The sequence below is a fragment of the Haliotis asinina genome, chromosome 10 (genome assembly GCF_037392515.1).
Source record: "Haliotis asinina isolate JCU_RB_2024 chromosome 10, JCU_Hal_asi_v2, whole genome shotgun sequence".
NCBI lineage: Eukaryota > Metazoa > Mollusca > Gastropoda > Lepetellida > Haliotidae > Haliotis > Haliotis asinina.
In genome coordinates, this window is record NC_090289.1 from 46,876,133 (window position 1) to 47,441,726 (window position 565,594).

At 39.5% G+C, this 565,594-nt stretch overlaps 16 protein-coding genes and 1 pseudogene across 26 annotated transcripts; 8 read left to right on the forward strand and 9 right to left on the reverse strand.

Moving 5' to 3' along the window:
- Positions 1–13,852: 13,852 nt before the first annotated feature.
- Positions 13,853–16,738, reverse strand: LOC137298729 (uncharacterized; the record flags this gene model as incomplete). Its single annotated transcript, XM_067831007.1, has 2 exons — positions 13,853–13,991; positions 15,723–16,738. Coding segments are annotated over 2 exons (1,155 nt in total), but the record flags the coding sequence as incomplete, so codon positions are not given.
- Positions 16,739–16,744: 6 nt separating this feature from the next.
- LOC137298730 (mucin-5AC-like) lies at positions 16,745–22,509 on the reverse strand (the record flags this gene model as incomplete). The annotated part of the gene is made up of 4 exons (XM_067831008.1): positions 22,461–22,509; positions 19,467–20,199; positions 17,843–19,208; positions 16,745–17,776 (listed from the first exon to the last, which is right to left on the reverse strand). Coding segments are annotated over exons 1-4 (3,180 nt in total), but the record flags the coding sequence as incomplete, so codon positions are not given.
- Positions 22,510–54,035: 31,526 nt separating this feature from the next.
- LOC137298731 (uncharacterized) lies at positions 54,036–55,591 on the forward strand. The gene is made up of 2 exons (XM_067831009.1): positions 54,036–54,425; positions 55,532–55,591. Exons 1-2 carry the CDS (start codon positions 54,036–54,038, stop codon positions 55,589–55,591), a joined length of 450 nt encoding a protein of 149 aa, XP_067687110.1.
- Positions 55,039–363,801, reverse strand: LOC137297897 (tetratricopeptide repeat protein 21B-like). 2 transcript variants are annotated; one of them, XM_067829877.1, is made up of 37 exons: positions 89,126–89,255; positions 88,087–88,216; positions 86,641–86,751; positions 82,082–82,146; positions 81,526–81,627; positions 81,244–81,326; positions 80,713–80,910; positions 78,729–78,813; positions 78,368–78,466; positions 77,561–77,753; positions 76,855–76,952; positions 75,533–75,640; positions 74,860–74,952; positions 74,273–74,402; positions 73,787–73,872; positions 73,044–73,115; positions 71,807–71,927; positions 70,886–70,992; positions 70,357–70,595; positions 69,552–69,624; positions 69,068–69,178; positions 68,241–68,293; positions 67,312–67,400; positions 66,754–66,874; positions 66,340–66,405; positions 65,727–65,829; positions 64,995–65,105; positions 64,729–64,810; positions 63,185–63,335; positions 62,709–62,870; positions 61,928–61,991; positions 61,110–61,235; positions 60,611–60,724; positions 59,882–59,992; positions 59,150–59,270; positions 57,549–57,616; positions 55,039–57,057 (listed from the first exon to the last, which is right to left on the reverse strand). In XM_067829877.1, exons 1-37 carry the CDS (start codon positions 89,150–89,152, stop codon positions 56,980–56,982), a joined length of 3,951 nt encoding a protein of 1,316 aa, XP_067685978.1. In that variant the 5' UTR covers positions 89,153–89,255; the 3' UTR covers positions 55,039–56,979. The 2 variants fall into 2 exon arrangements, with proteins under 2 accessions (XP_067685978.1, XP_067685979.1); XM_067829878.1 differs by lacking the exons at positions 86,641–86,751; positions 88,087–88,216; positions 89,126–89,255 and adding an exon at positions 363,796–363,801.
- LOC137298164 (GRB10-interacting GYF protein 2-like) lies at positions 89,520–151,308 on the forward strand. 7 transcript variants are annotated; one of them, XM_067830301.1, is made up of 22 exons: positions 89,548–89,689; positions 101,059–101,085; positions 108,377–108,574; positions 116,305–116,437; positions 117,562–117,582; positions 119,864–119,978; positions 122,443–122,508; positions 123,758–123,838; positions 127,202–127,234; positions 129,363–129,552; positions 130,382–130,455; positions 133,818–133,878; positions 135,583–135,605; positions 136,075–136,198; positions 136,509–136,666; positions 137,580–137,640; positions 139,264–139,325; positions 140,094–140,207; positions 141,184–141,315; positions 141,690–141,800; positions 147,955–148,083; positions 149,310–151,308. In XM_067830301.1, exons 1-22 carry the CDS (start codon positions 89,632–89,634, stop codon positions 149,349–149,351), a joined length of 2,013 nt encoding a protein of 670 aa, XP_067686402.1. In that variant the 5' UTR covers positions 89,548–89,631; the 3' UTR covers positions 149,352–151,308. The 7 variants fall into 7 exon arrangements, with proteins under 7 accessions (XP_067686407.1, XP_067686408.1, XP_067686409.1 ...); XM_067830302.1 differs by lacking the exons at positions 117,562–117,582; positions 127,202–127,234 and adding an exon at positions 124,795–124,836 and having other exon boundaries at positions 89,541–89,689; XM_067830303.1 differs by lacking the exon at positions 117,562–117,582 and having other exon boundaries at positions 89,555–89,689.
- On the reverse strand, positions 165,656–188,575 carry LOC137297904 (leishmanolysin-like peptidase). Its single transcript, XM_067829896.1, has 17 exons — positions 188,394–188,575; positions 186,939–187,070; positions 184,087–184,166; positions 182,991–183,102; positions 181,444–181,619; positions 181,161–181,266; positions 180,302–180,402; positions 179,757–179,874; positions 178,898–179,005; positions 178,046–178,122; positions 176,976–177,086; positions 176,420–176,552; positions 175,490–175,579; positions 174,694–174,763; positions 174,031–174,161; positions 166,178–166,333; positions 165,656–165,880 (listed from the first exon to the last, which is right to left on the reverse strand). The coding sequence occupies exons 1-17, from the start codon at positions 188,535–188,537 to the stop codon at positions 165,722–165,724; spliced, it is 2,004 nt and encodes a 667-aa protein (XP_067685997.1). The 5' UTR covers positions 188,538–188,575; the 3' UTR covers positions 165,656–165,721.
- On the forward strand, positions 196,837–224,363 carry LOC137297899 (sialin-like). Of its 2 annotated transcripts, XR_010957707.1 has the most exons (12): positions 196,848–197,184; positions 214,145–214,485; positions 215,252–215,499; positions 216,812–217,045; positions 217,314–217,401; positions 217,746–217,841; positions 218,803–218,936; positions 219,588–219,731; positions 220,142–220,274; positions 220,553–220,794; positions 221,402–223,470; positions 223,613–224,363. XR_010957707.1 is itself a non-coding variant. In XM_067829881.1 (11 exons), exons 2-11 carry the CDS (start codon positions 214,146–214,148, stop codon positions 221,648–221,650), a joined length of 1,908 nt encoding a protein of 635 aa, XP_067685982.1. In that variant the 5' UTR covers positions 196,837–197,184; position 214,145; the 3' UTR covers positions 221,651–224,363. The 2 variants fall into 2 exon arrangements, 1 of the variants encoding a protein (XP_067685982.1); XM_067829881.1 differs by having other exon boundaries at positions 196,837–197,184; positions 221,402–224,363.
- LOC137298732 (uncharacterized) lies at positions 196,838–200,676 on the forward strand. Its single transcript, XM_067831010.1, has 2 exons — positions 196,838–196,923; positions 199,233–200,676. The coding sequence occupies exons 1-2, from the start codon at positions 196,838–196,840 to the stop codon at positions 200,674–200,676; spliced, it is 1,530 nt and encodes a 509-aa protein (XP_067687111.1).
- On the reverse strand, positions 224,941–243,168 carry LOC137298280 (uncharacterized transporter slc-17.2-like). The gene is made up of 11 exons (XM_067830464.1): positions 242,934–243,168; positions 235,083–235,201; positions 233,599–233,822; positions 232,871–233,104; positions 232,142–232,229; positions 231,264–231,359; positions 230,539–230,672; positions 230,082–230,231; positions 228,326–228,458; positions 227,490–227,731; positions 224,941–225,909 (listed from the first exon to the last, which is right to left on the reverse strand). Exons 2-11 carry the CDS (start codon positions 235,126–235,128, stop codon positions 225,484–225,486), a joined length of 1,773 nt encoding a protein of 590 aa, XP_067686565.1. The 5' UTR covers positions 235,129–235,201; positions 242,934–243,168; the 3' UTR covers positions 224,941–225,483.
- On the forward strand, positions 237,504–260,341 carry LOC137298281 (phospholipid phosphatase 1-like). Of its 2 annotated transcripts, none has more exons than XM_067830466.1 (6): positions 237,504–237,732; positions 248,890–249,044; positions 249,803–250,089; positions 252,009–252,066; positions 253,144–253,320; positions 255,312–260,341. In XM_067830466.1, exons 1-6 carry the CDS (start codon positions 237,672–237,674, stop codon positions 255,453–255,455), a joined length of 882 nt encoding a protein of 293 aa, XP_067686567.1. In that variant the 5' UTR covers positions 237,504–237,671; the 3' UTR covers positions 255,456–260,341. The 2 variants fall into 2 exon arrangements, with proteins under 2 accessions (XP_067686567.1, XP_067686566.1); XM_067830465.1 differs by lacking the exon at positions 237,504–237,732 and adding an exon at positions 243,174–243,652 and having other exon boundaries at positions 255,312–257,538.
- LOC137298322 (abdominal ganglion neuropeptides L5-67-like) lies at positions 328,499–349,232 on the forward strand. The gene is made up of 4 exons (XM_067830525.1): positions 328,499–328,634; positions 335,746–335,890; positions 344,726–344,873; positions 348,531–349,232. Exons 2-4 carry the CDS (start codon positions 335,749–335,751, stop codon positions 348,544–348,546), a joined length of 306 nt encoding a protein of 101 aa, XP_067686626.1. The 5' UTR covers positions 328,499–328,634; positions 335,746–335,748; the 3' UTR covers positions 348,547–349,232.
- Positions 363,802–384,392: 20,591 nt separating the features above from the next.
- Positions 384,393–385,798, forward strand: LOC137298733 (uncharacterized). Its single transcript, XM_067831011.1, has 2 exons — positions 384,393–384,475; positions 385,036–385,798. Exons 1-2 carry the CDS (start codon positions 384,393–384,395, stop codon positions 385,796–385,798), a joined length of 846 nt encoding a protein of 281 aa, XP_067687112.1.
- Positions 385,799–387,373: 1,575 nt separating this feature from the next.
- LOC137298187 (atrial natriuretic peptide receptor 1-like) lies at positions 387,374–437,815 on the reverse strand (annotated as a pseudogene).
- Positions 437,816–460,970: 23,155 nt separating this feature from the next.
- Positions 460,971–473,287, reverse strand: LOC137297900 (uncharacterized). Its single transcript, XM_067829882.1, has 10 exons — positions 473,016–473,287; positions 472,152–472,382; positions 467,907–468,034; positions 467,327–467,453; positions 466,149–466,316; positions 465,455–465,619; positions 464,487–464,618; positions 463,776–463,884; positions 462,268–463,260; positions 460,971–462,171 (listed from the first exon to the last, which is right to left on the reverse strand). The coding sequence occupies exons 1-9, from the start codon at positions 473,074–473,076 to the stop codon at positions 462,615–462,617; spliced, it is 1,767 nt and encodes a 588-aa protein (XP_067685983.1). The 5' UTR covers positions 473,077–473,287; the 3' UTR covers positions 460,971–462,171; positions 462,268–462,614.
- Positions 473,288–474,875: 1,588 nt separating this feature from the next.
- Positions 474,876–501,392, reverse strand: LOC137299046 (isoamyl acetate-hydrolyzing esterase 1 homolog). The gene is made up of 6 exons (XM_067831522.1): positions 501,304–501,392; positions 484,243–484,298; positions 483,281–483,500; positions 482,310–482,397; positions 481,470–481,588; positions 474,876–480,448 (listed from the first exon to the last, which is right to left on the reverse strand). The coding sequence occupies exons 1-6, from the start codon at positions 501,358–501,360 to the stop codon at positions 480,263–480,265; spliced, it is 726 nt and encodes a 241-aa protein (XP_067687623.1). The 5' UTR covers positions 501,361–501,392; the 3' UTR covers positions 474,876–480,262.
- Positions 501,393–504,069: 2,677 nt separating this feature from the next.
- LOC137299066 (solute carrier family 52, riboflavin transporter, member 3-B-like) lies at positions 504,070–513,532 on the forward strand. Of its 2 annotated transcripts, XM_067831552.1 has the most exons (7): positions 504,070–504,147; positions 507,298–507,464; positions 508,002–508,170; positions 509,556–509,754; positions 510,312–510,856; positions 511,597–512,516; positions 512,959–513,532. In XM_067831552.1, exons 5-7 carry the CDS (start codon positions 510,592–510,594, stop codon positions 513,151–513,153), a joined length of 1,380 nt encoding a protein of 459 aa, XP_067687653.1. In that variant the 5' UTR covers positions 504,070–504,147; positions 507,298–507,464; positions 508,002–508,170; positions 509,556–509,754; positions 510,312–510,591; the 3' UTR covers positions 513,154–513,532. The 2 variants fall into 2 exon arrangements, with proteins under 2 accessions (XP_067687653.1, XP_067687654.1); XM_067831553.1 differs by lacking the exon at positions 508,002–508,170.
- A 6,155-nt stretch (positions 513,533–519,687) lies between these two features.
- On the reverse strand, positions 519,688–556,381 carry LOC137297898 (dolichyl-diphosphooligosaccharide--protein glycosyltransferase subunit STT3B-like). Its single transcript, XM_067829880.1, has 17 exons — positions 556,177–556,381; positions 537,954–538,062; positions 537,163–537,272; positions 536,408–536,496; positions 535,798–535,886; positions 534,319–534,384; positions 532,955–533,054; positions 532,287–532,385; positions 531,524–531,670; positions 530,939–531,142; positions 530,313–530,515; positions 529,015–529,202; positions 528,280–528,451; positions 527,701–527,874; positions 527,287–527,400; positions 525,863–526,069; positions 519,688–524,646 (listed from the first exon to the last, which is right to left on the reverse strand). The coding sequence occupies exons 1-17, from the start codon at positions 556,350–556,352 to the stop codon at positions 524,569–524,571; spliced, it is 2,325 nt and encodes a 774-aa protein (XP_067685981.1). The 5' UTR covers positions 556,353–556,381; the 3' UTR covers positions 519,688–524,568.
- Positions 556,382–565,594: the final 9,213 nt, after the last annotated feature.

The window sequence follows — 565,594 nt, forward strand, 5'->3', positions numbered from 1 at the left end:
AAACGAGACATTCTATAGAACTAAAAGTGACCCTACATTCATAAACTAGAAACAAATGTCGTAAGGTGTCATCATCTTTTAAACCACAAAGCAAAAACCTCTGAATACCATATACTTTCTATGATAGGAGGCAAGCGTAGGCGGGGCCGTGGCAGGAAACGAGGACGTGAGTCTACCTTCTGTGATATATGCATGCACAGACTTTAGTATATTTGGCTGCATGTCAGAGCTTGAAAGAAGAACATGTGTCTGTTTCTTGAAACTGCTAAGACAGGAAACTATTGGTAAAATCTCCTAGTCTCAATACGAAACATTCTATAGAACTAAAAGTGACCTTACATTCCAAAATAGAAACAAATGTCGTGAGGTGTAATTATTTTTGAAAGAACTAGGGAAAAACATCTGATTACCATATACTTTCTATGATAGGAGGCAAACGTAGGCGAGGCCGTGGCAGGAAACGAGGACGTGAGTCTACCTTCTGTGATATATGCATGCACGGACTTTAGTATATTTGGCTGCATGTCAGAGCTTGAAAGAAGAATATGTATCTATTTCTTGAAACTGCTGAGACAGTAAAATATTGGCAAAGTGTACCAGTCTCAAAATGAGACATTCTATAGAACTAAAAGTGACCTTACATTCCAAAGTAGAAACAAATGTCGTAAGGTATCATCATCTTTTAAACCACAAAGGAAAAACCTCTGAATACCATATACTTTCTATGATAGGAGGCAAACGTAGGCGAGGCCGTGGCAGGAAACGAGGACGTGAGTCTACCTTATGTGATATATGCATGCACAGACTTTAGTATACTTGGCTGCATGTCAGAGCTTGAAAGAAGAACATGTGTCTGTTTCTTGAAACTGCTAAGACAGGAAACTATTGGTAAAATCTCCTAGTCTCAATACGAAACATTCTATAGAACTAAAAGTGACCTTACATTCCAAAATAGAAACAAATGTCGTGAGGTGTAATTATTTTTGAAAGAACTAGGGAAAAGCATCTGATTACCATATACTTTCTATGATAGGAGGCAAACGTAGGCGAGGCCGTGGCAGGAAACGAGGACGTGAGTCTACCTTCTGTGATATATGCATGCACGGACTTTAGTATATTTGGCTGCATGTCAGAGCTTGAAAGAAGAATATGTATCTATTTCTTGAAACTGCTGAGACAGTAAAATATTGGAAAAGTGTACCAGTCTCAAAATGAGACATTCTATAGAACTAAAAGTGACCTTACATTCCAAAGTAGAAACAAATGTCGTAAGGTATCATCATCTTTTAAACCACAAAGGAAAAACCTCTGAATACCATATACTTTCTATGATAGGAGGCAAACGTAGGCGAGGCCGTGGCAGGAAACGAGGACGTGAGTCTACCTTATGTGATATATGCATGCACAGACTTTAGTATACTTGGCTGCATGTCAGAGCTTGAAAGAAGAATATGTATCTATTTCTTGAAACTGCTAGGACAGGAAACTATTGGTAAAATCTGCTAGTCTCAATACGAAACATTCTATAGAACTAAAAGTGACCTTACATACTAAAATAGAAACAAATGTCGTGAGGTGTAATTATTTTTGAAAGACCTAGGGAAAAACATCTGATTACCATATACTTTCTATGATAGGAGGCAAACGTAGGCGAGGCCGTGGCAGGAAACGAGGACGTGAGTCTACCTTATGTGATATATGCATGCACGGACTTTAGTATATTTGGCTGCATGTCATAGGTTGAAAGAAGAACATGTATCTATTTCTTGAAACTGCTAAGACAGGAAACTATTGGTAAAGTCTGCTAGTCTCAAGACGAAACATTCTATAGAACTAAAAGTGATCTCTACATTCCAAAATAGAAACAAATGTCGTCAAGTGTCATCATCTTTTAAACCACAAAGGAAAAACCTCTGAATACCATATACTTTCTATGATAGGAGGCAAACGTAGGCGAGGCCGTGGCAGGAAACGAGGACGTGAGTCTACCTTATGTGATATATGCATGCAAAGACTTTAGTATACCTGGCTGCATGTCAGAGCTTGAAAGAAGAACATGTAGCTATTTCTTGAAACTGCTAAGACAGGAAACTATTGGTAAAATCTGCTAGTCTCAATACGAAACATTCTATAGAACTAGAAGTGACCTTACATACTAAAATAGAAACAAATGTCGTGAGGTGTAATTATTTTTGAAAGAACTAGGGAAAAACATCTGATTACCATATACTTTCTATGATAGGAGGCAAACGTAGGCGAGGCCGTGGCAGGAAACGAGGACGTGAGTCTACCTTCTGTGATATATGCATGCAAAGACTTTAGTATACTTGGCTGCATGTCAGAGCTTGAAAGAAGAACATATGTCTATTTCTTGAAACTGCTAAGACAGGAAAATATTGGCAAAGAGTGCCAGTCTCAAAACGAGACATTCTATAGAACTAAAAGTGACCCTACATTCATAAACTAGAAACAAATGTCGTAAGGTGTCATCATCTTTTAAACCACAAAGCAAAAACCTCTGAATACCATATACTTTCTATGATAGGAGGCAAGCGTAGGCGGGGCCGTGGCAGGAAACGAGGACGTGAGTCTACCTTCTGTGATATATGCATGCACAGACTTTAGTATATTTGGCTGCATGTCATAGGTTTAAAGAAGAACATGTGTCTGTTTCTTGAAACTGCTAAGACAGGAAACTATTGGTAAAATCTGCTAGTCTCAATACGAAACATTCTATAGAACTAAAAGTGACCTTACATTCCAAAATAGAAACAAATGTCGTGAGGTGTAATTATTTTTGAAAGAACTAGGGAAAAACCTCTGATTACCATATACTTTCTATGATAGGAGGCAAACGTAGGCGAGGCCGTGGCAGGAAACGAGGACGTGAGTCTACCTTATGTGATATATGCATGCACGGACTTTAGTATATTTGGCTGCATGTCAGAGCTTGAAAGAAGAATATGTATCTATTTCTTGAAACTGCTGAGACAGTAAAATATTGGCAAAGTGTACCAGTCTCAAAATGAGACATTCTATAGAACTAAATGTGACCTTACATTCCAAAGTAGAAACAAATGTCGTAAGGTATCATCATCTTTTAAACCACAAAGGAAAAACCTCTGAATACCATATACTTTCTATGATAGGAGGCAAACGTAGGCGAGGCCGTGGCAGGAAACGAGGACGTGAGTCTACCTTATGTGATATATGCATGCACAGACTTTAGTATACTTGGCTGCATGTCAGAGCTTGAAAGAAGAATATGTATCTATTTCTTGAAACTGCTAGGACAGGAAACTATTGCTAAAATCTGCTAGTCTCAATACGAAACATTCTATAGAACTAAAAGTGACCTTACATACTAAAATAGAAACAAATGTCGTGAGGTGTAATTATTTTTGAAAGACCTAGGGAAAAACATCTGATTACCATATACTTTCTATGATAGGAGGCAAACGTAGGCGAGGCCGTGGCAGGAAACGAGGACGTGAGTCTACCTTATGTGATATATGCATGCACGGACTTTAGTATATTTGGCTGCATGTCATAGGTTGAAAGAAGAACATGTATCTATTTCTTGAAACTGCTAAGACAGGAAACTATTGGTAAAGTCTGCTAGTCTCAAGACGAAACATTCTATAGAACTAAAAGTGATCTCTACATTCCAAAATAGAAACAAATGTCGTAAGGTGTCATCATCTTTTAAACCACAAAGGAAAAACCTCTGAATACCATATACTTTCTATGATAGGAGGCAAACGTAGGCGAGGCCGTGGCAGGAAACGAGGACGTGAGTCTACCTTATGTGATATATGCATGCAAAGACTTTAGTATATTTGGCTGCATGTCATAGGTTAAAAGAAGAACATGTATCTATTTCTTGAAACTGCTAAGACAGGAAACTATTGGTAAAATCTGCTAGTCTCAATACGAAACATTCTATAGAACTAGAAGTGACCTTACATACTAAAATAGAAACAAATGTCGTGAGGTGTAATTATTTTTGAAAGAACTAGGGAAAAACATCTGATTACCATATACTTTCTATGATAGGAGGCAAACGTAGGCGAGGCCGTGGCAGGAAACGAGGACGTGAGTCTACCTTATGTGATATATGCATGCAAAGACTTTAGTATACTTCGCTGCATGTCAGAGCTTGAAAGAAGAACATATGTCTATTTCTTGAAACTGCTAAGACAGGAAAATATTGGCAAAGAGTGCCCGTTTCAAAACGAGACATTCTATAGAACTAAAAGTGACCCTACATTCATAAACTAGAAACAAATGTCGCAAGGTGTCATCATCTTTTAAACCACAAAGCAAAAACCTCTGAATACCATATACTTTCTATGATAGGAGGCAAGCGTAGGCGGGGCCGTGGCAGGAAACGAGGACGTGAGTCTACCTTCTGTGATATATGCATGCACAGACTTTAGTATATTTGGCTGCATGTCATAGGTTGAAAGAAGAACATGTGTCTGTTTCTTGAAACTGCTAAGACAGGAAACTATTGGTAAAATCTGCTAGTCTCAATACGAAACATTCTATAGAACTAAAAGTGACCCTACATTCCAAAATAGAAACAAATGTCGTGAGGTGTAATTATTTTTGAAAGAACTAGGGAAAAACCTCTGATTACCATATACTTTCTATGATAGGAGGCAAACGTAGGCGAGGCCGTGGCAGGAAACGAGGACGTGAGTCTACCTTCTGTGATATATGCATGCACGGACTTTAGTATATTTGGCTGCATGTCAGAGCTTGAAAGAAGAATATGTATCTATTTCTTGAAACTGCTGAGACAGTAAAATATTGGCAAAGTGTACCAGTCTCAAAATGAGACATTCTATAGAACTAAAAGTGACCTTACATTCCAAAGTAGAAACAAATGTCGTAAGGTATCATCATCTTTTAAACCACAAAGGAAAAACCTCTGAATACCATATACTTTCTATGATAGGAGGCAAACGTAGGCGAGGCCGTGGCAGGAAACGAGGACGTGAGTCTACCTTATGTGATATATGCATGCACAGACTTTAGTATACTTGGCTGCATGTCAGAGCTTGAAAGAAGAATATGTATCTATTTCTTGAAACTGCTAGGACAGGAAACTATTGGTAAAATCTGCTAGTCTCAATACGAAACATTCTATAGAACTAAAAGTGACCTTACATACTAAAATAGAAACAAATGTCGTGAGGTGTAATTATTTTTGAAAGACCTAGGGAAAAACATCTGATTACCATATACTTTCTATGATAGGAGGCAAACGTAGGCGAGGCCGTGGCAGGAAACGAGGACGTGAGTCTACCTTATGTGATATATGCATGCACGGACTTTAGTATATTTGGCTGCATGTCATAGGTTGAAAGAAGAACATGTATCTATTTCTTGAAACTGCTAAGACAGGAAACTATTGGTAAAGTCTGCTAGTCTCAAGACGAAACATTCTATAGAACTAAAAGTGATCTCTACATTCCAAAATAGAAACAAATGTCGTAAGGTGTCATCATCTTTTAAACCACAAAGGAAAAACCTCTGAATACCATATACTTTCTATGATAGGAGGCAAACGTAGGCGAGGCCGTGGCAGGAAACGAGGACGTGAGTCTACCTTATGTGATATATGCATGCAAAGACTTTAGTATACCTGGCTGCATGTCAGAGCTTGAAAGAAGAACATGTAGCTATTTCTTGAAACTGCTAAGACAGGAAACTATTGGTAAAATCTGCTAGTCTCAATACGAAACATTCTATAGAACTAGAAGTGACCTTACATACTAAAATAGAAACAAATGTCGTGAGGTGTAATTATTTTTGAAAGAACTAGGGAAAAACATCTGATTACCATATACTTTCTATGATAGGAGGCAAACGTAGGCGAGGCCGTGGCAGGAAACGAGGACGTGAGTCTACCTTCTGTGATATATGCATGCAAAGACTTTAGTATACTTGGCTGCATGTCAGAGCTTGAAAGAAGAACATATGTCTATTTCTTGAAACTGCTAAGACAGGAAAATATTGGCAAAGAGTGCCAGTTTCAAAACGAGACATTCTATAGAACTAAAAGTGACCCTACATTCATAAACTAGAAACAAATGTCGTAAGGTGTCATCATCTTTTAAACCACAAAGCAAAAACCTCTGAATACCATATACTTTCTATGATAGGAGGCAAGCGTAGGCGGGGCCGTGGCAGGAAACGAGGACGTGAGTCTACCTTCTGTGATATATGCATGCACAGACTTTAGTATATTTGGCTGCATGTCATAGGTTGAAAGAAGAACATGTGTCTGTTTCTTGAAACTGCTAAGACAGGAAACTATTGGTAAAATCTGCTAGTCTCAATACGAAACATTCTATAGAACTAAAAGTGACCTTACATTCCAAAATAGAAACAAATGTCGTGAGGTGTAATTATTTTTGAAAGAACTAGGGAAAAAGCTCTGATTACCATATACTTTCTATGATAGGAGGCAAACGTAGGCGAGGCCGTGGCAGGAAACGAGGACGTGAGTCTACCTTCTGTGATATATGCATGCACAGACTTTAGTATATTTGGCTGCATGTCATAGGTTGAAAGAAGAACATGTGTCTGTTTCTTGAAACTGCTAAGACAGGAAACTATTGGTAAAATCTGCTAGTCTCAATACGAAACATTCTATAGAACTAAAAGTGACCTTACATTCCAAAATAGAAACAAATGTCGTGAGGTGTAATTATTTTTGAAAGAACTAGGGAAAAAGCTCTGATTACCATATACTTTCTATGATAGGAGGCAAACGTAGGCGAGGCCGTGGCAGGAAACGAGGACGTGAGTCTACCTTATGTGATATATGCATGCAAAGACTTTAGTATACTTGGCTGCATGTCAGAGCTTGAAAGAAGAACATATGTCTATTTCTTGAAACTGCTAAGACAGGAAAATATTGGCAAAGAGTGCCAGTTTCAAAACGAGACATTCTATAGAACTAAAAGTGACCCTACATTCATAAACTAGAGCCAAATGTCGTAAGGTGTCATCATCTTTTAAACCACAAAGCAAAACCCTCTGAATACCATATACTTTCTATGATAGGAGGCAAGCGTAGGCGAGGCCGTGGCAGGAAACGAGGACGTGAGTCTACCTTATGTAATATATGCATGAACAGGCTTTAGTATATTTGGCTGCATGTCAGAGCTTGAAAGAAGAATATGTATCTATTTCTTGAAACTGCTAAGACAGGAAAATATTGGCAAAGAGTGCCAGTTTCAAAACGAGACATTCTATAGAACTAAAAGTGACCCTACATTCCAAAATAGAAACATATGTCGTAAGGTGTCATCATTTTTGAAAGAACTAAGGAAAAACCTCTAAATACCATATACTTTCTATGATAGGAGGCAAACGTAGGCGAGGCCGTGGCAGGAAACGAGGACGTGAGTCTACCTTATATAATATATGCATGAACAAACTTAAGTGTTTGCGGCTTTATGTCTGAGCTTGAAAGAAGAATATGTGTCTATTTCTTGAAACTGCTAAGACAGGAAAATATTGGCAAAGGGTGTCAGTCTCAAAACGAGACATTCTATAGAACTAAAAGTGACCCTACATTCCAAAATAGAAACAAATGTCGTGAGGTGTAATTATTTTTAAAAGAACTAAGGAAAATCCTCTGATTACCATATACTTTCTATGATAGGAGGCAAACGTAGGCGAGGCCGTGGCAGGAAACGAGGACGTGAGTCTACCTTATGTGATATATGCATGCACGGACTTTAGTATATTTGGCTGCATGTCAGAGCTTGAAAGAAGAATATGTATCTATTTCTTGAAACTGCTGAGACACTAAAATATTGGCAAAGTGTACCAGTCTCAAAACGAGACATTCTATAGAACTAAAAGTGACCTTACATTCCAAAATAGAAACAAATGTCGTAAGGTATCATCATCTTTTAAACCACAAAGGAAAAACCTCTGAATACCATATACTTTCTATGATAGGAGGCAAACGTAGGCGAGGCCGTGGCAGGAAACGAGGACGTGAGTCTACCTTATGTGATATATGCATGAACAAACTTAAGTGTTTGCGGCTTTATGTCTGAGCTTGAAAGAAGAATATGTGTCTATTTCTTGAAACTGCTAAGACAGGAAAATATTGGCAAAGGGTGTCAGTCTCAAAACGAGACATTCTATAGAACTAAAAGTGACCCTACATTCCATAATAGAAACAAATGTCGTGAGGTGTAATTATTTTTAAAAGAACTAAGGAAAATCCTCTGATTACCATATACTTTCTATGATAGGAGGCAAACGTAGGCGAGGCCGTGGCAGGAAACGAGGACGTGAGTCTACCTTCTGTGATATATGCATGCACGGACTTTAGTATATTTGGCTGCATGTCAGAGGTTGAAAGAAGAACATGTGTCTATTTCTTGAAACTGCTAAGACATGAAAATATTGGCATAGAGTGCCAGTTTCAAAACGAGACATTCTATAGAACTAAAAGTGACCCTACATTCCAAAATAGAAACATATGTCGTAAGGTGTCATCATCTTTGAAACCACAAAGGAAAAACCTCTGAATACCATATACTTTCTATGATAGGAGGCAAACGTAGGCGAGGCCGTGGCAGGAAACGAGGACGTGAGTCTACCTTATGTAATATATGCATGAAGAGGCTTTAGTATATTTGGCTGCATGTCTGAGCTTGAAAGAAGAATATGTATCTATTTCTTGAAACTGCTAAGACAGGAAAATATTGGCAAAGAGTGCCAGTTTCAAAACGAGACATTCTATAGAACTAAAAGTGACCCTACATTCCAAAATAGAAACATATGTCGTAAGGTGTCATCATTTTTGAAAGAACTAAGGAAAAACCTCTAAATACCATATACTTTCTATGATAGGAGGCAAACGTAGGCGAGGCCGTGGCAGGAAACGAGGACGTGAGTCTATCTTATATAATATATGCATGAACAAACTTAAGCGTTTGCGGCTTTATGTCTGAGCTTCAAAGAAGAATGTGTATCTATTTCTTGAAACTGCTAAGACAGGAAAATATTGGCAAAGGGTGTCAGTCTCAAAACGAGACATTCTATAGAACTAAAAGTGACCCTACATTCCAAAATAGAAACAAATGTCGTGAGGTGTAATTATTTTTAAAAGAACTAAGGAAAATCCTCTGATTACCATATACTTTCTATGATAGGAGGCAAACGTAGGCGAGGCCGTGGCAGGAAACGAGGACGTGAGTCTACCTTCTGTGATATATGCATGCAAAGACTTTAGTTTACTTAGCTTCATGTCTGAGCTTGAAAGAAGAATATGTATCTATTTCTTGAAACTGCTAAGACAGGAAAATATTGGCAAAGAGTGCCAGTTTCAAAACGAGACATTCTATAGAACTAAAAGTGACCCTACATTCATAAACTCGAAACAAATGTCGTAAGGTGTCATCATCTTTTAAACCACAAAGGAAAAACCTCTGAATACCATATACTTTCTATGATAGGAGGCAAACGTAGGCGAGGCCGTGGCAGGAAACGAGGACGTGAGTCTACCTTCTGTGATATATGCATGCAAAGACTTTAGTTTACTTAGCTTCATGTCTGAGCTTGAATGAAGAATATGTGTCTATTTCTTGAAACTGCTAAGACAGGAAAATATTGGCAAAGTGTGCCAGTCTCAAAACGAGACATTCTATAGAACTAAAAGTGACCCTACATTCATAAAATAGAAACAAATGTCGTAAGGTGTCATCATCTTTTGAACCACAAAGGAAAGACCTCTGAATACCATATACTTTCTGTGATAGGAGGCAAACGTAGGCGAGGCCGTGGCAGGAAACGAGGACGTGAGTCTACCTTATGTGATACATGCATGCAAAGACTTTAGTTTACTTAGCTTCATGTCTGAGCTTGAATGAAGAATATGTGTCTATTTCTTGAAACTGTTTAGACAGGAAAATATTGGCAAAGAGTGCCAGTTTCAAAACGAAACATTCTATAGAACTAAAAGTGACCCTACATTCATAAAATAGAAACAAATGTCGTAAGGTGTCATCATCTTTTAAACCACAAAGGAAAGACCTCTAAATACCATATACTTTCTATGATAGGAGGCAAACGTAGGCGAGGCCGTGGCAGGAAACGAGGACGTGAGTCTACCTTATGTGATATATGCATGCAAAGACTTTAGTTTACTTAGCTTCATGTCGGAGCTTGAATGAAGAATATGTATCTATTTCTTGAAACTGCTAAGACAGGAAACTATTGGTAAAATCTGCTAGTCTCAATACGAAACATTCTATAGAACTAAAAGTGACCCTACGTTCAGAAAATAGAAACAAATGTCGTGAAGTGTAATCATATTTGAAAACACCACTGAAAACCTCTGATTATCTTATACTTTCTATGATAGGAGGCAAACGTAGGCGAGGCCGTGGCAGGAAACGAGGACGTGAGTCTACCTTATGTGATATATGCATGGAAAGACTTTATTTTACTTAGCTGCATGTCTGAGCTTGAATGAAGAATATATATCTATTTTTTAAAGTGCTAATACAGGAAACTATTGGTAACGTCTGCTAGTCTCAAGATGAAACATGCAATAGAACTAAAAGTGACCCTACATTCCAGAATAGAAACAAATGTCGTGATGGGTAATCATATTTGAAAACACTAAGGAAAACCATTAGTGTGATATATGCATGCAAAGACTTTTGTATACTTGACTGCCTGTCTGAGCTTGAAAGAAGAATATCCATCTATTTCCTGAAACTGCTAAAACAGGAAACTATTGGCAAAGTCTGCCAGGCTGAAAGAGAAAGATTTTATAGAACTAAAACTGACCCTACATTCCCAAACATAAACAAATGTCGTGAGATGTAATCATTTTTGAAAACTTGAAAACACTAAGGATAATTCTCTGTGTATCATATACTTTCTATACTATGAGGCAAACGGTTTTTCAGTTTCTTAGTCTTTTGTATGTAAGAATTTGATGCATCTATTTCCTGACAGTACACTAAAATGTCTGTATCGGGTCTAGTCAGACTTCTATAGACCTACAATTGATGCACTTTAAAATTCTTCTAAACTGCTGTAAGGTGGAGTCATGTTAGGGAAAGAATGAAAGCCTTTGTCTACCATATAGTGCTATAATAAAAGGCAAGCGTACGTGAGGTCGTGGAGGGAAACGATGTCTAACCTATGTGGGATATGTAGGGACTTTAGTGTACTTGACTGCGTTTCTGATCTTTGAAGGAGTTGTATTTATCTCATGAAACAGCTAAAATGGAACAATATTTGAAATGTCAGTAATTTCTAAAATCAAACTTTCTTCAGACCCAAAATTTAATTTCTAAAGTCAAACTTTCTTCAGACCTAAAATGTACTCTCCTCCCAAAGCGCCCAAAATAGTGATTAGCATATGCTTTCTATAATAGGGGGCAATCATTGTCGAGGTCGTGGCATGAAACGAGGACGTGAGTCGAAGATATGTCCTATATGCGACGAATGTCGTGTTCTTGATTGCATGTCTGCGTTTAAGAGAAGATTTATGTATTTCTTGAAACAGCTGAATAATCTTTGCGTATTTGTCAAACATATTTCGGGCGTGGCCAATGAATGTGTGTAAACGACAAAAGAGAAGAAATGAATGGAAAATTAATCTGAGGTCATCAGTATCAGTATATATAGAGAGAATGAAAATCTTGTGTCAACCATATTTGCGTGTTAATGTGTGTATTTTCTGATAGTGTTTGCGCTAAACAAATTAAAGTTCAATGACAACTAATTTTGAAAGTCCGAAATATCAATACGACAAAGCTGATTGCTCTAGCGGAGCTATCCTGTGATAACATAACTGAGCTTGCATGTTCTGAGACTTTTTCACAGGCAACAACATGTTTCGTTTAAGGTACTTAGTGTGAAGAACATGTGATACATATGGTCTCACCATAGACAAGTGAGTTCGTTCAAAAGTGCCTATGGTGAACCAGCAGAAAATGGGTACCCGGCGAAATAAGTCATGAGACTGTTACCCTTCTTGCGTCTAAAAGACAGCTTTGGTAATCTCGGTTAATAAATGATCAGACTGTGCGCTTTTAGCAGGATATGTAGCATTGAAAAGGCGTTATAGATATTGTCATTGTTATTAAATATAAATGTTAATACGCTACTTTTATTGCTTTCGTTGACACTGTTGATAACAAAACCTCGTGTCTTCGAAAACAGATCGGACGTGGACTAAATCGTGGTTTGGTGAGTGATTCTGAATTGAGCTGCATGCAAGCTGGGAAGGTCGATACTGTAGCATGAGCATGGCGATGATGATCTACGTGTGGATATAACACTTGTGGCCTCGTCAAACTGATCATCCACGGTTTTGTTTGTGGATTTGCTGACAGGTTGTCCAGCAATATAGTTTACCACGATTTTCAAATTCGATATCTTATATAGAGGCTCAGATAACTGATTGTAATGCTCGCGTACATTTGCACAGCAAAAATAATTTAGTTTTCGGTTTTTTTCTGAGACCTACTGGGTAATGTAGGTTTCACACATGCAATTGTAGTGTGTTCACAACCATGTTTACGATCGTCTTTCTCGATCTGACGGAACCATGCATGTTCTTGTGCGGTCCACAAATGTGGTAAAAACGTCAGCAACATGCATCACTTTTCTCCGACGCGCAGTGACATAACTGAAATGCTAACGACTCACTAAAACAACTCAGCTTCCTCGCTAACTCGTCCTCTGAGGAAACAATAAAAAGACAGCACCTGATGAAACAATGATACTCAGTGAGGTAGATAATGGAACAAGAGCGGAACATCTGCAGCACATGCGCGTTTGGTCCTGCATGTTGAAATCAGACTAAAAACTAAACGTGATTATTATACGTGTGTTTTGAAAAGAACCACGATTGCTTTGTTGGTTTCGATTAGGAACCGTTCTTATTTGACTGTATTCTGTTTTCACTACAATGGGCAGAAGTATCATCCCGAGAACAATCAACTGAGCCAATGAAGTGGCGGATATATACGGTCTTCGTGTCTTATCAAATACAAACAAGAGCGTTCCCACTGTAACATATACCAGCATTATCGATTCTTCTATTTCACAAAATAAAATAAATACATAGTTGCAATAAACCTCTGTGGCTGCTACAGGGTGTTCAAAGATGAACTCGTTTCAAACAATGACAAGGACAGACTTTGAAATGACAACTGGTTAATTAATCCTAACAGAGTTTTTCGGGAGAAAAAGAGGAAAGCCAAGAAGAGGTGGAAGAGGACGGGGAAGAGGCAGAAGGCGCAGAAGGAGAGGACGTGGTAGAGGCCGAAGACGCAGAAGGAGGGGACGTGGTAGAGGCAGAAGGCGCAGAAGGAGGGGACGTGGTAGAGGCCGGAGGCGCAGAAGAAGGGGACGTGGTAGAGGCCGAAGACGCAGAAGGAGGGGACGTGGTAGAGGCAGAAGGCGCAGAAGGAGGGGACGTGGCAGAGGCCGGAGGCGCAGAAGGAGGGGACGTGGTAGAGGCCGAAGGCGCAGAAGGAGGGGACGTGGTAGAGGCAGAAGACGCAGAAGAAGAGGACGTGGTAGAGGCCGAAGGCGCAGAAGGAGGGGACGTGGTAGAGGCAGAAGGCGCAGAAGGAGAGGACGTGGTAGAGGCCGAAGGCGCAGAAGGAGAGGACGTGGTAGAGGCAGAAGGCGCAGAAGGAGGGGACGTGGTAGAGGCAGAAGGCGCAGAAGAAGGGGACGTGGTAGAGGCCGAAGGCGAAAAAGGAGGAGACGTGGTAAAGGCAGAAGGCGCAGAAGGAGAGGACGTGGTAGAGGCAGAAGGCGAAGGAGAGGACGTGGTAGAGGCCGAAGGCGAAGAAGGAGAGGACGTGGTAGAGGCAGAAGGCGAAGAAGGAGGGGACGTGGTAGAGGCCGAAGGCGCAGAAGGAGAGGACGTGGTAGAGGCAGAAGGCGCAGAAGGAGGGGACGTGGTAGGGGCAGAAGGCGAAGAAGAAGAGGACGTGGTAGAGGCAGAAGGCGAAGGAGACGACGTGGTAGAGGCAGAAGGCGAAGAAGGAGAGGACGTGGTAGGGGCAGAAGGCGAAGAAGGAGGGGACGTGGTAGAGGCAGAAGGCGAAGAAGGAGGGGACGTGGTAGAGGCAGAAGGCGCAGAAGGAGAGGACGTGGTAGAGGCCGAAGGCGCAGAAGGAGAGGACGTGGTAGAGGCAGAAGGCGCAGAAGGAGGGGACGTGGTAGAGGCCGAAGGCGCAGAAGGAGAGGACGTGGTAGAGGCAGAAGGCGCAGAAGGAGGGGACGTGGTAGAGGCAGAAGGCGCAGAAGGAGGGGACGTGGTAGAGGCAGAAGGCGCAGAAGGAGGGGACGTGGTAGAGGCAGAAGGCGCAGAAGGAGGGGACGTGGTAGAGGCCGAAGGCGCAGAAGAAGAGGACGTGGTAGAGGAAGAAGGCGCAGAAGGAGGGGACGTGGTAGAGGCAGAAGGCGCAGAAGGAGGGGACGTGGTAGAGGCAGAAGGCGCAGAAGGAGAGGACGTGGTAGAGGCAGAAGGCGCAGAAGAAGAGGACGTGGTAGAGGCCGAAGGCGAAGAAGGAGGGGACGTGGTAGAGGCCGAAGGCGAAGAAGGAGGGGACGTGGTAGAGGCAGAAGACGCAGAAGGAGGGGACGTGGTAGGGGTAGAAGGCGCAGAAGGAGGGGACGAGGTAGAGGCCGAAGGCGCAGAAGGAGGGGACGTGGTAGAGGCAGAAGGCGAAGAAGGAGAGGACGGGGTAGGGGCAGAAGGCGAAGAAGAAGAGGACGTGGTAGAGGCCGAAGGCGCAGAAGGAGAGGACGTGGTAGAGGCAGAAGGCGCAGAAGGAGGGGACGTGGTAGAGGCCGGAGGCGCAGAAGAAGGGGACGTGGAAGAGGCCGTAGACGCAGAAGGAGGGGACGTGGTAGAGGCCGAAGGAGCAGAAGGAGGGGACGTGGTAGAGGCCGAAGGCGCAGAAGGAGAGGACGTGGTAGAGGCAGAAGACGCAGAAGGAGAGGACGTGGTAGAGGCCGAAGGCGCAGAAGGAGAGGACGTGGTAGAGGCAGAAGGCGCAGAAGGAGGGGACGTGGTAGAGGCCGAAGGCGCAGAAGGAGGGGACGTGGTAGAGGCAGAAGGCGCAGAAGGAGGGGACGCGGTAGAGGCCGAAGGCGCAGAAGGAGAGGACGTGGTAGAGGCAGAAGGCGCAGAAGGAGGGGACGTGGCAGAGGCCGAAGGCGCAGAAGGAGAGGACGTGGTAGAGGCAGAAGGCGCAGAAGGAGGGGACGTGGTAGAGGCCGAAGGCGCAGAAGTAGAGGACGTGGTAGAGGCAGAAGGCGCAGAAGGAGAGGACGTGGTAGAGGCCGAAGACGCAGAAGGAGAGGACGTGGTAGAGGCAGAAGGCGCAGAAGGAGGGGACGTGGCAGAGGCCGAAGGCGCAGAAGGAGAGGACGTGGTAGAGGCCGGAGGCGCAGAAGAAGGGGACGTGGAAGAGGCCGTAGACGCAGAAGGAGGGGACGTGGTAGAGGCAGAAGGCGCAGAAGGAGGGGACGTGGTAGAGGCAGAAGGCGCAGAAGGAGAGGACGTGGTAGAGGCAGAAGGCGAAGAAGGAGGGGACGTGGTAGAGGCAGAAGGCGCAGAAGGAGGGGACGTGGTAGAGGCAGAAGGCGCAGAAGGAGGGGACGTGGTAGAGGCCGAAGGCGCAGAAGGAGAGGACGTGGTAGAGGCAGAAGGCGCAGAAGGAGAGGACGTGGTAGAGGCCGAAGGCGAAGAAGGAGGGGACGTGGTAGAGGCCGAAGACGCAGAAGGAGAGGACGTGGTAGAGGCAGAAGGCGCAGAAGGAGGGGACGTGGTAGAGGCAGAAGGCGCAGAAGGAGGGGACGTGGTAGAGGCCGAAGGCGAAGAAGGAGGGGACGTGGTAGAGGCAGAAGGCGCAGAAGGAGAGGACGTGGTAGAGGCAGAAGACGCAGAAGGAGGGGACGTGGTAGAGGCCGAAGACGCAGAAGGAGAGGACGTGGTAGAGGCAGAAGGCGCAGAAGGAGGGGACGTGGTAGAGGCAGAAGGCGCAGAAGGAGGGGACGTGGTAGAGGCAGAAGGCGCAGAAGGAGGGGACGTGGTAGAGGCCGAAGGCGCAGAAGGAGAGGACGTGGTAGAGGCAGAAGACGCAGAAGGAGGGGACGTGGTAGAGGCCGAAGACGCAGAAGGAGAGGACGTGGTAGAGGCCGAAGGCGCAGAAGGAGGGGACGTGGTAGAGGCCGAAGGCGCAGAAGGAGGGGACGTGGTAGAGGCAGAAGGCGCAGAAGGAGGGGCCGTGGTAGAGGCAGAAGGCGCAGAAGGAGGGGACGTGGTAGGGGTAGAAGGCGCAGAAGGAGGGGACGTGGTAGAGGCAGAAGGCGAAGAAGGAGAGGACGGGGTAGGGGCAGAAGGCGAAGAAGGAGAGGACGTGGTAGAGGCCGAAGGCGCAGAAGGAGAGGACGTGGTAGAGGCCGAAGGCGCAGAAGGAGAGGACGTGGTAGAGGCAGAAGGCGCAGAAGGAGGGGACGTGGAAGAGGCCGTAGACGCAGAAGGAGGGGACGCGGTAGAGGCCGAAGGCGCAGAAGGAGGGGACGTGGTAGAGGCCGAAGGCGCAGAAGGAGAGGACGTGGTAGAGGCAGAAGACGCAGAAGGAGAGGACGTGGTAGAGGCAGAAGACGCAGAAGGAGAGGACGTGGTAGAGGCAGAAGGCGCAGAAGGAGGGGACGTGGTAGAGGCCGAAGGCGCAGAAGGAGGGGACGTGGTAGAGGCAGAAGGCGCAGAAGGAGGGGACGTGGTAGAGGCAGAAGGCGCAGAAGGAGGGGACGCGGTAGAGGCCGAAGGCGCAGAAGGAGAGGACGTGGTAGAGGTAGAAGGCGCAGAAGGAGGGGACGTGGCAGAGGCCGAAGGCGCAGAAGGAGGGGACGTGGTAGAGGCAGAAGGCGACGAAGGAGAGGACGTGGTAGAGGCCGAAGGCGCAGAAGGAGAGGACGTGGTAGAGGCAGAAGGCGCAGAAGGAGGGGTCGTGGTAGAGGCCGAAGGCGCAGAAGGAGAGGACGTGGTAGAGGCAGAAGACGCAGAAGGAGAGGACGTGGTAGAGGCAGAAGGCGCAGAAGGAGGGGACGTGGTAGAGGCAGAAGGCGCAGAAGGAGAGGACGTGGTAGAGGCAGAAGGCGCAGAAGAAGGGGACGTGGAAGAGGCCGTAGACGCAGAAGGAGGGGACGCGGTAGAGGCAGAAGGCGCAGAAGGAGGGGACGTGGTAGAGGCCGAAGGCGCAGAAGGAGAGGACGTGGTAGAGGCAGAAGGCGCAGAAGGAGGGGACGTGGCAGAGGCCGAAGACGCAGAAGGAGAGGACGTGGTAGAGGCAGAAGGCGCAGAAGGAGAGGACGTGGTAGAGGCCGAAGGCGAAGAAGGAGGGGACGTGGTAGAGGCAGAAGGCGCAGAAGGAGAGGACGTGGTAGAGGCCGAAGGCGCAGAAGGAGGGGACGTGGTAGAGGCCGAAGGCGCAGAAGAAGGGGACGTGGAAGAGGCCGTAGACGCAGACGGAGAGGACGCGGTAGAGGACGAAGGCGAAGAAGGAGGGGACGCGGTAGAGGACGAAGGCGCAGAAGGAGGGGACGTGGTAGAGGCAGAAGGCGCAGAAGGAGAGGACGTGGTAGACGCCGGAGAAGGAGGGGACGTGGTAGAGGCCGAAGACGCAGAAGGAGAGGACGTGGTAGAGGCCGAAGGCGCAGAAGGAGAGGACGTGGTAGAGGCAGAAGGCGAAGAAGGAGGGGACGTGGTAGAGGCAGAAGGCGCAGAAGGAGGGGACGTGGTAGAGGCAGAAGACGCAGAAGGAGAGGACGTGGTAGAGGCAGAAGGCGCAGAAGGAGGGGACGTGGTAGAGGCAGAAGGCGCAGAAGGAGAGGACGTGGTAGAGGCAGAAGGCGCAGAAGAAGGGGACGTGGAAGAGGCCGTAGACGCAGAAGGAGGGGACGCGGTAGAGGCAGAAGGCGCAGAAGGAGGGGACGTGGTAGAGGCCGAAGGCGCAGAAGGAGAGGACGTGGTAGAGGCAGAAGGCGCAGAAGGAGGGGACGTGGCAGAGGCCGAAGACGCAGAAGGAGAGGACGTGGTAGAGGCAGAAGGCGCAGAAGGAGAGGACGTGGTAGAGGCCGAAGGCGAAGAAGGAGGGGACGTGGTAGAGGCAGAAGGCGCAGAAGGAGAGGACGTGGTAGAGGCCGAAGGCGCAGAAGGAGGGGACGTGGTAGAGGCCGAAGGCGCAGAAGAAGGGGACGTGGAAGAGGCCGTAGACGCAGACGGAGAGGACGCGGTAGAGGACGAAGGCGAAGAAGGAGGGGACGCGGTAGAGGACGAAGGCGCAGAAGGAGGGGACGTGGTAGAGGCAGAAGGCGCAGAAGGAGAGGACGTGGTAGACGCCGGAGAAGGAGGGGACGTGGTAGAGGCCGAAGACGCAGAAGGAGAGGACGTGGTAGAGGCCGAAGGCGCAGAAGGAGAGGACGTGGTAGAGGCAGAAGGCGAAGAAGGAGGGGACGTGGTAGAGGCAGAAGGCGCAGAAGGAGGGGACGTGGTAGAGGCAGAAGGCGCAGAAGGAGAGGACGTGGTAGAGGCCGAAGGCGAAGAAGGAGGGGACGTGGTAGAGGCAGAAGGCGCAGAAGGAGAGGACGTGGTAGAGGCCGAAGGCGCAGAAGGAGGGGACGTGGTAGAGGCCGAAGGCGCAGAAGAAGGGGACGTGGAAGAGGCCGTAGACGCAGACGGAGAGGACGCGGTAGAGGACGAAGGCGAAGAAGGAGGGGACGCGGTAGAGGACGAAGGCGCAGAAGGAGGGGACGTGGTAGAGGCCGAAGGCGCAGAAGGAGAGGACGTGGTAGACGCCGGAGAAGGAGGGGACGTGGTAGAGGCCGAAGACGCAGAAGGAGAGGACGTGGTAGAGGCCGAAGGCGCAGAAGGAGAGGACGTGGTAGAGGCAGAAGGCGAAGAAGGAGGGGACGTGGTAGAGGGAGAAGGCGCAGAAGGAGGGGGCGTGGTAGAGGCAGAAGACGCAGAAGAAGGGGACGTGGTAGAGGCAGAAGGCGCAGAAGGAGGGGACGTGGTAGAGGCAGAAGGCGCAGAAGGAGAGGACGTGGTAGAGGCAGAAGGCGCAGAAGGAGAGGACGTGGTAGGGGCCGAAGGCGCAGAAGGAGAGGACGTGGTAGGGGCAGAAGGCGCAGAAGAAGGGGACGCGGTAGAGGCAGAAGACGCAGAAGGAGGGGACGTGGTAGAGGCCGAAGACGCAGAAGGAGGGGACGCGGTAGAGGCAGAAGACGCAGACGGAGGGGACGAGGTAGAGGCAGGAGACGCAGAAGGAGGGGACGTGGTAGAGGCAGAAGGCGCAGAAGGAGGGGACGTGGTAGAGGCAGAAGGCGCAGAAGGAGGGGACGTGGTAGAGGCAGAAGGCGCAGAAGGAGGAGACGTGGTAGAGGCAGAAGGCGCAGAAGGAGGGGACGTGGTAGAGGCAGAAGACGCAGACGGAGGGGACGTGGTAGAGGCAGAAGGCGCAGAAGGAGGGGACGTGGAAGAGGGCGAAGACGCAGAAGGAGAGGACGTGGTAGAGGCCGAAGACGCAGAAGGAGAGGCCGCGGTAGAGGCAGAAGACGCAGAAGGAGAGGCCGCGGGAGAGGTCGAAGACGCAGAAGGAGAGGACGTGGTAGAGGCCGAAGACGCAGAAGGAGAGGACGTGGTAGAGGTCGAAGACGCAGAAGGAGGGGACGTGGTAGAGGCAGAAGACGCAGACGGAGGGGACGTGGTAGAGGCAGAAGGCGCAGAAGGAGGGGACGTGGAAGAGGGCGAAGACGCAGAAGGAGAGGACGTGGTAGAGGCCGAAGACGCAGAAGGAGAGGCCGCGGTAGAGGCAGAAGACGCAGAAGGAGAGGCCGCGGGAGAGGTCGAAGACGCAGAAGGAGAGGACGTGGTAGAGGCCGAAGACGCAGAAGGAGAGGACGTGGTAGAGGCCGAAGACGCAGAAGGAGGGGACGTGGTAGAGGGCGAAGGCGCAGAAGGAGGGGACGTGGTAGAGGCCGAAAGCGCAGAAGAAGGTGGCGTGGAAGAGGCAAACGGTGGAGAGTTAAGAATCGTAAAAGGAAATTGCGGCGCAGGCGTAGGAGGCGGAGATATAGAAAAGGCGGTGAGATAGTCGTCAATCAGTGCTTCATGGAAATGGAGATTGTTTCTTTAATTGTTTGGTGATGTATTCTTTATTCTCGTTCACCTTTGAATATATTGGGTATTTTGGGCTTTTTTCTTTATATCTTCTCTGAGTAGCGATATTTATGTGATCATATTTGGATTTTCTTCAGGTTCTTTTATTGTATTTTTCACACCTCAGATCAGCCTTCTTCAAAGCCACAAAAGGATATCTTACCAAATTCTTGTAGATGCTTCGGATGGTCCAGATGAAGTCATGAACTGTCGGAAGTCCTGAGTGTGCCCATAAATCGTTCCCTTCTGATGTTTTTGTCTGCATCATAACACGTTTTACAGGCATTGGTCTGTGCTAAATCCACTTTACCAAGCAGACACTCTTTCAAGAACACAGGAGGCCACTGGTGTCAATGTGTTTGGGGATAATGACAGTTCAAAATCTCTGTTCGAAGTTTTCTATTCAATAATATACAGAAAATTGAGGACTTGATTTGATGTATATTTGCGACTCAACCACAACGAAGAACTGTCACATGAAGTCATAGCCTGTTACGCTTCTCGGTGTTGTGCGTCAATTCCATCCAGTATATCTAGGCTTTTAATATTATGAATCTAAATGTGGATGCTGATAACAACTTCATTTTAACCAAAGTAAGTCAACTGATATTCGACCAGGTAAGTTACAGTAATGCGTTCACATACTACTTTTCTACTGCATGATTTTTTCCTAATTATCCCTTTCCATATGTGGCGATGTTGGACTTCTTGATTTCTAACCTATGTTCCCTTTTCAATAGTGCATGCATCTTATATTGTGAAGTAGTGGCGCATTATAGAATGTCATATTGTCCACCTAAGTTATATCAACTTAACCTTTCTTATGGTTAGAATTTCAAACCGCAACCCTTACAAACTTGAAAGACTGTGCCCAAGGACAAAGGGTCACAGCTTGTGCGACACGCCCAATGACTCCAGATAAATTACATACATAAATTACATTACATTACATTACATTACTCATAAATTACATACGCTAAATACGCATCATCATTTACCTGTATCAATACGTAACCAGTGTGTAACTGCATCACCTCATGTTGGTTTATTGGTTACTAGCATGGTGAACTAGGGTTTTGCGCATGCTTCATGAAGATTGTGAGTGTGCGTGCGTGCGTGCGTGCGTGCGTGCGTGCGTGCGTGCGTGCGTGCGTGATTGTATGTTTAAGGTCAAAGAGGATCGAATTCCCTGACCTGCTTCCAGTGTTGATTTTTCCAACACTCGGCTAGGGAAGAGGAAGATAAGGTTTCAGTGTTACAATACCAACTGTTGATAACTGGGAACTAAATATTTTCTTATGAACAGCTTTATAAATAGTTGTCTTCCTAGATTCTTGTTGTTTTTGTAGATTTTTTATTACTATTTTTAGTGTTTTATCAAACTTTTTCTCGGGTGAAAGGTGAATATTACAAACTGTTGGAAAATCTTTTTTGTCATTTGTAATAGAAATAACAATGGTATATGATAGCCATACATTTACAATATCATCAAAAACAATTTTACAATTGATAAATGTTACGTATAGAGACATAAAAGTATTCTATTCCTTGATTAGATACGTAGTAATATATTCTTTCTCTTCCATTCTTTTCACAGGACGCAGGAATCTACGTAAGTTTTTTCTTTCTCTCTCTCTCTACCATCAAACGTTAATATTAAACACATCATATTATCAGATACATCTTTGTGTAACGACTCAACTAAGCCTTTCATTTCTAAATACTTTCTGCACCATTCCTTGGAACTTAAATAGTGAATGTGAATGTTTTCTCCCCTTATATATCTTCTTAAATTCTTCTTTTGTGTTTTACAGCAAGGAAACTGCGTAAGTATTTTTTTAATATATTAGTATATTAGAAAACTGAGAGAATTAATTTGAGAATTTAAGAAATGCAGTTTGTGTTTCTCCTGAAAATGTTCTAAATCCTTGAAAATGATGGACTGATTCGTAATTTCTTGACTATTTACAAACAGTAACAATGACAAAAAAGCTGACGTTTTAGCATTTCATTTTAAAACTCACCGCAACTGTATGGATTATACATGTAGATACCGTAATAAAGGTTATCACGTGTGTTATATTGTATGAACCATAACAATATATATATACTCTTCTAACAGACATCTGGATTGGAGGTTGCGTCGAGCGCTCTGCTGATCGTACAGAAAGATTCACAAAAGATTCTATCAAAACTAGTCTCGACTTACCTTTGTATGACGGACTCGGCAACTTCAACAGCGGATGTGTACAAGCCATTTACGACACCCGGGACGACACTATTCAGTTCAGAACAGATGTTGATTTCGCTCTGAAATATGCTGTTTGTGCATATGGTAAGTGTGATTGATGGAAAATTAGAGGGTGTGTGTGTGGAGGGTGTGTGTGATTGACCCATTTTGTTCTAGGTAGCTTCTTCTACATATGTACTTACTAGGGGACTCAGCAATTGCTTTATAAAGAAATTTTAAATATATGCTTGAAAATGATGGGATGGGGAAGGGGGTCATTGGTTTTGCTCATGAGTTGGCTTATTTGTACGGCTTCTCAATAAAAATCATCATCACCCCCTCTAGTCAGAAATATCCCTTACGATAGTCCCAGTCTGGAGTCGATATTTCTCACTATAATAAAACAGTTTCACGTTGTTTCAAGAAAATATAAGTTTTTAAATTAAGTCTTTTTCAAAGTGTCTGTAGCTGCCTACAATTCTAGGTTCTAGGTGTGGTGTCCACGTCACGATTGAAACTGTTTAATATCTTTTTGAATGCTGATTTTTGTAAAAAAGGTGCTAACTGTTTGTTGCCGTTGCAGATCCAGACACACGAGTCCCAAAGAAATGCTCAGAAAAGATTCCGCCGATAAGGAACTCTCGAGGAGCTTCTCTTACAATCCGACAAATTGCCGCATTGGCCGTATGTATAAACTTGGTTCAAGCTTGGCCTAACACAACCAGAAATTGGATTAGGGGGTCTTTATTATTTGACTTCAACGAATCTGAACAGTTCTGAACACCTTTGACACGGCTTTGTATAACTGTATACATTTTTTCATAAAAAGCAGGTTCTCATCAGAATGTTAATCGCATTTTCTCAGGTTGGACATTAGCAAGAGTAAAATGTATTCGTAGAAAGGATCAACACATCCAAAGATGCTGATACTATTATCAACAAATATCGTATCAAAGTAAGAACGAATGTGCAAGGTCATTATCAATTTATTAACTATTTTTTCTTTTTTCTTTTACAGAGCTTGTATCCTGATAAGGTATGTTGATACTGCGACGATTAAATAAGAATATCCGAAAATCCGAGTTAGAATTGGTCTTCGGTTACTCATGCTTGTTAGAAGCCACTAACAGGATCGGGTTGTCAGGCCCTCTGCCGCCATATCCCAGTTGTGTCGATCGATGTTAATGCTTTTGAACGCTGGATTGCCTGGTCAAGACTGGATATTTCCAGACCTTCGCCCTAGAGCCGGAATATTGCTGAGTGCAGCGTAAAACTTGAACTCACTTGCTGACACATTCCCATTGTCCGTTGCTTCAGGGTAACCAGTTCTGTAAACAACCAATCGGCATCAAGTGCTACGATGAAAATGGCGATGAGGCCAAATCGGGAGTGACGTGCAACGCAAGAAAAGGTTTCTCTTGTAGAGGCAGAGATTGCAAGGACTACAAGATACAGATTTGTTGTCCAGAGAGTAAGTAAAACAGCTTAACATATGGATAACTGAACAAATGGTAGACGGACTAATACATAATGCATTTCTCTCAATGATAATAATACTAACTGTCAGTCCTCATGGAAGCTTCCATAATATTCCAAAACAAGTACACCAAATAATCACAGTATTACATTAAAACGTCCGGACGGATTAGTGCAAAGGTACAGTAAATTAACTCTCGCGCCCTACCGAACATTATTTCAACCCCCCATAGAGTTATGTACTTTGGAGCACTTTTAACAACTATCCTACGACAAACACCGACACACAGTTTCCGACAGCACGGAGCAATCGTTTACATTCCATAAATGGCAAGTGTTATCTGTGCGCCTTGAAGTTCACTTATCTGTTTCAGGCAAGTCGTAAGAGATTAGTGTTTAATTGCACCAATTCGAAGCTAAAATGAATGCATGCGCCCCTGTATAAATAATATTGACCAAAACTAGTCGGAAGCGTGTTACATTGTGCCTTTAAGATTATCTGAGACCAACTGTTCACTTATCGGTGGCATTAATGATATGAAATGCATAATATATGGAGGATACTAAATGACCTTCCACTTTTGTTAAACGAGTTAATGATTTGTTATTAAATTCGCTTTCGCTCGTTTGCTACTAAATCTTTACCGAATTTAAAAACAATGGAATTTCAAGGAAGCGAGTTTAGTATTCTGTTTATTACTCGCCAACATAAATTGAGATAAACTGCGGCGAAATTAGACCAATCCGGGCCGGGGCCGATAAGCCCCGCCCAAATCGTTTTTGACATTAGTGGGGACATCCACAGGCCCTCGTGTCATTGCGAGGATTAAAGGGTTTTTTTAAAGATATGAAAATTTTGAGATGACCCCCAACTTGAAACGCTTCATAGTACAATATATCTTGATAAGGTCGGACATTTCGATGTACCCCTTCCGCCTGCTTTGCCGGTCGCTACGCTGCCATCGACCGATCAAAACTTCATCTAAACATAATTGTGGGCGATTGCCTATCCATCAACACTCATGACACTTACCAGTTCTTTATTGTTTCTTCTACAAGTCGATTGAAAGCTAATTTTGACCCTCAACTAAACTTGTTGGGCTTGGCTTGGAATTTGTCCAAAACCCAACAACTTGATAAACACTACTTTAGCGCAGTCGTCAAACAATGGTCACCTCCTCAAAAGGTGAAGTATTGCATCAAACTTGGGTTAAATATGTGTTCGCGATAAAGCAGAAACCTGCGGTTTCCTCGTGAAAATATGATAAAACCACGTAAAACATTTTGAGTCTGTGTTTTGGACGCATACATTTTGATCTAGTTTATGTTTAAAAATACCTCAAGACAGTAACATGTAAAACAAATCGTAAATTTTGAAATGATTCAGGATTGTAATGAAAATTTGGACTACACATTAATAACTTTATTTCGCGAACACAGGTGAAATATATGTTTCAATATTGATTCCAGTGATATGAATAGTCAGCTAAGAATTTTGTAAATTAACAATTAATGTTCCAAAACTGATTAATGCCGTACCTGGGTGTGACCAGGGCACCATATGTTTTTCCAAATTCTCTGGATGTTGACACATTTTTTATGTGTTATGATACTCGTAATGTTTACTTTCAGAATGATGTCTTAGTAAATATATTATTTACAGCAGGAGCCAAGAAACTAAGTCAGTACCAAGTGATTGCTCTGCCATGATATGTATATAGTTTTTGAATGCCTAGCTCCGCTTTAAAACCGCATGAATCTATTATGTCAGTCAAGTGAGAATAATTATTTATAATTGAATGATTTTATTACTTTTCTACCTTTACTAAAGTACACAAGATTCTTTAAAAACATACTTTGTTATTATTTCCAATGATTTAATTATAACGGCAATTTATTTTAATTACTCTATAACAAATAAAAAAGTAGCAACTAACGCTCTCTTAGTTAAGAAAAACAATTTTAATTCAAGCTCTCCAGTATGCCAGAAAGTCACTATTCTTCTCGCATCGTTTTCGTCTCGCTCCACGCTGAGTACGGTAATTCAGTTCAGCAAGGTCCCATGTCTTTAAGGAAATTCCGAAATATTTAAATCATGGTTTTATAGACACTCGTTTGAAATAATTTTGATATTTTGGATATTGCGTGATAGGCATTTGCTGACACTGTCCATTTCAATGAAAAGGTGTTGTTACTCCTCAAATACTTTACACTAAATTACACTGTGCTCCAGCGTAGGCGTACAGACTGGGCTTTTTAAACTTGAAAACATTCTAAAATGTGAGACAATTTTAAGAATATCTACCCCCGAATGCAACATTATCCACAACATTGTTCCTTAATGTAACACATTTTGCTATTTTGGAAGACACTAACTGAAATCAGATCGCCGTCAGATTTGTTTCCATTGCCTCACGGCTTTTTCGCCCGTCTCATTTCAGCTATATGGTCTACCAACTCAATGACCAGTATTGACTAAAAACGTCAAGCAAAATCAATTTTACAGTTATCCGTGTTTATTACATTACGTCATAAACTGCTGTTTGTTGTCATCTAATTGGTGGTGATTTTGCCCATGTGCGAAAGTTTGGAAATCCGTGCAAATTCTCACCTTCGAGCAGCCGTAGGTTTCGTGAAGGATGGTGTCGACCTTTAACTGATCGTGAGGCCTATCGCATTTCTTGATCCTCCTCAATTTGTTTTCCATTGGGTTTGTTCAAGGTGCACATCGAATCGCAGCAATATGTAATAGATGTAGCGGGTGTGAATGGCATAATTCAAAGCACATCGTTTGACCCCGGAAATAAGTCTGACAAATCTACAAATCGCGCCCGGACTGCTGATTGGCCGAAACTGACACATGCGCCAGTTTTGATTGACAGACTGGATCGGTATTGCCTACTCTCGGCTTTCAGCGAGTCTAGTAGCAATGTCTAATAAACTTGCGACAGCGACATCAGCATTGTGACGTCACAACCTTGAACCATTCTGACGTCATACGTCAAGCAGTTTTACACTAGTGAAATATTGCCATAAAATATTACACTGCAGTGTGTCATGACTATATTGTAGCAGCAACCATACAAGCACACAGAATATCTTCTAGCTTAGAGCAGCAGCATCTGAAATCATAGCCTGTGTATATATATTAGAGAGCCTAGCAGCGGGGTAGCCTAGTGGTTAAGCGTCCGCTCGTCACGACGAAGACCGGGGCTCGAATCAACATGTCAAGCCCATTTCTGTTGTCCCCCGCCGTGATTTTCCCGGAATATTGCTTAAAAGCGGCGTAAAACCCCACTAACTCACTACTACAGAACACACAACGGTTCGCAGTAATAGAGATGGTAAACTGAAAGTTTGGAAATGATATTTACCAATATTTTCTTAGGTGAAAACATCTGTGAGCGGTTCCCACGCGCATGTTCCCCGACGCAGAAATGTGAACCACGTTATTATGCCCACGAGTGCGAGTGCGCTAAAGGTTACACCATGACTGAAGAAGGCGATTGTGTTGGTAAGTTATTATTAGTCTTTGAACGCAAGTGAATGGATACTGGGAGAGTGAGATTGAGCAAAGCCGACCTGTGAAGATCCGGTTTCTATTTATCTTCAATGACCCATGTTTGTCGTAAGAGGCGACTAACGGGATCAGGTGGTCAGACTCGCTTATTTGTTGACAAGTCTTCGCATCCCAATTGCGTAGCTCGATGCTCATGCTGTTGATCACTGATGGTCTGGTCCAGACTCGATTATTTACAGTGAGCCGCCATATAGCTGGAATATTTTGGCGATAAACAATAAACAAGCTCAAATTAGGCTGGGTGGACAGATGAAGCAATGAATAACATCTCACAGAACTTTTTTAGAATAATATTTGTAAAGCGTCTTTTCCAGGCTTGATTCCCCACTCAAAGAGCGAAATCTGATCATTAATATCCCGGATAACACAATTTCCCTGAATGCTTTCAGATCTTGAAAACCAGTGTAAGTGTGGCTGCAGTGGCGATCCCCACTGTTACGCCTGCCAGCGTTTCTTCTTCGACTTCATGGGCCCCTGTCGTTACCTTGCTATCACCAACAACTGCCCCCATACCGGCCGACAATACCCATCGGTGGAGGTCATCACCAAGCACAAACCATGTGGGAAAAAGTCCAAGAAGGTCACCTGTACGGAATCGATGCAAGTACGCCTTTGTCAAACAAGAAGCCGACAAATTGCCGGAGACTGCATAATCGCCGACATGAGCTCTAAACGCGGAGGCTGCACGTTGGTATGTTTGGTTTCGATGTAACATTTTCATAAGAGGCCATCGAAATACATTTGTGCTTCAAGAAAAACCATTGCATCAAATCATCTGTGTTTTTTTCATCTGAGGTGTCCAAATCCAAATACATTTGGGCTTGTTTTCAGCCAAGAGACCCAAATACATGTACATTAATTATATTGTAAATCAAATGAACAACAGAATGGATGTTTTGTGATTCATATATTATTTCTGCGGTGTTTGTGACAGTTAATTTACCACCAATAATTATCAAATACACGTTACACCGTTTAGCATAATGCAGTGTGAAGTTTTAAATATTACCGAGTTTACGTATGCTCTAAATAGGATCATCTGAAGGAGAGACCCGTTCCCAAACAACGGTTCAAGTTTGATTGCCTTTGTTTCAGACCAAGCGAGCCTCGAACAACTGGTTGAACAACAAAGTTTCTGTGAGAATGGCCGGCCGAAAATGCGTTTTCAAAGGCTACGGCTTGAAACTGGACATTATGGGAAGCAAGTGGAACAGTGTTATCGATTCGAAATTCAAAGGAAGGATGTGTGGTCTATGCGGCAAATGGTCAAGTGGCGAAGATTACATCATCAACCGCAAAGGCGATCCATTCAAGTTCAAGCTGACGGAGCGAATCCGAAGGATCAACGGGAAGAAGAGACCTGTCAACGTCATAAACAGGAGGGACTCTGCTACCTATGGCGATCAATGGCTTTACACAGACCCCGAGTCACCTGATGAAAGGTCAGAGTCATAGTGCTATGAGTATGGGCCAACTGATAAGCTTCTCATCATCACTAACGCTGAACATTAAACCATCCTTGAAACATAATTGTTTTGAGCACAGTTCTTGGTTTGTGGTCCGACGGTTTTTGAATGTTTCTGCCAATTCTGTTCTGATATACATCAATTATTCTGAAAAGGGGTGGTAAGTGGTGTTAAACAAGAAACCTAACCCATCTATGGAACACTGATATAATGTAGTCATTGATTTGCATTCAATATAAAATATGCGCCAAATTAAACAACGTCTTTGTCTTCTGCAGGTGTAATAAGCCCACGGAATTAGGCGAAGATTGCACTGACGAAGAGTTCAAAGAGGGCTTGGAAAAATGCTCTTACTTCAAAGAAGTTGCTGCTTTGCTAAAGGACGATGATTATGAGGACTTCATGAATGGTTGTGCTCAAGATAGCTGCAGTGGCATTGAAAATGCCGTGTGCGAGGCTCTTAACAGCTACGTCGATAAGAAGGTAGTCGAACTTGGGTATAAAGTGGTACCGGAATGGAAGAATAAACCAGACTCTCCTTGTCGTAAGTAACTTACATATGAACGAACATGTCATTTCTATTTACCAACACAAACATTAGAACATACGTTCATGACACTTCGTGTCGCACACCATTCTTCACAAATATATTCTACCCGTGAAAATCGGAGTAAGAATTGATGTTCAGTAACCCATGCTTGTCGTAAGAGGCGTCTAACAAGATCGGATGGGCAGGCTCGCTGACTTGGTTGACACGTTATCGTATCCCAGTTGCGCAGATCGATGTTAATGCTGTAATCACTGGATTGTCTGGTAAGACTCTATTAGTAACAGATTACCACCATACAGCTGGATGATTTTGTAACAAAGTCAGTAGAAATCAATGAAAGAAACGATTGTTTGATAGTGCTGAAACTTAATTTGTTGCAATCATCTCCTTTCCAGCAATCAATTGTACTAATGACAACGAGCGTCCATCGCTTGGTTTCCTGAAGCAGCCTTACTGCGACGGTACCGAGTACAGCGGCGTGATGGACTGTGTCTGCGAAATGGGATACGTATTTGATCCAGTGACAACTAAGTGCGTTACACAGGACGAGTGCTCGTGTACCACAGATTCTGGAATACAGTTGCAGGTAATATGTTGTTCGAATAACCAGCTATCTCTCTCAAACGCCGCCATTGTTAAAATAAACAACTTGATTATCCATTACTGATCTCTATCACCAGCATTTGACGGGTTCGTACACACTGTGTTTCTCCACCATCTACACTTCAGAAAGGAGATGCACATGTGTTTCCAGAAGCTCATTTTCGTAATACAAAATGAAACGATACGTATGTTTGGCCATGTGTCGAATATCCTTCACGTATACTACCCGTCAAAAACCTAGACGTGCTCGTGTAAATGTAGCCGCCTACTTCAGTCAACAGTTCTAAACTAGATTTTGCAAAAAGTCCATTCTGTTTACAGGTACTGTTTACTGATGTATTGTGAAACAAATGTAATGTTGAAGAGGTTATGAGTTGTCATGAGTTCAGTAAACGTTGAAAATCAGTGAAAATTGACAAATTCGTCACAGACCTTTACACCAAAACGCTCCTGTTCACATGCATGATATCTGCACATGCAATTTCGCAATTTCATGCATGATCCTCGTGCAATTCATCTGCATGAAGTTTTCAATTGGTTTTCCCAAGTTAGTGGAGAAAATCCATCTTCAGTGTAACCACATACATAACATACAGTGAGTGCTTTAGGAGAAGCTAAACCTTTGATGGGTAGCATATGTTCAAGCTTAATCGACTTATGTACACTGAAATCCGTTTAATACATATCCTTATCTTGGGACAGCTCCTTCCTATTTTGAGGAATTTCTAAATGCAAGCCTTTCAGCACTCTTGTTACTTCTGGCTAACGGTAATAGGGCGACATAAATCTGAGGTGCTTTCGCCCATGAGCAATATCAGACCATATCTAACATCTTCAGGGAAAAAAGTGACCAAGCTATAGCTTGATTCTTATCGTTAAGATACACCTGTGTTTGGATGATCCCTCAAAATTCATTCTGTGTCTGATCTACATATGTAAACACGTTGTATCATTTCTGACTTTGAAATTCCAGGAACAGAACTCAGATTGATTCCCTAAGGATACAGTCATGTGGTGGCTGGACAATGTGAATACAGAATGGTCAATTGTCTCTATTTTCAGCCAAGACAAACGATCTATAACACTAAGGATTGTGGAGAAAAACAAAGGTGCACGAATGGTCGCATTGAGACTGAAGACTCCGGTGCCAGTCCCGAAGCTAACTGCACAATAGATGAACTGACTGGGTGCAAGAGTGGTTATGATGGAGATGGCATGCGTTGCACTTGTAAGCAAATCTAGTAATTTCCTATCAAATTAAAAAATATTGAATAATTTTATAGGAGAATTTTGGATAAACCTGTATATGTCTACATGCCAATCACAATTCGTTTTACCTCATTGTTAAATGTCTGGTCCAGCTGCAGAAACGCTCCGTTGCACCCAAAGTGTACAGTGAAAGTGGATTATTTGAGAACTGTCTTGATCTTGCCCTAACAAGTCCTGGGATATAGCCCATGCTGTCGACCACATGTTTGCCTGGTCTATGAACGATAATTTACATGATATACTTGAAAAGAACGAAACATACGTCATTGTGTGCTGGGGAGCCGATATTAACTACTAATGGTGACTCATAGGTGGAACACAACTTCTTGCAATACCTAGAACCATGACAGATCAACTGATAGTCATCTGAAAACAGCAGGTGTTCATTATACCTTTTTCAATTGGGTATACTATGTTTAAAACATCAACTGTAACCATGTTTCTGCAAGGATTGTTTGTTCCTTTGACTTAAGCATCATGGCTTTAATGTTCAGTGAGTACCGACAACTGTATTGGTGGGTGGACACAGTCCAGGCAAGGCTGTGTGAAGGAATTTGATGACAAGGTCAACTTCCCGTTAGCTGCCCAGAGATGTAGAGAGGAAAGTGGAGAGCTTGTTGCTGTAACAAATGACGCCGATTCATCGACAATCCTTGACCTAATTAAGGACAACCCAGGTAAGTTTTGGTTTGGTTGTTTTTCACCGCTCTCAGCAATATTCCAACTATATGGCGGCGGTCTGTAAGTAATTGAGTCTGGACAGGAAAACAAATGAAAGCTTGCAATTATCCTTATGATGTATATCAATATCTACATATTTTAGCGACTCGTGTTGTAGAATCCATTACAAGTCGAGAATGATTGAAATGAGCAAGAAGTGTCACTTGCTGTTAAGCTTCCAACATATATATAGCAATATATACTTTGGGGACCTGAATCGCAATATATTGCAGTTGAATGTTTTGGCCAATATGCAACCCTGTATTTTTTTCTGTGGGTGTGGCGGGGTGAGGGGGTGGGGTGGGGCGATAGGACGGAAGTGATCTTCCAGTAATGAATATAATCCTGAAATATTGTGATGTCCGGCATCAAATGAATAACTAGTTAAACTTATTTCAAAACATATTATTTTCTCAGGAGAACAGTTCTTCATCGCTGGTGTGTGTAAAGACAATGCTGTAGAGAGCGTCCAAGACGGTACAACTACTGGTGCTCAAAGTTACATTCGACCAAGCATCGCCGGCGTTCCAGCGTGTTCGAATAAAGACACACCAGAATGCTTCGTTGCAAGTTCTGCGGACGGATCTAGTTTGACGATAGAGAAAATATCATGCTTTGAAAACAAGAAGTTCATTTGTGTTAAGAGTGAGTGTTGAAGGTTTTCCCATCTGCATATTAACTTGAGTGAGTGAGTGAGTGAGTTTAGTTTTACGTGGCACTTAGCAATATTCCAGCTATATGGCGACGGTCTGTAAATAATCGAGTCTGGACCAGACAATCCAGTGATCAACAACATGAGCATCGATCTGCGCAATGGGGAACCGATGACATGTGTCAACCAAGTCAGCTAGTCTGACCACCCGATCCCGTTAGTCGCCTCTTACGACAAGCATAGTCACCTTTTTTGGCAAGCATGGGTTGCTGAAGGCCTATTCTACCCCGGGACCTTCACGGGTCATATTAACTTGAACACTTACGTTATCGATTAAGTTGGCTGGTTAGTTGGTGCATTGTACAATGCGGAACTCAGCAAAATTCCAGCTATATGGCGGTAGCCTGTAAATAATCGAGTCTGGATCAGACAATCCCGCTGTCAACACCATGAACATCGAGCTACGCAATTGGGATGCGATAACATGTGTCCAAGAAGCTAACGAATCTGACCAACCGGTCTCGTTAGGCGCCTCCTATGACAAGGATATGTTGTTGAAGAATCCTACCCGGACCTTCACGGGTACATATGTATATCATTTTAGGGATATAGACATGAATAGTTAAACTGCAGATAAAGTACTGTTATTAATAACACATGGATGACAACCATCATCTCTCATTGACATGAAGGCATTTTGTAGACCAATAATTTCGTTTGAGGAGGCTCTATATTTGTTATCAGCAACAGAAAGCAAATCATTTGCAACTCACATGAAACGTATCCAGTTGTACGAACAATCTACGAAAACTTGTTGGATTTAAATAAAAGTACAAACATACTTATGATATAAATCCAAGTGCTTATATATGAGTTAAAGATCAAAGACGCTGCGATGCCTTTTCCCATGTGTACATGTGTCACTGTGCCATGTCTATTCAGAACCTGAGGAGGACTTCGAGCCAACCCCTTGGTGTAACAGCGATTCCCCAGAGGCTGGAGACCAGGAAGAGGAGAACCCAACAACACTGGTAGATACAAACAAAGACACGTTGTTTCAATCATAGACATTGTCATTTATCGTACCTTTAAAATAGTTTGGAGCCTTTGCTTTAAAATAATACGATGTACTGTGGACATTGTCCAATGGGAAATACGCTTTGGCGTCAAAGAAACTGTTGGGCCTCATTAACTCTAAATAAACTCATTACCTAACGGGTCGCTAAATATACAACACAGTCTTCACACCGGATGTGTACACCCATACTAGATTTAAAAGAGGTGTAAAAGGCAAGTGACAGGATAACAATATGTTTACCACAACTTTCTTCATTACAGGGAGATCGCGGTCTCGTGTAGGCTGTAACTTGCTTGATAAGGGTCAGAGAACCCTACGTAGAAATATCGCTCTCACTGTAATAAAGAGGTTTTCCATCCACATATTGTTTTCTTTACGGCTGCAACTTCTAAATGCCTCTCCAACAAACAAATGGTGATGAAAATCAGCGACAGTACCAGGTATTTACGGAAAGCCATCTCACGATAGAAATTACAATTTTTCCCGATTATTTCAGAGAAAGAAAGATTGCAAAACTTGTGAAAATCCTCGCGCCATTGAGTGCAGGACCGCCGACACCCAGAAGCCCTCAAGTGAATTCAGCGAGACCAAATGTAATCTTGAAGACTACTTTATCGGTGAACCATGCACAGCTGACGAAACATGTGACGACTTTGAAGTGCGCATGGTGTGCCCAAAGAGTAAGTCGTCGTTGCGGTTACAGATAAGATAAAAGGTCACTGTCAAGCCATTATATTTTGATAATTGCTTGACAGTGCTTTGTCACATCACAAATGTAATCGGGTATTTAAGGAAGGCGCAGTTTGGCCAGACGAAAAAGATGAAATGGGAAGTTCTTTTTTACTTGACTGATTGCATTATTATTAAGAAAGCGAAATTAGGTTCCTTTCCGCTAGTGAGCGGATAAAACTATAGGAAAATGTACTTGAATAATTGTTTATGTCAACAGAGTGGATGTTGATTTTGGGGAGGGGTGGGGTTGAAGGTGGAAGCTCCATATGTGATTTGTTGCTTTGTCGGTGTAAATGTAATTTCATTTTATAACTTCCATACTATTTAGGCACTTAGTCTTTCTTAAGAAACATTATTTGAATAATCTTTGTCGATTGCATCCATACTAAGCTAACAACATACGTCTTGCTCCACCAGTCTTATTCGTGTCACATTCTGCTGGTAACTTTAAGACAGTAGATCGGGGCCTAGTTCCTGATTCATCCTGATCATATGTTTATTTTGCTTGTCCTTAAACAATTTTCATGAGGTCGCCGTTTTTAGCAGTCGGCTTTAAGCGTATTCCATGATTTTGATTTTTCTGAACGTGCTTCCTGTATAAGCACAACTAACGCAGACATACAGCGAAATCATGAGAAATTCTAAATTACGGCGCTTTGAATGACTGGGCATGCCTAGATATGATTATAAAATCATTAGTAAACAATATTCATTCCGTGATTATTACTGAGGAATTGAAATTGCTCAGTAAACTGCGGCGCTTTGGACGACTAGGGACGCCTAGACGCCCAGTAAACAATACGCATTCCGAGATAATTAATGCGAAATGGCAGCGTCAATTGCAGCGTCTTGGCCGACTAGGCCAGTCTATATATGATTATAAAATCATCAGTATACAAATTTTATTTCCTCTCTATTCTTAGGACTCAACGAATGTGAGAAAAACATCGATCTTTGCAACAAGGACGAATCTTGTGAAGACACAGAATTTAGTTATCGGTGTGTGTGTCCACCAGAGAAAATCGAAGTTATCAAGGATGGAAGAACTACCTGCCAAGGTACACAATTGTATTTGCCCTTTGTCACGTGTCACTGATTATAAAAAGTTACTTCCCCTATCAAATCGCCACTATGTGTGTCTCACAAACATTACATACATTGTAAGTGATTCTATGGCAGTAAATAGGTTAGCCAAACAAAGTAAGTAACATGTAATATCTATACTTGTTTGGCTGATAAATAGTGTTGGCAATTTAGTATCATTTTCTGCCCTTTTTAGTAGGCTAGTGAATAAATAAACATCCAGTGTTGTCATTATTTGAACGCTTTTACACCTTAACGTATATTCTTTTAGGGGGTACGTATTAACGTTAGAAAAACGGTGCATAACTTGCGTAATTTTGTAACACGGAGCTTGGTCTCGCGAAACTTCATAACATGAAGGGGGCGTCTCAAAACGAAACACACAATGAGTAGACACACAGCACTAACGTTGTCATTTCCTGTATGTTCCAGAAGTGAAAACATGCCTGATGGGACAGGAATCCCCAGGGGATTCTTTCGGAGTTCTTCCTTTTGACAGCCAAGATACACCACTGTTCCTTGAGAGAAACTGCGATGTGAATGTCCTGTCAACCGCTGACTGCGATAAAGACGTCGACAAAGATGGGAGAACCGATGTCAGCATACGGCTGTCTAAACGCAGACAGATATCGTTAACAATAAAGGTTGAGAGTAACACAATCAGAGTCAGTGGCGATGGCGTTGTGAGGGTAAGGCGCTTTTAACTAACTGAACTGAACTATTTTGATAAACTCATGAACTATTTTATTTAACTCAGTACTTGATCAAAAATAACTGAAAACAGTATTATGATTGCAAGTCCTACCTTTAGAATACAGCACCACAAACTTAAAACACATCATGATACTCTTTTACGTAATGGTAGGTGATTAGAGTCAGGGTTAGGGTTAGGTTAGGTTAGGTTAGAATAGGTTAACAAACCCTAACGTCCTCACAAGATGTTGTGGTACTGTAGTCTAAAGCTGCTGCTCAGTTCTTGGTCAGAGGTAACTGAAAAGAGTATTATGATCTCATAAACATTTTCCCCAAGCATTCCGATCAGAAAAAGACACAAATTACGGATATGTATGAAAATATGTCGGAAATAACTCTCCAGGTTTGGAATTTATCCTCAGATTGATATTCTTGTAGATACAGATAATTGAGTGATAATATTTGGACGTATTCATTTTCAGATTTAATGATAATTAATGTAATTCATGAATCGAGTTATGATTTCATTTCAAATGAAGGCTCCATAAACCAAAAAGAATTTGATTAGATACATGGGAAAGTGGGATTTTAAATAATTTCCCCCAATTTCAACTGGGAAAATATGGTTGGTAGTTCTGATCCCATGCATTTAAATAACTTTTAGCATTTGGACAATTGTTGTTGCTTTTCAATTCTGTATCTGGGGTTTCTCTCTTGATGCGTACAGGATTGAAAGATTCTTGTGAAATTATATATTGATGTTTATCGTGTGGTGGAAATGTTATTCCCTGTATCTATCTTTATCATCCAGTACCGATTTCCAGAGGAGGTATCGCTGGTAGAGGATCGAGCGATATCTCCTGGGAGACATCGTTTTGAAATGTTTTGAGCTATGTGCAGATTGGTCGGTATATTTTCGACTACATGTCCCTTAGCTGTAAACAAAGAGCGCTACAGCAAGTCAGTTATATTTGTTCATTTCTTCCTTACGACATACTTAAAATGTCACCCAGAAATGGCGAATCTTATACATTGCAGAATTTACGCAATAATTGTTAGCACTACTTTCTTAAGGTGCTTGTTTTGATGACGTAATGATGTCACTCGGTCCCTCTTCCATCACTTTTGTTCACTTGTATGTAATCACTTGTATGTCTTCATATGAATTTCCTACAAGTGACGTTTTATATTTAATATTTATTGAATGCCAAATTAAGTATTACGTGGATGAAAATAGAATATCACCTTTGTGTCTTTTGATATGAAATATATCACCACTCGTTGACAAGAAGTTGACACCACGTCAGTTTGATCAAGTAATCATGGTTGGATATTTCCAAGTTTTGGTGGGTGTGCATGCAGGAAAACGTGGGTAATGCTTCAGGGGTGTAGTAGAGTCAATTAATTGAACCACATGTCGTCTCTACTTCTTTGAATACATCATTAATTATTGCAGTAATATAATTATATATAATAATTTTGTATGACAATTGCTAATACATGCTAATATTGATTTCAGCTTAATGGCGGTCTGGTCCAAGATGGTTTGATCACTGAAGACTCATACTCGCTTGAAGTAGCTGGTGATTCCTTGTTCAAGTTCCAAACCTCTGACAACAATTTAAGATGCTTTTTTGGATTCAAGTCTGGATTAAGAATAATGAGTTGTTTGGCAACGGAATATTATAACCCATCATGTGGTATTTGCACAGTCGGTAGTAACGACGTCAGTACTGAGGCAAACGTCAAACAATTCTTCGAGATAAACAGTCTTCCTGGTTCCAGGTATTTTGCTTCGACTCTTTTCATTTAATTCACTTTTCACAGTAAAAAGCCTAACAGGGACAATAAATAATGTATGTTGTCTGTGTCGTGTAGAAATGTTAAGTTAAATATTAATTCATGTTAAATATCATTTATTGCATTTATACTGCGCTGTCGTGTAGGACATCAGGAGTGATGTGGGTTATATTTGCCGTGGATTTATTGAACATGCCTTAACGCCGCCTTTGGCAATATTCCAACAACACCGCGGTGTAGAACACCAGAAATGGTCAAATGTTTGAAGGGCAGTTTAGAAGTGGAATACATAGGGACAGGGATGGATGTCAGTGTAGCGAATAACGCGACGTTTCGGAGTGTATGCGTGCTCCTTCATCAATGTGCCAATGGCGAACCTTGTTATTCAGTGTAACAAGACATTAACCATTAGGATACCCCATTGCCTCATATTTGACCGGGAGTTTACTTTACGTGTCTGTTCCAGTTGCCTCCCTCCCCCTGGACAGGAAACAGAAACTACGATTGCAACATTTGGAACTCCAGTTGTCATAACTACACCTGAGACTGTGACTACAATGGCAGCTCCAAGTTCGCCTGTACCGACGACGTCTGAACCAGGTGATACTACAGGTGAGCATTATGAAGTAACTAATACACACCTATACGTTTCTATTGGGGAGGGTATTTAACTGGTGGAATTCCACAGTCAGTATTTGCATCAAAGTTTCTTGAAGAGTGAGTGAGTAAGGTTTTACCCTGCTTTAAGAAATACTCAAGCAATAAATACCGGATACCATTAATCAGTTTCACTTAATGTACCAAAGATGCATGTGAGGCAATTGAAGATAAACAGTACTCTCACATGACTGATCCCACTAGGTACCCGTTTTCCGCTGGGTAAACAAAGACAGTTTTGAATAAACTCACTTACCTAAGGTGAGATCACATGTATCACACGTACATCGTTGTGGAGCAGGACTGAAGTCCTAGAAACTTTTGAGGTCAAGCTGGCAAGCTGGCATCCATCAAAAGCCTCCACTTCTGAAAGCGTATTGCCCGTTATCACATCACGAGGAACACAAATTACATATTGCTAAATTTTGTTTTCACGATTATGCTGCCAATCAGCTTACTGACATACTCTTCGCCAACAGGAACTCCAGGCTGCACAAATCCCAACCCGAGGTGTGATGAGATAGGTGAAGCTCTCAAAAACTGTGAGGGGGCACAGGACGCAGTCGACCGTTGCGTCAGAGAAACATGTGGGAGTGGCGATGTCTGCCGCTTTGTAACCGACCTGATTCGGTCACTTCAAGCGGCTTACGATCGTAATGAAGAAAAATGTACTTCCGTTTCCGAAGCAAGAAGAGCAGTTAGAAGGATGAGGAGTTTGACAGATTGTGGTATGTTATACTCTTTGACAATTTACACGGCAAAATTATCAAATTCCAGGCTCTTTAACGTTACGTAAACCACCTAGGACATACATATTAGATCTTCGTTCCACCATAACAGCAGTATTAAAATATAGAAACAATTATACTGTGTTGAAAGATCAGAGGTATATAACGTGATTATATACCTATGAATGACTTTGATTAACAATCACAACCCAGCATTTGCTGATTTCATGGTAGAATTGGTCTTGGGCAACAATTGTTCTTGTTTGTTGCAAGAGGCGACTAACTGGATCGGGTGGTCAGCCTCTCTGAGCTGGTCGCCACATTATGTAGATCGATGCTCACGCTGCTGATTCCAGGATTGCCGGGTCAAGACTTGATTGTTTGCAGAACGCCGCCATGTAGTACGCAACTGACATTTCCCAGTCAGGATAAGAAGACAGAATAGACCAAACTCGTTGATAGTGCTGTCGCTCCAGGAACAAGGAATTGCTACAATGTTATAACATGATATTACGAATATATCTCATAATGTTATAACACATGTACATATGAGTGAGGTTTAGTTCAATTCAAAGTGCGCTTACTTTGGACTTTGCAGAATTGAATGTGTATGTGAGGTATAAATGTGTAAAGAAAATATTTTAGTGGCTTTCGAGGAGCATGTTTTAAACATATGATTCTAATTGCCAAACGTACGTTGTTCGCAACTTTTATCACTCATATTCTAATACAGTGTAGATTTATTGTGATTACTTTAGAAATTGTTGCTTTTTGTAAGCTACTAAAATCGTGCAATTTTTAAACAAAAAGTACGTTTTTGGAAACCATCTGAATATGTCCCAAAACACGTGTCCTATTTCTGTAACAATTGGTAGTTTCAGTTGACCCAATTGTACCTGGTCTGTTAACAGTCTTGTTTACGTAATCTACACAATGTATTGTAGACGATTCACCAGCAGTGCCAGCGTGCAAGTCTGCCAAATGGATGCGTCGATATGCGGCCCCGCCCCTGCCAAAGACTTGTGCATACCCCTTCCGCTCTGACGAAAGTGTCGGCGCAAATAATCTAGACGTCATGTGCGTGTGTATTCCTGGCTATGTACTCAAACCCTCCGCCGGAGCCAGCGGAATGGACTGTGTTCCCATCGCCGAATGCGGTTGCAGATACAAAACACAATATTTAGAGGTAATTTCTAAAAAATGTAAAGATTAAACTGTTTAATTATCTGTCTTACGTTTTTGTAAAATGTTACTGATTTCACACATTGAACTGTAAATGTATTGACTTTAAAACAAGCACCCTACTAGGAACTGTCAGAAAATTATCCAAATTTTGTGACTCCCTTCTTGTTGAATTAGGCAGTAGAAGACTTTTTTCCAGAATTTTTTGCGTCGTATTTCCTGTAACTGCCGTGTAATATTTGGACCAAATGGAGGTATGTTTCCCTAAGAAAAATATTTATTCATAAGTCAAGAGACATACAGAGTACTGTGGCTCAGAAACAGAAATTATTTTGACATCTGTGTTTCAGTAAACAACAATCTATCAAAGCAGGGGCTTGCCCTGATGCGGAACTATACAATGCTTTGCGACGAGTTTCAGTTTGGAACAAACGAAATCCAATTTGAAAAAAAATACAAAGATGCGGAATCCAATATTGCTGATAGAATTTTTCCACTTTGCAATGATCCAACAAAAATTCTTACCCTCCATATCTGTAACAATTGCACAATTGTGCAAATACCTTACGACATGGACAGAGGGGTAGCCTGGTGATTAAAGTGTTCGCTCGACACGAAAAAAAAGACACGGGTTCAATTCCGTACATGAACACATGGTGTGAAGCCAATTTCCGGTATCCCCAGCCTTGATATTGCTAAAAGCGGTGTAAAACTATACTCACTCACTCGATCGACAGATTTGTTCCCGTTAGGGTTTTACCAGCGCCTTAAAGACTTACCTACAATTACAGTTTTCAGTCTGCAAATATCAGAATCGGTCTCTAAGAATCAAATATTGTACTTTCTGCAGATCGGAGAATACTACGAGGACAAGGAAACGTGCACTGGAACACAGTTATGCTCAGCATTTAATACTATAGAATCTGCCAACAAATCATGTGCTGACAACGCGGAGTGCAAAGATGGCAAGTGCGTTTGTGAAGATGGCTACATGGGCGATGGTGTTGAACTCTGCGAAAAAGGTACACAAAAAACGTATATAGACATTTTATTTAGGTGACAGGCAATCACTGATGCATGGTAGATCACGTGTTCGTGATGTAGTAGAAGTACAATGGAAGCTGTCAAACCCGGCATCTGTCTAATCCGGCAAGTTGTCAAATTCTCAGCTCCATCCATGGCATGTACATTTACCATCAGCTCTAGAATCCATCACCTTGTCTTAAGCGGATTATTTCTTCAGTCCCAATGAGTGGCGGGTTAGATTATTAGATATTTTTAATCATAATATAAAGGCAGAACGAACATCTGTTTTCATCGGATGCGTGTCCGTGAACAATGCTTGTAAGAAGCGACCAACAGTCGCCAGGCTCGCTGACTTGGTTGATGTATGTCACAGTTTCACAGCTGTGTAGATCAATGCTCATTGTATCGATCACTGGCTTTTCTGGTCCAAACTCGGATATTCTAGAACTGTTCTAGGACAAACAAGACGAAGATCTGCGTAAACTGGACAATCATTCTAATATGGCGAGATGTTCTTACTTCTACCTGAATCCTACTTGATGAATGTAATTGTTAATTATAACTGATGCTTTTGAAAAAGAGAAAAGAGAAAATAGAAAAGCATTGTTTGTAAAATTAATATGCGAAACGTCAAGGTTTTCATGAATATATTTTCCACCTGCTTATATATTTTAAGAAAGCATTTTACACAGACAATTATGCAATTAACCACGAATGCATCGCCCATTACGTAATTGCTCCAAAGAATAATAATGTGAGCGAATCGGAATAGTTAGTTTTGGTTTCTATGACTCGATGGCACCATCATTAGGTTAAAATATTCGGTTATCTTGCTGCCAGCAGGGAGCTGGTAACTAGCTTCCAGTATGCATGCTGCATACAGCATGCTCAAAGATCCGGTAGATTCGGATTATATTATCCTATGCTTGTCTTAGAAGGCGACGAACGGGATGGGTGGTCAGACTTACTGACTTGGTTGACATGTCTTCGTCGCCAGACTGATCAAGATTGATGTTCATCATGTTGATCACTGGATTGTCTGGCCTAGACTCGGTTACTTACAGACCACTGCAATGTACATGTAGCTGGAATATTGCTAAGTGCGATGCAAAACAACAACCAAACCAAAATTTACCTACATTGTCCTTAATCAGGTCAATGATTGTTGCTGAACTGGGATCATTTGCTGCAGAGACAAGCTCTGTAGATTTTCTCCCACAATGAAATTCAAAGCCGCTGATGAAAACTGGATAATTTTTAAGGAACGATTTTTAAGGAACGTTTCCTGTGTTCCGTTATTTGTGTCTGTCAGTATATATGACAATGGCAGAAAATAGTAACATAACCAAATTTTCAGAAAATGTTCCATGTATTGTCTTGCAGAGATCGACTATCCTGAGAAGAGATGCGTTGTGACCTACGACTCTACAGCCGGTATCAACAGGTTGAAGTGCGACTGCAAAATGGGATACGCTTCCACTTGCGAGACGTGTGTTGGTAGGTTCCATACTGAGAATTTTCTATACTTTCTCATAACCTAATAAAATTCAGAACCGACATTTGTAAGAAAAGTACAGAAAGCGTTGATCTGCCCTAATATACTTGACAAAATAAGTTAGGGATATTGGTATTGTTATGAGTGAAAACTTATCAGTGTTTCAATATATCATTATTAATGATTTCAAAATTTACATATATCCTGAACTATTTTTGTCCAGTCAGTTACCAGATGAACCGTCTCTAAATATGGATTGGTCGTCCCAATTAGTTCAGCCTAACATTTCCACAGTTTCACATCTTAGTTTTGAAATAGGCTTGCGCTTAACTTTTTATTGGCGGTATATATAGCGTCTAGTATGCATCTGCTGTAATCACAGTAATTATTATAACCCCCGGATAACCTGCCCTAATATACTTGACAAAATAAGTTAGGGATATTGGTATTGTTATGAGTGAAAACTTATCAGTGTTTCAATATATCATTATTAATGATTTCAAAATTTACATATATCCTGAACTATTTTTGTCCAGTCAGTTACCAGATGAACCTTCTCTAAATATGGATTGGTCGTCCCAATTAGTTCAGCCTAACATTTCCACAGTTTCACATCTTAGTTTTGAAATAGGCTTGCGCTTAACTTTTTATTGGCGGTATATATAGCGTCTAGTATGCATCTGCTGTAATCACAGTAATTATTATAACCCCCGGATAACCTGCCCTAATATACTTGACAAAATAAGTTAGGGATATTGGTATTGTTATGAGTGAAAACTTATCAGTGTTTCAATATATCATTATTAATGATTTCAAAATTTACATATATCCTGAACTACTTTTGTCCAGTCAGTTACCAGATGAACCTTCTCTAAATATGGATTGGTCGTCCCAATTAGTTCAGCCTAACATTTCCACAGTTTCACATCTTAGTTTTGAAATAGGCTTGCGCTTAACTTTTTATTGGCGGTATATATAGCGTCTAGTATGCATCTGCTGTAATCACAGTAATTATTATAACCCCCGGATAACTCAAGCTACCTGTGAAGCAATAGGCGCTTAATAGTCACATAACTTATTTCACCGGGTACCCATTTCCTGCTCGGCGAAGGGAGATAACTCACTTGCCTTAGATGAGACATTTATCACACGTGCTTCATTGTGGAGCAGGACTGAAGTCCAAGAATCTCACCAACACACCCGCCCATTAAACAGGAAGTGTTCATATTGCTAGGTAACGTGAAGTACTTTCTAAGACTAGATTATATTGATATGCCAAAACGGTGCTGTGAATGAATCAAATCATGGATGGATACAAGTTTTGTACATTTTCATGTAATATATAAGGGATGCACTTTTTCTAACCAGATATCAACGAATGTGCCACTGGCAATAATAACTGTGGCGCTGGAACGAAATGCATAAATCTGCCTGGAAGCTATCAATGCGACTGCAAGACGGGATTCACCAGGGAGTCAAATACTACATGTAAAGGTACGTAGGCCAGGGTTGGTCCTAGTTATAGCACCAGTTAGATTTAGTCTAATGCTGCCTATGCTTGTCGTAAAAGGCGACTAACGGGATCAGGTTGCATGCTCTCTGTCATGTAGATCGACTGTGTAGATCGATTCTCATGTGTTGATCACTGGATTGTCAGGTAACAGCTATACTCTCTCTTTAATGGCACATTCTGCAAATGACATTGCGATGTTGAGAGATAGTTTTCATGATCTTGGTTATCCTTGTGTTCAGATATCAAGGAATGCGAGAGCAACCCCTGTCCAAAGAACTCGATATGCTACGAAGGACAAGGTTCCTACTACTGCAAGTGCTGTGAAGGATTCCAGAAGAATGGCGATAAATGTGAAGGTTAGTAGTGCAAATATCAGAATGTGCATCCCTTATGAACGAAGATTAATGTCTGTCTGGTTTTCGGCTGATGGTAGAAACACTGACGTGTTACGATTGTGTAGCTTTACCCTGATGGTAAAAACACTGAGTGGCGTGTTACGATTGTCTAGCTTTCCACTGATGGTGAAACCACTGAATGACGTGTTACGACTGTCTCTAGCTTTCCCTTGATGGTAAAACCACTGCGTGACGTGTTACGATTATCTAGCGTTTCCACTGATGGTAAAACACCGAGTGTCGTGTTACGACTGTCCAGCTTTCATCTGATGGTAAAAACACTGAGTGACGTGTTACGATTGTCCAGCTTTCATCTGATGGTAAAACACCGAGTGACATGTTACGACTGTCCAGCTTTCATCTGATGGTAAAAACACTGAGTGACGTGTTACGACTGTCTAGCTTTCATCTGATGGTAAAAACACTGAGTGACGTGTTACGATTGAATGTGCATCCCTTATGAACGAAGATTAATGTCTGTCTGGTTTTCGGCTGATGGTAAAAACACTGACGTGTTACGATTGTGTAGCTTTACCCTGATGGTAAACACACTGAGTGGCGTGTTACGATTGTCTAGCTTTCCACTGATGGTGAAACCACTGAATGACGTGTTACGACTGTCTCTAGCTTTCCCTTGATGGTAAAACCACTGCGTGACGTGTTACGATTGTCTAGCGTTTCCACTGATGGTAAAACACCGAGTGACGTGTTACGACTGTCCAGCTTTCATCTGATGGTAAAAACACTGAGTGACGTGTTACGATTGTCCAGCTTTCATCTGATGGTAAAACACCGAGTGACATGTTACGACTGTCCAGCTTTCATCTGATGGTAAAAACACTAAGTGACGTGTCACGATTGACTAGCTTTTCCACTGATGGTGAAACCACTGAGTGACGTGTTACGACTGTCTAGCTTTCATCTGATGGTAAAACACCGAGTGACGTGTTATGACTCTCTAGCATTCATCTGATGGTAAAACCACTGACGTGTTACGATCGTCTACCTGTATAGAACTGACAGAAACACTAAGTGTGTAGTGACGAGATTATTCATCTGTCCTCTGATGGCAGAAACACTTATGGATACGTACCGCTTTCTTTCAGCCATTGATAAATCGAACCCCCCAGAGAAATGCTGTACTTGTGTACTGCCACAATGCTCCGTCGCTCCCAACGGGAATGCTGATGCTGGTTGTTATGTGGATAATGGTGAGGAGACGTCTTATGATAGTTTCCACACGGCGTATATATATCGGTGCATCAAGAACCTGCCATTCAAGGTGGATGACTACAAATACAGATCATGCACAACCCCGGTAGAGATAGTCACCACGACAACTCCTGGAGGTAAGTATTCTCACTTTGGATGTATGTTTTCGGTGTATCCGTGTGGATGTATGTTTTCGGTGTGTCCGTGTGGATGTATGTTTTCGGTGTGTCCTTGTGGATGTATGTTTTCGGTGTGTCCTTGTGGATGTATGTTTTCGGTGTATCCGTGTGGATGTATGTTTTCGGTGTGTCCTTGTGGATGTATGTTTTCGGTGTGTCCGTGTGGATGTATGTTTTCGGTGTGTCCGTGTGGATGTATGTTTTCGGTGTGGATGTATGTTTTCGGTGTGTCCGTGTGGATGTATGTTTTCGGTGTGTCCGTGTGGACGTATGTTTTCGGTGTATCCGTGTGGATGTATGTTTTCGGTGTGTCCGTGTGGATGTATGTTTTCGGTGTGTCCTTGTGGATGTATGGTTTCGGTGTATCCGTGTGTCATCGATGTGTACGTATGCACGAAAATCACCTGTGTGTGCGTGTGTGTGAACAGAGATGTAGGTATGAAAATCCTCGTCTCCGCCAGTTAGCCTTGGAACATGCTTTGTCGACAGCGAGTTTTTGCTCAGCTATCATACATACTGCGCTAGAATGTGCAGAGTTGTCAACCTTGGGTGTGCCTGAATCCTTTCATCGATCGTTTGAATCCAAAATATCGGTTATTATAAGTGCTCCTGGTTTGGCCAGGTAAAGATCGTGATCAACACACACTGCAATATGTCCACATTGCCCTGAAAGGCCACTCTAGAACTGAAATATTGTTGGACTTGAGTTTTGGCATGACATGGCCAAAAGGTTCTTAGGAAGTCCAATTCTTTAAGGTAGATTTGTGGCCATTATACCCCTGTAAAACCAAGTGTGTCAAGAGCTCAAAATTATTTAGATTCAAGGAATTAATACTGAATCAAATGATTCGTGTTCGAACTTACAATTACGCCGTTAAAAACGTACACTGACGTAACACCAACTTTTTCAGCTTTGCCAACTACAACACCTGCAGCTGAAGCAACAACGCCACCGCCTGATCCATGTCGGGACACCGTCGCGTGTAATCTTTCTGATGAGAATGACAAAACCACTGGTGCGTATATTCTCCCTTAACTGTTTGTGTTATATTCAGAACCAGCGATAGGTACGTCTCCTAGAACGTCTAAATGCTCGATGAGGTAGCTTAGTGGTTAAAACGTTCGCTTGTCACTCCGAAGACCAGGGTTCGATTCATTTTTCATTTTCATTCATGTACAAGGGTCATTTTTTGTCTTCCAAGCCGTGATATGGCTAATTAAAGTGCTAGTATTCTGAAAAACAGTAGGTCGTCAGGACATATCGGATACTTGTACTCACCTTATATGCTACCTGGTTGTCAAAACACTTCCGATACTTGCAATCAACATTTTGACTGGTTGATTGTTGGAACACATCAGACATATATCACCATATATACTGCCTGGTTGTCACATTTGTAACCAATGTTTTCAGGAATTGGTTGTCAAAACACATCCAATAGTTGTGACCAGCAACTGAACTGCTTCTGTTGTGGAGATTGTCTGAAATAATGTCTTTTCATTTTGTTTGTATAAAGGCCCCGTGTGCAGTGAAAACAACGTGAAATTCCCCAACTTGTGTGCCTTCAAACAAGCAGAATGTAGAAGAAACAACAACAAACCTCCACCGGAGTTACCAGCATACACCCGCGGGGAATGTCCAACCACCACACCACCACCAACTTCACCAGATCCAACCAGTAAGTTGGTATCATTAATCCCACCAGACGAAGGGGCAAGGAATAGCCCAGAAACGTTGTGTAAATAATAAAGAAGTTGACATCCATAACATTTTGTCTTATATCATACACCAGTAAGTTGGTTCGAATATGAACTATGAAGCCAGAGGGGACATTTTTATCAGGGAGCCTGTCAGGGACAATTTTAGTACCATTAGCAGTCCGAAACTGGGCCGTTTTAAGTTGTCTCTGGAGTGCAGTCTGTTCACCATCTGAGCGTATGGTTTAGGTGAGATGAGTCATATATGTCACAGTCAGAGAGTCAGCCACTTCACAACAATAACAATATTAGCTGTAGCTCTGTGTGTATTGATATAGTATCAGTAATGCAATGGAAGTACATTGTATGTAAGTAATGCAAGTACTTAACTTCTACTGGTAGTACTGTAGACCACTGCATGAGATAGGACTTTACTCACTGCATGTCGGTACCATCAACAGACGTAGGAAAAGAAAACTTAAAACTTCTGATCTGTCATGTAACAATATTGCAAGGTCGTTGGTTCAAACATACAGAGTAGGTGTAAGTCCAAACGAGTGCAGCGTTAAAAGAAAATAAAAAATATGAATGTAGATTTAATGCTGCAGTTGCTACATGTTACATAAAACAACACATTATAACAACGGATAAATCAAGTTGGGGTTGTAAAGTTAGCCATAGTTGCCTTATAGAAAACTAAAGTTCCGTATTAAACCAAATGGTAATGTAAATGCTTTTCTTTCAACCAGGTCCATTTGTATGGGGCCCGTGGGGACCTTACGAACCATGCGATGCAGTTGATTGTGACACGCCCGGCAAACAGACCCGTGAACGAGACTACACATTGAGTCCAGGTGCACCAGATGTTGTACCACCCGAGAGTGAACGTATCTCTTTCATCAGCTGCAAAAAGCAAGGATGTACCCCCAAACCAACAGGTGAGTACTGTAATTGCATGTACATGTACCGAGGTGGTACTGTTCCTTGTCATGTGTAGTTAAAGACTCAATAAAGTTATAATCACCTGTAGCGACGGTTAGAATTTGTCTTTAGCAACCCATGTTTGTCGTAAGAGGCGATTAACGGGACCGGGTGGTCAGGCTCGCGTGGATCGATGATCATGCTATTGATCACCGGACTGACTGATCTCCAGGCTCGATTATTTACAGATCGCCGCCACACAACTAGTTCATTTTCCCTATCACTTCTAATGGGGACAGTGGGGTAGCCTCGTGGTTAAAGCGTTCGCTCGTCACACCAAACACCCGGATTCGATTCCCCACAAGGGTACAATGTCTGAAGTCCATTTTTGGTGTCCCCGCCGTGATGTTGCTGAAATATCGCTAAAGCGGGGTAAAACTAAATTCGCTCATTGAGGATAACATCCCCTAATTCTTTGCGAATGCAAATACGCATGTAGATAGAATGTATGTACATCATTGGCCTGTTTCTCGTAACGAAACTGAAATATTCTTTTGCAGCGGCACCTACTACTGTGGTTCCAGACCAGTGTGACTTCCTCCAATGCTCAAGCGAAACTAACCCAGTATGCGGTGCTATAGCTAATGGTAGCCCCACCACATACGACTCGGAGTGTAGACTCAAGAAACGCGCATGCGACAGTACGCCTAGATCTATATACAGGGTCATCTCAAGATCGATGTGTCCAGATAAAGAAGGAGGTTGGTTTGATTTTCAAACTCTGATCTCTTTTCATGATAGTATTAGAGAAATATTTTTCAAGACATAAGTTCTTTTCTGAAAAGGTAAGTCGGAATGATTCACAGGTAACTGAAAGGATTCCGGTACCACAAACCATGTAGAAAGAGACGAAAATGGAGTCAGTGAGTCACTCACTCTTAGCGTCACAGCAGTGACAATACTGGTTATACCACAGTGTATATTGATGTGGGAACTCATGGAGATCCGGGTTAGAATTAGTCTTTGACAACCCATGCTCGTCGCAAAAGGCAACTAACTGGATCGGGTTGCCAGACTCGCTGACTTGGTTGACACACATCATCGTGTTCCAATTTCGTGGATTGATGCTCATGGTGTTGATCCCTGGATTGTCTGGTCCAGACTCGATTATTCAGAGACCTTCGCCATATAGCTGGTATATTGCTTAGTGCGGTGTCTATCACCAACCAACCAACTTGATGTGACGGGAAACTCAGGTAAGCCTATTTGTTTCATTTCATTCGTGGCCTACTGGTCAGTGCGTTCATTTGTCACGCAGAAGACCCGGGTTCGATTTCCCTCGTGTGCACAATGTGTGAAGCTCATTTCCGGTGTGAAAAACTCACACACTCATCTTATTTTACAGAACCTGAACCACCCAAGTTCTGCAATGACGGTCCTGTCTTTAAGAAGGTGCAACGCAACTACACGCGCGGAGCCGTATCATGCTACTTCGAGGAAGAAATGAACGTCTGTGAATCTCTGCAGTGCGTCAGCCCAGCAGGAAAAACAAGCTCCAACATCTGCTGCCAAGGAGTTCGGTTTGCGACAGAAAAGGTGTCTGTCACTGCTATGTGCACTGACAACTCCAACGAAGTGATACACGTAAGTAATACTCCCCATCCCTGGTAATATACATCTATTCTAGGTCCCGTGAAGATCCCGTGAAGATCCGGGTTAGATTGGTCTTCGTCAACCAACTGACCGGATCGGGTGGTCAGGCGCGCTGACTTGGCTGACACATGTGATGGGTTCCCAACTGCGTGGATCGATGCCCATGATGTTGATCACTAGATTGTTTGGTCCACACTCGATAATTTACAGACCGCCGCCATACAGCTGGAATATTCCTGAATGTGGCGTAAAGCCACAAGCAAAGTATTTGATACACGGAATATTATGACACGCATCCCTCAACAAGAACATTCCCAGACATTAAATAATGTTCATATTTTTAAAAAGAAAAATGCAAAAATATAGAACGGTGCCATTTCTTCATGATTCACTTTTCTCTCCCTACAATGAAGTGATCGTGTTTGGCTACCATATGAATCACTTGATTGTCTAATCCAGACTCGATTCTGGATCAGACACCGTTATATAGATGGGATTTTACTGCGTGCTGCGTTAATTACCAGACAAACTCGCACCATCACACATGTTCGGTATTGACTTCCAGTGAAAAAAAATGATATTGCGTCAAATTCCAGAATTTGGTCTGTCTGTATTACTTATGCATTGTTTCTGGTTGTTTTCACAGTTGGACAATCCAGAGGCTTGTGCGTGTGTCGATGAGGGAGGCCCATAGCCTGTCCAGACTTCAAAAACTGAAGTACACAATCATGATATAATAGATGTAATTACATATACTAATAGATGAAAATAAATACCCTGCATACTTTACTCTTGTCTGTTTCGTATTTTATAGTTATTATCTATGGAGTGGTTCCGTGGCTCACGCCCAAACCAATGGTTAGTATCATGAGCATTGACCGACACTGTCCGGGCCTATGCTGTAACCATGTGTTGCATGAACTTTGGATATACGATTGCTTATGCCATAGTGTCAAGTAGAGCTAAAGGCTGTACATGTCAGCCAAATTAAACTAATGGTTAATATCATGAGCTCTGACCGACACTGTCCATATCTATGTTGTAACCGTGTGTTGGGCGGACTTTGGACGTAAGGTTGTCAATGTCATCGTGGCTCTCCACTAGATGTAAAGGCTGAACATATAAGCCAAACCAAACCAATGGTTAGTACCATGATCACTGATACCCTTCGGGCATACGCTGTGATTAAGTTTTGCCAATGGTGCATTGCATACCGGATGGAGTTAAAGGCTGGCAAGACCATTCTCTCTTGCGGAGGAACAGCGCTAGAACTGTGTAAACAAACAGCTCTCCGCATACGTGTCTTTTTATTGTGATAATCACACCAAATCGATGGTTAATATCCTGAGCATTGACTGGCATACACCGAACCATGTTTTGCAATACCGAGTCAGTTAACAGTGAAGGAGTACGAGGTTTGGTCAAAACGTTCTGAGCCTACATAACTTCTAGACTGGTGACACCAACTAGTGTTCGTTGTATTGTTGGACAGTGTTCTTCATAGACATTTCCAGCTATTTTACTCAAACAGATCAACTAATTCGAAAGCAGCAGGCCCTTGAAGCATATTGGGGTATACACACGAGTACAACAGATTTGAGCTCATTGTCACCGGCATTGCGTTTTCCACGGAGATGTTCTTTCAATTTTGGAAATAGGTAAAAGTTGCGGGGCCAGGTCAGGTGAACGATGAGGACGTTCTTTGAAGCCACATTGATGTACTGCAGAGGTTTTAGACGAAGCATTGTCATGTAAACTCAGAACTCCAACCCTCAACATATCTCACGTTGTACTCGTATGTATATCTCAGTGTTCTTCAAGGACCTGCTGCTTTCGAACAAGTTGATCTGTTTGAGTAAAATGAACCCTCGGAGCTCCTCTCAACATCCCCGAGGGTGTTCATTCAAAAAGAAGAAACAAAAGCACTTTCTTTGATACCTTTCTTTACACAACGAAGTTAGAGAATAGTCATGACGGTTAACAGGTATTAGAGCCTGTGTTGCTGGCAAGACCATCCTCTCTTGCGAAGAAACATCGCCAACAGGACAAGTAATACATATAGTATGACCACACGTTACTGAGAATTAAAGATTGTATTTTATAAAAACTTTCACTCATTCTCATTACTGACGTGTTAAATGTGAATATTAGCTGAACATAACTCCAGATTCAAAAACGGGTGAACTGTTAGTATTTTGTCAAGTCACCATGGGCAGCAATACAGGCTTCAATGTGGCGGGGCACACTACTGATCAAAGAAGTTAGAATATCGTTGTTCACGCCGTTCCAATATCGGACCACCTCTTCTTTCATTTCAGCATTTTCGCATTATTTCAGCATTTTTAGCTTGGTCAATCTAATATGTCATATCTGGGGTAGGAAACCACGTCTATGAATGCTTTGAACGGTGTTTTGAGTCGTTGTCCTTTTGGACAATCTAAAACTTTCCACAGAACACGTGAACAGATGGAAGAGAATGCCCCTCGAGAACATCCGTGTACCGCTCACTGTTCACATTACCTTCAAATACACAGATATGCCTCCCCATAGGTTACATTTCGGACTGTACTTTGGGAGCTGATACAAAGGGTTTCCAGTTTGTTTGGTCCAGTATTTCAGTGTATTAAGAAACAGCCACACAGATCTTGAGATATGAGAAAATCACCCTGCCCTGTTAAAATTGCTATGCTGTAAGCACCAGTTCAACCTTCGTTCCTTTTGTTCAGGTCTCATGATCGGTGATGGAATTCCTCGACTTTTCTGCCAACCCATTTCATGGGGCTCAGTTCTAATTATTGTCTCCTTACAGACTGCCACAGTTCATCTATCTGTCATACCGAGCCTTAACTGGCTTAAGTTATCTAAACTCCATAGTTTGTGTTTAGAAACAATCACGTGATCCGATCGTGGAGCACGCCGCACAAACTTCGGCTGTGATGAAAACTGCTTCTAAGTAAAAAACCGCTGCGTTAAGTTAAATGAATTTTTAGCATACACAAATCGAAACGTGTGCTTTGTAAGACGGCATGTGACTTGGCTTGTACTGTTCCTATCTATCCTGATGATTTTCACCATAATGTGGACAAGAATCCAGGATCAGAGTCTCGCCAGAATGCTATGGATGGTGACCAGATATGCGTGCTGAAATGAATGGAAATTTAAAAAAAGAAAACAGACGAAGAGAATCGGTAAAATGGAGAATGAAATGACAGTGCTTGCTCAGGAGAATAACATGCTGAAGAAAGCGGCTGATAGCTCATTGCGGAGAATAGACATGCTCGAATGCCAGCTGAAAAGGGACAATCTACTTTTCTTTAATGTTGAGGAATCATTTAGAGAGACGCCGGCGGATACAGAGCAAAAGGTGATGACACCTCTCCGTGAGTCTATGGATATACCTGAGACTGATATTGATGTAATAAAACTCTTGACCGACAGGTCAGCAGGAGCCAAGCCAATTCTGGTGACCTCCAACTACGCAAAGACTGCGGTGCTGAAAGCTACAGGTAAACTGAAGAAAACCAGAAATAGTGTGAGTCAGGACTTTGCCAAATGCATCAGGGCAATCCGCAGGAGTGTGTCAGTGAGTGTGTTTTACTCCGCACTCAGCAATATTCCAGCTATATGGCGGCGGTTTGTAAATAATCGAGTCTGAACCAGACAATCCAGTGATCAACAACATGAACATCGATCTGCGCAATTGGGAACCGATGACATGTGTCAACCAAGTCAGTGAGCCTGACCGCCCGATCCCATTAGTCGCCACTTGTGACAAGCATAGTCACCTTTTATGGCAAGCATGGGTTGCTGAAGGCCTATCCTACCCTGGGACCTTCACAGGTCGCAATCCGCAGGAAACTGAAAGTTTTCATGGAAGAAGCTCGTCAAAGGGGAAATTTTGCTGTTCTCAGGTACGATAAACTGATCCTTGATAATAAGCGGTTATAGACTTGGTGAACTTGTTGGTAATCTACAATATGTGGCAACCCTACGACGTCGCTCTCGTGACAACACCTAGGGAATCGACCAGGGGTCGTGTGCTGACGTCTGGAAATTTCTTGTATGGTATTAATTGGTTTGTTTTGACCAAACATGCTATGCCTTATACACGTGTATATCTGTATATCGTATACACATCAAAAGATGAAACCCATACAATGTCCAGACACACACACCACAAATCAATACAAAATACATCAGTTTAGAATCATTTATTATATTATACATGTATGAAGTTCCCTTTTTACAAAATGGACGGACATTATATAACAATAACTCTTCATAAATAACAAAAACATCCCAGCAAAAAATGTTGAGGGAATGTATGATAATTAGTCCATGGTAAGACTACCGAAAGATCCATATGGTAATTGCCAGTTTGTGGGATTGGAGAAGGAGAGGCGCAAGAAGATAAATTGTCCAGACATTTGAAAAATATATCCTGTGCGATGAAATAGGTTTTATTTTTAGGTTACTAATAGGTTTTTAAAATATTTTTGGGAGGCAGTGAACTTGTATATATTTCCAACAGTCTGACAAATTATTATTTCAAAGGGTTCTGAGATACACGTTTGTGGATTATAAAAATGCCTGCTTCTCCATAGCACATGAAGTGGTCAACCCCTAAATCCTTTCACAGTCAAGACATGGTCTGTCCTAAGCTGATGTTTTTGGTAATGATGACTGCAGATGCTCCACCATCAGTTTAGCCCATGGGGCCTTAAAATGAGTCCAAGAACACAGGCATGAACCTCCATTTAGCAACAAACTATGGATGCCTAAGAGGAAGATAATCTGAAATATCGCCAGGAAGAATTACTAAAGTTTCTTGACATGAAAATAGTGCTATAATCATAAATAAACTTTTGTGAGAGAATAAAGTTTTCATGTACTCACACAATACACAAAGCATTCGTATGGGCTGCTTCCAAACTGTATTCAGGACCATATGTTTTCTATAGTAATCCAACCATAAACATGTCAGTGCTCACCAGGGTGTGAATGATACATGTATTCATTTATTTCAGAAATTTGGGGGAATGTTTTCAGCTAAAGTTATTTCTGCAATATTTATTAACATTTGATCAACATGTAGTTAATGATTATTGACCTGTAAGATCTGTATCGATACCAGTTCTAACTCATATGCACAACAATCCAGTATCCATAGATAATTGCACATGGCTTATTCCCATCCAGACACAGTAATGCATGTGCACTCGCATGTTTCCAGTACTCACTTGCCATATCTTAACCCTACATAGTATATATTAGTATGGTAAGTGCAGTAGTTAGAACAATGAACCCACTGCACATGCATTACGAGCGTTAACTTAGATCAACCCTACTTGTTCTTGTATTTTCATTTGATGTGCATACCCACTTGTACTATAAACCAATAACAGTGATTTGAATCTATGATCATTTGTTAAAAAACTTTTATCCTAAGTTGAATAAAACTCTGAGATTTAAATGTTCAATTGACAAGGTAAAATTATGAGGATTCACAATCTCAATTCCACTGTAATGGGTTTAAATTTTGGTTTATAGTGACATTCATTGGTACGTATTCCCAGCAAACAGACTATACATATTGTAGACATACAGTAGCACAGTTCATTCTGTAATATTTTACTTACAAAAATGCTCAGGTGCAGGGTGTCATTAAATGATTAGTAAGTAATTTAGTAACTCTATCGACTTCAGAGTACTTGTGTATGAACACTCATGATGCACTTATGTATTGTTTTACCTCTAGTAAGAACTTGCCTTGAAGTGTTGGAATCTACAATTCAGAAGTTGTCTTAACCATAAAAAGTTTCAGATCTCAGTGAAAAACTAAAGCTGATTTTCTCAACCATCAGACTGGAAGCATTAACAAATGAATGGATCAATCAATGGGGTCAGTATTACAATTGTGAACGCTCTGAGCCAATAAAACCAAGATCCTAAAACAATCTCATTTTTTTCATTGTACAATGAATTGTCATTTCAATCTTTGAATCTCTTCAGTATCACAGTAACTTAGTGTTTCAAAGTTTCCTGGCTTCCTTATATACACATGACAGTGTGAGATATCACCTCTCTATGACATATTTATACATCTTGTGGTATGTGAAAAAGGCTCTGTATGTTTCTCAAACTCGTAGACTTGTCCTGGCCTTTTCAAGAATGTCCTTCCGAATTTTTGGGTAGTTTGGATGGCTTGAAAGAACCTGCAAGAAAACATGATCTGTTTGTTGGCAACAACAGTGTGGAATTGTATGATATCATATATTATCATATATGAGCCATGGTTCAAACACCATTATCTACTGCTCATCGTCATATATTGCTGTCACAGAACAAAAGGCAAATATACTGAAGGAAAAAAAGGATTGCCCCTTCCTTTGAGAATGATATCTAACTGATTTGATGGGAAATATGCCCAAGCATTGAAGATAGTTGTGTGAACACTGGGGGACATACTCGATACTGACTTTCTTTATTCACACTGAAGACAATGAATCAAATCTGTTATGTTTGACGTGATTAAGAATAAATAAGATAATTTCATTAAACACTATTCCCTAGGTGAGTATTAGTCAACACAGATGATTCTGAGATATGCTGATGACAGATTTCTTCGCTATTCTGTTATAGAGTATGAACTGTCTGAGCTACTATTTCTTGAAGAAACGCAAAAGGAAAAGCAAAATGTTCTTACATGATGGCAGATATCAATGGCATCCACAAATCTCTTGGCCTTCATGTAGTTGAATGCAAGCTTGTAACCTGAAAATATTCATTAATATCATAGAGATAAAATCAGCTATACCAAATTAATGTTCAACCGCTTAAAGGTGTCAGAAGGTACTCAGAGCACGTGTCTTATGATATTAGAACTTATCAACTTTCTAGCATTTGGCGAGTGAGTGAGTGAGTGGGTGGGTGGGTGGGTGAGACTGAGTTTAGTTTTACGCAACACTCAGCCATTTTCCAGCTATATGGCAGTGGTCAGTATACGACTGAGTCTGGACAAGATAGTCCAGTGATCAACAGTATGAGCATCAAACCATGCAACTGGGATATGATGACGTGTCAACCAAGACAGTTAACTTGACCACCCGATCCTGTTAGTCACCTATTACGACAAGCATGGGTTAGTGAAGATCAATTCAAACCCAGATCTTCATGGGTATGCTGAAGTACCTCTCAAGTGAGATGCCTAGCAACACCCCATGTGCTTCTTCTTGAAGGGACATACCAAGCAATTCTTCTAGAAATTCCCCTAGCAATGTCATTTCAGCCACTGCTTTTGTAAATCTCCTTGTATATGTTGTAGAGCCTTCAGAGATTAACTCCCAAGGACTTAGCAAAATCTCTTGAAATTCTAAAACTCTGCTAGTTACATCCTTCTACTGCTTGTGATATCCTTGTACTTGTAAATCTAAACTTAGTCTGCTTGTATTTTCCCCAGTATATCTCTACATGACTTCCATGTACTTGATGTGTACCCTGTATACAATAACTTCTGTATACACATTGTATTTGCCTCCATCTCTCTGATGTACTTGTTGTACTTGATCATCTCTTATCTATAAAGTAATTCAAAGCTCCATGTAACTCCTATGCATTATCTTGTGCCCTGTGCAATGATTTTACCATTAAGATTTGTCACAGTTCATATAAACGTATACCACACATGAGTAAGTGGTGGTGGGGTAGCCTGGTGGTTAAAGCGTTCGCTCAGCAGGCTGAAGACCCAGGTTTGATTCCCCACATGGGGAGATTGTGTGAACTCCATTTCTGGTGCCCTCTGACATGATATTTCTGGAATATGCTGAATGCAGCGAAAAACTAAAGTCATACACATGAGTAGTTTTTAAAGACACCCATTCCATGTATCAAAAACAAAACAAACAATTTCCAGAGTTTCTGCTACATACTATGAGTTTGCCAGGGCGGATACAGTTTTTTAAGAAAGCAGGGTACACACTATTGAGAAAAGGGGGGAGTGCAGGATTCATATTCACCCGAGTTTCAATGGTCATTTAACAAAATATCATGACAAAAGGGGATACTGAACGGAAATATTTTGGTGATCATGATTTCCCTCTCGTGAGTTTTTCATAATTATATTGTTACTCTATGCCCTGAACTCACATTTGAAATGATATTTACCAGTTGAGAGTTAGATCCAAATAAGTATGCAAAAACCACACTCACTATCATCACATGAGAATATTGTGATAAGAAAGAGCATTAAACAATAGAACAGATTTCACCCAAGGAAGTTTAACACTCACAATCTGTCTCATGCCTTACCGATGACGGGGTTGTTTTTGTTGCCATACTTCCAGGCGTTTTCATAATTGTGGGCTGCATCTTTGTAGGACTGCTCCTTTTCCATGATAAATCCCAAGTACTCATAGGCCTTGCAACATGACTGCAACATAGCAAAGGATATTGATGAACATAGAGATTTTTCTGGAGTGTGTCAGTGAGTGAGTGAGTGAACTTAGTTTTACACCGCACTCAGCAATATTCCAGCTATATGGCAGCGGTCTGTCAATAATCAAGTCTGGATCAGACAATCCAGTGATCAACAACACGAGCATCGACCTGCACGATTGGGAACTGATGACATGTGTCAACCAAGTCAGTGAGCCTGACCACCCGATCCCATTAGTCACCTAAAGCATAGTCACCTTTTATGGCAAGCATGGGTTGCTGAAGGCCTATTCTACCCCGGGACCTTCTTGGGTAACGATTTTTCTAGGGTACATCTTCTTTTTATTCTAGATTACAACCTTGCAGGGCTTGTTCTAGTCCCATCATCAGGTAGTTACAGTTCAGTTCCACCAAATGACAGGACTAGAACAAGCCCTAATACATTGTACTCCAGAACTCCATTGTACGTAACCCAGAAAAATCTCTGTGTTCATTAAAATAACATCTTTAAAATGCCAATCAAGCATCTAAAAAGATATTAATCACATCAGTGTTACAGAGTTACAATGTTTCCACACCATAAATAATCTTTTTCTGTATACCTACCTTATTGTACTGTAAACAGTGCTTCAGAAGATCAGTGGCCATGTCATATTTCCCTGACTGAATGTAGAGATCTGCCAGCAACAACCAACTCTTCTCCAGCTCATTTGCATCCTGCGCAACAGCAAATGGCACTTTGGAAACAACAGTCATTCCTTTTGGCTGTTAGCACCCTACAGAACACTGCCACTGTTGCCAAAACATAAAACAACAACAACAACAACAGTGCTAAGAACTAACTCCCTTCTTGATCATCACAGTGTGCACTAGCCTCAATCAATCACTTACTTGTCAATCTAATCACTTATTTGTTATAGCTTTACACACTTACTTATTTGTACTAGCCTCAATCACTTATTGGCACTAGCCTCAATCACTTATTGGCACTAGCCTCAATCACTCACTTACTTGTCAATCTAATCACTTATTTGTTATAGCTTTACTCACTTACTTATTTGTACTAGCCTCAATCACTTATTGGCACTAGCCTCAATCACTTATTGGCACTAGCCTCAATCACGTATTTGTTATAGCCTCACTCACTTATTTGCACTTTCCTCACAAACTTATTTGTACTAGCCTTGTTTGAAACCCATTTCCAGTGTCCCCCACCATGATATTGCTGGAAAATTGCTAAAAGAGGCCTAAAATGTGACTCACTGTACTATCCTTACTCACTTATTTGCACCAACCTCACTCATTTATTTGCACTTGCCTTTTAAATTCACTTACCTGCATGTTCCAGTTTAATTTGGCCACTCTCTTGAGCTGATTCCTAGCTCTGGGAGTTTGTTTCAGAACCATGTAGGCAGCTGCCATGCCATACAAAGCTCCGACATGATCCCGCTGAAACAAGTCAACAACAGTGAGCACTCGCTAAGTAGAAACTCACCAGACAAAACCTTGAATGTTGCTACTTCCCTTCACCTTTTGTATGCTCAAAATATAATCATCAATGCTTACAAGAAATTAAAATATCCAAACACTTCCTTGGACCCCATGTTAGATGAACAATTTCACTTAATCAGAGGAGTGTCATATATGCACAATATTCAAAGCTCTTGATAGTTAAATTCAAGACTGTTTCAATATGTCTACTTGAGCTTTGGAGAAACTGTTAACAAGATTTTAAGAATACACTTTGATTGGACTTAAGATGTTGGAATGTCATGAGGATACTTTCACTACTGTCGTCAAGGATGTGATTGTAGAAAGAACTATTTCAGTTTACCTCATATGATGCAATATCCATGAACGCAGACAGGGCTTTCTCCACATTGGACTTCTGTTTGGATGCAATAAGGGCCATGTTAGCCTGCAGTTTCGGGCGAAAATCACCTGGCTTTGGCTTTACTTCCTGAAAAATACAAGTATTTGCACTAAACTGTCTTAACATCAATCCATATCTGAATGATGGTCGGATCAGTGTTGGCTTTTTATATTGTTTCAATAAGTATCCAAATGGGAAGTCATCACAAATTCTTCATGCTTCCAATTTTAAGTGACGCCCAGGCCAGTATGTCATAGGATGTCAATCTCAATAGCACATTTTATTATCAATCTGAACTCCCTGGGAACCATACAACTCTTGCAGTCACTGGGCAGAACAATCATTTGCAGATATCTCATCTTTACAAAATACCCATTCATATCTGAGTGGATTGGTACGCATAGTCACAGTACTCTGTCCAAGTGTACGTTGCTCTAGGCTCTGCTCTGCAACTGGATGTTTGCACATATTCATGGTGCCACCATCTGCTCAGATTCCAATGGATTTGTGGATTCTTCTATGGGGTGGGCTTGATCCCGAGACCTCAAGCTCACTTGATCACTAAACCAGTGCTTTAGCCAGCTTGGCCATCATGCCACTATGTTAAAGTACTTTATATCTGCAATGGCTAGCAGCAGCTGGGGCAGTTGTGATGCAGAAAGCCTGGATGCTGTTTAGTCTGTCAATTTATGATGAAATTTAAGTGGCCAATCTCAAACACCAACATGACTTCACAGAAACAAGGGTGCTGCATCATGTTTGAAGAAACTTACACTTACCCGCAAGAGTTTCTCTGCTGTCCTCACCGCCATCTGTTCACTGTTCTCACGGTCAGAGGAACCACTGCAATTTACAACAGCAAGACTTTGATGGATTCATTTATATGCATGAAAATACAAACAACACTGGAAATGGCCTCAGTTGAAAAATCTGAAAACTGACAAATGGAAACAACACCAATCCTTCCATACCTAGAATGAACATCTCCCATTGAGTTTAGCCTCCACATTTTCAGCAATACTACAGCAATATCATGGAAGAGTAAACCAGAGATGGGCTTCACATACTGTACCCATTTTGGGATTAGAAATTAGGTCTTGAACATAAAGAGTGAACATTCTTACCACTCGGCTACCCAACTTCCCCTCTATCCTGCTGTACCCATTTGGGGAATGGAACTTACATACTTGGAGTGAGATGCAACAGGAATAGCTTCAAGATGTTTTTGAGCAGAAATAATAAACTCCATGGCAGGGAAAATCAATTCTCAAAATACATGTAGACTTAAATGGGATACCACATCTGCCTTATCCCTGGAAAAGGTTGAGTCGTATAAAACAGTTCAATATGGCTTTTTCCCCTTGTTGTTCATACTAATCTCACTGATGGGATTACACAGTTGGCATCAGAGCAGCTTCATAAGCTGGGGTGTATACACCTTTTTGAGAACGAAGGGAGCACAGTTAATTTTTACACATTTTCACTAGAGTTTCAATGGTCCTTTAATAACCTTTCAGGACAAAACAGTGGGTGAGCACATAACTGCCTTCGATGTCTCACCTTGAGTCTCCATCCACAGATTCAAACACCTCCCCACCAACAGTATCACTGTCAGGGTTGAGGCAGATCTCGATCATGTTGTAAATAGCCTGGTTGCCCCAATCAGAGTCTTTCCGTGCCTTGTTGAACAGTTTCAGTGCTGTAGTAGGGTTGCCAGTATACCTGGAATAAATAATAAGGGAACATGAAACATGCAAGGGAGACAAGCAATAGTCAACTGGTCGGTAATGATCTGTTCTGGAGTGGACTGTCTAGAAATTGACATCAAGAGCATCGTTCCACATTGACACAATTCCTTTAGCCACATCACCCAGTTCACAGCATCACCATTATAAGCCAACACAAGACCAATGCACTCAAGAGTAGGCAACTTTGCACACTACATGTCAATAGAAAGGAGACCATTGCAGTCGGGGAGGCAACTGTGCACACTCTGTAGCAATACAAGGGGACCATAAAAGTCAGAGATCCCATACCATTCATACAACCCCTTGCAGTAACTGTAGCCTGCCTCCATTCCAGCACGCGATGATGCAGCCTCTGCCATCTCCAGGAACTTAGGGACTTCATCCAGTTTTCCTGCTCTCCGCATCAAGTCGACCAGACGAGCCAAAGCATCGTAGTTATCTACACAGAACCACTCCATTTGTGTATCAGCATCATCATGACCAAAAAGCAGATGGTTAGCAGATACCTAGGTGATAAGTAACCTTCAGTATGTGTCTTTTATTATGGATAACAACTTTTATCTTGCCTTCATGTAAAATACTTTGATTTCATTGGTCAATGATGCTTTAAAAAGTTTCACCCTCTTACCCGCTGCCACAGTTACTGCCAAATTCACCTCCAAGAAGCTGTGTCACTAACAATGGTATGATGTCATAATATGATGCATGCATTGCCCGGAGTTTGAAAACAATTCGATAAGCAGTTTTTGAGTTCAATGATGTAGACATTTATTTCACCAACTTCCACTGCTTTATTTACACTATTTTATATACTGAATTGTTTGTACATTCAACCTAAACATAATTAACCATTTTTATAGCAGATTTATGCTTGTCAAAATATGTTCACTGATTTTAAAAATCCAGGCAAGAGGGAGACGCCATTTTGTTTACGGGTAATACAGTCGGTAGCAATATTCCAAATAAAATAAAATGATATTTTGTACGTTTAACATGACAGTAAGATTAATATGTTGTATGCTTCCCTTTGGGTTATACAGTCTGATGCACTATCTTTGTAGCAGTGTCAACCTTCACCTGACAGCTCAGGTGACACTGCTAATATGCTACCATATTACCCTCGAGAGAAGCATACAACTTACAATAGATTATTCATGCACAGCTGCTCAGGGTTACTTCTTGTCTTTGGTAAAGAGAATGCCTTGTTGTTATTCATAACATTTCTTGTCATATTCAGCTTCAAAATTTCTTGAAAGGCTAACGAAGCTTTTCAAGGGGCCCTAGGACCTGATCTTTCATCATAGATGGCAGGTCCAATGGACCTTATTTTTCATCTTTGATAGCAGGTCCTACAGCCTTCCCTTTTCATCTTTGATGACAGGTCCAATAGACCTTATTTTTCATTTTTGATGGCAGGTCCTTTAGACTTTACTTTTCATCTTAGATGGCAGGGCTTTGGGCATAATCTTTCAACTTGGGGTTGGAAACAAGCACAAACTATTTCATGTTGGGGGTGGGGTCATAAATCTCCTGATTCATCTCAACTGGCTGGGATGTGAGAGTGGCTAGCAATTTCATCTCAGAAGGATGGGAAGGACGTATTTCACTTCTCTTACTTATCTAAACAACATAACGAAAAATACTGATCAGACTTGAAACCAAAGAGAACGGCAAATAGAATGTTCTTTTTTTAAATGAGGGCATCCGCTCCACTCCATTTCCAAAGCTTCATTCTCCCCTTAGTAAGCACACTGTCCCTTTTAACACACAAGCCTGTTGAAACATGTCAACAATGGGAAGACGATCATTTAGCATGACTTACTCATACATACCAGGTTTCAGCTGCAGCAGGTTTTGGAAATGGAACATGGCTGAGTCATACTCATTCTTGCGGAACATCAGGTCGGCCAACATCTGAAAATATAAAACTAACAATGTGCATCTTCTCTTTAAATCATGTCACTCTTAAATGAAACAAGGGTCCTTGATGACAAATGGCATAACACAGAATCCACACAAAACCTTCATCATGAGTACAATGACAAGGATCCCATGACACTGACCAGTAATATTCAAAACACTGGATCGGAATACTTACAATGGTAGCAGCGTCATTCTCCTTATCATTCTTGAGTAGCATCATCAGTTGATGTTGGCAGGAATCCAAGTCCTCTGTCATCAGGTACAGTCCAGCCAGATCAAGGCTTACCTACACAGGTAATGTTACAGTATATAAATCAAGCGCTCTGTCATCAGGTACAGCCACGTCAAGGCTTACCTACACAGGTAATGTTACAGTATATAAATCAAGTGCTCTGTCATCAGGTACAGCCAGGTCAAGGCTTACCTACACAGGTAATGTTACAGTATATAAATCAAGTGCTCTGTCATCAGGTACAGCCAAGGCAAGGCTTACCTACACAGGTAATGTTACAGTATATAAATCAAGTGCTCTGTCATCAGGTACAGCCAGGTCAAGGCTTACCTATGCAGGTAAGGTTACAGTATATAAATCAAGTCCTCTGTCATCAGGTACAGCCAGGGCAAGGCTTACCTACACAGGTGACCTTAAAATATATGAACCAAGTCCTCTTTCACTAAAGTACTGACAGGCCAAAGCTTACCTTTCTTATAATAATAATTCATTTTTGACATTAATAACTTTCTGTGCATACTTGTCTGTTTTCACAGTAATAACTGACAACTGCAAAGTAGACAATAATGCTCCCAGTCGTGGTGTTAGCCAGGGCCCACTTGCACAAACTGGTCTTACAGTATTGGAATTACAATTGTAGCAGCTTTGTGAAAATGGCCTGAAGTCACTTCTCACCTTGCCATCATTCTCATTGTAGACCAGAGCGTCCTTGTAGTACTTGATGGCTTTCTCGTAGTCCCTCTGATTGGCCGAGTGTTGGGCCAGTTGGCAGCAGATACTGTACAAACAAGGGGCATTACACATACAACAACAACAACTGAGATTTTGCTTGTTTGCTCTTGTTGCACTCAGCAATATTCAAAAGTTAACCCATCAGGTTGTATGTATTCAAAGTGGACCGGACAATCCGCTGATGGATTGTGAAGAGTATGTTGAATAACAACTCTTACACCAGCGATACCATCACAAATGATCAAATTTGTCAAGCCATGTTTATCAAAGAATAGCTACAATATTCCTCTCAATTCCTGAATGCTATGTACTACTCTAACATTTAAAAAATGACTGCAGCAATACTACATGGTTCTTTAACTTATTTGAGTAGAACATGGCTGATTTGGGGATATCGAGACTTTCATAATGACATGTGTCAACCAAGTCATGTGAGCCTGACTCCTGATCCTGTTAGTCGCTTCTTACAACAAGCGTAGTTGCAAGCTTGGGTTGCTGAAGGCCTCTTGTACCCTGGACCAGTAGTAGTTAATGAATGGGAGAAAGAAAGACTTACTCTGCAGCCAGCTGCTTCTGGGCAGAGTAGGCATCTGGCTGTTCCATCTGAACTCTCTTCAACACCCTGAAATACACAAAAGCTAAGGGTCAATGAGAAGGTATTGTCCATTATAACCCAGTTTTATGTATTTCCTGGTAGTCTATTGCAGTCTGAGACTTCAGCATCAAATTGGACACCCTAGTCAAGGAACATTCTGTTTGGTCTTGAGCACTTAATAAAATAAACCTACCACTAAATTCCACCACCAAGACTCTAGGAGAAGAGTTAAGGCCAGTATTGTAAAAGTGTTTGGCATAGAGTGGTACAACATGCAAGTGACCCAATCTCTCATAAACACTACAACCAGTTTATGTTAAGACAGCAGACCGACACATGTCCCCAAGGAATAACAAAACTGAGATGGTCTCCTACCTGGCTTGCATGTCCCTGCCTTTGTTAAGAGTCTCCAGAGCATCATCCATCCTGTCATTCTTCTGGTAGACCCTAGCCAGCAGGACCAGGTACCTTGTGTGCTCAATCAGTGTGTCCAGGTCTACAGTTCATAGAAGTGAGTCAACATGGTTGTTTGGTTGGTTTGTTGTCTAACTCCACACATAACAATATTCCAGCTATATGAAAGGGTTCTCTAAATAATTGAGTCTAAACCAGACAATCCAGTGATCAACAACATGAGCATATATCTACATAATTGGGACTTTTGATGTGTCAAAAAAGTCAGCAGTGTGACCACCTGATCCAGTTAATCACCCCTTACGACAGACATGGGTTGATGAAGACCAATTCTAACCTGGATCTTAATGGATCAAGGAAACATGATCAAAATGGTGGTAATAAATACGCAACAGCATGTTTGGCTAAATTCTTGATCAGGATACAGAACCTGATCATGGTGCAATAAAATGTTGGGAGAAAGTCATTCAGATGTAATTGTTCAGAAGTGGGGTATACTGTGGGGAGAATCAAACGCACCTTGTCCCTCATTATCCAGTGCCTGTGTAAGGACTTTTTCAGCTTTGTCATATTGACGAAGTTTGAGCAATAGTTCTGCTAGGTCATATCTGTGAAAGAAACAGATGTAAAGAAAGCTGTGTTACACCTTTATCAACAATAAAACAGAAATCATGGCTTGTGAAGACGTAAGTTGTTTAATGTCACACTCAGCAATATTCCAGGTATATTACAATCAAGTCTAAACCAGACAATGCAGTGATTGGCATTGTGAGCATGAATCTATTGGGTTACAACGACATGCATCGACCATGTTTGGCAGTCTCATCACTCAACCCTGTTTCTAATCCATATCTTAGTAAGCTTCAAGAGCATGAGGTGAGATGAGGTGAAATGCAGTTTAACATTGTACTTAAGAATATTTCACTCATACGACAACATGCATACTTGTGTACGTGTAGCTGCTTGTATAAGCCGAGAGTTAAGCTGGTCATATAGTTCTAGCTCACTGAGATACCACGCCAGAAATAAGCATGAATATCCTCCTCAGACACATTTTTCTGACTCTGAGCCAACCTGGCCTGGTTGTACTCATAAATGCCAAGCACTAGGCAGGGACCATGAAGTATAATATTTTAACATTCAAAATAGAGACTTTATGCTTAGACTTAGGTAAAGATAATAAGAAATAAGCATGAATACTCTACTCAGACACATACTCCAAGCCAACCAGTCCTTGTTTAGCCTATTAATGCCAAGTGCCTGTCAGAGAACAAGTGCCATATTTTAACGTCTTTGGTATGATACTACCAAGGATTGAACCCATGACATCTGCATACTGGAGGGACACTCTAACCATTACACCATGGAGGCGGTCCTCTTACTCATGACATACAGCAACTCACATATCTGTACTTGCTATACTGTATGTACAAGTAAGTATGATCTACCTGAGGAATGCCTGGCCACCAGATTTGAGAGCAGCTTCGTAGTAGTTGATTGCCTGCAATAAATCATACGTGTACAAGAAAGCATGATGTATTTGTTTATCATCACACTTAGAAATAAGCACTAAGCCTCACCTGCACTATGTGGTCATGTCTCATTACAACAATGCAGATAAGTGAGTATAGTTTTATGCCATTTTTTGCAATATTCCAGCAATATTACGCAATGGACACCAGAAATGGGTTCACATATTGTACTCATGTGGGCTATAGAGCTTGGATCTTTGGCATGATGAGTGAACATTTCAACCACAAGGCTATTCTACTGCCTCAGGGAGTAGGTGTGGTGAGGTAAAGTGGATGTTAAGGTCACACTGAAATTATTGTAGCTTACACAGCCACATACAAACACACATGCTTTTATTTGTGTGGCTGCTTTCACAATTCCAGTCCAATGCTGGTTTAATGCTGCTAGAACACAAAGACACCATAATGGCATAACAAGGATACCCTTCTCAGTCACAGTATGCTGACCAGTTGTTGTTCCATCTATGACTACCTGAGCAAGGAAACATGGAGAGAGCTCTTTTAAGGTCTTTTGATAAGGCACTGACCAATCAACCAAGTCTCTCTGCAAGATTTTGTAGGCACAGGTAGTCAAGTAAGTTTGATCTGCACTTGAACTTGGTAAGGTATTTTCCTGCAAATACTGGACCTGGAAACCGATGTCTGTCTAATGAAATACAACCTTGACTAAGGGACGGAATAACTAATGCTTAACCAACAAGTCTACTACTGGCCCTGCACATTGAGGAAACATTGGTCATTACCTTGCCATAGTTGTGCGTCTTGACTAGGGCCTGACCAATCTTGCTAGCCAGTGCAGCATCTCGAGGATTTTTCTTCAGGGCAGATTCATACACTTCTATTGCTTTCTCAGGCTACAACAAAAGTACACAAAGTCAAAATTAGTTTTGATAGTATAAATAAAATGTTAATTCCAGGAACGGCCTTCTGAAAACATACAGGCTAATTTGGTGCAGATGTCATCTCATTTCTGGGAGTTAGGAAGGCTTCATGCAGCCTTCAGAAGACTTCAGCCATATCACCAGCACTTCACATATTGGCTTTTGCAATGCGTGTGAATACTACACCACTTGGCTAAATACTGTCACCTTCAGTAAACGAGTGGCACATCAGTTTCAAAGTATATTTCATGAGGCATATGCTGGATGTTTTATTACACTTTCTCAGTTAAGTATATATTCTTGTACTTTTGTTGGGCCATCCGGAATTCGAACCCGATAGACTCACCTCCTGTATACTCATGTAGGCATCTCCTAGCAACAAACAAGTGTGTGGACTTGGGTACTTGTCCACCAGCTCCCTGAAACAGAGGTATTGGTCAACTCATGTCAGTTCAACTGGGCAGGACAACGATGTTAACCAGATACAGTGCCATTGATCAACTCATGTCAGTTCAACTGGGCAGGACAACGATGTTAACCAGATACAGTGCCATTGATCAACTCATGTCAGTTCAACTGGGCAGGACAACGATGTTAACCAGATACAGTGCCATTGATCAACTCATGTCAGTTCAACTGGGCAGGACAACGATGTTAACCAGATACAGTGCCATTGGTCAACTCATCATTTAAAGTGGATTAGACAACATTATCAACTAGAAACAGTGGCATTGTTCAACTCATGTGAAGTCAAAATGACTAAATAACTTAATCAGCTAGACACATTGGCACTGGTTCACTCGTGAATTAAACCAGGCTGGACAAACTTATCAAATGGTTGGTTGCAGAACACATCACACAGAGAATTAGTAGCTAATCATAGAAAAATTCTTACATATAACCAAAACAAACTGTTCAGTGTAACTGTTCCCAATCCATTTACAGCATACAAGAGTAGTGTTAATTGTGTCAACTTCTATGTCAAGGGTGCTCTTACCCAAAATGATTTCTGCACCAAGGTGGCCAAATTCCAACAGCATAACACAGATTTACTAAAGCCTTAAAGCTAAGTTGTTTTGGGTAAAGGCACCCAACCAAACAGAGCTTGGGACCTTTACCAACCCTAATTCCAGTGGAGTTAGTAAACCAACCTGTAACAGCTTGCATAGAGACGCTTGTCCTTCCTGTGGTTAAGATAGATGTCAGCCATCTTTTCTCTGGCCTGCACAAAGTATGGCTGATCTGGTGTGATGTTTCTGAGCATGCCCAGGGCCAGCTCTATGTCCCCACGTGCCAAGGACAGGTCAGCGTTAGCGATGGCAATCCTCACTTCCTCTGCTGTTCCTTGGAACTCATTAATGGCATCCTGCATCACCTTCGCTGCTTCATGCTGAATGGAAGATGACACAAAAGCATGTATTTATATTTCTAGACTGTTTCTCATCACGGAGCAAACATCCCACCTGTTTATTCCTTTTACCATGAACCCTTGTTAATGATTAAACAGGTTGCTTCTAAAAATTATGTATGGGATGTTGAAAAATTCAGGTTCTAATTGGATGAGTTTGCAGTCTAACGCTAAAAGTCTGGCACACATGAGAAAGACAAGAATACACAAGATGAGTACTCAGTGCTCTAGCGAACAGTCGCAAGTACCAAAGACAGAAGGATGAAACATACCTGTTCTCCGAGAAGTCGATGAGCTTCAGCAAGCTCTAGGAAAACTGACACTCTGTCATTCACGCTGATTTGTTGTGCCTTGACCTTCTTCGCTGACTGACTTCTGCCTGCAACAGATCAACACTCTATCGTCAATTAAATCAGAACAATATGAAATACTGCTTGGCAAGATTCTTTGCTCGTCACTGTGATTCACAAACAGCTTGACAAAATCTTCATTGTGACAATGGAAGACATTTAAATGCACTATATCTCAAACCTGAAACCTCTGTGCGCGGATTCAGATCTAAATTCACTTCAGTATGGTCAAATTTCACACCCTTGGTTTATTTCTTCAATGCTAACACAATGAAATCTACAGAGCAAAACACAATGACATCTACAGAGTAAAACAAAATGACATCTACAGAGTTTAAACATGAAAATACAGCAAATTCAGTTGTTCGACAAGTTCAACATGCTAAGTTTATCTCCTCACATCTGGTTCAACTCTGCCACAATATTCTTGCTACAACATGATGGTCTGTAGATTAATCAGGAAAGCAAGTGGTTGACAGCATGAACATCAATGCTAGATGACACACCATCAGTCAAATCAAACATTCTGACCACTCATCCTTGCAACACCTGCAGTTGAGAGTATCAGTGTATAAGTACAGTTTTACACTCCCTTCAGCAATATTCCAATAGTATCAGAGGGCAGAACACCACTAATAAGCTTCATACAGTGTATCCATATGGGAATTGAACCCAGGTATCTTGCATGACAAACAAAACCTTGAACAAGAGGGCTTCTACAAAGCCCTGTAAGTCCTTGACACTAACACAGACAGAAGTCATCAGAGATAGAAGAAAGAAGTCATCAAATTTATATAAATATCTCCAAACATTATTCTGATTAGTATTAACCAAATTGACCACCTGCTGTTTTGACTCCAGGCAGAATCATGGCCATCTGCAGTGTCTTCACAGCCTCTGCATGATCTCCCTGCTTCTTCAGGATGCGTGCTTTGATCAGGTTGTACAGGGGGTGGTCTCGTACCTGAGGACACACAACAACAGCATGCAGTAGGTCACACGGAGAGTTTCCATTTGGTCAAGATGGGCTTCATGATAGTCAAGTGGCAGTAAGACTATACATGTGCATGTGTTATTAACCATTATCATGTGTCAGTAACATAGGGTCAATAGACATGTATCAAAATAGTCATTAAGCACATGCCTATAGGCACGTCAGCATATCTGTAAGCATGTGTCCTTGAGCATGTGTCTGTAAGCATGTCTGTAGCCATGTGTCAGTGTGATCTGTAAGCATGTGTCAACATGATCTGTAACCATGTGTCTGTAAGCATTTGTCACATGATCTCTAAGCATGTGTCCATGATCACATGTCTGTAATCATATATCATCATGATCTGTAATCAGGTGTCCAGATGATATGTAAGCATGTGTTCATAAACATGTGTCTGTACCCTTGTGGCAATATGATTTGCAAGAATGTATCCTTGAGCATGAGTCTGAAACCATGTGTCATTGAGCATGGGTCTGTAACCATGTGTCAACATGATCTGCAACCATGTGCCAACATGACCTGTAAGCATGTGTCAAGATGATCTGTAAGCATGTGTCCTTGTGTCTGTGTCTGACCATGTGTCTGTACCCATGGGTCAAATTGATCTCTAAGCATGTGTCCATGAACATGTGTTTGTACCCATGTGTCAAACTGATCTCTAAGCATGTGTCCATGAGCATGTGCCTGTAATCATCTGTCAACATGATCTGTGACCATGTGTCTTTGAGTATGTGGCAATAACATCGAGTGAACAGACATGTGTTAACATGGTCATTTAGCACATGCACATATCCATGTGTCTATAAGCATATGTCCATGAGCATGTTGCATTAACATTGAGACAACAGCCATGTGTCACTCACAATGTTTCAATAATCATGACACATCTAAATATGTGAAGAAAAACCGATTAAATAACTCTATGTTGTGAAGCAGAATTCATTCAAAAAGTCCCACTAAAGAGAATTACAGCAAACAAGTGAATTTAGACTGACTTCATCAAGCACTTGGATATTTTGACAATGTTGACTGATAAATTTTCATCTGTAAATAGTGATAAAACAGCATGAATACTGAAACAAATACCTCAAAGTTGTAGCTGAGACCCACTTCCAGGGACTGGTTGGCCAGTTTGAAGTTGTTCTGGTGTAGATGGATCTGCAATACACAATTACATATGCCTCACCTGTAGCAATACACTTGGACAGAAAATCCAACACAAGATGCGAGCTGTGTCATACCTAGTATTTAAAATTCTCCCCTTCTCTTGGTTGTTCAACTTCCTCGCTCTGCATTATTTTCATAGTATAACACTGCTCTGTAAATAATCCAGCCTGGACCTGACAATCCTGTGACTGATATCACAATCTATATAATCACTGGACCAATCAGCCAGCCTGATCCGTTTGATGGTTAGAGTCCTTTTACAACAAGTATAGGCTGAAGACAAGTGTGAATCTTCATGAGGCCTCCACTTCCTAAATTAAATCTTCAAACAAATTAATGTCACCTATACCAATGACTGTAATTAAACATGAGGGTTAAAGGTCCTTGTCCTTTCCGTAAGTTAAATGTTCAAGGGTACCACAAGAGCAAACTTCAGCGACTCCTTGAAGTTTTCAACACCTTCATGGAAGCATTACTTATCACATTCCAGTCACTCTTTGGTGTATGCATAGCAATATCCCAGCAAAACCACCATAACTGGGCTTCACACATTATAGTCATGATCACCTGAACACATTAGTCGCCTCTTACAACAACATGGGTTGCTGAAGACCAATTCTAACCCAGATCTTATTGAGTCCCTAGCTGATGGCAGTGTGTACCTGAGCCATGAGGATGTGGGCGTCGGAGAAAGTTGCATCCTGGTCCAGGCAGTGCTGTAAAGTGGCCTGAGCTGCATCTATGTCTCCTGGAACAACAACATCGTCATCATCAACACCATGATAGACAACATTAATAGCAACATCATCAACAACATGACAGACAACAACACTGACAGCAACAATAGCAATATACCTCAGAGTACCTGTGCACCAGATTGAATGGAATTTCCCTCTGGGCATACCATCAGTTAACATTCTCTCTTCATATGGAGCTTTTTTCAAGAAGTTGTGCTATATGGCCAACGACTCTTGTTTTCACCTTGAAGAATCAGTGTTCATATCTCCATGGTTGTTCCAAAAACAATGGAGGAATCCAGTCAACTTTACTACACTATGATCTGCCTACTGACAGAGGTGCATACTCATTGCACATGTTTTTGTCGCCACATCTACTTGACTGTACATCAAGAAGAAGAAAGTGCCAACCTGCGAGGAACTTGACCTTGCCAATGAGATACACTGCCTCCATGAGGCCTGGGACTGCACGAGTGAGGGGGTCTAGCACTTGGTGACACCGCCGCAACACTGGATTAATGGGCTGACCCCTTGCCACAGGCTGAAATATAGTTGTAACAGCGATACATGTTATCAATCAGCCAAAACATTACCATGGTAAAGAAACATGCATAGGTCTGTACACTGATGATGTTTGCTTCTTTGTTCTTGTATGCCTCACTCAGCACAATGTTCAAGCTTTATGGCAGCAGTCTGTTGATAATCAAGTACTGACCAGTGATCAACACAATTAGTGTATGATGACGTGTCGGCAAACCTGACCAATCCCATTAGTCACCTCTTACAGGCTGCTAAAAAAACAATTCTAAGCCAGATCTTCACAGGTTTACACAGATTAGAAACTGAAGTATTCCAGGTGTTCACAGCAGATGGGTCATCGGCATGACGAGCAAAGGCTTCAACCACTAGACTACCCCACTGCCCTTCCAACTCTCTGATGGGTATACTGCACACATATCATGAATAACATGGTTCAATGACACTGGAATGGATCCTACCGTTTGTGGAGCATACTGGAGGTAGTCCTTGATGACCTCGAGAAGGAAGTCTGGATTGAGCAGGAGGTAGTACTGTACACCTAGTGGCAGGCCCTGAAGGACACAGCATGTATAAAGTACAACAATAACAAGTAACAGTAATTTATCAGACACATAACACAGGATCACAGGCACATACAAATTGGAAACATATACAAACAACACATTATGAGTCCTTGGATATGCAAAAATGTATTGCTGGGTGATCCATTAGATTGTATTACAGATTTCACAACACAGCAGACTTAATGTCTAGAAATATGCTCAGAGCCTGGGACTGCCACTGGTTCTTTTACTTCAAGTCTCTACTAGTGTCTAATATCCGGAGTAAACTTCCACACCATCATGGTGAGATGAAACACAACCAGCCAAAAAAATCTGTTCAAGGCCTGGTTCCCCATTCAAGGGACGGTTCTCTAAAACAATCTTAAAAGCTGCAGCTATCAAAGGCCTATGATAAAGTATGTGAGTTTTACAAGTTTTTACACAATGAATTTTGTGGAATGGGGCTTTTCTCCACAATCCTTACCATTCCCGCAGACAGTGAGATCGCCAAAATATAATCAGCTGTACACCTGTGTGGACCACTACATTTGAATAAATAAAAACAAGATGGCCAGCTTTTGTAACCTACCTTGAGGGCTGAAAAATGGAGCTCAATACATTCATTGAGAAGCTCCATCACTTTCTCTGGGCCCTTGTTCTTCTTCCTGGCCAGAACTGAACTCAAGTAAGCCAATTCCTGGGACAAGAAAGAGTGTTCAGTTTCAATGCAAAATGTGTAACTTTCATCTAAGTTTATTGGGCTTCAGTCTAAGTAAATTTAGCCTCACTACATTTCGCTACACTCCACTACTGAGTCTAATAAAACCTTGTGGGAGGTCGCGTCAGGTAACCTTTGAGACTGACCAATCAGAACACAGCTTACCAAATTGCAAAAGTGGACATTCGCACATACCTTTTGAACATTTTATCTCGAAAAGGTTCGTACCCCAACGATTCCGAAAGCTATTTAGCATACAACAGTCGCTGAAAATAGTGTTTTTGGCAATATTCAAGGATGTCAGCTTGCGGAAGTATTAGTTAACGGTAACCATGTCAACAGCAACCCCAAAGCGTATTTACTGCAGGTCAAACAACTGTGTTATATGGGGAGTTTTGTTTGTGGAGGGCTCTGTGTCAGTGACCTAAGTACTTTGTAAGTCCCTTCCGATCCCTAAGTAGTAGCCGCTGTCTGATTGGATAAATCTATTTAACCATCTCGCATTTGATTGGAAGGTCATAGGTCGCTCAAAGGTTACCTGACGTGACCTTCTACTAGAATTTGTTAGACACAGTGGTGGAGTGTAACGAATAACACTGAGACTAAGTTTACTGATTGGCCATATTTGTGGGTTTGGGTAGCAAATGTAGGTGGGTTAGTGTGGCAACTATAGGTGGGGCAGTGGGGCAAGCGTAGGTGGGAGAGCATGGACATTGTAAGTGGGATAGTATGGTAACTGTGAGTGGGATAATGCAGGAGGGTAACATGGCAACTGTAGGTAGGATAGCATGACAGCTGTATGTGGGATAGCATGGCAACTGTATATAGGATAGCATGGCAACTGTACGTGGGGTAGTGTGGCAGCTGTATGTGGGATAGCATGGCAACTGTGGGTGGGGTAATATGGCAAATGTAGGTGGGGTAGCAAGGCAACTGTAGGTGAGGTCGTGTGGCAAATGTAAATGGTCCAGTGACACTGTCCAGTCTGCTTTGTTGGTGTACTGCAGATACATACATCATGAATTACAGTAATTGGTAAGCAAATGAGAAATAAAGGTCATGTGCACGACATGTAAAATGCTTTGCATCAGTATGAACAGATGACAGGGTTGGGTAACAACTGAAACAAATCTTACATCATGATTTCTAATTGTTTATTAAGTTTGCTTGTGACAAAGTGACTAAATACATACTGGTGATCGTCCTATTGTCTGCTGAATCTCATTGAGGAACTCCAGTTGTTGGGCAGCTTCCTCCACCTGGTTCTCTATCAGCTGACACCGGATAATACCTGCAGCCAGGGAAACATAATGTTTACTTGGACTTGAAGAGGGTGAGAGGGGAGTTTAGTTTTACGACACACTCGGCAATATTCCAGCCATATGGCGGCGGTCTGTAAGTAATCGAGTCTGGACCAGAAAATCCAGTGACCAACAATATGAGCATCAATCTGCACAATTGTCAACCGAGTCTGACCACCCGATCCCGTTAGTCACCTCTTATGACTAGCATAGTCGCCTTTTATGGCAAGCATGGGTTGCTGAAGGCCTATTCTACCCCAGGACCTTCACGGTACTTACTACCAGATAATTGCATATTCTACAAGTTCTTTAAAGTAAAGCATATAACCTGTAGCAATGTGAAGGAATCAGGGCTTCCCTAACTTCTTCTTAGTGGTATATATCTGCATTTGGGATATGAGAAATATCATCATGACTACCAATGAACAGGTAAGAGTGAGTGAGTGTTGTTTTATGCCACAACATTCCAGCAATATCATGGCAGAGGACACCAGAAATGGGCTTCACACACTGTACCTATGTGAGGAATTAAACCACAGTCTTCATCGTGATGAGTGTACGCTCGAACCATTCTACGAATTTTATGAAGCGGACATACCTGTGAGAGCAGCAACACTTGTCTCATCCAGCTTCATGGCATTCCTGTAACACTTCATGGCTTCCTTCACCTTGCCCTGCAGCAGCAACTGATATCCGAGTTCGTTCACATACTCCGAGTTGTTACCCTCCATACTCACGGCCCTCTCAGTCAGTGTGTAGCACTGCTGTAGAACTAGGGCATTGCGACCACTCTGAAAGAAGAAGAGTACCAGTGTAATATAGTTTGGGTTCAGCCAAGTCGTGGCAGAAATAATTAAGGGTTTCAGATATTTATCCTCCAGTGAACCTGAAAGGAGTTTTGGCTATGGTCGTGATCAACACTTATGTAGACTCAGCACATGCCTTCATCACCACAGGCAAGTGACTTTGCGAATGAATCTGTTCGCCAGGCATTGAATTGATACCTGGTAGGGTGAGAAGGTGATATGAGCAAGGTGTGTGCACCTACTCATCAAATCAAATTCATCATCATGCACTGCACAGGCATTAGACTACATCCGCTCTCCCTTTCACAAAACATATGGTTTTGCTCACTGCCCTGCGCCATCTACTTTTCATGCTCCCTATCCTTGTTTGCCAAAAGCTACTCGTGCACATTGATTTACCAAGATACTCCTCAGCATGTGGATCATGCCTGGCAAACTGTAAGATGCATATCGCACAGGATTTTAGATGATGCATAATGACATGAGAAAATGAAGTTCTTGTTATTAATGCAGTTACTACATCTTAAAGTAGAGAACAGTACAGTATTTTTTCTACATTAAAACACCTTCAATTTCACCTAGGTCTTGGTGACACCTACCAGTCTGGCAAACACCTGGGCCATGTTACAGTACAGGTAGGCATTGCGGGGTTCAAATCTGTCCATGTTGGTGATCAAATCACCTATCACACTTGCCGCCTAAAACACAAAAACGAGTGGAAGTATAGATATGATTACATGCAGTACAAGGCTGAGTCTAGGTAAGCCAGTCAACCTTCTAGGAAAAGTCAACCTTTGTTGAATACAGACAGATAGTGACACATTCAGAAGACAATCAGATTGATGAGTAAGATATAGAGTAAAAGAATTATCACACTGAGGTAAACACTGTGGAAATCAACACTGAGTTGCTTCTTATATTTTCTGACACTTAGTTCCATGTGATATAGCATATATTCACCTCTGATGCATTTCCATCACGACACAGCCACTGAAGCCCAGTGTACCGCATGGCTTCTATACAATGCATGTCCACCCCTAGGGCTCTGTGCACGGAAAGATGATAAACACAGAGTAATTAACACAGGACAATAAGTATAGGAGAAAATACGCCTCCGAGATTTTGGTAGACAATGTAAAACCAGAGGGGATGGAATTTTACATTGTCTACCAAAACCAAGGAGAAGTGTTTTCTTTAACATATATACTGTCAATGATGGGTAATTACAATGTAGATGATCATTTAATGAAGCTACATAACAATAACTGAAGTGGGCATAAAATCAATTTAATGGCAGTAACTATAAGTAGATAATTTAACCCCACCACATTCATCGGCTCGATGGCCGTGCAGTAGAGTGTCTGCCTATGATTGTTAGAGTTGCAGTGCCAGTCCCGCCTTGGAAAACATATGTATTGTGAGTTTAATCTTGAACGATATTTTTCAATTGATTTCAAGCACTCATGCTTCATTTGAATGTTGATGTTCATAAGAAGTATGAAAAGTTAGGAAAAGTGAAACCTGGGAAGCGGTCTTACAAACAAAAAGTAAAACCTGTCCCTCCAAAACAAAAACCTCAAATGTGGTTATTCTGCAAAAACAAGAGATGACCTAAATATAGTGAGAACCACACTTTACGTTTATATTGAGACATAGTACTATTGATGTGAGAGAAGGAAAACACAATCTAACATTTAATGTTAAATACAGAATTCAAGATGATTATAGACATATATTAACATATGAGAGGAGAAAATGATTAACATACAAGGGTAAATACTGAATTGGTGAGAATGATCAGCCCAAACTAATAAATGGGAGAGGATGAGATAAACACAAAGGTGAATACAGAGCGTGCAAGAACTGACATACTGCCATCATTGTGATCAGTCCTATGTTCACCTGATTTAGAGTGACTTACTTCAGGTTTATGGTTGTGACATTAAATAGTCAGCCTTATACGTTGACAAACTCTCCACCATCACTGTCTCTGATAGCAATTCACGAATATAAATCAATAGATGATATTGCAACTGCTTAAGTACAGGTTCCAAATACTTTGGCTTTTCAGTTGTAACTTCGACCCGTGAAGATGTGGGCTGCATTGATCTCCAGTAACTCATGTTTGTTGTAAAAAGCGACTAACAGGATTGGGTGGTCAGATTCGGTGACTTGGTTGAAACGTCACCATATCCCATATGCATAGATTGATGCTCATGGTGTTTATCACTGGAGTGTCTGGTTCGGACTCAATTATTTACAGATGACCGCCATATAGCTGGAATATTGCTGACTGCAGCATAAAACTTAATTCACTCACTCAGTTGTAATTTCACAAAGTGAGTGAGTGAGTTGGGTTCAACACCACTTTTTACAGGGTTTTAGTTCCATCACAGTATGTAAAAATGGGAGGAATGTCTGGATTGAAATAAGTGTCAAGCATTTCCTACTTTTGCTAAGTCCTATGACATAGTTGTGATTGTGGCAAACCTAGGAATATAGTTGTGGAGAACCAAGGAACCTTCAAGGCATGGCACAATTCTTCAAAGCGATAATAGCACTTGATCGCTTTGAGGAACAGGGCTCTAGACCACAACTAACCTCTTTTTCACAGACTTACACTATTCAATGCTGCAAAAAATACTATGAAGACAGTATTGCCATGTCAAAGTGAGTGAGTGAGTGAGTGAGTGAGTGAGTGAGTGAGTGAGTGAGTGAGTGAGTGAGTGAGTGAGTGAGTGAGTGAGTGAGTGAGTCTTCACATGGGCTTCACCCATAGTACCAATGTGGGGAATTCACTGAGTTGTGACAAACAAGCACTTTTAAAACTAGGCTATCCCAAGGCCATAAATGTGCAAATGACTGTGTGACAGTTTCCTAAACAAATTTTTGACTCTCAGCTGTAAGACGTCTACCTGAACAAGACATCCCTTATTCTGCTCACCTTTGCGCTGTCTCAATTGTCTGGTCCCAGTCCTGGAGAGCTAACTGTAGCTTCATTTTCTCGATAAGAGCAGGGAGGAATCCAGAGAAACCCACCACCACCTGGTTGACTACTTCCAGGGCGCCGCTGAAGTTGCGGCGGAGCTCCAAGAACCTGGACTTGCCAAACAGGGCATCAATATCTCTGTTGCCATGTTTCCTATTGCCGAAAACAACATGGTCAGTTTCCAATCACCGTGTTTAGAATGATTACAGACAAATTATGATGTTTACACTTCAACAGTTTTGAGCAACAGGTTTTAGATGTTGTCCATCAGTCTGTGCTGAAGACTTTTCAGACTACCAGCTGAATCCTGATTCTTAGAATCAGTTTGATGAACATACCTGACTAAAACTGAAAATTACATAGGCTACACCGGTCTGTTTTCCAAAATATCATCTAAACACAAAGATGATCTCTCCATATATTCAAACAGTGACTTACAACAAAGACAAGGACATTAAAGTACTTTTAGACAGTATCAATACTAACTCCATTGCATCTTCAAAGTATCTAATGGCTTTCTTCAGATCTCGGCCACCTGACATCTCAATCCAGCCCCTCAGTACCAGGCCCTGTAAATTGAAAACAATTGAAAATGTTGAGCATCTTAATAAGTAAAAGGAAGGGAACTTGTCAGAACTAAGATCATGATAATTTCATGGTAACTGATTATCTTTGAACATGCAAACAAACTATGTTACAGCTACAGATCTAGAGCTAAACGCCTGTCTAGGTCCAGATAAATCTCTAGACTAAAAAACAAGACCATACCTCTCTCGCAGAAGGGTCCATCTTCAACATCCGATCAATGTACTCCCTGGCCTTGTCAAACTTGCCAGTGTGAAACAGGAACAGTCCTGCATAGTACAAGCCCTGACGCAACACGGAATTACAGAATTAGTTAACAACTGGAGCTTCAGTCAGTGAATGATGGACATCTGATCCCCTCTTTAAGCCATATTTATCCAATATTGAAACTACACGTGAATGATGGAACACAGACCAGGGTAAACCTGCTTGCAGCATGTCAATGGTAGATGCCTACAGGGTTCTACTATAATAATCAGCCAGGTCCGACATGGTGGGCATCCAGTACTCATGTCAGTTGGTTTCTACAGAGAGCTCCATTTGCTGGAGATCATATTGAGACAATGTAATGTACACACAATACCAGGGTCTCCTTTCATAAAACATTAAGATGATCATAAGTCACTAAGGTAACCTCAGTGCAAAGTTAATGAATGGGAGTTAAAGTTAACCTTCGTAAAGGTTGCTTCATGAAATGAGCCCATAGTTTTGAAAAGTAACTGATTTCCCTAAAACTAACCATTTCTCCTGACTGCTTTCTCTCTTCTTTAAGTTTGGCATCTAATTCTTGTATTGCTTCCCGATCTGAAAGCAAATAATACAAGTATGAGTCCTTAATATAGACAAGCACTATTACATACTTTTGTCTTTCCATTGTCTATCTGTCATCACTAGTGTATCCAGGTGATACAACCTGGGTTACATCTACAATAAAATATATAAAATCATTAAGTCTAATACATTGGAGCACAGCAGTGTAGCGGTTAGCGAGCTGGCCTCTTATGCCAAAGGCCTGTGTTCAAATCCTGGTGGAGACACAAAACATTTGTGACCTGGTCTCATAAAAATTTTGATTGGTTAATAGCCAAAGCATACAAAACCATGTCAGCAGATCTGCCAGGGTGTACGAACCATGCAGCCCATCACACATGTCACATGAAACACTACATGGGTTATGCGAATGATCTTGACTGCCAAACAGCTGATCGTTTTGAAATTTTAGAGTTGGTGTATACAATTAAGACTATACACAGAATAATAAAAATGTTGCCATAATTTTTATTTCCTTGTGTAAAAGTGCCTCTGGAAACACAAAATTCACAAGGGTCTTACACTCCTCTATACCCCCTTTGAAAACACCATGTAACTTTACCCTTAAGATAAATTTGGTGAATTCTGTTCGGTCAACAGCCAAAGCATACAAAACAATGTAGGCGGATTTGCCTAGGTGTACAAACCATACACCCTGTCAAATCTGCCATGTGACACACTACACGAGTTGTACGAAAGACCTTGACCTCAGATGGGATGTGGCTGCCACACAACAGATTGCTTCAAAATCTTAGAGTTGACGTAATACAATTATGGTATAAACAGGGTAATAAAATTTTGCCATAATTTCTTATTTGTTTGTGCCCATAAATACATCCAAAAAATAAAATATTTCTGCATTTCACTTGATATCTAAGAAAACCTCAAATTCAATCATTTCTATCATCCCAAGTTATCTCCCTTTATGGCTGTTCATGAAACATCATGGCGAAACTTTTTGTGTCTCACTCTGTTTCTAGTATGTTTGTGCAGTATCTGTTAAATGTTTCACAGGCAGCGGCGCATCACTTTTATTTGTGTGCGTAACAATTTTTGACTGCCATTTTAAAAAAAATAATTTTGACTTTGCCGCATCCCGATCATCTGTTTGTCCACTATAAGGGTAAGTATCTGTAAGAACGAGTGTGACAGAACCTACAACTGATCAACACATGGCTAAACTTTCCAAGCTGTATTTCTGAGAGAGAAAAAAATATATGCATTCCTCCCTCATCACTTTTTTCTATCAAACATTTTTCAAAAAAGCAGTCCCACCCACATCACTTTTGATGTATTTTTTTTAGCTGTATTATGAAATCTACTGAAACGAAGCTCACACTGTCTTCTCCTTTTGTGTCACTTCCTGGAAGCAGAGCCCAAACAATGAACCAGGGCCCACTTGCACAAAACGATCTTAGAGCTACAATTATTGTAAATCCTTAAAGGTCACATGCAACGTAAAACACAACTTTGCAGATTCTGGTACCTTTTGGTATGCATTTACCGAAACAAATCATAAAAAATGCCAATTCAACCTATAAAGTTGAAAAAAAAACGCGATGGAAAAAAAGCCCGCGAAATCGGAGTTCAAATGTTTCACTAAATTCCCCCCAGCGCTGGGGGGAAAACTGGTTTCAACAGCTGTGCTGCGCTGCGCCGGTGACGCATTCACAGAGAATAGGTTCGCGGAGCTCGAAACAGTATGCATGCCTAGCGTCTGAGGTTGTGAGCAGTAGTATAAACTTGGTTGTGTACACAAACAAATAAATAATCTGCTCGTTACGTAAAAAAAACTTGTTGATTGTGGTAAGCAGTCTCTGTCACAGAGAAAGCTCAGTGTCTGGTTTATTCACACCTATAAGTCTGCCTGCCTGTCTGCTAATGACAATATGCAGTACACAACTTCAATCATTGCCCACGTGCAATTTGAACTTAACACCTATCAGACTATACGACATAAAGAAAATAAGTTGATTTATGACTCGTGCACCCGAGTCCAGTGTCTGCCACATTATGTAATTAGGCATGTGTGATACACATGACATGTTTTTATGTCTGTGGGTTGTAAACATACTACATTCATTTTTTGGGATGACTGGATCTGACGGAAACTGGTGCAAACTCTTGTCAGTTTCAAGTCCTGCTTTGTGCTTGGACGAATGACAGATTCCAGCCATGCAGTAGTTTACCATCTCTGCTGACATGATTTTTAATTGGATCGAGCGCAAATTCAAAGAACATGTATTTTCCAAACCCAACATCTCTATATACATTCTTCATGGATAACGACTTCTTTTAGTGTATATGATTCTGTTTGACAACAGTATATGAATCCATACTGAAACGACGCATCAAGTACACAAAAAGAAGTTGTTATCCATACAGAATCTTACTTTCTTGTGACTGGCTACACTTCTAAAATGCCCATCAAACAGATCATCTTTCTGTACACACAATGAGCCCTCAGCATATCAGCAAATGAAACAGCCAATCGGAAACCGTCGTTACACTTGAGTGCATATCCACCCGGTATGACAGGCTTCGTTTCGGGGGAAGTAAGCCCAAGCACAAAATATTGCACTTTTGAATCGCGATTGTACGCTTATAATTTTGTATATTTGTTTTTTTAAAGCAGCAATGTATATTATATGTCATGAATAAGTGATAAATGTGTTTTAATTATGTTTGATTTTTTGGTTGCATGTGACCTTTAAGATCGCGATCTTAGGCTTCGGCTACGATCACCATCCACTTGCACAAAGTGATTGTAGGCTAAGATCATTGTAAGTTACAATCAAAACTTACAATTGGTCGGAACCAATTGTAAGGAGCTAAGATCATTGTAGTCAGTAGCAAAATGGTGTCCAAGTTGGTGTCAATTTCACGTAAATAATTAGCTTTACGTTTGGGGATTACTTTCATATTGCATAAAACTATGATTTGCCTCGACACTTCAGCGACACGGAGAATGCCACATTGATTTCACATCTGAAATATCGTTATTTGCGGTAGTGAACAACATCATTATCGAGTCGATAACATAGAGTACAATTCTCATCCGATTCAGTGTTGGAAAAAGTATGAACACCATACCTTTGTGATAAACTAGGAAAGGATAGTAACGAAAGGTGTCTGCATGCGATTAGCAGTGGCCATGACCTTTTCAATAACTCAAGGGCAGCTAATCTTAGTTTTTATGCAAGATGGAAGTGGTTTCCGTTTGCATATTATGCCGTTGCCGTAATATCTTCCATGCCCAAATACAATGCATGTTCTGTTGTGACAGAACAGATCTCCACGTGTTTCTTTTCGGTTAATGATTTTGTCTTAGTTTATCAGTGAAATAATCTACAGTTGGATAACGTGCAAAATTATGTTTTTTCTACTTGTAAAAATTGAATCTGACGAGAGACAAGAGTTGTAACCTATGCATTTTAAATATAATACAAGTATTCGTCAAACGGGAAAAATACACTTGCTGGGGTATGTGAAATTTGCATAAAACGTTTTTTTAACAAAACGAAAAAATAATTATCAACAAAATAGCATAAAGTAATTAATATAATGTGGATGAGCATTCAACAACACATACAACACACACGAAATAATAACGTTTTCATATTTCCCTGTCATGAATTTTCCACAACACTCCCACAGTCATGTCACACTTGCATATCTTTACAAATCTAATGCTTGCGGGATATATATGGGATTTTACTCCAAATAAAACCTACGAGATGCCAAACTATGTTCAACTGACAGCCACTGACAAACCATGGTACATTTAGGTGTTATATCATAAGGAAATTTTATTTATGTGCTATCTTTTGATTTCATGATTATTAGATCAATAACTCAAGACCCAATTTGTTAACGTATTTGTTTGTATTTCAATACTTGCATAAAACATGATAGGTCTATGGTTGCAGTATCACATGTTTAGTTCATAAAAAATTAGAATGTAGAAAAGTTAGAGAATAACCCCTGAGGTATGAGTGATTATACATGTTACCTTCCACGTTATCGCTTTCTTCTTTAACGTTATCATTTCCTTCAAAGATTTGTGGGTTGGGGTTTTTTTGTTGTTTTTTTTTTTGTTTTTGTTTTTTTGTTTTGTTTTCATGAAAAATCTGCAAGGTGCGATTTAGGAAGGGATGTCTTTTGCGTGCGGGAACAAGTTCCACGTTTTATTTGCGCTGCATGCTATGTGCACTTGAAGACAACTGTAGACAGGAGTCGAGTTTAAGAAATTTCTACCTCCAACGTTGAAGAGTTCAATCTTAGCTAAGATTGCAATCTTAAATCCATGCTGTCTTAAGATCGTGTTTGTGCAAGTGGATTAGAGCAATTGTACGGTGATTGTAAAGTTGATTGTAGGGGCCTAAGATTGATTGTAACTAAGAAAGCTCTGTGCAAGCGGGCCCAGATTTCTTTCTTTCTTATTACTACTTTAACGCAAACACATTGCAAATGATTAACATGTCTTACCAACTGTCTGACTCCGTTTGTGAGCAAACATTAACGCCATAGTTGAACAAAGGTTCACATCTCTTTTATCTTTCAGCATGTCGAGTTCTCTCATCCCTTCCCCTGTCTGGTCTGAAACAAAGAAAACATGGATGTGGTTTGGGGCTCGATTTAGTACATTGTTACATGCAATGGTGCAACTCAATATTGCAAAGTGCAACCTAGTTTTCTGTATATGTTGCACCAGCTGTAAGTCAATACTTTATTGGGTAAACCACTGTGTACATCATCTAAATATTTCAATAGCCCATTTCTTTCATTACATATCACAATAAAAGCAGGGCACTGGACTTTGTTCGGTTTCAATCTCAGGTTACACATGGTGCAAGTAGGTAGACACCTCTTAAACCAAGCCCAGATGTTGCAAGTATGTCTGGAGTAAACATTCCTGACTGAACAATGTGCATTCAACATTATATCTAACAGTAACTCCTTACTATGAATAACTTCATTCAGATTGTTGTTTAATGCTACTTTAGCAACATCCATCAACATGATTGCAATTGGTCAACAATCCTATCAATCAAGTGATTGATATCATCGGAATTATTCAAGGACTTAGGACATGACATGCATCAACCAAGTCAGCAAGCCTGATCACAGTAACCCATTAGTCACCTAATATGAGAAGCAAAAGTTGCAAGGTGTTGCATTCTTACCAGGAATCACAAAGAATGTCTTTTGCAACCTATAAGTATCAACCATTAAAAACTTCAGATTTCACATTCTCTCAAGTCCAACTGCATCTAAATTACTACTAGTAGTACATGATGGAACTGGTAATTTCATAATCTGTACAGCACTGATATGTGAGGATGTACAATACAAGTACAAAGCATGATAAACAAACTGAAAGTAACACTTGACAATGTGGGCAATCCTATTCAGTCAGAGAAGAACTGATACCAATAATTGTGGCACATGTTTTAGCTAAGAGTGACATCTAGGGTGAACATTGCAAATATGAGTAGACATACTAAAAGGCTGTCATGAAGTATGCAGGATTTTAAGATCTTTAATGTATTTTGCCCAAAAGTGTATCAATATCTTGGAACTGGCATTTCCAATATTTTGATTAATATATAATTGAGAAATATACACTGACAAAGAAATAAAAGCAAATGTCTTCTCTCCTTGTAATTAATATACCATATGAACATGATGAAACTCTTTGTGCTCTGTTCAGAATGACAGAAGAATTCTGCAAAACATTAGGTACATATGTCATTTATATCAAACCATATTGGTGGACAGCTTTCGGTGTGCACAAAATAAATCATCTGAGACGACAAGGCAATCTGTACATTCTGACTGTTTAGTATAAAGAAAGTGAGATAGCAAATACTTTAAGTACCATATGCTACCAAGATATCATCACACTTTCGCATGTTTAGAAAACATACTTACCTTGCAAAATCTTTGCAAATGCTGCAAAGAACTTGAGAACAGGATCATTCCCATATTTCTGCAAGCCTTCTGTGGCAGTGCTTTCAACATGGTTGTAGTATTTCTCTCTTAAATAATAATTTATTTTTGCCTGAAAAAGAAAAATATCAACCATCGGAGAAAAAATCTCTATAACAAAAATTAAAGTTAAATGATAATGAAGATCTTTCTGCTCACATACTTTGACTTCATATAATGGAGCCATACAATTATAAACATATTGCAAAGCAAAACTTTCAAACATGTCATCATCATACATAAACAAAACTGGCCTGTAAGTCCAAGGCAGGTGAAAACCTATGTTTTGTCCAGATTTCACTCAAACCACTTGTCAGAACTTCTTTGAAAGGCATTTTAGAAGCTGTATAGATGAAGGAAAACCAAGTCCTATGATGACTTGCTTGCTAACGGTGTTAGTACCTGCACTGAAATGTCGCACCTATTACAATAAAGAAGTAGACTATCCACAGAACCTGATTTTCCTTCATTTGTCAGAAGATATGATACAAGTTAGATATGACTAGCTGTCAAACGATCTCATCCTAGGAATTGCTCGGGTGCATTAGGTTTCTGCGATTAATTAAAAAAATCAGTACAGTTATTTTCAAATGAGAATGCCCCAAATCATGTGGCAACTTCACTCCAATTTGTGATATGACAATCAACGATTGTACACAGATGACAGCATACCTGAGTTCAGTGTTTACATGCGTCGTTACAACAAAATTGATTGCGAAAAATTACAATTTGGTTTAGCCCATATTCCCGAAAGAGGAATGAGTGGATATTCTACATACATCACGTCTTCGTTTACTCTTCTGCCATTGCCAGTGTACATTTGTCAAGAATCTCAAACATAGTATGAACATGATGAATACACCGGTAAGTAACGGTACTCGTACAACGAATTAACATGCATGTGCCTTCGGTAATGTCCTTTTCAGTCCACAATCAATATTACGTGACATTTTCATCTCAGTCCCAGAATATATGTACTTACAATCGTTACGGGATCAGCGTCTGCCATTTCGTTCCGAATGTAAAGGTTGATTTTATGCAAAAGCCTGAAAGTGTATAATTGCTATCTCGTTTGTTTACTCCACCGCTGGAGTATTTTCATTTACGCATGCGTGAAATATTGCCTTTCCGATTCCGGTTTATTCTTAAGGGCACTGAAATCAACAAAGCTTTGTAAATGTATTCTTGGACATAACTTGTGGATATGCTTTAGAACAATAAATAGAAAAGTAAGAAATTTGGAGTTCCGTAGAGCAAGATAAATCATTCAACTTTCCAAATAATGCATAGAGTCAATTAATTTTCTTCTGTCGTTCCCCTCAATTTGCATATGACCTGGCACCATGACAATAATGACAACAATAAGGTCATTTCCGGCGGCGTGCTCTGTCACTATGTACAGGCCAAAGCAAGAAGCTAAATGGTGGGGTGTCATCTAAAACAAGTAACAGCCTGTTGGAATTAGATACGTTTAAAGTTTCATCTGAAATGTCACAAGCTCGATTCTATGAGCCGAATGCAGGACCACTGAAACTCGAACATGACCGTAAGTGACATTTACAAATGTGATTTATAAAACCGAATTTTGTTTTTAGAGTTCAGTAAAAGTTTGGTAGTAGATCCAGACCTTAATTAGCCTGAATGATAAAGGAAACTTTTTCTTAGGTATTATAATATGATAACTAATGTTCATTATTTATATTTGTGGAAGAAATGTTCATTATTTTGCTATACTGTTCATTATTTATATTTGTGGAAGAAAATTCCATGTTTATGATTTATGCACAATGTTAATGAACATAAAGGCTGACCAATTATTTATATGTAAATACAATATCAGTTGAAGTTATATTTAGATATGAATGTCTTGTATGGATTTTAAATTCTTAATGTTTGATGACTGTGTTGGATTGTAGAAGTCTGGTCACATGATGGAGTTTGATATTTAATTAGAGCATATGACAATAATACTTTTTGACTGAGTTTGAGACATATTTCTGGAGGAACAATTTTATGAATTATAATATGCTTGGTGCTTTGAATTGTTTGATCTTGGACTAATCTTTAGACATATGTGATATTGGATTGGTATTCCAGACTCAATTTTAGGGGGAAACTAGACTCTAGATTCATGTATACTTTGAATATTATTCTTAATATATATTGCAAAGTTTTTATGTTGTTTATTTTACATTTTAATCTTTTGATTTTACCTTTGGAAAGCACACATAGATTTATGCACAGAGTCTTCATCAGTATACATGCAGTGACAGTAACTCCACATAATTGTGAATTGAAAGTATTAAGAGGCATTTGGAAATAATTCAACATATTCTTGTGTAGGTTTGTGTATTTTTCACAAATTGAATTATTTATTGGATGAGAACTGAATACTAATCTTTTGACAATGATGTAATGCATTTCATATTCATATGCATCTTATTCTCATAAACAAATGGTATTTACAAACCAATCTCAAAGGTTGAATATGTCATGTCTGTGACAAAAATTGTTAATGTATTGCTGAAAGAAATAAACAATACTACAGCAAAATCGGAAGATGAAAGAAAATAATGTGTCTTATATCAATATATTGTGTGGGCGGAAGTTGAATTAGGGTTTGTTTCACACTCTCAACATAATGTTACCCTTGACGAACCTACAGGTCCCACGGGATTATCAGTTTAGGAGTATGGTTTGGCCTACAAAACTAGCTCATTGATCACGTATAAATTATTGACATCATGGCAGGTATCAGTGCTTCTGGTTCTACATATCTTGGTGTGGGGCAAGATTTTGGCTACAGCAGGAAGCTATTAAATGATCAATATCACTACGAAGAGAAAACTTTGATTTATTTATACTTGTGATTATTCTTGTCAGAAAATTGATGCTTGGACTTCATGCTGAGGTGGACCACTGTGGATGAAATCAAGATTAACTCTTTGATTTTCTGATTGTATTGATCTTGTTACAATGAATTATTGGTTAATTTGAATATGAAGTCATTAAGCGACCTTGTGCTTATTGTGTTCAAACTCTGTATGTACACTGGAAAATGTCATTTACATTTCCCTTTAAATATGTTGAAAGGGTTGCTGTCAGCACAGTTACTACTGATACGTACTCCAGGTACGTTTCTGTATACATGAATGTAATCTAGCCCATATCAGAATACAGTGAAACATGCCTGGGGTACATAATCAGTAGTACCTGTGCTGCTGACCCCTTCAGCTTATGTATCATGTATCGTACCATCAGTGATGATGCAAGAGCTTTATGCATCAACCACATACTTAGTCAACTGATTTAAAGAGATATATGACTCCAATAACATTGATTATTTTTATTCAGGTGTATTAGAATAGAGCAGAGTTAAGTTAATGAAGATGAAGTGAATTTTGCATGAAATTCTGATATTCTTTTACTTTAAGTCTTGTTTGCTATCGCCCACTTTGATGAAAGAATCTAGCATTAATCAATACTCAGTCATACTCACGCATCGATCCTGTGTAATAATTAGTGTCATGTAGTACATATGTTATAGATTCTATGAAGAGTAATCGTTACTTAACAATTCTATTTTTTCTATCATATTTCTTTGAATAAACACAGCTAACTGACTTAAATGTTGGGATTTCAATTAAACACCACGCATTCAATTAAGAGCCATGTTGAGTTCAGTAAGGGTTATTATATACTTGTTATGTAAAATGTATTCAAGATGATGCCTTTACTTTTTTCCAGGTATCTAAACAAGCTTTGTCTCGCATGGGTTGTGATGAAACCTTGAAGAAAATTATGGAACACTTCTGATTTCATACGATCCATATTTTTTTCCCTAGGTATATTAAAGCAGTGTGAAGATAACATCACATCAAGAATATGGCTAGGATACACTATACTGTAACTTTAATGTTGTAATTTAAACATCATTTAGTTCTGGAATACCTGCTGTAGTATTGCGTGACTTGATTACAAGTGTCGTGGTGTAAAGCTAACTTTGTATTGATTCAGGACATAGAAAGTTGATGAATCCAATTCCATCAAGTACTGGCGATGCAGTTAAAATTCTATCAATTGAAATTTGAATTTGTTGAAGAATAATATATATACTGGTAATACTTGTTATAAAATCAGAATGTCTAAATCAGAATGTCAAGTGAGCTGTTCTTAAAAATTGTTTGTTAGTTATGAAAGAAATTTCAGTGAAAGTTTGACTTTATTTATTAAGAATATTTGTTAAGTGTGCAAGAAATATTAATGAACCTTTGATACATGTCATATTCATAACCAGTCTTCAACATAAGATTAGTGTTCTCAAGATGTTTATCAACATGTTTACTGTACTGCCAGAATCAGTTCTTTGTCTTTGTATAGATACATAAGCTACACAATCAATAATAATTATCCAGTCAACTACCAGTTATATTGTCTGATTTCACTGTAGTGTAATACCAACTGATCAATGCCTTTGACATCTAAAGGGCTTGTTACAATATGTAAAGAAACAAAGAACAATGACTTGAAAATGTTGTGATCTGAGTCCCTATAGATTCCAATAGAATTATCTTGTAAGAAAGAAAATCTATGAAAGATTCAGATTATCAACTGTACGTCACGATTTGATAGCCATTGACTGGTGCATAGACGATATCACTTATTGTATGTCTATAAATTCAATGACAAGTTTTATCATGTGCTCAACTTTTGTCAGGTAGCTCTTATTGTAAGTTCAATTGTACTTGCTGACATTCAGCCACTTTTGGAATGGGATGAAAATAAATCCTATATTGGTAACTGGTGATAAGACTCTTTTGGGCATACAGGTTTATTGTCTAGAGAATATATAACCTTCTTCATAACACTTTCCATGTTGGTATAACATTTTGAGCATAGAAGTAGAAATAAATATTGTAATGTCACTAATGAAATTGTAAATGGTGGACAATGTTGAATCATGCTGAGGAGAGTATCACAACCTTTGGTTCTAAATGAAAGTTTCTGGCATTAAATTCTCAAACCCACCTGCCAACTTGAAAACTTATTGATGTTTTAGAAACAGGTGTACTGGAAGTGTTACTGGCACACAGTTGTTTTCACTTAGTGTAGACATAAACATTAAGACTTATACTGGAATCCAATGACTTCATCAAAAATGGATGGCATCATGTGTTTCCATGACAACCAGACTGTCTGGTTAGCAGAATGCATGTAAACATGAATTCAGTTTTAAAAAACTATTTTTACCATCAGTGTTAGGTTTTCAAAATAAAGTGTACAGTTAGTGCGATACAGTATCACTAGAACAGGCATCTTAACTAGGCATATTTTGATGTCAGATATCAAGAAATATATGAATGTTGGTTGAAATATATTTTCTAAAGAGCTTAAAAAATTTACACTAATATTCACAGCATTGATATATTACATATATATGTCATTCAAGTGAGATTCTATTGAAAATCTTTCTCACCATGTTTCCAGTTTGTGAAAAGGGAATTACAGCCACAGTCTACAAATAATTGCTATGGTATTTCATTCTAACAATATATCCTATTTGTAAAATTATAATCTGACATATTTTGAAACTGGCACATGTAATTTAAAGATTTCATGACACTGTAATGAAAATAAAATGTTGTCAAATTCTTATTGTTTACAAAAAGTATTTATCAGGAAATGTTTGAATAAATTCCTTTGCTTTAGTTCCATTTTAATGTCTCTATAAATAAATCAGATGCAGCGTACCTCATTTTAGGGCTTAAAAATACAGTTGTGTTGCAAAAAGAGTTTTAGTGTCAAAATATGTTAATCATTCAAATGTTTATTGCATAATCATACCTCATGACTTTTCATGCCACAACATTAATGATGTTGGTTGCTAGCCTAAACTGTTTATGTGCTTTCTTAAGATATTATTTGGAAATGAACAAAGACTTATACTGATTTGGTATGGCTGACTGGAAAGAATTTATCTTACATGATTGAATGGTAATAATCAATAATCCATTTTATATTATAAAACACAGTGTTTTCAATTTTTCTTAAGAAACTGTGATGAATTATTGTGCTCTTTTGTCAGTGTCTTACAAATCCTTACAAAGATCAGACAATGAAAGGCTAGTTGTGATTTTCATGTTATTGATCGTCTTGTTTTTTAAAGTATTTTATTCTTCTGCACTCTTTGGTTCAAGTTTGCTGTGAGACATAAGGAGATTGCGATAGTCTCAAAATGAAAGCACATTTTGAAAGCCTGGCTTTGAAGTTAAACTTTTATCTCTTCATCGTCTTGAGAGGTATTGGGCAATTCTTGCTGTGATTATTGGCTAGTGAAGGATCTTTATAACTCAACATAATAAGATGTGAACATATTTTTTTTGTTTCCTTTTTCAAACTTCAGTACCTTTGTAGAACCTAGTTTTCCGTGCTGAGTAATATGATACTATTATGACCAAACATTTTTTACCCCCAATACCACAGTCAGGGCAAGCAGTCGATAAGCCAGATGATCAATCCTGTGATAATTTGACTTCTACTGCTGTCAATCGACTTTGTTGCCTTTCTGTGGTGGCCATAAGGGCAGTATTATCGTCCAGGTATACCCTCACAGAATGGAATGTGTCTTTGACTAGGCTTAACGTAGTAACAAAGTGATAGATTACAGCCCACTGCTGTCTGCATATGTGATAAATCTCAGTATGAATCAGACTGTATGCTTTGAATTTGCTGGGTGACACAGTGTCTGATCTAGATAAACACTACGCTAAATAAAAATAAGATTTGCACATTTCTATATTAGTGCATTTTTAGTATAAATTGGCTGATAGGCTAATGATTAGTCTCTGAATACATAAACAAATAATTTTATTTTTACTGAAAAGGAACCAGTAGTTGGGGCCTGGTTCGGAGAAAGTAGGTTTGAATCCCGAATGTGATAACAGATCAGTTAAACAAAATTCGTTTCCCATATATCTGACTCCGATAATTTTGTTATGTATTTATGATGCAGATAATATCCTAAGTAAAACAACGGTATGACATATTAAATACACTTGTTTGAAAATATCAGGTTTCCTAAGCTCATTGAGGTTATGACACAACAAACACATGTAAGTATTGCCTAGAAGTGTTCGTCTGTTCAGGAGATAAATGTCAGTATCAGATACTTGAAATCCTGTGATATTTTCTTAAAAGGGTTACTCAATAGGTCAGGCTTTTTGTTGACATTATTGTTAGGTTCACAGTTGCTCAGAGATAGTGATACCAGTATTGTCTTTTTGTCTTGATAATGTTTTATTAAAACATAATTTTTTTTCTTGACATGGGTACAGTGTGTGAATGAAATGAAACAAAACGAATGAAATGTCACCATGACGAAGTGATATTTTTGCCCGAGAGAATCGCATGGATAATATGTACCGTTATATTTTGCCCTTGTAGGGAAAAAGTATTTTATCTAGATCAGATCAACAAATCAGATCAACATTGTCACATGGAGATGAGACATGTAAACCCAGTCAGGGCCAAATGGTTCAGTATAAGGTTCAGGTCAAATCAGTTTTTAATATTTTGACCTTTCCATTGTGATTCTTAGTTGGAGTAGCTCCCCAGCAACAAAGCAGCATTGTCTCAAGAGGCCACATACTGAATTACAGTAAGACTCAGAGACTTGGTTTATTGCATGTCACAGTACCCCAACAGGTGGGATCATTGCTTATTAAATACATGATACTAATTAAAAATCATATCACTGATATGAAATGATAGTCTGTTTCTCGAGCATATAACAAACACAACACAAAATTTGTGCTTGAAGTTTGACAATTTAAGAAAAGGAGGAAAACAAAACTAATATGACCACGTGCAGAATGAAGGTTTAATATTATACTCTTTAATAGTAGTAAAGCGTATTTGAGAAACAACTTATCTTGAGTTGTAACACTTGAAAATTGTGTTGACTAACCTCTGCAGTAAATAAAATCTAGAGGGCAGGAGATCTCCCATGGACTCCACAGCTCAGTACTGAGCACACCCAGATTGAAGGACCAGCGTAGATGACTATCTCGACAACAGATTCTACCCAAGCTGTCAGAGAGCATTTTGCCTTTCTGTCATCCAGTCAGTTATATATTTTAATTCTAAGTAACAGTACACCTAGACTCTTAAAGGTCTCCGAGTACTTCTCGGCCAATGCAGAGTTCAGGGGAGTTAGTTCATGGTGTAGCAGTCTCGTTAACAGGTGATTGTGGCAGGTGGAATCGTGCAAATACTGTTTATGAACCAGACCTGGTGTGCCTGTACAACCGCACAAGTTGGTTGGTGTGGCAGTTATTTGAATGGCTGATCGTTTTTCACCGTGTCTCAGCTTTGAAAACAACATGAGTTCATGAACCTGTCAACTGGTATAATAGTATGGCAGACCTGTAAAAATTACTAAAGTATTCTGAATAGATTATCTGTTATTGGCATTTATTTATTTATTTATTTATTTATTTATTTATTTATTTATTTATTTATTTATTTATTTATTTATTTATTTATTTATTTATTTATTTATTTATTTATTTATTTATTTATTTATTTATTTATTTATTTATTTATTTATTTATTTATTATTTATTTATTTATTTATTTATTTATTTCAATGAAGCCTTAATGTAAGAAGTGACATTAAAGAGACTATATATACTGAACAGAAAAAGAAACACGTCTGTTTTTTTTTGTAAAGTTATTTAGTAGAAGACGTAAACATGAATGCTTACTTTTATGAGATTTCATTTTCCAAAACTTGCGTTTATTTTGCTGTTCACTGTATGTTAAATATGAACATCAGAATACATAAAAACGCATTATTTATTACATCTTTACAAGTTCAAAAATTAATATTAAAGAAATTTACGAAATATTTTTAACAGCTGGCTTGACCTGATACTCAACTGTCCCTTCAGAATAGTGAAGCAGCTGTACATCTATATTATGTCAAATTTTGATAACAACCTGATGAGTGTGCAATAATGATTTTGCAGACATATAGAGATTTTGTGATTGGACAACTTTATGAGACCCAGAAGTCTATAAAACCTCCTCCAGGTATCCTGATTTATTATTTGTATATATGTATGCATATATGTATGGATGTAATCAAAGGCAAAAGGATACAGTGATCATGTGAAGTTATTAATAATTCTAGCTAAAGGTTATCTGATACTCAATTATGATTGGCTAATACTTTCAGTTTTTAAATTATATTTAGCAGTCTTGTATCAACAATAACCAAATGCAGAATTGAAAACAGAGTAGCTTCTAAATGAAAATTCATGAAGGAATATTTCAGTATGACATGTATAATACAGTATGTGTATTAATTAATCCAGTTTCTTACAGAAGATTCTTGTCATGACGGGCTGTTTTCATGTTGGTTTAGTGTGTAGGGCGGTGGTGCCAGGTTGCCATGTGATTAAAGCCACTGTGATGGGTACAGGGTTTGAAGCCCATTTCTCATGTACTCCTCTGTGATATTGCTGGAATATTGCTAAAAGCAGTGTAAAGCTGAACACACTTATTTAATACTTTATTGTCTACTGAGTTGTAAGAGACATTAAAGTTAGAAACATCAAATTTTCTTTTGCTTTTGTCAAATGGAGTATGACAGTAACACGTAGCGTTTGCAACATTTATTGACAAAGTGTGAATATGAACAATATAAATTAAAAAGATGAGATCATAAAACAATCTCATTCATAATCTAACTGAACATAAGTTCATTTTATATCTTTAAGGAGAAACAGACGTATTTTTGTTTGAGTTTTTATGAAGATCTCGTTATGGTCAGAAAGAGCATGATTACAGATTCTTTTGCCTTTGAATATGTGTAAAAGATGACTGGAGATTTGCTTGGCCAACTTATGCAGCTTCAAGCAGGTGATGCTAAGGTGTTTTTGCATCTTACAATGTTTTTAAGGCCATTCATGTGGTTTTCAAATTCCAGGGTGGAATTAAAGCATTGACTGATTCTTTATTGGGTATATCATTTAACTGAAGCATTTATCTCTGATATGAGCTTATGACATAAAAACTTGTATGTCATGTACCCCACATAATTATGCAAGTGAAATCTTGTTGTGACAGCTAAATACAGTTAAACCCCATTGCGTTGAACAGGGAAGGCGACACTCATTAACTTTATTGTGTACTGTATTGAACTTGTTGTGATCAAGGGAACAGTTTGACTGATCTAAGTGTTCGACACATAAGCCAGCATAGAAATAATGATCATTCTAAGATGCTTCTGTGAAAGATCAAAGGCAACGACAATACTTTATCAGACGATAATGTGCACTTTTTGCATTACGTTACAATGTGATGACGTCGCTACGCCATTCATGTCTGCCCCCCCATAATTGAACTTTTTTGCATTAAGTCACAACGTAACCGACGCCTCGTACAGTCTCCCACAGTAAACTACTTCGTCGCATCCCGTTTCTTGGTTTGCAGTTGCATCAAACAGCTAACATCACCAGTGGAAACATTATGTTAATGCCTCGCAGTTCGACTCAAAACTTTACAGAGACACGGTAATGTTTGCAATGTTTACATTCCCACAATGAAATCATGGAATGTCGCATGACTAGTCAGCTTCAGGTGAATGTACTGATGTAAACTTTCATTGGTAGTAGAAATGAGACAGTCATATTGCCGTGTATGGTTTAAGACTCACACATGTTATTAAAATGATCTAGAGAAGATGTTTAACCCTAACATAAACCTTCACCAAACTGTTCATCATTTGTTTTTCTACTAACATTTGTCTTAACATAGGGGACTGACACATCAAAAAGAACAGTGCGTCAGTTAGCCCTGTGTGGGGATTCTTAAGTTAGGTTACAGACACTGTCATTTGTTTTCTACCATGGATTAATCGAAATTAGGCTTAGAAATTATTAAATATGGCATCTTAGAAAAGAAATACAGTTCATTCTACCACCATGTATAGTGTAATAAAGCACACTTTCAGAGGCTTCCTAATCTCAGACGTAAACAGCCTTTGGGGGCATGACTTATGATGCTGTTTTGCAGTGACGATCTTTTCCTTAAATGGTAATCTACATCTCAGACAACACCTCACACCTAAACACAATCAACACGGGTGGTCAAAGATGGATAATTATAAAAATGAAAACAGTAGAAACTAAAATCAAAACTCACCGAGACGGGTGCTCCTCCGAGTGACGCCATGTTTTCAGATGTGTGAGTTTCAGGACATGACTGACAACTCACAGAACGGAACGGAGAAATATCCGAAGATTGCTGAGCTTGTTTCAAGTATTACCGACATTGTGTCCAATAGGGGCGTTGTGTTTCTGTTATTACCGCTAAACTACCGATATCGCTGCAATTGTTTATCAAGTGGGCTGCGTTTGTTTACATTTGAGATGCAATTCCTTCAAATTTGCCATAATTCCTTCCATTAGATAGGGGGGCCTGTGCTTCGATAAATTAACAATGTCTACATAGGAATTCCATATTGTGCATCAATCACTTAACTACAGTATTGTATTTATATATAATCGTTTGTGTTTGTTTTCCAATATTCGTGATACATATCATATTCGCCACATAGTGTAATCGTTGCATCCTTCATATATTCTTTCATCAAGCAATTGTGGTGGTTTGGGTGTTTTTATGTTCTTGTGGAAATGTATGTTTTAATTTCATGGCAGAGATGTTTTCTATAGGAGTTGTTTTTATTTCTTTGAAATGCTGTTGACATAATGAAAATCAATCACCTCTCCAGGAGTCAATATACGGAACATGTCTCCATATCTGATGCGAAGAAAGTAAAACAATTTTGAAGCATACACTCTGTCTTTTTAGATTTGTCGAATATTGTATTGTGTGAGTAAATATTGAAAATATGACACGTTTGTTGAAAAATGTGATGTGCACTATATATTGCTGAAGAAAATTGTAGTGCTGTGTATCAGATGATTTCATAACTTTAGCGTGAGTTTCATAAATGTTTGGTTTGTTGATGAGAATTATCTCGATTTGTAGCAGTGTGATACAGTATTAAATGTTTATTCTATATCTTTCCTAAATAAATGAATGAAGTCTCATACAGGTTCAATCATCAATGGTTAAGTCATTATTTTTTTTTATTGCACTTTCAATATTAAATCTAGTATTCAGTATTTGATTTGATTTAAAGTACAAGTGGGATGATAGAATAACGTTGTACTTCAAGTGTTTGCTTGCCATGTAGAAGGCCAAAGTTTAATTCCCCGTGTGGCACAGTGTGGAAAGCCCATAAGTATCTAGTGCTGAGTGATGTTCGATGCTTCAGTATTTCTACAATATTGCATACTCAGCATGAATAACGATTCATTAGCTCACACACTAGAATTCATAGATGAAGTGATTAAAAGTACATGCTTCTTTATGTTTTAAGAAATACTGAAATGTCCAGAACTGAATATGTTAATTTTAATCTGGGAATGAATCATTTCTGTTAATAAGCATAAACAGAACTGAACAATAATGAAGTTTATGCACATTTTGTGTGTAACAAAATGTATTTCACCTGAAAAATAAAGTAAATTATAATCAGACCATTTGTTGTAAGTAGGCATCACCAAGTTGACAATGGATTTCACACTAAAAAAAAAATGACTCTGAGAGTTAAATGAAATCTGATCTTTTTGCTTTACATATCGAATTGATAAACACTGAATCATGGGTGCAATATAAATCATTTCAGTCCTAGATACAGGTACCTGGTGCTGCAGGTACATCACTGTGGAGTAGTTACCCCAGATAGTAGGGATTATAAGGGTCATTAATTCAGGGATGTACGCAACAATGAACTAGTTGTGCTATCAATTATTTATAATTTAATGTTGTGTTGTTTTTCAGTCTCCTTCTCTCCAGTGCATGCAGATGGTAATATACATATATATGTGTATACATATATTTGTTTTGATTTTTGCATGTATATATTCCCTATATAACTGACGTGTGAAAGATATTTATTTGACATAGCTAGATAACCAAACCACAATTTTCCCTTTTTATCTCAAAGGATGTGTCCACTCTTAACATCCTGTGTATAACAAATTGCACTGTAAACCTGATGTGTTCAACAAATCATAATTTGTAGAAACAGTTCTAATTTTAAATAAATATTGTCACTAAATATGGAGAGGGTATATCATACCACATGGACATTATAGCACCATTTATTATTTGTCTGTATTCCATGGTGTGATAATATTTTATCAACTTGTACTGCAAATATTGTCAAGTGGTTAAAGTCTGGCAAGACCAGAACCCTTTTTCACTCTGAGATAGTATATTATGTTGTTCAAGATAAACAGTTTTGTGGTTACTTAACGATTTTGTCAGGAACATTACACATGTACACCAGTTATCCTTGCTCTCGTGTGTTTTTTGGTAGTCACCCAGACCCAAACCACAGTCATGAAGGAGTGGCCGGGTAGCCTGATGGTTAAAGATATTATCATGGACAATACAAATTTAGCATTAGAACTTGGATGTATAGACAAAAACATATATGTTCGTTGATTGAATGCATTTTCAGGCTTCACTTCCCTTCCATTCATCAAATTTAACGACATATAAGAACTAGAATCACTTGAAGTAACAAATATAATTTTATTGAAATTGTCTATCACTCAGAAATCTGAAGCTCATTTCAATATCTTCACTATTTTAAGTATTTAGCTGGCGACTAATTTTATGGTCAAACTATTAATTCTGATCTTTGAAAGTACTATTTACAACATCTTGGGGTGGCATCTCTGGTGAAAACCTGAAGACGCTTCTCATGCTGAAGACCTGGGTTTGATTCCCCATATGAGAACAATACGTGAAGCCCATTTCTGGTGTCCTCCCCATGATATTAACAATTATTCCAGGATAATTAAAAGTGATGTAAAACCATACCCACTCTCTCACAATTTCAGAATATGCAAGAGGTTATTTTCGTCATTCACTTACAGACAAAAATCAGATGAGGTCATTTGAGAAAGCAAATTATATTTTTAAGAAAAATAACTTTCCATAATAATAAACAAACATTTTTCAATATATTTATTTTCACTGCGAAACATATGTTCTGAAAACAATCTGTTAAGCATGTGGGGCCTGACATTTCATTAAGAACATGTTGCTGACACTACATACTTACTGGCATTTAACACACTACACTGACAATTACTTGTGCATTTAGTGACAATGAAGTTGTTTCATGCTGCCAGTGTTGGGGATCTTTAACCAGTTCGGATGTATTGATTCTCACATCAATCACGTTGCTATCAACATCAACGGCAGCGACAACAGTTCACTTCTCATTTCTCAGCCAATGTTGATCAGTTATGTCAAACAGAATGGAGACCAATTGATTTTTCCGGGAAAAAATATGATGTTTTTTTAATAAATGATATATTACTGGTGTAAAGCTATATACCACTGATGGAAATGATATTTTATATTTAGTTTACTTTCTTTTTCTTTGTTGTTGATGTCAGAATGACTGTCTTGTTAACAAAATGAATTTTCGATCATCCCACTGGCTTAAAATGCAGCTTGATAAATTTGCACTGACAGTAATTTCTTTTGTATGTTAAGCATTAACAGACACACCTAAACAATTACATTGACACATCTGTTTACCACTGACAATAATTTCTATCACATTTAAAATATCGAAGACACACACAGACACAGACTGACAGACACTGAGACACACTGTGATGAAATATTTGGCTCCTCTCATCACCTCCTCAGAATTTTGCTCTGAAGTTCCTTTGTCCATGATTGAATAGATGGTCGCTAACATAAGTGACTAAATACCTAATAATGCTATGATAGATGAATTTATCTCTGTATCATATCTTAATATCTGGTACAGATATTGCTGAGTGTGGTGTAAAAGCTACACTCACTCGCTCACTCACTCACTCACTCACTCACTCACTCACTCACTCTGAGGTACATTCCCCAATATGCATGATTTGAAATTTGTGTGGAGGAAATTCATAAATCCAAACATTTTCAGTAGAAACGTTATAACCAGTTGGGTAACTATTGTACTCATTAATGTTTGGTCCAGCTCACTGAATAAGTGTTTGCTCCTGATGTCAGTCACTGGATTAGTTGCTTCAGACATTGCTTACTGACCTCCATAGTGCTGACAGTGGCATTAAACAAACACACAAAAGGTGTTTATTTTTTAATGTCACAAAATCCCTTGAAATTTTCAGGAAGGCATAAAATCCCAAGGGGACACATAGTGATCTCATGAAATCACTGACTGTTTTAGTGATTTCATGAAATCTCTGTTTTAAAAGAATGCATCTCACTTCTTTATTTGCATCCTAGAAGTTAAAGGGAATGCAGAATGAGGACATTTTTATGAAAATACAACTTCTTTATTCTGTATAGGTGATGTTTTGACAAAGATTCTGATGTCGTTGCCAAGCAAATGGTGACAACAAATAGCTTGACAATGACACTATAATCTATGGCAAAACATTGCCTATACACAATAGAGAAGATCGATGTGTATCCATAAAAATTGTTCTCATTCTTAAAAGAATGTATTTGAACTAAAGAAATGAGAATAAGTTACGTAATCCATCACCTTACACTGACAAAACTCTGTAAACTTGGACATCAGGAAATCTATTAAACACTTTGTCGAATTGATGTTACGTCATAAAAACAATTGCTTCACAGTTCTTTTTCCTAACTTCAATGGACATCTCCATGTATCTTTTGTCAAACAGTCCTTACAAAAGAATGCAATCCAGTTCTGATAATTTGTTGCTTCCGCTTACCATATTTACAAGCGATATACATGCATGCCTTCAGCTTGTACAAATGCTACCCAGCATTGGTCCATTTATGCTTCGCTCCCATTTGTGACGACATATATACATGCTGTGTGTGGAGCTGTTAGTATCTTGCAAGATGTTGCATATACATATTTGTGAGTCACATAGGTATACATGAACTTAGAGACACTGTTTAATCAAAGGTTGTCCTGAAAAAAATAGATTTAAAATTATTTTCAATTTTATATTTATATATTTGTTTTTGAGAAATGTTTCACTTAGATACAATGGGATTTTACATGAAGGATTAAAACATGAACAGTTACAGCAACATATAATCTGAAAGCATGTGTGTAATATATAGAAGATGCTAAATGATCTTCTGTGTAATACCATTTATATTAAATGAGTTAATGATTTGGTATCACACAAGCGAAAGCGAGTTTAGTCTCCTGACATCAATATATTACTGACAATGGGTTATGGTGTGCCATTGTACCCTGAAGACTTAAATGATTGCTCATAATATCAGTCACCAGATTGTCTGGTTCAGATTTTTAAATGTTTTGACAGTTAATGTAAAAACATCTCAATGTGGTCATTGTGTAGAGGTTTAACATGCAAACATATACATGCACACACAAGCACACATATGCACACACATGCATGAATATTGTATAACAGTGTAACAGTTTATATTTATTTATATATATATTGTTCATGCTTCTGAATGGTTCATGCTTCCAAATGGTACTCTGTATCTTCACACCCATCATTATCTCTTTCACGGTCTACTAATTAGATCCATTAACACGAACTGAGACCTAATTGGTTCAGCAGTAAACAGGGCAGGCTCTTCTGCAGGAAACAATAGTAATGACATCTTGCTTCTCCCATGTGAGCAGATGCCCTTGGTTGTATGTCTGGGGGTGATGAACACTCTAAATATTTAATCCTTCCCTCATGGTATATAATCATTTATTTACCACCTCCTGCATGGGATGAGCCATTGGCGCCACAAAATGGCTCTATCACCATGGTCGGGATCTGCGATTGGTTAGAAGTAGTCATGCATGATTCCTTGTTTTGCTAACAGGAATATTTGTTGCTACAGAGGTACTTATCTTAGCAAATACTTTTCTCAAGGATACACATTGGGTTATTTCCTCACTGAACATTTGTTTTGACCATGTAAGTATATCTTTGTTGTTCAAGATTATATTGATGTCATATAAATGTCATTTGGGATTGATATATCAGTGATTTTTCAATGCTTTATTGTACCTGGGACACATACAATTTGGGAGACACACTTTCTGCATTTATTACCACAGTTAAACCAAGAATAGGAAAAGTAGAATACTGACTGGATGACTTCTTTATCATGTTATGATGCGATGTTTCTGTACAGATTCTAGCACTATTGTCCAACATGACCATTTTGTCTTGTTACTGAGTTGATTGTGGGTTGGGAGTCAGTGGTCATTCTGACCCTGCTTTTCAAACAAGTCAAATATAGGTCATTATATGTTATAGTAATACTATGTTTCAACCATGGTAGATGTGAAGTCAGATAAATCACCCAAGGGTCTGGATTCTGGAAGCAGAGTCAAAGATTCTCTGGATTTCAACATCACTTGTTGCCATTCATCAGTGTAGGAAATTAGTCTGACAATTTATGTCTGTTTACTAGGATTCAGTTTTTCAGTCTATGCTAGCCTTAAACAAACTGTAACAATTTTAAGAATGGTAAGGTAAATGATACAGTGTCATATGCACAAGAAACTGTAATGTGTTACATTGGTAACCATGTCAGCTGGAAACAATTATTGGTATCCGTATTATTGTTACATATAAATAATTGACAGTAAGGTGTTTGTGTTTTCTGTGTTTGGTACTCTTATTGAAATGTCACCGTATGTTTTGTATAATAATTTCAGTATTTTTAGATTAAACTTTACAATGAGTGAGTTTAGTTTAACGCCGCACTCAGCAATATTTCAGCTATATGGCAGACACTTTGCAATGACAGTTCAAAACAGTACTATTACTTTTATTATATGCAGTCCATACCAAAAACCTCTGAGTGAACAAAGCTGATCCTGCTACTTGTAATAATTTTCAGTAGATGTTAGTGTTAACATATGAACTTTAATCAACAAGATATTTCTGGATCGAAAGAAATTATTCTTGACTTTGGCTATGGATTGTTGAAACACATTTAGTACACTTACCAAACTGAACACACAGGTTACTTGAAGCTGTCTGGATTAGCTAGGTTCAGTTGCAGAATACTGGAGTTTTCAAACAGAGTAACATCTTTTTGGCCTCTTATCTGGGAGTCTTGAAGCTACGTAGGTGCTGTGGAATTGCATTCGTCATCATGAACTTAATATAAGACTCTGCAACACAGGGATTCAAATATGTGATACTCATCACAAGATATGGTGGTCGTATAAACACTGTTTAGAGTGAATTAATATATAATATTCATAAGACGTCATAGAACACCAAGGTAATCTGCCATGTTAGACTGACTTAAGTCGAGTAAACCACATCCTCGATATCTCCAGGGTATTATTACATTCCAATAAATCTCCACTATAAGCTGGATGCATCTATGGCTCGGCCCGACGATTGTATTACCTGTTTTGGTTGGCTTTTCATCCAATCACGTTCGCTTCTTATATTATATAAACAATTAAACTTGAAAACAAAAACCATGCAGTAGTAGTCTGAAAGAGAATATTAGAAGGAGGTCTTGCATGTATATTTTTTAAAGTTTCAGTTTCTTTGAAACTTTGGTTTTCTGTAAAGTCGCACTGTGAACAAACCTATTTTTGTTGATTGGCTACGGTAACAATGCACAGCTAGGTGGCCAAATATGGATGTAATAAAATTATTGGACCAAGCTGTAGATGCATCATTGTATTGGGGAGATTTATCAGGACGTATACCCTAGAGATATCAAGGGTGAATACACCATGGTTATAACAAACTCATAGGGCCCATTAATTTCAGGTCATCATAACCATATTTCATCATAAGCATTTTGACTATAATGCAGAAATGGCTCAGACAACAAATAACTGTACATTAAATCTATAAGTTGTTATTCTTTACTTCCTTTGAGTAGTATATATTATTCCACATTTCTTCCTGCTTCACACACATTGTGTTGTATATTTGTAGTGATATATATGAACAGATATGCACATATTGGCACTAGTGTAGTTTTCCTAAGCATATCTTCTTCACATAGCTTTATGGAACTAGCTTTAATTCTGTAGAAAACTGTATACTGCTGGAAAAAAAGAAGAACTTGTTGACTTCCATTAGCTTATGGACAACGACTACATATTTAATGATGTCAACATTACCCACAGATAAAAAAGCAATAAGTGAAAGTCTTTGAGTGGCATTTAAACGTGATACACTTAAAAGGTGAGAATTAATTTACAGATGTCATCTTCTTTATTATCAAGAACATGACATTTTGGAGCATATACCTACACCTCACCTTTCATTTAATGACCTAAACCAGGTTGTGTTCACTTGAAGCATTTTCACTGAATGCATCAAGAACCCTTATTCAGCTGTGTGTCTAAAGGTTCCAGCAGTATATAAAACACAATGGTTTAGAACTTATAAATTGCAGATTTTTCAGTTTCTTCTGATCTCTGTTATTAGCACACTCAGAATGTTGAGTATGCCTGTAATCATGGTAACTGACTTTGTTTTATTTATTTTTCAAGCCTTGTGTATGTTTAGAAAAGTTTTATTTAGAAACTTGCAAGCTTTCATTGAGTTTAATAGTTTTGAATAATTATATTATCATTTCATTTGCAGTTTCATATGTAATTATTATGTATTTTGATGTTATTTCCACAATAATAGCACGCTAATCTCACCCACCATTGTTTCAAATCTTCGTCATCAAATGCTGCACTGGTGTGTTAAATCCTTTCTATAATGACACTGAATCAGAATTTGATAAGTTATTATGCTATTTTCATTGTGTACATGCTTTAGAAAATGCTTTGTTCCTGTGTGCTTATAAGAAAAGACAGAAAATGTCATATGATGTTTGTTGCAAAAAAATGTATATGTTTCTGTAAAAATGTTGACATTGGTGGATCAAAAAAGATTTTTTTCAGGAAAGAAAATAATTATTGGCCTTGGTCATGTGTGATGCAATAGACACATTATAGTCATAAGAAATAATCCTGTGGTGTTTAAGTTCTTTTCTTTTAAGTTCTTTTGCTAAAAGCATCACAAACACCAGAAAGGTTTGATGACGAAGTAGTGAAAGTTTGGTGAGTGAGCTGTATCAGCAGCACCAACTTTGAGCATGCACATTTGATCCTTTCACTCAGCCACCCCTCGGGATTTCAAGTTCAACCCTGTAGTCGGTTCTCCATCAGTTGTATACCAGACTGACTTTCGCTACAAAGGCTATCCAGGACACAGCTTTCTAAGCCCTAGAATCCCTGTCATTTACTCGCTAGAAGCAGCAAAACGAGCCGAACAAAAATATGCAGATCACTACGGGAAACAGTCATTATTTGACCCAGGTAAGGGAAGAGTTGTCTCCCTGTCTTCTTGCCACGGTCAGGGTTGAAAGACTTTTTCATAGATACAAATCAAGTCACTGATAAAAGGAGCAATTCTTAAAATTATTTGTGATATGTTTCATGGATGATTTAACTGAATTGATATGATAGATGTAGATAGCCTAGAATTTTATTAACATTCTTGTACTTAAACGAGAAATGATATATAAAAAATGATATATGTAAAATAAACTGCTTTAAATGCCTGAAGAAATGAATCAAATCAGGAACCTTGCAATCATCTTCCTTACCTGAATATTTTCAGATTATTGTATGTTATTTCTGTTTTTTCATGTTTGTTTATGTATATTTTGATTTTGTTGGTTTGTCATTTTCAACACTTCTGCTTGTGTTCTTTGTTATTTCTATGCATCTTCAGTTTTTATTGAGTTGAATTTTGAGCTTGAATTGTTTAGCCAGCATTTGTGTTTGAATCTTTTTTTTCTTTCTGAGTTTTAGTAAGATTTTAAGTTTTAAGAGTTTAACACTGACCTCTTAGCAACCTTCCACAGTGTCTGATCAGGGAACACCAGATTCGTACATTTAACTGATGATGAATAAAACCTATGCTGCCTACAACAACCTCCAATCTACCCTGTCTCGATAAATGGAACAATGGTTACCATATTCAGTTGACAATCCAAGTATACACACCTGTCAGCCCTCTTGCCTACACCTGTTGAGAAGGAAAATCAAACAATCACTGGCTTGCTGCCTTAGTCATTGTGCAGGCTGCCTTTTCACTGTGTACATACTGTCAACCTACCACCACTCTTGCTCCCTACACAGATATCATTGGAAATATGTAATCAGCTTATAGTGGATATGAGAATGTCAGACTTTCTGGGTATTGTTAGATGGTAAACACGTGGATAAAGGTGGATTTGGTGAGCCCCCCCTTGTTGGAGGATTTATGTCTGGTGAAGTCCGATCTTTAGAGAGGGGTGGGAGAGCGTAATGGACTGGGTATTAAGTTCTGTTGATACTGCTATGAACACTAGTTCTGCCTGATTGTGCTCGTTCTGCTTCACTTGCAGTGTATTGATGAAATCTGCTGCACTCTGTGGATTTCTTGTGTGGCTTGAACTCTCTCAGTTTCATTTGTACAATGCTGATGTTAGGCTAGACCAACCTTATTTTGTGTTTTACAGATCTATTCATATTACTGGGTTGTATGTTTTAGTGTTAACTCTTGGTGCAACAATGTGTGTTTCATAAGACAATATAAAGACTCAGATTTAGAAGTTGTTCATCATAAGTAATTAACAAGGACAGAATTGATTTTCTTAAACATCAGAAAACCCATAACACTAAGACATATAAAACTACATAAAAGAAAAAACTAAGCAGTCTGTGTGAAATTCATACATTATAGAAAGAAGTTACTAAACATAAGCAATGTAAAATTAATAATATGAAGATGTTTCCCAAATGTTTAAAAAAGGATTGAAAGCAATATTGTAAGGAAGTAAGACGAAATTTGTGATATCAATGTTCATTTGATAGTCCACTTGGACAGATTTCTTTGTGCTCAACTTAAAGTATCTGAGAGTTACAAGGAAAAAGCCATTATAAACATATGACATACTGATAATCTGCCACGGGATCACAGGCTTTTCCGTCATTCAAAGCTGTGCCTGGTTGATAACACTGGCTTTGATCTCACATGAGGCTTACATGTACTGCTCTTCTGGGCATTAAAAACTCACTCACTCACTCACTCACTCACTCACTCACTCACTCACTCACTCACTCACTCACTCACTCACTCACTCACTCGGACTTCTCACCAACTCACTCATTCACTCATTCACTCACTCACTCCAACTCACTCAAACCTACTCACTCAATCAATGACTCACCCACTCATTTACTCACTCCCACTCAAACCTACTCACTCACTGAAAACTACTCACTCACTCACTCACCCACTCACACTCAGGTCTTGAACACTGCAAAATGCAATAAATGCACACCTATAATTTGATTATTTTCACTGTTTTCGCTCTATGAATTAAACAATGGGCAATGGTTGCCATGACAACTAATTTTGTGATGAATGTAATCGTAGAAAAAAATCATGATATCATCATTCTAGTTGTGACATCAGGTACACTGTGTCTCTTTGAAAGCAAATACGAAAACCAACAGCAGGAACATATTCTTTATTTAAAGGACATGTACAGTATTTTACAAATTTGATCACAATTATTATATTTAAGTAAATATATATTCGTGGTTTCATACAATTCTGTTTCCATGTATACTTTCGAAACTGTTTTTGTGATGCTTGGGGGTTCACCAGGTGCATCTTTTATCATACACAATAATTGATACCTGAAAAGAAAACGTACCCCAATCATTTTAAATAGTCAATCATGGAATATCCAATTGTTTTGACACAAAGTCCCAACTTGTCACGTAGGACATGTTTTCTTTGCCATTCAAACATTAATTGCATACAAAACTGAAATCTGAACTACAAAATAAACAAAGAACTGAGGATAGATTGTTTTTGTTCCATCAATAATCCAATAAGTTTCCAAACAGGAATAAAATCTGAAAGACCTTGACAGTACTTTTACAAGAATTGTTTGTTTGGCCTCTCCAAGATGGCCGATGTACATGAACACAAAAGAAACAACTGAAGGACATTTATTGTTATTGCTGTCTTCCCTCCCACGATGGGAAATAAAATTCAGCAAGGGAAAATTGATGATGGTCAATCAATCAGACTTTGTTAATTGCTTGGATACTATTGTCCAGAAGATAAACTTTATTGGTCTGGTACATTAACATAAATGGTAAGGAAGCAAGTGTGACCAGCAGCACAATGGTGCCAGTTGCTAACTAACAGCTAACACATCTACCTATAGAACACCTACATTAGTCTCGCACTGTTACCTGGCTGTATTCTCTCTTGGGAAAGGTTGCACGAATTGGTCTGGTTTTCCTGTCCATTATTAACGAGAATAATGTCTGTTAAATGAAGCATTAAATTCTGCATCTACACACTGCTATAGCCATTGATGTCTGCTGGCTGGGTCAGTTTGACATAGCTTAAATTTCATTAAAAACTTATATACTATGTTTATATATTAAAAACAACAACATTTGTTTCTTCTCAATAAAACCTGGAAAGTATAAAGTATACAGTTATGTACAGTGATGATTATTAATACTCATTTTCTGGATAGTTTTCCAAAGACAGAACACAAAATTTCATGAAATCATCCCCCAAGTACATATTTATGATCCATAACAGTTTTTGCTTGGTATACATACTGTATTCCCTATAATAATTGCTCTGCTATTGTAGGCATCCCATTACCAGCCTCTAAATCAAACTAGTCACGAAGACAACTATGCAAAGACAAGAGGTGACTAACAGGATCAGGTGGTCAAGCTCACTGTCTTAAGTGACACAACTGTCATCACTTCCCAATTGTACATGCTGTTGATCACTGGATTGTCTTGTTCATACTCGATTATTTATAGACCTCTGCCATATAGCTGGAATATTGCTGAGTGTGGTGTAAAACTCAACTCACTCACTCACTAAATCAAACTGTCTTTATTCAGCTCTCTCTTTCCCCATCATATGAAATGGCCTCTGACACAGATACTGATTTATTTATACTAAAGCAGTCAGGTGCTTAGAAATCCCATGACCCGATGCTCAGGACAAGTTAGTTTTCAGTTTGGGCCATCAAATAATGGTATCTTACTTGCCCTTGGGCTACTAGGTAATTTCTGCATACAGTTTCAAACTGCAAATAAACTTGGATTTCATTTCATATCAGCTCAAGATGTAGCTATTAAATTTCACAATGAGAATAAAGTAGAGTTATCTTTCTTTGCTATTTATCACTTCCCAATAAATAGTCCATTAAACATTAACATCAGATACCATGTTGATTTATTCTTTCATATTTACATAATCATGACTGTGTCATAAAAATCAGGGAAAGTGGAAATTTAGTAAATACAAATTACTGAACCCCTGGCAGTGTAGAAGAGGGATATGATTGTGTGGAACTATTTTACCCAAATTTTTCACTGCACTGAATCTCACATATACATCATATATTGATCAAAAAAGTGCCCCTGGATAATATTTTTTTATATTACAAATACTGTATGTATATTATATATTACATGAGTCAGGTTTATATTGTATGTATATTATATATTAAAAGTGTCGTCTGTGAGGATTGTGTTGGATTTTGACAGACTGAATAGTCTTGTATGCCGTGACCTGAGCCAAGATCAAGGGGTGTATACATACATTCAGCAGGACAATATTGTACACACAGTAGTCTGGTTGTTGCGTGTTGTATTCACCCTGATCATATATGTGTGATACAGTGAGTATACTGCCTTTCGTCTTAGACTGAGGGAACACAAGTGCAAACATTTTAAAAAATAAATGTAATAAATGTGATAATGTCATGATGTATGCATAGGCTGTTCTCAGACTTGTATATCAGAAAATGGATAATCAGAACTAGATCTTGTAATGTGGAAAGGTAAAAAATGTCACTAGCATCATACAGGATTCTGTGTCAGATTTATGTAGGTGTGTTACTTGACTCCTGACATAACAGCTGGACTTCTGCTCATACTTTAATGTGCAATATTATTTGACTGGTTCACATTAATAAATAATTCTAAGCCACCTTTCAGTATGCCGGTTGTCGACATCTGTTAAGTGATATTTCAGATGCCATAGTGCAGAGGATGCCATGAAATATTTACCACCAGGTGCCACTCAGCTGTGTGAGTGAGTGAGTGAGTGAGTGAGTGAGTGAGTGAGTGAGTGAGTGAGTGAGTGAGTGAGTGTTAATTCTGAATGTGCACAAAGACATAGGTGTGTGCCATAAAACACACACATATGTATATATGCGTGATGACTCAAGGTCGAGCACCCAAAATTCTACAATTACGCAAAAACGTAAACCCATAAACATGAAATAATGTGTGAAATTTTTGTCTCTAATGAATTTAAAACATAATGTGAACCAATGATGTTGGACTGTACAAATATTCAGCAGGCTGATGGAGGGAGTGAGTTTAGTTTTAACTACTCTTACCAATATATTCTAGCAACATTACCGCAGGGACACCGAATGGGCTTCACACATTTGATTCCTCACATGTGTATTATGTGTGAAGATCATTTCTGATGTTCCCCACCATGATGGAAGGGAATATTACTAAAAGCGCATAAAACCAAAGTCACTCACTCACTCATGCTGATGAAATGGTTTCCAGGACAATATGATTTTTTAAAAGAAAACAAATTGTACTAAACAAATTATAATGAACAGATTTCCAGTTTGTGAAATTAAATTTGCCCTAAAGTCCACCCTGTCAAGACCAGAATGTCAAAAGCTTATCATTCATAGTACAACTTTATATTTAGTAAACTAGTACATTTAAAGATCAATCATACCTGCTCATTTAAATTCATTCTCTGCATCCCCAGCTTAATGCTAATTCATAAATTATGAACCCTATTGATCAGTGAAGTGAATAAATATCAGCCAGTGTTTCCAGGTTGATTGAGACAAAAAATGACAACAAGGTTAAGATCTTTAGATCCAATAATTACTCCACACAGTGGACAAAGTAGACTAATAACATGATATACTATACGAGAAGTAACATAGGTGGTGCATTAGGATTTCATGGTTGAATGGTTGAATATTATAGCCGCCAGATCAGTTGTAATCAACCTGCCATGCAGAGGTTGACCTGTACAACGATGACTGTTGTTGGAAACCAGACTATCATTGTCTCACTGTGACATTGTGAATCGGAGCACTGGGACTTACAAACACAGAAAGCTTCCGTGTGGTGGATATTTCAGCCTGATACCATGCCACCAGGTACAGATAGAGCTATTTGTAGTCTGTAATTCTACACTAATTGCTGGTACCTGGCCAGGTGAAGGAGGGTATGGCAGTAAATTTCTTTGGCTTGTTTTTGAATGGCTTTTAACATGTTGCAATCAGATGTGAAGATCTAAGGTAAGGTGATGAGTGTGATAAATTTTGGTCATGTAAGATATACATCTTAAATGACATTTTTATTGTCTTTATATTAATATTTTCTTCTCAATGTTCTTTGTCTTTTTGTCATGCAAGACAAAAAAATGTTTAGTTTTTACTTTGAAATTTCTACTGTCAAGACAGAAAGTTCCAATTAAGGCATTTAAACAACGATCACTTTTTCTGCAGGATATATTTTGCTTCTGTCAAGTCATCATAGATCAGTCAAAGAAGTCATGAAACAAGCAGGCGTTCTTTAAGCTCTTTGATTGGTATACTTTTATATTGTAGTTTGTTTACTATTTCACAAAGCTCTCGTAAGCCTAAGAGCTTGTAACTTCTCTCATAGCATCCATATCTCCAGTGTTGCAGTATAGAAGGTTCAATGACTGTGAAAAAAACTTACGAGATCTTAGGCTACGAGAGTTTTCTGAAATAGGCCTCTGTCTTTTTTGTTGAAAGAAGTGCTTTATCAACACTGCCACCTCTGTATTTGTAATCTAAGTTTGTTTCAGCTGTGTAAATACCACTTGTTTATCTGCCAACACAATAAATGTCATGTATATCAACCTGCTAGTTAAAGGTTTTCTTAAATAGAAGAAAGCACTTGTTTCTGTTTCGCACAGCTCAACAGTCTCCATGTGTAATTTAAAGGAATTAGCTCTATGTTGAAATGTCGTCTGTACAGAATATAGAAGTTGTGTATCCATAAAAAAGTCCTGATTCTTCAACTCCCCAACCTCGAAATGCCAATCAAACATGTGTTACGTGTTGTTTCTATGTTGGGTGTTCAGTATAGAGAAAATGAAAAATGTGACCTGTTGGTTTGGAGTCAGTATATTGTCATTGATTTAATTTTTACTGTTTTATATAAAGCAGGCATTAGATCGGACTACAACATTCCACCTCCCCTTCTGCAACCCAATCTCACTTCCTCTCCACACACACATGAACTCATATTTAGGCTTGTCTTTAAATGCAGTAACATTCAAAGGTACATTAAACCTAATTCAACACATGTCACCTCACACGCATTAGCAACTACGTCCATGTTGTGGCAGGTCCAGTTCCACCAGTAGCCTCATACATACTTTTATCTCAATCTCCCCATGCAAGTCAAAATAGTTCAGGGGAAGTTTAGATTTCATCAGAAACTTCTCATTGAACAAATTAACGGTAGGCTTGTGTACTTTCTTTGTTTCATTGCTTCTTTCTTTACAGTCACAAGCAATAAGATGGTTTAGTATGTAAGTAACTAGAGGTGAAATGGTCTTGTGATTAAGTCACTGATGACATCATTTTGTTATTTGTTACTGGTGATGTTCTTTTGTTATTTGTCACTGGTGATGTTCTTTTGTTATTTGTCACTGGTGATATTCTTTCATTATTTGTCACTGATGACGTCCTTTTGTTATTTGTCACTGGTGATGACTATTTGCCACTGATGACATCCTTTTGTTATTTGTCACTGAAGATGTTCTTTTGTTATTTGTCAGTGGTGATGTTCTTTTGTTATTTGTTACTGGTGATTATATGTCTTGTGCTAGAAGGAATGGGAGTTAGTGTTAGTGGATGAATGTCAAATGAATATGTCCACTTGTGCTCCTTCCATGTACAGTAAAGCCACATCTCTTACAGTAAAGCCACGTCTGTACGAGGGTAATCGAGGTGTACAATACGGGAGTCGACACTTACACACGCCCCCACCGGTGCCAAAGCGAACGTATATACCTCCTTCAGTGAGGGCAGTACCATTTGGAGAGAATAAAACGTAAGTATATATTTTTCACCCATGCATGTTATCTTCTGTGACTGACACATATTGACAGTATTTAGTTCTTGAGTGAGTGAGTTTGGTTCAGTGCCATTTAATTTTTATCAAGCATCATCTCCTTGATGTGGGAGGACAGATGGAAGCCTTTGAGGTTTACCACTTTGGCAAAATCCATGAATATGGACAATCTAAAAATATAATTGAGACAAACTAGGATTTGAACGCATGGTCATAGGTTCCTAGCATGCCAAAGGGATGTAAATCTGCAAAATTAATACTGGCACCTTAGACAGCAGGACCATCAATTTCCCACTTGTTTGTTTGTTGTGTCATGCAACACAGAGCACTATTCCAGAAGTCTAGACCAGAAAATCCAGTGATAGTCTCAGATACATCTGTTTAATGTTTTCCCATTATTTCATGACAAGGAGTTTGTTTTTGAAAATTAAACTAGTTATCATTCTGATTTAAATTGTTATTTCACATGTCTTCATGTTATAAAGGGACATTTCAAATTACATGTCTCACATGTGAAAAATAGTGCCAAGATGTGCATATCATTGAGTAACTTCTCTGTACTGGTCTTCTCTGTACCAAGCATCAGATTTGGTAATTGATGTTTGATTGTTTGATGTCCTGAAACTATTGTCCAAAACTGTTAACAGTAAAAGGTTTGCATCAATGCCTTTGCCATCTTGAATGCCTTGTAAAGGTTTGAAAATGTTCCAGTCAGTCTTTACACAAACTGCATTCATATTTTGACTGACAAATATAATAAATGTTTACAGCAATTACTTCAAAGGGCAGACCTATTTAATTTCTTGTTATATAACCTCCCAAAAGAATTTCAGAATGAGAAATCAAATGCAAATGTGACTGAAAATCAATATTGGGATTTCTTTTGGCAAGTAATTTTTATATTTTAATATTTTTTTTCAAGGAAACCAGACAATTCGTTTTCATCTCTATCCATGTTGATGACATTTTAAAAGTTTGTAAAACAAAAATTAAGTAGGTTTTGCCTTGAGATAAAACACGCAAATTGTTTTTTGTCCTTACTTATGCACCAAGTTGCATCCATTGTCTAACACAGTGTGTTGTTTTTCTACACTGACACACAGGGAGTGGCAGCTAAACCCTAGGTAAAAATATACCAATGTTTGTTTGTCTCCCACCTCTGTTGCTTCCAGTCACAAGTATCAACACAAAATCACATCTTCATTCTCGCAACCTGTCCAGTCATATTTTTTTGTGGGGGAAGTATTTTCATGTAGTAATTATTCTTGGTTACATTTAAATGCTAATTCTGTTACGATGAAGTTATAGTTTTTAATGCTGAAAACAGTATGAAAAGTCTGTTGATTATTTTTTATTTTGGTTCAGTGTTATAGTCTTTTGAAGTGTTATTTTTTAAGTTTTATATGTACAAAGAAATATCATATTTTTTATTTGGTTTTGAACTGTATTATGATACATCATCTTTGCATGAAATGGTCTCATGGAATTATGCAACTTTAGCATATAACAGACGTTTTGAGTTAATACTTACAGCACCATCATTCTGTCCTGATTTGTTTTTCATTTTCCCTTAAACCAAAACTTGTGCTTTCTAGTGCACTGATGTAATCTTTAAGGGAAGAAGGTTGTAGAAACATATCCTAGAGCAGTTTCATCCTCATCTTAATACCACTTCTGAGACTCTCCATTACTGCTGGAAGCACTGTAACACAAGTTTATGTTTTGTTTACATTGCATGGCATTGCATGTCTTTTTGCATACATTTTGTTCTTCAAATAGAAGACAACATTTTTCATGCTTTATCTCCAAACCTGATTGATTTGCATATTTTCCAGATATTTACTGTTGTATCCATTGTTTTCTTTTTACTTTCTTTATTTACTTTGATTTTACATGCATTTTGATCATAACATACCACATTTTGTTTAATACCATGTGATATGTAGATGGTACAGTTGACATGAAATTTCTTCGTAATGACAAGCAGAGAGAAATTTCATCAAGACTTTCTGAGCTTCAACTACATAAGCATTCATCCTTTTATCCATAAATCTTAAGATAGTATATTATTGATAAAATTTTGAGAAACTTTGCCATTAATGGAAACAAAATCTGCATGGTAATTCCATGGCAGAATTATAACCCATGCTTGTTTGGAATGTTAAGAATGGGGATCAGGAATTGTGTGTATATCCTAGCTGAAGAAATGTCATCACACATCACTGGTGAAGATTGGTTTTCATGCTTTCGATCACTAGTTTGTTGCTTACATTGGCATGTTGTTTAATGTTACACTCAGCAATGTTCCAGCTATGAGGCAGCCGTCTGTAAATAATCAAATCTGGACCAGTCAATCCAGTGATTGGCAGCATGAGCATCAATCTGCGCTATTGGGATACGATGACATGTGTCAACCAAATCAGTGAACCTGACCACCCAAACCCATTAATCGCCTTTACGGCAAGCATGGGTTACTGAAGATCAGTTCTAATGCAGATCCGTGATATTCATGGGTTTTGCTTGCTTACAAGTTATGGTACCCAATCCCTTTCAACACCATTTCATTGTAACTTCACAAACTTTTAAAAAAGTATACATTAGAATCTCCTGACTTGTGTTTTAGCTGTTGTTCATGATCTGGTGAAGGGTTTGTGTGAGCCAGTTATTCAAATTATCCCATCCCTGTATGTTTAATATCTTATGTGTTTGAAGTGTTTCAATGACGCTTTTAACAACCTTTTATGTCTGAGATGAGATGTTGACATGCAGATCCCTTTGTTTCCAGCCATTAAATATCTAATGTATTTCCTGATATTCAATACCGCTTTTGATTAATGTGGGTGAATGGAACACATAAATATTCTCTTCTCTTCACATGAAATTAATCAAAACAAATGCAAAATGATTTAAAGCATGATTTTTCTTCATGCTTTCTTGTAATTATATGTCAAAACAAAGATGTGTCATAGTTAATACATGTACTTAATTAAGGAACAGGTATGATTTGAAAACTGATCAAAATTCAACAAGGTGTTATGTTAATTGCAGACCTTAGAATCACTAAGTATTAAATTGTCCTCGTGTACTCAGTGTTATATGGTACTGGAGATAACACGATAACAACCAGATAACTGTTTGTTTGATGGACATGATCCAGGTGGTCAGTCATTAGTATAAGTGTAACACATAACTAAGGGATGCTTTGGTCTCCAGCAAGTGTAATAGTGATGATGTATGTTTGTTTTATATGTACATGTGTATTTCCCTGAGTGTATAGATGTGTATTTAACAAGCAGGAGCAGATCCAGGTAGTAATTCACCAGTACTAGAGGGTACTTTGGTCTCTAGCAGGTAAAACAGTGATGATGTATGTAGTTTTCTGAGAGTATAAATGTGTGTTGACAGGCAGGAAGAGATAGAAAAACGTATGTTCCTGCAGAAAGAGGTGGAGCAAGACATTCAGCGATACAAAGAAGAACAGGCACAGAAAAAACAGAGGGAGATGGAAGAGAAGAGGAAGGTGAGAAGAAGATAGACTGATGGATGTATAGGTGACAGGTTACTTCTGGAGAGGTGATGGTATAGTGAATATTATATGAATGCCTGTGTCAAACTATGTTTACAACAGGAGTGCCTAAATTGTTGATATACCAATATTTAGACACGGGTGCTGTAAACATAGTATGATATTGGCACAAATATGATATTTTGTTTATTACCAAAGTCGTCAAATTGAGGAAATAATCCCACATCTACTTTCGAGCATGGAGTGGCTACCCACCATCACCACTTTTAGAACTCAATATCACAGAAGAATTGTGATGTCATAGCATTGTTCATGTCATCACATCACCATGACAGAGTGATGTTTTGCCTTAGGGCATTTTATGAAAAATATGAATTCTGATATGTTTGCCCTAGTAGGTAATAAATAAAGCTATCAGGGGTTTACAAAATGTAAATGCCTGCATCCTATACACATAAAAATAGACAACAGATGGAATGAAATAGATTAGCAACCACTGGGACGCAGAAAAAGTCTGAATACTCCTTTTCTTAAATGTTAAGCAAGTAACAATAAGTTAATAATCACTGAGTATGCTACTAACCAGGTTATGATATTATTTGCAGTTTAATTACTGATCATGACACACAATACAATAACAGTAACTGAATTGCAACAATATTATAACAATGTTATAGTGTTAATAATAATATTTAAGCATCTGGGACCCCCATTTTGTAGTCAAGTACCCCTCAAAATTAAGAGTATGAGTCCCATTGGGACCCTCAAATACAGGATTCAAGGTAAATCCCTTGATATGGATAGTGATGTGACTGATTTATAGATGTTTGTAGATTATAGGTGGGGATGAAGTGATAGGGATGGATGTATTTATAGATAAAAGAAAGGTTGGATGGATGGATGGATGGATGGATGGATGGATGGATGGATGGATGGATAATGAGTGATGAGTGATGGAAATATGGGTTGACAGATATGTAAGTCTGAGAAGAAATAGTGCATGGAAAGATGAGTACTGTGGATTAACAGATATGTGGATGTTGGATGGATGGAAAATTGGGCTATTAGATGGATAGATAGGATGATGAACAGGCAGTGAACAAATCCACTATCTGTTGGTTTCAAGAGGTAGTTGGAGTTGAGTGTGCTAATATTGATGAATGGGTGATGTGTATTTATGTAGATAAATATTGATACATCAACATGTTATGAAAAGACTAGGGACAGATGGATATATATATTTACACCCCAGTAGGTACGAGTATATGGATTGAGGGATACATGCTGATAATGTTTGATAATGCTGTGAGGTGACTAAGCACATATGTATTGATGTATTGAGCACATAGTCTGTGTGTCAGTGATGTACACAGTGCCAGTACATGGACAGTGAATAGAAGTATTTTGGATGAAGAATATGTACATGAAATGTAGCATGATAAGTAAATAACTATATATAAAGTGACTGAATAGATATATGAATATTTGGTGTATTTATGTGTAAATTGATGGCTAGTATGGGGTGTGAAAATGGACTGTGTAGATGGATTGGTTAGCTAACAAATAGCAGGATGAGTAATGAGATGGTGAGTGAATAGAAATATTTATGGATGGTTGAGTGAATAGACAAATGAATAGATGGATGAGTTAACTGATGAATAGATGAGTTGATAGATGGCAGAGATAACTGATAAATAGATAAATGAGGTGATAGATGGATAATTGAATATAAACATGAATAGATGGATGTGCTAATTGATAAATAGATTTGTTGTTAGATGGTTGAGCAAATAGACAAATGAATAGACGGATAAGTTAAGTAATAACTAGCTGATCTGATAGATGGGTGAGTGAATAGATAAATGAATGGATGAAAGATTCAAGAGACAAATGGATCAATATGAGTAAACAGACAGATGGTTAGATGGATGAGTTAACTGAAAAACGAACGAGCTGATAGATGGGTGAGTGAATAGATAAATGATAAAGATTCAAGAGACAAATAGATCGATATGAGTAAATAGATAAATGGATAGATGGATGGGAAGTAGGAAAATACAATAGTTGCTTGAATAAAAAAAGTGAATGTATAGATGATTGAATAGACCTGTGCATGTGTTAAGGGGCAGATGAAGAGATTGTCAAATGATGAACAAGAGATAAGTGCTTGTATTAGTGAATAAATAGTAGGATGAATAGATGGAAATCTGCGGTTGATATAAACAGGTGAAGAAATACTTGTGTGTTGTCACTGCATGTAGTCACAGATGTAGTATTCACAGAAACTGGTCCAGTCTCAGTATGGAGTCTCACAGAATGCGCATTGTATATAATCTCACTTTGAATGAACACTGTTGTTTTCAGAATGTTCACTTCTATTCCTTGCTGGATGATCACTGCATACAGTTTCACAAAACTTTCATTGCCTCACTCACGCTTATCATCCACTTTCTTATAGGACTTGGAGCGCCTAAAGAACAACTTCATGTTAGATGCACATAAATATGGTCATGGTGCTTCAAAGGTAAGCCTTAATAACGCCTTCATGTTAGGTGCGCATAAATATGATCATTGTGCTTCCAAGGTAAGCCTTAAGAACATCTTCTTGTAAAAGCACATAAATATGGTCATTGTGCTTCAAAGGTAAGCCTTAATAACGCCTTCATGTTAGGTGCACATAAATATGATCCTTGTGCTTCAAAGGTAAGCGACCCGTGAAGGTCCCGGGGTAGAATAGGCCTTCAGCAACCCATGCCTGCCATAAAAGGTGACTATGCTTGTCGTAAGAGGCGACTAACGGGATCGGGTGGTCAGACTAGCTGACTTGGTTGACACATGTCATCGGTTCCCCATTGTGCAGATCGATGCTCATGTTGTTGATCACTGGATTGTCTGGTCCAGACTCGATTATTTACAGACCGTCGCCATATAACTGGAATATTGCTAAGTGCGACGTAAAACTAAACTCACTCACTCACTCACTCACTCACTCAAAGGAAAGCCTTAAGAACTTCTTCTTGTAAAAGCACATAAATATGATCATTGTGCTTCAAAGGTAAGCCTGAAGAACATGTTCTTGTAAAATCACATAAATATGGTCATAGTGCTTCAAAGATAAGCCTTAAGAACATCTTCTTGTAAAAGCACATAAATATGGTCATTGTGCTTCAAAGGTAACCCTTAATAACGCCTTCATGTTAAGTGCACATAAATATGATCCTTGTGCTTCAAAGGTAAGCCTTTAAAGAACTTCTTCTTGTAAAAGCACATAAATTATATGATCATTGTGCTTCAAAGGTAAGCCTGAAGAACATCTTCTTGCACAAGCACATAAATATGATCATTGTGCTTCAAAGGTAAGCCTGAAGAACATGTTCTTGTAAAATCACATACATATGGTCATAGTGCTTGAAAGATAAGCCTAAATACTGTCTTCAAGTTGGTACTTTATAGGTAAACCTTAATAATATCTTCTTGTTACAAACAAATAAATATGGCTTCAAAGGTAAGCCTAATGACAACTCAGTGAAACATGAAACACTCAAGAAAATGAAGGACAGTTCTAATTGTTTACAAGAACCAGCAATAACAAGTACGAATATATAAATACCCATGCTTGTTCCTCTGCGAAGGCCTTTAATAGTTATCAACAATGTAAGTGCTAGTGCTATGTATGAATGTGCACACTGTCATGCACATGTCATAAACCAGATTTTATATAAGTAGGCCTGTCCTTACCTGTGTATAATACTGATGTCTGTATGTTGATGCAGGGGGATGGCGATCACAAGAGGAGGAAATTCCAGGAGGAGGAGTTAACTCCCCGTGAGAACCCCCGCTACAGGGACCCAAAGGTCAGTCACATTGTCAGATTGTCACTCGGTAATGTGTAGATTAGAGAATATTCATACAATATTGCCCATATGAATATTCAAGTTAGAATTGTGCTCAACAACTCCTGCTTGTCGTTAGAGGCTACGAGTGAGTGAGTGAGTGAGTGAGTGAGTGAGCTTGCCGTAAGAGGTGACTACAGGCCCATGCTGTAGATCATTGCTCATGCTACTGATCACTGGATTGTCTGGTCCAGTCTCAGTTATTTACAGACCACTGCCACATAGCTTGAATATTGCTGAGTGTGGCATTAAACCATAAACAAACAAATTATTGATGAAATACTTCTGACTTCAGGGTTAGCAAAGCCAGAAAACCCATACATCACTGATATTCTGGGTCATTTTTGCAAACATGCTGAATAATGATAAAAAAAACTAATAGTGATCTGAAAGAAAGTTTAACATCTAAACATGAAAACATGGAAATCAGTGGTTCCCATTCATCCCAAATTTGATTGAATATATTATCTGTTAACTTAACATGAAGGGATCGGTCATTTCTCATATGGGTTGCAAGGTGAACCGGATGACATTTTATGTTCATTTTGTTTTCATCACAACGCCCCATCCAACCCTCAACTACATGCTAGCGTTTTGCCCTCTCTCTATAGGAATTGACCTGTCTATGCATGACATTCAAATTAAATATTGCTTTGTTGGAAAATGGTATCAACATAATATCCACAGTCTCTGATGGGGATATTTTGGCAGCTATGTATGTAAAGCCTAGATTTGTGAAGCTCCCTTAGAGATAAGACCCGTCGTAAGTTAATGTTACTGTATGGCACGTACAACCATCTTAACACTAAGAGAGCTCCGAAAATCTAGGTCCTGGTTCAATTAAAATGATATTTATGGACAACACATTTGATGTATGTTTATTTTAAATATATTCATTTTTCTATATCCAAATGTAGTACAGAGAGCTAACTCATCCAGTAGACCTGGCTGGAGAAGAGGTATTTCAGATTATATATCATGTCGACTGTGCATGACAACTGTGACCTTGTCCCTATCCTTTGACCTTGTATTGATGGGCACACTTTTGCTTATGTGGCATGTTTTCATCTTGTCTTTATTTAACACTACTGCCCCTAGAGTCTGTTTCTACCGAAAAAATCTTTTGTGATGAGTTCCTTTCTCTGGTGATCTGTTCTATTTTTTCGTTACCAGTAATCTGTGGATTCATTACTGATAATCTGTGGGTTTGTTATTCATAATCTGGGGGCTCATTATTCATAATCTGTGGTTTCATTATCTATAATCTGTGGACATATTCTCAAGAATCTGTGGGTTCATTATCAATGATCTGTGGGTTCATTCCTGATAATCAGTGGGTTCATTATCAATAATGTGTGGATTTATTATTGAGAGTCTGTGGGTTCATTATCAATAATCTGTGGCTTTATTGTTGATAATCTGTGGGTTCATTACTGATAACCTCTGAGTACAATGCCAATAATCTATGGGTTCTTTATAAAAAATTTGAAGGCTCTATACTGATAGCCAGTCAGTTAATCATCGATAATCTATTGACTCATTATTGATAATCTGTGGGTTTATTAGTAATAATCTGTGGGTTCATCTGTAGTTCTTTTGCTTCAAATTTTGCTACTCTGCTTCCATGTGTGAAAGATTACCTTGCTGATAATCTTGATATGAATGAGTGATGGTGCACATTGGTTTGAATACATTAGACCGAATATGACAAACACGGTATGTTCCTCTTAGAATGCGTTTCCAATGTTAGGGGGTCCTCAGATCATTACGGTGTTATGAGATGAATTATCAGAGCAGGAAAGTTGAAAAGTTTCTTTTTTGTGCTTTAACTGCAAGCCCACAATACATTTAGGGAAACAAGAGAAAAATAGATAACTTGTTTTGTAAATATTAGAGAATTACCTTATTGTGACAGCTTTATGTAAATATTTGAGCAAAAGTTTTAGCAGTTAATTTTGCATAAATTCAAGGGAACATATATTCATGATATTTTGCTTGCTCCCTCTTGGAACTTTGACAAGAAAGTAGCATAACAAAAAAACGAAAGGTAGAAAATAGGAAAGTCAAAGACTTGTTTAAACTGGTGATGCCTAGAGACATCCTTGAAGTAATGGCATCAGTCTTCTGTGGTAATTTCCTGTTAGTGATTGAATATGATTATATCAAGTTCATGTTAACTGTCCAGTGTAAACCACTAAGTTTTCTATGAAGGGTAGCAGTGTATATCTCGTATACAGAACTCTGAATGAATACATCCAATGGTCCCAAAACCCAAGGTGAAGGATGTCTGTTTTCTGTAAACGTGAACAGTGAAGAATGACCTCCATTTCAATTGCTCAAGAAAATTACTGATGCTTTCTAGTTCTTAAAATGAGATTGTATTAGCAAGATCACCAACCAATTACATGTTTGACTGACCTTGGTCATATTTTTATTTAAAACATGAGAATTGTTTTGAATAGTTTTTGGAATCAATTATTTTTGATTTCCTTAAAACTATTTTCAGCAAGACCTCGTGTATGCTTGTTAAGTGACACTGTTTGTATCGATAGGATGGTTTCAGTTTTTGCACAGAAAGTTCTGTGACCTTGACCCTGACCTTTAACATTTCCTTGTGTTGAAACTAGTCTCAGGAAGGGAATACTTTTGTTGCAACCCTGCTTTAACTGCTGGTTCTGTGTGACCTTCACCTATGCTCTTCACCCTTGTGCATAGCACTTACTACAAGCTTATAGGAGACAAATAAAATCATTTCATTCCCCTGTATTACCTGACCTGGGTCCCAGTCCACACTTGTTATCATACCTCTGATATTTGAACTATTACAATTCCCCAAGAATAAACCAATTCTGATGTAATAATGTTACATCACAAACCCAGCTTTCAATTGCTGTCAGATATACAAGATAGAGATATCATTACAAATGATTTTGTAAATGTCAGCATCAACAAACTTAATGTTGAATTCATAAGAATGAAGATGAGCTCTTAGTATTTCCCATTAGATTTTAATCACATTTACTTTCATAAAATGTGAATGCCATCATGTTACATTTGGACAGTGAGTCATGAAAAAGAGACACTATATTATCTAGGTTTCAAACATTATTAAGCAGCACAAATTGTTTTATTTTTTAGCTATGATACATGTAGAATTGGGAGTATATTGTTTTATGTGGCTCCTATCAGTACCAGCCTCAGAGATTCCTCCAGCAGAGCTCTTTGGAATTGGTTAACTGGAGATTCCAACCATTAAATCTATTTGTTTCAAGTAGCAGTCATCTGTTGGTTGTCCACTGATCAGATTAGTATTTTGTCTGACAGAAACCAATGGATCGCTGGACCTTGGAAGGGGAGGTACATCACATGACTGTCACATGACTGTCACGTGACATATTTAGATTTCATGTCTGTCTGCTGGCTTCTGCACACTGTTTTTCTTATCTCATAGCATGCTTTATTACATATTAGATTTCAATAATAATAACAATATTTCTAATCCTTACTTTTCATTTTGATCGTGTTAATAACAAGACAAATACTTTCTGGTATGATTGATAAGTTTACATGTTTGAAATCTAAAATACTGAGTCACATTTAAGTCATGCTTGTAAAGTACTAATAAAAATGATATTTGAAAAATTAATATTATTAAGAAATGAAAAGAAAAAGATTCCATCTGTTCCATCAGTTAGTTTGTTCCATCGCAAGGCTGTTGGTGTTTGAGGTTTTTGCTGTCTGCTTTCTGTTCATTGTTTAAAATGTCCCAGCTGATAGCCACATACAGACAATTTTTCTAAACAGAGGTAATGGATATCAAAAGTTTTAGTAGATTTCTTTGTCCACTATTATTAGCCCTGAATTAGTTTCCTAACACTTTCCAGAAGCCTTTGTGAAATTTGATCAATCCAACTAGGCCAGGTTTTGGAGCTGAAATGTCAGCAATGGTTCCTCAATCTCAAGAATTGGTTTTTAAATATTAAACTGACTCGGCAACATTTCTTGTGAATGAATTACTGGCTATATATCAAAATTTGATTCTCTTTATTTAATGATTAGTGTTTAAGATAACCTGGTAAAAATATGGTATAAGAGTATTACTACTTACCATGTTAAATTTCAGTTACCGGTACATACTATAAAGTTTAGTATGTTTTAACTCACTGTATTAGCTACTGATGGGAATATTTTGTCATCTACAAAGTATTACTTCACTGAATGATAATAATGTAATTTGTCATACTAATATTTTATGTGGATAACATGTTGTCATTGTTGGGAAAACATCATAATTAATGATTTCTCGATATAAAATAAGCTATCTTTTCTCATCTGTAAATATTTGGTAATGTTTGTTTTGCCAGTTCTTCAAGCTGTGGAAGTCTTGCAGTATAGGGTTATGGTTGACACCCCATTAGGGTCAACGTCAGAATAGGTCCCTCATATCCTTTGCTTGCAGGAAAAAGATATATTTAAATTTTACCAATGTCAAGGATAGAGTCTTGGTCTTGAGAGGAGTGAAGGTGGTATATAGTAAATATGGCAGAAAAGATGATAACCACTGCAGACCAAATCTGATGCCAGTAGGTTTCCGTGACGATTAGACTCAGTAATTGTAGTTTATTTCACTGTTGCTGTGATATGATGAATTACATCCAGTATTTATAAACTCAGCCCAGTGATACGAAACTAAAAATATGAAACTAAAATTACAAAACTGAAAATAATCACTCCTGCTTTTTTCTTGAACTAATTCAGAACTCCTATTCATTCCTTACTATGAGAATAATTATCCCTGGTCTCAGAGTGATACCTCTTCCTTATTACCTCAAGCTCTGCCTTAACATTATATTGTCTGAATTGAAATACATTTGTCCAATGATCTTTCAGTGAACATGTCATGCATGTGTAACACAAAACAATTTCATTATGGTATATGAAATTCATATTATGCAATTTATACAGTTGGAGGTATATTTTATTTCACATCATAGAATAGATTCCATGCAATTTAATACATGAATTTGAATTTTTATGGTTTTAAGCTATGTAACTTTTACAACAGCTTATTGAAAGTTAATTCTGTCAGTCTGACAACATATTTTCCTTGAAGAAGTAATAACCTAGTGCATGCATGAATGCATCTATGTTTTGCATTATCAGGATGCATCTTCAGTCCCACTCTTTGATGTTTGAAACTAAGATGTTTCTGGGAAGCTGTCCCATACATTGAAGTATGTTGCATGTTGTTCAGACCAAGCATTGACGTATGTTACGTGTTGTTCAGACCAAGCATTGACGTATGTTACGTGTTGTTCAGACCAAGCATTGACGTATGTTACGTGTTGTTCAGACCAAGCATTGACGTATGTTACTTGTTGTTCAGACCAAACATTGAGGTATGTTGTGTGTTGTTCAGACCAAGCATTGAGGTATGTTATGTGTTGTTCAGACCAAGCGTTGAGGTATGTTGCATGTTGTTCAGACCAAGCATCCAGACTTCTTCCTAAGTGAGCTGAGCAAGGAGCGTGCAGTAGAGCAACCTTCGCACACAGACCACACCCTGCGGGGAGACGGCATTATCCGATTCCAGGAGGAAGGGCGCAAGTCCATAGAGAACCGATTCCGATACAACAAGCCCCAGCAGGAGAAGGAGGAGCTTCGGAGAGATCTAGGTACCGGTCTTCTTGCACGAACTCTGGGACAGATGTGCCATTAGTTTCAGAATAATAGATTGTGGGTACAAAGCATCTGCTTCAGGAGTGGAGATGATGTGTGCAAGGAATTTATTAAAGAATGACAAGTGGGCATAGTTGCATTAGTGATGATCAGGCATACAATGACTTACTTACAGAATGACTGTTGAGCATGCAAAGGATTACTGTGAGAATGACAATCATGAATGCAATGCATTATTCAGAGAATGATCACTGAGCATGCAATTCTTTACTTACAGAATGACAAGCAGACAAACCACAGATCAAAGCATTTGACTTTTTTTTAAAGAAATGCTGGAGAGCTAGTATAACATGAATCTTGAACAAATAAACTTCTAATAATAATGTAATAATGACCAGGTAACCATGGATGTAGATTGTTTAATGAGTCATCAGCCGAATCCACCTTCTGTTTCAGTGATGTCCTTGCAAAGTCTTCTTGTGATTGTGTTAACAATCTATGATATCAGGGATTGATTAGATGAGTCATGCACATATTTGACATGTTTGTCTCTGGCCAAGTCTTCTACAATGTTTTACTGTCTGGTAGGCTTTACTTATAACAGTTCAGTTCACCTGATGAAGGGATCTGAAATGACCCTGAAACATTGTGTGTAAAAGATTAAAAGAAGATATATCCATAGAAGATCTTGGTCATCTATAACAACTTCGAAATGCCGCTAAAACACAGTCATAGTTGTGTTGGACTGAAAATGCATTTTCTGTCACCTTTCATGATGTGGTGAATATGTTGGGAAAAATGAAGCCTTCTGTGCTTCTTTTGTAGATCGGCAGCAAATTGAAAGGCAGCATCGTGAACATGCTGAAAAGCTGAGAGATCTGCGCCAGGAAGTCGAGCTGGTGAGTAATCAGTGAAAATATCCCAATCAATTCTATGAAGCATTTTACTATTTTCTAGTAAGTTGTATTCGCAAGCTCATGATATAATTGGAATCATGGAAACAAATATATCTCATGGATGTGGAAGGGGTTTTGTCACTGTTACGTACTATTGCTTCATGAGACCTGCAATGACAGTTGTGGCAGGACTAAAGAAGGTTTTTTGCAGGTGTCTAGCTACCATTATGAAAAAAGCCTGGGCGTACACATGATTGTTGCTAGAAAGGTTGGGCTTTGTAACCTATCAGGCTTACATGAAAATATTGGCTACATACCTATTTTGGATGAGGAACAGGACACTAAATTCTTTTGAGTACCATCATGAATACTTAATTGAGGTGTGTGTGCACTTTTGTCATTCATCAACACTATGGTTTTTAACCCGTGAAGATCCAGGTTAGAACTGATCTTCGGCAACACATGCTTGTCATTACAGGCAGCCGACAGGATTGAATGGTCAGGCTCACTGACTTGGTTGACACATGTCATCATATCCCAACTGCATAGATCAATGCTCATACTGTTGATCACTGGATTGTCTGGTCCAAACATGATTATTTACAGTCTGCTGTCAATTAGTTAGAATACTGCTGAGAGCAGTACTAAACAACCAACCACCAACCAAACACTGTTTTTAAATGACAAAGCCAATTGTGATGCCCATGGTGGGTGCTGTGATCAGTGACTCTCAGACTGCATTGCACAAATGACACCAATCCATATGGAAGCTTCAAGTGTTCCCACTGATCAGTACAAGCAACAGTAGGGTCCTAATGACCCTTGTTCCTTTACATGACTCGGGTACCCTCGGCCCATTGAACAGGGAGATGACAAACTTTTATTAAGAGTGGAATTTGTCACAACATATGTGGACATATTACAATACACATCATTAATAGACCGATCACTAGGTCTGGACAAATCCTGTTTGAGGCAAATATGATAAATGGAACAAATATTTGGTAGCAAATGCAAATATTGGGTAACAAATGTGAATATCAGGTAACAAATACTGGGTAACAAATATAGATATCAGGTAGCAAATACAAATATCAGGTAACAAATATGAATATCAGGTAACAAATGTGAATGTCAGATAACAAATATCAGGTAAAAAACACAAATATCAGATAACAAATACAAATATCAGGTAACAAATATGAATATCAGGTAACAAATATTGGGTAAGAAATGCAGATATCAGATAACAAATACAAATATCAGGTAACAAATACAAATATCATGTAACAAATACAAATATCAGGTAACAAATACTAATATCAGATAACAAATACAGGGTAACAAGTACAAGCATTGGGAAACAAGTACAAGCATTGGGTTTTATTAGTACACACGACAAATGTTGGGTACCAAATATTGGATAACAAATACAAATATCGGGTAACAAGTATTGGATAACAAATACAAGTATTGGGTGACAAATATTGGGTACAAATACAAATATTGGGTGACAAATATTGGGTACAAATACAACCATTGGGTAACAGATAGAAAGATTGGGTAACGGATGCTATCAAGTCAACACTTGATGTATTATTCAATTTATTTAGTGAATTACAGTTAAGGTAATTCTTTGACATGCTTGACCATGTTCATATTGTGAATTTATCATGACAGTATCCACATTACCGTCAAATTCAAGTCTTCCATAGATTCCATTTTGGCAATCTTAATTTGCTATTTAATTTAGTAGAATGCTCCTTTTAAAAATGGTAATAATTATTGAATTCTAATGATCACAAACAACAAATCTAACTTGAGTGAATCATAGGTATTCATTGATGGAGAAATATAGGGTATTAATCCTTGATGACCTGTGAGTTAGTTTTGAATGCACTTTGTGTAACAGAAAGAAAATTCTTTTACAATGCTTACATCCAGTGCTGACTTTTTCAGCTATGATCATTGCCTGTTTGTGATCACAGTTGTTCTTATGAATCATACTCCATTTCTTACAAATCTTATACATATTTCATTAATTATGTTGAATTCTTCAGTGTTTTTAGTCGCCTGTTAATCACTGACCACAACTGTTCTGATGTCAACAACTGTCTCCAATCTTTTGGATATTATATTGCACATTTTATTACAAGCAAATCTCAAATCATAACAGAATAATTGGTGTATTCCTGATAAAATTTCTGTTTCAGCACAGTTTCATGTTTAGCCATTCTTGTTAATGCCCTGCTGGTGTGTACAACTGCTATTAGACACTTGGGTCTTCTACAGAAATTGATTTCTCTTTTAGAGACAACTTAATCTGTTAAAATCTTTCAAAGTAGATACATTATTTATGAATCCAACATTCTTTTTTGTCATTGTGGTCATGAAATGTAATGAAAGATCATTTACATGCATGCAATGCCTTATTGTTGGTGTTAGTTAAAAAATGACATAAATTGTTGATTAATTGACAAGCATGTCATTGGAGTCATTATCATGTCATGGTGACCAGGGCCTAGATTTTCAAAGCTCTCTTAGCGCTAAGATAGTCCTAACTGCCATACATTAACATAAATTTACAGCTATCATTGTGCTAAGAGAGCTCAAAAAATAGACCCAGGTGTTTTGTCTTTCAAGTGATTTTAATTCTGAAGACAAGAAGATGAACAAATACAGTTTAATACCCATCTGGCATAACCCTGATCTTGGTATGATATAGATAATTCAAATGTTTCACTATCTTATCATATGCAGGGTACTTATAGAACCTGGGCAACACCTTTCAGATGGTAGTTATTTTTGTGTTAGAGTTTTATGCCAATGGTGGAGGCAATCTGTTCACAGAGCTGTCGTTATTGTCTCTGCCACTAGTACCAGCTACTTACAGTGCAAACTGGCCATAGCCATGCTTAAAGTTGAACTTGCTGACAATTATGTTTACAAAGTGTCCCTTTTCATGCCAGATGCTATTCCCCTGGAACATATGTTTTCTTTGTCAATTTGAATTTCTATCTGTATTTTGATCAAACTATAATATCCTTTGTATGATAAGACTGTATGATTTTTTGACTGTTTGACTGCAATTTGGAACCAATCGTATTAAACAAATATAAATTCATCTGGGAAATAATAAGGCTGTTTCCAATTTCTTTTAACAAAATTCACCATTACTGTATTCAGAAAGACATACAGAAAAATATGTATGTCACTATTTTGGAGATGAGAGGACATATTTCACAATTGTGTAACTGGCTTGCTAGTGGCAGCGATATCATGGTTGTAACAAAGAAGCCATATTGGGAAGGTGCTTGTGGTGAAGGATGCCAGGGGATATAACTCTGTTTTTCCCAACTCTCTAGTTGAAGTCCTCCGACCACTATGGCAAGCCAGGTGCAGGTGCCCCTAACAAGTCATCATCAGGTGAAACCAGGGTCTTTCCCTATCTTACTGCTGTAGAATGCTTATTTTCTATATTAACCATTTCTTGTATTCTTGTAACTCTCTTTCCCATCTCTAACAATCTGCTTTATGATGTATGCATGCATTAAGATTTTTACCATTTATCGTGTTTAAATGAAACAAATATATTTTGTGTAATTATGTTTGAAGGTTCTTAATTCAAACATAAATGTGCTGCCTTTTTGTTTTTCATTGATAAATTTTCAATTAAATCTCGTTTAAAGAAATTTCAAATGAGTTAATATAAGAGAAAGTAATACTAATTTATGGTCTCTGATGAAACATAATTTAAAAAGTTTAATATTGTCAATATATGAGTTATCTCATTAGTTCAAGTGAGTATTCAAACCCTTATGCCTTTTGTACACACCCACACCAACTAACTTCTTGTGACTTTGTCCTGTATGTCGTCATCCTGTCGCCTTCCTGTCATCTCCCTGTCACCTTTCTCTGTCGCTATCCTGCTTTTGACCTGTCCTGTATCAGGTCGCCGCCTGATGATTCGAAAGAGGGTTCAATTCAGCAACGATCCCCTCGAGCAAAGGAAAATATGTCAAAGAGGTAAAGACAACTCTTAGAGAATGAACTTTGAGGATGGCCAACAAGCTTATATAATGACATACTCTGTTGAAAGGAGATAAACAAACACTGTGAGATGGATACCTTCTGGTAATCTACAATGAAGGATATGGGTCGATTCTATGAATACCGAATCAACATGTTATCTGTAGACATTTTGGCAGGGAAGAAAGCAAGTTTGAGACCTTCTGATAATAATGGATAAATATAGCATATGTATACTGTTAGGTGGAAATAATATGAGATAAATGTACTGACATCTTCTCTTGCTACGAAATACACTTTATCTGACAGATACATTGTGTTTATATGTGATAAATATATTGTGTTCATATGAGATAAACATATTGACATCTTCTGTTACAAGGGAATGCACTTTATCTGACAGATGCATAGTGTTTATGTGAGATAAACATATTGACATCTTCTGTTACAAGGGAATGCACTTTATCTGACAGATGCATAGTGTTTATGTGAGATAAACATATTGACATCTTCTGTTACAAGGGAATGCACTTTATCTGACAGATGCATAGTGTTTATGTGAGATAAACATATTGACATCTTCTGTTACAAGGGAATGCACTTTATCTGACAGATGCATAGTGTTTATGTGAGATAAACATATTGACATCTTCTGTTACAAGGGAATGCACTTTATCTGACAGATGCATAGTGTTTATGTGAGATAAACATATTGACATCTTCTATTGCAAGGGAGTATATTTTACTGACAGATACTTTGTGATTTTACAGGATAAAGAGTCAAATATCGACATATTCTGTTACTTAGGAATAAAGCATGCCAGACATCCTCTGTTAGTATAATGAATGAATAGTACTATATGTAGCCTAATTTTGCTACTAGGGAATAAACATTGTCACACAGTGTTATATTCAACACTTGTATTCTAATGCGAGGAGCTTGAGGATAATTGTAGTATATCCATACTTTCAGTAGGTTTAAATTAATGCAATATCTCACTCTTGGCATGATTTATATTCACCAGAAGTACTTTATATGTTTAAATAAGTGAACATTTTGAGCAATCAGAAGTTATTTCATTTGCTCTTTCAATTTTTCAGAGTATTTTGAAGCTAACAAGAAGGTGAGAAATATGTACAAAATATAATGCAAACAAACTAAATAATTCTTCATAGGGACTAATATCCAGCATTTAACTGTCAATATGCCTACCATAGCCATTAACAGGAAGTGATGTTTGATGAATTTAGACCATATCCATTAACTTTTACTAAGCAAGAATTTGATCTCCTTTGTTTCTGATTTTTTGTAAAATGATCCAATGAAAATTAGTTGTAACAATAATAGCCTTTTCTATCAGCTACATCTTCCATGAAAATAAAAGTTAAGTACTGTTACAACTTCATTTTTAGTCATGGAGCGCCCATCACTGCAGTATATCATATGTTTGGATTTAGAGATTAATTTTTGAAGAAATTAAAGAAATAAAAAGCACCACTTAGAACCTATTATGGTGGGTTAGAGCACAGGGACTGGCAGCAACATTGGTACGTAAATGGCAGACTGTGATGTGATACAATTGTCCTCATCAGGATGTAGAGTTGAAGAGTCTGGAGCTAGAACGCACCCGCGGAGGTGCAGGTGCTCCAGTGCTTGACACAGATGGTAAAACACTGACGAGGTTTCCTATAACGATGAAGCGGGATAACATGGGAGGTAACTACATCTTATTGCTTATTTTAAATTCACCTACAGCAACAGGAGATGAAGTATTATAAGCATGAGTCTTCTTGAAGCATGCCTTCACTTCAGTGCTTTTTCATTTCTTGGCACAGGTGCTTTTCCTTTTTTTTAGTTTTTCTGTATTGTTCAGCATTGGATAGTTGTGTAACTCTTCTTTTTAACTAACCCTGCATAGATTTAATGTACACTTTGCACTTCACCAATGTGTCATCAGTCATGCTGAAATGCCTCGGTATGGTGCTTGTGTAACTCTGTTAAAATGTTTGCATGTAAAATATTTTAGTTGCAACCATGAGAGATCAAGTTGCCACAATGAAGCGCTCTCAAGTCTATGAGCCAGAGGAGGCACTGTATTCTCCCTTTGGTCGCCCGGGATGTGGAGCTCCCATGAAAGATACTGAGGGAAGGATAGTTGCTGTTCGCCAGGGAAAACTCAGGGATGTAAGTAACCATTGTCTCTTGATTGTTTAGTTCATATATTGGTGGGTTTTGATTGCCTACAAGTACCTCAGATTTTAGTGTGATGTGAGACAGTGACAAATTTATATCTGTAGGGGTTCTGATATCTTCAATCAGATATTGATATCTTCTACCAAGTATTGAGATCTTCAACCATATGTTGATATCTTCAATCATATATTCATATCTTCAACCATATATTAATATCTTCAACCAAGTCTTCAGGTACCAGTAGCTCTCTTCATGTTTTTCCACAGATTTTGAAACCTTAAATTTGTTTCATATTTTTGAAGTTTGAATTTTGATTCATCAAATGGCTGAAAATGTGACACTCACCAGCAGTACACATTCTTTTGATGTCAGTGCATAGTGTGGGATAGATGTATAGAGAATGCTGAACTCATTTCCATGTTGTACCACATATATTACACAAGTTAATTTGTTAATAAGTTCAATAAAAATGGTATTTCACGGAAGCACGTTTAGCATTCTGTTTATTACTCTCCAACATAAATTGGTAGAAACTGCCTACAGTAGTGTGATAATTTTCAACTTTCCGTGAGTCAAGCCAGGCCTAATGCCATTGTGACAGAGGTATTAGCATTGTAATGTCATAACTGGAAACCATTATGACATCATACATCTAGCGGTGTTACACTGGTGTAATATTGCTGTAAAAATATCACACTACAGTATTTTCATGGGCGAGTAATAAATCATATTATTAAGATATCATATACAGCTACCATAATTTTGGTGATGAAATTTTTAGGCCAGATTTACTCCATTTCTTATGATGTTGACTTCACATGCTGCTTTGGAGGTCATCCACATGTTTGTAGTGTGGAAGGAAATCTTTATTGACACGTAGTATTGTTAAGTTTCTTGTTTGCAGACGGGTTCTGCTGAAGAGATCAGAAAAAAGAGAGCTGCTCTCAGCTACAGGAGGGATCTACGTAAGTGTGCACACTTATTCAATAAATTTCAGGTTGTGTCTATAATATGCTTTGAAGTGCCTCCATGGAAATCAATAAACCCCTGGATATCCAACACAGAACAGAACCTAATAATGAGTTCACATGATCACACTGTTTGGATAACACAGGAGTGTACATTAAAAGGGATGACTAGAGGACACATCATGGCAAACTACCTCATCCTCATCAGTGAGTGAGTGAGTGAGTGGATGGGTGAGTGAGTGAGTGAGTGAGTGAGTGAGTGAGTTTTTAATGACCAGAAGAGCTGTACATGTAAGCTTCATGTGGCATTGAAGCCAGTGTTATCAACCAGGCACAGCTTTGTATGACAGAGTATAGGTTGAGTGAGTGAGTGAGTGAGTGAGTGAGGGAGTGAGGGAGGGAGGGAACTGGGTTTAATGCCACTTTTTTGGCAATATTTTAGCAAAATCATGCAGGAGAATAGGATTTAAACATTTCACCCATGTGGGAAATTGAACACTGGCGTTCAGCATGATGTGAGAATGCTTTAACCTGTGGGCTATATACTGTCACTTGTGTCTCCTTGTACAGTCAACTATAGTTATAATGAATTCAAGGGGACCAATTTTGATTTGTTGTAGCTGTTGGTCGTTATATGTATTTTGACCAAGATATGCAGAAAGTGGCAAGGGTCCCAAAATCTGTTTGTTCTGTTTGTCAGTTTGATTTATATATTCTTGTTATAAATATAGTTTACTGTTTTATCAGCTGATTGGCACATATGCTTGCACATGATTTGTCAGTTCAAGGCTCCGTGGAAACTTCCACATATTTGCCAGTATAACCCATACAGTCAGTCTGGTATTTTGTTGCTAACATCCATTACAACTTACATTGCTTAAAAAGTGGAGGATCTTTGTTTCTCCAAGATTTAATCTTAGTTCTATTTACCATGATGTTATCCCTCCTAGTGACCTTCCTTGCCTTCCAGCTCCTAAATACCCCTGTTGATGCTCTTACTATCATCCACTGATTCATTCATTCTGGGGCCTTGTGAACACGGCAGACATTTTTTGGCAAACCAGTTCACTGAATTTTTAAACGTCTATTTTGTCAATTATTTTCCAACCTGCCTTCCACAAAGTAGATAATGCCGTTAATATTGGTTATGTGTAAAACTGTACAGCAAGTTAGGTGTCAGATCATCTACTACAGAAGCACAGAATTTAAACCTGCAGATACACATCAAAGACTTTGTTGTGTCCTGTGATGTCAAGATGCTCTGCATATCCCATAATGTGGATGTTAGACAAAATGTCACTATGGAGACATCAAAGAATATTGTGTATGCTACAATTGTGATATTGGCCTATTGTTTCTGAGCTTCCTTGAAAGATGCAAAAAATGTGTTTAGTATTAAATTGATTATTCTAAGGAATCAATAAAAAAAATATGCTTTTCATCACAAAAAAGCTGTTTTATATGAGGTAATGAAAACCAAACAAGTGTTTGTTGAACCCTGGCTTCAAAGTCAATATTTGAAGTTAATCACATGGTTGTCAAGCATGCACGTGAAATATCCTAGTAAACATATCAAGGTCTCTGAGCTGTTATTTATGTAGTCTGTTGCCATGGTTGCAGAGCATGAAATGGAAGAACAGAAGAGGAACAGAGAAGACATGGAAAACTACATGAAGGCTCCAGTGAGCAAACACTTTGGCTTTTTCACGTGTTATGTCATATTTCGATTTTTCTTATCGTGGCATTCTGTTGCTCATTGTCATTGGTTCGGTGGCAGCACTTTTTAAAAACCTGAAATGAGCTTTAGGCAACATAAAATGTGTAGGAGTTTTGTTTGCTGGTCATACTTTATGTAGCAATAAAACCATGAAAATATATTATTTGGGTCCTCCATTGAGAAAAAAAATGAATTGAAAAAGAATGAAAAATATCTATTCCAAATATCCTGGGTGCACCTTTCAGAGCATTAAGAATAGTGGATTCGATATATAATGTCCTTTTACTGAAATGGAGCTTCCTAGCAAAGTATTTAAGTATGTTTACAGGTTTCAATTATTGTTTCAAAATGTAGAATTATTGGGTTAATATCAGGCCAATAATTATTTTTTGAGGAACAAAAAGACAAATCAATATTGACAAAGCCCAAATTTGATGTCACCTTTTTGTGGTCTGTGAGATGAGGTATTGCCCTCATATAAAGTCTGTTGTTGACATTGACAAGAAAAATGCCAAAACAGTCTATCTATCTGTTGACTAATATAAAGTAAGAATTTATGAACAAACGGAGAGATGTGATTGGCTCGGGTTTGGGAAATACTGCTCCCAGGAATTTCCATTCCATTTTAGATAGTCAGGTCAATGCTTTTAGGTATCTGACCAGATGTTGATATGTGTCTCAGTGAGATGAATATGGCAGAAAACACTGTCTTGTTTAATACATTGTGCAACAGATTGGTGAACTGACAGAGATCATGAAAGAGGGGCTAGTTGGGAGACCTCGTCGTGACCCCATCACGGGCACCTTGCTGAACCAACACCTGGCAAACTCTGACATATCCAAACTGGTACGTACCTGATCTCATTGCTTACAGACCCAGGTACATAATTAGGGTGATATATTACTGACAGGAGCAGCCTGGGCTACAAGTCAAAGAGTTACCTAACTTGTTTAAATGTGATTTGGAATACAGTTGTGTGATATGAAGGATTCTTTGTTTACAATTTATTAAGAATCAACATATACAGGATGTGCTGATCTTTACCTAAGTCTAAGCATAAAGTCTCTATTTTGAATGTTAAAATATGGTGCTTCATGCAGGCCCCCCTAAGTAATTGAAGGAATTACAGCAAAATGAAGGAATTGCATCTCAAATGTAAACAAACGCAGCCCACTCGCGAAACAATTGCAGCGTTATCGGTAATTTAGCGGTAATAACAGAAATACATCGGCCCTATCGGAAGCAATGTCGGTAATACTGGAAACACGCTCGACCTCGGCTCGGCCAGATTGTTCGGTCGCGAGTGGAAACTCACGCAGCAAAACATGGCGTCGTTGGAAGAAGCAATAATGTGTCTGAGCAGGATATTCATGCTTATTTCTGGCATGGTGTCTCAATGAGCTAGCATTATAAAACCAGCTTAACTCTGAGCTTATACAAGTAACCACACATATATACATATGAGCGAAATAGTTTTATGTACAACTTTAAACCCATTTCACTTGACCTTCATTTCAAAATTTTCCTTCTCTATCATACAAATGAAAGAACTGCAGAATTTCTGTTGGATTCCAGTGGGTATAACAATGTTGAATAAATGTTGAATGATTGTTTAAACAATGTAAAATTTAAACACAAATCATGGTCACAGTTTTTATGCCCAGGGCACTCATTATAGCAAATATGGCATTTGATCAATGGAGCCTCCTTTGTCAGAAACAAGTGATACAATTTTGATCTCTTCATGGACACGAATCATGTTTTCTGGGTGAAAAGTGTTAGTGAAATTAAGAACATTACATGAACCACCTTGTCACTGCAGAAAATGAACAAGTCAGAGGTCAAGCCAGTGAACTCAATGAAGGAATATCATGACTTCCTCACACACCAGGCTCTGGAACGGGAACGCACCAAGAGACTGGACAAACTCCGGGACAATCAGGAATGGAAACATGTTAGTATTGACCTTAGCTCTATGCCTACTGCAGTTCTATGTTAAAGTATGGGAGTCAGTATATAGTGTCATTTGGTGATCTGAGGTCTAGATTACATGACATTTTTTTAGTTAGTGTCACTTTGCATGTTTTCTTAAATTTGGCAATGGAACTTATCCTTTTATGGTTTGGTTCTGAGTATTGAAGTTTCACCGATATGATCATATTGTGAGACTTGAAGAATGGCATAGAGGACTTAATTTATGTGTTTCTTGGCAAAAACTTTTGATATTGCTATTTATATTCCAAATATATATCATATTTGTAATGTGGAAGCTGTAATTCCTTCAATTACTTAGGGAGGCCTGTAGTAATCTGTGTTTAATATTCTCAGCATCACGATGTGTTTGGAAGTATGTTTGGCAAGAGGGGAGGTGGTGCACCAAAGGGAGATAATCTGAAGAAGGAAAGGCTGGACAACACATTGTTTTCACCAAGGCGCGATGTAAGTAAGAACTACCAGTAGACAATAAATTCCTTGTGTTCTAAGAAGTACAGATTTTGTAAAGAAAATTAACATACGTGACATTCATGTATTCATAAATTAGTAGGAGCATCATCCATTTTACGCTCATCTATTACTAAAGATGAAAAATGTCTATTTTGTACCACAAAATGTATGCAGTGAAGCTCAGATAATCTGAATACTCCTACATTTGGTAGTTCAGAGGAGGGTTTACAGATTTTTGAAATAGGTGTCATTTCCTCAAAATGTTATGTTGAAAGGAAATGTTTGTATGAGGTTGAGAGGATATCAGGATACTTTTTCAACAAAATGATAGTACAATGAATTTTAAATCATACATTGATAGTGACAGTGAATTTTTCTTATTGCTGACTGACAAAAACAGTTTCTTTCTTTCTATTTGTTGACAAGTTTTGATGTAAATGAACTCTGGAAAAGGTCTGGGTATTATCATGAAATTCATTCCCACGATAGTAGCCTGGAAGAGATTTTGGAAACATGGAGTAGATTATTGAGTTTCACTACAATGAGATTATTGCCCCACAAAATGCATATTCACCTTAATCTTTATTGTCATGCTAAGTCATTTATTCACATGAAGCAAATATACAAGAACAAGCAATGATCTCTCCCTCTTCTGTTGTTTTAAAGTGCTGTTTCTCATTTATGGAAGACCTTGGGTTTCTGGAAAAGATATTTCTCAGAGCCCATGTGGACAAAGTGATCTTAGTGTTAAGATGTTCGTAACTGCCATACTCTAAGATCGTCATAGTGCTAAGATGCTTGTATCTCCTATACTCTAAGATAGTGATAGTGCTAAGATGTTCGTATTTCCTATACTCTAAGATCGTCATAGTGCTAAGATGCTTGTATCTCCTATACTCTAAGATAGTGATAGTGCTAAGATGTTCGTATCGCCTATACTCTAAGATAGTCATAGGGATAAGATGTTCGTAACTCGCATAGTCTAAGTGCTAAGGTTGCTTTGTGCAAGTGGGCTCTGAACAACAACATCATTACCGTTACGTGACTTGACTAATATTTCATTATCTGGGTCACATACATGTGTATATTTGGCCACTTCCCCACAGAGAGCTGCAGATGTTAAGTGGGCCCTAGGTCAGGTCATATTGAAACTTGGGTATTATGTACACCCTCTTTCCAAAATCTGAGATCAGCCTCTGTTGTCCCTGTAGTTGGAGGAGATCATGTTAAAAAAAAACAGTTAAAGGGATGAGCAGATGTTGTTTGATGCCACTGCTCACAAAACCTCAGCTTTATAATGGTAATATATAGAAAAAAATCAATACAATCAGCCATATGGCTGAGAAGTGATTCTGCACTGAGAGGGAAGGATGTAGAAAAGAAGGCTAATTGTGTGAGAGAATGCTGTTTTATGTCACATTCCACAATGATTCCATTTTGTCATGGCAATCTTGGAATAATAGCCGTACAGACTGGCAAGTGGCTGATAGCCTGAGCTTTGAAATTTCAGTTAGAAAACAGGATGTGAAAACAACAGTTAAGCAGCTGAGTGAATGTTGTTTTATGCCACATTCCATGATAATTCAGATGTATCAATGTAATCTTAGGATAATAAAATTATGGCCCAAAAAGTATCTGATAGAATGACTAACGATTAACTCTAGGCATGGTTCTTATGACACAGGGTCATCCATAGTCAGTGCCAAATATTTGCTTAAATAAACAACAGAGTTTCTAGGGCAACAAACCGACGATGTGTGGAAGCTGAGGCAGCATTAACAAACTGTAATCTTTCTTCAGGCTAATGGAAAATTGATCATGGACAAAAAGGCTGTTACAGATTTGGCTGAGGTTCGTTGGTTTTGAACACTTGACTGTGTTCGTAATATTGCATGTTTCTATGTCTCTCAGTGTCCATTTGTTATGCTATTGGGATTTTTTAGGAAATGTTTCATTTTTCTATTTTTCGTTCATGTATTCATTATCAAAAATCAATCATATGCATGTCATTCATCAACACAATGCTATTTCGGTAGGTTATTTAAAGTACAGACATTAAACAAGTTACATCGTGTTCAATTTTGTGATGAAGCTTCATTTCATTAATATGTGCAGTAATATTCAGCCATGTGTTTGGAATTGTAAACAATGTATTTTAACTGGAAGAACTTATTTTTCAATTTCAAAATTTGTAACAAACGAGAAAAAATCAAAATAATACCTCCCCATTTAACGTCCCCTGTAGCTTCCTGAGTGGATGGAAGCACCACCTAGGGAGATTCTTACCACGCGGAGTATGCCAGAGGTATTCAGTTTGCAACTGTTCGATATACTATCCACGATGAACCAAGTTTGAGCTGCATGTCTTTATCCAATGTATGCACCATAAATAACATGTTTGATTTGCTGTTATTAATTTCACATGCATACATATTTATGTTTTGTGGGTGTATTGTGGTAATGTTTGACTGACAACATGCAATGTACAAGTACTGACCTGTGTTTTCCATGTGTATGTTACGTGTCAAATGTATCCTGTCTATATTTGTGTCTTTGGGGTCCTTACTGATATGTTTTCTGAAATACAGGTAAAGATTTCTCTTTCTTAAGCCCTTTCCAAACATAACTTGAACAATGTTTGTGAAACTTACTTCAACTGTGTTAAATGTAACTCAAACTACAAGAAACATACCTCCAACTGTCTGAAACATTTCTTTAGTTTTGTGAAACATACCTTAAGCCTTGTGAAACATATCCCAAAATTTGTGAATCATATCTGAAACTTTGTGAAACATGAACACACCTCAAACTGTGTGAAACATGTTAATGTTTGTGAAACATATCTTAAGGTTTGTGAAACATACCTTAAGTCTTTTGAAACATATCTTAAACTTTGTGAAACATATCTCAAACTTTGTGAAACATAGCATACCTGTAGGTGAAATGTCATCGAAAAGTGAAAACATGTTTACATATGGGTATATTTCTTATACAGGGCCACGCTAATAATTAGCATACACATCTAAATATATATTTACTAAGATCAACAGGTTCCCTGTACCTTGCACAACAACTGATACCATTTCATACATCATTCTTTCAATTGTTGGACATTGTAACAGTGTAAATAACCTGATGTTAGAAACATAAACTAGGGTACATTTCGTATTATAAAGATCCTTACAGCAATACAATACCTCACAGAGTGGAGACCAGCCCATCGTAGGACATTGTATCAGGAAGACGTTCTAGTAGCCAGTCACCTTCAAGGCTTGTGAGTGAGAGCAAATTATTCTGACCAGCATTTCTGATTTCTATATGGCAATAGAATCAAGGAAAGCAAAGTATTGATTGTGTCGATTGGCGTCAGATGGGACGATAGGTGATATATGCTTGTTGTGAACGGGCATCTGTGTCTTCAGATTAACGCTTTCAGATTCAAAGAAAGAAGGTTTTATTCATTGTTATTTTGAGAATCTAATACTGAACTGGCAAATCACTGTATAGAACACCTTTAGCATGACGACCAGCAGACCTCACAGCCACAATAATCCCATCCTGTGACAATAGTTAATTGCAGGTCAATAGATAATCAATAACCAATCAATAGCCAAAATGGAATACGAGAACACAACAAAATAATCTGAATTAACCATTGGGATTCATAGATGACCACATGTCATGATGTGTCAGCTGTTGTTTACCCTGCAATACTCAGGCTATGAATTACTGTAGTATTCAAATGTCTTGGGCAGGCAGATATAGATCCATAGCACCAGGTACAGAAGTATCAGCACGATGGTCACGTGTTGCTGATATGGTGTCCTTGTTGTAGCTCCTACAAAATAGCAGCAGAATATATTCCACTAAAAATGATTAAAGACCATATGATTCTTTCATATTGATATGTCATGACATGACAGGCAGTCTTTAGTAATGGGATCTGTCCTGAATAAATGTAGTAATCTGGAAAGGTCAGAAGGTTCAGAGCTCCTTTCGGGTAGTTACACAGTTAGTGACACATGTCAGTTGTTTGGAGAGCATTTTCATGTGTTAATGGCCCTTGCTTTAGTGTAAAATTAACTAAAAGGCTATAGGAAAGAGAGATTGTAGAACATGTGTCATGCCCAGTGAGTGATTATGTTGGGTTTGTTTTGTAAAAAAACAGGGTAGAATATTCGTTTGAAGAATCTCTTGATTCACAAGCCACTGAATCTGCATCTGGAATCAACATGTACATGTACACTACCTAATGTCATATCAACACATGGATCAGTAACCAAGGTGTATCCTCATTCTTTCATTATTAATTGAATAGTTTCTTTGTGTACAACCCTATCCTTTTTCCATTACATATGAACATTTTACTGAAAGCCAAAAGATTTTAAGACTTTTGAAACTGTTCATGATAAATATCTATCCAGCAGACTACAAAAAACACTTCTCTTTCAGCTGTGCTTTTTCAAAACATTTTTAAGAGTTGGCAGACAGGGTCAAGGGTCAAAGTTACAAAGCTCAATGACATTGCTTACAGACAATGAAGGTCCCAGTGGAAATATTAAATGTTACATGTACATGTGTGTACTTGTATACATACCTTGTGTGGTTTATCTGTGTCAGGACTGAACTCGGTCGTGTTCTCGTGCACCTGTCCAGTTCTCTTTGTCAAGTCACAATTCTGTGGCAGCTCTCTGTGTAAAGGTTTACTCACACATAATGTGTCATTTATCCATACATTTGTTCATGGGCCTGCAAAGAAGATTTGACCAATGTTATTTACCAGTGTGTCTTGCACGCAATGTAGCTTATGATTATCATTAATTAAGAAAGTTTAAAGTGCTTTTTAAATACCCAGTTTGTATTGTTCTGACCTAATTTCTCTTTTAGAAAATCTAGACAGTGAAATATTGATATCGGTCTTCAGCAAATTGATGTCTTCGGTATACTGAAATAACTTTTGTAAAGAAATACATTTAAACCTCATTGTGTTCAACTTAGATGTGTTGAATTCCCAGTTGTCTTGAACTCATGTGCCAGTTTCTGCAAATTCCCTTTATTTTTTTCACATTAATGTGAAACAGGATGTGTCAGATTGCTGGTTCACAACTCTATTTGGAGTCACAACTATTCAAATCAAGAATAACATTCCACTGATAACTTATGAACAAACTACATTCCCACACCCTCACTAGCTCGAGTTTTACCTTCTAGGCAACTCCACACGCACTCCCATTTGTAATTATGCCAAAGGGAGGATGTTTTTCAACAGCACCCAAATATGACTGGTCAAACCTAATTAATATGAATTCCTTATATCAATGTGCATCGTACATCAATGGGATACATCATCACACATCTGAAAATTAAGTGAAACAGATTAAGATTATGTTGGTGAATCATTTTTTTAGGCAATGACCTATACAGCAATACTGATCAAAATGGGGACAGGAAGACTGAAACTACCCCTGAGTCACCTGCCCTTCACTATCTGTAATCTGGACAATGAAATTTACATGTGTCTTGAAATCAAGAGAGTTGCATTCATCCTGGTCACATGATGTTTGGTTTAAAAAATTCACACTTTTGGTTGTCTTGAAGTTCAGATAGCTAAATTTGTCCCCAAGCCCACAAGTTTGACACAGCAAGGTTCGAGTGTAGTTTACATTTACATTTTCTGGATGTTCTTGACGATAATATTATACCCAACTCTAAAACAGCATTAATTATTTTATTCTATTGCATTATGTCTTAATGAAAGTATTGTGACACACCATGTGTACTAGATGTATATAGATATATATGCCTGATTTTATGCACCCCATAGGGGAGAGATGGTATGATATCACACAAATAGTGGCCTCTTTATTATGCTGCAAAACATCAAATTGCAGAATGATATATCTGTAAGTTAATTATATACTTTTTCACCTTGTTTGGATGACATTGTTTGAAAGCTTGCTGAGCAGACGACTCTGACACCAAGGGACATAACTCCAATATCTTAGCTTCTGGACTGATCTTGATGCATTCATTATGCATTGACAAGCTGTGTCAGCCTGGCATGTGAGTATGTGTCATGATACACCCATGTGAGTGTGAGTTTACTATTTGTTCACTGAAATACAATTTCATGTTCTCTGTCGCGCAGCACAAGGCATTTGTGGGGGATCAGAATGAAGAGTACAGTTCCTCCAAGCTGGGCCAAAGGTTTGTCAAGTCCACCATCCCCAGCAAGCACTCCAATATGTATGAGATCCCAGAAAAAGGACCTTCAAATGTGAGTTCTCTGACCCTTCTAACATATCATCACTAAGTGTCTAGGAGTTTTAAGGAAAGGACCTGTTATTGACCATCCAGATGGGACACTGTCACCTCTAATTATCTTCTGTAGAGGGTTGGGGGAATGGGGTTGAGGGGAACACTATCATCTGTTGTTATAGATAGTTATATATGGAGGACACACAATCATGTGTTGAATATTTCATCAAGAGGAACCATACGATCTGTTTTATCCCACCTGAGGAAACACATGATCTGTTTTACACCTGGGTGGTGGGGTAGCCCAGTGGTTGAAGCATTTGCTCATCATGCTGAAAACCCAGGTTCAGTTCCCCACATGGGTACAACGTGTAAACCCCATTTCTAGTGTTCCCTGCCATGATGTTGCTAAAATACGGCTAAAAGTGGCATAAAACTAAACTCACTCACTGTAATGTCCTACATGAGGAAACACATAATCTTTCATAACTCACTTAGAGAAAAGAAATCATCTGTTACATTCCACCTGATGAAACACATAATCTGTTATAACCAATTTAGAGGAAACACATCATCCAGTATATGACCCACCTGAGGAAAAACATAATCTTTCATAACTCACTTAGAGAAAACAAATCATCTGTTATGTCCCACCTGAGGAAACACATAATCTGTTATAACCAATTCAGAGGAAACACATAATCTGTTATATCACATCTAAGGAAGCACATAATCTGTTATAACACACATGGAGGAAACACATACTATGTTCTAACACTTATGGAGGAAACACATAATCTGTTATTTCCCACCTGAAGAAACACATATTCTGTTGTATCCTACATAAAGGAACACATGATCTGTTATATTGCACCTGAGGAAACTCATAGTTTGTTATAACCGTCATGAGGAAATACATAATCTGTTTTAGCCCACCTAGAGGAAACACATTATCTGTTACATACAACCTGTAAGAGGAAATACATCATCTGTGATAATCCAACTCAACAGGACACTGTTAGCCCTTATTTTTGCCCACCTAAATGGGACAATGTCAGTTCTGTTGTAGGCCTTCCAGAATAGACACCATCATCTGTCATTATAGGCTGATCCAGCAGGTACTCTGAGAGCCTGGCAAGCTAGACTGTGTCCCGTGATGACCTTCTGGGTAGAGTCAGTTGATGTGTACATGCAGCACATGTATATGTCTTTGCAGGGTATTAATCCCTTTGTTCTCTACTGCAGCCCTACAGTACTCGGGCCCCCTACGCCATCCACAACTACTAGGTGTGTCTGGATCTCCGCCAACCGGTTGGATGCTGTGAAAGGTCATCAGTGGGCAACAAGCATCTGCTTGATAAGAAAACGGTTTTTCAAGACTTTTGTTTATTGTTTTCATTTTTCACAATGAGCAATTGTTGATTTTGTTATATCACATACTTATTTACAAACCTCAAGAAGCACATTTGTTGACATTTTGAAATGTTGCATTTGTTAGAAGAAATAAAGTTTCATAAGTTAGTGTCTATCTTCTTAAATCTGTAATATTCAAAGAATGTTAGAGGAATATTGTTTATTTACTGTTTTGTGCTGTTGATATGATGCACTATGTTTCAAAGCTGTTGATAACATTTTATGTTCTCTAAAGCTTAATGTTTTTTTAGGTTTTTACTTTGTGGTTATTATTACTACACCTAAATCCACAGGCACAGACATAGCCACAGCCCTAAGCATGATACAGAATAATGTAATATCTTCACAAAGCCTTATTAGTGGAAGGGAAGCCTTATTAAGTTAAGGAAAGCACTTTTAAGTTAAGGAACATATTATATGGTCAATTAAAGAACTATTTGGTTCAAGATGTATCCATTAGGCTATGGAAAGTATTATAGGGTGTGTGTTTGTGAAACTGCAGTTTGTCGTATGGTTAGTCTTTGAAGTCAGTATTTAACTTTTACTTAAATGTTGAAAGTTGATAGTTGTAAGGATGTTGTAGTAAGTTGTAAGGAAAATGTCATTCATTGTGAAGTATTATGGGATTGTTCTCATTGTTTTGCATGTGTTTAAAGAAGGTTCTTACTTTACAAATCTGAAACCTGCGTCATCTTCATCTGTCACAATTTTCACTGGCAAGCAGGATTCACGATTTCGAGGTCCTTTCAAGTGTATCGTGTTTGCCTGAAGAGTGCTTTCTTTACATAACAGTATTTGCGTGCTATACATTTTTAGTGAAACTTTATTTTGTAATATCATTGATATTTGTTCATCTTTGTTAACTTTTGTGAAATTCACCATCAGTTTTATTCTACACAGAAAGTAACTTTATATATGTTGTCATTTAAATTTGTTTACTGATAAATCTCTGTTATGAATTAATGTGGTATATATATCATGAAAAATTTACTATTTTCATGAATTCATACTGAATTATGTATGACTTTATATGAATGATGCATGCATTTGTATATCTGTGAACTATTTACAAAAAGGAAAGCTGTGATATACACTCAAATGTATATATATTCTGTATATATCATATGTTTATATGATTATATAATGTTCCTTTATATAATATAGTACACATATCTATCATGTTATATCTGTCAGATGTTAAAAATTGATGTGACTTGCCAGTAAAATCTCTTGTTCTTGAAATAATGTTTAGCCAGTATCAAGAGCCTCACATATCATACTGTAAAAGAAATTATTTTGATGAAATTTATATAGTGAAAGTATTTAAGTCTTTATTCTTAAGTATTTATTCTTTCGCAAGATGATTCCTTGATTTTATATTTCATTTCTTACATTTGTATTTTTCTGTTTGCTCACTTGTACAAGTAGAGGCATACCTTTTCCTGCCAGTATCATAAAATCTTCTTTCTAGTTCAGGTAGCTCAATGCTTAAAGTGTTCACTCATTACACCAAGGGCATGGGTTCAATTCTCTGCATGGGTACAGTGTTTGAAGCCCATTTATGGTGTACCCTGCCATGATAATGCTGGAATATTGCTAAAACTGTCGCAAACCCCACTCACTCACTCTTCACAGTACTATACAACACTATCTGTACTTGACCAGTATTGTTTTGTTGTGTTGATCTGATGTTGTCCATTATTTATAAAGCTGTTTTCATTTTGATACATGGCTCTATCACTGATTTATTATGTCCCTATCAACCTAGTCCTGTCAAATTTTAATGAATCTAAATGAAGTTGTATTTTCAAGTAATAAAGATAGTTTGAAATTCATGTTTTCTGTTTTACAATCCATAGCTGCTATCATTGAGTTGTGAATGTACAAGGGATTACGCAGTGCAGTCATGTATCTTCTGTGATCTTTAGGGCAGTGGCTTAGCCTAGAGGTTACAGCATTGACTTGTCACACCAAAGACCTGGGTTCAATTGTCTTCATGGGTACAGTATGTGAAGCCTATTTCTAGTGTCCTCCCAATGTAATATTGCTTGAAAATTGCTAAAAGCAACCTAAGACTATACTCACCACGGTGTTGTCTTATGCATGTCTGTTTGAAGTCAAGTCCACAAAGCATTCGCAGTGTTTTATTGATTTGTAAGCCTGTGATAAAATACATAGTCATGAAAGCAATGTTACAAATGTTCTGTGGATTGAGAACCTGAATCACTTCAAGCTTTCCTCTCACACTAATTTGACAAGGTGCTACATATTTTGAAACTGGAGTATTCTTGAAACTTGCATAAAATCCACCTCACTCACTACTCTGAGTATATTGTACAAATCCTCCCATTACCTTGTGTTGACACAATGTTGTTGAGATTCACTGGTTAAATCCAAGGGATCCAAGTTTACAGATCCACTGCTGGTCATATGAGGTGACTAGATGGATCAGGTAGTCAGACTTGTGGACTAATCAGAATCATCATACTCTTGACAGGGTGGATATATGCTCATGATATTGACCACCAGAATGCATCATCTAGGCTATGATTAAACTCAGCTGTCCTTCCTACAGGGACTTGTTAAATGCCACACTCAGTAATATTCCTGCTACGAGACGGCCACACTCCAAGACATACACCTTTCCACAACATAAAGACAAGAAGACATACTGTTCATAAAAGTAGGTTTTATTAGAAGATTTTATGTTTGAAGAATATCAACCACGGTAATCAAGTGAGTGAATATATTGTTTTAATAAATGTGACTTACACGGAAACTTGGCAGTTCTCACACAAATAGGAAGCTATAAGTGTCACTCCAACTGTCAAACATTACATAGACACATAAAACAATTATACACAAAGCTGCGAAATAGCTTCTTTCGTTTTCACCAACTGATGAAATCACTTATAAATGAGCTTAATGTCACAGACAAGTGGCCAGTCATTTGTGTGCTTGATTTCAAATTGTGCAGTGCTTTACTTTCAAGCCTACACAGTTGCAGAATTATTGAAGGGTGATAAGTTCATGGCCACACTTGAAGAATTATGGTAGCAATTCTGTCCATTTCTGTTGAAGAAATATTGAAGTGTTATACCTTCATGCCCTTTGTTGCTGTAGAAATATTGTAATGTTTTATTTTCATTATTTTCACTCTCTCTGTGTTGCCAAAAAAAATATGTTTTAACCACACAAAATTGGAAACATCGCTAACAGTCATACTTGGAAACATTTAAACTTCTGACAGAAGAAACCATTCCCAAGTTCCCAAGGGGTGGGGAGTGACACTTGTAGACATAACAGTCCAGCTCAGCAACATCACCTTCCAAAATGCAACTCAGCAAATATTTAATGATCAAAACATTTAAGTACAATGCACTATGTCATATAAACACAATTTGCATAAACATGATGACAAAATGTCATGAAAGCATTTATAACTCTTGGAGCCATAAGAAAATTGCATCTACTATCATGTAAGTAGGACAAAGCATGATGATTGGTCATATTTAAAATACAGCATTGAAGAGGTATGGATTTCATTTCATTTTCACAACCTCTAAAATCTGAATCTTGTGAATGTTGCCCTAACTAAAGAGACACAACTGTTGGATGTGATGTCGTATTTTCCACAACAGACAACAATTATGTAGTGGTGTTTGTCAGAGAGAGAGACACAACCCAACTCACAGCTGGTCTAAGATTGGTAGTAGAAGAAGTATTCAAAAGGGATGGCAGTTTTCCACAAATCCACAGAAATCCAAGGATTTGAATGCAAATCAATCGATCTTGAGATTCCTCTAAATCCGGTGAGAAAATTAGTAACTTAGGAGGTTCGGCCCCCCATACCCAAAGCTGTTTTTCAGCTGAAATCCCTTTCACCTGTTGCCATCCCTGATTCAAAAGATGTGTCATGATTCACTAATGTATCATATATATTTACACTGAATGATATGATAAGATCAGTTTTGAAAGTAATATTTACTATACTTTTTCATACTACTCAAGATAGCATCATGTTTAAACCACAAAACTAAACGTTACCTCTGCTAAATCTGAACGAACCAGTATTCATATGAACCAGATATGAACCTGTTCATTAGGTCATTTGAAACATGGGAAATTCATGGAAGTTTTTCACAAGTTAAATATGGCCACACATATAACCTGTGTATGACATGTGAATCAATATATGATTATATCGTGACACCCTTAGTAGCATCCGTGAATGACAATCAGTACCCTTTGAAGATTGAAAGGATGAGGTAGTGGTGACTTGTGACTATGAAATATACCTTCCAACTTCTCTCATGTAGGCTTTCATGATAACCCTTGCTTGGTTTGACTTAGATAAGGACCTTCAACACATTCCTATTTGGAAAAGTCAGTAACATGTGCTGTGTCTCAACTCACAAAATCGGAATAATTCTTGACTTACACTGAGTGAATGAGTCACTTTCACAGGGTAGACTCCTAACAACCCAATGATCTAAGGTAATCAAGGACTTACATCCATTATCACTGGATCCTGGTTAACATATGACAGACAACTCTGTAGGGAATAATGTATAAAAACTCAATTACAAATATCATTATAGTATAACTTGAAATACTTCCACATAGCTATCATTCTGGTATTTCATGAAATTAGAGAGTACAATTTTTGTATGTCTTATTTAAAGTCAAAGATTCTTGAATGACAAATTCCAGTGGAGTAATTTTGTACACAGTCTCTATTTATCATCCCTGACTTAAGCTGGCGTACTAGCCCCAGATTTATCTTAACACACTGTCTAATCCGATTTCATTCCAACGATCATGTAGGTAACAGATGCATGATTGTAGGCCTTGAACAGTACCTGCATTGTGTGACCGAAAAAAGCTGAGGACATTAGTCAAAATGTGGTAGGGATAAAAATCAACATTCAAGTTGGATCTTTAGCAAATGTCGAGTAGTATGTTACAAAAGTGTAACATGCCTGTCTTGGGGTAGATTGTTTAAGAAATGTTCATACTCTACCATCAAGTGATGAACATTACAATGGCTTTACAATTCTAAAAATATAGTTAAAAAACTGAAATGGCATGTTCTAGTATGGTTAACAAATGATCAGCAGGTATTATCATGACATATATTTATCAGGTTGTAGATTAGGATCCACTTTAATTTCAAGAACCAACATATCACATTTATACTGAATAATACTATTCACTGATCTGGCATGCAAAGGTCATAACCTGCATGAACCTGGGATTTGAAGCAACAAGATCCTGCATTCCACAAGGGAGATAATCAGATATTATCACAAGAGTGATGTTCTTTGTCCTTCTGCAATAGCTATCAGTAGACTAAGGTACCTGTAAATTCTACAATATAATAGTATAATTTGAATGTAACTACAAAACGACAAATACAAAGTGGCACTTTCACAAGATGTACTAAATCACGAGACAGAAATGTACAAAGAGATATACTCCTCACAACAAACACAATACAAGGATACAAAACATGAAAAAATTGTTTGTATATGAATTTGGCACAAATGGACTCAAAATGCATCAGGGTACAAAAAGTAAAACTAAATCATGTTATTTACATGCAACAGAACAAGGAGCACATAACAAAGCACCAACACGGTCACTGACATGTCTGAGAACTAAGAACTTGTTCTAAGTATATTGTACAACTAATAGTAGAAAATTCACTTTAAGATGGTTAATACAAGGAAAATCTGGAGTGAATATGGTTTTATGCCACTTTTATGTTCCAGCAATATCATGGCGGAGAGCACCAGGAATGGGCTTTGCACATCTAACTCTGGTCTTCGGCATGATGAGCGAACCACAAAGCTAACCCACCACCCCAGGTAAATTTAGAAGCAACCATTTAAGGATCAGATGTTGATGTCTGCCATGTATCTATAATTCAGGGAATGATGATTTTGTTTTAAGCATGTGCTTTGTGCTAGGACATATTGGACACTGTGCATGTTTAAAAATGTTGTACAATTATGACAAATTACATTTTCACCTTTTTCAATATGGATGATACATTTTTCCATTTATTACTCTAAGAACAATACCAGTATGTTCTTTAGCGTGTTCTGTAAATGCTATCAGCCTTAACCATCCCATGTATTCCATTACACTGAAAAACCTTTTCTATATCATTATGCATTTATTAATGATGCTATTCAGTGTACATAATGCTACTTGAAACAATCTCTGATTCCATTGTCAAACCCCTAGAAAAACAAAATGGCCAATGTGCATATTTCACAAAGAACCAATGCAAGCTGTAAAACAACCAAAGAAGCTTATTTAAACTTTTATCTAAACTTTCAATAGCTACTGATGATGACTAACTCCAGCATCTGGGCCACATCATCAGAAACGGACAATGAGAGGGCAGGTAAACAGTGCAGCACCAGAATTCTGCCCTGGAACAGTGAGGATGATCCTCAAACCACTATAGCAAAGGACAACATACTAAACTTGATATGATGAATATGGTCAAAACCAACAGTGGACAATCACAACAACAAATAACAATGCACACAACAATGCTGCATAGGAAATAGTTACACTAGCTACAACTACCACTTTACTGTCACAACAAACAGCAGAGTTCATGGATACATATCAGCATGTGAGGAAAAGCTTAACAGCTGCAACTTACCTCAGACCACATTCAGTTTATGACATTTACAACCTCTGCCAGTCTAAAGGCCTTAAATATATTAATCACTATAATGACTCTTATACTTATATTAATACCTACAAAGATCGGGGAGGTGCGGTAGCCTTGTGGATAAAGCGTTCACGTGTTACACCAAAGATCTCGGTTCGATTCTCCACATGGGTACAATGTGTGAAGCCCATTTTACTTTCTACATAAATTTTGCAATTTGCTGTGGCCTTAGATCAGCATGACTCATTTAGAATCATATTCCAGCAATTTCATGACTGAGAACACAAGAAACGGTCTTCACACAATTTGCCCATGTGCACAGGATCAACCATCCTCAATATCTCCAGGGTATACGTTCCGACAAGTCTCCACTATACCCTGGACGCATATACGGCTCTGCCCGATAAATTTATTACCTCCCTTGACTGGCTTTTTATCCAATCAGGTGTATACGCTGAAAAGTTGAGCGAACCAATCACAACTCACTTTCACTTTTCAAATTGTCTCTAACCGATTAAGCTTGGCAACGCAAACCACATAGAGGTTCTCTGAAAAAGGTAACAGGAGTCCTTGCTTGTATGTTTTTAAAGTTTCGGACCTATAAAGCTGTCTGCATGATTTCCAAAAAAATCCTTCGCAAACCTTCGCAGTTGCGACCGCTACCTTTCTTGACACTGGCAAGCTCGGCCATAACGGCGGCCTAGCTGTTTGGCTACTGTGAGAATGCGGAGCCTGCAAAGGGAGGTAATAAAATTCTCGGGCCGACCCGCAGATGCGTCCAGGGTATAGTGGAGACTTATCGGAACGCATACCCTGGAGATATCGAGGATGAGGATCAACAGGATCAACAGGATCAACAAAACATTTTAACCATTTGGCTACCGATTGCTCCAAATTCTTTTTGAAAAAATAAATTAGATCATACATAAAACAAATACTATCATCTTCCTCTCCATGTTGAATAAAAAAACCTCCTACGAACATGATGGCTATTCACTTACATTTGGGACAAGTTCAGCCATTCCTTCCGCTGAAGGATTATCAAAGCTGCGATTGCAAACAACATTGGCAGCAAAACATAAACATCGTCAAGTCTCTCCTACTGCAGCCATATTTTATATTTAGAAAATGCTCTGTTAGTGTGACTAAGGCACATGATGTACAGTAAAACACTTGATGCTAGCATACAAAAAATGCAAAACACACTTTTTTTCATGCCACTTTCATTGATGAAGAAGGACAAACTGTCTTCCAGTTTGGGATAAAACAGCAAGTGCCAAGTTGCAGAAGAATTGGAGGAAAATCATTAACATTTGTCACTGGTTACAAGAAACAGTTACAATTAAACTTGAATTGTGAATATTAGTACATGTATGTTTTGGGGACTCTTAAAGCTGATTGGTTTAGTTGAAGCCATTACATCATATTCCTGTGTTATATAGTAGTTGACATCAACCATTGTCATGACAACACATACTGACACTGCCATGTCATCAGAGCAGTAGCTTTGAATTTGATTTTTCCCAACTGACATTTCATTTCCCTTCAGTTTCATAAAAAAATCTTGAAACCTGAATCAACATATTATCCATACTTCCTTTCCTAATGGTCAGGATTTTCAGCAATTGTACACTCTAGATATCCAGTCTCTTATTCCTTGTGGTTTGGAATAATGCTTTGTCTCAGAAAATGTTATTTCAATAGAAGCAAAAAAGTCCATATAAACTGAAAAGGGCCCTCAGTGTGGTAGCAGATTCAGCACCTGTGAAAAACCTAGGCTTGCTTCAGTGGGTGTAGTCTGGATGGGTTATTGATATGGTTCAAGAACTATTGACACTATAAAGACAGACAACTTGCAGTAATTCTCTATTAGTAAATTTTACATTGCCCTTGGCCCGACGAATTTTACTTCTTGTTTTATGAAGGGGGAGGGGGAAAGGGGACAGGGAGGTGTTGTCCTTCAAACACCTTAAGGCAAGACAGAACTTCTTTTTTAATTCACCAGTCAAAGCATAAATCCACATGAGTTTCCATGTTAAAGTACTTGGAGTGAGCTTAGGTTTTGTGCTGATTTCAACAGTATTTCACTCATATCACTTAACATTAGTCTTTTTTTTCTAATTCTTGATAAGATATGACCAGCAGGTCCAAAAATCAAGAAATAAACTTGGTCTGATTCATTACTTGTAGATGGAAATTGCTTCTGAACCATAGTATGTTCTGTGGGTACATGAATTCTGTACTTCTTGCAGACTGCATCACACAAAACAGTAACAGCATCTTTATAATGAATCACAACAGGAATAGCAAGAGACTTTCTATCAATATGTTTCATATGACAATGTGATTCCATATTCTATTCCTCAAAAGATAATAATTCACCCAAATTATGAACAAAGATCCCTGGTAAAGTTTAATGGTTTGTGTTGATCATACAGTTTGATGTCTTGTGTTGATCATACAGTTTGATCATACAGTTTGATGTCTTGTGTTGATCATACTGTTTGACCATACTGTTTGATGACCTGTGTTGATCATACAGTTAGTAAAAGATGTGATACAACTGAAAAACAATCATTTACTTTGAGCAGATTGTACAAAATGGATCACAAGTACTTCACAGGTTTGTTTATATAAACTATGTTTCTCCTTCAACAAGTTTGCAGGGTGGTTGTATTTTTAAGTCCATTATAAGGGACCATTCACAAGTAACGGTTCAGGGGTGTGATGATGATTTTAATTGAGGTCACCCATTTTCTTCTGGCGAGATAGGGATGTCAAGAATTGTGTATACATGTACTAAGGAACTCAGTGATTTTGTACATAAAATAGTTAAAAATAACGCTTAAAAGTTATGGGTGTGGGAGGTCACTGATTTTGTACATGACATGCTGGGGGACTTCTTACTTTGTCTGAACATGATGATCCCCATATAAATGTTATGGAGATCATTCACACTGTACGGTAAAAATCATTATCAACCCCTCCAGCCATAAATTATGAACAGTTCCTAAGGCACCTAATTCCATTCATAGGGAAATTGAATTACATCATCAGAGTCCTGTTCAGTATACCTTCAATTCCATCCCAGTCCCAACAATGCCGGTTTCATGACTCCTTGACACTGAGTTTACTTCTAAACAATGATCTAATTCAAATAATCCTGTACCTTTTTCAGAAAAATAGTCCATAGTCACATTTATTAGAGTTTGTACGCATCATATGCTAAAGGTAAATTCTGACGATTCCTTGTCATATGACATGGTAGATCTAGAAGTCTTACAGTGCTTGCTGACTGCATAAGGCATGCCCAAAAACCTTAATGAGCAACAGAGCGGGAGCTAACAGCCTTCCTTTCTTTACAAAGTCTGTATCATCATACAGATGCATCAGCATAGGCCGCCATGACATCAGAAGCATTAAGGCACTTTAAATAATCTTCCTACTGAAACGCATAAGACACATAAACCATTCAGCATAATGTATGAAAATGCTAAACAATCTCATATATATGTGGTGAAAAGCATTATTAATATACTACTCAACAGAAGTTAAAGAACACCCAAAGAATTGAGATCTTTAATTCTTTTGAGTAGTATATATGGTATGCATAAACCACTTGCACTAACCTGGTCTCAAAGTAACCACTAAAGCTTGTTTAAACAAGAGTCATCAGAAGATGACATATCCCCCCGGCCCCTACATATTTGAAAGGACAAATCGTCCGACAGTTACTTATTGTGTTTTTAGACCAAGTCCGAATTGTTTCCATGGAATTCATGAAAAATATAAATGCCATATATCTGTAATCAGAAAAATCACCATTTCAAGATCTGTCTCGTATATCTGCCAAGATCTTTTGAAAGATATGAAATGGTTTTCAAGCTGTGTTCTGGAAACGAAGTCAGCAACATGTTCATGGAACTGAGAAAATAATACATAAAAAAAAAATAGGAAATAGCAAAAGGCTTCACTCTGGGGTCTGCCACACATATCTACCAAGTTTTACTGACAGATATTAAGAAGTTTTTGAGTTCTGCTCTGGAAACGAAACGCACCTCTCACTTTTGAGAGTAAGTCAAAAACGTTTCCATGGGAACTGAGAAAATAATAAATCACAAGAAATTGTAAGTAGCAAGAGGCACCACTTTAGGTTCCGATTGATATCTACCAAGTTTTGCAGAAATATATTTAACGTTTTTTTTTGTTCTGCTCTGGAAACAAAGCACATCCCTCCATTTTGAGACTAAGTCCAAACCATTTCCATCAGAAAAACATGTAAGTAGCAAAAGGCACTACTTTGGGGTCTGCCACACATATCTACCAAGTAACACTGACAGATATTAAGAAGTTTTGAGTTCTGATCTGGAAACGAAACACACCTCTCACTTTTGAGACTAAGTACAAAATGCTCCTATGGAAACCGAGAAACTAAGAATTCACAAAAGCCTGTAAGTAGCAAAAGGCACCTCGTTAGGTTCCGACTGATATATCTACCACGTTCTGCAGAAAAATATTGAATGGTTCTTAAGTTTTGCTCCGGAAACGAAGCACATCCCTCCATTTTGAGACTAAGTCCGAAACGTTTCCATGGAAACCGAGAAAATAATAAATCACAAAAACCTGTAAATACCAAAAGGCACCATGTTTGGGTCTGCCACATATATCTACCAAGTTACACTGACAGATATTGGGAAGTTTTTGAGTTCTGATCCGGAAACGAAACACACCTCTCACTTTTGAGACAAAGTCTGAATCATTTCCAGGGAAATTGAGAAACTAAGAAATCACAAAAACCTGTAACTAGCAAAAAGGCACCATTGCAGCTTCTGGTTGGTATATCTACCAAGTTTTGCAGCAAAATATTGAACGGATTTTGAGCTATGCTCCGAAAACGAAGCACATCCCTTCATTTTGAGACTAAGTCCGAAACATTTCCATGGAAACTGAGAAAAAAATAAATCACAAAAACCTGTAAATACCAAAAGGCACCACTTTATGGCCTGCCACACATATCTATCAACTTTTGCAGAAAAATATTGAACGGATTTTGAGTTCTGCTCCGGAAACGAAGCCCATTTGTCACTTTTGAGACTAAGTCCAAAACATTTCCATGGAAACCGAGAAAATAATAAATCACAAAAACCTGTAAATAGCAAAAGGCACCACTTTGGGGTCTGCCACATATATCTACCAAGTTTTGCAGGAAAATATTGAACGTTTTTTGAGTTCTGCTCCAGAAACGATGCCTGCCCCATTAATAGATTAACACCAAAATGTTCCATGGAAAAACAAAAAAAATAAAAATGCCAATACTCTGTAAATAGCAAAAGGCACAACTATAGGTTGAGATCATTATATCTATCAAGTTTGGTCTAAAAATATTGAACGGTTTCTGAGCTATGCTCCGGAAACAAAATGATTACGGACAGACAGACGGACGGACAGACGGACGAGGCGTCGACTATATCCCCCGCATTACATGCTGGGGGGATAAAAAGTGTTCAAAACTTCTGTGACCAAACATATAAGCTTAAGTACTCTAAAATCCCTTGTGACACTAAGTCCTGGGTGTGACGATGACATTGTTATAACTGTTTGTTGTTGATGCTGTAGAGTACAAAAGTTGATCAATAATATTAGCATCAGGCACTAGAATATGCTCTTATGTGCTCATCAGTTTGATAGTCAAAGTGAAGGTCAAAGTGAAAGGTTGGGATGAAGGTCAGGGTGATGGTCGAAGTGAAGGTCAAAGTAAAAGGTTGGGGTGAAGGTCAGGGTGATGGTTGGGGTGAAGGTTAAAGTGAAACATTGGGGTTAAAGCCAGGGTGAAGGTCAAAGTGAAAGGTTGGGGTGATGGTCAAGATGAAGGTCAAAGTGGAAGGTTGAGATGAAGGTCAGGGATGGTCGAGGTGAAGGTCAAGGTGAATGTTGAGGTGAAGGTGGAGTAAAGGTCAGGCTGCAACTTGTATTTACATAACAGACGCATTATGTAATCAACTGAAATACAGCGTTCAAACTAAAACAGTTATTGATATGATCTCTCCATAGTATATTCCTAACATGATATAATGAACAATTACAGTCATAAAGCTCACAATAGAAGTACAAAAGGGAAATACAATTGTACAATAGTATCAGAAACAAATGAATAAAGCACCATTAAAAACACTACATCTACCTTCAAAAATGTACTACTCCTCTTTCGCTGAGGATACTTGAACCAGAACTGATACTACAAATATACTCATAATAGGCAGTAAACATGTTAAAACCATCTAGATGGCTCTGAAACTGCACACTATTAGAGTAATATTCTTCACTATGATGTTCCTTATATCGAAAAGTATGTCAAGAGAGGCATGCATGCTACAATACAATTTGGTATTAAATGACTCAGACTTCTTGAATAATGATTGATAGAATAGAATATCACTTGTAAATACTGTTTCCAACACAGGTGTCCATAACAGATATGGAACATGTGACAAAGACATAGATTTCAGACACTGGATGTCTTATGCTATCCAACACCTTGTTTCAAGACATACTGTCTTTAATTACAGCAGAAATATTGAAATATTTGTAGATATTCTGGTAATGCGATGCTGCCTTATAACCAACAGTTATAATCAAAATGCCTGTATCATATGCAGTGTATCAAATACATGTGTGTGTTCCAAGACAAGTGTCAACACATTGAAAAACTTCAGTTCTGTAAGAGTTGTCAAAATGGAACACTAGCTAAACATATGGAAATATTCTATTTGTTTGGTAAATGCATTTTGATACGTGGTTGAAAACAGTAATATAGGAAGCAGAAATTGATTGCGAAACACAGGATAATTCTTTGACAACAAACAATATTGCACTGGTGGAGTCTTGGCACAATAACTTTGGCACAATTCACATACAAAAATGAAGTTGAAATTGTACCTCTTACTGAGGCAAGACACAACACAAACCTTTCAGAAATGCATAATACTTTTCATTAAGGATTCATATTCATGTCACAAAAAATATCAGTGTATCACTGCCCCCCATCTCTTCTCCACCTTAAAGGACTAGCCTATTTCAATTGTACAGTACCTATTATACAAAACGCAATGTTTGTAATTATGGTTGATTGGTTGAAAAGCTTTTTGCTAACATACAGCAACATTGAAACTGCCTGCATTTGTCAAAGCTAAAATTGATATATATGTAGTACTATAACATATGATATTATGCACTGCAAGTTGCTGCATAAGGTCAGACCTTTAAGCTGATCATTTCTTTTGCCCAATAATTCAAGATTGTAAATATGAAAGATTTTCGTTCCAAATATAATCATATATTTTTTATTTCCTCTCATGATTCATGTTAATTCACTATTATTAACTTCCTAAGATAATTCTTTTAATTTAATTATAGTTTAACTATAGAAATATTCTCTTTAAGCCATATCAACAATAAATGATTTTAAACATTTTACCAAATTGGCAGGCTAAACATAAAAAAACCTTCTTCCGTTAATTTTGGTAATATTTTCATACAAATAGTTTTAAGTGAGCTGATTCATATAAAAAGTTTAAAGGTCTGACCTAACATCACGATAATCATTAACGGCAACACTGTGGGAATCCAGCCCAAACAATTAAAACATACAACCAAATCAAATACAAAAAAGTCACTCAAATTGCATATTTGCTTTCAAATTGAACACATCCATCACAATAGAGATATCTGGAAAGTTTTCTCCACCCTGATGACAACTACACCAGAAAACATAAGTCCAACATGACAAACTATTATGGTGTCTTATTCGATTCCAAATATATCTGACAATGTGCGGCTGAAAGGCCAATCCATAGCAGGCCTCTTACCAATTCAAATTATATTGGACAGTATATGGCCACCACATCGACCCATAATAGGCCTTATACCAATTATATCTGACAATGTATAGCCAGTATGTCAACCCATAATAGGCTTCATACTAATTTTATCTGACAATGCATGGCCAATACATGAACCCATAATAGGCCTCATACCAATTATATCTGACAATGTACGGCCATACATACCAACCATGACACATGTCTTACAGATTCCACCTATGAATGACAATCTACGACCAGCATGCAAACACAAAGTAGGCCTCATGCCCATTCCAACTATATCAGAAAATATACGGCTAACAATCACTGATAATGTCAGCAGATGCCTAGATCGAATCATGTCTGCTCTTAAAGTCAAGAACATTAAAGTATCTAATCGATTATCCTCGTCCATTTCCTCTCATCAAAATACATATCTCTCTACCTCTGTCTACTCTCATCCAGCTCTGTACAATAGTATATAATGTGCATATGAAAATGTTTGTGTAAAACATATATCAAATCTTCCACCTATCTCACCCATGTTGCCAACATTCCATTCATGCTTAAAATACGCTCTCAAAGCCAATCTAAACTATAAAAACCATCACACTGGTCACTCAAAGGTTACCATCAACAGTCAACTGTCCCGACCGGTCATTATTATATGTATACTGCTCAAAATATGTTAAGAACACTGTCTTTCATATCACATATCACTGCAGTTATTCATGCCATTCATCTGGTGGTCCTCAACTTTTTGAGTAGTGTAGATGATATATGCTGTATTAGACGTGGATGGCACTGCAGTATAACACGTCAATTAGTTCAAGATGAAACATGGCATTCATGTGGTGATTAAATGCCATAACAACACAAACAGGAATTCGACCCAGTGGCCTGTTTTCGTTATGATCATCTTCACACAAATCTATTCCCAATATTATGGAATAGTGTTGTTGGATTGCATTCAGTGTGAAGGTCATTGCTGAAGATGCACCCCGCTGTCATGACTATCTTGAAGCCATCGTCTGAGGCAAACAGCATCTTCTCCAACGTTCATCTCTCTCAGCCCACAGACAGGTCCACCATCAAAGATTACTTCACAATCCCATGTTTACATGACTGTCTTATCATTGCTCCAGTCTTCTGAGGAACATATAATAAGCATCAAATATAGCAAACTAAAGCTTGTAGCATTGGTGCAGAATGGAATTTGATTCCTGAAATTCTCTGAAAAGCATACAATACTGGCACAAGTAAAATATTTGGAAAAGCTAATCCACAATAGAAAACAAAGTATCATGGAATTTCAGATCTACGAATCAACTTCCATTCATGTGTGGTTTGCAAACAAGATGATATCATCATCACTGAAATTCATATTCCATGATACTTTATCACATTACAATGTCATCAAAGTGACGACATTCGACAGATGACATATGTTCTAGGCAGTATGATGATTCAAGATACGTGGTAAATTCATATCAAATAAAATCCTACAATATCTGATATGTGACCTTGAAAACAAAGTTGCCATTTATCCCACTAGATATTCATTCTATTGCACATTACTGGTTCCCTGACCTACAGGACCTATCAAACACGAGCACATCCACAGAGACACAGTAAATCCTTGTCCATGACAACTTGATGCTAATGTCAAACTCCTCGAGAGAAGGCCTGCCTCAGCTGTGAGCCAAAAAGAGACAAAAAATGGATGTGAGGAGTGATGCAAGGAGCCATGTTGTGTCCAATCTGTCGGCAGCACACGGAGCCTGGAGTGAATCCACATGGACAGGGCCTTCTGGCAGGTCTTTATCCGGGGGGCAAGTGACTCCAGTCTCCTGGTAAAGGCAGAGGATGCTTCTAAGACCAGAGCTGAAGACTTTATATCAGTAGCCAAAGAATAATTTATAGAAGTGCCCACTTGCTGCAGAGATGTACCTATATTTCAGATAGTAACAGTTAAGGTTCTCTGTAAACATTTTACTTTTTTCTTGTCAGTGGAATAAAGAAACCTACATATCCCTAATTTTCCTTTCTTTTAATTATATTATTTCAATTGTTTGGAATTTGTGAAACTGTAACCAGACTTATAAAGTAAGCACAATACAAAGACCATAAAGAAGAACATCACTCACATCACAGACATGTTGGCAGGGAGGACATACAATGCTGCCCTTGTGTAGGTAGTTATCAGAGACAAACTCCACATTGAGCACCTGTCCTTGATGGTAACAGCGGTATGACTTGCTGGCCACCTGTACTATCAGACCCTTGTCACTGCTGCAGTGAAACTGAAACAAACATAAAGATTATCAGACCCTTGTCACTGCTACAGTGAAAGTGAAACACACACAAGCATTATCAGACTCTTGTCACTGCTGCAGTGAAACTGATACATACACCAACTGAACAGAAGGAAACTGATGTTTTCGTTTGTAGCGTGGGTTAACGCGCCCGAATGCACCCGTCGCTGTGCGTACATGCACGTGGGTTGAAATATCCCGTGCATTTCGTGGATATAGCTGGCGACAGCGTTTATGAGTTGAAGGCTGGCAGTTGGTTAGATGACTGTTGCGGGACAAAGACGTCTGTATAGAGTACCAGCCTGGGGGTTACAGTTAAATTAGAATTAAGAATAGCTTCCATTATCGGGAAGACATTTTATACAGAAGTCTTAGCATTCACATTATCGGTGAATGTGAAGTGTGTAGGGAATTTTCATTGGTTTTACCGCTTTGTTTCAGTTTGGGTGCATTAAATGCTCAGACATAATTTTTTTGACTTTTCGTTTATTTTATAAATGGGGAATAACAACTGCCTCATTCCCATATGGTAGCAGAGCGTGGTTTCACGCGGTAAGTCAGTTAACTAAACGGTAAGTCAATAATTAGTCATGTCTGACATTCAGGAGAAAGGTTCTATAAAGAATGGCAAAGTAAATCCCCAAGAACCAAACGGGTCTCAGTCAGAACTTGAGAACATTTTGAAACTGAAACAACTAAAAGCCAATGCAAAGTCAACATTCACCAAAGCTAAAAACAAGTTGTACAGTCAACTAGAATCGCCTAATCAACCATCTCGTACAGACATTAGAGATGGCATAAATAAAGTGAACGAATGTCAGGTGAAAGCAATCAGTGTTATGACAAAACTCACTTTGGCTTATGCAAAGAATCAGCAGGGCGAAAATGTTAGTAAAACAGAACAAGAACTTAGTCATCTTGAAGATGAAACTAATGCTGTGATTGAACAGGCACAAGCTCACTTAGATAATAGTACTGATGCAACATCTACGTCAAGTAGGGGACTTCCTGGATTGTTTAAATCTGGACAACTATCTGCTCAAAGTGAACCAAGCGTTCACAACAAAGCCACCAAAAAACATTTTGTTCAAAACAAACCAAAGGAAAACACGCCTTGTTATGAAACTGAGTCGCACAGTCATGCAATAGGAACTGATTTATGGAAACAACTCAAACGAATTTCTATCCCAATATTTTCTGGCGATGTAAAATCTTACGAAGGTTGGAAAGCTGCTTTTCTGACATGCATAGACCAGGCACCAGCGACTGCTGAATACAAGCTATTGCAGCTGAGGCAATATCTGGCTGGGGACGCTTTGAAAGCAATTCAAGGCTTGGGACATAGTGCTGTGGCCTATGATACTGCGTTAGAACGTCTAGATAGGAAGTATGGTGGTAAAAGGCGTCACGTAGCGTTACAGTTAGAAGAAGTGACAAATTTGAAGCCTATTTGTCCAGGCTCGGTCAGAGATGTTCAAAAATTTGCCGATGTTTTAGACATTGCTGTCGTTAATTTGAGAGAAGCAGATAGAGTAGAAGAGCTAGGTAATGGGTTATTGTATGCCACACTACAAAAGAAACTGACAGAATCTATGGTAGCTCAGTACCAGAGGTGGCTTCATGATAGAGATAGACAAGAGACAGTCGAGACATTGAGAGAATGGGTACTTCAGGAAGCTGAATACCAAACAATAGCTGCAGAAACAATGCATGGTGTTTGTGATAGGAGCAAAAGAAAAGAATCGTGCTCGTTTGTCGGTGAGATAGGACAGAGTAGAAAGTCATACAGGGATGTTGTATGCAAGGTTTGTAGTGAACAACATGTGTTATGGAAATGTAACGTGTTCAAAAACATGACTGTTTCCGAGAGATGGAACACTGCAAAGAAACTGAAATTATGTTTCCGTTGTCTTCATGGCAATCATCGTGGTGCACAATGTAGACACACATATCGGTGTGGGATCAATGGGTGTGTGAAAACCCATAACAGGCTTTTACATGATGACACACTCAAAACAGATTATTCAGAACGCAATCTGGACTTGAGACATGGTTCAGTTGCGAATAGGGAATATGCTCACGTAAGTTCTGTAACAAAAGGTCATGATCAGGTGTTTTCTGAAAGAGTGCATGCAACCGTACCATTGGATAATGACCAACCTCTCATAGCACTTAGGACAGTCCCAGTAATACTGAAGAACGGGAATAAAAGGATTCGTGTTAACGCATTGTTGGATGATGCAAGTACGAGGTCCTATATCAATGCTGATGTGGCTTCCGAATTAGGGATGCAGGGTTCAATAGAGAAGATATCTGTGAGTGTTTTGAATGGTAAGAAAGAAACATTTGAGACGAGACCTGTCACATTTGGGATTGAAAGTGTGGATGGAACAGTGAATGAGGAAATGTCTGCATTGACTACGACTAGGGTTACAGGCGACCTTCAGGTGATTGACTGGCAGAAGTACAGACACAAATAGGGTCACCTAGAAAACATAAGCTTTCCTAACATTGGGCGACGTCCAATAATTGATCTCCTGATAGGAATTGACAAGGTGCATCTGCATCAGTCATGTGAAGATGTGTGTGGGGAAATAGGTGATCCTATTGCAAGGAGAACTCCCCTTGGATGGACATGCATAGGCAAGCTCTGCAGTCAAGCTATCTCCCAAACACACTGTGCATATACATATCATGCATACAGCAAAGACAGTGACTTATGCTCCCTTGTGAAATCATTTTGGGAAATTGAAGAGATTAAGAATCCTCTCAAACCCCTTACACCAGATGAAGAGCAAGCTCTTCACAAAGCACACGATACCTTACTTTATGAGAATGGCCGATACCAGATTGGTGTCCCCTGGATGGGTACTCCATCATTGCCAAATGACTATGATATGGCATTCCGTAGGTTGCTTAGCACTGAAAAGAAATTATCCAAGGACCAAAACATAGCATTAGCCTATGACAAAATAATCTCGCAATATGTTGAGAAAGGCTATGTCCGTAAAGTAGAACGTCGGGATTCAAGAGAAGGTGTGTGGTATCTTCCTCATTTCCCAATCTTGCGTCCAGATAAAGCCACAACAAAAGTCCTCATAGTTTTTGATGCTTCAGCAAAGTTTCAAGACACATCACTAAATGATGTAATCAGTCCAGGTCCGAAGCTTCATTGTGAACTCTTTGATGTGCTGATACGGTTCAGGAGAAAACCAGTAGCCCTTATTTGTGATATTGCAGAGATGTTCTTGCAGATCAAAATCTCACCACAGGATAGACCATACCACAGATTTCTCTGGAGATCTATGAATACAGATTCTCCTCCTGAGGTGTACAAGTTCAGTCGTGTTGTATTTGGAAACACCTCTTCTCCATTCCTGGCTCAGTATGTAACTCAAGAACATGCTGAGAGACATGCGGCAGATCTCCCTCTGGCCGCTGAAACGGTCATGAAATCCACCTACATGGATGACAGCATGGACTCAGTAGAGAATGTCGATGAAGGCATAGAACTGTACAAAGAGTTAACTCAGTTATGGTCTAGTGCTTCAATGCATACTCGAAAATGGTTGTCCAATTCACTGAAAGTACTAGATAACATCCCCGAAGAAGACAGAGCTTCCGAGATTGATCTTTCAAAAGGCCATTTGCCATCTGTAAAAGCTCTTGGGCTCGTGTGGATTGCTGAAAAAGACATTTTCACATTTAAAGCAGGAACGTTTATTCAAAAAGAAACAACCAAGAGAGGGTTTCTTAGGCAATTGGCAAGACTTTTTGATCCGCTAGGATTCATAGGACCATTCATCATCACTGCCAAGATTCTGTTACAGGAAATGTGGTTAACAGGACATGACTGGGATGATGAATTGCCCCAACACCTGCAACAGAAAATAGACAAATGGTTAGTACAATTGCAAGAAATACAATGTGTTCAGGTGCCAAGATGTTTGCGTCTAGACACTGAGGTTTGTTCAGTATCAATTCACACCTTTGTTGATGCATCACAGGATGCATACGGAACTGTTGTATATTCCGTTTATACTTACCTGGACGGGAAAAAATCTAGCAGGATAGTTGCTGCAAAATGTCGTGTCGCTCCGTTGAAAGCTTGTAGTATACCACGCCTTGAACTCATGGCAGCTATACTTGGTCTCAGACTTACCTGTGAAGTAGTCAAGATCCTTCAGGTAGAGATTGAAACAGTTACTTTCTGGTCAGACAGCATGAATGTCTTGTGCTGGATTAAAAACAACAGTCGTACTTTCAAACCCTTTGTTGCCAACAGAATTGGTGAAATACACAGCATCACAAATCCAAATCAGTGGCGACACATACCATCGGCAGAAAATCCTGCAGATCTTCTTTCAAGAGGTGTGATGGTTTCTTGTCTGATAAACAACCAATTATGGTGGTATGGACCTATGTTTCTGCTTGGACCAGAATCTGAATGGCCATCAAACAAAGCATTGTCGCTTGACATGTTAAAGGATGACAAGGAAGCAAAAACTAACAAGAAGCATGTTGCTCTAGTTGTGGTACAGAAACCTGACATTGAGATGTTCAGACTTGAACCGTCAAAATTCTCCAGCTGGAGAAAACTCACACGTATCAATGCGTGGGTATACAGATTCTTATATAACTGTTCCACTTCGGGTGAATACAGAATAAAAGGTGAACTTGTATCATCAGAGTCTGAACACAGAATCATTGCCAATGCACAGGAGGAGTCATTTTCAGTAGAATATGCTGCTTTGCAATCAGGAAAGGCGCTGCCTTCCAGTTCTAAACTCCTTACACTCCAGCCACAACTAGATGAAAATGGAGTCATGAGAATGAGTGGGCGCCTAAGAGACGCGGAATGTTTGCCTCTTGGAGCAAGATTTCCCATAATTCTGCCTCGCAAAAGTTGGGTGACAAAGCTTATCATTAAACAGTATCACGAAGACGGTAAACATGTTCTGGGCACGAATCAAACATTGGCCGCAGTGTCGGGTTCATACTGGATTATCTCAGGACGAGAAGCTATACGAGAATGGGAGAAAGAATGTGCTAGATGTCATAGGGCCAAAGCAAAACCTGTTTGTCCACTGATGGCGCCATTACCGAAAATGAGACTCCAAAAGTCACTTCGTGCATTCAGCCAGACAGGAGTGGATTACGCTGGCCCATTTATCACAGTGCAAGGTAGAGGAAAGGCACGTCAAAAACGTTATTTGTGTCTATTCACATGTTTTAACTACACGAGCCGTTCACCTGGAAATGGCATACAACTTGGATACAAGTGCATTTCTAAATGCTTTCTACAGAATGGTAAATCGGCGAGGTCTACCACATGAGGTAATATCGGACAATGGAACCAACTTCGTTGGTGCCGTTAAAGAACTCAAAGAACTTTTTCACAAGCTGGATCAGGATGCTGTTCAACGTTCCATGGCTAACCGAGGAGTAAAATGGCACTTCAACCCTCCATACTCGCCTCACTTTGGAGGGGTATTCGAGACGATGATTAAGTCGGCTAAACGTGCCATCTTCGCTATCCTAGGGAATGGTGATGTCACAGACGAGGAGCTGGAAACTGCATTTACTGGAGCTGAATCGCTGATCAACTCGCGTCCTCTCACCTATCAGTCGACTCATCCCCAAGATGTGATTCCTCTGACACCGAATCACTTCCTGCACGGCCAGATCGGAGGAGTATTTGCTCCAGAATCCGTCGACACTACAGATTACCATCCAAGAAGGCGCTGGAGACGTATTCAGGAACTGATGAGACACTTTTGGAAGCGGTGGATGAAGGAATGGCTCCCAAGTCTGAATCCAAGGCGGAAATGGAGAACTCAAAGCAGAGACCTGTGTGCCAACGATATTGTTCTTGTGATTTCTCCGGACACTCCACGAGGACAGTGGCCCCTTGGCAGGATTGTGAAAACATATCCAGGACGAGACGGACATGTTCGTGTGGTGGATGTACGAATCGGACAATCAGTGATTACCAGACCAGCAAACAAGATTTGTCCACTGGAGTGGTCATCTGAGAATTGTGATACAGATTTGTGACTTCAGATACATCGGATACAGCAACTTGGATTTTGCAACATGGATTCTGTGGATTCTCTAACATCGGATTATGTGATACTGGATTCTGTGAAGACGTTGGATGCTGTGGATTGTAACAATAGATTATCCGGATTCTGGGACTTTGGATTATGTGACATCAAGATTGACACTGAACTGTGAACTGTGAGTCTTGAACTTTGACTGTGGAATGCTATATGAACTATATGAACTGTCTGAGATTATATGACTTGTTATAAACATTACAGGATATAGGAGGATTAGTGGATAATATTGATTTCAGCTTGTAATTTTGAAAAGTACTTAATTTCTGTTTTTGCAGATGTTAGAGATACTAGCATTGTATTGAAATTGATTGAATGCTTGTGTTGTATTGACAGGAGTCTGTCAAGGAGAGGGGTATGAACAGAAGGAAACTGATGTTTTCGTTTGTAGCGTGGGTTAACGCACCCGAATGCACCCGTCGCTGTGCGTACATGCACGTGGGTTGAAATATCCCGTGCATTTCGTGGATATAGCTGGCGACAGCGTTTATGAGTTGAAGGCTGGCAGTTGGTTAGATGACTGTTGCGGGACAAAGACGTCCGTATAGAGTACCAGCCTGGGGGTTACAGTTAAATTAGAATTAAGAATAGCTTCCATTATCGGGAAGACATTTTATACAGAAGTCTTAGCATTCACATTATCGGTGAATGTGAAGTGTGTAGGGAATTTTCATTGGTTTTACCGCTTTGTTTCAGTTTGGGTGCATTAAATGCTCAGACATAATTTTTTTGACTTTTCGTTTATTTTATAAATGGGGAATAACAACTGCCTCATTCTCACCAACATTATCAGACTCTTGTCACTGCTGCAGTGAAACTGATACATACACAAACATTAGCAGACCCTTGTCACTGCTACAGTGAAAGTGAAACACACAAACATTAGCAGACCCTTGTCACTGCTACAGTGAACCTGAAACACACACAAACATTGTCAGACCCTTGTCACTGCTGCAGGGGAAATGAAACATACATAATGATTATCAGACCCTTGTCACTGCTGCAGGGGAAATGAAACATACATAAAGATTATCACACCCTTGTCACTGCTACAGTGAAACTGAAACGTCCACAAACATTATCAGACCCTTTATCAGGCTCTTCTCTCTGATGCAGCAAAGCCATACTTGCATTAGAAGGATTCTATTGGGTTTGGATGGTCAGACTAGCAGACATAGCTGATGTATATCATATCATCACAATGGCATAAATCACTGTAATGATGTTAAAGAATGGACTGTCTGGTTATTTTGTAAGTTGTATGTTACTATATTTACCCACTAACCTTCAGACTACAATCACTTAGAAATCATCCTTACACACCTGCTGAAATCATGATAAAACAATCATCTGACACTACCATGGCAATGTCCCCTGCAACAAACAAGGTCAAGATCACCCAAATAACCTGATGTCTGCGTAATCCCAAAACAACAGTCCATGAGATACTGTGTTAACAAGAATCTGGGCGTACTTATGTACAGAAGGACACTGCTGAATAGTTTCCCATTCTGCGTTGTGTCTGAGGACAGTACATCCCCAGTGTCAGTCCTATGTGTAGCTCACCTGATAGCATCCACTGCCGCTATGCTGAGGGCTATCCATGGAGTAACATCGCTGTAAGTACCATCTGTCAGCATGGTTAAAACATTTGGAATTATTGCCATACTTTTCCCCAAAGAAGTTGGATTCAGGACCTAAAGAGAAGAAATAGTGTGATCATGCACAAGAAAATTCATTGCTCATACTCCTCAGTGTCACACACATGAATTTCTTATCTGCCTTGTTTAACATGTTTAGTGAGCGAGTTAATCCACCTTTTGGTTAAGACTGAAACAAAACAACAGTGCCATAGAGTTTTCATTCAACAATACAATACATGATAGGGTTTTTACTATACATATCATATCGTGACCTACATATTGGATACATAACAAATACTGACCTGTGTATCCTATACATATTCCATAATGAGCTCTCTATTGCATGCATATCATAAAATGACCTAAGTATTGGATACATATCATATAATGAAATGTGTATTGTATACATATCATATCATGACCTTTGTGTTGTATATATATATCGTAGCATGAGCTAGTTTTACAGTTTCAGCCTTATATTTACAGTTTTTTTTCACATATCGTTGGAGTTCAACCTGAAGTGATGGATGTCATCAACTACACGTCTCAAGCCACATGTCTCCAGATACTGTGCCACCACACCTACCGACATTGTTCTGGGCAGCCCTGCAGCTGGACCCACGTAGTGATCTGTCACTGCTGGTCCAGGAAAACTCCTGAAACACGTCATTAAGACAGAGCCATTGTAAACAGAGATCCAGGTAAGTCTACGCTACAGCACTACACTGACCCAATAAACTATCAAGCATCTGAGTCTCAGGATAAACATGCCATCATGTGAGCAGATAACATGTAGTAGGTGAAAGGGTGATGATTTAAATACTGTTAGATTGACGTGCAACTCTGTTACTGTCTAGCAAATAAGGCCATCATACAAAAAACTTAAAAGGATATACTGCTTGTTGCCTTGGTAGCGGAATAACCAAGGTTTGGAGCACTCAAAGTCAGAATACTCACTGGGGTAGCCAAGCTAACCTATGACATGGTATGTTAAACAGCAAAAGAAACATAATTTTTGGAAAAATGAAATTTCATAAAAGTATGCGCGCATGTTTAAGTGTTCTATTTAAAAACTTGACCCAAAAAAAGCAAATGCTTTCTTTTGCTGTTCAGTATATTTCATTTCCCAGAGAACAAATCCAGCATAGCTCCTCCTCACTAACACCACTACTGCCCACACCTACCCACCCACGCAAACACATCACACCTATATATCTAAAAATACATGCATTTTCTTTATTGAAATTTTATTTCTGCCTGTGCGCACCTAATTTCACTTGGAACACCCACAGACCAAAGTGGATGAATAACAAGGGTTCTCGATACAGTTGTCACCACTGAATGCCATTCATAGTTACTTTCTCTTATATAATCACACTTACCTGCAGATATGGACAATAATCCGCAAGTTTAACTGAACCACCAAATCTGTTTACTTCTTGTGTTGCTACACCTTTGAGGTACGTAAAGTACTGAAAACATACAATATTTAGAATAAATGCAGTCTTTAACCACTGACAGAGTATTTTGGATTAATTAGCATATAACAGAAGATGAAAATACACTATATTCTCTACAGATTATACATATCTATCAGAAAAAGTGTACACTATTTGGGTACGACAATTAACAAGCATACAATCCTGTCACAAATTGTATCATTCTGTATATGTAATACTATAATCAGGTAAAATATATTCATGAGCTAGGAAGGATCTGTCTTAAAGAAGATTACACAGAGCTATTGAGTGTCCACATCACATCACTATTTCGATATCAAGGTTCTAGAGCAGATTAGACACAGTACCACAGAGTGTCTGTAGTCTGTCCACATCACATCACTATTTACCTGATACCGAGGTTCTAGAGCAGATTATATTCCACCAGGTTACACAGTGCCACAGAGTGTCTGTAGTCTGTCCACATCACATCACTATTTACCTGATATCGAGGTTCTAGAGCAGATTATATTCCACCAGGTTACACAGTGCCACAGAGTGTCTGTAGTCTGTCCACATCACATCAATATTTACCTGATATCGAGGTTCTAGAGCAGATTTATATTCCACCAGGTTACACAACACCATAGATGGTCTGTAGTCTTTCCACATCACATCACTATTTACCTGATATCGAGGTTCCAGAGCAGATTTATATTCCACCAGGTTGAACAGCGCCACAGATGGTCTGTAGTCTGTCCACATCACATCACTATTTACCTGATACCGAGGTTCTAGAGCAGATTTATATTCCACCAGGTTGCACAGCACCACAGATGGTCTGTAGTCTGTCCACATCACATCACTATTTACCTGATATCGAGGTTCTAGAGCAGATTTATATTCCACCAGGTTGCACAGCGCCACTGAGTGTCTGTTGTTGGAGCAGTCTGTCCACAGCTCACCTCGTCTCACCTGCTCACAGTAGGGGTAGATGCTCTCATGCCTGGAAACATGAAGGAACACAATCAACAATGGACACTGCTAAATGAACAAGAAATCATTTCATTGTCTGAGCACTATTTAAAACTGAGTGGCTTTCATAATTAGACACATCATCGCTCACATCATACATGAAATCATTCTAATTAATATCTCTATTAACACACACACGACTAATTGCAATTTCAGTCCAAAAGAGGGCAGTTTGGACAAATTCCACTTTGTACTTCTTTCCTGAAACAGCTACACATAAACTTACCATTGATGAATTTGTTTTGAAAATACGCATTACAAAAATCTTTGTCTGATTCAGGTTTGTATTCTTCTTAAAAGGCTATGGGCAATTTGATTCATTAGTGACAGATTAACTATAGGAGTATGCATGGTATGGTATGGTACCAGTCTGTATTAGACATCAAGTCATTACCTTGCTTGTTTAATCTCTATCCACTCGTAACAACTTTTCTGTACGAAGTCACAGCCCAGATTTTTCCCCCATTCAAAATTTCCAGCATTCTCATACTTGACTTGATACCATCTGGAAACAAAACCAGGACATGTATTGAAAACCATCACCATTTTATTCATATTTATCTTGTCAGGTGTTAGAGAATCTCATTCCAGTGCCTTTTGATGCAACATTTGTCAACATTGTTACTTAATTTCCAATACATGCTTGTAATAATAATGGAAATATACTCATTGTGGCATCTATAACACAACAATACAGGAAATATCTTGCATCACCTTGATTGGCACTTTGATTGTGTCTACATGGGGTTTGTGGTGGGGTTTATGATTACAACTGATTATTGATCGATCACTGAGGACCAATTTTTGATCAACATATTGTGTGTGATAACCACAGCTGGCTCCATGTTACTATAGAGAGTGTCCTGAAGGGTGACTGGATTCTGAACAAAGATGTAAACAATACTGTTCTCACAATGTCATAATTTCTCAGCTATATTACTACTTGTTACAAACATTTTATCCAAACTGAGTAATGGTCTTCTAAGCTAAAGGTGATTTCAAGTAAAGAGTCAAGTTGCAAAATTCTAGAAGTGGCATTCTAGAAGTTGCTAGTATAGAGATGACTCAACTTTATGGATGATCACAACTTTATTTTAACAATGGTGACATTTCCATATAGGTTCTTACATATTCATATGCTTAAATATGGTATAAGAACCTAAACTGAAATTTCACCATTGTTAAGATAAAGAAGTTGATCATCCATAAAGTTGTGTCATCTCTTGCAAAATTCTACTTGGGTATTGATGTGCCTTACCCCAATCATGTCAGGATCAGGCAGCCCACTAACTGTCACCAATGGCAACAGTCAGTGCACACCACTGATCATCAGAGGCCTTTCTATCTCTGAATTCTGTTCCAAAGGCCCCAGTGCACACTCGAATGATCTCCATTCAATATGAAATCTGTTTCTAAAATCAAACATAGTATGCAAAGTGTTTTACGTGAACACAACAGTCTCACCCAGTATCCTCCATCATTGCCAAGGTGATGCGGGAAATCACGGAGTTCTGTGTGTACGCTCCTGTCATCGCTTCGTTCTGTAATGAACATGAGTGAGTGAGTGAGTGAGTGAGTGAGAGTGAGTGAGTTTAGTTTTACGCCGCACTCAGCAATATTCCAGCTATATTGCTTCGGTCTGTAAATAATCGAGTCTGGACCAGACAATCCAGTGACCAACAACATGAGCATCGATCTGCGCAATTGGGAACCGATGACATGTGTCAACCAAGTCAACGAGTCTGACCACCCGATCCCGTTAGTCGCATCTTACGACAAGCTGAGTCGCCTTTTATGGCAAGCATGGGTTGCTGCAGGCCTATTCAACGCCGGGACCTTCACGGGGCGTAATGAACATGAACTTGCATTTCACAACAATATTGCTTATTGTGTTAAAACGCAATTCAACACATCAAGAGGATGACAGGAGCTCTAATTTATTTCAAAGTTTCCATCCTGAAAATAACTAAGTCCAAGTTTTTATCATTTTCATGTGACCTTTGATCATCATTTGACACTCTTTACATTTGCTCATTTGCTGGTTAGAAAACTTCACCTCTCTTGGATGAAACTACTACATCATAAAATCTGGTTACAATCTATTAATTTTTAATTCACAGTTTATACCTGACAATCACTAGCCTTAATGATTTTGAATCCTTCTCCTTAATACTGATAAAAAGGTTTTTTCAGAACATGATTTTACCTTCATTAGAGATTATCCATATACTAAATTTAGGCAAAATCCACAGATGAAAGCTGATAATTATAGAAAGACATCATAAGTTGTGCAACAAGACAGAATCAATCACATACCTCAAACACTCTCTTCTCCCAGTGGGTTAGTGCTGTCCCATCAATTCCCTGGTCTTCAAGTTCAGCTCCCTCGAGTGTGGAACAGTTAAAATGACGCCTTACTTCTTCCTGGGCATCACAAAACAATGTTAGTATTTCTATATGATCCATTGAGAATGAGAGATCATTGACAAAGTGGAAAACACATTTTGTAAGTGAATGACACATTCAACAATACTCCTGCTTAATGATGGCTGCCTGTAAATAATGAAGTCTGTAATCCAGTGAATGATACCATGAACATCATCCCATACCTCTGGGATATGCTGACTTACAATAACCTTTGTTTGACTCTTGTAAATGTAATGACATGCCACTTCAAGATCCAGAAGACATAGTCTTCAGTAAATCATCCGCATTTGTAAGAGGAAACCTATGGGATTGGTTGGTTAGATTTGTTGTCATAGAACCTGTCAAAAGATTTATCTAATCCCATTTGGACAAATGACCATCAAATACTAATAACCATGGCAACCAAAGCAAACTGAATAAGGTTAACAATACAAGAACTGGTCTAGAACACCCTGCTAATTGTACAAAGTGACTAATGGGTCCTTATGGTTGTTGACAGTTGATGCAAGATAGTATAGCTCAGTTCTGTCTATTGACGCTCATGATGCCAATCACAGGATTGTCTGATCTAAGTTCCATTATTCATAGACTTCTATTAATTAACTAGAACATTGCTAAGCATGCAAACAAACAAGATAAGATCATGCTGCATCAGCTGCTCTGAAAAATCTCACCCCTGTTTGATACGTAATTAAATATTTGTATCACTAATGATAGTTTACAATGTCACTGCACCTACAATACTTACTGTTACTTTAGGTGTAACTATATACACAGCATCCTTCTCTGTAGTCCCTGTTTTCAACTTCCAGTTTTTCCTTTTCACCTGTTTCACCACATTTGTGCTCCATACATACATGCCGAGCCTTGACAATGATTAAAAAAAGGTTAACCAAGTTGAGTTCTTTGGTACTTGAACAAAATGATCACTATCCAAACCATGCAAAAGGTAAGCTGAAATTTCAAGATGTACAATGTATTTATCTTACCCAAACACCTCAATGTTAATTCTGAATTGTTTGAAGCAAGGGTTTGTATCCATTGATTATCTCCCTTTCATCGATTTGGATTCGCAAACCATCGGTAATTTTTGTACATCACACATGATTCAATGTCATTCGAAATATAGAATTACTACTTTGAAGTACTAAGTGCATTTGGCATTCCCAACTGGGTACATAGAAAATGTTACTGACTTGTAAGCAAAGTACATTGAAAATAACAGATGAGAGCTTAGCCAATAGGAAAACAACATTTATGTCTGAGGCAAGATAAATGTAAATGGTTGCTTACTTTCTGTTGAAGCCAAAAGGTTTGAGTGACAAGGGGTTGCGATCAGTGAGAGGGTCTCCATTTTGATCTCTGTAGAAGGCGTACAGCCCGGCTGTAAAACCCTGTCACAAGAGATTGAGAGCAAGTCATGCTTCTGCAAACACAACTTTTCCAACTTTTATAAATATTTCATAAAGCATTTGCTACAACTTTCGCAGGTATTTCATCATTGTATCAAAAGTGTGGCACAATATACCATTGCACTAATCAATGCATGTATAGTGTCATCTTTGAGGAGCCTACTAACCAATGCATGTAGAATGTAATGTTTGGGGAGCCTACTAACCAATGCATGTAGAATGTAATGTTTGGGGAGCCTACTAACCAATGCATGTAGAATGTAATGTTTGGGGAGCCTACTAACCAATGCATGTAGAATGTAATGTTTGGGGAGCCTACTAACCAATGCATGTAGAATGTAATGTTTGGGGAGCCTACTAACCAATGCATGTAGAATGTAATGTTTGGGGAGCCTACTAACCAATGCATGTAGAATGTCAAGTATGATAAACCTACTAACCAATGCATGTAGGAGGAGTTTCCTAACCAATGTATGTAAAATGTCATGTTTGAGGAGCTTACTAATTAATGCATGTAGAATGTCATGTTTGAGGAGCTTACTAACCAGTGCATGTAGAGTGTCATGTGTGAGGAGCCTACTAACCAATGCATGTAGAATGTAATGTCTGAGGAGCTTACTAATCAATGCATATACAGTGTCATGTTTGAGGAGCTTACTAACCAATGCATGTAGAATGTCATGTTTGAGGAACCTACCAACCAATGCATGTAGAGTGTCATGTGTGAGGAGCTTACTAACCAATGCATGTAGAATCTCATGCTTCATAGTTGACAGCAGCTGCATTTTTTCCTGTATCTCCAAAGACAAGGACTCCGGGCAGATGCTGAAATACCCAGCTACTGGTCTGAAAATACAAATTTGGATGATATACACTTTGTTACAAACCTTTACCCCTCATACTTTACCAAGACACAAACAGCTATTTCATGCAGTGATGAAATGAACCCAATTCCATTCAGTCTATAAGGTCTAAACACTACAAGGATTTCTTCAGCTTTCAGTGAGTGAACGTGTTACCCACCTGTCAAGGACTCTCTCCTGTTGGCAGTGTGCTGCATATGCAATGGTGTTTCCCTGCTTGCAGCGCTGGGAGTGTACAGCAGCAACATACAGGATGAAGTCAGTGTTGTTGACGCCAGCACCAGACACAGTCTGATGGTCATACCTGTAGGTGGACTGGTCCCATGAATGGCAGCCCTAGAAACAGCCATTGCTTTGTTAGATTAATTGATATTACTTGTACGACTTCAACATGGGCTCTAGTCAAGTTAGAGTTGTCTCCCTTTCCTTTTCTTTTGTGAGTTTTCATTTATTTTACTACTGAGTTATCTCCCTTTGTACATCATAAAGAAAAAGGCATGTCTACCACTTTTCAATATGCAAGGTCTAATCAAAGTTTTTCATAATACGATAATGACTCCACAAATCATGGAAGTGATCAAATAATTTTATAACATCATCACGAACATGTTAAAGTACATTTTCTGAGCATATCATAGTATTAGGTATGTAATTTTACCTAATCTAAATATTGTAAGGCTCAGATATGGTAATCACAAGATGGTTAATTGTCGTTTGCTCATCTTACTGTTTATGTATTCAAGGTATTTCAGCTAACAATTCATGTTATCTAGCATTGTAAAAGTAGCATTCATAATACTGCATTGTGTTTACGTGTTAGAATTTACCAAGGCTAGTTCTTTATTATTTCCATTTTTACCACAATGGCACATTGCAAACTTTACTGTAAACAAACTGTTGACAGTTATTGATTAAACCACTGGCAGCTTCAAGTTTGTTTTAAACTGTTGGAACTGTTTCCTTGTTATTCTCCCTGTCCTTACACAAAACTGACAGCACATCTCTAAAAGATTTCTTGTCAGCATAAATCATTGGAAATTCTTCTTTCAATGGTCTTTATCAATCAAGTTTAATGTCTTTGCATCTTCTCACAATGAACAGTATTACAGAGACAAAGGTCTTAAGTCTAATTCCATTCCGAAACTGACCTCCTAATAACCATAGCAACCAAAACGAACTGAATAAGGTTAGCTAGATGAGAACTGGTCTAAAACACCCTTTTCACGAAGTGACTTCTGGGACCATGTTTTCATGGTTGGTGATAAATGATGCACATTCCCACATCTCAGTTGTGTTGACTTATGCTCATGTTGTCAAGCAGTGGGTTGTTTGGTTTAAACTTTTCCTTAGTTGTTGATTTCAAGTCATTAACTAGAATAACTTTATGACAAGAGACATAAAGTGACAGCACTTCCAAAGTTGAGTGGTGAATGACTTGAGGGTGTAAATACCATTAAAAAACAGTAGGCAATGCCAGTGTATATGGGAAAAAAAGTTATATATATCCATAAAGATGAAACACTTCCAAAGAAACGGAATAACTTGCCCATTTTTAATTTATTTCTCTTCATCATCCGTTTTCACCTTGGCTTCATGTTTTTACATTTTATCCATGTCGTAAATCTAATATCTCCTACTGTTTTTAAATAGTACATTTCATAACAGAGCAGAGGCAAGATACACTGAATAACTGATGACGCCACACACCTCGAGATGCTCCTCCGGGATGATGATGTCCCCACACACTGTTTGACTGGCACAGCCCCCAACACAGTACACCCGTGTGTCGTTGTACCGCACACGCTGGCTGTGACACTGTCTGGAAACGAAACACACGGCCACATAATACTACTGTGATAAATTAGTTACTGAAACCAGAGTAATAGTTACAGTTAATGGTCATGTCGTTTAAGTGTCCCTTACAGTCCTCTTGCAAGCTGAGCGGTTCAGTAAATGATAGATAATATTTTGATGCATTCACCACTGTTGCTCAGTAATAATGATTATTGATGTTCATCTACATTAATTCTACCAAATATTCATTGAGAAAGATGTGTGATGACTTATGTATTGTATATGGTATGTGTGATGGCTTGCAATCACTAAAGAACCAACAGGCTGGATTCGTTGGTTTCTTGTTTCCAAGATACAGTCAAGCTTCATTTCCTTCTCAAGAGACTTGAACATGTTTTGGGTTTACAATGTTTTGCTCCAAATTTGGCAAGACAGAAAAAATTGAAATATGCAAATTCAAGTTCCACATAATATGAAATAGCCTTTTTCTATAACCCACACTGGTACAAAGTGTGAAGCCTGTTTTGGTGTTCGCTGGTATGATTTTTATTTTTACAGTGTTCATAGATAGTGTCTGAAACAAATCTGGCAGATTTGCCAATGGTCAGACAGAAGTCCCCAACCTGCTGGCCCCAGTGTCTGACTGAATATATTACAATAACTTTGTCTGAAGTTCTTACTTGTGGCATGTGACACTTGTTCACTGTATATAAAATTATGCTTATAATGTTTGTCATTATATAATGTTAATAATTTCAATGCCAATTATGAGAAATGTTAAATCTGAAATGTCTGTCTTCATTTTATTCTGTGGGTCCTGTGAACTTTCAGTGGGTCAGACAGACATCTGAAACTTACTGGACCGGATGTCCTGTTACTTTGAAACACCATTCATAAACACTGTTTTTAAATCTTGTATCAGACCATCTTTTTTTCATACTGGAACAGCTAACTTACTGTACATGGCATTAATGAAGTAATATTAGTTTCTGTACAATATTTATCTTACTTCCTCAATCGTATTGGAGCCCCTGTTCCTCTCACTTTCAGAGTGTCCTGCCAGAACTGAACTGCCTCCACCACAGTCTCCTGCAACAACATATGATAAACACTCTCCATGTATACTAAACCCATGAAGGTCCAGGTTAGAATGTTGATCTTCAGTAACCCATGCTTGCTGTAGAACCAAGAGGCAACAAATGGGATCGGATGGTAAAGGCTCAATGACTTTGTTGACACATGTCTTTGGTTGATGCTGTTTATCACTGTTTGTCTAGTCCAGACTCGATTACATTGTATTTACAGACCACTGCCACATAGCTGGAATATTACTGAGTGTGGCATAAAATGAAACTCACTCCATGTATACTATGTGACAAAAATCTAAAACAATTTGACGACTTTCTGGCGATCAAGTGCCCAATACTGTGGTTCTATTCAGAAAAAGAGATTTGTTTGATGGCAACATTTTTGTAATATAAAATATTTATTCTGAAATAAATATTTATTCAGTTATCACTTATTCATGATATATAAAATGCATTGCTGATAAAGAAAAAACAAATAAACAAAATTATAAGTGTATAATCGCAAACCAAAAGTGCAGTACTTTGCACTTGGGTTCACCTCCCTCGAAACGAAGCAGCCTCAATACCGAACCCAGTCAGAGCCAATGGGTGTGCATCCAAGTGTGATGAAGCCTTTTCACTGGCCAGGGGTTCATTTGCCGATACGCTTAGCCAGCTCTTTGTTTATGGCTTATAAGCCCAATAGGAGTTAATTTCAAATTGCATGTGGTCAATGATAGAAGTTGTGTATTGTCATTGGCAGATGGGCAGGCAGACATATAGGTGTCAATAAACCAGGCATTGTGTTTTCTCTGTGACAGAGTCTGCTTGTCACAATCAACATGTTTTTTTCATATAACGAGTAGATTATTAACTTGTCTACACAACCAAGATTAGACTACTGCTCACAGCTTCATAACCCGGGCAGCACAGCTGTTGAAACCACTTCTTCCACCACTGCTGGGGAAAAATTAGTGAATCGTTTGATTTCCAATTTCGCTGGCTTTTTTTATTGCGCTTTTTATCAAGTTTATATGTTGAATTGGCATTTTGATGATTTGTTTTGCATACCGAAAGGTATCAGAATCTGCAAAGTTGTGTTTAAGTTGCATGTGACCTTTCTGAAAACGTCTGCAAAAACTAATTTCCACATTACTAACATCTGTGTACAGAGTAATGTCCCTTTGTATACATCTAGTTCACGCACATCAATGCACATATTACAGTTCATATTATAGTTCAACTAACCATGCCATTCACATTGCTTGTCAGGTTGTATACTGAAGATCCTACTGTTCATCATCACATTTACAAAACCATGGATACCAAACCACCACATTTGTCATCCAAGTCCAATAAGCATCTCCTCAGCTAAACCAGTCTGTATTAAAGTAATCTTTACAAGACTTCACTACCAAGACTGAAACTTTACAACAGTTTCCAGGTGTATATATACAGACTTTTATGTCAAGCAGTAGGACAGACAGAGTATATAATTGCCTGGTAATTGTTACTGGGAGAGTTTTAGCTTCATCATGTTCACAAATCATGTTAATGTCTGAACAAATTTTCATCACAACTGCTAAACTTCTGGAAACAAATTTTCTGAGCACAGTTTTAATAAGTGCTGCCCTTTGTGCATTTTTAAAACCCCACTGTGGCCATTATGGAATATATGATATTAATACATTTAGTATAGCAACAACAAAGGGTAAATTACCCCAAAATGATGTTTCTCATATAGGGATGGGTAAATAGGTTGATACAAGAAACAATGTCGTTAGAATGGATATTGATATGAAAATTGTGTCATTAATAATAACTAATGTAAACTACTGTGATGAATGCAAGTTTTAATCTACAAACACAATACAAAAGCTTATTCTTATTCATGGAAGGCTTTGAAATTATGATCAGAATGCAGTATCATTTTATTGTTAGTAATTCATGTATAAATGTGTCACTACTGGTTGACACCAAATACTGTATCCCAATTGCAAAGACTGACACCAGTGTATGAAATAGCGTTTGCCCAGCCGCCCGCTGCTTGCAAGTTACATGACGGGTTTACAACTCTTTTACAGCCAGCCCTCTGGGCCAATCCATTTTCCATGGATATATATTCTACCATGTCACTGACTACGGGTGATATTTTGAAAATATACCTCTGTATGCATAGTTCATGATCAATCAAACTGTAACTTCCACAGATCATCCTACCGTTTTATCTAACACAAAAACCTGATTGGGCTAAAGAATGCTTGCAGTGACCAAGTAGTTTTAGAAAAATTTGTTGTTGCGCATGTTTTTCACAAGGAGAGTTACAAATCCCTTGCGCTAACTAAACGAAGAATATGTAGAGACCATTCATGCCAAAGATACAGACCATTCTGACTTTGCCTGTTTGCTCAATTTGTAAAATTTGCTTTTGCATATGTTTAAGTTTACCACACTATAAGTAATTCTTTGACAAGAGTAGTGTAACACCTCACCTCCGTTTCCTATTTTTTATACGAGGCTGGTTACATGTTCACAGGGTCAGCAACATATTTCAGTTATAAGCCCGGTGGGCTTCCTGGTTTTATTAGGAGTTTCATACATGGACACAAGGTATAACCTTTTGGTTAGGTGCAACCTTATGCAACCTGGCATACTAGTATTTACTGCTGATACTCATGATATCAATAACTGGGTAGTGTGTTCATTTACAGACCACCATTACATAGATAATTACTCGGAATGCCTTTAGACAAACAGATTCCAGCTAGGCCTATGATACACTCAAACTGCTTACCTGAACCAGTTTTCTGAGTTTAGCTGGCAGTTCCTGTAGGCTGTCATCGTAATGAAGGTGGATTCTAAGAGGCTGATCCACACTCCGCTTTCTCACCACATGGCCTGGTTCAATGTTCACATCATAAAACACCTGGTGACAGAACACAATTCATGTATTTACATGGAGAGCTTTCTTATGAGCCAAGCAGCTTTTTAATCCTTTCAGCAGTGAGCAAAGAATCTGATATGAGTTTTTCATTTTAGAAAATGACCTCACCCAGCTGGTTCCAAATGTAACACTAAGACAATTGTCTGTTGCATGCCCTGTTGTTCAGGTGTGCTTTATGCTTTAATAACAAAATATGTACGATAAAGTCAGTCTGACCTGTGTATATTGCAAAAACTAATGCAACATCAGTTTCAATCATGCATGTTGCAATAAGACTTGTGCACTTATGTTTGATTTATAATGGCCCCTCCATGGCTAAATAATCTGCTTGTTGCCCTGAAGACCTGGGTTCAGTTACCATGATTACCCACATAAGTACAATGTATGAAGCCAATTTTTGGTGTTTCCAGACTATTACTGGAAGAAAGAGGGCTATGATTTACAGATATACAACTTCTTTTATTCTATGAGTCCAACATTTCGACATAGATACTAATGTCATTTTCAAGCAATTGGTGACAACGACATTAGTATCTATGTCAAAACGTCGCACTCACAGAATAATAGAAGTTGTATATCCATAAATCATAGCCCTAATTCTTCATCTACTCACCTTCTAGAATGCCTATCAAAGATGATACTACTGGAACAATCATAAAAGTAGTGCAAAACATACTAATTCACTCACTATTTGATTTATATTTTCAGTCAATCAGAGTTACCCCCCTTGTCCTTTTAGTTGTATCATCCTGATACTTAGTTTTCTGATTTCTTCTACATCTGTTGTAATGACAGGAGATAAAGCACTGTGTATGTTATATGACACTGTATTAATTAAATGATATTGTTTCAGTTTCTACTTGAAACTTTCCAAATATACCTGTATGTTTCTAGCCACAACTCAATCAAATATCAGTTGAGGAAACTCACATCATGTTTGTTTGAATTCTTCAGAATATCAAATTAAGTGAGGTTGTGTACACAATTGTGGGGCAGGTGGGGAAGAATGCCATACAAATAGTGTTTATTGCCTCATCTGAATATACATAAGAAGTTTAATGAGCGTCCTTACAGCATGTGTTACTGACATCAGTTGAATATTGCATATTTTTGTTATCAATATTATTTTATATCTATAGGTAGTAATCATCATGTTTGCAAATGAACTTGCAGCTGGTATAGATACTGCCTGATCTACAAAGTTGTCATCAAAAGTATGGTCATGTGCACTGTTATATATTTTTCATACACATATTGGTCATTATCAGTGTATGAGTTTTAACATTAACATTATCTTAAACCAACCTCGTGCTGGTGAGCAGATGTAGCTGAATGACCACATGTTTGATGGTTCAAAGGTATGACATGACAGTAGCACCGAACTGTCAAACACCACAACACTGTCAGAGTCACGTAACACAACCACGATCTCTTCTGCCTTTCATCCATTATGGATGACAGTCCTCCAACGCTGACTATAACTTCACTTGTCCCTCCAAACCCAACGCCATGCTAAATTCACCAAAATTCATGCACGGTATGTTAAAGACTAGCCTTCTCATGCCACTAGCAAATTAGATCGGACATTACTACCAAATACAAACGGTATCGAATTCCCAACCATCAATCAGTTAAAGTTTCGTCTGCACGCTGGTTTTCTTAGTAAAGATGAGTATAACGATCGAGACTACGTCTACGCATGTGTTCAAACACTTATTTGTGTCGGCACTGTGGTTGGTTTAGTGATGTCTGAGAGGAATCATGCAACATTATGATCGACGATGATTCACAAGCTAAGATCCATCAACATTCCTGACAAAGGAAGTTCAGCCCCGGAAGTGCTCTTTAGTCACCTGAGAGCACATTTATCCCAAACTTGGAGTTACTTCCCCTTGACGGCATCTTTACCAAAGCGGGCAAGTCTGAGAGGGAAGGGTTAACAGTCATTCTTATAATCTCTCGTGACATTGACCATTTACAGATTCCCTTTTCTTTATGAATAATGAAAGAAATCAGAGGTGATGTTTTTGATGTTTCGAACATTAATTTGGTGTCGTTTCAGTGATATGAAACAGACCCGACATGCAGAGCTGTAGGCCTCCTCTGTAGGAATGTACATGGCGAGGGCCAAAAGAAACATAATAGAACACAACATATTATACTTCTTAATGTGCGACACTTACAGAGTTTATGATCTTATTTTAATACAGGGGATACGTTCTTTTCTTTAGAGATCGGTTGTCCTAGAAAAGCGGCATAAGTGACAAAATAAAAGTCCCTTTTCAAATTCTTAGTTTGGAAGGTGATAACCGGTCATAAGATACTCTGAATATGATTGTTGTGTCTTTGTGATGTCGTTCGGATGACTTGTTTAGTTCGTAGGCTACAAGTATCCATATTCATGGCGGCCTGTAAAGAACAATGAAATTTACAGAATTCCGAATTTCTGACAGCAAGCACGCTAGCACATATGTTTACCAGTTGATTTGGCTAATGTTATTCTAATCGACGTTTGCGTTTAATTTTGGTTCATTTCATCTTCAGACCCGTAGATAGACTAGAATGTGCGAAAATGTATTGGCATGGGTGTGACTTCTCAGTTCACTCCACTTAGTCAGGGTAGATGCAAGTGTACGGACACATGCACGGCATGCATATGCTTACCCACTTCGCAAACACTGAGAACTACTGAGTGATACATTTATTACAATTTTACAGCTATTTTGCGGTCCTTACACATAGTGATTCTGTTTCATAGGATAATCCAGAGTGGCTATTCCGTATAATCCAGAGTGGTTATTCCGTATAATCCAGAGTGGCTATTCTATGGTTGTGTCGCAGTCCAGGTTGCAACACATGGTGCAGTTTAGATGAAGTCTTTCGAAACGTCCATTCTTCACGTAAATGTATATTGACGTTGGAAATTAGACCATAAAGGAAAGATGAACGGATGTACAAAAGGAGCACGAGGGCCCATAATATTTCATACCCATCACGCCAGTAACGCGAATGGACGTAGATTTTTCCTACCTGAAAATTTGAAAAGTCAATATTTGCACCAACACGAACCAGATGAAATCCAAAGACCAGGAGAAGACGGTCAATGTCTCTTTGTGACAGTTATGCACTAAAACCTGCTCAAAATGCTAGACTGTCATTATCTGCCCATAAAGCCTTCACAACAGGACAAACTGAAAAGGCAGCATTGAGAGAGAGAGAGAGAGAGAGAGAGAGAGAGAGAGATAACTCTAGAAGACCTGGAATGGCTTAGGCCGAGCTTAAATTAAGACAAAGTGCATAGTCCGATTTTTCAAGATATCCCTCTTGCGCCCATTTCAAGCAGAGACAAGCTTTGTTCCACAAAGCAGCGGGCAACCTTTGACTTATGAAACCGGCGTTCCTGGTCGCTTAATGAGTGAGTGAGTTAAAGTTTTACGTCTCCTTTATTTTAGCAATATTCCAGCAATATTTTGGGGGGACAGCGGATATGGGCTTCAAACACTGTACCCATGTATTGAATCGAACCCAGGTCTTCGGTGTGAGGAGCGAATGCTTTAACCACTAGGCTATCTCACCACTCCTGACTGCCGTATGAAAATTGAACCACCTCATCTTTACATGTATGTATCAGTCTGTATATATATAGCTTACTCACTCGCATCGCCGCTCGGGGAATTTTTTATCGATTGTCTTTCGGTGCACGATCAATCATAAGCTAAATGTGTCATTGCTGTGATCAGAACCATCGCCGCTGCATGTCTTGCCAGTTACAGTCTGCTCTTTTTGAAAAGGTGTGTGTAGAATCTTCAGTCGTCCCCAAGGCGTATTGGGGTAGGGGCAGGAACCATTTTTAAGTTTAGGTTGATGTTCATGACATCGTCAGCGACTACAGAGCCACAGCTGACACTGACACGGTAATATTACAGAATGATCAGTCTGGAGGAAAGGTGAAGGTCATGGATGGATGCTGTCATGAGGCACAGACACGTGCCAGGTATATTTGGACACTCGAGATAATTTCCACAGACGCACGTTCTTTCAGCGTGGCTTAAATAATTTTCATGAAGTGAGTTCGGAGTGGATCTTTGTGAAACTGAAATGTGAAATCGTCTCTGCTCTGTGCACACAATTTCAGTTAAATTTTCCGACCACAATCTCTCTAATGACGTCACACATTTATGTGACATTCATCAACTTACGTATGGTTCCACAATGCACAATCCCATGGGCCATGTTGAATGAGTTCTCTAGGTATGTTAATTAATTAAACTGTTGCAATTAGACTAGTTCTTGTGCTTGTTTTTTTTGGTGTTTTTTTGTGTTTGTTTGTTTGTTTTTGTTTGTTTGTAATCCCGTGTTAGAATTGGTTTTCGTTAACCCATGCTGGGCGTAGGAGACGACTAACGGGATCGGGTGGTCCAGCTCGCTGACACGTAACATTGCATGTCAATTACATAGTCAGATGCTCATGTTGTTCATCGCTAGATTGTCTGGTCCTCGATTACTTACGCCGCCATATAGCTGGAATATTGCTGAGTGCGGCCTTAAACAAACACACAAAACAATCCCAAGCAAACAATTCGAGATTGGAACACTGTCACCCAGTGTGATGTTAAGTTACCAGCTGTCACATCCTGGCAGTATTGTAGTCTAATTAAAGGTAGATGGTGATCCTGTTCAAATGAAATAGTAAATAGTCTTAGGTGAGCAAATGGATTGTAGGAGCATTGTGACCTATTACATATTGCAAAGATGCATAGGGAAACCGCTACTTGGACACTTCCAAGTAGGTTACGATGGAACTGCGTAGCTAATAGATGAGATCATTAAGTGTGTGTCACATACTGGACATTTCGAGGCTTCTGCTGATGACAGATGGAGATAGATAAATCATAATGCGCTGATGACTGCATATTTAGCTGAAAAACATTTACAGAAAGAAACTTATGGTAAAAAAAATAGATACTATGTACAGGAGCTCCAATACTTTCTTCATTTCAGACCCGAAGCTGTGGAAATCTAGACTTGCCACGTTTTCTAGACTTGCGTGAGCTTTCTTGAATATACCCAGTATTTGCTCCAGGGTCTGTAGAGTAGACTATGCGGGCGGAGAAATAACGTGGTGAGACAGACTACTTGACGAGTGACATGCCCATTTGTCCCCTTGTCTTACACCCTTTTCTTCACATATCTGCCAACACATGATTTCGTTTGACTACCATTGCACGACCTGGGTCTTCTGGTTGACAGAACTGTTAAAATCACACATATGAGTAAGCCTTTTTATCACACAATTACGCCTAACATTTTAACATTGATGAAATATATCACATTGCATATTTCTCGCTCAAGAGTGAGTGAGTTTGGTTTTACGCTTTGAGCAAAATTCCAGCAATGGGCCAAGTAAGACAGAAGTAACCTGAGTTGAACAAACTAAAATGGCACAAAAATGTATTTGTGGGATACAATTTGAAAAATACACAGTTTGGCATAATTAATTATTTTTCTATTATCTTTGGTGATCTGGGTCCATCAATTAGAAAGCTTAATTAGGCCCGAATGAAATTTGGTTCTATGTAAAGTCTCTTTGGTGGATCATGTCAACAGAGTTAGAACAGAATCATTTTTCACTATGGTCATTGATGAATCTTTGAAAGCCTCCAGTTGCAGTAGAGCCTGGGGTGACAAATGAATGACAGTCCAAGTAGCTTAGTCTCGGTACTTTTCGTTACACTCTACTATTGAAACTCAGTAGTGGAGTGTAACGAAAAGTACTGAGACTTGTAGTTTACTTAGACCGAATGAATGGATACTCGATTATTTACAGACCGCCTCCATCTAGTTATAACAGTGCGGCGTTGAACAACAGCTCTACACACAACCACCAGGGGTGTGATAAAGCTGTTTATTAGCATGATTTATCTGAAGGGTATCTTTTGTCTGGTGTGTTTTATCTACATAGCCTGGACCCAATGGACCATTATTTCTTCTTTTCGGAAGTGACGTTACTGCCACCACGATTCTTACCTTCAGCACAATGTCTCTCGCTCGTGAGGGTGTGTTATTTGAAGCGCATTCAGCCATGTTAGAGCAATATGACGTTCTGACAGTCAAAGACTGAGTCTGGACTATACCATCCATTGATCAACATCATGAGCACATATATATGCAACTGGGATATGATGACATATGAACAAACCTGAACCCCCGATCCCGTTACTCGCCTCTTCTGACAAGAGTGTGAGTTGTCAAAAACCAACTAACCTACTGCTTGATTAGTATTAGATGAGCTAGCGCAGTGAACGCGTTTGTGACAAGCAGGCGGGGCAACTAATCTAGACGACTACACTTGGTTGCTATAGGTAGATTGATTGATTAAGCACGTGCTGACCGTGGCGTGGAATCAATACCGCAACTGTTCAAAACGTGTCTCCTAGAGTGATCTAGTTCAGCAAGACACCATCAAGACACGAGTCAATTTTTAAATGTTTGCAGATGTAAGTTAGATTAACATGTCCAAGTTAGGGAAGCATGGGCAAATTGCTCATTCTCAAGCAAGGGAGTTAGCCTTCAATGTTATCATTTATATGAAAAAGACATGTGCAACCGAAGCAGACGCTATTTCAAAACGTAACCTTGCTACTGGCCTTTCCTATGGCAACGTAAAACGCGTTAAAGGCGAAGGTGATAGGGGTGCTTGTAGGCCTACTTTCATTAGTCCCACCAAGTTGCGCAAAACCAAAACTTTCAAGCACAAACTTGCTGATTTTGACCGGTGTGCAGTCCGTCAATTTGTACAACGCTTATATGGAGTACAAAAGCAACTGTCCACGTATATATATGATATATGACAAGAAGCCAATTGCACTACTAAGGTTCAAAGGAACGTTTTCGAAAATTCTTAACGACATGGGGTTTAGGTGGCGAAAAACGCAGTCAAATCGTAAGGTTTTAATGGAACGAAAAGACATCGTTGCAAAGCGTTTGTAATACTTGCGTACAATAAAAAAATACCGAGATGAAAATCGTACAATCATCCTTGGCGATCAAACATGGTTGCACGTACACCACATTGTTCTACAATGTTTTCAACTTGATGGTGAGGTTGTAATAAATGGGGTTCCACCTTCTTCCGTCACCAGACCGCGGCTTATTGTGGTTCGTGCAGGGTCTGAAAGTGGCTTTGTGCCAAATGCTTTACTTGTATTTGATTCAAAGCTCAAATCAGCAGATTATCATGACGAGATGACTTTTGATAATTTTTCCGAATAGCTGCAGTAAAAACTGATCCGAAAATTCCACCCCACACCGCTGTTATGGATAATGCGCCATACTACAACCAACAAGCAAGCGGACACGTGTCCAACACCGGCTAACAGAACAGATGATATTAAACTTTGGTTTCAAAGGCACAATATTACATTTGATGATAAAATCCTCAGAGCCGAACTGTTGGCAAAATACAACAATTCGGGCCCTGTCTGTAGAGTAGAAACTATGTTGAAGCAACATGGCCATGACGTACCGCGTCCTCCTCCTTACCACGCAGAATTGAACCCGAATGAGATGATTTGGGCCAATGTTAACACTTATGTGGCTACATAAAACTCGCAGTTCTTAAAAGACTTCGCTAAGAGTTGAGAAAAAAAAGAGAGAATGTCTGCAATCTGTGCTAAGGATTGGTCCGAATGTTGTAAACATGTCGAAACCGTTAAAGATGACTAGTGACAGCGGGAAATTGCAGTAGAAAAAGAAATTGACAGAATCGAGATCGATTTAGAACTGACAAGTAATTCAGACAGTGATTCAGATAGTGACTACTAAGGTCCGAACTCACTCTATAATGGATCTGATCAGTATTTGACCCCTGTGTGGAGAGGATGCACCAGACTACATGTCGATTACTAATATTAGGGCTGTGCAATATTATCGGTAAACCGGTATATGCAGGTAGAGTATCTCGCGATACGATTATCGCGATATGGCAATATCGCAATATATTGGGTCATCCAGATTTAGCTCTGCGTTTCATTTCCGGAGTATAAAATGTTTCATGTAACATTTTACAGGTGGAAATGTCTTTATCCAACACTGCCAAAATGCACACCCTACGAAATGCTTTGTTTTGTGCGTTTTAGTGGTTTTATATGTGACGTTTTCGAGAAATAAGGGGCCTCAAATGTACCAATCTTTTAAGAAAAGCAAGATTTATGGGTGTCAACTTCTTGTTGTGAATAACGCGACGTTGCGGAGTGTAAGCTTGCTCCTTTCATCAACGTCAAGTAGGAGCAAGGGTACTCTCCGAAATATCATGTTATTCACAATAAAGAAATTGTCATCCATAAATCTTGCTTTTCCTGCATTCCACCTCAGAGACTTGACCAATGATTATTTGGACTTATTAGTGAAGCCTCTGGTACCGAGTGACCATTGTTTGTTTTATAATGGGACAAATGGTATCATAAAAGCCAAAGTTTTATACATTTTATGGACAGTGGTGACATTGTAGTTAAGGATCTTAGTTATTGGAGGTCACGTGAGATTTTCAGCTCAATTACAAGCATTTCACCTAAATCATGTTTTTGTTTGTTTGTTTTTTTTGCAGTTGTTCTTGTTAACACATGTGTATATTGGAGTTGAATGTGCATGACTCTCTGAAAAACAGTGACAAAAGTTACACCCGTATAGTCTTGCACTGAACAAAAAAACGCTGATCATGAACTTCATGTTATACTATTACCTTTATTAATATGTTTGCAAATCTCTGTTTGCATTACAGTACTTTAATTAATCATTGTACATTAAGGCTACATATCATTATATTTGTCTGTAAGCCATTAGCGCTACGATGATCGTAACTCCGATGCTTTAACATAGACTTACGACAGTCGTAAAACTACGATCGCTTTGCGGAACGGGTCCAGTTTACTTGCCTGGCCTGCTTGTTACAAACGCGTTCACTGCGCTGGCTCATCTAATACTTGTCAAGCAGTAGTATGATATAGCAATCAAAACACGAATCGCACGAGGAAATTGAACTTTTCAATATTTAGACGACAACCTGATTCCCTCTTGTTTCAAATGGAATGCTCTGGAGGGCGTTCCCATATATGCACAATGGTGTCATTTGTCAGGTCGTGGCTCATTTCACTGTCGGTCATGGCAGTCATGGGATGGCAAACATGTCGGATTCAACGTGTATGAAAAATATAGATATTATATGAATGTAGATAATATGAAATATAGATCTCCGTGTTCAACACAGACGGACACCCGTGAAGATCGGATTACACTTAGTGTTGAGAAGTGACAGGATCGGGTAGTCAGACTTGATGACTTAGTTGATGCATGTCATCGCATCCAATATGCGTAGATCGGTAAACTATCGTGTCATTTACTGGATTGTCTGATCCAAACATACAGACAAATACCCCAATAACCCAGTTCAGTTGTTTGTCAAAGCCCAACTCAGCAATTTTGAGTAGCTTTCGTTATGATATTGTACGAGTATGAAAAACCTCTGAAAAGGAGAGTTTGTTTTTAGTCATTATCATATATCATCGTAAGATAATATGTGTTTTCTTTGAATTAATCATCACGACATCCACATGCGATTAATTTATTTCAAGCGATACCTGCTTTAAACTCTCTTTCAAAGGCAATTTTATACAGGACTCCACTTACACAGCGACACCGTGTCAAACAAACAATCAATATTAACGCTCTGAATACCATCCCGGAAATGAACAATGACGTCACAAAGAGGCATTCCACGCTACGTGCTGCACGGAGGCTTTCAGCCTTCAAACGACCTTGCTTACACCTTGGCGCTCCCGTAAGGCTATATATACCTCACGCAATGACAGCGGTCCTAGAGGAAACACCGACAACGGCGTGGAACCGTATTTTTAGCAGAGACCGGCGCGAAATCAGTGTCTCCCTTTTCTGTATGGATGATTGTGCTTACTATGTGTTGTAAGTGGTTTGGTCCAGTGGTGGGGAATTCCCTTTAAACCAGCAAGCTGCGCCAAAGAGAGATTCATTATTAACCAGGAGGTAATATATATATTTATCGGACGAATACATCACCATTTAGGTAAGTTTATATTTTTCTGTCCAATGTATTATATTTTACTAACGTGTCTCTGTGATTTAACTCAAATAAATAAATACATAAAAAAGTAGTCAGTTTTATTTGATGGGAATCTATGAAATTAACAATTACTATTGCGTGTCACATTGAATCTGTTGTCAATGATAATGTATTCGTCCACTGAATAGAGTCAAAGCTTGTGGTTGTACGGCGTTGGGCGGTTTGTGTATTAATACCGGGGTATACATCTAGTTGAGCTGTTAATACTGGTGTACAAATCCCTGTCATGGGCAGAGTACATCTGGTCATTGGGAAGATTAACCGAAGCGTAATATGTCACAGCACACCTAGTTGTAAATGCGCAGATACAGAAAGAAAATAAATAAATCACGCTTTAAACATTATCGAGGTAATTTTGTATACATGCAGCTGACTCTAGACTATGTACGAGAATATTGTCTTCCTCCTGAGTTTATGTATGTGTCACAAAAATATCGAACCAGAATATCGTCAAATGTCACTTATCGATTTGTTTCTGACGGTGCCATATTGGCATTACATAGTGAGTTGTACCAAGTGTCTGGTCTTCCTCCAGAACTTATTCCAGTGTCACGTTCAAACCAGAATATCCTCAAAGGTCACTTATCGATTTGTTTTTCTCGGTGCCATATTGGCATTACATATCGAGTTGTAGCAAGTGTCTGGTCACGACAGTTTAATCCGCGATACATATCTCAAAGACCACGTTCAGACGTCTCTGATTGCGACTGATGTCAGTACGGATGACCTGACATACAGGGTACTCCGGCTGGTTACTGTGAAGGTGAAGGACGAATAGGAGACCGATGGATGTTATTGAAACTCCAGCAAGGTCAGTACATGTATTTCAGTGAGTGAAAATAACACCCATGAATAGTGTGTCTGAATGCCGGCTGTACTTTCAGTTACCTCTCTAGAGCGTGACGAAACACCATGTCACCTTTCCATTGTATCAAAATGATATATTATATGCCGGCAAGGTTTCATGTTTACAGAAAAGGGACATTTAAAACAATTATTTCATATACAATGTATGAAATGGGGAAGTTGTGAGATTTCAGAAATTAAGAACAGTTAAAGTGATTGATATATGCATTTTCACTTTATCAAGAAGATCTGTTATAAGCTGGGTTTGTGTTCAGAGAAAAGGGGACTTCATTAAATTCGTAATTTAAATATGGAAGTGAAATGGTAACTTTTCAGGAACACGTACGGTGATTGATATACACATTGTCACTGCATCACGACCATCTGTTATAAGCTGCCAAGTTTATTTTCAAAAGAGAAATATTAAAATATTTCCTTTTACATGAAATGGTGATGTGCTGCCTGTGGCGGTATTTTGAATATATGAATATTTTTGTTATGCTCATGTCGACTGGCTTTTTTCATATATTTAAATGTGTCATGGTTCAATATGTTTAATACACGTTTTCTGAAAGTTGCGTTTTGTTTGATGGCCGAATGTTGACACAAGGGCATATATTTTCATGTTTCTATAGGTTGGTCTGTAAGTGAATGGGGGGCTTATAACTGGTCACCTTCAGTGGGTAGCGCTCAAACGGTGAGAAGGTTCACTTGGCTGACAAGAACATACTGCCATGTTTTTCTCAAACCAGAGTCAGAAATTACCCGGTGAACAATCGATAAGGAAACTTGCCGCAAGATCTGTTCAATATTTCATCATGGGAGTTTCGTATCCTTTCGGTCAGCTTGACCTACCCAAGACACAGAAGGCTTGGTTATGAGTGAGGGAAATATACAGCGATGATGTATATTGTTTGTTCCTTTAGAGCCACTCAGCATTCGTTCTCCCGTACAGAAATGGTCTGTAAACAATCGATATCAGTTGTGATATTTTTAAAGAAACGTTGGCGTGTTTGTGTGATGTGGGGGAAAGTTGGTAAAGTGACAGCGTTTAATGTTATTGATATCCAAGTATTGATACCTTACCGCGAGTTTTCTGTACCCTGGCATGAACACTACCAATAACGCACTAATATTGATACTAGGACTAACATTAGAACTGATACTACCATCAAAACAAGCACCACCAATATTATCAACATCAACACTGACAGTACTATTAACAGTAGCACCAACATCAACAGTGATAGTACCATCAACACTACCACCAACATTAACGCTGACAGTGCCACCAACACTAGCACCAACATCAGCACTGACACCGCCATTATCACTAGCACTAACATCAACACTGACAGTACCATCAACACTAGCACCAACCACAACACTGACAGTTCCATCATCACTAGCACCAACCACAACACTAACAGTACCATCGATACATGCACTAACAACAACACCAAAACTGACAGTACCATAAACACCACCACAAACAGTACCATCAACACCAACACTAACATCAACATTGACAGTACCATCAACACCAGCAATATCATCAAAACTGACATTATCATCAATACTAACACTAATATCAGCACCAACACTAATAGTATCATCAACACTAACACTACCATCAACACGAACACTGACAGTACCATCAACACTAGCACCAACCACAACACTAACAGTACCATCGATACATGCACTAACAACAACACCAAAACTGACAGTACCATCAACACCAACACTAACAGTACCATCAACACTGGCCCTAACATCAACATTGACAGTACCATCAACACTAGCAATATCATCAAAACTGACATTATCATCAATACTAACACTAATATCAACACCAACACTAACAGTATCATCAACACTAACACTACCATCAACACGAACACTGACAGTACCATCAAAACTAGCACCAACCACAACACTAACAGTACCATCGATACATGCACTAACAACAACACCAAAACTGACAGTACCATCAACACCAACACTGACAGTACCATCAAAACTAGCACCAACCACAACACTAACAGTACCATCGATACATGCACTAACAACAACACCAAAACTGACAGTACCATCAACACCAACACTAACAGTACCATCAACACTGGCCCTAACATCAACATTGACAGTACCATCAACACTAGCAATATCATCAAAACTGACAGTATCATCAATACTAACACTAATATCAGCACCAACACTAACAGTATCATCAACACTAACACTACCATCAACACGAACACTGACAGTACCATCAACACTAGCACCAACCACAACACTAACAGTACCATCGATACATGCACTAACAACAACACCAAAACTGACAGTACCATCAACACCAACACTAACAGTACCATCAACACTGGCCCTAACATCAACATTGACAGTACCATCAACACTAGCAATATCATCAAAACTGACAGTATCATCAATACTAACACTAATATCAGCACCAACACTAACAGTATCATCAACACTAACACTACCATCAACACGAACACTGACAGTACCATCTACACGAACACTGTAAGTACCATCGACATGAACACTAAGTACAGACAACACTAGCACTAACACTACCATCAACACGAACACGAACACTATCATCAACACAAACATTAACAATACAATCAACACTTTCACTAACACTGCTATCAAAACGATTACTAACATCAACACAAACACTACCATCGAACCACCTTCCGTTCTTGAGGCAGACGTTCTGTCCACAAAATCAACGAAACGGGCCCTTCCAACTTTTTACCTACACTTACTTACTTTAAGCCTTGTCGTCAGGCATTTCGGGTCATCTTCATCGTCCAGTAAAACACTAGAATCGAACGAGACACGTGCGTTTGCACTTTTGCTTTGTGCAGACTCATAATATCAACCAATGGGACAGAATCGGGACTTAGGGGTAGCACAGTGGCTAAAGCGTTAGCCCCCACACCAAAAATCGGGTTTCGATTCCCCACATGGGTAAATGTGTTGTGTTATATTATAGAAGTATGGCTAAAATCAGTGTAAAACTAGTCATTCACTCACCGGTTCAAGTATATGCATAACGAGAGTATAAAAGTGAGCATTGTTCACTACGGCGCAAAAGGACAAATAAGAAATAACGAGGAAACATATGTTTTGAACGAAAGCACAGGAAATATGAGTTTGCAGTATTTCGACTTTCATAATAGTGTACCATGAATAGGAAAACGTGAATGTCACCTTGACATGACACGAGAAGCGGAATTCACAATGCGTACTTGAAGTTTTAGAATATGCGTGGTTAACATCAAGCAATACAACGAGTTCATTTGGCTTTTACATATCAACTAGTTGTTGCGTCAGCACCAAGGCGACGTGATGTACAACCTTGCACGTGCCATCGTCTCACGCAACACGTGGTCCTCGTTGGCATCGGGAAAGGCGAAGGCGCCCTATTAGTGGGTTAATCGATGCTGTTAAATATAGCCCGGAAACATGGCAGTCTGAAGATTTTGACCGCCCCTGATGTTTCCCTGAGTAAAGGCTAACACGATATGTTTTGATTATTAACACAAATACGCTCTATACTTTCCATGTGACCATCGTGAAAGATTCACAGGGTTGCTGTCACAAGAAAAATACAGTGAAATACAGAACAGTGTGAGGCTGCTGTGTTTTCTTTTAAACTGTATTGATTTTTTTGTGAAAAATTTTGGTGTTATTTTTTAGAATGGGTCCCTGTTTTGATTAAGTTATTGGGAAGGTTAAGGGTGTCCTTTCTCGTTATTTACAACATGTCAATACTGCAGCATAAATTACTTTGATACTCATAATCAGAAAAATATAGTTATTTTGTTCACAACTGGTACTTTTAAAAGTTCTTACTTTAATAGTAGCTTCATAAGTTCAGTGGTAGGCCTATTTTAACGTTGCATTTTAGATTGCATTTAATGAAATAATATACATGTACACATAACATGCTTTTCTAATGATTTATTCATCTTGTAATTACAGTGTAATCTGTCACATCTGTAATCTGTAATCTCGTTTTCTTAATTTATCGTTAAAGCGTGCTTTAAAATCCGGACTTTAGTGTTTGGATCAAGTTAGGACCGGGGCTTATCTATGAGATCGGCTTATTTGCGCTAATATACGGCAGTTCGTGATATTTCTACAAAGCCATTCTGTTTTTTATGTGCAGAAACGCCGATTTCCATTCACAGACATTGTAGACTTTGTTGCCCTTGAACAGACCAATCTCTTTAGTGTAGTTCGTTCTGCGTGATATAAACTATTTTTAACTATCTAAACGTCAATTTTTTTTCGTGTCTGTCAAATGTCAAGGTCATTACTGTGGTATATTTACGTGATCGAATTACTTGAGCATGTTGACACTTAAAGTATATGTATATTATGTTTACACTTGTACTTAGTGATTCTGCCAAGATTGCAACTAGGTGAGACATATATACCTGTGATCGAGTACCGTTCCAACAGAACAGCTTTATCCTAGTTGTATTATTATTCAAGTGGGCGGTGGGGTAGCCTAGTGGTTAAAGCGTTCGCTCGTCACGCCGAAGACCCGGGTCCGATTCCCCACATGGGTACAATGTGTCAGGCTCATTTTCTGGTGTCCCCCGCCGTGATATCGCTGGAATATTGCTAAAAGCGGCGTAAAACCAAACCCACTCACTCACTCATTATTATTCAAGCTTATTATTATGCATATTATAAAAGTACATATTTATATCTTCTAAATCGGTACATGAAACGTGAATATAGGAGTTGAAGGAAATGGGGCATATCTTCTCTAAAGCTCTCGATTTTACCTTGTTAGTGAACAGTAAAAGTCGAGGTTTACTGGTAGATCTTAAACTTTGCAAACCATTTCTTCTTCAGAGAGAAGTTGTAGGTTCGAATCCCTGTTCATCTGATTGTTGTGTTATCTTTGTCAGACCTACAGACAGTAACATACAGTAGAGACCGAACATAGGTGACGAGGGCCGTCATCATCATCATCATCATCATCATCATCATCATCACTCTCCATAGCGGCAATTACTCTGTGATATATGTATATGGATATCAGTGTAGGCTTGTCGGGCCCAGGATGTTTTATTTTCAACAATACAAGCCCCTGTGACTGGCACTGGTGGAAACGGCGGTGAACATAACCCACTCTTTAACCCTGCCACCTGCTCGCTCACACGCCTACAGCCTACGTGCATAACTTGGGGGAAAACCCCTCAATTTTTGAAATAACGTTAGCCTGTTTTAAGTCAAATTACGCATCACAAAATCCTTTATAACAACACAGCTCAGTCCGCTGTCAGTCCAGGGTCGGGTCACAGCGTGCACGCACGGTCACGTTGTACCTCGTGAATACCCCAGTGAGAATGGGTCTGCCTCAACCAATGCGAAAATGAATACGTGTATACGTCTTTCGGTGTTATGCGTTCGGCTTGTTTAAGATGAGGAACCTCGTCTCGTTTTATATTCAAGTATGCAACATTACTCAGGAAATTTTCTCTCTATAAAATGGCAGCGAAAAGACTCTTTTATTTTAAATGCCATGGTATATTTGGGCTGAAGAGATTTTTACCTCGGCACGTCACCATCAGCTCTGATAGGTTTTATAGCAAATGTCTCTTTTTCAAATACTTATTATTTCCTCCTTGTTTCCCGTTTGAACGCCAACATTGTTTTATTGGCCCGAATTCTATGTGTGACTGTCTGTTGACATTAAGTGTTCCATCCGTATAAAGATTTGTTTTATAAAAACAAAATGCAAAATATTGCCAGGGAAACGTAAGTAAATGCAAGTAAACACATATTGTTTAACATGTAAACATGGTGATCGAGGAGCTTCACTGGACACGTGCAGGTTTACATGTAGCTGTTGCAGAGACAGGATTGCACAGTCCGGTAAACAATCCGTCGGGAAACTGGGAGAAACGGTGCACATGGCTTTAGTGAACCCCATGGAAAGTGACCGTCCTCATGCCCTTATGGCTGAGGATTTCAAATGACTTCAGCGAACGCCTTGGAAAACGATTGCCCACGTGTGTTTAAGGAAGAGGTCTACAAATTTCATAAACATGTGTAGTCAGGTATATTGCGTGCTGAGGGCGAAATAGACAAACTGTAAACATACGTGTTAAGGTCATGCAGATATAATGCGCATTTACATACACGTGCTGGATACTGTAGGTATCACGGAAATCGATTTCTAAATCAAGGTCACTGTTACTCTCATCAATGCGTCAGTCCCGTCGCTCGATATAAATGGCTGCAGCCGCATCTGCTACAAATCCTATTACTTCAGAAGATATCACATCAGAGGGGGAAGTAGATTTGTCGAAAGGTCACGGCGACCGTGTACGTGTGGTGTTATGTGTTTTATGTATCAAATCCTCGAGTGTGCGTTCAGTTGATTGTCGACAAATGCTAAAGATCCAGTAATGCGTAGGATGAGATATTTCTTAGGTTGGTGTGGTTCATAAAGATAAAATAATTTAGCAGTGATTCCGTGGCTTAAGACTGGCTAACAAAACAATGTTTTGCGTTTATGTTTTAAAACGCAACTGAGGCCACACACAGGTGCAGCTGTTTCAGGAGGATTATGCCCGAAGTTGTCCTTCATAGAGTCTTACTTAAATTAAAGATCACATGCAATGCAACACAGCTTTGCAGATTTCGGCAAAGCACTTACCGAAACAAATCATCAAAAATGCCAATTCAACCTATAAAAGCTGAAAACGAGATTAAAAACAGCTATGATGTGCTGCGCTCATAACACATGCGCAGTGAATAGGTTCGCGGAGCATGAAACTGTATGCATGTCCGGAGTATGAGGTCATGAGCAGGAGTCTAATCTTGGTTGTGCACACAAAAAAGCAAACAATATACTCGTTACCTAAAAAACATGTCGGACGTGATAAGCCGCGTCTGTCACAGAGAAAACACAATATCTGGTTCATTGACCCCTATATGTCTGCCTGCCTGTAGGCTCCTGATAATATGCAATGCACAACTTCACTGACCACATGCAATTTGAAATTAACACCTATCGGGCTTACACGCCATAACAGAGAGCCAGCTAAGTGTATCGAAAAATCAGCCAGCCAGTAAAAAGATTTCGTTATACTTGAGTGCACACCCAACGGCTCTGACTGGGTTCGGTATACCGGGTGCTTCGTTTCGAGCGTGGTAAACCCGAGTAAAAAATATTGCACTTTTGATTTCCGATTGTACGTTTATAATTTGTTTATATGGGTTTTTTTCATAATCAGCAATGCGTATTGTATGTCATGAATAAGCGATAATAATTGTTTTAATTATGTTCGATTTTGTAGTTGCGTGTCACCTCTAAGTCTATTTCGGAAGCTAAGTGATCATAAGTTTGCAACACAAACTGTCGCAAGGGAGGGTAGAACCTGTCTTCTGAGCTTAAGATCGGAACATGACGGCCAATACTCAGCATATTGTTGAAAAAGAGTGTACGCAGTATGGTTCTTTTCTATAATTTCTCACCATAAAACGCAATCTTTACTACTGCCCTCTCTAACTACCGACAACAACAAAATTAAAAACACGTGCACATTCTGAGACATCGTACTCCACGAACTGGGACATATTTGTAAGAGCAAGTCAATAACTAATGGAACCTTAACAATCAATACGTTTCGTGAAACAACTTACCTCTTTCGGTGTGGTGTGTTTGTAAAGGTTTATGGGACTTGAGTGACTGAAATTTTATCTTTTTGCAGCTGAAGCGTTGGTAAAAATCTTGAATATATTTCCGTTGTCCAGCATATCTGAATAGCTATCCCTACTAATACAACATTTACTTCTGAGAAAGACTGTGAAACTTACAGGTAATTGTTCTAGGAGCAATTACAGATTCATTTGCATCGTTTACATTCATTCGTTCGATCATTCATTCATGACACTTACGAGAGGACCTGATCTTACTGTTGTGCTTGTTTACTATAGTACTGAAGGACATTTGAATTCATTACCAAACTCAGTACACATTTTGGGTGATCGCACGACAGGTTAACACAAATTTATCAATGATATTTTCTCAGATATATCAGTGCTGATGAAGTATTTTAAATACGCTTTTATTGTGACATTAATGCGAATTAAACATAGATTAATAATTGATATTAAATCCGATGAACAAAGAATCGCCCCCGTGCTGATACACACTCCAGTGAAGTGTTTGTGTGTGAATGTGTGTAATAGTACGTGCGTGCATGCTTGTCCGCTCAGGATTTCCTCATCTCGCCCAAACAAGGATGTTTGCTCAGAGTGAATGATGCAATCTGTCTTATTTTGACGTGTGGTCTTACTGATTAGGTACACATATCTTAATCCTGATTGTAATACTTCCATTTTCCTGGATGTTAATAACGGTTACAGTTTGACGGTTCATAGGGACAGTTCATAGAAGATAAATTACACAGTATCACAAGGAAATCAGGTACATCTAACAAATAAATATAAACATATGAAAGGTATCTACAAATCATAAGCTATTGCAAATAAATACAGTCATATGGAGAATACTAAATAATCATGAACTCATGAGTGAGTGAGTGAGTTGAGTTTTACGCCGCACTCAGCAATATTCCAGCTATATGGCGGCGGTCTGTAAATAATCGAGTCTGGACCAGACAATCCAGTGATCAACAACATGAGCATCGATCTGCGCAATTGGGAACCGATGACATGTGTCAACCAAGTCAGCGAGCCTGACCACCCGATCCCGTTAGTCGCCTCTCACGACAAGCTGAGTCGCCTTCTATGGCAAGCATGGGTTGCTGAAGGCCTATTCTACCCCGGGACCTTCACGGGTAGAACTCATGAGTAGTGTGTATGTAAACATATTGAGGATGCCAAAAATTCATGAACATATGACAAATAGGTATAAACATACTGATGATACCTACAACTCGTTGAGATATAGCAAATAAATAGAGACATGTGGAGGATACTTGATAACCACGAATATATGACATGTACATGCAGACATACTGAAGATACGCACAAATTATGAACATACATGTATGACAAATGATTTTCTACACATTTGAAGGATGTGGCACAAATTAGTATAGACAAGGATACCTACAAATCGTGTCTGTATACTTGACGTGAGTTCCAATGGTGAATGAATGAGTTTAGTTTTTCGCCGCACTCAGCAATATTTTAGTTTTATGGCGGCGGTCCGTAAATGATCATTGTGAAATCAGCCATTGTGAACTCTGTTGTGAACAATGTTTTGGCACAAGTGACCTAATGCATCTATGCCCACCAGTTTAGCCTGTTGTTATTTACGCTAGTTTCGGGGTAGCTATCTTAATATATTGTCATAAACGACATGCTCAAGTTATCATGCAACAAGTGGTTGTCTTAACAAAAGAGTGCATTCAAAGGATACACTCTCCAGCCATCGGGAAGCTTTGTTTATAATGTTATTTCAAAACTGATGGTATGACCTCTGCTGCAAAGGCACGTTCTCCAAATTCCTCATGTGCTCATCCTTACAATGCATAGTGCAGGGCCCATAGTCCGGTCGTGGCGTCCTAAAACAGTATTTGATCTATGGCTCTCATGTTTTTGTGAACTAAAATAGCGTTTTGAAGAAGTATGCAAGTTACTGAACCCAGAATTGTTAGTCAATATTAACGGTGCGACTCGATAATTAGTGTTTTGTAATGAGTTTCACAGCGGTTGTTGTATGTGTTTGTAACAGAGGTGCAAACAAACGTTCATTATGACCTGTCTGGCAGGACAAAGGTCACGTGATATCAGGCGCGCTATGCGTGTTGGCTTTAGTAGTTACAACTGCTACGTGTTGCCTAGCATTTACTTGTTCTGGCTTCAGGGCGTTAGTACAGATCATTAATACTGCGAACGAGCTTTCGGCCTGTCGATAAATCTCTGGTCTCAAAACCCAGAAGAACCACAGACGGGAATCATGGGAAATATGCCGTTATTGATGTTCTTAATTATGACAAATGTACAGTTTATCAGATCTGCTCTTTTAACACGTTTTAAAGGAAATACATTGTCTGTGTCACTTTCTGCTCCAAATTTCTGTTTTCTGTTTAATTTCTGTTCATTTTGATTACATGGACGGTGTCCTTCAATTTTGCAGAACCCGTGTGTCTTTCCCGTCTTACAAGAGTTTCCCATAGTTGGCAAGATTTGTGTGGTCGAATCCCAGAATGTGATGCTTTGATTTAAAGCCGGTACTCATCACTTGGCGTGCATGGCGACCGTGCAGGGGCTCTTTTAGGGTAAAATGTGTCATGTTAGTCATGGCAACATTTTATCCGATAGCTGGATGGTTTAATGTGATAACTCAGGTTGAAAATAGTAGTTTTGGAATGGTCAGATCATGATTGAAGAGAATCGCAAGAATATTATGGCAGGGTCAGAGGTCATTCTTAATAGAAAGGCCACTTAATTAGAGAGTATGAGTGGAACTTAAATTAAAATGTCATTTTTCCAAATTTGTGTTTTTTTCCGATTCGGCTATATCATTTGAAGACCATATGTTCCTCTGGCTGGCATTAAATTCATGACAAACCATCACAAGGAATCAAAGATTCGTACTTTGTATTTAAATCAGCAAATAATGTCACCATAACGCAAGAAACATTTCTTTCGTATTAATTCGTGCTTACTGGTCTTAATAGTGAGTGTATTTCCACATGATATATTAGTCAACGTCAACAATGTAAAGATCACGAGAACATGTTTCAAGTCCACATCTACATGCTGAAGTACACAACAGGTTCAACCTCTTACACCTGTACCTACCTGTACATTGTCTTTTACATCCACATGCTGAAGTATACAGCAGATTCAACGTCTAAAACCTGCACCTTCCTGTACATTGTCTTTTACATCCACATGCTGAAGTATACAGCAGATTCAACGTCTAAAACCTGCACCTTCCTGTAAATTGTCTTTTACATGCACTTTCTGAAGAACACAACGGGTTCAATCTCTTACACCTGCACCTACCTGAACATTGTCTTTTACATGCACATGCTGAAGTATACAGCAGATTCAACGTCTAAAACCTGCACCTTCCTGTACATTTTCTTTTACATCCACATGCTGAAGTACACAACAGGTTCAACCTCTTACACCTGTACCTTCCTGTACATTGCCTTTTACATCCACATGCTGAAGTACACAACAGGTTCAACCTCTTACACCTGTACCTTCCTGTACATTGCCTTTTACATCCACATGCTGAAGTACACAACGGGTTCAACCTCTTACACCTGTACCTTCCTGTACATTGCCTTTTACATCCACATGCTGAAGTACACAACGGGTTCAACCTCTTACACCTGCACCTACCTGTACATTGTATTATACATACACATTCTGAAGTACACAACAGGCTCGACCTCTTACAGCTGCACCTTCCTGTACATTGCCTTTTACATGCACATGCTGAAGTACACAACGGGTTCAACCTCTTACACCTGCACCTACCTGTACATTGTATTATACATCCACATGCTGAAGTACACAACAGGCTCGACCTCTTACACCTGCTCCTTCCTGTACATTGTTTTTTACATGCACATGCTGAAGTACACAACGGGTTCAACCTCTTACACCTGCACCTACCTGTACATTGTATTATACATACACATTCTGAAGTACACAACAGGTTCAACCTCTTACACCTGTACCTTCCTGTACATTGCCTTTTACATCCACATGCTGAAGTACACAACAGGTTCAACCTCTTACACCTGCACCTTCCAGTACATTGCCTTTTACATCCACATGCTGAAGTACACAACAGGTTCAACCTCTTACACCTGTACCTTCCTGTACATTGCCTTTTACATCCACATGCTGAAGTACACAACAGGTCCAACCTCGTACACCTACACGTTCTTGTACATTGTCTTTTACTTGCACATGCTGAAATATACAGCAGATTGAACCTCTTTCGCCTGCACCTACCTGTACATTGTCTTTCACATCCACATGGGAAGTCATTATATGGGTTGAATAATGCCGATGTGACGTAAAACCCAACCACATGCTGAAATACACAACAGATTCAACCTCTTACACCTGTACCTTCCTATGCGTTGACTTTTAAATCCACAGACACGAAGTTGAAGAATGTTCGAGGAGACGATCTAGTCTGAATTTATTTGCAACTTCATCACAGAGTCATATTTGATGTATTATGACAGAAAAGTATTGCTTTAAATACAAAACATTAAGTGCCTATTTGACATTCCTGAGAGAAGTCTTCGGCTTGAACTGATTTTTGACCTGAGCTCTATGCGCAGGAGCACGCGCACCACAACGGATACGCTAGAACGCAAGTGACAACGACCTCCTGAGTACATGTGGGAGGAAGATCCGAGGTCAGTCCGAGGACTGGTATGGTTCTGACAAAGTAAGGGTCATAATCAGGACGAACCACTGATCACAGGATTCATGTGCACGAAAGGGACGCAACTACATAGCGGATCTAGCCATTAAGATCCGGATTAGAATTGATCTCCAGCAATCCATGTTTGTCGTTAACTAACGAGATCGGATGTCCAGGCTTGCTGACTGGGTTGACATATGTCATCGTACTCCGGTTGTGTAGATCGATGCTCATACTGTCAATCAGTGGACACGAATCTTTCGTGTACCTGGACCTTTGCTCAGTGCGGCATTACACAACAAAGTAACCAACCAACATAACGAACTGCGTTCCTTTGATTGCTATACCGTGATCATCACCTATGAAAACAGGTATCGTATTGTGACATGTTGTACCCTATGGGGTGCACCAGACAGTAAAGTCCAAACCCACGATAACTGGCGCGTAACAGGTCTGTTTTTCGTCCAAGTCTAATAGGTTGCAAAGCTTTATGTTTAGATAGTATTGGGCACTTGCCCAACCTTCATTTTTAAAATCGTAAGCCAGGGCTTTTTGTCATAATGGTTTCTACGCCCCTCGTCTCTCACCCCAAGGTGCACCACCACTCGGTTCTGCAGGAACCTGGGTAACTTAAACAAGAGTTCAGAGACTGGGCCCAGGTATCTGTTTTATGCCCCTTTCAAGATAACATTGACTTGCTAATGAGCATCCTGTGAATTACATGCTGCCTGTGCGTGTTTGCTCTAATACAATACATGCACCTTCTACACGTGACATAAACTGGTATAATTGTCAGTTGAAAAGAGCTCATCATCACATCATCATCCGTCCGTGCATTATCAACTGACAATTATGACGTCATAGTAAAGATAAAGCTCTAACGTTAATACTGATTTATTGGGTTTCTGTGTTCATGGTGATTAGAAGAAGATAACTCTCTTGATTACCAACCCTAACTTATTTTATACCTTGGATTACATATTACATCGTCGTAGTACATCTCTTAGAAAGCACTGGGGCGGACATTGACATTTGGGGTCCACAATACAAGGGATTTAAAGTCCATTGTTTGCCATTTCTTTGTAAGACAGGTATGTCATAAATATCGCGTGGTGTCTCATTCACGTCGAGTGACTTGAATGCAGTTATCATGAACAAGCCTTATTTTGTTTGGAGTTAATTTTCAAGTAGTGCCTCGGCTGTAGTGGGGATTATCCTATTTCCCAATTCATTCCACGGGGGCATGACCCGAAACCCATCTAGCTACACTGCCAGGTATTATTTGTTTGTCGGGACATATTGAAACGTCAAAACAGGTATAAGCTACAGCGTTTTCTATTCTCCCTGGTCTAAAATAACCAGCTGAGCGGACAATATACGAAACTATCTTGCCCTTCACGTCTCAAGGTTGTTTAATGTCTGGTATGGCTAATGGAGATAGGTGCACGTGTACGCTTTGGGGGAGGAAGGAACAAGAAGTTTCAATAACACGAACATCGTTTTTAAATCAATGTCTTTCAAACGGTGAACGGGATCTAAAATCTATCTTACGAGTCTAGTGCTTGTTTATTTGTATGTTTACCCATGCACCCATCAATATGCACTATGTGTGTCAGTAGTCTCAATAATTGATCGATAAGCATAAACAGTCACACATGGTGCCCAGGTTTGATGACACGCGATGAGCCAATCCAGAGAGCGTGACCTCTGTCTATTAATTTACCCTTTACGACGAACATATAGGTTTGCTGGAGACCTAGGGCCCGACTCCTAAAGCGATCGTAGCGCTATTACTATCGTGAGTCTGTGTTGACGCAAGGAAACTCTAACAGTTTGTAGACTATATCCTGGTTAAAGTATGGAAGTTACCTTAGCGCTACGATCGGTGCCTTGGGCCAGGGGCCTAGATTTTCGAAGCTCTCTAAGCGCTAAGATAGTCGAAAGCACATTAAGTTACGACTACTTAGTATCTTAGTGCTAAACATCTTGGAAAATCTAGGCCTTGTTCAACAATACGATCGTAGAGCTATGATTATCGTAGATGCCATGCTTCAACATCGTAGCTCCCGTACAAAAGGATAGAATTACGATTGTCTTAATTGAGGAACGGACCCAGAAGGTCCGGGGTAGAATAGGCTTTCAGCAGCCCATAATTGCTATAAAAGGCTACTATGCTTGTCGTAAGAGGCGACCAAGGGATCGGCTGGTCAGGCTTGCTGACTTGACAAAATGTCATCGGCTCCCAATTGCGCAGATCGATGCTCATGCTGTTGACCACTGGATTATTTGGTCCAGACTCGATTATTTACCGACCGCCGCCATATAGCTGGAATATTGCTAAATCTAAACTCACTCACTTTGAGTAACGGATCGAAGGTCTCTTAGCGCTAAGATTGACATAAGTTAATGTGAATATATGGCACTTCCTACCGTTATCCCTGGATTCAGGGGACAGACACAGATTCAGTGCGATATGAGCTACATTCGAAGAATCCACGCATCGACATCCACGCAAAAAGAACGATATACCATCCATCAGCAGCTGACAAGGAAACCTGTTCCATGTCCTGTATCTTTTAACAGCCTGGTATGCAAAAAAACCGTATAAATCGTTACAGCTAGTCTAGTGATGAACGGGTGCGAAATATATTTTTTTTCATTTTTTTCATAGATAGACAACTTTAATGCAATCGATGCGACATTTCGGTGTATATACGCTGAGAAACGACTTGTCGACTGCAAACTCCAAGTAATTACCTTAGCTGATAATTACCTGAGGCTCATATTGCACTACATTCGCATATTACACAGCATATACTACATTTGCCGCCACAGACCTTAATTTATGATGTGAGTACAAATGCTAAATGGGAACCACTGGTGTTACCACCATTCCTACCCATGATAGATGCATTAACTTACCATCAAGTGAATGCTGATAAACAAACAGCTGTTGGTTTATACCCTCAAACATGGGTTACAGCAAGGTAGTAGTATCCGATGTACATGTATTGCATTTCAATTTTAATTGACTAAAAATCTCAGGGGTAGACGCTGTTTTGAGGTTTCGAACAGAACTTCATTGTTGCATAAGAAATGCATATAAGCATTTGTTGTGTACTGAAGTTAAAAACGGTATATGATAAACATATAAAATCGAGGTAAAACGCATAAATAGACTCAAAATGTATCAGTCACCACACCGTCCACGAATAAGAAAATCCGAAAAGCCTTAGCTGCTATGATACTTTAGTACAATCAAGAACTGCTGGGGATATTTTCAAAAAGCGGTATCTGATGGGAATTGCGTTACTATGGTTGAAGAAATTCTGCCAGTTTCCCAGTTTACATGTTCCTCATGGTCGAGGGAAGAGGGTCTGAGCTCCTGGTGCCCAGGCCATTTTTGGCGGGAAACATTAATCGCTCTGACTGAGTGCCCCTATAACACAATCCCTGACATCAAAATCTACTGTTTGTGATTATGAACTATTAAAAAAGAAACGTTGTCAATTGAAATGAACAAATACAAATATCAAGGTTAGTCAGTAGTGACGACTACCAATATAATACTATATGCTGCCCTAAATACGCCCCGTATTTATATTTTTTCTTTGCTTAAAGGATGTCAGAAAACCACGTGACGCCGGAGACAGCTCGGGATTCCTCGGATCCCTCCGCCTTGCCGAATGAGAACGGGGATGCTCAGGGCAACGCACCAGCATCTCCAACACGTCAGAAGCCGACGGCGGTGGAACGTCGTGCGTTGTTGCAGAAACAACCTTCATCTCATCGAAATACTTTCCCAGCATACGACGCTCGACCTGCCCCAGTCCGACGGCTGTCTGACTCCGGGAAGCCAGGAGTAATGTTTAAACGGCAGTCAAGCTTTGACTTTGTCCACACAGACTCCTTCAGTACGAATCCTCATATTGAAAAGCTGGAAGAGATCGATGCCGACAAAGGTTAGACTCTTCAATCAGTTGTCTTCTTTCATTCACACAAAACATGTGGACAGAAAACAAGGTGTAAACAAGGTCAATCAATGCAAACAAACAAACAACACTACGATATAGGTGATATGAATGAAGTTCGGTTGGTTTTGTTGTTGTTTACTGCAGATCTCAGCAATATTCCAGCTATATGGCGGTCTGTAACCTAGTGATCAACAGCATGAGCATCGAGCTACGTAACTGGGATACAATGATATGTGCCATCCACGTCAGCGAGGCGAACCACCCGATGCCGTTAGTCGTCTCCTACGACCATCATGGGTTAATGGTGACCAATTCTATCCCGGATTAACCCCGTGAAGGTCCCGGGGTAGAATAGGCCTTCAGCAACCCATGCTTGCCATAAAAGGCGACTCTGCTTGTCGTAAGAGGCGACTAACGGGATCGGGTGGTCAGACTAGCTGACTTGGTTGGCACATGTCATCGGTTCCCAATTGCGCAGATCGATGCTCATGTTGCTGATCACTGGATTGTCTGGTCCAGACTCGATTATTTACAGACCGCCGCCATATAGCTGTAATATTGCTGAGTGCGGCGTAAAACTAAACTCACTCACTCACTATCCCGGATTAACAAACAAGTAACATTTAAACAAATAAAAAGTAAAGTATAAGTACAAAAACTAGTCCTGTCCCCCCAAAAAATACATCAATCATTAGTTGATATAATCAAATTTAGAAAAAATACCGTATGAAATACCAAATTGTTTTGCCCTCAGTGCCATGGTGGACTTCGCACAGATTTGGAATGTCTATCATGTGGTTCTTTGGCTTTCTGTGCCTGTACTCCCAGAGAGTGAACCTCAGTATAGCCATCGTCTCCATGGTGAACCATGAAGCCCTGAAACACGTACAGGAAGGGACTATCGTCAACACGACCAACGAGACGGCATACAATACAACAACACCTGCGACGAGTATATACGAAGATCAATGTCCCGTTTCTTCTTCTTCAAAGAATGCCACGGTAGGGTACCATCTTTGCAAATGTAAGATGAAACGCTTATGTACCTTTTGACCTAAGTACGACCAGTAGAGTCCTATGACTATGCAAGTCCCAGTCTAAGTAAACTTATCCTCACTGCTTTTCGTTACACTCCACCACCGAGTCTAACGAAACCTTATGAGAGGTCGCGTCAGGTAACCTTTGAGATTGACCAATCAGAACACAGCTTACCAAATCGCGAAAGTGGACATTCACACATACCTTTTGAACTTTTTATCTCGAAAAGGTTCGTACCCGAACGATTCCGAATGATATTTAGTGTACGATCCCTGATGCACACGGTGCACGTACAACCATGACAACGGTGAGTAAACAGTCCCTGAAAATGCTGTTTTTGGCAATATTCAAGGATGCCGTCTTGCGGAAATATTGGCTATTGGTAACCATGTCAACAGAACCCCAAATCATATATACAGCTGGTCAAATAACTGTGTTATATATATATTTTTGTTTGTTGAGAGATCTGTGTCGGTAACCTGAATATTTTGAAAGTCTCTTCGATCCCTAAATAACAAAGTGTCCTGTCTGAGAATCCTTGTTTGATTGGTTAAATCTATTTAACCGTCTCGCGTTTGATTGGACGGTTATAAGTAGCTCAAAGGTTATAAGTAGCTCAAAGGTTACCTGACGCGACCTTCTACTAGCTTTTGTTAGACTCAGTGGCGGAGTGTAATGACATACACTGAGACCAAGTTTACTTAGACTGATGCAAGTCTATAATATGTACGTCGTTTCGGTGTAGTTACTAACGTCATTATCAAGCGTGTTAGTAGTCGTAACAAACGTCGCTCGAATTATATTAAAGAACGTGCATTTCCACAGAACTCTCCTAGTTGTTCACCACACCAACTTCTAAATGCCACTCAAACCGCAAACATTCCCTATCATATATGACAACACTTTCGAGGGAAAACAGAACCCTTGTATTCCGTTCTTGTGATAAACAAAAACACACACAATCCTCCAGGATCGAGGAAATTGTATTATATCGTATTGTATTCATAAATCACCGTACAAAAGTGACATAAACTGGTGTTCATGCATACAGGAGAGTAAATATCCTGTCCCACCAGGTCACAGGTCATAAACACATGTAAGCGCAAGTCATTGGTTCAGAACTCACTCAGTTTTCAGACAGAACAAAATTTAGGTCAGTTCATCATAGGAGCGTGGCAGTATCCTTTGCAGCAAATTTCACTGTCATTTTGCATATCCGTAAAACAAAGTCATTGTTTTAGACTCTGTAAGTGATAGGAAGTCTTTATTTCCTCAGGGTGGAGAGTTTGTGTGGGACAAGAAACTTCAAGGCCTAATCCTTGGTTCCTTCTTCTGGGGGTACCTCGTGCTGCAAGTGCCCGGAGGGTGGTTCAGCGAGAAATTCGGCGCCAAGAAAGTGGTCGCCTTTGCAATGTTCCCTGTCGCCATCTTCAATCTACTGAGTCCAGTGGCTGCAAGGACTAACCCATATCTCTTCCTTGTTGTCAGGGTCATTGTCGGCTTAGGAGAGGTAACGTTCATGTGGAACATACTCTTGATATTCGCAGTCTTCTCAGACAGGACAGTTTGTTGTTGAAAGCTGCTCCCAACAACGTTCAGATCACCGCAGGCCTACGAGAATATAATATTTATGATATGTTTTATATACGTTTCATTCCATTTGTGTGTTACCATAGATGATCTTAAAACAAGTCGATTGTGATCAAGAAATAAAGTGTTTCATGTAGTACAAACTGATGTGTGGGACATTACATGACTGTATGTAATACCTGTCATAGGGCGTCTTGTATCCAGCTGCACAGGCCTTCTGGGCGAGATGGTCTCCACCCCATGAAAGAAGTCGACTTATAGGATTTTCCTATGCTGGTAGGTTATCCACAAACTGTTATCCCCAGATACTTCACCTAGACAGGTATAGTCGAGTACTGATACAGGTTAAGGCATTTAATGGGTATATTTAGTTACATACAGTCAAACTCTGCAGTGTCGAAGTTGATATGTCGGGCTTATGGTTGTGTCTCTGGTCTTCCCCTGGCTTTTCATCTTCAGTCATCATTTTGCAATTAACTCGAAATGTTCGTGTCTGTCCCCCAACTTCGACACAATAATCTTCCTTGTCCCCATCAAACATGAATATATACTTCATAGGCGGGTGGTAAGCTGCATTGGTTCAATACGTTTTATATATTTGTTGTTTTATCTTATCACAGGTGGTCAGTTCGGTAACGCCATGATTTTCCCCGTCGGCGGCTACCTCTGTGCATACGGCTTCGACGGCGGATGGCCCTCTGTGTTTTACGTAATCGGTAAGACAGTGGATGGGAGTGAGTGTGGTTTTACGCTGCTGAGAGCAATATTCCAGCAATATCACGGTAAGGGACACAGGAAATGGGCTTCACACATACCCATTTGGGCAATCCAACCTCATACACCGAGTCTCTGGCGTGACGAGCGAACACTCTAACCATTAGACTACCCCATCGCCCAGGCGAGATGGGAGTACACGTTAATATTAGTTTGAGGTAGTGTTGACTTAATTCTGCGATTGAACACCATTGAACCAGAGAATGATTTGATGCAAACGCTTTCCATCTCTGGACTAGGCATCGTTTAATTTATGAACCGAAACATGCTTCCCATGTCAGAACATTGATTTGATGCCAACGGTTCCTGTTTTCTGGGCATTGCAACCTGCAGTTTGTAAACCGAAATATTCTTACCGTATCTGAGACATAACTTCATGCCAACGCTTCCTGCTTTTGGACAATACTTGTATTTTTGTGAACATACATTCTTGCCACATTTTTGGCATAACTTGATGCCAGTGCATCCTGTCCTTGCATGATGTATTCGTTGTTTGTAGCCAAACATTCTTGACGTATTTTATACGTGACTTGATGCTAATGTACCCTTTCCTTGGACAATATATCCCCTATTTCTGAGCCAAACATTCTTGCTGTATTTTAGACATGACGAATGTATCTTGTCCTTGGATAATGTATTTGCGAGCATTCTTGTCGTATCTTAGACATAACTTGATGCCAATGCATCCCCTATTTCTGAGCTAAAAAATGTTGCCGTATTTAAGACGTGACTTGATGCCACTGAATCTTGTCTTTGGATAATGTATTCCTTATCTGTGAACCAAATATTGCCATATCTTAGGCAAGACGTAACTGATGTCAAAGCGTTGTCTGTATTTGGCGATTACATTATATTGTCTTGAATGCAGGCATTTAAAAAATAACAAGGACATGACATTTCCAGGAAGTGTTGGCTTCATCTGGTGTGTGTTCTGGAGTATATTCGCCAGTAACTCCCCAGCTGATTGCCCGAGAATCTCAGAGATAGAGAGGAAGTACATCGAGTACTCCGTTGGACCACTGAGGAAAGGGAAGCAGGTATGTAGACAACGCACTTGCTACAGGGTTGTTGGCTGTTTAAATCTGTTGCATCCTCCAACATTATGAAACTGTGATTGATATCATGAGCAATTGTCTACCCGGGGGGATAGGGTGACAAAGAATCAAAATCTCATCTTTTTGGTGCTGAGGAAGGCTGCTTTTATGCAACGCTTACGTTATCGACATATGTTAATTTCTGTTCCGGATGGCAGAGACTGAAGCGCTGATTTTGAGGGCGGTATCAACAGGGAAGGTGTTTCTTCTTCTTCTGCAAACCACCATGCTGATATGTGAAGATGCATTAGGCATCGGTGATAGTTAATGCAAGCGATACACGGAAAACGTCAAATTGATACGTGATAAACTGGCTGATCCAAGAGGTGTGGGGTGTTCAAACACACCCACCCTCCCACACACGTAGATGAATAAAGACCACGTTGAACTGTGTTTGTGTGGGAGCGAGAGGGGTGGAGAGAGTGCATATTGTTCAAGCCCCTCTTTGAAAATTTCTTGATCCTCCACTGCACATTGTTGACCGGTATGCTACTGATAGCATATGTTGTTTATACCTTAATTGTTGATATTGACGTTGCTGATGTTGACAGTATTGAGGCAGTGATATTCGTGTTATTTATAATCACTGTACAGATCACGCCCTGGAAAAGCATTTTCACGTCCCGGGCTGTATGGGCCATCATCGTCGCCCACGTGTGCGGCAACTACGGAATTTACATGTTGCTGACTCAGCTCCCGACATACATGAAAGATGTGCTCAAGTTCGATATCAAAGCGGTAAGATTCCTCTCATTCAGATGTATCTTGCACTTGCACTTGCACTTCCATCGACTGAAAACTATAGGAATTTAAGGGTAGGTCCGGGGTAGAGTAGGCATTCGGCAACCCATGCTTGTCACTAAAGGCAACAATGCTTGTCGTGGGAGGCGACTAACGGGATCGGGTGGTCAGGCTGGCTGACTTGGCTGACACATGTCATCGGTTCCCAGATCGACTGGGATGCCTGGTCCAGACTCGATTATTTACAGACCGTCGCCAAATAGCTTGCATTTTGCGGAGTGCGGCGTAAAACTAAACTCACACACCCGATGCCTAATACTTCTGTATGAACTGATCTTCGCTGTCGCAGTCACGGATGGAGTTGGGCCCCTTTGCTGTGCCAAAATAAACATCTACATTTGTTTCAGAACGGCTTGTTTTCCATGCTGCCCTACCTGTGTTTTTGGCTCTTGATCACCGTCTCTGGCACACTGGCTGATTTGCTCATATCCCGGAACATCCTTAGTGTGGCCTGGACCCGAAAACTTATGACCTGTATCGGTGCGTATACACGTGCAATTCTCTATGTCATAATACAGGGATCCAGGGTAAAATATACTGAATAGCAAAAGAAACGAAACTTAGGCTTTTGTTTTCAGATAGCAGACATGAACGCTTTTCATTGTTTAGAAATTTGCGTTTCTTTCCTGTTCATTATAGTTCCTTGTCAGCCAGTGACTGTTGATTAGGTCTAAGCCCAATGCTGCCTTGGTGAATTTGCTTGAATATTACTAAAAGCGGTGAAAAACTTTTCTAAGTCACTCACTCTATCCACACAGGTACAATAGCCCCTGCACTTTTCCTGATAGGAACAGGATATATGGACTGTACTCAGCAGACTGGCGCTGTCGTTATGATCACGGCGGCAGTGGGACTGTGCGGCTTCCACTTCAGCGGTCACTTCATCAACCACGGGGATATTGCCCCACGTTATGCTGGGACTATTTTCGGGATCACTAACACAGCGGCGACAGTTCCAGGTATCCTTGCGCCGTACGTTGTTGGAGCTATGACCAAAGATGTAAGTGTAATAGATATCACGAACATATTATTTATGCATTATAAATAATTATAATAATGTCGATTTAGCCAAGGAAGTACCCACACTTTCTGGTTCTATTATATATTTATCAGGTAGGTACATAAGCAAATCTTTGACCTAAACTGATTCAGCTGTATGTATTTGTGTTATGACATTGTGTTTTCATACCAAACTGATTCTCCGAGGGCAAGCTTATGTTGAAATATCCACTTGAGATCGCGAGATAGCTCATTGTCGTATTTTCTTTTGAAGTTCTGTTCAATCGTTTTAGTGCATGTTTGTGTAAGAAGACCAAAAGTTGCAAATTTAAGAAAACAAAATAGCAGCTGGTACCAGTTTGGAGAGATCTGGTAATGTATATTACAGCATTACAAAAGAGCCGGTAATTACCAAATATGACGTTTCGGACTCCAAGGGACATTGTCTCTCCCTGTCCTTAAAGTTTCGTTCTTCGTTTTAAACCTGCCATACCTGTTGCACGCATTCTGTCGGACAGTCCGTCCGTCTCTCTGAGTCTGCCAGCCTGTCTGTGTGGTTTTCTTGTTACTCAGGAAATTGGTAACCGCAAGCTTTCCTTCTCTTCCAGGGAACGAGACAGCAGTGGTTGTCAACCTTCTACGTGGCTGCTGCAGTGTACATCTTCGGCGCCCTCTTCTATCTGGTCACGGCGATGGGTACCATTCAGGCTTGGGCATTGGTCGGCGATGAGACCAAGCCTGGTGATCAAGACAACATGGTGACGTTCAGTCTGAATGACATCACTGAGGAGGGCCATGATAAAGATCAGGACCACCCGGAAACGACGCTAATGACGAATGCTACGAAGGATGTTTGAAGATTTAGATGGTGTTTAGGATACAGGTACATCGGGTGTGTTGGAATGTATTGGGAATATAGTTCCATCAATGAGCCGACCGTCCAGTCGAAGATAGTGAAGGGGTCCAACGCCATAGATTTCCAAAATACCCTAGCTTGGAAACTAAACAATCAGATAGGGTTGTGTCAACGTTCGTAAATACTTCTCCATATCTGGGGGTTCGACACAAAAAGTACAATGATGACTACTCGTGGACCCAGGTTTCACTTGGAGACCGGAAGCTCAACACATCGATGTTTGACACAACGTTGTTTGGAGTTATATTTCAGAAAAAGCGAAATTTATTAATGAGACCCTTGCTGCAATCCAAACTATTTTTGCTATTTTTCTGTCTGTCTCTGTCCATTGCCTGCGTTTACAGGAGGCTTGTTTGCTTGAGTTTTACAATTGATACCCCACGAGCTTTAGACAAACTAAAATGCCGTCCGCTGCTACCTGGCTAATGAGTTGGTCGAAATATGAGGGTGACTCAAAGCCATACACGTTTGTGTTAGTCATTTACAAACTATTTGATTTAAAATACATCCAGCCTTCCATTTCTTCTCGTCCCACTTGTTACCATGACTGTAAAACAAAGAGTCATTGGCAGTTAGCTTTATGGGCATGGGAAGGGAGGCAACTCCTGACTAGGCGAACATACGCCTTACGCGGTACATGAGATTAGAAATGGATTGCCCGACCTGGAACAATTGTGCAGGATACAATGAATAATTATGCACATGGTCTCTATATATCATTCAAACTAGCAAATACCATCTCACACATTATACTGTGTGGGAGCCCTCTGTCGTTGGATTCAGTCTTGTACCCGGAATTTAATGCGTTTAATTGCATTAACGAAACACACAGCTTTCGAATTCAATGCACTTTTGATAAGGCTGTATTTTTTCTGAGCCTCCAGTCTCGCACCCGTAAAAATATTTCATTCAGAATTGAGTAAAAATAAAAAGTGTTTCCTATCTCCGTTTTTCCAGCCACTGTGGAAAGCCATCACCCCATAAGATAACGAAAATACTAGTGCTACTGCACAACCATTACACAGTCAAGAAATAAAACACAGAGGAGCGCGATCTCTTCATGTCGATGTATATCGATTATTCTTATTCAAGAATAGTTTTATTTGTTTAAATCTCATTTCTTTATCATATTTATTAAGTTTCTTCAGAGAACCACGAAACATATTCATGGGCAAAACATATTCATAGTTTCTAGATGCACAAAATTTCAAGAACAGTATGTGAGAGCTCAATGCTGGTGCTAACTGCAATGACTCTTTAGTAAAATATAACAATACATGATGGAATATTTTCCGGCATTCCCACTAGCTACTTTATACTACTGGATATGAGCGTTGAATGGAGCGATGTCTGGAGAATGAGATTTTGTATTGGAAACGCCTGTTTTGAGATTACCCGTTGCCGTCACACATCTTCCCGGTACAAGGGAGTGAACTCACTATAAAGGTGTAGGTTATAGTCAGTTAACTCCCTTGCACATGGAAGATGATTTAAATAAGGAGTAAATACATAAGTGTTTTATATATTTTGAGATATACATAGTCTTGGTGTTGATATATTTGCCGTGTCTGTGTTTTATTGGTTTATTTTGTATATGGTTGTTAATGTTCGGAGTTTTTATGTACATAAATGTATGATAACAGTTTGAGATGTTTTCCGGTGAATGGCATTGTCCCTTGGACGATGTTTCTCACATGTGGTTGATTATTATATGTTGCTACACAGTATTAGCAATTCATTTATCCAGTAATCATTAAACAGGCCCACGGACATACGCCATATCACAAATTCATATACTAGTACTCATAACGCCTCTACCTGAATGTTGATGACAAACTGTCTCTCTCCAACAGTAATCCATCCATCCACCCCTCTCACTCACGGATCCTGGAGAGGCCCCGAGCCCCCCCCCCCCCTCCCCCTTTAGCCTTCATGATTTGTGCACACCCTTTTCTCACAATCCTGGATTCATCACTGTAGCCGGAATATTCATTTATGTGTTCAGTCAAAACATCAAAAGGGTGAATACTTTGTTGCGAGGGGCAATAACTCTCCTTTTGAAATGATATAAGCGACGGTCCAACTTCACGCTTCCGGTCTGGTTCCAAGAAGTGGTGGAAGTGATCCAACAGCAGCTGCTTACATACTCAGAATGACAGAATTACAACCCTTACAAATAAAACAGACCAAAAACACTCCATATTCATAATAAACCATTGCCCAAAACATACTCTACATCATGGGTATGTATTATGTGCATGTACTATTACTAACAAACAGTGGTGAAGTTTAGACATGACAATTCACCAAGCACGTCGTCGAGCCTGTAGAGTCAGATGCCCGCCCCATGAAGTCGCCTAGCTGGGTACCTTACGTTCTGGAGTGTAGACCATCTGAGTTGTCGATTTGCTATTATGATGAATAACATTATGTGAGATAAATGTGACCTGCTTCTGTTTTTGTATGTCTTCATCGTTCATCCAATATCGTTACACGAATTATTTGAGAATTGTTTAGTTTGTAGAAGGTTAAAGAGTTTTACAATATTGTTATAGATAGTTCATAAAAATAGCTTATTTCTGTTTTTTGGAATGGCTTTTAAAGAAGATCTGGACTACAATTGAACGTTTTCAATTAAAAAGTACTTCTTTGTTTGTCGTTCTTGTGTTTACCCAGTTACTTAATATGTTTTTTTAAACTTTGTTAAAGATAAATTGGCCTCTTCGCGAGATGAGATATTGCGTGAGTGTGGCTAATAACGTTGTGAGCTCTATTCATGTTATACCAATGCGTATCATACGAGAAGAACGTCCGTGATGACACAGGTCTCTGACAAACACTTCGAGTTATCATATAGTGGTTCGACACAACCGTGAGATAATGACTTCTGAAGAACTTTGAGTGAGTGACTTTAGTTTTATGCCGATTTTAGCAATATTGCAGCAGTACCACGGATGGGGACACCAGAAATGAGCTTCACACACCCATATGGCGATATGATATCGAACCCGGGTCGTCGGGTTAAAGCAAACGTTTTAACCACTGGGCTTCCCATCGCTCCTGTTCGATATCCTGCCAATACTATACCCTGGTTATAATGTTTAACTGAATATATAATGCCATTTGTCGTGATTTGTGGAACAAAAAGTCATTTTCTCCTGGTTATAATGCCAATTACATTTGGTGCATGTAGTATACATACCTTAATTGGTATACTGACATAACTCAAAGTAATGCTGGGACGCTGGGATTACCCATTTATTCAATGCTCATTACAGGAGACATCAACTCAATCACCTTGTTGATTGCACAGGTCCTCTAATTGGCCTACCTGATTATAACGCCACGCTGGATATAATGCCGTATTTTCTTCTGCACAAACGATGACAGGGTGTACTGTATATGTGTTTTGTTTGTGGTCTAACTCCATCTGTAAGAAGTCCAGACAAGCCAGTGAGTCGTGCTGCATGGGCTGCACGTGATAATGAGGATGGGGATGACGTTCACGACGCATGATCAGGCGACCAATCATGTCAGAAGTTGCTGGAGTCCTCTTCTGGGTATTAGGATGGACAGCTCTGTCATACGTCTTTTGTGTAAGCCACATTAATAGCTCACTATACATATAGGCCGCATGAACATATATCAGAACAATGTCTGTTGTTGTCCGATACAATACTGGCCATACAGGGCACATTGCCATGAACCCTGCCATTACTTGAGAAGGTACACGTACTGGACAATGACAAGGATTTAGGTGGAATCTTTCATACACTACACTACATTCTCCATATTCTCCCTTGGTTGATTGAGCAGGGGCTTGGTCAACGTGTCTTCGTCTTCGACCGATCCTCGACCTTGATCTTGAACCTCGACGCACTTCTGGCCCATGTCTTCAGAAGCAATGCTACGTCCCTCTTCAAGCCCTGCATCAGCTTCGTTTATCAGGTGCGCTGTCGTCCCTGCAGGTTCATCCCCAGCGTCAGCAACGATGTCAGACACTACTACAGCACATTCTGACATACCCATGTCATCCCCTAGACAATCCGCTTCAGGTGTGTCCTTGACTGTAGGCTTCGTGCGATCATGAGCGTCCCATGGCTGAGGCTTTCCGTCAGAGAACAGAGCGAAAATAAGCCCTCCTGCAAAGCTGGTCCCAGCTGCCACATAGAAAGCTTTCTGCCATTCCTCCCTCGTACGCTGGAATATCATATACTGATATAGGTTATGTTTTAACATGCACATGTTATCATTTTACATTTCCTACTGACTTCTATAATTGGATTTGCCATTTCTCGATTCTAATTGGATAATAAAAAATCTCAAGTTAGAAACGTGTCTCAGATCTAATCAGGCGTGTAATGGACAGCATCGTCGATAATGCGGGAATGGATTTAAGAGCAAAAGTAGGTTTAACGGAACCCGAAACCAGAAGGTGCTGAAGAAATCGTAGCAGCTGGCAATCGTTTTAACAACATATGGAAATGACGTTTAGCCTCTCCAAAAGTACCGCTCTAGCCAATATTTGTCTAAGATTGATTGTGTGTTGTTTGACGCCGCATTCAGCGACATTCAAGTCAAAACACTGATTACAGAATAGTCTTGTTTCCTGTTTACTGGGTTCCGTCCATAGTGCGATAGCAAATCCGAATTTTTATACCAATCCATTTAAATGGATATATGAATAATAATAATAATCAGTATGAAGTGATACATCTAAGCACTTGTATATCGTAACACTACGCTCCTTCTTGCAAACACGTCATGCTCTGTCGCACAGTGAGCTCTGTCATACAGCATGCTCTGTCGCACAGTGAGCTCTGTCATACAGCCTGTTGTGTCGCAGTGACCTCTGTCATACAGCATGGTCTGTCGCACAATGACCTGTCATACAGCATGGTCTGTCGCACAGTGAGCTTTGTCATACAGCATGGTCTGTCGCACAGTGAGCTCTGTCATACAGCATGGTCTGTCGCACAGTGAGCTCTCACAAACGAATACCTGAAAATCGTGGAAATCTTGAAAAGAGGATTAGCCGCTAGAACACTTTGGCGGTCTGGTAAGGAACTGATATTATATCAGTCTCACTGTGCGTTACAGAACTACACTGAATATGTTCCAAGAACACATAGCAGGTGTAACCAGTGAGCCACATACATTGTGAATCATTTTACGACCTCATCAGAAAGGGGCAGTCTGTTAAGGTATGCTGCCTAAACATCCACATAAAATATAGCAATACGGTGTTATTCCAGTGTCAAATTAAAATTCATTTGTAGACATAGTTTTCTTATGAAACATGGGCTTGGAATCCAGTGCAACCAGAGTTGTTTCTGGTTTCTATTTTCACTTTCACACGAGAAAATTAAAAAGCAGGCCATTGTCTGAATAGGTTAAAGAGACCCATGTTACAGTAGGACAGCTATGTAGCGACGGTTTGTAACGTATTAAGTATACACCAGACAATCCGGTGATTAACAGCATGAGCATCGATCTACGCAATTGGGATAAGATGACGTGTCCACCAAGTCATCCGATCCCGTAAACCACTTCTACAGCAAGAATAGGTTAATGAAGACCCATTTTAACCCGAATCTACACGATTTAGTTTATAAGAAACGGGTAGACACATTTTAGAGTATGATACGAAGAATAACAGTTTGCGCGTGCGTACGCGTGTTTGCGCTTGCTTGTCTTTGTGCTTACTATAGTTATCATAGAACAAACACTTATGCATATGAACTCATAGTGTGAGACTAACGTTAATCGTCCGTACGTACATTTGGAGTTAAGGTAGAGACGACGTAAGGCGCCGCGATGCCAGACAGGGTGGCTATTGTGTCGGATACCCCAGCCAGAGTCCCAGAGTGAGCCTGGGTGATGTCAGCAAAGTTCGATATGTGGCCACAAAAACAGAAGCCGAACGCCCCCATGGTGAGACAGAGTGTTGACACGGACATCCCCTCCCAGCCACAATGCGCCTGCGCAAGGATGATCAGCAAGGTTCCTGACCCGAACATACCTACGAGGAAACAACAGGGTCTCTTGATATGATCCGATGAAAAATACATGCTCAGTATTCCTGAAAAGCTTAGTTTTATAGAAAGCAGAAAAACCATTCTCTTACTGTTGACTCTGTTTGGAAAGATAACCGTAATACAGTGGTTTATTGAATTTACTTGTACTTAACAGACTCAACTGAGATATTCAACAGGTACTGATTTGCATGATCAAGGGAGTGAATGTTTTGGGTTTAAGGCCACTTTGAACAGGTTGGATTTTGTTTAACGTCGCAGTCAGCAATATTCCAGCTATATGTAATCTGTAAATAATCTGGTGTGGGCCAGACAATCCAGTGATCAACAGCATGAGGATCGACCTACGTAGTTGGGATACTATGACATATGTCAACCGATTCAGCAAGCCTGAGCACCGATCCCGTGGCCTTTTACGACAAGAATGAGTTATTGAAGACCAATTCTAAACAAGATCTTCTCGGGTTACAGAATTTCAGCTATACACGGAGTCACAGAGGTTGACGTGAGAGAAACGTCTGCAGGTTTTCTACGTCAATCAGTAAAGGTCTGATGCAAGAAAAACTATGGGGGAAGCTCACCTAGAGAGTTCATTAACCTGCGCGTTGTTCGCACTGTGAACTTGACCTTGTGGATGAGCCAGTCTGACACGTGACTCGCGACGTTGATGACGATGATCATGCATACATAGGGCAACATGGAATACACACCGTTCTGTAACATTGAATTACAGATCTGTGAGGAAATATGTAACAGAGGGAGCATTGTAGGGAGCTTCATGTTGCGTTATCCTTTACTTGGAAGACAGGTGAGTTGAGGTGAGAAGAGGTGAGGTGAAGAGGGGGAGGTAGGTTCAAGGGCGTGCTATCAAGTGCGGTTGTATATAACAGTCAGGACATAAATCCGTTCATATCCCTAGTCCACCGAGTTGCAATGTCAGGTTATCATGGACACCCACTCAGTGCTGTGACTCAGAACCGACCATTCCTTGTTCTGTCCAACTGGTGCCGAGGCATGGCAACAAGACCACGCTTTTCATCTTTTTCGGATCCCGGATCGAACCATCCACTTTCCGCTTTCTGGGAAGCTGGTCTAACTGTTAAGTAGATGTAGAGAGTCTGACTGAGTCCTTAAATCCGTTGCTTCGAGGACAATGTAAGGTTGCTAGTGTGAGCATTCAACATGCATTACGATGCATGATGCCATTCTTGACAAGGACGGGCATCTAATATCTGTAATCGGCTTTGAAGCTACGCGTCTTAAGTGTGTTAGAATCCCCTGGTCACTGGCCCAAATTCACAATTTACCCTTCCTTTTTTCAACACAGTAATCTGCTCGTGGGATTCACCTCACTGGTAAACCTTTGGATTGTTTTCCCAACACACAGCTGGCAAAAGCTCCTTTACTGCTGAAAGGAGTACACCGAGTCCCGGTGACTACATACTGCGTTTTGCCAAATTAATTATACACATATTCTCACTCTTTCATCCTAGTGTATAGTTCATGATGTTTTGTCGGATACTACATATTTAACGCGTTCGTTAATAAGTTCAAATAGGTGTTCAAGACGATAGCACATTCCAGATAGAGAGGCCGCACTACACGATACTATACATATGAATTTGAAACTAGAAAATGTGACACATGTATGACATAGAAGGGAAATGACAAGTTGCCCAACAAATACATTAACTAGGCTACAATGAATATGAATGAAATAGTGAACGACATTTTGTAGAAACCAAGCCGTAATTTGTTCAAGCCACACATCTACTGTTTCAAAACCGTCCCCGTAATCTTAAGACTCATCTGTTAAAAAAGAACCCATAAATATATAAACTGTATAATATATATAAAAACCAAATGTATTACAACTTAAATGTAATAACCAAAATCCACATTTTTCAGCAAAAACAACAACATAGAACCTTGTTCATTCCAAACATGTTCGTCTCACAGATCCGTGTATCGATTTGGCTGTCTGGAGGTATTTTTACGTTCCAGTAACTCGCAATCGGATTTACTCGGTTAATACCGCTATCTGAATTACAAGGACGGAACTGGAGCACTGAATGCACGATTCCACTGAGTGACTACAGTTTGATTCTCGTGCGTTATTCGCGGTGATATTGCGGAAATATTGCTAAAAATGCGTAAAGCTATTCGGTCTCACAACAGAAATTATACGTAGTAGTGATGGTTGTGATTTGTGTGAAGGAATGGGAGATGTAAGAAATACATGTACCAGACACCATAGAGGGTAACTAATCTACATGTGCAAGTACTACCGCATAAGACACTGCACTTATAATGTGATGCCAAAAGTGGACTGTTTACCGATGTAAAGTTGACGCCGGTGACCTCGTTCAGGTAGGAGGGCATCTGGGTGAAGAGAAGATAGAGGAAGAAGTTGGCCGTGGTATGGGTGAAAATCAACGCCCATACTGGTACTGACCTCACGAGGGCCAACCAAGGGGTGCTCTGTTTCTGCAGCATCAATACAAAGACACGGAGCTGGAATATTGTGGGGATAAAACAACAAACAAAGTGATGGGTCGGAGAATGACGAAGTATGAACAGACGATTACTCCTTTGTTTGTTTGTATGTATGTTTGTCCGATCCAGAAATGTTGCATCAAAATGACTGATGTTAGCAAATAATGAGATCTGGAACAAACAATTGAGTGATTGACATCACGTGTTCGATCCAATGGGATACGATGACATTTATCAAACAAGTCACGCACCTGCCACTTTTGGAGACAATATGATGTTAGCTTAGTTTTGTTCTTACCCGTTTCGACTTGAGTCTGTCTCGGACCGTCCATTCAATATACTTCCGCTCAGTGTCCGATATCCATCTGCTCTGTCTTGGGGAATCCCTGACCACGATAGACCACAGGATGCACCATAGTAGACACGCCCCACCTGAACAGTGAGTCAGTGAATCAGCGACTGTGTGAAGTGTTGCACAACATTTTAGCACCACCACCATGTGAGTGAAGCTCATGGTTATGGGTATGGTTCTTACAAACCAATAATCTCGGATTCGAACTATCAGTCATGATATTTTGGCATGCCCCCTCAGCAATATTCCAGCTATATGGCTGCGGTCTGTAAATAATCGATTCTGGACCAGACAATCCAGTGACCAAAACATGAGCATGAATCTGCGCAATGGGGAACCGATGATATGTGTCAACCAAGTCAGCAAGCCTGAGCACCCGATCACGTTAGTCGCCTCTTACGACAAGCATAGTCGCCTTTTATGGCAAGCATGGGTTGCTGAAGCCCAATTCTACCACGGGACGCAACGGTCCGGAAGCTGCACAGAGCCTTGTCAGCTGAAACCAGTACTTATGCAGCTAAAGAGACCATAGTTGCTGTCGTCGCCGCTCTAATACTTGCCAAGGTAACTTACTGTCATCCTTACCTGATAAATTCTTTAAATGAATTTTTCTATAAAGAGAAATCGGCGTTTGTGTTTAAGTCTTTCATAAATGTGCCTCTAACACCAACCTGTGACATAGAAGATGGAAGGCCAGCCTCCAGCAAAGCCATATCTACAGAGGAAACCATTTAGAAGATAGCCATAAGCGTTGCCAGTCTCTCCTCCTGAAAACAGTTCACAACGGATAGAGGACAACCACGAAGGTACGGGCTGCTACATAACCATTCTGTCGTCACAACAACCTCAATCAGTTCTCTTATTAATTTCCGATTCGAATGGCAGCGAATGGAAGTTGGTGTATTTCTTCGAATAAAATCCCGCCCCTGTATTTTTTAAGACATGTAGCTCCTATGTTTAATCTAAGACGTAATAATACTTCAGTGCATGTTTATCTGAGTAAATGCGGTTTGCATAAGAATATAATGAAAATATACTGGCTGCGCTGGGTAAAGGGACATACTAGCTATACCGTTTTCGAAAACAATCTCTTCGAAGGCTATATTTTGTTTGTTTGTTTGTTTGCTGTCACACGCCGCACTCAGCAATTTTTCTGTTATGTGGCGTCTGGAAATAGTTAGGTCAGAACAAGATAACCCACTGATCAATATCATGAGCATTCAACTCCGCGGTAGGGATACGGTGCTGAGGTCATTAAATCCATGCAAATCTACCATGTTCGATGTGAATGGGTAATGGTTTATTCATTTTCACTGCTGTCCTGGTAGACTATATGGTGTCATCTATTGTCAGTAGTGTCACTTGATATTATGATATTCAATAAGCTCTTTGTGCATAAAATTGGTAGAATACTGTGAGCGTGAGGCAAATTGTTACATGCTGTTTTCAAAGGAATTCCAGCCACAAACATCCGTGATAAGGATGATGAACATTCAAAGATGAATCATTACTTGTTTGTGATCACACAGCTGTTACCGGACAGTCTTACCGGACAGCGAGAATCCTAGGAGTTTCATCCATTCATCCGGGGGCGCCCATCTCGACCAGAACACCGGAATGGACGGGAACACAACCGACTGGACATAACAGAATACCCACAGTACAAATACACCTCAGAAAAAAAGCAATTTTCATATATTTTCAGAAACAAAGTGCGATACTGCAATGTTTTAGAAAGAATAGCTTTTTTCACACGACAACCATACGATGAATGGAACCCGGTCTCAGTCGAGGCTAGACACGGCTTTAACCACTCGCCTGTATTACTACTCAGTGGCAATACCAAGCGGACATGTGGGTGGGTGAGTGACCAGGTTCGACAGTACTCGAACCAATACTTCAACAGTATTCGAACAATATCAAGGAAACCATAGCAATACACCTTGAACCAATGTGAGGAATCGAGCACGGGTCGTCCATGTGGCGAGCAAAGGCTTGAACCACCTGACTACCTTACCGTCGATGCGTAAGCACATAGTTGTATTGATACAGACTCGCGCCATTAAATGGATACACAGTACTCAGAAGAATGAATCAATGAGTATTGTTTCAAACCGAGTTTAACAATGTTCCAGCAACAGAAGAAAACAAAGAAGGAACGATCATGACATGAGAAGCTATAGTCACGTTGAAAGAAGATGGTTTTCCTTAGCTCGCTTTCAGCAGCTTCTTATGACACGACGATGAAACGTGATTTGTTTCCAACGTTTAAACTCACTGAACAAAATCCAACGGTGATCCTGAGGAACAACAGGAAGTAGGGACTGATCCTTGCAGCTACTGGAGACATGATTGTTGCTATGGCAGTAGGAATCATGCCAAGGGCGATAACTCTGGTTGCGCCGAAACGTTCGCTGAGCCAGCCACCAGAAATGAGCATTCCCAGGCATCCCCAGAAAGAGCCACCGAGAAGAACTCCTTGCAGCCCCTTAGACCACGTGAATTCGCCTTGCTGCAAAATAATAATAATCGTGATAATGATAACTGGTGCTACAGGTTAACTAGATATGCTCACGCTTAAAGAGAACACCTGGTGTCAACACGGATTCTCAGTGATCCATCAAATCATGTTCATCACTCTTTTTACCTTTCACGAAAACTGACACTCTAGCAGATACTAGACAATTGGCGGCCTCACGTTTTGAATTGTATTGCAACAATATTTTATATTTCGCGACAAGAATAAAAAATATATAATTGATAGCAGATCCAGGGAGTCGTGTCGATGGATTTTTCTTGTCATCAGAATATTTCAAAACACCAGAAATGACCTTCACAAAGTGTACCCACGTGGTGAATCGAACCTGGGTCTTCGGCGTGACGAGCAAACGAGTTAACCACTAGGCTACCCCACCAACCCAAACAATCAAGTGACTTGACACTATGTACTCAGATTGCAATGGGGGCATTGGTTTCCGCTGTTTACTAGTGAAACAACAAACTTACGTGATCGTATTCAGTAATATTTTCGCCCTCTTTACTCCATGTTCTGCACTGCTCGCCAGTCACCGAAGAAGAAACATTGACGTCATTCAGTGACGTTTGGTTGACGTCATGCCTCACCATACACACGATTGCAATGCTTAGGTTCGACCTAAGTGTGTTCTGCAGCGAGAACCCCAAGAACAGGATGACTGCTATGAGATAGCGCTGAGACTTATACCACCGAACTGCAAACAAGAGCAAGAGAGAGGTGTGATGTTATGTTTCACAATATATGTCAACGTGTTTCTCATAATGTATAAGACTTCATGTGTCACAATGTATTGCTACGTGTTTCAAAACAAACTGGTACACGCTTCACGATAGATGTCTTCATTTTTCACAGTGGACGATGGAAATGTTTCACAATACGCGACGACAATGCATGTATAATTTCATGATGTTGGTGGTGATACACAATTCATGTTGGTGGTGATTCACAATGCATGTCGGCCGTGATTCACAATGCATACCGGCGGTGATTCACAATGCATACCGGCGGTGATTCACAATGCATGTAGATGGTGATTCACAATGCATGTCGGCGGTTATTCACAATGCATGTCGGCCGTGATTCACAATGCATGTTGGTGGTGATTCACAAAGCATGCTGGTGGTGATTCACAATGCATGATGATTCACAATGCATGTTGGTGGTGATTCACAATGCATGTTGATTCACAGTGAATGTTGGCAATGATTCACAAAGCATGTAGGCGGTGATTCACAATGCATGTTGGTGGTGATTCACAATGCATGTTGATTCACAGTGAATGTTGGCAATGATTCACAATGCATGTAGGCGGTGATTCACAATTCATGTTGGTGGTGATTCACAAAGCATGTTGATTCACAATGCATGTTGGTGGTGATTCACAATGCATGTTGGTGTTGATTCACAATGCACGTTTATTCACAATGCATGTTGGCGGTGATTCACAATGCATGTTGTGAGTGATTCACAATGCATGTTGTTGAATATTCACGTTGCATGTTGGTGGTGATTTACAATGCATGTTGGTGGTGATTCACAATGCATGTTGTGGTGATTCACAATGTATGTTGGTTCACAATGCATGTTGGCATTAATTCACAATGCATGTTGGCAATGATTCACAATGCATGTTGGTGGTGATTCACAATGCATGTTGGTGGTGATTCATAATGCATGTTGGCAATGATTCACAGTGCATGTTGGTGGTGATTCAATGCATGTTGGTGGTGATTCACAATGCGTGTTGATTCACAATGCATGTTGGCATTAATTCACAATGCATGTTGGCAATGATTCACCATTGCATGTTGGTGGTGATTCACAATGCATGTTGGCAATGATTCACGATGCATGTTGGCAGTGATTCACAATGCATGTCGGCAGTGATTCACAATGCATGGCTATGTGTTGCATGTGAAGCATTTCCAAATGCTGCCTAGTGTATTCTACTGACCGTCAGGCAGCTCCTGACCACCATCCTCGCACTTCCCCGAATCCATATCCCGTGGTCACTCGGATTACACGTACACCGCATAACCAAACCGTGATGATGTCTGGAGGATGGTATTTCACCTGTGGAAGAAGGCATACAACACTTAAACTAGTGTACAACACATCTTTACAAATTTAACACGTGAATTCTGTGGCAACCTCTGGAATAGCCTCTGTTCATGCATGTAATAATATCGATCTACACTCAGATACGTTAATACGTACGGATACCACGCACACTGAAAACACATCCTTTCCTGGCGTATTTTCTGTGTCATCGGATAAGAAAATGAGTTTTAGTTGTCCGTAACTTCTAGCTATATTCCGACATGATCACGATAGGGTACACCAGAAATGGCGTTTACACACTATACAGGAATCGAACTCGGCGAATGCTTTAACATTAAGTTACACCACAGCCCCATCATTGGATAAGCACGAGGGGTCATTATTCGGATACACACGATAGAGTCAATCGATAGGAATACACAAAACATGTCAATTTTCTATCTAAGCTGGAATTGAAGTGTACTGTGACGAAAGGATTTAGCCCTTGTACTCAAAACAGAATATATCCTCATCCTCAAACGCTGAGCAAAATATAGCCCTATCTGAAACTCATTATCCCGTGTTTACTTCAAATTCCATTACAATGAATTGGTACCTGAACGCACGCCTTGGGTTTTCCGGGATAACCAATACACAAGAAGATGAGCAAATGGACGGACAAGAGGATGAATTCATGGCAGCCGTCCCTTCCGTCTCCAGTGCTCCAGGAATTCAGTCTCCAGTGCTGTCGTTACGGTCGACTAAGCATAGGAGAAAACACGCCTCCGAGGTTTGGTAGACAATGTAAAACCGGAGGGGGAGGGATTTCCCGATCCAGATGGTTTTACATTGTCTACCAAAACAGAGCAAAAGTGTTTTCTCTAACATATATACCGTCAATGATAGTTAATTACAATGTAGATGATCATTTAATGAAGCTACGTTACAATAACTGAAGAGCGCGTAAAATCAATTTAATGACAGTAACTATAAGTAGATAATTTAACCCCACCACTTTTGTCGGCCCGGTGGCGGTGCGGTAGAGCGTCTGCCTGCGGATGAGAGAATTGCGGTTCCAATGCCGCTTCGGAAATCCTTTACTTTGTGAATGACATTTTTCAGTTGATTTCAAACACTCATGTGTCATTTGAATGTTAATGTTCATGTAAAGTTAGGAAAAGTAAAACCTGGGAAGCGGTCTCACTGAAACCTGTCCCTCAAAAACAAAAAACTCAAACGCGTTTGTTCTGGGGAAAACAAAACAACAACCTAATATATAGTGAGAACCACACTCTATATAATGGATTCTCACCCTGCAGCGAGTCAGAAAACCTGACCGTAATGCACCATCCCCAGGTGTGAACTAACCCCGTCCCCCACCCCGACCACTCCAATCCCCGCCATACCCTAACTTATGTTCCTCGTAAACTAGCCGGAGTTGTAGGAAACCTGACGTAAGTATCCTGTCAGCGGGCATGGACGAAAAAACTGTCTTAATGAACCGTCGTCTGGTCTGAACTACAAAAGGAACCTTTACGCATGTGCCCCGAAACCTGGCCTGAACTATAGCAAACCTGACTTGACTGCCTTGGAACAACGTTGAAGGTAGAAACCTCGACTTCAGCGTCCAGCAATCTGGCATGGGCTATAGAAACCTGGCCTTAACTGTATTGGACACAGCTCTATGAAATGCAATATTTGTCACTCCGCACCCCTCTCAGAAGAAGGGACGACGGGGTAGCCTAGTGGTTGAAACTTTTGCTCGTGATGCCGAAAGCCCAGGTTCGATTCCGTACATGGGTGCAATGGGAGAAGCCTATTTCTGGTGTACCCCGTGCAGGAATATTGCGTACTCACTCATTCACATCTTCACATAAGGAGAGTACCCAGTTAAATTAACTATAACGTGATCATCGGGACATTCGTACCGCGACCAATGAGTCACACAACGGGAGAGGCTGCTAAACAAATGTGCACGCCTCTGGGTGAGATTTCCACATACACACGACATAGCCCTTCAAGCATGGCCTGACAAATCCCACTCGTCAGGACCTTAACAAAGGTCAGTATATAGTTCCGTCATTTAAACTAGGAGTGTATGTCACACTACGAAATAACAGACTGCCTGAATCACTCTGGTTGTGTGGAACAAGATCCGCTCATTGAATAAGGCACCTGACCTCACCTGAACAAATTGTGACGCCAAAGAGTTACTTCCCTTGAGTAAATACATTCTTTCAATGCAGGTACAAGTTATTCAAGCAAAACACATATTGCTTAGTGACAACAGTAGTTATCTCCCCTCTCTAAGAATAATCAAGGTGTCAGTACTCTTACTTCTTCAGGTTATGCCCCCGAGATAAATACTCTCCTCATGATTTAGGGACGTCCCCGAAGGGAGAATTCGGGAGAAGAGCACAGCAGCATAAGTAACACCAAGAGCAGCAGAGGAGGCGACAGTCGTTTTGAGACAATATCCTGTCCCAATCAACCTACAAGGACAATGAATCCTAAACATCTCCACATTGTAAAGATCGTGGTTGATGTGGTCGTTCTTTTAACAGGTGAGTGTATGGTACGGGAGAGAAATGTGGCTGAAATAGAAGTTGAAAGCACTCGGCTCTTGTCGTCTTCGTTCAAGTTGACATACATTTAGACGACAGGCCGATCGTACATATCAATTCAAACATTACGTTGGAAACGTTGATTTTGTTTCTACCATGATACGAAATGGGAAATTAGTCGTTAACGTCTGTTATTTACCATGATTGCGTTGTAGATATAGATCCAAGCGGCAAGGTTTCCATAACTAACATACTTAAACACAGGCTAAAGGTAGTCTAGGGTTAATTTGTACAACAGTACTCGGGCGCACATGATAAGCCAGCCATAACGGCAAATAGTGAACACATCGTATAGGCTTGAATACTATCAGTATTACTCGATTCCTGTTCTGTTATTTTTAATACATATCCTATGTGAACCTGTTGTATGTTTACAGAGGTACACTTCCATAATAATGAACAGGTAACATAATAACTATTGTTCATACGAGCGCGATGAAATGACGTAACCGATGTTATAAATACATGTACGTGCATCTGATGTAACCACAATGCCTATATTGAGATCTGGGAAATTTCACCTGGGGGGGGGGGGGGGGGGGGGGGGGGGGGTGACAATACTCATTATTTCATTCCAAGCAAGTATAGCCACCGAGAAAATTATACAAATATACACATTACATATGTAAATAGTGGGTAAATGTGACAAACGTTGATATAACTAATTAGTTAAAATGCCAGAATCGTCCTCAGGGACATTAATGTACATAGTGCAACACAAATTGGTTACAACTTATGTTTTAGTGTCATTATTAGGAATATGTATCATGGAGAACATGTGATGTAACTGTTAAGTTACCATCGGCAACATGGGCTACAGCCTGAAGAAACCTCCAGTGATTACCATTGGGGAAAATATTACATACGAATATATGCTATAACGGTTATGTTAAAAAGCCAGTATCATCATGAATGAAGTGTAACATCCGAAAATGTAATGTAACTGTTAAGTTAAAAGAAACGTCTGTTTTACCATCAGGGAAAAATAACATACGACCATGACATATAATTGTTATGGTATCAAAATGAAATATTATACATACGAAAATGTGAGGTAACAGTTAAGATGAAAAAGCCAGTTTTGTCACTGAGAAAATGTTACATACGAAAATGTGATGTAACTGTTAAGATGAAAAGGTCAGTTTTGTCACTGAGAAAATGTTACATACGAAAATGTGATGTAACTGTTAAGATGAAAAAGCCAGTTTTGTCACTGAGAAAATGTTACATACGAAAATGTGATGGAACTGTTAAGATGAAAAAGCCAGTTTTGTCACTGAGAAAATGTTACATACGAAAATGTGAGGTAACAGTTAAGATGAAAAAGCCAGTTTTGTCATTGAGAAAATGTTACATACGAAAATGTGAGGTAACAGTTAAGATGAAAAAGCCAGTTTTGTCATTGAGAAAATGTTACATACGAAAATGTGAGGTAACTGTTAAGATGAAAAAGCCAGTTTTGTCACTGAGAAAATGTTACATACGAAAATGTGATGTAACTGTTAAGATGAAAAGGTCAGTTTTGTCACTGAGAAAATGTTACATACGAAAATGTGATGTAACTGTTAAGATGAAAAAGCCAGTTTTGTCACTGAGAAAATGTTACATACGAAAATGTGATGGAACTGTTAAGATGAAAAAGCCAGTTTTGTCACTGAGAAAATGTTACATACGAAAATGTGATGTAACTGTTAAGATGAAAAAGCCAGTTTTGTCACTGAGAAAATGTTACATACGAAAATGTGAGGTAACAGTTAAGATGAAAAAGCCAGTTTTGTCATTGAGAAAATGTTACATACGAAAATGTGAGGTAACAGTTAAGATGAAAAAGCCAGTTTTGTCATTGAGAAAATGTTACATACGAAAATGTGAGGTAACTGTTAAGATGAAAAAGCCAGTTTTGTCACTGAGAAAATGTTACATACGAAAATGTGATGTAACTGTTAAGATGAAAAGGTCAGTTTTGTCACTGAGAAAATGTTACATACGAAAATGTGATGTAACTGTTAAGATGAAAAAGCCAGTTTTGTCACTGAGAAAATGTTACATACGAAAATGTGATGGAACTGTTAAGATGAAAAAGCCAGTTTTGTCACTGAGAAAATGTTACATACGAAAATGTGATGTAACTGTTAAGATGAAAAGGTCAGTTTTGCCATTGCGAAAATGTTAAATACGTAAATGTAATGTAACTGTTAACTTAGAAAGTCCATACTATCATCCGGTAAACAAACATAAATACATGTACAGTTGACATAACTACTTAAGTGCAGTGCCAAAATTGTCATCCCGGGAAGTAAAAGATTTGTTTGGATAAGACACCAGGGATGTCACTAACTTAATTAAATACTCTTATGTTTGACAGAAAAAACCCCGTAGATGTGGAGTATTTTCGAAAATCAATAAGCAAACACTATCGTTTGCCATATGATGCATGTACACGTAACAAATATTATAGTGTATTAATATTACATACGGATTTTTTAAAATCTGTGACGGATTTGTGCCTTCATTAAATAACCGCAGAATGTGTCATATAGTATATAACACTTGGTGACATAAACATTTTCCATAATGTTTATTACTTTACCAATAGTCTATTTTCGTATTACCCATTCTCACCGCAAACAAATAGACCATACAAAGCTAAACTAGAAATCCGACTGAAAAATCATTTTCTGAAAGGTGTTATTGTGACCTAATCTCTAGGTTTGGGAGGATGGTTTCACTGGTGAATCGGAGGATGGAATGGCATAAACTGCCAGACTACACTGATGGATATACGATTTTATCGGGTAGGGAAATATTTACTGCAGTGTATATGCAATTCCGGTTCTTTGAAAATGTTTATGTAAAGCTGTATTCACACTTTTCTTACATATATGAACAACATTAATCTTGACAATACATTTCTGTGTTTACATTACAAATTATAAGCACATTCACAATTTTGCATCTCTGTTACAAACAACATTTTCACATATAATGAATCTCTCTATGAACAATATGAGACAACATCCGAATAATCAATCAGGTAACAGACCACTGTATACTTCATAGCTTGCTTGCCAGGCTCCATTCAGCATTGGGTGATGATATTGAAATTCCTTGCTCGTTGTGCAGTCTAATTTTTAATCACACCGGACCAAAACCTTGGTACATTTTGGTTTTTTTGTCTCTATAAACCGGCATTGAATGTTTTCTAATGTGCGTTTATGAACGGTATGTTTTGAAATCAAATCCGCTATTAACAGACTATCGTAATTAATCGGTTAAATATTATGTACGTCATACACGTGTTAACTTCATTGATTACTTGACTATTATTTTGAGAATTCAACCCAGACCTTTCACGTGACGAGCGACCGCGTTGGCCACACGGCTGCCATACTGACGGGACATGGTTCACTGATAACACTACCATACTGTTAGATTTTAATACATGTACTACATACCTATATGTATATATGGATCTATTATGTTATCGAATATTTGCAGCAGCTGTTTCACCTGTAGCTGTGAACGAATAACTGGGGTGAACAGATCTTTGATCTGTCTGCATCTCCGAGCTTCCAGCTGTTACAATAATTCCTGCAGTTGCAATATACAGGACACACTGAACAAAGTCCATGTTTCTAATGTAAACATTAAAATCTCATATACTACTCAAAACTACTTAAGATCACCCGATTCCTTCAGATGCCTTGGCAGGAAAGTATAGTCGTGTATTACTTAGCATTCCTATGGCGGTACATGCACATATGTCGTAGTGTATTCTTTCCTCTTACTTACACATGTCCATGGGACCCGTCAAGAACCGGGCTGGAACTGGTCTTCAGTAACCCATGCGTTAGACTGGGTGGTCACGCTCTCTAACTTGGACACATGCCATCGTATCTCAATTGCTCAGATCGATGTTCATGCTGTTGATCTTTGGATTGTCTGTTTCAGACTCGATTATCTACAGAAAACCGTCATGTAGAATATTGCTCAGTGTGGTGTTAAACAATAAACAATACAAAGGTCACGAAAACCTACATTTTATAGCTATGCAATCAATTTCTTTTAACAATGTTTCAAAAGTCTGTTTACGGTTATTCAACACATTATACATAAACATTGCATGTTTGCTGAGTATAGCATTACACTGCTTTTAGCAATGCTAGCTCTGACGATATCATGGTGGGGAACACACGTTGAAACCATGTTGTGAAAAGGACCCGGATCTTCGTGTGTGTGTGTGTGTGTGTGTGCGTGCGTGCGCGCGCGCGCGCGCGCTCAATTTTCACTTTGTGTGGAACATAATTGCCTTCGGTGTAAGTTTTTTTGAGTTTGTTTGTTTGTTATTATTATAAAGAATGGCGAACAACATCACAAACAGAAACACATACGTATATGTAAGACCTATTCGCATAGGAATAAAAATGTTCAATTATTGTTCAAATTTACACTTATAAGGCACCGCCTTGTGATAGTGTTGCACTGATTAGATCAAATATCATTCCCGCAAACGACAGTCCTAATGTCTGAATCGACAATCGTATATTTGTGTACAGGGTGTATAAATAGTGCAGCACATGTTCCGTGCAGATCACGCCAGTCTTTGTGTGAGGCGAAGCTGTTCGCCTCGGTTAGCGGCCAAAATAAAAAAACACACCAGTGAACACGTTGCATCAACTTTGGCATTCACGTATCAAATTGACGTTGAATTATTTCCGAAAACGACTACGGGTCACCCGAGTGGCGATACAGCATTTAGACCATACTGGCGAATAGAGGTGGGCAACAACCGTGGTCTGTAAACCCCATACAACTGGTATTGGTTCATGGTTATCACATGACATGCGAACTTTCCTTGCGTACTACAGTCTATGACTGAGCATTAATCGACTGGATCAGTATCCAGCGTCCAAAGATAATTTCTAGACTGGGGAGGTACATGACACAAGTTGTTCCGGTACAGAGGACGTCATGGGTCGAAGCATGTGACCGGTAGAATCGATCGCGTCTGCAACACATTACATCAACAATCGGATCGTACTTCCTCGTCGCAGTGCGGCTCGGACGGGAGTATACAGGCTGGTTCCTCGGGTGTTGTCGGGAGTTCGCAACGGGTGAGGAGGTACCTACTGCAGTCTTACCTCACGCAGGCTGTGTTGTCATCCGATCCATGACCATCACAAGGGCCACAGTTGTCGACTGAGGGGGAGTTTCACCTTAAACTTGCAGCACGTGATAACGAGTGGCCTTGTCTGTGTAGCCGGACTCTTGACCTCAAATTACGTAAAAACTATCAGGGCTTACGGTTACCCCAGATGAAATCATCTTGTGATTTAAATTGTCAAAAGACTGCGTATCAACACACCGCACTGTTGTGCACGCGATGTTCGGAGGTTGTGTATGCGGCACTATTTGATTAAACTTGCTTGTCACAGAGAAACGCTTACCGGAAATAATACCGTTACATACCCTTGTGTGTTGACAAACCCGGTTAATTTACAATTAAAGAAGGAACCAGGTAGACAAACTCCACTCTAATCGATGTCAGTAAATGGGGCACACTTGGTGTGTGTCGAGGCATGAGGAGATAAGTGACACACTTCGGCAACATACATATCTCACTGGTGCTTCCTCCACAATATCCCGCCTTATCATGGGCTGGCCGCATGCTCCTGTGATGATGAGAAGAGAGTGTGGACTTTGCTACTAGATACTGCCTGTGTATTGTGGATGTCCTGTCTATGATGGCAAGCTAATGGCCCACGACTATTCAGCAAAACAATGGATATATTTATTTCGCTGTATAACCGTTTTCGGCAGAGCTATGGCCTCCCCACGGACCTATTCACCATTGGAGCAAGTAAGAGTTGTTTCATTCAATTAATCGTGTGTTTGTCATCTGTCAAGTACAAAATGCTTAACTTTCTCCTGTGACTATAGCAAAAAACATGGGAGACAACTGCTTCATGCGTTATTTGATGTACACTGTTTAACTCTGTATATTCATGTAAATGTATGTATTCCATACCCTGAGGACCATGGGCAGAAAATGTTGATATTGCCTAATGGTATGTGCAAATTATCTAATGATTATCTTCTGTAAAGAGGGCATTATGTACTTTTAGGATTGTATATGTACAATTTGTAATGAGTTTGTTTAACACAGAAATACTCGTTACAGTTTTTTGTAACCATCCCTCTGAGATACCATCCTGCAGTTTAACATGATACACTTAACACACTCTTGACCAGTCAATCTCTGCTATGGCATACACCTAAAAAAAATTTGTTGCACACCTAAAGTACGTCCAATTAAATTTTTAAATTAACTAAACATCAATCTGCCATTTATGTGCTAAATCATTAACAGAAACTGTACATGATACAGTATGATATTTAATGACTGACATAAATGTCTGCATTTTTACGCATGGTATCATTTTTGGTGGTAGATGATTTATCTAGATAAACATCAAAATGTAAGAGTGATGTCCCTTTGCTGACATGGTGCATGTTGTAATCTAAGCTTTGTGGGTAGAATGAGCAACCATTTTAGATCATCATGACATGCAGTCTATTAGTAGATTCTGTCTCAGTATTATTCGTTACTCTTCTCTAGTGAGTCAAACAAACCCTCGTAGGTCACTCACTCATTCACTGGATGTGCATGCACCCAAACCCTCTTCGTCTTACTAAGCTATGGTGCTTTGTAGCTTTATTTACACTTTTGAAAAAAAGCGGACTAGTTGTGAGCAGTTTTATGCTGCTTTTAGCAATACTCCAGCATTACATTATGGCAGGTGATGTGGGCGTAACACATTGTGGGGAATCAAACCTGGGTCTTTGGCATAATAATTAACCTTTTACCACTGAGCTACCCCACCACCGCTTGTTTCAACTAAGCCATGAATGAATGCTTGTTTCCCAGCAATAGACACTGGATTCCCCACTCACTGACTCAGGCTCCATATACTGCCTCAGTCCGTAATCAATCTGTACTATGTTCCCCAAATGCTAAGTAAGAGAAAGGGTAAAAGCTATGAAGATAGATAATGGGAAATCTTGCTGAAAGAAACCATTATTCATCATTATCAAATTTATAATAGTTTCATCAATACTATCGTACATTGACTTATTAGGTAGCATACAGTTCGAATTTACTCACAAAATACACAAAGTTAGATTTTTGTTCATGGACTTCTTCTAAATAATGTTCAAGATGCTTTTTTGTAATTAAACCATGTATAGACATGTCACAGCTCACCAGTGGTGTGAAATACATTTTTATGTTTAAAGTGTTTATTGATAATCAGTTGATATTTATTTGCTGGTGGTGGTAGGGTGGAATCAGTTTGCCCAAGCTTATGCTCACAGACACGTATTACACTCAATTTACAGGCAACACTCATCTGTCACATTGCGGTAATATTGCTAAAGCTGTGTAAAACTAAACCCACTCACTCACTCACTTACAGGTAACTTTGTCCATCTCATCTTGTCCCTAGTGTATGCCAAATGTTGTCATTCAGCAAATTCAGTTCCTGAGGTGGAAGGTAGCATTAGTAGTGTATCAAGGTCAGTCACATAGGTGAGATTGTGTGAAGCATGTGCTTCTAATTTTGGACTGATATACTGCACTAGATATGACATTTGTGTCAACAAATTCCCTGATACTGGTAACTGGATGGGCACAGTATCTTGTAGGTTATCTGCGATAATTCTGATCCATGCACTAGCTTAGTGGTTAAAGTGTTTGCTTGTCTAGGTGAAGACCTTGGTTTGATTTTTTACATGGGGCACAGTATGTGAAGCACATTTCTTGTGTTATCCACAGTGATATTGAAGGAGTATTGTTTAAATCGGCATCAAATCCTACTCATTCATTGACTCACTACAGTGGTGTTGCTGGTTGAAAGAGGGCACTAACAGGATCAGCAGTCGGACTTGCTGACTTGACGGATGAATATTGTCGTGTGGATCAATGTTCATGATGTCAGTCACTGGATTTTGGAGACTCGTTTATTTACAGACTGCTTTTGTATAGGTGGATATTGATGAGTGCAGCTTAACTGCAAGTAAACACTATACCACCTCTTCCCTTGTTGAATTATGTTGTGCTCTATATTGAGTACAGGTGTTGCCAAGTGGTTGGTCTGTCTCACTGTCCTGGAATCCGTGAACATGTGGGTTAGAATTGATCTTCAGTGTGTAACTCAAGATCATGCTTGTTGTGAGAGGCGACTGTAGTTAGTTTGTAGTAAAAATGTATCAATGAATTTCACTTTAAACAAAAAGTAAGTCTTATAAAGTGAAATTAAGATTACAAACCCTTGCCAGTTTAACATTCAAATCGCTATTATTGGTTTGTATTACAAGAGAGTAAGCACTTTTAGCAGGGGTTAAACAATCCCGTGGCTTAACGCCTTGGACAAATCAGTTTTCATTTGAGGCAATGAAATAATAGTGTCTTACTTGTCCATGGGCTACTACATAATTTCCGTTTATGTTTTCAGTCTGCAAATATACTTGGATGTCATTTCATATCTGCTCAAAATGTAGCTAATTTCGCAGTGATGAGAAAGTAGGGTTATCTTTCTTTGATATTTATCACTCTAAGATAAATAATCCAGTAAACATTAACATGAAATACTGTGTTGATTTATTCTTTCATAATTTCATCATCATGTCTTTGTCAGAAAAATCAGGGACAAATGGAAAATTAGTCAGGACAATTTTCTTTCTTAAAACACTTTGAACCTGTGAGTAGTTGGGACAGTGAAACAAATGCACGTTTTGAGTGATGACCATTAACTCTAACCAACTCTACGTGTACTCTGTGTTTCAATGGGAAACTGTTGTAGACCTGTATAATACGTTTCATGGATTTTATATACAGAATACAGAATCTGCCATTAATTGTCATCAATAAATAAAGGGAAGTAACTTGAAAACTGAGTATGGCAATGTATTTACAGGAGCATTTTTATATTTTTTCATTCTAAATTGAATGCTCTTATGAATTTGCATTAGCATATTGATGTCTGTTAATTTTGGGCCATGATGATTAATATAAGACCACATTTTGATATAAATTTATATTTTGACCCTTATCATATTGAAATAAACAAACCAATCTCTAGCACCAGACAATCACTGTGACCAGTCTCAAACATGTTTGTGAATTGCAATGAAAAAGTGCTGCTACAAGGTTTTCATAAAAAGATGAGCACATCCTGCTGCTTCACACCACAAACACATGGAAAGCCAACTCTTTGTTCAACGGAAACATAGCAACACAGGAAAATATGATGTATGTTGATGTATGGGTTTCTTGGGATGTCAGTATATTGAAATGTCCGCCACTTGTCAGCTGAAAAGCTTCTTGACACTTAACGAAAGTCTTGACTATTATTTTAGATGTCGAACTTTGCTTAGCCTATAAATATTGTGATGTAATTAGTTGCAGTAATCAAGTGACCCTTACCTTTAGAGTTCATATAGTGTTATCTATGGGACACTATCAATGATGTGGGAGGACAATATATGTATCACAACAGAGATGCTATCTCATCACAGCAAGGTGTATTAGAATGATTTGACAAATCTTTCAAAACTAAGAGCAAATACCCTTGCAGATGTCCATGTAGACACTGCTTTTCTCATGTATTCAGACTTCAGTGTCAGGTAGTCTTTCCTGAACTCACTGTTTGAGTGGAAAATACACACCCTGCCACTTCTTAGTGGGATTCTCTGCTGAATGAAGGACTGTATTCTGTAGGGCCAACTCTTTCTGTCGTACATCTGTGTTTGAGTTTCAGTGACATCAGGTGTTTGATCCAGAGCTTACATATTTCCTATCACAGAATCTGTGGACCTGCCTTCTGGTCTAAATTTTAAAATGGCAATTTAAGCAAATGAAATTACAAGCATTGTATTATACTATACTGAAGGTAGATGAACGTTTTTGTGACTGAACTCAGCAATTAACAAGCTGACAGTACTGATAGGTATACATAGGTTATGTGATGATTGTGATGTCTGTGTGACAAGGATGAGCAAAGTATTTGTTGAAAAGAAGAGGTGAAACAAGAAGGCATTTGTCCTTTGAAGAGGAGCCTTTCACTTGAGTTCTCATCCTAGTGTTTAGAACGTCCTAGATATGGAAGTGTCACCACTTATGCTTCAGAATGCCAGAGCAGAGGTTCGTTCTACAAGTTCACGTCCTCGGTTTTATGTTTAGTTGACCATGAATGCACTCATAGTGTTGATAGGTAAGGAGAATCAAAAGCTTGAGAAAGTAACCAGCATTCACCTCTTTGTACCACATCTTTGTTTGAATGTTTCCACATTGGACTATGGCCATTAGATTGTCATGGGTCAAGTACTGACACAATGCTGTGTGGCATCTGGGTTCAAGTATTGACTTGCATTGAACCAGATAGGTCATAGTATGCTTGTTAGAAGTTGTAGGGATTGTGATGCCATATAATAAGGTCATAGGTCTTTGTCTTACCTTCATGTAAAATACTTTACGTTGTGTCACCCCTCCCAGGAGAGTACCCACTGGAAAAAATATTACACGCTGCTATAGTAGCTGCCAAACTCTCCGCTGAAGAGCTGTGTTGCTAACAATCATATGATGTATGCAGAGCAATAGAGTTTGAAAGCCCTTCAGTAAGCTGTTTTTGTGTCCACAGTATATGTATTTATTTTACTGATGTTAATTGCATTAAGTAAACTGTTGTATACATTGAATCTTTCGCACACTCAGCTTAAACATAATTAACCATGTTTGTAGTAGTTTTAAGCTCATCAGAATATGTTTCACCGAGAGGCAGATGCCAATTTGTCTATGTATTATAGTTAGTACTGAGCCTATTGATCTTCCAAATCTTCCAGGCTCTGAAGAAATGATCAAAGCATACAGTTCTCTTCATTGTTACGTCACAGGGCCCTCAAGGACCCTTAAAAACTGTAACTGAATCGCTCTGACCTCATGTTTGTGAGACGATGTAAAACCCTATTGTGTCTAAAGGTGTAAGCAGCGTGCCGTAATCAGGGGCAACAACTCTGCTAAATGGTACCTTTCCATTTCAGTGTTTGTGGCAGCCATTGCCATCTTCAAGGTCGACGTGACACCGTTTGGGCGGGGCTTCTTCTGCGATGACCAGTCTCTCATGTACCCCTACCATGACGACACGGTCACTATGGTGGATGCTGCTCTCATTGGCGTACTCCCCATGGTGCTACTGGTATGTAATGTTTCAGTGCTTCATGGTTCATTTTGGGTGGTGGGGTAGCCTTATGGTTAAAGCATTCGCTCGTCATGTAAAGATTCTGGTTCAATTCCCAACATGGGTACAGTGTGTCAAGCCCATTTCTGGTGTCCCTATTTTGATATTGTTGGAATATTGCTAAAAGTGGCATAAAACCTTTCCAGCAAACTGAGAAGTAATCAACTTGGATGTTTTCATCTTAACTAATTCCTATATTTTGTATCATGTATAATTGATGGATAATCATTATAATAAACAAACAAATATAGAAAATGAACTGTCAGTTTGAACTGCTCGCATGGTACAAATCAGTGGGTGGCTGTTATGGTGCAACTTCACCGTTAAAAGCGGGTCATTGACTGGTTCAGGTTCTGACACCTTGTTCTCAAATAAGATTGAAACTGTGATTACTCTTTAGCCTAATCAGATCTGTCTTTCAAGTAATGTTCAAAGCCAAGCACCTGGGCATAGATTTTGAAAGCTCTCTTAGCGCTGAGATAGTTATAAGATAATGTTAATGTGTGGCACTTATCGTGGCCCAGATTTCCATACTTTCAGAAAGTATCTCTTTTGCCTACATGTATATGTCAATGAAACTGTCTATATTATTTGTCTGTAAGGTCTATCTTCATTTCCAAGTTGTCAAAAGTGGGGGTGGAAGCATCATTCATGAAGCCAGGTATTTATATCAGCAGTTAAGATCTTAGTGAAACACTCACTCACTCATTTTTCAGATTTTTGCAATAGAGGCCTTAGATGCTTACTTATCAACTGGTCTCAGTTGCAAGCGCACCTTCTTCAACATGTACGGGAAGCTGCTCTTTGCTCAGGTGGGCGTGGCATCTTTTGGCGGGGGCATCTGCTATCTGACAACGGAAGTGGTCAAACTTGTGGTTGGGCGACTACGACCACATTTCTTTGACGTCTGCAAACCTGATTTCTCAAAGATCAACTGCAGTACTGGCTACATTGTTGACTACGTGTGCCAAGGGACAGATGACGCTCTGATAATCGATGCAAAGTAAGCAGAGGCCGATGATGTTAATGCTTTTTTTTTCAAGTTTATTATGACTGCTGCAGGGGATTACGTGTTAGCTTTCTTGGATAAATTTTTAGGAAATTTGTGTGATAACTCTGATTTTATGTCTTCAAAATGATTTTTAAAACTTTTTTTTTTTGATTTAAACCCAATCAGTTCTTTCACTGATCCTTAGCTGTAAGTTTGTTTCAGTTTGGTATCACTTTGAAAGAGACCTAGGCATACATTTTTTCAGTCATGTTTTTTCTGCTTGTGTTGTTTCTCCTTCATGAGTTCTTTTGGTTAAATACAGGCTTAACAAATCAATATCTCACAATATGGCTGTTTGAAGAATGAAATATGTACTGAAGTGGTTTACTGCAGAGTATCATTAGCATGCTGTCATACAGATTTCAATTGCTACTTATTACAGTATTTTTTCTGAGAACCAGGTCCAACAATATAACAAACGGTTTATGTCCAAATCTTTTATTCACAACTGATGTGTCCCTTTCAGTGATTGACAAAATCGCATACTATACATACTATAAACTGTATGGATAGGAAAGACTACCTCACTGTCCAACCTACTGTATTGCCTCTTATGAGCATCGGAGGTAAAACAACTCACTAGCAGTTACGATAATCTCACCCAGTAAGTGCAAAAGCACCAGGCCACTAGTAAACACTGGGTCTGGAACTCAACTGAAAACATATGCACTTATTAGAGGAGATGTGGTGATTGAAATTTATCAGAACTGTAGCATATCTTTTTAGGGCATTAGTATGTAGAACATAGAATATGTGTGTACGATCAGTGTCACTCACTGTCAAACTTGTATTATATTATTGAAACCTGTATTGAAACATGTTGCAATACAATCTTTTGGCTAATATGTTGGGCTATTATAGACACTATATAGAAGTATGTTTTGTCAGTTGTTGAAAAAGGTTATCATTTTTCTTCTGATAACTGATGAGAATAAATTTGTTCATTTTCCATAAGGATTATCACCTTAATGTATGTATAACACCTACATCTAGGTCTCGGTGATACTGCAGAACTGAGGATGTTTTCTGTGTCGTAAATGTTGTTTTAAACCATACCACGTAATAAGATTTTTTCGAAGAGAGAGCCAGATAATTCTGGTGAGATATTTTGGGGGTGCTTTTGTGAAAATAGGTCTTCAGCAACCCATTCTTGCCACGAAAGGGGATTATGCTTGTTTGTAAGAGGCGACTAGTGGGATTAGATGGTCGGACTTACTGACTTGGATGACGTCATTGTATCCCAACTGTATAGATCAGTGCTCATGCTGTTGATCACTGGACTGTTTTGACTCCATTATTTACAGACCGCTGCCATATAGCTGGAGTATAGCTGATTGTGGCATAAAACTTCACTCACTCACTCACTCACTCACTCACTCACTCACTCACTCACTCACTCACTCACTCACTCACTCACACTCATTTGTCCAGGAACCACAAATTATGTTATCATTCAAAACAGGATTTTCCTGTTATGTGCACTGGCACTCAAAATGGCCACACCCATGTTAGTCTGTGAGAACCTGATAACACTTTGATGATGTGCAGAAATAGGTTTTGCATCATTTCAGCTGGTCAAACTTTTGGCATTTATGAATATGTTGTGCATTATTTTTAAGGCTTTAGTTTGCTGCTAGAGCACACTGAAAATATGTCATTAGTGTCATTTCAATATTTACCCTACCATGGCAACCAGATTTTAATTTTAATTCCTGGATTTGGTTAAAATCATGTGGTTCAACCTGCTGACATTTTTTATGGATTTCCCAGATTTCCCTGATGCTTTTGATTTCAGTGTTCAGTCTTTCTTTGTTAGATAACAAGTGAAAACAAACATCATTTAAAGCTGTATCTTTTTTTTTTGCTTCCAGAAAATCATTTCCGTCCGGACATTCGTCATTCATTGCTTTTGCAATGACATATATTATTGTGAGTATTAACCAGCTGATATATAATGCTAATGCTATATATAAGGCTAAATAAAAAAATCGTGAAATGTTTCTCATGCATTGGCATGTCACTTATACTGTACATGTAACAGTTTGTTATTCCTATTTGAAAAATATCATTTTGACTTGGCCATGTCCTGATCATCCATTTGTCCACTACAAGAATGAGTGTCTGTAAAATCGGGTGTCACTGAATCTACAACTCATTAACACGTGCTAAACTTCCCAAGCTGTATATCTGAGAGAAAAAAAGTGTTCCTCCCTCATCACTTTTTTCTATCAAATCGTTTTGGAGTCCTACCGCTGCTGTCACTTTTTAAAAAAATGTGCCCAAGAAACTTTATATTTTTTTTGCAGCCTAAAAGTTCTGTATTGTTTTTATCTCCAGCAACTCATGCTGTTAAATCAACAGTGTAGAAATGGTGCTATTCAGTCCATCTATGTAGACTTGTGGGAAAATATTTCATAGCGCTGCATCAGCAGTAATGTGATGTTTTACTGTGAGTGAGAGAATGAGTGAGCAAGTTTGTATCACCTCAGCAATATTCAGTTAAGATACTCATACAAGAATCACAAAGGAAGAACCGCTCCTGTATATCTGTTTAGAATTTGCCTTCAGTAACCCATGCTTGTCGTAAGAGGCAACTAACAGGTTTGTGTTGTCAGGCTCGCTGGGCTGGTTAATGCATATCATCATATTCCAGTTAAGTACATCAGTGCTCATTAACAATTATTTACAGACCGCTGCCATAATACAGGAATATTGCTGAGTGAAGCTTTACACAACACACAAATACAAGTGAATCCATATATTTGAAAATGTGTGTCTGTCCATTTATATTTGTGTTCATAAGTGCAGCAGTATTGCGGAAATAATGCAAGATGTTTTTGAACCAACTTACCCCAATGATTCAGTGGTTTCATTTTAGAAAATGGAACATTATGGGTAAACAAGAGAACCAGAAGACCATCTGCCATCTTTAAAATTCCAGGGTTGTGTTGACATCAGCGAGACTGATGGAATAGCTTTCTGTATTCTTTGTTATCTGCTCTTCAGATGTATGTTCAAATTCGTCTGGGGAGGAAGAACTGTCGTCTGCTACGAGCTCTCCTCCAGTTTGGGGCTGCTCTAGGTGGTGTATATGTCTGTGTGTCCAGGATATCAGATTATAAGCACCACTGGAGTGATGTACTAGGTGGGGCTATTCTAGGGATCGTCACAAGTGCTTTAACGGTAAGAAAAGTGTTTCAAACTTGATATATCTAGCATATTTCCTTCTTTCAACACCTGTGAGGAACATTCTCCCCTGTTTCAGGGGCGATGGGGTAGTCTAGTGTTTAACTTAAAGTGTTTACTCATCACGCCAAAGACCTGGGTTTGACTATCCACATGGGTACAATGTTTGAAACCCATTTCTTGTTTCCCCCGATGTGATGTTGCTGGAATATTGCTGAAAGAGGCATGAAACAAAACTTGATCACTTCAATGTTAAATATGCTCCACCCAAACACATCCCACCTGTTGTCATGGTGACATTTGTTGTTCATAGAAATCACTTGGATCACATGCTTTGTCGATTATTCTTTTACTAATCATCTTTGGGTGGAGACCATATTGACATTTGGAGAGAATTGATTTTTGGATTTTTCATATTGTGTGTCTATGCACAAATACCATATTATATATAAAGTCAGAATGATGGCCCATAAGAGTGATTACGAAGGATGACAGAGCAGGGTTGTGTTTGGGTAAGATGTTCTTGAAGCTGGAACATCCCGAGAAAGAATATTCACGGATTTATAAAGAAGAAATGCACAGCATAAAACATGGAAACTATTTATAAGTAGATGTATATGCAATATTGAGGAAATTTTGCACTAATACCAAGACAGGATTTTATATTCAAAGTCAATCAATCAGTCTCTTAAGAGTCTTAAATCTTTCAATCAAGTGAAGTGGAGAAAGTGGACAGAGGAATTGCATGAGGGGATCCAGTATGTAATTGGAAATTATTCATGCATATTGTTGGGGATTTTTGGTTATATAATATCTTCATCAACAGATGCTTGTCAGAGGTGACCAAATCATTCCTTGTTCTATGTCTCGGGCAAGCCACATTGATGCCGTTGGCATCCAGATTATGAACTCATCAGTGCACATAGATAGGACGGGTGATTTGGACTGGAACCTTCACATAGAATGCGTCACCATACTTGCTCTGAAGCTCAGGGATAGCCCTTTTGTTTTATTACAACAAAAAAGCAGGAAGATAGGTTTCAATTCAGAAATATTGTCAACACCATAAGAGATTACATTTTATGGCATTCTGTGGACATACGGTGGGTTAGCTAAATGGATTGGGCAGTCACCCATTTTGTGTCATCGTATTATATTGGTTATCACAGGATTGTCTAGTCATGGTTAACATTAAACAGTGATATATCTGGAATGACATAGCATTGAAACCTAGCCAAAGGTGGATCATTGCTCATAATGTCTGCCTGCGGATCATCTGGTCCAAACTTGATTATGTAAAGAAAGCCGTTATGTAGCTGGAAAAGGCAAACACAAACAAACAAACATGGATGTCACTATGCATTGTGATAATTAATTGAAGTCAGTGACTTCAAATTCAAAATGCATTGATGTTCCTACAACCATGCTATCTTCAGGGTATGTGTTCTGATAAGTCTCCACTATAGCCTGGATGCATCTACATCTGAATTTATTACCTCCCTTGACTGGCTTTTTATTCAGTCAGGTGTCTACACTGGGAAGTTGAGCATTCCAACCACATCTCACTTTCTCTCTTTAAATTATCTCACCAATTACACTTGGCAACACAAATGATGCAGAGGTACTCTGAGAGGGGTAGAAGGAGTTCTTTTATATTTTGTAAAAGTTTCAGACTTGCAATTTTGTATGATTTTCCCAAACCTTCGCAGCTGCAATCGCTATCTTTGTTGACAAGCTCTACTGTAATGGCAGCTTAGCTGATTGGGTCCTGTGAAAATGAGGAGTCAGTAAAGGGAGGTAATAAAAGTATTTAGCTGTAGATGTGTCAAGGGTATAGTGGAGATTTATCAGAACGTATACCACGGAAATACTGAGGATGATGTTCCTGTAGCTAGTATAGGTATTCCAAGAGGAACCCACCCAAGGACTACTATTATGAGGAATGGGTAAGTGTGTGTCTCAACTGTTTTATACTTGTTTGTTCACAGGTTCTTTATGTAAATGATGTCAAAAGGATTAACATGGTGGAAGAAACATCTGATGAGAAAATCCCAGTTCCTCTGACAAAACTTGAAAAGACGGAACCAGCACAGTATGAAGAGGTTAAAAGTTCACGAAGAACAGTGGTGTAAGGGAGACAACCCACACTGTGTCAAAGGGAGACAATCCTACAACATAACTGGGTGAACAAAAGTATTGTACCAAGTACTGTGTAATTGGTGAGACTTCAGACATCAATCTATGACAAAACTGCAAAAATATCATCCCTCGTTTGCGAGTTTGTTGGTGGACTTGTCACATGTATATTAAGGGAAAGATAGTCTGACTTTGAATTCCTCATGTCTGCTGGCATGTAGCTGTTTTGTATCTTTGATTATTATTAGCTCATGCAGCATACAGTTCAACTCAAGCAAACATTCCGACTCTTGTTTATATACATATTTTTCTGCATTGTTTGTTTATTGTGTAGTACTTTCATCAGTTTCTTTATCCAAACAGTGTGGGGAACAGTCGGATAATGTGATGGGCGTTCAATGCAGTTTGCATGCATGAACTTAAATATATGCAAATAGTTAATGGGGAAACCTACCAAAATTTGAGAAACTGATCTGGAAATATAAATCTGGAAAGAAAATGATGTTGAACAAAATACCTTCTCTTGATAATTTATTCCTGCTGTTAGTGAAATCATTCCTTGGTTTCTTCGAGTGCTTTGTTACATATGCATTTCACAAGAGATATATTCTAATCTCAAACCCTTATTTGCTGCAAGTCTTGGTTCATCACTCTGTTGTTTTACTCAGAGTAGCACCAATTATCCAGAATTGTTTGGAGTGGGGTTAGGGGTAGGGGATAGCTTAGTTGTTGAAGCATTCATTCGTCATGGCGAAGATTTGGGTTCAATTCCCCACATGGGTACAATGTGTGAAGCCCATTTCTGGGGCCCCCACCAAGATATTGCTTGGATATTGCTAAAAGTTGCATAAAAATAACTCACTCACTCATTCAGAAGTTTTGAGAAAAGAAACAGTCAAATGAAAGGTGCAGCCTTTTATTTTTAATCAGTTTATTTCTTGGAGATGTGTCAATACATCGTTTTTGTCATGAGTAATTAAAGTGTGTTTGTTAATGAGAAGTAATTCTGTTTGTGTAATAATTTCTCCTACACAGTGATAGCATGATTTGGACCAAAGAATATGGTGTTGTGAATTTCCTTATTCTTTGAAAAGACATTTTTATATCGGCTGGTAGTAAATGGATTTTATACAGTTTGACTGCATCAGTTCTTTGCTGTGAAGTTGTTAATTCAGTCATACAGTTACCATCAGAGTCATCTGGTTCATAATGAATGAGTATTCAGTGACATCCATGTTATGAGAATGGAGTGATGTCCCTTTGTCTTGTAAGCTCCTACTCAGGGCATGCTATATCTTTGTTGCAGTTATAGTGTGGACAGTTTTGGAAAGGCTGTTGCTGTTGGGAGCTTCATAAGTGGGCATTCCCAAAGAGAAAATGCTCTGACAGTTGTTTTGCATTAATATTTTCACTGTATGCCAGTTTTGGTATTTTTTTGTTTTTCATAATGCATCGCTTTTTGTGCACAGTTCAAATTCATAGCTTCCTTCACAACAATCTCATATGCAAATACTGGTATATCTTTATGCATTGAAACTACCGATATTTACCAAAAGGTGATAGAATATCATCTTGAGGTTCAATAGAAGTTTTTCTCACCACTGCTGGATCCAAAAATACACTTTTTCTATTTGTGGTAGCCTAGCAGGTTGAGCATTTGCCCATCAAGCTGAAGACCAGGTTCCGTGGGGCAGCATAGAAGTGAAAGCATTCTCTCATCATGCTGAAGACTGTTTGATTCCAGATATGGGTACAATATGTGAATCTCATTTCTGGTGTCCCCCTGCTGTGAATATTGCTGGAATATTGCCAGTAGTTTGTGAATATTACATTTGAGTGGAACCAAGGTTGAATGACATTATGAAAATGGACATGATTACCAAATCAACTGTCAGACCATTAGTGTTAGATTTTAGGTGAAGATTTCAGTGGTGGAGTTCAGATCTTGCCCAAGTAAACTATAGTTGCCAACAGTTTGGGTAAATAAACGCCACTCACTTTGAAACCTGAACCTTCAGTTACACATAGAAGAAATTAACATGCAGCCAAAATTTAGTATGTTTTAAGAACCAAAATAAATAATTTTCTTCTCCAAACAAGAATTCAGTGAAAGGTTGGTGAGCTGCAGATACCAGTTGTGGGAAACATGATTGTATGTTGTTTGTATATTCATTGTTTATTCAGTATATTCTTTGTGACTTAAAAATCTTATCTGAATGTCCTTGTATGTACTGTCAGGATTTGTTATGAGATTATGATTTGTACTATGTCATGTCAGGTCACGTATTTATACCTGAACCCATTTCTGTGATATGTGGAAGAAATGTGAATAACTGTTTTGTCATTACTACTGCAAGTTCTCACAGTATAGTTCTTGTACTTTCACAGTGATGTGTAGGAAGACTTTTGTCTTAATCCATGTCTTGTTTCAAACCATTTGATTATCACACTGTTCCATCATCTCTGTAACACTGTACTGCATTAATGCATGACCTTGACTGCAAAATGTTTATACTGCAGATGTATGCGTATATGATGCTGTTGTGTGTGAAACCTCACATCCCAAAAATCAACATCCACAATTTATCCTAGCAATTGTGACTTCACAAAGCACTAATGTAATCTTACTGCAGTGTTAAAGAATGGGAGTTTAGGTTTACTTTAGTAGAGGTTGCTTCGTGAAAGGATTCCTAACTTTATTGATACCAGCATCTTGTGAATGGCATAGATGAATTGGATCCTTACACTATTTCAAGCTAAAAGTGATTATGGCCAGATGGTCAGAAGTATATTTTCATGGTGTGATCTGACAAACAGCGGATGACAAGGTATGTTATCTAGCCTCATAAGAATGTTGAGTTCTGATTGGTCCATGTGACTCTGATAAAATACCATGTACATCCATCATGATCTGCAAGCGGGAGTATAAAAGTCGTGTACTCCCGCTACGAAAGTCATATCACCCCGCTACACCTCGGTGACAAAGCGAAGCGAGAAAAGCTTGCACCGACAAGCCTTTAGTAACCTGCGGTGCATTGAGGTCAAACAATCAGCTGGTGTCAACATGGCAGCAAGTTGATTCGATGCGTGTTGTTTTGTTTTGACTTAGTGAACACATTCAGCTAGATAAATGCGTTATCACATCGTGTTGAGGGAAATACATGGTTTTATCAGTCCCGAGTAAGGTTGTATTCCCTCCGGCTCGGGGAATACAGCCTTACTCAGGACTGATAAAACCCCATATTTCCCTCGACATGATGTGATAAGTTATATTGTGACAAACTACAGACAAACATTAACATCAGTATGTAGTTGCATAACCTGGGGCACAAACTTGGATGAGTTCAGATGGAGAGGAAGAACAAGAAAATTCATCAGGACCATCCTCTTAGCTAATTACCATCACCTGCCTTCTGGAATAGTGTTAAAAAACTTCCACTATCGGTTGACATAAACCCATTTCTGGAAACTGAATTACCACCAAAGTGATCTGTGTCTGTCACTATGGCCGCCTGATCTTGTCCACAGGATGCTGCCCTGTCATCATATACCATTAAAAAAGGAGGGGATGTTCCATTTTGTGGGCATAGCATTAGCCAATACAATGTATGTGTGTCAAGGTAATATATATCCATACAGATGAAACAATTCCAAAGGAATGGAATAAATTGTCAAATTTTCCCTTAAATTCTCTTCATCATCTGTTTCCTTCTTAGCTTCATAATTTGCATTTTATCAGTCTTGTAAATCTGATATCCACCACTTTTTAAGAATGGTATGTAACTGAAGTAGTTTTCAAGATCACATGACATGTTCGCTCAATCATCAGTCTGGTTAATTCCAGATGTTTTGGTATTTCAGGTTTCTGGGGATGACCTTGAGGTTGATGTTATTAATATACTCATGGTAACAAATAAGGGAACATCTGAAAGTACACATGTTCCTTTATGTATTTCCAGAGTGTCACCCACTCTGCAATGCATACCTTGTGAAGAAACACAGAAAAGAATACTTCCATGTGTTCCCTTATTTATTTCACTGAACATGTCTGTATCCTTGACCTTCCTCAAACCATGTGTAACTGTGAGATGGGAGGTCAGAATAGAACTCCAGTCTAATAGCCAAACATGGAATTGATGGTCATCCTATACTGTAGTAAGTCATACTCTCAACAACTGGTCAAAACTCCATCATTTACAAATTTCAGATTGTGTGTATTTAATTCTGTATGTATTGTGAAATCTTTGCTCTTTAATACAGGAACTAATGTAGACTCCATGTTTAGCTTGTTTTGAATAGTGTTCATGTTTAACACTTTCTGATGACATTGCTCAAAAAGCACAATATATATGTGATACACTTACATAAAGTAAATGTGACATCCTATCAAAAAGTAAATATGACACCCATATATAGAGTAAATGTAACAACACATTTAATAAAGTAAATGTGAAGCCCTTACATAAAGTAAAGTGAGATAATGTTACATACAGTAATGTAGGTATCATATAACTCTAATGGAGATACACGCACTGGATTTTAACTGTGAATTTTTTATACTCGGCGGTGTATTAAAATACTCACGACACTTTTTTTTCCATTTTTCTGAGCACAGTTGAGTATTTTGTGATGTAGTTTGTTTTGTTTTCGGTCATGGTATTATTTTGATATTACCATTTATGAATATGATCCATTGTTATGCAGAATAACTGAACAATAAATTGTTTCCTTTTTGACTGAATGTATGGACCACTGTCATGATGTTGAAATATGAGACATGCAGTTGCTGCCTTGTGACTTTTGATAAGGCAGTTGTATGATTTTGTCTGTACTACACCAGATTGTCTTCGGTTTGCAAATAAAATAACTTTTTGTAATTAAATGGTTCCTTGTTTCTGTTTTTCAGCATGATCGCAACACATCACAGTGTATAGTGTTGTGATTCGGATTCAGTCAGCCAATCGGATTCATTTTAGACTTGGTGTTGTGCGTAGACGTGAAGGTTTGCCTGGACTCAGTTATTTACAATCGTGATGGAGGCAAACCGTATGCAAACGTGACTAAGTTTGGAATTGGTCAGGTTGATAACTGACAAACAAACGCGTACAATTCTTTCCTATTACTTAAGTTCGCATCTATGGTCTCCAGTTTGGTATGAAATTTTGAATCAAATACAATTGCCGCTTGGCTGGAATCAGTCTGAAACCCATACCTTGCCTTATCAAACTTATGGTTTCTCTGAGCATGTGTGGAATAACATTACCACGATATCCTTTACTGATGAAAGTCTTTCGTGTGTGTGCGTGCGTGCGCAAAGAGGCAATCACCGGGATTGGGTTGCCAGACTTGCTGACTTGCTTGAGATCGATGATCATGATGTTGATGACAGGATTGTCTGGTTCAGACACAGTTATTTACACACCGCCGCCACACAACTGGTATATTGCTGAATGAATGGGTAAACAAACAAACAGACAATAAATGAACCCACACTGCTAACAGTTAATGGGTAGAGAGGCTCACACGTAAAATAATTCAACGTTATTACTGCAGAACTGCCGTATACAGAAAAGAACCCCTGTTTTTTTCGCAGTTTATCTACAATTTATGTAGTTAAGATGTGAAAGTGGGAACTATCTGTTAAACAAAGTTCGTCTTAACTGCTTTCTGAGTGTTATGGAGATAGGGTACGTAGGACTTTGCTGAGGAGAGATTAATGCAGAAATGAACAGTGAGTCCAAAGCGATTTATTTGGAACAGACCATGACTTTATGCAAATTAGTGTGCGATGATATTGTATTACAAATGACACCTATTATATGCCCACTCTACAATTAAACTTAGGTTCATTATATACGATGCCTGGCGCAACATATAATTACTTTCAAAATGTAACTATAAAGTATTAGGCTACCAAGAAATGTCACCATCACTATAAAAATAAACAGCAACGATGAAGTCAAAATTGGCACGCGTTTCTAGCAAACGAGGCGTTCGTAAAATCACTGTTTCAAGCCGTGGTAGGTGCACTTTTTATAATACAATTCATTTACGTCTGTCACTGTTATGTTTAGCTCGGTGTCAGGTGACAAATTGAAGCCGGACAGTGCAAAACCAGTGATTGATAACATGAGCACCCCACAGGACGTCGGAGTAAGTTGACACTTGGTCACTGAACATTAAGGCCAAACCAATACGAAGCCTTTTACAGTCGGGATGGCGGGGTTGCAGTGTGGGTAAAGCGATCGTTGGTCACGCCGAGGACCCGCATTCGATTCTCTATATGGGTGCAATGTGCGAAACCCATTTCTAGGGTTCCCAGATATCGCTGGAATATTGCTAAAAGCGGCGTAAAACTAAACTCAATCACGCTGTTTTAATCCATTTTCCCACCGGTGATTTGATGCTGTGTCGACGTCATGACATAGGTTGTGTTGAAGGAAATGACTAATACTGTCTTTAGATGTTTTGAGTAAGTCAAAACCCGAAAATCACCCCAAACCCCTAAATCAAGCCATGTGTGACGTCACATTTGTCAGACAATCCGGCATGGATATCAGGAGACGTGTATTCAATAGGTTTTCTCGTCTATACAAGGGATTACGGATTATTTCCTAAGGGGTTTTTAATCCACGTGGTCAAGATAATCCATAGACGGATGTGGGGTATCTCAGTAACCTAATAATACAGTTCTGTAAAACCTCATAACAATGCTTAAGACTTTACTTCCACCGACTTTCCATCATGGCGTCAGGTAATTGTCGTCACAGTAACGTCCAACCTCCATTGGTGGCAGTCCCTGACCAATCAGCAAGTCGCAGTTGCTGTTACACCCAATCAAATACGACATACAGAAGTAGCACTGATCATTTACAGTTTCAACGATGCCTTTCAGCTACCGCCCACGTGTGCAATAAATGCAGAGAAGCCAAGAACACGACGTCGCATCTGGGACCATCATAATGGCTGGCAGGGCGCCATGGGTTCTCTACACACCGAAGTGCGCAGAGCATTCCGAAGTCTTGTCGTTGGTGTATAAACATTGATAAAATAAAGGAGATCGTAGCAGACAAAACACAATTGATATATCAGCCGTTCTTCATGACATATCAAACGATGCTACTGTGTAGCTTAATGGGACATCGCCGTTTGATGACGTGGAAAATATAAACATTCAAAGGTCACACCGACGACACTAGCTATGGTCTATATTCATACACTGAAGAGCAAAAGAAAGTGTACCAAGTTTGATTGTTAGGGAATAAAATGTATTTTTTCCAAACTAGTATACCTGCAGTTGTATGTTGCATTTTGACGTCGAAGTGTATATGTATTAAGTAATTATTTAGCGCCAATGCAGACAAATGTTAACGACCTAACGTTATTTCTTAAAGAATAATGTACAAATGAGTAGGCCGTTATCTGACTGCAGATGAGTGTATATGTGAGCAATGTATGGATCTCATGATACAGTAGTGTACAAGTGAGTAATCTGTTACATCATTGTAGAGTAGTGTATAAGATAATTTTTAACGAACTGACGTTATTTTTATAATGTGAAATGAACATATGATACAATGCTAAGAGATTCAATGGCTCTTCATTATATTACTGAATGCCTTAGAATCAGACACATACTGAGCGTATATGTACTATATACCACACTGGGGATGTAAATAGTATGATGACAGAAACACTTTGAAGAATTGGTGCAACATGCTTTATGACTGAATCATGCAGAATCTGGATGTTTAACATGAGTAAAGAATCTCTTATTTGAGGATTCATGAAGTTCCCGGGGTAAAATAGGCCTTCAGCAACCCATGCTTGCAATGTCTTAAGAAGTGACTAATGGGATCGGGTGGTCAGGTTCGCTGACTTGGTTGACACATGTCATCGGTTCCCAATTGCGCACATCGATGCTCAAGTTGTTGGACTCTTGTTCAGAGTCGACTTTCTACAAAGGATCGCCATGTAACTGGAATATTGCTGAGTGCGGTGTAAAACTAAATTAACTCTCCCACTCATCTATGTTTACTGAGATCACCGAATTTTGCTTCAGCTAAGGAACATATCGTTTTAGGCCATAAGATGGTCAAATATAAACTCAACACAGTGATAAAATCCTCTTAAGATTATTTACAGACCGCCACCATATAGCTGGAATATTGCTGAGTGCGACGTAAAACTAAACTCAATCACTTATTTGAGGGAAAACACTTCTCCACCTTCATGAGAAATCTAACTGTCCATAAATCTTACTGAGCAAGACTGTAACCTACGACAAACTAAGTGTGGATATAGTTTTTACGATAATGTTGGAAAAATATGTAACTTTCATTTTCAAATATGGCAATTCTATGTTCCGTTCGTTCTAATATATTTGTTACTACCTGATAAAATGATTAAAACTTAACTTCATAGAACAGCGGCCGATATTCCTTTGTTTGGATTTCACAGGATGTTTGAAATGTAAGGTTGTGTATATATTATTTCCAACAAAGACTACGCGATGTATTTTAGCAGGACATGCTAGACTATATGGCTTTGAATAATTCGAAAATAGCAGGCCTTTTTAGCAGCCACAGAAGTGCTAAACCAGTTTACGAATTGAGCCATTAAGAAGATCCTTTTGTGAACTGCAAATCTCAGCTCATAACTTTTAGATAATTATTCATAGAATATCGAAATAAGTTGAAATAAATAAACTATCTGTAAATTGTTTAAATGGAGCAGTTGAAGTAATGTACATGTGTTTGTTTGTAGGAGGTATAATGACTGGGGAACCAATTCCCATTGCAGTCATCAGTGCATCCTGTTTATATGTCATAATTTTCTAATATGGGTTTGCCACCCCCTCGTGAAAGAATTGTAATTTCCTGAACGAACACGCAGGCACGCAGGCACGCAGGCACGCAGGCACGCAGGCACGCACGTACGCACGCACGCACAAAACATCAACAGTTCAATATCTGACTGCTCTTTTTCATAAAAAAAATTCTCATTCAAACAATATAAGAAGCATTTGAAAGCAGAAGTATTGTCTAAACATCAGTTCTATTTCGTAGTAAACGAGTAAATGAGTTGGATTATAACCAACACCCTAACAAAATCGCACGCATTTACTCATTCTCGCACGGGTTCAGGCACAGGAAAAACAGGCATCAATCTGACTTTCCGGTCGCAAACGTTTGGATTAAATTACTAAATTGATCTAACTGTTCATACGCTTAACACGTTGTGTTCGTGAGGATTCGAACCCGATCTTTCAACGTAACTAGCGAATGATTGAAACAACATGGCTACAACGTTGCATCATCTGAAAATGCATGAGAGCAGACAGTACTCTCTGAAGATAACGGACGTTAATCAGTATTTTGCTAAAACACATCTGTCTGTAAAAATATGGCTTTTACAAAAACGGTTCTACCAAAGTTTGAACTTGACCTTCAGTTTGTAACACCTATGGTGACGAAAGGTTCTGTGTCTGGTCATGTCCGTCTGTCATGTTGTTGTGTCTACAAGAATCGCCCAGACACATCAGTGTGTTAACATGATTAGTAACTTACCAGGATTTGTCACGTGATGCGCATGAACGCAGTCCCTACAACACTAGGACACACACTTGGCTCTAAAGAGCGGATCGATGGGTTGATAGGAGATAAAGAGCGCTGTAGTTTCCGTGAATACAATATTTGTAAATTTAAACTTACAAACAAATGCATATTCTGCCCACGCACGTGTTCGATTTGATTTGATGACATTGTCATGAACACAGATTTGCATTATGAATGTGCCATCGTATTATTATTTGAAACAGGATTATTCAATAAAATCTTATCGATCCTCAGAGATTGCGATCAGTCATATGTCTGTTGCTTTTATTTGTCACAGCGATTTAACCAGATTTGTCGCTAGATTAATTGAACTTCAGGCAAATGTTTGTTCAGGTCGCTACAAATTGATTAATTCTTCGTGGGAATCAAAGCTTTTTGTACCCATATTTACTGTTTTAAATGATACTTAAACGGCCAAAAAAGGGAAGCATTAATATTTTGAAGGATGCTTCTCAGTAAAATTTGAGCTCAGGGCTTCACTGAATAATCCCCAAGAACTCATCATCTACATTGTTTGGTTCATTATATATAATTACTGAGTTGATACGTTAGGCGTAAACCAGTATTCACTCTTGGTAAAAGAGGTTCTAAAGGCACCCATGTCTTAACTAAATGGTCATGCGGGGCCATTGATGACATATTATCAAAAGTTTAGGAATATGTTTAATTGTAATTTCAGTATAAATATCCTTGTCCAGATATCAAGTGCTTGGTTTTATTCAAGAGAGACAACTTCGTTAATCATTAGTTTGCAGATAGTTATCCTCCTTTGTTTACTTGCTAGCAGACGACATTTTCCGCGGTCATCATTATGGATGATTTAGGGAAGACTAGTTTATTTTAGAACATTATAACAAGGACAACAGGTCAGTTATAGTGATTTCAAGTAGAACAGGCATCCCCTTGTCCACAATTTATCATGTTTCAAAAAATATTGCGAATGGATATGGCACTGAGCAGCAGGGACGAGCAGGCAGACCCAGAAAACTGACTGTGGGTGACAGGTGGCGGCTTGGAATTCTTGTTTCTAAAAACAAACAGTTGTCTGTAAGGAGACAGTTAGAACTGGAATGGGTTGGCAGATCATGAAACCTGAACAAGAGGAGCGAAGGTTGAACTGGTACTTACAGCGGAGAAATTTTAACTGGGACCATGTGATTTTCTCAGATGAAAGTTCTGGTGTGACTGTTTCCTAACACACTGAAATTCTGGACCAAACAAACTGAAAAACCTTTGTATCAACGCCCAAAGTACAGTCAGAAATTTAACGTGTGGGTGGCATATGAGTGTTAGGGGCAACACACCTCTGTGTATCTGAAGGGAATATGAACAGCGAGCAATACACTGAGGGACATTTACTTTCATCTCCTCACTTGTTCTATGCATCATATATTTTTCCAGCGGAACAACACCACAAAAAACCATTCAAAGCAATCACAGACCTAGTTTCGGACCCAAAATATGACAACATTAGACTAATCAAGATATAGCCCTGACCTAAATCCAATAGAGTGAGTGAGTGAGTTGAGGTTTAAGTCGCACTCAGCAATATTCCAGCTATATGGCGGCGGTCTGTAAATAATCGAGTCTGGACCAGACAATCCAATGATCAACAGCACGAGTATCAATCTGAGCAATTAGGAACCGATGACATGTGTCAGCCAAGTCAGCGAGCCTGACCAGCCGATCCCGTTTGTCGCCTCTTACGACAAGCATATTCGCCTTTTATGGTACGCATGGGTTGTTGAAGGCCTATTCTTCTCCGGACCTTCGTGGGTCTAAATCTAAAGAAAATATTTGTGGACTTATGAAGGAACGTGTCAACATGATAAATGTGACAAATATTGATAAAATGAATGAGGAGGTCATCCGATATTGGAACATCATGGACAACGACTTTCTAACATCTTTGATCAGCAGTATGCCCCGCCGCATTGAAGACACGTGACTTGACGAAATGCTAACTGTTCACCTGTCTTTGAATCTGGCGTTATGTTCTGCTAATATTTACATTTCATACGTGAGTAATGAGTGAAAAAAAGATAGAGAAAATGCAACCTTTATATTCTCAATAATTTCTTGTCATACAATACAGTGTGGGCTAGAGAGGGTACAGACAGAATGGGTGAAACAACATATGTGGACCCACTTCTTTGGGTTGCAGTACAGACCAACATGCATGCACGAACCGGGATTTTAGTACTGGCAAACACGCTTATGTGCATGTTTCAACCGTAATTATAGTTCTGAGCAAAATGGTCTATTATGTTGACCTTACTGCTTAAACAGTCTGGTACCCACACACAACCTGAACAGTTCCAAAAAATAACTTGACTGTCCATCGAACTCGGGTTTCCTTCATTTTCGCAAATGCCTATCAAAGAAGATATGTTAAAACAGTTGCTTGTTCATGCTTTATTAGGAATTACAGTACCGCTTCTTGCTTAAATAGTCTCATATGCAAACGCGGCCTGATATAACAAATTTTCTAAAACAACAGTGATATTGCTTGTATTTCACCCGTTATTACAGTCCTGCTTATACAGTCTACTAAGCACTCACGACCCGTTATTTCAGAAATGCTAAAACAGTTTGATATGCACTCACCACCCTACTAGTAATATGCACTCATGACCCGATACTTCTGAAAGGCTGAAATAGTTTCCTTCACTGATATTTTAGCACAGCAGAAATATTTCAGTAATGCTAAAAGATTCTAACATGCACACATAACCCTAATAGTATATTTCAGTAATGCTATAACAGTTTGATATGCACTCACCACCCGATATTTCTGAAATGCTAAAATAGTTTGATATGCACGTACAACCTGATATTTTAGCAATGCTGAAATATTTCAGTAATCCTAAAACAGTCTAATATGCACACACAACCCGATATTTCAGCAACGCTAAAACACTTTAATATGCGTACATGACCCGATATTTCAGCAATGCTAAAACACTTTAATATGCGTACATGACCCGATATTTCAGCAATGCTAAAACACTTTAATATGCGTACATGACCCGATATTTCAGCAATGCTAAAACACTTTAATATGCGTACATGACCCGATATTTCAGTAATGTACAAGACTCAACGTCATTCTCAACGTAGACACCCAACTGAGTCGGGAGACACGCCATGTGGTGCATGTGAGACGTAGCATCTCACTCTGGTGGCCTCTTATTTAGTAATGTCTAGATCAGAGCCCTATAATACAAATCGGTTCTGCTGAATACCTTTCTGACTTTATGTCGTCGTAGTCCTTAAGTTTGATTTGCTATTCTGAATACTGCATATTGTTCCAAAACACTTAATTACTCACTCGTTACCACGGTCTGGAAAGACACACACACACACACACACACACACACACACACAGAGAGAGAGAGAGACAGACAGAGAAAGAGAAAGAGACACACTGACAGACACAAACGCAAGCTCTCCTTTTCTCCTGCCCCTTCCACCCTTCCTCTCTCTCGCTGTCACATATACTCAATCTCTCTCTCTCTCCCCTCCAACACACACACACACACACACACACACACACACACACACACACACACCCTCTCCACCCATTAAACACGATACGCTGGGTCCCCAACCAAGATAATACAATGCATTGTTTCGTTAGCTACCTTTGTCAATACAAACACGTGGAATCGTGGCTGTAGTTTCAATGGTTGCTGATGTCTGCTGACTAGGGCTGATGTCTGCTGATAAGTACTGATGTCTTGTATGGAATCGATACCCCTGGAATACAATGTCTCACTACCGACACAGTGCATCCATGTGCAATAAATCCCATCTGTATCCTCCCGGAGTGGACATTTCTGACTGTCCCAGTCGTTCTTCTCTGCCACTGGCCGCTGATAAATACGTTAGATTCAAGAAAGTCAGACAGGCCACCTTTTCATACGAAGTAGAGGAGAAAACAGACTTACTTCTAAACGCCACTGAACAACTCTAGTTCTTCCTTACAAATGTTTTAAGTTGCCATGCCTTCTTTGCATATACCTCTTCTTCTTCTTCTTCTTCTTCTTCTCCTCCGGATCCGGAAAGCAGCATGGTGTGGGAAGCCATACGCGGGTAGATCAGAACCTGGGCTAGATTTTCGAAGCTCTCTTAACGTTAAGATAGCCGTAAATGCCATACATTAACAATAGCTTATGACTATCTTAGCGGTAAAAGAGCTTCGAAAATCTAGGCGCAGTAGTGGATCAAGGCAGTCTCACAGCAAATTGCTACGTCAACCTGCGACCTCTCATATTTTATCGGCTACATTGAGTTCTTTTAACATGACAACGCTCGACCCCACGGATCGTGTAACAGGTGTCTATCTCGCCAATGCAAACTTGAGTGTACTTCCCTGGCAATCCAAGAATCCAAAATCCAAAATCCAATCGATCTGAACCCAATCGAGTATCTATGGGACCAACGTGATGGACCCGTCCTGTTTCGACGAGTTTATTTAACACATGAGAGAAGATTCGCAGTATGTACAATGGTCTTTCAAATAACTTATGGATACGCGACCATGGTGTCAGTTTGTTAATGATACCGTTTTCTTGCTCGTCGATGATATACTGAACACCAACAGAAAGTATGAAATCTAATAAAAGTAAAAAATTATGTCCTCTATATTTTTTGTTTTTTTTTTAAAAAAAATACAAAACACACCCAGAGCTGCGTTTCTTTTGCTGATGAATATACGATACCTCGATCGTAATCATGTGAATGATACGGTACCATATGTCGGTCAAGTAGATGACACGGTACCAGCCTCCTGATCATGTGGACCTGAGTTTTGATCAAGTCCATGATGCGGTTCCGGTACCACCTCTTGGTCATATTGAAAATCCAATTTTCGAGACTTTACTTTCTTTTACGGGATGGTTTATGCAAAGATACATGGTATACAATGTACCTATCCTTTCCTGGAATCACTTTGTGAATCAATTATAACTGAAGATATATGCTTATTGTTTCAAATATTGGTTTATTTTGCCGGTCTTGGAGCCCATGGAAACTGACTGTAAAATCCCCCTAAAAAGTATAGAAAAAACCCCAACTATTTCACATGGAACAGCGTGCTACCTGGTAATGTCCACTAACGTTCTGATGTCACATCTACGCGACATATTTGCTGATATGAGTATCACAACATATTGGCTAACATGAATAATATTTCGGGAGTCGAAAGAGAAATCTGATTAAATAAAGCTCTTGGTGATGGTATGCGCTCCGATATTATTATAACGTTGTCATCTTAGGGTAAATGTTTAAAAACTATAATCAATATTTAATTTACTTTTACGAGCAGCTGTCAAAAAACCCAAATCAAGCTCCTTATTTATAGCATGAAGTTGTCATATAATTGCAAGCGGTAATCCGACTGATGCCCACGTGACAGCCACGTGACAGCCAGGCTAAATCACTGCTAACGCTAAGTGAAATGAGGTTCAACGTCGGATTCAAGGCAATTGCACTGACATAACTTGTACTGATCTTGTTCTGAGCTAGGTTAGTGATATACCATTGAGGAGTTTAACATGAATGCCGGGAGCAGACACGATTCTCTATTGTTCTGTCTTTGCTTGGAGCTGACCACATCTTTATTCGTCCTTTTAATGGTAACAAAGAATAACATATTTTAAAGATTTTAGTACAACGTGACCGAGGATATAACCCCAGGTTCCCGTTTCCCAAAGCTATGGTAGTGCTGCGACTGTCGTAAAGCCTATGTACTTACAACAGTCGTACGACTATGGGAGCTTAAGGGAACTGGCTAGCTATTCTCGAAACGTTCGTAGCCCTACGACCTTCTTAAGCCCATTCTTAACACACTGGCTACGATCAAATTTAAGAATTCTTAGGGCTGCGAACGTTTCCAGAATAAGGGCCTTGGCTAGCTATTCTCGAAACGTTTGCAGACCTAAGAACTTCTTAAGCCCATTCTTAACACACTGGCTACGATCAAAGTTAAGAATTCTTAGGGCTGCGAACGTTTCGAGAATAAGGGCCCTGGACCCAGGGCTTAGATTTTCGAAACTCTCTTAGCGCTAAGATAGTTCAATGTCAGGCACTTACGATTATCGTAGCGCTAAGAGAGCTTCGAAAATCTAGGCCCTGATCCTCAGCTCTCGGTCAGATATTACTCTCACTGGATTACAACGATGGTCAGGTGGGGTGGGGAGGATGTGTGTGTCGCAATGGCTGTTGATTAGTTGTTGCGTCTGATGTATACACATGGAAAAAAGTATTGCAACACCTTATTTTTTATGAGAAAGGATATTTTACCTGGTAGTATGGAAACACAGTGCTGCCAGTTAATGCATTGTGTAAAGAGTCTCCATTTGAATAGAAATTGATGACATTTATGTCGAATTGAGTTTCACTGCAATTGTTTATTTACTGTTACAAATACTGGTGAAAACTGAGGTAAAAGGTACACTAGAAAAGTATGGAGTATGTGGGTTCACACACGTATAATGCGTACCCCATCCTAGGACATGAAAGAAATTTACTGAAACAGGTGATAATGTCAGTATCCAGTGTATCCACCCCTTGCCAGGATGACCGATTGAAGACGCTTTCTCCTAGAGTGCACCAGACACTGTATCTGTCTGCGAGGTAGACCGGTGTACCTTTGGGACCCTCTCATGCACACAGCATCTTAAAATGTCCCAAACATGCTCAATTGGATTGAGATGTGGACTTGGTGATCGACATATTAATGTTGTGATTGCTTCCTGGTGTAAGTAATCCGTCACTGCCCGACTTCTATGGGGGTCTAGTGTTGTCATCCATGTACACTGGCCGTGTGAGAATGGGGAGATTGTCAAAGTGTTGGACAACAGCCCTCTCCAGGATCTCCCTCTGATATCTTTGGCCAGTAGGATTACCCCTCATGGTGAGAAGCTCAAGCTTACAGTCGTAAGACAGACAACCCCACACCATAATCGACCCATCATCAAATGGAACCTGCTCCAGAATGTTTTGTCTGTGCATATGCCATTTCTACAATCCCATACATGTGCTCAGTCATTGACTATATACATAAGGTTCATCAGACCAGTGAACCTTTCTTCAGGATACCAGCTGGGTCCAGCCACAACCTGCTCTAATCCAAGCTAAACGTGCGTCTTTGTGTCCATCTGTTAACAGGTGTTGTCTTAATGGTCTTCTAGCACGATAGGCCACAGCTTTCAGTAGGTTTCTGACCATCCTTAGGGAAAATTGCCAATTGGGTAACCAGTCCCTTTTCAACACTTGTTAGCAAATGGATTACAGTGTACATATCTCATCAGAAATGCGTCTTCTCCAGCAGATGTGCACCGAAGTCTGAGTGACTGTTGTCTGTCCCTTACATCTGTTGTTTTCTGGTGCTTACGTACCAACCTACTAATTGTGGAAGGATGATGGCTACTTGGATAGCAATCAGTCTAAAAGACATTCCAACAATTCTCATACAAATTATCTGCCATCTTTTAGCATTTGACAACTGAGAGGGACCCATTTCACAAGTTACTGTCAGATTCTCTGCTTTGCTATGATGATAACATGTTGCAATGATGAACGGCACAAACTTGCTTTCCAGAACAACAAGGGTGCATGTATTCAGTGGGTCGCAGCTACAGCATGTGCAACACGAAGATCCATTGTCATCATGTAGGTTGACCCATACACAACAACAACGTTATATCACGTTTATAAACCGTGCATCAACCTGTGTAATGATATTTCACATTTTGGCATTTGATTCTGATATTGTGATACTTTTTTCCAGGTGTATACTTCGTGTACGTATATTTGCGGGTGTGGGTATAAGTTAGTCTGAGGGTGGTGTTGGGGTGACGGATGCAGGCGTCAGATATTTCTCGTTCAATATGTTCAGGAAATACCATTGATGGCATTAGCGGTGAGCAGATTGAGGCAGGTATCGTGTAACTATAAGTAGGCAAGGCTTCAGACAATGGTTTGTCTTCGAATGAGAGTGATGAGACTGAGGTATAGCCTGACGATTGTCAGATTGTCATGACTGACATATAAAGAGACAACTGTTTTCTTTCTAACTTCTTTTAAATGTGCTACATCTCGACAAGTTTGTTTCATTGCCCTAACCAAGCTTCTGAATGAATCATTGAACAATCTTAATATGTGCGGCCTCTTACTGACATGATGGCCTACGCTGTCCTTCAGAAAATGAAACTCTCTTGGCTTTGGGGATAAGAAATATTTTACCATAATTTACACACCACCATGTTATGAACATATGAAATCAGCATGACGCAATATGAACATCGTATATTTGTTTGCTATAGCTCCTACTTTGTTAACGGAAACTCGACCTGGCCCTTACCTGATTGTTGGGTGTTTGGTAGTCCAGTAGATAAAGCGTTTGTTGGTCTAAATAAAGAGTACAGTTCTCATATGGCTATGATAGGCATGATAATCCCACTGTCGTAACATCCGTCTAAATATCTAAGTATTGGCGAAAACGGACAAATCCCCCTCCCACTCATTCAGATCCAGATTAGATCTAGGAAACTACTTTCCATCTCAATTGAAGTTTTATTATGAATATTTCTTTGGGACGGCTTATCAACGAACGGTTTCAGGTCCAACTCAAAAGAGACATTTTGTCTTTCCCGAATCACCTTCCGTGTGACGGAGAAGGGAATCGGATGTCTTAACTTTATCCACCAATGTCCAATTTTCTAATAAGTGATGTCAGTGTAGAAAATATCGTTTCGCATCCTCAACCATTAGCAAACGGTGTACAGCTAATATGATATATCTCCCGACAGTGACTATTATTCCCTGTTGTTTGGGTGACAGGTATCCCCAGGATATAAACAATATGCTGACTGTTCCATATGCCCCTGACGTGTTCTGATACGTCGTCAACTAATCACAAGTTCACTGAGGTTTATCAAATCCGTAGCCATTTCGAAATTCTTTCTCTGTCTTCAGTTAGTGGGAATCAGTTTTGGTAGTATCCCATGCTAGAAACAGTTATTCTGCTAGCATAGTGCATACTATAGATATATCAGTTACTTAGTTACTTCACTAACATCATACCGTTAGTCAGCATCGGGCATTTTAACCATTATTATACTTGTAATCATCTTGGAGTACCTGGCCAGTATCATACACGTATATCCAGAATTGTGCTCGTTATCAGTATTTGTTTTTGTTGCTATGGGAATCAAAGGAAAATGTAATCAAAATAAGGGGGCTAAGTCTGAATGATACGATATCTTGCAGAATTTGAACAATATAGCGATATTCGTATTGCGAGATACTGTACCGGTATGTACCAGTTTATCGGTAATATTGCCAAGCAACAATAATTGGTATCAGTAACCGGACCAGTAACGGCTATTTAGTCAGCATCCGCTACTTGATCAATATTTGATACTGTGTGAGTATTAGCTATATATTGACCCGAATGTGTATTTGCTTCCAATCAGTATCAATTAATGAACTGACGAGCAAGAATAGGAAAAGTACTCAGGTTGTGTCTCTTTCAATAAGACAAAAATAAGAAAACAGTTTGCTGAAATGGAAATTAAATGTATATTGAAGCACGCTGCAATACACGTGTTTATCAGCAAAATGACATTCTAACGATAAACAGCGATGAAGTGATGACCATTGCAGACGGTTCCCACGATGCTGGAAGGTCAAGGCCACTTCCACGCAGCTGTAGCTTGCCCATTTGCCAGCAGCACGTACGAAGTCGCCTTGCCACTGTGAATCGGCTGACTCGATGACTGAAATGGCTGCTGATGTCAGCACACAATCACACCCGTGTACTTTGTTTTGCTCGTCAGTTTACTTCAGTAAGGACCATTTAGTCAGTATAAACTGCTTGGTCAGTATCTAGTATTAGCTACGTACTCAGTATCAGCTGTTCAGTTAGTATCGGCTATGATGTCAGTTTGAAACACTCAGTATCCAGTGGTGAGCTAACATTAGCCTCTTAGTCAGTCTTAGTTCGTCTAGTGACAGTCAATATGCTGACATCATATTCACAAGTGGGCGCAGCTATGTGGACACAACAGCTACAGACTGAAATTCAATTTGCTTCATGTCAAGGGCTATGTGTTTTATGACTTCAGTGCCTTGCAAATGCCTCTCATTCATCAAGTGTATGACGACAGTACACCGACTTCCGCCTCGTGTACAACGCGACACATCCACAGTCGGCCGCAGGTGTTGAGCTGCTCCATAACCTATCTCATTCCGAAGGGTAAACCTAATGTTACTGTATGTACATATTCTGGTATCTGAGGGCCATTTAAGAGTTTGTCAGCATTACTTGTTTTACGTCCAAATGATCTGCACTTCTTAGAAACGGCAGGATCTGCTGATCATAGTTTTAACTGAAGATTTCATCTGATTGGGGCATCTGGTCACTCAGCACCATTTTTTTTAGTTTTGACCTTTCTTTACACATTACGCATATTCGACGTGTATGAAGTTAATGGTTCAATCGGGTTCAATATTCACACACTCTAGACCGTTAAGGCAGAGATGTTGTCTTCCGATGGAAACGCTTTGCATTTTTAGTCTGACCTGTGTCATAGGCTTTTTTTAGACAGGTGCAAATATATTGATCAGTCGTTTAATAGAATTAACACCTAAGCGTGTGATGGTTTCTTCAACAAACAAATGTAACAACCACATTATTTTCCCGCCGTCATAGAAAACTTGATTAACGGAAGACTTCGGTTCGACGAAAGTTCCTAGACTCTGCTGTTGTCATCGATCTGCAGAACAAAATCTCACACGGTGACCACGTTCGTAAAAAACAATGGTGGCTGGAGGTTTAATTTTGATTAAGACGTGAAATCGAGGTGTCACAACGAAAAAAACCCTGAGAGATGGTTTGAGGCGCATTTTTGAATCTTGGAAAATATTGATATTGTGAGATACGCGAAGGTTGAGTGAAGTACGTACCGTGTGTCTCCACTTAAAATGGTGCATTGGGCTATCCACATTCCAGGTAATCAGACAATTTTGATGGGTTCCACTTTTCATATCTCGATCTCTGCACATACAGAATAAGCGCTCAGCTGTATGAGTGCGAATGAGTGAACTAATATTAAGCTTTCAACGTAAGTCTCCAGCAGTAGCATATTAAGGAGAAATGAGTTCCATTCATTGTATCAGTGATGGGAATCGAACAACAGTTTGCAACCATTAGGTTACTTATAATTCTGAGTGACATAGTGACACAAAATGCCCATTATATGATAACAAAGTGATAAAGAATGTGAACGGAGGTTGGGATTCATTTAAATTCAGTCTGAAGTCGATGACCGTATTAGTTCCTGTTGTATTGCGTTTTTCTTGTTTCTCTTTACGCAGGCCTGCATGTGGCAAAGTCTGAATAATTGAGTCTGGACGAGATTAACCAGGTCACCAAGCCTTACTCAGAAGCATGTAGACAAGAAGTTAAGTGTTGTGTAAAGCTAACTGGTAACGTTCATTCAAGCTTTTTTACGTCCTCAGTTGGTGTTAGACAGGCGGACAAATTGTCACCAATATTGTTGTCGTTAATTATTAATGATATAGTGGATGTAATTTCTACTGTTTATCGCCTTGGTCTTGTTATTTCTTATTCCCGATTTTTCCTCTTGTTATTTGCCGACGACATGATCCTCTTCAGTAATAGTAGTAAATGGTTACAAGATGGTTTGGATGTATTGTATATTTATTGTTCAAAATTTAAATTGATTCTTAGTAATGAAACAAAACTAAGCTTGTGTTACAAGGTATATTCTCTGCAGTTTGTATTATCATTGTTTAAATTATAGTTATTACAGGGTCACAATGTTTAGAGTTTTGAGTGATAGATATTGTGGGCCACATTTCTTATCACGGTTATAGTATTTTGGCGGGAGGTCTTTTAAGGTAGCGTTTTGGCGTCCTCTTTAGTTAAAGTATTAAAGGGTCACGATATGATTTGGATATGATGTATATTTATTGTTCAAAATGGATATTGACTATTAATGCTGAAAAAAAACCCCTAAGATTGTTACTTTTCTCAAAGGAAGTAGACAGGCAAAGTAAGAAGTTTGGGCAAAAATATGCTTCAAATATTGAGGTTATTAGTAATTGTAAGTATCTTCTTTAATATTTATGATAGGTGTAAGTTTCTCCCTGGCCGAGAAAAGGTCAAGGTCAAAAGGCAGTTGTTTCTTTATCCATTGATTGATATATTGCTTCTGATGTACAATATCAGTTATGTCAATCAGTTGTTTGACCCATTCTGTAAGGTTTTGGGTTCTATGGAAGCCGGTGCCATTGAAATGGCACATTTGAAAATTATGAAATATGTTCTATATTTAAGAAATGTCAACATCGTCATCATGTCTATATAGAGAACTGGGTGCATAACCTCTGAAAGTTTTACGTCTTGTACTATCAACTATTCGATTAAGCGTTTAAGAAGTAACCCAATAGATATATTGTTCTGATATCAAATTCATTATTGCATAGTTTGAATGTAAATCTTTATGCTGAGATTTGGACAAATTTGTTGAGAGATACCCTTTTTATGTTCGGTTTTGGCTATATGTGAGCTGCTCAGTTTGTTCCCAATGGCAATGCCTTTGAGGGAGAATTTACACAGACGGTTAGAGATATATATTCCCAAATGTGGACACACCAGTTGTCAACTTTATGTGAAACCAGATTGTTTCTTTCTATTAAAGAAACTCTTTGTTACGAGAAATAATTTCCTGATATCGACATTAAAAAGTACAGAATTGCCACTTTGCTTATTTGTCCTAAGTAACAGGAAATACGTCAGCGTTATTTATCCTTAACTCTCCTAGAACATGCAAATATGTAATATGTTTGTCAGAATGCTGAAAAGTAAAAATGATGAAGTTCTGTTTAACTTTGCCAAATGTATTTATTGTGTTTTGAATGAAAGAAATAAGCAGGAATTCTTATAAGTATATACTAATCAAACAGTTGCTCTTGCACAGTGTCATAATCATTGCGTATTAATAACAAGGAACACTATAATAAGATAAGCATCAATATCTATACGGGTATATTTTAGTATATATTTTTGCTCTTGGACAGTGTCATAATCATTGTATATTAATAACAATTTATACTGTGTGTATAATCCTGTCATGTGCTGAAGATCAATAAATTGTCAGTGACAGTATTATTTTGGTTTTTGACCTGATAAAGTCTTGTCTTGTCTTGTCATGTCCTGATCAGAAATGGTTACCTTTTAAGTGAGTGAGTGAATAAAATTTGTCGTCGCTGTTGGCAATATTTCAACAGAAGCACTCCGGAGGGACTACAGGAAATGGCTACACACATTCTGCTCATGAGGAGAATCGAACCCAGGTTTTAGGCGAAACGAGCAAACCCTTTGACAATTGACACTGGCATTGCCCAAGTTACTTCTGAAGACAAGTGTGTTTTGTCATATGTGTTTATTGCTAATTTCGCGGGTTCCGCAGGTGTTTCATTGAATTACGTCATGATCGAAAATGTTTCATTCCTCTCTGTCTCTCCTCCCTCTGTCTCTCTCTCACTCTCTCACACACTTCTCTCCTCTCTCTGTCTCTGTCACATACACTCGCCCTCTCCTCTCTCTCTGTGACTCTCTCAGTATGCGTGTGTGTGTACTGCAATCAATGATAGATGTTGTACCATAACAGGTCTAATGAAGCTTTTAATGTTAACATCGAAACAACCATTAAAAGTATTGGTACCGAAAGTGACGAATGATTATCTCTCATGCAGTTTCTTCTGTTGCACATCAGTGAATGTCAGGCATACATGTTGTGGCGCAGGTATATCGACTATTGTGACGCCGTGAGTTGTTGCCAACAACGTTTCACTCTTATCTGAGCCGATATATCAGACTCAGCAGTAATGCGAGATCTCTGTTTTGTGGGAATCATGATGAATGTAACATGTTTTAGTGTGTCACACTCAATACAGCATCTAGGTAAGGAGAAGGTAGAGTGTGTGTATGTGTGTGTGTCTCTTTTAGAGAGAGAGAGAGTATGTGTGTGTGTGTGTTGTGTGTGTGTGAATGTGTGTGTGTGTGAATGTGTGTGTGTGAGAGTGTAGATGATCACAAGTATGATGCTGTGTGTGTGTGTGTGTTTGTGCAATTGTATAGGACTGTGTGTTGTTGTGTGTGTGGGCTTGCGTGCGTGTGAGGGCTTGAGCGCATGTGTCTAGAACCGTCGTCAAGCTATATACCGGAAGCTTGTATGAAATTGAATCCTGACCAAACAATTTGTCCTGATGTGGTGTTTTTCCCAATTTAAAAAAATGTTGAAAATACAACCTTTCAAAAATTACAGCATTGAGAATTAGCTAAAAAGAAAATTCCAGAAATTCGTGAAGAAAATAGTAAGTCTATTTTGACGTATGGAAATTTCTACAATGGTAAGCTGACATTCTTTTACGGAACCGGACCCTGAAACTACAGGAAACCGTCAGACAGCACGCCAGCATATTACAGCCAAACTAGAAACTTATAAATAACTCTTAAACCAGTTCGTTATCATTACGAAATAAGAACTTAACGCTAACTATCCGGGCTGCTCGAGTTGCATGTGTGTTCCGACAAGTCTCTTTTGGAGCGTAATGGCGATAAAGTTAATTGTTGTTTATTGTAGTGTGAGCCCTCACTTCATCAGTGACGCCAAAGTCTAGAACAGATACATCTATTGGTGGACAGGTCAACTTTCTTACTTTTCCGTGACGTCTTGTGGTTTGTGAGGGCCGAGCCTGTTTACAATGCAGTTACTTCAGATATCACTCCGACTTATTCTGTTCATAGACACTCATGCGAGAGGTAAAGTCATGATGAAGTAGTTCTGGGTTGAAATCATCACACTGCCTTGAAGACGGGAGGGCCGATGTACTTCTTGTCATCTGTTACTGGCCGTTTACAAAGGACAGAGCGGATGGTCCATGAATCCAGACAACACTAGTGTACGTTATTGATAGATTACACTGTCGTACTCCATGAGCTTAAAGAAACACGCCAGTGATTACACGATACCATTTAGAAAGTGGTCAAATGCAACATATGTCATATTTGGGATTTCACTTTCTTAGTAAAGTACACATTCTTGTACTTTTTTGCTTGAGTCCCATCCGGGATTCGAACCTGCACCCTCACCTCATCTTACCTCGTCTCTCGCAAACCTAGTCATTAGTTTTGTAGTGTAAGCCCACATGAAGTACTGGTACTACACCAGAAAATCCAGTGACTGACAACATAGACATTGAATCCTGTCTTTTAAATACGAAGACCTGACCTTTTAAATATAATCAGTCTATGGATCATTTCAGTGTGTGTATGTTTAGTGGGTTTTTTTTAATAAAAGAAATGAATTACATCTTACATAAATCTATGTCTAAAATGATTATACAAACTTTAACAATATGCCCCAAAACATGTTGTCAGTGATTTATTTCTATTATGAGGTCTTCCTTCATTCTGATTGGTTACACTCGTCCTTCATTCTGATTGGTTACACTCGTCCTTCATTCTACTAGGTTACACTCGTTTTCTTCTCAAGTTATTTTGGCAAAAACATATCCACGCAAAATACCACCTTGAGATATTCTACATAATATACATCCTTTAATTTCAGACCCAAAAGCTTTTAGGGTTAAGATTTGTCCTCAGCAAACCATGCTTGCGGTAAAAGACGACTAACGGGATCGAGTGGCTGACTTGGTGGGCACATGCCATCGTGTCACCATTGTTCAGGTCGAGCTGTTGATCACTTGATTGACTCGATTATACCTATAATAGTTTGGATGTGGCCTTCGATAAGAAACATAGACGTACCCAAATCAAAAGTGTTTCGCATCAGTTTACACGTCGTGTCAGGTTAAAAAGAAATCTATACATAAGAAAACATGTGTGGCACCATATTGCAACAACGAAATATCATACAATTACCAGTTGTATTCTGATATTAACTAAGCGCATATATCAATAGAAATATCTCCAAATCGTTTTGTCTTATAGATATTTGGAGCTGACCAACCTCTTGCTTTATCCTTTCAATGGGCGCCATTCAGGTTAACAAAGCAAATCATATTTCAAAGTGATTAGGTACAACGGTACAAGGGATTGTCAGCTCACAGGCATACATTCCTTTCAGTAGATCACGAAGATGGTCACTCACAGCTAAGCTGCAGGTTAAAATATGACTGTTTGATATAGGAATGTAGCTTGTGGCACCATGTCCTGGCCGAGTTAATGCGTTTGATGTACTTTTTGTACGTATGTATGTGGGTGTGAGCATGTTAGTCTGTGAGTGATGTGGGGGTGACGGATGCAAACGTCTGTTATTTTTCGTTCAATCTGTTTAGAAAACACCATTACATGAGGAGTGGGGACACACTGAGTATCGTGTAACTATAAGTAGGGATTCCCTGGATACAGCTTCAGACGATGGTCTGGTATTGAATGAGAATGATGGGACTGAGATACAACCTTACGTCTGACACGAATGTCAACTAACGAAAAAAGTATTCCCTTTCTGAAATGTAAAAACATATCTATCCATTTCGACAAGTCAGTATTGTTAATAACCGTCTCTTGTTTCTCCGCCCACCCCCTGTGCCCGCCTTGCCAATGGAATTCCTACCACAAGAACGGAATAGTTTCGGAAATCATGAAATGAACAAACATTTGATTGATTTTTAAAGTGAGCGGTCTGTCACTGGTGTGAGGACTTATGCTTTGCTATAGAAGCTGGCGTTCTCTTCGTTATGGAGATACGAAATAATATACTTCATGCGTTTGCTCTTGAAATGCTGTGATTTACATGGAATGATCATTTAAAAGAAACTTGATGCCACCAATGTATTCTACGTATTGTTTGCTATGGTTCTCACGGTGTTAATTGTATCTCGTTCAGGCCTTTCGTGGACGTTTGGGTGATGATGGGTAGCCCATTGGTTTAAGTGTTTGCTTGTCCCAACAAAGTACTTAGTACACTTCCCAAGTGGTTACGAGAAACCCACTGCAATGGCATCTTTCTGAATAATCTCCATCCAATCATTTATATCCAGATTCAATTACGGAAAAGACTAGCCTCCATCTGTGTAAATATGAATTATTTTCAGGGCTTGTGCTGTTTAATAGGATTAACAGCTAAGCATGTGATGGTTTCTTCAGCAAACAAATGCAACAACCATATTATTTTCCCGTCGTCATAGAAAACTTGATTAACGGAAGACTTCGGTTCGACGAAAGTTCCTAGACTCTGCTGTTGTCATCGATCTGCAGAACAAAATCTCACTCGGTGATCACGTTCGTAAAAACAATGGTGGCTGGAGGTTTAATTTTGATTAAGACGTGAAATCGAGGTGTCCAAACAAAAAAAAAACCCTGAGAGATGATTTGAGGCGCATTTTTGAATCTTGGAAAATATTGATATTGTCAAGTACGCGAAGATTGAGTGAAGCACGTACTGTGTGTCTCCACTTGCAATGGTGCATTGGGCTTTCCATATTCCAGGTAATCAGATAATTTTGATGCATTGCACTTTTCATATCTCGATCTCTGCACATACAGAATAAGCGCTCAGCTGTATGAGTGCGAATAAGGGAACTAATATTAAGCTTTCAACATAAGTCTCCAGCAGTAGCATATTGAGGAGAATGAGTTCCATTCATTGCATCAGTGTTGGGAATCGAACAACAGTTTGTGGCGTGGCGAACACCTCAACTACTAGGTTACTTATAATTCTGAGTGACATAGTGACACAAAATGCCCATTATATGATAAGAAAGCGATAAAGAATGTGAACGGAGGTTGGCATTTACTTCAATTCAGCCTGAAAGTCAATACTGTATTATTTCCTGTTGTATTGCGTTTTTCTTGTTTCTCTTTACGCAGGCCTGCATGTGGCAAAGTCTGAATAACTGAGTCTGGACGAGATTAATCAGGTCACCAAGCCTTACTCAGAAGCATGTAGACAAGAAGCTAGGTGTTGTGTAAAGCTAACTGGTAACGTTCATTCAAGCTTTTTTATGTCCTTAGTTGGTTTTAAAAAACCAATATTGTTGTCGTTAATTATTAATGATATAGTGGATGTAATTTCTACTGTTTATCGCTTGGGTCTTGTTATTTCTTATTCGCGGTTTTTTCTCTTGTTATTTGCCGACGACATGATGCTCTTCAGTAATAGTATTAAATGGTTACAAGATGGTTTGGATGTATTGTATATTTATTGTTCAAAATTTAAATTGATTATTAGTAATGAAAAAACTAAGCTTGTGTTACCAGGTATATTTTCTGCTATTTGTATTATCATTGTTTAAGTTATAGTTATTACAGGGTCACAATGTGTAGAGTTTTGAGTGATAGATATTGTGGGCCACATTTCTTATCACGGTTATAGTATTTTGGCGGGAGGTCTTTTAAGGTAGCGTTTTGGCGTCCTCTTTAGTAAAAGTATTAAAGGGTCCCGATATGATTTGGATATGATGTATATTTATTGTTCAAAATGGATATTGACTATTAATGCTGAAAAAAACCCCTAAGATTGTTACTTTTCTCAAAGGAAGTAGACAGGCAAAGTAAGAAGTTTGGGCATATTATGCTTCAAATATTGAGGTTATTAGTAATTGTAAGTATCTTCTTTAATATTTATGATAGGTGTATGTTTCACCCTGGCCGAGAAAAGGTCAAGGTCAAAAGGCAGTTGTTTCTTTATCCATTGATTGATATATTGCTTCTGATGTACAATATCAGTTATGTCAATCAGCTGTTTGACCCATTCTGTAAGGTTTTGGGTTCTATGGAAGCCGGTGCCATTGAAATGGCACATTTGAAAATTATGAAATATGTTCTATATTTAAGAAATGTCAACATCGTCATCATGTCTATATAGAGAACTGGGTGCATAACCTCTGAAAGTTTTACGTCTTGTACTATCAACTATTCGATTAAGCGTTTAAGAAGTAATCCAACAGATATATTGTTCTGATATCAAATTCATTATTGCATGGTTTGAATGTAAATCTTTATGCTGAGATTTGGACAAGTTTGTTGAGAGATCCCCTTTTTATGTTCGGTTTTTGGGTATGTGTGAGCTGCTCAGTTTGTTCCCAATGGCAATGCCTTTGAGGGAGAATTTACACAGACGGTTAGAGATATATATTCCCAAATGTGGACACACCAGTTGTCAACTTTATGTGAAACCAGATTGTATCTTTCTATTAAAGAAACTCTTTGTTACGAGAAATAATTTCCTGATATCGACATTAAAAAGTACAGAATTGCCACTTTGCTTATTTGTCCTAAGTAACAGGAAATACGTCAGCGTTATTTATCCTTAACTCTCCTAGAACATGCAAATATGTAATATGTTTGTCAGAATGCTGAAAAGTAAAAATGATGAAGTTCTGTTTAACTTTGCCAAATGTATTTATTGTGTTATGAATGAAAGAAATAAGCAGGAATTCTTATAAGTATATACTAATCAAACAGTTGCTCTTGGACAGTGTCATAATCATTGCGTATTAATAACAAGGAACACTATAATAAGATAAGCATCAATATCTATACGGGTATATTTTAGTATAATCCTGTCATGTGCTGAAGATCAATAAATTGTCAGTGACAGTATTATTTTGGTTTTTGACCTGATAAAGTCTTGTCTTGTCCTGTCCTGTCCTGATCAGAAATGGTTACCTTTTAAGTGAGTGAGTGAATAAAATTTGTCGTCGCTGTTGGCAATATTTCAACAGAAGCACACCAGAGGGACTACAGGAAATGGCTACACACATTCTGCTCATGAGGAGAATCGAACCCAGGTTTTAGGCGAAACGAGCAAACCCTTTGACAGTTGACATTGGCATTGCCCAAGTTACTTCTGAAGACAAGTGTGGTTTGTCATATGTGTTTATTGCTAATTTCGCGGGTTCCGCAGGTGTTTCATTGAATTACATGATCGAAAATGTTTCATTCCTCTCTGTCTCTCCTCCCTCTGTCTCTCTCTCTCACTCTCTCACACACTTGTCTATTCTCTCTGTCTCTGTCACATACACTCGCCCTCTCCTCTTTCTCTGTGACTCTCTCAGTATGCGTGTGTGTGTACTGCAATCAATGATAGATGTTGTACCATAACAGGTCTAATGAAGCTTTTAATGTTAACATCGAAACAACCATTAAAAGTATTGGTACCGAATGTGACGAATGATTATCTCTCATGCAGTTTCTTCTGTTGCACATCAGTGAATGTCAGACATACATGTTGTGGTGCAGGTATATCGACCATTGTGACGCCGTGAGTTGTTGCCAACAACGTTTCACTCTTTTCTGACCCGATATATCAGACTCAGCAGTAATGCGAGATCTCTGTTTTGTGGGAATCATGATGAATGTAACATGTTTTAGTGTGTCACACTCAATACAGCATCTAGGTAAGGAGGAGGTGGAGTGTGTGTATGTGTGTGTGTCTCTTTTAGAGAGAGAGAGAGAGAGTATGTGTGTGTGTGTTGTGTGTGTGTGAATGTGTGTGTGTGAATGTGTGTGTGTGAGAGTGTAGATGGTTACAAGTATGATGCTGTGTGTGTGTGTGTTTGTGCAATTGTATAGGACTGTGTGTTGTTGTGTGTGTGGGCTTGCGTGCGTGTGAGGGCGTGAGCACATGTGTCTAGAACCGTCGTCAAGCTGTATACCGGAAGCTTGTATGAAATTGAATCCTGACCAAACAATTTGTCCTGATGTGGTGTTTTTCCCAATTTAAAAAAATGTTGAAAATACAACCTTTCAAAAATTACAGCATTGAGAATTAGCTAAAAAGAAAATTCCAGAAATTCGTGAAGAAAATAGTAAGTCTATTTTGACGTATGGAAATTTCTACAATGGTAAGCTGACATTCTTTTACGGAACCGGACCCTGAAACTACAGGAAACCGTCAGACAGCACGCCAGCATATTACAGCCAAACTAGAAACTTATAAATAACCCTTAAACCAGTTCGTTATCATTACGAAATAAGAACTTAACGCTATCTATCTGGGCTGCTCGAGCTGCATGTGTGTTCCGACAAGTCTCTTTTGGAGCGTAATGGCGATAAAGTTAATTGTTGTTTATTGTAGTGTGAGCCCTCACTTCATCAGTGACACAAAAGTCTAGAACAGATACATCTATTGGTGGACAGGTCAACTTTCTTACTTTTCCGTGACGTCTTGTGGTTTGTGAGGGCCGAGCCTGTTTACAATGCAGTATCAGATATCACTCCGACTTATTCTGTTCATAGACACTCATGCGAGTATGATGAAGTAGTTCTGGGTTGAAATCATCACACTGCCTTGAAGACGGGAGGGCTGATGTACTTCTTGTTATCTGTTACTGGCCGTTTACAAAGGACAGAGCGGATGGTCCATGAATCCAGACAACACTAGTGTACGTTATTGATAGATTACACTATCGTACTCCATGAGCTTAAGGAAGCACGTCAATGATTACACGATGCCATGTAGAAAGTCGTCAGATGCAACATATGTCATATTTGAGATTTCACTTTCTTAGTAAAGTACACATTCTTGTACTTTTTTGCTTGAGTCCCATCCGGGATTCGAACCTGCACCCTCACCTCATCTTACCTCGTCTCTCGCAAACCTAGTCATTAGTTTTGTAGTGTAAGCCCACATGAAGTACTGGTACTACACCAGAAAATCCAGTGACTGACAACATGCACATTGAATCCTGTCTTTTAAATACGATGACCTGACCTTTTAAATATAATCAGTCTATGGATCATTTCAGTGTGTGTATGTTTAGTGGGTTTTTTTAATAAAAGAAATGAATTACATCTTACATAAATCTATGTCTAAAATGTTTATACAAACTTTAACAATATGCCCCAAAACATGTTGTCAGTGATTTATTTCTATTATGAGGTCTTCCTTCATTCTGATTGGTTACACTCGTCCTTCATTCTACTAGGTTACACTCGTTTTCTTCTCAAGTTATTTTGGCAAAAACATATCCACGCAAAATACCACCTTGAGATATTCTACATAATATACATCCTTTAATTTCAGACCCAAAAGCTTTTAGGGTAAAAGATTTGTCCTCAGCAAACCATGCTTGCGGTAAAAGACGACTAACGGGATCGAGTGGCTGACTTGGTGGGCACATGCCATCGTGTCACCATTGTTCAGGTCGAGCTGTTGATCACTTGATTGACTCGATTATACCTATAATAGTTTGGATGTGGCCTTCGACAAAAAACATACACGCACCCAAATCAAAAGTGTTTCGCATCAGTTTACACGTCGTGTCAGGTTAAAAAGAAATCTATACATAAGAAATATGTGTGGCACCAGTATGCAACAACGAAATATTATATAATTACCAATTGTGTTCTGAAATTAACTAAGCGCATATATCAATAGAAATATCTCCAAAACAAATTAAAGCAATGCGAGGCGGTAAAAAGTATTCAGAGTGACAAATACAAGTTCAGTGGTACAATGATAATATGACTTAATGCTTTTGTATATGGTTTAACATACCTTTATTCTCAGAGAATCTGGTTTGGTAAACAAAACATCTCTTTTATTAATGCCACACCAGTACATATATCATCTGAAAAACTACACAAGGACAGGATACACAAAAACGATAAATTAACTCATATACTAGTATGTACATTGTACGTGGTTATATTCCTTGAGTTTGCAGATACATTTCATTAATTGTGTACATATGTTGGTCTAGAATAATTTATCAAATCGTTTTGTCTTATAGATAGTTGGAGCTGACCAACCTCTTGCTTTATCCTTTTAATGGGCGCCATTCAGGTTAACAAAGTGATTAGGTACAACGGTACAAGGGATTGTCAGCTCACAGGCATACATTCCTTTCAGTAGATCACGAAGATGGTCACTCACAGCTAAGCTGCAGGTTAAAATATGACTGTTTGATATAGGAATGTAGCTTGTGGCACCATGTCCTGGCCGAGTTAATGCGTTTGATGTACTTTTTGTACGTATGTATGAGGGCGTGAGCACGTTAGTCTGTGAGTGATGTGGGGGTGACGGATGCAAACGTCTGTTATTTTTCGTTCAATCTGTTTAGAAAACACCATTACATGAGGAGTGGGGACACACTGAGTATCGTGTAACTATAAGTAGGGATTCCCTGGATACAGCTTCAGACGATGGTCTGGTATTGAATGAGAATGATGGGACTGAGATACAACCTCACGTCTGACACGAATGTCAACTAACGAAAAAAGTATTCCCTTTCTGAAATGTAAAAACATATCTATCCATTTCGACAAGTCAGTATTGTTAATAACCGTCTCTTGTTTCTCCGCCCACCCCCTGTGCCCGCCTTGCCAATGGAATTCCTACCACAAGAACGGAATAGTTTCGGAAATCATGAAATGAACAAACATTTGATTGATTTTTAAAGTGAGCGGTCTGTCACTGGTGTGAGGACTTATGCTTTGCTATAGAAGCTGGCGTTCTCTTCGTTATGGAGATACGAAATAATATACTTCATGCGTTTGCTCTTGAAATGCTGTGATTTACATGGAATGATCATTTAAAAGAAACTTGATGCCACCAATGTATTCTACGTATTGTTTGCTATGGTTCTCACGGTGTTAATTGTATCTCGTTCAGGCCTTTCGTGGACGTTTGGGTGATGATGGGTAGCCAAGTGGTTTAAGTGTTTGCTTGTCCCAACAAAGTACTTAGTACACTTCCCAAGTGGTTACGAGAAACCCACTGCAATGGCATCTTTCTGAATAATCTCCATCCAATCATTTATATCCAGATTCAATTACGAAAAAGACTAGCCTCCATCTGTGTAAATATGAATTATTTTCAGGGCTTGTGCTGTCGAAAGATCGTTTTGAGAAGAACTCTAAATAGACGTTGACATTTTGTCTTCACCTAATTCCCTTCCATGAGACTGAGCTGGGCACTGTCATAGTTGTATCCAAGAATGTTCATCTAGATAAGTATGTTGTAACATGATGTCAATGTACAGGTATCGTTTCTCGTCTTCATTCCAGTTAAAAGGTTTGGAACATAATGTGATATATTTCCTTACGGTGCCTAAACTTGTGTTGTGCTGTCCATTTGTGAAACTGATAGTATTTTGTGACTTGTGAGTAATCTCTGGATACAAACCGTGTATACCACTGAATTTCCACATAAATCCTTCATTTTCTTATAATTTGAAATTCAACGAAGTTCATCAAATCTGAAGCCATTGCCAGTATCCTGCCTCTGTACTCATTTACTTAAAATCAGTTTTGGAAATATCAACTATTATACATTTTGTGGCTAGTATACTCTATTCTGTAACAAATCAACTTCTTAACAGTTAAATAACACGTACTTAGTGTCATGCACCTAGTGAGCATCATGCTCAGTATGATCTAAGCTATTTTTACACACATCGTCAGTATCATGCATGTACTCGGTATCTTTCATCTCATCAGAATTATGCCTTAGTATCAAGCAGTTTGTAGAATCATGCACAGTACTAGTATAATCCATGTCTTCATTATCACCTGATTGTTTTTATATTGTCTGCTTGTCAGCAGCAGGTAATAAATATCAGCTACTTAAATATCTGGGCTACTTATTATCTGATACTTAGTGTGAGGTACTCAGTCAATCTCAGCCATACAGTCAATATCTGCATAACAAATATCTGAACCTTAACCAATATCTGTGTATCTTCAATACATGCTAAACACTATCACCTACCACGTCAGTAACGACTCTGTAGTCAGCTTCAGCTACTTGGTCAAAATATCCCACTGAGTATCAGCTACGTATACAGTTTTAGCTCCACTGCCAGTATAAACCTACTGAATCAGTAACAGCTATATAGTCAGTATCAGCTGTTTGGTCAATGTTTTAAATTAAGTGAGGATCAGTTAAGTATTAAGCATTTTAGCTGCTAACCATTATAAGCTACCGTGCCAGTGTGGGCTGTTATGTATTTCTCGTCAGTTTACTTCAGTAAGGACCATTTAGTCAGTATAATCTGCTTGATCAATATCTAGTATTAGCTACGTACTCAGTATCAGTTGTTGGGTTAGTATCGTCTATGATGTCAGTTTCAAACACTCCAGTATCCAGCACTGAGCTAAATCCAGTCCCTTAGCCAGTCTTAGGTCTTCTATTGACAGTCAGTAGGTTGAAATCATATTCACTAACGGGCACAGCTATGTGGACACAACAGCTCCAAACTGAAATGTAATTTGCTTTATGTCAAGGGCTATATGTTTTATGACTTCAGTGCCTGCTACATGCCGCTTATATGTAAGACAACGCCTGCTTCGTGTACAACGCGACATATCCACAGTGGGGTGCAGGTGTCGAGATGCTCCATAACCCATAACCACTACATGTTGAAGTGTGGCTAAACGTAATGCTAATGTATGTACATATTCTGATATCCTAAAGCCATTTAAGAGTTTGTCAGCATCAATTATTTTACATCCATATAATTTGCACTCCTCAAAAGCGACAGGATCTGCAGGCCATTGTTTTAAACAGGCATTTGGTCTGATTGGAATGTTGGTCGCTCAGTACCATCGGTCTTTTGCTCGTGTCAAACGGCAACGGCCTTTGACCTTTTGGAATGTCTTTAAACATTAAGCTTACTCGACGTGAATAAAGTTAAAGAATAGACAGTTTTCTTTGGGTCACTCTGGTTCAATATTCATACATTTTGGATCTGTAAGGCAGAGATGTTGTCTCCCGATGGAAACGTTGTGCATTAATTAGTCTGGCCTGTATCATAGGGTTCTTTTCAGACAGGTGCAAATATATTGATCAGTCGTTTAATAGGATTAACAGCTAAGCATGTGATGGTTTCTTCAACAAACAAATGTAACAACCATATTATTTTCCCGTCGTCAGAGAAAACTTGATTAACGGAAGACTTCGGTTCGACAAAAGTTCCTAGACTCTGCTGTTGTCATCGATCTGCAGAACAAAATCTCACACGGTGACCACGTTCGTAAAAACAATGGTGGCTGGAGGTTTAATTTTGATTAAGACGTGAAATCGAGGTGTCCAAACAAAAAAAACCCCTGAGAGATGGTTTGAGGCGCATTTTTGAATCTTGGAAAATATTGATATTGTCAGATACGCGAAGATTGAGTGAAGCACGTGCCGTGTGTCTCCACTTGCAATGGTACATTGGGCTTTCCATATTCCAGGTAATCAGATAATTTTGATGCATTGCACTTTTCATATCTCGATCTCTGCACATACAGAATAAGCGCTCAGCTGTATGAGTGCGAATGAGTGAACTAATATTAAGCTTTCAACATAAGTCTCCAGCAGTAGCATATTGAGGAGAATGAGTTCCATTCATTGCATCAGTGTTGGGAATCGAACAACAGTTTGTGGCGTGGCGAACATCTCAACTACTAGGTTACTTATAATTCTGAGTGAAATACACAAAATGCCCATTATATGATAACAAAGCGATAAAGAATGTGAACGGAGGTTGGCATTTACTTCAATTCAGCCTGAAAGTCAATACTGTATTATTTCCTGTTGTATTGCGTTTTTCTTGTTTCTCTTTACGCAGGCCTGCATATGATAGCAAAGTCTGAATAATTGAGTCTGGACGAGATTAACCAGGTCACCGAGCCTTACTCAGAAGCATGTAGACAAGAAGCTAGGTGTTATTATAGACCACCAATATTGTTGTCGTTAATTATTAATGATATAGTGGATGTAATTTCTACTGTTTATCGCTTGGGTCTTGTTATTTCTTATTCGCGGTTTTTTCTCTTGTTATTTGCCGACGACATGATCCTCTTCAGTAATAGTATTAAATGGTTACAAGATGGTTTGGATGTATTGTATATTTATTGTTCAAAATTTAAATTGATTATTAGTAATGAAAAAACTAAGCTTGTGTTACCAGGTATATTTTCTGCTATTTGTATTATCATTGTTTAAGTTATAGTTATTACAGGGTCACAATGTTTAGAGTTTTGAGTGATAGATATTGTGGGCCACATTTCTTATCACGGTTATAGTATTTTGGCGGGAGGTCTTTTAAGGTAGCGTTTTGGCGTCCTCTTTAGTAAAAGTATTAAAGGGTCACGATATGATTTGGATATGATGTATATTTATTGTTCAAAATGGATATTGACTATTAATGCTGAAAAAAACCCCTAAGATTGTTACTTTTCTCAAAGGAAGTAGACAGGCAAAGTAAGAAGTTTGGGCATATTATGCTTCAAATATTGAGGTTATTAGTAATTGTAAGTATCTTCTTTAATATTTATAATAGGTGTAAGTTTCACCCTGGCCGAGAAAAGGTCAAGGTCAAAAGGCAGTTGTTTCTTTATCCATTGATTGATATATTGCTTCTGATGTACAATATCAGTTATGTCAATCAGTTGTTTGCCCCATTCTGTAAGGTTTTGGTTTCTATGGAAGCCGGTGCCATTGAAATGGCACATTTGAAAATTATGAAATATGTTCTATATTTAAGAAATGTCAACATCGTCATCATGTCTATATAGAGAACTGGGTGCATAACCTCTGAAAGTTTTACGTCTTGTACTATCAAATATTCGATTAAGCGTTTAAGAAGTAATCCAATAGATATATTGTTCTGATATCAAATTCATTATTGCATAGTTTGAATGTAAATCTTTATGCTGAGATTTCGACAAGTTTGTTGAGAGATCCCCTTTTTATGTTCGGCTTTGGCTATATGTGAGCTGCTCAGTTTGTTCCCAATGGCAATGCCTTTGAGGAAGAATTTACACAGACAGTTAGAGATATATATTCCCAAATGTGGACACACCAGTTGTCAACTTTATGTGAAACCAGATTGTATCTTTCTTTTAAAGAAACTCTTTGTTACGAGAAATAATTTCCTGATATCGACATTAAAAAGTACAGAATTGCCACTTTGCTTATTTGTCCTAAGTAACAGGAAATACGTCGGCGTTATTTATCCTTAACTCTCCTAGAACATGCAAATATGTAATATGTTTGTCAGAATGCTGAAAAGTAAAAATGATGAAGTTCTGTTTAACTTTGCCAAATGTATTTATTGTGTTATGAATGAAAGAAATAAGCAGGAATTCTTATAAGTATATACTAATCAAACAGTTGCTCTTGGACAGTGTCATAATCATTGCGTATTAATAACAAGGACCACTATAATAAGATAAGCATCAATATCTATACGGGTATATTTTAGTATAATCCTGTCATGTGCTGAAGATCAATAAATTGTCAGTGACAGTATTATTTTGGGTTTTGACCTGATAAAGTCTTGTCTTGTCTTGTCCTGTCCTGATCAGAAATGGTTACCTTTTAAGTGAGTGAGTGAATAAAATTTGTCGTCGCTGTTGTCAATATTTCAACAGAAGCACACCAGAGGGACTACAGGAAATGGCTACACACATTCTGCTCGTGAGGAGAATCGAACCCAGGTTTTAGGCGAAACGTGCAAACCCTTTGACAATTGACATTGGCATTGCCCAAGTTACTTTTGAAGACAAGTGTGGTTTGTCATATGTGTTTATTGCTAATTTCGCGGGTTCCGCAGGTGTTTCATTGAATTACGTCATGATCGAAAATGTTTCATTCCTCTCTGTCTCTCCTCCCTCTGTCTCTCTCTCTCTCACTCTCTCACTCTCTCACACACTTCTCTATTCTCTCTGTCTCTGTCACATACACTCGCCCTCTCCTCTCTCTTTTTGACTCTCTCAGTATGCGTGTGTGTGTACTGCAATCAATGATAGATGTTGTACCATAACAGGTCTAATGAAGCTTTTAATGTTAACATCGAAACAACCATTAAAAGTATTGGTACCGAAAGTGACGAATGATTATCTCTCATGCAGTTTCTTCTGTTGCACATCAGTGAATGTCAAACATACATGTTGTGGTGCAGGTACATCGACTATTGTGACGCCGTGAGTTGATGCCAACAACGTTTCACTCTTATCTGAGCCGATATATCAGACTCAGCAGTAATGCGAGATCTCTGTTTTGTGGGAATCATGATGAATGTAACTTGTTTTAGTGTGTCACACTCAATACAGCATCTAGGTAAGGAGAAGGTAGAGTGTGTGTATGTGTGTGTGTCTCTTTTAGAGAGAGAGAGAGTATGTGTGTGTGTGTGTTGTGTGTGTGTGAATGTGTGTGTGTGTGAATGTGTGTGTGTGAGAGTGTAGATGATTACAAGTATGATGCTGTGTGTGTGTGTGTTTGTGCAATTGTATAGGACTGTGTGTTGTTGTGTGTGTGGGCTTCCGTGCGTGTGAGGGCGTGAGCGCATGTGTCTAGAACCGTCGTCAAGCTGTTTTCCGGAAGCTTGTATGAAATTGAATCCTGACCAAACAATTTGTCCTGATGTGGTGTTTTTCCCAATTTAAAAAAATGTTGAGCATACAACCTTTCAAAAATGACAGCATTGAGAATTAGCTAAAAAGAAAATTCCAGAAATTCGTGAAGAAAATAGTAAGTCTATTTTGACGTATGGAGATTTCTACAATGGTAAGCTGACATCCTTTTACGGAACCAGACCCTGAAACTACAGGAAACCGTCAGACAGCAAGCCAGCATATTACAGCCAAACTAGAAACTTATAAATAACCCTTAAACCAGTTCGTTATCATTACGAAATAAGAACTTAACGCTAACTATCTGGGCTGCTCGAGTTGCATGTGTGTTCCGACAAGTCTCTTTTGGAGCGTAATGGCGATAAAGTTAATTGTTGTTTATTGTAGTGTGAGCCCTCACTTCATCAGTGACACAAAAGTCTAGAACAGATACATCTATTGGTGGACAGGTCAACTTTCTTACTTTTCCGTGACGTCTTGTGGTTTGTGAGGGCCGAGCCTGTTTACAATGCAGTATCAGATATCACTCCGACTTATTCTGTTCATAGACACTCATGCGAGTATGATGAAGTAGTTCTGGGTTGAAATCATCACACTGCCTTGAAGACGGGAGGGCTGATGTACTTCTTGTTATCTGTTACTGGCCGTTTACAAAGGACAAGGCGGATGGTCCATGAATCCAGACAACACTAGTGTACGTTATTGATAGATTACACTGTCGTACTCCATGAGCTTAAAGAAGCACGTCAATGATTACACGATACCATGTAGAAAGTCTTCAGATGCAACATATGTCATAATTGGGATTTCACTTTCTTAGTAAAGTACACATTCTTGTACTTTTTTGCTTGAGTCCCATCCGGGATTCGAACCTGCACCCTCACCTCATCTTACCTCGTCTCTCGCAAACCTAGTCATTCGTTTTGTAGTGTAAGCTCACATGAAGTACTGGTACTACACCAGAAAATCCAGTGACTGACAACATGCACATTGAATCCTGTCTTTTAAATACGATGACCTGACCTTTTAAATATAATCAGTCTATGGATCATTTCAGTGTGTGTATGTTTAGTGTTTTTTTTTAATAAAAGAAATGAATTACATCTTACATAAATCTATGTCTGAAATGTTTATACAAACTTTAACAATATGCCCCAAAACACGGTGTCAGTGATTTAGTTCAATTATGAGGTCTTCCTTCATTCTGATTGGTTACACTCGTCCTTCATTCTACTAGGTTACACTCGTCCTTCATTCTACTAGGTTACACTCGTTTTCTTCTCAAGTTATTTTGGCAAAAACATATCCACGCAAAATACCACCTTGAGATATTCTACATAATATACATCCTTTAATGTCAGACCCAAAAGCTTTTAGGGTTAAGATTTGTCCTCAGCAAACCATGCTTGCGGTAAAAGACGACTAACGGGATCGAGTGGCTGACTTGGTGGACACATGCCATCGTGTCACCATTGTTCAGGTCGAGCTGTTGATCACTTGATTGACTCGATTATACCTATAATAGTTTGGATGTGGCCTTCGACAAAAAACATAGACGCACCCAAATCAAAAGTGTTTCGCATCAGTTTACACGTCGTGTCAGGTTAAAAAGAAATCTATACATAAGAAATATGTGTGGCACCAGTATGCAACAACGAAATATTCTATAATTACCAATTGTATTCTGAAATTAACTAAGCGCATATATCAATAGAAATATCTCCAAAACAAATTAAAGCAATGCGAGGCGGTAAAAAGTATTCAGAGTGACAAATACAAGTTCAGTGGTACAATGATAATATGACTTAATGCTTTTGTATATGGTTTAACATACCTTTATTCTCAGAGAATCTGGTTTGGTAAACAAAACATCTCTTTTATTAATGCCAAACCAGTATATATAGCATCTGAAAAACTACACAGGACGGGATACACAAAAACGATAAATTAACTATTATACTAGTATGTACATTGTACGCGCTTATATTCCTTGAGTTTGCAGATACATTTAATTAATTGTGTACATATGTTGGTCTAGAATAATTTATCAAATCGTTTTGTCTTATAGATAGTTGGAGCTGACCAACCTCTTGCTTTATCCTTTTAATGGGCGCCATTCAGGTTAACAAAGTGATTAGGTACAACGGTACAAGGGATTGTCAGCTCACAGGCATACATTCCTTTCAGTAGATCACGGAGATGGTCACTCACAGCTAGGCTGCAAGTTAAAATATGACTGGTTGATATAGGAATGTAGCTTGTGGCACCATGTCCTGGCCGAGTTAATGCGTTTGATGTACTTTTTGTACGTATGTATGTGGGCGTGAGCACGTTAGTCTGTGAGTGATGTGGGGGTGGCGGATGCAAACGTCTGTTATTTTTCGTTCAATCTGTTTAGAAAACACCATTACATGAGGAGTGGGGAAACACTGAGTATCGTGTAACTATAAGTAGGGATTCCCTGGATACAGCTTCAGACGATGGTCTGGTATTGAACTAGAATGATGGGACTGAGATACAACCTTACGTCTGATACGAGTGTCAACTAAAGAGAAAAGTATTCCCTTTTTGAAATGTAAAAACATATCTATCCATTTCGACAAGTCAGTATTGTTAATAACCGTCTCTTGTTTCTCCGCCCACCCCCTGTGCCCGCCTTGCCAATGGAATTCCTACCACAAGAACGGAATAGTTTCGGAAATCATGAAATGAACAAACATTTGATTGATTTTTTAAGTGAGCGGTCTGTCACTGGTGTGAGGACTTATGCTTTGCTATAGAAGCTGGCGTTCTCTTCGTTATGGAGATACGAAATAATATACTTCATGCGTTTGCTCTTGAAATGCTGTGATTTCCATGGAATGATCATTTAAAAGAAACTTGATGCCACCAATGTATTCTACGTATTGTTTGCTATGGTTCTCACGGTGTTAATTGTATCTCGTTCAGGCCTTTCGTGGACTTTTGGGTGATGATGGGTAGCCCATTGGTTTAAGTGTTTGCTTGTCCCAACAAAATACTTAGTACACTTCCCAAGTGGTTACGAGAAACCCACTGCAATGGCATCTTTCTGAATAATCTCCATCCAATCATTTATATCCAAATTCAATTACGAAAAACACTAGCCTCCATCTGTGTAAATATGAATTATTTTCAGGGCTTGTGCTGTCGAAGGATCGTTTTGAGAGGAACTCTAAATAGACGTTGACATTTTGTCTTCACCTAATTCCCTTCCATGAGACTGACCTGAAAACTGTCATAGTTGTATCCAAGAATGTTGATGTCAATGTACAGGTATCGTTTCTCGTCTTCATCCCAGTTAAAAGGTTTGGAACGTAATGTGATATATTTCCTTACGGTGCCTAAAAATGTGTTGTGCTGTCCATTTGTGAAACTGATAGTATTTTGTGACTTGTGAGTAATCTCTGGATACAAACCGTGTATACCACTGAATTTCCACATAAATCCTTCATGTTCTTAAAATGTGAAATTCAACGAAGTTCATAAAAAAACTGAAGCCATTGCCAGTATCCTGCCTCTGTACTCATTTACATAAAATCAGTTTTGAAAATATCAACTATTATAAATTTTGTGGCTAGTATAATCTATTCTGTAACAAATCAACTTCTTAACAGTTAAATAACACGTACTTAGTGTCATGCACCTAGTGAGAATCGTGCTCAGTATGATCTTAGCTATTTTTACACACATCGTCAGTATCATGCATATAGTCGGTATCTTTCATCTCATCAGAATTATGCCTTAGAATCAAGCAGTTTGTAGAATCATGCACAGTACTAGTATAATCCACGTCTTCATTATCACCTGATTGTTTTTATATTGTCTCCTTGTCAGCAGCAGGTAATAAATATCAGCTACTTAAATATCTGGTCTACTTATTATCTGATACTTAGTGTGAGGTACTCAGTCAATCTCAGCCATACAGTCAATATCTGCAAATATCTGAACCTTAACCAATATCTGTGTATCTTCAATACATGCTAAACACTATCACCTACCACGTCAGTAACGACTCTGTAGTCAGCTTCAGCTACTTGGTCAAAATATCCCACTGAGTATCAGCTACGTATACAGTTTTAGCTCCACTGCCAGTATAAACCTACTGAATCAGTAACAGCTATATAGTCAGTATCAGCTGTTTGGTCAATGTTTTAAAACTAAGTGAGGATCAGTTAAGTATTAAGCATTTTAGCTGCTAACCAGTATAAGCTACCGTGCCAATGTGGGCTGTTATGTATTTCTCGTCAGTTTGCTTCAGGAAAAAACATTTAGTCAGTACAATCTGCTTGGTCAGTAGCTAGTATTAGCTACGTACTCCGTATCAGCTGTTGGGTTAGTATCGTCTATGATGTCAGTTTCAAACACTCCAGTATCCAGTACTGAGCTAAATCCAGTCCCTTAGCCAGTCTTAGTTCGTCTAGTGACAGTCCGTAGGTTGAAATCATATTCACTGACAGGCACAGCTATGTGGACACAACAGCTCCAAACTGAAATGTAATTTGCTTTATGTCAAGGGCTATATGTTTTATAACTTCAGTCCCTGCTACATGCCGCTTATATGTAAGACAACGCCTGCTTCGTGTACAACGCGACATATCCACAGTGGGGTGCAGGTGTTGAGATGCTCCATAAACCATAACCACTACATGTTGAAGTGTGGTTAAAACGTAATGCTAATGTATGTACATATTCTGATATCCTAAAACTATTTTAGAGTTTGTCAGCATCAATTATTTTACATCCATATAATTTGCACTCCTCAAAAGCGACAGGATCTGCAGGCCATTGTTTTAAACAGGCAATTGGTCTGATTGGAATGTTAGTCGCTCAGTACCATAGGTCTTTTGCTCGTGTCAAACAGCAACGGCCTTTGACCTTTTGGAATGTCTTTAAACATTAAGCTTACTCGACGTGAATAAAGTTAAAGAATAGACAGTCTTCTCTGGGTCACTCTGGTTCAATATTCATACATTTTGGATCTTTAAGGCAGAGATGTTGTCTCCCGATGGAAACGCTTTGCATTGATTAGTCTGGCCTGTATCATAGGGGTTCTTTTTAGACAGGTGCAAATATATTGATCAGTCGTTTAATAGGATTAACAGCTAAGCATGTGATGGTTTCTTCAACAAACAAATATAACAACCACATTATTTTCCCGTCGTCAGAGGAAACTTGATTAACGGAAGACTTCGGTTCGACGAAAGTTCCTAGACTCTGCTGTTGTCATCGATCTGCAGAACAAAATCTCACACGGTGACCACGTTCGTAAAACACAATGGTGGCTGGAGGTTTAATTTTGATTAAGTCGTGAAATCGAAGTGTCCAAACAAAAAACAAACAAAAAATGAGAGATGGTTTGCGGCGCATTTTTGAATCTTGGAAAATATTGATATTGTCAGATACGCGCAGGTTGAGTGAAGCACGTGCCGTGTGTCTCCACTTGCAATGGTACATTGGGCTTTCCATATTCCAGGTAATCAGATAATTTTGATGCATTGCACTTTTCATATCTCGATCTCGGCGCATAGAGAATTAAGCGCTCAGCTGTATGAGTGCGAATGAGTGAACTAATATTAAGCTTTCAACATAAGTCTCCAGCAGTAGCATATTGAGGAGAATGAGTTCCATCCATTGCATCAGTGTTGGGAATCGAACAACAGTTTGTGGCGTGGCGAACACCTCAACTACTAGGTTACCTATAATTCTGAGTGAAATACACAAAATGCCCATTATATGATAACAAAGCGATAAGGAATGTGAACGGAGGTTGGCATTTACTTCAATTCAGGAGTGTGCAAAAATACCATTTATTGATAGGAAATGTCCCTTTTGTCCGCATGATATTGAAGACGAGTATCATATATTACTTATTAAAGTAACAGGAAATACGTCAGCGTTATTTATCCTTAACCCTCCTAGAAAATGCGAATATGTAATATGTTTGTCAGAATGCTGAAAAGTAAAAATGATGAAGTTCTGTTTAACTTTGCCAAATGTATTTATTGTGTTATGAATGAAAGAAATAAGCAGGAATGCTTATAAGTATATACTAATCAAGCAGTTGCTCTTGGACAGTGTCGTAATCATTGCATATTAATAACAAGGTACACTATAACAAAATAAGCATCAATATCTATACGGGTATATTTTAGTGTTTATTCTTGCTCTTGGACAGTGTCATAATCATTGTATATCAATAACAACTTATACTGTGTGTATAATACTGTCATGTGCTGAAGATCAATATATTGTCAGTGACAGTATTATTTTGATTTTTGACCTGATAAAATCTGGTCTTGTCTTGTCCTGTCCTGATCAGAAATGGTTACCTTTTAAGAGAGTGAGTGAATAAAATTTGTCGTCGCTGTTGGCAATATTTCAACAGTAGCACACCAGAGGGACTACAGGAAATGGCTACACACATTGTACTCATGAGGGGAATCGAACCCAGGTTTTAGGCGAAACGAGCAAACCCTTTGACAATTGACATTGGCATTGCCCAAGTTACTTCTGAAGACAAGTGTGGTTTGTCATATGTGTTTGTTGCTAATTTCGCGGGTTCCGCAGGTGTTTCAGTGAATTACGTCATGATCGAAAATGTTTCATTCCTCTCTGTCTCTCCTCCCTCTGTCTCTCTCTCTCTCTCACTCTCTCACACACTTCTCTATTCTCTCTGTCTCTGTCACATACACTCGCCCTCTCCTCTCTCTTTTTGACTCTCTCAGTATGCGTGTGTGTGTACTGCAATCAATGATAGATGTTGTACCATAACAGGTCTAATGAAGCTTGTAATGTTAACATCGAAACAACCATTAAAAGTATTGGTACCGAAAGTGAATATCTCATGCAGTTTCTTCTGTTGCACATCAGTGAATGTCAGACATACATGTTGTGGTGCAGGTATATCGACCATTGTGACGCCGTGAGTTGTTGCCAACAACGTTTCACTCTTATCTGAGCCGATATATCAGACTCAGCAGTAATGCGAGATCTCTGTTTTGTGGGAATCATGATGAATGTTACATGTTTTAGTGTGTCACACTCAATACAGCATCTAGGTAAGGAGGAGGTGGAGTGTGTGTATGTGTGTGTGTCTCTTTTAGAGAGAGAGAGAGTATGTGTGTGTGTTGTGTGTGTGTGAATGTGTGTGTGTGTGAATGTGTGTGTGTGAGAGTGTAGATGATTACAAGTATGATGCTGTGTGTGTGTGTGTTTGTGCAATTGTATAGGACTGTTTGTTGTTGTGTGTGAGGGCTTGCGTGCGTGTGAGGGCGTGAGCGCATGTGTCTAGAACCGTCGACAAGCTATATACCGGAAGCTTGTATGAAATTGAATCCTGACCAAACAATTTGTCCTGATGTGGTGTTTTTCCCAGTTTAAAAAAATGTTGAAAATACAACCTTTCAAAAATTACAGCATTGAGAATTAGCTAAAAAGAAAATTCCAGAAATTCGTGAAGAAAATAGTAAGTCTATTTTGACGTATGGAAATTTCTACAATGGTAAGCTGACATCCTTTTACGGAACCGGACCCTGAAACTACAGGAAACCGTCAGACAGCACGCCAGTATATTACAGCCAAACTAGAAACTTATAAATAACCCTTAAACCAGTTCGTTATCATTACGAAATAAGAACTTAACGCTAACTATCTGGGCTGCTCGAGTTGCATGTGTGTTCCGACAAGTCTCTTTTGGAGCGTAATGGCGATAAAGTTAATTGTTGTTTATTGTAGTGTGAGCCCTCACTTCATCAGTGACGCCAAAGTCTAGAACAGATACATCTATTGGTGGACAGGTCAACTTTCTTACTCTTCCGTGACGTCTTGTGGTTTGTGAGGGCCGAGCCTGTTTACAATGCAGTTACTTCAGATATCACTCCGACTTATTCTGTTCGTAGACACTCATGCGAGAGGTAAAGTCATGATGAAGTAGTTCTGGGTTGAAATCATCACACTGCCTTGAAGACGGGAGGGCTGATGTACTTCTTGTCATCTGTTACTGGCCGTTTACAAAGGACAGAGCGGATGGTCCATGAATCTAGGTACCAGTGTCCTTACTTGTGGCCTTCGACAAGAAACAGACACAAGTCAGTGGTGTTTGGTGTCGATTTACAAGTTGCATGAAGTTAAATAGAAATCTGTACATAAGAAAATATGTGTGGAAGAAAGAAATGTTATTCAATCACCAGTTGTATTCTGAAATTAACTAAGTCCACATATCTGTAGAAATTACTGCTAGGCGGCAGGAAATAGTTATAGTGACAGTAGATTCAAGTACAAGTACAATAGTAATATGATATCAAATAGGCGATTATGGCATTAAAGATAGTGGTACTGATATTCACCTTGCGTCCAAGCTTCCTTACTGGTCTTGGTGCCAATTGATCCTAATCCATGGTATGAAGTAGGGACCATTATGTTCTTATTGGCGTTGTTGGTGACTGGGGATATATAGCACTGATAGTATCCTCCGACCTTTACATAGAAACAGGCGTTATTTCTCACAGCAATGCATAACTTACTTGTAAAACAATAATGAACAATATCTTCTTCACTATCCACTTTCGAGGTAGCAGAGCGGGTCTAGGTCTAGGGAATCTTTCGCCCCCCTCTTAAATGATTCATGATTCCTGAAAGTAAAATGACGACATTGCTAAACGTCCAATTTTGTGTAAAATATTAGTTTTTTTCCTGGCACGTTTGGCCAATTAGTTTCAGTTTTTTAAAAAAAAAGACGTAGCTTTGAACAAAATGGTAGCATCTGCACACAATGTTCTGAACTAAACTTTATGAATAATGTATGTTTAGACATACCTGTATACATGCAAGACAACAGTTTGTTCAGTTGACAATCCAGAAATTGTACATCAGATACATGAAATCTTACTCACTCACTTTTCTCATTGCAACTTGACAAGATAATAATGTCATCTGCACACAATGTTCTGAACTAAACTTTATGAATAATGTATGTTTAGACATACCTGTATACATGCAAGACAACAGTTTGTTCAGTTGACAATCCAGAAATTGTACATCAGATACATGAAATCTTACTCACTCACTTTTCTCATTGCAACTTGACAAGATAATAATGTCAAACAGAAAAATTTCTTTATCTAGGATCAGCCATGAAATTAACATATTTACAGTTCCAAAGGAATATAAAAAATGATTTGACTACATTATACGCTTTCAGCAGTACTTGAATCTGCTCAAGTATTTCTAGAGTTGACAGAGCATGGAATTGGCATCAAAGGTGTGCTTCTATATGTGTGCAGTATTGTCAGATCAGACGTTCAGTACTCATTGTTGCACGTGACCTAATTTTTCACCAATCTATGTTTTTTGCGCATTGTGTATTCACTGTTATGTGAGTCGATTGAATGCGGTGCATTTTCTAATGAAGTCTTTTGTTCGTTAGTTATCATTAGGTATTGCACCATATTCCTTCATTTCAAAGGGTTCCGGGTAGTCTATGTCAATACCACGGATTCCCTTTCATGTGTATCAGTGGTTGTTGCAATCATGTGTCATTTGCAATTGGTATATCTTTCTGGTACCAATAATCTGTCTGGCGGGCTGCCTGCAATCTATGCGTCACTTAGGTTTGGATTTCAGTGCAGCGGTGAGGATATGTGACACTCAAAATGGGGCTTTCTACCGACTGTATTGTGGCCATATCCCCTATAGATGCAGATCTGATGCATAGAAAGAAGTTCCACACATTTTGAAAAGGCGAATTTACTATAAAGTCAACTTTTATATCAAACAAATGCGATATTTTCTTACCACCCTACAAACAATCATATATTTATTGAAAACGTTGAGTAAGAAAGGAGTCTAGGTCATGCATTTTCAGACAAAGTAAACGATTGTTCGCAGGTAGGAAGTTCTCAATCAATGGTATTGACTGGTATCCATGGTGTAAGCGATTCTTCACGATTCTTCACGATTCTTCACGATGTGTGCATGTGGGGAAAGCATTACATTGATGCTGTGTACCGTGAGGTTGTCTTAATGAACAATTATGTGGAATACCGGCTGGGACAGGCTCACGCAATAAGGCGAAAGGGTTGTTTTATCACGTGCTTGCCTCAAAGTGGCCTTGGTATTTTACGACATCCTGTCGGCGCGACGCAAGTGTCTCCTCCAGTTTTTTCGTCATTAAGTAACAACATTCCCTCTCCCCATTTTTTTCCTCCACTCCCATCTTTACCCCTTCCTCAGCCCCCAACCCTTTTTCTCGCCCACCCACCCTATTTCAGTTTTGTTCTACTCATAGTTTTCCCTCGTTTCATTAATTTTCATTAAAAACGTCTATAAATCTGTAGCAACAACCAATGATAACAGGGATAGGGATAGGGATAACATTTTCGTGTCAAAAGCTAAGAATTTCTTCAGTGAGTTTTATAGAGTTAAATTATCACCGGTGCTTTCTCAGCGTCTGCAGCTCCATCTTTGCGCCCCTCAAGTTTCACCCAGTCACTCATCTAGAGGGAGGACACACACACCCTCTCTTTGGTCAAGTCTCGTTCCGCAGTTTATTTTGCAATATCTGTATCTCCTTGTTCCTTCCCCAATGTTTCATTCATCCTTTTACAGAAATAAAAAATAAACTGAACCAAGAATATAAAAAAGACGTCTACAGAATAAGCTAACGTGTCCATCAAGTCTATCATACTTCGGTACATTGTTCCACTTTAGCATACAAGTAGATAGCGACAGAATAGATCGCTAAGGCTGCCACACTGACAATTGAAGTTTCATTCCCACGAAAATAATACAAAACGTTTTATCATTACAACGTAAATTATACACTGAACGATTGAAAATACTCTTACCTTTGTGGACCTATTAACATCCAGGACGTTCTGTATGTATATTTAGCAACAAATACTAACTATTTAAAGCGGCATCATAAATTAATACATGATATAGAACGATACCAAGCGTCTCATTAGTAAAATTGCCTAAAATAAGTAACAGTTAGAGAAAATATGTTCATATTTTTTCCTTCTTATAATTCGCTCACCAGGTCTCTATCACAGTAAGGCTGGAAGCACATAAAAAGTGCGATGGCCAAACACCAGACAAGGCTGGATCCTTGTGTAGAACTATGGTCACACTTTCTGAAAGGTTAGAGACGTAATGTAGTTACTGAGCGGGAACTCCCCTAAGACACCAAGACCACCCTATCATCCAATAAAACTATTCTCCATTCTTTAGGCTGGGTTCTTATACGTCTAGACATTTATAGACACTAGACATTTGTATAGCGCCGATATCCAGTTAGCCAGTTCAACTGCCCAAGGGCCCTTTGTGTTTCCCTCGATCACTGGATGTCGATCACAACGGCACATAGTATTTTCAATCTCAACTCCCTGGGGATCATACAAGTCTTGCAGCCTACCAGGCGCACCGAGTTAATGTGTTTTTTTATGTGTCCATTTTTACTGCACGTTGCTGTACCCGTAACTAGGTGTTTGCACGCATTCGCATGGCCACCATTTGGTCGTCTACCAACGGATTCGTGGGTTCTTGTAAGTGGGTTGTGTACTGCACACTAGGGGTTGTGACAACACTGAAAGAGTCTGCACACAAAGTTGACGCCAAGGTTTTTTTTACATCCGGTCACAGGTGGGCTCGATCCCGGCATCTCCAAGCTCCAAGCTCTTACTAAAACGTCAATCTTCGTGGTGTACTCAAACGTCAATATTCGTGGTGTACTCAAACATCAACCTTCGTGGTGTACTCAAACGTCACTGCACTGAGCGTTGCAGATTGCAGTGGCGATTTGTTTTACTGGTTCCAATTACACACCCTGTATGGCAGAGGTTTGTCGATAATGGAATCAGGATTCGACAATCCAATGATTGATATTGTGAGCTAGTTCCACAATGTTTAAGAAGTCAGTGGCACGGTGCCATCAGGAGTCGCATGAGACGAATACACGTTCAACATCTGGTGAAAAAGTGATGTGGGGCATGTTCAAATCCTGGGTGGGACTCGACTAGTACTATAATTCGCATGTTACTAGGAAAGCGTAGCCCAAAATATAGCATGTGTTACACATCATTTTCGATCAAAAATAGTATGTTTGTACTGTATTATATTTCAACCACGTACTAATATTGTAGTCCATAAAACAGTACTTAAAATGCGTAATAGACAGAAAAGCAAAAGAAAGTATCAATGGAGTATTGAAACCTATATTTCATAAATATGCACCGAAGTCAAGTTAGAGGAAAACATGCATCGTGGTCATATACTCTGTTTTCCCCGATAAAGTATTGTTTGAGACTAAGTATTGAGTTGTTTGTGGAAAGGAAAGAGTTCGCACAGACACAACATAAATTGTCTGCTTGAATGGCAATCGTTCACATAGGTGCTATGGCTAGGTTAACGAGAGATCAACGAAAACAAGTCACTGGACACCTGGACGCTGGTCAACGTACTCGAGTCCGTTGCAGAGTGCGAACGGTAGCCCGTAGCAGACAGCGATACAACCCCAGTAACAGCACTGACGAACGACCATGTAGTGGTCAAAACCCTGTAACAACACCTCACAGGGCCGTCACATCGTCCATCAACACGTCTCGTTAACCTAACCACAGCTGTTGTGTTCAGAAAACATTGATTCTTCTTCATCTTTACTGAAAGTGTCTCTTGCAAAACGTAAAATCTTCTCGTACTGATATACTCAAAGATCCATGTGAAAAAATGTTACCGGGAACATGTATTAGTGCTTCAAAATCCATGTCTACTGTCAGGATGACCGGCAAAATCAGAGAGAAAGCCATCGGCAGTAGGCACATATGACGTCATGTCACATGACAACTGCTTCTGGTCATTAAATGTCCGGTGTTTCCTTAACAGGTGGAAGTACAAGTGCGGCTTTGCGTGTTTACTCCGATTTCACAAACTTTTTGTACAATTTTAATCATGGAAGGTGACTTTTGGAAAGCCCTTACCGTAATGAAAAGAAAAGTTGGTGCTGGTGTTCAGATGTAATTCGAAAAACATGCCTGAGTCAGCTTGCTTTCTTAGAGCCACTTAACACCAAAAGACAATTTCTACGAACAGTCTTCGACAGCCCGTTCTTGTATGAGGTTATTCATGGAATCGGATGGTGAAAGCTCGCTGATCTGGTTGATGCATGTCATCTTCTCCCATTTGAGTAGATCCACATTAATGACGCCAGTCACTGGATTATCTTGTCCCGACGCGATCATTTAGTCTAGCGTCATAAGGCTGGAATAGTACTGAGTGCGGCGTTAAAACAACTAACAAACAAAACAAAAACTATTCATCATTTGCTCGAAGACATATGTGTCAATGTTTAATTAAATTTGAAACTTATTGCGTTTTCCAACTTGAGAAACAGACTGGAAGATCAAAGGAGAGATTCATTGTAGGCATATGTCCACACTGACAGACTAACTCTTGGGGGATAACGTTCAAGTTTTGTTTTGAGTTCATGTCGGACGTCAATTAATGTATGATATCCCTCTGGGTCGGAGCCACTAACTTTTGACTCCAGAATAGATTGCAATAAATTTATTACATACTGAACAATTTATAGCAAGAAAAATACTTAAATAATCCCGGGTCACGCCAAAGACCCAAGTTCAGTTCTGCCACACGGGCACAATTTGAAGTCTATTTTTAATATCGTGGTATTGTATAAAATTAACCTCCATGTTCAAATCTGTGTGCAAGTGAATTGCGAAATTATGCATGAGTGCCATGAGGGTATTATTCTGAAACAAAAAATGTAACGATTTGATAAAGGTACTACGGTTGGGTTGCACCTGAAGTGTGCAGTCTTTCGGCGACTTTTTTCAGTCTAGCACACCTGTAACGCAATTTTAGGGCGTTTCGACCTTAGAATATACCGCAGCTAGTTGGAGGAAATCAGGCAGTCACAGGGTTCCATCAGTTTGTTCTCCCCAAAGAACAAACTGCTAAAATTCTAAAACACAACTGCTATTTGTTTCCAGATTTGCATTTATTTATCAGGGTCGTTTCTGTCAGGCGCTGACGTTGGTGTCCATAGAAGAACTGAGAAATAAGACGCTTAAAGTATTTTTCACTAACGTACCATTTATTGTCATTGCTAAGGGGAGGCAATGGCACTAGAAGACACGTCAAGACAGGAACTTGACAAATGTGTTATCAAGGTGAAGTCTTTTAAAAAATAACAAAGATGATAATTACATTTCATTTGTGATTTATTGAATCGGGTTACGTTTTCATACAGTCTGTCCTTGGCGTTCACCTGCTGAAGGAGCATCCATTACCCGTGAGACCTAGCTGACAAATATCTGACTCGATAAAGAAAAAATGTTATGGGAACATACTGAATACGTTTGTCAAATCGAAATTTAAATCTCCCATTAAACGGTGGACAGAGGCTCTATGACATGGCGGAATAGAACATTATTATCATTCTATTGTTGTAGGATATTTATATAACGCACATATTCCTATGTGCCCAGTGCGCTGGTATTTTCCTCCTCGATCGTTGGATGTCAGTCTCAACGGGACATCAATCTGGGCCCATTGAGTTCTTCTGGCTTTCTCATCCTAAAGAGGTACCCACTCACAGCCGGTTGGACCAGGACACTTAGTTACAGCACTTCCTCCAAGTTCACTGCATGTTGTTGTACTCGAGACTAAGTGTTTGCAAGTATTCATATGACCACAATCTGGTCAGATACCAACGGATCCATGGGTTCTTTCAAGAGCAAAGGGTTGCTGACTGTACACAAGGGGTGTGCTAATACTGAAAGAGTCTGGACACAAAGTTTGCAATCACAAGTGGATCACTGCCCTGACGCCTCAGACAGCTCGCCTACCTCGTCCCCAGACCATCCACAGTGGAGCTGGGTACCGATCCACAAATGCAGCACTACGACATTCATATGCTTATGATAAACTTTACAGCTATCGTAACGAACGCTGGTGGATCTGGACACTGGACCCAGGACCCTGTGACATTGACAGGAACCACGACCGGTTAAGACCCGGGTTGGAATTGGCCTTGAGCAATCTGGTTCGAGGCGACAAACGGGATCGGGTGGTCAGACTCGCTGACTTGGTTGACATATGTTTTTCTTGTCCCTTTTGTGTACACTGATGCCCATGCTTTTGGTCCCTGGACTGTCTCTGCCAGATTCGATTACATGTATTTACAGACCACCGACATATAGCTGGAACATTGGAGTATGACTTTAAACGGCTAGCAAATACAGGGACCGTATGAAGACTATATAGACGGTGAATTATTGGATTCTAAACACCACAGAGGGTTACAAACCTAGGACCTTAGTCTTTTCTCTACCCATCGTACCTGGGGCCAAAATGTAACTTTAATATTAATTTGACTTGATTTGACGAAAGCCACTCTCGTCACAATATACATGTGATCGGTATTACAAGGCTGAACCTGGCCTTGGCAACACTGCAGAAATTACAATAGACAAGTATCACACCTATATCAAATTCCTCACGATTGATTAACCTTTCCTTCTACTTTTCATACTTTTGATATACCTGCAAGTTGCCTTTTTGGTGAAGCTGTGTTCAAGTTATGTGACATTTACCTGTGCGATCAAGGATAACAATGACAAAGTCAATGAATGGGAAACGATTTCACATTTTGAATACTTTGCACTTTGAAAACCGATCGTACAGAAGTGTGAAAAAAGGGACAAAATTGGTCTCTCAAGAAGTCCGGGTTGGTTTTAACTTGACATGATCCCTTCGTCATGATTCTCAAAATTCAACTGTAAAGTTCAGAATGAGAATATTTATAGAGAGCTTTCCAATAATTGTAGTGTGCTCCTTTTGCATATTAGCACGTCAAGCCATAAATCGAAAGCTACATGTTTTTCCAATCGTCTCATATTGCGACAATGTCACGTGACACACCAAAGGCTAGAACATGTCGGCCTGGAACTGTGGCCCTCCAATGGCGACTACGTGGCCTTGGAAACCTTCAGATGCTTGTATTTCAAAAGACAAGCTCCAGTGAGTCAAGTATCTAAATATTATCCTGAGGAATTTATCCAATCGGATCGAAGATAGATTTCAACCAATTTGTGCGGTACTCGTGTCACGTGATCAAGGTAGCAGACGTCAAAGTCACCTCCGGCGTTTTTCGCAGCGGGAAAGTTAATTGATACTTCATGAGCGGTAATGCAAGTCCTCCCACATACAAACACATCACGTCAGAAGCCAGGGCATCGCTATTCACTAACAAATTAAAGAGGCTCCGATTCAATGTTTTATACGAAGCTTGTGATACTTATCACATTGATTGTCCCTGTTTGAGATAGCAGGGAACTGTCACGCATAGGAAGACAGAGTTGTAAACCTATTGTCCAAATTTACCCTTCAGTAATTAAATCCGCTAGAGAAAATCTTTATCTGGCTCACAAATACAAATTTACAGCCTTTTCATTGATATTTTTAAAAACAGGGCGGGGGACCATCACCAGCGAATGATTACTCCTTGACATTTTACGTTGCTAATGTAGGGTTCTATATTTAGCCCAATTCTGTTATCTTTAAAAAGGGGGTAGCTGCCCATGCCCTCGCTGACTGACCATCGGAACAGCAGAGGGGATACCATCTTAGCCATCAAGATGTGGAAGGTTAGTTAACTCTTGCATAGTCTACTGTAGGATTAACGATTGCTCTTGCTAATCCTGTGATGGCCTAACACCCAACGTGTTAATCCACTTTAAGAGGTGTACATAAACAGATGTTAAGTGCTTTGATTATCTTTTGATAAACTCCATATTTTATTCAGACATATTTATTGGGAAGAGTATGTGCAGACAGCACGCAATGTTGCAATGAAAAATGAGATAGTAATGATTTTGAACTAAAACAGGGATTTGCACCCGGGGCACTTTTTAACTAAAAGCCTTGCATGAATTTAACGTGCCAATATATCGTAACACCTGCCAACAATATACTTTGTTCTTTACTCTACTATTACTGATATATGACACCTTTCATAACAAGTAATTGTTACTGAAACCAATTGTGATAACGTGCTAGAACCATCATCGTTAATGGCTTGTTTGAAGTTGTAATAACTTCAAACATTCCCAAAACAATTGTTTGAAGCTGTAATGACTTCAAACATTCTCAAAATATATACACAGGTGGAAATGAAATATTCAACTGATAAACAGCAAAATCTTCCAACAGGTACACGTTTACAAAGATGGTCTGATTCCTGATTTAAACAGTGTGAATTATGTCCTTTGTTTGAAACTTTACAGAGATTTGTGCCATTAGTGCAATATGTGATATGTCCTTGTTTGGGATCTCGCTCGTCCAAGTTTGAATGCAAAACACATCCTAAACTTTGGAACATGGTTCACAATTCTCATTGTGTCCACATCAGAAACATAAATAGATTTGATATGAAATAGAAGCTACAGGCGTTTAATTCGTTAATGCATAAAGCATTTTTGTTCGCCTTGGGAGAACAGGTTCAAGAACGTGACGATAACAGTTTCTGCAAAGATTTTAAAATTACAATTTCTGATGTTTAATACAGTTGTAAATGCCGCGGTGAGGAGCAGGTGTGGAGGTGTGGAGCAGGTCGTTTTTGTCCCACTGTTCTTTATTTAGAACTGCAAAGAAATTTGAAATATTGTGTGAGAATAATAGAATATTTTCATGAAGTTGCCGAGAAGCCTTTGCGCAGCCGTACTGTCCTCTTGGGTTTCACCGAAGTGGTAAACCGCTAAGAGATACTTCGAGTTTTTCTTACACATTAAACTGACTTTAGTAAGAAGAAAACTGTAGAACGAACTAAACTCACTTACTGCTAGTACCATTATACCGTGTGTTGATATAATTAGTGTCGTTAAACTCACTTACTGCTAGTACCATTATACCGTGTGTTGATATAATTAGTGTCGTTAAACTCACTTACTGCTAGTACCATTATACCGTGTGTTGATATAATTAGTGTCGTTAAACTCACTTACTGCTAGTACCATTATACCGTGTGTTGATATAATTAGTGTCGTTAAACTCACTTACTGCTAGTACCATTATACCGTGTGTTGATATAATTAGTGTCGTTAAACTCACTTACTGCTAGTGTTGATATAATTAGTGTCGTTAAACTCACTTACTGCTAGTACCATTATACCGTGTGTTGATATAATTAGTGTCGTTAAACTCACTTACTGCTAGTGTTGATATAATTAGTGTCGGACCATAACTTTTGGGTTTGACGCCGAAATTTGAGCTGACCCGCTGTGGCATAAATGAAATTCTGTTCAAACCGAGGTTCAACCAAATTCACTCACTCCGTATATGCAATGACTAATGTTGGAGTTTTAGCATACTCAAATAAAGAGGGACTGAGAAATTAAGTGAAACATGATTGCCGTTCCGGGCTGCTCTCGGCAGAGAATTCTCACGAAATTGGAAAAGGTTTTGTCTGCTGTTTCAAACAACGATACGGACTGTATCAGACGAGGTATGGTTAAAGGTAGTTGCTATTTAAGCTACCAGAATGGATTCTTTATGTTTATTTTCACTTGTAACTGGACTTAACGTTTTGTCGAAGAAAAGACACATTTTCGTAACTGTACGAAACGTCTATTCACAGCAATGTCCATGCATCTTATGCATTGATTAGGAGTCACTAATAGATAGTAATGGCATCAGGTTGTGACGAAATGGTCAGTTCTTTTTGCCCCAATTTCCTGGCAACTGATAAACATCAGTGGAAGTTCTTTACGCAAGCACATTTATCGTGTGTCATTCTTATACACTGAACTTTAAACAATCTCTTTGTGGCATGCCTACTCCTATTATATATGAAAAGAATCCGATTAATGTCATAAGGATTTCTGAAAGGTTTTCCTATTCTCCGGACAGGACAGACTATCTACCAAACAACCTCAGTATCCTTTGTTATGAAACAAACTATATTGATAACTGTATGAGCATATCACGAAGCGACGTTAAGGTGTAGATTGTTATGCCGTTGTCGTGTTACTCAAGTTACTAGAAAATACCGATCACACAAATCAAAATGTATTGATTTTAATCCTTATATCCTGGTGTCCAAGACATTTGTACATTTCATTCATATATTCTGATGAAGAACTGAAAGCAGTTAAACCGAATTGTCATTATATTATGACTTGATATACATCGGGCAAGCAACAAAACGTTGCAAGTGGAACAGGTTAACTAAAACCCTCTGTCTGCACAGGTATAAACTATCTCTTTAACTTCGAATAGTGATATTGTAGTGGCAGTATACAGTGAACAGGATATGAAGTAGGCATTGTTTCTCCGAAAGAGAGAAATGAGCTTGCCTTGGTATCATTCGAAGATCTATTAACCAAGTGAGTTTACTCTTTGAATGATGTACTGTGCACGTTAACATATTTTGGTATTTCCTTCAACGACCCATCTTACTAATGTGGGTACTTTGCGATATTGTACATTATTGAAACTACAATTTGTTCGATGAATAATAACTTGCTAAAATCTAAGACAATAGGCATGCAACGTATGTTTATATTGACCAGCGCTGAGTCCCAGAAACAGAGATATGTTGTTTAAAGATACACATCTTCAAAGCAATAAAAAAAGAACGACAAAAACAATTTAAAAAAAAATCAAAATGAACTTACATCGGTACAAGTCTCAGGTTCTATAGCTGAGGTAATCCAGATAGCTTATTATTTCAAAATAGAAGTTGAACTCCGTTCCCAGTTTGTTCACTTGGCTTTAGTATACCGACCAATTCCTGCCTTAAACAAGTCTTTTTGTATTACTCTTTATAATAACCTACCGATACGCTTATATTTGTTGAAAACAACTCCATCCTGCTAAGTTACAACTGCTTATATTAATGAGATACACTTCAAAATGCCCTTAAACCAGACTACACCAAACTGCTACTTTGAATCAATAGTGAAATTTAGATGCCAGATGCCTTTAAGGACGGTGCGGTCTCTAAACGCAACTTACATATACAGCGAGGCCCATTAGGGAAGTCCAGGGTCGCTAAAATTGATCCCCTGTGCACTCCACATCCACTCTGAGCCCTCTATCAATTTTAAAACAACTTGTACGGCATGGATGCTCATCTGCACCATAATGGGTAGGTTAAAGCAAACTGAAGTAGAGCTATTTGACATAGTGAATGCACATGTGCATCTGTTCCCTGATACAAACATATTGCCAAAACAATGCATTCTTACCAAACATTACAAAGTTACACAGATCGATATTTAACTATGAAAATATCAGTAAACCTCCTTAGGGGCTAGATATTGTAACTTGACAACAAGTAAAACAATAGGATTTTATCATGTGTAACTACAAACGCTACGTAGTACAAACAGTATATGATGTCATACCGAACAGTTACATTTATGTGATGTCATGCTGCGTGTCAACCTTTCACTGACTTTTCATGCAACATATTGTTAATTGCTAACAACCATTATAGACATACGATTTAGGCAGTGTGGTTCAATAAATTAGTTCCGCTACATGGCATAATGTCTAATATTTGCAATAATTTTCAGGAGGTAATGGATTCTATATGTTCCTTGTTGTGTTGCGAAGGATTTCTACCACAAATGATCATTAACTGCCATCACTTTGTCGTGCATATAATAATACCATGTCAGATACTTCATAAACATTGACCAGGAAGTTGGCATAACGATTATAACCTCAATGCCCCAGTTGTCAAGTTTACACTCCGTTTAAAAGGAAAGAGGAATATAGAATTTAAATGTATTTAAACAACTCGAAAAACACAAATCTTAATTAAATTAAATTTCCTGAGTGAGACGTATACCACATCACACTGACGGTGGAATGTATGTATTCTTTTTAACTGATACAGTCTCAAACATCTATGTTAGTATCTTTGATAGAGCTTCAATTTATGAAAGTAGTCATTGCACGATTCCTTTTATTGGGAAACTGGAGAGCAAGTATCATGTGCCGACAGACGTAACAGGTACTTGTCCCATATGTCAGGTACGCTTCACTGAAATTATTCAGTGAACTAGGGTATCTTTCAAAATCGTCACACCAAGGCCTAATAGTAATTTGAGAAATCGCAATTTATTATGCCCATAATGATTCGAGTAATAACGGGTTTTCAGCAGCCCAGCTTGTTGAGTGAGTGAGTGAGTGAGCCGTAAAATCTGACGTACTAACTTATGACGAAAATAGCGTCACGCGAATATAGCATTACGCCGGAATGGGCAGTACAGAGATTACAAAAAGTCGCAGGGGTGATGGTGTAGGGACTCATATCTTATTATGGGTGAAGAACAGCTGTTGGTTATATCTTAGGCTTCACAGATGAGCGTTATCGTGACGAAATCAAAATATTTTAGTGGTCGTCAGGCCTATTTCCTATTATGACAATGCTCGCCCCCAACACGTCTCTTCCTGAGAGTTGAGCACATAATACCGCTGTCTTCAAGGTTACCGGATCTCAATTCAGTTGATCATCTGGGGATGAACGAACGTCAACATCAAGCAAAGCCACAGATTCTGCATCAATTACGCTACAATCTTCGCGAAGAATGACCTGCCATTCCAGAAGGTGTCATTTTTCTCAGTTCCAGGAACTGGTTCACTTGGCTGTACAGCTCCTGTGTTTGAAATTGCTACGTAAATATTTCACGTTGACGAACTGCCTCAGGAGCGAACTGCCTCAGGAGAAATCAGCCAAAACACAGTTTAAAAATTAACTTTAACTCACAATGCAATGTGAATTGTAAATAAACTGACACAGTAGCTGTTCTTCGTGAGGCAAGGGGACCTTTAAGCGTGTAGGACCTAACTGGTCTTGTCATATGGTTAATACAGAACATAAATCCATTTGTTCATTGGTCCAAGTATATATCGGCAGTCTGATGTGTGAATGGAGTCTGGACCAGATAACCCAGTGATCAACATCATGAACATCACTACGGTGACACGTGTTAACAGGTCATCGAGACTGACCACCAATCCCGTTGGTCGCCTCTTACGACAAACGTGGGTTACTGACGGTGAATTCCATCCCGGATCTTCGCGGGCTGTGTAGTGTAAAAGGTCACTGACAGATAGTAACTAGTCTCGATATACTGACACAGACTCCATTGGACGTACACTGCAAACACTGCTGAGAATTATTTTACTGGATCTCTAACACCAGGTGTTCTCAGAACAACTTAACTGACGTAGTAAACCAGTATGACTACAGGTATTGCCCCAGTCTGAGACGCTGATATTCGCTATTCGCTGATAAAACATATCTCTAGTGGGTTCGAATCCTAATTCGCCGTGATGTTGTTTCTGTGGCTTTCAGCAGAGTGACCTTCGTCACAGCAGGCTTGTCGCCTACATGAAACTAACACGCCATGACAAAATTATTTCTTAAGCGACCTTTACATGACAAACTACAGCTAAAGTCTGACAATACATGCGAAAATTTTAAAGGTTGTCACTTTCGAGTTTTCACATGTCAAACCCATGTTGTCAAACTTTCGTGTCACTTTTAGGGTCATGTCTCTATCGGTGTGGTCACGTTACAGTTTCGTTGACTGTGATTGGTTGTCTCTGAACAACTCGAGTTTGGCAGTACTTCACACGTCAAACTCGAGTTTGACAAGACCGAAAGTTCGATGAGAAATGAGACTGATCCTATTTCTCGACAAGTTTGACAACTCTGACACTTTGTTGGTGGCGAGTTGTTGGAATGTTCACACTCTCAAACATGAGTTGTCAAACTTTAGCTTACCGTGTGAAGACCGCTTTAGGTAAATAATTGACTAGCCTTTACACGTGTTTATGCACATTTGTCATAATAAAATGACCTTGTCATAATAAGATTAAATACTTATGAGGTGATGTATTTGTTACAACCCCGTATTTCGACATTTTCACTGTAAAAACTCTTTAGCAAATACAAAGATGTGAAAGATATGTGAAAGATATAAATGCTTTGGAATTTATGTTAAGACTCTAGTCTGGATTGATAATATATGAATCCTCTATGAAACATATGTAGATATGAAGCTTCCGACACCCTTCCTTACAGTCTGAATTTTATGCAAATCACAATCGCGTTGTGACTTTGTTCAGTGGAGGGAGTGGAGGAATATCTGTAACTTTCCATATTCTTGCTGGGTATTAATTTGTTGAATGAGTACACAAAAGCAACTAGAACCTTCCCATATTTACAGCAATAAGTATAGACAGATTAGAGGTTTCACACCTGATCGGAGGCAATCGTCATAAACACACGAGACGGCATGTCAACACAGGAAATTATGGTGCAATCAGATTTGTAAATTACGTAATCAATGATTTTTAATCCATTTTGAAAGTCACATTTGAGCAGTAGGTTTAAATCTTTGCTGAAAGAGAACGCTAGATTGTATCTCAAAAGTTTAGGAAGAGACACTGTTGGAATGCTCCTCGACAGGTTACGAGGAAGGTTACGAAAAGGTAAAGTCGCCTCTTCACATACGACACTCTTCATAGTTTTTATGACTGCATTCAGCAGACAACCAACGCAGGCTTCTAGTAGTTCCGACTTTCATTGTGTTTAAGTTATATTTTTCATATACTGGTCTATTACTTGTTCTTTCTATTATGATCTCATGGTTGTCATATTGTCAGAATACTCATTTTGTCTATACTCTACAGTCAAACAAACGTAATGTAAGGGGTTATAAATAAGCGTGTCGACAAAAAAACGGTATGGGCATGGCATAGGGCTATAATAAGTGTGTGTCTATTTGAGACATGTTTGCACTTTTTAATTCCTGGAAGTGAGAATCCCATTACAGGATACATATTGCTTTGACATCCAATACCGGATACACGCTTCCTTCCTTGGACTCCTGATTTATGTCACAGAATATCTCAAGTACATACTTACACACTTCCGAGTAGATTGGTGATTTCATGATGGCTATTGAAATAATCTACTCCTAGATGTCAGTTAGGGTTCTCTTGCAATACGTCACATATTTTATAACATTACCTATAAGGTTAAAATCGTGCGGAATTACTTTCAGATACTTCATGCGTTCATTTTAACGATTCTCAAAGCTGATTGGCCGTTAGAGCCAAGAGCTAGATAAATCACGAGATTCTATTCACTGTTGGAAATTTACTATCGTTATCTGCTGTACATGAGTTCACATTTTGTCTTGATGTCATCTGTAAATAACCCTCTGGGTTACTTGCTTGTACGGCACAAGGGATCTTTGTGTCTCTGAATATAGAATTAATCAATATATCTAAAACGATTAGGATAAGTACAAAAAGTAACTGCCTCAATAGTGTTATTTTATTGCAGCTTCGATGTAAATTACACATATGTATGTTTCATGATAAGTATGCAAGTGATGGGACGTGGTGAAGTGTTTTAATTTGTATATCGTCAGATGCGCACAAAGTACTTGATCTCCCATATGGCGGCTGTGAGGGGAAAATCAGCCTTACTCAGACAATTGAGTAACTGACATTACGAACATGTGACATGGATTGGTTTGTTTGTTTGTTGTTTATCGGCGCACTCGAAAATATTCCAGCAAAATGGCCGCGGTCTGTGAATAGTCGAGTCTGGACTAGACAATCCGGTGATGAGCATCACGTGCATAGATACATGCAAATGGTATACGATGACGTGTCAACCAAGCTAGAGTGCCTGACCACCCGTTTGGGAAATGGGACGTGATGACGTGCATCGACCAAGCATCAGCTTGACAAACCTTAACTCATACTGAAATTGTTGTAGGCCAGTTCTAACCATAGTTTGACACGTACCGATGGTTTTAGTGCCATACTCGTGATGATGATATGTTACAGCTGTAAAAATGAGCAGCCTGCATTACTTCAGGTTTCCCCCCTCACACACACTTCCCAATGCCGCTTCATGTCATACATTTTCGGTATGATGCAGTAAAAGACAACCTTACAACTTGCCTGAAATTGATAATTGAAACTTTGAGGTAAACAACTTCCAAGCAGAGAACATTTGCCATCATATAAACAATTGCTCCGTACATCGAAAACTATCGCACGCGCTGTTGTAGGTTTTTGCCGAACTGGTTTCCGTCCCAAATTGTACTAGGATATTCGTAAGGAGCGTTCCTAAGGAACAGAACTCTGAGAGCTGATAGTTCGTGTTATTGAGAGAAATGCATTATTTTATAGAGAAGTATGATGTAATATAGGGCCTTTAGACTGTACTCACTCATTCACTGTAAATATCACATGGCCTATTTCAAACGTGTACTGATTGCCCTATTTAAAGTCGAATGTTCTTTGACCTATATTGAGGTCGAAACCGGATCCTTCCCATCTCTCTGAACAAGTGCCACAGAATGTTTGAAAGACGTTTAGATGGTCTATCCATATCAAACCATTTGAAAGATGTCTTACTTGCAGTTCCCAGGGGAGCAGAACCTATACTGGTATAACTGACACGCGTTCAGATTAAATGACGGCCCATTGCACAGTCATGAGGGATGGTGGTCGTGCTGTTAGCACTATAAGTGACACTCATGCCAGTCTGTTGAACAAACGGTGACAAGCAGATAGAGAGTATATATGTGATGTATACAATAACCGACTTGCACTTCACTGCGTTAGTGATGTTCCTTCTCCAGCATCAGCAACATCAACATCAACATCAACATCAACAAAAGACAGTGATGCCGTCGTATGCCAATTCTAGAACCATATCCTGTAGCCAGATCATACGCGGACACAGGTGGTGGTATTTTGTATGTGTGTGTGTGTGCGTGTCTGTGTGAGTGTGTGTGTGTGCGGCGTGCGTGCGTACGTCTGTGTGTGGCAGGGTGATTTGTATTGGTGTGTAGAGGGACTGTTATGTGATACAAAGTCACATTTGTTCTGTTTGCGACATATTTTCCAATTCTTCTTATACTGTTCCTCTACCCGCTCTCCGCACCAGTGTTCCAATTTGTTCAGAAGGACGTGTAGAATTGGTCTTCTGTAATCTATGCTCGTCCTAATCTATGACACTCCTAATCTATGCCAGTCCTAATCTATGCTAGTCCTAATCTATTCTATGCCAGTCCTAATCTATGCCTGTCCTAATCTATGCCAGTCCTAATCTATGCTCGTCCTAATCTGTGCCAGTCCTAATCTATGCCAGTCCTAATCTATCCTAGTCCTAATCTATGCTAGTCGTAATCTATGCTCGTCCTATTCTATGCCAGTCCTAATCTATGCCAGTCGTAATCTATGCTCGTCCTAATCTATGCCAGTCCTAATCTATGCCAGTCCTAATCTATGCCAGTCCTAATCTATCCTAGTCCTAATCTATGCTAGTCGTAATCTATGCTCGTCCTATTCTATGCCAGCCCTAATCTGTGCCGGTGCTAATCTATGCCAGTCCTAATCTATGCCAGTCCTAATCTATGCTAGAGAAGAAACATATAAATATCAATAGCAGGAAATAAAAATAATATAAATGTAAAAATGACGCGACTTAAATTGTAAACTATACCTGATATCTAATGTTACGTCGTGTAATATTAACTTTAATACAAGATATCAGTCAGGTCCTTTTTCTTTAGGAATGTATAATACCATTTGACACTTGCTTGTGTATAGGCGGTATTTTTTTTAAAAAGGTAAATACACTGGTTCTATTTTGAAATAAGATTGACATTTGTGTTTATTGAAATAAGACAAACGTCCTGATTTGCGGGTCAAGAAAAAGTGGAGACGTCACATTCATTCATCTAGTCTTTCAATCTTGAAACCAAAAACAACATGTGATTCTCGGAAGTGAGAACCTTGGACTGCATCGTCATCTCCTCCGTCATGTACATCTACAAACAGGACTGTCAACGGGGGCTCATTTTCTTCATTACATCAGAGAAGCTGAATAAGTTACATAGAGCGCATGGAATTGTATCCTAGACTCGACGTGTCCTTTTAAAAAGTTTTTTTTTTATCTGTTAAATAAATAAACAAAACAGCTACAAAGATACATCTTCATCAGTTGAATGACATTCCATAACGTTGTTTTAAACATTGGATAAAGACAGTCCAGTGTTAGGAGATCCGAACCATGTCACTTGACATCTGACTGGGTGTGCGTCTTTGGGTTTTAATGAGGGTTGATGTGTTCGTGCTGTTTTCTTCCTGCGAGAAGCACTTTCTGTAAAACATGGGTGCAACTTCATACAGTTCTAAAGTATGTTGAGCGTGCCGTCACGATGGATGCGACAGATGAGTGAGTGAGTGAGTGAGTGAGTGAGTGTTTACCGACTGGGTACCCTTGAATGTTAATCACATTTGCGTTTTCTGTCAATATTCAAGAATGTCATTAGCTAATGGTAACCATGCCACCAGAAAGCCCTAAGTGTATATGCTGAAGGTCGAATATCTGTGTTTTATGCGCATTTTCGTTTTTGAGAAGTCAGTGGTAGCGACTGGGGAATTTTGTCTCGCCAAACCGTAAACAGTAGCCGTTGTCTAATTGGACAGTAGCCAATTACCTCAAAGGGTACCTGACGCGACCTCCAACAAGGGTTTGTTAGACTCAGTATAGGAGTATAACAAAAAAATACTGAGACTAAGTTTACTTAGACTGGTAGTTCATACAAGATGAAACGACCAATATATAGTAGAATCAGTTGAAAGGGAGATAACACTATATCTCTTTTCAGACACTCTACTAATGTGTGTAGAATAATCTACGCAGGAACTACGATCACTTTACGAAAGACTAAACTCAGTTTCTCATCCAATTTAGTGACAAATGTCGATAGAATCTAATTCACTCTGAAAAATCGACACAGGCCCGTTTTGAAGGGACGGCAGAAAGCTTACTGGTTAAACATTTCGCTCGTCGCGGTGAAACCCGCGTTCGATTACAAATACCCACATACGCGAGTGTGAAGCTTACTTCTGGTGTCAGGCAAACTTCCACCTCCCCAACACTGATAGCTTGGAAACTGCGGCGGACCCACTCGTCGCATAGGTAGAGAATGTTAGAAGCAAACTGAAAAAGCTTAAATAATGACAAAGAGCCGTAAAATCTAACCTACTCACTAACGGCGCCAAGAGATAGCGTTCTTCTCGGTAAAGACTAAACAACACAACAAATGGTGGTTTTAATCCGTACATGTGTCGTCATGTGTTAAAGCTACTTCACTGTATTCCATTGGCATAACACACCCTAATCGCACTGTTTAGGGTCAGGTGTAAATAGTGAACATTTTCATTGTTAGTATTACAATGAGTGTATGTTTCTATGTAGTCCATGCATCTGTATGTTTTAAGTGAGTGAATGAGTTGAGTTTTACGCCGCACCGAGCAATATTCCCGCGATCTGTAAATAATCGAGTCTCGACAAGACAATCCAACGATCAACAGCATGAGCATCGATCTGCACAACTGGGATGGCATCTGTCAACCAAGTCAGCGAGCCTCACCACCCAATCCCGTTAGTCGCCTCTTACGACAAACATAGTCGCCTTTTGTGGCAAGCATGGGTTGCGGAAGGCCGGTTCTGCCCCGAACCTTCATGGGTATATATTTTACGCGTTAACGGATAGAAAGAACGACGTGTGAGTGAGCGAGTGAGTTTAGTTTTACGCTGTTATAAACCGTTCGGCTCAAAAGGAGACTGTGTGATGAATTGCAATCTAATTCGAACACTAATAAAACTATAACACTCAGTGAAACGCTGATCATACTCAAAACAGACCAGACCAGGTCTGTGATGCTTTTTAACTTAAAATGAACAAAATTGTTTAACAAATGATCATTAAAATTTTCACAGTTTATTTTTTTTGTCGTGGGGAGGAGTGCAAGGAAAGCAAAAGCCAGGTAAAAGCGAAACACGTGCACAAGTGCGGACAAAGTTATTGATTCATTTACCTGTGCTCCGCCGTCTCCATCCATTCTCGCACACCTGGCTGTTACCTGTCAATTTTCTAGCCAAACTGCAATTCATTTGTCTGTTTTAAGCCAAACGGACTATAACAACCTGGTACTAACGAAAAAATGACGTACTGAAGTGATCGGCCTCGCTAACCTGCTCAGTTAACTCTTTGTCTCAGTGCATGCAGTTTGCAGGCACTCCTTACACGGACACGCTGCCAGCAGAAAAAAAGTTGCCTCATTGTGGCCGACTAGACGCCGACGTATGTCCACAGGGATGGAATATAAAGAATATTGTACTTTCATAATGTTACCTGGCGCAACATGCGTCTGACACCAATAGATTGTGTTTGTACATCCAAAGAGCGCCTTTGGCACCCGTGGAAGTTTCGTGCCCTCAAATTTCTGCCTCAGTTACGTAATCGTGACATTATACAACGACTGCTACTTCAGTTTAACAATTGTTTTCTTTTAAAAACACATTAAATAATATATGACGACGGTCTGTTGATAATAGTTTCCACCAGACAATCCAGTGATAGACATCATGAACATCGATCTGCACAACAGAGATACAGTAACATATGTCAACGAAATCAGCCAGTCTGAAAACTCGATCGCGTTAGCCGCCTCTCACGTCAAGTATGGGTTAGTGAAGGCCATGTCTTAACTAGATTGTCACAAACTGTTCAATAACAAATTGAGTAGTAAAAGTTTGAAATGAAGAGAACACAGGTCAAACTCTCTCCGAAACGAATTAGCTAGGACGTTTAGTATTCAACTATAACAGAGCAAATCAACTATTTTTATAGTGCAAATAATGCTTCAAGACTGGTCACTTCTTGCTACGACTGAGCACCTACATATTATACATCCTAGTAGTGTACATAAATGGCATACGATGATGTGCAAATCTTCTTAATCTGTTTTACGTGTAGTGCCCAACGCCAAGTCTCGGATGTGTACAGTGGCTGACGTTAGCTAGAGTACCACTTAACATTTGACGTTTTACATGCTATTAGTTTCATTTTTATAGAAACGCTCTGGCACCTTAATCAGTAATGTTTGCTGAAGGAAATCCAATTTCAGCAATTCTACCCCTATGCTGTTATCTATTGTCAAATCTTTGCTGCGTAAATCTTAAGCTGATGGCCTGTCAAGAAGTATTGCACACCTACTCGGTCGGATCGGAGTTCCACCCTCAATCTCGTCTCGCCCTCCTGATCGACAAGGGCGTCATCGTGTTTAGTGAGAAAACTAGTGCTGTTTGGAGAATAGACCTTGTCTTTGAACCATATTGCTGTTGGCACGTGGACTTGTAAATGAAGTTTTAGAGCTCCTAACATCACCAGATCAAACGAGCCTGATGAAGTGTGCAAACAGCCACGTTCATTCACAATTGCGCGGAGTAATATGTAGAAGTGATCTGGCAGGCCATTCTAATCGATAAATCAAAGAGCGTAAAGGTTCCGAGTGTCACACTGCACACACGTTGTTAATCACTCAAGCGCGTTTCTTTATCCTGTACAAGTAATGATCTTGATCTTTTCTCTTTTACCAGAACCGGGAAAACTGGGATAAAAATAAGTGCAATGTGGTTTTGTGTGTTTTAGATGTTCCGAGCCATTGGATAAGTTGTTATCTGCTTGAATCTTACCTCAGCGGAGCGGAAGGGTAGCTGGTTCGAAACAGTTCACAAGATATTAACAATAATTCATGACAGAATAAGGCCATACATTACGTCTTAATAGCGAGTGTTTATTATGATGAAAGCTAGCAGCAAGTATACTACACGTAAAAGTCAAGAGATACTGGTTTGTTGGTTGTGGATCATGTCATATGCCATATTCCCAATTATCCATTGATTTATTCTTGCTGATTTGTTTGCTACTCGATACGAAAAATCAGGAAAACGTTTTTTATTGAAAGAAAGAATGTTTGTACATCTGGTGTCATTGCGTGAACATTGTGTGGCTTAAGTTTGAAGTTATAGTGAAATCTCGACGACCGACTTCCTTCAGCGATCCTGGAGACGAGACTTACCCATGCCTTGAGTTCATTTTCACTTTTGGAACTCAGCCGATGAAACCACGATCCCGTTAATGCCAGTCCTACTTCTACGTCTCGTCCATACACTACTTCTAAATACACTAAATACACTACTACTACTACTACTACTACTACTACTACTACTACTACTACTACTACTACTACTACTACTACTACTACTACTACTACTACTACTACTACTACTACTACTACTACTACTACTACTGCTACTACTACTACTACTATTGGTGTTTCGTTTTAGATCGCGTGGCTATATGTTTCTCAATTTTAGTAACGTTCACTATGAAAGTGTTCTCGGTTCGTCGGCTGAAGTGAACAGAAAAAAATATAATGAAAGCAAGAGGAAGAGAATCAGAAATCAAACAAACACATCAATTTCTATATGTCCCTACACTTATGTAATAACGGAAACTTTGTGGTGTACAAATTCGTTATGCGTGTATTCTACATTAATGAAATTCGCAAAGCAAGCAAGTGAATAAACGGCTATTCAGTAAACAGTCAGGTGACAAATGACGATTTGGCCAGCCTATATTCCTCTAATCTCGATGACAGTATATACTGATTGATTTATTCGTTGTAGTTTAACGCCTCAGGAAGAAATACCCGAGCTCTATGTCAACATTATAGATGTTGAAATCTGGACAATCAAGTGATTGACATCATGAGTGTACTCAGTTCAGATCTGCATGGCTTGGAACAGGCATGTGCAAAGTGTTTACTGTAGTGAATGACTGTAGTGAACATATACTCTTAAAACAGTAGGGGAAGCTGAACTTTGAAGTTTGGTAGAAAGAAAACCCATCGAGGAACGTTACAATTCATCATTTCAAGTTATCATCAAACGCACACACAATGCATGTACAACGTGGGAGCCTCCTACACGTGCATGAGGTGTCAGTGTGAATCTTGACGTTTTCAGGCAGGTCGATAAATCACTGTAGACCGTTTTTTCCGATAATGTTCTTGCATCTGTGCATGGTCGGGGTTTTCAGGGTCAAATCACACACTACTGAAATTGTCAACCTGAAATGTTCATGTCATACTTTAGTCACCTTACAAGGGGGGTAACTGGACGAAAAGTTTTGCTTTGAGCGAAATCCATGTGGTTATTCAATCTCAAAACATCCATTATTATTGTATCAACATTGATTCAATCCAGTGTAACTCCAATATATAATGACATCCCAATCCCGTTAGTCGCCTCTTACGGCAAGCACTTTAAAGTGAAGTTATAAAACTTAAAGCTTAGATGCAACCAACAAAATATATATAATTGAAATACAATTATCATTTATTTATTCGGGTTTCTAGCCTCGAAACGAAGCACCCGGAATACCGGACCCAGTCAGAGCGGGTGGGCGTGCACTTAAGTGTAAAGAAGACAGTCATCGGCTGGTTCATTTGCCGATACGCCCAGGGCTCTTTGTACATGTTCAGAGATATTAGGCGCGCGAATCCATTAGGCAATGCGTGAAGTGAAGCACAGCTGTTGAAACCACGTTTCACCCCAGCTGGGATTTTTAGTGAATCGTCTGAACACCGATATCGCGTGATGTTTTTCATTGTGTTATTTTTCAACTTAATAAGTTGATTTTGCATTTTTGATAATTTGCTACTTTAAGTCCATGCCAAAAGGTATCAGAATCTGCAAAGTCGTGTTTTACGTTGCATGTAAGCTTTAATTACTTATCAACGCCGTAATCGTCCTCTCACAAGCTCCTTCACACTCACTCACTCACTCACTCACTCACTCACTCACTCATAAACCCACCAAGCCACCCAGCTTTATATAGCATTATTAGTTCAGAGATATTGGATTATGATGTTATGACATTATGATATTTGAATATTTTTCATCTTGATTTATTAGAAGCTGAAAATTCTTCCGGTATATTCACAGTCCTGTGAGTGGGAGTGTCAATACTGTTTCGGCCAACCCTTCAGGTTCTCCATTCAAGGCACGCTCAGAGGATATTCATGGTATGCAGGACAGCATCTCCCCTCACCCCACTCCTCCCGGTGCAGCAGTTGGCACTGACATACGCAAACCATATGATTTAGTTATATATTTATGATGATTTATTTGGTTTCATGTTCTCAAACTACAAGATTTACTTCAGAAAACTCTCATGGACAAAAGTAAAATATATCTCCAATTGCGTTCTATCATTTGTTACATTTCAAGTGTACAGCCAATACCTTATTGAAAAAACCCCACAAACAACAAAAAAACCAAATAAAAAAAAGTAAAATTAAATAAATAAAAAAAAATAAATAAAAAAATAAAAAAGTAAAATAAAAATAAAAATAATAATAACCTGCGTGATAGCTGTCCCAGATGGATGAAGAAAGATATTGACAACACTATACGTGTTAAGGTTTAACAATAATCGACCTTCTCTTCACTTAACTTCTCAGCAAGTACGTATTGGAAAACGTCTGAGAATTGGAATAAATAACAGAACTCACGCCAGAGGTGTACATGGTTTCAAAAAATTAGACAGAGACCATCTGTTATGTCATTTGTCACTAAATTGTTCATTCAGAATATTTTCTTGAACTGTCGACCGTTTGTTGATAGGTGCCGTTACTCTACGAATAATGTAAACTCGGTATATAACTAAGGACAAAAGAGGTGAAATGTAGTTTACTGATGGTAGTTTTCTATACGCGCTTCTTGGACATTTTTAAATAATCTGTCTCATTCGCATTCTTATGATTGTCAAATTTTCCAAAGACTCATCCTGTTGACATGCTTAGCAGATGTGGAGACGAGGCTCGTGGGAGGGGGAGGTGGAGAGTTTTCGCCTCTACACTGGAGAATTCCCCGGCCTTGCTTATCGATGATATGATTAGCGGAGACTGACTCTCCGTAGTCCTCTGGGCTTGTCAATGCACGAGGTTGATTAATGAGCCCCCCGCAAGTTTTATCTCTTTAAAAGGAGCTCTCACTTGAAGCTCGGCCGTTGCACGGGGAAAGGCGAACAGGGTTGCGGGCCTTTTGGAACTTTTATGCATAAAGACTAGGAAGCTTGAGAAAAAACGGATCAACTCTCTTCACCTACACACCTGACACTAAAGCCCGAACAAAGAAATTGCATGTAAGTTTTTCTTCTTCGTCTCAAAGCTGCATTCCTTATCATCCATGTATTGTTGAGTGTTTCATGTCTTAACACAGTCTTTTTTAATATAAACTGGAATGTGTTCATATGAATTGATTTCCCGGACAAGTAGTTTCAATCACCTGTATCATCTGTGCTTCGAGCATCTTAAAGTATGTAACAAAGGTATTGCCTTTGTTAAGACATACCGATCTCCGACAAAGGTTTTCTATATATAATTTGTAGGTAATTGCAGCATGCTAACAAATACGATGTAGAGTAGTATCTTGTCTGTAGTACATCTATTTTATTGAAGGGATTGGTATATTCAAAAAGATAAGCTGTACAAGAAAATAAGAGGTTTGTCGGTCATATGTGCGGATTTTTCCAAAACTTGTATGGTCAACCACGGATGATTTGGTTGATATTGAATCAAGATATAACGAAAAAAATGCATGTAGTTTTGACACTTCCATACTGACCGGTGTTTACTATTAGGGTGAAAAATGTAACATAGTGCACCATTACCAGATCAGCAAACCTTTCAACTATCAATCGGTGTCATCATTCATTTTCAGTTATTTATTCATGTTAATTAACCAGGTTTGATTTTGGGCAGTATGGAATTTGTTTCGACAGATATTCGAGCCTAGGTTTTGGTGTGAAATTTGTATATTAAGATACGTAGGACATATCAGTACATATTGTGTAAGACGTGGATCGTGATTTTGTGTTCGGCATATTCATAATTTTTTTATTCATATGCGTGCGTCTTAGCACTGTGTATATTGATAAAATCGGCGTAAAATTAAACTCACCCACTACTAATGAGTACAACAAGTACCGGGGATTCTTTTTTTCTTACCGAGGCCTTCTATGGAAACAATCCCATGAAAATCCGTTCATAGAAGTTCGTTAGTACATATGGTACTATTATGCGATAGGATGTCACGATGTGATGTTATTTCTAAGAGATATCATGTACAATTCCACAGCGTATAATGTTACTTCCAATACTTTAGGAGTAAGTAGTTTGTTGTTAATGCATCAACAATATATATAATCCAGAGACATCCGTGAATGATTGAAAGTTGGCAAGGTTGGCAAGATAATCAAGTGATTGATAGCCCGAACATCTATATTGCGGCATGCAGTCAAGCAGTTCACCTAGTCTACCCAACTAGGTACATTTGCACATATCTAGAGATATATTCGATCCTTGCAATGTTTTGTTGAAAAGATCTGTGCTTTAGAACTGAGGAGGAAACCCTAAACCTAATTTTATGTGTATTTTACATAAGACAATAACAATCGTCGTTTTAAAACAAGGGAATCGTCCCCAGAAAAAAGAAAACACATTTCTTATTCTGATGTTCGCCCATTGTTGTTGAATACATTAATTATTTATGTTCCTCCGGGAATACACTCCCATAGCAACACCTTGGTCATTTTATAGATGCTGTAAGTAAATAGTAACCCTTGGACACTTGCGTCGCGATGTCCTGATCATCATTAAGCTATAAAATACGGTCCTGGTTCCGTACCTGTGTCTAAATACCTTTGAAACGGGGTCTGTTGTATACATACCTCTTCAGTAGAGCCTATGTATGTAAACATGCGTCTGAAATGGAAGATACTGATCTCCAGATACCTCTGAAAGAGTCTCGTTTGCTTACATTTCTCTGTAATGGAACTTGTTGTTGTCTACATAAAACTATCTCAGCAATAGAGGTCTTGGGCACATACTTCTGCAGTAGAGCCAACTGTTTGTGCAAAGGCTCTGGACACAGTGCATGTGGGTAGTTTGTAGTTTGTCCCTTAAACCAAAAACCAGAACACGTACCTCTTAATGACAAGAATAAATCAAGGGTGGTGGGATGATTGCGGTCACTGCAATACGTTGTGCAGAATCACATGCTCGTGGGCTCGCTTTGGATATCGATTTTCAAAAATAGTTTTCAAGCCGCTTAACAAAGGTTCCAAGGAACAAGCCAGAGAAAAATCCAGTTTCTTCGCGCGTTCCCCCAAAATTAACTTAACGCGACATGATATGACTCAAGTATATCTGTAACAGCCGAAGCATCGCTTGAAATTGGATTGGATTCCCAAATTACCAAGATTATAAGCACGCCATTGGACAGGAAGCAGTGGTCAAGCGTGGCACAAACTCTAAAATAGACAAATATACCAGCGTCAAATACATAATTATTCGATGTCTTTTCAGTTTTTGTTCATTCTAAAAAATACCCAAACATGTGCATACGTTCTCTGCCATCAGTGTCTCGGCTGCAGCCTTAAAATACTACATTATGTGAAGAAAATACACTCATTATGTCTTATGTGCATTTACTCACATTTCCTTGTGGTTCTGTTGAATAAAACATGTACACATGTCGTGTATGATCCATTATTAAGAATATGTTATATGGAGTGTCGTGAATACTTGAGTATTGATCCATTAAAATAGTGTATGTGTGCAGTCATAAACCTCACACACGACAACTTTTTGTGTTGCATTTAGGCACTTGGAAGGAACGACCCTCATTCCCATACAATTCCTGTTTCTCAAGTGACATGTATAATGGGACTTGACATTAACCCCTATGACCATCTTAGGTGAATACAGCTATTTTGAACACTACATAATTAAGATATCTTAAAGGGTGTATCGTAATTTTCATGTGTGCATACATGAAGATGTTAAGATGTATTTTCCATTGAAATAATGTGTCACGCTTATTTAGCTGGTATTGTACGTTGAGGTTTTTATAGATGCTTTATGACATAGTCTTAATGGTAGTATGATGTAGTCGTGACCGGTTTGGGTTGTTTTTGCCTTAGGATTTTGGATTTTTTAGAAATTCCATTTTATGTGTTCCCAGGATTCGATTACAGCCTGTTGGAATGACTATTTGATATATTGGATGATATAACAAGACCAGCGACGGTATCACATTGACTGAAACGTTTAGCTCTAGGTAAATGTGTACCTCTAATAAAATGAACAGTCTCGGGTGTACATGACAGTAGTTGAATTTAGACCCTCTAAGCTGGAACCGATTATCTATTGCACGACGTGAAGTGGTAAGTCAGGATTAGAAAATCGATATTGTCAATCAGAAAAAATCCTGCAACTCACATGTTTTGGTATCTGAATATTTATGTGTTGCTGCCATTTTAACAAATTCAACACATCAATTTTCAAACTGAAACAGAATAATATTTTCGTGCCTATCTCTTTCTTTGAAACGGAAGACAAAGTGATAAGGTTTTAATGGCGGCTATATGGTAATGTAAAAGATGAGTGAATCGTTACCGTGTGCAATAATTCTTGTTTGGACAAAATGTCTTAGGTACTTCAAGCTCAGAAGGTGATTAACTTCTCATATCTGTTTCATAACCTTTCTGAAAGTAACGCAATACTTTTATGCAAATCACCTGCGTTCACAACTGTTGCATTTATACTTTTTGAGGAAAGGTCTCTGTGCAGGCACATTGCCATTTTGTCACCTTTGTACTTGTAGGTAGGCGCAGAACGTCAGTGCAAAGGAAAACCCAGTCTTTATGCTCAGAAACAAATTCAGCAGGGCCCATAGGGAAAACAGATGTGAAATTATATGAATGGATCACGTATTTTCAGTGATGACACCAGGTGTTCGCGAACAGGGCAACATGACATGCGCTACCGGTAGCACCTGCCCTTCAGTTGCCTTAGAGTGTAAGCAAGAACCCCTGTCCCACATCAAACGTTCCTTGTACCATTCCCACATCAAACGTTCCTTGTACCATTCCCACATCAAACGTTCCTTGTACCATTCCCATATCAAACGTTCCTTGTACCATTCCCACATCAAACGTTCCTTGTACCATTCCCACATCAAACGTTCCTTGTACCATTCCCACATCAAACGTTCCTTGTACCATTCCCATATCAAACGTTCCTTGTACATCAAAAGTTTCGTGTGCGATTCTGACATCATAAGTTTTTTGTACGATTCAACCATCTTTATAAGTTACTTGTACAATTCCGGCTGCATCACAAGATTATTCTACGATTCTGACTACATCATACACTCCTTGTACGATTCCGACTACATCAACAGTTTCCTGTATTATTCCGACTACATCTTGTTCCTTGCACGATTTCGACATCATCATAAGTTACTTGTACAATTCCGATTGTATGATACGTTTCTTGTCCGATACCGACTACATCGTAAGTTCCTTTTACGATTCCGACTATATCATAAGTTCCTTCTACGATTCAACCATCATCATAAGTTCCTTCTACGATTCCGACTACATCAACAGTTCCATGTACTATTCCGACTACATCTTGAGTTCCTTCCACGCTTCTGACATCATCATAAGTTCCTTGTATAATTACGACTCCATCATAAGTTTCTTGCACAATTATGATGTCATCGTATGAACACTGGACGATTCCGCCATCATCCTAAGATCCGCCATCATCATAAGATAAGATCACTTACGACTGCACCATACGTTTCTTCTACGATTCCACTGCATCAAAGGTCCTTCGTAACCAAAGCCAAAGTTTCAGCTATAATATTGGGATCATAAGGCAAAAGTCCAACAGGAAATTGAATCCGAAACGATGATCCATTAAATTAGGACTGTCCTCCACTTGTCAAGTATATAACCCCTTGAAAGGCCTTGATTACTGTATCAAAACTGTTGAACCAGATTCCCATGGCTCTTTTGAAATCATCGTGGAAATATGTGCTCGATTGCTCTTAAAATTTATAAACTGCAGACATCAAAGGTTTTGAGCTGCAGGAATGTAGTCCTACTTTATGAAGAAGTTGACAGTTTTAAAGGTTGACGCTGTCATTTTCACCACGATTATGACATCACCTTACATTCATAACTAACCGCTGGGTGAGTAAAGAAGCGCATAAATGAGGCTGGTCCCTCCTCTTCTTGATAATGTGGGCTAATCAGTAAACGTAATTTCAAACCCGCAATTCTTTATGCTAAAAGAAACAAATGAGCAACTACAGCATCATACTGCGCGTCCACATGAACTCCAGTTTCTTGTACAAGCGTATCATAAAGGATTATTGTCAAGTAAGGACAGCATACTACGAGCACATCGTGTAGTTTACACCTTCTTTAGGTGTATTATTCATTGCTACGACAAACGTTATATACCATAACATTTCGTGAATATTCCTCACGGAATTGCTCTCAGAGAAAGGCGCTAATATGACAACTTTGCTTACAACAAAGGTCTGTTTCTTTAGTTTTTCGGCCAAAACATAATTAATATACATCAATCAAACCTGTTTTAATTATTAACGAGTGTCTTCGCATTAGAGGGTCTCATTCAGATCGAATCCCAAGGGAAGTGATTATATGTCATATTATTGCACCAACCCGTGTCTATAGTATTGCGGTCTGCTCCTTGTATTGGGTGTGAATGTGTTCAACTGTCTCACAGTCGAGGAGGCCCTGTATGTGAATGGATATGAATCATTCTTCACCCTCGTGGAACTCTCGGAAACACCTCACATAATTCTTATGGACATTGCCCTGGGCATACTTATGTTAATTAATAATTACCTAACTGTTACTGAAAAAGTTCAAATTGATTATTATATAATTATTTACTAAGTATTTTTTACATTGAGACCAGCATTTAAAACAGAAGTAATAATTCAACATGACTAAAAATGTCCTCAACTGAAATTTGTGACGGCACCAGAACATGCATGAAGCTGAATTTGACAATGAGCGGATAACTTAATCCAGGTGTCACGTTACTGTTAAGGAGATAAACCTATTTAGTATAGGTTGCCGTCCTTATTTACTTCAGTATGGCCCTCGGCATATAGCACATAACACATGTCTCTCTGAGTATCAACGAGGGGAATTGGGTAATATGTTTAAATAGATTACAGTGATGACTTGTCGACCACTTTGTCCATAACCTCCTTTGGTACATGCCCGCGAAGGACGTACCAATCGATATAGTGTAACGGGGAGGAAGGCGTTTCAGATTATCCCAGAATAAAGGTTTACCTCTCAACTCATTTATACAAGAACACTTGCAATCAGGAAGCATGCTGTAATCCAGGTAAACAGAGACACACATGTTTATTGACTCCTAATCTGTAACAACATATGTACAAATACTACAACATAAACAAGGGAATGTGTTGGTAATGAAGTATAAATGTTTGTAGATTTTATACCAGTCATGTTGGTAGACTTATAGGTAAGTACGCATGTTGGTGGACGTAAATATGCTGTATGGTGAAGAAGTAATCGTGAGTGAGTGAGTATAGTTTTACGCCGCTTTTAGCAATATTCCAGCCAGATCACGGGGCACCAGAAATGGGCTTCACACATTATATCTTTATGGGGAATCGAACGGCTTAAACACCAGCCTACTCCAAAGCCCAATCGTGTTGATAGATTAGTAAGTGCTCACTTGTGGGTAGTCGTAAATAAACGGGTCGTTTGTACACTGGAAAATAGATCAAAACACATGCTATTAGACACATGCTATAAAACGTCAGAGCAAATAAAGACACCAACTTTCTATTAATAATTCTTGATGTACAGTCACAAAAAATATAACATAGAGTACTTTGGTTCAAATATGACAGCCAGTATCCAAAACGGTGAGTCACCTAGGAATCTATAATTTGTATCTAACAATGAGTCAGAAAATACTAAAACGTACTATACATTTGGCACCGATAGATTATGGTCGGCATTTGTTTGAACATAAAAACCACATCGGTATGATAATTTTAAACCAGCCTAAAATTTGCAAAAGGAAATAATCCTCATTTTTGGTTCTTAGTATATAAAGGCAGTTGGGAAGTGTGAGACTGCTCCCAAAACTGAAATGGCATGCCTTCCCGCAAATTTGTTTGTAAAGTAATTAGACGGTACTATACCCTATGGACTTCCCCGACTCACGTTAGAGCAATATTGTCATAAAGAGCATTATCCAAGGGACATAATTATACACATTTGCGAAGGTATTCCCTCTAATGAGATGTATTGCTTTTCGTGGTAGTAATTGATTGATGTCAGGTGTTGGTGCATATGTATAAATTAATTGTTTTCTTTCCAGATAATGAAGTTGGCCGAGATCGTTCTCTGTATAACCACTGTCCTTCTTTTGACATTCACAACCGGAAATGGCGCACCTCAGTGGAGGCCTCAAGGACGATTTGGAAAGAGGGTACAAAACAACTTGCCACTTCTTATAAACGAAGGTAGGCGTTGATCTGAATTATTAAAATTATTAAACACCAACCAAAGACTGGCTGCCATAGATTGACATGTGCTACAGCAGTATTACTAAATAATTACCTAATATTCCCCTGTTTGGCCCGGATCATTTGCTTACCACAGACACCTTATCCCCAGTTATCAGCTTAACAGACTAGCCAAGGCTGTGTTGCATGGATGTAATGTCCAGGGACGAAAAGTCTAGTCCCACATCAACACCTTTAAGACTGGCGCAAACTGGAATGAAATTGTTGCCATGTTGCGTTGCGATGTTCTGGAACATAACATCAGAGTTTGTTATAATTTCAAAACCAAAAAAATTCACACGCCCATTTGCAGGTTTGAACACCTTCGGAAGTAGTGATTCGGTCTTATATAACAAAAGAAGATGTCATAGTAATCATCATAATTCGTTTAAAATTGTCAGAGACTGAATTCGATTTACATTGCAAACGGATGAATTTTTATCACCACCCTTGATTTAAAAAGTACTGGACTATTTACGTGTGTATTTTTTCAATGGCAATATTAGTTTTTAGGCAACACGAAAAAAATATCAATATTTTGTACAATGATGAATACTGAAACAACGTCATTTGTACGTACGTTCTTTGCATTTCACATGAACCTAAATGAACTGAAATAGCCGCTTGTATAGATATCATCATATACATGTTAATGCTCTCGTCAAGCATCTCCATCAGTTGCTTAACACAGACTTCTGAACTTCTCTGCGAGACTTGCGTTCCCATAATAGAGATCTAAACTTCTTATGCTAATGTAGCGTCGATACCAGACTGTCTCCACCAAACGTTATTGTTCGGGACTAAATGTAATTTACTAATAAATTAACAACGGATATTTTCTTGTCTCGTATATATTACTTTCCTTAAGTCCTGACAGTGATTAATTCTAAAAATAGATTACCTTTTTCAGAAATAATCTTAGTAGATTTCCCACATGAGAACTCACAGGGTGAACAGATCAGCTAATTGAGACTAGGTAATTAGTAAGGCTCTAATACTTAATTATAATCAATACCGAATCATAACAGATGATGTTGGATTTGAGACCACCTGCCGGTACATTTGGACGAAAGTCTAGATACCAGCAGGAGTTATGATATCATTATTGACCCATATTCTACTCATTACGATGTAATTACATACGGGTATTAGATGCGTCTCGTGCAAGGGACCCGTCAACTATGAAATATCTAGTCCAACACATGACATTTACCCACTGAAAATGATGAAAAGAACAAGACTAGCGGCAAGTGTATTCCATATTCGGCCATTGTTTATAAATCTTATTAAGCAGGATTCAAATCCCATTTTATTTATTCTACAAACAAACACATTTTGGTTTACGAAAGCTGAATGCAGAGACAGAATAGGGTTCTCCGGCAGGGTTTTGCCTCGTAACACGTTGTATAAACAGTTGATGAGAAGACACATCTTCGAGAAAGGATGGCAATGTGAAACGCCATCTTACCACGAGATCCTTCTTCCAAGGGTTGGAGAAATCAGTTAAACCTTAAATCATATCACCCGTGACAGATAATAAAGTATATAGCTTAAACCACTCGTATTTAAACACGTAAACTGAACAGGTTATAGGTAGATAGGTGCTAACGTAATACTGATGTAACGAAGGCAGTTATCGTCACAGATCATGATTATAACATTCAAACCCTCAGAAATACTTTCCTGACGTTTTTGATGGACATGGGATTTCGCTAAGGAACCGACTAAGCTTAAGATAGCTCGCTGATGTGATAGCCTTCACTATCGGTCAAATAGCCAATATCCAGTGACTTATCCACGTGAGCTAGAAACAAAGGCTGTGATACCCGGTGTTCAAGAAAAGGTGTAGATTATCTCGTCCGACCGATGGCACCTGTCAATGATGGACACTGACGAAATCAAGTGTTCGCTTGAAGAATAACGCCACAAATGTGTCATTTCACAGAACCTTATTTCTGTCGCTGTTTCTGTTTCTGTCGCTAAGTCGAAGATCCGGGTTCGATTCCCCAAATGGGTACTATGTGTAAAGCCCATTTATGGTGTCCTCTGTCGTAATGCTATTGGAATATTGCTAAAAGTGGCGTAAAACAGCACTCATTCACCCGGTGATGCACCAAAATGTCTTTTTTGCAAAAACTCTTAAAAGCTTCCACGCCTCGAGACCTGTGTGTTGCGACCTCGTTCAGGCAACGTCTTGATTAACAATCGTACAATTTTGGAATTTACGAAGAAAAAACATGCTCGACTGTGTTAAATCCAGACACCAAATTCTGAAATATTGCTAGAATCGAAGAAACGTTCACTGCTGGAAAGTTTTCATCCCTCTTCTGACCCTCATCCCCCTTTTTCTCATATATTCGTGCCGTTTTTGTCAGTTGACAAATTTACCAAAGTTACAGAAACTGCTGTAATGTCGTAACGACCTTAAATGGAATGGAAGACGCTGGGGAAACCTCGAAGTTGCTATATCATGATGCTCGACACTGACATTATTCTACAGCCTTTGCGAACATAATATATACTTTTTGTCATGCATTGTGCAACATATAAAGGAAACGCACATGCAGGCTAAATCAGGTACGTGGCAATGTAAAGCAAGAAATGTCACCTCTTGAAACACGAGGAACGAATTGTCACCTGAGACGTCAATTTTGTCTTCTCGTATTAGATTATATCAAAATGTCACATAATGTCTGGAAATGAACATTACATCCATATAAAGTAAAACCAGCATTTGAAACATCACGAAAGCCTGCAAACGAATCGTGCTTCTATGTTCTCTTGTCAAACACACAGTTCGACTAGATTACAAACAAGACAAAATATTTTTCACAATGTCAAACATAAAAGTCATGCAAGTTTGGAAAAGTGTACAGAGAATGCCAAGCGAGTGAGTATGGATTTATACTACGATTCACAATACTCCAGTAATGTTGGGCACACCATGAATAGGCTTCACACAATGTAATGTGGGGAATCAAAACCGGACCTACAGCGTAACGAGCGATCTCTTGAGCTGTAAGGCCACTCAACCACATTCAGTATACGAATATTGTTGACAGTATATCCAATGACGCAGAACGAAGAGTAAATCTGTTTGTTGTAGCAGCTTAGCGGCTGAAGTGATAAAGCGATGGCTGGGGTAGTTTGATTCTCCACACAACCTCATTGTTCTGGAGTTCTCTGTGAGTGATCTGTGATGTAGTATCTTCCTATATTAGTGATCTGTGATGTTGTATCTTCCTATATTAGTGATCTGTGATGTAGTATCTTCCTATGTTAGTGATCTGTGATGTAGTATCTTCCTATGTTAGTGATCTGTGATGTTGTATCTTCCTATATTAGTGATCTGTGATGTAGTATCTTCCTATATTAGTGATCTGTGGTGTTGTATCTTCTTATATTAGTGATCTGTGATGTTGTATCTTCCTATATTAGTGATCTGTGATGTAGTATCTTCCTATGTTAGTGGTCTGTGATGTTGTATCTTCCTATATTAGTGATCTGCGATGTTGTATCTTCCTATATTAGTGATCTGTGGTGTTGTATCTCCCTATATTAGTGATCTGTGATGTAGTATCTTCCTATATTAGTGATCTGTGATGTAGTATCTTCCTATATTAGTGATCTGTGATGTAGTATCTTCCTATATTAGTGATCTGTGGTGTTGTATGTTCCTAGTGTTAGTGTTCTTTGGTGTAGTATCTTTCAAGTATTAGTGTTCTTTGGCGTTGTATCTTCTTAGTGTTAGTGTTCAGTGGTGTAGTATCTTTCTAGTGTTACCGGACTCTAGAATATTCCTTGTGTTAGTTTCCTGCCGTGTAGGTCCTTGTGGTAGTACAATGGACTCTATAATATTCCTTCTGTTAATTGTGAGGGGTGTATGTTTCCACAGTGTTAGGGTATGGTTTGAGGATGTGCTTTCAGTAATGCTGGTGTTTACTGAGACTTGTCATCAGTTAAAACATAAAGCACACAAACAATAACGGTGAATGGTAGTACACTTTGTAACATCTTTAAAGACTCGGCTGAATAACTTTATGAAGATGAAAGCAACAACACTTACGTCCCTTCTTCATAGATCCCCTTGTACTATTCCGACACCACAATGGACAAGTGTTTCTGTATTAACTATCAAATTCAGATGACAGCAGTCATTTAAATATGATTTAAATAACGGCTCAATAATCCCTTTCGAGGTCACATTATAAAAACCTAACCCTTTTCATAGAAACAAACTAAATGTGTGTGAATCTTACGTGAGAGTGAGACTTTTAGGTCCCGACATAAAAATATGTCTATTTTCGCTTTTAGGAGGAAGCTAAAATGAACTTGCTAGGTGATTGGATTATGCAGCGGAGAATGAAATTCGAACTACGCAATTAAAATTATGTAATACTGGGCCTTTTGATCATATTCTAATTATATATTCTTAAATAATATAGCAGTTTTATTCAGCTGGAAAATGTTGACTTGTGTCGTTCATCTGTTTCATCTGAAAAGAGTGCTTTACAAAATCAATATCCAGGATTACGCCCATGCAACCATCGGCAATTTGCTTCTTGATCCTGCCCCAGAAACAAGACCAAGATTCAAAGGCTAATTTCAACACACATTTTGATGGACATGTCACTAAATAATTTATGTGCATTTTGGGCCAATATTGGCTGTTGAGACGTTCTTGGCACCAGTCGCAGTCCAGATTCAGGAGTCCAGAATTGAAACCTATGTTCATTGACATGAAAACCAGAGCTCCTCTGTGGACCTCAGGGATTACCCATTACAATAATGAAACGGTAATGTCACATCATAAACAGGTTGCAAGACGGATAGCTTTTACATTCTAAAAATCAACTTTTTCTTTATGTCAAGCAACATTTTAGTAGCTAAATTACTTGATGTCTTCATTTTACGTTTATTCTAAGTTTGACATGTTCCACCTAGGAAATTTTTAAGGAGCGTCATATGAATTTTGCTAAGAAAGATCGGGGCAAAACACGTTATGTCACGGGTACGATTACTGAGGGGTATTTGGTATGGATTTGGAGGGCATTTCCTGATATAACACATCAGTTACTGCAAACCCAGTTTCCCATTTTGACAATGCCATATGAAGAACTGACTTGGCTTTGCAAGTGTTTGTAACGGGTGACGCTGGTTCGGATGGACATACTCTTCTTTCCTTAGACACTTTGAAACATTTCAATCAGATAGTGTTTTAAAATATATACGTAATGACAGCTTAAGTGATTAACCAACCCCTATAATACTTCGAACCAATTTCCATGTTGAAGGGAGTGAAAGGAAAATGTGAACCGATCACTGAAAATCGGTTGTGACACCAGGTGTTTGCGAAACTCACATTCTCCCTCACAGAATTTCCATAAAACGCTGTACAGCATTATTCCTGCCAAAAGTCAGCCAAATGTGAGCAGACAGTTCTTGACCAGACAATCCAGGAATAAAGAATCTTGACCAGACAGTCCATTAAGAGAGCCTGGACAAGATAATCCACTGTCTCGAAAGCTTTGTTGCTGATAACGTGTCGTGATGTAAAGAAAACGTTGATGATGGTTTACTATGGAAACAGACATCGCTCCTCTTTGATTAACAAATGTGGAATATATACGCATGATAATCATGACTGTGATCAATGAATCTCTTCGTGCAGTATGCAAGAAACAAACATGCCTGTCACTGATAAAAAATCAGAGACAGCATGTGGCATTATTATTGTGTTACAGTTTCGAGCCATTTTTAACACTCTTTTCCTTCAGCGCTTTGACTCATACATTTTTTAATCCAACGAACGCTATGAAAATGCATTTGTGTGGTTGTTTAAGAGATATATCCATGAAAATTAAACAATGTGGAGGTAGGACATAAGTCTAACATTATCACTCCTCGCTGAGCCTGCTTGAGAGGTACCTACCGTGGTCTAGAACACTAAAGAGAACAGAAAGATATTGTACATTTAATCATTTCTTTTGATACGAACACAATATCGCTGGACGTCGATATGGCAAATACAGTGTTTGTCTTTCACGTTTCCTCCCCGAAGTACTTTTCTGAATAACCGCGGGATAAAGACATTGAATCTGTCAATAGCGGTAATAGGGAATTAGTCAGTAATCGCGATAACGTTTAGTCCGACAAAACGGGACCATTGTTGAGACCAAAATGAACAGGAGCGTGAAATTCAAAATGGTGGACACATGCTAAGTTTCCGATCTGCTGGAGCAAACTTCCGGTTGGCGGTGGGCTAGCTGATTTCGTTCAACATTTCGACACACAATACCAAAACAATCGTATGGCTAGGAAGGCAGAACGAAATACCACCCGGAGCAACATGTTTCAGTGAGAGGAATAGATTTATCAAAGACACGGATGAAGGGTATGACGTCATTCGAGGCAGCAAATACGAGGACCTACGAAAATAGCCGGAAGTGGTCGATCTGTGTACTTAGCTGAGCGATTCTGTTTAGAGCAACGCTGTGTAGATAAGCACATTCGATCTACTCAACTACGAGACACATTTCACACAGGATGGACCGAGACAATAGTGCATGCAAAAATTCACTTCATAGGAATTCGTTAGACGGCAAATGAAGCTTTATCGAGTGAGAAGTAATTATACATATTCAGTCTCCCCTCCTACAAGGCACATTTCACACAGGAAGGACTCGAACAAAAGAAGAAATGCTACCCTAATTAGAGGTTTGGAATAATCAGTTGAGTGAAAAGCTCCATTTTATGTGAAAAGAGTTATGCCAGTCTTACACTGATACCGATTTTCTCTTCAATACTATGTACGTGAGAAATGTACAAACCTGTTGAATCTAGTAATCATGGGATCGCGTCACTTTGTGAGAGAAATTATGAACATGCTTAAAAGAAGAAACAATGCTCAGGATGCATTTCAATGGTAGTTTTTTATGATTATATATCTAGGCACAATAACAAAAATATCCATAAATGTACAGATATGGACGTAAACGTCTTCATCAGTGTCATGATATACCTGAAATATTACCATTGTGACGTTAAAAAGTAACTCACTCACTCATCTTTATCAGTGACACCGACTGTGTTTAACTTCGATTTTTGTCCGAACACCGCTCCGGTATTTATAATGTCACACAATTTTCATTAAATTCAAAGCGTCCTTTGGGTGAAGGGCCAAGGCACCTCATAACTGGCGTGATCACCAACAGAGCATCAGGAAGGCCTGCTGAAGGTGTCCTGTATATGAAAAAATCTTGGCGATGTTGATCGTCGTTTACTTTGGTGGATCTAAGTATTCGGGGAGATTGGATAAAAATTCTAAATTCTAATTTTAATTCAATTAGATAGCGTTATGCCAGTCGCAAAAGCAGAATGGATGACTTCTCTGCAGAAGTATATGTTTACATTTCGCGAAATCTGTTGGACAGAACATGATACATTACCGACTCGGGCATGACGTGTTATAGTTGTGAAAGCAGTTTACGAGAGATAGCCTTTATGATATAACAGGTTAACCTTTCACCCTGGAATACTGTTATCCTGATTCCTGAGTCCTATCATATTTGGGTTGTCAATTTGACTTCGATATCTCCTGTTACATTTCTTAAGATCAAATATTTCATATCCCGCTCTATCGACGGTAACTCAAAGCAATAGAATGATTACTGTGGTTATTATCCTGAGGATAAACGTCAAACGTGCACTTACACAAAGACGCTTTCAACACACGTCCATAACTACCGTAATAACTGCAGACTACTTTGATCAAACTAATGTCGCACTGTGATTGTGCAGTGACCTTCCTTATAGACATTTTTATAACGTCATCACGTCAGGTGTGACATTGTTTGGTTACTGATATCAGCGTTAGAGAAGGATGCAGATCTCCCGAGTCTTTTGGCCTCTCGAAGCCGATGTAAAAGATGTGTTGTTATAAAAAATACCATGGGAATGTGGATTATACACAGGAGATGCTTAGTGTCACAGAAAAATGAAGTATTGTAATGAAATGTATTCATGTACAAGAAAATAAGTATTGTACTAAATTTAGGAAATGCACTCCAGACCACAATGTTGGATTGAAAGTGGTAGATGTTCTGCATTACGTTATGTGTTGCACTGACAAAACTAAAGCGGTGAAGACGAATTGATGGATTTACTGAATTAAATTAAGCGTTATACTTCAAAAGTAAAGTTGTCTACAAATTGAGGGATTTAAAGAATTAACTGAAGTGCTTTACTATCGAAAGTAAAGCTTTGTACACAAATTTATGGATTTACTGAATTAAATGAAGTGATGTACACAAATAGTTGTATGTACCTGAAATACAGAAGAACGGTCTTGAAGATGATAGATGCAATGATAATATAGAGACGTTATCTACCAATGAAAACTGGTGGATGTACATAAAAAATGCAGTTGAAACATTCCGGACGAGTGGTGAAATCGATAAGTGTACTAAGATAATGCAGTTTGTACTAAACACAATGATTGCAGCGAAAAATGAACTGTTTTACTTATCAGTATGTATGCATTGATTTAAATGAAAGTGTCGTACTGAATTTGAAATACTGTATGTTTGTGTGTAAGAAAGACAAATGCAACAAAGCCACAACAAAATATTACATGGTCCGATCCCTCACTAAATCGTACTCATGAACACGATGTTGTGACTTTTGATCTAACTGAAGCGTGTGGGAGATCAGCTGGGGATCGGCACTCTACATGCTTCAATGAAGCGTCATTTTAACGATTTTCTTTTCAAATGGTATTTGTTTTTATTTCAGATTCATCAAACCACTCCCCCGAACCTGCTTCTTCACCATTTGAGATTCCTATAGAAAAACTGGAGACACGCAGTGAAGGCAGTGTTCTCAGGCTTCTTGACAGACTCTGTACGGAGTCCAATGTCCCTGGCTTCAGGAAATGTTTGTGGTATGTCATATCTCTCACCTTCACAATGGAATGCCTAATAGGTCACTCGAACACTAAGAAATTCAAATAGTATTTATAACATTTTTACACGCACGTTTCCTTTTACTCTGCCGCAATATTATGTCGCCATACAGGCAATAAGAAGTTGTATTTGTTTTGTTGACAAACAACAAATAATAGACAAACGTCAACATCGAAAGTGGAATGAATATGTCACATCCTTTGTAAACGCGCACTTCATGAAACAATATGTAAATGAAAACCATATGGCAACATATTTCAAAACCCAAAAGTAAAAATCAACTACTGGGACTCTGATATTTGAACTCGCGAATGTCCATGTATTCGTGTAGTCCATAAGTGAAGGCAAACGTTGCAGGGTTTCGTTGGACGACAGTCATTTCAGATTGGGTAAATAATGGCAGTGTTACCTGAGACCTGATGAACGGGTAATGCTGACAGTCTTTCTTAACACCTCATGTTATCACCGATTTTCATCACCATTTCGCCATTTGCGCCTAGTTTGAATCGGTTTCTGTTTATAATGGAGGGGAATCTCGCGTTTGACATTTCTGTTCTGAAAGACAATTCATGTCGGGCAAACGCACGGATGACTGGTATCTGGGCAGTGAAAATACTGCTAATCGTTCACAATCAGTAACTGGATTGAACGGCCATACTGGATATGTCAAATCGACATGGCGCATTGAACTGTCAGACTCAACAACGACTCCCCCTGTTCTGTGGGAATGGGCTCTTCCGGAACATGCCCAAACGACAGTTGTAAGAAACACCGTTGTTCACGCCGATTTTCCCGGGTGGTTCATGTCGTCTATAGTCTCACGCAGAATGTTCCACGAGGTGTGACGTCACGTCCGTGGTGTGCTACCATGATGGCTATGGTCTGTGAGCGTGATGGATGCAGCTCGATAAAAATCAAAACCACTTACGTACAATGTAGTCTTCACAAGGCCTTGTCCTTTATTTATCACTATTTCGGCTTTTATATCTAATGGTAAGAGACAGCACCATCGTTTTATTGGTCCCGTCACGGGCATAAACCTATTACTGTTTCTGTCTCACTCCTAACCTTCAGTACTAAGAAGTAAGAGTCTACACAATGTTTTGTTGCCTTTACAACTATCGTCAAACGGTCGACTGCAAATGTATCTGTGAATGTGTACACGTGGCTTGTTCCACGTAAATGTAAATAGTAGCCAGCGAACCCATCCAACAATTAAAGGTCGGGTTTTATGCTTCTTTCAGTAATAGCCCAGCAGTATCATAACGGGCGACATCGTAAATGATTATACTCATTGTACTAGCTAGGAGAATTGGGCCTAACGTTTGAAGGACGACCGTTTTAAGTACTTGGGTGCCTCATCACGTAGGTAATCGTAAAAAATTGTTGAAATAAGAGTATTTCTTTGGGGTCCGAGGACATGTTTATGAATCGCTTTCAAATAGCCGTAATATTAGGTATTCACGGAAAACACAAACAGAACAAACATTAGCACTGAATACTTGTCAATATTCTGTATTTAATGCTTATCATGAAAGGAACAACTTAAGCAGAACTTTAAACAGAAAACAATGAAACTAAACATGTTTCTTGTTTTGAAGATACAAACTTGTATAGCAACAAAGTTCCAGTCCTTCACCAAAGCATCCAGTTCTTGCAGAGACCTGTTGGTCCACTTTGTGTTCTACATTATGTTACACTGGCTCAGTGAAACTTGGATGCTGAATGAAAGTGGCTGCAACTAAAAAGTTTATTCCATATTGTGCCTGTTATTCCATAGATATAAAGAAACAACCCACATAGATGAAAAACATTCGTCAGAGTCTCCTCAGTGGCACCTTAAAGAATATGTCGATCGATGGTTTCACGCTAACAGAAAATCTCACGTCTCGTAGTCTTCTCGTTTGAGAACTTCAAATGACAAGCGTTCAATATGGATTCCGTCGTCGTGTTTAAAACTTCATATTTGTCTACAGGCTTATCTTGCACTGATCACATTGGCGTGGACAGGAGATTATCAAGGGAGCATCGCTATGACCAAATTACATTACAGAACCAAATACGATACTTTTCATATTCAACGACCGGTCTAGGGAGCGTTCCGTGCCTCCGTTGTTCCCCACTGACGGATTATTTGCGACGTGTTATGAATAAGATGTTCTCCCTTGTGCGTTGGGAAACGTGCCGACACACATACCAATATGCTCATCCTGTCCTTTATAGTCCAACAGATTTATTCCGACTAAAGATGTGGGTGACAATTAAATAATGACTGCCCCCTTGAGCGTAATGGCGGCTTCCTTTGAGATGCGATATTAGTCTTCTGTCAACGTTTACATCGTTCTCTTGTCAACTACACCTCCTCGTCAATATTCACGTTTGACCATTTGATGCTCATCGGATTGATGTAATTCTATTTGGACAACTGCGGAACATTTGCTTATTAGATCCTGAGGAAAGAGGACTTTGGGATGTCAAACCAGATTAAGCGTACGGCCACAGGAAACTATGAACCTTTGTAGAATATTGTGATTATTTCCTAATGAATCAGCAACTGAGGTGAAGGATTACAAAGTTTGTTAATAATTACAGTACTTGATTCTGAAAGCAAAACAAACATCTTCAAAGGTGCGAATTATTTGAACACTGCCAACCTTTCTCTGTGGAAATATGACGACAGTGCGTTTGTTTTTTGTGGGTTTTTTTGTGCATGTTTACTGCATGCAGCCTAGACGTTAGTTGGCTTTCTTAAAACAAACATTTGTCCGTGTCGCATGTCATGAAACAGAGTGGGTGGGTGAGTGAGTGTTCTTTTACGCCGCAAGTCAAAATAAAGAAGGAGCTAACATAGCGACAGCTAACGGAAATATGACGACGACTTCTAATGCCTTTAAATTCAGTATTATATCAAAAGGCACTTTCCATTTTAACCGATTTCCAAGAATATATACAGTCACCAAGAATAGAGAGCTCGCCATATTGTATATTTTATCTTGACATATATGTATATCAACAGCATTCTGAAGACAAGTGAATCCTTGAATCTTTCGGGGCAGGCTGGTCCACTTTTGTCATTTTGCACGCCTGCTATTTATCAGTTAGGGATAATATGGGTTACACATTTCTTTGCGCCTACATTTCATATCTTCCACTCAACATGTATCAACAGCAGAATCGGACTGGTTCCAACTTATAGGTAAAGGAATTGGACTTTCACTAAGTATGAATACTTTCCTTTGCCAACATATTTGTTTCTGAATCCTCAATTTAAAACAAACCAGTGCCATTCAGCTTGGGAGAAGGGATACCATAACATTTTGCTTTTGATCAATACAAATCAGCACAATTTCAATTTAGTTGTCTTTTACAGCACTGTTTACCCAATCTGTTTGAGTATTCGATGCCCGGAAATTTAAAAATTATAGAAAACCTCTCGCAAACGCCTACGGTGCCGAATTAAATTTCCGGGATTTATGATTATAATCGGAATACACATCTCGCCGCGATTAGCTGCGAGACTACTCGGTTAGCTGCGAGACTGCTGATGCGGCGTCAAGTTATATTCACTCAGTGCACATACCCATTCCTGTTGTTGTCGTTGTTCCAAATCTACAGTCATTTTTTCCCGTTTTCAGGAACAAACGCAAGTAAGATGCTAAGTCAGCGACCATAGCTGCGACCGGAAGGGAAAGACCCCGTTGTTTCAAGCCATCACAAGCTCTACCTAAGAATGACGTAGTTATGACGTAGACGTGACGTCTTCCTTACGCGATGTTTACGTCACTCCTCTCTGACAGTCACCTTCATGAACTATATTCAGACGCGAATGATCCTTCAAAGACACTACAATTCAGTTGTTGTAAATTTGTGATAATATTAATATCTCAGGAGGAACTGTACCAACATTACAAGATCGTCCATTGAATGATCTAATGTGCTATAGAGGCAGGCATGTAGTGTTAACGTTGGATAACGGTAAATTTACTTATCACAAGACGGTTACCACTCTGGCGTGCTTCAGTTAGGAAACAAAGATTCTTGTAAAGGAATTTGTTTCGGAACTGAATGTGACAGCCATTATTAGATTCTGACCCCATATGATTTCAATGGAACTTTCACACAAGAATGGTGATATAGATAACACTGATAACTGACCATATCTGCCACATTTACCTTTCCGCCAGATTAACCCTACATGCCACTTACACGACAGTACCTATTGCCCAGCCAGGTTTTGATCGGATATGTTGCCCAGTTGAGCTCAACCAGATGTGATCATGTGACCAAATGATCCCCTCTGTTTCACGTGTTCATTTGACAATAAATATGTGATGGATGCTATGTGTTCCTAATATCTGTTATCAACAAACTATAGTGTTTCTGGCTGTATGTGTTTGTTTGTTGTTGGACCAGACAATCCAGTGATAACAGCATGAGCAGCGATCTACGCAATCCATGCGATGGATGACAGGTTGGCAAAGTGTGTGGCTGACAGTGCGATGGATGACAGGTTGGCAAAGTGTGTGGCTGAGAGTGAGACTACGGATGCTGGGTTGACCATGGGATACAATGACGTGCGTCAGCGAGCCAGACCACACGATCCCTCTTACCACAAGATTTGGTTACTGAAGATCAATTCTTACCCGGATCTTCACGGGTCGTGGGTAGAGCTTGACTAAGAGGGGAGATGATAGTAGTTGGTGCAGCAAGAATGTACTTGTCTCACATAATTGAGTCGTTGGCGCATACAATTCTACCGAAACGTTCTACTGTGAGCACTATTATACTTATCCCACTGTATACAGCATGATCATGCTGACACCATATAATCTACCAGTAACCTTGATCATACCTTACCACAGTATCTAGAAGCCATCACACCGATCCTTAAACCACAGTATTCAGAAGACACCACACTGATCATTATACCACAGTATCCAGAAGACACCACACTGATCATTATACCACAGTATTCAGGAAGTGAGGTATCGTACTTATGCCACAGCATCCGATACCTAACACATATGACGAGTGCCAATTTTTTATATTGTAACTTGTTAACTTATGTCAAAAGTCACATTATCATTGATTTCAGTCTTGGTGAGCGTATGAGATGATTCGTGGGAAGGTGAGTTCGTAAGAGCGTCAGCGTATAAAATGTTCCATTGCGAGTGGGTGAGCGAGAGCATGATATTCTGCAAGGTTAATGGACGAGTGGCTGTGTAAGCCTTTGGAGGAATCTAGTGACTGACATCATGAACATCAACGAAAGCAGTCTGGATACCATGACATCGTAGCCACCTATCCCTACTACCCACGTTAGTTTCTTCATGTACGGGAAGTATGGATTCTTTAAGATCCATGCTAACACAGACAAGGTCTGATGTGTGAGGACGGCATGGTGCCGTGGTCCTTGCTTTCATGGGACATCACTGAAACCCAATATCCCTCACTAATGCTTCTCATAAAAGGCGACTATGCTTGTCGTAGGAGGCGACTAACGGGATCGGATGTCAGGCTCGCTGACTTGGTCATCGGTTCCCAGTTGCGCAGATCGATGCTCATGCCGTTGATCAATGGATTGTCTGGTCCACACTCGATTATTTACAGACCACCGCCATATAGCTGGAATATTGCTGAGTGCGGTATAAAAGTAAACTCACTCACTCACTCACTCACCAGTAAATCAACGTTCCTCATGCAGAGAACCAGTTTAGTAATCACAAGACAAATGACTACGTCAGATACATCACTCCTGTCGATACAGCTTATGAAAACGCTGGAAATGTAATCTATTCGCAATATGAGTGAGTGACTTAAGGTTTACGCTGCTTTAAGCAATATCCCTGCGATATTATAGCTCGCGACACCAGAAATGGGCTTCACAAATTGTACTCATATGGGGTATCGAACCGGATCATCCCACTGTATGCGGACAGCTAGTAGTGTCTAATGGGATAAGGCCCACTGTAACTGCACTTGATCATTAAAGGGTTGTGTCATATACCAAGATTATTGACATACCGAATCTTTTATTTATATATCAAATGACCTCTAGTATTTATCATCTGGTCAAAGCATTAAACAACATATCTCATTCTAATAATCATAACCTTTTTGCTCTAAATCCTAGGTGCTGTACAGTCTCGGCCAAATGCATTTGCAACATTTATTGTGCTGTTTACTTGGAAGGTGAAAATACGAATAGTTTCATAAACTCAACATTCAAACTATCTAACCCATGAAAAGTTACGTTGATGTCTCCAGTGCATGTGCCAAGTTCAGAGTGTGTTTCGGGATATCATTTCATTATGGTGGTTGTATAATGTATACAATTAAAAGACACTATCAAATCAAGAATCATCTCGTGGTAAAAACTTATTTTAACGTTCTGACATGGCATGTCAAACAGTTCAGTATTTTTGAGGCAATCCGTAAGAAAATAACGTTTTAGTGTTAACACACTGCCAGTCGGGGACATAGTGATATCTAATCAATGCAGAATATGGTTAGATGTGTTGGGTCTGACTCCTTTGCAAAATACAACGTAACTTGAATATTTTCTAATTCACCGTACATGTTCACATACCTCACCTTTGATGTATTCCCAAGATCTTAGACCTCGCTTATTCTACTGATTCTTCAAACTGTCATCCCAAATTGCCCCATTATTGTGCTATGTCGATATAACATCACGTACGTGTCCCCGAACAAAATATTTCACATCTGACAACATATGGTGGAGTCTCACATCATGGCCTGTAACGTGTATGGCGACCTTGAACTTCCCATCATGACCTTTTACGACAAACTGGAACCCCGCTTCAAGGTCTGTAACATGTGTGACGACCAAGAGCCTAGCGTCATGGCCTGTAACACGTAATGACAACCGGAGCCTTGCATCATGGCCTGTAACATGTAATGAGAACCAGAGCATCGCGTCATGGCCTGCGGCTGTAACGTGTAATGGCAATCAGAGATTCGTATCATGGCCTGTAACGTGTAATGACAACCAGAGCCTCACATCATGACCTGTAACATGTAATGACAACCGGTGCCTCGCATCATGACCTGTAACATGTAATGACAACCGGTGCCTCACATCATGACCTGTAACATGTAATGACAACCGGTGCCTCACATCATGACCTGTAACATGTAATGACAACCGGTGCCTCACATCATGATCTGTTACATGTAATGACAACCGGTGCCTCATATCACGGTCTGTAGCATGTAATGACAACCGGAGCCTCGCATCATAGCATGTGACTTTTCAAGAGAACCAGAACTCCAGGGGCAAGGACCCTAAGCAGATGATGAGCTTTACCAGCCTGTCTTTTGGATAATATCTTTAATCTGTATTAAGCGATATTATTATAATAATATTATGATAATGCTTTATTCTCCGAGAAAGGAATTCTTTAACAACAGTGGGGCATACAGTGTTAAAACAAATGAAGCAAGAAACACGATCATCTTAAACACACAAAGTGGAAGAGAAGGATAAAAAATGTTTGCTGTAAGAGACTAGTAGACAAACACCCGATTCACAATTGTGGCTAGGTCTAACATTCATTCAAACGTTTAATGCAAACGTGGTAAAGATTCGAAACAAGAATGTAAATCATGGGACTGGTCAGGTAAAATTTTGCTCGCAGACAATAAAGCACGATCATACGCAATGAGCCGAGTGATAATGATAAGGGTAAACTACAAATTCATGCAAAGCAAAATAACAAAATTGACAATGGAGTAAGTAGTCACAGAGACACACATCTATCATACAAACGCAGCTTGAAAACTGAAATATAATAGATGATCATAGACACATACTGACACACATGCTGACAATATAACTGAATGAGTATGGTTTTACGCCGCTTTTAGCTATATACCAGCAATGTCCAGCTGATGACGAAACAAATATTCACAAAGATGCAACAAAATAATGACATACAAAAAAGCAACACATAGGTGATTAGACAAAGAGAAACACAACGTGGAAACTAATATGTAATAAATTACATGTATTTTGAAAAACGCTTATAAAACATATTTACTTTATGATTATATCGTTTGTTCTTTAGGATGGACAACATGGTAAAGGGATGTAAGCGACATTTCGTTAGCGAGAACCGTGTATTTGCCATGCTATTCCCATGGAAATCATGTTAGTGTCAAAAATTAACGAGACTTTAATGATATAACATATGATATTAATTTAAGACCTAAACAGGTGAAAAATATCGAAAATGAACACGCACAAAAATAAACACCGTAAAGACCACGGGTTTCTCGGGTAATTGCAAAGACTTCTAAAAATAGTGAATTTCATGTTCCATTACGGCGTGTGAGTTAAAACCACAAACATGACGAATATAAAAGTGTAATATATACGATCGAGTCAAAACCATCAGCATGTGTTTGACGCCACGCTGGAAATCCTTGACAAGGTGTTTGACGCCATTTCATAATTAACATTTTATATTTGATATCACAATTACATACTGACTGTTTCGGGTGTGAAGTACTCGTATCTGGTCCTGGGTTGCAAACAGAAAGCCTTCCGTTTCACTTTTCAGGCCAGCCGGTTTCATCCAAGCAAAAATTCTACGGGGTAACAGTACTTCAAATACACGTCACATAAACCGTGTTTTGATGTGCCACTTCCTTTGGCCGGCACTACTTTGTGTATCTTCTACTAGAATAGGACCATCAATAATGCCATGGTGATTCTGTCTTATATCCTTGTTTAATAAAGAAACTGTGGAATGCTTTGTGTTCTTTATGACCTTGACATGCTTCTCGGGAGAACCATTACACAAATGCATGTATCAAAAAGAATGCATGTATGCAGATGCCATTTACAAACGCATGGTATATTTGGGATTACAATTTCTAAGTTAAGTACAGATTCTTGGTCGCCATTACACTTTGAGTCGCATTTGGGATTCGAACAAACACCCTCAGAGTCAGGCCATAAAGTCGGCCGCCTAACTGACTCAGGCTTTCTATTGAAGCCGCGGTGGCTGAGTCGGTTATGCGTCTGACTTTGTGATGGCACGGGTTCGAATCCTGGATGGAACTCCACCCAACAAAAGCACTAGGATTTGCACTGTACTGCCAAATATAACATGTGACGCAACAATATTATTGACAAAATATTAACACTCTGATATTCTGTCAAATAAGCGCCTAAAACAAAACCATACGACATTATTAGTAATAGCGTGTTTGTGACTTAGAGTGAGGCTTCGGTGCGGATTCTTACACTGTTATAAAGCTAAGAAACATGGGAACGTCACACTATGGAATAAACAAGCTGTTATTCTGAAAGTCGAATTCTTCGTTATTGACTCAGCAACTTCTAGAATGCCAATAAAGAATTAGAGTCAACTCCAGGTGACACCTGTTCCGTATAAAATCAACAGAAACAGAGTAAATGACACGATTCTGCCAATCAGTAAATGAAATAATTAATCTGATGAAGCGAGTTTGCCCAAGGGTATACAATACTCCGGTGGTGTCATAAAAGGACACTATCTAAGTACACGGCATTGCCGTACCCCTTGCCGTCATGGAAATTAAGTGAGTGTTAATTAATTAATCAATTAATCAGCATTCTGTACACTGAGTCTCCCTAATTGTTAATGTTAGTGCCTATCGACATTCCTTTACACAGATCACAATTTATTGAACATTTCAGATACATGAGCGATGAGAGGACTAGGTTTATATTATTCGATCTCATCGTTTGCGTGTATCTTCATTGCCATGACAAAGTATCTTTTTGTATCGTTTTTCGAACCGGTGTCCGAACCCATAATGATAGTTTTGTTATACCAGTTACCAACAGAAATACAGCCTCAGACAATTTCATCTCCCCGTGAATGTAAAGGCAGTGCTGAGTGAGTGAGTTAGTTGGCTTTAAGTCACCTTAAAACACTGTTACAGTATTGCTGTCGTCATATGAGGGAAATGACTGTTTGCCCTCCGGTTATTTTTTGTTATTTATTTTGCTTTTTAATTTGTTGTTTGTTGTCTTTCTTAGAAAAGCGCATTTATCTGCGTAATCGGGACAAGATGAATCGGAGAATCTGACCCCTCGATCTCTGAGTAAGTTACTTTTACGCCGCACTCAGCAATATTCCAGTTATATGACGGCGGTCGGGAAATAATCGAGTCTGTACCAGACAATCCGGTGAGCAACAACATGAGCATCGATCTGCACAATTGGGAACCGATGACATGTGTCAACCAAGTCAGCGAGCCTGACCACCCGATCCCGTTAGTCGCCTCTTTCGACAAGCTGAGTCGCCTTTCATGGCAAACATGGGTTGCTCAAGGCCTATTCTACTCCGGGACCTTCGCGGGTGGTAACCTCTTACAAGAAGTACATGCTGTTAATCAAAGAATCTTTATCCTCAACAGATCTAGATTGGTTGTTTGACCCCGGAGATATTCCAGCTATACTGTGTATATGACGACGGTCGGTAAATAATCCAGTGATTGACAGAATGAGCATGAATGTACGGAATATGGGCACATGATGATCCACATGGCTACAACAAACCTCGCTCACTCACTCACTCACTCACTGATTACAAGAACCTGTAGTCTACAGTTCGGTGTAAGAACCAATCAGCGGAGCACGGACTCCCTTTACGAATATTTCATATTTATGTTTTACATGAAATGTAGATCTATTCCCCAATACTAAATCATTAAAACGCGTGTTAGAGCACAGGCAAACTGTAGCGCAAATGGGTTGCGCAGCATAGAGAAAATTACCAGTCTTCTTACATGCGAGCGAAGTCAGCAAAGGTTGGCAGCGTACTTTCCTCGCTTCAATTCGAAAAATATTTTTCATGTCAAAATAAAATATCGCCACCATCAAAAGTATACACCTTTTCTTCACTTGGTTGTGCTCTCACATTTCCAACAGCATGTTGAACGATCACTCATGTGAAATATTTTTGATTCAACATTTTGCGCTTCGCTCATATATGAAGACTTGTCATATTCTCTATGCTGTGCAACCCCATTTGCACTGCAGTTTGCCTGTTTTTAGAGGCATGGACGCAGTGTCATTTGATTATACACCACAAACCCACTCAAAGAGCTGACCTTCGCTCCTCATTTCATACACATTAGACATCTGAAGTCATACCTAAACATAATGAATATGTATTTAGCTAAATCGGGAACATGTAGAAAGGTAAGGTAACGGTTTAATAAGTTATAACTTGGAAATGAAAAGACTTTAAGTATATGAATTCAACAACGTCACTCCCATGCTGGCAATACCATGCGACAAATATCGAGTAATTCAGGTTACAGAATGTAGGACAATAAAATGTTCGAAACATTTTGCGATTTCGAAAAACCGACATACTAAGAAAAATAGTTTTCTTATTAAAAGCCAGTCATATGCATGTGTTTGACAGACATGACATGGACTGCATTGTAAGATGAAACTCAATACCTGGTTGTTGGACGTATATTACTGAATTGTCACGACACTATGTGCCATCACGGTCTATTCAGTTGAATGATGGTGTGGTTGCAACTGTCTTATGAGTGGTTCCTTAGAGTAAACGTGAGGTCAGTGGAACACAGGGGTGTTTATTTATATGGTTCAGTCTGGCATACTTTTAGTTCCCCAACAGTTTACCGCTTTACTCTTAATCCAACTGATTGCTCTTCATTGAGGATACCATCACTCGCATCACTCTTATCTTCATCTACACATTTAAAACAGAACAGACCCGTGAAGGTCCCCGGGGTAGAATACGCCTTCAGCATGCTTGCCATAAAAGGCATATGAGGCAACTAACGGGATCGGGTGGTCAGGCTCGCTGACTTGGTTGACACATGTCATTGTTTCCCAGGTCGATGCTCATGCTGTTACTCACCGGATTGTCTGGTCCAGACTCGATTATTTCCCGACCGACGTCATATAACTGGAATATAGCTGAGTGCGGCGTAAAACTAAACTCACTCACTGAAACAGAACAGACGCGTGAGGATCTTGGTTAGAACTGGTCTTCATCAATCAACGTTTGTCATAAGACGCTCCTATGAGGCTGATCACTGGATTGTCTTTTCAAGACTCTGATTACGGTACAAACCAACCAACAAACAATGAAACAGTGCGTCGAGATCTAAGACTAACACCCACAGGAAAAAGGCCCATATCTGTCTGGTTTTAATTTTATGTTTGTTAGGTGAATGATAAATCAAACGGGGTTCTCGTACATAGGTGATTAGGTCGTTTTGGGTCCATATTCCATAGAGGTGTGGGCAGGTATTCTGGCCAAAAAGATTCCCCAATCTTTCTGCGTTGATCTGTTGGTCGGGCTCAGTAACTACTGGCAAAGAAGGATTAGTTGGACCGGCGTTTACAAAAACCAGGCGGTGCACGGCAATGGGCAAACCCATTTGGCTGGTGAAGGGTAGAGGAGGTGGAGGCTAGTGCAGAACATGACGTGTACTTGCACGTGCTTTGCTCAGAGGAATCTCGCGTCGTCGGTTTAGCAAGTAGGTGATACACTTGAGCAATGGTACCTGGGGCCCCTTCGTTCACAGTGACAGGAGTCTGTGGGCGGGTCAATGTCAGGTCGGTGCTAAACCATCCCTGTTTGCCAGTAGGTTTATTTCATTGCTTCGTTTTCCAGGTTTGTAGATTGGTGCCATGAACACATTCACTGGGATACGGATAAAACGGACCCCAAAAATTGAGAAAACGGCCACCGCGCAGGAGGAAACGGCCTCCGGACTCCGGAGAACACGGCCTCTGTGCCTTGAGAAAAAGGTCAACATAGCTGCATCAAAGGAGATATACTAAATAATAGCGATTTACTTCATTGCGGATAAGCTTTCAAAAAGTTTTTTTTTAAAGTTTCGATCCCCATAGCGGTTCAACCATCGAAGATTGATTGGTAGTTTCGATAGTCACAATGAACAAACTAATGTGATTGTTTATTTTACAGGAAAGATTAGTTCATGGTAGAGAAAAAGCTCACGTCATTACCGGCATAGCGTTTTCCATGGAGATGTTCCTTCAATTTTGGAAATAAGTGAAAGTCGCATGGGGCCAGGTTAGGTGAATATGGGGAGCCACACTGATGTGCTGCAGACTTAGCCAGTCGGAGATGTGAGACGAAGCATTGTCATGTAAAATCAGAACTCCAACCCCCAACATCTCTCAGATCTTCTGTACTCGTGTGTATACCCAATATGCTTCAACGACCTGCTGCTTGTTGACCTCTTTGAGTAATGTAGCTGGAAATTGCTGGTGAAGAACACTGTCCAACAACACTCCTAAGGTTAGTTGGTGTGACCAGTCTAGAAGTTATATAGGTCTAGAACTTTTTTACCAGCCCTCGTGTTACAAGCAGAGTTCTGGTTATTGTTTATCATGGAAATCGACACATCAGCTGATTGATTTGTTAAACCAAACACTCAAGATTAACACACGCGTACGTCCTACAAGTCACCCACTCACACAGATCACATTTACGTTCACACCAACACACGTAGCGCCCGCTGTCTACAGCAGCTGAGGTACCGTGATTTAACTAAGATACCCACATTCTGACAAGATCAGATAATAGCTCTAAAGTTACACTCTCGCTTAATTACCATATAAACATACCAGCACCTACTTGTCTAGGAACAGTAATTAATTGTTGATAATTTCACCCGATGGTAAAACATTATAAAAAGAAAGAGCAACCGATGCAGTTCTACAAGCGTCCTCAGTTTATGAGATTTTTAGAACTCAGCATCACAGATCGATAACACTAACAGAGTCGTTATTTACTTTGTCTTTTTTATTTTCATTGTTCACTTATCACATGTGGCGATACTTACAGATTCAACCCCGCGAGTTTGTGTAACAGATCAGTCTTTAGATATTTACCTAAACTTTGAACAATGTCTGTTCAGGGTTGGCGAAACAGCGGCCGTGGTTTAATACAACTCGGATGTAACCTGCATTGCGTGACGACAGCCAATTATCGAAGCCGTCTCCGGGCTGTCGCCCAATCGGAAGGGGAGGTAAAAGCTACAAGGGCGCTGTCAAAATTAAAACCGGAAAGATAGCGAAAGCGCACCAATCTTCTCTGTCACAGCTTTACGGACATAAAACTACCGAATTAGCTCTGATTGAGGGAGATTTCCGATTGAGGAGAAAGGATTGCAAACTTTGATGGTACTTTTATTGAGCTCCCCTCCCCACTTGGTGTTAGACGAGGTAACGAGGCACTCATGCTGAATTTTCGCTAAAACTTTAGATAAAGATTTTAATACACCTTTGTACTTCCGGGGTCACGACAAATCCGCTTTTTTCAGAATACGTATACTCTAAGGGGGCTAAATTGAGGCGATGTTAAAGAGGGAGGTAATTAACGATTGCTGACGTCAGCTGTGTGCCATTATGATATTATATTGGAGGATGTGGTCAACAGCGTGTAACCAGTTTATCAGAACGTCCATAAGCCTGTATTGACACTCTTGCGGTGGGAACAAAGACCCACTTCAGATGAAATGTACCACCGAGAGTACTTCACATTTACGTCTCATTGATTGCTATGACATGATTACTCAAGTAATTGAGTGTTTGAAAAAGAGACTGGATAACACAAGTTTAATTTTAAGCTATTGAGGTTGAAAATGTTCATAAAAGGGTTTTTTTTGTCTTTTTTTCAAGCACCACACTCAGCAATTTCCTCAGTATGAAGGTAATGTGGAAATCGTCCAGTCTGAACGGGATGCATGTAATAAAATATATTATTCATTGTTTGCTGTTTTACAAATTTTGTTTTGGACCTGAAACAAAATTCTTGATTTAACGGGTCACTGCGTCGACGATTCTCTGGTCTGTGTACTAACATCAGGTACGACGTCACACCTTCAGTTTAACTGGCAGAGGAGTATCACACAGGATTTCTATAAAACTGAAAATACTGTGCACACTGATCAACAACCTGGAGCAATGATAATGAACAAAACATATCGCGCCATGTTGGTGGCATGTAGCATTTTATAAATGGAACTTTAGAAATAAATAGTTGTTCAAAATTTCATGTTCAGATTCACAGTTCTTTACCGTCATTGTTGCAAGGGCAAACAACGAGATATTGCTAGTATATTGCGAAAAGCGGCGTAAAACCCATTTACTCATGTTTTTATGCAAATTGTGTGAGTGGATCTACGGAAAGAGCAACACACTCTCACTTACTGTCACGGGTGGATGTAGTAATGGATCACAAATGCGTATTAGATTATTACGGAACACAACAGCGATCATTCGGACCGTATTGCCGTATGGGTTTAATCTGTTGCGTATTCCCTATGATTCTTCGCTGTGGAATCAGCTGATCATGTGTTCATTCCCAACATCCCAAATCAGGAACCTTGATTCGTTCATCATTAAAAACGCCTTGCTTGTGGATACAGTGAAAACTAAGGCAATGGCTTTTAGCATGACAACGTATGGTATGGATTTATAACTTGTTTAATAATTACAGCATGCCGTTTCTGAGCTACTTTTTGCCCCTTCATCAGGTGAATGACAAAATATGAGAATCAATACCAAACGTTTTTATGTTACCTTCCAACGTATAAATGTCCATCAGGCATCTAGGCTATTACGTTTTTAGAAACTTGCCAGCAAGTTCAGTTCTTGCCACACGACCCCATGTGGGAAATCGAGCAGGGAATTTCATGCAGACGCTGTAACTACACCATCGCGCTAAGCCGATCTAGAGTCACTAAACATTCACTATATCCACTGATCGACAAGTACAGAACAAGTCTTTATAGGCTGACGTAAAGAGAGTTTACCTAAATCTATGACTTTGTTTCTTATGACTTTTTTGCCTAATCTCTCATAACAAACGTTTCTTTGAATGGACGTCATACATGCAAATGTCACTCCTTCACACCCACGTGTCACATGACCGATCTGTCACGTGCAAACCTAACAATCCACGTGGCAGAGGTGATATTTCCGGCAGTTCTCACCATTAACAGTAGGAAGAGCTGGAACTAGGTGTTGCCATTTTTATCTACAACAAAGCAAACATTGACCATGCTTAATGTACACATGACATGGTAAACAAAGGCCATCATGCTTAATAGAAATGCATCGGGACATTAATTGAAAATCGTTCCATCTATATGAGCAGGAATGAAAAACACTTTTCTTATCCAGTTGCAGTGTTGTGGCACACGTTCTCAGACAAAAGAACCAGAAACATATCACCCGACGTGACACCCCGCCACGCCACGCCACGTCACAGCACGTCACGTCATGTGTTTGTTCTATTTAACAAAATAACGTAAATGGTATGTTCCCTTCTTCAAGAGTTTCCCGTGACTTTGTTACGCGCACAAATAGAAGTGAGAAACATCACACATTTTTATTTAGCCTTACTTTATTTAAACATTCTTTGCAAACTTTTGAAATGCTCATTCGTCAGATGTAAAAATCTGTATGTATTACAGTACGTATATTGATCCGTTCACACTGGACATGGACCGCTGTCAGATAATCCCGTGATCCTTGTGTTTTGTAAATGGATCAAGGTGGAGATAACATTCCCCGCCTGATGCCCTGCTCCCCGAGTGATGAACATACGTACCTAGTCGTGGCTGGTATATGAATATACTCATCAACATACACATACACGCAAACATAATTTACCCCGTCATAAATACAGCAGTTTCATGATATCTGTCAGCTGTTTCATTCTGTACCATCGCTCATACTGCGCATGCCACAAATTTGACATCTGGTGACACTACGACAAACATTTTTTTTCCAAATTGTTGCATACACAGTTTGAATAATTAAACAGAATTAATTTGCCGAAGAGTGGTTTAAAATTATAAAATCTAAGTTGAAGGAAAGATATCTACGTGTCCCCGAAGAGGTGCCGGCTAGTCTGAGAGGTTCGACATGGCGTAAGATGAGTTTGCATGTTGTCTCAAGGTTTCTCAATTTCCGTGGGGGCAGCAGGGTGGCCTAGTGATTAAAGCGTTTGCTCGTCACGCCGATGACCCAGGTTCGATTCCCCACAAGGGTACAAAGCCTGAAGCCCATTTCTGGTATCACCTGCCGTGATATTGCTGGAATGTTGTTGAAACCATACTCACCCACAAACATTTAATATTTAGTAGAAACCAGGAAAGAACGATGAGTTGACTGAATATCTGAAAACGTACGGAGCAGTAATTGTTTTATTTGATTTACTCATAAAAATGGTGTATGGCAGGAATTAATCATTATTGTTAACTGAGAACGTTCACTGAGAAATGTTTTTAAACATTTTCCTCTTAAAGTAAAGTAAAGGTATTTCTTAAGAGGATTTCATGACTGAGTTGGGTTTATATGTGACCATCTTATGGCCCCAAACGATGTGTGGATTTGTGTCCCTTAGTTGAAGCAGAATTCGGTGATCCCAGTAAACATGGATGAGTGGGTGAGTGAATTTAGTTTTACGCCGCGCTCAGCAATATTCCAGTTACATGGCGACCCTCTGAACCAGACAATCCAATGATCAACAACATGAACATTGATCTACGCAAATGGGATACACTGACATGTGTAAACCAAGTCAGTGAGTTTGACCATCCGAACCCTCAAGTCGCCTCTTCATATCATCATCTCTGTAATTATGATTGCTTGTGTGTTAAACCCACGCCAGTCGCACTCACCGTCATGTAAGCGGAGTATCTTCTAAAGCATCGGCACACACAAAAGTCCAGACACGCTGTTAAGTGTTTCATAAACATTTCCCATAAATAATATGCAAACACAAACCTCTCAAAATTCAAGATGTGTTCAAAGTCCAAGCACGACGCCAGGAGAGCATATAGATATATTTCGGAAGATAAGATCATATATGCATATTACCAGTATTTATATTCAGACATAATAGAACCGCTCTCATCTTTTTCTAAAGTAACTACAACAACTTGTAAACTAAAAAGTCCATGTTTAGAAAAACAACATGTGCATGCATGCTAATGACTCGAAAGGAGCAATAAACATGATTTACATAGTCATTCCATTAACACTGGTTTGGAAATAAGACGGGTTTATGTTTGCACACCAAGATGATAACAAGTAGCACGCCGGACCTTTCATCATGTAATATTCACGTCTCTCGTCTTGGCCTGTACATGCTTACAGACTCAGTATTGATCGACAGTATTTAGATGAGGCTCAAAAACGTGCATTTACTTAATGATGATGGTTGCTTAAACAAACGAACAGTGTCGAACAATGTTCAGTTGAAAGATGAATTAAAGTTGTCTTTTAATCCATATTTGATTTCTTGCATGTCTATGCATTGATTCATAGAAGCAAATACCATGGTCGATCACTCGTAAATGACACATCTTACCGAACATCTTTCATATTAGAAACATGGATTTAACCAAAGAATTAGAAACCTTTTTCAAACATTTTTAAACTGAAAATAGTCGACGAAACAATGCAAACCTAATGTCGCAACACATTTGTCATGTTTGTAGCAGCTTTGAATAACCCTTTCTTGTTTGTTGACGCATATTCAAACATGGACATATACTTTCGTTTGGAGTTAAAGTGGCAGAAATTACCTTTGATTTTGTTACGTTTATATTACTGGTTATCTTCCGCAACATCTTTCCTAACTTTGTATTTTTCCACAATTTTAGCAATCCCTGGAGCAGGATGTCTGCCTATACCCTGGTCACCTTGTGTTTGGCCACGTGGTGTTGCCTGGCAACTGCTTACCAAGGGGTGAGTTCCCATCAACCACACTTTGTAGACAGACAGATATTTCATTTTAGTCTCACATCATATAAAAGTGCAGATATACATATAATATACACAAAGTGAACCCACTGTCTGACAATCCAGCCCAGTTCTCCATTTTCCAGGAATGGGTGTCTGCATGATGTTTAACATTTGAGTTAAAAGTAGTTTTCTCTTTCATTGGGCTTTTTTTACCTATGTTATTAATGTTTACAACAAAAAATATAAATAAAAAAATATAAAAAACACCAACGTTTGAGGGGGGGCTTTCTGAAAATTTGGTTTTAGGCCTTTCGGCAAGTGTTTTGAAGATGTGAAAGTCTAAGGTCGAGTAGTTACACATACAATAAAATTGGTAACGCCAATGCACACACACACGCACACACGCACACACACACACACACACACAAACACACGCACACACACACACACATGATCACATGATCACTGAAAGAATTTTATCTGAACTCATGATATAAGATAGGTGGCATATAAATATTAAGGGCGCGTTATATCTGATTACTGATGGAAACAAAATTTATATCTGCATAGTGACTGAGGTACGGGTTACACCCAATTCCCACATATGTCATAGTCATTACTACCAAGTATGCCTGGACACTCCTGCAGAAACGACAGTTGATGTAAAAGCACGTATTCAATATTAGTACGCCTGTGAAACTGCATTCAAGATTATTCGGGTTTATAAGTCGGTTTTACTTTTCGAAAGTTTGAAATTTGTGAAAAATAACAAAAAGATATGCCTCTTACTATTGAGTCAAGCGCGAGTAAAATCCTTTATTATCACGCTGTTCACATGTACACATACCATTCTTTGGCATGAAGGGGAGGTGAATGCGCGTGTTTGTATGTGTGTAAGTGTCTAAACGTGTGTGTGTGTACGTACGTATGTAGACAGACAGTGTATGTATGAGTGCGTGTGTGAGAGAGTGTGTGTGTTAGAGAGTGCGTGTGCGTGCGTGCGTGTGTTTTACCAAGTTGCCAACAGAGTGAAGACAGAAATGGGCTTCACATTGTTCACATGTCGGGAATCGAATCCGAGTCTGCGGCATGACGACCGATTGCTTTAACCACTAAGGTATCCAGTCAGCTTCCCTACACAAAGTGTCATCAAATGATTCGTCGTAGCATAAATATATTGTGAATAACTGCAGTATGCTGGAACTCCGAAACCAGTTAATTGTATCAGCGCCGAAATGTAAACGTGGAAACAGTACAGCATTGAACTAATGAAAGGATAAATTATAATCATGAAGCCTGTTGTGATATATAATACAAGTCATTACAATTGTGTTCATTGTTGTACCGTTCTCTTTCAGCTGAACGTTGACACTCCTCAAACGAATTTGCCATTACCTATGACTCGGCAAGCTGTTGTGTCACCATTGGGATTGGACACGTCGTCAACTGATCTCTACTGTGATGACTCTGTTGGTATAAGAGATTTAGGCATGAGAAAGATCATCATCGGTGACAAGGATGATGAGGATGAAGATTATTTGGCAGGAATGGAATGGGACTCATATACAGAAAATATAGCCAACGTTTTGAATGGTTTGGAAGCCTTGTCGTCAGTCAACAATGCTAGTGATGCAAACCATGGGCCTACACAAAAGACAGTATTGTCAAATCACCCTTCAAGTTCAGAAAATACCCAAGTGTTTTCTGGCAGACCACCTTCGGAAGGCTCGGGGACAATGGGTAGCGTAAAATATATTACAAACAAATTGGGCTCATCCAGCAATACTGGGGTTGGTTCTGTCAAGACTACAGATCTACAGAATAAGAGCGTCCGTGAATTTGGAGGCGCCTCTATCAAGGGAAACAGTGGAGGAGATTCAGCTGAAGAAGACAAGAGTATCTCTTCTACTGGTGTATCTTCCAAGGACGACTCTCCTCTCAGCAACTTCAACATCAATGATGACGGCAGAATATCTTCCTTCCAGAGTTCAAGACAGACAGTTACCATACCCGATTCAGCTCTTCTGAAGCAAATGGTAAGAACTTTCTATTCTGCACAACAATCGTTATTGTCGGCCACAAAGCCAGCAACAGCACAGGGAACTGCTGGTATGGTAGAAATACACGGAGCAGCCATTCACCATGCTGACACTTCAGTGTCCAACTTACAGGGCAATGTCTCTCCAGGAACCAGTTTGCCTTTTCGGGATGCAGTTTTATCAGGAGCTCCTGAGGCATGGAGACTGCATGACAATACTGCTGGATCAATCGATGATTTTGAAAAAATGGTTAATTTGTTTGCAAACAAACTGGCATCTGATGCTGGTATAAACCCTGTATCTGACGGCTCCGGAAGAAATGGTGGGTTGACAAATACAGTTAGGTCCATCATTAATGACATTAGTCTTTCAAACACTGCAGTGCAACCATCCATTGATGTAGATCCTAGCACTGCAGGTTCCAACCTTCATATGCTGGCAAACCCTTTACTATTTCCATCCATGTCTAGTCTTTCCGGTGTAACTGGTGTAGGATCAAGTACAGGTATCACAAACCAGGGTCAATCAAATGAGAGAGGCATCCTTAATGGTAGTATCAGTATCTCCACGTCAGAACGTCCAGATCAACGTCAGTCTGATACGTTAAGTTCCTTTAACACCGCTGTCGGTAGCTCCAGTTCAACATTTCTATATCAGGATAAGTTTGACTTTGGAGGGGGCCTTAAAGCTGAAGTTGATAACTCCAGTCCAACAATTCTGGATCAGGGCCAGTCTGATGCAGTAGGTACTATTAACACTTCTGTGGGTAGTTCCAGGTCGACAGTTCTACATAGGGAACGGTCTAATGCACTGCATAGCTCGAGGGTAAAACTTCTACGTCAAGGTCAGTTCATCGCGAGAAGTGCTTTCAGAACAGAGGCAGGTAGCTCCAGTTCAACACTTCCAGATCAAGGTCAGTTTATTGCGAGAGGTGCCCTGAATACAGATGCAGGTAGTTTCAGTTCCACACCTCAAGATCAAGGTAAATTTATTGCAAGAAATGCCGTTAACACAGGGGAAGGTAGCTCTGGCTTGACACTTCCAGATCGAAATCAGTTTGTTGCCAGAAGTGCCTTTAACACAGGAGTCGCTAGCTCCAGTTCGGCGCTTCCAGGTCAAAGTCGGTTTATTGCGAGAAATGCCCTTACCACAGGGGTCGGTAGACCCAGTTCGACACATCCAGATCGAGGTAAATGTATTGCGAAAAATGCCATGAACACAGGAGTCGGTAGCTCCAGTGCAACACTTCCAGATCAAGGTCAGTTTATTGAGAGAAGCGCCCTTAACACAGGTGCAGCTAGCTCCAGTGCAACACTCCCAGATCGAGGTCAGTTTATTCCCAGAAGTGCCCTTAACTCAGGAGCCGATAGTTCCAGTGCAACACTCCCAGATCAAGGTCAGTTTGTTCCCAGAAGTACCCTTTACACAGGGGCAGGCAGTTACACGTTATCACTTCGAGGTCAGTTTATTGCGAGAAGTGCCCTTAACACAGGGGCAGCTAGCTCCAGTGCAACAGTCCCAGACCAAAGTAAATTTATTGCAAGAAATGCCATTAACCCAGTGGAAGGTAGCTCTGGCTTGACACTTCCAAATCAAAATCAGTTTGTTGCCAGAAGTGTCCTTAACGCAGGGGTCGGTAGCTCCAGTTCGGCGCTTCCAGATCAAAGTCAGTTTATTGCGAGAAATACCCTTAACGCATGGGTCGGTAGACTCAGTTCGACACTTCCAGATCAAGGTAAATTTATTGCGAGAAATGCCATGAACATAGGCGTCGATAGCTCCCAGCACCTCCAGATCAAGGTCAGTTTATTGCCAGAAGTGCCCTTAACTCAGGGGCCGGTAGCTCCAGTGCAACGCTTCCAGATCAAGGTCAGTTTAGTGCCAGAAGTGCCCTTAACACAGGGGCAGCTAGCTCCAGTGCAAAAGTCCCAGACCAAAGTAAATTTATTGCAAGAAATGCCATTAACCCAGTGGAAGGTAGCTCTGGCTTGACACTTCCAAATCAAAATCAGTCTGTTGCCAGAAGTGTCCTTAACGCAGGGGTCGGTAGCTCCAGTTCGGCGCTTCCAGATCAAAGTCAGTTTATTGCGAGAAATACCCTTAACGCATGGGTCGGTAGACCCAGTTCGACACATCCAGATCAAGGTAAATTTATTGCGAGAAATGCCATGAACATAGGCGTCGATAGCTCAAGTTCAGCACCTCCAGATCAAGGTCAGTTTATTGCCAGAAGTACCCTTAACACAGGGGGCGGTAGCTCCAGTGCAACACTTCCAGATCAAGGTCAGTTTATTGCCAGAAGTACCCTTAGCACAGGGGCAGCTAGCCCCAATTCGACACTTCCAGATCCAGGTCAGTTTATTGAGAGAAGTGCCCTTAACACAGGGGAGGGCAGTTACATGTTACATGTACAACATCAAGATCCAGGTCAGTTTATTGCGAGAAGTACCCTTAACACAGGGACAGGTAGCCCCAGTTCGACACTTCCAGATCAAGGTCAGTTTATTGCCAGAAGTACCCTTAACACCGGAGCAGGTAGCTCCAGTACAACATTTCCAGATCAGGGCCAGTCTGATTATAGGGGCATTCTTAATACCCCTAGTAGCAGAACAAGTACAGCTATGGTCGATCAGGGTTACACTGGGGGTAGTAACATTGCCGGTAGGCCCACGGAAAATGATTCAGTATATGATAACAGACTTAGACCAAAGTCAGTCACAACAGACCAAGGCATCCCCGTCATACTTCTAGGTCCCCAAGACGCACATACCACAGAAGGCAATGGCAAGGACGAAGGGGGAGGTGTGTCAAGTAACAGATATGCAAACAATAATCCAGATCAAAAAGGTGCATCGACACCTGGTACTGCAACCAAATCTGTAGGAACACCCCTCCTCGGTTCGAATCATGTCAGCCCCGGAAGTCCTACTATCAGTAAGAGCCAGATCATGACTGTACAAAGTCAAACAGAGACAATTCCTCAGAACATAAATGTGTTTTTGTCCGACTCCACCAGAACGCAGTCAGTCATTAATGTTGAACTCTTCAGGGACAATAATGACAATCTGTTTAGACTCTTCAGGATTCCTAGTTCAACATTAGGGTCAGCCTTCACCAGTGTTGAAAGGCACTAGCGTTGGGAGACACGGCAGAGATGCATATTCTAACATAACCGAGAGCATGTTTTCAACGTCTTCATTTTCTTCCGCTAGCAATCAAGGCACAGTGACGCAAATGTCTACAGTAGCAGGACCTGTGTCAGGTACAGTGTTTCAAAGAACAGATCATAATGACACCGTGCCCTCTTCTTAAAGGAAAACACTGTTTCTGTCGGTGATGCTCCACACTCAGTATCAAAGATACCATTAATTTCTTCCAGCCACACTGATGATACGAGGGCTGGCTGAAATGTTCTAAGCCTCACTGTGAAAAAAAGTTACAAAGTCCACGTTTGTAATTTATTTGTCTACATAGTCCCCTTCCAAGTTCACACACTTTTGAAAACGATGCTGCAAGGCCCGAATCCCGGTCAGGAAGAAATCTTCTCCAGCTACCCTAAGAAAATCAGTCAAATGAAAATCAGGAAATGACGTCATCATTACTTGCAAAATGGCGACCGGCGAGTTCCTTTTTCATTTTGGGGAACAGGTGGAAGTCAGAAGGAGCCAAAACAGGTGAATAAGGAGGATGGTCAATGAGTTCAAATCAACAATCGCGGATTGTTGACATGGCCATCACCGATTTGTGAATAGGCGCATTGTCTTGGTGGAAGAGGACACCTTTAGTGATCATCCCTCGTCGTTTGGCTTTGATTGCTTCTCGCAACTGGTTCAGTAGATCAGCATAGTATCTGCCGTTGATAGTTTGACCTTTTTCAAGATAATCAATGAGCAGATTACCCCTGGAATCGCAAAAGACTGATGCCATCACCTTTCCAGCTGAAGGAACAGACTTGGCTTTCTTCGGAGCTGGTGAATCAGGATGCTTCCACTGTTTTGACTGTAGTTTTGTTTCTGGTTGAAAGTGATGTATCCAGGTTTCATCCATGGTTACAAATCGTGCCACAAAATCATCGGGATCTGCTTCAAAATGACGCAAATTGTCAAGGGACGTCTGGAACCTGACACGTTTCTGTTCTGCTGTCAAGAGCTTTGGCACCCATCTTGCAGAAACTTTAGTCATTCCTAATTCGTTGGTGATAATATGCTCAACCCTCTCATGAGAGATGCCCACTACACTAGCAATATGTCGAGTAGTCAATCGTCGATCTTCCATCAACATATCGAGCACTCGCGTGATGTTTTCTGGAGTGGTTGCTGTTGAAGGCCTTCCTGAGCGTGGGTCATCATCAAGACTTTGTCTGCCACGCTAAAATTCTGCAGCCCACTTCTTTACTGTGGAAAATGAAGGAGCATCATCCCTTAGAGTGGAGACCATGTCAGCATGTATCTGTGTTGGGGACATCCCTTTCTTTTGCAAGTACTTGATGACTGCCCTGTATTCAGTTTTGTCCATTTCTGATGATTTCAGAGGGTAGGTGTACCAAAAGAGTTGTAGTTGAGATAAAACTATTAGTACGTTTGTAGTTTTTGTGTCTATGATTCACTAAATGATTGTCCTCATTGGTGGCAAACACCTGTCTCTACCTGGTGGGGAAAAACCACTCAGACTGAGAACTTTTCAGCCAACCCTCGTACCAGCTTTACCCAAACATGCCTTCCAAAAACAATAAAGTTGGAACTAGTAATGGCGTCTTATGTTGGTCGCATCCCTCTTAACATTGTCCTCACCGCCTCCCAAGGCTTCAGTGCCAGGCTGAAGTCAAACACACAGTCAACGCAACAGGGAAACTTGCGAGTCTTCAAAGCAGTTCAAAATCACACTGGGATAGGAAACAATAGCTATCGGCTATTGCTAGATATACTCATATACGGTTGACTCCACACACACACATGCACACACGCGTCCCGCGCGCACGCACAGAGAGAGATACGCACACAGTCACACACAGCCAAAGACATACACACATAGACACACTGAGTCACACACACGGAGTAACACACAGAGAGAGAGAGAGACTTCTTTATGCATGTTAAGACAACTGGACCTGGTACATGTACATGTATTCCATATGGTCATACGAGACATATATTCATCTGAACTACCTGACTTCAGACAGCATACAGACTTGAAAATTGGATTTGGTCAACAAAGCACTAACTTCTAAAAACAAGATCCTGAAACCACTTCAAACACAAGACACTAATGCAGCTATAACACAAGAATAAGACACATCACCATTCAGTATCCGCTTCTTTTCTCCATGTTTGATCCGACGTCAGATATGACTGCATACTTTCTTTTACTGGCTGGTATATGTGCGAACGCCACATATCGCTATTATTGAAAGTAAACAGAAACACATTGTTTATACATAATTAAAAGCATTTATTGAACATTTGATACTGAAATATAGTTTCGATTCTGCATAAAAATACCGTAACATAACCGGAAATGTTTTGATACATGTACAATATGTTGTTTCTCGTTTTGGAGGGCGCATACACAGTTTTACATCTAAATGTTATGTGAAATGTATACTAAAAAAACTTCAATACTACAGTGTCAGATTATAACCAGATTCAGTGTTTGTAACTTTCCATCATAAACAATTTCTACCATATCACCAATATCAGTGTGTTCAAAATATATGAAAGAAATGTCTTTTGTAAAACATATCCTTCGCCTTTACCTAGGTACGTATATAGACTGCTGTTGATATGTGGCATTCTTTAGCCAACACTTCAGTCGATGCACAGGGTACATACAGTCTTTGAAGGTGATAAGACCTTCAGTCTACAAATGGAGACGATTTCTCTTTAATGATCACTGTGCACTGATGTAGGGGCACATTAAACTTCTGAAACTTACATTCGCTATATGTCATATGGTAGGCGATGTGTAACACATGAGAAATGCCCTGGATCAATATTCTGCACACTTGTGTGTGAGGGAATTTAGTTTCTACGTCACCAGGAACATAACAAATGGGGTTCACACTTAATGTACCGTTTGGGGAAATCGAACTCGACGTGACGAGGAAACACTTTTCCCTCAAGAGTGTTGTGACACACTACACAATATAAGTATTCATGAAAACGCCACGTTTATCGGGTAACGTCACTTTACGGAGAGTATTGTAACTTGACACGACTGTCCGATACTCACATGGTATGGTCTGTAACTTGGTGAAGCTCACGTAAAAGGAAATCAAATGGCCCAAGTTGCAGCTGTTGAGCCCCAACAGTCGCAATACACGCTTCGAATTTGACATTTGCTTAAACATTCTGCAGAACCAAGACAGATCATAAGTATTGCTTTGGTACAGCAGAGATCAACGTCGTCTTCTAGTACGAGTGTACAAATGTGTACCAGTACATATGTAATGGAGGTGAGGGCACATTGTATTTAGCAATATATAAGCAATATCGCGGCTGGGAACACAAGCAATGGACTTCATGATGGAAAATCGACCTCGGGTCCTTCGCGTGGCCAGCGAATGCAATTAACCACAAAGGCGCTGAGCAGAAACATCCAATGACTCTTAAATTACCGTCCTCTAAATTAAAACACTGTAACTATACATGTGCCCAGTATCTTTAACAAAACAAAAAGTACATGTTGTGCCAACTTTACCTTCAAAAGTTCTGCAATCACACGCAGTGCTGACATACTGTAATAAGGAACTGTAATGACATAATATTGCTAAACACTGCTACTGCACCCTGTACGAACACATCGTATAGACATACTGCAAGTACACCCTGTAAAAACATACTCTAACGACATACTGCAACTACACTTTGTAACAACATACTTAAACGACATACTGCAGCTACACCCCGTAAGAATATATTGTAACGACACACAGCAACTACACCCTATAAGAACATACCGTAACGACATACTGCACGTGCACCCTACAAGAACATACTGGAACGACATACTGCAACTACACGCTGTAAGAACATACTGTAACGACATACTGCAAGTACACCCTGTAAGAACATACTGAAACGACATACTGCAAGTACACCCTGTAAGAACATACTGGAACGACATACTGCAAGTACACCCTATAAGAACATACTGTGACGACATACTGCAAGTACACCCTATAAGAACATACTGGAACGACATACTGCAACTACACCCTATAAGAACATACTGCAACTACACTTTATAAGAACATACTGTAACGACATACTGCAACTACACCCTATAAGAACATACTCAAACGACATACTGCAACTACACCCTCTAACAACAACCTGAAACTCCACACTTCAACTAGTAACAACATGCTGCAACCGCAAACTGCAACCACACCTGCGAACAACATACTGCAAATAGAATTGCTAGAGAGCAATGAATTGTATTATTACACTTGTACTTCAACCATATATTGAGTTTACTGTACAAATAGTTTTGTAGACCTACCGTACGTTACATTTAGTGCGCTTTAATATTTAACATTATTGTAACTGTAACATGTAACACAATAATAAAATATTGTTGTTGTTGTTGTTGTTCTTCTTCTTGTATCCACACAGTGTATGATGAGCCCCTCCAGTCTTCTTCTTTGATCATTAATATCATGTTTGTTTTACCATTGTGAACCCCCCACGCTGATGTTGCCTACTCGCTTGAGTGCTATTTGCGAAATGATCTGTGATCAGTTGGCTCTTTATTACACCTCTCATTGAGTCCACAAGGACGTCATAAACTCTTTTCCTGACCCAAGTACCTACTCCAAACATTACATTTACGTAACTGATGGCGCAAAGATAATATACAGATTGCACTGAAGGACCATACCATCAGGAGAAATGTTATTACATGCACTTTAAATGTATGCACATGGCGTCCGCAAATATTGCATTATTGCTTGACCACTGCAAGACCTTTGTGGGCCTCTTCTCGACCACCCGAATAGTCCTTGTAGATCTGTATCTGGTGACAATTGTAACCTGGTTCCTCTCCGACGTGAACGAGTGGTCATCGCGGGGTCAGCGTGGTTTGACTGTGAGGACGTTAGTAGCTACTATGAAGTGTACATGGATATATGTGTGTGCTGTGTTGATGGGACTCACCGTTAGTGGTGTAGGAGGACAAGCGAACGGTAAGTTGGTGGTGAAATATACTCTTTAAAAAGTAGTAAACTTCATTTCATTTTAGAAAATAAGAGATATAACGGAGTCAGTGAGTGTTAATATGATAATAACGAATGCTTTGACAGTGCATTACCACTTGCACTTTTCTGACCATAGTTGTTTTGTACAGCAACCTCTTTAGAAACGTGACTGAGGTATGACTTCAAATTTGCATGTGTAAGACTACACACAAACACAATGAACTGTGTGATGCAAGGCGAACGTTCTACAGTGTTTTATCGACCTCCTCAACAGACGTCAAAATAAAAAATGACACCTCATGCACGTGCATGTGGGCTAGTGCCTTGAGCTACTGCATCCCATGCATTGGGTTCAGGGGTAGTGACAAAGAAAGGTTTTGGTGTGCTCAAGAGATGTCTGTCTTTGAAAGTGTGTGTTTAAGTGTGTTATCGGTTATACTTCCTATCCATATTGAAAGTTCGGGTCCATATTTCTACGCGTATTTTACCGATACTTAAATTGTTTTAGTGCATCTATGGAATCAATGTAATGTTATTCCCATGCTGCCTTACTTACTAAACGTAAAATTACATTTTTCAAACCAAAGCGCATAAAAATGCGTGAATAGTAGAGTACCTAATACTGAACCCTGAAGTACACCAGCTAGTACTGGTGTATGATTAAAATTGCGTCTCTCAGGTGTCTATCTTTCAGGTAAGGTTGGAACCAATGTAGTAGATTGCACTGAATGCCATAAGATGTATTTTTTTAAATATCAAATTAAAGCAATGTGCATGACTTCCAAGCGTCCCGAAATGCCAATCCAAAACTTGATATTGGCATGTTTTAATATGCTTAAATATTTGTTTAATTGTTGATCACACTTCTTTAGATGGCGAGAAAACGTCACGAGCGCACCTGGGCACCCCACTTCAGGTGCACCCAACTCTATGAGTTCGAATCCCAGTTTACCCTGTTTACGTGTCCAGGTGTATCAGCAGCATAAACGGTGTAGTCCTGAAACACTTCAGCTTTGTTCCCGTAGAGAAATACTAGACAAAGTGGCTGCAAACCCAACTAACTTACTCACTCGGTGTGTTCTACAGCTGTAAGACTCTGCAGTACAGGTTGGCACCTCTACGAAGACCAATGCTACTCTTACTTCTTGAGAACCTTACACTGGATCGCCGCTGAAAAAATCTGCAATAAACATGGCGGTCAGCTCGTCACCATCCTGGAAGAGGAAACACAGACCTTTCTCGAGGGTAGGGATAACTCTGATTTGTAAGACACATACAAAATGTACTAAAAGCATTACAATCATGTTTGGTTACGTAATACTTTTGTAAACCGAGGGCAAAAGAAAGTACACATCCATGCTTAGTGCTGGCTATAGATGAAACAAACCAGACATTATTGTTCAGTGTTGATGTAACACATTAACCTGGTGCGCCTGATGACTGCAAGAATTGCATGATCACCAGGGTGCCGAGATTGGAAATATGACTTACCGTTGAGATTGACATCCAATGTTCGAAGGAAAACAAAACGCCTTTGAGCAGCTGAGAGGGATATTGACGAGTTACAAATATTACAATGGATGAATGTAAGTGGTCCGGGTGTCACAGTTGTCTTTCGACATCTTCATAAAGATAGTTTATCCTATTTTGCGGGTGAGTTTAGATGCATCAATCTCGAACGCAACAAAACTACTAGACTGAAAAGAGTCGCCCAAACACTGAGGACGTGACTTTATTTAGTGCGCGTGTGTATGGGAGTGAGTGCGCAAGTATCTCTGTGTGTCTGTCTGTGCGCTAGTATGGACTTCTGCCGACTTTATGGTGCAAGCCCACTGACCAGGAGATAACATGCTGCAGTTAATATTTTCTACTTAGTTTCCCTATGTGTGTACCGAGACGTACAAAGATTGCTTCTCAAACTAATGATGAGCACCAGACGGAGTCACATTAAACACCTCAAAACATTTTTCGCTGACGTGGCCGGAGATCCGGCCAGATACTCCGAACAGATGCTCTGTCCATGAGACCATGATGCAAAATAAATTTACATCGTCTTTGTCTTGCCAGGAATGCTGAGGTACTCGGACAGCGACTACTGGCTGGGTCTTCATTACGATGGTATTGAACGTCAGTGGCGTTGGAGAGGCGGCGAGTATGTTGTAAGTAAACTGTTCTTGTGAAAAAGACACGAAATATATGCCGCGTTTTTTTGCGACCAACACCTGCCAGTGTCTACCAGTCGTGTGTTTGAATACTAGATTTACTTATTCTCATGGACTTCGCAAAACTGGTACTGATAGACCACTAATTCCAACGGCCCATGAAACTCTAATCGTGACATTATTGAAATACTTCATTCGTAGATATGTCGGGAGTACGTCGTGTGAGTGCTCGAGAGTTTTTCTAAAGTTCTGGACTGCGATGAGATGGGTTTTCTACGTGTTTCTTGGCTTGTCTACACCTGCCCATGACTGTAGCTTTCATAGTAGTGGAAACATCTTAGACGTGCACTGAGGCGATTAGCCCTGTAGGTGAAATGTCCGCTCATCATGCCTAAGACCTATGCTCGATTCCCTCATGAACACAATGTTGTGAAGCCCAGTGCTGGCGTCTTCAGCCTTCATATTGCTGGAATTTTGCTACAAGCGGCGTAAAACCACACTCACTCACCTAGACCTGTAGCATTTCAGCAACGTCCTGATGAAAAGGAATATTTTTTTAAATCGATGTCAAATGTAATTCAAACACACACCGCTATGATGACCGTGCCGCCAGTACTATATGATCGTAGACTGAAGTTCGTTTTGTGTGACGGACTTTGTCATTTCCTTGTAGACCGAGTACAGCAACTGGGTGTCGTTGTCTAAATCACGTCAGAACGACGACAGAACTGTGACGTGTGGGTATATGATTGGACGGCTCCGGCCATACCAGTTCGGAAGTGTTGGTATGTGGAGCCAGAGTAACTGCGACACCAGGAAAAGATTCATTTGTCAAAAGCCACCCAGTAAGTTGATGAAAGCACAAACATGAGTTTACTCATCAATCACGGGATTGTCTGGTCTGGTGTTTGGTTGTTTTATTCTTGAACACATTCAGCAATATTCCAGGTACATGTCGGCGGTCTGCAAACACTCCAGCCTGGACCAGACCATCCAGTGATCAACATCATGAACATCGATTTCCGTAATTTGGATACGACAACATGCATCATCAAAGTCAGGGAGTCTGACCAACTGTTCCCGTTGAACTCGATTATTTACAGAGCACATGGTTCGAACACTGCTAATCACAACAAACAAACAGATTATGTTAACTTTGTATCTGTTGTCGAATAGAAAATTGATCATATAAGACTAACTAAAATCGTGAAATGTTTCTCTGGCATCGGCGCGTCACTTTTACTTGTGCGCCTGACAATTTGTTTGCAGCCATTTCAAACATTATTTTGACTTGGCCGCGTCCCGATCATCCACTTGTTCACTATAGCAATGAGTGTCTGTAAGAACGAGTGTGACTGAATCTACCACTCCTTAACATATGTTAAACTTTCAAAACTGCATTTCAGAGAGAGAAAAAATACAGATGTGTTCCTCCCTCGTCACTTTTCTTGCACCAAAAATTAAAAAAGGTTCTACCGCCCTCGTCACTTTAAAAAAAAATGTGCCCGAGAAAGATTAATTTTTTTATGCAGCCTTTTCTTGTCTGGAGTAATAATAACAACCTCTAAAATCATATTCACATAAACAGTGATTCGTTGGCTTCGGTTCGTTTCATTAAAACTTGGTTGAAGGTAAAAGTGCTGTAGATTTCTGTACTTTCAAATGTCGTGATTCATCAGTCTAACATCTGTTTCCTTCCAGCATTACACAAATACACGTGTGAAGACGGATGGTTTCTTCACGACAATATGTGTTTCCATGGTTACCAGAAACCGCAGTCTTGGGGCGTTGCTCAGAAACTTTGTAGAAAGACGCACACTAACGGGGATCTCTTGACGATCGGCACTCAGGATCTTCAGCAGATAATAAACGGTAATTGCCAAGAACTGTATACATGAAAATATTAAGTAGTATTACTTCAGTCTGACTAACGGGATCGGGTGGTCAGACTCGCTGACTTGTTTGACATATATCATCGGTTCCCAATTGCGCGGATCGATGCTCATGTTGTTGGTCACTGGATTGTCTGGTCCAGACTAGAATATTTCCCGACCGCCGCCACATAGCTGGAATATTGCTGTGTGCGGCGTAACACTAAACTCACCCACTCACTCACTACTTCATTCTCGTTCACGTTTCTTCACATGGTATATATTGCACTGTAAATGGAATTTGGGGAACTCCCTGGGCATAATAATATATATATCGGAGCATGGGTGTGTCCTATGTGTTACAGGCAACAAAACAAAATCAAACAATAAAAACACATTTATCACTTATTCATGATATAAAATATACATTGCTGATTGTGAAAAGCAAATAAACAAAATTCTAAGTGTGCAATCAAGAATCAAAAGCGCACCATTTTATACTTGAGTTTACTTCCCTCGAAACGAACCAGAAGGGAGACCGAACTCAGTCAAAGCGTGTGTAACGAAGACTTTTCATTGGCTGGTTCATTTGACGATACGCTGACGGCGTACTGTTAGGATGATCTGCTTGATTGGCATTTTAGAAGTATGGTAAATATGTAAGTAAAGTAAGATTATTTAATGGAAAACAAATATGTTGATTGTATATGATTCGACGTTTCGGTATGGATCATATACCGTTGTCGAGCAAGTGTGACACATTATTGAAATCTGCACGTATGGGACCAGTGTATGTTTATTATTGCAGACAGGATGCTTGCTATCACAAGAAACATTTCTTGTTCTTAAACGTCGAAGGCAGCGATAATCCTTGCACGCATCACATGCTGCGTATTCACATGTTCTTCCCGGTTCAAGCCGCGCGAATATTGTCACTGGGCATACCCAATGTTTGGTTTATTGAAACCTATATGTCTCCCTGACTGTCTGCTTATTACAATTTGCAATGCACAACATCGATCAATCACTGATAACATGCAAGTAACACCGATCAGGCTTATAGGCCATAAACAAAGAGCCGGCTAAGCCACCGACCCTTACTGGATTTGTTATCGCGGCTGCTTTGTTTGCACTTTTGATTTGCGATTATCCGCTTATAAGTTTGTTTATTTGTTTTTTTCACAATCACCAATGCATTTAATTATCATGAACAAGTGATAACTGTGTTTTATTTATGTTTGATTGTTTGGTTCCATGTGACTTTTAAATCAAGTGATGTGAAAGTTGTTATTAGTAAGGGTTTGATCGTATCGTGTTCTGTGATTGCAGGCGCAATAGTGGAGAGACGGGTCAACTACTGGACAGGACTTCACTACGACAGGAGCTCGAGGGATTGGATATGGCTGGACATTGGCAAGGTGACATAGCTCACTATGGAAGCTCACAAATCTGGAAAACGAATTGTGACACTTTTCGAGCCTAAGTTAAAGTTCAGGGATTGTATCACAATACCTGGTTATCCCACCCTAGTATTCCCTAGCTTGTTTACTGGTCGAGAGCATTCCATCAAGACAGAGACAGAAGTAACAAATTATGAAATTACCAGAAGTACAAACACCGTTTTCATTTACGCTGAATTTGGATCCAGTCACCGCAGTTGTATTGCCCGCGGGGTTCATCGAAGTGGCAAAAGTTTGAAACCTGCTTTACTCCCGACTTTCATTCTACAATAACCTTACACGCCATCATCATTTTTGTTCAGAGCCGTGTTAAACAAATGAAATCAGCCATCTTCAGTTTTAAGAGACGGTTTTTCCTTTGGGTTTTGTTGTCATGTGACTATGAGAGCTGTAGTCTTTTTGCAGTGGAAACGTGCCGATGAATTTCGCTTAAACAAGAACGTAAATGGAATTCAGTGAAATTAAGACTGCGAATCCTCATAAATTTACCGTGCCAAATTAAAATTTAAACATGGGAATTTTATTCAACTTAGGACTAAAGCTGTTTAACAAACGATCATTGTATCAGATCACTTAATTTGTTTGTATTACACGGAGGTATGCCCTTTAAATTAAACACCGAGAACAAGTAGGATTGATCTAAGTTGAAGCTCACCGAGTACCGCACGTGCATTTGTTTCACTGTTCCAACCACTGCGCTTACCCCCTTGTGATACAAACCAATAATAACGATTTGAATCTATGATCGTTTTTTAAACAACTCTTATCTTAGGTTGAATAAGATTCTGAGGGTTCGATTTTTTTAAGCTAAAATTCTGAAGATTTGGAGGGGAGGGGGGGGGGGACTTTTTTTTAAAAGTGAATTTCGGTAAGTTTTCACTGCAAACGGACTATAACTACCAGATAATGGACTGGTCCATGGTGACCGATTACTTAATATGTGTCAAGTTACCCTCAACGTTATCGTAGACCTTTGATCAAACGAACAGTTCGGTTTATTTAGAGCACGAATAATATTAGACACCGCTTCGTCGACGTAAATTACTTTCTTGCACTTAAACAGTTTGATGCAACCGACGCGCTTGGTTCAATATTCTAAAATGCTTCCGACTTAATATTCAGAATCTATATTTTTCCCATTAGACAACTTTTCTGACCTACCAGTCTTCTTCCTCCTATCCTTCAGCCGGACTACACCAACTGGGCTCCGTCTTTACCAGACAGCTCTAGACGTCAGCGAGGGCAAGAATGCATGTATTTGATTGGTGGATTAAAACACCGGTTCTACAACCAGGAACCGCTCCTAGTAGGGATGTGGGATCATGGAATGTGCGAATCAAACCTGTATTTCTTCTGCCAGAAACCTGCAAGTATGTCAGCTAGTTTCAGAAAATGTGAAAATATGCATGAGGCCAATACCCAAGCTTGAATACGAAACCTTCACTTTTGTAAAACATACATGACAAAAATGACAAAAAACATATCATACATGATCAATGTTTACTACACATATATACACGAATAATTCTTGTTTGATGCATAATATCTCACACCTCGAGTCTCACATTTACGAAAATATTAAAATATTTGCTGATGTAACAGCCGTTGGGGATGCATTGAACACGAGTTTTTATTAATCAAGCTAATTTTCTCATGAGGTGAAGGCAACAGCTGCGTATTTTATAACATTTAGCTTCGCCCATAACATTTGTCTTCGGTACATTCTCTTTTAAAACAATAAATATCGATCTGTGTACTAGTTTAGCCATTTTCATGTTTTTGTCTCATGCCAGAAGTTAAAAACAAAGCTAAAAAGGGCACAAATGTGATTTGAACATGTTCTGTATGTCAATGTATTAAATTACCTCATACAGTATGGTTCAAAATTATTGAGAATAGCTAAAGCATTTCATATTATTAAACGAGAACAAATCAGATAAAATTGAATGTATTGTGAAAGTGAACTGACCTTTGCATGTTGTGTAGGTAACAGTTTAATATTTTATCAAGTCTCCTTGAGCTTCACGGCACAGTCTAAGACGGGTAGGCATACTTCCTATCAGAGAGGTTAGTGTTTCGTGAGTTATGCTGTCCCAGTATCGGACCACTTCTCTCTTCATGTCTTCAATTTTTGTCAACCCCTTTTGATTCACACATTCCTTCATCATCCCCCAAATGTTCTCAATGGGATTTAAGTCAGGACTATATGCAGGAAATGGTAATGCAGTCACATTTTTCTCCTGAAACCACTGCTTGGCATGTTTTGCGGTGTGTTTAGGAACATTATCTTGCTGCAAAATCAAGTCATTTCCATAAAACACATGTGCACTTGGAAGGAGAAAATTATCTAATATGTTAGTGTAGCGTTGACTCGTCAGATTTCCCTCAAACACACACAGCGGGGTCGTTCCTAATAAGGATATCCCTCCCCATACATGAAACTTTGGGCTGTATTTAGGTCGTCGATACAACGGTGCTGACGCAGACTTTGTCCATATTTTCACATTATTGGGATATACCCATATTGAGCTTTCATCAGTAAAAATCACATTTTCCCAGTCAAAGTTTTCATGTGCCAAACACCACTCAACACGCCTGTCTTTATGTTCTTGTTTCATGCAAGGAGAAGGAATTCCAGTCTTTTTCTCCCATCCAAGATCAATCAAATTTCTTCTAACTGTAGATTTTGATACAACTGTTGATCCCCTTTCTATCATTTCATACCTGATGTTGGAGATGCTTGCCCTTTGCTTTTTAGACGCTAAAATTCCCAGCCGGACGCGATCTGAGAAGTCCAATTTTCTGGGTCTCCCTGCTCCTTTCTGGTGCCCAAAATCCTTTCCCTCTTTAAAATTCTTCCTAATCCTATACACAGTAGAAAGAGGAGTTCCTGTTCTCTCTGCCAATGTATTTACATCATCAATTCCTTGATTACACAACTCAAAAATCAACCTTCTTTTATCTTCAGCAGACATTGTTGACAGTGCTGAGGAAAATGACGTCTGCTACAAATTCAGGGGAGGTAACTCTAATTGTACTATACTCAGTAGGCCAAGATGAGTTACCTCCCTTATACCATTACTTAGTTTTAAGTATCAGTGAATCAGTTGAGGTGTTAGGGTAGCTCAAAGTAAGAAGAAAAATTCTCAATAATTATGAACCAGACTTTATAATCCTTTTCGACACTAGTTTGATTAAGATAATTAATCGGAAGGAAAACAAATAAGAGAAAACCATTTGACGGGAATCGCTTGATTGATTATTATTGTTATCAATATTATTATTGAATATCTGTAGGTATGATGGAACTGCCTAGTGTACAGTTAGACAAACAACCAAGGCTGACCCAGGGGCCCGCTAGGTCTACAAGTTCCACCCCATCATCACGCAACACAACAGGATTAGCAGGGAAGGCCGCTGAAGTGTCTCCGGGTCCCGATCAGAAGGGCACCAAGGTCGTCACAAATGTAAAATGTAATGTAGTAATACGTATAATGGAATCAGGCTTGGGCTACGTGTAAACGCTGTTACGCGTTTTTAAATTATACCAAATCATACCTCTTTGTAATCAGTAGGTCTTACTTCTGCCTGAACATACTTTTGATATTAGAGAACGACTTTAAGCTAAAATCAGAATTTACGTTACTAGAGAATTATTTGAAAGTTTCACTTTATACACTCTTCAAGCAAACAAAAAGGAAACGCATTGGCTATTTTGAGAATATTGGGCTTGTGTAGCTGCGGCTAAAACAATACAGATTTACTATTTCTGTCAAAAACGTCATCATGTGTGATTGTAAACAGCATCAGCGTCAAAACACGGCAATTTTAACTTCGTCCCTTGTTTTAAAAGCGCTTAAAGAAATATTCGCCCAAATATCACCAAAAACATGCAAAGCAAAATACACGTGCCAGCATAGAAAAGCATGCGGTATAGACCACTATAAAAAGGCAAACATTGAGTTTTATGAGTTTTATGTTCACTCTCGTTTTCACCTGGGAAGAGGGAATCATCAGGCTACGGCTGAGTACCGCCTTGAAACTGGAGAGTCCGACATTTCAAAGTTCATCAGAGCACCAAATCTCGCCATTGGGATCGTGTCCTGCAGACCAAATCCGCCCAAGATCGCCCGAGAGGCGGCCGTCCAAGAGGTACCACCCAAACGAGATGGAAAGCAGCTTGTTTATCATCGGAGAAACGAACAGTTTGTCCTTAGCATACAGCAGATCGATAGTTTCATGATGTGAGGTGGGATATCCAGCAAACTGACATCAACGAAGCCCTTGGTTGTCACTTGCTTCCACGTATGGACCGGTAGAGGGAGCCGTTCCAGAATAATAAGGCTATCTCACATACAACACGCGTATCGGTCCGCTATGGTGCCAAATGTAACGTCAGTGTCTTGCCGGATCACCAGATTTAAACCAGATCGTCAACGTCAAAATACACCTCAGACCCTTCCAGACATGGCCATTGCATTGCACGAAGAGTGAAACGACTTCCACAAGAGCAACTTCGTCGGTTTTGTCCAGTTTGTGCCCAGGCTGTGCCTAGCAGTAATTGCTGCCAATGGTGGCCAAACAAAGTACTGACTTGAACGCCATCTTGTGGACTCCAGGCAACAGAAACAGCACAAAAGGCTCCTGCTGTTATGGCGACCTCTTTCTCTATAGACTGCCACTCTTTTACCATTTAAATCCCATGAAATAATTGGTCTATGTCTAACGCAATAAAGTCGTCTAAAGTGGTTTATGCGTTTCTTTCTCGGAAGAGTGTATCAAAAACATCAAAGTTACTGAAAGTCTGTTTGAAAGTCTTTGTCAAAAGTTTGGATCCTGAAAATGACAGGCTTATAAAATGATGTTATGAACTGATATTCAATAAACCCTATATCATATTTCTGGTTTAATGAATAGTGTTGACATCAATAGTAATGGCGAGATTAATGCATTTCACTCATGATGTTCCCCAGATATGGTGTCCAGTGTAAGCGGAGGAGTGGCGGTCGTTGTGGCGTTGGTGAGCAGCGTAATAATCACAACAATATACTTACAAAGGTAATCAATTTCACCTTTATTCAGTCTAAATCGAAACCATCTGACAGATCAGTTTAATTGGTCAGTACATTGGACTGATGCTCAAACGTTATACATGACTCTTGTATCTTGTTATGCCTGTAACTTGAGACTGGCAGTGATTTGGACTTATATGAATATACTTATATGAAAACACTGCAGAATGTTTCCAAAGCTGCTATATTTATCTACAATGTGGCTGTCGGGACTCGAGAATGTTTAACTTCTGATAAATGTTCGATAATTATGATCACCTGTCCATATAGTACTATATTGTTGTATGTACGAAAAGTACATGATCTAGACAACTAGTTGTCAGGCTTCCATTTTTGTGGGAATTATGGTGGGTAAGTGGGTTAGATTGCTCTTATTCTGTAGTGGCGATTATGTGACAAAATGTAAGAATGTGACTTCCGGTATGGGGTAAGGACCCTTCCCCTAAAAGGTCTAGAGTGACGGTAATGACGGATATGATACATGCTACCATATTGCCATTTAACATTCTTTCCGAAGTAAGATAATTACAGAAGTTACATTTTCAGGAAAAGGTTTGGATCTTTGGCGTCGAAAACATCGGAAGCTTGTGAAGACCCTCAGAACATGTCCAACTCCGACGACAGTGAATACGCAACCATCGGCGACATCATGGAACGAGATGAACCTCGCCAAGGACTACCCATCGACCGTGTTGATGGTGCCAGTGACAGTTGCCATGATGGCAACATGGGTATCAAGGTGATGCAGATTTCGCATACCATGGACGATAATGGTTATATTGACATCCTCGACAAAACATCGTCCCTGGAAAGGAAGGGCGCCTTTCACAAGCACGAGTTAAAGAAGAGAAATAAGGATTTAGTGAATGCTCGACATACCGTTGCTAGAAGTACATACGGTGGACAGGATCTGGAGCTCAGTGGGAAGCCCAGCTTCACTGAATTCTTTGACGAAGGTGAAGAGGAAGAAGATGTTGTGTACCAACTTGACCAAGGGCGGTTACCTAATAGTTACTACCTGTACCCATGTCAAGAGGAAACGACATGTAAACCTTGTGTACTTCACGACTTTGCGGAGTGTTTCGGACAACAAGCGGTAGCTGCTCTCGATGTTTCTCCTGGTGGGACATTGAGCGTCAAGGACCTTACTTATGCATATGAAAAGATGATACAGTGTACAGACAACGAGTATTTGGATCTCTCCCAGGATCAGGATGGAGGTTACGAGAAGCCAGTGGACAATCAGGGAGGGGCATATCTGGATCTGTGTGGGGAGGAGGGCCGGAGTATTCAACCATCGTCAGCATGATCAACTAGTATGTAAGACAGGACACGTCACTTCCACGTCGATCTATAGGCATGGGTCACATGAGCATCTCTATATGCATGACTCCTGCTTTAAAAACCTAGAGCACTCATGCACGAATATATACTTACATACATACAGGGACAGGTCACTTACATATTTCCACGGATGCGTCACCTACACATTTGACTGTGGATCTGCCACCAAGATAATTAGTTAGGGTCATGCCACTTACATATGATTCATTGACGTGTCACCTTTATGTATATCTTTGAACATGCCATGTGTAGGCATACAGATGCGACTATGTATGTTTCAGTCGATGTACAGCCTGTATGTATCTCAATGGACAAGTGATATTCAATATGGGTAAGTGCTAACATAATCGTATATTGAGAGTAGTATCATTATCGAAGTATATTTAGCACAGTGATGTATACCTTTTCACGGCAGTACTTATTTGGTCCTGATGTACGTCGTCCGTATTCTAATGGGTTGTTGTTTGGGGCGACTCACTTGGTTGCAATAACAGTTAAACCTCCCTTCTGCGATACAGTTTACGCATGTCAAATCGAGGTAATAAAATCCCAAAATATGTCGCTTGTTTGTTGTTGTCTGTAGGTTAAATACATGAGGTGGCAACGTTCATAATGTCTAAACAGAGCAGCTCTTCGGTGGTTCTGGTGGAAAATAATACTTCATAAGGTTACTATAATGTTTTACCGCTGCTTTACATCACCGTTTGTAGTGAGAGAGTACATTGTGTGTGATGAGGTGAACTGAGGTTGAACGTTGAGTTCCAGATTATCGCATGTACATACACATCTGAGTGGCCGATCAAACTAGCCAATGTACATGGGGGCTCTACGTATGATATTAGCTAGGCCCGCATTTCATCGGTTTCACGAAAAGACTGGATAACAATATCTACTGGATAACCATGCGTACTGGATAGTAACATGTACTGCATAGTAATGTGTACTGGATAGCGACATGTACTGGATAACAATATGTACCATCTTCCAGACATACTACGCGACAAGGAGATCGAATCAACATTCTTCTTTCCTCAAGATACTGATTTGTATGATGACGTATTGGGTGATTGAGTTGGTTTGTAAATAATCGAATCTGGACCAGGCAATCCAGTGATCACCAACATTATCCAATGACATGTGTCAACCAAGTCAGAAATCCTGACCACCCGATCCAGTTAGTCGCCTTTTTGTGACAAGCATGGGTTGCCTGAAGACCTATTCTTCCCCGGATCTTCACTTGTCCGATGATGTATTGTGCGCTAGCGTCTTGTTGCAGGACAGCCCAGAATTATGTCGCTTGTAATTACCTGGGTATCAGAGGGCACCGTGTCGAGGATCAAAATCAGAAATAATCTTGTCATGGCGCTTGTCGATTTCTTATCAAGAATGTTTGTACTTCACAATCGCCTCTTCCATGTGACAATAAAACACTTTTCAAAATGATTACGCACTTTGGGGGGTAAACGATCCCAGAGCTCAATATGTGTACTTTCTTCTGTACGCCACTATACGTCATGTAGAAGTAATAACACACAGACAGCAGTGTTAACCATCTTTATTGATAACAATCCTGGACGGGAGGTGAGTGAAAACAGCCACATAACAATAACGTACCATTTGGTTTTGGCATTACAAACACATTGGTGAAGTGCCTCAGACACAAATACAATGAGTTAGTGTTTTGAACATTCAGTGATCACTCAAGACAAACTCCCATTCATAGCAACTATATTTTACAGCAAGGAGTGTTTCGTGTATCTACTAGAACTTGCCCTTATTGATTCACATCAAAGTTTTATCCCATCTTTAGCTCAATTATTAATTCCTTGAATTGTATATATGAATCAAAATATGTTACAATTAAAATCCATGGTACCCGCTTTATAATGTTCTCGGATAACTGCAAAATTATCACATCGCATCTGTCATGTCGCTGGTAATCTTAAATCGAAGCAACCAACGAAAAGTGGATCCTGTCACAGCTCAAGGGAAGTAACTGTACATAGAAAATACCATTGAGCCAAGCGTCCCCACTTAGTGACACTAAAAGTATTTCGGTAACACACTTCCAACCAGCAAAACACTGGCTATGTCACCATTTAATTGCTTGAAGAAAATGTTACCAGACATATCAAATGAAAATGACAAAATGAAATAAAGACAGTGTCACACATAGACGTCTATATATACGATATAACATTCAACATCACCAAAGGCATCGTGATGCCATTTATATTAACTTGGTAAGTTTTGCTAGATAAATTGCGTAAACGACTGTACGATGATTGAATAACATATTCTGGACTTAACATACAATGAAATACATGATAGTGAAATCCTATAGTTAGTTACTACCAAGTTAGTCGTGTTGTTCATTTCATGATATCCACAAATTCCTGTTGATTTTGCTGCTAAAGCGACACTATTTTCTCCGTAGACACATGATTGTATATTATCTTCAAAATCATGTCATGTTGTCAACCAAATATTTCACCATTATGTATGTCGTTCATATCTCGGAACGTAACTGAACATGTACACGTATGATCTCATAACACGGTATATACAAACAGCACCGTTTTCTATAGTAGACGTGAAACATAGAAACTGATGCTTCTTGCAGTTTCGAGATACTTCACACTGGAAAACAGTTCACATTTACAAACTTGTAAATGTCTTGTAGAGATGAGGTTTACAAGATGCGTCAGTGGTAGTTGCATTGACATAAAGTACAAATGGATAATGTATGCGACTTATTCCTTCAGTTCTCATGCAGGATGATATTGTGAACAGGACAAAACCTGCGTGAAATGATGAGGTGTATACACTCATGTGATACTTGGAACAAAGAACAAACTGAAAGAACTAGCGGTAAACTTTTTCCTAAATTGACAAACATGTACATGCTTTGTAAATATCTTTTTTACTATTTTGGGATTTTTGTTGTAAATATGATATTTTGTAAAAATGATTTTTACGAGAAAAGGTTCAAGTTCAGTTGATATCAGCTTGGTAGTGTGTCAGAGTCATCTCAGAGAGGTAGCTTAACATGTGCACACCATGCTAGGATGTGATTCGTAGACACAGACACAGAGGCGATTTTTCAGAAACTTCTCTTGGACTGGAGTCACAAAATTGATATTTGATTCAGTCACATTATCTCGATCATGCAGTCATAAAACCATATCAATATCTCAAATGTAACTCGAGCAAGAGCGAGTCATATAAATAGGTATTTTAGAAAGTGATATATTTACCATGATGAAAAGACACGATATATGGCGTGCTTTTTGTCTCCATCGCATGATTTGCTTTCTCCTCAAATTCATTTTATGATGGACAGATATTGATAAAACCATGTCATAACGAAACACAGACACAACAGTGTTTAAGTGAGTAAGAGAGTGAGTGAGTGAGTGAGTGGCTGAGGACACTCCTGAACACTAATATTCCAGCAATATAGCAGGTGTCAGAGTACTGTGGAACTGATGATCACGTCTCAGACATGCATGACTTGAGGAGGACCGACAGGGATTCTAACCCTAATCAGTTGATTCGGTAACAGATAAGGGACACACCTCTGTGCCCTGCGTGTCTTAGTCACCAGTAGCACTGAATACAATTAGGAAACTCTTGATATGTACATGTATAGGTAATGAGTAATATGAAACATCTGTATCAGAGTTCGTCTTTGACTATTTGCTTTACACAATCATTTTATAGCAATGTCCGGTCTGTTTGTCATGTGTCATGTGTGCTATACCCTGCTATATATAACATTTGAATGTGTGTCGTGATGTCATACAATCTGTACTACACATAATTCCATACACAAAAATTTGTACATCGCAAATTAAAAATATAGTAAAAGAGCCACATTCTGTCTTTACAAAAATACAACAGTGTTTGTAAAGATATCACAGATTTCTATACATGTGTTCTTTTGACGTCACATAAAAACTAATGCCCAATTAATTCATGTACAACATTTCTGGATTAAAACATCCGGATTAACATATTTCAAGATTACGTTACCATGGGTACGGTATTCCTCAGAATTTGTATAAACATCTGGAGTTATGGAGAACATCACACTTTTTGCTTTTCCTTATACCTTATTTTCCTTGTTACTTAGTACAGCAGAGGTAAATAATATTTTAGACAATCAATTTAAAGTTCTATATTGCAGAAAAAAACATGTCTACTTTTAGAAAATTAACACTAAAGTATATCTTAAAGTAAATTAAATACGCAGTAAAATGTGATAAACCTTTTTTCCAATCGTATGGATGATCTGATTGTCAGTAACATTGGGTGTCCTTATTTACTTATTTTTGTTATTTAAAAAGTGTAAATAAGGTATTTGCTAGTTATATAGCAAATTGACAACTGTAAAAATACTTGCAATGATTCATACTTGTCGTACATTGCTACAAAGAAAGTAGGACGCGTTTGTGTGAGCATTGCCAACTCTAGCCAACCTCTGTAACTTTTACAAGTGGCAATAAGTAGACAAATGTAATCAGACAATAAGAAATGTTTGCTGATTATTTGAATGTGTGTTCAGCAATAGGCACTGCAAGGTCCAAGGAAGGTAACTCTTTGTGAAATCCGTCTTTACCCTTCAGGAAATATGTAACAATCGTCCCTTTGCCCTGAAAGAACAATGATTAATTTATAACAATCTGTCGCTTACAATAAAAGTTCTCATATTTAAAACTCTAAAACACAAAATGCCGATTAACAGCAAGCATACACTTGAAAACTGGATTTGTCCAATAATTTACAAAATTCTATAAACGTAAATCCAAAATACTGTATCAGGGATCTCAAACAAAAGAGGTCACCATTTTCAACCTAGTACATGCTGTGGTGATGAAATTACTTTCGTTCGTGTACGACATTTAAGGTATTTTGTTTGAGCTGCGTTTAGCAATGTTCATATTGTAAATAATAAATATTTCGCCGCGGGGGAGCAGTGCAAATCATGAGTATCACGATGTAGTGCGTGACAGCCAACACGCCTGCCGCTATAGATAATCATTTTGGACGTTCGCTGTTACCATATATTTTGAAGAAAGTTAACGCTTTTTATAGAAAATATAGAAGTCAATGAACTTAATGGAATGTGCCCAGTGTGGATCGGTCGCTTGCTTTTCGACTTTCTATGTTTGCCGAACGCAATATTCCAGCTCCATCACGGGAACGGGTAGATAGTCAAATCTGGACGAAATAGTCCAGTGATCGATTGGCTTAGCTTGGTTGTTTGTTGTTTGTTGTTTGGTCCAGTGGCTGACATCATGAACATCGAAACTTTGAGACACGGTGACTTATATCAAACACATCAGCGAGCCTGACCCCACGATCCCCTTAGTTGCAAGGGTTGCTGAAGATCAGTTCTAATCAGTTCTATATTGTACTAAAAGTTCATCATGAAATTAGTTTGTATTTTTAAGTCCAAGGGACGCAGCTATACAAAGGTGCTACTCAGGTGTGCTTGTGTGACACCTCAGAATACATGGACACAAGTTCCCCAGAATAAACAGATAACAACTGTTCAAGATATCTATTTGATAACCCATTGTTATGCCTCCTTTGGAACTAATCTGTCTTACAAACGGGAAAAATCATCCTTATTCCTTTGATCTTTAATACTTGCGCCTCTTTTGTGAACCTTTAACCACAATGGTGTGTTCCTGTCATCGTCGTTAATCCGAGTAAGGGCACAGAAGTCAAGGAAGCAATGCTATGAAACGGGGCCGTAACATTTCAGAAGACTGTGATTGTCCTATAACGGAGCACTGACCTTCATAATGACCTCTCCCCGGAGCTCTAAATGGAATCCCCCTAGCTTGTCCAGCACCAACTTGCATTCGGGACTCACGTGGATCCTCAGAGCTGCAACATATATCCAACAATGTGAAAATGATCAGTATTCTTCGAAATAGATTTGACCTGTGACGATCCGGGTTAGAATAGGCCTTCAGTAACCCACTCCTGTAGTAGGTGGTTACAAACGGAAAGAGTGAATAAGGTGTACGCCCAACTCAGCAATATTCCAGGTATATGGCGGCGGTCTGTAAATAATCGACTCTGGACCAGACAATCCGGTGATCAACAGCATTAGCATCGATCTGAGCAGTTGGGAAAATGATGACGTGTCAATCAAGTCAGCAAGCCTGACAACACGATCCCGTTAGTCGCCTCTTACGACAAGCATTAGTTACTGAAGGTAAGTATTTCAATCCAGATTTAACGGCGACTAACGGGATCGGGTGGTCAGGCTCGCTGGCTTGGCTGACACATTTCATCATATTCCAGACTGCGTTGATCGATCCTCATTATGTGAATGATTGTGTTGTCTGACCCAGATTCGATTATTTACAGACCGTCTTAAAGCCGGAATATTGATGAGTGCGGCTTTAAACAACATGCAAACAACAAACACTCGAAATATATTTAACGCAGCAATGGTACTTGCATCTATATATGCACATTCGTGATATATGTATACGTTTATATTCAGTGGTGAACAGTGACATTTCTTTAATCCGAAACTCGTTTTTCCGGACTATTTCTTTCAACCAAGTCTATGCTTTCAGCTCGTTATGCTGTAGGTAACATGGTGAATAATTATGTATTCAAGTCGATTCCACTTATGTCGCTGCAGTCCGGATTAGCGAGGTTTTGTTGTAAATATTTCACTGAAATGTACAATGACTGAGAACACGTGACATGGATACCTAAACCGGAAGACTCCATCCTTGAGGCGTAGTTCACTGTGTCCCCGAACAGGCAGTATCTCGGCATCTTCAACCCCACCACACCAGCCACGACTGGACCTGTATAGAGAAGCACCCTATTATTGCAGGTCAGTTACTATTCCCATTGTTTGGGCAGTACAGGGACCAGTTCTACAAAGTTATCTTAGTGCTACGGCAGTCTACGTTATACTAAGGACGTCGTCGTCGTCTTAGGGACTGTTGGATTGTTACGATTCTTTCTGAAAGCGTGGGATGTGTCATCGTTAAAGGACCACTAAACTCAATTTTTTGGTACTCTTTTTATCACTGCATATGAAAGACTTTTGGTTAGTCATAAACGAAACACCATCTTTTTTTTAAAAAAAAACAAACAAACTTGTGGTTACTTAATATCAAGCGCTTAAAAGTTGCTAAAAAGCCGTCTGCTTCTCTCCCTCAAACGAAACCGCAGACAGGTTACGTAACTCTGTCGCCAGAGCCCTACAGTGACGTCATAGAAGGAACGATTGCCCGTTAAATGTATAGTAAATGTGAAGGAAGCTCGTCATTTTGCTGATTTCTCGACGTCACCAAAGGCATGCCGAATTGTTGTGTTGCTGTCAATTGTTCCTTGGGGTCGGGTGATGGTGTCACTATGCACAGATTTCCACCAGACACCGTAGTTTGTGCTTAAATTGGTTGTTAGTGTGTGCGAAGTGAGCTTTGTGGAAGTCTGTGGTATACTAGTATACTAAATCGGATGGTTCGCCCCCAACCACGCTTCCAGGATGAAAAATGGAGTTCAAGTTTCATCGAGTTTATAAAACCAAGACTGCTAACTATACATTGCTGACCAAAAGGATTTTGCGTGGATATATCGCTTTCTTCCTCGGAAACGAGGTTGTTGTCGAAGTGACAATATTATCGTAAGTAATATTATATTGACCCCTTATATTGACCGATTCCAAGACTGAAATTGTATATTATAAGCAATGTCATGTAAAATCCTAATGTCCATCAATAAAATACATATTTTACTACCAGTAGAAAGTAATTTTGATTTTGTAAGTCGTTGAAAACAAACTTAAATAGCATTCATCCTCAGACAGGGCGCCGCCATTTTTGAAAATAGTGAAGTCACGGGCTAAAGTCCGTTAGAATTATTGAGATTATGATTTGTTCTCATCAAGTTAGAAAATCAAAACTACTTTTTACTGGTAGTGAAATATGCATCTGAATAATGGCCAAAAGGATTTTGCATGACACAACTTTTAACATAAGGACTTCTTCCAAGGAAGCAAGGTAGGGGTCGAAGTGACATTTATATTGCAAGCAATGTTATATTGACCTCCACCTCACCTCCAAGAGTGAAATTGTTATGTTATAAGCGACGTCATGCAAAATCCTATTGTCCATCAATAAAATAATATTTTACTACCAGTAGAAAGTAATTGTTCCTTTGTAAGTCGGTGAAAACAAACTTAAATAGCATAGTATAATAGGAATGTAAAATGTAGACATTTCATAATTTTCTTATATGAATCATAATTCCCACGCACGCCCTAGTGTATGTCGTCTGCATCATTACACTTAACGACGAAAACAATGATTCTGTTGATAGCTACGACAACTTATTAAAACAAAAATGCAAATATTAAAATTAAAATTATAGGAGCAATGTCAGGCTATTACGTTTTCTTCGAGGAATGTATCCATCAATATCCACAAAAACAAGTGATATATAATTCATCTGAAGATTTCCCAAGTGATATGTCTTTTAATAGTCTAATATACGAAAACGTGATGTATCGTTTCAGGTTTTTCACATTGCTGTATAGTTTCACTGGTTACCCAAGATAGCACACCTGGCAACTAATTGCATAATGTGCGTCATTCTATTTAAAAAGTTATCTAGTTAGCCAATAATGAGCAATCAATCAATGTATTGGCGGTTAATCCTTTGAAAGAAGGGTATTGTTTTACATAGACACAGACACGACAGGGTGTATTCAGTACAGATTGGGAAATGTACATACGTAAACACTACCTTTTGACAAATCCCCCATTTAAATCCCCATAAAACTAATTAATCAATCAGCGTGTTATCGGTTAATCCTTTGATCGATCCAGACAAAAGAACTGCCAAATGGGGCCTTTGTCGGGTAATCTAAGTGGCGTTACCACTAATTATACCTGTTATAAATTCATTAACTGAGCATCAAGTGAATGATGACAAATAACGTGTAGGTTTATACCACCTAACACGGATTACAACCTAGCGACACCAAGTGATTTTGACAGAATCGTCTATGAAAACAAGGGTTGCAACTCGAAACCTAGGCAAAGCAGGGGACAAAACTAAATGCTAGTAGATTGTGAGAACATATAGCTTTCATTGTTCTCAACAGCTTTCGCGATTTCAGGTTTGTACAAACCTGTAAACGAAATAGTTTAACCCCTGAAATGTAGATGAATACTGCACAGACCCTCATTTCTATACCCACTATTACGTCACGGAGACGCGCCGCTCTGATTGGTTGAAATTTCGTTTGCGGTTGAGAATTGTGCACTGTTGACAAAAAGGTCGATTTAAGGTAATTAAAGATCGAAATGAGCAGATTTAATGACGCGGTTTCATTTATAACGATGTCAGCAACTGATTTTGCATTTGTACCCTATTAGAGTATATGTGACTTTTAAGGCTGATGTGAATCAGCGTCCGTTTCACAAAGCAGTCATATCGTTGCGATTGTCGATGAGTTATGATAAATGGCATACGACTTACTTGCAGTGATAGTGGTAAGGACGCTTTGTGAAAGGGAACCCTGTCTTCAAGTTACGATCGTCTTAGAATGTACTTATTTATTGGTGCATAATGACTACAATTGTCATAGCTGCTGCTGGTATATAGGTATCGTAAAATATAGGAGTTCAGTTACAAATGTTTAGCATTCACGAGTGAGTCTGGTTTTACACCACCTTTAGCAATATCCCAGCAATATCACAGCAGGGTACACCGGAAATTGGCTTCACAGATTGCTCCCATGTCGAGAATCGAACCCGGACCTTCAACGTGACGAGCGACCGCTTAACAACTAGGCTACCCATCGGCCTTCATGAAGTGATCTAGTGTCAACTAAAGATAAGGTATGGAAGGTCTCGTCACCTCGCTAATTATAACTTGTGTAATGAAACTCTGTCTGTGGTATATTACTATGGGAGATCGCCTCAATGGAATATTAGCTATGACAGAGTCTAGGTCCTTGTTTCACAAAGCTGTCATAAAGCTAAGATGATCGTAACGCCTTTACCTAACGTAGACTTCCGGTCATCGACACGATCTGAGACTAAAATAGCTTTGAGGAGCGGAGCCCAGATACAGGGTGTAAACGACAGTCTGACTGTGATGAAGTAACCTTTCCGCTGAGTAAAGTACAAAGGCGCATCTAAATATGCAATATGTAAATGACAGGATCCCAACGGTGAAAATCAAAGAATTTGGAAATCAAGATTGACTGACGTATCAGCTGTGACAAATTGAGAAACTTACCCAAGTGTCTATCGATATCAATTCGAAATCTACTGTCAAGATGACATTAGGAGATATCGTTTGATCTCACAGAAGCAATATCTCCTGTGGATCACAGTTTTGAATACTAAATTGAAACCCAACGAAAATCTGTTAATAGCTCTGATACTCTTCAGCATCATCCTTGAGGGAAGAACAAAGTGAGCATCCTACCGCTGTGGATGCCAATCCGCAGCTGCAGCTGTTTCTCGGGCATGTGTCTTATCGTGAAGTGTTTCACAGAGCTCAGCAAATCCAGGGCCATCATAGCCACCTCCCCAGCATGCCGCATTCCGTTAGAAACCGGAAGTCCGCTTACTACCATGTAGGCATCACCGATAGTTTCCACCTTGTGAAAAAAAACATCCGTGAGTGAGTGAGCAAGTGAGAGTGAGCCAAATTTAGTGATGTCATGGCAGTTGCACAGATGATGGCACTAGAAATAGTTTTCACAACATTGTTCACATTTTGAATGAGTATGTTTTAATCGCGGTGACACGCCTCTGTTGCTGAGGAAGAAGTGAATGAGGAAGTATGGCCCATTCAGTGTATTTTCCTGCCGTCAAAGGTGTCTGTGTCGAAGGTGAAGGGACATACCTAACTACCTCGAGGTTTCAGAGGTTCGACACAACAGGAAAATGGACAATAAATAAGGAATACACAGTGAACAGGAGCCCTTTTCACAAAGCACTGAGGTAACCTTAATGCAATGTTAAAGAATGGAAGTTAATGTTAACCTAAGTAAGGATGTTTCGTCAGCTCTTTACTTCGACACAACAATAAGTGCGACCCTGCGGTGTGTGTCTACATCTTAATAAAGTGAGTTTATGCACATAACTGAACTTCAACTTCAACTTGCAACTTGCAAATATTCACCAAGGATAAGCCATTTTGTCCTGCATTGATCACAGAAAAAGACGACCTTACTTATGTCCCTTTCAAGCGTTTCCCTGAACTGCATTATGATTACAGTGAAGGACGTTGGATGAAACACAAACATGCTGAGTAACCTAATACCACTAATGAGTCGTTCTACTCAAGTGTAACGTTGTTGGAGGGTGAGTTGGTGCTGTTCTGGTTCCCCACAACCTTGAGCACGTTCTATATGCACCAGAAGATCAGGTTACAAAAACACACAGCTAGGCAGTATCCACAAGAGTAGTCAAAGAACGGATCCACTTAGGTTTCAAGGCTAGATATGTTTCATGTTTTTACCTTGTCCACTGGTTGAAGTGTTACACATAAGGGATATATTTTTTAACATTTTTACCAAAATAATTGTTAATGAAATTTTATTACCAAACAAAAAATGCAGAAATCTATATGAAACCTATTTTAGACACATCATGTCGTATAAAACTGTGATGATAGATATTGATTTAGGAACATGCAACATATTAGCACTAATCGTATTTATTGAACATCATGTCATGTTTGTTTTACTCCCGAAAGCATCATTAGACCACATTATGGACAGGTTCGCAGTGGGCTGTCTGAGAGTAATACTGCTTTTAATGTGTACTAATCCATTTACACAGTGTGACTTTCCGCGCTATTTTTAATATGTCATACAGTCCGTCATCTGTTGATTGACTGTTACTCAGTTTTAGAAACCACGAAAGTCTAATAGAAGCAAAAATCCTTTTTTTAAGTCTGAATTTCTCATTACTTCATTTATTGATATTTCTTCGATATATATTCGCTTCTTTTATACATTTTTTCAGGGTTTCGATTTGTTTCGTTATTTCGAATATTTCCTCATAATTATGAATTTTCCCGTTAGCATGTTTAACAAATACTCGAACACATAAAACAACATTCGTACTTTTATTTAAAAATATTGTATTCATAAGAAAGTGATAGAAACTACTAGGAAAAATTAAGAATTCTATGTTTTGAAATAAAATACATTTTATTTTGTAGTTACTAACTCATGCTGCAACGACAAGCGTGAAAACAACACTTAACCATAGCGAAATAGGTGTAGCACTAAATAAACTCCTTGACTACTTCCACAAGAAATCATGTTCATTGCAGCGACGACATTTTCTTTCTGTCTAAACACAGGTCACCATCAGACCATACATCATTAGCTAACGTGTAAATCCCTGTTCGAAAAATACGTATGTCTGCTGTAAACAAGGATGCAGACAAAGTGACCTAATACCAGCCTACTTTTTATCGATTTTGACAATTTTTGCTACCTAGAGCGACAGGATGACAAATATGAACCGTTAGCGCCAGGAAATGGCCAATCACCTTTATGTGAAAAAACACATTCGATATATAGCATTAAAGGAAACAGATCAGTGAAAATCGATGCTACTTCCAGGAATAATTAATAGCTTCAGAAAATAACCATTGATATTGGTTTTGAATGGACAGGAAGTTCTAAATTAAGCCGTCGATAAATTTGTCATCCGAGATGAATATGAATCATTCTCGACACATTAAAATTCGCATCGATTCATACTGTTTACATTGTACATATTCACTGCTGGTTCAACCGTGTATAATGGTTGTTCCCAATAGAAAATATTTCAACATCCCACAGAATAATGAGCTTCACAACAGGTTCCATTAGGGGCGAAAGGCAAAAAATGTGATAGAAAATAGTTCGATCCCTATAAATAAGTAAGTCACGAGGTTTTCACTGAAAGGCGGCATCGTTTCAATATTTTTCTAACAGAAGATAACACGATCGATATTGTCGCGAGCTCAGTGCCATTTTGTTTCAGATGTATTTTGGTGAGTTTTGTTGTTGTTTTTTTAAAAAAAAATAAACTAACGAGGCCGCAGATTTCTCCGCTAAAATTTATATCTCATAAAATTGGGTATATTGTGCTAAAAGTGTTTGCTGGTGATACTGTCGTGTTCCATTACGGTGTCTATGCTGACTCACGGCCAAGACTAAACGTATTACTGTCCTGGAGCGGTCTTATTGCCACTGAACATTTTCCGTACAAGATTTGATTACGAATATGTGGGATTAATGCCAAAACCAGAACTGCCTATAAATTAGTTAAGCAAAATAAGTTATTATATGTTTATTACATGTGTTCGATATATGCTATTTTCTTACGGACCTGTCAAAATCTGGCTTGAAAAAAAGGTGTCCATGGCGGAAAGCTGTTGTTATTATATATATATATTTGCAAAATATGTTCATGTTTAAAACAGCCTCTACCAACGTACATCAAGCATTTAAATGACTATACATGCATTAAACCTCACTTTTAAACTAAAACATAAAGCGAAAGTCAGGGCACGTCAATAATATCCATAAAATAATGTTGCTCAGTTATTTGCTTGTAAAGTGACGTGGAGATTTTAAAGATGTCATTTTAGTTCATTTGTACTGGGTTTCCTCATTTACTAGTGCATTACTGTAAATGACAACAAATCATTATCGATCTGCTAATTTCGAAGAATGGTACTTGCATCCATGGTTCTGGAATATGTCTTCCTTTTCACACAAAATATACATCCATGCTTCTGTAAATATACGCATAATCCTTTTCGCATGAAAGTGGATGTGGCACATCCATTGTGCTATGGGAGACTTGGCATTAACTAAAGAATCATATTTTCACTCTCTTACTCCTTTAAACCTTTCAAATATCCTGAAACGAAATTAATGAGTGTTCCAGAAAATTACGTTCAAAATCCGTTGTTTAGAATGAAAACAATAGCTAACTATTTCTGCAGGAATAGATTGATGCGAAAATAAAAAACGGAGGGTTGTGAAGAATGTGTGTGAAAAGACCGAAGAATCAATCACAATATGATATTTGAACTGACACTCTTGGAACAAAGCTTTTAATGTAGCCTTTCTTTATTTCTGACAAATCAGAAACACCTTCTGGCATGTAATATTCTACTTGAAAAGACGTGTTCGTTTCTTGGGGACAATATATAAGAAAAGGTCATACTGAACTCAACATCATCGACGCAATTCTAATTGAACTATAGTGGATAAACATTGAAATAGTGAATGGTTGTCAGAAACTGGGTTTACAAAGAATTGTGTCCTAACAGGAACTTAAAGAACTTTATATAAAAAGATCTAACTACAACAACGGGAGACTGTTTGTCGCCTTAAGACAGGCACAATGTACATATACAAGAAAACAATTATTAATAAAACATAATATATAGAAGTCAATATTTTGTATGATGATGTTGTTCCCTGATTTAATATCAAAGGTTATCGATTATTCTATCTAGTCTTATGGAAGATATAGGTTGGAAAGACGTCACGGAAAGTCGATTTTCAAGACACACTCCATTTCAAATAAACTATATCTAGAACGAATCTCTGCAGAATAAATTATCAACAATATTCAAATCATTAAAAAAAGACAATATGATAACGTCAAAACACTTAACATGGTACACTGATTTGACATGTTTCGTGATAAATATGCCATATACAATGAATATGATTGTCGTCAAATGTCTTTCCGTAATTTTCTAAATTGAAATTTACGATCAGCTTAAAGAGCAAGATGAATTTTATAGATCAAAAGATTTATCTTCCTCAAAACAATACACATGATAAACGTTCGATGAAAGTTTAGATACCGAGAATGTACTTGGCAAAACAGCTAATATACTCGATAGTTAGCACAATATTGCCGTCCGTTCACGAAATACAAACGGATATTAATAATATTCCACAAAGCGTAAGGGTAAAAGCTGTGTGATACGAATCATACATTGTGCGTTTAACAGAACGTTTAGACACATGACAAAGGGACTATACAGTACCTTGTACACGTCATAGGTGTCGATGATGTTGTCAAAGCAGGTGTAAAGGTCGTTCAAGAAGTTGACAACCTTCGAAGACAAAAGTAAAGCTCAGGGTTGAGTTTTCAAATGTTGGATTAAACAAACACAAGGAGGTTATGTTTATACCGTTCCCTTTTCTATGTACAGTCCATTTCCGGTTCTCATTTTTTCTGGTTCTGGTTTGTTTTTTTACGCCGCACTCAGCCAATATTCCAGCTATATGGCGGTGGAGTGTAAATAATCGAATACATACCAGACAATCCAGTGATCAACAGCATGAGCATCGTAAATGGGTTACGGTGGCATGGGTCAACCCAGCCAGCTAGCATGATCCGATCCATTTAGTCGCCTCTCACAACAAGGGTTATCAAAAACCAGTTCTAACCTGGAGCTTCCGTGTCTCGAAAGGAGTGAGAACAGACATGAGAATGGCAAAGATTAAACAATCACTGTTTTCTACATAGTGTGATTAGCGGATGTTAGCAGTTGGCGAGATCATGCGTATTTCTCCCTCACGAACTCATGTCATCACTATTTTGAATGATCTATTCATTAGGTTCGCCGTTGTTTTTCAGGTCCGGGAGTCGACGGCGGGTACAATCCCTTCTAGGGACCTTTCCACTAGAGCCCTTGACAAAGCATGAAGATGACTGAGACATAAGCAATATTTTCAAATGAGATGGATGACGTTCTCAGATATGTTACATTTGTCCACACACGTATTTGCCAAGGTGAAGATCTGAGTTACATTTAGTTTTCAGCCACCCATGCTTGTTGTAAGCTGCAACTAAATGTATCGGAATGGGGCTCATTGACCTGGCTGAAAACCATCGCATCCCAATAGCAAAAATCAATTCATATGTCGTCAATCACTGGATTTCCTGGTCCAGGCGTTATTATTTACTTACCGTTATCATACAGCTGGAACCTTTCTGAGCCAATGCTAAACAACAAAGTAACACAGGAACAAACAAACAATCAAGTAATTATGCAATAGTACACAAGAGTTTACAAACCTGGTACGGTGTGCTACTGGCTGCAAGTGCGGTGAATCCTACGATGTCTGAAAAGAAAATGGTGACGGAGCCAAAAGATTCCGGTTCGACATTTTTCCCTTTCTTCAGGTTTTCGGCGACGGACCTACGAGTCGAGAATAAGAGTCATCATGTTATAAACACACAGACATCACTAGTTGCAACAGTTCTGATTGAAGAATTGAGAAATGCCGAATGGATATGACGTTATGTCTAAAGTGCCAAAGAGTAAAGCGAAATAGTTCGCCTCATTTGCAAACATTTAGACATCAACGCTAGGCTATAGGAGGAGTTATTTCTCATATGCTAACCTGCCATGTCCGAACCATCGTGATTTACCTTCATCTGGTTCTATGCAACTGTGAGCCACATCTGCTCAGGCAATGACTCAAATGAGTAAAAGTCTACAACGCTTCGAGAATAATATTCTTCGCAACAACATGACATTTGATAATACCCTCTACTTCTCTATGTCAGTACCACAACGGAAGTATCTGTTCAGTCCGGCAAGTTGTCATCACCGGCATAGAATCGCAGTCCCCCCATAACTTGTACATCTATCATCAGCTCTACAGTCCGGCACACTGTCTAAACCGGATTATTTCTTCAGTCCCAAAGAGTGCCGGTGAATATAACATTCAACATGAAACGATGACTAACCTGGGCAACATTCTACACAGCAACTCCTCCGTCTTCTTCTTCTCTTCCTCCAGCTGATTGGTCCTCTCATCCACCAGTTCCTCCAAATGGTCAGCATAGTTGGATAACATATGTACCATCTGATCCACCAGACTGATCACCCTGAAACAAGTCCATTTTGTGCTGGACAAACGGCCACCCTGGGACTATGGTTTACATGAGTATTAGAAAAGCAAAATTTATGGACAAGCATACATTCTGAAATGTCGTGTTATTCACAATAAAGAAGTTGACATCCATAAATCTTGGTTTTCTTATGTATACCACTTCTAAATGTCCATCCAAGATTTATACCAGTATTATGTTTGTCTGCGTGCGTGTATGCGTGTGTGCACGCGCGTATGTGTGTGTGTGCGTTACTTTAGTAGCCATTTGTGCGTGAGTGTCAATGTCACTATGCTAACAGGTGTGTATGTGTGCCTGTTCGTGTGTGTGAATGAGCGTGTTATTATAGTTGGAGTTTGTGCTGATGTGTATATACTACAAATAAATTCTCATAATATTAAAGTGTGGGTAACAATAATACAATGTGTTATGTGTGTGTGGTGCGAGCGTGAGTCTGTGCGTGAAGTGCGAGCGTGGGTGTGTCTGCGCGTGCGTGTGTACATGTGTAAGAGATAAATACATGGCTCTTACTTTCCCTTGTTTAGTTTCTTCAGACTGTACTCTATGGTGGAGAAGTTTGGTCTAAATGCAGGGATCTCCTCCCAGCATATCCTCATGAGGTCGAGCATGGCATCTGGAGCATCCCCACCCTCCACAACCGGTCTGTAGGGAGGATGCTCCATCCTCTTCACACGAGACACTATATCTGAAAGCAGCAGTCGCAGGTAACAGCAGCGGAGTCACACAGTCAAGACATAAAGATAACGTGTACATACTGGTGACGTCTCATACCACACTGACTGTTCGACGGATGACCTGTGTGGTGGATATCGTCTTATACCACAGTGGGTGTATGACACATGACCTGTGTGTGTGTGTGTGTCGTCTAAATCACAGTGTGTATATGACACGTGACCTATGTTGGGGGATATCGATTTGGACTACATTGACTCTGCAACACGCAACCTGTGTTGCTGGTTATCGTCTTATACTAATGTGAGTGTACGACACATGAACTATGTTGTGGATATCGTCATACAATACATAGACTTATGACACATGACCTATGCAGGTGGTTATCGTCCTATACTACACTGACTGTATGACACACTGTCTGTACTGACTGTAGTGACTAGTGATGGTGCATATCGTCTTATACTGAATTACCTGTACCACACATGACCTATGTTGGGGGATATCGTCTTATACCACAGTGGGTGTATGACGCATGACCTATGTTGGGGGATATCGTCTTATGCCACAGTGGGTATATGACTCATGACCTATGTTGGGGGATATCGTCTTATACCACAGTGGGTGTATGGCGCATGACCTATGTTGGGGGATATCGTCTTATACCACAGTTGGTGTATGCCACATGACCTATGTTGGGGGATATCGTCTTATGCCACAGAGAGTGTATAACTCATTACCTGTGTTGGGGGATATCGTCTTATACCACAGTTGGTGTATGACTCACGACCTGTGTTGAGGGATATCGTCTTGTACTACACTGACACCACAACACGTTGCCTGTGTTGCTGGTTATCGTCTTATACTAAAGTGAGCGTATTACATATGACCTGTGCTGGTGGATATCGTCTTATACTACATTGACTGTACGATACATATCCTATGTTGGTGGATATCGTCTTATACTACACTGACTGTATGACACTTGACCTATGCTGGTGGATATTGTCTTATAATGAAGTAACTGTACCACACATGACCTGTGTTTGTGGATATCGTCTTATACTACATTGACTGTACGACACATGACCTGTGCTTGTGAATACAGTCTTATACGACAGTGAATGTATGACACATGACTAATGTTGGAGGATGCTTATACTACATTGACTGTACGACACATGACCTGTGCGTGTGAATACAGTCTTATACGACAGTGAATGTATGACACATGACTAATGTTGGAGGATGCTTATACTACATTGACTGTACGACACATGACCTGTGCGTGTGAATACAGTCTTATACGACAGTGAATGTATGACACATGACTAATGTTGGAGGATGCTTATACTACATTGACTGTACGACACATGACCTGTGCGTGTGAATACAGTCTTATACGACAGTGAATGTATGACACATGACTAATGTTGGAGGATGCTTATACTACATTGACTGTACGACACATGACCTGTGCGTGTGAATACAGTCTTATACGACAGTGAATGTATGACACATGACTAATGTTGGAGGATGCTTATACTACATAGACTGTACGACACATGACCTGTGCGTGTGAATACAGTCTTATACGACAGTGAATGTATGACACATGACTAATGTTGGTGGATGCTTATACTGCATAGACTGTACGACGCATAGTCTTCGGAGGATACATAGTATAATATTTCACGAGTTCCCTGAAATAAATCCGCTTTTGAGTCAGATTACCTTTTGGGCTCAAGTGAGAATCCCCATAGGGCCCAGTCCTGAGAATAAGTTCTTGGAGCACTATCCCAAAAGAGAATGTATCGCCTTTTTTGCTGCCCTTCGGAAATTCTTCAGGATCCCTAAGTATTTCAGGGGCTGTCCACAATTTCTCTGAAAATATTTTGTATTTTTGCTACCTTCTTCTCGAGTACATGCCACATACAGTATTACATTGAAAAATATGTATACGTAAAAATGATAATATTTTTTAAAACCTCAGTTGATTGGGTGGCGTTTCCCATAGCGTAGGTAGCAATATTACATGGAGGAATTAAAAACGATAGTTAGCAAGTCGACATGAAGATAATACCATATGGTGTTTTGTTACTAAATCAGTTGAGTTGTGTCGCCTTCAGCGATCCAACCCCGTCCTGGACTTGGCGGCAGATCACTTTCCCCAATAGACTATCCAACAATCCCGGTCGCTTCTCCAATGGATATAGAGCTAGTTGTTGCAACACTCATGGATATCCACGGAGTAACACTGCATGGAACTAATAAACATTGAAACGTTTCCACATAGTACATCACATCCTTTACCCAAACGTAAAATATCCCAGAACGGTACCATGACGTACCTAAACGTTGTGACGTGACTATGACGTATAACAATGTCAGTCAATAACGCTGTGAAGACACAAATGTCGTTATTTGGACCTACGGTCATAACACTGTGGCGATGTACAGTTACAGTGAGTTAGTGACTCAGCAATATTCCGCTATATGACGGCGGTCTGTAAATAATCGAGTCTGGACCAGACAGTCCAGTGATCAACAACATGAGCATCGATGTGTGTAATTGGGAATCGATGACAAGTGACACGAGTCTGACCCCAGATCCAGTTGGTCGCCTTTTACGACAAGTACTGTCATAGCATTACACGTAAACGCGCAAACACAAGGGCACAGGTGAGAGCAATGATGTGACAGTCGCTGGTAAACGCGCAGAAACGTACAATGTCAATAGTCAGTCCATCTAAGAATAAGGACATAATTGAAGCATTTACGACATTCACCACACTTATTAATCACAGGTGTCCACTTACGGTAGAATTCTGCGTGCTCTCCGTCCTTGTTAGAACGTTCTCCCTCCCGGAAGTAAGGCATAACCATATCCGCTATCCGGCATGACCAGTGCCCGTCCACGAGAATGTTGCTGGACTTGAGACGGCCGTGACATTCCACGGGGGAGTGATGAAGATAGATCATACCCTAAACAGGACCATCAAGCCTTTTTATCACTGACACACATTAATGGAAGACAGGAGTATGTCAGTGTTTTCTTTAATCTGTTTCGGAAACATACAAGGGTTTTATCAATTATTTCCGGTTTTTCACCAGCATGAAAGGAGCTGCCACTGTTGACTATCAAATGCTGTAAAGAACAGTGGTCTAATGGAAGAGTACCAAGATCTGGTCTATTGACTATCTCACGTGGTGTTGAACACTCTTCTATTGTCTATCTCACGTGATCTGACACGGGTCTAATGTATTCTGAAGTATACCAAGATCTGTTCTATATGACTGTCTCACGTAGTACCGAACAATAGTGTTGTTTTATTGTCTATCTCACATGTTCTGACACTGGTCTAATGTACTCTAATCCTGCCAAGATCTGGTTCACTGACTGTCTGGCGTAGCAGTGAGCTCTGATGTCAGTTATCTATCACACACAGCATTGCCCCAGTATATTTCCTATCACATGTTGTATCAAGAACTGATACGTAATTTTCAATAAATGATCAAACATTCACACAACCGGTAACTGAGACCAAACATAAGTAACCAACAGTGAGCGTACCTTTACTATATCAGACGCAAAGGAGAACTTGAAAATCCAGTCAAGTTTGATTCGTTCATTGTGCAGGACGTCCTCGAGACTTCCTTTAGGGCAGTACATCCAAACCAGGCACAGCTTCATCGGCTCGACGCACACACCAACCAGCTGGTTTATGTTTGGGTGTTTCAAGTTTCGTATCTGTAACCAACAAACAAACTGAGTTGGATCGAACTGACAACTGTCAGATCTGTCATCTGAGACGTTTTGGTATTTATGCATTCAAACACTGAACACTCATCATCCTGAACACACCGTTACTTGGGTGTCTGTTAAAGTCCTAGGTTCGATTCCCAACCAAATGCATTAATTTTTTTGTGTTCACCGAAACGTTACTGATTCAAAACAGATTAACTGATATTGTTTCTGAAAAATATGGAAGGAATTGCAATTTATTGTGTTCCACTTCGTGTTACCGGTCTCAAATGGGTATGCGCGGTTATAATACTGTATGGGTGAAAAGGATTGCATTTCAGAGACTTCATCTTCCTGTTTGTATGAAGGGGACTGCAAGTATTACTGTTACCCCACTGAAGAACTGCTTGCTGGAATAAACTGTGCTATCTCCGAACCTCAGCCCAGCACATGACCAGTGCTAACACAGTGGTCACTTACCCTGTTTATCTCCTGAATAACGTCCTTGGTTAGAGCCACGTAAGACTTGTGGATGGACTTCAAGGCCACTATCTGACCATCATAAAGTGCTGTCCTGGAGAATATCTGACCTCCTCTGGAGTCAACAGTCGTGCCACTGTCGACCGAGGGAACCGACAGCTTGGACCCGTGCATCCCGAAAGTAGCCTGGAAATACGAATAACGTGCAAGACGTTGATACACACACGGGGGTGAGATGTAAAATGAGATTGAAAATTAAAACGGAGAGAGAGAGAAAGAGAGAGAGAGGGAGAGAGAGAGGGAGAGAGAGACGAAGGGAGACGGTGGGAGATAGAATGGCTGGTATATATTATCAATATTTATATGTGAGTTCAATTTCGTCCATTAAGTATTCTGTCTGCCTGGCTGGCTGTCTTTTTGTGCTGACTCTCCACGGTAACAACAAGTCCCATCATAACATTTCCTTTCAGGATGTAGATCGAAATATCAACCTCCCGTTGAAGCGACAAGATAATATTACCATCCTAAGTCATGCTCAAATGAAACAAAATATAGCAATGTTTGTATTCTGTCCCAATATAAATTCCACATATCCACTCACGCACAGCAGGAATGTCAAAAAGTCGGTACATGTTTAACATCAGAATTTAAAAATACCCAAACAAACGATATTTGATACGAGTGAAGGCCGATAGATATCTGGCTTTGACGTCTACTGTGGTTTAATGTAATACTGACAGTGAGTGGAACTATTTTCCCCCAACACACTTTACTTATCATGCTCCCGTGAAAGGACCGGATGCCTTGTTTAATGGTCAGCTTGTCGGATGGGATCCTCCAGTCCAGTCTCTGCAGGTCAGCCTGTGCAATCCGGCGTCTGAAGAAAGCCGACACTACCATTAACATTTATTAGGCCCTAGGTTTAGTTCACCCAAATGATGACTCATCGGGTGAGTGTGACATAAATTTTGTTATCGGCTCCATGTGAAATATCTCTTCAAGAAGCCGGATTATGCTCCTGAATATTTACAGACACATTTCCATGTGACTTCACTGATAGGAACGACGCGAAACCTAGCTCACTCACTCACTCACTCTTAACATGACCCTCTCCATCCACTCAACGCAAATAAAAGGTACACCGAGATAATGTGAAATATTTAACAATATGACCGCAAACTGCAATACTGCCTATATGTGGTGCCGTTGTGTAAGTAACGTGGACTGGACCAGAAAACAAGATGGTCAACATCATGAGCATCGTTCTACACAACAGGACGACGAAGACATGTAGCAACAAAATCTGACTTCCTCAGGGAGCATGAGTTGCCGAAGGCCAGTTCTAATCTTTAGGGGAACAAAAACTTCTGCGGGGCACAGAACGTGAGATCACGTAATGAGTGAACCTTACTTGCTGATGATGATCCCAGCAACGATGATGATGACAAGGGCACCGCAGATGCCGCCGACACTGCCCAGAATGATGGCAATAGCTGTCAACAGAGTTCGGCAAGGATCAGTTGACTTCAAATACGTAATACCTCGCTACAGTGACTAGGTAATTCTTTCAACATAAAATATATAATTTATATTGAACGTCACCCAATTCACAAGGCACACATCTGCTTTTCGAAATTCATGACGTAAGAGTGGCACACTAGACTAAACTTCGCACATAACGAACACGGTTACAACGAAGTGATGACATAACGAAATATTGCATGCTTGTACGTTATAGTCCAACTGTTTTTGTAAGAAGTATGGTGCCTTCGAGTTAATCAATTTATTTATTTTTCAGTATTTAATCATTCCCACATTAGATACATGGAAAACTAGGTAGCTATATAAGTACATATGAGTGAAAGGACAATAACGCTGGTCACATACTAAGGGAAGCCAGTATATAATTCGTTCTGACTGGTAATGTCGATGAGCAAATAGAAGCAAGCGGTAGAAGTATCCCATTCGGAAACTAACGTAACTGTCCGGAAAATGGCGTCGTACATAATTATAATGAGATGCCAAAATGCGGTTGGTATGTTGCAAATGTAATGCCAAGAATTGGGTACTACGAGCCAGAACACTTGAACACTATTTTACCTAATGGTACATTGCAAATGATCAGTTAGGTCTCAGCTGACATTATGTTCCGTTAACCTGTCCTCATGATCTCGTTGCATATTAAGCATATTTGAAACATATTTGTTTGTGTGTATGTGTGTTTGGTTTGAGGGGTTCCTTTGGCAGATCAGACAACCGACGTGTATGTACACTGGACGTAGCGGTCAGCGTGTGTGTAGAAGTGACGCTGTCCTTGACATTGCCTGGTTGTACCCGGACTAAACGTTACCTTCAACATGTTTGCTGCTATAGTCATACTTACTGTTGTCAGGGCAGTGTTCGTTCTCCCAGCCACATGCAGGTTGCCCCGAGGGTGCTTTCTTCGTTCCCCCCGGCCATACCACTGTGCTGTTAAGAACATAGAAGCCGTGGCCCCTGGTGCGAAACACACAAGGATGTCTGCCTTAGATATTTAAGGTTACACGCATATTCTCAAACCTCGATTATTTAAAGTACGTTCTTGAAGGTTTGGCTTGGCATAATTTCACTCAAGATGCCTTCTGGATGTTCAAGCATATACCCAGCACTGATTCTCACAACTGATGTGTTCTCAGACAAAGAGGCAGATTGTGGTATACACTCACCCAACATTGGTTCTGAACATTGATGTGTTTGGGTAAAGGAAAGGACTAATTTGCGGTATACGAAACAACATTGGTTCTGAACATGGATATGTTCAGGCAAAGGGCTTGATTGTGGTATGAACTCACCCTAACTGTGGTTCTGAACATTGATGTGTTCAGGCAAAGGGTCTGATTGTGGTATACACTCACACAACATTGGTACTGAACATTGATGTGTTCAGGCAAGAGATTTGACACTGTCTACACTCACCCAAGACGACTTCTGGATGTCGGTGTGTACCGGCCATTGACCAGATTGTGGAGCATATAGCCTGCAAGCCGGCTGCCGTCCGACAATATCTGTAATGTGCCGCTAATGCCTGAAAAGATCAGCGTGATATACGTGCTTTCAGTGGCTGGTATGTATTAGATTTAAGTATGAATGATAATTCAGTTTAATCGAGGTGTGTCAAGGGAACGAAAACCCCAAAATGGGGGAGGTGGAATTGCTTTATGACCATACACACAACCATGCAATTATACTATTATTAACAATCATGTGGATAAAAGTCTTCACTAAAAGCCGGACTACAGGAAGGATAGGATGTTGTGAGAGAGATTTTGAATTATTTGATGCCTCCACTTGGGCTGATACAAAAATTATCTTTTCATGCGTTGACATGCGTGTGTGCGCACATGCGCTTGTGCGTAGGTGCATTTGTAACTATAGAAGTGCTGGTACTTATTATCATGCACATACGTGGGAAAATCTGAGAGTGTATTGTTTAATATCAGTTCTTCATTTTGGTGTCTTTTCTCCAACACCTGTGGCACATTATTTCTGAATACTTTGAAGACGCAATGATTTAAGGCCTCGCTCGTTTTCCCCAACTAGTGATTATATATACATTATGTGTGCATAATATACTTTACGAAGGAGGAAAATTAGTTCATCAATGTAATATTGCCTGGATATTACATCAATTATCTCCCTCAGTGTTTCATTAGGCATATGGAACTCCGATCTATAAGCAAGAGACATTGTAAGGTCAGGGTCAGAACACGTGCCACTTAACAAACCCTGTACTCGATATATTGACTGTTAGATACCAACAAACATTCGAAGGCGTATTAATGGGGCCTTATTTTCCTATCAGCGTTGACAAATGATGGCATAGATTCAGCGGTACGTAGTTGTTGGTTTGACGGTAGTTTCCGCATCTTTCACTATTTCGACACACCCTCAAATATCGAGAAAATCATCTGAAAATGTGTCCGAATTCGATTGACGTTTCATAAACCATCGGTTCCAAGGTCATTCCAAGCTTAAGGCTGTACGTGACACCCTGAAAATGACTATAGACTATGTAAACTGCGCACTTCTATGACGACACATTATTGTTTAATATTCTCGGTCCCAAACACAATGTCAACAGTCTTATTTTCTTCTAATTTCATTAGGTGTAGTGCGGCTGTGTGAAGTAGAATGTCTTCGGGGGACTTATATCCATATTTAGGCCACATTGAAATTAAATCCAAACAAAACCAAAGCACCACTTTCAACAGCCTTATCTCGACAAGTACGTAAACCCACTGAATGTTCTCGGTATGTAAGGACAGATCAAAGAGACAAAAAACACTGAAGGGAAAAACAAAGTATGCTCCAATGTTTGAAAGTTACATTCATTAAATTTACATACCGAAACATAAGTCTCATTAACCTATTCAGACAATGACCTACTTTTCAGACGATCCGAATGTGAAAGTGTAAACTGACACCACACACAATTCTGGTTGAACTGAATTCCAGTTCCTTGTTTCATAAGAAAATGGTATTTACAAATGAATTTTAATTTTAAACTTTAATTGCACCGTCATTCTCTACTTTATGTCGAGGTTGAGGCAGCATACCTTAACTATGGAATCACAGTTTGCCCCTGTCTGATGAGGTCGTAAAACGATTTACAATCCATCTGGCTCACTGGTTAAACCTGTTATGTCTTATTTTGCACTTATTGAGCGTAGCTCTGAAACGCCTAGTGAGGTTGATGTAATATCAGTTCCGTCAGAGACCGCTAAACTTTTCTAGTGGCAGAGCCTCGTTTTGATATTTCCACGATTTCCAGGTTTCCGTTTATCAGAGCTCGCTGTACGACACAGCACGCCGTACGACGTCTTTACTAGGATTAGAAGGAGGTTATTGTTGCTATATACAACTGCGTAGGCGTATCAAATCACACTGATTAATATTTATGCATCCAGTTAAATGACATAGTCAAAAAATACTGGAATGGTTATCGCATTAAGCTGCGCAATAGGACAGAACCAAGTAAACAAGAAACGAGACTGTTCTGTAATCAATGTTTTGACATGATAAGGAGAAGTGATCATACAATAGTGATGTGTTTGATAGGATGTAGCGCTATGTTTTCGACGTGAAGCTCCTTGACTTTCGGCAACTGTTTAACTAAATAATATTGCTAATAATAATCAGTTATTCATATAGCGTCTGTTTTCCTTCCACAAACATCTCCTCTGACTCACTGCAGAAAACAACTCAAACAAAGGATATTAATTTTCATACATATATGTAGAAGTACGTTGTTACGCTAGACTTGTATTCAGATAGTCCCTGAAATTGTCTCGGATCCTCCGGAATGGACCTCAGCAATATTGAACCAGCTTCTGAGAAGATCAAGTAAAGTTCTGATAACGTTTGTTGCTCTGCGGATAAGCATATCATACCCACAAAAAACAGCATATTATATTTGGTATCAATTGTTTCTCCAGTCTATGTTTCATCCATGACGTTGTGTAGGAAATAGCTCACCTGATAGGACAACACCATACATATGATCAGCCACCGAGACGCCATCGTCGACTGCAGCGCCGTCGGCGAGGCTGCTGTTGAGAGCTGCAGCATATAGGTATATAGCGTCCGCTAGTAGAGCCAGGTGGATGCCGTGCTGTGACAAAGTGCATTGTTAATGTTATGTCACACCATCGAATAAATACAACAAAACAAGGTCAGCCGCCTAGTCCTCTCAGCCACCGAGATTTCCACTGTGGAAGTCGCGGTGGCTGGGCGGGACTTTGTGTGCTGGCGATTAGGTGCCTGACTCTGGGGATGCGGGTTCGAATCCCGGATGGAACTCAACCCAACAAAAGTACTAGAATTTGCTCTTTACTAGAAAAGTGGAATCCCAAATATGACATATGTAGCATTTGACCACTTCCTATATGGCATCGTGTAATCACCGAATAAATAGTCTTGAAGTTATCATGAGAGAATCGTGTTTGATTCGGTGGCTGCACTCAGCAATATTCCAGTTGTGTGGTTTCGGTCTGTAAATAATCGTGTCTGGACCAGACAATCCAGTGATCAACAACATGAGCACTGAGCACAAATGGGATACGATCAACCAAGTTAGTGAGTCTGACCATCTGATCCCATTAGTCACCTCTTCCGACAAGCATTGGTTACTGATTGGTTACCCGAATCTTCACGGACCCCATGGCGTATGCAGTATATGAAAAGGATGAACGCGTTTTATAACGCACGCCCTTTCTCAAAGACTGGGCTGAGAACCTCACTCAGTCACTATGCAATGAACATGGTCTTGTAAAGCTACATAATGTAACACGGTTTACCCTTGGTGTAGTAATGACAAAATATCTGCAGACATAGATTCAAACCCATGCTGCACCATAGACCACTATGCCACCCCGTAGCATCTAAGACGAGACGATACTCACTTCATAATGCCCTCCTTCAGTGCCTACTACTGTATTGCTCTCCATCTCCTGCAGGAACGATTTGAACGCCTCACTCTCTGGCTCAACGTCAATCGTTATATCGAGTAAACCTGGACAGAAAACATGATGGTACCAGCACAAAAATTGTACCAGGACAGAGTTGGTGTTGATGAGTTGTTTAATACCGCAATATTCCGCATATCTGGCGGCGGTCTGGATCAAACAATCTAGTGATCAACAGTATGCGAATCGTTCTACTCAAATGGGATACCTTGCCATGTGTCAACCATGTCAGCGAGCTTGACCTCGATCCCGTTATTCGCCTTTTACGACAAACATGGGTTGCTGACGATCAATTCTAAACCGGATCTTCACGGGTCTCAGAACTCAGAAACATGGTTGGTCTTGCATCAGATAGTTATCAGTCCCTTTTCACAACATGATCACTGCTGGGAACCCTGTCATATCGGGAAACACTCAATCCACTTCACTGCGATTCTCACAGCCTCGGTTGTTCAGTTTCAAGCCATTACGATTATGTCACGCCATTGTTGATGCAGTTGATTCTAAGCCTGCCATGTATTCTGCGTAACAAGGACCAGACGCAGCTATAGACCATTATGCAGAACCAGATATGAATTTATATCTGCTCTAAATCCGTTTAATTCAAAGACATAGCTTGAATCTTATGCACCTTCATTTCACTGAATGCTTAAAAACGTGGTTTGGAAAAAAATAGGGAAGAAACTGGCATATTCGCTTTAGTGATTCTACTGTGAATGCCCTACCCCTTCAAGGGTAGGATGAAGATAGACGATGGATCCACTACTCTTGTACAGATCACTAACTTTCGACAAACAAATGCATTTTCTTCTTTACAACCCATCTATCTCACCATAAACTTTCCGTTACTTCACAGCAAATTACGTTTTTCTCCTGTACAATCCGTACATCACACCACAATGTTTCCTTCACTACAGCACAATCATCGCACCATTACGTTTTCCTTCCCTGCAACCCAACCATCGGACCACATTATCACCAATATGGTTTTCATCCCTGTAACCCAAACATTGCCCCACAATCTCACCATTAAGGGGTTTCGTCCCTGAAACCCAACCATCACACAGCAATGTTTTCTTCCCTACAATACAATCATCTCACCATTAAGTTTTTCTTCCCTGCAACCACAATCTCAACACTAGGTTTTTTCTTCTGTTTAATCCAACCACCTCACCACCATGTTTTCTTCACAACAACCACCTCACCATTAAGTATTGTGTCTCCTACATGCATTGTCAGGTTGTCCCCCTTCTGAGCTCTGTTGGCGTAGTCGATGGCCAGAAAGGCGTACTCCCCTGTCATCAGCCCTGCCTCCTCAGCAGCCACCATCAGTCGGATCACTTCGTCTCCATAGGCACACAAGATGAAGACTACAAAGGAGAGTAGCATGTATATGACGTGACTTCTTAACTGGTGTTAACATGTTAACAGTTGATTTTAGTATTATCAAAACATGTTCAAGATAAAGTACTTGTTTTTCTTTGTTTCGTGCAAGAATGTATTGGCAGCGGGTTCTTACCCAAGACTGACTACAGGTCATACACGTCTAACCATATTATAGACAAGTATTTGAGGCTGCATGCGAATGTTTGGGCTTTTATTTCACCTTAAGATAAAGGCATGGTTGAAACTAGACTGGCGTTCAAAGCAGGGCTTAACCCAGATACTGACTGCCCTGATGGCGCCGGTGATGACCATGATCAGGATAGCGACGAGGAAAAGGACGAAGAGGGAGAGAAGAAGAAGAAAAAGGAGGAAGAGGATGACAACGATGGTAACGATTTATATCATGTTCGTCACCGTCACCATAGTGAGTGTCACTCTGCCTGCAGTGTCTCCGTGTTGTGAATGCTTTCTATGGTGGGAATAACAATAGCACTGAAGGAAGAGCTACCTCGTGTTTCCTTGGCCTCTGCTGAAAGTTTCTCGACCATGGCGTCGCTGGTATTTTCATACACGATCCAGTGCCGAACATAAAGTCCTTGTTCCAGGAGCTTAAACTGTAATATGAACATATGACTACATGACTACAAGATTGTGTTGGGTGATGTATTATAGTTGGGTATAGATTGTATTCCAGCCGTCTCAAAGCGTCTCAGCTTAATATTGAAGAACCCCAATAGGGGCATACAGGCCTCAGACACATTAATAGTGCTTCTCTCATATGAGAAGCTGACCATTGAGCGACGGAAAATAGGCTTGTAGCGCAGGTTCGAACCCGGGTTTCAAACACATTATGTTGCTAGGTGTGTCAGCAAACGGTGGGCCAGCCCTTAAGGAAAAACATCATTGACAAGCATCACTTCCGGCTTGATCAATATAAAAAACTAACACGTGGGATGATCACTGAAATACTGTTTGAAGCGGCGTGGAACCATGCCCAATCACACAATGACACGCGTAACGTCATTGCATCACAAATGACGTTGTGGGCCTAGTTTTCGGGCAAGATAATCAGAACCGATATCGATATTTTCAATTTCCGTCTGGTGCCACTCTAACTCTTTACGGTTACTGCCAGGTCTCTGAACTAACGTCCCTGATAAAGAACACGTTTACCAATACACAGTTCTCTGATACACGGGCATCGCGCCGTTTCTCTTTCATTAATGCTCCTATGCCATAATGGCTTCCGCTGCACACAAACCTTATTGTCCTGAGTGTACTCAAAAACCAAACATATATCAAGTAAAAATTAAATGGGTCATTCTATTTTTCGATTTTCATAACACCAATAATAATCTTGCAAAAGTCAGCCACGGAGTCTGGTAAAAATATCTATTGTTTATTTTGAAAGGTGAAATAGTTCTTCGTCTGGAGCGGTACAAAGATACCACGCCCGTAAGTGATCGTTCTGCTAATGATGCTGCGTCATTATCTGGTTGTCTGGAGGGTTGATCGTTTGTTCTCTGACACTGTGCTATTGACACATTGAACATGGTCAGTTTTAGTACTCCGATAATCCAAGCAAAGCCGTTTGCAGTCAGGGTGCAATTATTGACACAGTCTGGAAAAGGCATAGTAAATGACGGAACAGGATATGCTTGGCAGAGATATTACTGCTGTAAATGCTTGTAAATATCTGCCATAGTTTTCGTTATAAGCTCCATTTCCTTAAATTACACACACACATACACAGATATATATAGGATATATATATATATATATATATATATATATATATATCTGTGTATGTATGTGTGTAATTTAAGGAATATATATATATCTGTGTGTGTGTGTGGCATCTGTGTGATTTACAGGCACTGTACAGAGAAAAACAGACTATCAGTCGACATCCTTTTCGCACAATGGACTTGCTCCACTTTTATGAGACACTAAAAGTGCTTTGGTTTGGATTGGTTGGTTTGTTGCTTAACGCCACAATCAGCAATATTGCAGCTCTGTGGCGGTGGTGTGTAAATAATCCCGCATGGACTAGTGATCAACAACATGAGCATCAATTTATGCAATGTGTCAAATAAGTCAGCGAATCTGACCACCCGATCCAGTTAGTCGTCTCTTACGACAGGCATGGGTTACTCCATATCAATGCTAACCCGGATCTACACGGGTTAAAGAGTATGGAGTGTTTGTGTCTATTACAGCATTGAGGTGGCTTAAATACCCGGCACTGCACTGAATAACATACACGTGTTTGAAAAGTAAATGCACCTGAGTGTGACCTATTGTTGAAAAACTTTCATGTTTCTTAAACAATCCCAAACGTCGACCCATACAGACACGATGCCGACAGACTTCGAAACACGATCAGGCCGATTCGTTATTCGAACCATCACACGGCGAATATCGACAATTTGACGATTGCGCTGTCTTTAACACCCTGTGTGGGCTTTTAAGTGAGTGAGTGAGTTAATATTTATCGTCACATCGGCAATATTGCAGCCATATCGTGCCGAGAACAAGTAATAATGACATTGTAGATCAAGAATATAAGAAACTAAAACCCTGTTGGCGGAGAACCATAAAACCACTAGTATATCACAGATATTCATTTAAGACTGGTAATTAAATCTAAAACAGTTTAACTATAGAGGACAATACAATAGGTGGGCATATAACGCTGGGTCTGTTGTTGTATTGTTATACAGCAGTCAAATGACCTGTATGCACCCATAAACAATCAAGTGGCGTGCAGACTGATATGGGCCATTAAGTACTATCAATATATTTTCAATAAAATTCGGAATTCATATGCATAGCTCTACTAATATTTTCGGTTATATCTTAAATATCTTGAAAATTGTATCCTAAGTCATCGTTTGTAGCGGAAAACATAACACGCTGTGTCTACCTCTCCTAAAATGGCGCTTAGATACCGCTGACAGAATATTTCTTCTGACTTTTACTTTTAAAATACAATTCAAATGAAAACTTTCCAGAATCAAAATAAACTCGCATAGTGCACAACTGTGAATGTGAATGTTAGACACCCTATCTCTGAAAATGAATAAATTTTCATTTTAATTTAGAGCAAACTTACAACATATGACACAGATAATTCTTTGGCATGTTCAGTTTTTGACCCACTTTCCTTCTTTCACAAGATACCTTATTGGGCTTAATTACGTTTATCGATATTTCGTTCACTTTGCAATCCCACAAAAATAAAACTTAATTGACTTTTCCGCCTCAGTTAATTACAGGTCTGGTTATTTCCTCCAACAAGGACATTTGCCGAAATATATTTCCTTTTCAGTTGCATGCAGTCGAGGCATATTTCGATGACTCCTCTCTGCGCGATACACATTCCTCACTCGTGAGGAATGCATCAGCTCTCAGTGACAGTACTCGATCTCCATATTGAAGAATGGCAGTCATATCAGTGACATTGAGCAACTGACAACAGAGTGGACAGCAAAAAGGGGATATGCCTGGATTGTTATGTGTAAAACTTCTGATGAAATCTAGCTATTTTCTGTATAACATTTAAGTGCTTATAACCCCATGATATGATAACCAGTATGGCGGTACAAAGAGAGTCAACAGCTGATTTCTCAACATAAAAGCGTGAAGTCCATTTCTGGTGTATTCCGCCGTCATATTGCTGGATTGTCTCTAAAAGAGGTAAAACTAAACTCCCTCACTCAAGCTGAGAGATCACTGTAGGTTCCTCACAATCGTTCCGATGCCAAATATCACTGACTCTATCTAAATGACTGGCAACAGTGACCATTAGTTTTGGATATACAAAACGGACATCACGCTATCTACTCAATATTAGTTCTTTATCACGCGGACCCATACAAGAAAGGTTGAACTCAATGAAACATTGCTGAACAGACACTATATACCATTCAGACATTCAAAATAAGTTGGCAATACTCCATTGTGCAAGCATACCACTAGACAACGCCAATGCATATGAGGAAATGTAATACATATCCACACAGATGAAACTTTTCCAAAGCTGTGGAATAAATTGTCATATTGTCCCTTCATTTCTCTTCATCATCTGTTTCCAGCTGCTTGGCTTCATCATGTGCATTTTATCAATCGTGTACATCCAATATCCGCTGCTTTTTTAATGGCATGTATGCGTGTGCTTGTTCGTATGTGCGTGCATGCGTGCGTGTGAGAGATTGGATAGCTCCCATGTCCACTTGTTTGAGTTGAGTTTCGCAACCTCAAACGCACCCCTCCCCTTCCCCCAGTCCCCCTCACGCATTTAATAGACACATGTCGAAACCACGACATACAAAGTGGCTCTGCCTGTCAGGTTTAAACAAGAACTCTTCCATCAGGAACATAAATTGTCTCCAAGAGGAAATTAAAGGATGTTCATGAAATAACATCAAGGGGATGCACGCTATATTCTCCTTTGGCATGCTAACAAGCAATGTATATTTGTATTGAAGCCGAGAGGACGATCATCTAAAAACCATTTATAATATTTTTCAGTATTGATTTATTTGATGGGAACTTCTAAATGTTGGTGTTGAAGTGCTAAGTGCATAATGTTCTCAATAAGTTTCTAAAGCTCCTTCATCAATGCTGAAATGAATGACAAGACATATGCAAGGCAATGTCTGAAACCAGTGTCCTGTTTAACTTAAGGTGAAAAAATACATCATTTATATTGTGCTAACCGTAAAGTTCTTGTTAAAGTTTTTTTTCGAAAGAATCTGTTGTCCCCTTGACCCAGTAGGTCACAGTTGCTCTATTTGGAACAGATGGTCGGTGTTCGAGCCTCGCTTTAGACTTGATTATGGTGAGTTGGCAGCACCATTGCCAAAAACCTGAATCAATTCGGGATTTCCTCAAGCGTTCAGGTGACATGCCCTAATGTAACCATGACTTAATCGTCTGTGGTAGAGTTGTTTCCCCTGATAGGGTTCGACTCACGGTCCAATTGTGTTCTAGGTCTGTCCCATATTCGTGCATTTTGTCCAAAGTTGTATCTGTTTCAAATCAGCATTCCTACGGGAGTTTCCCCCGTATTAAACATACACGGCTTTACAAGACAAAAATAATGGTCAAAGCTGCAGTCGCACACTATTCAATTGCGTTCAACGATTTATCAATGTTATGACGATACCTACATCAGAATCTAATTAAGAGCTTTTCTCTGCTACCTACATCAGAATATATATAAGACTTAGTTTTACATACAAATCTATATGCAAACCATCCAAACACACACTGTATTTAATATATTGTCAGAACATCAGTTGTTTCGATAAAGGGAATATGTATTTACCTTAATCAAGGTATACATGTATACACATTATGTGTGTGTTAGGTTTAAACCTGAACACGAAATACCTCTTAATACAAATCTGTATGGATGAAGCACAACACCGCCGCTGTTGAGATCAATGTACAGAACAATGGCTACATCAAGAGACTGCACCTCTATTTTTTTGCTTTAGATACAGAGACGCACGTTACTAAGTGCACGTGGACTGAACGTAAATTAAGCGTGAAGTACGTACCATCTTCCCTTCCTTCTGATAACGCGAAAGTCAATGACTGATATGTGTCTGAATCGGGGTCACTGGTCTGAATATGAACAGATATATTGCCATGAGTTGATGAGCCTACTCAAAAGTTACCGTCAATCATATGCACTGTGTGGAAGCTGCCGTGAATGTGGAATAAAGTTTCGCCAAGCCTTGCTTGTGTCTCGAGGCGCGTGGTCAGACTCTTTGACTTGGGTGCTCCATGTCATCATGTCGTCGATTGCTACTCAGGGTGGCACTAAATAAATTAGCGACCAAAAGAAACGCCACCAAAATATGAACGACTCTAAATTGTCACAATAACTGACATATGTCAGTCTGTTTGAAAATAGCGAAAACCACGTCTCGAGCACATGTCTATTCCCAGTTAACACTTGCAATTGCTTCATATTTCGTGGAGACAGAATCGTATTTACACGCATAAAGTGGAAATTGTGCACAACATTAACCTTATCAAATTAGCGTATAACAGCTAACCAGGTTTATTATCTTACATCATGTTATAGAGTGAAAACCAGGAATACGCCTCGTTCAACAGCAGACCAGAGAGTGAGAACAATCGGTATGTTACAGATGGAACAGACACAAGACCATGTGGCTAGGACCATATGGCTAGGATCATGTGGCTAGGATCATGTGGCTGGGACCATGGGATGATGCAAATCTACTATCGGAAGACTTGTCACACGTCTACGACAGATTGGCAGTACTGCAGACAGGCCAGAAAGTGGTAGACTGAAGGTCACTACCCAAAACGAAGACCGGTATTTACGGCTGTTACACTTGACGAACTGACACGTCACTGTGACATCAACCACCAACAGTACTGGACATCCAGTCAGAAGACAGAGTGTGACCAGACGACTCCTCATTTATGATCTCTGTGGCAATCGACGTGCCAAAACCGACTGTGCCACATTGGCAGCTGTGAAATTGGCGAAGAGTGAACTTTGGTGACGAAAGTAAGTTCTAGCTCTTCATGATCTATCCCCAACTGAGCACCTTTGGGAACTGCTGGGTCTTTGTATTCGGAAACGCCAAAACCGGCCATTGACGAAGAATGATTTGGCAGCTGTCCTGAATGGACATGGCTTCGGATTCCTATTCAAGACGTCCGAAGACACACCTACTTAGTTCGACGCCGGGTTGGGGCCTGCATCACTGTTAGGAGTGGTCACAGTCAACAATATGTGCTGCCCAGACAGTTCTAAAAGCTCCCAGTCAATTCTGCATTGGTGATCGAATACTGGATAATGCACCCCAATGTCATTCATGTGATATTAGATCACCATCAGCGTCGTTGTTTTTCTTCTTGTTATCCATTAATGAGTGTTGCTCAATGAGTGTTTTTTTTCACAGAAAACGTTTAATGTTACCATATTTTGCTTATATTTTTGGACCAGAAAAATATTTCGTGGCGTTTCTTTTGGACGTTAGTTTATTTACACACTGCACACTGTTATACCTCTCGAATATTCTAGTCAAGAAACAAAACAAACAAACAAACAAAATGGTTGTGAGTGTAACTATTAGCCGCTTTTAAAGTAGTCTAGCGGTTAAAGAACGAATAAATGTTTGGGTTGTTTGATCCAATATACATGCTGAAATTTTATGGCAAGATTATTGATTGCGGCGAAATATGAGAGTTCCACAAAGTAATGAAATGGGTCTTTGAATAGTAACATTTAAACATTATTTCAACTACAGGAATCCTATGGTCGTCGAGGGCGATGGGATTGCCTAGCGGTTGAAACATTCGCTCGTCACGCCGAAGACGTGCAACGTGAAAGCCCATATCTGATATCACACGCCATGATATAGCTGGAATATTGTTAAACGCGACGTAAAACTACACTCACTCCAACCATCTCAAGAATCGACATAAACAGGTACAAGCTTCGAAAGTGACAACCCTCGGTTTACGTTAAATAATCCTGCTTTTCATACAAAAGATTCTTATGATCAATATAACACTTTTAATAACGTCAGTCGCGTGTGTTGCGTACAAAGGGTCGCAATATACTGGCAATACTAAAAAAAGCATCATTATTTTCATCTCATCGTGCCACCGTATAAATACAACTGACACTAAACTGAATTATTCCTTCAAGATAGATTCATACTCGATTTAATGGAAAAAGGTATTCTATGAGCTGGGAGTGTTTCTTGCGCCTGAAACCTCACACACCATGAATATATTAATGATCTATTCAGAACACATCCTAGACAAAGGGAAGCACTGGCGGATGATAACCTAATAACCATGTGAGGTCATTCTAACAATAACCTGCTTAAAAGGTGTTTTTATTCAATGAGGTAAACAGTAGAAAACGTGGAGGAATTCACCGTGCGAGTAGTCACTGTGCACAGTGATCAAATAGTACCTACTGTTTTTGTGCCAATCTTGTTTAAAGAAACGCACCTGGAAAACCCAAACTGTACTGTTGACAACAAACAAGATTTTATTAATTACGCTGATATTGCCCCGATGTATTTGCCATACTTCATATCTGATATCTTATTTACTGGACTATTATGTCGAATCCATAATGCTATCAATTATTACAGAAATATGATTTACAAAATAATCCATAATGCTATCAATTATTACAGAAATATGATTTACAAAATAATCCATAATGTAGATCGGGTTTAATGTTAGATAAACATGTCAATGTGGATCGGGTTTAATGTTAGATAAACATGTCAATGTGGATGCTTGGAGAGAACCAGAATACAGGCCACTGCAATCGATACATAAAGTTCGACCCATATATACACTATACTGTATGCATACTGATGATCCGGTATGGAGAAATGCTATCGTAATGCAAGTGTTGATTAACTGTGTCACGATTCATCGATACGCATCGATACATTAAAACAATGAATCGATACAATTCTCACATTGTTATATATTCCTATACACTTCTGCAAATGGGCCACGATACATCGATATTTAAGTTTGAATAATGCCTATATTAGTAAAGAAAACAGATTTTCTTTTGTTTGATGAAACTATTTGCGTACATATTTCCCTTCATATGTAAACGTTTTCTCTGAAAACTGTGTCAGACATAGCGCCCCCATGTTGTTAATATTCACACAGTTCTTGTATAAACCTAATTATATCGTCTCCGATGGGCTACAATTAAAGAGTTTAATATTGTGACACGTATTGTATCGTTGCCATTATATCGGGATACGTATTGTATCGTCGCCATTATATCGTGATACGTATTGTATCGTCGCCATTATAGCGTGATACGTGTTGTATCGTCGCCATTATATCGTGATACGTATTGTATCGTCACCATTATAGCGTGATGCGTGTTGTATCGTCACCATTATATCGTGATGCGTATTGTATCGTTGCCATTATAGCGTGATGCGTATTGTATCGTCACCATTATATGGTGATACGTATTGTATCGTCACCATTATATCGTGATGCGTATTGTATCGTCACCATTATATCGGGATCCGTATTGTATCGCAGCATCAGTGCATAATACTTTGGCAATATATCGCCTTGACCAAAATTTCAGAGTCGTGATGTATTGTGTCACAGGTCGAATGGCAATACCGGCACTAATGCTGATCCGACACTTGTCACATGGACGGTGGTCGACGAAATGTATGTTAGTCACATACTAGTGACGAAAATAAACACCCAACCAGCCTCACCCTTGATTCACTATTTTCCCATATGTTATACTCACAGCGTCCCTTTCTCAGAAGGTTGCTCTCTGTCACAAATGCACTGTTCATTACAGAACTTTTAATTATGAATCATCGAAAATAAATATGCATACACATGATCAGACAAAGAGAAAAAGGCATTGGTTTTGTCTGTGTATATTTGAATACTGATATGATATTAGGCACGTGTTGCCCATGTGTGTAAATGTAACTAGAGTGTCTGTGCCACCTGCCCTAATGCAGTGGCAGTCCAGTAATGGTCCAGGCTTCAGCTCAATGAACTCGCTGTCTTTACTGGTGGGAATGCAACGTGTGCGTTCTCACAGTTAGCTCGAATAACGCAGGGTGCAGTATTGCGTGCATTGAGGATTAAGTGCACACGTGTGATCACCTTCTACCGAACAAGAATATCAGCCTGAATCAGTGTTGATTAACTGAATAGTGTAAGTACGTGTCAAGGTGATCCCAATTAACGCATGTTGTGACCTTTGTCTTCACCACACACTGTCTCGTTTGTGTTGCGTGGTCGGTCGCAAAGACAGTAAGCAGTGGAAGACGGAATCTGAAATATTTTAAGAAAAGAAATGGTGCGTTCTAAGTATTATTTAATAATAAAATGAATTGTCAAACGAGTCATTGGCTTAAATTAATGAGAGGTTACAACGTAATCGAGAGGAAAAGTGTACAATAATAACAAAAAATATAATATCGTGGTAAGTGTAGGTTCATGTCGTTTCAATGCCTGATGTATTTTCATGCAGGCTATGTTATGTTTAGTTTGCAGCATTTACTGCAAGTTCAAACTAATGCAGTGTAACACCTGAAATAGGTAGAACGTCATCGTGGTCGAGTGGATGGGATAACGGTAGGTTGATGGTTCGATTCTAGCGTCATCATAACAAACGTTAAAATGCCACCCTTGTCACGATGATTGTCACCTCTGAACAAATGGTGAGTGTGGCTTTCGTCGCTTTAAGCAATATTCTAGCAATATCTCAGCGAGGAACACCAGAAATGGGCTTCATACATTGTACCCATTTGGGGAATCGAACCCAGGTCTTAAGCGTGACGAGAGGACGCTTTAACCATTAGGCTACCTACATGTCCCTTCTGAACCAAGGTATAAACCAAAAACAAGTCAGCTCGGAGTCTGTATTCTGCTTATGGCGATGTGGCTATGTCAAACTATATATGGTATCTCAATGGGATAGGAAAATAAACCCAGCTCGACCTATGAGGAAAATCGTAACAGGGTAATAATCGTAAACGCTACATTACCCCAATTTCACATCTCTCCATTCCGTAGTCATTTCATCTGTTCTAGAACAGTATTTGTTGTATGTTCACAGTTATAGTCCAACTGGTCGTTGTAGATCCGTAAATATGTGTGTAATGATCGGTGTATGTTCATAAAATTGTGGTGCAATGTTCTTTGTATTTGCACAGTGAGTTCGTGCCATTGTAGTTTCATTGGTAAGTAGGCTTATGAAACTATAGTGCTACTTACACCGTGGGTCCAGGCTACTAAAGTACACACTTGCAGTTTATTCATACTATTTCATTGATAGGCTGGTTGTATATTTATTCAGCAGTACTTGCAGTGTCCGTCAGGGATGTGTACTTAGTCCCTTTTCGTTTATTTAGACTGAACAGACATCTTCACCAAGGTTTCTACTATCATTTGCAGACATTATTCATATTTCAGTTAGTACTGGAGGGTTACAAAAGACCATGAACGTATTAGAAAGTGTCTGTATAGAGTATGGGGAGGATATTAACTGAATATACCTAAGGCAATGTTCTTTAAGAGTGATGGGATATTTAGGCGTCACGTTTTTGTGTCGATTATTTTGGCCTACACATTTTCTAATAGTGTACTGTAAGGGGAAAACCCAATACGTTTGGGCCGTTAGTCTACACTAACGGAGTAATGACTGAATTGTAATTCAGTAATGACGAAATCTGGCGCAATCGCCGTCCTTTAACAAAGACGGACGACTAAGCTTGCCGTTAGAGGTGTGATATTATTGCGCACTGTTACATAAGGCTTGGAAAGTCTGAAATAAAGAAATAATAGTTCACTGTATAAGTGTTGATTATTGCCAACAAAAGTCTTTTGTAAAAAAAATATTTTAAAATCTTACTTAATTACTCGCACTTGTATTACAGTGATGTATTTATACTTTTGTCTCGGATTACATAACTTTCGGATTATCGATCTGTGTAGCTTTGATTGCTAAGCGTGGGTGGACGTCACACTAAGGTGAACTTAGCTATCAGCGAGTGTTCTAATCCACTTTATCACAATACTACACCTTTGGTTATTGTCGGGGTGTTTCTACCCAAATTGCCAAAGTTAACCTATTTGGTCTGCATCGAGGAAAACCCTTAGAAAGAAACAACAATTTGTAAGAATTATGTCTCAGGCAACTCTGTTTCGGAATAGGCCGTCATAAACCTCTCTACATGTCATAATGGGACCACAAGTCGCAAATATAAATAAAGTTATGATATTAGTTTTAGCAGTAGGTTTAGTGTCTGCTGGTCACATTCTATCAAATCCAATAACAAACAAACAAACAACAACAACAGCCCTCCCCCCTCCCCCCCCCCCCCAAAAAAAAATATATATATATATCAAAAGCAGAAAAATACAGAGGAAATTCCTTATTTAAAGATAATGAGTAGCTTTATAATAATAAAATTTTCATATATTTTGAGCATTCTTTTAAAAACTACTATTTTGGGAGTGACGTAGGAAATTATTTTTCTATAATTAATTATTTAAAAAATGAACCTTACCATGAATCAAAAGGTATAAAAATATGATCCAGTAATAATTTGCATTTCAACTACGTATGGGGCTCCAAGTGCTGCGTCAAGATTAAATCGAAACAACTCATAAATGTGTAATGAGTAATCTGTAGGGGGGTGGTATAATTACAGGTAGGTATTGTCTGCACATGATATTACTCACAGATATGTATACACACGTATACGTCTCCCAGATCAAACAAATTGTTATTTTTTTAAATAAATACCTTTCAGTGCCTTTACAATCCAAGGGCAGGCGGAATACGCTGACTTGATTGCATGACAAGAGGACTGTCTCGAACATTTCAAGAGTCAACTTTTCCTTCATTTTGAATAATATCAGATGCTCCATTTTACAACTTTCGTAGCATATCCCTGGTGCTCTTTCTACGAGTCAAATGACTCTTGCTTTAATATGTTTGAGACAATATGGTTTAAGTGATACAAATGGTTTTAGTAAACTTCTCCGATGATTTTATGATATGGAGGACATCCCAGCTGTGAAGCAACAGTACCCCAAATGATATCCAGTGCAATTCACTATTTTAACTGTTGTCACACGTTCCAGATATATTTTAAATCCGGCAAATGACGTGCATTCATGTATGTTTATAGCGACTGCCACCGATACAGCATGAAAATCTCATATTTTCGTGAACACTGGGTATCTTCGCTATTGGGGAGCAATAATTAGACACAAACCTATAGTATAGACGGTATAGAGTAATCTCTGCTGTCAGCAGCGATCGGCCTCTGATTATGGAAAAGGTTTATAGCTTAATATTATCAATGTTGATGTCAGTCACAGTTTTTAGTATATATGCTCTTTCAACTGTCGACTTTTCCCTTTGCTTCACCATGATGTTAATGAATTATATTCTAACGTATTTTCTGAATAATTCAAACCAACAATAAATATGAGAATGTACAGCAAAATGTTCCATTTCAGAAAGCAAGAAGAATTAGATTAATGAAAAGCATATGTTCTAGAACCAGTTCTGTTTCCAAATTGCGCTACGGCCAAATAGGGCTTTACTAGACCGGACCAAGTGTACGCTGTTTGTCCCGGGGTATACATTGGTCTCGAGAAGTGCGGTGACCCACTTAAAGGCCTCATAGGTCTATCATAAGCGTTATCTTCAGTGGAATATATTACTCGCACTTATGATGCAAAACGGGTGAACCAAACAAGTAAACTACGAAAATACCGAATACTTGTATAGCGAACTGAAACATAAAACGAACTGAATTTCGCGCCATTTGTTCTATTGGTGGTATAATGTGTATAATGAACTGGAGTTCCTTTCACTTCGTTATATCCGGAGTTTACTGCATCAGATTCTCTTGCGGTCTGATTGCCGTATGTGTATTAAAAAGTTCTAGAATTAACTTAATTTGTCACCTGTAAAACATCAAAAGTAAACCGTATATCAGATCCTGTCACGTAGATAATTGTACAGCCTCGTGATCAAACAGTGCCGAAAATTCATACACAGGTCCTCATCGACCTTCTTCATCTTTTTGACAGATCTCACATATGTATACCTGTCATAGTCGGCGGTACCATGGAAACGATTTATGATTGAAATGGACGGAAATAGGCCTAATAGATGTTTACTTAGGTACTTATCAATACCTGTTCATTGTTGTGGGCTCTTGGTATATTGCCGGACCGATAGTGTCCGCCATGTTGCACCGTCATCCATCACTGGGATGTCGGGTAACAGAAGCAGCCGGGCCAGCACTTAGCATTAATGACACTCTCTTTACCTGTCTAATGACTTCATTGTAATATATACCTTTCCTTTCATTCATCTTTCCCCGTAACGACTGATTTAACTACCGTTCAGAACGCATCACAACCTAAAGGGTAGCACCATATTTGATTACGGAAGTTCGCTTGAACGTGGAGACAAAACCGGTTAAACGATTCTTCTGATTTACTGGCATTCGTACAATCGTCGGAACGACATAAGTGCTAAAGAATTACGAATATGGATCTTATTTAAAGTAAACTGCCTTGGTGGAATCTCCCTGTAGCCTGACCACGGTTTGTTGCCTGTCTAGCCTCATTCCCTGATCAGAATAAAGACCCGGATGTTCTGTTAGTTTAACGAAAGTGATAATTGAAGATGGGTTATTTTCACAGTTGTACACGTAAACGTGCATCTGTCGACGTAATTGTCAAGACACACATAATTTACTTCTGTTTGCGTTTTGCAAGACTTTGGTCGTTTACATGGACATAACGTCAGTCTATTGCGTCAGGACAACTATGACAACAGACATAACAAGTATTATCACTGTCTCTAAATATTTCACAACACCGGTAACACACGCAGGGACAAGCCGGGAGCGAAAATTGATTCAACTGGGACAAAAAATCTGTGCATCCGCAAGTCTTCTCAAAATCCATTAACGACACCACAGGTTTATAAAGGATTAAAGACTATACATACCTGTGAAGATCCGGTCTAGAATTGATCTTTAGCAACTCATGTTTATCGCGAGAGGCGACTGACAGGATCTGATGTTCGACCGATTATTTACAGACCGCCATCATAGCTGAAATATTGTTGCGTTAAACAAACAAACAAACAAACAACCGAAGAAGAGCCGGCAGTACGACTGTGCTGAAAGCAACCCAGCCAAGACACAGCAATGCCCAACAGAAGGGTTTGTGACATGATTCGTTGTGAATGATGACACTTACATCGGACAAATCACAAACCAGACAACCAATCCACAGTGAGTGATTCCACCGTGATTCGCAAGGGTTTAACACGTTCTTATGTTACTGGCGCTATGATGTTGATCCTATGTCACATACTGCACCGGGCTGAAACCCTCTACAGCGTCACTCCTATCTGTCACTGTCTGCAGTTGTTTAGCGGGCTGTCATTAATTGAATTCAGTCAAGACAGTCCAGATTGAGATAATGCGATGTACACAATCTAGACACCATGGTGTCTGACAAACAAATGACCGCGCTCGGCCAGTTAGCTAGATACAGCTGGCTTTCAGGACAAGCAGGGATTCCTGAAGACCAATCCCATCCGAATCTTACCGGGTAGCACATGAAATCACTGGTTGTTATAATCTCTTTGCAGAGAGTATGCACATAAAATGAAACACCGAGAACAAGTAGGGTTAGTCTAAGTTAACGCTCATCACGTACCGCACGTGCATGTGTTTAATTGTTCCAGTTACCGCTCTTATCGCCTTGTAATAATACCAACAGAAGCAATTTGAATCAATGATCGTTTGTTGAACAACTTTTATCCTAAGCTGAATAAAGTTTTGAGACTTAAATTTTCAACTGGCAAGGTAAAATTATGAGCGAGTGAGTTAATGAGCTACGCAGCACTCAGTAATATTCCAGCTATATGGCGGCGGTCTCTGAATAATCAAGTCTGTTCCGTGACAATGATCAGTAATTGTCGTGACGTAGTACAAAATACTATTAAAATATGTCTTATTATACATTAAAAGTTCTGTAAATGTTTCTTGGTCATATAATGGTATAATGGCTTTTTAATGGCTTTTAAACATGTAAATATTAAAATAGATTGCTACAGAGACTCTTGGTGAGGATAAACAAACCAATATGGAGGACGACTCTGTAGCCGTCCAGTTCCAAACCTTATCAATTGATCTCTTGTACAATCACATCTGCGTTGACAGTGCCCAGTGGCCAGTGGCATTGTTTCAAAATGAAGGAAACAATAATTTCATTACTTTAAACCATCTGTTCAACTTTGACAATATATTGCAGTACGCTGACACATGTCACAATATATCGCAATACGCTGACATATGTCACAATATATTGCAATACGAAACTTTTGGCATACCCCACCAACTGTCCATACACCATACATTGCGTCAGGTCACAACAGGTCTCAGTGCATCATGGCGAAATGACATGGTGGCTTGCATAAAACACCTACGCCATATCTTAACATACTTTGTTTACTCCTCAGAAAACTGAGACTGTAGTTTGAGTGCCTTTGATCCATCAACTGTGATATCTTTAATAGAACGACATAGGTATATATATGTTGGTCTGTATATTATTATATAAATGTGTACTCGTGACTATTAAGGATTCGATAACAAAGGTTCAAACCTACCTCGAATTCGGCAACTGCCTCCACCCAGACGCTCTCCTGGCCGCTGACCAGGGTCAGTCTTGACCACCTGAAATGGAGCATCGTCTCCATCAGGAACGTCGACATGCCTGTATACGTGCCCGTGGTCCTGAGGAAGGTTGGGTAGTGTTCCTTGTTTGACAGCACGTCACTCTCACAGCCGAAACTGACAAGAGGGATTCCCCACTTCCCGGCCAGCCGACCCGTAGATAGACACACGTCATTACAGGAAGGCCCTGTGGACAAACATGGTTTCTGGAAACTGACGTCATGGTAAAGGTTTGCATGTTTACAGATCACAAGGGCTACGTGAAGATCACAAGGTCGCAGATCACAATGGATACATGAAGATTCCTGTTTGCTGAATAAAGGCAATTCAGGCTATCCCAGCCTTATGATATCCAATTGTAAATGAAAGGATCTCAACCAGGCGTCATGAGCATCGATTTACGCGACCGGGATACAACGACATGCATCTTTTGTGCTATAGTGTGGTCTCCGGGAATACATGTCGACCAGCCAGATTGTTTTTGAGATGCACGTTGCTGCTTTTATACTGCTCGGACGTTTATGCTCCAGGTTATTTGTTTGGCATTGCGTGTTTAACCACCACCTAAAACAACAATAACAACAACAACGACGACGACCTGATTACAAGGTTTTCAATTCTACTGGGCGTGGAGGAGAGTCTCGAACAATGGAAGCACGAGTGATATGCTGAAGTAAAATCATGCCGGTTTGCGAAGTACATATTTATGCATAGTCCAGTTGTTAACGCAATTCATCGGTTCACAGAAGACATACGTTAAAACTTCCAAACAGAGTGTATGTACCAAACCCTTTCTCTGCTCTCATATACGTAATACCCGTGGATTTATACAAACTGGCGCAAAATCCACAGGAGCAAATTTTGTTGCTCAAATGCCCATTGTTTATATAAGAAGGACATATGATCCTTACTAGAACCATTTGACATGATTATAAAATATCATCCGCAAGAACAACGTCGATACATCGGTGTCACTTCATCGATTAAAAGATATAGTTTATTATTCAAGGCCGCCCTTGTTCTCAACCCAACAGGAGCGGCGGTAACCTAGGGGTTGAAGAGTTCGCTCGTCACGCCGATTGCCCGGGTTCTATTCCCAATATGTGTACAATGTGGAAAGCCATTTCTGGTGTCTCTTACCGTGTTTTTACTAGAATATTGCTACATCTGCGTAGAACCACACTCCCTCTTCTCTCAACTCATTATAGACAATATGTTTATAATACATTATGATATCTTGTGTCACAATACTGCTATCATACACTTTAGGAATACATTCTGACATGCCTGACAACCCACCCCACCATAAGGCCACATAGAAGTTATTTCACTTTAATTCCTACCCACGTTGATCTTATCAAAGTTTTGGAAATATGACACCAAGTTGATGCCCAGTAAAATTAATATTTCAGTCATTTTAGCGTATAATCAATCACGTCCTGACAGAATGTATTTCATCCATGTTTACGAAACACTTTAGAACAGACGATGAAACGGATAAAATGGGTGTAGATTACAGCGACCTTTAAGCTTTAAGGAAGAGTGGCTTTCTTGAATACAAAAGTTTAAAGTATACAACCATGGATTGCATAAATGCTGGTCTCCAGCATAACATCTGAGTTAGGATGAGTTAGGATGAGTGCTCGGAACTACTGTAAGGTTGTTGTGAGTCTGGGAGTATGTTTTTTCGACCATTCGGCACCGGGGAACCTGGACATTTTGCGTGACGAGCGAGAACCTTAACCCTAGGGCTCTGGGATATCGGAAATTCAATACGTCCTTAACCAGGGTATCGGGACTTTCAACATCCATCAAATCAACCGGATATAATTATACACGTGGGGTATCACATTACCGCTAGTTTTCCGACATCTTGACGCAAATGCAATTTCCAAGGAAAACATGCACGGTACTGAATCCCCGATTCTATACAAATATCGTTTCTCTGTTAATGGCGGGTATTGATTCTATAAACTGACTCTGAAAGCTATCGTCCCGAATCTGCTTGCATTTTAAAACAGGGACAGAGATTTACATCTGGGGTTCATATCTCGGAACCGAATGTACTACCAATTTAATTGATGCTAAGTTAGACGGGTACAGTGAAATTTCCAGGAAAATTGTACTGGTTGCAAAGTCTGGAGATAAACCTCTGAAGTGCCAGCTATAATTCTTTTCAAAATTTTAAGATTTTGGGTTGAGCCTCAGTCCGGTTTGTTTTCGTTTAATACCACATTTAGCAATATTCAAAGTGTATGGCGTCGGGTAAATAATCGAGTCTGGACCAGACAGTTCAGTGATCAACAACATGAGCATTGATCAACGTGGAATACGATGACAAGTGTCTACCACGTCAGCGATCCTGACAACCCGATCCCGTTAGTCGCCTGAAACAATTCTACCCAGGATCTTCACGCGTCACCTGTGCGTTTGATTCTGGTACGAACGAATGCTAGGTTTGTGAGTGAGTTTAGTTTCACGTCGCTTTTAGCAATGTTACGGCAATAACCTCGGCGGGGGACACAGAAATGGGCTTCACACATTACACCCATGTGGAGAATCGAACCCGGGTCTTCGGCGTGACGAGTGAAGTCTTGAACCATTAGGCTACCCCACCGTCCCGCTCGGTTTGTAGTACCGGTCTATATTTATTAGACTGTTGTTCCTTAATTCGTCGCAGTAACAATTCTATGTACTTACAATAGTAAATATATTCTCGATGCACAAATCGGTTTCTGATAACGGCTACTACCACACCGTTTGACATTGTAAAACAATCTTGTGCAGGTTTCCCCTTACAATTCTCCTCAAGGAAACAATTATATGGATCGCTTGGTAATTATGTAATTGTCTCCCCATTTCCAAAACTAGTTTTAGTAACTAACTGGAACACATATGTGTCGTCAGTACGCGTTCGTCGTCAACAATATCTGCCTGTCTGAAGCCATCTCTGATCTTGTGACGTATTAACGGCATTTGACAATAATGACTTGAAATAGCTGGGGCGGTGTGATAACCACGCCCTACATGTCACTTACAGCATTGGCGACACGTTGTAATACAGTAAGGGTTGAAACTGTTCATTGAACCATGAGTAATGCTTTTTCACCATCAACATTATCGATCTCCAATCACCTCTTGCATGGAATCCAATCAAACTATCATTTGATCCTAAATGTTCATGCCAATCGAAAAGTCATGAAGTCGTACTTCCTCGGCCCACTATTTCGGTCAAGACATAATTATAGTTCCGGCAGGGTACTCAATGGCGTTCACTCCGCATGTCACGAAATACGAATAACTCGATTTCTTATTATTGCGCTGCTAATCGTATTTGTTAGGTTTTTGTTTAACGTCACCCATATCAATATTCCAGCTCTGTGACGATGTCTCTGTATGATCAATTAGATTAGATGCCGAAATCCAGTGACTGACACCTTGAGTATCGATCAACGCAACTAAATCCAGTGATTGACAACATGAGTATCGATCAACGCAACTGGCATATGGTGACATGCACCAACCCGCTCAACGAATCTGACCATCAATACCTTTCATCGATTCTCACAAGTACAGGATACTGTAGAATAATTCTAATCAGGATCTTTGTGTGTTTGTTTTTCTCATTAGAAGACAAATAGTCGACAAATCATGAGATCGATATATATAGCTTACGTAGTAAATCGATACCCAGCTAACTAAACCTCACATAAAACCCGGCGTTAAATATTTGATATCACGTACCAGTCGTTATTTGTTGTTTGTTTGTGAGCAATGGTTCACATCCAACCACGCGGTTTAGTTACACAGACATCGTTTTTAGTGCCGAGTCTTCAACCATTATAGGTTTCAGGCCGACACTAAATGACACACGGGGACGTCACTTAAAGTACCCGACACTTGAAAATCATGGCTTGTGCATTAAAACTAACTGGCACATAAATATAAACTGTATTTAACTAGTCTCAGATATCTGCCAAACTAGACCCAATTTGCCCAATATCTTTTATGGATAAATCTTCTTTGAAATTCTTTGACACACAACGTTTCGGGGTCATTTCAGAAGGGAGTGGACCACTGAAATCATTGATGACTTAAACCCATGGAGATCTGGGTCTGAATTCGTCTTCAGGAACCCTTGTTGAGGCGAATGTTGAATCGGGTGGTCAGGCTCGCTGACTTGGGTTACACATGTCACCGCATCCCAGTTGCGTGGATAGATGCTGTTAATGTTGATCACGGGATTGTCTGATTCAGATTTGATTGTTACAGCTGCCATATAGCTGGAATAATGCTCAGCGCGGCGTTAAAGAACACACTTTAACAGCTGAACAGTGATAACCACAGAGTTGCTTTTGAAGCATGAGCAAGCGCTCAGCGTCGCTTTCGACGCTTTGGTAGTTGTAGTTATATGACAGCATGTCAATTAAAAGCAGACCGGAAATCCTAAAATGACGCACCGTGCGCGCGCATAACGCTTTCCATAATCAATTAACTCTCATACGCGGCAATCAAGCGAGTTTAGTAGTTCAATCACCACATTTCCCGAGATACTTAATGCGTCTTGACATATATCCTTATGCCACTCCGTCAGACCCGCGGCATCGTCCTCATCATGGATACCAATGGTTGCCATAAATATCCACTTTCGTATAAATATATCTTCGGGGTATGCTATTACAAAATACGTAAATTCTACATGAGGCAAGAGACAGCGGACAGTCATTGACATGGAACGACATTATAGCTGTAATATGTCAGGGTTAGGCACAAAAACTTCAATATTCTGCCACGCGGATCCAGGGGTGGGGTTTGGGGCTGCAGGGATATTTTGTTATGTGTAACACACACACACACGCGCGCGCGCGCGCGCATACGCACACAGATAACGTTATAACGTTTTCGGTTTAACATAATTACATCTCAAAATGCCATGATGGGAGATGAAAGGTTGGATGGCATGGTAGTCTTGTGGATAAAGCATTCGCTCGTCACGCCGAAGACTCGGGTTCGATTCCCCTCAAGAGTACAATGTGTTAAGACCAATGCTGGTGTTCCCCGCCGTGACGTTACTGGAATATTGCTTAAAGCATAAAACTAAACTCACTGACTCAGTTTTATCCTCTTAGAATGCGATAACATGTGTCAACCAAGTCAGCGAGCCTGAGTACCCGATCCCGTTAGTCGCCTCTTACGACAAGTGAGGGTTACTGAAGATCAATTCTATCCCGGATCTTCACTTGTTTTATCTGCTTAGGACCCTGTTGCAGTTATATTAGGATCAGTTTGACTTACGTGGCGAACTGTGAAGGGATAACGCCTGTAATCCATGATCCCTGGTGCGTTTAAAATAAGCAGCTTGAAGACTGGTTCACTTTGTGCCTTAGAATTGTCCAACTGAAGAGTGAGTGAGTTTAGGTTTACGCTGCCTTTGATAAAATGCCAGCAAGGGCACGGCGTTTTGACACCACAAACGGGTTTCACGCATTGTTCCCATGTGAGGAATCGAACACAGGTCTCTGGCGTGACGAGCGACCTCCTTAACCACTGAGCTACCCCACCATCCACTCTAAAATATGAGAATGTACAGCAATGGTACGTACCTATAAAAGCGTGAGTGTTCTCAAAGGCAATTGTCCTGTGTGTAACCATTTCCACGAACTCAAACAGCCCTTGTCCAACCTCGCAGGTTGTGTCCTCTACGATGAACGAGAAGGTGATGTTCTTCTCTCGCAGTGCGGTGAAGTTGGCGTCGTAGTTGATGCGGTCGATGGTTAAGTTGACGGCGGTGTAAATTTCGGGCCCCATTCTCTTTGGACCCGTTATTGGAACTAGGATTCCTAGGTTAATGACGCTTGGGAACACTGAAGTTACCATGGCGACAGATACCAAAAGGACAAAAATGTTAGCCATTTAGAATGACATGGGTGAAATAACTAATAATGATATCTAAAGTTGGTGAAGCGCCCCATGTCCACTGTCTTCACGAGTGACTGAACCTGCTCATATTGTTCAAAGACATTCGATAATGGCTAACATCCATCACAGGATATATTTTAGACAGTGGACTGGACATTGTCCAATATAACCCAGTAGAACACAGCTGGTCCGGACGGTAGCCCTAAGCGAATTCCGATAAACTTATTCCTGGAGAACAGCATCCATTCAGATCCCTCAATCAAGTAAGGCATAAGGTATGAGCCATTTGCAAGTTAGAAAACTATGCTAGAGAACCACCTCCCGTTTGTTCTGTGACAAGTAAGATCAATACAGCATCACTGCCATTGACCCGGGGGTCATCTCAGAACATCCATTATTTTCAACCAATAGAACACCTGCTTACAATCTCCATATAACTGTTTGTCATTATTGACATTTGTTTGAGTAGTTGAAAGACACCCGGCCTGATTTGTTCTATTTAATTGCAAGAACCTCTTTTTCGGTATAAAGACTTCTTATCTTACATAAGATACTGGTACATTAATGGAATACATGTATGAATTAAAGGAAAATGCCGCACATGTTCTCGTATTTCAAAGCTTAAAATATGGAAGAGTTACTTAATTATATTTTACCTTGGAACATCTAAAAACACAAAATAACCTCTCGCATTAATGGTATATAGAGTTTAGATAAACTCTTTTAACTTCGTGATTCTATAGCTCTTACGAAAGATGCATTAATGTTGTTTTAAAATGTTCAATTATTAATTCATTTAAATATCCAATTTACGTTTTTCTTTGTATGAAATTGCCGGTTCGAGACGAATATGGAAATTATACATCAGAGTGATAACTGATGGAATTATGTTTTATGCATGTTTTTCGGGTTTACACTTTCTGAGTAAAGTACGGATTCTAGTAGTTTTGTTCCGTTCAGTCCCATCCGGGATTCCAATGTACAGAATCAGGCCTTCCAATTGCCAGCACACAAACGTCAGCCATCTAACCCACTCAGCCACCGACCATCTGAAATCACCCAAGCCATTTGTGATTCCTGTATAAAACCACAGTCGGTTTCATGTAAACGATGTGTACCCTGTTTAAATGTCCCAGCGAAAGTAGATCTGGTTTCACAAATATTAAACTGCACTAAAGTCTTTTCGCCAAGTTCACGTATTCATCCAGCACAAAACTTACTTGACGTGCACAACAGTTTTATCCACATCCATTCGTTTTGTGAAATATCCTAGATGTTGTAACAGACCAATACGTTGATATCACAATATTCGGCCCTCGGAGTATATCCTGTATGGAATGAGTACATCCATTAGCCTGGCCAGTCGGTCAGTAAGTATCCTCAATGTGTTACCCTGTTACTACAGGTCACGTGGTACGTGAGTGGTGATAATCACAAACCCTACCAGCCAATTAGGTATTGGATTTACCGCTTCATTTGTTTGCTATTTCAACGCATGCGCTTTGCGTGGTTGGGAACAGGTGATACTCTTTGAAGATTAGAGTCATTCATATGTAAAGCTCAGTTTTTGTCTATCATGATGTACTGTTTTAAGAACCTCCAAAAATGTTATGTATTTATTATCAAGATCGAGGTCTATAATTATGTTGATTATGTCAACGTATATTATTCAACACTAATTAATGCTTTTTCAAATACTTATAGTTAGTGGACATAGCCATTGACAGCCTTTAACATTATTCCAGCAGTATCACGGCGGGGTACTCAAGAAAAGGGCTCACAGCTACTCCTGAAAATTTGGAATTTAAAGATTGTATGGAAATATTATACCAGAAGGAGATATGGATATTTCTAATTCTATTCTCATTCTAAAACCTGTATTCTTACAAATGCACAACTAAACAGAAAATTACTATTATTACTATTCTTATTCTGATCACCGACAAAGGATTTTGATAAAATTCAGCATCTGACTAATACGAAACGAAACTCTGCATTGATGGCGTACTGCGATCAATTGATGACATCGAACACGGTCGCATATAAGCGAAAATCCCACTGTTACACCACAGCAAGTATATCACAGCTTGAATCTCATTATCCCATTCTGTGCTTTAATGGTGGCCATACATGCGGTAACACTGTAGCGTCAAACACTTAGGGTACTCCAGTCCTCTGTTGATCGCGCCGATAGTGTTGCGTGAATGAGACCATCTTTGGATTAATGCGTCAGATGGTGAACGACCTTTGTTTATGTACCGTCATATTTGGCGATCTGCCTATGGGGGTACTTTACACGTCGACAACAGTGACCACTTCTTGTTAAGCATAGACACCTCGTTACTAAACAGCATCAGCGAAGCGATCAGAATTAAGCGCCGGCATTGTGGTGCGTTGTCGCTGTGATGCTTTTTCACCGGTTCGGGTTAGCGTCGTCGATTGTCGGCGTCAAGGCTCTTAGTCGTTTCTCAGACTGTAGCTGAAATGACAAAGGGTCTATAAGACATCTTTATTGATATTATTTCTGAATTGATCACATTTCAAGTCCAGCATCATGAATGTAATGACATTTTCTGTATGCATGTGAGAACGTTTGTGTTTCACCTTGAAGCAGTAATTGTGTGACGGATCATGGGCGAACACGCTGATTGATGCACGCTGGAGAAATGATTAATTAATCCCATTTATTTGATTCTCCATCGCATCTTATGGCATTAATATATATGGAAATATGCAGCTTCCCATAAATTCAATACCGTGTCTGAAAATTGGAAAATCTATACAGTTCTGAGATTGTAAAGAGATTTTGTATATTCTTAGACATTCTTTTGGAAGCCGACGTTTTGGACTATAAGCGGAATTACAGACATGACGAAAATATTCATATGTATTGGCAAAACTGTAATCGCCCGGAGTTCGAATTCCGTATAACAAAGCCTCTCATTGAGTAGTATAATTAATAGGGGTATCTATAGTGCTCATAGATACGGTAGAATAGTTTTAGACAGACTGAGACACAGACAGATTGTATTCGTATGAGTCACGAGGTCATTGACCATAATCAGCTGGTAGGTGTAGATATACAAGGTGTACGGATATAAATGATCTAAATATTGAATAGTTTGGGTTCAGGTCTTAGTACATGTTACAAAATTTAGTGTTAATAATTTAAATCATTTCGTTAAGTTTATTGCTCTCAGAGATGTTGTCAGTGTTTTGAATCGAATCCTGTTGCTTATGTATATACAAAAACCTGTTCTGCCCGATAAGTCAAGGTTATTCCACAATGTATATATAAATCACTCCATCATCGTCTAGTTTGCAAATCATATGCCATGGGCATGACTTTGAAATCATTAGATCCATCTTAACAGGTAAACCCTAGTTTTATAATATCTATATGAAATATTGACTTCCCATTGTCAGTGTACATGGTCTGCAAGTATAATCGCAATCGTTAGTAACCCATAGCAACAGTATTCCTTAATTAGTTTCATCAATGCTATATCACATCTTTTCTTACTTTACGCTTGCAAGGTCATCAATGTACTTTAGATAAAATGTTAGGGAATGTGTTTCACAAACTAACACGGTACATATGAAGACTCTGAAATCTGCCCGTGTTTTCTTTCCACAAAGTACAAAATCAAAAATTGACAGGGTGGTGATGGTGTTGATTTCGGGAGGGAGGGGGGTTGGTGTGTTTGGTTATGCGAAGAATTGAAGTGGGGGGTAATTTTGCCTTAAGAGAATGAATGTTCTATAAATCAGTGGCTATCTGAAACAAGAACTGACAAAAACTTCCTATATTCATAATTTTTATCTGCTTATGGATACAATATATATTCGCCTCACTGTTACATAAGCACCTGCTTTTTCGGAGCTATCACATGTTCATTATAAAGCTTGGTACACCATTTCAGAAAGTAAGAAGTGTTCATCATTGTTGAATTATTTGAATCGAAACAAATTCCCTGTTAGGTATTATATTACATTAATCTCACAAAACTCCTTTGTACCATTGTGTAAATGACAATGCGTTATTAACCACAATGGAATTCATTTAATAAGGTTAAGCGCATTAGGGTGAATTGTCTGGGAAATAGTGTGAAAAGAACGGCTAGTCATATCGGTAAACAATCACTTTTATGTCTGTGATAATTATTGAGAGACCGGATGGAACATGCCATCTTGATCCTAAAAATGAATTGTTTCCTGGTGTTTGGATTACGGATTTCCATTTCGGAATGAAATGAAGTTTCCTTATAAGGACTCAGTGGAATTTCACCTGATTTCCAGGCAAGATTCTGCTTTAAGGAAGTAACTACTTTAATTGACCATCTCCGATTTGGAACTCATCACCATGAGATACCAGGGGAAAGGTAGAATAACACACGTACAGGGATATCGAAACTTTCAGTTAGGCGAACAATAGATCCTTCCCATTATGATACACAATCTGGTTTAGTTTGATACAATTTCTGGCCGCATTGGCAAAGTCAAAGCTGTGTAATTTGCCCAAGCAGTTGAAGTTAATCTTCAGGTATATCGATGATCTCATATAGGGCAATGACCATCAGGCAGGCAATCCCCTTCCTTGGAATCATCAACTTGAACTAGAAACATGAGAGACAGCCTGGTCCGTTTCAAACGTTGATCTATGCTTAAAGAATCAGAAGAACAAAAAGCCTTTCCACAAGACTATGTGACAAGGTGGAGGACGTCAACTTTCCAGCAGTCTACTTGAAGTGATTGGTTCGAGCAATGCTCCAAGAGCTTCAACCTATGGTGTTTACATTTCACATTGAAATACTGCAGGAAATGTACCATGTTTCTAACATACTATTCAACCTATAAAAAATTTCAATTGTTTTCTGTGCAGTTTGCCAAAAACGTCGAAAGTACTACATAATGTTTCTTTATTTTTTGTACATTAACAAACATAACCTCGATAATGTGATAAATGACGCTAACCCATTATCTTCGATGATTAATAATCGGTTGTAATGAACTAATCATCAACTATGAGAATTTTATCATTTCCCAATATTTTTCTTACCATGCCGCGTTTTCGTAAATCCGGTGTAGAAGCTAACCCGCTATATGTTTGTGTATATTAAACAGACATAAACATAAACACATACCTCTATTAAGGCTAGTGTGAGGAATGATAAATGGGTTTACTCAGTCTGGTCAGTTTAAAGCAAGGGTGTGTCCTCTGTCCTCTACTGTTTTCTCCATTCATGAAAGAATATCGGATGAATTACCGGAAAATAGTACATATGGTATACAGTTATTTCCCGACATTTTGTTACTTATGTTTGCTAACTTGATATTTTGTATAGTTTCTCTGGACGCGCAGGGTTAAAATTAATTTAGACAACACAAATATCGCTGTTTTTAGAAGGGGTGGGGCAGAGGGGGGAGCGGGGGTGGTGGTGGGGGTCTCCTAGCAAGAAATGAAATGTTGTTTTTGAATGATGAAACAATAACAACAGTTAATGCTTATAAATATTTGGATGTTATATTTTCTTCAACGCTTGAAATGAGAAACTGTGTAAATGATCTTTGACCATGAGGTAAACGGGCTTTAGTGGAAGTCACTACTAATCACAGTAAAATTGGAAGCGGAATAGATCCGAGTGTGTTTCTTCAAATATTTGATAGAAAAAGTCCATTCGGTAGCCTGTAAAACATTTAAATGTCGCTCCACAAACTCCTATCGCTATTGTCTACGGTGAGTGTTTAAGGTACCCTCGTTTTATAAATGCTCTGTATAAAACCTTCAAATATTTGTTACAAAGCACGGGTATGAATGAAGATGTAAATGTACTATTGACAACTGGGGATATAATGCGTGTGCTATGTACGTATGAAATATTCTTTTTTTCACATGGTTTTGGTTATGTCTGGATTTCCCAGATGGTTGGTTATAACGCATCTTTTGTTACAAATGAATTCATGTTAGTTGCAATCAATATGTTTTTTCAGCCATTGACGTGTATATTAAATACCAGCTCCCGATATTGAAAATACAGAGAATTCAAAAGTCTTTTAGCTCCTGAAAAACCTTTATCATGTATTGTCGACAGAAAACTTAAAATGTTGATTGAATTTAGATGTGGATTGCCAAGCTTCCCCATTCATTAAGATGAATATTGTTTGTATGATTATCCATGTACTGCGTCATATCGACTGTGTGTTGTAAGGCAGACTTTCTTATTGCATACATGTGTAAATATATGTAATATTGTTTATATGTTGTAGACGGGCCTGTGGCCTGTAGACGGGCCTGTGGCCTTTAGACAGTAAAAAGACTTGATGTCCCTGGTGGAACAGAACTCTTCTTGTTCTCAGTCGACACATCATGTGCGCAATATGTGAAACCATTTTTTCCATTCTTGCCATGACAAGCTATTTCAAATGGCTAAAACATAAAATTATTTTCATCTGTACATCTAGATCTTGTATGTGTGTCAGATATATAAGCAGAACTTATATATCGATGTCAGTCTGACATACTGGACATGTGAAAAGTGTATTAAATTATGAATATGTGTGTGCTTGATAAGTCCAATAAGAATTATTCCAGCAAATACATTTCACCTGTAGCTATTCTCATAACAGGATTTTCTGACCGTTCGAGAAAATCAATCTCCGTGTTTACCAATGTCTTTTAAATGTAGGTTTTGACTTTTTAACAATAATAATAGTTGTCCTGTTTGGTTAGACAACGTAAAGAAATATCAGTTATTAGCATAACTCTTTAAACCCTTTAATGCTTGAATTAGTGAAATTATTTGAACGAAAGATGCACTTACCATTAAGAGATTATCACTGTTATCCTTTCTCTTTAGTGAAATATTGAACCTAATACCGTTATGCCTTTGAAGACATTGACCTATCAACCAACAATATGCTTCAGCTTCCAGCTGAGAGACATATAGTCCAAATCACATGGCCTGTTACATCTTCCAGAAATAGATATTTGATATTGTCTCGTGCTGACGTGTACCATGTGCTTGTTATGTTAGTACTGACACCATTTACCGATCAAGAAACACCCTGTCGGAATTTAGAGAGAGAGAGAAAGAGAGAGAGAGACGCATAGCTTCACTCAGTGAGTAGACCCATCAAACGCACAATACACGGGAGGAATGGGTGTGTTTGAAACGTTCAATAATTGCAAATAACCACACAGATTTTTCATTACTTATACACATTGTACACGTACATAAAAGCTTAGATCCCTGCACTTTTGTCAGAAATCTATATCCACACATTTGCTATTCAATTAATATGACTGTTAAACTACACAGTCTTTAAACTTCACCATAATCGCACCATGATTTGTTTTAGGACAATTAATGACACCATCGGGTCCGAACCAGGCAATCCAAGTATAACGAGTCTGATTTCTACTTTCATTTCCATGGTTTGATAAATAAATGTATTGATGTATCATCTGTTCACCTCACTACTCAGAAACGTAAACACAAAAGCGCCCAAAGCTGCAATTATTAATGTTCAACCTTCCATTTGCTGTCAAATTATCACTTGTATGTTTCGAATTTGCCAGCATGTTAACAACCTCCAATATATCACCTGTCATAGGCTCTTGGCAAAAAAACAACAACAGTAATGATTAAATCCAATAATGATGATCAGCACTTTGGTAATTGACAATAAGCACTCATTTCCATGCCGATACTGACTATATAACAGTACCTACTGGAGGTCAAGGGCAAGTGTTTATCGGCAAACAGGCAAACAAATTGCACCTGTTTAGGAGCCACCAAGTTTAATTGTTGTGTCTGTAATGGCCGCGCCCCCAGTCTTCTGCAGCACTGCATCCTCGCTGCCCGAGAGTTGATGGGAATTAGCTACATTCATCAAAGAAAGATGTGGTTTAGATTAACATATCGAACTGGGAATCTAACCCGTCGATTACTGCATAGCGTGTCAAAAGAGATAATTCTGCGAGTATTTCAACTTGAAGTTTCGGGGACATTTTCAGGAAACTATGAAATGTCAAAGTCATTATCAAGTTCCTGTCTCGATTGGGATTCAGTTGCTGAAACCACCATACTTTGACAAAGATAACGGTGCTAAACATTCTTAATACAATAGCACAAAACGGACATTATGTGACAAGTGGCGTTTTAGTGATCCGTATAGGGTTTTCATAAGCAATATTCTGACACGAACGGTGTTGTTGGTGCTTACATATATATGTATATGTCCATCAATAAAATACACATTTTACTACCAGTAGAAAGTGGTTGTCCCTTCGTAAGTCGGTGAAAACAAACTTAAATAGCATTCATCCCAAGACAGGGCGCCGCCATTTTTGAAAATCGTGTCAAATCCATTGGAATTAATGAGATTATGTATGGTTTGTTCTCATCAAGTTAGGAAATCAAAACTACATAAATATGTATTTGAATCATTACCAAAAGGAGTTTGCATGACACAACCTGTAACATAACCTAAGCGAGGTCGGTGTCGAAGTGAAAATACTGCGTGATAAATTTCTTCACTTGCTTAATTTACTTGGTTTGTAAGTTCACTCACCAGCATGTAGACACTTGTCAATAAACGTCTATATACTTGGTCTCATAATCCTAATTACTTTATAATCATACTTGCATGCATTTTGAAACTTAATAAAAAGAAGCGATCTGCGAATGTATAACAGGAATGTAAGATGTAGACATTTCATAGTTTTCCTATAAGAATCACAATTCGCACGCACGCCCTAGTGTATGTCGCCTGCATCATTACACTTAACGACGAAAACAATGATTCTGTTAAAAGCTACGACAACTTATTAAAAACAAAAATTCCACTATTAAAATTAAAGTTATAGGAGCAATGGCTATTACCTTCTTCGAGGAATGTATCCATCAATATCCACAAAAACAAGTGATATATAATTCATCTGCAGATTTCCCAAGTGATGTGTCTTTTAACAGTCTAATATACGAAAACGCGATGTATCGTTTCGGGTTTTTCACATTGCTGTATGGTTTCATTGGTTACCCAAGATAGCACACCTGGCAACTAATTGCATAATGTGCGTCAGTCTTTCTAAAAAGTTGTTGAGTTAGCCAATAATGAGCAATCAATCAATGTATTGGCGGTTAATCCTTTGAAAGAAGGGTGTTGTTTTACGTAGACACAGACACGACAGAGTGTATTCAGTATAGATTACTAAATATATTACATAAACACTACCTTTTGACAAATCCCCCATTTAAATCCCCATAAAACTAATTAATCAATCAGCGTGTTATCGGTTAATCCTTTGATCGATCCAGACAAAATAAATGCCAAATGGGGACATTTGTCTAAGTGGCGTTTCCACTAATTATACCTGTTATAAATTCATTAACTGAGCATCAAGTGTATAATGACAAATAACGTGTAGGTTTATACCACCTAACACGGATTACAACCTAGCGACACCGAGTGATTTTGACAGAATCGTCTATGAAAACAAGGGTTGTAACTCGAAAACTAGGCAAAGCAGGAGACGAAACTAAATGATAGTAGATTGTGAGAACATATATAGCTTTCGTTTTTCTCAACAGCTTTCGCGATTTCAGGTTTGTACAAACCTGTAAACGAAATAGTTTAACCCCTGAAATGTAGATGAATACTGCACAGACTCTCATTTCTATACCCACTATTACATCACGGAGATGCGCCGCTCTGATTGGTTGAAATTTCGTTTGCGGTTGAGAATTGTGCACTGTTGACAAAAAGGTCGATTTAAGGTAATTAAAGATCGTAATGAGCAGTTTTAATGACGGGGTTTCATTTATAACGATGTCAGCAAGTGATTTTGCATTTGTACCCTACTAGAGTATATGTGACCTTTAAAATGTATTTCCCATTCTCTTTTCAAATCGTAACCGAATACATAGTGTCAAGGGTGTAGGCCTGTAGGCATGTATGTATGCAATTTCGACCAGTGTGGTCGAACGAATGGAATTCACCCATGACGGACACTTCCGGTTGTGCCGGATGTGTACATCCAGTTCAACATCAGTACTGCTGCTGTCTTTATTCTTGATGGTTCAACGATTTCTGGTATCGTGTATTATCGACGTTAACGGCCCCTTTAATATTGACAATTAAACTCCTTTTTGAATGTGGAAAGTGGTTTTAACAACAAAAAGGGGTGCGCGCCATCGATCAATTAACGATAGATACAAAGTTATATTGCGTTCCATTGCATAAAAGTTCTGTTACATGGGAAAGAGTCCACAACAAGATCATAGGAGCGTTTAATAAACTGGATGGGGTGGGATCAACAGTAGGATTCATTTCTTTAGCTCAATGAGTTGACTGAATATTCAGGTAAGACAAGACTGAAAAGCTTAGTATTGAATCGTTTTGGACCTTTGTTGGCAATATTTAACTTATTCTAAATGTCATTATCGCAGCAAAGTGTACATGGCTGCAAATCATTTGGTGGATGGATCGAACATTTCCGTTGTGATATTGTTCTACCATTGTATCACGAAGGATCTATGAGGACTAGTGGTACGACCTCATTACGCGATTCAAACGTATGTCCGTGATCTCACCTAAATTAAATTCAAGCGATGAGCGAAGGCTATTTTCAGCATCTATTGTTGGACGCACCATTAACATTGTGAAAACATATATTGGTGAGATATGATGGTAATCTAAATTATGTATGACAAATACGGCATTTAGTTAAATAATATTTTGATGTATTTTTTTATCCAGCACGCTATCTTGTGTTTTATTTCCATTATTTTACCACACCTCCATTACCACACGTCCTCTACAGTAAAGGTGATATTAGTGAACGATTTCTATTTCAGCTGTGCAGTCAATAGGTATATAAATATGGTGAAAATAAAATTTACGATGGAAATTGTGTTTACACTAGCCACACGTGCATTTCGTTATAAACACTTGACAAACAGCGAATGGCATTTTGTTTGCTTGGTGTATATGTACATAATTTGGGTGCTTAATGAGTATTGTTAGAACGTTTCATATCAACACATATTTCTGGCTTTTAAGAACACTTAATGGCTCTGGCGTGTTGACAGTATGTGGTAATGTAACAAATGTATTTATCACGTCAAGGGCAAAATGGCATCAATTTATCTTGCGGTGCTTCAACTCCACTGAACACATGTTTATGGTGCTAAATATGTGCTATTAACAGCTGCAAAACATGTTCTACAATCATAAAAAAACTCTGCTGGAAGTATGGTCGATTTTCAAAATCCAGCTTTATCATGAACATATGTTTCATGCAAGTCTAATTAGGAAAGAACCGTAAGTTGTTTTTTGTGGCTAGTATACGGTTCTTTAAAACATAATACAGTGGAATGGACGTATGGTGGAGAACCAAAAGTCAATGTTCCAACATATTGGCAGATATCTTCCGAAGTTGGTGCATTCATGTTGACATATAATGGTGATGTCATTTGATCCTTTTACGACATTTTATGCTGGGTCGATTTTGCACGAGTGCTTTTTTAAGTGGGAATGAGTTAGTATCATTGAACTACCGCATAACACCCATAAATAACCGAGAGTACAGTATTATTATTAGCTATATTTAACGTGATCAGACTGCCACTTATTGATTACGACACCTCTTAAGTCGATCGCATATTTGTGAGTACTTATTCTGTGACCGATCGCGACGTCCCCTATACAAAAAACACCAACAGCGTGTTATGGGACTGCATGATATTTGTCTGTATTTGTTTGCAGGTGTATTTTTTCTCTTATCTTGACCTTTTAAGCCTCACGTCAGTAAACGACAACTCGGAAACTTTCTAACGGAAGGATATGCAACAGGAAGACACGTGCTGGTAACCTGCCACATTACATCACTTCCCGTGGTATCGACAGTGATGGAATCGTGCTTCAATATCGACTGCACCGTGTGCAGTTACGACAGTTGTTATTATTGAGGTTAGTGTGTTAATATACTGCCTATAGTTTCAAGGAATATTTACAAAACAACAGGTACAAATGACAGGGACCAGAAAGACTACTACTACTACTACTACTACTACTACTACTACTACTACTACTACTACTACTACTACTACTACTACGACGACGACGACGACGACGACGACGACGATCTCTACTACTGCTACAACAACAACTACTACAACTACAACTACTACCATCTCTACTACTGCTAGTACTACAACTACAGCTACGATGTCTACGACTACAACTACTGCAACTACTACGACTACTACAACTACTACAACTACTACGACTACAACAACTACAACTACTACGACTACGACTACGACTACAACGACTACGACTACTACGACACTTACAACTCCTATCAATATGACTTCTACGAATCTATTAGTCCTTCACAGATACACCCAACGATCGCTGTTTCTTCTACCGTCTTCCACATACATACATACACACACACACACACACACACACACACACACACACACACACATACATACATACATACATACATACATACAGAATGCAATGCTGAATCTATGAATCTAGACAAGAAAAATCCGAAATGTGAACAAAAATTCAAATTCAGGATTTGTATCCCGAATCTGAAAAATATCCCGAATCCGTTTCTAACTTCACGTTCCCCTGCACAATGCAGAGTTGGAGAGATGCATGGTGGATCCGGCTAGGCAGCGCTTAATGTGAAAAGTCCGTCCTATTCTTTATCTCGTCTCCTTTTAAAGGATGCAGAGTCTAGAGATTACGATGACCCATACTAGTCTGGCTGTTAGTATAACCAGAACCTCTTTGCTACATTAATGTAACATAATCTGGAAAGTACAGAAGGCTTCAGTGTTGGGGAGTCTTCACATTCACTCGAAAGTCAAGCGTGGGCTTGACAAGGCGCCCCCTTCTGGGAGAAGTCCCATCAACGTTTAATATACAGTATATTATTGTTTGCTTCACTGAAAGCTGACTGAATCTACGTGCCGCTTACCACATCGTATACCAATACGCATTATACTAGCGACACTACTGTCATTACACGCTTCAGTGTAATGCTTTCAATAGAGCTATTTCAGTATGGGGAAATAATTAAAATAGGAAGGAACGTTTCCTTCGTCACTATTACCAAGCGCCATACCTAAAAGTAGATTTAAACAAAACAATAGAAATCTGATTAAAGCTGAATCTGGAAACCGAAGCATGATCAGATCCAAAAATAGCATATGCAGTACCAAATACGTTACTGATGGTGGCCTATTCCCTGTTTGTTTCTTTGGCCAATGTTTTGTTTGCCGTATAGTTATATATTCTGAATATGCGGCTCAGCAATGTCTCTGGATGACGTACAGTCACATTAAAAGAGGTAGAGTTCACTGATCAGACATTACAAGACGTAATATATAGTATTTGAAGGACCCCTAGAAGTGGAATGTATAAGAAAAGCACGTTTTATGGATGACAAATTCTATGTTATGAATAACACGACGTTTTTGAGTGTATGTTTGCTTCTTCATCAGGAGTCGCTGACTTTGATGTCATAATAAAGAAGCCGACATCTATAAGACTTGCTTTTCTTAAGTCAAACTGACGTGAGAAGCGATCTTGCTCTTTCACAATACATCATTTCCCTGGCAGAGACACGTGACTAGATTAAATCATGTTTGATTTAATATTGGCAGCCTGCACCAAGACAAACGCATAACCTCATTCTCAAGACCTTTATGCGTCTCACTTACATTCATGTCAGTTTGAAGTCGCAGTTTTGTTCAGTAGTTTAACGCCGCACTCACCGTTATCTATTCTGTACAGGTTAGTCTATGAATAACAGAGTCGAGTGTCTGATAGCATGAGCATTCACCTGTTGGTGATCTAGGACTTCATTTAACAAATACATTCGTTCATGTAATGCAATATCTGTAAAAGACTTACCGTGTATTAATTTCAGTGCGTTGAGGTATGAATCGAAAAATCAATGTGCATACATGTTTTGTTAAGTGTGGATTGTATACAAGTGGATTTTCGATTTATTCCTCATTGAATGCACAGTGAGTTCTTATAATTACATTCTTTGGCATCTACATAAGATAGATCAAAAACACTGATATAAAAGAATACAGACAAACTCGAGGAAAACCATAGTGACGAATAACATGATGCATAAAATCATGCGCATAAACTGACACGCCCACAAAAGTCATTAGCCAATCACAGGAGAGCGCAACGAAAACAAACTTTATGGTATAAAAAATACCCAGCAATTCTTCAGGCCTTGGGTCGTTTCCTTCGTTTTCAGTTTTGGTCGATAGTATTGGTAAGCACCCGACTGTATCGGTTTGCCCCATCTTTCCAGTATAAGTTAAGACCCGTGAGGAACCGGATTGGAAATGACCTTCAGGAACCGATGCTTGTCGTAAGTCGGGAGGACTTGGTTGATACATATCTTCGTATCCTAATTGCATAGATGCATGCTCATGCTGTTGATCACTGGGTTGGCTGGTCATAGCTCATTATTTACAGATCGTCGCCACATGCATTAGATATGGCTGAGAGTGGCGTTGAACAATAAACAAACAAACCGGGTGAATGAAAGTCTGTGTTGTGAGCGAAGCTCAGCATTGTACATTCTTTGGTAAAGGAATTCTTTAACCCGTGCCTAGTGCAGAAAACAGGGATTATACAAACACTGTGGACATGTGCTTATTGACAAGTGAATATGACCTTTTTCTTCTCAGGTTTATGAAGCAGCTGTGTCAGTCTATCAATAAGTAGGCATGCCTACAAAATGGATCACGATGTCTCACACTCCAATATAAAAAATCTGTAATGAGTAATATCGTCTAGACACTCTCTGGGAGCGTAAGTTCAATACCATTCATGATCAACCAGTGCTTTTCCGGAACCAGCGACTCGTGTATTCGTGAAGGTTACGAAAAGGGACGAGTGGTGAAAATTTGTCCGATAACTCGCCTATACCTCGTGCCCAGTGAAATGGTGCACGAGCGCAAGTGGCATCGTAAACGGGGAAGGTATGCTTCATAATCATTGTTAAAGGCTGACATTCTGTAGGACCCAACTTTGTTTAATTTAATACTGATGCTTCAAGACATGCTTGTACCTTGAGTCATAGTTCATCTCCCTTTCTGTACAACCAGTTTGTCGACTTTAATTACATGCTTACATGTTGTAAAAAGTTTTAAAATCTATTTGCATCATTTACCCAACTAGAAAGGTCAGTTTGAGAGCTTGTCTCCCATAATAATATCTTCCTTCATTGTCTTCTTGTCATTTTACGACAGGGATCGCATACCGGCGGATTAACGCAGGTGATTTAATGTGAGTCAACATTGACAGAGTGCAACCTGAGTGCATGACAAACTATCTGGTAGGGGTCGGGGTAGATATGGTATGCTCCCGCTAGTGGTTCATGACACTGTTAGTGCAAACAAAGGAGTAAAAACTCGTAATTCTTACCCAGTTCATTTAATCGGATACACTGACAACAGAGACTCGTAATTCGGAGTCCTCTCACTTAGCCAGAGTGTAATTAAGTGCTTTGATAATTGTCCTTTAATACTTGTCCAGATGAGCCATAATCTGAATCAACAAAATCCTCATTTAGTGAATGACACCAAGATGTTTATGTTGATGTGCACGCTCTAAATGTTCATTATTGAAGGTCAGGTTTTCAGTCCATTTATTCAATTGAGCTAAATCATAGTTGAGAGAAGGTATTGCTGATTTTACATATTTTCCCCGCAAAATCCGTGTCCAAAATTGTAACGACTGGCTCGACTGTCGTCTTTGCGGAGATGTTTTTGTGTTATTTCATTTGTTTTAACATGAACGACGCATTTCATGTTCTTTGCTCTTTTAGGAATTGAAACGGTCAACGAAACATTTTCACGTTCATCTGTCAACAGGTTATACTAACCATGGAAGTACTATTCCGAACAATGTCTATATGAACTGAGCTACCGGTAGTGGTCTGTAAATACTTCAGTAACATCAAAGGGTTGCCTCTTTTCGGAATATATCTCGATCATTCTTCGATAGCATGTTTGAGAATAAACTCACACACACTCACATGCACTGACACCGATCAATGAATTAGGCGTGACCCAACTACATGACACGTAGTCTGACATTCAGTCATCTGTTACCCCTCATGACCTCTGTTAGGATTTTTTTTAAACAGGCTTAATAATTACTTTTGGATGATAACTTTAACCTGCAAGCTGACTTTCTAGTCAGGTCAAAGTATGCCAGTAGCATATACCTTTTAATCATTCTGTGTAAATATACCCCGGGGTATTTAATTGCCCCAAAACTGGATGTAAAAAACAACAGTATACAGGAGAATTGTTTACAAGACTATTCTGTCAGTACGACGTATAATGACCACCAAACACGCATACAAGCACACACGCACATAAACACAAACGCACACATACTCACACACATCTGAACATTTAATACACCTCCACAGAGTGTTTCGTTAATTGTCACGACGTTAATTGTCAAAAGATGTGATCTTAAGATTCCGACTGAAAAATCAGCTTATGTTTTGTGTAAACCGGAAGCTTACCTTAACATGGGAACCAGACTGGTGACAAAACAAAAGGACAGTTCCAGGTTCTTGGAAAGACAGTGTGTTTTTGTACACCTGGAACTCGCGTTGTTCTTGAATGCCCTGCACGCAATAGTACAGGTCGTGTTCCGAACTACATCACTGTCCTGCCCAGAAATATATCACGTAATCAAAGTCGTCAACATTACTGTCACGGCCTTAAAACGTACTCTCTCTGGTGTTTCGATTTTCGCGAATCTTCGCACTGTTATACCGCTAGATGGGAGTGTCTTCTCTGAGGTCCGCGCCAGCTGTACGTCGCGTGCCGTAGAAACGCTGTTTAGAGATTTCTTCCTGTAATTAATGGTATAATCAATAGCAGTTCCAAAATGGGATTTGCTAACATTTAGAGTATGTGGATGGACGGGTTGTCTGTCGTGAAACGCCTGGGGATAACGGTCTCATTATGTGATCGGAACACAATAACCTATGACATGTATAATAACCCGTGTTCTCAACATGGTCAGACAACGTGTAATGGGTGTCAGTTACGTTGTGATCGATATAGGTTGACAGTCAAACTTAGTTCAACCATGAAGGACACTGTGTCCCGAGGACTATATCCAATGAAATTGATGACATGGTAGTAATTCTCGGAAATGTCAGGTATCGGATATCAGTTGATAATATGAATGACCCATTTTGTTATTTGTGTCTACTTGCCGTCAGCCCATTTCCTTTATGGTGTGATGATGTCTAATCATTATTTTTTAAGAAAGAGGAGTTTGTGTTTAATTTTATCCCACATTTATAACGATTTAGTGCTTACGCTTAGTGCTTCGGTAAATACATTCCGAAGACTCAGGAACTAATAAACCTTGTTTAGACGATACCACTCTTAAATGACTTCACAATCAAACAAACATAAAATTAATGTGCTTTGTGAATTGTATTTGGCAGGTAACTAAATGGTGGTATGCATTACAGGTCTTACCACAGGGTTGTTTTGAACAATACAATTGTGGCCATTAACCACTTTACTTCACAATTGTTCACACTCTGTATATTGTTGAATCACATACCTGCACGTTCACGACATGTGCCTGTCGCTATCTGATTTAATATGAAACCATAATGTTTTAGTTTTATAAATTTGGGATGGAATTTCTATTATGAGAAAAAGATAACAGTTCTTATATTGTCTTATATAACATTGGGTCTGGTTGAATTGTTGCTGTTTTAAACGGTCATAGATCAAGAACGAAAACAGAAAAGGGAACACTTGCGCTTATATGTGACCCCATATTGTTCCCCGAGCATATCTTGCATTATCATTGTGTATAATATCAGATTCCCGTGTACAAATAAACCAGGAAACCAAGGCCATAACCCTTCGATCTGAGTATCTAGTAACGTGGATGCCTCTAGAGAAACGTTTCCTGGTTGCATGATGGCCGTTTTGATCATAACTCTGTAGTATGTACCATCCGACCAACAATGCAGTTTGATCATAACTCTGTAGTATGTACCATCCTGTCAACAACGCAGTTTGATCATAACTCTGTAGTATGTACCATCCGACAACAATGCGGTTTGATCATAACTCTGTAGTATGTACCATCCTGTCAACAACGCAGTTTGATCATAACTCTGTAGTATGTACCATCCTGTCAACAACGCAGTTTGATCATAACTCTGTAGTATGTACCATCCGACCAACAATGCAGTTTGATCATAACTCTGTAGTATGTACCATCCTGTCAACAACGCAGTTTGATCATAACTCTGTAGTATGTACCATCCTGTCAACAACGCAGTTTGATCATAACCATTTCATGAGTCGATCATCCTCTTTATGGTTTGTTCATGTATATCACCCAAGTTGCAGATCACAATTCAGTTTGATCATAAATCGGGCTGCAGGGTAGGCTAGTGGTTAAAGCGTTCGGTCGTCACGCTGAAGACCTGGGTTCCATTCCCCACACGTTAAATATGTGAAGCTCATTTCAGGTGTCCCCCGACGTCATATTGCTGGATATTGCTCAAAGCGGCGTAAAACCAAACTCAGCTACTGATACTAAATATCTCAGCTGCGTACAACAGGTTAATGATGCGGTTCGAGCATAACATTTCGAAGTATAGATCAACCGGTAAATGACATTTTGCTTGAAAACTTCCAACCATCCTGATTCATACTAAAGAAATACAAGCTTACAGTAAGTTCAGGAAAATCGACAAAAGGCCCATCCTGCAGGGCACAGTAATGAATATGCATGCATTCTATTTACCTATATACTGTCTGACATTGCCTTACACATGTCAAAAAATCTAGACAAAAGGAGACCATACAACAATTCAAAGCCATACATATCTTGAACGAAATTAATGGTTATTAGGGAAAGAAAGTAGATACTTTTCAACTTAGAAATAGTCAGGGGATAATAATTTCGTATGCTTGTTACGAATAATGTCCCTCGCGTTTCCTTAACCATTGGCGCTGATCATGATACAGACAAATATACTATATTAGGTGTCTAATTATAGAACTGTGTCTTCCATACTGGAGACTGTTTGCCAGTAATGTTCCAGATCTGTATATCATTAATATAGATGGACACTTATTGTTTCCTTTGTTCACGGAACCTTGACTACTAACGGTACTGAATAGTAAATAGTGATCTTATATGTCACTATCTTCCGTCGATGTACTTGACTTCTGTTTAAGCAATAAACTACCAGCTGTTTCAACGCCTGTAGAAGTTTAAATGGTACTTCTGAAAATGTTAATGTAAACTGATATGAACAGATTTTCGTTGATAAAGTCTGTTTGATCTCATTGATCATATGGCGTGTAACATTGTGTTTTATTGTTCCGACATATTAGGAAATGAAGCATCAATCTTTGAAATATGGAAAATTGATAAACATGAGAACATGTTAGAAAAGAATTGTAACTTTAATACCATCAACACATACCCATAAAATTAATGTTCATTTAAAAACGTTTCTACCGCCTTGGAATAGGGCGTGGATTCATTTAAGAGTGTATCACGTTAGCTTACAACACTAAATGAAAATATACACATTACAGTGTGAAAGGCGTGTTTAAAACAGGAACAGAAATACCAGAAAACTACCGGGTACATATGGTGTAACCATATTTATGCATAAAAACAATGAATGGATTGGCCAAAAGCTCCGAAAGGCTTATTTGAAGATGCGTCCATTCGCTCAACTTAAACACTTCTCATTCTGAAGTCCAACCTGTAAACCTTGAAATTATGAAATGATATTCCTTTTTTGCTATATCTAACGAAAATAGCCAACATCGGGACTAGATGCGGACCGCCATATGAGAATATGCAGGTCATAAGCAGTATATGCTGTTTGCCTGTCGAATGGAGTATTGGGAGGGGGGGTCTGGGTTCAGTTTCTCACATGGGTACAATGTGTGCAGCCCATTTCTGGTGCCGTGATATTGCTGGAATATTACTAAAACGGCGTAAAAGCAAACTCACTCACTCCGATCGCGCTTGTGAGTTGGTGTGAACTCTGCACGATTTTCAACGATTATTATTTTCCATCTTTAGCTCAGACTTCTATTATAGTACAATACGTGAAATCACCGAACCTTGCCGTGCTGTTGACTCGATGCGGTTAAGCAGATTAGGGGTCGTTGCCTTTCCTGATGACAATCCATTGAAGACACGGCTTTAAGCAGTAATGCAGACACTATGTTATTGTAACAGACAACCTTATGGCAACTGGATCTTGGGATATTTCAAGAGACACCCGATAGGGTGTACGTGCTCCGGTCGAGCTATGTAGTGACCACAGTGACAAAGCTCAACGTCAGCGATATCCACACGCTTTGGTTGAAGCGATAATCATATTGGTTGGGTTCTTTGAACACCCAGTTTCTTAAACTTAAATTCATACTACAGGGAATTGTAGTATGTTCTGCTAGTGAAAAAATATATTAGAAATATCTAACGTCACCATCCTGTTTTTCATTGGTTGCTTCAAGCCGCACTCAGCAATATTCTAGCTATATGACAGCGGTCTGTAAGCAATCGCGTCTGGACCAGAGAGTCCAGTGATCGACATCAAGAGCAACATTAATAATTAACCAGTGAGCCAGGTGCATTTTGCGACCTCAAAGGTGTGCTGCCTAAACCTCGACATGAAATATAGAAATAAAGTTATTAAAGTTTAAAATTAAAATTCATTTGTGAATACCATTCTCTTATCAAATAAGGAATTGGAATTCAGTGTGACCAGACTTGTTTATGGTGTCTATTTTCACTTTCACACCAAACAGTTAGGGTCGCCTGAAAAGTAGGTCATTGTCTGAAAAGGTTAATGAGACTCATGTTTAAGTTTGAAGACCAATGATGTCATCATCAGCACCAACAGTGATGTTAAAGTTGTTGCTGTTGCAAAATTACTGTTACATGTGTGATCATTTCAATTTTTCCCACGATCAACTGAAAAATCAGAACAAGAAGAGATTGTAGATAACGATTTTCGTACATTGGGTCGATAGAGCATGTCTACGGTCCCCTATTGTCTCCATAGTGTTTACAGTACCTGGGATATAGGCACTTATAACATCGATATCCTCGCATTAATAATAGTTCGTCCAGATACCAGAATTCGAGTTTACATATGCAGTCTGTGAAAACAGATTATCATTAATGATCCGGAAGAGGCTTTTGTTCTGACAATCACTGCCAGTGTAATTGTTGTTTGTCATAGCGATCTGACGGGTTACAGGTTTACACAACCTTCGAGAAATAACGGGACAAATTACACGCTATGAAAAACTGTCGATTGTATACACATCATTCTACATCCAATCACTAAAACGCAACAGAAAATGGGTGTAAATATACATTTTACTCATAAAAAAGTAGACATTTTAACAGAGATAGAATTAAAGTTTAAAAAATTAGAAAAAAACGTTAATAATTCACGTAGTACACTACAGCACAAAGTGCACGCCGTCGATTGTATAGACATTATTCTTCTGGAGGTTGAAATCACGAACAACGATCAAGGCCTGGAAGGAGAAAGACAGAAAGGACTGCCTTTCTGTTTGCCTTTCAGGTTTGACCGTCAACCGGCTGGTCAAACGACGCTCAACCGTACACAGCATAATGTGTCCCACGTAATGTTGGAGCCGTTGAGGGTTTGTCAGTCCCTTGTCATTCATAATGGACGTTGAGTATTTTTTTGTTTACTTAATAAAAGAAAGTGCTCATTCGAAACCTTCTTGATTTCAAATAGAAATTAAAAACGTTATGAAGTGGTTACCAGGCTTAAATAAAATCTCCCCATTGCTGCAACCAACTATGGGACTATGCATGCTCTTGTGCTTCAGGCTGTTACCTATACAAGTGCCCAGTAGGTTGTTGGGGCATCGATCAAGTGTTCATTCCTATCCAAACCTGTGAACATACGGGTTAGAGCTGGTCGTCGGCAACCCATGCCTGTCATAAGAGGCGACTAGCGGATCAGAACGACTGAAGGTCAGGCTCGCTGACGTGGATGACACATACCAGCATATCCTGAGTAGATCGATGCTCATGCAATTGAACACTGGATTGTCTCGTCCAGACGTGATCACGTTAAGATGGCCGCCATAAAATTGGAATATTCCCGAGCATTAAACAACAAACAGACGCTCAATTATTCCTATCCAAGTCATACACAAATGCAGAGGCACACAAACTGATACGGATGCCGAGGCCTCAAAGAACGCATGTGATGTGCATTTGACTTGAAACGTATGTTATATTTCGGGTTACACTTTCTCAGTAAAGTACAGATTCTAGTGCTTCGTTGGGTTGAGTCCCATCCGGGATTCGAACCCACAACCTAGACAATCAGGCGCCCAATCGACAGGGCACAAAGTCAACCAGCTAGCGTTTGTGCTTTACTGCATAAGTAATCCTAACTGAACAGTCCCTGTACCACATTACCTTCCCTACTGCCTTGCCCGCCCTGCAATGATCAAGCCCTATGTACAACAAGTCTTGATTTTCCTTGGTTCCTCCTTTTCCATTTTCATGGATTTGTCTGTTGCTATAGACATTCTATATATACTCAGTGACTGAACGTAAGTCGAGTGTAATCCCAAATATACCATATGATACATTTGACCACTTGTACCAATATTAATATTACAAGGGATCGCCGTCGGTGTTTTCATACATGCAGCTCATAAGCATTAAATCGTGTCTTCAAAATGAATTAGTTGAACGAAAAGCTGCACGAATTTGTTTCCATCACTTCTGTTCCCAACACGTACGCCATGACATTTATTAATAAACGTAATTCATGCACCACCAGCACTGCTGATCATAGCTAGTGCACGAACCGGGAACGGGAAGCGGAACCTTTTGATCATAACTTGATCCGTCACGAACATCACGTCCTGGTTTACAACTAATGGCTATCTGATTTAGATCAGGTATCATCTAGTACACTCGTATCTCGTTGACAATAGAATTCTTGTAATGAGAGTTGCTTTTAAATGTGCTTTGACTTTTCTTTGTTTTGGTTTGTTTCTGTTGTTTTGAGTTTTTTTGTTTGTTTGTTTGTTCAATGCTGCGGTTAATTATCCAGCTGTATGACGCAGGTATGTACTAGTGAACGAGTGAGTTTAGTTGTAAACTGTATATAGCGCAACAGAGAGAAAATGGCCAGTAGCTCCCACTGGTAATTTTCTCTCTGTTGCGCGACCCTATTTGCGCTGCAGTTTGCCTGTGGTTTAAGGAAACTGTCTTTATGATGCGCCATCCGTTGTCAGTCCATGTTTCACCCCCTGGATGCTGAACACAAGGCAGGGAAACAACAAGCACCACATACCTGATCCCAGGAGCGACCCACCTTTCCGCCCTCCTCTCACGGGCAGTGTGTTAATTTCTTCTCCATACATTGTTTGCGCGACATCCGTTTAGCAATGACATGATGTTCCAAAATATTGTCACAATAAATTAATTCTAAGTGTCAGAGGAACGCATTAAATCTTTACATAGGACATTACAAATTACAAATATAGTGTGATACAAACAGTTCCAAAAAGAGACAAGTTTTTCTAGATCAAGTGGATTTAATTACTCGATATGAAAGCTGTGCTCTAGGGATATCGACAACTGTAAAGTAACGGTAAATTATGTATTAATGGGTATTGCAGGATAGAGTAAAAACAGACGTACTTTCTATTTTCAGGATAACGCAAATGATAGTTGTTCAAAGAGCATCCTTAATAAAGACATTAATACAAACGCCCTAAACAGGTTTTGTACATTATGTCATTAGGTGGTCACTATGTAGTTGAACAGAGCGTTAATGGGTTGTCCTCACACATCGCACTCACAGACACAATGGGAGAGCTATCGCCTTGATGGCTGAATGAGTTCACAGTAAGGCAACTCGATTAATGATTACTATAATACACGCAAAATAAATAATCATATGCACTACAAAGTTATTAAAGCCGGGAGAATTAGGCAATATCATCATCATCATCATCATCATCATCATCATCATCATCATCTTCGTCGTCGTCATCATTGTCGTCGTCATGGTCATCGTCATGGACATCGTGTTCATTGTCGTTATCATCATCAGCAGCAGCAGCAGCAGCTTTGTTTGTGGCAGTGGTAGGGGTAAGAGTAGTGGTAGTAGAAGGTTTGTTTGTTTGTTTGTTTGTGTGAAGTTTATAACCAAATATAAGGCGGATAATCCCCGTGATCAACAGCATGAATATCGATCTACGCTCTTGGGATAAGAAACCATCTGTCAACCATGAGACTGACCACCAGATCCCGTATTATTAGTCATAAATAGTAGCAGCAGTAGCAGCAGCAGCAGCAGCAGCAGCAGCAGCAGCAGCAGTAGTAGTAGTAGTAGTAGTAGTAGTAGTAGTAGCAGCAGCAGCAGCAGTAGTAGTAGTAGTAGCAGCAGGTGTCCCTGTTGTGATACATGTCCTTTTTCAGAGAGTGTTTCGGAAGATATGACAAGTAATCTGTGTGGGACGCGTATAGTTGTGATTTTGCTGGAATAGTATTAAAAGCGGCGTTGAACTAAACTCACTCACTGAACATTGTCTCGTGGTTGTCTCAGCGCTGAGATCGTTTTGGGGAACAGAGTTCGAGTCAGCTGCCGATTAGGATTTTACGAGCACTTCCGACACTTTGCTAATTTCCCAGAAAACCGTCACTATTGTGCGACATGCTCGACCCTGTCACTCCTTGGGACGTCATACGCTGCTACATTACCCCCTCTGCTCCCATTCCCAACGTTAGCATCACCCTCCTGGGCAACACTTAGAGGACTACCACGCCGAGGTGTATCGTACTGGAAACCGGTGTTCTCGAGCTCACTGTAGCTGACCTGAACAGGAAAACAGGTGATGTCTGAACTTCGATTACCATCCTCATCGTTGTGCTTGACGACTTCAACCTCTGCAACTTCCACGCACTTTCTCGTTGACTTCGGGGTATCATATGCGGCAGTGTGTGACTCACTTTGATCTGCATGTGATGCAAGGTGATCATAATCGTAGAGGGGGTGTGGCGAGTTGACCCTGCCAGCGGTAACATCGTACTCTGCTCCAGCTCCACCCAGCTGTCCAGTATGGTTGTATAGAGCCTGGTCGCTAGGCTGGACACGCCCACCAATACCTACCTCCGCGTTGTATGGGACTTGATACACATCCTCCTCAGCTGGTTCAGGGGATGCTGGGATCATGGTAGAATCGCCAACTTCCGAATACTCCACGTCAGTAGACTCTCGTTTGAGACGTTTCACATCTACTGTTGGCTTCCTCTGCTTTACTTTTTTATCTACCTTGGTTTTAAGCTTACTGAAAAATAATTTCATAGATGTCGGAAATCATCTATGTAGTTAATAAATGCAACATTTACAAAATATTTGTTAATATGTTTTAAATACCAGTTACTGTAATATCTCATTAAGCGACCATGCCCCGATTTCTAGAAACAAAATTACTTTTTCACTCAATTTCAAACTGAGTTCAAACAGTTGATTATTCAACTCAGCTGCCTTTTTGAAATAAAGAAAGCCCCAAAATCTATTCACCATACTCAAATTGTCTACCAAGAGAGTGATATCGATTTCAGTTCATTCTGTTCTGGGAAATGCATTTTACTGCATTTTTTTCAAATATGAGTAAAAACTCTTAACTTAAATCAGTATTTTTTTTTGCGAGAATTCAGGTACAGGGCGGTTAAGCGGTTAAAGAGTTCACTCCAACACGCACACATACGCACGCACGCACACACGCACACACGCACACACACACTGTAGGAGAAGAAGACATAGTGCACAATATGTATTTTTCTGGAGGGTGAAACCTACCGTCTGCAGCATCCAGTCGTGGCGCCGATGACGAGAACAGTCACAGCGGCCCCGGCCACCCCTGTAGGAAGTGCCCAGCCATACCCCTCACCCCTGCGACTGCCGGTGTCTACAACGAATAGGGGAAGGACATAGCTATGATAGCAAACAGATCGAAATCCCAGGTATACAACACGAAACAAAACAAAACAGAAAGACCACAACGTAGGTTACTTTACCTGTTTTGCTTAATGAATAGCCAAATGCACATAATAACACCGACTATATCCGGGAAACATTTCCACAATAAATGACAGACAGGTTACATCAGATATTGACATTGTCCTCGATTATTTATTGATAGTGGTTTAATATATTTACGACTGTACTTTAGAATCTTCAAAATAACAATACTTGTTAACGTCATTCGACGTCATTTCATGCAATTCTTGTTTGTTTCTCAGAATTACCCACATTTTGTTTTTGTTTTCGTTTTCGTTCCTTTTACGGGTCCTTAAGGGTCCAAAACGTACGTAGAATTAAAGCCGGACTGCGTTCCTTGCTATGGCTAATGGTCGATGGTTTCCGTTAACAATAGGGGCTGTAGCGATTCGTTTTTCCATGTGTATAGTGTTTGTTGTTTTTCATCAGTTTGTCGTTATATGACAGGCAGTGTCGGTACGAATTTAAATCTGAACTTGTTCAGCGTTGAAGGGTCCATTGTTACCATACCTGTTAAACATATGTATCTCAATGGCATGGAACAGTCTTGATTCTTGACACGAACTGAACTTCCTTGTTTCCTCACAGACAGGCATCGATACGGTAGTGAAGCGTTCACAGTATCCTGTGTTACTGTTTTCCCTGGAAGTATAGTGGGTGATAGTTTGGTAACCCAGTGTTCACATCGTTTGCTTTCGTCACATTGAAAGCCCGGTTCGATTACCAAACATCGGTACAATGTGTAAAGTACGCTATTGATACCCAGTCGCAGGATTTTTCTGGGTTATTGGTATAAGCGGCGTAAAACTAACTCAACTTATGTTTCATTTTTCTTCACTTGTCTTTTGACTTGATGAATAACACCATACTCTTTGTCAAACTAAGCATTCATGAGATCCAATTTCGACGATAGCTAAAGAGCATAAAAGTTCACAGTTTGGATGACAGTCTGAATTATTCTGATTATTCTTGCTATTTTTTCTAATTATCCTACACAACTATTGAATGTTTTATGCTTATACACGTAACTGATAGAAATAAATGCATTCACAGGGAGATGTGTGAGCCATTGGTGTAAAAACACCCGACACGCTTTGTTGAGTTGCTTCCCTTCGTTGCCCCAGGGTCCCCAGCGATGATCCGTTTAAGTCAGCACCATTCCAACATTCGTGGGTTCCTGTGATAAACTTTCACGATCTTCATCACCACTGGCTGCAGTGGGTGAGTGATGTGGGTTTACGCCGCTTTTAACAATTTTCTCGTAATATCACGGCGGGGAACTCCAGAAATGAGTTTCACACATTGTACCCATGTGAGGAATCGAATCCGGGTCTTCGGAGTGACGAGCGAACGCTTTACCCACTAGGCCATCGCACCACATCCGATATTATACAAACATGTGATAAACCTTTCAAAGTGGGGTCAAAACAGTTCCTTTAGAATGACAATTGAAACAGCTGCAAAATAATACACTCTACCTGTGATCCATACCCAGGTAAAACTTCTCCGAAGTCCTATCCAATAGCGACCAGCTGGGAGGAAATTCCTTCTCCCTCTCACTTGAAGAAGGTCACCTAGTCTGTCCACACACGTTTTGCTTGCTTGTCGGCGTGTAGATAGGGCAGTTATTGGATCTATACGCTCTGAGTAAAATCAAAGTGGTAAGTGCTCTTACAATGCCTGACCATATAAACTAATGGACCGCATGACCCTTACCTACATCCTGCAAGAATACATTAAACAAACCCAAGGTAGCCCGCAATGTTCAACTAGAGGAATGACTTGTTGGCGTTGTTGTTGGGTTGTTGGTTTTTTTTGTTTGTTTTTTTGTTTGTTTTTGCTTTGTTTTGTTTTGTGTTTTGTGTTTTGTGTTTTGTTTTTGTTTTTGTTTTTGTTTTTGTTTTTGTTTTTGTTTTTGTTTTTGTTTTTTGTTTTTGTTTTGTTGTTGTTGTTGTTGTTGTTGTTGTTATTGTTGTTGTTATTTTTATTCTTTTTCTCTGGGGATCATGTCCAGGTCATGTCCTGTATTATCAATTACCTATCAAATGATTATGACGACCCATGAACAGAATCACGGAAGGTTAATTTCAGACGGGACTTCAAATTTGAGATATGCTTATTGATTACATAAACATCATTTGTTCTGGTCAAAGGTTCTTTCAGACAGCTTACCAGTACCATCTTGCGGTGTGGAGCTGCACAGCGCCATCAAGGTGTCTGTCTGACTGTCTGTTGTGGAGATACGCCATGGCTGGGAGGCGCCATTAATCTCCAGGAGTCCCCAGACGTACCGAAAATCATTTTGTCTGGGCTTACGGAATTTTTCCAACTGGGATAATCCTGAAACAGCACAGGTAATATCATGTAAACTTCCGATCAAACGTTTAACCTCACGTAAATCACTAACTATATGGATATAAGGTGTATATGTATAAGTTTGTAAATCGTTACACTGACGATTGGTTTCTCCACTAACTTGGGGCAACCAACTGTTAACTTAATGCAGACGAATTGCACGAGGATCATGCATCAAATTGCTGAGAAACATATGCAAATATCATGCACGTGAACAGTTGCGTTTTGTGCGAGGTTTTGTTAAGAATTAGCCAGGTTTCACTGATTTTTATCACTTCTTAAACTGACGGCAATAATCTTCTCAACGTTACGAATTTGTTTAAAATACATTAGTTCATGTGTAAACAGTATCTTTAAACAGCAAGGAATATCGTTCGTTTAGAACAGTTGCCTGAAGTAAGTGGCTATACTCACTCTAGCTAACTTAAACTTTCGATGAAAAGTATATATTCCGATTTTGGTGAAGGGGCTGCTTCTTTTCGAAAGAAATTAATTTTGGTCACATTGTCTTGGTACCGGTGCCTTAAAACAACATTCAACCCAAACAACTGCCCGTGACTTGAAACAGCACCTAGTCATTAATGTAACATCTATCTTGAAAGAGCATCGCTCTTTTTGTGCGTGTGGCTTCAAACAACATCCACTACTTCTTAATGCATGTGACCTAAAACAATATTCGCCCATAATTGGTGTGTAGAGATTCAAACAACAATCAGTCCTTATTAATCTAGTCGTTATTGCACCAAGTAACTTGAAAGAACAATCACTCTTTGCATGCAGTTTCAAACAACATTCAATCCTTATTGCATCTAGTCCTTATCGCAGGATGTAACATTTTGCGTGCGGCTTCAAACAGTATCTAATCCTTATTAACGCAGTTGACTTAAAACAACATTAGCTCTTAACTGGTGTGTGCGGTTTCAGATAACATCTACTCCGTACTAGTGCATGTCACTTGAATCTGCACTAGCACACTATACATGCAGTATACATACTGTCACTATATACAGAATAGCCATCAGCGTCACCGCATCTCTCCTCTCTGTTACCCGGGCACAATAAACTCGATATGTTGTTGTCTACAGGTGTTGGGTGTTCTCTCAGACAAACACATTCAGTCTCCTGTTAAGAAGAAAAGCAATGACTGAAGCTGGTACACAACCTGCACAGGCCGTTAAGACAGCATGGTGGTGAGACGGTACACTGGACAGTTGATATGAAAAAAGTTAAAGTGAAAAAGAACAACACATAAAAAAACATAAAAAACATAAAAGTGAAGAACCAAATTGCGGAAAGCTGGGTAACAAAACAATACTCCTGTACTGGTTCACGTTTTACAACAATATTATCGCAAGGCATGCCAGATGTTCAGAAATTTATTACAATCTTCAAATCATCCCATCTTTTCTTCAGACAAAAATATAAATTGAAATAGAGAAACTATATCAGGACTCTGACAGAAATGTAAGTGACTTATGAGTTGAGGTCTAAAATGAAATTCAAAAAGAGGAAAAACACAGAATATCATTTCTAATTCCTAATATATTGGTTAGAGAAACTTTCGTTAATTGTTACCTTGAGTGCAACGTAGATGGAGTTGCAGAAGGTAAAGCAGGTGAAGGCCTGGTTGTCCTCATAGTGTGAGGTTCTGATCTTCCTGATGTTTGATGACGAGACGTAGCCTCTGTATGAGTACAGACGATCTGGTAGGAATACAGAATATACTGAATACATACTAATATATTATAGATATATAGATATACTTTATTTTCTCTATAGCATATGGATATAAATGGGATTACACAGATATACAGTAAAAAGTATGGCATTTACTCATGTCGGAGGGTATACAGATTTATAGAAATGTCTTTTCCACAACTTATGAGATCTGCATATTCGACTGGTGCACATTGCCAATGTTTCATACTCGAGTGTCTTCGAGCACTGAGGAGGAAGTATAAAAAGTATAAAAGAGAGTAATATATTGTCTTTATTTTTCAAGACGTAATTAAACCTTTCACGTCAAGAATGTCAGTTAAATTTTCAAGTAGTCTGTCTCTTTAATACTGCGTTTCTTTACTGTATAGCAATACGTGTTTAATGATGTCATAAGCCAATGTATCACAAAGCCATTCACGAGATTGTGTTATATCAATGCCGATGTGTTATATCAATGCCGATGTGTTATATCAATGCCGATGTGTTATAGCAATGCCGATGTGTTATAGCAATGCCGATGTGTTATAGCAATGCAATGTCAAAGAAGCATAGATGTCTTTTCTAGGGCAAGACTCCCCAACCTGCTCGGAACGTTTTCATAAATAAGGTGATACCGTGATAAAGCTGCTCTTGGTAAAAGTCTTGAAATAATATATTTGTTGTCTTCTTCATGAACAAGAGTTTTAACCTTATGTGCCAAAAGTTGTATACTTGGAAATAACGAAGTTTCCAGGTACATGTTTACGTTATATATTCCATTATGTGACAACCCTGATATACCCTGTGTACACCTCCTACTACCCCGACAGTGTGACATCCCTGATATACCCTGTGTACACCTCCTACTACCCCGACAGTGTGACATCCCTGATATACCCTGTGTACACCTCCTACTACCCCGACAGTGTGACATCCCTGATATACCCTGTGTACACCTCCTACTACCCCGACAGTGTGACATCCCTCACCTACCCTGTGTACACCTCCTACTACCCCGACAGTGTGACATCCCTCACCTACCCTGTGTACACCTCCTACTACCCCGACAGTGTGACATCCCTGATATACCCTGTGTACACCTCCTACTACCCCGACAGTGTGACATCCCTGATATACCCTGTGTACACCTCCTACTACCCCGACAGTGTGACATCCCTGATATACCCTGTGTACACCTCCTACTACCCCGACAGTGTGACATCCCTGATATACCCTGTGTACACCTCCTACTACCCCGACAGTGTGACATCCCTGATATACCCTGTGTACACCTCCTACTACCCCGACAGTGTGACATCCCTCACCTACCCTGTGTACACCTCCTACTACCCCGACAGTGTGACATCCCTCACCTACCCTGTGTACACCTCCTACTACCCCGACAGTGTGACATACTGTTTGAGAGGCATTCTAGAAGTTGCTGAGATAAAGATGACAAGAATTTTTATGGATGATCAACTTCTTTATTGCAGGGTAGCGACGTTTCGGTATAGATTCTTATACCGTTTTCAAGCGTGTGGGGAATGGCAGGGGGAGTACAATATATATACAGCAGAGATGAGCATGTGATGACAATACAACAATAACAGGATTAACAATAACTATTTGAGGTAACAATACATTAGAGAAGTGTTGAGGTAAGCTGATTAAGGAGTGAAGCCAGCGGGTGAGTTGACAGAAGCCAGAGTGAGATGAGTGGATTAATTGGTGGAAGCCAGGGTGAGTTGAGTGGATAAATTGAGACTGGGGGCCAGAGTGGGTTGATTAATTAGTGTTAATGATGCAGTTGAATGCCGGAGAGACAAAGACGCCTTGATCCCTGTTGATTGTTGGGTTGTGTCTGCGGATTTGTACTGCTTCAGCAAGTTTGCGTTGTTTGAAGTCATGTTTGTTGCTAGCAAGTGTTGTGACAGTGTCCCAGTTGATGTTGTGGTCAGGAAATTTGGTGATGTGTTCCGAAATGGCTGATTTTGTGTCACCTTTGTTTGTGGAGGTTTTGTGTTCTTTGATGCGTATGTTGAGTGGTCTGGATGTTTCCCCAATGTAGTTGCTGCCTCAGCTGCAGCTGATGTTGTAGATGACGCCTTTAGGGTGTTGTTGTTGTGTACTGTGTTTCCTACCGTTGGCCTTAATGATTGTTTTGAGGGGTGTTCCTGTTGTAAAGTGTCAATGCCTGCTTGTTGCTTGAGTAGGCGACTGATGTGGTGTGATGTTTTGCCGGTGTATGGTAGTGAGATGCGTATGGGAGCGGGATCAGGCTTGGTAGTAGTGGGTTTGGGAGGTGGGTTGACAGTGGAGTTGATGACACGGTTAACAAGTTGGGGAGGGTAGTTGTTTAGTTGAGTGAAGACATGCTTGAGATGGTTTAGTTCGGGTTGAGGAGAGACAGAGGATAGGTTTAGGGCACGGCGGGTGAGGGTAGAGATGGTGCCTGTTTTAGTTCGGAGTGAGTGGTTTGAGTCAAAGTGGAGGTATTGGTCAGTGTGAGTGGGTTTACGATAGACAGAGGTTTGGATGGTGTTGTCAGTAGTGCGGGTGACGAGAACGTCAAGGAAGGGGAGTTGTGAGTTGCATTCAGTTCACGTTTGAGACTGAAAGCAACTCACAACTCCCCTTCCTTGACGTTCTCGTCACCCGCACTACTGACAACACCATCCAAACCTCTGTCTATCGTAAACCCACTCACACTGACCAATACCTCCACTTTGACTCAAACCACTCACTCCGAACTAAAACAGGCATCATCTCTACCCTCACCCGCCGTGCCCTAAACCTATCCTCTGTCTCTCCTCAACCCGAACTAAACCATCTCAAGCATGTCTTCACTCAACTAAACAACTACCCTCCCCAACTTGTTAACCGTGTCATTAACTCCACTGTCAACCCACCTCCCAAACCCACTACTGCCAAGCCTGATCCCGCTCCCATACGCATCTCACTACCATACACCGGCAAAACATCACACCACATCAGTCGCCTACTCAAGCAACAAGCAGGCATTGACACCTACTTTACAACAGGAACACCCCTCAAAACAATCATTAAGGCCAACGGTAGGAAACACAGTACACAACAACAACACCCTAAAGGCGTCATCTACAACATCAGCTGCAGCTGCGGCAGCAACTACATTGGGGAAACATCCAGACCACTCAACATACGCATCAAAGAACACAAAACCTCCACAAACAAAGGTGACACAAAATCAGCCATTTCGGAACACATCACCAAATTTCCTGACCACAACATCAACTGGGACACTGTCACAACACTTGCTAGCAACAAACATGACTTCAAACAACGCAAACTTGCTGAAGCAGTACAAATCCGCAGACACAACCCAACAATCAACAGGGATCAAGGCGTCTTTGTCTCTCCGGCATTCAACTGCATCATTAACACTAATTAATCAACCCACTCTGGCCCCCAGTCTCAATTTATCCACTCAACTCACCCTGGCTTCCACCAATTAATCCACTCATCTCACTCTGGCTTCTGTCAACTCACCCGCTGGCTTCACTCCTTAATCAGCTTACCTCAACACTTCTCTAATGTATTGTTACCTCAAATAGTTATTGTTAATCCTGTTATTGTTGTATTGTCATCACATGCTCATCTCTGCTGTATATATATTGTACTCCCCCTGCCATTCCCCACACGCTTGAAAACGGTATAAGAATCTATACCGAAACGTCGCTACCCTGCAATAAAGAAGTTGATCATCCATAAAAATTCTTGTCATCTTTAGTGTGACATACTCTGTATACGCTCAAAGTACCTCAACTGTGTGACAAACCTCAACGACCCTGTGTACCCCTCCCCTCCCCCTCCCCCAGTATCCCGACAGTGTGACAATCCCGACCTACCCTGTGCACCCTCCCTCTATCCCGACTGTGTGATAACCCTGTCAAACTCTGTGCACTCTCCCAGTACCAAGAGTGTGTGACAACCCTGATCTACCCTGTGTACCCTCCCAGTACCCCGTCAGTGTGACAATCCTGACCGACTCTGTGTACCCTCCCAATACCCCGACCGTGTGATATCCCTCACCTACCCTGTGTACCCTCCTAGTACCCCGACTGTATGACAACGCTGACCTACCCTGCGTACCCTCCCAGTACCAGGACTGTGTGACAACCGTGCCACCGACCCAGTAGTATGTATCTTCCTCCAGTCTGTCAGCAAGACTCCCAACAGTGTCTCCCGATGTCTCCACGTACAGATGACCACCATGTCTCCGACAAGAGAATGATGACGACGCCCATGTCATCGTCTGGTTCATTTCAGACACTAGTACATCTGAACCGATGTCCTTCTCAGTCACCCAGAAACCTTCAACAGAATACGCTGTTGTCTATGTTTCCAAAGTCTATAACATTCCAGTACTTCTAATACGATGCTGTCAGAATTAACCAAATCGCGATCGTTGACGTGGTAACGAGACATTTTGATTATTTCATACATTCCTGCTGTAGTTAGTGCTAACTCATTTTTTTCGGCGACGTGACAGAATCTCTTGCAGAAGTTCATATGTACCGGCGATAATGCATATAATATCGACAAGATTTATGAATGCTGACTAATGCATGAATGCTAAAGATGGTCAACATGTGGCGTTGACACATGTTTGACACCGATAACTGTATCGAAATTCGCATCACCTGAATAAAGAAGCTTTTCATATCCTTATCTGATTCTCCAAGTTCTAAAAATGCCACTAACAGAAGATAAAGCATATTACTAACAGTAATAACAAACATTATCGCTCTGACGTGCTGCATTATCCCTTTGATCTACCTCGCTTTGATTTATTACACACGTTTATCCCTAGAACCGCACCCCTGTGCAGCACGCTAACGTGACACTTGTAGAAGTGTTTACTTTATCAACCCAACAATATTGAAGGTATATCGATATACGTGATGTGCATGCGGTAATTGTTTGGAGAATATAAACAAATCGTACCTTGTCCATGTGCTGACGAGAGCAGCAGAACAGCTAACTTCGTGTATGTAAGGTAATCCATTGCCGTAATAGGATGTCACATATGCTGAAGTCCTTCCTCGCCGGGGAAGCAGACTGGACGTGGACACGAGGTAAACCACGATTCCCACGGTAACTGTTTTGGGAAATACTAAGAACTGAAGGGATGTTTAAAGCGTGGGCAACACATTAACACAAGTAAACATGGAGTCGTAACAATTCATGGTCTAACGTTGTTTCTGGTTGTCATATCCGGCTGATCTGAGAGGGGCATGTGGGTGAGAATCCGTGATGGTTAACAGTGAACCCGTGTTAATCTGGATTAAGTACCTATTGAAATCTACTGGATATAGTGTAACATGTAATGGCTATGGAGTAATGGAAAGCTAATTTGTACACAGGGGTGCATACAGCTTCTAGAGAAGAGGGGGCTGGGAGTAGGGGGAGGTGGGGAGAAGCGCAACCTGTTGAGAATAGAGGGGTGCACACTTCATTTTCAACCGAGTTTCAATATTCATTTAATCAATTTCAGGGCAAACTGGGAGAGCCTCTGGATCCGCATATGGTACACTTTTACAAATGGTACTAGAAAAAATCTTGTGTTGGCTGTCCGGATTAGCAATGTCCGGTATATACTGTTTGCAATGTGTTATGGGAAGGTTTGCAAGGCTTGAAACACTGTGTTCATATCCATTCACCCACAACTGAAGTATCTTAAATGGACTGTTTGTGTTGTCTTTAACGTACTCGGCTCACAGCGAGAGGCGGAAATGAAGTCAGCGTTGTTGTCAACTGCTGGATAAGTAGTAGAATGACGTCACTCTTCAACTTCCGGTGTACGAAACGGCCCCAATACTGAGCTTGACAGAAAAATGCCGACATCTTCAGCATTGCGTTAACCCACGGCTTGTCAGTTTTGAAGAACTAATACGTTCGATGTGAACTTACATTTATCAGTTTGGTTAAACACTGCACGTGCAGGATGCAAACGAATCCCAAAACACTATAGGTTAATCTGGGGATCGAACTCTAAAGGGAGGCAACTCTTCAGTATGACCTCCACAGAGGTTGTGACGAAATCATTTAATGAAAAAAATTAAAACAACTAAGTGCTGAAAATTATTGCACTGTATTAGCCCAGTTTGTTAGCTTAGGGCGAGAGTGTGATAGCTCACTCAGACATGCCTCTCCACGTAAGTCAGACCTTGTACCATGTTTTGGTGCCAAGAGTCATTGACACAAACAATCCCAGAACGGGATCGGGGATCGAATAACCGATATTCTGGGACGACACACTATCTACACTACCACGAGTGAGTTGCCGTTTGCCTAACATTCTAGTCATGGTGTAAGTGTCAGTGATCACGGCACAGAACAGGGTTCCATTGTAGACATACTTGTGGTTGGTTCGAACCAGAGAATCAACCTGATTATGACGGCTCAATGTCACATCTTTTAAGATTTGGAACCAGTGTATACTGGAACAAAATGGAGACAAGCATACTACTTGTAACTCATTATCCCAGTTTTTATCTGAAAGATAAAAGGTGAGTGGGTATAGCTTTATGTCGCATTCAGCGATACTCCAGTTATATGGCGGCTGTCTGTAATTATCGATCTGAACCAGACAATCCAGTAGTCGACATCATGGGCAATGTTCTACACGTTTTGAACCAGTGACATGTGTGAACCAAGTCACAAAGCCTGACAACCCATTCCATTAGTCACCTATTACAACCTTGGCTTAAGGGAGACCAATTGTCCAGGGTTTACTGGTAATGGATGTGCTCTGTTCTGACTGCCTACAGGAAGAAGTAAGTCACTTACAACACAGCCCATACAGATAGAATAGATCTTTATTCAGGAATAAATAATGTGATATTACGTCACTAATCACCACCATGCGATCCATATTTTGAGGCAAGGCTTGTCACTATATAATTCATTACTGGTTATTCCATACTCCCTCAGAAGTAAAAAAGCCACTGGACTACTTGTCTTCAGCTGACCATTGGATTCTTGTCAATGGGCATCAAGAATTGATGTCATAGTATCCCAAAGGGAAGTAACTCTGTCCATTAAATTGCAAGGCCTTCGATGACTTACCGAAAATGATAACTGGGTAAAAAACATTTATTATTTTTAGGGCACTGGATTCCTGACACAGAACACTTTTAAACAGTCATTTTGAAAAACTTTTTCACCCAATATGTTTTTTTCAGTAATCCAGTGAACCATTTTCTTCACATGCAAGCAACTGTAAATGCATCTTTTGCAGCATATCTCTCTGTGCTTGGTCCTGTGTAACATATTCATTGGAAATAATACCACAACCATAAAACCTCCCTTATCCAAACAAGGCACGTACTGGTGATATAAGATAGAGAAAATATATGATACAGTACAAATACGTGAACCTTGTTCTCCATGGAATTAAAAAACTTTGAAAACTATATGCATAGTCAAGAAATAATCTCTCCCTTTTGAAGTAAATGACAAATCACCTTGTCAATCATTACTTTTCAGACACACCCATCTGAAATACAACCAGTCTGAAGCGAGGGCACACCTGCGACCTTTGCATCACTGACAGTCGATGTAATGGAATAAGAGTTATTACAATGATATCAATGTGTCACAATTATGCATAGTTCCTGAGATCATGCTGTGAATACAACAAATACGCATGTAACCAGCTGCCCACCATTTTCAGCAGATATTTATGTGTACAAACACTCTGAAGGTTAAAATGTAAACCATGGTTATCACCACAGTTGACATTATTCCAGTCATGTCACGGTGACCTGTAAACATTAAGTCAGGGCCAGACAGTGTCAGGACTCAACGATTTGACTATAGGCCTCACCTCATTCACATGGTGAAGGAACAAGAATTAGCTCTGAAATGAGGTGTAAAGAATAAAAAAGACGTGTTATGTATTCACCCTCACAAGTTCTTTCAAAACGAACTGATCCTTAAGAACATGAATCAACATTTCTTATGTATGAGTAGAATGAGTAAATTTAGATTGATACTACTTATAGCAATAAACCCACAATATCATGGCTAAGGACACAAGAAATGGGCTTCACACGTTGCAACCATTTGGGGAACTGAACCTGGACCTACAGTGTGATAACTGAATGCTAATGCTAGGGTAGCATTTTCCCTTTCGCTATAGAACCCTGCTGACAAGAATTACTGACCTGAGCTGTACAAAATATTATGTTATGTATTTCAAGGGCATTCATAACGCTACCTCTACCTACCTAAATTACTTAGTGGAGTGAGTGAGTGAATGTGTTGTGCTTAGTGCCACTTCCAACACTATTCTGGTAGTGTCATAATTTTAGCTTCATGTGTGAAGAAAGCCTAGGAGGATGCAGATCTTAGACGTTTACATCTTCGGTGAAACTCACAGAAAACCACGATTGTGTCCTAAGATGACACCAGCTTCTCAACAGTATTATGAATACAAAATTATCCCTTTCAACTTCAAAAAAATATCCTTTCATTCCATAATATGCAACATTGATAACACATGTTAGAGAGTCATTAGTATGCAATGTGTAGATATCCCTACAAAATATGAGTAGCATTCATATCTTTGAAATATACGAAATAAATCACCATAATCCAATGACGTTTTTCATACCAGCATGCAAAGAAATTTGAAAAACCCGTCAGCATGAACAACTACAAAGACAATATAATGAATGTAGTAAACTGCATTTAATTGCATGACAACATTTCAGTCAGTTTATGCAATGTCCCTCAATTTGAAAAGCATAAAAGGACATTGACTATACCAAGGCATCTGTCACTACCAAAACTGAATGATGCAAGTATACCCATAAAACATTTAGACTCGCCTAAAGCGCTCTCTATATGTTATGATTACAGGAACGTTACATCGAAGATGACTTTCTCCATGAAAATGGGGCAACAAATCGCTGAATTGCATGATGATAATGCATCATTTTGCTGAAAAGCATGTGCTGTTGTTTTTTTGTGTAAAGCTTGGTTATTAATACTACAATTTTTACTGAATCTCATCATTTATTGAACCTATGACAATAACTTCTTTATCATTATGAACTTGTTTTACAATACAACAGTTCATGTATAAACAATGTATTTAAACAGTAGGGAATATTTGGCAAAATCTATTTCAGAACAGCTGACTAAAGTGGCTACATTTACTCTAGAAAGGCTGAACTTTTGATAGGTAGTGTATGTGCTCAAAGACTCAAAAGGCACTCAAGAACATGTTTGTGTGAATTGACACAACATAGATGTGCAGTACCCACAGACATATGGAGGGTCCCATGTTCCCATATGCCATTTGACAGGAAAAAACGGATATTCTAAAGATATATACTGAGGGTAAAATAAAAGGGATCACATGAAAGCACAAATGTTCCCTTATATTTTTCCAGGTTTCTGCAACAGCTTTGTATCAGATAGCTTGTGAAGAAACCTTGAAAAATAATTAAGGAACACTTGTCCTTTCATGTGATCCCTTATTTATTTCCAACAGTATATGTTTTCAATATTTTGTCATTTCAGGGTATTGGGAAATTCTGAATTCAAACATATCTGAGATATTTAAATTTTAGGCAGTTTGAGACAACCCTGAGGTGGTCTTGACAAAACATATATACACTTCACAGCACATAAGCATAAAATAAAAACATTTGCGAACTTGAACTATGATGAAGGAAAGTGGTTGTTTTTTCAAGTATATCTAGGGGTCATAAACTCGTATGTTTTGCCTTATTTGCTTTCCTATTTTCTTTTTGTGTTACTGATGCCAGAATTTGGGAGCAGTGCACTTTACCAGGTGCACTTTTTCCGATTTTTTTCTGTGCTGGCAGGGCTCGAACGCTCTCAGCAGGAGTCATGGGATTCCAGACGGGTGCTAATTAGTCTAATTAGCAGACACGGTACCTCGGGACCACCACTGCGATCACAGTTAGTGCTCGTTTAATGGGTCATTACCACCCTAGCTCTGTGCATGTGCAGTAAATGACAACAAACTATTGTGGTTTGTTTCCATTTCCTGTGCATGCGCAGAGCTAGTCCCTGCCTACCCATTCATCACAGCGAAAAGCCACACCTAGCCATTGTTTTCAAGATCTCGTGCAGCCAATCCAGCGAAGTAATGATATATGATGATGTTTATCATCTGACATTTGATTCGTTGGCCCTTGTCGACTGCCTGACTACCTGCAGGGTCATACGTGACTTTACAGGAACCTGTCCCCGTTGTGGTAGCAGCAAGTTGACTAGGAAGAAAGACAGCAGCTACGGTCGAGACGAACTAGTTTGGAGATGCGGGTCAAGACCTGTAGGTAGAAAGTATCCATCTGGGAGAGGAGCTGGTTCAGCGGTTCCCACCTCACTCTTGCGCAAGTGATGAAGCACCTATACTACTGGGTGCACAAGACTCTCTCCCATGTCATCCAGTGGGAACTGAGGATCGGTTCAAACAACGTTTTGCCGAGAGATCTGCATGACTGTCATCGAGGCGGACAGTTCCCAGATCAGTGGCCCTGGAACCACAATGGAAATCAACGAGTCAAAGTTTGGTAAGAGAAAGTTCAACAGTGGGAAAAAGGTCGGAGGTGTATGGGTGCTTGGCAGCACTGAGCCAGAAAGTCGGCTGGAAGGCCTCTTTGAGCTGGGACAACTGGGTTACATGCACTTGACAGTGAATCACAGCAAGCATTTTAAGGACCCGGAAACTGGAGCGCACACCAACACTATTGAGTCAACTTGGCATGCCATGAAGAACACTGAACTTCCCAGCTCTGGAACCCAGAAAAAGGTCTATGATTCATATTTTATGGAATACATCTTCCGCCGAAAGTACTTGTCTGGTGAGAAGGACAAATACCTCGCCTTTCTGGATGTGGTGAAACATGTCTACGAGCCCACTCTGCAACGGGTGGAAGAACATCTGCAACACAAGCCTCTCGCCAAGCTTTATATCTTCACGACGTGTTTTGGCCACAGTCAGACAACACCCAAAACACGTCTGCAGTGTCCTTATGGATTGATGAGTCCTGGTGGGTAGAAACATGTTTCAAATTCACAATGGATGGATACACTCGCACCAAAGGTAAGCCAACCTTAAACTTTACTCACTAACCCTAAGAATCCAGAAGAGGGGTGCCCAAGGGTTAGGGATTCGGGGGAGGGGGGTGCCCAAGGGCTAAGCACCTAGAAGGTCTGTGCCCAAGGGCTAAGGATACAGCAGCGCAGTACAGTGAGATAGTTCAGTAGAGTTACAGAGCTTACTCACTGTAGAATGCTCATTAGCAAGCACTCAGCAGTCCCCAGGGAGCATGTGCGGTAAACTGCACCTGCATACTAACCAGTTACAAGGCACCTGCATACTAACCAGTTACAGAGCACCTGCATACTAACCAGTTACAGAGCATCTGCATACTAACTAGCTACAGAGCACATGTATACTAACTAGTCACAGAGCACCTGCATACTAACTAGTCACACAGCACCTGCATACTAACCAGTTACAGAACACCTGCATACTAACCAGTCACAGAGCACCTGCATACAAACTAGTCACATATAAACCTAAAGCGTGCTTCTCATTATATGTCAGGTCATCTCTTGACAGTATATGTATACGAGAAAACACACCTCCGAGGTTTTGGTAGACAATGTAAAACTAGAAGGGGAGGGACCCCGATGGTTTTACATTGTCTACCAAAACTGAGGAGAAGTGTTTTCTCTAACATATATACCGTCAATAATGATCACTTAATGAAGCTACATAACAATAATTGAAGCGCGCATAAAATCAATTTAATGACAGTAACTATAAGTAGATAATTTAACTCCTCCACCTTCATCGGCCTGGTGGCGTGCGGTAGAGCGTCTACCTAAGGATGAGAAAATTGCAGTTCCAATCCCACTTTGGAAAACCTTTGTATTGTAACTTTAATCTTGAATAATATTTTTCCATTGATTTCAAACACTCATGTATCATTTGAATGTTGAACTGAAGTTAGGAAAAGTAAACCCTGGGAAGAGGTCTTACTAACGAAAAGTAAACCCTGGGAAGAGGTCTTACTAACGAAAAGTAACACCTTTCCCTACAAAACAAAAAACTCAAATGCGGTTATTCTGGGTAAACGAGAGATGGCCTAATATATCTCACAGAGCACCTGCACACTAACAATTCACAGAGCATCTGCACATTAACTGGATGTATTGGCAGAGCATAGAGACACTTTAGGATTCATGTAGTCCACTTTATCCCACAAGGGAAACTTGAAGACAACATCTGATGTAAGCTTGTCTATGACTGGCTGGAGCAGTGTAAACAACAAGTGAGATCCTGTCTGTGATAGGTGGAGACCATCACAAAGCATTTCCTTCCATTCCTGCAAATGAAGAAACATTCAAAGAAAAATTACATTAAAAAACTACAATTCAATTGCCACTTGGATAAGCTGAAAAGGGAAAAAATAAGAAGCATGACAATGACAGTTGTGTTGAACATAAAAATTAATGACAGTATTTTAAACACTTAAATACTGTAAATACAGATATTAAACAATGTATGACACTGACATGATCAATTAGGATTATTTGTAAATTATGTGAAATGTACACATGCACAAAAGTTAAGCGGCACTATTTTCATAGTATCTTGATTTCACCACTGAAGATCAGAAATACAAACTATAAATGTTTATGACTGAATTAGCCTTCCCTACATTCTTTAACCTAAGATTGTCAACATATGACAAGGAAAAGGTTCAGCACGTGCAACTACATTTCCCTACCATCTGAATCTTGAAAACCAATTTTCACACACTTGGTTTCCCGGGTCTGTTGTGAGATTCTCCTTTCACTGTAGCGTTAGAAAATCAGTCGTGGTGAGGAGAAAGTTAACTACTGCTGAGAGATGGCAGGGGATAGGCATGAAAAATGCTGGCATGTCATGCAGGGTCATTACAAGTGAAAAGGGTAGTCATCGCAGCGTCATCACCTGTTTAGTTGCCTAACATAATCAACCCAATGATGTCAGTGGCAGGCATAGATCTCGTTATGATACCACTGAGTATCCAAAGCAATTCATAAAAATAGTGGGTGGCTTTTAACTTTTGTGCATGTGTATATAATGGTTGCCCGGAATTCCAGCAAAATTGAAAGTGAAATAAAATCTTTATTTTTTACATTGTAAAAACTATAAATAACTAACAGTGTAATTTAGTTTAATAGTGATGATAAGTATAGGTAAGATGTTTAACTTTAGGCTGTTGTGGTAAATAAAACATAAACACTCTGCTCTAAATAGATGTGACACTTGAGTATTCTGAAGCCGGTGGATTTATGAATCAAGTACCATATAATAACATTCTTCAGTGTTACTGCAAGTTTGCCTTTTCTAACAAATACCTCTGATTTGATCATGGCCTTGTACAGATCCACACACTGGGTACCGCAGTCAATGGCTACCTTAGCACAGTTCTTGGCATAGAGCTCTGTCAAAGTGTTGGACTTGCTCATCGGCTTATCTGGTCATGAGGAAAATGCCATGGCACACATTAGAAAGGAGTGTTTGTTTTTCACAGTCAGCTGTGTTTAGCAAAATTACTGCCAGTCTGTATTTCTGTGTTGAAAAGTCACCTTGCTGTTGAAAACATAACTCTCACTGACCTATCAAGATCAAATATTTTTAAACACCATGGAAAATTTTGAAAATAATATTTCGAATATCAACTGAAATACACTGTGTCCTTTCATGAAGGATATACTGGTCACAGTTGAATGTGCATGTCACACACATTTTATGTATGTCATATCTGACTGTATATATCAAAGCTGCATATCACAGCTGTATGTCATATATCAGTCAGTCAATGTATGTCATATATCAGTCACTGTCATCTGTGTACATCACCTTCAGCAAAGTACTCACACCTCAGTGTGATTCAGCATGCTGACAAATTGTGCGAGTTGATATTACTTAAATGTTGATTGGAGTAGTATACAGACTCACTCACTCACTCACCCACCCACCAGCTGATATCTCTTTGACAAGTAAACCCTTATCTTTTCTAACAAAAGAAAAAGGGCAATAATGTATGAGGAACCTAGCAGAAACACTCATTCTTGTGAACGTTGGGATCGCAGTTCAAATTTCAGAGGATCTTTAAAAAGATAAGCAGCAAAACATTTGCAGTAGATGAATTCATATTGCCTGAAAACACCTGGCAATTAGGGACGGCAGAATACCTTTCTTCTTGCACTCTTCTCCCCAGGCATCCTCATCACATGGTGGGGGAGTGATGAGGATGATTCTCTCCCTCTGTATGCCGATTGACTGCAAGGAAATAAGAGCTGGGTCAGCTAACAGGTAGATCAGCTGACAGGTAGGACAGCTAACAGGTGAATCAGCAGACAGGTGGATCAGCTGACAGGTAGGACACCAAACATGTGGATCAGCTAACAGATAGGACAGCTAACTTGGTGGATCAGCTGACAGGTAGGGCAGCAGACACATGGGTCCGCTAACAGGTACGACAGCTAACTGGTGGGTCAGCTGACAGGTATGACAGCAAACAGGTGGATCAGCTAACAGGTAGGGCAGGAAAGAGGTGGATCAGATAACAGGTAGGACAGCTAACAGATGGATCAGCTGACAGGTAGGACAGCTAACAGGTGGATCAGCTAACAGGTAGGACAGCTAACAGGTGGATCAGCTAACAGGTAGGACAGCAAACACGTGGATCAGCTAACAGGTAGGATAGCAAACAAGTGGATCAGTTAACAGGTAGGACAGCTAACTGGTGGATCAGCTCACATGTAGGGCAGCAAACATGTGGATCAGCTAACAGGTAGGACAGCAAACACCTGGATCAGCTAACAGGTAGGACAGCAAACACCAGGATCAGCTAACAGGTAGGACAGCTAACGGGTGGATCAGCTGACATGTAGGGCAGCAAACAGGTGGATTGACAAAACAGGTGCACAAACAAAGAAGTGGACAAGCAAACAGATGGACAGGGACGAAGAGGAACAAGAGAATGAAACTGTGATGAGTGTCTTGAATAATGATATTATTATTAAAACAAATCTGGAAATCACATCCAAAGAAACCAAAACATTTTACAGTTTCAGCTGAGTTTTCCAACATCAAACCATACTAACACATGCTCAACCCTTGCTTTACAGAAAGACACATAGAAGGGGAGATAACTACTGACCTGCAAATACTGCACCATCTCTGTCAGGTCCTCCCGATAGTCTTTGAGGGGCACATGCTGTGAGGGGTTCAGGTCTCCATCATTGGAATCATTAGCGCCAAGAAAGATGGTGACAGCAGCTACACTTGCAGCATCATCACTACCAAGGATCTGGGGCAGGACAAACTTGCACCACCTGGCATTGTAGCCAGAGAAACCACGATTTATCACATCACATTTCCTGAAAACAGGAAATCATTCCATTTCACTTGAGAAGCATCTCTGCAGACAAAGTACTTAAATCTTAAAAAGTAATAATATTACGATAATGGACATTCTAAAGGCATCTGTATCATTTACAGGGGGCATGACATAAAGCAACCAAAGAGGAATTTTATACTTTCAAGATCTTAGTATTTGGCATGTTGGTTTGTAAGGTCATAAAAGTCACTTGTAATGCCACATAAAGCACACGCATAAGACATTTCTGCTGCTGACTATATTTCAGCAAAGAGGGGCACACCAGTAATTTTGTTCTCTGCAATTTATTGTGCAGCGTTGTGAGTATGGTTTAACACTACTAGTGGTCTCCAGCTGTACCACTGTACAAGAATCTGTATTGAAAAGTTGCACTCATGAAATGAAAGAAATTGTTATCCATGACGTTTGTCAATATTACTTCTATAAAGTATTTGGTGGCAATTTGTTATTCTGTTATTAGCAACAGGGAAGGATTCTTGTATCCCTGACTCAAAATCATATGCGGTTTTGAGTTGAGTCAAGTACAGAAGTTCAACCTGCAGTCTGTGTGTGCAGTTTGTGTTGGGTAGTCTCGTGGTTAAAGTGTTCACTCGTCAAGTCTGAAGACCTGATTTTGATTCTCCACATGAGTACAAAGTGTGAAGTCCATTTCTGGTGTCCCCCGCCATGATATTGCTGGAACATTGCTAAAAGTATACTCACTCAGTATGCACTAGCCTTACCTCTGTAAATAATCTGCTAACAAAGCACCCCACTGGCCATCTTGACTGAAACTAAGCTGAAACAAAACATGCAAATAGATTTGATGCCTTTAACCTAAACAAATGGACTGTTTCCTGTCTTTACATAAATACTATCAATTTTCCTATAGAATAATGTGATTGCGATTCAAATGGTCTGGTACCGATTTTTAATTGTTACTGGATTTCCGGTCGATCTGATATCTATGCAGTGCTATCTCTCACTAACTTTGATCTCAGGGTTAAAAGTACAAACCAATATGTCATGAGCCTGATCAGGATTACATGCAATTTTTCCTACTATTAACTTATCCGGATTATGTTCTTTTTACTTTCTTAGCAACTTAGAGCTCAGAATTATGTTCCACTAACTTTCTTAGCAGTTTAGTGCTCAGGATTAGGTTCCACAAACCTTCTTAGCAACTTAGTGCTCAGGATTACGTTCTTCTTCCTTTCTTAGCAGCTTAGTGCTCAGGATTATGCTCCACTAACTTTCTTAGCAAATTAGTGATTAGGATTATGTTCCACTAACTTCCTTAGCAACATAGTGCTCAGGATTATGTTCTTACTTTCTTAGCAACTTAGTGATCAGGATTATGTTCTTCTTCCTATCTTAGCAACTTAGTGCTCAGGATTATGTCCCACTAACTTTCTTAGCAACTTAGTACTCAGGATTATGTTCCACTAACTTTCTTAACAACTTAGTGCTCAGGATTATGTTCCACTAACTTTCTTAGCAACTTAGTGATCAGGATTATGTTCTTCTTCCTTTCTTAGCACTTAGTGATCAGGATTATGTTCCACTAACTTTCTTAACAACTTAGTGATCAGGATTATGTTCCACTCACTTTCTTAGCAACTTAGTGTACATAAATATGTTCCACTCACTTTCTTAACAACTTAGTGCTCAGGATTATGTTCCACTCACTTTCTTAACAACTTAGTGCTCAGGATTATGTTCTTCTTCCTTTCTTAGCAACTTAGTGCTCATAAATATGTTCCACTCAATTTGGGAGCAATTACCTGATATTCAGCCAATAATGAGTTTAGTGATCTGGATTGTAAGAGCCTTACTTTGGATACAGGGTGCATCTTCGGGATTTTTCAGCAGCAGCACCGAGTGCAACAATGGCTTTTATAGATTTGGCTGCCCCATCAAAATTTGGGATACATGGTAAAATAATGTCACTGGTTCTATAAAGTGACAAATACTACTTTAGGAAGTTTCAAAACAAAAGTACTCAGTATCAAATGCAATGAACAGGACCTGACCCTATGATGATAAATGATGAATGATTCTGATTCATTTTCGCATTACCTGTATTCATAAATCTCAAATGTAAGACAACTGTTACATAATTAATTTATGAGAAAGTGAGACCCTGGATATTCGAACACATTTGTTTTTGTGTGCAGGATAACTGAGTATTTGGTTATATGGATTTCTGTCATCCAGGATTTGTTCTTGAAACAGTAGTGAGCATACACTTCTGGGTTCAAAACCACTTTCAAAAGATCATGGTCATTTTTGATTTGCCAATTACAATTCACTCAGTGTCATATAGGCCTATTAATCACCACCAATACCCTTCTAACTGGTCATGAATATTGATAAGCAGACTCTGTCTCGTGTCAAAACATGTGGGACACTTGCACTTCATTTCACACAATCAGCGGAAGATCAACACTTCATGCAGGTACTGGTAAACACATATAAGATGATCCACCTGACAAATGACCCCAATTTGCATACTTGTGAATGCCCCACAGAACGATCCACTTGAAACAAGAGGGAGACAGGTTGTCTGGTAAATATCGAGAAGTTCATTTTCCCTGTGCGGTTCTTGCATGAATTGTTATAGCACACTCGATTTGGGAACAGGTACATTCCCAACAAATTGAATCAACACAATATACTGAGCAAATATGTTTAGGACCACCGATCCATTTCACGAAGCAAATGACATTTTCCTGGTTTTTATTTAACAAAATTGTTGAATATCTAAAATGCTTGTCAATGCCCCAACCATCTATTTGTCTTCGTCTTAACTAAAGGTTAGCATGGAATATCAGTATCTTATGCCTGAAATTGCAGTCTTATCATTCGAAGGAATATGTGATGTTGATTTCAAGTCACGGTTAGCATGTATTGCACGTGCATAATCGTCAAGCTACCTGTAGCAGCCAAATGTACTCACCCAATTCGTTGTACCGCCTCTCGTCACAAATGTGCTTAGTGCACAGGATCATCTATGTGTCTAGCAGTAAGTGAGTCAATTTTGCGTTGATTTAGTCAGTTCGTTTGTAAAATTTATTGTCCGGAAACGGAAACCAAATATCTGTTATAGACAGTCACTTTTATAATGTAAGAGATTGTTTATTCATGAGAATTGACCAGAAGGCAAGGTTTCCGGATACTTGGTGTCCAAGTATCCGCGGTCTTACTGTACACCAAAGTTTTGCTTGCAGCAAGTCATGCAGAGAAAAAATGTTAGTACTTACTTTTATTCACTTACTTCCCAAATAAAACAGATGATGACAGTGATAAGATGTTGAAGGATTTATCGTTTACCTGCACCGTGTGCATTTTCTTACTGCAGGTAACCTGCACCAGCCCTTGCTAACATGCACCAGTGCAGGTTGTAAATAGCTAATTGCACCCTGGTTTAGATAGTTGGTTATACAAAGCAAAAGGCTACCCTGGGTAAAAAATAACAGCATAAAGTAAATTGCATTTTTTAAAAGTAAGTGAATGACTTTGGGTTAATGCTGATTTTAGCAATAGATCTATTCCAGCAATATCATGGCAGGGGACACCTGAAATGAGCTTCACACATTGTACCCATTTGGGAACTGAACCAAGATCTCCAGTGTTAAGAGTGAACACTTTAACCACAGGGCTACCCCACAGCCCCGGTCATATACAGGCATGCAATGGAAATGAAATTGAGATATACTGAACTCATTTCAGTATTCTACTCTAAATGACTGTAAACATATTCACAAGAAAATTCTAGGAAGAGCATTATTTTCTGCAGTTGGAATTTCCAGGTTCTGTTTTTTAGGTGATTGTATAGTTTATAATCCACTATTTATAGTAAATTGCTGACATAGTACGACCCTTCAGGTCTAATTATTACTTTCATAATCGTTGACTACACATCTCACATGTTCTGAGAGTGACAATAAATTATATCTCACTACTTGAAATAAGTTGCCATGAGGTTGAAATACTGTCAGCATAACATTAGATTAAAACTAGTGTACTGTAAACAATGCTACAAAAATGGTTATTACCTTGTATTTTCTCATCTCAACTATCATCAAAAGGCTGATATAAAATATTAACTAAGGCAACAACTACCTAGTTGAGATTTCAAGCTTTAATGATATCACTGATCCAGTACCAACGTTTACGGAGAAGAAATTTCTAAAAACTACCACTTTCTTATTTTTACTAAGTCCAAACAATAATAAGAAGCAGACTTTAATTATGCAATTGCCTTGCACCCAGGTCAGAACTGAACAGTAGGATAGATTAGTAATTTAAATCATAACCTGAAATCAAGTCTGCGTTATTGAGGCCTCGAAAATGTGTAGTGCATCAATTATTTTGTGTGAGATGTGTAGGCTCTATATAACACAATAATCCTGTGCACCCGGTATACGAGTGTATGCACTTCCCAATCACATACTGCAAGCGCTGCATCAACAACATAGATGGTAACACAGAGAAGCTTGTTCATAACGTCATTAAATACTTCTGTTTTGAAAGAGACAGAGGGAAACCATTTATTAGTTATGACAGGGTGTACTATAGGGCCAGTTGTGCACTGGGGTTGTCATATAGCCGGGTAGATGAGGTTGCGAAGAAATTTACAATGGGGCTTGTCTCAAAACCAATGACCAATAATAAGCCAAGTAACACAAGCTGGACAGTTTTGATAAGTGTTATTTGATGAGCTGCCCTGAAGTTGTATGAATGGAAAATACCAACAACTTCTGCAAATACGAGAGGAAATAAAAGACACCATAAACATGTCACATCCAACGTTAGCTGTAGATATGGGGTTCAAATATACAAAATGCGGGGATGATAGACATGTCTTCACAGAAAAATATTCCATGGTCTCCATGCGTCCAACACTCAACTGACATATGTGGCTAACATCAGATTAAGTACCTGCACTGCCGTCAGGAAAGGGCAAGCGTTTGGTCATTCTTCACGCAGTCACCTCTGACAAGGGTTTGATAGAGGGTCTGAGGCAAAGCGCACAGACAGGTATTATCACCATGAAATGAATGGTGAGGTATTCTTGGACTGGTTTGAACACCAACTGTTGCCATAAGTAGCCTTAAAGCACATATGCAGGAATATCTTACTTCCTGTAATGTGCCTTACAAACAATCAGAAACCATGGTGCAGTTGTTACAGCACATAAAGCAAAACAAATAACCATTCCAGTAAATCAGCGATGACTTGGATTTTCAACATGGTCACTTTTCCCTAAGTTCACCAGTCAAGCACTGTGAGCTCAACACCATCAAGCTCATCTGGGCTAATTGCAAAGGGTTCATATCCAGAAACAACGTGATGTTCAAACTATCTGATGAAAAGGACCTGGTTTATGCCTCCTTTGCTAGAATTACTCCGGACGTGTGACAAAAGGCTGAAGGTCATGTGCTGAAAATCAAAGAGGACTATTGCAGATCAGACTGTGTTGATTATAACAAAATTGCACCCGTCATCATCCATTTGGATGATTCAGCTGATGATGACACTTAGCATTCCAAGTCAACACTACATCTGAAGTCGTCACTATAATGTAGTTTGACCAGCACACTGTGATACGTGAACACGTGTTCTTTTCCTGTCATTAATCAATAAGTCAATTTAATATATACCAGCACAACACAAAACAATGGAAACACATATAATTCAAAGCTAAACAAAGCATTACATTTTGACACTGCTACACTTATCTATAACATGCACTGTCATGAGTATAACACTCTTATACAGTTCACTATGCATTCAGACTATCATCTCCTGAAATTATTTATTTGCGCGGGACGTTTGGTATTCTCGTATCATCAGCAGCTACCTTATGAGATGACCCCTTCCCATGCAATGCATGCAAATCTGTGTGATTCAGGTCATATTATGGTCTGTTTCATACAACTGTGTACATTGCTGATTTTTTCTAAGTTTTCCAATTTTTTAAGGGTAAACCAGGACTTATCTGATAACAATCTCCCACACAAATGTTGGTCAAGCTAGGTAAGGCTTGGTTTATGTGATGTATGGTTTGAAACACTTTCCTATATATATTATCATAGACTGAGTGCCCCAAACCATTTTTGTAGCGTTGTTTACATTACTTTAACTACTTTAGATAGCTTTAAGAGTCCATGAACATGGAGATACTGATACAGTCATACATTGTGTAAATATTTCCCTTTTTCGAAACATTTCATCTAAGAGCAAAAAAACATGCATCAAACTGACAAAAACATAATACCAAAGGACACATTCTTCAAAAGAAAGGTGGTGGTTTAGCCTAATGGTTAAAGCATTCACTTGTCATGCTAAGGATCTGGGTTCAAATCCCCAAATGGGTACAATGTATGGAGCCCATTTCTGGTGTCTCCCATCATGACATTGCTGGAATATTGCTATAAGTTGTGTAAAACCATACTCACTTTCGATAGAAGTAGTGCATGAAATTGGCTTTAGAGAGAGTCCTGGAGCTGTAGGGAGCTTTAAAGGAGGTCACAGAGGGGTCACGTAAACAGTTTGAGAGTGTGTGGTCGTGGTTATCTCCTCATCACTGTTTTCATCAGTCCATTGTTCTCATTTTTTCATCATTGCCATAGTTTCTATGCCTACCACAACTTGGGGATACAGATTGTTTGCTTATCTCCACTAGATTTATTGCATTCTTATAACTGGACAACAATCCAAATTATTTTTAATACGATTGTGTTTCCTCAAGTTTCTTATCTATGCTGTGTCATGCACCATGTCAAATAACAGGCCCTAGTTTGTGACACGGTGATTTGATCTTAGTCAAACAATGCATAATAGGTACTTACAACAGTCTGATTACTTGTTGTAAGGCCTTGTGTCACTTTAAGGTCTGTCTTAACCTAGAGGTTCATGATATATGGGCTAGTGTCTTGGAATAAACACATATCTACACGTCATCTGGAAACGACATCCTGGAAAAGTGGTTCCCTTGCATTACCTCCAGATTGTGTGAGTAGAAAAAGCATATTTCTCTGTGTCTGCGTTCACGGATGGGTGTATACATGCATGGGGAGGCTGTGTGTTTGTGCATGTGGGAATGCTTGCATTAGAGGAGCCCATTGTGTGTGTGCATGCATGCATGCTCAGTTGGGGGTTTCTATCTCTGTATGCATGTATGTGTATGTGCACAGTAGGACTGGGATGGGTAACCCAGAAACCCGGGACTGGCATGTAGAGTTAGACTCAGATACCCATCTCAATACCCAGACCTGTTGTGATTGTTATGATAGGGATCTCGGGTCCAAGTGAGGGTACCAGTGAAATCCCTTATCTAACTGGCGTGCTGGTTTGCTTGGGGGAATTAACTCAGCAAAGAGTCCGAAGTCACAAGAAGCTAATTACAATTTTATTTACAAGAGATGGAGTAACAAGGGTGGCCACAGAGAGTCGGTACAACTCTCTGGGCTGAGGGCTAGAGCTGACCTGTGTTGGGAGTCTAAACCCTACTACTGGACAAATGAAGTTGGAGACTATTTAACTACAATTCAAACAATACAAAGATTCTGATTTGCTGACAAAAATGGGTGTAACCTACAATAGCCAATGGAATAAACAAAATGGGGTGTGTCTTACCATTACAACTTCAGTGACCAGACAGGGGGAGTACTTAATCTTTTAATCCTATTCTAAGTGGCATTAATCTTGTTGGCACATTTACTGGATGCTTGATTGCTTACTCTGGGCTAGATCTTTAACAACCCTTTACTGGTGTTAGCATAATGTTATTTTACTGTAGGTGATGGCATGTTTACCTCTTCAAAGCAGTTTATTAACCCGTCTAGACATAACCCTTGTTTTAGTGAATGGTTTGTCTTACAGTGTTCTGATTACCTCAGGCTAGGATTCTAACTGTGAAATTGTGTGGTCATTACTTATACCTTTTTCAATGGAATGTCTGTGAGATAAGCTTTACTACTTTTGAGAGGAGTCTTGTCTAAGCTTTTACTGATACATGATGAAACTAATATTCTATATTCATATTTTCCTCATATTTGAATGCTAATATATTGCTTGTACTGGTTACAATTAATAAAGTATTTTTGGTATGAATTATCATTTCATGATAACTTCCCCTCTGTCTGAAAAAGTTTGGTCCCCAAACTTGTACAAAAGAAAATATGGACAGTGGTAAAAATTTAGTTGATGGACAGTTGCATCATAATGTTAGAATAGTAAATGATAGTTAAATATATTATTGTCTCTCTCTGATATAGGGGCACAGGTTCTTTTTGCTGTCGTCAGGGTGTCAGGATGTGGAATCTGGCTTGTCTTGGCTAGGTGTGCTGGTTCTTGATGTTTCCAGGAGGCCTTGTGATGGTTCCACATCCTAATTTTGGGAGTTGACTTGTCCATTATCCCATGCAGACAGATGATTTGTATGAAAAATACAAAACAAATGAGAGTTAGTTAGTGGCAACGATATACATGTAACTTATTTTGATTTGTGTAGAATATGTACATAAGGATATTTTGCCCTGAAAATAAATTGTCTATTGGTAAAATGTGACATATGTATTAAAGTAAAAACCTGGAATATCAAGCATGGGCAATGTAATTGAGGAAGTACTTTTCTCCTGTTAGGAGAGAAATGTTAGGTATAAGTAAACATATATACATGTGCTTGTGCATATAACAAGTGCATGTGTTCATTGAGCTCATACAAGTACATTTCATTTAGAACCATTTGTTATGTACTAATTTGGACACCTTTAATTTGGTTAGACAAACAGTCTGTCTGTCTGTAATTTGTTTAGTGATTTTTATTTAGTTTTATTTTAATTCGTTTGATTTTGGCTTTTGTTTACTTTGATTAATTTTACTTCCCTTGCTTTTTGGTTCATTTAGCATCAGTGCAAGCTGTACATTTGGCTGATTTTCGGTTCAATTTAGTTCCGTTTGTTCACTCTGGGTTTTTTTTGTTTTTTTGTTTGTTTGTTTTTGTTTTTTTTCACGTTGTTTTAAGGCTTGTCCACTACAGTATGGCGTAATTCGCTCTCGTTTTGCGATAAGTTTGTTTCTTTTCAGTACAGTGTACTTCGTTTTCGTTTCGCGATAGGTTTGTTTCGTTTCAGTACGGTGTACTTCGATTTCGTTTCGCGATAGGTTTGTTTCGTTTCAGTACAGTGTACTTCGTTTTCGTTTCGCGATAGGTTTGTTTCATTTCAGTACTGTGTACTTTGTTTTCGTTTCGCGATAGGTTTGTTTCATTCCATTACTTCAGTACGGTCTATTTCACTTTTGAGATTGGTTGATCAGATCAATGCTCAAAATTTTGTTGTGATGCAAAATAACTCAGGTGATCAGGCTGATGTCATTTGTTCACAACTAGTGTTTTCAGGTAACACCGTGTGAAACGACTCGACATGAATATACCTACCTGGAGGTTAACAGTAATAACCGTTCATTAAGAAGATCTTGTATCTTTTGTAGGTATATTGCGACCTGGACATCACAGGTATGTAAGGGGAGCACAAATTCGTATGGGCACATCTTTTGTTGAAAAGACGTGGCTGGTACACGGTATCCAAATCTGATTTTGTTGAAAGGAAATGTCATACGTTTGGATTCATAGATTGGAGATGCATCTGTTTGTACCATACTTACAGGATTGTCAGAGTCCAAATATGAATAGAAGTCCATCCAGCTTTCATTGATGTAGTCCTGTATGAGATCGGGAGGAACGGATTCAAAATAAGTTGTCGTGATATGATAAGGATCATCTTTTGGAGTGTTATACGCAGCTGTGACATAGCAGTCTCCTTGAATTATTTCTATGCCCAGAACTTTCACAAGGAATTTATTGATTTTTCGTAGATGTCTTGGTACTATTGGGTATGGTTTAACATCCAATTTAGTGTCTGCATTCGTCGATTTCTGTTTGGAATTCTTTGATAGAGCAATAACTGTTTGAATGTTTTGCGCAGATTCTTTTTGGTCGAAGAACTTGTGATTTTTCAGTGGCCGTTTTCGTCGTTTTCCTGACATGTTTTTCTTTACGTGAAATTCTCTTCGAATTGTGTCTGGAATGCTGCTGCCATATTCCCATGTATTTCCTCTTTCTGGATCCTTCCATTTCACCCTATAGTAGATTTTGTTGTTTGCTCTCTTGGAAGTAAGCAGTGAATGAATGTCATCAGGATTGAAAATCTTGTTTCCTTTGCTTGACATTGGTTGTTGGCTTGGTTGTTCAACTGGACTTGATTCTGACTGTGGCCTTGATTTAGGCTGATGATGTTTCCTGTTTACACCTCGTTTTCCCTTGTTTGCATTTCCTTTCTCCTTGGTGGATTTACTTGTGCCTGGTTTGTTCTGCTCCTGGTTTGGAACTGTTGTACTAGGTCCTGCTGTGCTTTCCGGTATGCCTGTCTTCTTTTTGGTTCTAGACCTCCGATTGCCTGCCTTAGTTTTAGAATTGAGTTCTGTACCTGTGTTTGGTTGATCATTGGTTGAACGTGTTGACTGGGAATCCTTGCTGTTGAGCTGTGGGTTGTTGACTTGTCCCTCGTTGTCATCTATCACATTTGAATCCATATTATTGTTGTTGTTCAGGTATGGTTCTGGTGGATACTGTGGTCGATCAGCTGGATCGAAATATGGCTTCAAACGATTGGCATGGACCAGTGGTTTGTGTAATTTGTCGTCAGAACTTCGGCGCAGTTTGTACGTGAAATTTGGACCTACATGAACAATGTAATAACTGCCATACCACTTTTTGGTTAATTTGTTGCAAAGGCCTTTTTCTACTTTTTGACAGTATAGCCAAACTCTTTGACCGGGGGAGAAATCTGGTTCTTTAGCCTTACGATTATATTGTTCCGAATACACCTCCTTTGCTCGAGCTGTGTTTTCTGCTGCAATTGTCCTTGTAATTTCTAGCTCCTCAAGCAAGTTTGAAAGATAACTTTTGTTGTTGTGGCCTAAATTTTCCTTTGGAATTAACGATACATCTTGTGGAGCTCTCATTTCTCGGCCAAAAAGCATAACAAAAGGGGACTTTTGAGTGGATGAATTTGGAGCCATCCGATAGGCCATCATAATGCCTGGAAGAAACCGGGGCCAATCATTTTGAGTTTTGTTACAATAGGCTCTTAGTGACTGATTGATGTAGGAATTGAGCCTCTCTACACAGCTATTTGTTTGGGGATGGTATGGGCTAGTATGAGTGAATTTGATAGCCAAAAGTTCACAAATAGCTTTGATCAATTTCGACATGAAGTTCTGACCTCTGTCTGAAATTAAGGTCCTTGGAGCGCCATACCGACAAAATATTTCTCTCACGAGAACATCTGCTACCTCTGTGGCTTCTTGTGTTCTAAGGGGAAAGGCTTCACACCATCTTGATGCTGCATCAGTGACGACCAGAATGAACTTGTACTTGTCTGGTGTAGTTGGCAAGGGACCAAGGATGTCAACATGCCATCGGGTGAAGACTTCTTCTACAGGTAGTGGACGTAGGGGTGCCTTCTTGCTGTGATAGTGCCTCTTGGTTTGTTGACATACCTCACATGTCTGGACATATGTAGCGATATCGCTGTACATCTTGGGCCAGTAGTATTTTGGTCTCATGGTGTTGTGCATCCTTTCCTTCCCATGGTGACAACCGCCAAACTCAGAATCGTGGTAGGATCTCAGGACCTGGTTCCTGAGAGTTCTTGGAACTGCCAGCTGTTTAATAAACTTTTCTGCATGACCCTTCTGTCTCTGTGGGACAAATCTATAAAGTATTCCATCATCAATTTCAAAGGTAGTGGCTTCAAGTAGAATCTTTTGGCGATCTTTTTCATCTTCTGGAAGGACGTCATCTTCTTTGTAGTCAAAAATCTGTGTGAAATCTGGACAGATCCTTTGTAGGTGACGTAAGTTGGGATGAGAATTAATATTTGCCTCGATCATTGTAGCTTGTGTGACATCATCACTGGTGGCATGTAATGCTGCAACAACGTTTGCCGGTACCGTTTGGTAGTCCTCCTCGTACTCGAAGGTGACAGACCAATGAGATGTCTTTGATTCAGAATCCACGTGATTAATACTTACTATGCTATCATTTTCAGTCTGAGTGGATTGGGTGACCTGTGAGGATAAATGTGGGCTTGCCAACGTTGTGGTATTGCTTCTTTGCCCAAGTGAAGTTGCTGTAAAGACTGTTTTCTCGGCATCTTCTTCTGTTTGATTCTGGCAGTTAATGTTGTGCTCATATTCCCTGCGTGAAAGTGCATCGGCATTTGCGTTAGCTTTGCCGCTGCGATGAGCAATATCGAAAGTATAGGTAGATAGTTCTAGCGACCATCGACCTAACCTACCTGTGGCATCCTTGATGGATTTGAGCCATTTCAAAGCGATGTGGTCTGTGTAGACAGTGAATTTGGAATTTGCAAGGTATGGACGAAATGATCTGATGGCTTCAACCAGAGCTAGGCCTTCTTTTTCCGTAATGCTCCAGTTCTTCTCGCTGCCATGAAGAGCTCTTCCGCCAAAAGCTATTGGATGCTCATTATTCTTTTCATCTTTTTGACTTAATACAAACCCTATGCTCATATCACTGGCATCAGTTGCGAGGAAAAATTCTTTGTCAAAGTCTGGATAAGCTAGAACAGGTGTGTTACACATAGCATGTTTGAGTGTGTTAAATGCCTGATCACACTCGAGAGACCACTGGAATTTTGGTTTCTTCCCAGTTTCTGCCTCTGAATGCTTCTTTAACAATGCATTCAGTGGCAATGCTATTTTAGCATAATCTTTCACATACTTTCTGTAAAAGTTTGTGAGGCCTAAAAACGAACGAACCTGTTTTTGTGATTTGGGTACTGGGAAGGACTTAATTGCTTCGACCTTTTTGTCATCAACTTGGACACCTCCACATGATAAGACATGACCGAGAAATGAAACCTTGTCTGTTGCAAAATTGCATTTTGATGGCTTCAGTGTTAAATTTGCCTGTTTGAGATAGTAGAAGACTTGCTCCAAATGTTGGAGATGTTCCTCAAAGTTTTTGCTGTAAATTATCAAATCATCAATGTAAATCAGTGCTACTTTAAAAAGCAATTTCCTAAGCACTTTGCTCATGAGTTGCTGAAAACAAAGTGGAGAATTAGACAAACCCTGCGGCAAACGTTTGAATTGATAGAGGCCTTGATGGGTGACAAAAGCAGTTTTATGCTTAGAATCTTCGTGTAATGGCACTTGGAAAAAGCCATTGGCAAGATCTAAAGTGGAGAAAATTGTAGCTTGGCCATTGCCGATGTGATCAACAACATCGTCAAAAACAGGGAGTGGCCATGACATTGGTAAGGTGACAGAGTTCAACTTTCTGTAGTCACAAACAAATCTGTATGAGCCGTCACGCTTTTTAACTAAGATGATGGGGGCTGAATACATTGAAGTGGATTCCTCAATTAAATCATATTTGAGAAAATCTTCTACCAGTTCTTCAGTGACTCTCTGGAGATGGGGCGATTGCCTGTAAGGCCTACACTTAACAGGGGGATGGTTGCCCGTGTCAATGACATGCTCATGCATGTCAGTCTTGCCTAAATCTGCAAGGCTTGTGGAAAACATGTCTCTATTTTGTCCTAAAAACCTGAGTAGTCTTTGTTGCTGGTCAGGCGTCAGTTGTGTCTTGGTCAGATCAAACCCTAAATCTTGAGCAACTTTGACATAATCCCTAGAGTCATTGTCAGTCTTCTTATTGTCAGCGCTAACTATACTTACAAATGGCTGGTCACCATCAATTTCAAAGATAGAGTGTCTGTTAATGTAACTAAATTTCCCTACGACTGTGCCTTTGTCTAAAACTTTTTCTTCTTGGGAAGGATTCATTAGCCTAAATGTAGCAGTTTTCTTGTGTGCTTTCGAGAGGGTCCTACCACCTGCTACTTCAGAATGAGCAGTGAGGGAGGCAATTGGTTCAATGAGAACGAGGGAATGATCTTTTGCCTCAGACAGTCTTACCTTGAAATGAATTTCACTCTGAGGAGGGATATAAATTTGGTCTATTGTTTTTGCTAATCCACTAATTTCTTGATCTTGATTGGTAATGAAGTTAATATACTGCCTATCTGAAGTGCTGTTGCCTATTATGAGGGAATGGCAGCTATAATCTATGACTGCATCGTTGTCATTGAGGAAGTTTTCACCCAGCAGGACTGACTGTGGTAATGAGGGCAGGACATGGAATTTTTGTGAAAATTCCTGATCTTCAATGACAAAATCTAACACAACTGAACCCAACACTTTGTGCAATTCACCGCCAACACCCTGAATGTGTGGAAAGGATGAGTTTCCAAGTACAGGGTTGTTGAAAGCTTTGTTTAGAAAAGCAGATGAAATGCAACAAATGGATGCCCCTGTATCTATTAAACAAGTTGTTGTTTCAGTGCCAAATGTTACCTGAATTACACTCTTGGCAAGGGGCGTAACTAAGGACACAGTAGGAATTTCACTTCCAAAGTTACTTTCCAGCCCAAACTCCATATTTGCCATGACACCTGATAGTATGTACCGTACTATAATGAAGAAAGACAAGAAATCAACAATGTAAACTTGTACTTACAATTTTTTATGACTTTTTCTTCCTTGCTTGGTGTCTTTACAAGAGTTGGTGGTCCTTAATCCAGTGCTGAGATCAGAGGTGGATGCAGTCGCTTGTTATTCCATATGTTCTTGTAGCTGGTTGTAGTTAGTTCCTGGGCTCCGAGGTTCCGAAAATCGTTGATTCTCCGCCAACTGTTATGATAGGGATCTCGGGTCCAAGTGAGGGTACCAGTGAAATCCCTTATCTAACTGGCGTGCTGGTTTGCTTGGGGGAATTAACTCAGCAAAGAGTCCGAAGTCACAAGAAGCTAATTACAATTTTATTTACAAGAGATGGAGTAACAAGGGTGGCCACAGAGAGTCGGTACAACTCTCTGGGCTGAGGGCTAGAGCTGACCTGTGTTGGGAGTCTAAACCCTACTACTGGACAAATGAAGTTGGAGACTATTTAACTACAATTCAAACAATACAAAGATTCTGATTTGCTGACAAAAATGGGTGTAACCTACAATAGCCAATGGAATAAACAAAATGGGGTGTGTCTTACCATTACAACTTCAGTGACCAGACAGGGGGAGTACTTAATCTTTTAATCCTATTCTAAGTGGCATTAATCTTGTTGGCACATTTACTGGATGCTTGATTGCTTACTCTGGGCTAGATCTTTAACAACCCTTAACTGGTGTTTGCATAATGTTATTTTACTGTAGGTGATGGCATGTTTACCTCTTCAAAGCAGTTTATTAACCCGTCTAGACATAACCCTTGTTTTAGTGAATGGTTTGTCTTACAGTGTTCTGATTACCTCAGGCTAGGATTCTAACTGTGAAATTGTGTGGTCATTACTTATACCTTTTTCAATGGAATGTCTGTGAGATAAGCTTTACTACTTTTGAGAGGAGTCTTGTCTAAGCTTTTACTGATACATGATGAAACTAATATTCTATATTCATATTTTCCTCATATTTGAATGCTAATATATTGCTTGTACTGGTTACAATTAATAAAGTATTTTTGGTATGAATTATCATTTCATGATATGATCATGAAACTAACAGACTAAACAATTTTATACGTTATTCTTTCATGATTACAAGGCTGTATTGTCTTTGAAGACTTAGACATAATTTACAGTCACATGTTTTGAACATAAAACATGGTTCTGACACTGAAAAACCTTAAATGTTAGCCTTTGAGCTGAAGAATATATTGCCATTTCTTGTAAATTTGATGTAATGAATTAACATAACAGGTATCCAGGTAGGGTAGGGTAACTGAGCTGGGGTATTCGGGTAGAAAATTTGGACCCATCCTAGGATTTACCTTCAGTCCTATATTTGAGGGTCTCTGGGACTCATACTCTTAATTTTCACCCAAGTCTAAGGTAACCTTAGTGCAATGTTAAACAATGGGGAGTTGCCTTGTCAAAGGAACCCTTGGACCACAAAATAAGGGTCACAGACACATAAACATTATTATTAATACTATATGTTATACTATTGTTGCTATTCAGTCACTATTACTGTATTGTGTATCATGATCATCACAGTAATTACACAGCAAATGATATCATAATCCAGCTAGTAGAAGACTCAGTGATAACTTATTGTTTCTTGAGCAAAATATCAAAAAGAGGCATTTGGACTTTTTCTGCATCCCTGTTAACATGCTAGTCTATTTCATTGCGTTCTTTGTCAATTTTTATGCAGATAGTACACAGGAATTAGTGTCCTGTAATTAAAGCCCTGAATTCCATCTTGGTGATTCTATGCACATGAGTGACTGACGAGAGGGAGGGACGAGCTATACTGGGCGACTACGCAGTGTGACAGCTTTACCAAACTGAGGTTACTAAAATCACACTGAACATTACACCAGTGGCTTGTTATTTCTAATGAAGATATTTTCCTCTCAATTTGGTACCAAATTGTTCAAACTGATAATTTGTTGTAACAGGACAAGAATGAACGAAGGCATTCACTTAGTTTATGATCAGTCGTGCTGCAGATATGCGCATACAAAGAATTACATTAGAGATCAGGTTTTGCTTCATGCCTCCAAGTGTTTTAGTATCCTTCAATGACTATCTATAATTAATGAGCTCGGTGTGAAGTAAATTCATTGACCTGTGTTTGATGCAAAATGGCCGACACTACTGTATTATTATATTTCACATTCAACAATTCCATGCCTCCCCACTTCATGCCATACCAATATATTATTTTCTTTGAGTGAAACAAACACCCTGCATCTTGAAAGGGGTACTGATCCTGACTAAATGTGGACTAGTTGTTGCTTTCATTGGTTTCCTCGTGTATGTACCCAAATGATATACCAGAATTATTGACTGGTTCGTGACCTCTGCTGTGAAACCCACATGCGCAACTGGTAGCAATGAGTATAGATTGCTCAACAGAGAGAAATTATTTTGTACTCAGTGATATTTCCATCTTCATTATTATGATAAGAAATGAAAACATTTTGAAGTTTAACCATTTGCAAGTGTTATGACTGAAAAATAACAAAGCTGGGCTTGATATAAGAGATGTGAACCTACTTGCACTATGTGCAGTCTAAGATAAAAACCTATTTGCACCAGTCAATTCCAGATGAACTGCTTTTGCAATATGTAAAGCAAGGAATAAGCTATTGAATCATTTAGATGTTTTACTCAGAAGTGTACCCACTCAAAAATTGACATGCACCTGGCGCAAGTTTAAGACTAATAATAATATTGGATTGCACTCGTGCAAGTAAAAAAGCACTAAATCGAGTCGTGCAAAGTCAATGTACATCTTCATATTTTGTCTTATAATTCTAATTATTCTGTCATCATATTTATATGCATTTTGAAACTTGATAAAAAGTACACGATCTGCTCATACTGAAAGTGAACTTACAACTTGACTGCACCATCTAGACATTTTACAGACTGCCGATGTGAATCATATGTGTACACACACGCACTTTAGTGTGATAATACTGACATGTCTGTCCTCCCCTAGTTCAGTTAGGTAGAACAAGACGTTTAGCTAGCTGCCAAAGGGTGTGTGACCCATGCAATGAAACACATTTGAGCACATGCAAGTTGCTAATACAACGGCTTGAATGGTTAGATGGAGTTTATCAGACTAGAACAAAGCCGCAATGGTCAAAACGAGCCGACACCTGTAGACATGCAGGTGCCTGTCTGTGGTTGTTACCTGTGTAATCGAATCTCCAAACAGAAATATCTTCGGCCATGTCAACTTGTTATTCATCCTTGTAATTTTCAGCTAGATTCGCAAACTGTATAAATATCTGGTATGGTTGCAGGTATGATTAGTAATTAGAGTTACCCGCCCCTTGTTGACGTGACGTATTTTGTATGCTTTTACGGAACTTCAATCACCGTTTGCACAAAGAAAATAGTTTTGCGCTTTTGGCGTTCAGATATATTCATTTCTTTTTATATTGGGACGCACATATTTGCTTTTTCTACCTAAACAAATTTATTTCCTATATACATGTATTTGCATACCCATATAATAAGTAGCTCTGCGGACGTTTCGCATATCTGGCTGGTAGGACAGACTAGCTACTGAAGGGTTCGAGTCAACACATAAGTCCAAAAGTTGAAGCCCTTTTCGGATATCTCGAGTTTCGAATGAGTCAATCCTGTTACATCAACTAAGAATCTCGATCGCATCTATGGGTCTCAGGCACCACAGTTCTCTGTACATACAGTACATACAGTTCTCTGCCTTACTCACGAAGATCCGGGTTAAGCTTTGCCTTCAGTAACCCATGCTTGCCGTAAGAGGCCGCTAACGGGTCGTGCGATCAGGCCCGCTGGCTTGGTAAACACGTCATCGTATCTCAGTTCTGTAGATTGAAGCTCAAGCTGTTGATCACGGGATTATCTGGTCCACACTCCATTATATAGTAGTCTAGTATAGTAGTATATGCAGTCGTTTGCCATAAGAGAGTCATCTTAAGTGAAATTCCCGTAGACGTACATGTTAACTGACTCTTTTAAGAATAATTTTCATAAATATAGTTTTGGTCGAATTGCTTACAATACCAATAGGGAAATCATCTAAGGTACCTGCACATTTTCAATCAATTTTCCGATGATTACTACGAACACTGCGACTATTTACACCAAATATATTAGACATACCAATCAGGTCGATCATATGGCTGTATGTGGGATAGTTTAAAAGTTGTGCTTATATATGGTGCTTAATCAGGCATCATTCTATATCTAATCAACGGATAGATGAAAGAAAATTATTTACTCTTACACATTTGTTTCAAGATGTTTGCAAAATATCAAAATAAAATGATTTCTACACAATTTGTGAAAATTCTTCTTGCAACAGTTCATGAACATGTAAGTCTATGGAAATTTCACCAATGTTGGCTCACTTATGGCCGTCTACTGTAGCTGGAATATTGGCCAGTTCTGCGTAAAACTCACCCACTGCTGTGAGACAGCCGTTGATTCGATGACACGTGTCATCGTAGATCGCTGCTCGTGATATCAATCACATGTTTGTCAGATCCAAGGGTGAATATTTTCAGACTGACGTCATGTTACTGGACTATTGCTGCAAAACAACAAACAAAACACAAACACAAACTCCACCCAGAAAGTCTTCGTGTCTATATTAGATGGCTATGTATAAATGTTGATGATGTTCAATCCCTATGAAGCTTAAGAAGAATATTAATGAATACCCCTACAATATCGGGCAAAGAAAGTATTATCACACTTCGCACTACTCATCAACTTTCCTGTATAACGATCCTGATTTCGTGGTACAATGTGTGGAACCATTCATGGGGTCCTCCGCCGCGATACTGCTGGAATATTGCTAATACCAGCGTAAAGCCATACTCACTCACTCACTCACTCACTCACTCACTCACTCACTCACTTCGTGTCTATCCTTTATCAAACGTCTAGGTAAACCTCTATTTGTCCGACCACCGCAATCTGTTGAAATGTATTTTAATAACTTATTGTATTGAGTAAATATTCGCTTTAACCATTTAAATCATCGTCCAATATAGCGCGCTGTTATTAGTAATCAGAGACAACAACCAAACGTGGTATCTACAGTGTAACGTGTCTTAATTGTATTGAATCCCGAGGGCGTGTCCAACTACGGTAACAGCAGTGCTTGTACCCAGAGATTATTTGACGAAAATGTGTGTCATGCTGTGCGAGGTCAATACTCGATCTCTGACCCGATGTAGATGGTCAAACTATCTCCAACAATAGACACCAATTTAAGGTAGGTAGCCATACACGCTTTGTATGTATAGTCATCAGTAACAGGATGTATGAGTTCGTTCGATTCCCCACGTGTGCATACAAGTTCCAATATGCGAACCCCATTAAGTACAGATTCTAGCACCTTTGGGACTGAGGCCCAAGCGTGATTCGAACCCACATTCTCAGAGTTATACATCACTAGCAAACAAAGTCTGCTACCGTACCCACTAACCCACCTCAACGTCCATTGAAATGGAAGTCTAAGGACTGGTAAGTACAATCCCAAATTGAACGTGTTATAGCCCAGTCGTGGTAAAGTGGATTGATACTGTTCTGTAAAAATAAATGTTCGGTTGCTTTACAGGAAACACATTCATTTTTTGACAGTGATTGACAGTATATTGTATCATAGTGTTAAAGTTCCCCTTAAACCCCCGCCCCACCCTCCTTCAACGTCCTGTTTCACCCAATAATCAGAATAACACAGAGTCATGCAACAACGATATTTCGTTAATGCCATGGATATATTTGAACAGAGCTTTAATAACTAATAGATGAATGTAGAATCGAAAACAAGTATATTAGAACATCCTGAGTATATTAGACCATTGTGATTGTTAGTAGTTATTAGTAACGTAGGTGTAATATATATAAAAAGTGTGTCATATCGTTGATATATATCTGTCACAGTGTACGACAAACTCCTGTCAAAACTGTAGAACCACCGGTAGTGGATGCACTGTGGGAACCGCCGGTAGAAGAATTCTGGCCTCCAGCAGCCTTGGTGAGATTATCAGTTAGCAAACATTGCTGAGAGTAACTTCTTCAATCATATCATTCCTAACAATGTGTGATTCCTTGCCATAAACACCGAGTTGCTATGGCAGGTGCTTTCAGAACACACGTGTTGCACCGCGTGATTTGTGAACGGCGGCTTCTTGCTGCGTGTCGTTATTTGTGGACAGAGGGTACTTGTTGTATGTCGTGATTTGTGGGCACAGGCTACTTGTTGTATGTCGTGGTTTGTGAACGGAGACTGCTTGTTGTATATCGTGGTTTGTGGATAGAGTCTACTTGTTGTATATCGTGGTTTGTGGACAGAGTTTACTTGTTGTATGTCGCAATTTGTGAACAGAGACTGCTTGTTGTATATCGTGATTTGTGGACAGAGTCTACTTGTTGTATGTCGTGGTTTGTGAACAGAGACTGCTTGATGTATATCGTGGTTTGTGGACAGAGTCTACTTGTTGTATATCGTGGTTTGTGGACAGAGTCTACTTGTTGTATGTCGTGGTTTGTTGCGAACGGAGGCTACTTGTTGTATGTCGTGGTTTGTGAACAGAAACTGCTTGTTGTATATCGTGGTTTGTGGACAGAGTCTACTTGTTGTATGTCGTGGTTTGTGAACAGAGACTGCTTGTTGTATATCGTGGTTTGTGGATAGAGTCTACTTGTTGTATGTCGTGGTTTGTGGACAGAGTTTACTTGTTGTATGTCGCAATTTGTGAACAGAGACTGCTTGTTGTATGTCGTGGATTGTGGACAGAGTCTACTTGTTGTATGTCGTGGTTTGTGAACAGAGACTGCTTGTTGTATATCGTGGTTTTGTGGATAGAGTCTACTTGTTGTATGTCGTGGTTTGTGAACAGAGACTGCTTGTTGTATATCGTGGTTTGTGGATAGAGTCTACTTGTTGTATATCGTGGTTTGTGGACAGAGGCTACTTGTTGTATGTCGTGGTTTGTGAACAGAGACTGCTTGACGTATATCGTGGTTTTGTGGATAGAGTCTACTTGTTGTATATCGTGGTTTGTGGACAGAGTCTACTTGTTGTATGTCGCAATTTGTGAACAGAGACTGCTTGTTGTATGTCGTGGATTGTGGACAGAGTCTACTTGTTGTATGTCGTGGTTTGTGAACAGAGACTGCTTGTTGTATATCGTGGTTTTGTGGATAGAGTCTACTTGTTGTATGTCGTGGTTTGTGAACAGAGACTGCTTGTTGTATATCGTGGTTTGTGGATAGAGTCTACTTGTTGTATATCGTGGTTTGTGGACAAAGTTTACTTGTTGTATGTCGCAATTTGTGAACAGAGACTGCTTGTTGTATATTGTGGTTTGTGGACAGAGTTTACTTGTTGTATGTCGCAATTTGTGAACAGAGACTGCTTGTTGTATATCGTGATTTGTGTACAGAGGCTACTTGTTGTATGTCGTGGTTTGTGAACAGAAACTGCTTGTTGTATATCGTGGTTTGTGGACAGAGTCTACGTGTTGTATGTCGTGGTTTGTGAACAGAGACTGCTTGTTGTATATCGTGGTTTGTGGATAGAGTCTACTTGTTGTATATCGTGGTTTGTGGACAGAGTTTACTTGTTGTATATCGCAATTTGTGAACAGAGACTGGTTGTTGTATATAGTGGTTTGTGGACAGAGTTTACTTGTTGTATGTCGTGGTTTGTGAACAGAGACAGCTTGTTGTATATCGTGGTTTTGTGGATAGAGTCTACTTGTTGTATGTCGTGGTTTGTGAACAGAGACTGCTTGTTGTATGTCGTGGATTGTGGATAGAGTCTACTTGTTGTATGTCGTGGTTTGTGAACAGAGACTGCTTGTTGTATATCGTGGTTTTGTGGATAGAGTCTACTTGTTGTATGTCGTGGTTTGTGAACAGAGACTGCTTGTTGTATATCGTGGTTTGTGGATAGAGTCTACTTGTTGTATATCGTGGTTTGTGGACAGAGTTTACTTGTTGTATGTCGCAATTTGTGAACAGAGACTACTTGTTGTGTATTGTGATTTGTGGACAGAGTCTACTTGTTGTATGTCGTGGTTTGAGAACGGAGGCTACTTGTTGTATGTCGTCATTTGTGGGCAGAGGGTGCCTGTTGTATGTCGTGGTTTGTTGCGAACGGTTTCGTGGTTGTGATAGGGGATACGTGCTTGCGTGAACAGAGGTATACGATGACATTCATGAACCATGTCAGCGAGTCAGACAACCCGATCCCGTCTGTCGCCTCTTACGGGGCATATCGGTATCTTCATCGGTCGTACACGTAGGGGATACATGAACATATCATACCTGGAGGGGTGTAAATTGCGTTGGTCGATGCTCATTGTGTCGATCACTGGGCAAGATGGTCTAGACTCCATTCTGTCTGGATCGCTGTTTGCAGAGGAAGGGAACTTGCTTACAGTGAGAGTGGAGTCTGTGAAATCTGAGAGGGAACCTTTGCCACATGTCAGAGTCCTTGATAAATAATCGTTTTATTGTGACAAATGATCCCATAAAAAGTGTAAAAAATAGTGCAAAGCGTTCCAGTGAGGGTTTTTCCTCTTTCGTCGTAAAGCATGTGCTGTGTTATCTGCGAAAAGAACTGTTAAATTCTACATATCAATTTCCATGAATTTTTTCAAACGTCACAGAAACTTTGTGATTACGAATTTGATGTAACGGAAAATTAATTCATTGTCACAGAAATTCCCAATCCCAAAATATAGCTGACGGTGTATGATTCGTCCAATCTGGTCAATGAATCGGATTTGAACCCAGTATTAGTAAATTATATTGATTTTCTAGGAATGCATGCCAATCATTACCTTACCCTTCCCTTGCTGATACTAAAATCACAAAGACTCAGTAACATATCGCAAAGTTTCTGTTGCAAAAGTCCAAAAACCCCACTCTCACTGTAACCAAGTTCCCTACCAGTGGTCTGATAGGTGGAATTATGTTGAGTGCCACTTTAAAGATGAAGTGTTTGATAGCTGCGCATTTTGTACATAACTTTAAGGATGTATACAGATTAATAAGGAAGATTCATTGGATTTCACAGTGATACAATTACAGCGCAAACTGGACATGTCAAGTGAATTTACTACTATACTTTTTGAACCAGCTTTTCTGCTCTTTACGCGTCCTGTTCTATTTATAGCATCAAGACGGTCGCCGACGTACAACGTGGGACCCTTCAGTTACCGTGCCCGCAGCAATTCTGTACTTGCTTTGTCAGAGGTGAACGTGTTATGACATTAGAAGGGCCTGGCCCTAATTTCCTACTACACGCTTCTACAACAGACTACTCTCTCCATTTAGTGTAAGGTAAGTTTAATTTGACATGAAAGAAGAATGATACCAGTTTGGTTGTTTGGTAACACCTAACTATGACGGCGGCGTAACTGTAAATATTTCATTTAGACACCAAATGGCGTCTCGGCAACACTATTTGTTAAATTCGTTGGGTTTATTCTTGACTTGAATGTTTCAATTTCTGTGGGGACGTTGTCATCTCCTGTTGTGCAACTTCCTGAATGGCACTTTTTGTGAAACATTCCTTCTTTAGAAATGTAGCCTGCTTCATTCATAGCCACGACTCTGGAGAGACCTACTGAAATCTTTAATTTTTTGTTTGCTACAGAGCTGTTCGTTAGATTGCAATAAATACATGACTCACTGTGATATGAAGGAACGTACTGGAGCAGTAGTTCTGTCATTCTGTATCCTTCATCTGTGTTTAATTATATCCCCACAACGTATCTTAAAATACACGTGTGCGCACACAGGTGCAGCTTAAACATCTCTTTCGTCAAATGTTACATCAGCTCGCCTGTCTGAACACAATGACGCACTTTGAACTAGGTTAAACTGCCAACCAGGGCACAGCAGTTGTGTTGCAAAGTCACCTGGCGCCTGTAACGAGTTGGCAACAATAAATCTAACCTGTGAAAGCTTGAAGGGTTGTCATGGAGTAACGAGGTGATCACGACGGTGTCGCAGTCATCCACGTCTACGATATTGACAGGTCAAGGTATGTCCATCGTTATTAGGAGTAAACATGCTTACATTTGTAAACAAGATCGAAGTTACATGGTTTCAATATCAGGTTCTCTTTGTGGTCATATTGCATCAGGCTGACTACGTGACCGACTGGGGTCACCTGGCTAGTCGAAGTTCACGACCCCAGCAGTCGGCGCTGGGCCTAGATTTTCGTAGCTCTCTTAGCGCTATGATAGTCGTAAGTTAATGTTAATGTATGGCACGTGCGATTTTGTAACGCAAAGAGAGCTTCGAAAATCAAGTTCCTGGTGTTTAAGAACGCCTACCTTTGCCCACCGTTAAGCAAGGTAGACTTCAAATATACACCAAGACTCCATTAAACGCTAGATGGATTTGAACTGCGTTCCTCGTTGAAAAACGTCATTGCGTGGAGAGTGCCTGAATGAGAACAGTGCAGAGGTCAATGGAAGATTGGTTTGGTTGACTAGTTTGTTGTTTAATGTCCAGTACAACATGGCGGCGGTCAATAAATAATCGAGACTGGTTCAGACGACCCAGTGACAAATAGCGTGATTACCAAATTACACAGTTCGAATACGACGGCATGTGTCAACCATGTCAGCGAGCCACACCACTCCGTACACAGCCTAACACACGACGTACAACAAGTAACCTCCGTTCACAAACCACGCCATACAGCAAACATGAGTCAAATCTGACCCGTATCTTCACTCGTCACAATGAAGGTAATACAACACGGATCGAATCAAATCAGTCAGTCGAGGGCAGGGATCTTTGACGTTATTTGTTACATCTTATGATCCGTTAATGGCCTGTCCATTCTAGACTGCAAACATATCTATTCCACGAAACTGTACATGAACAGGATTGGGCAGCAGGCTGTATAACCTCCTAATATTAAGACCCTGCTCTGGTTTGAGAAGAACCAAACTGTCAGGAATCGAATGCCTGAAGTGGGAATTCCACAAAGAACGGAAGATGTCACCCCATTTTTGAGAGGCTTTCACTGGTCCGTTCCAAACCAGAGGCGAGTCTGGTCCAATGATGAATCGCGCTCTCCTTCTCTACTGGCGGAGATAGGTCGACAGATTCGGTGATAACAGTGTCATGGCATGGGGTGCGATATCCAGCTCACAAAGATCTGATTTAGTGACATCTCAGGGGACAGCAAATCTGTACACACGACGTTCTTGTACGTCAAATTATTGACCGACAGACGGGAGTTGCGCCAGTTTGACAACGATGCTTACAATACAGTCCGTCCCATTGTCAAATGTAACGTCAGTGGTTTGCCATGACCTTCCCGATCACTTATGGGATGAACTCGATCGACGTGTACGTCAACGTCAATACACACAAGGCTCATACACTTACAAACTGGCCATCGCATTTCAGGAAGTGGGGAAGAATTCCGCAAGAGCGACATCGTCGACGTATTCAGTCTGTGCCGAGACGGTGCCGGGCAGTATGCTTGCTGCCAGTGGTGGCCAGTGGTGCTGTCTTGTTTTGGCAAACCTTGCGCCTATAGGCACAGGAAATGAAATCTTGTGCTACGTGTTGTCGGATATGAAGAAATGTAAAGGGACCGACTTTGGTAATTACTTAGAGAGCAAATCTGAACTGAATCCTAGCACCTTCTATCCAGCGTATGTTGTTAAGATACTGGGATATCTTAATAGTTTAGCAACGTCTCATCGATAGCCTAGTGGTTAAAGCGACGAAGATCAGGTTCGATTCCCAACATTCGTAGAGTGTGTGAAGCTCATTTCTGGTGTTCCTAGTCGTGATAATGCTGGAATACCGCTAATCCTGCGTAAAACTAAAATCTCTCATGGCATGACCATTTATTTATTATCGCATTGTCAAATTCGTGCGGTGGTGGCCTGGTGGTACATGTGTTTGCCCGTTGATCTGACTTAATGAGTTTTCCTCTGTGTTCTGTGAATAAGCTAGTGGTAACACGTGTGGTTTAGTCACTTTCCACGTGCATTAACATAAACAGATGGTTTGCATTAGCATTGATAATATTCCCACATCCTAGAGAATATATTGAAACGGAATCCAATAAACGGGCAAGTCCACATTGCACTGTCTGTTATTATTTGTCCTTAATGACAGCCTATATTAATAACTGTCGGAATTTTATTACAGGCTAAAGACAAAGGTGGTGTGGTCATACAACCTTGCCGAATGCCTGTCCTCTGAAGTGAACAGTTTATCCTAGGCGATACCTTAGCCGTAGGACGGTTCAGGGTTAAACGAAGCAAAACGTACTCCACCTACTCCCGTTACTGACGTGCCTGTACGGATCGTATGTGATAATCTGTAGCCACCACGAGAACACCTGAATACTTGATCTGTAATGTGAACATTTATCTCAAGAGAGAAGAAAAGGGTCACTAAGTTACTGATTACAGAAGTGAATATAAAGATGGGATTGAGACAGGTGTTGTCTGAGAGCAAACTGTTGGTTCATTTCCTGGTATGTTGTTTTGGGATCGCTTCCTGGGTGGACATTAATGGGGTGTGGGTAGAGCTGCCCCTCCTGGTGACCTCCCTGCCGGAGGGTTGGACCCTTCCGTCTTACATCATCATCATCAGTCAGGTGGCTAACATTGGACCAATCACATTCGCCATTCTGGTTTACTGTTACAAAGACGCCAAATTTGAAAACCCCGTATCGGCGCTCATTATAGGTAAGTATTTCCTTGGTTCGTTTGCTACTGTTCCATCGTTCGTTACTGCATCATTATGGTTCGTTATTTTACGGGTTACGGGATGTTTTCAAATAGTATTCAGGCTATATTCAAGACGTTGTAAACATCAGCTGTTTTCTAATTAACGGTTAGTGTTTACATCAAATTACATCAATTAGCAAAAAAAAGAGTTAAAAGAAACATTGTCTCAACTTACAGGTTTATCATATACACCATTGCGGCTTTTGCTCGAACGAGTTGATAAACCGTTGGATAACCCCATGGTAATTAAAAACGTTCGCTCCTTACTTGAAGCTCATGTATCAGTAGACAATCATAGGCTTATGTGTAAAGGCGACATGTAAAAGGACACGGGCATTTTCAAAAATACTTCTGCTATGTACAAGAGGTATCAAACTGTTGCCCTGGTCCATATCTGTTTCAGCTTTTTGAGGCAGTGAGGTATCCTTGTGGTTGAAGCTTTCTCTCGTCACATCGAAAACCTGGTGTTCGTTTCGCCACATTTGGTACAGTGCGTGAAGCCCATTTCTGGTATCACTGCCGCTTTATTGCTAGAATATTGCAACATTATTGGTGGAATGGTGCGGCGTAAAATAAATTCCAAAGAGTTTACACAGTCTGAAAGGCTATTTCAAAGTGGAATGTAATCCGATTCAAAAGTTCAGTAAAACTTAATTAGTTTTAGATGTTATTGCTTCTTTTTATGGCATCTCTTTCAGTGATTGGCATGGCCTCCTGTATGTTGCTGGCTTTTTTCTGGAAGGAGACGACTGTAGTTGCAGGAGAACCACACTCCACAGCTCTGCTCACCCTCAATTTGGTCCTGGCTCTGGTGGACTGCACCTCGTCCCTAGCCTTCCTGGCCTTCATGGCGAGTCTGAAGCCACACTATTTACCCAGCTTCTTCATCGGCGAGGGCCTCAGCGGACTGATACCAGGTCTCACAGCCCTAGGTCAAGGCGCCGGAACTATCAGCTGCGCAAACGGAAGTCATGTGACGTCAAACTTCACTAATGGCACCTGGTACAACGAGACGATCTCGTCATTTTATCCGGTGTTTGGGACTCCACGCTTTTCGGTCCAAGTCTTCTTCTTTATTTTGTTTGGTCTCATGGTTCTGTCATTGACATCATTTATTCTCCTGAACTTTCTTCCTTACTGCAAGCGCGAACGGGTTGACAAGTGCGTGTTTGAGGTCAACGCTCTTGATGAAGAATGTCGTAAGAACGCATATACTGCGTGCAATCCCGTGTATGAATCTGACAAGTTCAAAGAAGAGACGCCAAAGCCATTGGTCGCGATGAACAAACCAGAACAAAGTGATATCTCCACACCGACCTTCTGTTTCCTCCTTGGTCAAACGATCCTCATCAATATGCTCATCACAAGCTTCCTTTTGTCAGTGCAGTCTTACACAAGCATCCCCTACGGCCTTGACACATACCACCTCGTGGCCATCATCACCAACATCGCCAACCCCGTCGCATGTTTTTTTAGCCTCGCGTTGCCTGTGACGAGCACCATTGCCATCTCCATCCTCAGCTTCAGCGGGACCGGCTTCGGCATCTACCTGATTGTTCTGGCTGCTTTGAGTCCGCATCCTCCCCTCCAAGACGTCCAGGCAGGAGGAGCCATTGTGGTAATTAATACGAGGATTGTTGGTTGGTGAGATAGTGGGTGAGTGAGTGAGTGAGTGAGTGAGTGATGGATCCATGGGTACTTTTACAGGAATGCGAGCTTTGGAAATCTAAAGGATACTTTCAAGAGAATAACAGTAATTTGTATCGCTGTGAGTCACGTCATGGAGGTACACTAAACACGTTACCTTCATGGGGAAATACAAACATATATAAAAGGAAGCGAAAGACCATTTGCTATAAACTGGCTGTATCTGAGTTGCCTCCCTTTTCTGTCTCAGGATACCCTTGTAAACGTCCTAAATGAAGGAATCAGCCACACCGTGATAGGAAGGAATTAGTGGTCAAAGCATTTTAAGTGTAACAAAACCTTCCAAGTACACGGATCTCGTCCAAAATATTATTGCTAATATTGTTTTGAATTTCTACCAACTTATGTTTTAGATAACATCGTGGGCACTGGCGTCCTTCCTTCTCACCTACGCAAAAGTGTCCATCGCTGGTCGACTGAGACAGGGTGGACGTCAACCGTTGATATGGTACGGAGCCTTTACACAAGCTGGGGCTCTAATAGGCGCCATCACTGCCTTCCTCGTCGTCAACATCTTCAAGCTACTTCAGGACGCTCCATACTGCTGACGCCTCTGTGAGTGAGCCGATTAAGACGCGACGATTATCTGCACACAGGTGTGTGTGAAAAAAATGGCATCAAGGTATATCTTGTCACGGACCTTGTGTTCCCACTGAAAACAAAGGACTGCATTTAGTCATTATAGTGCTAAGACCCGGTGAATGAAAACATATACCGTATGTCCTCTAGTAATCGTCCGGGAGCTTATTTTTTCAACGGAGTTCCAGATCTGGAGCTTTGGCGCTGACTGGGTCTAAATGTCGTCATTGTTAAAGGTCACATGCAACCAAAAATCAAACATAATTAAAACACAGTTACCACTTACTCATGATATGTAAATTGTATTGCTGATTAAAAAAAACCCAAATAAAGAAAATTATAAGGGTATAATTGCAAATCAAATGTGCACTAGTTAAATGTAACGAAGCTCTTCGTTGACCACTGGTTCATATGTGGTCAATAATTGAAGTTGTGCATTGCATATTCTCATTAGCAGACAGACAGGCAGACATGTAAGTGCCAATAAGAGTATTGTCTATGACAGTCAGTTTATCACACTCGACGTGTTTGTTTTGGGGGGAATTTTTGTTTGTTTGTTAGTTGGTTGGTTTGTTTTGTTTTTTTAATGCAACGAGTAGATCATTTACTTCTTTGTGTACTCAACCAAGATTATACTTGCGCGACTGCATACTCCGGTCAGGCATTCAACTCCACGAACCCATTCACTGCGCATGCGTTATGAGCGCAGCATAGCTGTTCAAACTACCTTTTCCCCAGCGTTAGGGGCAAGTTAGTGAACTTTCGCGAGCAATTTTTATCGCATTTTAACAACTTTATCGGTTGAACTGGCATTGTTGATGATTTGTTTTTGGCAAGTGCATGCCGAAAGGTACGAGAATCTGCAAAGTTGTGTTTTACGTTGCATGTGACCTTTAATGACCTGCTTTATCCCGGCGCTTAACAGAGGAAAAGTCACAAGTTCCTGACAGTGTGTATCTACGACGAGATTCGGAAAACAGAAAACGTCATTGGTTTGAAATCCCATGAATTTCACTATGTTCATCATATCTTCAAACAAACCATTTGCGGCACTTGTTGAGATTTTGTATTGAGGGACCTGACTTACCACGGTTATTTTACATGTATTTATGTAGCAGTATGCAGTAATTATCAAATAATCAAATCTGTGACAGGCTGGAATCATTTTCTCAACTAACACACCCAGAGGCTTACGGGATGTCGGACGGGGCGTCCTGTCCGCCCGGTCGTCCACTATAAGAATGAGTGTCTGTAGGATCGAATGTGACTGAATCAACAACTTATTATCACCTGCTAAACTTTCCAAGATGGATTTTTGAAAATGGAAGATGGAAGAAAAATGTGTTCCTCCCTCGTCACTTTTTTTCTATAAAAAATTGAAAGGAAACTGCCCCCCCCACCCCTCACCCCCACCAAACCCCCCCCCCCCCCCCCCCCCCCACCCACCCACCCACACACACTCGTCACTTCTGAAAAACAAATGTGCTCGAGAAACATTTACATTTTGTATACAGCATAATTTGATGTCCTTGACACGAACTTAAAGTATGATTTTACGTCGCTTTTAGCAATGTTTCACTGCGGTGAACATGAGAAATGGGCTTTACTCATGTACTCATGCATGCTGGGAATTGAACCTGTGTCTTCGGCGTAACGAGCGAAGGGTTTAACCACTAGGCTACCCCGCCGCCCTCGACAAGAAATATAAGATTCCTGTAGTTGAAATAATGTTTAGATTTTAATATTCAAAGGACTGTTTCATTACAAAACCCTCATATTTAGCCGCAATCAATGGTCTTTCATTATGAAGGCAGCATGTATATATATTCCATGAAACAAGATACTCAGCATTCCTTAATACCCATTCCAGCAGGTGCAGAAGTACTAATGTCCCAGAACACCTTCATTAGCGCAAACAATGCTGAAGTAAGTTCTTTAATATTTCTTGTAAAATAGAATACAGACCTTTCAAAAAAAAAAAAAAAAAAGAAAAAAGAAACGAAAAGAACGGCAAAAAAAAAAAACTAGGGGGTATTGGATTGGAAAAAAGTTATTTTAGAAACGAACATGCGATGTTGTTCTATTTTCACGCTTCACATCGAGGAGTGATAAACGGTTTGTGGAACAACTGAGTATCCCATCTTGGCAGTCACACCTGGTTTTGCTGAGTGGCACTTGAATGTGTGCCGATGTAAGACTGTAAACATGCAGGCGTTTAAAGGCACCCACACGGTTCAACACTGAATATTACCCGGACTCACTTTTCATCGCCAGGAGTCTTTTTTCGACAATGAATAATCACCCGCCTGCACCTGAACATTTACCCGTGTCACCTACTGAAAAGATACCCTCCTTGAATAATGACACGTAATAATAATAATATTATTAAAGTAAACTTATAATGCGCAGAATCTGCAGGAATCTGCGTGCCTGCTCTATGCGCTACAATATACAGTATGGTTCAAAATTATTGAGAATAGCTAAAGCATTTCATATTATTAAACGAGAACGAATCAGATAAAATTGAATGTATTGTGAAAGTGAACTGACCTTTTCATGTTGTGTAGGTAACAATTTAATATTTTATCAAGTCTCCTTGAGCTTCACGGCACAGTCTAAGACGGGTAGGCATACTTCCTATCAGAGAGGTTAGTGTCTCGTGAGTTATGCTGTCCCAGTATCGGACCACTTCTCTCTTCATGTCTTCAATTTTTGTCAACCCCTTTTGATTCACACATTCCTTCATCATCCCCCAAATGTTCTCAAAGGGATTTAAGTCAGGACTATATGCAGGAAATGGTAATGCAGTCACATTTTTCTCCTGAAACCACTGCTTGGCATGTCATTTCCATAAAACACATGTGCACTTGGAAGGAGAAAATTATCTAATATGTTAGTGTAGCGTTGACTTGTCAGATTTCCCTCAAACACACACAGCAGGGTCGTTCCTAATAAGGATATCCCTCCCCATACATGAAACTTTGGGCTGTATTTAGGTCGTCGATACAACGGTCCTGACGCAGACTTTGTCCATATTTTCACATTATTGGGATATACCCATATTGAGCTTTCATCAGTAAAAATCACATTTTCCCAGTCAAAGTTTTCATGTGCCAAACACCACTCAACACGCCTGTCTTTATGTTCTTGTTTCATGAGAGGAGAAGGAATTCCAGTCTTTTTCTCCCATCCAAGATCAATCAAATTTCTTCTAACTGTAGATTTTGATACAACTGTTGATCCCCTTTCTATCATTTCATACCTGATGTTGGAGATGCTTGCCCTTTGCTTTTTAGACGCTAAAATTCCCAGCCGGACGCGATCTGAGAAGTTCAATTTTCTGGGTCTCCCTGCTCCTTTCTGGTGCCCAAAATCCTTTCCCTCTTTAAAATTCTTCCTAATCCTATACACAGTAGAAAGAGGAGTTCCTGTTCTCTCTGCCAATGTATTTACATCATCAATTCCTTGATTACACAACTCAAAAAATCAACCTTCTTTTATCTTCAGCAGACATTGTTGACAGTGCTGAGGAAAATGACGTCTGCTACAAATTCAGGGGAGGTAACTCTAATTGTACTATACTCAGTAGGCCAAGATGAGTTACCTCCCTTATACCATTACTTAGTTTTAAGTATCAGTGAATCAGTTGAGGTGTTAGGATAGCTCAAAGTAAGAAGAAAAATTCTCAATAATTATGAACCAGACTATATGTACAAATATATTGTCATTGGATGTACTATACATTGTAGAGTCTTTTGAAGAGATATGTCTTCAAGCGGGTTTTGGGTCAATGATGTTGACGCTCTCAGATGAAAAGGTAGAGCATTACAGAGTGGTGGGGCGAGAAATGAAAATGACCACTGTCCAAACTTTTTTAGGTTTACTTTAGGCACTTTAAGAAGGAGCTGATCTGCTGATCTCAATGCACGAGATGGGACATACTGCCCAACTAACTCTGTCAGGTACTCTGGTGCAGTCTGATGGAAGCACTGATATGTTAGAGTCAAGATTTTATACTGGACACAAGCTTCGATGGGAAGCCAGTGTAGTGGCACAAGTGCAGGTGTGATATACTACTACTAGTATGCCGTTTCTTTGTTCTCGTCACAATGCGAGCAGCCGTGTTTTGCACCCGCTGCAACTTTGTTATCTGACCTCTTGTTAACTGACCAAAAAGACTGTTCGCGTAGTCCAGCCTACAAAACAGGAAAGGAGTTCTAGCCAGCGTATGGGCCATGTCAGTCGAGAGGTAATCCCGAAGTGATCCAATATTCCTCAGGTGGAAGTAGCAAGTTTTACACAGATTGCCAATATGATCGCCTATGGAGAGGTTGCTGTCAAATAAAACTCCAAGATTTCTTACACGTTCAGAGAAGGAATGTTAGAGTTCCCAACTCCCTCCGTGACTACATCAGCAGCCAGAGGTTTTAGGAGAGTACCAGCAAGAAGTGCCTCAGTCTTGCTATCATTTAGCTTGAGATTATCCTGGGTCATCCATGACTTGACCCCATCAGCAGAAGCTTCAAGCGCACTGACAGCGCACGTACACATCTTGACTTGACTTGTCACTACATACAATACAGTGTAGAAACAGCGAGGGTAATTTATTCACACAGGGTATCTTTTCAATACGTGACCCGGGTTAATTTTCAATAGCAGCCGAGTAATTATTCAAATTATTGAATGTTGAAAAATGCCCTTGACGCTGAAAAGGGACTCGGGGTATTATATGTAATTCAATGGTGAAAAAGTACCCGCTGAGCAGCTTTTCAACGTGGGTGAGTTTTCAATCTTACACCGGCACTGTTGCACCAGCCGTTGTCAATCGGCGGTGTGAAGCGTGAAAATAGCACAATATTCCACGATAGTTTCTTTACCGACTTCTTCAGTGATCGATCATAAAACATCCGATTTCAGATCCTGTTCGGTACAGAGGTTTCAGGACCACGTGTCTTATTTATGTTTTGTGCACTTACCCCTATTTCAAGTTATTTACTAATTCTCATTGGAGCCCAAATGCACTGTCCTGGTATGCTCGCAAAAAATGGACACTCCCTAACTCTTTGTAATGACATTTGAGCGCAATTTTCCAGTACACAGGTTCAGGGATAATCTTGAACAATTCTACATCTCTATATGGGCTCCCTGACAGGTTTTACAAGTAGAACGTGTCTAAATCTAATAAAAAGAGAGGAATATTATACCGAACAGATAGTTGTCGTTTATTGAAATGTATATACAAACAAATTGTAGTTTTCACAATAAATATGACTATACCTACAAATTGTTACGTTTTGTTTGACACTTGATTTTTCAGTATAAAACACTGTGAACTAGTACAACGCAGCAGACAAAACGAAATGACCATAACATCATGTTCCAGGATCCGACCCGTGAAGATGACTGCTCTTCAGTGACCAATGCTTGCCGTAAGAAGCGACTAACGGGATCGGGTGTCAGGCTCGCTGACTTGGTTGACACGTCATCGGTTTCAAATTGCGCAAACCATTGCTCATGCTGTTGAATACTGGATTGTCTGGCCAAGACGTGATTATGTACAGACTGTCGCCATATATTGCGGAGTGTGGTGTAAAACGAAACCCACCCACTCACTCCTATTCTAGGACATTGGATTCTTGGGGTTAGGAGTCTTGGACACTGTTGTAGTCTGTCATACAAATATACTCTTAAAAATGTAGGGGATCTTCAATTTTTACTTTTACGTTTAAAAATATTTTGGAGATTTACCGGAGTCAACCAATGTTGATATATTATTGAATGTTTTGAGAGTGCATCACCATTTGCACTTCCTTGCAACCATAGTTATTTGGAATGCAGTCGCTTTTGAAAGATGACTGGTGTATATCATATAATGTGAATGTATATGATTTTCATTTTAGAACAAGCGACTAGAAACAAACACTTACAAATGTGTGATGCAAGATGAGTGTCAAAATTAATGTTCTAAGTGAGTTCTCGACCTTCGAGAAAAAACGTCAAAATCACGAATGGGTCCCCATGCACGTTCATATCATGCGTAGTGATTGGGGGTGGTGAAAGAGTATGTATCCAAGAAAGCCTACTCAAGTCAAGAAAATGAAGAAAGTCTCAGGGCTCCTTTTTATCACATAATATCTACTTTTCTACTTCTTCTGTTAAGTATGTTCATTTCTGAGACTAGTTGTTCGTCCGGCACTGTTACTACACTGATTATTTTCGGACCTTCGGTTCTATTCTAAGGTATCGTGTGTGATGTGCGATTTCCTTGGAGTGAGTGAGTGAGTGAGTGACGTTTTACACCTCGTTTAGCAATATTCCCGCAACATCGTGTTGGGCACACCACAACTGGGTTTCATACTTTTCACTTCTGTGAGGAATCGAAGCGTGTCTTCAGAGTGACATGGTAAGCCTTTAACCACGAGGCTACCCCACCGCCCCAAGATCACTTGGAAGCCGAGACACTACCCTAAGACTCTGCATCCACTAACAACAATCTCAGTATGTACACATTTACAGTTTATTTTTTCATTGGGTTTTATATGCATAAAATTATCCCACAAATATACAGTTATCCATAGTCACCATGTACATTACGAGTCATCAACATCTAGCAACAATCATTCAAAACAAACAGTTTGTAATTAGCAACACGCTAAAATAACAGACATTAAAGTGCTAGCTGGCTGATCTTGCATGATTTGAGAAATTTCATCAAACCAAGAAACGTATCTTAAGGTCAGGACTAGGAAAATGATCTCCATCAATGGGTTGTAACGATTCACTTCAGTTTAATAATATATATCAGTGTATGAAATAGCGTCTGGCCACACCCGCTGCTTGCTAGTTACATGGCGGGCTTACAAATTTATTTTATAGCCAGCCCTGTGGGCAACACAATTTCCAAGGGTATACATTTGACCATGTCATTGACTACGGGAAATATTTCAAAAGTAATTTACAAACATGGTAGCTGGACGATGCCTGTTTAGTTCATGATCAACCTACCCATTTGTCTAACATTAAATGTGGCTGGTCTACAGAATGCTTTCTGCCAATGAACAGTGTTGTTCTTTTCTGATAGTATGTAACAATCACACATGAATTCGTTAATTACATTACTCAAACACCTTATGTCAGTTTCTTATTTTAAATACAGGGCTGGCTACTTATGAATACTTATCTGAATAGTATGCTTGCAATTTGATAACATCTTGATAGTAAGGACACTATGAAACATATTGATAGAATGGTTGCAATAAAATACAGAGGAAGCTGTCAAAACCGGCATCTGTCCAATCCGACAAGGTGTCAACACCAGCATAAAATCTCAGTCCCGTCTGTGCTTGAACTTGCTTGAACATTTATCATCAGCTCTACAATCCAGTACATTGTCTAAACTGCCGGTTTAGACAGCTTCCACTGTACATGTATCTGTGATATGCTTGCTCTTTTCAGCATAACGCCGGCACACTGATGTCAGAGACACAAATTCCATCATCATTCAATAAGTCAAAGTACAAATGAGTCCTCTTGTATCTACAAGCAGACATATTTTACAGAAACATCCATGTCTTTTTACATGTTGCCTTCCCACATAAGCATATGACTTTCTGATGATACATGATCATCAAGCATCGAGATGCCAGACCACTGACTCAGTGAATTGTTACATCCCAAATCAGCTTCTCACTGAATGAGAGATACAGCACAGATACACGGCTAGTTACTACAAAATGGAGCAAATCAACTGAATCAACTCACAGCTTCATCGGGATTTAATTATGAAGGTTTTATGAATGAAAACAATACTGATCCCTGTGAGCGCTGAATGAAGAATGGTGATGCTTTTGATTTAAGTTGTTTTGAAATGTTTCTGAACCGTAGCTTAAACTGGAGGTCCCTCCCCTCAACTGGTGGAACTGCTGGAAAGCCTCTTTCAACAATATTTCAATCGAGTATGGAAGGATCTACACTCACAAAGTTGGAGGTACTGTCACTAGACTCTGTCTGCTCTGGTACAACCCTGGAACATACATACGCTGTTTCATGGCCTGAGTAACAAGAACTCCAGGAGTGAACACTAATTTGGTTTTCAAGGTGCGGCAAAAGTGGCATCAACATCAACACTCCTTTGTCAATGCTCATTGGGGCTGTAAATACCATGCTGCTATGACCTTGCTTCGACACTGGCACCACAACTTGACTTGGACACTCTGTGACAATGACCTTAGTTAGACACTATGTCACCATGACCTAACTTGACACTATGTCTACCTTTAAGAAAGTGGTACAACAGTCTCCCTGGTGGAAGATGAACAAAGTCAATGATCATTTTAATTATGATATTTATGGAAAGACTTACAAAGATATCAAATTCTGAAGAAAATAAATGCTTACAAGCTGTCAGAAGCTGACTTGAACAAACTCCCCTATGTCTGCTTGTACCTCATAATGATTACCAATATGGCCTTGTGTAATCCTACTCAACCTTAGCTAAGGATCAAAGTCATCACTATCAAAGTGTGGTCCTCTGCAAACACTGTGTAGTATATGAACATTAGGAAGTCACAATGAGACCAGATCCCTTTGAAACATACCAGTACTGATACCTGACAGATGGAACATGTCAAAGCAATCTGCATATATGACACAAATATCTTAGAAAGAAATGAAATAAACATTCACAATGAAAAACAACTGAACTGCTTCAACAAAAGCCTATGTGCTAACCTGAGATGTGTGGTTACTGTGACATAAAACATATTTGCTGACTTGATTTGGAAGAACTTTTCAGACTGCAGACTTTCCATGAAGTGTCCTGAAACAGCATCTTTCTACTTTGGTGTTAAACTGGATACAAGTATCACGTTAATGGACATGGAAGTCCTACAATGGACTGTTACTGTTACAATTACACAAAATATACCCCTAAAAAATCTTGATCCACAAACGTTTTGGCAAGAACAGATCAAAGCTTGATTGTGAATGTAAGATAAAAGAGAAAAAATAAGGTGGCTATGGCATTTGCCACTTCTATAAAGGCAAGCACAGTAGTGTGCATATAAACTAAGGATCATAACCAGAGCTTAGGGTATTATGTCCCTACAAAGGGAAGTAACTCTGCAAAGTGAACTACAGCCCCAGAGTCAACACTCAACCATTCCCCCATATACCCTTGAACACTCTCTAAAACCACGTCTGAGTATATGCATCCTGACAACAGAGATAAATTTAAATGACGCCAGTGCTTCAGCCAGCTACCAAAGTTATTTTCTAATACTTGGAGAATCTGTGAAAAATCAAAACTTGCTGTTCCATATTCACATCAGCTGCATCAGTGCACATGGTTGAACTGGCTTGTATTCCTGTTATACTGTTGGAGGGTGATGTAAAGTAAACCTCTATTACTGATTTCATACCCCATTCTGTCCGATTAAAGTTCAAATTTACATAATTCATGTTTTTATCATGTACAAAAAGTCTCAAAGTCTAAGGCCTTCATGCAATACAATATCAGATGAGACACCAGCTCAACATTTCAACATGACCTAAAAATGATGACAGGGACATCCGGAACTCAACATGTGGAGTGAGTTTAGTGCTATGCCGCCCTCATTAATATTGACGCTATATGGCTACAGTCTGTAAATAATCGAGTCTGGATAAAGAAAATCCAGTGATCAAAAGCATGGGCATTGACCTATCTAAATGGGATGCGATGACATGTTAAACAAGTCAGAGAGTCTGACCACTCAACATGTGAAAGTACCATAATAAACTTGGAAAGTTGTACTTCAAATACCACAGCTGGGTTACTCTCCTTGACAGACAGGTGTCATGTTTGCTGAGCAATCAGTGATGTAACGGCAGAACCAAGTAGTCATCAAACATGCTAAAAGGGCTTCTAGGGATCAGCCTTGAAAAACTGCTGAGGCTTGCACTTTTTACATGAAAGTTAAACAGGGCCTCACATATCACCAGGTAGAACTCAAAAAAACTAGTCATTGTTAAGTAAGAAACACAGCATACATCTCAAAGAAAAATAATTCTTGAATAAACAATAAATTCGTCACGATACTTCTTAAATGTCACTTCAAAACATTTTTGAAAGTTTAGCGAAAGCATTGGACTGACTACATGAAAGCATATTGAGAGTCTTGAATCAACCCAAACACCACATACTCTGTTATTGCTTGGGAAGTGTGGTCATGGGATTTCGACTCAAGGCAAAGATAGACGGCGAGGACAGGAAGATGCTGAAGCACTGATGCCAGACAGATAGGACATGAGAAGGATGATCAAATTGGACAACAGCGGCTAGCATGAGGCTTTGAGATGTGGTCAGGATCTACAGAGGTGTGAGCTTGCTATTTTCTTACAAAAATGCAGAATGAAAAGATGTCAGCACCAATGGCATAGAATTCACAGAAAAATAACAGCTATCTTACCAGAAAACTACTGCAAAATTAATTAATTTGGGTTCTAAAATTTGTTTTGACAGGGTTTTAATGCCGCAAGTTATAACAGAGTGGACTAAATAAAAGATCACACAAGAGTTCATCCTCGATATCTCCAGGGTATACGCTCCAATAAGTCTCCACTATACACTGGACGCATCTACGGCTCTGCCAGATAAATTTATTACCTCCCTTGACTGTCTTTTCATCCAGTCAGGTGTCTACGCTGGGAAGTTGAGCGAACCAATCACAACTCACTTTCGTTTTTTGAATTATTTAACCGATTATACTTGGCAACATAAACCATGCAGAGGTTAGAAGGCGTTCTTGCATATGTTGTTTAAAAGTTTCGGACCTGTCAATTTGTTTGTATGATTTCCCTAAAATCTGGGACGCACTGTGGGCAAACCGCAGTTGCGACCGCTACCTTTGTTGACACTGGCAAGCTCTGCTATATCCGCGGGCTAGCTGATTGGCTACTGTGAGAAGGCGGAGCCAGCAAAGGGAGGTAATAAATTTATCTGGCAGAGCCGTAGATGCGTCCAGGGTATAGTGGAGACGGAACGTATACCCTGGAGATATCGAGGATGACAGGAGTTGGCCTAATTCACAATCAGACTGCTAGTGGGGATTAAGCTTAGAACTTTCACATCTCAACAACCACAACTAAATCTCAGGTCCAGAACATCTCTTTCAATATCTGGCCAGTGTAACAATGATCCATGTAAAGGGAGGTTACTCTGGAGCAATATCCTCCAAAGGGAGACCATTCACCCATCATGTACACACACATTCAAATAATACACCCACACTGACAATCATAACATTATCTTCACCACTGATGACAAACTGATCTGTTCGTGGTGTTTGACCCTCAAAAGTGAAGGGGAGATAACCCCGATGGACACCCAGCAGAGTCCCACAGAGTTATGTTTTCTTGGATTTCTTCACGCCTTTTTTCACAATGGGCTTGTTCTTGATTGATCCAGGTCTTTTCTTATTTGTCTGAAAGGAAAGTGGAAAAATATTCGTAAAGATATAAGAAATTTTTTCAGGATGCTATGGCTGCAATGTCAAGAGTAAGTAAGACAGTGCCAGTGACTGAATACGGCTTCATATTTGTTATTGAGACATTCACGCCATATTTGCAGGCGTAGCTAGTGGTTGAGGACATGATAAATAAGCGGGCCAAACTCTGAAGCTCTCTTAGCAATGATATAGTCTACATTAATGCTAATGTATGGCATATACAACTATCTTAGCACTAAGAGAGCTTTTAAAACCTACACCCTGCAATCTAGGATCATATACAACTTTTCTCTGTCTTCTTTCAATGTTGTATAGTCTGCTTGGGTTCAAATGAGAACGATTAATGATTTAATAACTCGAAATAGGGATAAGTGCTGTGTATGTTTTATTTGGAGCTCAGAAAGTGCTTTGAGCATATCCTTGTGACGTGGAAAGGCGCTTTATAAGTAGCCTCTTATTCTTATTGTCATAAAACAAAAAAGAGATACATGGTCCTGCAACCTCTTTGTTTAGTGAGTTTAGTTCCACGCTGTGCCCAGCAATATTCCGTATCGCGGCAGTCTGTAAATAATTTAGTCTGGACCAGATAATCCAGTCATCCACAACATGAGCATCAACCTGCCAAATTGGGAACCGATGACCACCTAATCCAGTTAGTCGCTTCTTACAACAAGCACAGTCGCCTTTTATGCCAAGCATGGGCTGCTGAGGGCCTATTCTACCCCAGTACCTTCACGGGTCTCTATCACAGAGACAGTTGTTTATGAAACCACAGTAATACTGTTCAAAGAAGTGGTAAAGCCAACTCACTCAGGCACCTCATGACAGGCACACCAAGACGGCCCTCAACTAACAGTTTCCAACTGATACTCTGAACCAGATTAAAGTGACTAACATTTATCCTTCCTACTGCACCAAGGGAATGAAGGAGGAGACAGTGTCATGGTACAGCTGACACAGATTTAGACATTCAAACAGACCATAAGAAAATCATGATGAACATTAGAGGGTTACTGTTTATAAATAATCAGTGCTGTTCCTAAAGGTGACAAACCTATTTTTCTTATTTATATTGGTGATATGGTTGTACTTGTCTCCTAATACACTAACTCCATATAGTCCTGATCTGGACTTTTACAGGTTCTTACTAAACAAACATGTGGATCAACCCATGGAGGCTTGAGTAACTCACCTTTCTGTTCTTCTTGCGTGCTGTCTTCTTCACCGGTATGTGTGGTTTCTTGACTATTTCCCTGTTGTCAAGGTCCTTCACCTTGTAGATGCGAACCAGCCAGTGTTCTGTCGTGTAGGCCTCCTCCAGGTGGGTCAGATCAAAGTCCTTGTTCCCAATCTCAACTCCACGTGTTCGGTCAAATCCAGCAGGGGTTCGGAAGTCAAGCTGTTACAGACAATATACAGATAAAACCATACTGGCCACTAATAATCACAATCACATATCTACTTGACATAGACACAGATAATCTATGGCCACACACAGACAGGTATGACAGAGACATCAATTCAGTGTATGATTCAAACAATATCAGAAATTCCAATGATAACTGAATCTTTGGAGTAACCAGTTTGTTGAACTGTGTAATTCAGTGTGAAAAGAAGAATGATGCAAGTTTTGATTGTATGCTGGTTTTTTTTAGACCTAGATGTAAGAAAAACCTGTGGCGATCTGGGAAAGAAATTTTTCTTCAGCATCCCCTGCTTGTCATAAGAGGCAGATCACAGGACCAGGTGGTTAGACTCACTGACTTGGTTGGCATTGTATCCAAAATACATAAATTGATCACAGGATCACAGGATAGTCTGGTGCAGACTTTATTATTACACACTTCCGCCATATAGCTGGAATATTGGTGACTGTGGCATAAAACAAGACGCAAGAAGCAACACACACACCAAAACTAGGTCTAAGGGAAACATATCCCAACTCCACACATACACAGCATCACACTAACCAACTGTGTTTCCAAGAGACAAACTGGTGTTTCAAGGTGTTATATCACCCAGTAATGGATTTTATAAGACTGTGTGAATTCAATGCTTGGTGACTATTGGTTATTAGTTAGCATTTGAATGTTTCATGTCACTGATGTGACAGCATTTTGGTCACTGTAGTGTTCCATGCACTTCAGTTTTTTGTTACTTGCACAACAAACACAAGTGTGGAGAGAACGTGCAGTTGTGATGCAATAAAGTCACACAATGACTAGTAGGTCTATAGTGACATACACTATGACGTACTATTGACATACCAAGATGTAGTGTATAAGTGAGTGAGTGAATGAGTTTTACACTCAGCAATATTCCAGCTATATGGTAGTGGTCTGCAAACAATCAACTCTGGACAAGACAATCCAGTGATCAACAGCATGAGCACCAACCTACTCAACTGGGAACCAATGACGTGCCAAACAAGACAGGAAACATGACCATCTGATCTCATTAGCTGTCTCTTACGACAAGCATGGGTTACTGAAGATCAATTCTAACATGGATCTTCTCAGGTTGCCTGAAGTAAAGACACTGACCAGGCACAAAATGAAGCTAAGCATCGCATATTCAGTAATGTCTCCCAATCCAAAGACCCCAACAAAATCTCACCTGCAGCTGTCCAAATCTGTAGTAAGACAGTTTATACATAAGACAGTTGAGCAGCGTTGATGAGCCAGCCGAATCCACACGGAACTCCCCCTGCGGCGTGAAGTAGTCGGACTCCTGAAACACATTCACCAGCAGGTCACATATCAGTCACTGCAGCTCTGTGGTGATGTCTTTAACTATATGGCAGCGGGATGCTTTTCACACAATAGAATGAAACTAGTTATTCAAGAACTAAGGGCAACATGGTACCAGGATTATTTCACAAACCATTAGACATCAACTAATCATCTAATTAACGAAAAAGGTTTCCGTAATATTTTTTTCAAAAATTGTTTCCAAATCCTAATAGAAGGCTGATCTTAAATTACCACTTCTTTTATACATTATAAAAGTCGGCTTCTGGAGATTGCTTACCCTGATATCTTTGGGATGCTCGCCTTCTGCAATCCTGACCATCCACAAGAACTTGTTGATATCGTCCCCAGAGTAGCCGATGACTCCACCAAAGATGACCAGCACATAATCGACATCCAGACTACGCATGATGTCATACGCAGCAGTTTCATTGGACGACATCGCCTTGCCAACCTGGAACCGACATAATTATTTTACATGGAGACTGGGGATAATGTGCCATTATCAGCATGACTACTGGTGGTCAAATAATTCACTGTCCATAAACTTGATATTGATAAGGCAGATATACTGATCTAATTCTAGAAAAAGCCTTCGGAGTGACTGAGTTTTATGATGCTTTTTAACAATATTCCAGCAATATCACACCGGTGGAAACTAGAAATGGACTTCACATATTGTGCCCATTTGGGGAATTGAACACAGGTCTTTGGCACGACATGTGAAAGCCTTACCGACTTGGGCTACCGCACCACCAGGAAGCCTATTGCAGGAATACACAAAGTCATTTATCTTGCACCATACCAAGGTTACATATGTTATTCCACGTTATCCACTATAGCAATGTGAAATACTTACCAAGGCTATATGACTGTTATTCCATGTGTTGTTATCCACTAACGTCGTTCTGTTCCCCATGCCTGCTATCTGATAGCCATAGTCCCACCAGGACATCACCCGGGCCTTATCGTGTGTGTTCTGACGCAGCCAGTAGTAGGCTTCACGGAAATCATCCAGAATTGTGCGGCTCCTGACAAATACACAAGTGACAATAGCAAATCTGGAGACAGTTGGGTCAATTAATCATTCGGTAAGGGACAGCATTTGAAATACTTTCAATATCAACCACTTTGCAAAGGTGTGAGTGAGTATGGTTTTAACACTGCATTTAGCAATATTCCAGCAACATCACCAAGGGGACACCAGAAATGGGCCTAACACACTTTACCCATGTGGGGAATTGAACCCAGGTCTTCAGCGTAATGTGCAGACACTGTAGCCACTAGGCTACCTCTCCACCCCTTTAAGAATAGAACAAATACTGCCAAATAATCAAAAAACCTGGCATGGAAGTCAAAATCAAACAAGCCTCAGATGTTTACTATTTAAGTGAAAGAGACACATGAACAGGTATGGTATCTATCAGCAATAACTGGTTTCTGTTGTACTCAAGGGAGACAACTCTGCACAATGTTTCCTGTTGTTCAGGGTTGCGCTAGGGCATACTACAGGTATAAAATACAGCTATATGCACAGGGAACTATGAGGCCTTCAACAAGTGGCCATCCTGCCTGTTAGAATGAGAGAACGTACCCTCCCTGTCCATATGATGCCAACACAATACTGGGGCTGGAGTAGGCACTGCTGGTCACCCAGGTACAGTGGACAGCAAACAGCATCAGCATCATCAACATTGCAATTACAATGACACTCTTGATGTTCATGCCGACGGACTCTTCATCCTTGGGCTTGTCCTCCTTCACCTTCTTTGTCTTACCCACCTGGAGAGAAATGTGACAATTAATACCCAAGTTATCATAAACAAGAAAATACAGCATGCCACGCACATCTTTGCAGCTGACTTAAAAAAAAATGCACTTTTTAATCAACAAAACTGGGATGTGATGACACATGTCAACCAAGAAAGCAAGCCAGGCCACTTGATCCCATTTGTGGCCTCTTACTACAAGGACGGTTGGCTGGAGACAATTCTAACAATAAACAAAGCTATAACAAAAATCAGGGTTCTGGAACTTCTTTTGAGGAAGACCCATGAAGGTACCGGTGTAGAATAGGCATTCGGCAACTATGCTCGTTGTAAGGGATCAGGTGGTCAGGCTCTCTGGCTTGGTTGACACGTCATCGGTTCCCAATTACTCCTGTTGTTGATCACTGGATTGTCTGGTCCAGACTCGATTTTACTTACAGACTGCTGCCACACAGCTGTAATATTGCTGAGAGTGATGTAAAGCTGAACTCACTCACTCACTCTTTTGAGGAATGTACACAAAGCATGATTTCTTCTGTTTGGTTCACACCACACCTAATACCAGTTATGTGATGTTAGTTTCCACAGAATTGCGACGGAACCAACCAGTCCAATGAAAGACACCACAACAGTGTTCACAAATAAAGCTTGACCCTCAGACAAATCCGGTAGAATCGCTGATGGTACAGTGGAAGTCAACAAGCTGCTGTCCCCAGTGTCTGACTGCATATTTCACAATGACATTTGCTGAGGTTGTCATATGTGACATGTCACACTTGTTTGCTGTTTATAAATTTTATTTTTATATTGGTTTTCAATGTTTTTAATTTTTATTCAATGGGTCCAGTGAATTTTCAGTGGGTCAAACAGACATCTGAAACTGACAGGACCCAATGTCCTGTTACTTTGAAACACCATTGACAAACACTGCGATGAGCATCCATCATAACAACTGGGACATGACAATATTCATGAACCTTATCAGTGAGTTGGACTGACTGATTCTACATGTTGCCTCTTACAACAAGCGGAACAGTCTAAAAAGTCTGGATACCGGGTACAAGCACAAGAACAAATATATCTCATTGCAAATTCAGTCAACAACTTCAGAGATGACTTTCACCTTGTCATACAGCCGGTCGTTTTTGTTCTCCTGGTTCTCCTCAGATGTGGATCTGTGGGACTTCGGAGTGTCATCTTTCAAGTAGATCTCGAATGTTTTAGAGAATGCAATTGCTGCAAGGACGCACACAATAGGGGTGAGTGTGAGCATCAGCCGCACCATCACGCCAGCGAAGTAGCTGGCAAATATTGCGTATAACACCACTGGAAGAGAAATCGGGACAATATGCAACATGTGAATTTAAAGACTATTTTAAAGCTTAGAACCTGGAACTGGACAGGAACCTATGCGGGATTTGGGAATGTTGTGCACATGGGTCTGTCAAACCCTCGTATTAACTTTAGAGACAATGGAGTACTGTAGACCAACTGTAGACCATAGAAACTGACTAAAGCAGGAGCTACATGACCTTAACTGAACTGGAATGCCAAAGGGAGAAAAGCATTATGTACTTGAGATCTTCGAAAATAATTGATAAAGGAATCCCAAGACAATCACTGGATACTGAGAAGGTATTCCATCAAGGAATTCTAAGACAATCACTGGATATTGGGTACCAATTGTACCCTGAAAACCCCCAAAGCAGGGACTATCCAGTGTAACTGTGCACATGCAGCTAGACTCACCAAACACTCTCTCGTCATTGATGTTCTTGATGCAGTACCACACCCCGGCTGGGAAGGCGCACACCAGGATGTGCAGATCAAAGAAGAAAGACACCCATGTCGTAGGCTGATGCTCCGACACGGATGCAATTATAGGAATGTGGATTTTAGCATATCCGGTGTCCCATAGTGAGTAGAACCGCCCACTCCAAGGAGCTATATAACCTGAAACAAATGTTATCCAATACACTATACATGTGCCCTCTGCATCATGGCAGTCATTTACTTTGTAAGTATATATTATATTATCCCAAACATCATATTTTCTTCATCACTATATGGAAGTACTGACATCATGAAATTTTCTGCTACACCACACATGCTTCAAGCAGTAAAGCTTTACAGCAGAGATATTTACTCTTTATAACTATATGCTATGTACAATATTTCAGCTACATGACAATTGGCTGTACATAACTGAGCCTTGGATAAAGAAAGTGGAACTGCTAAATGCAGGGTTGAATGACAAACACACTTGTAATATTCCCCTTTGGTTCAAAAGAGACTGAACAGTGGTGACTTCATCAACATTAGATACACACTTACCTGCCCATGTAAGCCCAACTACCCCAACAAACACCACGGCAGCGGCAGTGGTTGCAGCAAAGAAAAAGAAGTATTTGAATTCAGACTTGGTCATCATAGTCTGCAGGTACCGGATGCAAGAGTAGGCATTGAGCAGCACAAACACACCTGTAATCAGGAACACAAACATGTAGGAACACACAAAAGAAGTAGGTCTTGACTTATACCCTCAATGCCGAGAGCCAGGCTGGGTAACAAGTGCCAGTGTTTTCTGGTATGTCATCAATCTTCCACTTCCCTGACAGATATGCAATTCACTAGACTAATTGTCACACATACAAGAGTGTGGCTGCGAATGTTGTTTCAGACACTTTTCCTTTCAATGCATCATGTCAGTTTGAAATAGGAACTGCATTGTATAACCTAAATGTCACTTTGTCTACCAGTGTGGTGAAACACATATTCCATGGGCATTCTGCTGGAAAACACAGAAACATCAGTGCTAACCTTGAAATCTAACCCACGACTGTGGAGGTTCAAGCATACTGAAGGGCAATAACTCTTAACAGAGACTTGATGTCCCACAGTTGCTATGCAGGTACAGAACAAAGGGTCTTGACTATTAGAGGGATCTCTGTATTGAGATAATTAGTGATCTCTGTGCTGAGACCTCCTGATCCTGCACTATGTAATGTAACGCCAGTTTCAGCACATGCCACATAAAGCAAAGTCTGAAACAAAATGCAAAATGTCTGACACATCCAACACAAGTGCTTGTTTGTACCTGCTGCTGCCATGTGCTCGCTGGTTCTGATGGGCTGGAAGCCGACAAATGGGACCTGCATGGAGAGGATGAGACCCACAATAAAAAAACTGGAATATGCTGAAACAGAAAACACAGACAATACAAAACATGCATATTCAAGCTGAATTACACAAGCAGCAATTACAGTAAGCAGAACAAAAGTGCATGTATATTTGCAATCTTATTTTCTTAATACACATTTCATCTAATGTTCAAATAGAATTGTAAATTCATTTCTAGTTATAATTATCAGTCCAAACCTGTCAAAAGTCTACAAACATTGTTCATAAAAAAGCAAGTTCGAGGAACTAGGGACATAGTCGTCACTGTTTGGAGACAAGCAAGGGATACAGGAACTGCACAGGCTTCAGAAGGTGTTGTTGGTTGGTTGGTTGTTTTTTTTAATGTTTAATGCCGCAGATAGCAGTATTTCAGCTATATGGCAAAAGTCTGAACATAATTGACTCTTACTGAGTCTGGACCAAACAGCCTAATGATCAACATAATAAGTTCTGATCAATGCAACGGGGCTACAATGACATGTGTCGAGCAAGTCAGCAAACCTGACCACAAAATCCCGCATGAGTTACTGGAAACCAATTCTAACCCAAATCTTTACGAGAACCAGAAGATGTCCTTGTACTGACCTGTGTATATTCTTGTAGAGTACCGCCCCATCAACAGCAGCACGAAGACATGGAGAGGGATGAGGTTGATGATAAAAACATAGCCACCCCATGCTGAAACCTGCAACAACATCCAAGTACCACGTCACACAGTGCATCCACACAGGTGGAACATCCATAACGAATATACACCTGAATCACTGTGGCAACTTGCCAAACAATATGTCTTGTTGAAAACCCAATTCTGTCACCTTACTTATTGTGGAAATGTCATGGGACGTCAGAATTTGACCAACTTCAAAATGACACAAACAGGTATACTTCGTCCATGAAACAATGTTCCAGCTATGAGGCAGAAGTCTGCAAATAATTGAACGTGGAGCAGACAATCCAGTGACCAAAAGCATAAGCATTTATCTAGACAACTAAGATATGATGATGAGTTAAGCTAGTCAGCATGCCTTACCACCTCTCACAGCTAACATGGGTAACTGGGCCTAGTGTGTGTGTGAGTGAGTGTGCGAGTTTAGTTTTACGCCGCACTCTGCAATATTACTGCTATATGGCGGCGATCTGTAAATAATCGAGTCTGAACATGCGCATCGATCTGCGCAGTTGGGAACCGATGACATGTGTCAACCAAGTCAGTGAGCCTGACCACTTGATCCCATTAGTCGCCTCTTATGACAAGCATAGTCGCCTTTTGTGGCAAGCATGGGTTGCTGAAGGCCCGTTCTACTCCGGGACCTTCACGGGTACTGGACCCAGATTTTCGAAGCTCTCTTAGTTCTACGACTATGCCATACACTAACATTGACTTACAACTATCTTAGCGCTAACAGAGCTTCGAAAATCTAGGCCCTGAAGACCAACTCTATGTCAGATCACTGTGGGTGTGTACATCTTTGTATTGGTGCTGCCACCATCAACATGATCATATATATTATATGCCCATGTAAACTTAGGATAGTAATACAGGGGGGCAATAGGAATTCAGTATTGAGCCCCTCATGCTTCTAGGTTCTCCAAAGCTCAGCACTTTCTGGGATATTCCAGATTAAGGCAAGACAGAGGGTATATAATAAATACTGAACATCATATTAGTGCATCCGGAACTTGAAGATATCATGAGAGCAGAGAAACAAATCGTTCATCAAACACATTGTCTGCTTCCATGACATCTTCTCCTTCAATACAAAAGATCAAAATGCACAAGCATACATATATATGTATTGTAAATCACACAGAAATAATTCTTATAAAGTGCTGAAATCATCAATCGCTGCAACACTGTCAAAAATTCAAACTTCCTCTGTTAAGCAAAACTCTGATAAAGTATCATTAGATAACCATTTGTTGTTGACATGCTGAAACTTGTCACTTACCATATAAAAATAAGACACTGCTGTGCAAATGGCCCAGAATAATGTCCCTGTTTTAACAGCTTTAATCTGCAAACCAGATGGAACATTGGTCAGTCGAATAGATTTAAATACACCAGTATTTAGAATTACAGGGCTTCTGAGTCAGTTAGGCTCTGAATCAAGGGACCCAAAAATGCATGGGTGCGGACAAGGATCCTGTTACTTTCACGTATAATTTGAAAAGCTGATGCTGATGTGTTTAAGCTGCTTTTTGCTTGTCTGCTCTTACACTGGCCTCATAATAGTGTTGGGAACATGTGTTAAATCTCAAAGTCAAAAAATAAAAAATAAAAAAAAAGAAAAGAAAAAGAAATAGATGCGCATCACTTTTAAGGTTTTCCTTTTCAGTTTGTTGTTGCAGAGAAGTATAACAATATGCACTTGCTACTTTAGTGTGATGACTAATACAGTGGAAGCTGTCTAATCCAGCACTCACTGGGACTAAAGAGATCATCCGTTTTAGACAATGTGCTGGATTGTAGTGATGATAAATGTACAAGCCACGTAAGGGACTTAGATTTTATACCGGTGTTGACAACTTGCTGGGTTAGACAGATGCCGGTTTTGACAGCTTCCACTCTATATCAAGAAAATAACCTTCTGGGGTCTTCAAGAAATATTAGTCATGACTTTTCAGGCCTGATAACTTTGAAGATATGATCCATCATGAAGTTTCTCAAAAACTATAACAACAGTTCCAAAATCATTTGTGTTCAATTATGAGAAAATGTGACTGATCGTTTTTGTAGTGGCTGCAACCAAGCTTTGATAATGTCAATTACTCCACTAACTGGTTCCACTGAGACGCCATGTGGCTGTTTACCTTTCACTCACAGTTTAATCACTCAAAACTAACCAGTCCTGATATTGCCGGAGGTTTAACAGCAAGTAATTTTTGGGTATAACACACTACCGGCCTCCTAATGTCTGGGCAGTAGATCTATCCACAAGTCCACTGAGGCAGTCAAATGCAAAAAGACAACTGAATGATGGTATTTGAATGTAGTGAACTATTCCCATAACCACAAGTACACAAGGTCAACATAATAATTCATTTACAGTCTTCCTGGTACTCAAAATTAAGATAAACTTTCAAACTTGACAAACTCATACAAAATATAATAGACTCAAGATGAAACTCCACAAAGGGATATAACTCTGACATGTTTCCAATCAACAGAAGTAAGCTGGCTGACTGCTTTCTCAAGCAGAAACATTGAAACGTCACTATTTAACTGATAATGGGATTTGGTGTTGACATGAGACTTTCAAGCAACGTAAGAACAATTTTGGGAGTTCTGATTCCCCAGGAGTTGAGACATGAACTCGTATCCTTAATAATATCCTTAATAATAGTTAAGAATAGTTGTCTTGGGCATGATGTTCAGCATAACACAAGCAAACCATTAGTATCACTAGCAGTAGAAAACATGGACTCACCCATAAGAAATACGTAAACATGAGGGCAAAAATGGCAATGCCCTCGTTATCGTAACTTCCCGCCACTGACCTGCTTATGTAACCAGGAACTGAAATACAACAATGCACAATTAAGTCAACAGCTCAAAGAGAGCCAAACAACTCACTACAAGACAGAAAATATCACACTTCTGCCATTTATTTCATCACATTTTGAGGCAGTGAGTCAGGTCTTACACTTCTCTCAGCAATATTCCACCAATATCACCACAGGGTACATCAGAAATGGTCTTCACTCCTTGTACGCATGTGGGGAATCTGACCCGACCTGCATGAGAGGGACCGACTTCAATTTTTCACTGCACTCGGCAATATACCAGGATGCTGCGGTCTGTACCAGTCAATCAAGTGATCAACAGCATGAGCAAAGATCTGCGCAATTGGGAACCGATGACATGTGTCAACCAAGTGAGCGAGCCTGACCACCCAATCTCATAAGTCGGCTCTTACGACAGGCATGAGTTACTGAAGGGCAATAAATATTCTTACCCAAACCTTCCTGGGTTCCCATTAGTGACAAGTGAATGTGCTGACCACGTCATTTAGCTATAGAATGTTTCCTTGTACTTACCAATAGCAATGAAGCAAGCTGCAAACAGCCCTGCCCCAGCATTCCATACTTCTTTGGTGAAGAAATACACAGCAAGTGCAGTAAGGCCACTGAAACAAGCATGCATCTTTCCAATATCTATCAACTCATCGCATCGTTGAAGTTTAACAAAACTATGACAAAAACAAAAATAAATCAATAAAAACAAAACAAGCTGTTTTAATCTAGCAATGTAATGTTATTAAATGCATAAAATTAGAGAAAAGAAATATTTGCTGATGTCTACAGTAGATTATAGGGAAGAAACGGTATATTATTAGCATTATTATTGTTATAGTTATAATATTATTGGTAGAATGGTGGTATTTTGCCTTCGTAAAGCAATCTTAAAATTTGGTATTTTGGTTTTCATACCATTCTTCCATCTAGGCAACATTTGACAGTTCTTTTCATTCAAAATAGCAAAGATCATGGTTATTTTTTTCGCTGCGTTATGACACTGTGTAAGTTTTGACTCGTGTCAATTGTCTGCATTGCGATTGTATCTCCTATAGTGAATCAACATGGACAGAACAGAAAGGTTTGTAACAGAATATGTACAGTACTGTGGTAAGAGAGTACCGTTTCACCCCTAGTAAATTGTGCATTTCAGTTGTCAGACTCTGAGGTTTGCCTGTGATGTACTAATACTACTATGCTGTGCTGTACAGTGCTTTGCTGTGTTGTACTCCACTGTACAGTGCTTTTCTGTGTTGTACTGCGCTGTGCTGACATACCTAAATATGGGAGCGAGGAACACACATATATCCCGGATGTGGACAGGGATGTTGAGAGCGTTGAGGACCCAGTATATCGAGCCTGACGTCACCATCAGCCCGGGATACACCTGCAACACAGCAACGTACGCACACCTTACCATCATACAAAACCATATATTGTAACAAACTATGAGTCATGTGTACATCATACATCACAACATAAGAAATATCAGTCGACATACACAACATAACACATCAGCTGACTTCCATGATAACACAATACACCTGTGATACTTTGAGTGTAACATCAAACATCTGTGGTACACAGCAACCAAACAGAACATTCATTTACACTGGTTACTTCCATAGCAACACCTGTTGATGGTATACATGCATACAAACAGGTGAACAACAACAACACATAACAACTAATGACAGTACCAAAAACACTAGTTAGACTACGGCATGACATGTACATATATATACATATTCCATGCAGCATATCTCACTTTGACAGATAACACACATTTACCAAGCATAAAAGCTTTTTTTTAAATACTTGTAAATATTTGAATAGAATAACTACAAATAAACTGAATTCATGAGTGAGTGAGTGAGTTTAGTTGTACGCCGCTTTTAGCAATATTCCAGCGATATCAAGGCAGGAGACACCAGAAAATGGGCTTCACACATTTTGCCCATGTGGGGATTTGAACCTGGGTGAACGCTTTAACCATTAGGCTACCCCCGTGTCCCAGACTGGCCAAGAGGATACTGCATGATATCGTCATATTGTAGCATGTGCTTACCGTTCCTCCAACAATACGGCCCAGCGGGTACCATGCTCTGTCATCGAACCAGTTGAGGAAGTTATAGAATCCATTGGTTACCATGTAGTGAGTTGAACGATAGTTGAACCTGAAATGCAGTTAAGCAATAGCATGATCCACTGTTATCTTGAAGTCAAGTTTGAAATGTTCATTGGCATTTTTCACATGTACAGGTTGCTGTGGCCTGTTGGCCCCTACCTTCAGAAAATATGGGCTACTAGCAGTGTAGGAAAGCTGGCCCATCCCAAAGTCCAAAACAGGAGAATTTTGTGGATGACAGGTTAAGAAAAATCTTGTCTGTCCTCATGTCGTGTCAGTATTCAGAACTTGACGGAGATGTTGATGACTTGTCTGAAGATTAGTTCTATAATGTTGTAACCAGATGATTCCACTAAGAGAGATTTAACAGTCCAAGCTCTGAGTGTGCATATTAAATGATAACTCAAAATAAAACAAATCAAATTTAAGTCTAGAAATGGTGTTTTATTTAAATTTCAGGACAAGCGATATTTTGGAAGGAGTAACAAAACATCTGACCGGCCACTCTTGTGGACAGGCTAGATTTTCTACATCTTTCCTACACTGCCAGTAACCGAAAGTGACAAAACTCTGTACATCAGGTCAAATGCACAGCCAAACATGCTTTTAACAGTGATTCAAATTATAGTTTTGTAAGGAAACAGACATACTAGCTATGTGCAGAGCGTAGGTAGGTAGTTTCAATATTAATATTTTTATCTCTGAATGTTTGACATTGCTCTAATGAAAACAACTGTATTTTGAAACTAATTATGCGCACAATATACAAAACATTGGAAAATTATAATTGTACCATTGTTGGCGTATACATTTATAACTAAAACATCAAAGGTAAGAACAATTAGAAGGGATCCTGCAATTACACAGTCTGGCAGCAGCACTGCAGATACACATACAACAGGTCTAAGTTTGTTGTAAAATGCCACACTAAGCACTGTTAGTGATGGCACTATGTAAACACTATGGTAAATATCAAATACCAAATCTTGACCAGACAATACAGTGATTGACATCATAAGCATGGTTCTGAACTAGGACACAATGACATACTTCAAACGAGTCGACGAGTCCGAGTCCTGATTCCAGAGTAGGGAATCAGAAACCAAGCCTGCTCTCTGTTATCAGAACAAGTGGTGAACCATTATCGATTATAATTGTAATATATACATTTTTAATGTAATCACCAATTTTAAGAGTTTACCTCCAGGTTTTGTCCAGTTAATGTTTTTTTATAACAAACTCTGTCATGCAATGACACTGGTATTGTAAATAAACAATACAAGTTGCCAGAATATTACAAATGCTTACTGTCATCTTTTCACTATTTGATTGTTTTATTCCACATTATTACATGTAAGAATCCTGAGTCTGATTAAAATCTACTATTTTACTCTTCATACTGCTTCTAAAAGCTTTTATAAGCCTGTATACACAAGCCATGATTTAATTCACACTGATACATTCACACTGCAGACAGACAATGACAGTAACAATCATACACCATTTCACACCAATACATCGAAACATGGTACACTAATGGTGAGATTCATTCATGTACAACATTGTACAGATAATACAATTTGTTTTTGATTCATAATTACTTTCTATCAGGCCAGTGTTGTGAAATATTGACAGACGTCTAAACTTCCAGTCATGGTGTTGCTTGAGGTAGCTTTACACATATAATACAATGTTTAATGGTAGATGTTTTCACAAACCTTCAAAAGCATAGTCTTTGCTACGTAAGTGATATTACTGATAAACAGTCCTAGTCAGGTTAAGGTTGGATGTATTTGCTTGAAGGAAGAGGAAGATAATTTGCTTATCTTGACAACAAGTATTTATCAGCATATCTCATTTTGTGATGAATAAACAACTTTACTTTACGCTGTTGAGTGAATGTTTGTTCATGAATATTCATCAAATTAAATGGATAGTTCACTTCATTCGAGTATGCTAAACTAAAACAGCAAAAGTCTGATTATTTGCTTGAAGGAAGAGGAAGATAATTTGCTTATCTTGACAACAAGTATTTATCAGCATATCTCATTTTGTGATGAATAAACAACTTTACTTTACGCTGTTGAGTGAATGTTTGTTCATGAATATTCATCAAATTAAATGGATAGTTCACTTCATTCAAGTATGCTAAACTAAAACAGCAAAAGTCTGATTAATGGAGAATATGTTTTTAACAATCAATAATTAATTTTCATCCTCCTTTCAATCTATTTTCGATCATTGGATTACCACTAACCAATCGTGTGACAATTGAATATTAAGGGGTTTATGTGGGTGGTTTAGGATGCCCAAAGTATGTGTCCATCTGTACATGACTGACAGCAAACACCAGCGTGAAGTTGCAATAGTTCCTGCCCTGATTTATCCCACTTGCTGTTTTCATAACTGTAACTTATGTTCAGCTTTTCAAAGCAGGTTATCATTTCAAGGACAACGGGAACATTACAGACAAAAAGGATTGAATGCATGACTTAAAAATTATGATGAGTATTTATCATAAACTGCCAGTTGAAGTGGTGAACTTAAGGGGGAAAAAAACTTGATGCTCTGATTAAGATGCTCAATATCATGAATACTCCATAACAAATCACCATGTAAACAGCTTACCTTTAGAAAATGAGCATTTAAAACTAAGCTGTATATACAGCGGAATCTGTCAAATCTGGACTACTTCCTGAGCTCCTACAAAATTGTTATATTCTCACTCTCCCAAATACGGATCACAGACTAAGACAAATGATCCAACAATCAATTTGCCAAGAGAACAATGCTTTGTAAACCAGAGATATCTGATGAAAATAACAGTCTGTTGAATAAACATCACTGATCCTAATCGCGGCCAACACAGACCAGATCTTGTTTGTTGATGCAAAGCGCAACAATGATGTTTTCTTACTTATGGAAAAGGTTTGACGAACGTGTAACCCCTTTTATAGTTAAGTTCTCTAAATCCCACTAATCTATGGCAAGACGGTAGTTTCTCATCACCGCAGCATCTAGAGTAATGGACAAAAGTTGTCTAATCCGGTTGGTCCAATGCCAGTCCGTAATAGACGGCTTCCACTGTTTTATATGAACTACCTTGAAAAGTGTTGAACTCAACATTCAAACTTTGAAAAATTACCATCTTTGGTACAAAATGACTATAAAAAAGCATGATGACTGAGGTCTCTCTTGACATGTATTTACACATTATGCATATATTTTTAATGTTCTACAGTACAGGAATTAAATTCTTACAAATAAAGATGTGCACAGTTTTCACATGACACTTATTTAATCAACTGCGCAGATACACGTTAGAATTTGTCTTCCACAACCCATAAAGACTGGGCAAATATTGCCTCATGCTTGTCGTTTACGGCGACTAACTTCATGAGATAGTCAAGATTGCTGACTTGAATGACATGTCATTGCATCTCAAAGCTCATGCCTTTGATAACTGGATTTTCTGGTCTAGACATGACTACGCACAGAACTCTGTCAAAAATGCTAGAATATTGCTGACAGCTGCATTAACCACAACCCCTCCTCCCCATTCCCCTTTAAGAAAGACCAAAAACCCACAAAAAACAAAACAAGCCCTGCACTCATTATAAGCATTAACTGCCAATTAGGAATCTGCCAGTTTGGATTATTGAGCAGGGATTTCACAAAATTTGTTTCTGGAAACAAATACAAACTTGTGCGGTTAGGAAATCAAATGCCACAAAATCATTTCCAATTCATGTGCTCCGGGACAAATTCCTAATTTCGATATTCCACATTCTTGTATCAAGCTTATTCACTTTCGTAGGGCTGATCATTGTCCTCTCTGAACTCTCACAATGATCTGGTAATCTGAGGGAACAAGAAATATTATTTCACGTGACATGTAGGAATTAGTGTGTCCATTTGATAAGTGACAGTCCAATGCCACAAGCCATTCAGACATGAGGAGATTTGGTTATCTATTCTGATGATTCCTGCCCCAGACAAGATAAATGTCACATTGCATCCACAAAACCAATGGTGAATATTGCACGGCATCATCTATATGGATCACAGAGTTTTATGCTGCATCCGTGGAAGTTGACACATGAAATGTCTTGTGTGTCCTTAACGTTTCTTTCCAACCATGTATCTGTCCCCACATATCATGGGTTAGCTCTTTATATGAGCTCTCAGTCAATGCGGCAAGACATTTTTTTATGTATCTGAGCTGATGATGTCCTCGACTCACTTGTTCAGCTTCTTGACAGAGGAGAGATGAAGGAATTTTGAGTAAAAAATTACTATACATGGCAGATAGGTAATATTTATAACTTTAATTTTCTTGACATTTTTTCAGAAAAGAATTGACTGGAGACAAATATTATTTTGAACTTCCAGAAGAATCATTTAGTAAGGAATTCAAACAAATATTGCAACAAAAAAAATGAATGAAAATGTTCAAGAAGAACGTCCTTAATGGGCATGTGTATGCAGGAAAATTTGTACTGTGATATATATTTGTATTATCATGCACAATACAATATACTTCATTCTGAGTTGAAGTGTTTGATAGTGGCTACAACTGTTCCAGCTGGGGTGGGAGTTGGAAGCCAAATCCACTATTGATTATTGGAGGACTTGTGGTGAACGAATATCACTTAGAATTGAAATATATACATTTTTTAATGTAATCACCAATTTATGGCTTTTCTGTATTTTTTTTTAGCGTGACCTACGAAGGTCCGGAGTAGAATAGGCTTCAGCAACCCATGCTTGCCATAAACATGATAAAAGGCGACTATGTTCGTCGTAAGAGGCGACTAACGGGATTGGGTGGTCAGGCTCGCTTACTTGGTTGACACGTCATTGGTTCCCAATTGCACAGATCGATGCTCATGCTCTTGATCACTGGATTGTCTGGTCCATACTCGATTATATACAGACCGCTGCCATATCGCTGTAATATTGCGGAGTGTGGCATAAAACTGAACTCACTCACTCTGATTAGTGCTAAATTAATTATTCTGTTTACTTTTACAACAAATATTTATCAGTATATCTCAAAACATTTGCATCACAAGTGACTTACAAGGGGTGATCTTTTTGAATTTATCCTCCCGTTACTAATCCACTAGGTGCGCTGATCCGGACGGTCCAACCTTAAACTGACAGCGCATGTCGTATGTGCGATGTGCGCCATACGTGTTACTATTACACTTAGAGACAGTTAACCAGAATAGCCTTCACCGTCACCGGGAACGTTCACACTGGTGCATGGACAGCATATCTTTTCCCTTTTATGATGATATATCAAGCGTTATTTCCTGAAATATTTATTCTCTGATTCTATGATACACCTAGGATAGGCAATGACTACTTACATTGCAAGTATGAATCGAGGAATGGCAGTTCGAAGCGGGACGGTGGAATCAGCTGATCGTTTTCAGGTCATGTTTTGTCGTTTTGTGGACGTTTTGCAGTCTGTAATTTACATTGGGCACTAGATGTCTCAGTATCACACATTTAAAACTGCAGGGTATTTTCACTGTATATGTACTCAAATCGTCTTAGTATTACGGCCAATATGGCTGCATTTATGGAATTTACTAAGGTGGGGAGTTGATGTGATGCATGAAATATGAAACACTGAGAGTCTTGTTATGTAAATTTTATTGTGTCGTTCATGAAGGGATTGAGATTTCTGACAACACAGATATTTAGTAGCTACAGAGGAAAGTGAGAAACAATGGTGAAGTAATTGTAAAATAACAGTAACGGATGAATTATGGCAGTTATCGCCTACATGTAGCCAACTTGCAAATGCGATAAACTGGGCATAACTAAAATCCCTACTGTACTACTGTACTTTAAAAGAAATGAATCAGTAATTTCACATACTAGCATTTAACAGGATGCACAACATTGACTGGTGGACATATTTTACAGGGGGTAAATATTTTATTTCAAGCTATGATGACTGTTTTTTCTGATGCAACCAACTAATTGCTTGGATAATAGATGCATGACACTTGTATAAGTATACATAAAAATATACAGTAGTGTCAGAATTCTAAACCAAAATGGATTCAGATTAGTGAGGAACTGCTGCTGAAAAAGTAATATTTAGGTGTCTAACTAACTGTTACATTCTATACAGAATTTCTTTAATTGTGAGGGATGTGTAATAATCACAAATACTCAATAAAAAGCTTCCAGGGATTACTCTTTCGCCTGAGGTCTATCTCCGATTTTCTTTTACGTTGAGATCGGTGGCAGTATAGGAACTCTTTGTAAGATTTTAATGTGGCAATAGTTAAAGAATTACCATTGGGAATAACATAAGGGCTGATAACATATAAAAACAGAATTTTCATTATTTCACAGATGCTATGACACCCGAGGCTTGCTCTGTCTCATGTTCTGTCGTAGGAAATGCTGTGACAATACAGCAACTTTTTATGGCGTTTTCCCCGTTATCTTCTATCGTGTCAGCTCGTACTGCATTTGGAAATTAAACAAACAATGCCTTTCTAAACTAAAAATCAAAGCAAAATGTGTCTGTTAATGACTTTTCATAGTAAACAATAATTTTTTCAATGAAGGTGACCACGGCAACGCGTTTGCTGTGTTCAATCTTTACATCTGGCAATTTGTCGCAGCGCATTTTGAGTCGGGAACCAGACTGAGAGCGAGAAGTTGGACCGTCACTTATATCATTTCAAAAGGAGAGTTATCGCCAGTCCCAACAAAAAAGATCGCCCATTTATTCATAGACAGGTTACAATAATATTTACCAGGTTGACTGTTGCGACGACTTAAATTGAACGCGAAACTAAGAATTTGATGTACACAACTTCATGTTGTTGAGTGCATGTTTGCTTGAGAATATTCATCAAATTAATGGTTCTTGTTAAAGAATTGAATAAGATTTCCGATGACTTTTTGTGGAGCGGAAAAAGGGATAAGATAAAACGAATTAACATGATTAGGTCCTACGAGGATGGAGGCTTAAGAATGACTGATGTAAACTCGTTTGTGCACGCCTTGAAACTCGCTCACCTAAGAAAATGTGCCCGAAACCCCAATTTTATTAGTCCCAGCCATTTTCCTTTAGACGAAATTTGTACTTTAGGCGCCAATATTAATGCATATGGTAAGTGTAAAAATCCCTTCTGGAGAAGTGTCTTGGACTCATGGTCAAGTTACGTAAAACGCAAAAAGCATTGTCCAGAAAATATTGACTACATTCTTTCTCAGCCTCTTTGGTTGAACCACCATTTTAAAGACAAAACCTTTTTCATTAAAAACTGGTACACTAAAGGCCTTCATTCTATTAAAGATATTTGTAATTCTAAAGGCTTAATGACATTTGAAGAGTTTAAAATGGCGTTTGATGTCCGAGGCACTTTTCTAGACTATCACAAGTTGCTTACTTGTATTCCTTCTGAATGGAAACAGACTATAAATGAACAATTTATTATTTCAAAACAAAACTTAAATATTAGTTGTAATGTATTAGACTTGCTCAAACCAGGCAAGGGCGCTAGATATTTTTATGACCGCATTATCGCCTCTAGCGATTACCCATCAGTTTGTGACAAGTGGGTTAAAAACTTTAACCTTTCTTCTCTTGACTGGAAAGAAATATTTCTTCAGTACAGACTGTGCACAAAAGATATCAAGCTACTAGAATTTCAGTTTAAATTCTTACACCGGATAGTGTTCACGAGGAAGGAATTAAAGGCTATGAAATTAATTCATGATGATACCTGCTCTTTCTGTAAAAGTGATAAAGAAACTTTAGTGCATGTTTTTCTGGAATGTGAATATGTTAAAGACTTCTGGTCGAGTTTGCAACTATTTTGGAATACTCATACAAACTCCCGTGTAACTCTAGATACGAAAGCTATACTCTTTGGATTTCCTTCGCGCTTTAGACTGCTGAATCACTATCTTTTACTGGGCAAACGACATATTTTCTTAAGCAGCTTACATGGCGATAATCTATCAATAGACACCTTTACTAACAATCTGAAACAAATATGTGCCATAGAACGATTTAATGCCAATAAAAAGAACGAAACCTTAGCATTCGAAAACAAATGGTCAATGTTATTAAAAAAGTTGTAAAACTCCAACCAGACTATTCATACAAATCTGCCATAGAACCATGCCCATGCCAACACTGTACATGTAACATTGATTTACTACTATTTTCACTTTGTATTTGCATTGTAACTGCCTGTGCATTTTATGAATAAAAAAAACAAAAAAACAACTTCAATGGAAATGATTTCATAAAACATCACTCATCCTATAACAGTACAACACTAGTACAATGCTATCAGTACAACACTAGTCCAATACTATCAGTACAACACTAGTCCTACAATATCAGTACAACATGGCAGCATTCAATGTCTTACTGAATACGGAAGAGGTTATGAATTTAATCCATACATGTTTTAAACTGTTTGCGTATCTAACATTTTAAATACGTAATTGATACACAGCAATTATTTTTCAATGTGGCCTTGGAAATTTTCCCTGTGTATTTTACCCAGATACGCAGCTTATCTTAAAAACAAGAGTTGAAAGGACAAATTATCTGACAGTTACTTAATATCTTTAGAAATGAAGCCCATCCCTCCATTTTGAGACTAAGTCCGAATTGTTTCCATGCAAACCAGCAAAAAAAAATATGCCAAAACTTTATAAATAGCAAAAGGCATGACTTTGTAGTCTGCCTCAAATATCTGCCAAGTTTTGCAGAAAAATATTGAACAGTTTTTGAGTTTCTCCTCCAGAAACGAAGCACATCCCTCCTTTTTGAGACTAAGTCCGAAATGTTTCCATGTAACCTGAGAAAATAACAAATCACAAAAACCTGTAAATACCAAAGGCACCACTTTAGGGTGTGCCGCACATATCTACCAAGTTTTACTGACAGATATTAAGAAGTTTTTCAGTTCTGCTCCGGGAATGATACACACCTCTCACTTTTATGTCCAAAACGTTTCCATGGAAACTGAAAAAATAAGAAATCCCCCAAACCTGTTACTGTATATAGCAAAAGGCACCACTTTTGGTTCTCATTGATATATTTTGCAGAAAAATATTGAATGGTTTTTGAGTTGTGGTCCGGAAACGAAGCCCATCCCTCCATTTTGAAACTAAGTCCGAAACGTTTCCATGGAACCTGAGAAAATTATAAATCACAAAAACTTGCAAATACCAAAAGGCACCAAAAGGGTCTGTCACATATATCTGCTGACAGATATTAGGAACTTTTTGAGATGTGCTCCGGAAATGAAACACACCTCTCACTTTTGAGATAAAGTTCAAAATGTTTCCATGGAAACCAAGAAAATAAGAAATCACAAAACCCTGTAAATACCAAAAGGCACCACTTTAGGTTTTGATTGATATATCTATCAAGTTTTGCAGAAAAATATAGAACGTTTTTTAGTTCTGCTCCGGAAATGAAGTCCACCCCACCATTAGACTAACACCAAAATGTTCCATGGAAAAGCAAAAAATAAATAAAAATGCCAAAAATCTGTAAATAGCAAAAGGCACATCTATAGGTTGTGATTATTATATCTATCAAGTTTGGTCTAAAAATATTGAACGGTTTCTGAGCTATGCTCTGGAAACAAAATGATTACGAACGGACAGACAGACGAGGCGTCGACTATATCCCCCAGCATTACATGCCAGGGGTGGGGATAAAAATAACACATGAACTACATTTAACATGGTGAAGTTAAATGAAGTTAGGTGAGGCCATATTAATCATGTGACACTTAACCATGCTCAACAAACCTAATGAAATACCAATAATACAAGCCGAAGCTGTGAGGTGAGCTATGAACATAGAATTCACCGATGTTCTGGTGCAGGTCTGCAACCTGCCTGCATGTCCAAATATTTCACAATGACTTTGAGTGAGGCTGTTACATGACATGCCACACTTGTTTGCTGATTATAAATTTTTATTCTACGGGTCTTGTGAATTTTCAGTGGGCCAGACAGACACCTGAAACTTAGAGGATCCAATGTCCTGTTACGCTGAAACTACAACAATTGAATTTCATCTTGAATGTATTTTGGGCCTACACCCCTTTTAAAGAAATAAACTGTCTGTCTGTCTGTCTGTCTGTCTGTCTTTCGTGAACATTGTATGGGGCACTCAAAAGTCCTACTGAAATAGCAACCACACTAGCCATAGATGTAAAAGAAAGATGACACGTCAAGGGAATATCAATCATGGGACACTTAACAATCATCCTAAATCACCTGCCATACCAGTCATCGCTCAGAGCATACCACTGATTCACCTTCTTTGATACAAGAGTAACACATGACTGAACTCAGCAATGCTGATGCTGCCATTACCATCATTATATCCCTCCCACAGGGATCCCCTGGAGAACAACGTAGCACACAGGACCAATTCATCAATCTAACATCTACATGTTGTCATAGACTGGCTCAGGTTCCAGCCAATCACACGATGGAGCAATGTATTATAAATCAGAAAAACACATTCCAGTCACTGCAACTCTGGATAGAGAAAAGTGCTCTTTTCTGTCAAGAAGCTAATAAAATCAAGGATATGAAATATTCATGAGTATTTTTCCAATACCGGCTATAAAATGGTAATTGATTCCTCCATTCTTTCAGCTTGACATATGAAGTTACTGTTTGGCAGTATGAAGAATGTCAGGATAAGCAGTCTATTGCCATTGTGTTAGGCCAGCCTTATACAAAATGATCGGTATATTTTTATCATTTACTACATAACTGAAAGGCGACTAACGGGATCAGGTGGTCAGGCTCGCTAACTTGGTTGACACATGTCATCGGTTCCCATTTGTGTAGATTGATGCTCATGTTGTTGGTCAATGGATTGTCTGGTCCAGGCTCGATTATTTACAGACTGCAGCCATATAGGTAGAATATTGCTGAGTGTGGCGTAAAACTGAACTCACTCACTACATAACTGATTTTTTTCATTCTTTGGCAACAGTGAGTGAGTTTAAGTTTTACACTGCTTTTAGCAATATTCCAGCAATATCATAACAAGAGATACCAGAAAAGGGCTTGACAAATTGTACCCATGGTGGGAATCAAACCCAGGCCTTCAGTGTGACAAGAAAACACTCTATCCACTTGGCTAACCTCCATCCCTTGTATCTAACAAGAAATCCTAGCTTTGAGTTTGAGTTAAATGGACGAACATTCATTCATCATCGAACATTATACATTACAAAATAAGAGCATACAGTGGAGCTATGGCCATGAATATTACCACACTGATAGTTTCCAAACTGAACATCAGACATTTCGCTATAGGACAACCTTCCTGAAGTGTAGAATCCTAACAACTACAAATGATGCTGTGTATTCTGTGATTTTGTGACTGCAATCGCAGCAGCAGCAGCAGACAACTGACATCACAGAAATCTGAAGTTTAAGAATCATGCAATGCCCTATCCTGCCTCAAATATTTTCACTTTCGTGTTTGCATAAGCTGATGTCAACACTGACCCAGATTCACAGTAATCTGTGTAAAATATATAAAATAACCCACCATTATTCAATTTGATGCTTCACACAAATGAGCGTAAAGAAATAGAAAGCAATAGCATAAAAATGCAATGAGTAAGAGTGAGTAATTATGCAATGTAGCTGCACTATTTCACAGATCTTAACTGCCTATAGAATGTTGGCATTTCACGATCTGCACTGGAGAGAGCAATGCATGTAAGAAAGGGCGAAGTCTCACTTCGGACCTCATATCTGTTTACTGATATTCAGTGTTTAATCAATGTGTTTTAAACATGGCGTTGTACATGAAAAACATAACAGTAACTAACTCACTGTCCCACTCATGGGGATAAAAAATTAAGAATCTAAACCCAGGAGAGTCATTCATAAACATCTGCCCTTGCAGCTGGGTCATGGTTACTGTATGCATGTTTGTGCTTAATACCATTACCTAAAGACAATTAAAAATATATATATATTCTGAGGAAAAAAACAATCCCTAAACAGAATGGCCTCTATTTTTAAAGCTCTCTTAGCACTAAGATACTCGTAAGTGTCATACATCAACATTGACTTACGACTGTCTTAGCACAAACAGAGCTTTGGAATAAAGGCCCGTATTATTAAGAGCCTAAACAATTTCATGATTTGTCTCCAAACAACCTTTACCACTTGTTCACCAAAGGACAGAACCGCTAAAAAAACATTATTCTCCTTTTCAGGTAGAAGACAGCAAACATTACTTGGATAGAATTGCCATTCTTTCTTCTTATAAACATCAAATTTCTTTTCTACAGCATGATCTGAATGACTGATATATCATAAACTGGAGGAAGTTTACACCTGCAACAACGTTCACAGTTTCCCTTAGGGCACACCAAATTTACATCTTGTTCTACTGATCCACTGGTTGCATTTTTTCAAGAATAAGAAATAAAATGAATTTTCCCTGTTCAAAAACAAAAATGCAAATGTTAATGCGATGTATGTACAATATTCCTGAAATCAGTATAAAATCTAAACTCATTCAACTTATTATGAAGAAACAAAAAGAGTTAACATGGAGACTTATGTGGGTTTTTGCTTTGTTTTTTGTTTTCCCTTACACCATTTAGCTTTCTAAGGACAAAAATCCATAAAACAAGAAATGAAATAGGACTGGTCTTACTATGACTCCACTTCTAAAAGATATTATTTATTGTGTTGACACCACAATACCTTCAAAGGAATAAACTGGATTTGTTAGTACAGCTAACATGACCCAGCATGCACTGATGTTATGCACCATGTAGGAATAATGCCAGAGTTAAATTGGTAGGCATCAGTCAGGTAATATTAAAGGTTCTAAGCATCCTCTGGAACCAGCTAACTCATACCAAGCTGCCCGGGTGTGTGGAGATGAGCTGGATGTTGGAAGGGGCACAAGTCTTTTGGAAAGTGAGAAGTTTACTAGCTGGTTGGAACAGAGAGTGGCTGAGGGGTCAGGGGTGTTGGTGACTTATGGTTGACTGAATGGTTGAGTTGACATGTCGATGTGTGTTTGGTTGAGTCAGTTGTTTTGTTTGCTAGTTGTTCGTTATCGAAACAGCAATTAACCAACTATATTGCGACTGTCTGTAAATAATTGAGTCTGGTCCAGTGAGAGCGAGTGAATTTAGTTTTATGTTGCACTCTGCAATATTCCAGCTACATAGCGGCACTGATCAACAGCATGAGCACCAATGTAAACTGGTAATAGTGATATGTGTCAACCAAGTCAACGATCCTGACCACGCCGTATTCTTACTTGCCTCTTACATAAGTTACAACAAGCATGAGTTACTGAAGATTAATTCTATCCTGGATCTTCAAGGGTGAGTCTGGTTCAGACAATTTAGTGATAAACAGTATAAGCTTCAACTGATTGGCTGGTTGAGAGATTGAGTTATTTGTTGGTTGAGAGATTAGCTAACTTTTTAGTTGAGTGAGAGAGTGACTAGGTGGTTTGTCAATGCAGTGAGTGTATTCCAGATAGGTTGAGTGAGTGAGTGACTAGCTGCTTTGTCAATGCAGTGAGTGTATTCCAGGTAGGTTGAGTGAGTGTATTTAGGGTAGGTTGAGTGAGTGACTAAGAGGGTGAAAGGTGAGAGACTGTGGCTCATCAGGACATGTCAACAGATAAAATGGCAACAACACAAAGGACCTTACGCTGTACTTAACAAATTTTCAAATCTTTTGCTACATGAACTATGTTTTCAAAATATGTAAAGTAGTGCAAGAATAGATGTACTATTATTAAACAGTCTGAAATACACAACAGTCAAATTTACATGTACACAACAGTCAAATTTTCATGCACAAAGACCTTGCATCTTTGAGTCTTCAAAAGGACATTCATTACTTAGATAATTAAAGATGGCTACCTGGAAGCCATATTAAAACTACAATTATTATGCCTTGTACAAACTTGAACCCCTACCAGTAACAAACACCCACACAAAATGTCAGCAGAACCCAGGCAAGTGATGAAATTATTTCAGAGAAGAAGTCGTAAATGGAAAAGTTTAAGAACGCTGACAACTTGCAACTACATAATCTCACTTGACCTTTCAGTCAAGTTGAGATAATGATGTGTCCAAACAGACTTAGCTTGTCTTGTAGAGATGGCTACTAACTTGGTACCTTGTGGGCAATCAGATGTTTTTTAATGTTCTGAAATCTGGGAATTCAGTTACTACAGGTGAGGCACAATCACCTCAATGAATCTGGAAGTCTTGAGATGCTCTCATTCCATGCCAAAGACATGCCAGGGATAGAATGAAAATGAAAGTACTGAGACTGTTAATAAATGTTTAACAGGAACCATTAATGTTGTACTAAAGAATATTTCGCTCATGACAATGTGCATGCATCTGTATGTGTGGCTGCTTGTACTAGCCCAGACTTAAGTTGGTCTTAGAGTGCCAGCTCACTGAGACCATTCCACAATTTAGCAAGAATATCCCACTAAGACACATTAATTTATACTGACTCTGTGCCACCCAGACGTTTTAACCATTAATGCTGAGTGCCAGACCATATTTTGGTGCACGGGCAATTCCCCACATGACATTTCCCCATCGGGACAGTTCACCACATGACATTTCCCCATCTTGACATTTCCCCACACCATTTTTGTAACCAGCAGGACAATTCCCCACTCATCACTGAATTGTAGTACAATAGATTCGATGGGATTAACTAATCTGTGCATTATGGGTATTCATCTGTTACGGGTCATGGGATCAACTTATCTGTGCATTAGGGGTATGCTGGTCAATAAGGGCAGGATGGCCTTGGACTGCAAAGGTTCTGTCATCACTGATGAAATATAATCCAAGTTCATTTGCAGTTTGAAACTGTTAACAGAAATACTTAGTAGCCAAAAGACATGTAAGACACCATTATTTGAGCTGGTCTTGTCCCGGGCTTTCGGCAATGGGATTTTTGAAACCCTGATTGCCTGCAATGAATTCTGTTATCTCAGCTTGTGTTTGATCATTATTTGTGATGAGTGTGAGGAATTGTCCTTCTGGTTACAAAACAGGTGTGGGGGAAATGTCATGTGGGTTACTCTCCTAAAGTAATGTTGGAAATAGAAAAAAAATTGTTTTTGACTGCTACTCTGTATCCCTAAAATTTACACAACTGCAAATAGCAAATGTCGAAATGACCAACATCGGCATGTGTAAAAGGATATCCAGAAAAGCATGTTTACGTGTAAAATCAGGCAAAACTTAGAATACAAGTAGCTGCTGAAAACAATAGATCAGACTATAGATGGCAGTTTGGTTGCTCAGTCAGGTATGATGACTGAATGTCGACTGACCTAGCATGAAATAAATGTACAGCCTACGGGTGCAAGGAGTCATCTCTAAGATATTTTGTCCTTTTTCATGTGTGTTGAATATGTCTCATCTATTGATTAACATCTTACATCTTTCTGTCATAAGGTATATGTTGAGATATGTAAAAGATTATGATACCTGATACCCAGAAGAGAGCATCGTACTAGCTGTCTCAAAATATATAGGTGGCCTGACCACCCAAAGATCCACCATACTGGACATTATCTCTAAATTGTCATGACATGTTGTGTATTTTCCCAGTCTAATTCTTTCCCAGTCTAATTCCTCTAAAGAATTATCATATCATAACTGATACCTCAATCCTCCAGCCTGACTCCAACCATCGTTGGCGACGCCCATCCTGGTTTTGCTTTTAACTCATTTTGAGACAACCCCCTCCCATTTGTTTCTTAGTGATAGTGAGAGTGCAAGATAGCTACACCCTTAATAGTTTCGGCATGAAAGTTATTATTTGTTACATGAACTATCGCTTATATTATAATGAAGGCAATTCTAATTTAAAAATGGATATTCAAAATGTGCCCCTTGTATGACAATATCTTTGCACACTAATTTGTATAAAGTTTGACGCATGGAGTTTGAAAGAAAAAAAACACAAAAAACCTCATTGCTCATTTCTGCACTAATCCCTCCTCAGTAAAATCCCTTTTTCACGTTTCCTATCTCCCTACTGCTGAGATTGTAGTTAGGCCAAGTTTTGTTTAACAGATATTTCACATTTTCACACATCACATTGTAGAAATTGTGGAGATAAATGTGAAAAAAACCCCATTTTTTTCTGTATCCGACATTGCTATAGTAGCGAATTGTCCTGAGTGGGAAAATGTCTGACACTCACATATTTTTAACATGTCTTCCCGCTTTCCTTGTCTTTCAAATGTGCAACAAATGACAAAAATAAATCCCACAAATAGATGAGTGAGTGACTGCCTTTAGCTAAATGCTGCTTTTACTAGTTATAGAAATATTCCAGCAACATCATGGTGGGGAACACCAGAAATGGGCGTTACTACATTGTACCCATGTGAGGATTCGAACTTGTGTATTCAGTGTGACGAGCTGAGACTGCACTACAATTATGGGAATGAGAACAGAACAATAAGCATCAAAAGTTCAACAAATTACATGTTCCTTTGTGAGAAATCATACAAATGATACAGAACTTTTTAGAACAATGATGTATGGAAACTAATAATTGTACATATTATACCTATCACAGTAACATGAAACGAGGCATTTTATACAACATATGCATAAATCATGTCAACATAGACAAAAATAATATTTTCAATTATATTTCCAAGAGTGCATGTATTTCAGATACTCAATATCAAGACTTTGCATTGTGTCAAGACAATATATACCCAAGTGTAACTGAAGACAAGAACTTTTTCCGGGTATATTAGAGCAAGTGTCAGAGATTAAAGATACTCTGATACTCTAGCATGAGAAGCGACGATTCTGACTGTTGTCATTTGTCTGGATCTAAAGCAAATTAGACCGAGTACAGGTTGCATTCCTATAGTACCAATCCATTCTTACCATTACCAGATTTGCATAGAAGTGACTAGTGCAATTGTCACTGAACAGAAACAACATACATGTATAATAAATAAAAGCATTATCAACTGTGGACTGAAACCTAGGACATTAACTGCTTTCCTGTAGCTGAGCTTTGTAAAGTGTCTTCAGTAAGCCGACTGTCCCTCATAAACGTCCATGCATGAACCCTAACATCAAGACAAAATGATGCCAAGAGAGTGAGTGATTTTAGTCTTTTGATACTGTCATCAATATTTCAACAATGTTATGACAGGGGACATCATAGTTCAGCAAGCTAAACGTCGTGTTCCTGCCAAGGCATATGCCTTGGCAGGAACACGACGTTTAGCTTGCTGAACTATGGACATCAGGAATCACTTCATAAGAGGTAAGCACTAAGTAGACATATATTTCTGGCCCCGACTGTGCAATGAATACAAAGTCAATACAATGTGTTGTCAAATAAAGCTTACTTTTAAAAGGTATAAAGCTGACAAACTGCATTCATTTTCTTTCTCCTTTTTTTATCTGAATGTCACTTTCAGTTTATTAATTCTACATTTTTCTTGGAAAAATATAAACAAATGGTTAAGTAGCAACAGCGAAATACATGTTACATGTCTATAAATTCAGGAGTTGCATAAAATTAAGGCAAAGTGTTCTGTGCATCCATATGCATTAGCACACTTTGTAGTAAATTTTGAAATGATTATATTAAACGATGACCAAATGAGGGTAAAATATGAATCACTGCTGACTGATTGGTAATTTACTATGAGATTCCCCATTGATGGTATGGTACATGCTGATTTCATATGGACAAGGGGTGTCTCTATGCTATAACACCGCACATAAGACCTATCATATTCACTGAGACTTCGGTAAGTTGTCAGGGGACCTGTGGTGTGAAGCACTTCATTAATGTGACTAAGTATTAATTTTGCTTGTCCATTTCGTCACAGTGTTGCTGTTAGGGTCAGGCGTTCTCGAACATTAAATTTTAAAACCCGGTCAGATCTAAGCACATGAATTAATGCCAGAAAACACTTCTCTGGGAATAAATGTAACTGCTTCAAGTCGTGTGCGTGGAAAAAAACATGAGACAAGAAGACGGAAGTGTTTACAAATTGTGCATCACAAACATAACCGAGGATAGATGGGTTAGCACGCTTCCTTGCGAAACTCACCATGGGTCAAACTCGTGGATAATGCTTTCAAATCGAATGACAGCGAACAGTCTAGAACTAAAACCACCAAGCCAGGCAAGTGCAAGGATGAAGAAAGTGAGCAGACTCTTCCAGCCACCGGGGTTCCACATGGCAGAACGAATGTCTGTTTTCACAGCCATGCCGGTGTCCGCCATCTTGCAATTTCGCTACACGTCATACAACCACCATCCAATCAAAACACGGCACGCAGCTGCACACCGTCGTCTCAACAATCATGTGAATAGCAACTGCTTTGTATGATATCGACTCAACGTCTGGCAAGCGGCGAATATATCCTAACATCGTTCATCCACTACCCCTTTAAATTGCGTTGAATGAAATTATTGCGCTTGAAACATTTAGTTAAAGTCTGAAAAATGTTTTTAATTGAACTCTGTATAAGTTCGCTGGGGTCTTTGCAATCAGGGAGACTCTAGATCTATAAATGCATGAAGACCCTTGTAGATTATCCCTGTTGCAATCTGACAAACGTGACACTCACATCATGACCAAACATTTTTTAACATAGAGGGGTAATTTCATTGTGGGTTGAGTTTTACGCCGTTTTTAGCAATACTTTATATTTTAATGGATTTCACACATTGTATATTGAACTCGCGGGTCTTCGACGTGACGATTGAGCGAACACTAGGTATCACCACTGGACCAACCCACCAAACCGAATTAACACTAACTTGACATACAATATTGACAAATGGACGACAGTGTGTATAAGTAGCGCTTTACAGTCGTAAAACAGAATTCAGTCGGATTAATAGTCTGGATAGATGGTGGCACAGGTAAATTAAATCAATATGGTCCTGAGGACAAGGCAGGTATATATGTTCCATGGTAACGGTTGCTGTATAATCTCTTATGGCTTTGGCTGCCTGGAGGTTGCACTGGTGCCATGTATTTAGACGTTGGCTGTCGACAAAACTTTAAATTGATAGCTGCTCACATGATGATGTGGTCTTGGTTCTTCGGAATTATGGATTTCCGGCACAGCAGGTCTGCTGGACTGTCTGATGTTTTTGTACGTGTTGAGGGTCTAATGTGTCCATGACCGCAGTGGCAGGGTTCTTGTATATACTCATATGCTGGGCCTAGATTGTCGAAGCACTCTTAACACTAAGACAGTCGTAAGTTCCATACACTAACATGAACTTAATTACGACTATCTTTGCGCTAAGAGAGCTTCGAAAATCGACGCCCTGGTGGAGGATTATGCTTTGCTAACATCCAGATCGTGAAACAAATAAATGTATATCCAAGAAAAACCCATCCAAGTCCAGAATATATGGAAATTAGAGATTGTTTTGAAAGAGAAGAAAGTCTCTGGGCTCATTTTCATTATATCTTATCATTATTTTTTATGAAGAGTTTGCTTTCTGTAAGATATGCACATTTCAGATGTTGGTCCAGAGCTTGTGCTGCTGCTGGTGCTGAGGCATCTGACACGTGGTCCTGATGATGACATAGCGATCTTTTATCTTGACGAGGAAGAGAATCTGATTACTGACAGCTTCTCGTTAGGGTGTAGTGATTCTGAGTGCTAGGGGATAAGATTAGGTCTCTGCTGGGAGATCCTAAGGGTTTTGTTTGTGGGGAATATTATGCAAGGTAACTGTTAAAAGTCTTCAGGTGGTTCAGTTCACATTCAAGGGTATCATGATGGCCAGTAGATTTGCCTCGTCGGGTGAATGGCTTGTTTATCGTGGGACAGTAGCAGGATTGGTATTGGTCTGTGTGTGTGTTGGTACGTGGTACATCGACATTCTTAGTCCATCTGCTGTAGCTTGGAGGAACACATCCAGGAAGGGTAGGTGTTGCATGGTTGATTTCTGACTCATCTTTTATATGATGTTTTAGGAACTGTGCGACGCGCTCTAGCGTATTGCATTGTTGTTGTGACACACTATAACCATAATCCGTCCTCATTCAACAAAGCCAGAATGTAGATGTCATTTTACATCTGGACACAAACAGAAACCGGCTGTTCCTAACAGAAAACATTGATATTAGCCATATATCTCATCATCACTGGTACATGTGCACACTTGGCCTCACTGGAAAACGCCGAACCCACTGAAGAGGGAGGAGTACAGTTATACAGCATGGTGGTTCATGAAGGTCAATGAACAGCAATGGAATTAAAATTTCCAATTGACACATTTGATGCATCTAGCGACATCTTCGCGTGGCAAGGCCATCTACTAGCCTACATCAATGTGCAAGCAAGATTTTTGTCCTTGGCAGTTGGACTATTTCGTCTCGGAATGATCATGTAGTTATTGAGAGCTCCAAGACCTTCCCTGAAAGACGAACAGAGTGTGTTAACCGTGGATGTGGAACACCATGTTGAATTAAGAATATACTTGCTGACTTCTTCAGCAGAGTGAATTGGCAAATGCTTTCCCCGTTCTAACTACCCACATAAGCAGTTTCTGTTTGTCACACTTGCAAGCTGCACACAAGTAGTAATAAAAATAGCGTCTGCCCGGCCGGCCGCTGCTTGCTCGTTACATGGAGGGCTTACAACTTTAATGTATAGCCGGCCCTCTGGGCCAATCCATTTTCCATGGGCATATATTTTACCATGTCACTGACCAAGGGTGATATTTGGAAAATAGTTTACAATTGTGGTAGCTAGATGAGGCCTGTTTTTATAGTTCCTGATTAACCAAACCGTAACTTCCACAGACCAACCTACCCTTTTATCTAACACTAAACGTGATTGGTCTAAAGAATGCTTCCAGTGACCAAGTTGTTTTTGTTAAATTTGCTGTTGCACATGTTTACATTTCACAAGGAGGGTTTCAAATCCCCTGTGCTGATTGCATGAAAAACATGTAGAGACCATTCTTGCCATGATAGATACTGACCATTCTGACTCAGCGGGTTTGTCTCATTTACATGGCAGTGTCACTAAATGAATGAACAGGGACCACCAACTTAAGCTTTGTAAAATTTGTTTTTGAATATGTTTAAGTTAACCCACGATAAGTAATTCATTGGTAAGAGTATTTTAATACCTTACCTCACTTTCCTATTTTTTATACAGTGCTAGCTACATGTTCACAGAGCCAGAAACATTTTTCAGTTATCAGTCCGATGGGCTTCCTGGTTTTATTGGGCGTTTCATACACTGACACAAGGTATAACCTCTTGATTAGGTGCAGTTTTATGTAACCTGGCATATTTACTTATGCATGTAATTGCTTACTTAACCACAGTTTATATACCTTTATAAATTATGTATAAGTGTAATTGCACTTATATGAGCAGAGGCTAACTAAGTGCATACTCTTCTCCCGACATATGGCTGTAAGCGAATGCATAACATATTTTCATGGAGAAAAGTTCATACAGCGATAGAGTATGGAATAGAATACTGATACAATAAAGAAGCATGACATGCGGCATGATGAACTACAGTGCATTATTAATAATTGGTAATTCACAGTTTAACAGGTGTTCGGACAATTAGGCCCATTTACATCTTGCCCATCATGATGGCATTTTGTGTGATGCTTCGATTCTTTTGTTCCTCTAGATGTAACTGAAACCTAGGATAGCAGATTAGCAGATCTGTTGTCACCATAGCCCATGCTCCCCAGTTTCACCAAGATGGACCTGAAGACTGAGGGGAGATGGGATAAGCCCAGTGGTCAAAGCGTTCGCTCGTCACGACGAAGGCCGGGGTTCGATTCCTCACATGAGCACTGTGTGTGAAGCCTATATTTGGTGTCCCCCACGGAAAGCCATACTCACTCACTTACTGAAAACTGAATCACCTGGGTTTGCTAAAATGTTAACCAGTTATTAAAAGAAATTAAATTCGTTCTTTTATAGCCCTTGTGCTATAGCATGAATGTCACTATGCTCATGGCGTAAAACAAAATGTCTGCAATCACTTTCCCCCTTACATAACATGATTCCTTTTAAGTACATCTTCTGGCTCACTTACCCAACGTTTGACACACAGGGAAGACTGCAGTTAGAAAATAGGACGGTTAACAAGCGTGCATCTATTCGTGTCGTTTTTCAGAAAGTGCAGCGAAAGAGTCCCCTGTTTGGTATTAAACCATGCTGAGCTATGTGATCCGACCTAACTGGTGTGTCTTAATGTCAAGTGTAAAGTGCAGCTCACAAGTAGTGGGTAATTACATTCGGCTCCTGCTGCTTAAGGTAGACCATGGCCGTATAACTCTCTAATGACCTATGGACCTGTTCACACAACGAGCAGATCACACTTCAGGTCAACCCCGCAATGTCAGCAGCGGAAGCATGTTGCACGGCTGACCACGTTCGCCAGCTTGACCTCTGAAAAGAGTGAGGCCATCGCAATGGATGTTTCACCCCCAGCGAAACATTAACAGTTTTCCTGAAATCCAGAACCCGTCTCTCCTTCCATGGTATTGTTAAGAGAAGCGTAGAATGTCACGTCACTAAAACTTCATCATTGTTTCTTTTGCTACTCCAGACCATTGTTTCATGTGATGTAACAGGGTCAAGACCATTGTTTCATGTGATATTGCAGGTATTCGACCATTGTTTCAGTTCGTTCTGCAGAGATCCGACCATTGTTTCATTTGATGCTACAGGTATCCGGTCATTGTTTCTTTTGATGCTGTAGGTGATCTGACCATTGTTTCATTTGATGCTGCAGGGATCCGACCATTGTTTCATGTGATGTAACAGGGATCCGACAATTGTTACATGTGATGTAACAGGGATCCGACCATTGTCTCATTTGATGTAACAGGGATGCAACCATTGTTTCTTTTTGATGTAACAGGGATCCGATCATTGTTTCATGTGATGTAACAGAGGTCCGACTATTGTTTCATGTGATGCAACAGGGATCCGACCATTGTTTCATGTGATGTAACAGGGATCCGACCATTGTTTCATGTCATGTAACGGGGATCCGACCATTGTTTCATGTGGTGGAACAGAGATCCGACCATTGTTTCATGTGATATTCCAGGTATTCGGCCATTGTCTCAGTTGGTTCTGCAGGGATCCGACCATTGTTTCATGTGATGTAACAGGGATCAGACCATTGTTTCATGTGATGTAACAGGGATCAGACCATTGTTTCATGTGATATTCCAGGTATCCGAACATTGTTTCATTTGATCCAGCAGGTATACGACCATTGTTTCATTTAGAACTGCAGGGATCTGATCATTGTTTCATGTGATGCTGCATGTATCCGGTCATTGTTTCTTTTGATGCTGCAGGGATCCGACCATTGTTTCATGTGATGTAACAGGGATCCGACAATTGTTACATGTGATGTAACAGAGATCCGACCATTGTCTCATTTAATGTAACAGGGATGCGACCATTGTTTCTTTTTGATGTAACAGGGATCCGATCATTGTTTCATGTGATGTAACAGAGGTCCGACTATTGTTTCATGTGATGCAACAGGGATCCGACCATTGTTTCATGTCATGTAACGGGGATCCGACCATTGTTTCATGTGGTGGAACAGAGATCCGACCATTGTTTCATGTGATATTCCAGGTATTCGGCCATTGTCTCAGTTGGTTCTGCAGGGATCAGACCATTGTTTCATGTGATGTAACAGGGATCAGACCATTGTTTCATGTGATGTAACAGGGATCAGACCATTGTTTCATGTGATATTCCAGGTATCCGAACATTGTTTCATTTGATCCAGCAGGTATACGACCATTGTTTCATTTAGAACTGCAGGGATCTGATCATTGTTTCATGTGATGCTGCATGTATCTGACCAATGTTTCATTTGATGCTGGAGGGATCCGACCATTCTTTCATTTGATGCTGAAGGGATCTGATGAGTATTTCATTTGATGCTGCAGGGATCCGACCATTCTTTCATTTGATGCTGAAGGGATCTGATGAGTATTTCATTAGATGCTGCAGGGATCCGACCATTGTTTCAGTTGATGCTGCAGGAATCCGACCATTGCTTCATGTGACGTTTCAGGTATCCAACCATCATGCTGCAGGTGTCCGACCATTGTTTCATTTCATGCTGCAAGATTCCGACCATTGTTCTATGTGATGCAACAAGGATCCGTCCATCGTTTCATTCGATTCGATACTGCAGGAATCCGACCATTGTTTTAAGTGATGTAAGAGGGATCCGACCATTTTTTCATTTGATGCTGCAGGAATCCGACTATTGTTTCATTTGATGCTCCGGGTATAGGACCATTTTTTCATATAATGCTGCAGGTGATCCGACCATTGTTTCATTTGATGCTGCAGGAATCCGACCATTGTTTCATATAATGCTGCAGGTATCCGACCATTGTTTCATTTGATGCAACGGAGATCCGACCATTGTTTCAGGTGATGCTGCAGGGATCCGACCACTGTTTTGTGAGATGCAACAGGAATCCGACCATTGTTTCATTTCATGCTGCATGGATCCGACGATTGTTTCATTTGATGCTGCAGAAATCGGACCATTGTGTCATCTGATGCTGCAGGTATCCGACCATTGTTTCATTTGATGCTGCAGGGAACCGACCTCTCTTTCATTTGATGCTTGAGGTATCCGACCATTGTTTCATATAATGCTGCAGGAATCCGACCATTCTTTCATTTCATGCTGCAAGTATCCAAAAATTGGTTCATTTGATGAAACAGAGATCCGACCATTGTTTCATTTGTTGTATTTGATGCTGCAGGTGTCAGAGCATTCTTACATTTGATGATTCAGGTGGTCCGACCATTGTCTCATTTGATGTAACAGGGATCCGACGATTGTTTCATTTGGTGATGCAGGTATCCGACCATTGTTTCAGTCGATGCTGCGGGTATCCGACCATTGTTTCATTTGATGTTGCATGTATCCGGGCATTGTTTCATGTGATGCAACAGGGATCTGACCATTGTTTCATTTCATGCAACAGGTGTGTGACCATTGTTTCAGTTGGTGCTTCGGGTATCCGACCATTGTTTTATTTGATGCTGCAGGGATCCGACCATTGTTTCATTTGATGCTGCAGGAATTCGACCATTGTTTTATGTGATGCAATAGGGATCCGACCATTGTTCATACGATCCTGCAGGGATCCGAGCATTGTTGTATTTGATGCTGCAGGTGTCAGACCATTTTTACATTTGATGATTCAGGTGGTCCGACCATTGTCTCATTTGATGTAACAGGGATCCGACGATTGTTTCATTTGGTGATGCAGGTATCCGACCATTGTTTCAGTCGATGCTGCAGGAATTCGACCATTGTTTTATGTGATGCAAGAGGGATCTGAACTTTTTTTCATTTCATGCTGCAGTGATCCGACCATAGTTTCAATTGATGCTGCAGGTATAAGACCATTTGTTCATCTGGTGCTGCAGGAATCTGACCATTGTCTCATTTTGATGCTGCAGTGATCCGACCATAGTTTCAATTGATGCTGCAGGTATAAGACCATTGTTTCATTTGGTGCTGCAGGAATCTGACCATTGTTTCATTTGATGATGCTGGTGATCCGACCATTGTCTCATTTGTTGTAACAGGGATCCGACCATTGTTTTATGTGATACAACAGGGATCCGACCATTGTTTTATTTGATGCATGATTAATCCGATCATTGTTTCATTTGATGCTGCAGGAATCGGACCATTGCCTCATTTGATGCTGCAGGAATTCGACCCTTGTTTTATGTGATGCAAGAGGGATCTGACCATTGTTTTCATTTCATGCTGCAGGAATCCGACCATTGTCTCATTTGATGCTGCAGGAATTCGACCCTTGTTTTATGTGATGCAATAGGGATTCGACCATTGTTTTAGTTGATGCTGGAGGGATCCGACCTTTGTTTTATTTGATGCTGCAGGTATGCGACCATTGTTTCATGTGATGCTGCAGATATCCGACCATTGTTTCATGTGATGCTGCAGATATCCGACCATTGTTTCATGTGATGCTGCAGATATCCGACCATTGTTTCATGTGATGCTGCAGATATCCGACCATTGTTTCATGTGATGCTGCAGATATCCGACCATTGTTTCATGTGATGCTGCAGGTATGCGACCATTGTTTCATGTGATGCTGCAGATATCCGACCAGTTTTTCATTTGATGCTGCAGGTATCCGACCATTTTTTCATTTGATGCTGCAGGTATCCGACCATTGTTTCTTTTGATGCTGCAGGGATCCGAGATATTTTAAGTTACCATTTGAACGTTTGACACTTTATAATTTCCAAATCTGTCACCTCCAACGAATACGATAGAAAGATGTAGAGACATTTTAATGTTAACATTCGACTTCATGTTCAGTACACATGGGCTTCAGACAAAAATAGATTTTCTTTTGGAAGTCGGTTCACAGGATGGACATGTAGCTCATTGCGTAAGTTGATTGTAAACACCTGCGATAGCTTACTATGGTTATTTACTGTCCTCCCGCTGACAGGATTCTATACTAAAACTACATGTACTTGTGATGTGTGTACTAGTTTTCTAGTCACGATATGGCTGAAGTACGGAGGATGGTAACTCACTTTCGATAACACTTACAATGTTTCTTCTCACAAAATACAGCTGAGCTCAATTTTCCCAAAGCTAATTCAATTTGTTGTGTGCAAATTCACTCAATAAAAACAGTTGTTTAAACAAAATATGAAGTTAGTTTCGATTGTTATGTGATATTGTATACTCTTATTTCCACTGTCTCATTTGTTGTAACAGGGATCCGACCATTGTTTCATTTGAAGCTACAGTGATCCGACCATTGTTCCATTTGATGCTCCAACCATTGTTTTATGTGATGCAACGAGCATCCGCCCATTTTTCCATTTGAATTTGACACTTTACTGTTTCCAAATCTGTCATCTCCACGAATATGATAAATAGAGGTAGATACATTTTAATGTTAACATTCCACTTCCTGTTAGTTTAGATTGCTATATGATATTGTATCATATATGATACACAATACCCTTACTTCCACAGCATCACATCAGGTACATTTTGTAAATCCCCGAATTCTACAGATATTTTCAAAAACGTGGTGGATGTGTTCAGATATGACTGAAAGAGATATGTTAACAAAGTCTTTGAATTTTCCTATGCATATTTCTTATAGTGGGCACTAGAGGGTTGATTTGAATGCAAATAATTATAGAAGTTCTTCGTCCTTAAGAATGGCGGTAAATTGTCCAGATCAGAAAATTGGCCTTAAGAGGGAAACTCATTTAGCCAATATGTTATCATGGTATTACCGTGGTGCTTTGCAGGGACCAAAGGCTTTTATGGGTATTTGCAGTCATTAAATGAAATGGGGCACACACTTCAAAACGTTCGATTCTGAAATTAAACGTTACCAATTTGGCTATATGAGGCAGAGGTGTGGAAGCATTGGAAAAAGTTCCCTTC

Excerpts from the sequence above, each read along its gene's own strand:
- LOC137298732 (XM_067831010.1), top strand. The coding sequence starts at position 196,838 with ATGACGTCACAAAGAGGCATTCCACGCTACGTGCTGCACGGAGGCTTT. Across the intron at positions 196,924-199,232 it reads GCTTACACCTTGGCGCTCCC|GACTAACATTAGAACTGATA; the intron begins GTAAGGCTATAT and ends TATTGATACTAG.
- LOC137297898 (XM_067829880.1), bottom strand. The coding sequence starts at position 556,352 with ATGGCGGACACCGGCATGGCTGTGAAAACAGACATTCGTTCTGCCATG. Across the intron at positions 535,887-536,407 it reads AGCTTGCTTCATTGCTATTG|TTCCTGGTTACATAAGCAGG; the intron begins GTAAGTACAAGG and ends GTTGTATTTCAG. Across the intron at positions 524,647-525,862 it reads CACGCAAGAAGAACAGAAAG|ACAAATAAGAAAAGACCTGG; the intron begins GTGAGTTACTCA and ends CTTTCCTTTCAG.
- LOC137297897 (XM_067829877.1), bottom strand. The coding sequence starts at position 89,152 with ATGGCAGACGCTGATCCCGTAACGATT. Across the intron at positions 69,179-69,551 it reads CCTACATGAGTATACAGGAG|CCTGAGAAAGCAATAGAAGT; the intron begins GTGAGTCTATCG and ends CTTTTGTTGTAG. Across the intron at positions 60,725-61,109 it reads TGGATATTGCATCATATGAG|CGGGATCATGTCGGAGCTTT; the intron begins GTAAACTGAAAT and ends GACTTGTTTCAG.
- LOC137298280 (XM_067830464.1), bottom strand. The coding sequence starts at position 235,128 with ATGGATTCGGGGAAGTGCGAGGATGGTGGTCAGGAGCTGCCTGACG. Across the intron at positions 232,230-232,870 it reads TCACCGTTGGATTTTGTTCA|TCGGTTGTGTTCCCGTCCAT; the intron begins GTGAGTTTAAAC and ends TGTTATGTCCAG. Across the intron at positions 230,232-230,538 it reads ACAGACTCAAGTCGAAACGG|AAACAGAGCACCCCTTGGTT; the intron begins GTAAGAACAAAA and ends TTGATGCTGCAG.
- LOC137298164 (XM_067830301.1), top strand. The coding sequence starts at position 89,632 with ATGTCACAAGCTCGATTCTATGAGCCGAATGCAGGACCACTGAAACTC. Across the intron at positions 130,456-133,817 it reads TGCGCCAGGAAGTCGAGCTG|TTGAAGTCCTCCGACCACTA; the intron begins GTGAGTAATCAG and ends CCAACTCTCTAG. Across the intron at positions 135,606-136,074 it reads ATTTTGAAGCTAACAAGAAG|GATGTAGAGTTGAAGAGTCT; the intron begins GTGAGAAATATG and ends TGTCCTCATCAG.
- LOC137297899 (XM_067829881.1), top strand. The coding sequence starts at position 214,146 with ATGTCAGAAAACCACGTGACGCCGGAGACAGCTCGGGATTCCTCGGAT. Across the intron at positions 214,486-215,251 it reads AGAGATCGATGCCGACAAAG|TGCCATGGTGGACTTCGCAC; the intron begins GTTAGACTCTTC and ends TTTTGCCCTCAG. Across the intron at positions 219,732-220,141 it reads TCAAGTTCGATATCAAAGCG|AACGGCTTGTTTTCCATGCT; the intron begins GTAAGATTCCTC and ends CATTTGTTTCAG.
- LOC137298281 (XM_067830465.1), top strand. The coding sequence starts at position 243,574 with ATGGATATATTTATTTCGCTGTATAACCGTTTTCGGCAGAGCTATGGC. Across the intron at positions 243,653-248,889 it reads CCTATTCACCATTGGAGCAA|TGTTTGTGGCAGCCATTGCC; the intron begins GTAAGAGTTGTT and ends TTTCCATTTCAG. Across the intron at positions 253,321-255,311 it reads TCGTCACAAGTGCTTTAACG|GTTCTTTATGTAAATGATGT; the intron begins GTAAGAAAAGTG and ends GTTTGTTCACAG.
- LOC137298731 (XM_067831009.1), top strand. The coding sequence starts at position 54,036 with ATGGAGAATGAAATGACAGTGCTTGCTCAGGAGAATAACATGCTGAAG. Across the intron at positions 54,426-55,531 it reads CAATCCGCAGGAGTGTGTCA|ATGCTCCACCATCAGTTTAG; the intron begins GTGAGTGTGTTT and ends TGATGACTGCAG.
- LOC137298733 (XM_067831011.1), top strand. The coding sequence starts at position 384,393 with ATGGTGTCCAGTGTAAGCGGAGGAGTGGCGGTCGTTGTGGCGTTGGTG. Across the intron at positions 384,476-385,035 it reads ACAACAATATACTTACAAAG|GAAAAGGTTTGGATCTTTGG; the intron begins GTAATCAATTTC and ends TTACATTTTCAG.
- LOC137299066 (XM_067831552.1), top strand. The coding sequence starts at position 510,592 with ATGGGATTGAGACAGGTGTTGTCTGAGAGCAAACTGTTGGTTCATTTC. Across the intron at positions 510,857-511,596 it reads CGTATCGGCGCTCATTATAG|TGATTGGCATGGCCTCCTGT; the intron begins GTAAGTATTTCC and ends CATCTCTTTCAG. Across the intron at positions 512,517-512,958 it reads AGGCAGGAGGAGCCATTGTG|ATAACATCGTGGGCACTGGC; the intron begins GTAATTAATACG and ends CTTATGTTTTAG.
- LOC137298322 (XM_067830525.1), top strand. The coding sequence starts at position 335,749 with ATGAAGTTGGCCGAGATCGTTCTCTGTATAACCACTGTCCTTCTTTTG. Across the intron at positions 335,891-344,725 it reads GCCACTTCTTATAAACGAAG|ATTCATCAAACCACTCCCCC; the intron begins GTAGGCGTTGAT and ends TTTTTATTTCAG.
- LOC137297904 (XM_067829896.1), bottom strand. The coding sequence starts at position 188,537 with ATGGATGAAAGGCAGAAGAGATCGTGGTTGTGTTACGTGACTCTGACA. Across the intron at positions 174,764-175,489 it reads ATTATTGTCCATATCTGCAG|GAGTTTTCCTGGACCAGCAG; the intron begins GTAAGTGTGATT and ends GACGTGTTTCAG. Across the intron at positions 165,881-166,177 it reads CCTGCCAACATGTCTGTGAT|GAGACTGGAGTCACTTGCCC; the intron begins GTGAGTGATGTT and ends TGCCTTTACCAG.
- LOC137299046 (XM_067831522.1), bottom strand. The coding sequence starts at position 501,360 with ATGAATAACAAGTTGACATGGCCGAAGATATTTCTGTTTGGAGATTCG. Across the intron at positions 484,299-501,303 it reads TTGGAGATTCGATTACACAG|CTTAGTTTCAGTCAAGATGG; the intron begins GTAACAACCACA and ends GTTTTGTTTCAG. Across the intron at positions 480,449-481,469 it reads AGGCCATGATCAAATCAGAG|GAATGGAAGGAAATGCTTTG; the intron begins GTATTTGTTAGA and ends CTTCATTTGCAG.
- LOC137297900 (XM_067829882.1), bottom strand. The coding sequence starts at position 473,076 with ATGGATTACCTTACATACACGAAGTTAGCTGTTCTGCTGCTCTCGTCA. Across the intron at positions 466,317-467,326 it reads CTATTCTGTATATAGTGACA|GATTATCCCAGTTGGAAAAA; the intron begins GTATGTATACTG and ends GTGCTGTTTCAG. Across the intron at positions 463,261-463,775 it reads ACGACTGGATGCTGCAGACG|TAAGCTTAAAACCAAGGTAG; the intron begins GTAGGTTTCACC and ends ATTATTTTTCAG.